This window comes from Eublepharis macularius, chromosome 8, assembly GCF_028583425.1.
Source record: "Eublepharis macularius isolate TG4126 chromosome 8, MPM_Emac_v1.0, whole genome shotgun sequence".
NCBI classification, from domain to species: domain Eukaryota; kingdom Metazoa; phylum Chordata; class Lepidosauria; order Squamata; family Eublepharidae; genus Eublepharis; species Eublepharis macularius.
The window spans coordinates 10,123,853-10,700,568 of NC_072797.1; the positions used below are offsets into that span (position 1 = coordinate 10,123,853).

The 576,716-nt window shown below is 45.2% G+C and overlaps 1 protein-coding gene and 1 pseudogene across 1 annotated transcript; one reads left to right on the top strand and one right to left on the bottom strand.

Annotated features, from left to right (window-relative positions):
- Nucleotides 1-126,309: 126,309 nt before the first annotated feature.
- SETBP1 (SET binding protein 1) lies at nucleotides 126,310-476,448 on the top strand. Its single transcript, XM_054986466.1, has 5 exons — nucleotides 126,310-126,621; nucleotides 149,977-150,623; nucleotides 376,152-379,605; nucleotides 462,124-462,297; nucleotides 469,425-476,448. The coding sequence occupies exons 2-5, from the start codon at nucleotides 150,114-150,116 to the stop codon at nucleotides 469,961-469,963; spliced, it is 4,677 nt and encodes a 1,558-aa protein (XP_054842441.1). The 5' UTR covers nucleotides 126,310-126,621; nucleotides 149,977-150,113; the 3' UTR covers nucleotides 469,964-476,448.
- Nucleotides 428,375-428,670, bottom strand: LOC129334378 (DET1- and DDB1-associated protein 1-like; annotated as a pseudogene).
- Nucleotides 476,449-576,716: the final 100,268 nt, after the last annotated feature.

Sequence of the window (576,716 nt, forward strand, 5' to 3'; positions counted from 1 at the left end):
TTACAGCTGCAAGACCAGGACGCCTACGTTTCCCATCAAAACTTGAGGGAAGCTGACAAATGTCCAACCTGTGTCAGGCGTCACTTGTAGCTTGGCTCTTAGTTATAGATGAGCTGACCTCCCAATCACTTCAAACTTTTAGTGAGAGTAGCGTTGCCAACTTTGGGTTGGAAAATTCCTGGAGAGTTGAGGGTGGAGCTTGGGGAAAAGAGAGGGAGGGGACGGGAGGGAGCTCAGTGGGGCATAATGTCATAGAGTCCACCTTCCAATGCAGCCATTTTTTCCAGGAAAATGGATCTCTGTAGCCTATAGATCATTTGTAATTTTAGGTCGATCTCTAGCCCCCCCCACCCCCCAAGGTGAGAAACTCTGTCAAAGCCATTCCATGCAGTCTTGTACCTGTACTGTAGCCAGTAGTCACTTCTCCAAATCATGCCTTTAATAAACGATAAATAAATTTGACTACATCATTTCAGTTACCAGAGAAGATACCACCAGGTGATGCTTGAGTAATCTAAGAGACCAATTTTTCAAGTGGGGACGACTTGCCGTTCTTCTCTTCATCTGTGTGCAGTTGAATCCGTCCTTTAGTTTAGTAGTCTTCTCAACCTTTGTGGGTTGGGACACAAGTAAGGTTGCCAACTTTGGGTTGGGAAATTCCTGGAGATTTATTGTTTGGTGCAGTTGGGAGCAGCAGGACTCTAATCTAGACAGCCAGTTTTGATTCCCCACTCCTCTCTGTGAAGCCAGCTGGGTGACCTTGGTGCAGTCACAGCCCTCTCAGAGCTCTCTCAGCCCCACTCACCTCACAGGCTGTTTTGTTGTGGGGATAATAATAATACAATTTGTAAACCACTTTGAGTGGGTGTTAAGTTGTCCTGAAGGGCAGTTTATAAATAGAAGAACCAGTTTGGTGTAGTGGTTAAGAGTGCGGGACTCTAATCTGGAGAACCGAGTTTGATTCCCCACTCCTCCGCTTGAAGCCAGCTGGGTGTCCTAGGATTAGTCACAGCTTCTAGGAGCTCTCTCAGCCCCACCCACCTCACAGGGTGTTTGTTGTTGTGGGGATAATAATGACATTCTTTGTAAACTGCTCTAAGTGGTTGTTAAGTCATCCTGAAGGGCGGTATATAAATAGAATGTTGTTGTTATTGTTATTGTTATTAATGTTGTTGTTGTTGCTGCTGCTGCTGCTGTTGCTGTTGTTGTTGTTGTTAGGGGGTTGGGTGGAGCCTGGACAAGGTGGTGAAACTTCAGCAGGGTATAATGTTACAGAGTCCACACTCCAAAGCAATAATCTTCTCCAGGGGAATTGATCTCTGTAGACAGTTATAATCTCCCGGCCCCACCTAAAGGCTGTCAACCCTACACCATATTTCTCTAGTGGGCAGTATGGAACCCAATAATCTGCAAGCATGTGACATCACTGTCATGTGACAGGAAGAGGGGACAGGGTTAGGACCTCTTCTGCTCAGGGCCAAGACGGTATACAGGAAGTAGAGAATCCCGTGGGGGGCGGGATTCCAGCCCAGCATCTAAAGTTGTATCATAGTGAGCAACAATCCCAGTGTTAGAGCCATGGGGTAAAGCAATCTTCATCAAGAAGTTTCCTATTCATCCCTCTCCCTCTCGGAGCGTAGAGGGAAGAGATCAAGAGGTTAAATAATGTTGTTAACAAACTGAAGTGGATTTTTATCTTCCAGCTACACAGAGAGACTTTTGTGAGAGAACAGCTTAAGCCGTGTAGCAGATTGCTTTCGCGGTTTCTGCCAGGGTAGGATGGGTAGCGCATGAAAGACCTCTCTTTGTGAAGGGCACGGCTTATATTGACTCTTGAGATACGTTGTTCTCGCAAAAGGCGCTCTTAATGTTTGGCACATCTCCTCTTTGGAATCCGAGCACATTTGTGCATCCTGCCTCTTGAAAAGGAGCCTTGTCTTGTTGTTGTTGTTTTTTTCCACGAATGTGACATACGAGGCTATTTTTAAAGAAAATGTAAACAGTTTGAAAGGCTTCGTTACACTGACTAATCTTTGGGGGGGGAGGAAAAAGGGGGGCATCGGAGCTCACAGCAGACCTGGAAGAAATGAATGCCCCCCCTCCTTTTCATTATTTTCCCAGAGATGCACTCAACCTACATTCTACCCTGCCTGCCTTCCAGTTTTTTAACTGCCACGTGTGAAGCTTGTCACACGATTGCTCATGGGGGTTCTTTTTCCACACAGTTTGCGGCTTTGAATCAGCATTGATACACAGGGCTAGGGAAGAAGTTGCGTAAGTCAGAGGGGAGAATCAGAGTGATTCCGCACACGTTGGATAATGCACTTCCAATCCTCTTTATAGATCATTTGGAACAGATTTTTCTGTGTGCGGAACAAAAAATCCACCTCAAACGATTGATAAAGTGCATTGAAAGTGCATTATCTAAGGGCCAAGCTACACATGACGAATGACACTTGAATGGCAAGTGTATTTCTCCCTGTTCACTTGCCCTCCACTCAATCCACTTGCCGTTCAACGTACTGGCTAAGTGCTGTAATAATAATAAAGAAAGATACTGTTCAAGTGTCATTCGTCATGTGTAGCTTGGCCCTAACATGTGCGGAATCAGCCTCAGAATGAAAATTTGGTGGCCTGGAGGCACAGCCTGGAACAACATGGGTGGAACCAACAGGATCATGGGTGAAACTGTACACTGATACATTGCATTGTCTTCACAGGGCCTGCCCAGAAATTTACTCGTATTTTGCTCAATATACTAGTTACCTTTCCCCAAGCCATTTTGCTCTCTGGATAGTAGGTACCTGGGAGTGGATCATCACTCAGTAATCTACTTGGGGAGCTAGAAAAGATCCTTATAGATAAAGATGTCTCTCTGGGAGCCATGATCAAGATAATCCAAACTATGGTATTCCCCGTCACTATGTATGGATGTGCAAGTTAATTTTCTCCTTTTGTTCTTTCAAAAAGCTCAAAGCAGCGTACATTATTCCATTCCTCAGTTTATTCTCACAACAGCCCTGTGAGATATGTGAGATGAAGGTAGTTTTGCCAACCTCCAGGTGTTGCCTGGAGATCTCCCAGAATTCCAACTGATCTCCAGACTCCGGAAATCAGTTCCTTTGGAGAAAATTACTCCTTTGGAGGGCAAATACTATGGCAATATACCCTGTTGAGGTCCAAACCCTGCCACACCCAAAATCTCCATTCCCAAATCTCCAAGCATTTCCCAACCCAGAGCTGGAAGGCTGTTGGGATTTTTACAAGTGTCATTCTCTTCAGTCATGAAAGAGTTAATTAATTTGTGTTAAGTTAGAGACAACTAGTTTGCATGAGACCAGGTAGTAGTCGAATTGTTCTTCCCACCAGGGTAAAAGGGGAGTAGCATGCTTAATGACAGAACTAGGATTAATTATTGGCTGACCAGTTTTATTAGGGAGCAATTGACATTATTTCCTATTCTCAGGACGTTATTGCTCTCCAGTTAGTTAGATCTTTACCTTTAGATCATCAGGATATAAGGCTGTAGGAACTAAGTTAGCTATTTTTTGTCTCTCCAATGTACCCTATTTTTCCCTGAATGCAGTAAACATATATTCTAGAAGCTAAAACACACCTGTCTGTGATTCTTTATCAACTGTGCATCTTCTACCCTGCAACTATACTTATCCAACAAAGGCAAAAAAACCCAGATGGATTAAAGACCACACATCTCTGTCCATTTATAAAATGTAAGTTTCAGGCTCGTGAAGTCTCAGTTAGGGTTGCCAATTCCAGGTAGGGAAATTCCTGGAGATTTGGAGGGTAGAGCCTGGAGAGGGGAGGGTTTGGGGAGGGGCCTCAGCAGGGTACAATGCCCTAGAGTCCACCCTCCAAAGCAGCCATTTTCTCCAGGGGAACTGATCTCTATGGCCTGGACATCAGTTGTAATTCCAGGAGATCTCCAGCCACCACCTGGAGGTTAAGAATACGAAACAGAGGCTCCACCGGGAAGCAACAGCACAAAACAACCTGCACCGGAGGAGGAAGCAATAAATCAAATGTACAGAATCGTATATATCTATTTGAAGTGACTAGTGCAATCAGTGAATAAATATGAGGCATATACAATTTCATCCAAACCTCCTAAAACTGTGTATAAATACCAGTCATTACAATCTGCACATGTCAGCAATTCGTCCAATAATTCCTATGGTAACAAAATCCATCCAATGACAAAGTTATCTCAAATACAAATTTGAACTATTACAGATATGTATATATACATGGCCATTCCTCCATAACACAGTCCAATGCTTGCAAAATCCTTATATCTCTTTCCTTTGCAGAGACGTCGGAGTAAGGTTTTAAAGTGACAGCCATTGTCGTATGGCGTTCATCGGGCAAGCGCACCAAATTCTGAAGATATGATGGTGCTAATATCCTCTTTTCTGTGTTCTTTCCTTTACAGGTCGGATACTGCATCTCGGGGGTACAGGTCCCCGACAGAGCACAGTAGGGAAGCCAGCACACTCAACCTGCTTTGTATTTTACACTTTTTCAAGGGCATAAAGAATATCCACATTTCCCCAACCCCAAAGTTCTACAATGCATGCCTCTCCTGCATCAAATAATTAAATGTTAGCTGACATTCATGTTAAATTCACAGGGACCGCCTCTCCCCATATGAACCCCAGAGGATTCTTCGCTCTAGCAATAAGCATCTATTAAAGATTCCCGGCCCTAGGGAGGCCCGTCGGGGCCAGGGCTTTTTCAGTCCTGGCCCCAGCCTGGTGGAACACTCTTGTCTTATGAGACTAGGGCCCGGCGAGATTTATTAGCATTTCGCCGGGCCTGTAAGACGGAGCTGTTCCGCCAGGCATATGGTTGATGCTGGGTGGTGCCCTCTAGCAGGGGGAGCACAGTATATGCCCTCCCAACTAGTAACACCTCCATCTCTCATACATCCCTGGCAAAATACTCTGGAGATAGTTAAATAGGGGGTCATCTGGATTATGTGCCGCTGGGTTGACATACATACATACACATGTATGTGTGTGTGTGTGTGTGTGTGTGTGTGTGTGAATATGTTTACATGTATTTTAATCTATGTATTAGGATGTTTTATGATTTTAAATTGTATATATGATGAAACATGTTTTTAAACTTGGTTGTGATCCGCCCTGAGCCTGCTGATGTGAGGAGGGCGGAATATAAATTATAGATAGATAGATAGATAGATAGATAGATAGATAGATAGATAGATAGATAGATAGATAGATAGATAGATAGATAGATAGATAGATAGATAGATAGATAGATAGATAGATAGATAGATAGATAGATAGATAGATAGATAGATAGATAGATAGATAGATAGATAGATAGATAGATAGATAGATTCTGTACATTTTGGCTTATTACCCCCTGGAGGTTGGCAACTCTAGTCTCAATCTACCTTGTGGCCCAGCAAGGAAGGGAGAGGAGCTGTACTCCTTCCACCTCCAGTCAATTTTGCTATTCAAACCTGGACTCCCTGCTTCATATTTTAAAACAGAAATGGTGAGTCTTTTACAAACACAGATGGTTCAGTAAAAAAGAAGCAGGAAGCCCTTTGTCAGAAAGCTTCAGGAGAGAGGGGGGGATTTGAACTGAGGCCTCGTAGATCCTGGTCTGCCTTGCCACCTGCTACATCGCAGCGGCTCTCCCATTGACATGAGCAAGGGCGACATTCCGCCTGCATTCCATTCCTGTGGCTTTCGTGCCCTTGGAAAATGGTCTTCGTGCAGAATGCCTCTCCACCTCCTATTCATCGCTCATAATACGGCTTCTGTTAAGTGGCACCTTGACTGAAGCAGGGTTAATTGCTCGTTGGCCAAATTGCCAGGAGGTTCTTTCGGAGGGCTCGGTATCCCGAGGAGAACGGGTGGTAATATGCATGCAAATCCATCAAAAAATGAAGCAGAAGGGGCCGGAGTTCATGCTCTGGGGAATGTTATTCCAGGGGGGCGCATTGTTGGCAGGTATTCTATAGCTGAGTTGGAGCCTTGCCGGATCAGCTGTTCTGCCCCTTGCCCATCTTTCCAGGTTCCTTCACAATCTTATTTTCAAAGCTGTCTTGTTTTCATTTTGACATCCTGTTACTTCTCTGTGTGACTCGCAGTTACCCAGTTGGCTAAATAATTAACCGAAACAGCACACACACACACACACCACGGCCAATTATCCTTTCAGATGAAGTACTGCAGAGAGCCAAACTATGTCATCAGAGATATTTTTAAAAATATCTTCGTTCGCAAGGCCTCCTCATTCTTATTCTCCTTTTCCCCGTTTTCTTTTTTTAAAAAAAAATTGGGGCCAGGAGAGCATGGCTCACCCTGGCCCAGAAATCATTTGGTTCCAAGGTTCCAAGAAGGCCACAGAAGATGAATGGAGGAAGGGGGATTGCTGAAGGACCTCTTCAGGTCATGACACAGCTGTCTCCAAGGTTGTGCATCTATCGCTAGGAATGTAGGAGCTTACTTCTTGTATCTGGTTGCCAGGTTGCAACCCAGAAATGAACACTATACTTTTAAGTGTTAAAGAGTCAAATAAACTGTCCAATCCTGCCTGCCCACGCCCCATATTCTTATACCCATCCCTCTCCCCAGCACATTTTTTGTATTTATTTACACCCAATTGGGACTTCAAGTGGATTAAACAGCAGGATTTGAGTCCAGTGGCGCCTTAGAAACCAACAAGATTTTCAGGGTATGAGCTTTCAAGAATGAAAGCTTCATTCTTTAGATACCAAGTGTAATTCGCTTTATTCTCCCGTCCTATTTTCTTACAACCAAACCCCTGGGAGGTAGGTCGGGCAGAGAGTATATAACTGGCCCAACCCATAAAGGTAAGATTGTACGGTAAAGCAAAATAGTGAAGGATAAACTACTTTTCTCAGTTGCTCCACAGTTTCAGCCTTAATTGTACCTTTAGCAGTTCAGGATACCTTATCTGGAAGTGCCTGGGTGATTTGGATTAATTGGACCATTCTGTACTTTTAAATTGATGGTTAAGAGATGGTTGAGAGCCAGTTTGGTGTAGTGGTTAAGAGCTGCAGGACACTAATTTGGAGAACCGGGTTTGATTCCCCACTCCTCCGCTTGAAGCCAGCTGGGTGACTTTGGGTCAGTCACAGCTCTCTCAGAGCTCTCTCAGCCCCATCCACCTCGCAGGGTGATTGTCATGAGGATAATAATAATGCACTTTGAAAACTGCTCTGAGTGGGTGTTAAGTTGTCCTGAAGGGCGGTATAGAAATCGAATGTTGTTGTTGTTGTTTAAAAGCAATTTCTCCAGTAAATACTGCAGCTGGGTATATGAGATTCCATGGCAGAAGTGCTAATCTGAACCCAGACCTCTCAATATCCTAGTCTGACACACTATCGACAACACCATACCCGCTTGCTATGGATGAAAATCTTGAATTTTGTCAGTGATCTAGCATCAGGTTTCAGTGCAGCAATTCTTTTTTACCATAGCCTTAGGGAGGATTCCAGTATCTGGAAGGTCTAGGGAGCTATCCTCTCTTCTCTTGTGCTTCAGATCACTTGCAATCATCTGTCAGCCTAGTACATCTTCATTGGAGGTCTCCCATCCAATTCCTAGCCAAGTCCGACCCTGCTTAGCTTCTGAGATCTGATGAGATCAGGCATCCCTGGGCTATCCAGGCTGGGGCATTATAGAGATTCGGGGAAATTTATCTATTTTATTTAAAACATTTTATGCTACCTTTTAACCCAGCTTAGAGGTTCACAAGATCATAAGCAATCAAACATTAAAAACAGCTTTTGAAATATATACTCTAAAAAAGAATTAATATAACAACATTCAATTTATATACCGCCCTTCAGGACAACTTAATGCCCACTCAGAGCAGTTTACAAAGTGTTATTATTACCCCACAACAATCACCCTGTGAGGTGGGTGGGGCTGAGAGAGCTCTGAGAGAGCTGTGACTAGCCCAAGGTCACCCAGCTGGCTTCGCGGAGGAGTGGGGAATCAAACCCGGCTCTCCAGATTAGAGTCCTGTCACTCCGAACCACTACACCACTCTCCAAATTAGGGTCCCGTGCTCTTAACCACTACAATTAAGCAAAACACATATACAGTTAAAAACACATGTAAAATTTCAAAAACTTACATATTATTTATTTATATTATTTATTACATTACATTTGTAGACTGCCCTCCCCGTCAGACGGGCTCAGGGCGGTGTAACAGCCAACAATTTACAACATACAATTTAAAACAATAAAAACATCATGAATAAACCATTAAAACATTTAAAACATTTTTCCGTATACAATAAAATAAAAATAGAGGAAGAGTCAGTGAGGAAACACCAGGCAAAAGAGATCCAGAGGAGTTAGCCATGTTAGTCTGTAGTAGCAAAACAGAAAAATAGAAGAGTCCAGTAGCACCTTTAAGACTAACCAACTTTACTGTAGCACAAGCTTTTGAGAACCACAGTTCTCTTCGTCAGATGCAGGAAGAGAACTGTGGTTCTTGAAAGCTTATGCTACAGTAAAGTCGGTTAGTCTTAAAGGTGCTACTGGACTCTTCTATTTTTCTGTTTTGCTACTACAGACTAACATGGCTAACTCCTCTGGATCTCCTTTGTCTGGTGTTTCCTCACTGCAGACAAAATAGATAAGTCTTCACCAGCTGGGGAGGGAATTGCATAGCCTCAATGCCATGGCTGAGAAAGCCACTTCTTGGGCTGCCCCTAGATTCGCCAGCTCCAAGCTGGGAAATTCCTCAAAATTTGGGGGGTGGAGCCTGGAGAGGACAAGGTTGGGGAAGGGAAGCACCTCAGCTGGGTACAATTCCATATAATTCCCCCCTCAAAGCAGCCATTTTCTCCAGGGGAAGATCTGTGTGACCTGGAGACCAGTTGTAATTCCAGGAGATCTCCAGCCACCACCTGCGGATTAGTAACCTAGCTGCCACCCATCTGGCCTCAGAGAGCAAGGGCACCCAAAGAAGGGTCCCCAGAACATGACCACAGTGGCTGGGTAGCTTCATATGACAGTAGGCGGTCCTGAAGATATGCTGTCCCTACAGCATCACTTGAACCTGATGTCACGTCCTCTCGAAACGCCATTCTCCACAGGCACTTCTCTCAAAATTTCCCATTATTTGTCAAGGCAGTATTAGTACCCAGTAAAGCACACTTTTGAGGAAAGGGAAGGACCTTAGCTGAATGTGTGAAGGTGTGCTTTCTACACAGAAGGGCTGAATCCACATGTCCCAGCACAGTGCTAAACTTTAGTTGTTGTGGATTTTCCAGGCTATATGGCCGTGGTCTTGGCATTGTAGTTCCTGACGTTTCGCCAGCAGCTGTGACTGGCATCTGAGTAGATAATTTATATCTATTCAGGAAGGTGGGTTTGGGCTGAGTCATCCTCTAAACGTTTCCCAGGGTGTGGAATGCTAATGGGAGGAAGCTTCACTGTATCCTGAGGAGGTTCTTTTGCATATGGATTGGTGGTTGATATGTTAATCTTATCACAGGGCTATTGTAAGATGTAGAGTAGATATAAATTACCTGCTAACATCTTCTCCACAGTTTGACACTGAGAGATCTCTGTCTTTTGGTGCTACACCTCTGAAGATGCCAGTCACAGTTGCTGGCGAAACATCAGGAACTACAATGCCAAGACCATGGCCATACAGCCTTGAAAATCTACAACAACTAACATTCTCCGGCAGTGAAAGCCTTTGGGCCAAGCTACACATGACGAATGACACTTGAACGGCAAGTGGATTGAGTGGAGGGCAAGTGAACAGGGAGAAATACACTTGCCATTCAAGTGTCATTCGTCATGTGTAGCTTGGCCCTTTGGCAATTGTGCTTAACTGTCGGAATGATAGGAAAGCATCCAGTGGCACCTTTAAGACTAACCAACTTTACTGTAGGAACAAGTGCGATTTCTGACGTCATTGCGCCACCAGAACGGAATCGTGGCATGATTACATTAGAAATCTTGCCAGGAGGACACTATTGTTCTGATAGTTTAGCACCATGCCGGGACGTGTGGATTCAGCCATGGTCCATCTTCACCCAATGAGCCTGAGTTAGCCACAAGCCTTGCCAGTCAGAGCAGAAACCAGAAAACTAGATAGATCTATGATTTAACTCAGGATATGGTGTAAAACGCAATACCGCAAAACACGCTTGCAGGGAGAGCAGATTATAAGTTTAATAAATAAAATCAATAAATAAAAACAATTCCAGGAAGTTCCAACAAACGAGGTACGGATATTGCACATCTGCTGACCACGGACCGTAGAGAAGAGCAAGAGTCCTGTAGCACCTATAAGACTAACAAAATATGAGCTTTCGTGAGCCGCAGCAGGTATCTGAAGAAGTGATCTGTGGATCATGAAAGCTCACACCCTACCTCAAAATTTGTAAGTCTTATAGGTGCTACTGGACTCTTGCTCTTTTCCACTGATACAGACAGACTAACACGGCTACCCATCTTGATCTGACCTCAGACTGAATCCATGGTTATTATAAGATGCAAGGCAAAACAGTTTATTGTCTATAGCCATAGGCCATCACAATTATTATAAGATGCAGCCTGGTGAATATCTCCACTTTCTTTTCTATGGAAGATATGTTTCTAGCTCTTGTGGTTATAGACAAACATTTGAAAACATCTCCATGGGTTCTCTCATTTTTCCACTGCATGTTGCCTTTTTCTGCACCAAGCAACTTCTTTCAAAGAAAAAAAAAACCACCCTCCATTATCTGAACACCTGGATCATGGGAAAAGAATGCCTCGCTGAAGATTAAGTGAATAGGTTTGAAGATGGCTAATTTGTACAATTTGTTGTTCTGACATCTGAGTTTGGGTTTTCCGGTTGCAAAATGTAGATTCTGTCAGGAAAAGTATAACACAGCCCGAGGATGGGGAGCTTTCTATACGATTTGCTTCTCTGCCTTCTCGTAAATATGTATCGAACTCCTTATTATAATGTAGCTAATGATGGTAGCATACCTTTGACAAGAAGATTACTTTATTCATGTTTCGATGATTATGAATAGCTTGGAAGGCGCACTTCAGTAATAGCTCTTCGTCGTTCTGAGCTGGCACTGGAGGGTGTTCAAACCCACACCGAGGGGGATGGTGACACGGAAGATGGCTGGTTGATATTTATTGATGATACCACAATCCCACTTCAGAAGACAAGATGGGAAAGATCGAATAATGGCTCATTGACCTCTGATGTCATCTGTCTTCCTGCGACCTAGCTCACACAGCGATCTCTGCCAGCTACATCAGTTTCAACTAGGGTTGGGAAATTCCAGGAGACTTTGAGGGCTGGCCCTGGGAAAGATGGGTTTTGAGGAGGGGAGGGACCACTGTAGTGTACTTATTGTATATAACAATAATAACAACAACATTTGATTTATATGCCACCCTTCAGGATGACTTAACACCCACTCAGAGTGTGTTATAATTATCCTTAGGACAATCACCCTGTGAGGTGGGTGGGGCTGAGAGAGCTCTGAGAGAGCTGGGACTAACCCAAGGTGAGGTAGGTGGAGCTGAGAAAGCTCTGAGAGAGTTGTGACTGACCCAAAGTCATCCAACCAGCTTCAAGCAAAGGAGTGGGAACTCAAACCCAATTCTCCAGATTAGAGTCCTGCTGCTCTTAACCACTAAACCGAACTGGCTCCCCTGTTTGTTGTCTGTATGGTGTGTATATATATATATATATGTAATGTATGTATGGTTTATATATATATGTAATGGAACAGTCTGCCCTCTCCCCACCATTAGGTCCCTCTGGTGTGATCAATTTTGTTCCTATTGGGTGGGACTCTTGTTTCAGTTTTCCAGTTTTGTATGTTAGCTGAAATTGTCAGTTGCTGGAGTATTCTTCTTGCAAATAAATACCTGGTTGAGTACTCTAACATGAGAAACCACAGCAAGAGGGGAACACTACAACCACCACAGGGTATAATGACAAAGAGTCCACCCTCCAAAGCAGCCATTTTCACTGTAGTCTGGACATCAAATGTAATTCTGTGAGAGCTCCGGGCCCTACCTGAAAGCTTCTCTTAACACAAGAGGCACAACTAAAGGAGTAACATAGAAAAGAGTCCAGTAGCACCTTTAAGATGAACCGACCACTTTGGGGAAGTGACATCATCGCGCAGGCTGCATGCCACCCTGGGAACATTCCCACACTCTGCTGGGGGCCGATTCGGGCCTGAATCGGTCTGGGTCGTGCCACTGCAGTGTGCGGGAGTGCTGCCGGGCGATGTGAGGAGCCTTGGAGTGCTCCTGCACTCTGCAGTGGCTTGATTTAGCTCCAATCAAACCTGATTCAGTCTAATTGGGCTGCTGTGGTGCACAGGAGCACGGACGTGCTCCACAGTAGCCCAAATGAGGCCTGATTCAGCCCGATTTGGGCCCAGGAGCGTGCCGCATGGCCCAGAAGCACACCCCAGAAGCTGCACCCCCACCTCACCAGCCAGGCAAGCAGGGGCAGGGGTGGAGGGTAGGAGTGGGTGATTCCTCCACCCTCAGCAGGGGACTGCCAACCATAGAGGAGGCAGTTGTTCAAGTACCCTGGCCCCAAGCCTTTGAGAGCTTTAAAGGTAAGAAGCAGCCCTTTAAACTCAGCCCAAAAACAACTGGGTAGCAGCATTTCTCTCTCCCTGTGCCACACAAGGAAGAAACAATGATCCATCCCAAGGCGGGTTAACCCATCTTACCACAGCAAGCAGATATACTCCCCGTGACAGTTTTATTGGCTCTTTTTGTACCCAGTTTTATGTTGGAGTTTCCTTAATAGCACAGAGAAGGAAAAGAAGAGGGAGTCTATAAAGAAAGAGCTGCAAAGGGGGGAAAGTATCTTTGTATTGCTTTAAAAAAGAAGTGGCCGCATCTGAAGCACCGGTAGGACTCAGGCAGGCGTGTGGCTTCTTGCGGCCCTCCAAAGCTATGAACCTTCTGGCACAGCGGCAGACATCAAGGTGCTATTTATACAGCATAAAATGTTAAAGGGAGCTGCAGAAGGGAGAGTTACATCCATGCTTTTTTTCTGATCATGGCAAGGAAGAAAAGATGAATATGGAAGAGAGTGCCCGTTGGGAAGGGCACTCCATTTGGGCTTCTTTTTTATGGTGTGACTCTTCTGTGCAAGAAATGATGAGACTGCTATTTTCTGCCAGCCCACAAGACATCTTCATCTTATATTAAGTGTCCCATTTTCCTAGACTAGGGTTGCCCACTCCAGGTTGAGAAATTCCTGGAGATTTCAGGGGTGGAACTTGGAAAGGGTGGGGTTTGGGGAAGGGAGGCGCCTCAGCTGGGTTGAATGACATAGAACCCACCCTCCAAAGCAGCCATTTCCTGCAAGGGAACTGATTAGAGATGGGCACGAACTGGAAAAAACGAACCGTGCAATTTGTGGTTCGTCGCATTTCATGAACCATGAACCACGAACTTTTACGAACTTGCCCCGGTTTGGGAACCAGTTTGTTTGGTTTGTGAAAACAACTTCTGGGACAGCAGAAGGTCACTTCCAGGGCTGCAGAAAGCTGATCCCTGCCCCCCCCCCCATTGCCTGGGAAACTGATTGATTGGTGCCAGGCTGTCTGCAATGACAAACCAAAAAATTAACCAAACGAACCACCCTAAAAGTTCATGGCAGTCCGTAAGAAATGAGCTCTGATGAATTGCTGGTTCATGAACCACAAACTGGCCTGGTTTGTGAGGAATTTTGGTTCGTATTTTGGTTCGTGCCCACTTTTAAAACTGATCTCTGTTGGATGGAGATCAATTTTAATTCTGGGAGATCTCCAGTCACCACCTGGAGGCTGGCAACTCTATTATAGACTTAGATCTGGGAACTTAAAGACCAACTAGATTCCCAAGGCATGAGCTTTCAAGAGCCAAAGCTCCCTTCATCAGAGTTCAAAGGGCTTGTGTAGGTTGTCAACCCCCTAGTGGGGCCCGGCATTCCTATGGAATTACAACTGAGATGGGTTCCTCTGGAGAAACTAGCAGGTTCAGAGGGGAAACTATGGTAATAGTATAGCTTCTAGGTGTAATACCTCCCTGAATTCCCTCCTTCATAGCACCACTCCCAAATCTCCAGGCATTTCCTAGGAGAGAGCTAGCAACCATCGATTGACATAAATAAGGAGGCTTAACACATTTTACTATTTTAACATGACAGTTCCGTCCTTTCCTTCCTCCCAGGAGCTCTGTACGGAATGCACAGTTTTCCCCTCCTGCAATTTATCATTGCAATAACCCTGTGAGGTAGTTTAAACAAAGAGAGTCAGCCGGTTTCATGGAAGAGTAGGATTAAGAACCAGGGTCATCTGGAATTCCGTCCTGCACCGTATCCTCTAGTAGGGTTGCCAGAAGGATTGCCAGGCTCCCTTACCCTTCTGGCGAGAGGGGGGAATCTGACACTCAGCTTCTGGGATGTCTTTGGGGGGGGGTAGCACACTGATGTCACTTCCAGGAAGTGATGTCATCATGCAGGGCCTGAGATCACTCCTGTGCTTCGCAGCAGGCTGATTTGGGAGGGCTGTCCCCCCCCCTTTTCCCCATGCCAAACAGGTGAGTGATGGCAAGGGGCAGAAGGTGGGAGCAGAGGATCCCCTAACCCCACTATGGCATCTGGGACCCCGAGTTGCCAGGTTCCCCTGGTGTGAAACTGGTCATGGGGCAGAGTCTAGAGTTTGGGGCAAGTTTTTAGCAAATTGGCCTGTGCACAACCTGTACCTTCCATGTCACATTGGTAATGATGTCATTCCTGGCACAACATGGAGGGTATTCCAGAGTATGGGGGAGCATGCTGTGAGGTTCCTAGACCCATTCCCTTACCTCTCCCCTCCCTGCTGGCTAGATGAGGGGGTGGAGGCTGAAAGCAAGGGAGCTGGTAACCCTAACCGCTGAACCATATGTGTGTGCATCTAAAGAGCCATCAATTTGCAGCCAACTTATGATGATCCTGCTGGGGTTTTTAAGGCAGGAGACTAACAGAGGCATTTTGCCACTGCCTGCCTCTGCACAAAGACCCTGGACTTCTGTGGTGGTCTCCCATCCAAGTCACCAGGGCTGACTGAGCTTAATTTCTGAAATCTGACAAGATGGGGCTAGCCTGGGCCATCCTAGTCAGGTAGAAATGGGAACGAAATGGGAAAAAACCAAAATGAGTGTTTCCTATTTCGTCGCATTCCACAAATCATGACTCACAAATGATTCATTAGTTTCGTGATTCGTCAGAACCCAGGGCACTTCAATGGCCCCCTTCATACCCAGAGATGCCAAACTTGCAGGGAGACTTCAGCAGGCTCTCCTCTACCCATCCTCACCCAACAAGCCAGCAAGAACAAATACTCTAAATAAGAATATAAGCAAAGAAAATTAAAGGGAAAAAAGGTAGGCCTCAGTCACGCTAGGCCCCAGGTCCAGGCAATGCCCTGAGACTGGGGTGGCGTGGGGTGGAGGAAAGAAGGCACCCACACCCAACAACCTTCCCAGCAAGGCTAAGAGCTGAAAATGGGGGTTCTATATTACTGGAAATGTTAACCAGAATAGAATTCAGCATGCTGCATTCAAGGGTTTATCCTTTTTCAGACACATTTATATTTAAAGAACTGTTTTGTGTTGTTTTAAGGTCTTTAGCCAGCATGAAATCCAAGACACTATGTCATCTTGGGGTTGGACTTGACCGAATCTTCTTATCTGAGAGACAGTTTGGTATAGTGGTTAAGAGTGGAGAGCCGGATTTAATTCCCCACTCCTCCACTTGAAGCCAGATGGGTGACCTTGGATCAGCTCTTTCACAGCTCTCTCAGCCCCACCTACTTCACAGGGTGATTGTCGTGAGGATAATAATTAACAACATATTTTGTAAACCACTCCGAGTGGCCATTAAGTTGTCCTGAAGGGCAGTATATCAATGGAATGTTGTTGTTGTTGTTGCACATAAATGTCTTTTTTAGAATGTTATCTAAAAATAGCATCTATACCATAATCATGTTTTTAAAAAAATCAAATGTATTGGGAACCCCACTAACAAAAAAATTGGGCAAAATAAAAAGGGTCCTGGAGATACTAACTGTGTTCACAGCTGGATTCAGGCACAAGCTAAGCAAGTTACTGTTTAGGGACTCATATTATGAGGAGCTTTGGGAGGCCTCTTAAACATGACATAGTTTAGGACCTCAGCTTGTCTTCATCTGGCCCTGGCTGAAACTGTAAGATCACTTTCTTGGGAATAAGCCCCGCTGGATAACTCCCAAAATACAAAAGCAGAGAGAAACAAAAAGTGGAAATTGTCATACATTGTACGTTCTTTGTACATTCCTATTAGAGGTGCCATGCTTCCCACTGTGGTGAGAGGTGTCCTGTGATAAGAGGTATTTTAACAACAACATTCGATTTATATACTGCCCTTCAGGAAAACTTAACATCCACTCAGAGTGGTTTACAAAGTATGTTATTATTATCCCCACAACAAAACACCCTGTGAAGTGGGTGGGGCTGAGAGAGCTCTGACAGAGCTGTGACTGACCCAAGGTCACCCAGCTGGCTTCAAGTGGAGGAGTGGGGAATCAATCCCGGTTCTCCAGATTAGAGTCCTGCCGCTCTTAACCACTACACCAAACTGGTGTAGTGGTTTATTTATTTATTTATCTCATTTATAGTCCACTTTCTCACTGAAACTCAAGGCGGATTAGACAGTGTGAGATTAGTACAATCAGTATCAAGGACATTTCCATAAACAATGCCATAGGGTAAAAAAATAGAAGTTTACAAAGACATAGCATTAGCAAGGATCCAGTATCGACATGAAGAAATACTGAAACAGAACATAATCTGTTCTCGGACTGACATTAGACAACATGAAGCATAAGTAGTATATAGGAGTACATATTTAAAGCAACAGTTAGTACATAAGACAACACAGTGGTGAAGTCTATGATCCTTAACTCATTAGCAAAGCATCTGAGAGCCCCTCCCTACAATACAGCCCTCCTATTTTCCCGCTGCTGCCCTGACATCACTACTTCACTTATGGGGAAAACTTGGAAGTGACGTAAGGTAGCTCTAGTAATTCCTGGAGTGACTCTATGTCACTTCCACCTTTTCCCCAGAAGTATCTCAGAGATGTGAGTGGCATCACACATTCCACAGGCACCCCATGTACCCACCCCCACCTTCCCACAGAAAGCTCCCAAACTAATGAGGAATATTCACATGGCTTAGTGCTTGTTCTGATATATTACATTCCAGGGGATTTCTCCTTTAATCAGGAGAAAAAAAGAAACCTGGTTTTCTCCAGATGAAAAGGGATAGAAATGGCGGAGGGTAGCGTTGCCAACTCTGGAATAGGAAATTCCTGGACATTTGAGGGTGGATTAGGGATCTCATTCCCACAGTGGGGGCGGAGGATTCTCTGCTTTCACCCTCTGCCCCATGCCTCCACTTACCTGGCTGACGGGGGAGGAAGGCAAGGGAACGGGCCTCCCAAGTGCATTCCTGGGGCAGTGTCCCAGGAGTGACATCATTGCACCACCCCAAGAGTTTTCCTGAACTTTGTAGTGGGCCAATTTTGCCCCCAAATGGGCCTGTTTTTGCCCATTTGAAGCCAAAAGTGACCCACGCATGAGCCCCCACCTATGCAATGATATCACTTCCTGCATGAGAACAAAATAACAACAGAAAGGCTCCCTCACAAGGAAGAACAATTATATGAGCAGTATAAACCGCACGTGAAAGACAAAATAAATTTAATGGTAAATTAAACATTAATATAGGAGGTGAAACCATAATTCATTCAAAGTTCAATAAAGTGTACAATAAATTCAAATCATTAACCAACCAATAGATACATTTATAGAACACAATAAAGCAAACGTATCTTGAATCAAAGCCACTGGTATACAGTAGTATGTTACTAGTCCTTATGGTTGTATCATTCAACAGGTGCAAGCAGGTGAGTAACGTCCTTTCTGGGCGTCCCGACTTTTTCAATACCACCTGACATAAGAAAAGAAATAATCTTTTGCTCAGTGATTGGATCTATATGTACTGACTAGATATTTGCTTACCCAGGTTGCTTGTTGGACTCTGCAGCCTTTCTCATGTTCTCTAAGCACAAGGCACTGCTTTTCCCAAGGCAGAATGGATGCCAACTGGACAGGAACCTGGAAAATTACCAGGAGGTGAGTCAAAACAGGTGGCTGACCAGCAGCGCCTCCTTGCCCCGGAGAGATGCATAACTTAAGACAATGAGACTCCCAGGACGTTCTTCACTCATCCTGTCAACACCCAACCTTGCTTCCCCTCAACCTATCTACCCATCTGTCCATGAAACACTGGTCGTTTTGCTGCCTCCATGGACCTCTACTCTTCAAGACTTGTTATTATCCTCCTTGAACTGCTTTCTGCCCGTTTCTGCTTTCTCCCCTTCCTCAGTAATTTCCTCTTAGTTAGTCTTGTATGTGTGTTGTGTGTATTTGTGTTATTGCCTTTTTTATTTTCTCTTTAATAAAAAACCTTTCCAGTTGAACATCTGCGTGATTTGAGAGTTGTTAAAGGGAATAATCCCCATAGACATAGGTGTAGAATCCCAGTTACCTCCCTCTCGTTTGCCTCCTTAATGCTAATCTCCCCAACTAATTAAGGAGACCTATTTGGTGAACACCATTTTCTCCAGGGGAACTGAGATCTTTAGTCTGAAGATCTGTTGTAATTGTGAGAGAACTTCAGGCCCTATTTGGAGGTTGACAGTTTGGTGTAGTGGTTAAGAGCGGTGAGACTCTAATCTGGAGAACTGGGTTTGATTCCCCACTCCTCCACTTGAAGCCAGCTAGGTGATCTGGGGTCAGTCACAGCTCTCTCGGAGCTCTCTCAGCCCCACCCACCTCACAGGGTGGTTTGTTGTGGAGATAATAATAACATACTTTGTAAACCGCTCTGAGTGGACATTAAGTTGTCCTGAAGGGTAATATATAAATCAAATATTATTACTACTAGTAGTGCCATACTAGAATGTGTATGTGTGAATACAGCCTTATTTATTTTGCATGGAAGCTGTTTTAAGAGCATTGCTCTTCAGTGAAGGTTACAAATATTTTAAATAAATTAATGTCCGGCATGTGTTTCTTCCAGGGTAGCACAGGGGCTTGCAACAAAGGCATTCTCCAGTCCACCTTAAGCATAAATTATCAAACTAACGATCGCTGGCTGACAAGTAAATGTATTTACATATTAAGTAAATGCAGGTAAGTCAATACTACACTGTGTGTATTAGATAAGAGAATTAATGTTCCTCTTTTATTGTCCATGGAAACCTTGTGTACTTTATGGTGTAAACTTCCTTCGGTCAACTCTCAGGATCTGCTCAAATGCCAGAGAGCAAAGTCCATCACAACATAATAAAAGTCCAACAGCATGTCCCTCCGAGCCACATCAAAGGCTATCCAAGTGTCAAAGAAATGTCTTTTTGTCTGACAACAGCGCAGAAGGGAAAACTTCCCCGTGCCCTACCTCTGAAGGAAGGCAGTTCCTCTTCTCTGTCCCGAGAGGTGAAGTCCATCCCGTGCACATTAAGCCAGTGTTATCTATATTTTGAATAGCTCCCTGTGCGGAGCAAAAAAAAATTTCACAAGAAGCCACAGAGGAGTATGCAAGCTAGAAAGAAACCACAGATCTGCAGAAAAGTAGTTTTTAAAACGGTGCAGGAGATAAAAATAAATGATGTCACAGAGGAAAAAAAAACTTTACATCACAGAAAAAAAACTTGGTCACGTTTTGTGTGGTTAGAGAAACCCAAAATGGTGCCTGACCAACCAGGGTCACCACAGTGAGTGTGTGGGGAAGGAGGGAGAAGGAAGAGTTCCTGGGAAGAAAGAAGTAAGTGCCATCTTATTCAATGGGGCTTACTCCCAGGGAAATGTTGCCCTTCACGGCAGCTTCAAGGAGAAGAAAAACAGAGCGGTCGAGAGGGGGAGAAAGAAAAACGTGAATGATAAAGTGAGGGGTGTGGTATGGTTGCCAACTCTGACTGAAGAAATTCCTGAGGATTTGGGGGTTGCGCCTGGGGAGGGCGGAGTTTGGGGAAGACAGGGAGCTCTGTGGCGATATGATAACATAGAGTCCACCCTCCAAATCTACCATTTCCTCCAGGGAAACTGATTTTTGTGATCTGGAGATCAGCTGTGATTCTGGGAGAACTCCAGCCACCACCTAAGAGCTGGCAACCCTAGGTGAGAGAAAGGAAGGCTGGGTGGGTGAGTGGGCCAGGGGTGGACAGAATCGGCCTCTGCTGATTTATTTATTTATTTTATTTATTTATTTTATACCCCGCCTTTCTCCCCAATGGAAACCCAAAGCAGCTCACATCCTTCTTCTGTCCACCATTGTATCCTCACAACAGCCCTGTGAGGTAGATTGGTCCGAGGGGGATTCCGCATGATCGACTTTGATTGGACTTTCTGAGCAATCGTGCTGCAGTGGAGTCGTAGGAATCCACCGCTCCCCACTTCCACATTAAGGCTTTTGTTTCGCATCGACATTTCATTTCATCATCCTCAAAGTCCATTGTGAGGAATTTGCCCGTATAAAAATCGATTCCTCATTGCTTTTTCCGGGGGAAGTGTCGACAAACGTGCGTCTTCTTCATTGTTTTTTTAAACGTTGCTACATATAAACGTTGCATCAAACAAACACATTTGATAGGTCAGAGCATTTCCCACCGATATCGTGGAATGAGTATTGGTTATTGACATTTGGTGGGGAAATTGTTACCGATGACCCTGCTTTCCCACTGCCTCAGAAGCTGTCAGTTCTCAGTGAGCAACAAGTAACAAATTTGGCACATTGAAAAACGGACCGCTTATTGGTCAGATGTCGTCACATGACACAGGATGTTTCTGCATAGACTTGTAGAAACGTTGCAGTGTTTTTTATAATTTAAAAAAAGAGGGGAAGGGAAAGGTAGTGGGTGTGGCTTAGAAAACGTGATTGGCCGATCAAATTAAGTTGATTCGAAGGGCGAGAGAGAAGGGCAAGGGAGGGGAGAACATCGGATAAAGAATTTTGCATGATTAAAATCCCTAATCTGCTGCAAATGGACAAATAAGTCAGGGAAAATCAGGATGGAAAAAAAATGGACAAAACCTGCAGTGACTTGGAAGCTGCTGCTAGGATTGACTTCCCACGTGTGGAAACACAAAGAAAAATCGAGGTCATTTGGAAGCTGAACAGCAGTAAACCACTAGTGCGGAATCACCCAGTATGCGACTGACCCAACGTCATCCAGAAAGCTTCCATGGCAGAGCGGGGATTTGAACTTGGGTGTCCCAGATCTTTGACTCAAACTCTAACCACTGCACCACAACTTGAGCATCTTGAAAATGGCGCTTACGCCAAAGGCGGCAGCAGGAGCACCCAGAGAGAACCAAAACTTCCCACAGACCCCTTTGAATACATAACCACCATCCTGGATTGCCATCTCAGATTGCTCCAGACCCCGTGAGATAGAAATAGCTACAGACAGCAACAGGGAATAAATTAGGTTGGGGGTTATGTCTCAAATCTTCTGAGAGAAAAAACATTGAGGAATTTGGGTGCTCTTTGCAGAAATATTCTTCAAAATCCGTGCTTTGAGGTGAAAACCATGAATATGTTTCCTCACCTCTGCCCTTCTTATAGGAAAACAAGCGAGCTCGCATAAGAGAGAAAGACAAAAGACTGGCAGTTTCTCAATTCCTTGTTTCCCCTTCTGCACAAAGAATTATTTATGAGTCTGCAGGTGCTCTTTGCGGCAGACATAGATGTTAGTTCTGACCGGTGCAGCTTTGTACAGTAAAAGAGATCAGTCTAGACAAAGGAATTAGACCTGCACACAGACCCGAGTCCCTCTGTCGTCCAAGTGTGCAATAACGCTGTAAGCTGAACAGTCCATCATTTGCCGTATACCAAAGACGCTGTTTCGCCTCGTTCCTCGGGAGTAGCGCAAATGAGACTTGGCAGCTGGCATCATCAAGCTGTTCCCCTTGTGGCAAAAGGAGGGCGACGGAAAGGGGGCATCTCCCAGCCTGGCACATCTGGCAGCTTTGAATGGCATCCTCTGGCACCATGCAGCAGATTTAATTGTATTTCAGAGCCTCGTCACAAACAATGAGCCCTCGTGCCAAACGGTTTCTCGCCAGATCGGATGCATCTGCTTCTCTTGACTGAGTTTAATTCTCTTTGGCAAGGCGGGTGCCATAAACAAACCAGAGCTGGAGGCGCTGGGCAGTGGCTTGAGTTACCATGTCAAGATGTGTTCATTAGCCCCACTGCTCTTCTTATTGCTCTGCTTACATCTTGTGGCTCTCATTTTACTTCTGTGTCGAGTGCGTCTGAGTCTCTCTGCATGAGAAATCTTACATGAGAATGCTCAAGTGTAGAGACGCAATGTTAGCTGGAAAGCGTAGTTTAAGAATTTCATCTCTCTACAGAGCCAGCAAAGATCACTCCTCAGAGGGTTTAGTAATTTCTTCTTCACCTCCCCGAAGAGGAGGTGAAATTGAGAGAGCCTTCGGGGAGACGAAGAGGATATTAACAAACCCTCTGAGGAGTGATCTTTGCCAGCTCTGTAGAGAGGTGAAATTGACAGCGCTTCCCTCCTAACTTAGCGTCTCCTTAAACTTGAGCATTCTCGTGTAAGCTGTCTCGTGTAGAGACTCTTTGTTACATCTTTCAATGGAAGTTTGCTGCCAAGCAACACAAAACAGTACAAAATCATAACCCTTCTTGTGGGCAGGCCCTTTTGCTCTGTTGATCGATACTGTAAGTCTCCAGTTGGGCTGCACCTATCCCTGGTGGCTTTCGAGGAGACGCAGCCCAACCCCTGCAAGTGCTTACATTTCAGGGGTGCTTAATTACAGGGGCCAGAGATCTGGAGGGCCATAAATTGCTGTGGCTCTTCTGAGACCCAAGTTGATTTAAATCAACTTGAAGATCGGGCCCAGAGATAATAGGTTTGGAAGGGCAACTCATTCCCCTGGAATAAGGAGCCCCCAGCTATTAGCAAAGCCATTACGGCTATTGATTGGCATCATACTTCCTATTAGCTAGCCCAAATGATACTTCTTAGTTACATTGTTAGTCACTGTAAATCACTAGAAGCTACCGCATAAAATTGTTTAGTGAGCCAGGCTGTTGGAGCGCAATCAATAAGCTGACACCTTTAAGTGTGAGGAATAGGGGAGTGGAGCAGAACTGCTAATTACAAAGGAAGAATAAATAAGTTGGGGGGGGGGCCATGGATTTTAGCATGCAGCAGAGAATGGCTGAGCAGGAAGGGGATTTTTTTTAAATGGAATGTGTCCTGACAAGCAACTGCATTGAACTAACAAAGGCATAAATTCACAGCTCATTTACTCCAAAGTAGACATATTAAAGTCAGCAGCACAAAAGCCAGGGGGATGTGAAGTTCTTTAGGACGGGAGGGGGAAATGAGAATAAGAATTGCATCACTAAGTATGCTAAAACTTGCTAAAACATCTCATGGTACAGATAATGGTACAGTGCAATGACCAACACAAATAGACCAAGGTACAGTAAAAAAACAGACGCGTTTCAGCCCTGAGGCCTTCCTCAGTGGTCAATTGAAAACAATTTATAATCAAACACACTCACACATATAGAAACCAATCATGCAATGCTCCTGGTGTTTTATCTAGAGCTCTAGTATTGTGTGATAAAATACAATTATTGCAGTAGACCCAGGACTGCATTCACACAATGCTCTTCATTTATCGTTGTACTCTGATGCTTGGTTTCCAATGTATAAGGGTGTGTTACATCCATCTGAGTGAAATGTGATAAACCACGAACTACATGGTTCTTTTTTTTCCAGTTCATGCCCATCTCTAGTTCTGGCTGAAATATATTCATACGTTTAATTTTTTATTCTGAACTTTGTAGATATTATTATGTAAATGAAGACTTTAACCCAAATGTTTTTGGATATTTAGATTACTTATGGTGGGTTGGATCCTACAAACAAATGTTTCTCTGCTGGTGGAACCTGCCTCTCTTTTCTGCTGTTATCTCCTCACATGTTCCCAGAAAGTCACCTTCCATTCCTTGCTGGTCGAACGGAGATACATTATGTCATTTGTGGATGCACTGATGGCCTTCTTAAAAAACGATTGGGCAATCCATGGAAATTGGGCCTATTTATCCTCCCTCTACAAGAAAACAGACTACTGAATACCAGACACTGGGGACAACCAATGGCTTTTTAATAACAACAACAACATTTGATTCATACACCGCCATTCAGGACAACTTAACGCCCACTCGGAGCGGTTTGCAAAGTGTCTTGTTATTATCCCCAAAACAGCAATCACCCTATGAGGTGGGTGGGGCTGAGAGAGCTCTGAGAGAGCTGTGACTGACCCTAGGTCACCCAGCTGGCTTCAAGCGGAGGACTGGAGAATCAAACCTGGCACTCGAGATTAGAGTCCTGCAGCTTTTAACTACTACATCAAACTTGGTAAGCGCTCAAGTCATGAGGTTTGTACAGCCTGAAACGTAATGCTGGACTTGATGACCTTTGGACTTATTCAGAAGTTGAAACTTTTTGTGCTAATATATTGTAGATCATGTTTCATTATGGCCAGTGGGTCTGAAACAGTTGCGAGCCCCTACAGAGATACCATATTCTTTTTGGAAGTATCTGTCACTAGGATGGATATATACAGACCAAGCCAGGCCTCCAGGCTTTCTTTGGGGTAAGGTTGCTGTTTCCTCAGTGGGGGGCGGGGGATCCCTTGCTCCCACCCTCCGTCCCCTGCCACCACTCAACTGGCCAGCAGGGGGGAACGCTGGGAGAACAGGCCTCTTGGGCACGCTCCCAGGACAGTGCGATGATGTCACTCCCAGGAAGTGACATCATCATGCGGGCCTGAGAGCACTCCCTCTGTGAAGCACACACATGTTCTCCTGGGCCTGTGTGATGACATCACTTCTCAGGGTGATGTCATCGCACCATCCTGAGGGTGCACGCAAAGCACGCATGTGAAGAGGACAAGAAAGGTGAGTGCTGGGTCTCTTTCCTCCTGCCGGGAGGGTAAGGGGATCTGGCAACCCTATTTTGGACAAATACTGAGAGGAGCAGCAAGATGGTGTGGCAAAGTCACTCAGTTATAGAGAGATTTCTTCTTTAGAACATGCAGTTTCAGAGATACCCTGTACTCCGCAAAAGCTCTAACTTGCCTTCTATCTTCTCTCAGGGCCAAACGAATGACACTGGTTGGACACTTGTCAGCATCCCTCAAGTTTTGATGGGAAATGTAGGCAGCTTGGCGGAATGTTGGACAAATGACAGTTGAAAAGTCCATCGGACAGCAGTCAGAGAGCCAAGCTGCAAGACCAGGATGCCTACATTTCCCATCAAAACTTGAGGGAAGCTAACAAGCGTCCAACCTGTGTCATTCATCACTTGTAGCTTGGCCCTTAGTCAGGCCCCTTCTCACCCCACCAAATTCTCCTCTCATGGGTTACATCTGCTTACAATACAGAGGCCCCTCTTTTCATTATCAAGGCCATAACCCTTGAGCGGAACCACAAGTGACAAAAGGCACAGGTTGGACACTTGTCAGCTTCCCTCAAGTTTTGATGGGAAATGTAGACGTTCTGGTCTCACAGCTTCGCTCTCCGACTGCTGTCCAATGGACTTTTCAACTGTCATTTGTCCAACATTCCGCCAAGCTGCCTACATTTCCCATCAAAACTTGAGGGAAGCTGACAAGTGTCCAACCTGTGCCTTTTGTCACTTGTAGTTCTGCTCCTTATCTCTTACTCTTCCAGCCACATGACTGTGATGTCATGTTATTTCCTGTCACATGGTTGAAGCTCAGTGGGTCTGACGGACTCACCCACCAGCTAAACCTTTTTGTGCAAATACATTGTTGATGTCAAGTGACATATTATGAGGTGTGGCCTTGGATCAGAGTTAAAGCACCCGCTTGCTATGCAGAAGGTCCTATAAAAAGAATTAGGTGGATGGTGACGTGTCCTGACCAGGACAGCCCGGGTGAGCCTGATCACGTCAGATCTCAGAAGCTAAACAGGGTCGGTCTGGGTTAATAATTGGATGGGAGAACTCCAATGAAGACCAGGGTAGCAGAGGCAGGTAATGGCAAATCACTTTGGTTAGTTTCTTGCCATGAAGGTGTCACCATAAGTCAGCTATGACTTGACACCACTCTCCACCACCAGATGGTGATGTGAAAGGCATCTATCGGATACCTGGATAGCTACTTCCAGTCTGAGTAGACAATACAGAGCTTGATGGACCAATGGTCTGATTCAGTACAAGGCAGCTTCAAGCGACATGTGACATGATGCTGCCACCAGGCCTTAAATCTGGGTCCTGAGTTGGGAAAGGCTGAAGACCACAGATCTCAGTGGAACAGGCTTCCTCGGGAGGTGGTGGGCTCTCCTTCCTTGGAGGTTGTTAAGCAGAGGCTAGATGGCCATCTGACAGCAATGCTGATTCTGTGAACCTGGGCAGATCTTGAGAGGGAGAGCAGGAAGGGTTACATCCAGAGCTTTTTCCCAGCTGGAACATGGTGGAACGGAGTTCGGGAACCTCTTGAAAATGGACACATGGCTGGTGGCCCTGCCCCCTGATCTCCAGACAGAGGGGAGTTTAGATTGCCTGGCGCGAAGGGCAATCTAAACTCCCCTCTGTCTGGAGATCAGGAGGCGGGGCCACCACCCATGTGATCATTTTCACCAAGGGCGATTTAACCTTTTAATAACTCCCCCCCTTGTTCCAGCTGACCCAAAGTGATGTCATTGGTCCTGGGAACATGCGCGCACTTTCCACGCACACATGTGGTACCAGGGGCACCACCTCCCACCAAAAGTTGCCCCCTGTGCTGGCAACCCACTGAGTTCCACCACCTCTTTTCCCAGAAAAAAGCCCTGGTTACATCATTGCTTGCAGCCTCTTCTTATATGCTCAGGGTAATACTAATCGCCACCTTGGGGTCAGGAAGCAATTTTCCCCAGACTATGGCTATCCTCCTGACAGTGTTTTGCCATCTTTGGGCATGGAAGAAGGGCCACTGGGTGTGTGAGGGGGAAGGGGAGGTAGTTGTGAATTTCCTGCATTGTGCAGGGGGTTGGACTAGATGACCCTGGAGATCTCTTCCAACCCTATGGTTCTATGGTTCCCACAGCCGCCTTGCCAGGTCACTTTGATGTGTGCCTTGCTCCCAAGTCCTGACACTCAGGCAGAATAATTTTATGTTCTTTCAGAAAATCCTCTCAACAACATATGCGATTGTAGGTACAGCAGAGGTAGAGGTAGTGCCTGTAACCACGTCAGGATTGCCCCGTATCTTTCTTTTTCACAGAGCATTAGGTTTTCTCAGTCCTGTAGCCAGGTTGGGCTACATATTGAAAACGAACAAATATTTTTAGGCTGTTCTCCGCCTTACCTTTTCTTGATTGGTTGCTGACATTTTTATGCTGTGGATATACGTTTTGATCACCGATGCTCCATTTGTGATTTTGGGGGGCGGGTGGAATGTTTTATTTCTGCTCACATGTTTGGATGCTTTTGGTTATTCTTTTAATTGCTTTGTGGTTTTAAATTGGTTATTTGGAAGCTGCTCAGGGGGCTCTGTTGCTAAGAAGGAGAACTGAAATATTTTAATTAAATAAATAGCCAACTTCAAGCGGCACAATGTACGTATTTATGACCCACAGTTTGGTTTTCCAGGAAATTAAAGTACATCTGAATAAAGGTGCATGAAAAATCCTTGTCTTTAAGAATAATTCTTCTGAAAAACACACCGCGGAGATGCTAAACTATAACAGTCAGCCAGGGCAGGATGTTGGGTGTTATAAATTCACTATATAAGAACATTTATATAATGGATAAAAATAAATTTTTATTTCTTCTGTCTAGTGATTCCTCCCTCCAAACTTTGCTGTTCTGCAGAATCGTAGAAGTGACACCCCTCAAGAGCTTATTGATAAATGCTGATTAATTTGTTTGGAATGGGTTTTGTTAGGAAGCACACGGCATGTGAATAAATACCGAAGGTGAAGCAGAGTTCAGGGTGTCACTGCAGAGATTAAAGACTATGTCTAGCCGCTGAAGCTCACTTATTACCATTGTGATGTCAATACATCTTTTTGACTCGACTCGGATGTTTCCTTAATCGAAATGCTAAGGTTTGCGTCCTTTCGCGTGCAGGAGAGATCTGGAGTTTCCAGAATATGGATTGCATTTTCTGGCAACGCCTTGCCCACAAGGTGGCCAGGTTGAGGAGACACCAGAGCCCTGAGAAGGCTGAAAATATGTGATGTAATCTTTGCTGTCCCCTTGATCTTAATTAGGTATCAGTCAGCATGGTACAATTATGGAGGGTTTCTATTTTTGGAATATTTCAACACATGCCCATAAGATGCCTCGGCGTGTGTATGTCAGGTGCAGCAAGAATCAATGTTAGACAGGAAGCATAGTTTTAAAAGACAGCGCTGCCAGAGATCACTCCTCAGAGGGTTTGTTAATTTCATCTTCACCTCCTGGAAGGCTCTGTCAATTTCACCTCCCCAATCTAAAACGGTGTGGGGTCGCAACTAGAGGGCAGTGAGGAATGGAAATGGGCTGGAGCTGCCTTCCATGATATGGCCCTGACCTAGGCTTCGGCCTAGTCAGCCTTATGAATGATACGGCCCTGACCTAGGCTTCGGCCTAGTCAGCCTTATGAATGATACAGCCCTGACCTAGGCTTCGGCCTAGTCAGCCTTATGAATGATACGGCCCTGACCTAGGCTTCGGCCTAGTCAGCCTTATGAATAATACGGCCCTGACCTAGGCTTCGGCCTAGTCAGCCTTATGAATGATACAGCCCTGACCTAGGCTTTGGCCTAGTCAGCTTATGAATGATACGGCCCTGACCTAGGCTTCGGCCTAGTCAGCCTTATGAATAATACGGCCCTGACCTAGCCTTCGGCCTAGTCAGCCTTATGAATAATACGGCCCTGACCTAGCCTTCGGCCTAGTCAGCCTTATGAATGATACAGCCCTGACCTAGGCTTCGGCCTAGTCAGCCTTATGAATGATACAGCCCTGACCTAGGCTTCGGCCTAGTCAGCCTTATGAATGATACAGCCCTGACCTAGGCTTCGGCCTAGTCAGCCTTATGAATGATACAGCCCTGGCTAGGCGCTCTGCAGGTGGCCTTGGGCAAGCCACTTCTTTCCTTCCCAGCTCCCCAGCTATAGTCATAGAATCATATCATAAAATCATAGGGTTGGAAGGTACCTCCAGGGGATAATAATAACACTGACTTTGTTCACTGCTCTGAGTGGGGCACTAATCTGTCTAAAAGAGCAGTATATAAATGCAATTATTATGGATATGTTTGTGTCATGTACAGACAATTTATATGGTGTTTCAATATACAGTTTATGTCATTTATGCATATAGTGAATAAAGGGGATTTATTGATGCTCAAATACTGATGAAATGGCATATATTTTATGGGGGAAATTCAGAAGATGGCACACTAGTAATCACAGGTTTGCTTTCCGCAAGGGAGAACTAAAATCAAAAAGGAGATTTTCTAATCAGAATACCATGAGTAAGAAATTTTAAATCCTCCCTTATTCTACTCTCCATTAACAATTGTGCAAATGGAGCTGGGGTGATGTTCTCGGTTCATGCCTAATAAATATTCTGACTTGTAATGGAAGTACTTTCTGAGATGCTTTGGGCAGGTTTTGGGAAGGCAACATCCAACTTTTCTAAATAAATAAACAACATGAATACCTTGATGTCCAGATGTTCTTTGGCGGAACTCCAAGTTCTCCTTTTCAAAGTACAAACTCATACCTGGATTGGGGACTTATCCTGCTACAAATTAGATTGATATTTTGCTTTTATTGTTTCCCTTGAATGCTTGCAAATATTCAAAGATATTTGAGGTATTCCAGGTAGATTCTAGGAATCGATGGGGGGGGGTGAATGGGGAGTGAAGGGTTAATGCTCTTTTTTTTATGCCACCTCTCCAGAGCCCTGCTATTATTAAGAAGCGCAAGGAGTTGCTGTATACCTTAAGCGTCTCTTTTCTCTCCTTAATAAAGGAGATGTGGTGGTGGAGAGTGCCCTCAAGTCGTAGCTGACTTACAGCAATCCCTGGTGCAATTTTCATGGCCAGAGACTAACAGAGGTGGCTCGCCATTGCCTGCCTCTGCAACCCTGGTCTTTACTGGAGGTTTTTCATCCAATTACTAACCAGGGCCAACCCTGCTTAGCTTCTGAGATTTGATGAGATCAGGCTCACCTGGGCTATCCAGGTCAGGGCTAATAAAGGAGATATCTGAGAAAATATCAGTAAATTATGTTTAAATTGATGCTGTAGGATTTTAATATACTGAAGGAATAAAAAAGACATAGCTCGGTTCATTTTTATTTGTTGCAATCCTCAACGCACAGAACAAAGAGAGAACATAGAAAAAAATGGAAAAACTATATGAACTAAAAGAAAGCTTCTGATTTTCTCTGAGATAAATATTGATATCATTTTCAAGTTTTCTCTCCCTCTAATTAAAGATAAAAGCTCTCTTTTTTCTAATGCCCAAATTCCTTAGTCCATAAATCTAGAAATCATCAAATCATTAGTATCTATTTCATGCAAAAAGTCTATTAAGGGTTTCCATTCATCTACAAACGAACTTATTGTCTTGTTTGTAATCACTGACATCAGATTTGCCATCACTGAAAATTACAACACTTTTATCAACCAATCCTCCATTACAGGCAGTGTTGGACTCTTCTGTATATAATAGTATATAATAGTATATAATATATACTAGTATATACTAGTAAATACTAGTATATAATAGTATATAATAAATAAAAACAGAGTTCCATAGTTTCTTTCCAACTGAGTATCCATCATTCCCAATAAGAAAGTGGCTGTTTTCACACATCTCACCGGCCACGCAAAATCGCGCACAACTCCCAGAATGACGATGTCTTCCTGGTGCGATTTCCTGTCGTGACTGTTTGTGGCGTGAATTGCGCCACAAACCAGAGACAGGAACTTGTGCCACAAACCGGAGTCATGACAGGAAAATGCACCAAAAAGACATCATCGTTCCAGGAGTTTTGCGCAATTTTGCATGGCGGGTAAGACGTGTAAAAACGGCCAGTCTCTGGTTTCAGAAGAAGCACTACTAATGCCTTACACCTCTGAACCACCTTGGCTATTGCCTCCATTTGGTTTCTGGTTGTTTTATGAATGGGATACACTTTAGCCGTTCCCAGTGACCTTCAGTGTGCATTCCTGTCAATGAGGTGTGTACAGTTAACTCAAGTGACGAATTAAAAACCTGACTGCGCATTTAATGTTGCTGATGAAATAATCATGAAATGTCTCAACGGATAGAATCGACTCCGCAGAGTTGCAACCGAGATTTTTTTGAGCAGGAGGTTGCATGAGGCAGACGTGGACTGAGGCGGATATAATCCAGTTGGGGATGAAACTGAAAACCATTTGGACTGGGATATATTTTTTTAAAGTATGAATAATTTAGATGGCTTCAGCTTGATTTCCCTTTGCTAGTCTTCAAGCTGGCATCTTCCCATGTTTTGACAGTGGAGTTTTGAGCTCAGATCTCTTAGGCAGAAGTTGTCTGCAGGAAAAATCTGGTCTCACTGCATCAGATTGAAATAATTGTTCAGTTCGTTGAAGCGATCGGAACAAAAAGCACCAAAATATACATGTGTGTGACTCTATTATGCGGTGTGATGTGTTTTATTTCATTTCCCCCACCTTTCTCATTTTATTTATTTTATTTATTTATGTCATTTATAGTCCACCTTTCTCACTGAGACTCAAGGCGGATTACACAGCGTGAGACCAGTACAGTCAATTTCAAGGATATTTCCATAAACAATGCCGTAGAGTAAATAAATACAAGTTTACAAAAACATAGCATTAGTAAGAATCCAATATGGAGTTGAAGAAATGCTGAATTAGAACATAAGCAATTCTAGGGCTGACATTTGTCCACATGAAGCACAAGTAGCTCTAAGGAGCACGCATTTAAAACAACAGGTAGTACGTAAGGCAACATAGCGATGAAGTTTATTATCCTAATTAGCAAAGCATCTGAGAGCCCCTCCCTACAATATAAAAGCCTTTTTGAATAATTCAGTTTTGCATTGTTTGCAGAAAGCTAGGAGAGTGGGGGCTCTCCTGCCCTCCTCAGGCAGGCTGTTCTCATAGGGAGCTCAGAGCAATATATACTTCCCCTTTTACAACAACCCTATGAGGTAGATTGCCCTGACCTGGATAGCCCAGGTGAGCCTGATCTTGTCAGATCTCAGAAGCTAAGCAGGGCTGGCCTTGGTTAGTAGTTGGATGGGAGACCTCCAAGGAAGACCAGGGTTGCAGAGGCAGGCAATGGCAAACCACCTTTATTAGTGTCTTGTCATGAAAGCCCCACCAGGGGTTGCCATAAGTCAGCTATTACTTGAGGACACTCTCTACCACCACATGAGGTAGATTAGGCTGAAAATTAGTGACTAATCCAAGGTCACGCAGTGAGCTTCGTGATAACCAGGGCTTGAACTTCTGATTCTAAGTCCAACACTGATGATGTGGAGAGACAGTGTTGTGTAGTGGTTAGAGCGCTGGCATCTGATCTGGGAGACCCAGGTTCAAAGGTGTTAACCTTGGTGTTTAGAACCTTCCACGGACTGGGACCTGCATACCTGAGGGACTGCCTCTTCCATTACATCCCCTGCAGAGCGTTGCGCTCTGCAGACAAGCAACTCCTGGTGGTCCCCGGCCCGAAGGACATCCGTCTGGCCTCAACCAGGGCCAGGGCTTTTTCTGCCCTGGCCCCGGCCTGATGGAACATTCTCCCATTGGAGATACGGGCCCTGCAGGACCTGTTACAGTTCCATGCGGGCACTACAGCTGCCTTATAGTGAATCAGACCATCGGTCCATTAAGGTCAGTATTGTCTACTCAGACTGGCAGCTGCTCTCCAAGGTCTCAGGCAGAGGTCTTTCACATCACCGACTGCCTAACTGGAGATGCCGGGGATTGAACCTGGGACCTTCTGCATGCAAAGCAGAGTCTCTTCTGCTGAGCCACAGCCCCTCCCCAAGAAATGCAATGCTATTCGGTTTTAGGTAACCGTGCTGGTCTGCAGTAGAACAGCAGGATTTGAGTCCAGCTGTTCTACTGTTCATCTTAGAGATGAAGGGAAGAAGGGAGCTTTAACTCTCAAAAGCTTGTACCCTGAAAAATTTGTTGGTCTCTAAGATGCCACTGGACTCAAATCCTATTTGGAATGACTCCAGTTTAGTCCCATTAAAATCAATGAGCACAGACTAGATTGACTTTGCAAAAGATAATCTTGCATGTGTACTTCTGCAGTCATGAAGACTAGCACCTTGACTTGAAATCAAAACATGAACTCTACATCAAAGTTCTGTTCTAGAGCAGGGGAGGTTGGTAAGTAACATCTTGCTAGCAGCAGCTTTCCCCCCTCTTTGCTCTTATCTAGCTTGGTTAGGGCATGACCCAAAGAACTCTTAGCCCATGTCCCACAGCCTGAGTCCTTGAAAGGAACTGGGCAAGTGAGTCCAGGCTAGTGGCTAGTGAGCCAGTTTGGTGCAGTGGTTAAGAGTGAGGGACTCTAATCTGGAGAACCGGGTTTGATTCCCCACTCCTTGACTTGAAGCCAGCTGGGGGACCTTGGGTCAATCACAGCTCTCTCAGAACTCTCTCAGCCCCACCCACTTCACAGGGTGATTGTCGTGAGGACAATAATAACACCCTTTGTAAACTGCTCTGAGTGGGCATTAAGTTGTCCTGAAGGGTGGTATATAAATCAAATGTTATTATTAATGTTAACATTCTGGAGAGTTCTTGTTCATTTAAATTATCTTTTGTAAGTTGCTTTGGGTGTCCATTGAGGAGAAAAGTAGGATAAAGCGTACTTAAATACTTGGTCTCTGAAAAGGAAATGTCCAGAAATACACAGACTCACAGTAAGGATTCCTGTGCCATAGCTCTGGATAGGGTTGTCAACTCTGGATGGGGAAATTCCAGGAGGTTTAGTGGTGCAGCCTAGAGAGGGTTGGGTTTAAGGAGGGGAGGGACTTCGGCGGGGTATGATATCATAGGATCCACCCTCCAAAGCAGCCATTTTCTCTAGAGGAACTAATCTGTGTTGTCTGTAGATCAGTTGCAATTATGGAGGTACTTTGCCCTAATTTGGGATCAGCTTGTACATTAAACAATCTCTCGACAGCTTTCAGAAAAAAGATGGATTTGAACTGAGTCTCTCTCTACACGAGACATCTGACATGTGAAGAACGTATCAGGAGATGCAATGTTAACCAGGAAGGGTAGTTTAAAAAGACAGAGCCAGCAGCAGGGCAAAGGCTTTGCTATACATTGGAGCTGTGTGAAGGAGCTGTGAAATGCCAGAAGGGAAACTTCCTCCCATTATAACCTCTCCTGGTCTGAGCCTGGCTCTGGAAGGCAGCTCCAGCCCATTTCCATTCCTAGCTGCCCTCTGGTTGCGATCCCACATAGTTTTAGGCTGGAGAGGTGAAATTGACAGAGCCTTCCTGGAGCTGAAGATGAAATTAACAAACCCTCTGAGGAGTGATCTCTGGCAGCTCTGTCTTTTTAAACTATGCTTCCCAGCTAACATTGCATCTCCCTACAAACACATACCGAGGCGTCTTCTGTAGAGAAAGACTGAGTTCAGGAGCAAAGCTCTAGGTCATCTGGTTTGGAGGAGGAAATTGTGGTTTGACTCCATCCCTGTATTTTTACAGCTGATGAGTCAAAACGAGAACAGTGAACAGCTTTACCAAAAGAGCCTGTTTCCTCTTGGTTGACCTGTCAATATGCTTGATTCTCGGTGCCTGCAGTTTTTATCCTTCAGCATTCCTCAAGAGCAGACTACAGACTTCTGCATGCCTTATTTATCGGCGCCGGAAGGCAACAGCTTGTTGGAACCAATAAATAAAATGCATGGAACTTAGACCAAATTGATAACATCACCAGCCTGTAGGAAAAGGGTGATCACTTTGTCTTCATCAAATTGCAAAGGTAATTGAAACTTTCAACACTGGTTGCTGCTTCGGCCTACAAACAATATCGTCCTTTTTATGCTGACTGTCCTTTCTTAAGTAAGGCTGTGCTGGATTGGACCAAAGTCCCTTTGGCTCAATATTCTTTTCTCAACAGGTTGTCAGTCCCTGGCAGTTAGGACCCTTCAAGTTCTCCACAGCTAACACACAGGTGTTCCAGTTGAAGCAACTTTATTAGAGATCTATGCAGTCCAAGGTGTTCACACAAAGGTAGCAATTGGAAGAAGTGACAATTCAAACAAAGGCATTACTAATTATAGGGAAATTTCCCACCTTTCGGGTTCATTGGCATTCTGGCGCGAAAACGCAAAGAAGTTACATGGGAACATAGTTTAGACAGAGTACAAAGTGAAATTATCCCAGTCTCTGGGAAAAGATACATCATTCGCTCCTCGACTTCAAGGACACTTGCTGTAAAAGTGAAAGTAAACATTTTCACCAGATAACGGGGAGGCTCCACTGGCTCTTCTGCATCTGCATTTCATGTTAGCAGTTTACACACTCTCCGATGCTATAACAGAATACAACTTTAGCAAAACAGTAATGAGCAGTACAAACTGGAGAACACAACAATGGCAGGTATGGTGGCATACACAACACAGGTCCAGCCGGAGGCCTTGTGGAAATATGAAGGCAACAATCCTGCCCTGAGGTCTTCTCCCAGCAACTAATGTGGTACAGCACCTGGAAACACAGAAGCTCTGAACTATATCTTTTACCTGTTGCTATATCTCCTCCGTGGGTTTATCTAATCCTTTGGCCATTTCTTCCTTCCAACAAACTGGCCCGAAGTAAGTAGAATCAGGGCCGATTCCAGATGGCCAGAAATTGCGGTTTTTCTGCGGAAATAATCGCTTACCGGCCACGCGTTCACTTTCGTCTCCATCCGCTTTGTCTCGCAGCGTGCCGTGCCATCCCGCTTCCGGATGTTCGCACGGCCAACTGAGGTACCCGGGATTGGTTGTTTCCTCCCTGTCACAGTTGACGTCGGGGGCCTTCATTGGTTCGCATTTCGTTTTTTTTTTTTTTACATGTTTTGCGCAAATGCGCAAACGCACAGGTATGCGAATACACAGCGTCGACGTTTGTGTGCTTTTGTGCATTTGTGCATTTGTGCGCATTTGCGCAGTTTGATGTGCGCAAACATGCGACTGCGCAAATGGCGCCCGGTTTAAAAAAAAAATTAAGGGAATATTGTTGCCGGCCGGCCGGCAAAGGAAGGAGGGAAAGGGGAAGGCCTCTCCGCAGCAACGAAGCATCCAGATGTGTGCAAACCCACAATACTGCGTTCACACAGTCCGTTTATAGAGCGCAACCAAGCGCCATGGACCGCAGGTAAGCCGGGATGGAAAATTGCGGGGTTTTACGAGTGCTGTCACTGAAAAAGCGAAAGCACTCGCTTTATTTGTGCCTGTCTGGAATCGGCCCAGGTCTTCTCATGCTGTACTTGTCAGGTGCCTAGCATCACCTGTCATGGCCAGCCACACCTTTTTTCAGCTGGAACGCGGTGGAACGGAGTTCCAGAACCTCTTGAAAATAGTCACATGGCTGGTGGCCCCACCCCCCTATCTCCCGACAGAGGGGAGTTTAGATTGTCCTCTGCACCATGGCATGGTGGGCAATCTAAACTCCCGTCTGCCTGGAGATCGGGGGGCGGGGCCACCAGCCATGTGACCATTTTCTCTGAGGAAAACCCACTGAGTTCCACCAACTCTTTTCCCAGAAAAAAATCCCTGGTTATGATTATAATCTGATGTTTTATGTATGGTTAAAGGCTGATATCATTAGTTGCTTGAACTGCTTGTTGTGCTTTTTTTTACAGCTGGTTTTACAGCTTGGCTCTCCATTACAGCTGCAAGACCAGGATGCCTACATTTCCCATCAAAACTTGAGGGAAGCTGACAAAGGTCCAACCTGCGTCAGGCGTCACTTGTAGCTTAGCTCTGAGCCTTGGAAACGAAGAAGCTGTGCAATCCCTGAGCTTGTTTGGCCAGATTTGGGGATGCTTCAATTCACATAGCTAAATCTAAGGCTTTTACATATTCTCTGGTTGCATGCACACATCATTGGATATGGCACTGTCATTGTACTTAGTGGTTGGAGCTGATTCTTAGATAATTGGCCCCCAGTGCAACACATTGCTTCAATGTCACACTGGAAATGATACAAGCCTCAGGCCGCTTTCCAGGTGCCCCCTCCACTGGCCAGGTAAGTTTCAAGGGGGCGCAGAGGCTGTTGGAAATGGGGGGCAGTTCTTTCACAACGGCAGGGGATCTGGCAGGCCTGGTAATCTCTCTTTCTGCCAGAAAACATTTTTAAGCGTGCATCATGTTAAACAGATCTTCTGCCTGAAATAACAACAACAACAACAACATTCGATTTATATACCGCCCTTCAGGACAACTTAATGCCCACTCAGAGCAGTTTACAAAGTATGTCATTATTATCCCCACAACAAAACACCCTGTGAGGTGGGTGGGGCCGAGAGAGCTCAAAGAGAGTTGTGACTAGCCCAAGGTCACCCAGCTGGCTCCAAGCGCAGGAGTGGGGAATCAAACCCGGCTCTCCAGATTAGAGTCCCACACTCTTAACCCCTACACCAAGAGTTACCACTAGAGTTATGCACAAGCTCACGCCCGGACATTTTGTGGTTGGTGTCACATCCTGTGGTAGCCATGTGGTCACTGCGCCCATCAGAATTGCAAAAGGGCCTGCCGGCTGAAAATAGTAGGAGACCTCTGGTCCACAGTGCGAGAGAGCCATCAAGATGCATATCCAGCAAATTCCCCTCTGGATAGGATTGCCCGTTCTGGGTTGTGAGATTCTTGGAGATTTCAGAGTGGTGCCGGGGAAGGGTGGGGTTTGGGGAGGGAAGGGACCTCAGCAGGGTATAATGTCATAGAGTCCCTCCTCCAAAGTATCCATTTCCTCCAAGGGAACTAATCTCTGTCATCCGGAGATCAGTTGTAATTCCAGGAGAACTCTAAGCCCCACCTGGAGTTTGAAAACCCAACCTCTGGAGTTGAGGCCTTCTAAACAAATCAGTCTAGGAAGGAGGGCTACCAGGTCCCCTTACCCTCTCATTAACAAGGCACTTACCTTTTGCCTTACCATGATCCTATTTGTGCATGCCCTCCCGGCACTCGTATAATGATGTCACTTCCGGGAAGTGATGTTGACGCCAGTCATGGGCGTGCTCCCTTGCTTTCTGCAGAGCTAATTCTGGCCTTTTGGGGGCCAAAATTGGCCCCAGCAAAGAAGTGATATTGTTGCACCTCCAGGGATCATGCGTGCCACACGTGTTCCCAGGGTGCCTGCCAGTGGTGGGCACTCTCCAATCACTGGCAGATTAGCGGGCAACTGGGAAAAAAACCAGGAGATTGCACCTGGGAAATCTGCTAGGAAGGCTTAGACACATATTTGACTAGGAAAGAGAAAGGAAATTCTTTAGAGTTCTTCTGCCAGGCTCTAGCATTTTGAGTTCTTCTTAGTTTTTATGTGTTCTATATTGCATAGGGGGAGGAAAGTAATGATGAAGTTAATTAATGCTAATAATAATAACAACAACAACAACAATAAATGTATTTGAGATGATACGAAGGCTTAGAGACCTCCAAACATACTGGTCAACAGAAAGCCTCTGTAGTTTTAAACCGGAATTGATGTTAACGTGCTCTGCAAAATATCCCAAGATTGCTAATAACATTCATTTGCGCACACGCAAAGGAGCGAAAGGTGAATGGAATTACGGCTAATTACACAAACTCCAATTAAAGGATGGCACATCAAATTAAAGCCAACCAAGCTCTCATCAGTCAGATGTGACGTTCTCAACAGGCGCGAGAAGAATGAATAATTGATATTGAATTTGATTTACAAGGTGGACTAGCCCTTTTTGAAAAATGCATTGCCCTGTCATGGCAGCCAGCTTGCTTCTGGTGCAAGGGTTTGTTCACTGCGATCCATCAGACTGAATCTCATCTTGGAAGCCATGTCTGATGTTCCTTTCATGGTATGGGAACAGCCAGTCTGAAGGGATTGCATTGCTTTGGTACCATGCAAAGGGGTCCTTAGGTGAAAATACAGTCACAAAGCAGTGGGACTCAGGGGCAGCTCTTGGCAGAGACTCAAATTCTGTCTCTTCATGAGATGTAAAGTCTTTTCTCATCAGTGACCAGCAAAAGGCCTTAAAGAGGTCTCATCTTACTTCTGTAGCATGAGGGCTGCCACAGAAATGCATTTTCCATAAGTGTGAAAGAGGGGGGTGAGCCCTTGCAGGGGGAGGTACATTGTGAGGTGCCATTCTGAACTTTTGCCCAGAGCCCCAGAATCACCGAGACTGCCCCTGGGAAGACTAGGATGTTAAAATGAGAGACAGTGTGGTGTAGTGGTTGGAGTGTTGGGCTAGGATCTGACCCTGGACCAATAGAAGTTTGGTGTAGTGGAGATTTTGAAGTAGTGGAACCAGTTTGGTGTACTGGTTAAGAGGAGCAGGACTCTAATCTGGAGAGCTGGGTATGATTCCCCACTCCTCCACTTGTAGCCAGCTGGGTGACCTTTGGTTAGTCACAGTTCTCTAAGAGCTCTCTCAGCCCCACCTACCTCACAGGGTGATTGTCGTGGTGATAATAATAACACACTTTGTAAATCGCTCTGAGTGTAGCATTAAGTTGTCCTGAAGGGCAGTATATAAGTCGAATGTTGTTATTATTATTGGAAGACCCTAGTTTTGATCTCCATTCTGCCCTGGGAGCTCACTGGGTGAGATTACCAACTCTGGATTGGGAAATTCCTGGAGATTTGGGGGCTGGAGCTTGAGGAGGGTGGAGTTTGGGGAAGGGTATAATATCATACAGCCCACCTTCCAAGGCAGCTATTCACTCTAAGGGAACTGAACTCTATCATCTGGAGATCAGTTGTAATTCCAGGAGATCTCTGGGTCCTACCTGGAGGCTGGAAACCCTAGGTGATCTTGGGCCAATCATATACACTAGCAGCCCAACTCACCTCGAAGGGTTGTTTGAGAATAAAATCTAGGAGAGGAGAATGATGTATGTCATTTTGTTTCTCCATAGGGAGAAAAGATAGGGTATAAAGGAAGGAAGTAAATTAAAAAATCAAATGGCCCAGGATCAATAGCACCCTCGGAATAAAATCCCTTGCCACTCTCTTTTCCACCTTGAGGGCATAGCTGCCAGACAGTTGATGGCAGGCAACTGGCTGTTCAATTGCCAGTCATCACCAGGGGTCATTTCATAGAAAAAGATCTGGATGAACTCATTAGCATAGCTCATTAGCATAACTCATTAGCATATGCCATGCCCCTTGCCATCACCGGAAGTGTGTCTTTGACATACCTGATTTGCATATGCCACACCCCCTGACATCACCTATTCTGGCTGTTTTGGACCCAATCCTGGCTATTCAGGGCCAAAATTGGGCCCAAAATGGCAAAAAGGGGCTGAAAATGGCCAAAAAGGGGCCCAAAATAGTCAGGATCAAGCCGCTGCTGAGTGAGAGAGTGATCCATCACCCATCAGAGGCCCGATCCGGGCCATTTTGGTCCCAATCCAGGCTGAAATGAGCCCAAAATGGCTGAGAGTCAGGTGGGTGGGGCCACCTGACATGTGACCTCTTGGGGGAACTACCGGAACTGCATTCCTGTGCGTTCCCCCTCAAAATGAGCCCTGGCCACCAACCAGCTGGATGGTGGGCAGATCTTTAATGGGATTAGCTATTCCCCCACTCAGCTTGGCGGGTACCAAGCTCAGGGGTATGAGACACGAAGAAGGAGGGGAGAGTCCTCATCACAGCCCCTCCACAGTAACCATGGGACAAATCCAGATTCTGTGGGGCCATCGCAGAGAGGAGCTCATGTGCTGGATCTACTTTTCTTCACCGAACACATTTCTAATGTTCTAGTTCAAGAGACTGACGTGAAGCTGTTGTTATGGTCAGGCCACTCTCTGCTGAAGGTATGGCTGTTACTAATCCTCTTCCTCAAGGGCAGTGTACTAGTTTAGATGGCCCTCCATTGGTAAAATGGGTTTCCTGAATGCTCCAAGAGATTTCACTGGTGGTATGGTAGATAGTGGTGGAGAGTGCCCTCAAGTCTTAGCTAACTTATGGCAACTCCTGCCAAGGCTTTCATGGCAAGAGACGAACAGAGGTGGCTTGCCATCACCTGCCTCTGCAACCCTGGTATTCGCTGGAGGTCTCCCATCCAGTTACTATCCAAGTCCAACCCTGCTTAGCTTCTGAGATCTGATGAGATCAGGAACACCTGGGCTATCCAGGTCAGGGTCGGTGCTATGGATGCCCAGCGTTAATACCCTTGGAATGCTGAGTAGCAGGGGCGATTGTCAGGTTTGCTTCCTGGTATATTTTCTGCTCTGTCCTTCAGTCATCTGCTCCTAGGTTTACCAGAGACGTGGCAGATGGCTTGTGTTGTTGGTGAAAAACTCGTGCCAAATCAAATGGAGCTCACCAAAGAGTCCATTTACAAGCCTAAAATTCATGCAAAGAAATAATTCATTTCTGCTACTGCCATGTGAGTCCAGGAGAGCTTTTCAAAATAGTACTTTGGATGCTGGCCCCTAGAGCAGACCCTCTCGAGAATTTTCAGTCCTCTGCTTGCTGAGACACATTTTCTAGGTTGTTTGCTATTCAAATGGCTCTCAACTGATTCTGTTTGTGTATTATGTGCCGTCAAGTCACCTCCCACCTATGGTGACCTCACGAATGAGAGGCTTTCAAAACATTAACAGACTTGTTCAGATCCTGCAAACTGGAGGACATGGCTTATTTTATTGAGCCCAGCCATCTCATGTTAGGTCTTCCTCTTTTCCTACTGCCTTCCACTTTTCTTATCATGTCTTCTCATCTGATCTTACTTGAGCACTAATTTAACAATTCCATTAGTAGAAGTATCAGATGCATCTGCCTGCCCCAGTTCCTTTAATCCTTTTCTATATTTTCAACTGTTCTGATTGTTCAATTTTGCAGGAAATAATTAGAAAATACAGTTGGTATATTTCTTGGAATAGTCTTCTAGTCTGATGTTTTTATAGAGACAAAAGAGGCTCTATTCAGGCATCTAATATATGTTTCAAATATATACAGATGACTATTTAACCTTAATAATCATATCATAAATTTAATGCTTTATAACAGTACTTATAGATTGCTTAGCATTACATTTATTATTCTTGAAGGATTTATGGTTTGCAATTCATGTTTTAGTTTACTATTTTATTTATAGCTTTGTATAAACTTTTATGGCTTTCCCAAAATGTATTTCAATATTAATCACTGAGCCACAAAATGCTTGAAGGATTGTTCTGTTTCATGCGGTCTATTCTGATAAATCCCCAAACAAGAATTCATATAATATTTGCAACATGCAGCCTGATGAAGAATTCTGGTGAGCTTGAAAGTAGAGATGTGCAATTCAAGTTTGTTAATCCCTTTCATATACCAAATTCCACCTGGTTCGGTGAAATTCAGGATCACTGAATCAAAAAGGGAATTCAGAATCAGATTCGGTATTCCTGAATTGATGTTTACTGAATTAATTCGGTAAATTCTGGTAACTGTAGCTGGACTGTTCCTTTTCTAAGGAACAGCAAAGAAACACCGTGTCCTGTCCTTTTTTCCTAGATGAGAGGAAAAAGAAGGGAGGAAATAAAGAAGGCGGGGGGGGGAATGAGTGCCAAGGAGCACATAAAGGCACAGTTGTCTCATGCCACTGGGAGAACTATGTACTTCACATCGGACATCTGTATCTGCTTTCAGTCACAGCATGCATACCTCTTGCTTACCGCACACTGGTGGCAACCTGATGACTTTCAGGGTGGAGTTGGGACAACCACCATCAGGCAGGGCCAGTTAGAGGACTGCTGGGTCAGCAAATACAAGAATTTTCTCCATACTGCGGTTCAGAGTGACACTTGGAGAGGGGAAGGTGAGTTCAGCCCAGAAGTCTTTAAGTGCAGTGGAGGCAGGCTAGGAGAGGATTCTTGCCAGCAGAGGGGGTGGAGGAGGGGCCCAGCTCTGCTTCCCCCTCCTCAGCAGGATCCCCCTATGGCCAGCACCAGGATGTCCATAGAGACAGAGATATTCTGGTGTGCCCTTAGCCCCTCTGGGAATATGAATCACATAAGCCAGGATTCGGTGGAGGCAATAATCAGGGAACCACCTTCCAGAGCCCTGCAAGTTGCTTTCCACCAATCCCCTGAGCTATTGGGCCAAGAAAGAGGCAGTCTGACCAGACCTCTCTCTTGTGGCTCCAAAGCTCCTCTCATGCCCACCAACAAGTGTGCAGAAGGAGCGAGTCTTTTCCCATGTGGGTGACATTGTCAGCTCGCATACCACTTGCTTGCTCCCCTGGAGAGTTGAGCGGTTGGTCTTCCTGGAGGTCAACATGCCACTCTTCAATTTCCCAACTCTGAACTTCCAGGGTGAATGAGGTGAACCCACCTTGTGGCTGCATCTTCTGCGAGTCTGTGTTGGGATGGCGGGGGGGAAATGCTCTTCCCAAGACTTCAAAGTTATGTAGAAAACCAGCAGGAGGGACAATTGATCCAGTCGGCACAACAAATGCACAGTCCAGTTTGGACTCACACATCCCAAAAACACTATCGCGTGTTGGCACAGATTTGAGCAAGTAATTGAGAAAAGACACCCCAGAAATGTTGTTCTCTTGTCACTGGGATGGGAAGATTCAGGGAGAAATGCTAGGGAAAGTAGAGAACAGAATAACATACTATGCATCTCAAACTAAAACTGACAGAAACACCCAAATGAAGCTACATAATACTGTTGTGTAATATAATATATGTAATATGTTGTTCTAATATTAATTCATTGCAGCAGTGGGAGGGGCAGCCAGGGGTGAATGGCTGCTATAGCAGACTGCTCCTCGAGACCCTGAGCCAGCGAGGGGGGCTGCTGGGAGATAATAACTTGGGTTTCCTAAAAGCACACCTCACTCTCACTTTCAGCCTGAGGCCAAGTGGGATCCATCTTCTGCAACTAAACGGTGCTTGCTTGCCTGCCGTTGCCTTGTGCTTGTGGCTGTGTTCTGTTCTGTGGCGTTCCCACACTGGCTGAACCGAATGCCTGGCTGCTGTGAATGACACTGGTTCTACTGGGCTAAGTTGCACGAAAGTCCCTTGTTTTGGTTTTGTTCGAGTGGAATGGACGAGATTCTCTGGTGTGATGTTAGTCCCTTGCTTCGTTTAGTTTCAGGGGGGATTCCATCCCCTTGCTTCAGTTTGCTTCTAGTTGCAAGACTTCCCCTTGCTTCAGTTTGGTTTGGGTGGAGTAGATGTGATTGCCCTATGTGAAGTTGGTGCTCATGAGAGCCAGTTTAGTGTAGTGGTTAAGAGCAGCAGGACTCTAATCTAGAGAAGCAGGTTTGATTCCTCGCTCCTCTCTGCCTGGAGCCCGCTGGGTGACCTTGGGTCAGTCACTACTCTTTCAGAGCTCTCTCAGCCTCACCCACCTCACAGGGTGATTGTTGTGAGGATAATAATAACATACTTTGTAACTGCTCTGAATGGGTGTTAAGTTGTCCTGAAGGGCGATATATAAATCAAATGTTGTTGTTGTTGTTGTTGCTGATTTGAACCCAGGCCTCTCAGAATCCTAGTTTGACACACTATCCCGTGCGTATAAATCAGTGGCAAGAGAACTATCTGGTGTATAAATCAAAAGCAGTAGCAGCAGCAGCAGCAGTGGTAGTGGTAGTGCTAGTGGTAGTGGTAGTTGTTGTTATGGGGAATAATGGAGAGTGGCTGTGGGCAGCTTGTTTGGGGGCACTTGGAGAGTGGGGGCTTCAGTTTGGTTCTGTTGGACTTTTCATGTGTGGAGCTTGCATTTGGGAGTGCGCCTCTGGTCATGGGAGACCTTGATCCATGTGTTTCTGCAGTGGGAATAATCTTGGACTTTTCCCCCACAATAGGAACAAATGGAATGGCTGGGGGCACCTTGTTCAGGGGCCCACAGAATTGGACCCCGGGGTCCAATCTTCCTGAAACTTGGGGGGGGGGGTCTTTATAAGACATTCAGAAGTGGGTCATCTACAAATTTGATGGATTTTGCTTGTAAAATGCCATCCCTAGACCCCTAGATAGCCCCCAGATAGTTTTCCATATTGGGAATAATTGAGTGGCTGGGGGTACTTCCTTTGGGGGCCCATACATTTGGCTCCTGAGGTTAAATCTTTATGAAACTTGGGAGAGTCTTTAGAGGACAGTTAGGAGTAACTTCCATGAAAAATTTGGTGAAGTTTGGTCAAAAAATGACACACACACACCGGATAGCCCTAACTGAGTTTTCCGTAGGAAACAATGGACGAATTTCACCGAATTTTCTCTGTATTACCGAACTGAACTGAATAATCTATTCGGTATTTGGGGATTATCAAAATCTCTAGTTCGGTATTACTGAAGCAAATTTCCCAAACTTTTTTTTATATCCCTACTCAAAACTTGCACAATATGTTGTGTTGGTTCTAATAAAAACTATGACATGGGTTTCATTCTTGGTTTAGGATTTTTAATGAACCAATATGGCTATACAACTTATTCTGCTGTCATGACTGTTGGGGATTTTTCATGCCGAATGATTTCAAATACCAAATGATAATAGCAGGTATGTGACAAAAGCCAGTGGATAACAATAGCAGGTGTGTTTGGATAGGGTGGAATATACAGAGGGGTGGTGAGTGTATTGGCAATGAAGCAGAAAGCCTAGGTCTCAATTTAATCCAGGTGGATGCATTGTCTTGAGCTTCCTAATCAGTTGCAATTCAGCAGTGTCTCTCTCATCTCTCCTTGAAATTCCTCTCCAGATAACTGAAATCACTCCACTTGCCAAGTTATAAGGACAGATGGACTCACATTCTAGCTGTCACTGATGAAGTGAGCTGTGACTCATGAAAGCTCATACTCTACCACAGATTTTGTTAGTCTTAGAGGTGCTACTGGACTCTTGCTCTTTCCAGAATATTGTGGTACATCTCTAGTGAATTGCAGGACATCTATAATGAGTTAGAATGTTGGATTAGGGCCTGGTAAACCAGCCTTCAAAGCCCCTCTTTGATGCAGGCCTGCGAAGTCCTGGTCTGGACAGGGAATTCACCACCCCAAGCTCCCATGTGATGGCATCTATCCTAAGAAAAATATTAAAACTCATTGCACTGCAAGCATGGCGATGTCACTTCTAGGGGAAACCCCAAAGTGTGGGTGGTAAGCTCTAGGAATCAGCAGAAATGCTATGTTTCCAGAGATTTTCTAGAGCTTTCCACCAGAAATGACATCACCATGCCCCCTCCTACAACCTTACCATTTTTTTGCCAGTTTTGAACTCTACTCTGATGTGTAACTCACTGAGGTGACATTAGGACAAGTCCAACATACCTACAAGACCGCCTCCCTTCCTATGTCCCTCCACGGCAGCTTCGCTCATCTGAACAGGGGCTCCCGAACAGGGGCTCCCGCACGAGGACAAAATCAACAGCAGCTCGTACATGGGCTTTCTCTGTGGTGGCCCCTTCCCTGTAGAACAACCTGCCTGAGGAGGTCAGGAGAGCCCCCACTCTCCTAGCTTTCTGCAAACAATGCAAAAATTATTCAAAAAGGCTTTTGCATTATAGGGAGGGATCTCAGATGCTTTGCTAAAGAGTTAAGGATCATAGACTGCACCATTATGTCGCCTTACATTTTATCTGTTGCTTTAAATAAGTGCTCCTATGAACTACCTGCGATGTCTTCATAAACTTGTGTTAATTTAATCTATGGGATTGTTCATGGAAACATCCTTGATATTGACTGTACTCATCTTACTCTTTGTAATACCTCTTTGAGTCTCAGTGAGAAAGGCGGAGTATAAATGACATAAATAAACAAACAAACAAACAAGTAAATAAATAAATAAAATAGGCCTAATGTACCTCACAGGGGTGCTGTGAGCATAAAATTGAGAAGGGAAAGCTTTGCAAGCATGCCGAGTAGCTTAGAGGAAGGCTGGGTAAACATGTTCTAGCTAGATTTGTTAAAATGCAAACATTTCAGTGCCTCTTCGCACAGAAGCGGAACTCTCAAAAGCACACACATCAGCGCACAGCAGGCTTTTACAACGTGTCTTTTAATTCCATGGTTGTTTTTACATCCAGTCATTTTATGTGCATTAGCACACGGCCAGGGGACTTTAAGCAGTGTCTTTTCATGTGCTTCTGCAGGCAGATCAATTCAGAATGGCAGGGCTGGAAGGAAGAGGGTGCAAAGCCACCTTTCATGTGAAAATATCGATCCACGGCTGTGGCTGAACAGGGTTACAATGGCTAGAGACAGGCTTGAAGAAAAACCTAGGAAAGAATGAACGGTAAGAGGGTATCGAGTGCGAGTGGACGGCTGCGTCATTCAAAGCAGCAGCATCCACTGATGAAATCAGTCATGCTGAAAATTCAAGAAAACACTAATTAAAAGAGGTGTATATTGTCCTTATCTGAACTCCGTATTATTTTGTCAATTAGGAATTCTCCACTGCTCCGTTCCAAATATGTACCATGTGTCCAGTTTGTCAATGCTTTCACTTCCTTCAATTCATAGATATTTCTTTCTCCTCCGTGTATACATACGCACTGATAAAGTGCTGTGAAAAAGCAATATGGTCTGATTGTCCCTCATTTTATATTAAGTTGTATGTTGTGTTTTGCCATTGCTCAGGAGTTCATCATGAAAACTCTGTACAATTTTTTTTAATGCACTGTTCCTTTCTTTTGAGTTTTTCAGTGTTCATGTGTATACTAATGAATTGGAGCATGATATAATTCCAGAATTAATTGTACAGGTTCTCTTATTCAGAATCAGTGGTGGAAGGGGTAGGTGATCCAGAAATTGAAAGGGGGGGAAAAGGAGGGCAAATAGCAGTACTGGCTGATTCTGCACATGTTGGATAATGCACTTCCAACCCTCTTTATAGATCATTTGGAACAGATTTTTTTGTGTGGAACAAAAAATCCACCTCAAACGATTGATAAAGTGCATTGAAAGTGCATTATCCAACGCGTGCAGAATCAGCCACTATCTCGCCTTGCAAGAACTGTGGTGACAAAAATTCTTGAGAACAATATTGTTTATGTGAAGGAGCTTTCCACGTGGCTCTAAGGACTTCCCCATAGCACAACAGAAGAAGAAATATACTGGAAGGAGTCAGAAGAATTTCTTGAGTTTGTGCCTATTAATGAAATTTAATTGTTTGGGGTTCCCTTTTTTCAAAATTTCAGGTGGGTAGCCATGTTGGGCCGTAGTAGAAGAGCAAGATTCAGGTCCAGTGGCACCTTAGAAACCCACTAGATTTCCAGAGTGTGAGTTTTTGAGAGTTGGAGCTCCCTTCATCCACTTCTTGTATCTGATGAAGGGTGTTCTGATTTTGAAAGCTCACACCATGGAAATCAAGTTGGTCTCTAAGGTGCTACTGGACCCAAACCTTGCTTTTTAAAAAAGAAATTCTTTTTAGATTCTCTTGTTTAGGAGAAAAGAATATATGCACACTTCCTTTTATAGCCAACTCAGATAGTTCAGGATTGATACCCCTTCATACATTGGGCGGCATCCTGGTTTAAGGTGGAGGAAGTTCCTCCAGCCTAAACATTCTTCCTCCAAGTGACTCTTCCATTACAGGGACAGCCACTTTAAGTTCGAGGAAGACTTCATACTTTGCTTAGTGGAGTGATAGGACATTGGCTAGCATGTCTTATAAAAGTGTGCATCAGGTTTGCTCATACTAAGGATGCCAACCTCCAGGCAAGGGTTGGAAATCTCCCAGAATGACAACTGGTCTCCAGACTACAGATTTCAGTTCCCCTGGAGAAAACTGCTCCCTCCCCTGGAGGGAGGACTCTACTGCAGCCTTATACCCTGCTAAGGTCCCTCCCCTCCCAAACCCTCTCCAGGCTCCACCCCCCAGATCTCCAGGAATTACACAATCCAGAAATGGCAACCCTACCTGTACATAATATATGAAATAGCTTATGCCAATCCCTGTTGTTGTGGTTGTTATTTCTAATCTGCTCTCAGCATGAAAGGGCTCAGAACGGAATACAACATATATAAAATATATAAACTTATTAATTTAAAACCAGATAAAACACAAATAAATATATGACACGATTTCTACAAGACAGCAGCACACATTGCACAACCCAAACAGCAATCTGTGGAGCCGGATGGCCACCTCTTAACAGAACAAGGGGTAACCTCGCCGCCCCCCATGCTCAATTGCTTTTTTGCCTCCTCCCCCCTAAAGGACTGAGATCTGAGCATGGTGCTACAGGAGACCACATTGCTCTGGTCTGTCTGTACATGATCTGGACAGAGCACATCCCGTTCATTCATTCCAGCCCCCCCTCCCGCCCATCAGCTTAGATCCTCTGCAGTTTTTGAAGCCATCTTGGCAGGACAGATGTCACTCGCTTTCCATTGTCCCCGGATGGATTTTCAGTCGGAATCTTCTCCCCTTGGCCCCCCTCCCCCATCAGAGCTTAGCACAGCTGTGTGGAGCTATAACATCCGCACTCGTTCTGTGGTGAGTTTGAATCAGGTTCTAAAGTTTCATTATCCGGGCGATCCATTCCCAAGCCTCAGGCAGGCCTTTAACAACCTTGCTTTTAAAAATGATCTTTGTTTCCCTCCTCCTCTTTGATAGTTTGCAGGTGCCTTCTCTATGGTGCCTGTGCAAAGGCATGTAGCTTGGAGGTTGCACCTTCTCAGCTCCCCCCTCCCCTCCCACTGTATTTGCATTCATGGCAAACAGCTGCAATTCTTTAAGACTCCTTGGCACGTACTAAAGGAAGTGCAATCCCACATCTGGTAAAATGGTTGGCCAGTAACATCATCTAGTAAACGCCAGCTTGTCTTGACGGTTTCTTCCAATCTATCCGGCTTCATAGACCACCACGTGTGTATCCATCTCTGAACTTTCAGGGCAGGAGAAGAAAGAAGAGGAAGGGGGTGATATTGTTTTTAAAAGAGGTGTAGGTGAAAAATGGGGAGAATGTGGTGGAAGAGATTCTGGAGGAGGACATCTGCCACGCAAACATTTGGTGCACCTGATAAGAGAAGACGCCACTGAGCTAAGCCTTTCCCCCCCTGTGGACTGTGAGGTTGCATAGATAAGACAAAGGGTGAATGCATTTTTCAAAGACCTGGAATGAGTGTAGCACGCTTGCTAATGCTCACTGGCTGTCTTGTTTTCTCACTATCACTTCGAAAGGCAGAATTTTTAAAGCAGTACTGTTGGCTATGTCATGATATCACTTCCAAGTAAAATCTGGAAGTGGCAAAAGGTTGCTATTAAGAATCCCTGGTAATGATGGTTTTACCATAGAGTTTCCACCAATTGCTAGAGCTACCCTACATCACTTCCAGGGTTTATCTGGAAGGGACATAGCAATGTAGATGATGTCGCTGCCCCCTCATTTTCTGATCCCCAACCCTCTCTCCAGTTTCCAGGCTCAACCTGACAACACTAATGGAAAGCCTACCACTATACTGGGATGTAAGGTTCCCACTCCCCCAGCATCCAAACCAGGGGACAGGTGGGTTTTGGGGGAGCATGCGGGAGGGTTTCTGAAGTATCTAAAGAAGTGAGGTATCTGAAGAAGTGAGCTGTGACTCACAAAAGCTCATACCCTACCACAAATTTTGTCTTATAGGTACTACTGGACTCTTCCGCAACGTTTTATATTCAATGTTTTAGATTCTTATCTTTCAACACAGGGTAAAAAAAAAAAACTTCCAATTTTTCCTGAAATTCTAGAGTTGATCTATTTTGTATATAATAGGTTAATTTAGCCATTGACACATAAACATACAATTTAGTCATCCATTCAGTCACATCAGGACAAAGTTCAGCCTTCCATTTTGTTGCATATACTACTCTCGCTGCCGTGACCATGTATTTAAAAGCTTTGCTGTATTCTTTTGTAATATTACTTGGTAAAATATTTAATTTTGGGGGTCCAGCACAAAGCAGAGCTTTAATATCTTTTGCATCTCTTCATGTATTTTTATCCAATATTTTCTGACTTTCTTGCATGTCCACCACGTCATAGAATTTTGCATCCATATATTTCCAGCACCTTCCACTATAGTCCTTATTAGTTTTTGCAACTTCCTTATACCATCTAAAAGACATTTTATACCAGTTCCGTAAATTTAATTTCTTTTGTCCATAAATTTTCCCATTGGCTCATCAAAATAATTTCTCCAAAGTTCTGCATCCATTTTACAGTTTTTAACTTGTTTTGATTCTGTTTCATTTTGCAGTAAAATTTTGTATACTTTTCCTAACACACGTTTTGGATCTCCACTAGCATCTGGAAGAAATAGGGTTGCCTGCTTTGGCTTGGGCAGCTCAACACACAGCAACAATCCAGACCATTTGAGGAACACAATGGGGGAAACCTGGGCCATGATTTTACCATAGAGTTTCAGGGAAACCCTAGAGCAACCCACAATGTAGTGATGTCATTTCTAGTTGTCACACCACAGGGTACCCATCCCAGTCTCCCACTCGATACCTGGCAAACCTAGAAAAATCTGGGTTTACATCCCTTCCGACCTGAGATGGCTGTATAGAGTATAAGATAAGGAAGGGAGAACCATGCTTATTGGTTCATAGTTACTGGAACATCTACTAAAGATCCCTGGCCCTAGGGAGGCCTACCTGGCATTGACCAGGGCCAGGGCTTTTTCAGTCCTGGCCCCAGCCTGGTGGAATGCTCTGTCCAATGAGACCATGGCCTGGAGAGACTTGTTAATTTTTCGCCGGGCCTGTAAGACAGAGCTGTTCCGCCAGGCATTTGGTTGATGCGAGGCAGTGCCCCCTAGCTGGGGGAGTACAACGTATGCCCTCCCTACTAGTGATACCTCCATCTCTCATATTTCCCTGCCAAAATGCTTTGGAGATGGCTAAAAAGGTGGTCATTTAGATTATGTGCCGCTGTGTTACACACACACACACACACACACACACACACACGTGTGTGTGTGTGTGTGTGTATTTTAATCTGTGTATTTAAGATGTTTTATGGTTTTTAATTGTATATACTGTGAAATATGATTTTAAACTTGGTTGTAATCCGCCCTGAGCCTGCTGATGTGGGGAGGGTGGAATATAAAGGAAGGAAGGAAGGAAGGAAGGAAGGAAGGAAGGAAGGAAGGAAGGAAGGAAGGAAGGAAGGAAGGAAGGAAGGAAGGAAGGAAGGAAGGAAGGAAGAATGAACGAACGAACGAACGAACGAACGAATGAACGAATGAATGAATGAATGAATGAATAAACAAACAAATAAATAAATAGTCTAGATTGCCTGGGGTTGCCAGCACAGCCTCAGCAAGCACTGGGAGATTTTGAGGATGGTACCCAGGAACAGATGGAGTTTGGAGAGAGTATGACATCAGGCTGCCAGATGTGCACTTCTGCTCCAGGTCGAGGCCTCAGCCCTATCTCTGTGCCTTCTCTGCTCGTGGCAGATCAGGCAGTGGGTGGATCCATGCTAAAATCTCTTGGCTTGACAGCCCTGTTGGCTCATTATGCATGCACAAGGGTGGCAAAAAGGTAAACACAGGATCCCCCTTTCCGGCTAGGATGGTAAGGTGACCTGGGAACCCTAGTACTAAGTATATAGAAAACATAGCCTGAGCAGCTGGAAAACTTCCTGTGACATACATGGTGATCAGCACTAGACGAAGGATTGGGTCCACTGCTGCTAGGGCTATCAGTTCTGGGTTATGTAATTCCTGGAGATTTTGAAGGTAGCATATGGTTGCCAGCTTCCAAATGATGACTGGAGATCTCTTGGCATTACAACTGGTCCTCAGGTAGCAGAGATCTATTCCCTTAAAGAAAGTGTACCTACGGCATTATGCCCTGACCTAGATAGCCCAGGTCAGCCTTATCTCATCAGATCTCAGAAGCTAAGCAGGGTTGGCCTTGGTTAGTAATTGGATGGGAGACCTCCAATGAAACCCAGGGTTGCAGAGGCAGGCAATGGCAAACCACCTCTGTTAGTCTCTTGCCATGAAAACCCTGCCAGAGGTTGCCATGAGTCAGCTATGAGGGCACTCTCCACCACTACCACTCTATGACATTGCGGTCCCTCCCCATACCCCAAGCTCCCAAGGCTCTACCACCACCCCTCAATCTCTAGGAATTTCCCCACCTGGAGCTGGCAACCTTAGGGTAGAGCCTGGAAGGATGGGGTTTAGGGAGGGGAGGGACTTCAACAGGGTATGATGCCATAGAGTCCACCCTCCAAAGCAGCTGTTTTCTCCAGGGGGACTAATCTCTATCGTCTAGAGATCACTTGTAATTCCAGGGGAGATCTCCAGCCATCACCTGGAGCTTGGCAACCATAACTGCTGCAGAAGAATGTCTCCCCTCTTGCAATGAGTTCAAGCAACCCATTCAGTTGCACATTCATTTCAAGTCGCACCCGCGGATGGAAAAAGCAAGAAAAAACCCTAAATAAATTTCATCAAATTCCCCCAGTGTCAGATCAGACTAAGAAATGACTAAAAACAGGAAGCCATCTATTATACATATTGCCACCAATTTTTATCTGCTCTTCCTTCAAAAGGGGAAACGTAACAAAAGCTGAGCTGGAGCAGAGCTCCTTATCACTTCCCCCCCTGCCCTCCCCCTTCATCCACTTTGTCTTAATCTGTTAGAAAAATATGCCCTGGGTCCCAGTGGTAAAAACAAGCTGTTATGAAGTAACCACATCATATGTATAACAGGAAGAAAGAAACCAAACAATCTGAGCATGAGAATTTCCCACAAGCAAGTTTCAACAAGGTGGGTGGAATCACTGACAGAGCCGAGAAGGGTGAGCGGAGGAACTAGGACATCACCTGACATCAACAAAAGTCCAACAGAGCACAAGAATGGGAGACTGGGCCCATTACTGAGATAGAGTTTATTTATATTGCCCTCTCTTAGCCTGACCTGGCCTCACAGAGTTGTTGTGAGGACAAAATGGTTTCTTCTTGAATTGAATTGTTTTACGTGCATACTCTTAACCGCGGTTAAGAGTGGCAGGACTCTAATCTGGAGAGCCAGGTTTGATTCCCCACTCTTCCACTTGAAGCCAGCTGGGTGACCTTGGGTCACAGCTCTTCGGAGCTCCCTCAGTCCCAACTACCTCACAGGGTGATTGTTGTTGGGATAATAATAACACACTTTGTAAACCATTCGGAGTGGGTGTTAAGTTGTCCTGAAGGGCAGTATATAAATTAAATGTTGTTGTTGTTGTCATCGTCCCGTGCTCCATTCCTGTATTGTTCCAGAATTTCTCCCTGTGGTTTATTGTACTCCTCCTCCATTCCACTTGAGCTTTAAACTAAACTGCTACCCAGTACAAAAAGATAACACACTCCATATAAAAATTGAAAATAAAAACAGAACAGTGGAAAAGTCCTAATTAGAGGCAGGCACGAACCAGGAAAATGGAAGTTGGTTGTGGTATGTGGTTCGTCACGTCATGAACCACGAACTGCCATGAACTTGCCCGGTTCGCAAACTGGTTCGTTTGATTCATTGGTTCGTCGCTTTTGAGACTGCAGAATGACTGCAGAAAGCCCATCCCCCCTGTTGCCTAAGTAACAGATTGATCGGCGCCAGGCTGTCTGCAGTGACAAACCAAAAAATGAACCATACGAACCACTTTAAAAATCATAGCGGTTCGCTGCGGTTCATCAGAAATGAGCTCCAACAAACCACTGGTTCGCGAACCAAAACCCGGCCCAGTTCACGATGAACTTTTGTTCATATTTCGGTTCGTGCCCATCTCTAGTCCTAATGCACAGGTCCAGCTTTGGAAACAAGGCTATATATGTGTTAGAATTTCCAAATCCAGACACAAGTTCGATTGGAATAACCTAGTTTATCTGTTGCAGCAAAAATAAGAGTCCCATGGCACCCTAAAGACATACATTTATTATGGCAGAAGCACACGTGATCTCGAGTCAGATGTATCATTTCAAATGTCTTTCAGGGCAACTTACAAAGCAGGATGAAGCCCACAGAAGCTTATGCTACTAGTTCTGTGACACCTTAAAGACCAACATAACTAGTCTTTGACTTTGAAGGTCCAGAGAGAAATCTGGAGGAGGAGAATGCCAGAAGCATTCCTATTTTAGGGCTAAATGGGTATGCCAAATTCGGGGTTGGATCCAGCCACCTTCTTCATTCAATCTCATCCAATTCCACTCCATGCTACAGTCCCCATCTCACATGGCTTTTGTGCATGTAGAGCGCCTATGATCCCTAGCATAGCCTTCTTTAGTGGACAAAGGAGCCACTCCTTCCCTTTTCTAGCAGCAGAAATGCTGGCTGGATGCAACCCTTTATCCCTTCGGGGGTGTCAGACTAGATAAATGCTTCCAGATAAGGAAATCGCATTTAGCCCCTAGGTGGCAGTATGGGACCCGCTGAGCTTCAAGCATGTAACACCACAGTCACATAACAGGAAGGAGGTGCCAGAGGTATGACATCAACATTGGCTGTATCAACAGAAGCATAGTGTCCAGATCATGCAAAGTGTTGGTATCGCTCTACTCTGCTCTGGTTAGACCTCACCTAGAGTATTGTGTTCAGTTTGGGGCACCACATTTTCAGAGGGACATAGACAAGCTGGAACATGTCCAGAGGAGGGCAACAAAGATGGTGAGGAGTCTGGAGACCAAGTCCTATGAGGAAAGGTTGAAGGAGCTGGGTGTGTTTAGCCTGAAGAGGAGACGACTGAGAGGTGATATGATAACCATCTTCAAGTACTTGAAGGGCTGCCACATAAAGGATGGTGCGGAGTTGTTTTCCGCTTCTCCGGAAGGTTGGACCAGAACCAACAGGTTGAAATTAAATCAAAAGAGTTTTCAGCTAAACATTAGGAAGAACTTCCTGACAGTTAGAGTGGTCCCTCAGTGAAACTGGCTTCCTCGGGAGGTGGTGGGCTCTCCTTCTTTGGAGGTTTTTAAGCAGAGGCTGGATGGCCGTATGACAGCAGTGCTGAACCTGTGAACCTAGGCAGATCATGAGAGGGAGGGCAGGAAGGGTTAAATCAGTGCTTAGTTCTCATGGCCCCTTCTTACATGCCCAGGGTAAGGCCGATCGCAACCTTGGGGTCAGGTAGCAATTTTTCCCAGGCCAGTTTGACTAGGAATCCTGATGCCCCTAGGTGGCAGTATGCCATCTTCTGGGAATGGAGTAAGGGTCACTGTGTGGGGGGGGAGGGATTTGGGAATTCCCTGCATTGTGCAGGGGATTGGACTTGATGACCCTAGAGGTCCCTTCCAACCTTGTGATTTTATGATTCTATGATCACCAGAGTCAAGGCTAAGATCACGGCCAGTTCCGAGAAGAGCAGGGGTCAGGAAATGTCAGGTGAGCAGTGGAATTGAGGAGAACCCACAACTCACATGTGACCAAGGCAAGGATCCCAGACCAAAACTGTGTGCATCATAATGTGTGCATGTAAGTTGATATGCCAGGTCCCCTCCTGTAGCAAGAGACTTCCTACTGACAGCCTAATGCCCAGAGGAGGAAATGAGGAGAAATTGTCACTCACCAGCATCACAGAGTTGCACTGGAATTGACATCAAACTATCGGGGAGACACTCTAGCATTCACCCAAAACTAGGATAAAATCATTGAGTTTCAAAGGTGTGCTAGAGCATTCCCCTGATGCATTGATGTCACTGCCTCAGAATCCTCCCACCAGTTGTCAGCATCTGAAGGCAGGAGTTGTACCACTTGAGTTGTCAACCTCCAGGGGGCCCCAGAGTTCTCTCAGAATTACAGTTGATCTCTAGACAGTCGATCTCTGAATGAAAAATGGCAGCTTCGGGGAGGGGCACTCTATGACCACATCTCCATTTAGCTTCCTCCCCTCTCCAGACCACTCTACTTAGGCCTGATCCTCAAAGTCTGTCTACATGAGACACCTCGGTGCATGTTCGACAAGTGTAGGTGTTAGCCAGGAAGCATAGTTTTAAAAGAGCCAGAGGAGATCACTCCTCAGAGAGTTTGCCAATTTCATCTTCGCCTCCTTGAAGGCTCTGTCAGTTTCGCCTCTCCAGTCTAAAACAGTATGAGATCACAACCGGAGTGCAGCAAGGAATGGAAATGGACCAGAACTGCCTTCCAGAGCCAGGCTTGGACCTGGAGAGGTTATCACAGGCTGAAGTTTCCCTTCTGGCATTTCACAGCCCCTTTACACAGCTCCAGTGTATAGCAAAGCCTTTACCCCGCCTCTGGCTCTGTCTTTTAAAACTACCCTTCCAAGCTAACATTGCATCTTCCAACATGTGTTCTTCACAGGACAGAAGTCTAATGTACAGAGACTCTCAGATCTCCAGAAATTCCCCAACCTGGCGTTGGCAACCTATGTTGCACCCCTGCAACATAGCAGGTCATTCCAAAATGCAACCCCGAAATTGTATAAGAGCTTGCAACCCACCTCTCTTGGGTTCCATTCCGGGGGTTGCAGACCACTGAATTGGGTGACCTCAATGTCTCCTCTAGGCCTTACCGTTCTATTTTTTAAAAATAAAATAAACACTGGGGATGGGAGGGGGCTGTGTGATCACATTCAGTCCCTGCTCGCCTCAGTATTTCTCCAGCTGTGCTGACAAGACACACCATTATGCTGAGCCAAATTAACACATGGGGAGCCTTTGTCATTAAAGAAAAACAAGCTCATTTGTTTTTATTATTGCTGGCAAGAGAACCACGTCTGCAGTGCAGACAGCAATGCAATTATCGGAGGTGATATTCTTCCATACCGTGCGGTTCTAACTCACAGTAGCCTGGATTCAGAAACTGGGGTAATGTTTGCATTTTGAGTCCTCGGGGATGAAACTTCTTCAAAGCTGCACAGTTCCGCAGAGCAAGCTGACTGTAAAGTTAAATACACGCAGCCCATCAATTTTGCTGTTATAATAAAGCGGGTTTTTAAAACTGAGGCTGGCGGGAAGGAAGCGAAACGCGTGTCAAGATTTCACATTAGACTGGAAACGGCCAAGTTTTTTTTTTTTTACATATATAACTGCTGGGCTTTGTCCAAATGGAACACAAGAACTTGAACTGGCCTTTATTTTCCAGCAAAAGCTTTTAATGAAGAGTGCGGTCATTAATTTTTTCCAAGAAAAGCACCAGAAATGTGCAAAGCAGTTTGCATGCGGAGTTATTCTGGCTGGAAAATGTCGTTTTAAGCACTTTTCTAAAAAGAAAGAAGTTGTTTTCCTTTAAAAAATATATCAAAAATCTACCACTTACCCTTCTAAACAGCTTGGAGGCATTAATTATCAAAGAGAGCTACAAGTGTTAGATTTTACTGGAACACAGAAAGGAACCCCACCCATGGCTCTCTGATCTCCATCTTGGTTGCAAAGAAAGCACTCGAAAGATCACACGGATAATCTTCAGTAGTGAAGCCAAGGTGGTATTTGAGGAAGAAGACCACAGACTGGGAAAATGTCAAGCCCATTCAAATGAAAGCCATTGAGAAATGCAAACTCCTAGAGCAAGAAACTGCCAAAAGAGGAATATACTTCACTCAAGCATCCTACAATAATACAGAGCACGGTTCCGGAAGCAGACCTCCTGTTTCATTTCAGAGCTATGCAGGAGGTGAATATTTTGCAATCGTATCGCTGAGGTTGTGGGGAGGGATCATGGATCAGTGACAAAGCACGTGCTGTTGCATGCAGAAGGTCCCAGGCATTTCCATTTAAAGGATTTCTGGTACACGGAAGTGTAGTATAGTGGTTAGAGCGTCAGACTAGAATCTGGGGAACCTCAGTTCCATTCTCCATTCTGATGTGAAGGCTCACTGGGTGACTTTGCTCCACCACTCTCTCTTAGGGTTGTCAGCTCCAGGTTGGGAAATTCCTGGAGCTGTTGGGGGTGGAGCTTGGAAAGGGCAGAGTTTGGGGGAAAGAAGGACCTCAGTGCGATATAATGCCATACAGTCCACTGTCCAAAGCAGCCATTTTCTCCAAGGGATCTCTGTTGCTTGGAGGTCATTTGCAATTCTGGGAGACCTTCAGGGCACACCTGGGGGTTGACAACCCTAGAAAAGAACCGTCTCCAGCTCTGGCATTACCCACTGAGCCAGCAGAGCTGTCAAGGCAAGAGGCTCCAGCATAGATCCACCCATGGCCAGATCTGCCGTGCTCTCCCCCCTGGAGCAGAGAAAGCAAAGAGCTAGGGCCGAGGCCCGGACCGGAGCAGAAGTGCATGTGGCGAAATGGGGCCTCTCCCTTCTTTTTTGTCTTAACTGGTAGACCCCGCTCTGCCTACCCCTCCCTTGCCTAGACCAGCACCTTGAGGAGCCGTCTCCTTTTCCTGTCTCCGGGTAGTTGCTGCCACCACTGTCCCTGTATGGGGTCCTGGTTAGGCGGGACAGCCTCCTCACCTCCCTCCTCTGCTAGTGGGCCCAAGTGGTTGGGGGACTATGTGGGACAGAAGAGCTTTCTTCCTTCATAAATTCCAAAAATCATTTATTTAACTTCTAAATATACACAGGCAAATATAAAGTGAATGGAAGGAATAATACAACATAAAAACAAACCCCTACTCTATCTCCCTCATGCCCTAATTAGATGTAGTGTAGGGCAGGCCTGATACTTTGATACCTGGGGTCACACTAGCTCTGCCTCTCCCCTCAGAGCCATCTCTCCCTCCACTCTCCAGCCACCAACTGTCCACTCCCAACTCCCCTCCACCAACTGACTCGCTCTCCCTCCAATCACATTCCACTCCAGAACTGGCCCCTCCCCTCTGCAGCCCATAGAAAGTTAACTCCACCAACAGAATGGTGTTTCTCCACAGTGCGCACCTGGCCGCTTGAATCCACTTGAATCCTCCCCTCTGCGAGGGAAACATGAGAAGAAATGAATCAGAGGCTGCAGGATATGGGCCCTGCTACACCTTGTGAGTAGAGGAACTGACACAGCTTGCAAGATGCGCCTAATGCTGGACCCTGCTTCTTCTGCAAGGAAATTCTCTGCAGTGATGCCGGCACCAATTTTATTAAAGGGAGGAAGCATGGCTTCGTGAAAGAACCCCCTGAATGAATGAAATCCTGCCTTCAAGTCATAGTTGACTTATGGTGACCCCCAGTGTGGTTTTCATGGCAAGAGACTAACAGAGATGATTTGCCATCACCTGCCTCTGCAACCCTGGTCTTCTTTGGAGGTCTCCCATCCAATTACTAACCAAGGCTGACCCTGCTTAGCTTCTGAGATCTGAGTAGATCAGATTCACCTGGGCTATCCAGGTTAGGGCATCTACTTTGAATTCATAAGGTCTCAGGTTCAATCCCAGTTAAGAGAGAGTAGCTGGTCTTGAGAAAGCGTATAGGCTGCCATCCTAAGCGCGCTTACTAGGGAGTAAGTCTCATTGAACTCAATGGCATTTACTTCTGTATATGCATGCTTAGGACTGCACTGTTATTCTGTCCAAAGCCTTGGAGTATAGCTGCCAATCAGAACAGAGAATACGAAGCTAGATGGGGCAATGGTCTGACTTGAACATTGCTCTACAGCAATCGTACACAACTGAATTTTCCTGTGTGGACAGGACAGGAGGTGAATCGCTGATACAGTGCAACAATCGCACAATATCCCACAACTTGCAGATACAGTCATAAGCTGGCTTCATATGCTTGTTCATCTGTTACCAAAAAGGAATGCCGCATGCTGCAATCGAGAGAGCTTACATAACTGTTAATAAAACCCTCAGTAATGAAAACAAACAAACAAAATAGCCAACGCTTAATAGGAACACCAAATGAAATGGAAGCTGACCAACAGCAGAAAAAAATGCGCACATGAGTAAAAAAAAAAATCCTCAATGCAGCATCTAGTACAGTTGCCATCCTCCAGGAAGGGCCTGGAGTGCTCCCAGAATTTCAAGCCATCTCCAGACTACAGAGATCGGTTTCCCTGGAGGAAATTGCAGGGTAGACTCTATGGAATCAAATCCCCACGGAGTTCCTTCCTTTTCCCAAACTCTGCCCTCCCCAGGTTCTGCCCCCAAATCTGCAGGGATTTCCCAAGCCTGGGATGGCAACTCTAGCAGCTAGCACCAAAGATCAGATTCAACACAAAGCATTGGTGGACAGAAAATCTTTCACCTGAGTGCCTGAAACTAGAGATGAGCACGATCTGCATTACGATCGGAAAAAAACCACGATAATGGCGATCGCGCGATCGTGAATCAGCGGATCATGCTCGTCCATGGCCAATGATGTAGCGATTGGGAGGGGCCCGGATCGGGGCTGGATCGGAGCGATCGTGCTTGGATCGGGAAGCCAGACACTCAGGCGCCAGCAATCTAATGCCCTGGCAATAGAGCCAGGGGAATGCCTGAGCTGTGTTTGCCCTCCTTCTGTCGCCCTAGAAACGTGAATGGAAGCCAGCTTTCCTTGATCAGCAGGGCTTCCTTCCAACCACGGAGCAGCAAAGCAGTCACCAGCTGGGAGAAGCCACCCAAGGGAGGGAGGGGGAAGGGGGTGTTCTGTAGCCATGGGCACTCCAATCTCATCCCTGCAAACCCTGATAGGCAGCTCTGATGGCCAAACACAGACCTCCTGTGTTAATTAATCGGACCTGAGGGGAGGTGGTTCATTACCATCTCCCCGTCCCCGCTGGGTCCGGCAGCTGCCGTCATCACCCACCGTTCTTTTCTCGCCAGTATGCTCCTCTTCGGCCTGGCGGGCGGGCACATGGGGGGTGCTGCCAGAGAGCAGCCAGACCCCGTGCCCCCTGAGGGGAGGTGGCTAATCGCCATTTCCCCGTGCCCGCCAGGCCCGGCGGCCGCCACCACCACCCACCTGCCCACATTGCCGGGAATAGCAGTGCGCCCCACGTTGGCCTCCACGATTCACGGATCGGACACGGGCGATGATCATTGTGGATCATTAAATCGGGATCATCGCTGGCGCCGATCCACGATCAGCTAGATCGTTATTTTTTTTTTGATCGTGCCCACCTCTACCTGAAACTAACCAGGTTAAGCGTCAGGTGAGCCGTTCTGCAATGAGAATTCCCAAGACAAGGCAACACCAAAGAAGCAGGCCTGTCTGGTATCTATCCAACTAACTACTAAGAGTCAGGGGATACACTGATATGTTATCCTCTCTACCTAAAATTTCAGAGAAAATCTCTTGGGAAAAGGAGTTCAAAACCTGAGAATTCATTGCAATTTAAGACTGCCAAGCCCCTATGAGCTTTCATTGCCCATCATCACTCCAAGTGGCAGCAAGGACTTTTTTTAAAAAAACTAACGAGCATCTGGTGCACAATCAATTATGTCACTTCAGGGAAAACCTGGTAGCTCTAGGAATCACCAGAAACTCTATGGTTTTACCATACAGCTGCTGATGATGCCTAGATGATGATGCCTAGAGGTACCACTGCCACTTCTGGCTTTTCCTCAGAGGCAATGTTATTATGATCATGCTGCTGCCCCCCCCCACACACACACACACCATGCCCCCAAATGTAACCCTCTCAATGGTTGCCAGGCTCGGTCTGGCAGCCCTATCCCAAACCAGATGCAAAAAACAAAACAAAAAAAAGGTCCCACAAGAAATTTGAATTTTATTGGAGGCTGCTTCTGAAGGCTGCCAGGAAAACCCAGCTAGTCCAAATGCAGTGGTGAAGATGCTTAGAGGGAAGGGCCATATGAATCATATCATGGCTGTGTTGAAAGAACTGCACTGGCTGTGCATTTGCCACCAGGCATAATTCAAAGTGCTAAGGCTCACCTTTAAAGCCTTAAATGGCTTGGGGACCAGGTGTCCTGAAGGACTGCTTTTTCCTCTCTTGTCCAACATGTCAATTAAGGTTGCCCTCTCCCAAGTCTTGCTGTCTATGACAGCTAAGCTACAAGAGCCGAATTACACGAGGAGGAGCACGTGAAGGGAGTCACAATGTTAGCCGGGAAGCTGAATTTTAAAAGAGATCAGAAGGCTTTGTCAATTTCCCCTCTCTATAGATTGCTGCTCAGAAGGTTTATTTCCTCTTCACCTCTTAGAAGGGGAGATGAAACTGACAGAGCCTTCAGGAGGCAAAGAGGAAATTAACAAACCCTCTGAGCAGCTGTCTCCCTGGCTCTGTAGAGAGGGGAAATTAACAAAACCTTCTGATCTCTTTTAAAATTCAGCTTCTCAGGGCCAAGCTACACATGACGAATGACACTTGAATGGCAAGTGGATTGAGTGGACGGCAAGTGAACAGGGAGAAATACACTTGCCATTCAAGTGTCATTCGTCATGTGTAGCTTGGCCCTCAGCTAACATTGCAACTCCCTTCACGTGCTCCTCCTTGTGTAATTCGGCTCTTGTAGCTTGGCTCTGAGTCTCTCTATACATTATTAAGTATCCAGGGATACTCAAGTGCAAGATTGTATGTCTAGTCCTCAATTCATGCGCACGCTGTTCTTGCTCAATGCACGTGAAGGCCGATTTCACGGGAGCTTCCTTTGTGTGACCTCAGCTGCAAGTGATTCCAGAGGGCAAAGCACCAATTCAGTTCTGTTTTCCCTGTGAGAACAAGTACTGCAGGCTCCTTTGACTTGCCAATTTGCATTTCTTTAAGGTGTGAGAAAGTGTCCAGATCTGCATTTCAATGAATGGATGTGGGGGAAACTGGGATACTTTGAGCCGATGAGGAGGAACTGAGCAAACAGAGCAAATTGAAGTGTGACTGTGCAAGCGAGTGCATGGAAAGTTGGAGGGGGGGACACATGAAAAGAGATTTGCTTGAGCGTCCCTAAATATTTAGTAACGTGCAGACAGACTCTATATCCCTGGTTGCAGAAGTACGGTAAGTGGTGACCGGAGGCAGGACTTTCTCAGTGGTGGCTCCTAATCTATGCAAAGCCCTTCCCTTGGTGCTCCTCTGGTATCTACTTTACTAGCATTTAGGTGCTAGTGAATACTTTTTTTAATTGATCCTGACTTTTTAACCAAGTTTCTGTATCATCAGTGTTACTTTATATAACCTGGTCTCTTTTTTGCCTGTTGAGACTTTTAGCCTTGCTTATTACTTCTCTGTCTCTCCTATGCTGCTGATTTTATTAAATTGACTGGTGGTGTCAAAAAAGAGCCAGTTTGGTGTACTGGTTAAGAGCGGCAGGACTCTAATCTGGAGAGCCAGGTTTGATTTTCCACTCCCCCACTTGAAGCCAGTTGGGTGACCTTGGGTCAGTCACAGCTCTCTCAGAGCTCTCTCAGTCCCACCCACCTCACAGAGTGATTGTTATGGGGATAATATAATAACACACTCTATAAACTTCTCTAAGTGGGCACTAAGTTGTCCTGAAGGGTGGTATATAAATTTAATGTTGTTGTTGTTATTCCTACTAGATCATTTTATTGCTGCTAATCTATTCTGACTTATATCACAGGTCACATTTTTTCAAGGGTGTTTTTTGTTAGCTTCCTCCAAGAGATCCTGGAGAGGTGGGGGAAATAATCAAAAGAAATAAAGCAACGGCATGTGGATCCAAGCCCACTTTTTCCCTCTCCTAGGGGAGAATTGATACATACGATTCCCTGTCTGAGATCCATGAACTAGAATAGCCAAGCTACACGTGTCTCCCATGAAGCTGTTGATCAGACTACTCATCTACGATATTCTCCCGGACTTTATGAGAGATTTGGATTCTTTTTTTCCACCGAAAGGAGGAAACGCATGTCACATTTGTCTCAGACATGCACTGCAGGATCTCACCGCTACGGTTAAATATGTATCTTTTGTTCAGCTTCGTCCTGGCCTACATACACATTCGGTTAATATTTTAAAAGAACGAACACAATGAAGTTGTTGAACTTGTCCAATTACCGCTGATCACATTTACACCCTGGGGTGTGCGGAATTGGAAAATCAATCGCACTGTGCCTCCCATTCTTTTTCCTGAGGGATGCAGTTTTTAAAAAGAAGCCACAATGTAGCAAGGGCCAACAAAGACTTGGGCGATATCTCGGAGCAGATATATGCCCACCACAACCCCATCACCGATAAATATCTCCCAGCCAAAGAATCACTTCCCAATTGAATTTGACAGAGAGATTTTGAGACAGAATAATTTTCTAAGGCAATAAAAACATTCGGTGCGGTGGTACCGAATAACACCATTATTGTCTCTTTCCTTCCATTCTGCTGGCCATATTGGAGGAAGTTACTCCACAAACAAAGCACAAAATATGGACTTATATGGACTCTATCAAGGTCAGTTTGGTCTATTCAGACTGACAGCAGGGTCTTCAGGGTCTCAGACCGAGGACTTTGACATCATCTACCACCTGGTCCTCTTAGGTGGCGATGAGGGGATTGAACCTGGGACCTTCTGTATGCCAAGCAGAGGTTCTTCCACTAAGGCATGGCACCTCTGAAACATTTGATAGACAAATGCTATACTTTTCAAAGGGATGGAAAATGATGTATTGTCGAAGGATGTATTGTCAAAGGCTTTCACGGCCGGAGAACGATGGTTGTTGTGGGTTTTCCGGGCTGTATTGCCGTGGTCTTGGCATTGTAGTTCCTGACGTTTCGCCAGCAGCTGTGGCTGGCATCTTCAGAGGTGTAGCACCAAAAGACAGAGATTTCTCAGTGTCACAGTCTGTCTTTTGGTGCTACACCTCTGAAGATGCCAGCCATAGCTGCTGGCGAAACGTCAGGAACTACAATGCCAAGACCACGGCAATACAGCCCGGAAAACCCACAACAACCATGGATGAAAAATGATTTTTTTTCAAAAAGGCAGAGGAAGAGGAAAATGACAGGCAACACTTATGGCATAGTAGAGTGCCTCTTTCCAAGTGTGACATTCCATAAGTTACTTTCACCCAAAGTCACTTCTTTCAGCCAAAGTCACAGTGACCTTTCAGCCAAATCTGACCAGAAAGTGTCTTCAGATCAACGCCAGATCAAGAGAGGGCAGGGCACAGGAGAGGAAGGGTTACATCAGTGCCTAGTTCTCGTGGCTCCTTCTTTCATGCCCAGGGTAATGCCGATCGCCACTCTGGGGTCAGGAAACAATTTTCCCCAGGCCAACTTGGCTAGAGATCCTGATGGTGTTTTGCCATCTTCTGGGCATGGAGTAGGGGTCACTGGGTGTGTGTGTGGGGGGGGGGTTGTGAATTCCCTGCATTGTGCAGGGGGCTGGACTAAATGGCTTTGGAGATCTGTTCCAACTCTATTATTTTATGATTTTATGACTGGCTATTAATAAGCATTTCATTCAAGTTCAGTATGGCCACTTGAAGCCAGCTGGGTGACCTTGGGCTAGTCACGGCTCTCTCAGCCCCACCCACCTCACCGGGTGTTTTGTTGTGGGGATAATAATGACATACTTTGTAAACCACTCTGCGTGGGCATTAAGTTATCCTGAAGGGTGGTATATAAATTGAATGTTGTTGTTGTTGTTGTTGTTGTTGTTGTTGTTGTTGTTGTTGTTGTTGTTGTTGTTGTTGTTGTTGTTGTTGTTAAACCTCTTCAACCATCTACCCCTAAGGCTGGTCCATTGACATAAATTCATGATTCTTGATCATGGGGAAAGTCTTAGCAAGTGGTTACCGAAGTCAAACTGAGAAAAAGCAAGGATGAGCAGGCAGGGGTTTCTTCTTCTATCGGTGTATATGTTTGTCGACAATTTTGGTTGTTGGATTTCCACCACTGGTGTGGATCGATTTTTGCATCCGTTTGCACATTTCACATGGTTTTTATACACCGTTAAAGACTCCAGGCCTAAACATGGGGGTTTCTGCATGCTCACCATGGGTTCGGTCAGTGCGACATAGTCACCTTCTGGGGTAAAAGACAAACCTACTACAGACTTCCCCAGCAGCTGGAAATCACCCCCTTCTTTCAGTGTCTAAAGTTTCCATAAACATTGCCCACACACTTTCAAGCCAGCCGTCACCAGTACAAGGACAGAAATATTTTTTTTATAAAAGCTCTTGATATTCTCAAGATGCTGTATTCTATACCCATTATTACTCATTTCCACTCTTTCGCTGAGCTGCCACAGAATCCGCGTTGCTCTGTTTAACGTCATGTCTTCTTTGAGAGTTCCCAGTTCTAAATATATTGACTCGCTCGTTGAAAATGCAAGCAGACAATAGAGGAATTGTTCCTGCCAAATTTATGATTGCTAATTCACGAAACAGCCCTTTAATGATGACTTTCAGAACGAAAAGCGAAACGTTTAAAATGAACAGAGAACAAAACAACGAGAAATGACGTCTGAAGTGCAAGTTGAAAGGGTGTGAGTGTAAAATTACATAGCCAGCTAAGAGTTTCACAGAAAGTGGGCCAAACTTGTACGTATCTCACATTTAATTTTAGCCAACGCGTGGTGGTGTCAACATTCACCCCCGGACAAGAGATGAACAGAGGTGGTTTGTCATTGCCTGTCTCTGCATAGTGACCCTAGACTTCCTTAGTGGTCTCCCATCCAAGAATTGACCTTATTTAGTTTCCAAGACCTGATGAGGAGCTAATCAAATGACATTTGTAAGTATAGACAGTTGTTCCTGGGAGAGATCAGTCCCTCCCTAAAAGTACTTAACCTAGCTCCTGTGGGCTCTATCAGCAAACTATCCTTTTTGCGCAGCACTAGAACTAGCTTTACATTTGCTTTCACACACCCTGGCAGCTATCCATCAAGGCAATCAAGTCCTTTGTTAAACCCAGGAACTAGCCATTGGAGCCTTTGTTCCAGTCGCTAGGTGGGCTCTTCCGCCTCAGGGCACATTTTACCTACAAAGGTAAGCCCTGGCCCCATTCAAATTGTGCATGCTTCCTGGCTGCTCCCTTAGGCTCACTTCCCTAAGCCTCTTGCTCTCTTGGCCGAGGATGCTGGCATTCGAAGCTACTCTCTTCCTCCATGGATTGGACCCCTTTTCCAGGATAGGTAGATATATTTACTCCCTCTCTCTAGTCCCAATTTCTGGCTATGTTTCCTAGGACTCTGTGTGCATGTGTATGGTTATTTTACCCTGTAATTGTGAGCGTATGTGCATGCCATCTTGTTCTTTAATAAAAGTTATTGTTTGACTTCAAGAACCGGCCTCGTTTCCTACTTTGGGAAGGGACCTGATAGAAATTGGTGGAGATTTCCCGCTTGTTACCCCTCTCATATAGCCATTCTCCTTGCTTGCTAATTCCCCCCACAAATTATTTATTGCAAGGAGACCACTTCCGGTAACAGTGGGGTGGGGGGAATCGTGTGCAACTATTCAAAACAAGTGTTGCCATGTGCTCACCACCAGTGAGAGAACACCCACTGATGCTCTTCTATCCCCTGTCTGCATTCATTCGGGTAGTGAGGGGGAAAGGGGGGGGTGAAACAGCAAATTGGCTCACATATCAAACACACAGAAAGCATTATCAAACATGTAGAAAGCATACATAAAATGGAGAACAAAATGCTCACTGAGCCCAAATCCAAACAAAAACAAAAGTTCCCGGCAATTCGTGGCAGGTTATTGGGAGGATATAGAAATCAGTCCTTGGGGCAGCGAAACGATGGAGCAAGTCTCAGAGGGAAGAAATGATATTTGTCAGGGCTTCCAGATTGCCTCGTCTGTTGACTTTGCAGAGCCCCACGGAGCCAGGCAGGTAACACCCAATCACACACAACCGCGAATGCATTCCTCTTAAATCTCATCGCCTCCCCATCTTGTGCCTGCATCAAACTTCCCCAGGTGACTGTCGAGTTGTTAAGAGCCAGGTGTTCAGAAAGCATCTTTCCTCCAGTGTTCCATTTATGGTGACTTTTGATGATGCTTCCCGGCTTCAGGGGCTTAAGGGAGCTAACTAACTGTACTTCCCCTCTTTCTGAAGCAGGTACTGGAGCCTGACAATAACCTAATAAAAAAACCCTATTAGCCGTGCCTTCAAGACACTCGGTATCCTTGGGACCTGCAGTATCTTTAATATAGACAATAAATCCAAGCCATTTCCTTCCTCAATTGCTCCCAATCTGACTCTATCTCCTAGTGATGTTCCACTAACCTCTCGCTGTTGCCTTTTCCCGTGGACACCGAATCATTCACTAATCTTTGCAATGGAACAAGCAAAGTCCCCGCTAACGGAAACAGATCGATCTTGCTTTAGATAATCAAGAGGGCTTGCAACTGGAGCGACTGCCATAGAATTGCCACGGCTGGAGATCCTGGACCAAGGAAACCATAAAATACCAGTCTCAGGAGCCGAAAGCCTGCAGGAAGATTCGTGGCAATTACAGGCTGGTCAGAACATGCACGGCTGCAGGGTGGACAAGGAAATTACAGGCTAATGGAACACTTGACCATGAATGCAATTGTGTTAGCCTTGAAGCAATTACCCCTGACAACCTTAAGGAGTGACAGCTGGTAGAGAACATATATGAAGTTGCCTTACTGAGTTAAGCCATCACTCCACCTAGCCTAATTCCGTCTATTACAATTTGCTGTGGTTCTCCCAGGCCTCGAGCACAGAGTTGTTTTCCAACTTACTTAATCCCTCCCTGAAATCTAACAGTCCATTTCTTTTTGTCTTTTTAGGATCCTGGAGAAATTCTAAGAGAGGAGGAGCAGGAAGGGAAGTTCTGGCAAATTTCACAATTTCATTTGGCAGATGTCTTCCCAAATCATTCTACCCTCCTGCTAGGGTACCACCCTGTGGTGTGAAGTCTCAAAAAGGCCTTGCAAGGGCTGACGTTACTAAATATGCAAAGACGTGTAACAGGAAACTACAAAGAGAACTCTAACAGGAAATTACAGAGAAATTCTTTTTTGGAAAGAGAATAAGAGTTTTTCTGCATGAGACAACTGACACGTGAAGAACATGTGTTGGGAGATGCAATGGTAGATGGGAAAGGTAGTTTAAAAAGACAGAGCCAGCAGCAAGGCGAAGGCTGTGCTATACACTGGAGCTGTGAGAAGGGGCTATGAAATGCCAGAAAGGAAACTTCAGCCCATTAGAACCTCTCCAGGTCCAAGCCCAGCTCTGGAAGGCAGCTCCTGCCCACTTCCATTCCTCGCTGCCCTGTGGTTGTGATCCCACACAGTTTTAGAATGGAGAGGTGAAATTGACAGAGCCTTTGGGGAGGCGAAGATGAAATTAACAAACCCTCTGAGGAGCAATCTCTGCCAGCTCTATCTTTTCAAACTACACTTCCCAGTTAACATTGCGTCTCCCTACACTTGACAAACACACACCGAGACGTCTTGTGTAGAGAGACTATAAGGATCACTATAAATGTTACTTCCTTCACGAGTTCACCACGGAGCCAACTTAGGCTCTTGCAGATACACAGAAGTTCTTGGGAATAGCTCGTATTAAAAAAAGAGAGCTCAAATGGACTTGAAAAGCTACTGCTTGTATTAAAAAAGGAGAGCCCAAATGGACTTGAAAAGCTACTGCTTGTATTAAAAAAGGAGAGCCCAAATGGACTTGAAATGCTACTGCTTGTATTAAAAAAGGAGAGCCCAAATGGACTTGAAAAGCTACTGCTGGTATTAAAAAAGGAGAGCCCAAATGGACTTGAAATGCTACTGCTTGTATTAAAAAAGGAGAGCCCAAATGGACTTGAAAAGCTACTGCCAGGGGAAGGAAGCTCTTGCCTTTCACCCTAGAGTTTTTCCTCCATGCAAAAACTTTGTGTGTGGGGGGGGGTCCCATTTCTGCTGCCGCACATGCACCCAATACCTCCATGTACAGCAGCAGAAATGGGAAACTTAGCCCCTCTCATGCTGCTGCTGCACAGGGAAAAATGCTTGGGAGAAAGGCAAGAGCTTTCCTCCTCCAACAACAGCTTGCAGAGCCCATTTGGATTCTCCTTTTTTTACAGAAGCCATTCCCCAGACCTGCTGTGTGTCCGCGGCAGCCCAGATTGGCTCTGTGGCAAAGGAAATAATATTTAGAGTGACCCTAAGAGGAAGCAAAGGCTGTATCTTTAAAAAGTGAATTTCAGAAAAAGAAACTCATCTCCCCATAATAATGCAACACAGTAATCTGCCCTGCTGGACTGAGATGTGCCAGGTGTTGCCAAGGCCTAAACAAGGGGCCATATGCATTCAAAGCAAGGTGGGGCAGTGTAATGATTTCAAGTAAATGTGTGCATGTATCTTTAAATGCTTGGTTTGAGCTAGGTGAAGAGCGGGGGTGAAAGAGAGGGATATGATTGGTTGATGACCGAGAGTGTGGGCGGAGGGAATGCAGTTTGAGACTGACAGGGCAGAGAGCAAAGTGTCAGTCAGGAGAAGGCAGGCTAGCTGTGTGCTGCCTGAGTATATTGAAGTATTTATGAGAGAAATATAACCTGTGTGGAACCTGAACTGAGCATGTTTGTGAAAGGACACTCAGTCAGGGAAAGGGAGGCCAGCTGTGGCCTGCCTGAGCAGGTTTAATATTTCTGTGAATAATAGTCAAGAGAAAGCAGGCAAGCTGTGTGCAGCCTGAGGAGTTTTAAGCATTTCTGTGAGAGAAATACTGAGTCTAGAGAAAGCAGGCAAGCTGTGTGCAGCCTGAGTAACTTTAAGCACGTCTGTGAGAGAAATATTGAGTCAGAGAAAGAGGCTAACTGTGTGTGAAGACTTAGAAGAGATCTGTGTGAATGAGTTTAAATGAAGTAACTTTAAGAACCGAGAACTACTTTTATGAAACCGACACGCTTCTTGAAAAAATAAAAGTTTATTTTGTTTTGTTATATCCCAGAGTAGCTGTCATTGCTATATCCCATTCCTATCCTCAGGGCCACATAGAACCATGAAGGAGCCTGATGCTTAGGAACGTTACCAAAGGGAAAACTTAAATAAAATATCTTGGAATATAATATTCCTGGTGGCAGCAAACGACCCAGAGGGTGTTAAGGGAAAGATTAAAAGAAAAATCTACCCAAAAGAAAGTAAGGGTCATAACAGGCAGGCTTTGCTTTTTTTTTCCTGTCAAGTTGTAACCAACTCATGGTGACCCCTCAAGACAAGAGAGTAATAGAGGTGGTTTGTCATTGCCTGGGTTTGCTTAGTGACTCTGGATTTTAGTGGTCTCCCGTCCAAGTATCAGCCTTGTTGGTCTGCTGAGATCATGTCACATCCCCACCAATCTCTTACAAATATATATGTGCGTGTATGTATAACCCTGACCTGGATAGCCCAGGAGAGTCTGATCTAGTCGGATCTCAGAAGCTAAGCATCGTTGGCCTTGCTTAGTAATTGGATGGGAGACCTCCAACGAAGACCAGGGTGGCAGAGGCAGGCAATGGCAAACCACTTCTGCTAGTCTCTTGCTATGAAAAACCAGCCAGGGGTCACCACAAGTCAACTATGTCTTGAAGGCAGAATTTCATTTACCCTGACCTGGATAGCCGAGGTGACCCTGATCTCCTCAGATCTCAGAAGCTAACTGGAGTTGGCCTTGGTTAGTAATTGGATGGGAGACCTCCAACGAAGACCAGGGTTACAGAGTAGATATGGGCACGAACCAAAATATGAACCAAAATTAGCACGAACCAGGCCAGTTCATGGTTCGCAAACCACGGTTTGTCAGATCCCATTTCTGACGAACTGCCAGAAACTTTAGGTTGGTTTGTTTGGTTCATTTTTTGCTTCGTGACTGCAGACAGCCTGGTGCCAATCAATCAGTTTCCTAGGCAACAGGGGATGGACTTCCTGCAGACCTGCTGACCCAGAAGTGACCTTCTTCTGGCCCAGAAGTGACCTTCTGCTGACCTGGAAGTGATGGTTTTCTGACCCAGATGTGACGTTTTTACGAACCTCACACACCAGGGGCAAGTTCGTGAAAGTTCGTGGTTCGTGAAATTTCACAAACCACGAACAGCATGGTTCGGTTTTTTCCCGGTTCGTGCCCATCTCTATCGCAGAGGCAGGCAATGGCAAACCATCTCTGTTAGTCTCTTGCCATGAAAACTCTGCCTGGGTTTGTTATAAGTCAGCTAGGACTTGAGGATGGGATTTCATTTTTCATGTGTACATATGACTGTCCATAAGATTGCATTGCTTGAGAATCACCATGTTCCAATGCTAGTGCCATCTAGGTAAACTAGCAGGTGGGTACGCTGAATGACAAACTGAGAAGAACGTCAGCCAACGTTAAACAGACTAAAATTAAATTTGGAGTATGTGCAAGTTTGTCCCGCTTTCTGTGAAACTCTTCAGGTAGGTCCTTATCAAGAATGACCGCGTATGATATGCCTTCCTTTTTTATTCCAGATGTTTCACTGGTTTTATTTCCACTCACTGAAAATTATTTGCTCTCCTCGTTTCAATGCCATTTTCACAGAAATAGTTCTGAAAATGGTATGAATTTGATGGTTAAAATCGTTACAAATATCAGTATGAGGAAAGAGAAATTGGGGAAGGCTTGGAGACTGACAGTTTCATCTCTAATGAGGGAGAAACAGAATTGAGGCCATTTGAATTGAATCAGACAACTTCCAAAATCTGGGCCTCGTTGGCCACAGTGACCAATAATAGCCTCACCTCTCTGGCCTCTGGAGCCAGCCGTGTCCAAGACATAATTCCAAGAAGAGAAGAAGATGGGAACGTTAAGAGGTATAGTTAAAATTCAACATACATTGCCATGATTTAGAAGACACTCTTTAATTCGTTTCCATGGCTGGCTGACCAGCTGAATAGAATTTCATGTTGTTTATAGACCTTATTTCAATAGGAGCTCCAGAGTTATGAAATTACCTCTGTGCTCTAAACTTTCAGAGAGCTACCTATAATGCTCCCCTTTTCCTCCACAGCTGTTTCCTGCCATCTTCAAGAAGCCATCGAATCTCATTCCCTATTCCTTTTCAATAGGTTTCAAAATTTGTCTTTCTCCCACAGATCCAGCTGCTAAGTTCTTTATTTTTCAGCTAACTCTCATGAAGAGTACGGGAAGTCCTCTTCCACAACCAAACGTGCAAAGGCATCAGGAATGGCTCACTTTCCGATAAATGATGGAGTATCTGGCATCTTGAAATGTGCTTTGAAAACTAGTGACAGCCTTGTGTTTTTCAAGATACTTGTAATGTTTCATCAGGTGTGCGCCTAGAAATAAATGAATCACACCTGCAAAAGTCTTGCCAAATTTCTTTCAGCTTCCTGTGACATTCCTCTTCTTTTTTTTTTTGCCTGATGAGGAATCTCCAAACTGATCTCAAAGTTTGCTTTAGGGTAACTTGGTATGAACCTAGGGTCACTATTACATATAGGGCAGGCACATAAGGTCACTATTACACTATTACACATAGGGAAGGCCTCAATCTTTTTAAGCCTCTGGGCACCTTTGGAATACTGGCATAGGGTGGTGGGGGCATCCACAAAATGGCTGCCACAAGAAGGGGAACCAACCACAAAATGGTTGTTAAAAGAAGGGGAGCCATCACAAAATGGCTGCCACAGGAAGGGGAGCCACCACAAAATTGCTGCCACAGGAGGCAGAGCCACTCACATACAAGAAGCTTATGTGCAGGCGAGAAGGGTAGTAATTTTAAAAAATACACTGGGAAAGAGAAGTGAGAGAGAATAAATCCGTGGTGGCAGCTGCCACTGAAACAATGCCATTTTAATCTGAGAGATCCTAGATATTTATAGATAGGCAGTCCTTATGTATTTAGAAAAACACCAGAGAACTTCAGAATGCTAAACAGAGAGTTATAGTATATAACCTGCCTTGAGACTTCAGGGGGAAGGCAATGGAGGGGGTGTTTAACCTTTTCCCTGTGTCCCATTTTCCTGTCAAAAATAACCAAAAATAATGTGTCAAATAACTGTTGGAAATGTGGGAAATATACAGGGACTTTTTTCATATGTGGTGGTCCTGTAAAGAAGTGCATAAGTATTGGATAATGGTGCATGCCTTAATACAAACTGTGTTACAAATTTCAGTTGCTCTCAAACCAGAGAGTTTTCTGTTAAATTATATGTCGGACATAAAGAACAGATGCATTTCACTATTCATGTAGTAACTGCAGCTAGAATTTTACTTGCGTCCTACTGGAAATGACAAGCAATACCTAAACAGGAGGAACTAATAGAGAAGATAAGAACATGCCGAAAAAAACACGGAAGATCGCGTTTTCTCACGAGAGTTTTGCACGATGTTGCGCAACACCACGCAAAACTAGCGTGAGAAAGCACAATCTTCCGCATTTTTTTTGGCATATTGCGCAGCGTTCCGGGTTGAGGTAAGCTGTGCGGAAACGGCCCCTGGCTTGCTGACTTTACCCGCTTCCTAGTCCCAGCACCTTCCCTCTTTGACTTTTGTATGCAGCTGAACAGATAATGTATTCCAAGCGACTGACCCATATTCCTCTTTCTTAGTGGATCAAGCATTTCTTAGTGGATCTGGAACCACAGACCTCATGATGACCATAACAAAGCAGTCATAAAGTATGGCCAGCTACTGAAGACTGAATCTTTGGAAACGGTAAGGGAACAAAGACATCTCATCAAACTTCTCTTTGTTTGAAGTGCAGTTTCACGTACGAGATGGGCAGGCAACTGTCAGAGCAGAATTCCACCGAGTGGCTTAATTAGTCTTTTATGCTGTTTAACGTTATGAAAAATTACTTGCCCGAAGTTATAAATTTAGTTATTAAAGCTTCATTATTCATTAGTGATGTGACATATGGGACAAGAAAAAGGAATCAAACGTAATATGCATAGATCTTGTTTTACACCTTCGTTGCTATACCAGCTGAGAACTTGCTGGGTTTACCTATAAGTAGACATGAGCCAGAAATTAAATGCTGGTTAGATATAAGTAACTAGTCATAAGTGGGAGCTTTACACATAAATGCGGGGGGAGGCAGCTTTGTCTGTAGCTAGGTTGTATGCAAGCTTTCCTCCTTAAATTGGCAAAGCTGTTTAGATGCCATGGAATATTCAGAAACATTCTAAACATATTCATGTATTCTATTTAAAAAACTTCTATGGAACCTTTCCACCCAATTCAGTGTCCCCAATGCAGTGATCATTAATACATTTCAAATATCAAAAAAGCACATATATTTAAAACAATAAAAATGTAATCACATAGAAAAACCACAAAAGAGAAGAAAGGCTAATAAGAGTTAGTGAGGGAATGCCAAAGAAAGCAAAAAAGTCTTCACCCAGTGGTGGAAGACAATGATAACGAGATAGACAATGCTCCCTGGGAAGAAAGTGTCAGTTTTGGTGCCACAACTGAGAAGGCCCTTTCTTGGGTTATCACTCATTTAGCCTCCCATGGTGGGGGCACCCAAATCAGGGTCTCTGAAGATGGCCAAAGAGGTTAGATAGGTTCATATAGGAGTAGGTGGTCCTTCAGGAATGCTGGCCACAAGTTGGCTTTAAAAGTCAATACCAGTTCTTTGAATTGGGCTCAGAAATAAATTGGGACTGAGTAAAAGAGTGAAGCAATATAGTCCCTATGACCCACTCCAGTCAACATTCTGGATGCAGTATTATGTACCAACTGTAGCTTCTGAACAGTCCTCAAGGGCAGCCCCACGTAGCACACATTTCAGTAATCTAATCTAATTGCAGTAAATTGCAGTTGGAGAAAGAGTCAGTAACCCAAAACAAAGCTGATAACCAAAATAATGCATATTCTGAACCAAAAGGACAGTTTTTGGGGAGAAGAGGAATTTCTCAGAGGCCTTTGGGATGGGAGAAACTCTGTCCTGTTGATGGGGAAGACAGAAGCATGAGTGATGGTCATACAGAAGTCCTGGATTCCAGAAAGAGGACCAGAGAGCCAAGGAGGAAGGAATGCTTAGACAAAAGATGTTAAAGGGGTCATGATAAAGTTAAGGGTCAGGAACAGGGGCCTGGTGCAATCAGTTTGTCTAGCTGCCAGTCATATCGCCATCTCTCTTATTGTGGAGTTCTTGAAACAACATGGTGGTACCTAATGAACAGGATAAAGATCGTTTGAGCTAGCTCAATGCCTGTTCGCTGTAGCAAGAAGATCTTAGGGCTTTTTGGTGTTGAAGGGATACATCGATTTGGAAAAAAATATATTGAAGCAGTAGATTGGGTTGTCTATAAGCCTGGAGAAAAGAACCATGTCCCTTTAACAGAAGCTTAACATGTGGAAGTGGGCAGGTGAAGCTTTTTGTATATGGCAGTAAATAATATCCCTGGTAAATAATATCCCATTAAGCCTCAAAGATAAGGACATTTTTCTCCAGTCCTGTTGGCAACTCTGGTAGTAACCAAACAGAGAATGCTTATCCAGTTAAGTTGTGTTCATTGCTAGAATCAGAGGCCAGATGTTAAAAAAAGAAAAGACATAGAAGGGTGATAAAGAGGTTTTCTGGCAAGGGCATGAATAATGGTTGTTGTGGATTTTCCAGGCTGTATTGCCGTGGTCTTGGCATTGTAGTTCCTGATGTTTCACCAGCAGCTGTGACTGGCATCTTCAGAGGTGTAGCACCGAAAGACAGAGATCTCTCAGTGTCAAACTGTGGAGAAGATGTTAGCAGGTAATTTATATCTACTCAGGAAGGTGGGTTTGGGTTGCATACAACCTACAAACACAACCTACAAACAGTATTCAGACCCACCAGAAAAATACAACAGATGCTATGATCAGCAAGTTAGCCGTGTTAGTCTGTAGTAGCAAAATCAAAAAGAGTCCAGCAGCACCTTTAAGACTAACCAATTTTATTGTAGCATAAGCTTTCGAGAATCACAGTTCTCTTCGTCAGATGCATCTGATGAAGAGAACTGTGATTCTCGAAAGCTTATGCTACAATAAAATTGGTTAGTCTTAAGGGTGCTGCTGGACTCTTTTTGATTATGATCAGCAAAAGACAGTAGAGACCCCCTCACCTCTGCAGGAGTATACCGCATACCCTGCAGCTGTGGACAAGTTTATATCGGGACCACACAGCGTAGCATCCAGACAAGATTAAAAGAACATGAAAGACACTGCAGACTTGGCCATCTGGAAAAATCAGCAGTGGCTGAACATAGCATAACTCAAACAAGACACAGTATCCTATTCCAGGACACTAAAATTCTGGACAACACTTCCAACTACTTCGTCAGATTGCAAAGGGAAGCCATTGAAATTCATAAGCATAAGCACAACTTCAACAGGAAAGAAGAGACTTTAAGAATGAATAGAGCATGGTTTCCATTCCTGAAAAACACCAGGCTAACAAAATGCTCTACATCTTACAATAGCCCTGCAGATAAGATTAGCATATCAAGCACCAATCCATATGCAAAAGAACCTCCTCAGGATACAGTAAAGTATTAGCATTCCATTAGCATTTCACACCCTGGGAAACTCTTACAGGATGACACAACCCAAACCCACCTTCCCGAGTAGATATAAATTGCCTGCTAACATCTTCTCTACAGTTTGACATTGAGAGATCTCTGTCTTTCGGTGCTACGCCTCTGAAGATGCCAGTCACAGTTGCTGGCGAAACATCAGGAACTACAATGCCAAGACCACAGCGATACAGCCCGGAAAATCCACAACAACCATCGTTCTCCAGACGTGAAAGCCTTCGACAATATATCAGCATGAATAATATTTATAATTCCAGTTTGTGCCCAGCCCTCATCCCTGGTGGACCGTAGAAGCAAGGTTCTTATATGAGACCCACAAGGAGGGGGAAGAACCAACATTCACAAGTTTGCTGCTCATGCATGCAGCAATATGGGGCCAACATTCCCAATGCAAACAAGTGGTAAGAAGAATTGCTAATCTGATATTGAAACTTTGGTTAATTTTGTACAGCAGCACTTGTCCCATAGAGAGCCAGTTTGGTGTAGTGGTTAAGAGCACGGGACTCTAATCTGGAGAGCCGGGTTTGATTCCCCACTCCTCTGCTTGAAGCTATCTGGGTGACCTTGAGTCAGTCACAGCTCTCTCAGAGCTCTCTCAGCCCCACCCACCTCACAGGGTGTTTTGTTGTGGGGATAATACTGACATACTTTGTAAACTGCTCTGAGTGGGCATTAAGTTGTCCTGAAGGGTGGTATATAAATCGAACGTTGTTGTTGTTGTTACATTGTGAAATTTGATTAGCCTTATCAAAAATTATCACTAGCTTTGCCCCCTGAAATTCTTCAGATCAAACACCCAAATGGGAAATCTGACCCAAATTTCAGTTTTATTTTAGACACAGCTGAGCAGCCTCAAGTGCTCTCCTAAACCGTCACCCCCTCCATAGTTGTACATGTCCGTTGTGTCTAATGGTTGTACCATTCGACGTGTGCAGATTTGCTGCCGCACATAGAGAGCTATTTTTGCCATTCTTCTTGAAAATTTTCTTCCCTAAACAAATTCCTGTGGGTTTCACCCAAGCAGAAGCCTCCAAATGTTTCTGACATTGCATTTTAGGCAAAATACGGTGGCTGCTTTTCCTTGTGTGTGACGAGCCATCAAATCACAACCAGCTTACTGTGACCCCATAGAGTTTTCATGGCAAGAGACAAACAGAAGTGGCTTTCCATTGCAGCAACTCTCTGAGTAGTGACTCTCAAATATCTTGGTGATCTCCTATTCAACTAACTATGGCCAACCTGCTTAGCTTACCAATTTTGATGAAGTCTGGTTAAGCTATGTCATCCAGGGCAGGATTCTCTGTTAGGGATGTACAAATAATGTGTGTCTTTTCACATTCCGTTGTTACCTTTTGTCGCTGTTGAACCTTTTTGATTGACCTGTTATTTTTATTAATGGTGTTCTCTATTTGTTCCTTTTATGGTGTTGTCAAATTACGTACAATACTCGTGCTGTTTTTTTCTTGACTTTGACACAACGGACACAAAAAAATAGGACAGAGGGCCAAGCTACAAGTGACGAATGACACTTGAACGGCAAGTGGATTGAGTGGAGGGCAAGTGAACAGGGAGAAATACACTTGCTGTTCAAGTGTCATTCGTCACTTGTAGCTTGGCCCTGAGTTTTGATGGTAAGATGCCTGCGATTTCTTCCTGGAGGATGGAGAACCAGTGTCAGAATTTTTGAACCCAAACACAAAATTCAAAAACATTCCCACTTCCAACTTTCTTGCCTTCTGAACGAGTAAATGGAATCCATCTTGACTCACTTTTAAATTTTGTACATGTGCAGCTCAACTATCCGACATTAAAAGCCCCACAGTTCCTTTGCTTTGATAGTTTGCTATTAATTGTTGGCTGATTTGCTGTTAATGGTTTTATTCAAGAGAGGCCACAAATTCTCTCCTATCAACACTCGTCCTGTCGCGAACACATCGAGACTTGTGGGTTCCTTTGTGCTGCTTTCACATGGAACCCAACCACTTCCTAAAACACACACATTTTTTCCTCAAAAGCTGAAGTCGACAGAGTCTCTCAAAACCCTTTTAAAAACATAACTCTTTTCTGCAGCTGTGGAATGGTTTTTTTAAAAACAAATCCTTGAAATATTTTCCCCTTGTCTGATTGAAAGCAGACTTAAATTCTCCAGGGCCTCAACTTTTATAACTGAGCGTAGATTTTTTAAAGGGGGGGGGGGTGGAATAAGCTTTTCCATTCCTTATAGAAGGAGTTCCTGACTTCCCAGTCCAAGTTTGACAAGCTAGCATCTATGCTTGATAAGAGTTGTCGTCGTGGAAATTTGAATGTAGGAAACACACATGCCCTAACCCATATTAGCCCGAAACACATCTCCTTGTTTAGACTCAATCCAGATTGATTGGCTTCCCAGAGAAAAGGCTGAGTTTCCCTTCCTGGCATCATCGGGCAGGTTGCAAATCATGACCCACCCTAATGACCAAGCTCTAGCACGCCAAAGAAGGGGGTCCTGTACAGGAGAAAGGGGGAGGCTGGAATTTGGGCACTGGTGGAGTACTTAAATATTGGACAGAGGGTGGAATTAAGGCCGCAGACTCCCTGCCATTTGCTTGGGACTTTGTGGCGCATCTGGACCCGATCATTGGTGGTTCTTGTTACATTATGATTATTCCTGTAAATGGCAAACAGGGATTCGGAGAGAGAGATCAAGATGGGCAGCCGTGTTAGTCTGTCTGCAGCAGTAGAAAAGAGCAGGAGTCCAGTAGGACCTAGAAGACTAACAAAATTGGTGGTAAAGTGTGAGCTTTCGGGAGTCACAGGTCACTTCTTCGGATACAGCTAGAATGTGACTTCATCTGTCCTTATATGTATTTGGTTAATTTGTTTTATTATTGTTTATTGTATGTTGATTTTAGAATTATTGTTTTCTTGTTTTTATTGATTTTAACTGTTGTTTATCACCCAGAGCCCCTGAGGATGGGCGGTTTATAAATCAAAATAATACATTAAAAAAATAAAATAAATATCTTGGAGAGTGGCCTGATTTCAGATGCCAAATGACAGTAGCCAGTGAATAACAATAGCAGATGTAATTGAGAGCCAGTTTGGTGTAGTGGTTAAGAGCACAGGACTCTAATCTGGAGAACCGGGTTTGATTCCCCACTCCTCTGCTTGAAGCTAGCTGGGTGAGCTTGCGCTAGTCACAGCTCTCTGGAGCTCTCTCAGCCCCACCCACCTCACAATGTTATTGTTGTTTTGGGGATAATGATAACATACTTTGTAAACTGCTCTGAGTGGGCATTATGTTGTCCTGAAGGGTGGTATATAAATCAAATGTTATTGTTGTTGTTGTTGCTATTGGTATTGGTATTGCTAATGTTGGATAGGTTAGGGTATGCAGAGAAGTGTTGGGTGTGGAGAAATTAGCTTTGGTGATGAGACAGGAAGCCTAGGTCTTGATTCAACCCATGTGGATGCATCATTGATTTAAAGTTTCTGTATGGCTGCAGTTATAAGTTTAGTTTTTTAAAAATAGTAGTATTGTATTAATTGAAAAACGGTTTTTAAAAGATTTTTTTCTCTTAACTTAAATTTGTGTGAAACTTTGCTTCTTACGCCCCATAGAACCCATACAAGGAGAAGTTACACTGGATCATCAAAAAGCCAACATTTAATGAACCCCCCCGCCCCGCCCCCCAAAAACCCAGAAAACAGACAAGAAGAATAAACACATATTCCATTCTGTGGAATAGACAACTTTGATCCAAGTGCCACATTCCAGGGAGAATTCAAGGAGAGGAATTCAAAAACACTCTTAGGAACGGATTGTTATTCATACAAATTATTCTTCTTGCCAGTGGTTTTGTTGTTGTTGTTGCACTTTGTTTTGTTTTTAAAAAGGTGCCGGAACACAATTATATGGCTGTAATGAGTTCCACCATTTCTCCCCTTAGGACTTGGGAGATTTCCCCGAAAGGTGCCACAAAAAAGGCCCAACTTCTTGCTATCGTAGGTTAAGATAGTGTTTGCAGAGATGAACCCTTCTGTGATGATTAACATACTTCTTTGCTGCTTGTGGAATAAAAAGCTTTCCCCCCCTCCCTTCCTCTTCTCCTTGCAAAGCAAAAAGATCTTCTTGATCCCTTGTTGCCAAAATTTCTACAGTTACCAAACCCCATCTGTGCTGCAGTTTATACTACAAGCATCCCCATCGGACACAATTATTTGTAGCATAATCCCCAGTGGGCAACGCTTTATTTGCTTTTAATTTTCTGTATGGGTTTCATTATGTTCCAGAAACCCTTATCAAAAGGCAAATTCTTCTAAGTTTGTTTGATGGCACTTTATTGTAGAAATGGGGGGGGGGTGTTAAATAACGAGCTAATTAATCAACAGAAAACTGCTTATCTTGAAGTACAGCCATAATTGTCAATTAGAATGAAGAAGCCTCTTGTGCCAGTTTGGGACAACAGTTTTCCCTCTCTCCCCAAGCTCCCTTTATCGTGAAGACGAGAAGTGCTGAAAGGTTAGCAAGTCACTCAAAGAGTAATCAATGGCTGTTTATACTGGAGACCAGCTCTCGAGTCAGGAAGGCTCGCAAGATGAACTAGAGACAGTGAGCGTACGTCAATTCCCTAGTCAACTCTCCACGCATAATGGCAATCAATAGGCAAGAAAGCCAGTTCGGAGAGTTCCACAACACTCCATATCCCAGAGCAGGATAAGAAAAGAAAGGGTGAAGTTGCACAAACAGAGGCTGGCTCGGTTGGTGGTGGATCCTATGGTGTTCCAAGGGATGTCGTTAATGGGGTGGATCTAAGCAGCTTAAAGGAGGTGGTTTGCCCTTTAACCACTCCCAAGGAGATACTGGAGATTATATGATTTGCATGGGCCAAAGCCATGTGGAATGGGGTTGTAATAAGGAAGGGAACTGCACAAGTTTGAACAGAATAAAGCTGGTTAGATGGTAGTTAGGGGGGTAGCCGTGTTGGTCTGCAGTAGAACGGCAGAATTTGAGTCCAGTGGCACCTTTGAGACCAACAAGATTTTCAGGGTGTAAGCATTTAAGACAGCAACACCACCATTAGATTTATTTACTGCCCTTCAGGACAACTTAATGCCACACTCAGAGTGGTTTGCAAAGTGTTATTATTATCCTCACGACAATCCCCCTGTGAGGTGGGTGGGGCTGAGAGAGCTCTGAGAGAGCTGTGACTGACCCAGGGTCACCCAGCTGGCTTCAAGCAGAGAGGTGGGGAATCAAACCCAGTTCTCCAGATTAGAGTCTTGCCGCTCTTAACCGCCACACCAAACTGGCTCTCATACCAAGTCAAAGCTCCCTTCTTCAGATACGTGGTATACACGACTCTTGAAAGCTCATGTGATGGACTCAGCTTCAGATGCTGAGATTTCCAGTCAGTGAGCTATGGGCCAAGCTACACATGACGAATGACACTTGAACGGCAAGTGTATTTCTCCCTGTTCACTTGCCCTCCGCTCAATCCACCTGCTGTTCAAGTGTCATTCGTCATGTGTAGCTTGGCCCTATGATTGACATGTTTCCCACCCCACCCCCCCACCAAATGTGGCTAGCCTAAAATGGCAGTTGGGGATGGAATGTTGGAGAAGCTGTCAGTTGGAGTTGGAGGGAAAACAAGAGCGTGAAAGGGAGTTGGAGCCTGGCTTTAGACCAGAGAGGGTCAGCCAGAGAATCCTCTGTGAGAGGAAATAATGTTTGTGAAACACTTTTAGTCCTAGGACTAAAGTGGGGAAAACCAGCACTAACTCCTGCTCAGACTTGAGAGATCTGGGAATTATAGAGGCCAAGGAAGTGGGTAGAGAGGAGTCTCCTCTTCAGTGCCAGGAACAGGGCTATAGCTCATAACTATAACGTCGGCCCAGTATCTAGGAAGGGTTTTGTCTCAGTGGAGCACTCTCAAGTCTGGAGAGGAGGGAAAGTCATGCTGTGGCTGTGCTTTGAAAGTAGAGCATTTGTTAAGCAGTGTCAACCTCTGAAATAAGCCAGCAACTTAGAGTTATGCCAAGTGTTTAGTGCCTCACACCAGTGAAGTTCCTGTACAAAAACCTTTCTGTTACGCCAGTTCAAACATCTGCCTACCTGCCTTTTGACTTTAACCTACTGTAAATAAACCTTCTGTTACCTTTTGAACCTCCCCAAGCCTTGTGTGCCACTTTCTGCTAAAGGGAAGCACAAACCCCTGATCTGTCCCCTACTAAGACTTGGCTGGATAACCATTTTTAATATTTCTTAAGGGTTGGACAAGAAAGAAAGTTGAAGGTTAACATCAACCATGCTACCAGAGGCTTCCCAGCCCAGTATACAGCTTCATAGGCTTAAAGAGGATACGTTTTACCTCAGGGTAGGGGAAGGTCAGCCTAAGCCTGAGTTGGACGTGGGTTTGTGGCAGCTCTTAGCCTGAAAATCTTGTTGATCTCAGAAGTGCCACTGAACTCAAATCTTGGGGTGGGGATGTGCATCAAAAAGTGATTATTGTGGGGATAATAATAACATCTTTTGTAAACCGCTCTGAGTGGGCATTAAGTTGTCCTGAAGGGTGGTATATAAATTGAATGTTGTTGTTGTTGTTGTTGTTGTTGTTGTTGTTGTTGTTGTTGTTGTTGTTGTTGTTGTTGTTGTTGTTGTTGTTGTTGTTGTTGTTCTCTAAGCTGCCACTGGACTCAATCTTGCCAATCTACTGATGGATTTTTGCTCATGATTAATGATGGAAGCATGCCGTTTGGTGGGCCTTTTTCAGAATTTTCGTAAACGTCCGCTCCTGCCTAAATCGTGACTAGAGGTGGGCACGATCCAAAAAAAATTACTGATCAAGCTGATTGGCGATTGGCACCAGCGATGACCCCAAATCACCGATCCACACCGGTCATCTCCCGTTTCCGATCCGTGGATCGGATCGGGGAGGCCAAAGCGGAGGGGCGCCCCGCTGTTCCCAGCTATGTGGGAAGGTGGGTGGTGGCAGTGACCACCGGGTCCGGGGGGCACAGGGAGGCAGCAACGAGCCGCCTCCCCTCAGGGAGGGGACATTCACACACACACACACACACACACACACTTAGAGCAGAGGGGGTGAAAGTTTTTAACCCGGCGACAAGCTGCCTCCCCTCAGGGAGGGGACGTTCACACACAGATTGGGGAGGGAGTTTTTAACCCAGCAACGAGCCGCCTCCCCTCAGGGAGGGGACGTTCACACACACACACACACACGCACACTTAGAACAGGGGGGGAGTTTTTAACCCGTCCCTGCCTCTCCAAATAGAGAAAGAGAGACACCCCATCAACATGTTTCAGCCAGCTTTTTTAAAAAAGCAGGGACAGAATCCTCCATTCCTCCCCACCCAATTTTAAAAGCAAGCAGCCACTCTTCCAAAAGCATATTTTAAACACACACACAGAGCCGTGAATGAGGTTTTCCCACACAATACAGTGTTTTAAAAGCAGGTTAAAAACAGAGAGTGACAGACAGAAAAACAGCCATTCCTCCTACAAAGCCCTGTTTTTTTAAAAAGCAAAAAACGTTTGGAGTGCCCATGGCTACAGAACACCCCCTTCCACCTCCCGCCCCTGGCTGTCTCAACTGGTGAGTGCGTTGCTGCTCCATGGTTGGAAGGAAGCCCTGCTGATCAAGACAAGCTGGGCTTCCATTTGGGTTTCCACGGTGAGAGAAAGAGGGTAAACTCAGCTCAGGCATTCCCCTGGCTCCATTGCCAGGGGAATAGATTACTGGCACCGGAGAGACTGGATCTCCAATCAGATACCGATGGCCCGATGAAGCCCCGATGAAGCCCCCCCCCCGAATGCTGGATTGGTCGCCATGGACAGCACCGATCCACCGGGTCCCGATCGCGTGAACGCCATTATCGTGGGTATTTTTCTATCGTAATGCCGATCGTTCCCATCTCTAATCGTGACACTTAATAAATTGGGAAGATGTTTACAGAGTCCTGCAGAGTCGCCTGTGACTTATCAGCATTGTCAGATTTCACAACATTTCATAGCTGGATGTCGTGGGAGGTTGGAGTTTCACCTCTGACCTTCGAGCGCTAATAGACCCAGACAACATTCCTGCGCTCGGGGAATCTCCAGTTAAAGATTCAAAGTTCTAAACCCCATTATGATCAAGAAAAGCCACAGAGAAAAAAAATGGGTTTTTATTCCTGGGAGATCAATCTTGCTGAGCTCCTATCCACTGCAGGGAACACAGTCTTCTTCAAGGGAGATCAAAAGGCAAAGGGAGAAGCCCCTCTCACTTCATTTACACTACTGGAAAGGAGCCGAGGCGGGAAACGGAAGCTGAATAGAGAAGGATGGAGCAGTCCAGAAGTTCAGAGACTGATGAGGCTGCAGGGGTCTAAAGCGAAGGTCATTGAGACACAGAGTCAGGCCAGCTCGCTAACATGATCCCCACAGAGGCAACACATTTTAATAGGGGTTGTATTTTGAACTGAGCAAGGACCAAAGGGTCAGCTGCTCTGAGCATTTCAACGTCTGAGGCTGTCTTTTCCTCAGCCAGGCAATTGGGTTTTTCAAGCTTATTATTGTCCGCTGGGTCTGTTGCTCTTCAGCATCCTTGGCATTGACTTTTTCTAGCCCTGCTATTTAAGTGTAGGCATACTGAGAAGTTTACAGTGAATGTGTTTTGTTCAAACTCCATCAACTAATGATAATAACATCGTAACACTCAATGCATATACTGCCCCTTCAGGACAACTTAACGCCCACTCAGAGCGGTTTACAAAGTGTGTTATTATTATCCTCGTGACAATAACCCTGTGAGGTGGATGGGGTTGAGAGAGCCCTGAGAGAGCTGTGACTGACCCAAGGTCACCCAGCTGGCTTCAAGCGGAGGAGTGGGGAATCAAACCCGGCTCTCCAGATTAGAGTCCTGCCGCTCTTAACCAGTGCACCAAACTAGCCAGAGGAGATCTTGCCCAGATTTCTCGGATACTCCCTGGAAAAAGCAACCACCACCCCCATCCCGGTATAATGAGTATTGAGGTCATTAAATGGGTGGGCTTGTGTAGCGCATGCAGTTGCTTGTAATTCATACCCTCTTTGCACCTGCACTAGCAGATGGATTTGTTATGTGACTGGTTCATTAGCTAACCAAGCCTTCCTCCCATTCACAGGTCTCTGTGTTGGTTTTTAATTGATTGATTTATTTACTTGCTTCGTTGATACCCCGCCTTTCTCCACAATGGCAACCAAAGCAGCTTACATCACTCTCCTCTCCTCCAGTTTACTCTCACAGCAACCCAGTGAGGTAGGTTCAGCCGAGGGTGTGACTGGCCCAAGGTCACCCTGCAAGCTTTTATGGCAGAGTGGGGATTCGAACCTTGGTCTCAATCAGATGTTTCTGAGAAAGTCATGGAGAGAGAGAGAGAGAGAGAGAGAGAGAGAGAGAGAGAGAGAGAGAGAGAGAGAGAGAGAGAGAGATCTGTCTCTCTTTGTCTCTCTGTCTCTGTCTCTGTCTCTGTGTCTCTCTGACACTCTCTCTCTCTCTCTCTCTCTCTATGTGTGTGTGTGTGTGTGTGCGCTGATGGGAAACTGGCAATGTGGTAAATGGAGCTCCAAGGATGCCACACACTGACTCCTAGTATAGATCAATAGGTGCAAGGTGGACTGTAAGGTGCTTCAAGAAGAGAACCAGCAGGTGTACTGCCATAAGGTGTCTGCAGAGCCAAGCTCCCCAGATGACTCAAGAAGGCCATAGGGGGAGGTATTAAAATCCTGGGAAGAAGACTCATCATAGCCATCCACCCCAAGAGAATATTCCTTCCCAGTATGCACATCATTTGACTGCAGCAACATCTTACATACCTGTGTCAATGAGCCATCACAGATCATCAAAAACCTTAGGCAGAACACTTGATATCACCCAATGTCACCTCAAGCATAATTCTTGGCATTGGAGTCAGTTCACTCTTGATCATCATCACTCAGGGTGGAGACACACATTGTTGGATATTGTGCTCTTGTTTCATTGTCATAATCATTCACTTATGAATTTTCCTACATGGACAAGAAAGCCCAGGGGATGAATGATTACAAATAAAAGCACAATATCCAGCTATCTGTGGATCTGACTCAGTCCTCCACTATGCATTCATAATTGCCCATGTGCACTAGCAGCTGAATGTGTGATGGTAGCAGCTGAATGTGTGAACTGACTCCATTGCAAAGCATCAGCCTCTACATTTGAGCTGTATGTGTGAACTGACTCCGTTGCAAAGCATCGGGTGTAAGGTGATACGAGGACCACAGGGCAGTGCTGTCTATAGGGCACTAGCTATCCATTCCCACATGCTAGTCATCTCTCAGTAGTGTAATGGAAGAGCCTGTACATGCACGTGTGAACCAAGTTGCAGCACCTAGAGCATCAACAATAGATTTACGCATGTGAATGTGTCATCAAAGATGCAACATTCACATATGCATCACAGAACTACTACGTCTCCTATTTTGCTGCCTGTCTGGACTTTAAGAAGGATTAGGAAGAACTTGGGAGGTCACCATATGTGGCTGTGGAGGTCCATTTAAGCCACAGATCATGCAAACGTCTGTGATGTGGTATAGAGAGCACCAGGAAAGAGAAATCAGATGAGACTAAAGTGTACCCCAGAGGTGTGCTGTGATTCTAAACCATATTTAGATATGGAAGTAGCTATTAGCGTGGGATACTGAAGTATGATATTGCACTACATGATATAAAAGGAGAGGCCATTCTATGCAGATATTTAATGGTGCGAAGGTGTGTTACTCTGAAACTTGGCTAGATGGTGCTAGACCTCAAGAGTGTGACACTTGGAGTGCCGTCTTTACAGCTGACAGAGGAAAGAACAACACTTGATTTTTCCCCCCTCCATGTCTCTTTTCCAAAATTCAGCTCATGTGGATGGATTCACATAAAGGAAATAGGGGGGAATCTTTTTTAGGTCTTTTGGTGGCAGTTGCAATGTCTGAGGGCCAAGCTACACATGACGAATGACACTTGAACAGCAAGTGTATTTCTCCCTGTTCACTTGCTCTCCACTCAATCCACTTGCCATTCAAGTGTCATTCGTCATGTGTAGCTTGGCCCACAGTCAGGAGCCATACCTTCTTTGCCTCAACTCAATAATTTAAACCCATTTGCTCCCCAAAGAACAGATGACGCTGCCATGGGTCAGACTGGACCATTGGTCCACCTTTCTCAGTAGTATTTTCTACACTGACTGGCAGTAGCTCTCAGGCAGAGAAACCTCTTTCCCCCAAGACCTACCCGAGATAATTTTAACTAGAGATGCCACAGGTTTAACCTGGGATGTTCCATGGACCAAGCAGACCCTTTCCCCTAAGATATCACCTCCACGAAAGAAAGTCTTTCAAAGGAAGATTATCTTTGCTCAGGTACCAATTTCACTCAATCACTCATTTATTTATTTAAATGGCATGTGCTTGGGACCTGGTCAAGGCAGCTCAACCAGCACAAATTGGCCTGTTTGATCCAACAGTAAGATTGTCCCATGAAAAAAGTCAGCAGTTTGGTCCCAGAAATATAGCCGCATTTGCAGAGGGCAGCTTCCTTGCCATCCCTCCCAAGCCAGTCTTCTGTGCTTGCAAATCTGATGTCTCATTCCAAACAACAACAACAATAACATTCAATTTATATACCACCCTTCAGGATAACTTAACATCCACAACAATGTGTGTTATTAACATAATAACAATGTGTGTTATTATTATCCTCATAACGATCACCCTGGGAAGTGGGTGGGGCTGAGAGAGCTCCGAGAGCATTGTGAGTGTCCCAAGGTCGCTCGGCTTCAAGCGGAGGAGTGGAGAATCAAACCTGGCTCTCCAGATTAGAGTCCTGCCGTTCTTAACCATTACACCAAACTGGCTCTACTTCACACCTTGTTTCAAAAACAGCTGCCAACCTTATCTTGGCCACTGTGACTGCAGGCTATTCTCATAGATAGTGAGTCCTCTACAGCAAACCTCCATCTTTCTTTATTCCTCCACTGCTCCACCTCTTTCTCACTGCCTGAGCATTGCAGTTATCTTTCCGCTGCTTCTTTCAGAGGCTTAGGTGCGAGATCTCTCTTTTTTTTTTTTTGGACTTTTCTTGGTCAAAGACTTGAAACTGGAAACCCCAAACATCCACACAGTCCTTCCCAACCCAGCTTGGTGTCTTAACCCACATTAAACGATAGATATAACTGTGCATCTTGCACAAAATGCAAACCCTTCTTTTCAAATTCATGATGCACAACCGTAGGTTTGTTTATTATATTCCTGTGCAGAAAATATGACTAAAGGGGGAAAATATGTGATCTTATTTTTGAGAGTTCTGAGGTGTAGAATTTAGTTGGTGAAACTGGGAAAAAGTGGATCTGAGCTAATAAAATTTTTCCTGGCAGGGATGATTGTTAAATAAACTGTCAGGCTCCATTGGGGAAATGACAAGTTGGAGGTAGTAAACCAATGGCCCTTTTTATCCAGATCTGGCAAGAAGGATGGTCATCTTATTTTTAAACAGAAGCTCAATCCACATCTGAATGGCACTGAAGGAGTCGGTACGAAGTCAACTTTGCTCCCTCTGAAATCCGTTTGGGATATATTTCCTTTGGCCTATTTGCTGTGTCTTAATTTGTGCAAGTACATGTCTGATATTTTTGATTTAGATTACCGCTTAGGTATCTGTGCAGAAAACTGCCCGAGGAGGCTTAAAATAATTCATACTACAAAGAAAAATGAAATTAATCAAAGCATCAAAAATAAAAAAAAAACATAAAAGGACAAAATAGCACACTGAAAAAAACCTGTATCTCTTAAACCACAGCAAATTAAACTGATGCAATAAAAGCACAGGCGACAGCATAAAACGTTTCAAAAACATCATAAAATCATTTTAAAAACAGCATAAAATCATTATAAAAACAGCATAAAATGAGATTAGTTGCAGAATGTAGCTGCAGACAGGGCAAATAAAAGCAGTGGCGACAGCAACAATAAAATGCTCAGAATAAAAACAACAAAAAAGAGGCAAATAGAATCGGTTAAGATAAATTAACTCTTTCATCAATGTTCACTGTGGAAAGAGCAGTGATGTATCCAGCAACTATTTTCTGGAAGGGAATCCGAAGATGTGAGTAAAGTTAACAACACGAGAACATAAGGAGAGCCTTGCTGAAACAGGGCCAAGCTACACATGACGAATGACACTTGAACGGCAAGTGGATTGAGTGGAGGGCAAGTGAACAGGGAGAAATACACTTGCTGTTCAAGTGTCATTCGTCATGTGTAGCTTGGCCCACAGACCAGTTGCCTACTGAGTCCAACTGAGATAACTGAGAAAAAGTTATCTCTGTCCGCTCTCTCTACCCTGTGCATAACTTTATAAACCTCTATCGTGCCCCCTGCAACTTCGCTGTCTCTTTTCTAAACTGAAAAGTCCCAGATCCTTCAGCCTTTCCTCATAGGAAAGATGTTCCAACCTCCTAACCATCTTGTTGGCCCTCTTTTCCTAGCTCTGCAATATCCTTTTTGAGATACAGTGACCAGAGCTGCATACAATATCCCAAATAAGGCCATACCATACAGGGACATTATAATATATCCCGTTTTCTTTTATAATATTGGCCCTTCCCTAATAATCTTCAGCATAGAGTTTGCTTTTTCACAGGAGCTGCACACTGGGTCATTGAGTTGTCCACTATGACCCCAAGGTCTCTTTCCCTCTCAGTCTCAGCAAGGTCAGACTCCATTAGCATCTACTTGAATTTGGGATTTTTTGTTCCGATATGCATCACCTTACACTTGCCTACATTGAACCACATTTGCCATATTGCTGCTCACTCACCCAACTGGTGGAGATCCTTCTGGAGTCTATTTTGGTTTTCCCCATCCTGAATCATTTTGTGTCATCTGCAAACTTGGCCATGACACTCTTCACCCTCAGTTCCAGATCATTTATGAACAAATCAAATAGCACTGGCCTCGGTACCAAACCTTGTGGGACCCCACTGCTTACGTTCCACAAGACATAAGCAAGAACTATCCATTCATTCCTACTCTCTGCCTCCTGTCGTTTAACCAGTTTTTAATCTGTAACAGGACCCATCATTCTACCCCATGACTATTAAGTGTCAGTCTATGGAAGACAGGATACGTTGAAGCTGACTCCCAAGCCTTGCAGCAAGAAATCCAGGCTCTTGAGTAAATGGGTTTTATTGAGATATCTTGGCTTCGCCATACATATGTCCGTATGATACACAGAAGGAATTAAAGGCGTCTGGCTGTACACAGGTTCCTTGTTAAGAATGACGCATTGAATACATGATACACTATAACTATCCCTCCACATGTCCCCCATCCGTTTAGCCCACCAAGCAGAAACGTAATCAGTAGCAGGATGGGAGTATCAGGATGGAGCTGCCCCAAGGCCGCTGCGGCGAGGCATCCGAGATAAGGGCTCGGCTGTACTGGAATCTGGAAAGCAACAGGGGGACAGGTGCACGAGGCTATTGCAACATATAACTGAGCTGGGTAACAATATGGAGGGAATGTGGACAACGGACCTGACATTAAGCATATCCAGGAATCTTTGGTGAGGAAATTGTCAAAAGCCTTTTGAATGTCCAAGTATATAATATCTACTGGGTCACCATTATCTAAAACCATAGAGTTTTTAAGAAATGCCAGAGCATCCTCAGTGACACGCTGACATCACTTCCAGGTACATGAGAGTAACATGCGTACATCGCCGGAGTCGTCAAGACATCAACAGTGTGCCCCCATCCAGCAGTGCATAAGTCTCCCACCTGGCAGCCCTATGTAGCAGCACCTTCTTAAATCTACCCTCCAGGTAGGACCAGAACCACCACAAAACGGTGCTTCCCAGCCCATCCCTCAAGGCAGCAGAAAGATCCAGGAGAATCAATAGAGTCACACTCCCTCCCTCCATCTCCTGGCACACACCATCCACCAGAGCACCGAGGCTGTTTTATTCTCATAACCAGGACTAAAAACCATATTCAAAAGTATCCAACTAACCAACTTCACAGGGGTGTTGCAAGGTTAAAATGGAGGAGAGGAGAACACTGGTTGTTTTCACACGACTTTACCCTCGTGCAAAATCACACAAAACTCAGGGAAAGACAGCGTCTTTGTGACGCAATTTCTAACGTCACCCCATCATGATTCCATCTCATGGCATGATGATGTCAGAAATCGCGCCATGAAATAAAATCCATAAAATGTCTTAGTTTCAGAAACCGGAATAGGATGGTATACGAATATACTGTTATAGATTGGATAGGTTTTGATAAGATTAAATTGGTTAAATATTAGTGATGAGGTAGAATGCATGATATGGAAACTTTGGCAAAATAGTTAAGCTTGAAAGAAACCATCTGTATAGAAGCATTAGACCATACTAAGATATGGCAGTTAGAATGTACAGGGAGACCATTTGTTTTGACCTTTAGTTGATCTAAAATTGAATACTGTGAAGGAAAAAGATCATATTTAGTTTGAGAAGACACACTGGCGTTGCAATAGGAGATATAATATTGATGAACTCTGATTAAGGTATGTTCTGTGTACTCTGTATTTTATTATAACAACTCTTGTAATACAAAATCTTAATGTTCCTCTGACCCTGTTATTCCCCTTTCTTCTTTTGTACCCCTCTTTGTTCTGAATTTTTTTTACAAAAAAAAAATTAACAAAGAAGAAGAAATCGTGCCATGAAGACACCGTCGTTCCGTGAATTTTGCACAATTTTGTGCGAGGGTAAAGATCTGTGAAAATGACCACTGTCGTCTACTTTGGGCCCCTACTTGAGAGAAATGAAGCAAAATAATCAAGTAAATAAATAAATGAGAACAATTTAACTAAGGAATAGATTAAAGAAATCTGAGGGAGAATAATACCATAGTGTATAGGTGGGGGCAAAAGAGTTCTCCTGGTTCACGCAACATGGATTAGTGTTGGGATTTCAGCAAGTGCCCTACGTTCAGTCATGAAGGAGTTAAATCGTTGTTCTGCCTGTTTAGTTAGATAGCTAATTAGAATAGGACCATATAGGCCTTGAGTGAAAGTTTCCGCCATAGAAAGGAGAGTCCTTTTGCTTAATGAAGAGATACAAGATTCACTATTGGGTAACCAGTTTATTGGGGGGCGATTAACTAGCAATATACACTAAGGGTTTTTCTCCTCTTCGTTTTCAGTCTGCAGTCTAGTCTATCCTGTTCTAGTTAAGTATCAAGATGTAGATAGACAGCTCTTCTTTATATTCTAACCAATGTATCCTTTTCCATATGCATTTTCTAGAGCCAAAACCACAGGAATCTGTCTACTTATTTCCACTGCGCTCATATTAAACTCTGCTACTTTATCCACCAACAATCAGTTATTATTAACATCTTTTAACCCCCACCCCCCGTTATATTCCTAAGGCATTTAGACAACTGTTTTCCTCGTTTAAAAGCTCCGTCTTGTTCAAGCAGGTTCAAACGCTGCCTTCTCTATCCCTCTCTCGGCTTCTGCTCAGGCCACAAAACAGAACGGATATAAAACTTCCAACATAGCATTTAATTTCTAAAAGGTATTCTGGTACAGCCCCGACCTGGATGGCCCAGGCTAGCCTGACCTCATCAGAACTTGGAAACTAAGCAGGGTCACTCCTGGTTAGTACTTGGATGGGAGACCTCCAAGGAAATTCAAGTTGGCTATGCAGAGGCAGGCAATGGCAAACCACCTCTGCCCATATCTTGCCTATGGGGTCACCATCAGTCTGCTCCTAGGAGCAAGGAGACCTGGTTCAGGGGCTCAAAACCCCACTCCATTCTGGATTTTTTCTGGGTGTCCTTGGATCAGTCATTCTCTCTCAGCCTTGCCTACCTCACAGGGTTGTTTTGAGGAGACAATGAGGATAGGAAAACCATATATAACTCATGAGAAAGAGGGTGAGATAAAATTGTGATGGTTGAATATATGTCCAGAGGAGTTGGCCATGTTAGTCTGCAGTTGCAAAATAGTAGAGCCCAGTAGCACCTTTAAGATTTCATTGTAGCACTAGTGCTAGAGCCCACTGTAATGTAATACAACAGGCTCTAGCAGAGAGCTGCCGTCGCTCCCTGCTCAAGCCTGCGGATCAGCTGGGCAGGGAGAAAGCCGTGGTTTGCCTGCCTTCTCCCTGCCCAGCTGAGTGGCGGGCTCCGCCACTACCCCTTGTCTGTGCCAGGCTGGGCAGGCTTGTGCAGGAGTGGGTCACCGAGCTGGGCAGACCCACACTGAAGCAGGTTGCTGGGCTGGGCCACACTGGACCCTGAGGCAGTGGGAAGGCCCGGAGCCACAGCACCATGTCTTCCCGCTGCTGCAGGTCCTTCCCAGGCCTTCAGAAGCCCCAAGGCAGCAGGAAGGCCCAGCACCATGGCACTAGGCCTTCCCACAGCTGGGCCTTTCAGGGCTCTGGAGACCCCAAGGAGGTGGCAGGGAGGCAAACCATTTTGCCCCTGCTGGCTTCTTATCCCCCTGTACTGTGCATGCGCAGGGATAAGAAGTGAGTCGTTGGGAACATAGTTTGCCTTTTGTGACTTAGGATAAGCTTTCAAGAACCACAGCTCTCTTCATCCGATGCATCTGACAAAGAGAGCTGTGTTTCTCAAAAGCTTATGCTACAATAAAGTTGGTTAGACTTAAAGGTGCTACTATTTTGAATATGTGTAACCTGGCTGCACAAGCCTCCAGTCAGTCATATGTTCTTTGTTCGTAAGAATTCTCCACAGATTCACTGCCTGTTCTTTGGCTACTCAATTGTAGCTGAGGGCCAAGCTACAAGTGACGAATGACACTTGAACAGCAAGTGTATTTCTCCCTGTTCACTTGCCCTCCACTCAATCCACTTCCTGTTCAAGTGTCATTCGTCACTGGTAGCTTGGCCCTGAGTCTTGATGTTCCTCTGTGAAATGGGTCAAAGTTTCTCCTCATGCCTTAATAATGTAGCATACAGACGTGTCAGACTTGTTTTGTAGCTTGAGGCTCTTGTGTCTCCCGTCTCCCCTTGTCTGACCTGCAAGCACTTTTAAAAAAATTCTTGCTTACTGTAGCCGTAGAAAAGAGCAAGAGTCCGGTAGCACCTATAAGACTAACAAAATTTGTGGTAGAGTATGATCTTTTGTGAGTCACTGCTCACCTCTTCAGATACAGCTAGAATGTGAGTCCGTCTGTCCCAGAATTGTGTCATTCAGCCTAGCCAGTAGTGTCCCTGTTTTTTGATCTGTGAAATTTGGAAGGGTATAGGATTCAGCCCGTATACCCTCACCCAGTTTTTACAAGAATCATAGAAGGTACCTCAAAGGTCATCTAGTCCAACCGTCTGCACAATGCAGGAAATTCACAACTACCTCCCCCCCAACACACACACACCCCAAGTGACCCCTGCTCCATGCCCAGAAGATGGCAAAAAAACCCTCCAGAATCCCAAGCCAAAATGGCCTGGAGAAAATTGCTTCCTTACCCCATATGGCAATCGGTGTTACACTAGGTGTGTAAGAGCCAGTTTGGTGTAGTGGTTAAGAGTGGCAGGACTCTAATCTGGAGAACCAGGTTTGATTCCCCACCCCTCCGCTTGAAGCCAGCTGGGTGACTTTGGATCAGTCACAGCTCTTCCAGAGCTCTCTCTGCCCCACCCACCTCACAAGGTGATTGTTGTTGTGGGGATAATAATAACATATGGTTTTTGTGGGTTTTCCGGGCTGAAGATGCCACAGCTGCTGGCGAAACGTCAGGAACTACAATGCCAAGACCACAGCAATACAGCCCGGAAACCCCACAAAACCCATCGTTCTCCGGCCGTGAAAGCCTTCGACAATACAACAATAATAACATACTTTGTAAACCGCTCTGAGTGGGCATTAAGTTGTCCTGAAGGGCGGTATATTAATCGAATGTTGCTGTTGTTGTTGTTATCATGCATCAGTTCCACTTCAAAAATATGCTCTGGTAACTCTAAAATCTAGAGAGAATTTCGGGTTGTTGTTATTGCTGTTGTTGTTGTTATTACTATGAGGTATGAAAGCAAAGCTACAAGTGACTTTCTTCACGTGGAGAACACTAGATTTTTCTCGCAAGGTTACCTGGGAAGTGAAGTCCGAGTGGTCCTTCCCCTCTCTGTTAGAATTGGTGAAGCCTCAGCTGCGGCTGAAGCTTCACCAATGCAGCCACTTTCTCCAGAGCAGCTCCCCGGGAGCAGGCAGCCCACAGGATGCCCTGGGAGAAAGTAGCAGCTGCCCACCCCCAAACGAAGCCCTCTTGTGGCTCTTCAGGCAGCGATTCTAACAGAGAGGGGAAGGACCACTCGGACTTCACTTCCCAGGTAACCTTGTGAGAAAAATCTAGTGTTCTCCACGTGAAGAAAGTCACTTGTAGTCACACTCTGAGATATGGGGGAATTAGAGGTACAAGGGAATAGACAAACCTTCAAGGGAGTCTGGGTTGGATTACAATTGGCCACACTTGGCTACCGAGAAAAAGAGTCGGTCTATTCTCCTTGGCTTCCTCCCTCAACCCTTTTGGAGGTTCTAGCCATGCTTGGGGCATGGTCTACCCAGAAGCCTTATGTTGGTGTGGCCCAGCCTGGGCAGAGGGGGGGTAGTGCCTCCTGAGCAATTTCAGCCCCATTTCTCCCCTTTCCTGCCACCAGGGTGGAGTTCCCCAACAGCTGATTGTCAGACAGATAGCGGTCCAAGGGCCAGTTGTCAGTGGATACTTGACTCTTTTTTTAAAAAAAAAAATATTTTTTTAACTTTTTCAATAACAACAAAAGGGAAGATACTCAATAGCAAAATAAAATATTGTACAAAGATTTTTAGCGTTACATTATCACAAGGATTCTACATCTAAAAGCAATTATAGTTAGAGCTATGAAAGATAATAATTTGGAAAATGTTACCAACATGCCTTAACATTTACGTAAACAGTCGTCTACCCTCCCTCCTGCTGAAATTGCCCACCCCCTCGATACTTGACTCTTAAAAGGCCCTGCTGCCATTGATCGGCTGGCTGATGCACTCCTCTTTATGGGGGGGGGGGTTGGGAAGGAGGAGGCATGGTGTTATTTCCACCACCCCCAGACAAGCAGGATTGGCCACAGGCAATTCTTGGATGGGACACTAGCAAGGGTAACTATGTGAAAGACAGCAACGGCAAACCACCTCTGCTTGTTTTTTGTCCTGGAACACCCCATGGGGTCTCATCATAGGGTTTTCAGACTATGGTATTCCCCATTCCTATATATGGATGTACAAGTTGGACAGTGAAGAAAGCTGACAGGAAGAAAATTGATTCATTTGGAATGTGGTGCTGGAGGAGAGTTTTGCAGATACCATGGACAGCCAAAAAGACAAATAAGTGGGTACTAGATCAAATCAAGCCTAAATTCTCCTTAGAAGCTAAAATGACAAAACTGAGGCTATCGTACATCATGAGAAGACTAGATTCTCTGGGGAGGTCAGTAATGCTAGGAAAAGTGGAAGGCAGTAGGACGAGAGGAAGACCAAAAACAAGGTGGCTGGACTCCGTAAAAGAAGCCACGCCCTCCAGTTTGCAGGATCTGAGCACGTCTGTTAATGACAGGACGTTTTGGAGGTCTTTCATTCATAGGGTTGCCATAGGTCAGAGGTGACTTGATGGCACATAACACACACACACATGAATAAGGAAGCCAAGAGTTGGTTGCAACTTGACAGCACTTTTGTCTTTTTACAGAACAACAAAGGAGCAAGTTCCATGTATCATGTATGTGCTATACCTGGTGTCTTCTGATTTTTAATGTGACACACCCATTTTCCAATACAATATATGGCATATATGTCAGTGAGGCATTCAGATGAGGACTTTGGTATAGACATGGAGCGTCAGGGCTCTTCGTATGCCCCAGCAAGTTCTGGGAGATTTGAGGGGGGGCAGTGCCTCCTGGAGAGGGTAGAGTTTGAGGAAGATGTCACTTACTGATTTATTTAAAATATTTGTTAGCCACATTTCCCCCTATGGAACTGAAGGCGGCTTACAATATAAGCAACAAAACAAACATTATCAAAACATTAAAACAAACATTAAAAACTTATCAAAAACAAAACAATTAAAGTCACAATTGAAACACACCAATAAGTAAAAAGCGGCTAATCAAAGGTCATCCTGAATAAAACAGTCTTCAGTTGCCACCTGAAGATCAGCATTGAAGGGGACAGGTGAACTTCCCTGGTGAGATTGTTCCATAATAGCAGAGCTGCCACCAAAAAGGCCCTGGCTGCCTCCCCTAGTCTCTATGGTAAAGACTAAGGGAAATTCCTAGACTGTCAGTATATGGATTCCATTTTTCTCCTGCATTTCAATTCGCTGGGGTGGATGGGAAATTGAGGCTGGGAGTGGGACAATCCCTGCCTTCGGTTTGTAAGTGGGAGGCCTACCAAGCACAGCTTTGTGGAATGCTCCACATGGTAGTTTGGTGTGCCCAGAGCATTCTCCAACATGAATCTGATTGGGGGCAGTTCCTGCCATTAACTTTTTGCATCCCTCTGGAGCACTGGTTGGCAACCGTCAATTGCAATCTGTATCGGGTTCTCCCGGCAATGAAAAGAACCCCATAGTGTCACTGACGCATGTATGCCTCGCATAGAAGCCGGCTGGAGCGCCACACGTTTGCAACATCCTGGATCCAGGCAGTGATGCAAAATGAATGGGAAAATAAATCCTCATGCATACAAAATGTGCCGCTCAGGTGTTTGCATGACACAGACAAGAAAACAAATCAAGCTTTCCCGTCATAATAATTATAGAACCAGTTCAACTTGACAACAGCAATAACTAGCTTGGGAACCTTCTGAATGTCAACGTCTGGCTTGCTTCAGGAGTTAGCATGCAGATATTGGATTCCCCCCCCCTGCCTTCCCCCTCCGCCATTTGTTCAAAGGAAGGGCGCAGCCCACAGGGAAATTGTCCTGTGTAAATCCCACTGAAATAAATAGGAATTGTACAAGATTGTGACAAAAAGATCTCTGACTGCATAGGCAGTTTTGATACAGGTGGCAGACGCTGGTTAGGATGAAAAGTTATGCTGAAGTGGCAGGGCCTTCCCGAATGAATTCCATGCTAGAAGTGTCTCTATGCACACACCACAAAACACAATTGCAAGAAACAGAAAAGCATCAGCTCAGGAAGAACTGGGCTTGAGGACCAGTGTGGTGTAGTGGTTAGAGCATCACACTACGATCTAAGAGACCTGGGTTTGAATCCCTGTTCTCACTGGGTGACTGTGGGCCAGTCACACATTCAGCCTAACCTACCTCACAGGATTGTTGTGAAGATAAAAACGAAGAGAGGAGATTGGTGTTAAGAAACTTTGGGTCCCCATTGGAAAGGTGGAGTGTAAAGGAAGTAAAAGAAATAAATAGATTAAGGGCAATCGGACAGTCCATAATGTAAAAAAGTTTAGTAGCAGCAGATTCGGCTCCTGTCACAGTGATGTGGCAAAGGTGGTACAGACCACAACACAGACCACAACACCACGATCTCTCATTGCTCAGACCAGGGCATAAGGCAATGAAGAGTTAACTCCAGTTTAAGCTCCTTGACATCACGCTAAACAGGGTCAGCCCCAGTCAGGATTTGGATGGGAGACCACCATGGGATACTGGGGTTGCGCTGTAGAGGAAGGCAATGGCAAACCACCTCTGCTTCTCACTTGCCTTGAAAGTTTCTCTCCCTTGAAACCACCTCTGCTTCTCACTTGCCTTGAAAGCTTATGGGGTGGCCATAAGCTGGTTGCTACGTCACAGGACCTGACCCGGGTAGTAATTGGATGGGAGTCCTCCAAGGAAGACCAGGGTTGCAGAGGCAGGCAATGGGAAACCACTTCTGCTAGTCTTTTTTCGTGAGAACCCCATCAGGGGGTCACCATAAGTCAGCTGTGACTTGAGGGCACTCTCCACCACCATCACCACTTGACGGGCACATACATATGAACTTATCTGTTCCGCTCTCCATTCAACCGCTGACGTTAACAGCACAAGCAGTCCATCTTCATTTGTGAACTTGACAACACAGGAGAATCCAACAGGTGCAAAATGCCACGGCACGACTGCTATCAGGAGCGAGCAGGAGCATGAACATCACCCCCATTCTGCAGTCACTCCATTGGCTACCTATCAGCTACCGTGTGCCGTTCAAGGTATTGATTGTCACAAAGCATGGCCTTGGCCCAGCATACCTACAGGACCGCCTCCCTCCCTATATTCCTCCACGGCAGCTTTGCTCATCCAAACAGGGCCTCTAGCATGTGCCACCCTGCACATAGGCGAAATCAACAGCAGCCCATACACATGCTTTCTCTTTGGAGTCCCCTACCCTGTGGGAATGGCCTGCCTAAGGAGGTCAGGAGAGCCCCCACGCTCCTAGCTTTCCGGAAATGATGCAAAACCAAATTATTCAAAAAGGCTTTTGTATTGTAGGGAGGGGCTCTCAGATGCTTCACTAAGGACCATCAACTTCACCACTATGTTGCCTTAGGTACTACCTGTTGTCTTAAATATGTGCTCCAATGAGCACCTGTGCTTCATGTGGTCTAATGTCAGCCCTAGAATTGCTTATGTTCTGTTTCAGCATTTCTTCAACTCTGCATTGCATTCTAATTAATGCTATGTTTTTGTAAGCTTGTATTTATTTACTCGATGGCATCATTTATGGAAATGTCCTTGAAATTGACTGTACTGGTCTCATGCTGTGTAATCCACCTTGAGTCTCAGTGAGAAAGGCAGACTATAAATGACATCAATCAATCAATCAATCAATCAATCAATCAATAGGCCTACGTGACCAAAGTTGGGTTACTGTTCCATCTTATTATGGTTTACAGGAAACTTTATAACATTGTCTCCCTGTATGAACATGTGCACACCTGCTGTGCGTCTCTGCCAAGTCTTACTAGCTGTTCAGCTCCCAAAGACCCTCTTTGGCCTGACTGATGGGCTCTTTGGTTTGGGCCCAAATCATGCCTAATGACCTGCCTGAGGAGGTTGTACCCTTTTGGTCATTTCTCAGTTAACAGGTGAAATGTAGTCCTGTCTGAAAGGACTTTCCATTGATGACACAGAATGAATACAGACAACTTACAATTTAAGTCTCATGACTCAGGCTGGCTGTTTTGGCCTCTGTCTTATGAATGTTTTCCTGGGAGTAAGTTCCATTGAAGAAAATGGGTCTTATGTCCAAGTAGTACGGTTGCCAATTCCAGGTTGGGAAATTCCTGGAGATTTGGGGGAGGAACCTGAGGAAAGTAGATTTTGGGGTGGGGAGGGAACTAGTGGGGTATAATGCCCATAGAGTCCATCCCCCAAAACGTCCATTTCCTCCAGGGAAGCTGCTTTCTGCAATCTGGAGATCAACTGTAATTCCAGGAGATCTCCAAGCCACAAATAGAGGTTGGCCGCGCTGCTAATTAGACCTGCTTAAGTTTGCTCCCTTAGATTTTTTGACCATTGTATTGTTTTAAACAACAGTTTCATTTGTGTTACTGTTGATTCTTGGCTCATCCCGTGAACTGGCTTGTAGCTGTAGGGGAGGGGATCAAGGTGTCAGTTTGGTGTAGTGGGTAAGAGCGGCAGGACTCTAATCTGGAGAGGTGGGTTTGATTCCCCACTCCTCCGCTTGAAGCCAGCTGGGTGACCTTGGGCTAGTCACAACTCTTTCAGAGCTCTCTCAGCCCCACCCACCTCACAGAGTGTTTTGTTGTGGGGATAATAATAACATGCTTTGTAAACCACTCTGAGTGGGCATTAAGTTGTCCTGAAGGGTGGTATATAAATTGAATGTTGTTGTTGTTATTTCAAATCAATCTATCAGTCAGTGCCTTTTCAACATCATTTGACTGACTGTGAGATCATCAATAACATAAACATATTCAAGTATCATTAGATTAGCAAATAATAGATCCAGACATACTATTTTGTCTTTTCTTATACAAACTTATATTTTTTAACATGCAAATTTACCATCTTTTATAAGAGATGCTTTTATAATCATGCATCAAGTGGCACAAAAGGTGTGGATTGTTTTCAGCTTCCAGATTTGAGTACCTCATTTTTAATTGTATGTATAGGCATTTCTGTCTGCTTTACTCAGGACAGTGTGTGCACTAGAGATGGGCACGAACCTGGAAAAATCTGAACTGTGTGGTTCGTGGTTTGTCACGTTTCACGAACCCTGAAATACAAACTTTCACAAACTTGCCCCGGTTCATGAACCAGTTCATTTGGTTCGTAGCTTGTCACTTTAGGGGGCCATAGAACAGCCTTCTTGAGTGTCAGAGATGTTAAAGTCACTGGGAATCTTCAGCAGGCTCTCCTCCAGCCACCCTCCAAGTTTGGTGAAGATTGGGTTTCAGATGTCCGAGCTATAGACCCCCAAAGTGGCTGCCCCCACAAAAGTTCCATTAGATATACTTGCATTGGCCCCATTGAAATACAGCAGAAAACGTTCAAACAGGAGCTTCAAATAGCTTCCTCTGTGACTGAAAATCCAAGGAGTTCCTCACTATCTAACTGCCTGCTGGAAATTGAAACTACTTGCCTGAGGGGTGGGGTGCTCTCATAGAGCAGAATGGCAGCTCTCTGGTTGGCAGCCAGAGCTGCCTATCAAGATTTTGGGGGTTAAGATTGATGTTCTCAGGGCTACAGAAGGTCTGCAGACATCTAGCCCCTCCGTTGCCTAGGGAATTGACAGATCGGCTCCAGGCTGTCTGGAATAACAAACCGAATACGAACATCTGAACTGGCCTTAAAAATTAGTCACGTTTCCTGAAAATGCAAAATAGCCCCTCCATTGCCTAGGGAATTGGCAGATTGGCTCCAGGCTGTCTGGAGTAACAAACCGAATACGAACATCTGAACTGGCCTTAAAAATTCATCACGTTTCCTGAAAATGGGGTCCCATGAACTAGCGGTTCACTAATCCAAACAGGCTTGGTTTGTGCCGAACTTTGGTTCGTATTTCAGTTCGTGTCTACAGTGCACACATATGGTGTGGAAAGTGCAGTTAAGTCATATCCAAAAAGGAAGAGACTAACAGAGGTGGTTTACCATTGCCTGCCTCTGCAACCCTGGTCTTCTTTGGCAGTATCCCATGCAATTACTAACCAAAGCTGTCTCTGCTTAGCATCTGAGATCTGATGAGATCAGGCTTGCCAGGGCTATCCAGGTCAGGGCACAAGCACACAGTCATTTGTGTGTGTGTATCTATATATCTTCCCTCCTCCACTTTATCCTCACAACACCCCAATGAAATAATTAGTTTATTCAATTTCTAGTCCGCCCTCCCCACAAGCAGTCTCAGGGCTTGTTACAACAACAATATTCACACCACAAATATAAAGAATAAACAGATTTAAGATCAGAAATCCATAAATATATAAGATAAAATATACATTAATAACATTAACAACATTAATAATAATAGTCTGAGAGAGAAAAAACGGGTCGAAGGTCATCTACCAATTTTTATGGCTGATTGGAGCCTAGAACCTACGGCTTTCTGGTCTCAGTCCAAGACTCTAACTCCTCCATCACCCCAACTCTCCCATTTTTTTACAACTTCCATGTGAAGTTGGCAACATAGTGTGGCCAGTGCTGCATTGCCATGTCATGTGCCGATGCAACATGTTCTCCAAACCAGACTCCTGGCTAGAAACCAAGCAGCAAAGGTGGGGGAGGGATACACACCAGCGTTTCCATTCATCCCAAGGAAGTTTGTACAGGGAGGCATCCCCATAAATGATGACCGCAGAAACCCCCGCAGTCGAGATTTAGGGCCGTTGGTGGGACTCGGTGAGAATACTGCTTTGGAATGTCAAAAGGGACTGCGAGAAATGAGGGAAATAATATTAAGCTCTTTAAATCCCGCCGTTGCTTGCACAGGGTTTCTGATGGCCTCCGGCAGAAATAAAGACACATTGTTTGGGAAGCAACATTATTCTTGGCATAAAGATGCTTATGGATCAAGATGGAACTCGTTTTGAGAAATAATAACATTGGCAGGACTTGAAAGAACTTGGCCATGGGAAGAGCAAAAAAAAAAAATGAGAGAGAGAGAGAGAGAGAGAGAAATTGGGGGAAATAACTTAAAAGTGTTTTTTTTAAAAAAAAAACTAGCTGATTACAAAATCGGCTTATAGAAATATAATGCCAATGAGGCTTGTTTGTTCTAAGCACACTTGCTAGGAAACTGGAATGGTTGCATCTCTACTGTTGCATCTAAAAATTCCTGGTATGATTTCACTTGTGCAAATCAGACCCGGGAATCTTCCTTCTTGCATCATTTTCTGTTTGAAATATGTGCAAAATTTTAATGTTATTTGTGCAAAAAATTTTAAAAGTCAGAATATATATGTGTGTGTATGCATAATAATGACGCTGAACTTTATCATGTAAGTTGCATATACAAACTGTACAACACTCATACACAGCACAGACCAATCTACAAAGCCAATATAGAAGAGCAGAAACATCAACAAATATAAAAATTAAACCAAACAGGTAAACTGAAGAAGCAAGGCAAACTCCGTGAATCTTACTTCCAAGTAAACATGACCACGCATAGGGTGGAGCGGGGCCTGAACCCAGGTCTTTGGTCCCAGTCCAAGATGCTAACTATTATACCACATCAGCTCCCACATTTTTTTACAACTTTCATGTTGTCGTATTGTAGAACTATTTCTCATCTACATTCAAGAGATTTCTAATAGCCTCAAGAGGTTTTGCTTTGTTTTTTAAGAATAAACTAGAGTTTATTCAACATAGAAAACAAGATTGCAGGAACAATGATTCGGGAAATTTGAGCACTTTGAGTTTGAAGCTGCCCTCCACAGAGAGATAATGCATTGTGTCCATGCCTAGCCAGTTGGGGAGGGAGATCTCCTGACCATCAGAAAATTTCACTTTCAGTTCAGAAGTATCAAAGAAGAAGGGGGTCTCAGTTTTTTCAACAAGGAAGAAAAAGAGAGTGCGGGGGAAAGTCCTGATAAACTCAACCCAAACAAGCAGGGAAACAAAATAGAGGGGTTAAGTAACAACCTAAAATATATATTAGAAAATATTTATTATAAATGTGTACAAATGTAGATTAAAAACAAGTTTAAAACATAAGGCCTGAATGGCAGGCTACATTTTAGATATTTTAGAATCATAGGGCTGGAAGGCACCTCCAGGGTCATCTAGTCCAACCCCCTGCACAATGCAGGAAATTCACAACTACCTCCTCCACCACACACCCAGTGACCTGTACAATGCAGGAAATTCACAAGTACCTCCCCTCCCATGTATATGCTAAAACTTGCTAAAACATCTCAAGGTACATGTGTGGGTGTATTGGATTATAAATTGTTTACGATTGACCACTGAGGAAGGCCTCAGGGCCGGAACACGTCTGTTTTTTTACTGTACCTTGGTCTATTTGTGTTGGTCATCACACTATACCATCATCTGTATTTTGAGATGTTTTAGCAAGTTTTAGCATATACATGTAGCCTGCCATTCAGGCCTTATGTTTTAAACTTATTTTTAATCTACATTTGTGCACATTTATAATAAATATTTTCTAATATATTTTTAGGTTGTTACTTAACCCCTCTATTTTGATCTCAGTTTTTTCACCTTGCTGAAAAGGGAAGTTGCTTTCTCATAGTTCTTCGCCCCATTTCCTGTCTTACTTGGAGTTGCCCATGTCCCCATGACAGTCGAAGCTGGATCAAAATGGAGCACCAGGTTCTCACAATCTTTCCCCAGATTCACCACAAAACCTTTGGCATCTGGCAAGATCTTTCCCTTCACTTGGTTGCTATCTTCACACTTGAATGTCAGCTGAGTTGCAGTCAGTCCACACTCCATGCAACCAGCAAATCAAAACTCGGTTCACCTATGACTGAGAGCTAAACTACACGAGATGTCTGACACGTGTCAGGTTCCCACAAGCATCGTGGTGGAGTCTAGCAGCAGTGGCAGCTGCCTGTTAGCTTCAGGCTTCCCTCACTAACTGTTCCTCTCCTATTCTTTTGGTCTTACCGCTGCTGCTGGCCTGACTACACTTCCCAGGTAAACTTGCAGGAACTCGACACGTGTTGGGCGTCTCATGTAGTTTAGCTGTCAGTTGCCCCAAAGGTTTTGATGCATACACGTGACCAGGGGTCATTTCATAGAAAAAGAGCTGCAGGAACACATTAGCAGAACTCACTAGCAGAACTCATTTGCATATGCCATGCCCCCTGACAATCACCGGAAGTGTGTCATTAGCACAACTGATTTGCATATGCCCCACCCCCTGACATCTCCTATCCCGGCTGTTTTGAACCCAATCCTGGCCATTCAGGGCTGAAATTGGGTCCAAAATGGCAAAAAGGAGCTGAAAATGGTCGAAAAGGGTCCCAAAATGGTCAGAATTGGGCCGCTGCTGAGCGGGAGAATGATCCACCACCAGTCAGAGGCCCGATCTGGGCCGTTTCGGCCCAATTCAGGCTGAAATAGCCCCCAAATGGCCGAGAGTCAGGTGGGCAGGGCCACCTGACATGTGACCTCTTTGGGGAACTGCCGGAACTACGTTCCTGTGCGTTCTGCCCCTGAAATGAGCCCTGCATGTAACTCTCCCATCCATGCACACTTTCAAAGGCATCCCTTTGCACACAATGTGCACTGATGCATATGGACCACAAGTATTCCATGCCTCTCTTCACACTGCCAGGAAGGGGTGGGAGGGAGAAAAGGAGAAAACCAACCACCAGAGTTCGCATATTTTTTTCAGTGTGATCAGTCTAGAAAACAGTCTGTTAAAAGCACTTTATGCAAGCAGTTAACATCCAACTGCTTTGAAACTAGGCCATAAAAGGCTACAAAACAGACTATATTCTTTTATTCCCTCTTTTCCTAAATAATGAAGGTAAAAATCACAGGATACATAACAACTTTGTATAGCAGAAGCATGCGGCATGTTCCACATCCTGTAATGCTCCAAATTTAGATTTCTGCAACAGTCACAACCTGTATGCAGGTGTGCCCCTAGCTGTGTGAACTTTGCCCACAGGAGTAAGCTCTTGGTTACAGAATGTCCAAGTTATGACTCATTATGAATGATTACATGCTTATGTATATTTTTCAAAGACGTGTTGTACAATATTAACTCAAGATTTCCTTGGCAGAAAAATAAAAGAAATAACAGATAATGAACAGGTTTGTTTGTTTAGAAACAAAATTATGTCACCACTTCAGAGACCTGCTTGAGGCAGCTCACATAATTAAACAGGATAAAACTGTAAAAATATCAAATCGTTAACATTAACAAATCACTAAAAACCCAGCCAATAAAAATTTAGAATATGAAAGGGCATAAAACCTCAGACCGTTAGACAGCATAGAGTCTCTCTAAATGAGATGCCTTGGTGCATGTTCGTCAAATGTAGGAAGATGCAACATTAGCTGGGAAGTGTAGTTTAAAAAGACAGAGCAGGTGGAGATTGCTCCTCATCGAGTTTGTTAATTTAATCTTTGCCTCCCCAAAGGCTCTGTTAATTTAACCTCTCCAGTCTAAAACTATGTGGGATGGCAAACAGAGGGCAGAGAGGAATGGAAATGGGCTGGAGCTGCCTTCCAGAACTGGGCTTGGAGAGGTTATCATGGACTGAAGTTTCCCTTCCGGCATTTCACATCCCCTCCAGTGTCTAGCAAAGATGTTGCCCTGCCGCCGGCTCTGTCTTTTTAAAGTACCCTTCTCGGCTAACATTGCATCTCCCGACACGTGTTTTTCACGTGTCCAGTGTCTCGTGTAGAGAGACTCATCAGCAATCTAAATGAGAGCTTCTCCAATCTTGTTAAGCTTGTGGGCATTTTTGAGAGTATGAGGACCAGGAGCAGGTGATAACAAAGGGGACAATCCCCAAATGGCTGCCACAGAGGCCTGGGGCCAATTATATGATTCTGAGAAGTTGCAAGCCAAGAATCCCTCTACTATGGAGGCAGTTGTTCCTGAATAGGTGCTGGAGACAGAAAGACTCTTGGATTGACAGGGAAAGTCATGTGGAGGAAAGCCAGGCCTAGCTCTTTGCTCTGGATAAGAGATAGGGCTGCCAGTCCCCTGGTGGGGTGGGGGATCCCCACTCCCAGCCTCCCCACCACCACCACTTACCTGGCCAGCAGAGTGGGAAGGTGCATTGAATGGACCAGGGAGGCAAAATACCTCCCAGGCAAGCCCACAGTGGCCGTTCTTCCAGCAGGGTACGACGATGTCACTTCCAAGTAGAGATGGGCACGAACTGAAATATGAACCAAAGTTCATGACGAACCAGGGTGGTTCATGGTTCGCTAACTGGTAGTTCGTCAGAGCCCATTTGCGAACCGGTTTGCAAATCAGGGCAGGTTCGTGAAAGTTCGTAGTTCGTGAAATGCAACGGACCATGAACTGCATGGTTCGTTTTTTTTCCAGTTCGTGCCCATCTCTGCTTCCGAGAACGATATCATCATCCTGGCTGCAGGAATGCTTCTGCGCTTCTGCTAGCTTGATGACATTACTTCTGGAAGTGAGCGACGCTCTTCAACACAGCGAGTATCAAGTCCTCTCTCTTGGACTGTAACATGACTCGTGATTCAAAGTAATAACACTAATAATAATATTTAATTTATATACCGCCCTTCAGGACAACTTAATGCCCACTCAGAGTGGTTTTACAAAGTATGCTATTATTATCCCCACAACACAGTCACAGCTCTTCCAGAGCTCTCTCAGCCCCACAATTATCCCCGGTGAGGTGGGTGGGGCTGTGAGAGCTCTGAGAGAGCTGTGACTGACCCAAGATCACCCAAATGGCTTCAAGCGGAGGATTGGGGAATCAAACCTGGCTCTCCAGATTAGAGTCCTGCCGCTCTTAACCACTGCACCAAACTGGTGATTTTGTCTCTCTGAAGCAAATGCAACAGAGCAGCTTTCTCATATTTGTTTGCACAATGTAATATCCTGTTTGATACTCCACCCCACCGTAAGATTGGTTTATTGCTTCCCATTCCCCCAGATTGCAACTTCTAAATGTTTGGAAGAGAGCCTCTCATCTTTCTTCTTTGTACTGGATCCAGCGTAGGCAACAGAAACCTCAAAGTGGCAGAACTACACTCCTCCGCCTGATCACTACAAGCAATTTTTTGAAACACACACACAGTACAAGGGATTACAAAACAGTCCTGCTTTAAGGCTTCTGTGATCACACATCTGAAGCAAATCATTTGCATTTTAAGGAGTGGATGACACTTCACGGCTTCATGCTTGAAGCTTCGCAGCGTTCAACAGCAAGCTGCAGAATGCCAAGTTCTGCCTGAAGGGGGGGGGGTGCCAACTTCCAGGTGGCAGCTGGAGATCTCTCGAAATTACAGCTGATCTCCAGGCCACAGAGATCAGTTCCCCTGGAGAAAATGGCTGTTTCGGAAGGGGCACTTGATGGTATTATATCCTGTTGAGGACACACATTACTACGTGTGTCTACTGATCTGGGGTGGATTGGATAGAGGACTCCGATGAAATAATTTCGTAAGAAACAAGTGAATATCAGCCAGCCACTTGTCGAGTTCTCAGAAGGATCAAGTCCTGACACTTCTGGTTCCATCTATGGAAAGAGAAAAGGATATATTGAATCTTCAGCTTAGATAGTAGTCTCTGACCTGTCCCCTTACTTACCTGTTGGACTTAAACATACCTTTCCTGGAGTACCTTGGAGTATCCACATACCTGCAAGAGAATAAGAAATATTACATTAGGTGTGTTTGGACGTCTTTATATTGACGGTCCAGCCGTTGCCTATATTTGAATATATAGATGTATTTTTGTATGAGGATACTGCCCATTATTATTATGTAATATACAATGTATTGTATTGAATCTGACTGTAATCTTTGAGCACTTGTACACTTTATACTTTTACAATCAATAGAAATGTATATTGTTTATTAGAGTATTAATTCTTTCCCTTGACTGTGGATTTCCACTTTTGGTGCTAGGGGTTTGAAATGTGGCAGTGCTCCCACTATGATCACGGGGGTCCATTGCCATGGCAACAGAAGCCTCATGAGATGGAGAAATCTCCTGATGTTGGGTTGAAGTGGGTGGAGCTTATGGCTGCTGCGGGTTAGTATTTAACCCCTGACAGTCTCAGGTCAAGGAGGATGCCTGGAGACAGAGTAGCCAGAAGGTGAGAGAGAGAATCCTAGAAGAGTCTCAGATACTCTCCCCTTCCAAGCATAGGATGCTGGAGCATGATAGGCGGCCACCAGCTAGCACTCCAAGGAGGTGATTTTGCTATATATATTTCGGGTCCATTCTTCAAGAATCTTAGCAGAACTTTGGTACCTTCCTCCATGCTTTTCTTCCAAGCTTATCAGTCACCACAGCGAGGATGTGGTACAACAGATTTGGCAGGGAGGTGTTTAAATCTTCTTTCATTTGCCAATAGAAGGAGGATTTGGGCTTTCTGCACCTGCACGTGAACCTTCCAGGACATCTGGTTAGATACTGCAGGAAGCAGGACGCAAGAGGAGATGAACCACTGGTCGATCCAGCAGGGCTCTTCCGATGTAGTTTCAACCAATGGGTTGAAATTAAATCAAAAGTTTTCGGCTACACATTAGGAAGAACTTCCTGACACTTAGAGCAGTCCCTCAGTGGAACAGGCTTCCTCGGGAGGTGGTGGGCTCTCCTTTGGAGGTTTTTAAGGAGAGGCAAGATGGCCATGTGACTGCAAGGCTGATTCTGTGAACCCAGGCAGAGCATGAGAGGGAGGGTAGGAAGGGTTGCATCAGTGCTTAGTTCTCATGGCTCCTTCTTACATGCCCAGGGTAAGGCCGATCACCACCTTGGGGTCAGGCAGCATTTCCCCCAGGCCAGTTTGGCCAGGGATCCAGATGGTATTTTTCCATCTTCTGGGCATGGAGCAAGGGTCACTGGGGGTGTATGTAGGATGGGGGGCGGGAGAAGGTAGTTGTGAGATTCCTGCATTGTGCAGAGGGCTGGACTAGATGACCCTGGAGGTCCATTCCAACCCTGTGCTTCTGTGATTCCATGTTGATAAAGGATTGGTATAGCACGGTAGCTGAGATTTTGAGCTGTATAAGAATAGTATTTGCAGAAAAATGGAAGTTAGAAGAATGTCCAGATCTGACAGAAGGAAAGAACAAGCTAAATGAATATGCATCAATGGCAAAATTGACATCTTATATACACAATTTTCCTGGAATCCAAGAATTCCAGGAAAAATGGAGAGTATGCTTTTGATGTTGTAGCTGAAAACTAAGAATAATTAAGAACAACTATTAGTAAATATGACAATAGACGGAAAGATATCTAAATAGAAGTAAGAAATTAGGAATCATTATGGGCATATGATATGATGAGAACCAGTTTGGCGTAGTGGTTAAGAGCGGCAGGACTCTAATATGAAGAACCAGGTTTAATTCCTCACTCCTCCACTTGAAGCCAGCTGGGTGACCTTGGGTCAGTCACAGCTCTCTCAGAGCTCTCTCAGCCCCAGCCACCTCACAGGATGATGGTTGTGAGAGCCAGTTTGGTGTAGTAGTTATGAGTGCGGGACTCTAATCTGGAGAGATGGGTTTGATTCCCCACTCCTCCACTTGAAGCCAGCTGGGTGACTTTGGGCTAGTCACAGTTCTCTGGAGCTCTCTCAGCCCCACCCACCTCACAGGGTGTTTTGTTGTGGGGATAATAATGACATGCTTTGTAAACCACTCTGAGTGGGCGTTAAGTTGTCCTGAAGGGCAGTATATAAATCGAATTGTTGTTGTTGTGAGGATAATAACAACACACTTTGTAAACCGCTCTGAGTGGGCATTGTCCTGAAGGAAAGTATATAAATCAAACGTTGTTGTTGATTTAATTAATGATTGTTTGATTTAATTGACAGTCGTTTATTCATTATATTTCTCTTTTATAGGATTTAAACGTTGTGTTAGATTCATATATGATCCAGATAATGATTGATGACTGAAGTAGTGGGTGACTGTAGAGATATTATGCTTTTTGTGTTCATGTTTGAGATAATTATCTGAAATAAATATTTTTAAAAAAAGATTGTAAGCAGCAAACTGCAGAAAATCTAGTGTAAATACGCTTGGTGACCTTTAGCAAGCTACTATACTGTCTCAGCCTCCCAGTCTGTAATGGGGGGGGGTATATAATTTATAATTAATTTGATTCTGTATAATCAGTGGCTCTAGTCTTCTTGTTAATCTGCTTTCCGGAAAACTCAAGGGTGAACATTTTTGCTTATACATACCAGCATACAAGCAGGCAACGTGGCATATTGGAAGTGAGGGATGGAGGCAAAGTCCGAGCCTGGTAAGAAGAAAGCAACACCTGATTCATTTTCTAGTTTCCTAAAGATCAGAGAGTCTCTCTACACGAGACCTCTTACACAAGGACACTCGAGTGAAGGGCAATGCAATGCTAGCCGGGAAGCGAAGTTTAAAAAGAGAGCACCAAAGACTCTGTCAATTCCATCTCTCTTCACAGAGCCGGTAGACATCGCTCCCCAGAGGGTTTGTTTAGTTCATCTTCGCCTCCCTGAAGGCTCAGCCAGTTTCACCTCCCCTTCAAGGAGGCAAAGAGGAAATAAACAACCCCTCTGAGGAGTGACCTTTGCCAGCTCCAGAGAGGTGAAATTGACAAAGACTTTGGCTCTGTCTTTTTAAACTATGCTTCCTGGCTAACATTGCCTCTCCCTTCACTTGAGCATCCTTGTGTAAGAAGTCTTGTGTAGAGAGACTGAGAGGGTACTAGCCTTTCCCTGAACAAGCCACCAGAGGGAATTATGGTGCCATAGGGAGGTAAATCCACTTCTTCTTGGACAGGGAGAATCCATCCATCCAGGAAGAAGAACCTGGCCACCTCCATCTTAAATCTGTCTCAAGTTTCCCTTGGTGCACTACAATTTTTAGGGCCTACAGTTTAAACACACGTCTCAACCATTTCCCAAGTCTCTCAGGACTGTGAACGGAAAACACCCCAAGCGTCGCAACATCTGGGTCCCCTTTGCAGAAATGGGGCGGGAGGGGGGTTGCTGATACAATTGGGTTGTTTTCCTTTCATTCCCCTTTTGGAAGGGGATTTACATTTTGATGGCGGGCGAGAAGATGACCATTGTGTAAAACAAGGCCAGATCGATGAGCCTGAATAAGAGCTGAAGACGCTAATCAGGCGCCGTTAAAGATGTTTCATTATGCCTCCGTCAGCTGTGGATCCTGCTCCGGGTTTGCAATCAGTTTGTAATGAGTTTGTACAATTTGTCAGGCGCGTTGGGACTTTGGGGTGAAAGGTGTCGAGGAAATGTCAGTCAGCGTTTGCTGTTAACTCTTTGAGAAGAGGGGGTGGCAGCCTTCTGCCTCGTGTCTGCTGAGAACGCAGCCCAAAATACCGGAGTTGCTGTCTCGATGTAAAGCCACGATAAACTGACTAGCTGTGTCAAATGCTTTTCTGCAGGCACTAAGGTGTTATCTCCCGGCTTCTTCTGCGGGAAACCAGGACTAACTGGATTGGGGAAGGTGGAAGAGGTGGGCACCATGAAACACATTGTTGGGCACCATGCAGGGGTCCCATTCTGTCAATGGGGGTGCGGGATTCCCTGCCCCACTCTTGTTGCTGTTTAGAATGGTGAAGGGAATTTTAAAAAAAAAAAACCTTGCAGTGTCGCATGCAACATCATGTCACTTCTGATAAAAAAGAAAACAACCAAAATGACATAGGTAGCTCTAGGAATCATTGGAAACTCTGTGTAAAATCATAGAGTTTCTGGTGACTCCCAGAGCTCCTTATGTCACTTTAACTTATTTTTACTGGAAGTCATGTGACGCTGCAGCTGGTATTGCACCGCTCCCTATCCCTGCCTACAGGCACCACCTGGTAAACCTAGCACCGTGGCGGTTACCAATCTCAGATCGCAGTGTTGAAAAATTCCTTCCTGTGGCCCTGGAGAGCCACCCAGAGTAGAGGATACTAAGTTGGATGGACCACCAATTTGACATGCAGTTAAAGTCTTAAGCAGAGTTACTTCAGTCTAAGCCCATTAAAATCAATAGGCTTAGACCGGAGTAACTCTATTTAGGATTTCACTGTTAGTTTAAGGCAACACCATATGTTGATTATAGAACCAGTTTGGTGTAGTGGTTAAGAGCGCGGGACTCTAATCTGGAGAGACGGGTTTGATTCCCCCTTCCTCCACTTGAAGCCAGCTGGGTGACCTTGGGTCAATCACAGTACTTTCAGAGCTCTCTCAGCCCCACCCACCTCACAGGGTGTTTTGTTGTGGGGATAATAATGACATACTTTTGTAAACCTCTCTGAGTGGGCATTAAGTTGTCCTGAAGGGTGGTATATAAATCGAATGTTGTTGTTGTTGTTGTTGTTGTTGTTGTTGTTGTTGTTGTTGTTGTTGTTGTTGTTGTTAACTTTGTAATGAATTCTCACAGCCTTAACAGTAGGACAGTGATTTCAATACTTTGCTTCTAGCTGTTAGTTTTGTAGATTTCCTCGCACTGTATACACTTTATATGCAACACTTACAACTTGCATCATTTAAACGAATAATTTCTAATGCTGATTAATTGATCCACAAATTAGTTCAATAGCAGTCTACAACTTACAGGAAAGATTCAAAGCAAGGAAACAATCATGGACATAAAGAATCATGGGTTCAATTGCTAAGACAAATCAAGGATATGAGGGGGTCCAAAACAGCGAGGAGGAGAAATCCAAAATAATCCCTCATAGATACTCAGATCTGGATTTAAGCAAGTAACTTAAGCCTGTGAATTAGAAGTCTCCAGTAGCACCTATAAGACTAAAAAAAATTGTATGAGCTTTCGTGAGTCACAGCTCACTTCTTCAGCTCACTTCTTGGTATCTGAAGAAGTGAGCTGTGATTAATGAAATCTGTACCACAAATTTTGTTAGTCTTACAGGTGCTACTGGACTCTTGCTCTTTTCTACTGCTACAGGCAGACTGACACAGCTACCCATCTTGATCTACCTCTGTGAATTACAAGGAATTCCAATGAAATAAATCTCTAGGTTGATGGCAAATAATTTTCTCTAGGCTGTGCATTTCTAGGTGAAGCCCCCCCCTCCACTAATCAACATTATTTCCATGGTTACTAAAAGTGGTTCAAATGTAAACAACAGATGGAAAGTGAAAAACAAGGAAGCCCAAACATTTAAAATAACATATATAGAACAGGAAATATTAATATACAGACAAGTACAGAAAACTATCAAAGGATATAGTTACCTGTGACCACTATGGTTTATGGCTCTGAGGGCCAAGCTACACATGACGAATGACACTTGAACGGCAAGTGGATTGAGTGGAGGGCAAGTGAACAGGGAGAAATACACTTGCCGTTCAAGTGTCATTCATCATGTGTAGCTTGGCCCTGTGTCTCTCTACACAAGAACATGTTGGGAGATGCAATGTTAGCCAGGAAGGGTAGTTTAAAAAGACAGAGCTGCAGGCAGGGCAAAGGATTTGCTATACTCTGCAGCTGTGTGAAGGGGCTGTGAAATGCCAGAAGGGAAACTCCAGCCCATTACAACCTCTCCAGGCCCAAGCCCAGCTCTGGAAGGCAGCTCCAGCTCATTTCCATTCCTCGTTGCCCTCTGGTTGCCATCCCACACAGTTTTAGACTGGAGAGGCAAAATTGACAGAGCCTTCAGGGAGGTGAAGATGGAATTAACAAACCCTCTGAGGAGTGATCTCTGCCAACTCGGTCTTTTAAAACTACATTTCCTGGTTAACATTGCCTTTGGTTGCCTTTGCAATGTTAGTCGGGAAGGGTAGTTTTAAAAGACAGAGGTGGCAGTAGGGCAAAGGCTTTGCTATACACTGGCGCTGTGTGAAGGGACTGTGAAATGCCAGAAGGGAAAAATCAGCCTATTATCAACTCTCCAGGTCCAAGCATGGCTCTGGAAGGCAGCTCCAGCCCATCTCCATTCCTCGCTGCCCTCTGGCTGGGATCCAACACTTTTAGACAAGAGATGAAATTGACAGAGCCTTTGGGGAGGGGAAGATGAAATTAACAAACCCTCTGAGGAGTGATCTCTGCCAGCTCTGTCTTTTAAAACTATGCTTCTTGGCTAACATTGCGTCTCCCTACACTTGACCAACACATGCCGAGGCATCTTGTGTAGCGAGATTTTTTGTCAACCATGACTTTATTTCTTAAAAGTGGTAAGGAATGAGGAAGGCACACCAGTTTGCACTCAGAAGTAAAGATCACTGCTCTTCACTATAAAGGTGGATTCTACTGTGACATTTTTATCCCACTCTTCTTCCCGTGAGGGGAGGCGTACATCTATGGCTGAATACTGTGCTATCATCACATGATCGATATAATTTGCAACTGGATTTCTTGCTGTGGACAACCAGGAGACTGAATGATTGCTATGTTGCCACAGCTAGAAGAAGTCTAGGTTTGATGTAGTAGTTAAGAGCCAATTTGGTGTAGTGGTTAAGAGCAGCAGGACTCTAATCTGGAGAGCCAGGTTTGATTCAACACTCCTCCACTTGTAGCCAGCTGGGTGACCTTGGGTCAGTCACAGCTCTCTCAGCCCCACCCACCTCACAGGGTGATTATTGTGAGGATAACAATAACACACTTTGTAAACTGCTCTGAATGGGTGTTAAGTTGTCCTGAAGCACGGTATAGAAATCGAATATTCCTATAATAATAATTATTATATTACTAGCAAAAGAGACCTTTTTTAAAAAAAAAAACCAAGCCCTAGAAAACAGTGCATAGGAATGCTGGCCTTCCCTCCACAGCGGCGCCCTCCAGAGGGACAGGCCAGCTCGCTTAGTCTTCATGCCGCGGCGACACCCTTTGGAGGCCGTATTGGCGACAATTCAGTTTTTGTTATGGGCCTCCTGCACAGGCGCACCAGGATAAAAAGTGATTCATCGCCAATACAGCTTGCCTTTTATATAGAAAGATTATTATTGTCTGCTTCGACTGGTAGCAACTCTCCATGGTACCAGACAGAAAAAAAGATCTTTGACAACACCTGTTAAACTGAGATTAATTTAACCGGGAAAAAGCAGGGGTTGTCCTGGGACCTACTATACACAAAACAGGTTGTTGACCCCTGAAACATAACTCCTCCCCATTTTAAATCACAGGTTCAGGTGGGTGGATGGGTGGATGAGCGTGTAGTAGCAGAACAAAATTCTAGCACAGTAGCACCTTAGAGAACCACAAAAAATTTCCAGGGTAAAAGTTTTTGTGAGTCAAAGCTCACTTCCTCAGATACTAAAATAACACAGTAAAAAACACAGTTACCTTTACATTTCTGATGTGGTTGACTTAAAGCCTTTAATGTTTTCCTGGTAAGACAAAGAAGGGGGTGGAGAATCGGTGAGCAGAAGTGCATGATTAATGCCTCCCCGTCCACTAATTCTCACTTTCAATGTCCCCCAAAGATTTTTTTTTCAAATCTGAAAACTAGAGTGGGAGCTGTAACTAGACTAGATAACTGAAGGAAAAATGGCTTACATGATGCTTTTAGATCTCTTACTGAGTTTAAATATCCCCCCTTTTTTAACAACCCTCTTTGTCAATTAGATTTGATGGCTAAAATCTCAGCCTTGCTGAGCGACAGAATTGAGGAGCGAAATATATAAAGATAAATGGGAGAGAGAGCTCCCCCCCTCCCCCTGGAGACTTGGTATTGATTATATATATATCCCCATAATGTACAGAACATTACTTGAAGGCTTTGTTTAGGTCAGGAGTCACTAGCTTGGTACCTGGGGGCACCATGGCACCTGCGGAGACCTTCCTGTCCTGTCCCACCAGGTGTTTTGAAAAGGAAGTGCAGCTTAGGGTTGTAAGATCCCCGAATCAATTGGTAGGTGTAGGGGGGTCAGCAGGCACTCACCCCTCTTCATACTGTTTTTGCTATGTTTGGGGCAGATTCTTAAAGAATCTATAATGGAAGGTCCCCTCAGGGCCGGTGCTACCATTGAGGCAGGTCCGGCAACCGCCTCCAGCGCTGAGGCACCGGAGGGGGCACCAGGGGTGAGGGCGGCTGAGCAGGGTGGATGGGAAGCCGCCCGCCCGCTGCTCCGCCCGCCTGCTACACCTGGCCCGCAGCTACTGCAGCCTCACAGCCCTCCTGCGCTGCCACCACCACCAGCATGTACCCCTGGTCGGGAGCAGCAGCCATGGTGCAATGGAGCTGGAGGGCTGGGAGGATGCACATGCGCCTCCCCAGCCACCCACCATGCCTGGCTGGGAGCGCACGCCAGCAGCGGCAGCATGGGGCAGTCTGAGCGGGCAGTCCTTCTGCCCAGCCACCCGCCATCCGGATGCGCGCGTGAGGGGGCAGTAGCAGACATGAAGCTGCCCCCAGCCTCAAGCACCAGAAACCCTGGCACCGGCCCTGGATTCACTTCTGAGTCACACTGGAAGTGACATCATCAGCCAGGGACATGATTGTCTTTGTGCCCATTTCCTTGGCTTGCCTGCTGATGTCGGGTGATCTCCATCGATTGGCAGTGATTGATGGGCAGAGGCAGGAATACAAGGGAACTTGCCCACCAACGGCAGGTACCTGGGAACCCTAGCGGGGCCAGATGGGGGTTTAGTCCAGCAGGCTTCTGATTGGCTATTGGAGATCTGACTGGCTGAGCAAATCCCCAAATGGTCTTGGAGGGATTTTTTTTTAAAGGATGAGGTGTTAGAGTTTCCCTTATTCTGAGTTTTTAGAAATTCAATCTGTGACTAGGGAACGAATGTGTTTGCTCTCTAGCAGGCATTCATGTTAATACCTGCACATGGTTATGAATGTGCCATGCTGTTAGTTTGCTCTAGCCACCGCTGAGGTAAATTCAACTTTGGAGGACAACTCCGTTTTTTAGAATTTATATTTGGCAAAAGATACATTATGCTCTTGGCTTTAAAATTAACAGGGGATGAGTTGCTGCAGAAGAAATACAAGTTTGTACAGCCAAGAGGAGACGAGCCTTCAACAGATATAGGCGAGAGGTGTAAAAACTGGTGTAGAAATAGCTATTTACAGATGTCATTATTTTGTTGCCAGAGGGGGTACAATTTGATAAACTCCCTCCCCTAACACCTTTCTTAAATATTTCTACTTCTAGATTTGAGGAGACAGAGCTTGCCAAACAAAGAGCAAGAGAGACGAAAATCTAGTGTAGCAGTTTACAGTACGAGCTACGAGCCTGTTCAGTTCCAGGCTGGTCTCTTTGCAGGCAGAAACTCGGGAGTCGCCTCGGTAAACCTCAATCAGCCATGGAGGATAGTGATACTGGACTATATTACAGGGATGTTATCAGGGCTGGATCGAGGGGGGACAGGGGGGTAGTCTGCCCCCGGTGCTGCCAAGAAGAGAGTGCTGGGCGCAGCTGCCAGCGGCCAGGAGCACATGGGTGGCCTCCCAGCCCCCCACGCTGCCTTTCGCCTGCCGCACAGGACAGGGGGCGGCTGGCTTGCTACACACCGCCTGTCCTGCGGGGCAGGCAAAAGGCAGCACGGGGGGCTAGGAGGCCACCCTACGCCATTTGCTTGCCCCACAGGACAGGTGAATGGCACAGGTGGCTTCCGAGCCCAGCCCCGCGCTGCCTCTGCCAACTCACGGTGCGCCTGGCTCAGATCGGGCAGCATGCTCCACCCTGTGTGATGATGTCACAGACGTAACATCATCACACAGCGCCGGGAGTGCGCAGGCCTGGACTTGGGTTGCCCTGGGCGCTGACAACCCTAGATCCGGCCCTGGACGTTATAAGGATTTCTGATAAATGTGTGAATTGCTTTAAGTGTTTGAATTGTGTTATGGAAGTAGACTGAATTATTATATTGGAAGCTCTTTGGATGCAGGGACACTTTTTGACTTACACAAAGCGCCATGTACTTTGACGTTACAGTAATAAGAAGAGCGGCTACCTACTTAAAAAGAGCTGAAGCGATTAATCAATGGAGTAGATTGATTAAATGGTATATATTTGCATATAAAACCAATTCCTTCAAAGAAAGAGGCACAGGGGTTGCTCAGTTATGCTATCTTAGCCTGAATTCACGTGCGTCACCATGTGCTTTTCAATACCACCCCCTCCATCCCCTCAGTTGATCAGCTGATGGCAGGTCAGTTTTGCTGAGGAAACTTGCAAAGTTTTTTTGTTATTTAAGGCACCAAGGTTATTGTTTAATTTTGTGTAAAGCCGAAGAAGAATGGACTAAAAAGTACTGGAAGCACCGAGGGGAACTTTAAAATATCAAACATGATTCAAGGTTCACTGCAGAGTTCTTTTGTCAGCCATATTGCCACCTTTTTTTCTATCCGTTGCAAAGGTTTGTCTTAAAGAATTAAGGAATCTTGCAACCGTACTGTTTAAATTTTTTTAAAAATCAGGAAAAAAACTGGATTGGTTGCTGTTCAACCAGTCAGGTCAGAGAGGCATAAAGTGGAGAGCACAGGCATAAAATTTGGAAGAGGACCTTTGAAACATCGCATTGAAATGTGAAAGGGGAGTTAAGCGTTTGAAATTTAGAAGAGGTATGGGGTAAAAGCGGCAAAAATTGCCCATGTAAAAAAGGCCCCCGACAGCCAATTCTGAGGGAGAAAGTCACAGGGAGAGGGGAAAGTTAGTACCTCCGCCCCAGTATCTCAGCCCTGATTCAAATTGCTTATACCAGCTGCTTTTTTGGGCAAAATCACACATCTGGATGTCCAAGCTCCAGCTTTTCAAAATATTTAACTGGCTGTAGGAAGAGGCATTCTCTCCTGAGAGACGGAATGCCTCTTCCTAGTGCTTTCGTGTATGTGTGTTTATAAACGGTACTGATATTCATATATTGGGTTGCAACGATTTCCGCTACCTCCTCCTCTCAGGACTTGGGAAAGCAACCCCCCCCTCTAATAATGCCAGTATTCAGTATCACCACAGAGCCTTTGCATGGGCTTTCTCTGTGGTGGCCCCTGCCTTATGGAACAGGCTGCCTGATGAGATCAGGAGAGCCCCTACTCTCTTGGCTTTCCCCAAATGATGAGAAGTCATGAACACCAAGAGGCATTGGACCAGATAACATGGATACTAGCCAGTACCCTGGTGTCACAGGGCCCTGACTTCTCCAAGCCTTTTACAGTAGACATGTGTGCTTCAGGGTTGGGCTTGGGGGTCGTTCTGGTGCAAGAGCACGAAAGAGGAGCACACCTGGTTCTCTTTTTAAGCCACAAATTGTTCCCTAATATATCTAATTCTCAACATAGCCACATCTGGGGATACATAAATCCAGAGTTTGGAGCCATGAACAGATAAGACAGATCTTTCTTCAAACCTGAAAAAATGCCCCTGGCTTGTAGAAAAATTTGAAATCTTAAAAAAAAGGTGTGTGTGTGTGTGTTTATAATCCTCACCCAATAATAGAAGCAGCATCTGTAGTTTTAAGAAACAAACACCCTCAGTGGCTATTGGTGGTAACCACAGCACTATTGCCTGCCTTCAAGCCTGGGTTTCTGTCAGTAAAAAGCAGGACCTTTTCTAGGGCTGTTTTGGCCTTTTGGGGAGGACTTATGCACACCAGGTCTGGCAGCAACCATCAGGCAACTTGTCGCCATGCGACTTTCATGACTCACTCAGGACCGGCTGCTTGGTACTTTTCATCAGTAGCCACCCCATGAAAGCCCATGTGGTTTAGCGTTAAGAGTTTCAGACTAGGATCTGAGAGACCCAGATTTGAATCACCACTTTGCCATAGAAGCTCCCCCAGAGCTTTTTACACAGATAGGAGGGCTGTGTTGTAGGGATATGATCTCAAAGAGATGCTTTGCTAATGAGACAGGGACCAAAGACTTCACCACTATGTTGTCTCTGTTGCTTTAAGTATGATGCTACTGGGTAGTTCTATGTTGTCTAATGTCAGTCCTAGAATTGCTGATGTTCTGTGTCAACATTTCTTCAACTCAGTATCAGATTTTTCCTAATGTTATATCTTTGCCAATTTGCATTTATTTACCCTGTGGCATTGTTTAGTGAAATGTCCTTGATACCGACTGTACTAATCTCACACTATGTAATCTGCCTTGAATCTCAGTGAGAAAGGCACACTATAAATGACACAAATAAATAAATAACAATGTTTACCATTCCTTATTGCACATATATTTAAAACACATTATCCCTCATTGCAATACATTTTAAAAAATTGGCTACCTGATTTAAACAAAACAGCAGATTTTTGAAAAGTTGAAGGCAGTAGGAAAAGAGGAAGAACCAACATTTATTTTTGTTTGTTTATTTATTTATTTATTTATGGCCTTTATAGTCTGCTTTTCTCACTGAGACTCAAGGCGGATTATACACTGTGAGATTAGTACAGTCAGTTTCAAGGTCATTTCCATAAACAATGCCATAGGGTAAATAGATACAAGTTCACAAAGATGTAGCATTCGTAGGAATATGAGATGCACTGATAAAACAAAGAAAGACACAGCCTACAGTTTGCAAGACCTGAGCAAAGCTGTCAATGACAGGACGTTTTGAAAGTTGTTTATTCACTCACAGAGTCACCCTTGACCTTGCATAACACACACATAATCCTCTAAAAATAGAAGCAGAGGAGATAGCCATGTTAGTCTGTAGTTGCAAAATAGAAAAGTGTCCAGTAGCACCTTTAAGACTAACCAACTTTATTGTAGCATCAGCTTTCGAGAACCACAGCTCTCTTCAACAAATGCATGGATGAAGAGAGCTGTGGTTCTCGAAAGCTGATGCTACAATGAAGTTGGCTAGTCTTAAAGGTGCTGCTGGACTCTACTATATTTCAAGAACAGCAGTGTGGAGCAGTGGTTAGAGTGGTGGACTATAATTTGGGAGAGTGATAGGTTCAAATAGCCACACTGCCATGGATTTCCAAGGGTGATCTTGGACTGGTCAAACGCACACATATTCATTCTGGCCTACCTTGCTGGGTGCTGTGAGGCTAAAGGGAGGTAGGCCTGAACCATGCCTGCTAGTTTGATCACCTTGGAAGAAAAGCGGTATAAAATTGAACCAGAGGGCTGGCCCTTAAAGCCCCTTATACTGTCGACTGTCTTTTTTAGGAACTCCAGTGCCTTAAAAAAAATGGATACCATTTGCTCATGAAAGCAATGCACAGCCCAAACCCCCTCCCTCTTCCCTTCCTTCCATGGTTACTATTTTACTATTTACTTCTTTTGCAACATTTACATTCTGCCTCCCAAGGGCCCTCAAAGTGATGAAAACCAATGAAAACCTTTTCCAAACGAACACAACTCTTAGAAGGGCTAAGGGATTGCAATCCCGAGAACACTTTCTGGGGAGTAAAGACTTGCAATCCTGAGAAAACTTTTCTGGATGTAAATCTAATTGCATAAACTGGGGTTTATTTAACTTTGCTGCTATTCTGAGAACGCTTTCCTGTGAGTAAATCCCATTACATAAAGCAGGGCTTATTTAGCCTTGCTGGTATCCTGAGAACACTTTCTTGGGAGTAAATCCCATTGCACAAAGCGGGGCTTATTTAACCTTGCTGCTATCCTGAGAACACTTTCTTGGGAGTAAAAGCTGCAATCCTGAGAACACTTACTTGGGAGTAAATTCCATCGCTGGGTTTATTTAATTTTGCTGCTATTCTGAGAACCCTTTCCTGAGAGTACATCCCATTGCATAAAGGGAGTTTATTTAGCCTTGCTGCAATCCTAAATACACTTTCCTGCGAGAAAATCCCACGACACAAAGGGAGCTTATTTAGCCTTGGTGCAATCCTAAATACACTTTCCCGGGAGTAAATCCCGCAGCCTAAAGGAGGACTTCCTTATCCTTGCTGTAATAGCGAGATCGCTTTCCTTGGAGTAAACCCCTCTGCCCCCAACGGGGCTTACTTCCGAGTAGACCTGCCTGCTGCCTTAGCCGCTCTTCCAAACGCGGCGCCGTTCACAGGCTCGATCCCTGGCCGGGGGTGGGGGGGGGGGAGGCAGCAGGGAGGCCAAAGCGCCGGCGGGGGGCGCTATGGAGCCGAGCAGGGAGCAGCAACGCGCCGCGACGGCGGCAGCAGCAGCAGCAGCAACGCGCCCAGGCGACAGTGGCGGCGGCTCTCCGACTGCGCTGCTGGGCAGAGGCTTTTCTTCCCGGCTCGGCGCTCCCCGAGCCCAGGACCCCACCCCTCTTTTTCTGCCCGGGGGAGCCGCCGCAGCAACAGCCGCCGCAGCAGCGAGGGAGCGCCCCTTCTCCAGCCGCCGCTCCGCACAGCCCGGGGAGAGGCAGAAAGGACGGGCAGGCGCCTGGCTGGGCTTCGCCTCGGCACTGGCAGGCGGGGACCGGGCAGCCGGGGCATTGCTTGCTGCCCCTTTCTCGCCAGACCTCGCGTCCCCCCTCCCGCCTTCCCCTTTCCCGGCCCCCCCCCCACCGGCGCGATCCGCCGGGAGGGAAATGCATTGAAAGGCACATTTTTTTTTATTTTTGCATGCGCGCCCTGCAATTTTTTTTTTTTTGCAAATTTCAGCCAGACGCCATTTTTCCACCTCTTGCAAAAAATCGGTTCCTCTCCCTCCCCGGGCGCCTCGCTCGCCGTCCCCCCTCGCCTCTCCCTCCGCCTCGGCGCGGCAGCCAGCCGCCCTCCCTCCCTCCTCCCTCCCGCCTCCCCGGTCCTCTGCCCCCCTCCCCGCCTTCTCTGACAGTTCCCCACCGCCATGGCTTTCCTGCACCAAGAGCCGCGGCGGGAGCAGCAGCGGCGGCAGCCGGAGCAGCGAGACCTCGGGGGGCTCGGGCGAGGCACCCCCGCCGGGATCTGAGCCCCTTCCAGACCCCCCCCGCCGCGCCGCGCCGCGCCCGATCGCCCTCTCCCCGCCTCGCACCCGCGCTCGCAAGAGAAAGGAGACACGCGTCGGAGAGGCACGTTTGGCTGCGCGCGAGAAGATATGGGTGAGTTTTGTCCTGCTTGGCAGACGGGGTTGCGGGGAAATGGGGGGTCTTGGGGCCGGGGGGGGTCGTTGCCTGCCAGAAAATCCCCCCTTCCAAAGTGGATTTATTTTTTTTAATGGGGGGTTACCGGGAAAAAGCCGCTCCCGTCCGCCCCCCCCTCTCCAAACCTGCCGAGCTTTGCGCCTGGCTGTTATTGGGGGGGGGGGATTTAAAGTCCTCGGTGCATTCCGACGTTCGCGGTGTTCGAAGGGCGGGGAGGATCCGCCGCGGGGAGAAGTTTGCGCCTCGCCTGGCCGGCGGCCCGATCCCGGGCGCGTTTACTCGGGAGGAAGCCCCCCGAGGGGTGCGTACGCCTCGATTGCGGGCTGCCCCTTTTCCAGGCGCGCTCGACTTGTTGGGAGTCGTCTTCCTTGAATTGAGGGGGACTTGCTCTCGAGTAGACAGGCTGCTACACTGGCCCGGGCGCTGGCTTGGGAGGAAAGCCCCATCGAGGTCGGCGGGCTTACTTCCGAGTAAGCGGAGGGGGGGGGCTCGGGCTGCAAATTCCGAGCCCATGCTTGCTTCCGAGGGAGCCGCTGCATAATCTCTAGTGGGAAGGAGGGCTTGTAGAGGCTTACTTGCGAGTAAACGCGCCTGCAAAACCCACTGGGGCTTAAGCGTGCGTGGGATCGGCGGCAACCAGCGGGGTTTCCTTCCGAGTAAATGGGCACGCGGCCAGCCGGGCTTACTTCCGAGTAAACAGGCACGCAGCTGGTGGGAGGGGGCTTCGTTTGGAGCAGCCACGCGTGGGATCGGGGCGTGCAATTCGGCTTCCCGCGATTTGCTTCCCCGGCCCCCTTTTCCTTGCAAAGCGGGATGGCTGCCCGCCCAGGTTGCCAACAGCTCCCGCCTGGACTGGAAAGTCTAATTAGTCACGGAATGGGTGTGTGTGTGTGTGGGGGGGGGGGGGACGTTGCCTTTCTCGCATCCAAATTTCCCATCTTGCAGAAGCAAGCGACTCTTTCCCGGCTTCGCCTCCTGCTCCTTGTATGTGTGTCTCTTTTTGCAAAATCTTTCCAGCGGAGCCAGTTGGACGACTCGGGTGTTATTTTGACATTGGCAAAAGGACACGTCCGGGAACTGGCAGCTCGCAGGCATAAACAAGTGCCTCCGAAGGGGTGTGTGTGTTTGTGTGTGTGTGTGTAGTTGTGGTTTTGCCCATAGGAGAAGGGATGGGTAATTAACAATGGAGGTTTTCTCTCTCTGCGTCCCTCCAGTTTGGTGTCAAAATCACCCCTCCTTCCTACATCTACTACTAAGAAATCCGAGATTCACAGCGCAGAGTTGCTCCAGTCTAAAGCCATTGATTTCAGTGGACTTCTAGTGGGGCAACTCAGCATAGGATTGCATGGTCAGCTGGCTAACCAGCCTTTTTTTTAAAAAAGCCACAAGGAGCACTCCAGCTGGTCTACTCAGAAGTAACTCCCATGTTTTGCAGTGGGGCTTACCCTCAGGAAAGTGTCCTTAGGGTTGAAGCCACTGCCCCTCCTAAAATCAAGCGCTGTGCTTCTAGATCTTGTATGCTTCCCGTTCAAAGCCAGTTGTATTTCTTTGCAGAAGACAGGAAAGCCAGGCGGGGCGGGGGGGGGGGGCGAAGGATGCAAAATAAATTGTATAAAGATAGAAGGGCTTGTGCATGCTTGTTTGTGGAGGGGCGCTTCTGTTTTCCTCTACAGATTTCTTTCTAATATCACCAATGAAAACCCGAGCACCTTTGCAGCTTGTTCGTTTTTGCATTGCAGGATTTCATGTGAGGGGAAGGGGAGGGATTCCAAACATGCAGCTGCCTCCAGAAGGCGAGGAGCGAGCAGAATTTCCTTTATGGTTTCTCTTCATGGCTTGCGTTTGGCAAAGATGGGGGTCCCTCAAACGGCTTTTTTCCCTCCCCCTGTGCATTGCAAGCACTGTGTGTCCATTGCAATATCTCTTAAAAGTTCCTGGTTTTGGAAAGCTACTGCTGGCAAGGGGTGGAAGACTGGAATTCTTCTGTTCATGTGCCATGCGCATGCATGAAGGCTCATCTTCATAACAAGCCCTCTGTGTCCGTTGCAGTATCTCTGCCATCCCCTAAAAGTTACGGTTTTGGAAATCTGTTGCTGGCGAAGGATGACAAAAGGGAATTCTTCTGTTTGTTTGGTGCGCGCACTTGCACGCATGAAGGTTCGTCTTGCTGTGTGAGTGGCAGAAGATCAGGTTCCAGCTTGTCTGGGGAGGGGGGGGAATAAAACAGCAACTTCCCCAGTCTGAGAGCACCTAGACCTCCTTGGGGCTTCAGGGAGAACAGAGAATCCCCCCCTCCCAAACCGCTCCCACCTCTGGACCCCCTGCTGCGAAACATTAGGCTTCCCCTCCAGACAGGAGTAAAGAGGGACGCAGCAGCTGTAGCTGGAAAAGCCCATCTGTGCTGCATGAGGGATGTCTGGTGTGGGTCGGTTTGATGGATGGAAACCGACACTCAGGAAGGGGGAGGGGGTGGGATCCAGGGGTGGAGTGAGAATTGAGACCTGGACGGCACCTCCTCTTGTGCGGGTGACATTGCAGTGTGCAAAGCCTCTTCTTGTGTCTATTTTCTCAGTGCCTTCCGGGGAAACTGCAGTAGCAGTGAAGTGCAACTATGTGTGTTTATAGTGTTTTGAAGCATTTTCCGAGCGAGGAGAAATAAACGGAGGGCCGAGTTCTGCTGTGATATATTATGAAAGTCTGCCTAAGGATGAATCCACATTCTTTTGGGAATGATAGGATCTGTTGAGCAGGAAAGTGCTACAGGCGTCAATCCTCCTTATTCACAGTGATCTCCCCCCAATTTTTTGGGGCGGGGGGTAGTTGGATTATGACATACTTTCTTTATCTGTATCAATATGCATTTTCTGCCTGAATTGGGTGATTTTTCCGGAGATGCCAAAGGAAATTGGCCCAGAGAAAAGAAGGAGGCATAAAGCATCCCAAATCTGGCATCTGATGAGAATCTCGAGGAAATATCCCAAGTGGGGTGGCTTGTTTCTCTGCAGAAGACAAAAATGAAGCTAGAGTCCAGCAGCATCTTAGAGAGGAAGAGAAGTGATGCCCACCAGTTGGAGCTCCCTTGTTCCGATGTGTGTGTGTGTTATGTGCCATCAAATCGCCTCCGACCTATGGCGACCCTATGCATGGAAGACCTCCAAAACATCCTATCATTAACGGACTTGCTCAGATCTTGCAAACTGGAGGACGTGGCTTCTTTTATTGAGTCTAGCCATCTCGTTTTAGGTCTTCCACTTTTCCTAGCATTATTGACTTTTCCAGAGAGTCTTGTCTTCTCATGATGTGACTAAAGTATGATAGCCTCAGTTTTGTCATTTTAGCTTTAAGGGAGAATTCAGGCTTGGTTTGATCTAGCACCCACTTATTTGTCTTTTTGGCCGTCCGTGGCATCCGCAAAACTCTCCTCCAGAACCCATTTCAAATAAGCCAATTTTCTTCCTGTCAGCTTTCTTCACTGTCCAACTTTCACATCCATACATCGTAATGGGGAATACCATCATTTGGATTATCTTGATCTTGGTCCCCAGAGAGACAGCTTTGTCTTTAAGGATCTTCTCTAGCTCCCTCACAGTGATACAGATAAGGAAAGATAGTCTGGCTTTTCTGGAAAACCAGTTGTGGATTTGAGAGGGCACGGTTATGATTCAGGGGCATAATTGCTGCCCCCCCCTCCGTGGCAAAGGCACACTTTTTGTACAAGCTGACCCCTGCCAGAAGTAGGTGGCAGGTGATAACTGCCCAAAGAGGGAAAGCGCATGCGAAGGAGATTGCTTTTGTTTCGTCGTCCCCCACCCCCTTACTTTATGCCAAAAGCAGAGGTGTTTCATTAACTGTAAGATGTAAACAGCCCAGCGGGGCGCTTAGTGCCGTTCGGTGGCGTTTCAGGCAGCGGAGCAAGTGCCAAACTGGCCTGCTGTGGGGGCAGCCGCCGTGCCTTTGCCTTATATGTACATCTCTGGAGTTCGAAAGGATGTTCCAGGCAAGTAGAATGTTGACCCTCCAGGTCTTCTGGCTGTGTTGGGAGGGGGGGTGAGAAGTAACTTGATCCCTTGCATATTGACCGCAGGACTTGCCAGGGGGGTAAAGAGCTGCAGGGCCGGCCTATCAGACCATGCCTCCGATTTTTAGGAGTCCGAAAGTAAACCACAGACGGTTTTTTTAAAAAAGAAATGTTTTCCAATTCTTGTGCACACGCTGCATAATGGGAAAAATTTCCTCCCCTTTCCAGACTGGCCATCTGAATTCAGGGCAAGCTTTCTTGCCGCAGCTCTGTGAGATCCGAAGAGGGCCGCACTCTTGTTTATCTTAGCATGTGATTATACAGACTTCCTCCTTCGGCATGGGAGACTTATGTTATTTTGGAACTGTTTACTTTGGGATATGTCTTCAGCTGGGAGGTTAATTTCTGTTTTCAACCTGCCTTACTGCCTAACGCTCAAGGAAGGTAGGAAGGACGAGGCCCTTTTTGGCAGTGGGCCTCCTCGGCATTTAACAGCTGCCATGTCATGCAGAAATTCAATAGGGAAAGTTCCCCGGGTCTGAAAAGCTTTACCTGTTGGATTTCTGCAAAGGGTGTTCTAACAGGGAACACACTTTGTAAACCGCTCCAAGTGGGCGTTAAGTTGTTCTGAATGGCAATATATAAATCTATTGTTGTTGTTGTTGTTGTTATTATTTATTATAACAACAACAACAGTTGCACATATATACTGCTTTTCTAGACATATTAGTGCCCCATTTAGAGCAGCGAACAAAGTCAGTGTTGTTATTATCCCCATGATACAGCTGGGGAGCTAGGACTGAGAGGAGTGGCTTACTCAAGGCCACTTGCTGAACTTGTGGCAGTAGTGGGATTTGAACTAGTAGAATGCTGATTTGCGACCCAACCGCTTAACCATTATGCGACAACTTCAGAAGAAATGTGGACCTTTTAGACAAGTGGCCTTATTCAGCATAAAGCAGCTTTACGTATATGTGCAGATAGAGATTGAGATAAATATAGTCTCAGCTTACAATATGTTTCATAGTCTGCAATGCGTACAACCAAAGCTTGGGCCCTTTGGGTTCCCTGGTGTGGCCCACAGAACACTTTCTGTATCTTGGATGCAGAATGCACGTGGGGCCGTGGCTCAGTGGTTGAACATCTGGCTTGCATGGGAAGGTTCCAGGTTCAGTCTCTGGCACCTTCAGTTAAAAAGGTCAGGCAGCAGACGGCGTGAAAGACCTCCGCCTAGAACGCCAGAGAGCTGCTGCTAGTCAGAGTAGAGAGACGATACTGATAGGCCAATAGCCTGATTCGGTATAAGGTAGTTTTGTGCCTTCATGTATGCGTTCACACTAGTGGCCATTTATGAGTGGAAAAGGCAACTTGAACAACTGGTATGATGAGAGACCCACCTAGAGGCAGTGTATGCATTTTCTAAATAAGTAATAGATCCAGAGAAGTTAGCCATGTTAGTCTGTTGTTGCAAAATAGTAAAGAGTCCAGTAGCACCTTTAATAATAACAACATTTGAATTATATACCGCCCTTCAGGACAACTTAATGGCCACTCAGAGCGGTTTACAAGGTATGCCATTATTATCCCCACAACAAAACACCCTGTGAGGTGGGTGGGGCTGAGAGAGCTCTGAGAGAGCTGTGACTGACCCAAGGTCACCCAGCTGGCTTCAAGTGGAGGAGTGGGGAATCAAACCCGTCTCTCCAGATTAGAGTCCCATGCTCTTAACCACTACACCAAACTGGCTCTGGAAGGCAGCTCCAGCCCATTTCTGTTCCTTGCTGCCCTCTGGTTGCCATCCCACACAGTTTTAGACTGGAGAGGAGAAATTGATGGAGCCAAAGCATAAGCTTTCAAGCATCTGATGAAGAGAGTTGTGGTTCTCAAAAACTTATGCTACAATAAAGTTGGTTCGTCTTAAAGGTGCTACTGAACTCTTTACTAAATAAGTAAGTGGGCAGGAAAAATAATGCATTTGCATCTGAGATGGTCAAAGAGATACTTAGGGCAGTATCTAAGACCCTTAAGGGCCAGCTGTTGGCAGCTTTGCATCGAGAAAGCTTCAGTCTCAGGCATGATCATTGTGGGGTAGTGACGAGAGTGTAAGGCTAGGATCTGGGAGACCCTGTGACTTGGAGTCTCTCTGCATGAGACATCCGACACGTGAAGAACACGTGTCGGGAGATGCAATGTTAGCAGGGAAGGGTAGTTTTAAAAGACGGAGCCAGCAGCAGGGCAAAGGCTTTGCTATCCACTCCATTTCTTGCTGCCCTCTGGTTGCAACCCCACACAGTTTTATACTGGAGAAGTGAAATTGACAGAGCCTTCCCAGAGGCAAAGATGAAATTAACAAATCCTCTGAGGAGCGATCTCTGCCTGCTCTGTGTAGAGAGGTGAAATTGACAGAGCTTTTGGCTCTGTCTTTTTAAACTATGCTTCCTGGCTAACATTGTATCTCTCCACACTTGACCAACACATGCTGAGGTGTCTCATGTAGAGAGACACTCGATATTCAGGCTGCTTTATTTAGTGGTTGTCAGTGAGGCGAAGAGTTTTCTTGTTTCTTTTCAGCCTGAGGGAAGGTGGAGATTTGCTTTGGGAGTCTTTTCTGGCTTTTTCACTTCTATGCAGGCTCAGGCTGTTGTGTTGGGTTGTGTATGTTGATGCTTTTAACTGTTTCATTAGTAATTTGATTTGGACATCCTGTGGACATCTGCGCTCCGTTGTTATGCATTTACTCTGTTTATACCTCGCTATTCTCTCTGATGAGGACCCAGAGTGGCTTGCAGCATGCGGTCCATCTCCATTTTATCTTCACAACCTCCCTGTGGGGTAGGTTAGGCTAAGAGTGTGTGACTGGCCCAAGGTTGCCCAACGGAGTGGGACCTCAAACCTGGGGCTCCCAAATCAGAGAGTTTCTCAACATGAGACACCTTGGCGCGTGTTCATCAAGTGTAGGGAGACGCAATGTTAGCCAGGAAGCGTAGTTTAAAAAGACAGAGCCTGCGGAGATTGCACCTTGGAGGGTTTGTTAATTTCATCTTTGCCTCCCTGAAGGCTCTGTCAATTTCACCTCTCCAGTCTAAAACTGCATGGGATCACAACCAGAGGGCAGTGAGGAATGGAAATGAGCTGGACCCGCCTTCCAGAGCCAGGCTTGGACCTGGAGAGGTTATCAGGGGCTGAAGTTTCCCTTCTGGCATTTCACAGCCCCTTCACACTGCTCTAGCATATAGCACAGCCTTTTCCCTGCCACTGGCTCTGTCTTTTTAAACTACCCTTCCCAGCTACCATTGCATCTCCTGACACATGTTCTTCACATGCCAGCTGTCTCGTGTAGAACTACACCATGTGCCTCCATCTTCTGGAGGGAGGGACCTTTTCTGTGGTGACTCCCCCGTTGTGGAATTTTTTTCCAAGATGACCTGACCTGATTCTGACTTTATTAAGATTTCAAAGCCTTCTAGTGGCTTCTGTATCATTTTGGTGTCTTTGTTTTATTGTTAGGATTGTTGTTTTGGGGCTGTTGTGTTTGCTTTTGTTTGTTGGTGTTTTAACTGGATTTTGAGATCTTTTTAGTAGAAGGGCACAGGGCAAAACTCCTTTAAATCAACTGCCCTGTTTCTTGGATTTCCCTTTCCTTAATCATTGTTTGCAACGGTGGTTATGGAATTTATTAGACAGAGTTGCCTTTGGTGATTCTTGAAGGATGAATATTTGGTTACTGCATGTCGATTTCTGTATCTTGTAATCAGGTGTAGAAAGAAGCAAGAGTCTAGTAGCACCTATAAGACTAACAAAATTTGTGGTAGGGTGTAAGCTTTTGTGAGTTACAGCTCACTTCTTCAGATAGTTCAAGAATCATGAAAGCTCATACCCTACCACAAATTTTGTTAGTCTTCTAGGTGCTGCTGGACTCTTTCTCTTTCCTACTGCTACAGACAGACTAAGACGGCTTCCTGTCTTGATTTGTAATCACCCGGGCTGTCATTTTGTAGAAAAATAACACACAGAAATGCAATCATTATTGGTTGCCAGGTTGCAACCTGGAGATTTGCGTTGTAGGTTTAGAGCTGCATTTTAAGGAGGCTGTGAAGCAGCTGCAGTCCTCCCTTTCTTCCTCCCCCACCTGCTGTGGAACACACCTGCTTATGGCATCAGGCAGCCTGCTTAGGTGATAGTTTTAACTCTCTAGTATGAATCTCTGGAGGGAGGGAAGGTGGCATGGCATAACCTCATCTTGTTGGATCTCGAAAGCTAAGCAGGATCCGCCCTGGTCAGTACTTGGATGGGAGACCGTCAAGGAAGACTCTGCAGAGGAAGGCAACGGCAATCCTCCCCCCCTCTGCCCCTTGCTTGTCTTGAAATACCCTTTCTAGGGTCCCGATAACCGCAACTCGACAGCATAACCATATGAATCTGAGGGATGGGACCAGGCAACGCTGTTTGTAGCTGCAAAGAAGATGCTGGCCATTGTGGGCAATATCTGGTGGAACCCGAGATGGGCGCAGTCCGATTTACTAAGGCTAGGGAGAGGAATGTTAGTGTCTTCATCTTTCCTTCTGACCAGCAGAGGCGGAATAAATTATGCAAAGTGGTCATTCCAATCAGCTTAATATGTGTCCTCTTGTTGCGGAACTTTTATTTTTTTTTGCGCTTTTTATTTTTTTTTTTGCACGCTGCTTAACATTTTGACTGAAACTGCAAATCCAAATGGCCATCTGTAGCCGTGGTGGAAGGGTTCCGGATAAGCCAGCACTGTCCCTGTGGAAGGCCGACATTTGGCAAGTCTGGTGTGTGGCGTTTTCTCCCAGGGCCCCATGTAAACACCAGGTGTCTTCCCATGTATTTAATTCCTACAGCTAGCAGCTGGCGATTTGGCTGTGGCGGGGAGTTTATGCTTCTCAGCTTCTCCAAACAATATCGTTCCTCTTACTCGTACTTTAATCTTCTGGTCTTAGACTGGAACAGTTATGTAAGGAGAAAGATGAGAACTGCCCAGGGACTTTCGGATTGGTGATCGGTCTTGCATTCAGTCATGGTTCTGACTTTGTAATTTTTATTATCTAGCTTCTCAGACTCAAAGCTTTAATGAAAAACAGAAATCTTTCGAGGACGCATTAAACTAGGACCTCCCCCTCCCTTCCCCTCCATCTCATCCCAGGATGAGAAGTATATCAGAAAAGAGAGCCAGCACTGTGTAGTGATCAGAGGATGGGAATGGAACTGGAAGGACCCAGGTGCGAATCCCGGCGTTGCCATGAAGTTTACTGGTGGTCTTGGGCTGGATATTTTCACCCAGCTTTAGCTGTTGTGAGGATAAAATGGGGAAAGAGAACCACGTAGGCTGCTCCAAGCTCTTTAGGGGAAGGATAAAAATGGAGAAGATAGGAGGTTTGCAAGATGTTGCTGGAGTCCCTTTCTTGCCTGGCCGCTTGTACTGGTGATCAAAAACCCTGTGGAGGCTGGATTGCCAGCTCTGGAAATCAAAAATCTTCACAATTTTTTTTAAAAAATGAGGACAAAGCGCCTGATGTAGTACGTTGAGATTGCACAGCACGGAAATAGGCTAAGTGCTAGAGATCAAATAAGGCAGCGAATGAATGAATGTAAAAATACTTCCTCCCCCTGCCCCCAAATCCTCTGGCACGACGGAGATTGCTTTACTTAGCAATGTAATCCTGTGCACGCTTACTCGGAAGTGAGTCTCACATAGGATAAACTCTTGCAATCGGGGAAAAGGACCATAGGTTTTTAGAGAAGCAGTGTAGCCTTGCTTAACAGCAAAGTGCAAACCTGGTATGTCTGGGGTCAGTCCCTGAAATCTGGAGGCAAAAGTTCTTGGACAAAAAGCGTGGGGTAAAATCCTTGCCGTGTGGTCAGATGTCTTATTCTCAATAAAACTTCGCATTCAGTGTTGCCGACTCTGGTAGAGCTGTTGCCGGACCATTTGAGAGAGTGGGAAGCAGTCAAACAAGTATGACTGGGATGGGCGGGAGAGAATATTGTTGATTCCCAGTGAATTTTGTGATGGACTCATTCACAAGGCCAGTTGTCCTTTCAGTGTAGTCAAAACAGTGACTGAAACAGGCTGTTTCATATGGATGAGTTAATAGGACAGAATCTCAAGTGCGTACGCAGTAGATTTGCCGCCTTTGTTTGTTATTCCAAACCGTTGTTGGATTTAGTGTTCCCATGTTTGGGAATGACCTATGTCAGTTTTATCTTCTGAACCGATTTCTCGTCTCCAGAAGTGGTCGTTCTTAGGGCTTGTGTGCAATTTTCCTGATCCAGTGGCCCGTACACGGTCCGGCTATTCACCTGGATCATCCATCGATTTCAATAGAGACAGCAGGTCCACTAGGGCATTCCTTTGTTCACATGATCTTCCGAATACGGAAACTCCTTGTGCGTCTGGAAGAAATTATTGCGTTGGGATGGTTGTGTTGTACTCCTTGGCCCTCTATCACCATGATCCAATAGGCGAATTTTTAGTAGGTAGCTGTAAGCTTGTGTCAGGGTATTCACTGGGGGGTAATTCACTTGAAGGCTATGAGTATGTACCATCACCTTTTATCAGTTCAGTGTAGTGGTTAAGAGCGGCAGGACTCTAATCTGGAGAGCCAGGTTTGATTCCCCACTCCTCCTCTTGAAGCTAGCTGGGTGATCTTGGGTCAGTCACAGCTTTCTCAGAGCTCTCTCAGGCCCACCTACCTCACAAACTGATTGTGGTGAGGATAATAATAACACACTTTGTAAACCGCTCTGAGTGGGCATTAAGTTGTCCTGAAGGGCAGTATATAAATCAAATGTTGTTGTTGTTGTTGTTGTTGTTGTTATCATAATCACAGGCCGACCCAATTATTCAGCCACCAGATCAGAATCGTCCCACCATCCTTATTTGGTGATGCACCAGAGTAGTAATAAACCTTTGGATTTTTCTGTCTCCCCGAGATTGCGTAAAGGAGACTGTCAAACAGTGGAAAAATCATGCCTTCTGTCCATGATGCCCCCAAAGAAGCGGGCATAAGTAGAAAAGATGAGTTTGGGAAAAATTGTGTAATTCTTCCCAGTGCAGCTGTTTGATCCCTTTCCTTAAGGCTCAGCATAAAAAATCTGAAGATGTCCTTTATTGATGAATTGACCTCTTCAGATAAGCGATCATGTACTTGATCTTTTCTCTCTGATGGAAAAAACACTTAAGTTGGTAGAAGGCTCCTTAGTCTAGAAGAACATCCTCCATTTCAGGGTGTGTGTATGTGTAGGAGGCACATTACTTTTTTTTGTACACCTCTTAGATGTGTATGCCAGTTGCTTCTCAAAAGTGTGTGCGCGTGTTATGTGCCGTCAAGTTGCCTCCAACCTATGGCGACCCTATGCATGGAAGACCTCCAGAACGTTCTATCTCTAACAGACTTGCTCAGATCCTGCAAACTGGAGGACGTGACTTCTTTTATTGAGTCAAGCCATCTCGTTTTAGGTCTTCCTCTTTCCCTACTGCCTTCTACTTTTCCTAGCATTATTGACTTTTCCAGAGAACCTTGTCTTCCCATGATGTATTGCTTCTTGGAAGTATTTTTGGCTAATCCTCCTACCTACAGTGACTTTATTGGCCTCTTGGTAGGAATCAGTTGCTGATATGTAATTGCGATTCTTTTCACTCCTTGGAAAATTCCCTCAACATCAGCTAAACTTTGGCCTTCTGTCCAAGGATGTGAATAGGCTCATTCGCCTTTGATTTGACGGGACAAGGAGATATTGCTACCTCCACCAACTTTTCTGGGGGTTTGAACTGTTGTTCAGGTGTCAGGATAGTTAAGGTAATGGCTAATTAATATTTATTGGCTTTAATGTCCGGTTTTCTAAGATCTCTTTCTCGGTACCAACTTACCTCTGGAATTTGGATGGCCTGGTACAATTGGACACGTTTTTAAAAGACTTGCTGGTGTTTCTTATATGAATAAGATAGCAGGCCTTGGGGTGTTTAAAATGATATTGGAATTACATATCCCCATTTCCCCCACAGCCTCTTTTTCTACAAAGGGGAGCCAGTACATGTAATCAGATGCAAATTAAGGTGTCTGGTATGGAAAGATGACAGCAGGTGATGCAAACTAGGTTAAACAAAAGAAAGGACAGAGGAAGTGAAAATGTCTAGGAAAAGCTCTAGTTTTATGTCTTTAGGATGCCCCCCTTTTTGTATTTGGTGAGCTTGGAGGCCGTTTTCCCCATCTTCTGTGTAGCTTGGTGCTGCCACCATTAAAAGTGGGCAAGAACCGATTAACTGTAAAATACCAGCAAACAGTGGGTGGACTGGCCATTTAACTCACTGGGAGACTTTTGGATAGGCCACGGTCTTGGTAAACTCCTGTTGGGTTTTTTATCTGGTTGTTAAATGTATGTGGCTTGGGTTTTGCTTGTTTCCTGGAGCCTTTGCCCTGCAGGTGGATTTCTCTATGTATCTACTATCTGTGGCACACAGTAATTAGAACTGTGTTGGTCAATCTGTAGTTGAGCTTGTGGATGCTGTCAAGTTTGTTTTTGGACAGAATATCCAGCCTCATATCTGTTGCTCCTTCCGGTTATGTTAGGGTTGCCAGCCTCCAGGTAGTGGCTGGAGATCTCCCGGAATTACAGCTGGTCTCCAGGCCACAGAAATCAGTTCACCTGGAGAAAATGGCTACTTTGGGGGGTGGACACTATGGAATTATGCCATGCCCTTTCCCTCCCTAAACCCCACTTTCTCCAGGTTTCTCCAGGTTTCACCCCTCAGATCTCCAGGAATTTCCCAACTTGGAGCTGGCAACCCTAAGCTGTGTGTACTGGTTCAAATACCTGAAGCAGTGAAGGATGGGCCAATTCCCCTTCTATCTTGTTGGAGATGCTTTAGGCTGTTCCTGCACTGGACAAGAGGTTGGACTAGATGGTCTGTAAGGACCCTTCCAACTCTAGGATTCGTTAAGCTGAATGACTGCCTATACAGAAACATGGATGTGCCCCAACCAGCTTTTCACGGTTCTCTGCCCTCTCCCTTTTTTAAAGTGGAAGATTTGTGTAGATTGATTTGGTCTTTGGTGTGTGATCAGCCCCCAGTGTAATGTGCTCATATCATGTGGTGTTGGTGTTGGTGGTGGTTCTTCCTCTTCTTCCTCCTCCTCCTCTTCTTCTTCCTCTTCTTCTTCCTCCTCTTCCACCTCCTCCTCCTCCTCCGCCACCGCCTCCTCTGCCTCCTCCTCCATCATCATCATCATCATCATTTATTCCTCCTTTCTCATTGAGATCCAAGGTGGATTACCCAGTGCAAGTGAAAATACAGTATAATCAACAGCTGTGTGTGTTGTGGAGGAGAGGAGCTTGCGCGTACTTGCCCTTAGTTTTCACAAAGAGGATTTTTCTTTTGGCTATTAGGAGCATGAACGGCTCTGAATAGGAATCCAAGCGCATGAAAATGTGTTACTGTGTTGTTGCTCTGCATTTATAGGGTCGTTCCATCTAATCTGCCCTGTGGCATTCTGAACAGCGCCGTTGAGGGCAAGAAGCTACACGGGAAATGAAGTGTGAACAGATAACCCCGAAACGGTCCAGTCTACACTTGAAGATCAGTTTATTCGCAACACGTCATGTGCTTCTTTAGCATGCTGGGACCTTAGGCTGTGTTTCTTTTATGGGCCTTGTGAATTATGGTGGTACTGCTTTGTTTGATCACAGTTGGCTTTCCCTTCCCTTCAGATGTAACAGTTAGCTATGTGTGTGGAAAGGTAACTATCTGATCTAATCACAGTGTTTTGAAACTAATTGAAGAGTCAAATATGATTCTGTAAAGTGCTGCTTAACTCCTCAGACTTGGGAAGACTTATGGTGAAATCCTAAGCAGAGGTACACCAGTCTTCACCCATTGAAATCAGTGAGCTTAGACAGGCATAACTCTGCTTAGGATTTAACTGAGAATTAACATGTGAGTTTTTCGCACACGCATCTAGGGGCCAAGCTAGAAGTGATGAATGGCACTTGAACAGCAAGTGAACAGACTCACGTGTATTCCTCCCTGTTTGCTTGTGCTCCACTTGCGTTCCACTTGATCACTACGAGCCAAACTACAAGTGACGCCTGACACTAGTTGGACACTTGTCAGCTTCCCTCAAGTTGTGATGGGAAATGTAGGTGTCCTGGTCTTGCAGCTTGGCTCTCCGACTGCTGTCCAATGGACTTTTCAACTGTCACTTGTCCAACATTCCGCCAAGCTGCCTACATTTCCCATCAATACTTGAGGGAAGCTGGCAAGTGTCCAACCTGTGTCATTCGTCACTTGTAGTCTGGCCCCCAGTGAGGCGCAAGTGAACAGGGAGGAATATACGTGAGTGTTCACTTGCCATTCAAGTGTCATTCGTCACTTGTAGCTTGGCCCTCAGGCAATGGATGAGAAAGTTGGAGCTAGGAAAAAAATGTACATGTTTTTAAATGTTGGGTGTCTAGAGAATACTTCTAGTTTGGTGACAAGGCCATTGTGATTCTTTTGGCCTATTTAGGGTTAGTTCTGGCGGCAGTAATAGCAAAAGATGTCCATAAAACTAGAGAGCCAGATAAGACTTGCTTTTATTTATTTACTTTGTTAAATTTATCACCCGCTCTCCCCACAAGCAGGCTCAGAGCGGGTAACATCAATCAATAAAAACCACATTAAAATACATTAAATACATTAATCTCATCAAAATGCATTACTATATAGAAATGAGTGCAAGAAGGCAGCAACATAGCGATCCATATGCCGAACTCCGCCTGATACATCCCATGGGATGGGTGATGAGTTACTCATCCCAAGTCCTTTTGTGGGGCCTTATTGTCGGTCCGTTCTTAACAAAGTGATCGACTCAAAAAGGATGTTGTATAGGAAAGGTGTCTAAAATGATCACGGAGGCTGCAGGATCTCTGTGACACGGGAAGATTTAAAGAGACGGGCTTTTAAATCTAGGTGAGTAAAGTGAGAGACATTTGAGGTTTGTAGGATTTGTGAATGATATGCTTCGGTGGATAGAGAAGATACTGAAAGGTCGACTGGTTTACCCTCTATAATCCAAACCACTGAATGTCTCAAGCAAATAAAATGTAACAGTCCTATTGGATCTGGATCAGACCCTCTCATCCAGTATCCTGGTTCTCACAGAGTCCAACCAAATGCCCCTGGGAGGCCTGCAAACAAGATATGGGACAATTTCCCCCAGCACTTGATGCTCAAAGGTACACTACCTCTGACTATGGAAGTTCCATTTAGCCGTCATGGCTGGAAATCATTGAGGGAGCCAGCCTCTATAGATTTGTCTAATACATTTATATAATTGATAAACTAGTGGCCTAGGCAGCAGATCCTTTGACTCCCTGAGCCCAGATTCATTTTGTACCAGGAATGCTCATAATTTCACATTATAGGTGACACAAGGTGCATTGTGTTCTTTCTGTGTACAATTCTGGTCACCTCACCTCAAAAAAGATATTATAGCACTGGAAAAAGTGCAGAAAAGGGCAACTAGAATGATTAAAGGGATGGAACACTTCCCCTATGAAGAAAGGTTAAAGCGCTTGGGGCTCTTTAGCTTGGAGAAACGACGGCTGAGGGGTGACATGACAGAGGTTTACAAGATTACGCATGGGATAGAGAGGGTAGAGAAAGAAGTCTTTTCCTCCCTTTCTCACAATACAAGAACTCATCGTGGCACTCAATGAAATTGCTGAGGAGTCGGGTTAGAACGGATAAAAGGAAGAACTTCACCCAAAGGTGAGCCAGTTTGGTGTAGTGGTTAAGAGCAGCAGGACTCTAATCTGGAGAACAGGGTTTGATTCCCCACTCCTCCACTTGAAGCCTGCTGGGTGACCTTGGGCTAGTCACGGCTCTCTGGAGCTCTCTCAGCCCCACCCACCTCACAGGGTGTTTTGTTGTGGGGATAATAATGGCATACTTTGTAAACCGCTCTGAGTGGGCATTAAGTTGTCCTGAGGGTGGTATATACATCGAATGTTATTATTATTACTTCTTCACCCAAAGGGTGATTGACACATGGAATTCACTGCCCTAGGAGGTGGTGGCAGCTTCAAGCATAGACAGCTTCAAGAGGGGATTGGATAAACATATAGAGCAGAGGTCCATCAGTGGCTGTTAGCCACAAGGTATAAATGGAACTCTCTGTCTCGGGCAGTGGTGCTCTGTATTCTTGGTGTTTGTGGGGGGGGCAATCAGTGGGAGGGCTTCTAGTGTCCCTTCCCTACTGGCAGACCTCCTGAGGACACCTGGGTTTTTTGGCCACTGTGTGACACAGAGTGTTGGACTGGATGGGCCATTGGCCTGATCCAACATGGCTTCTCTTATGTTCTTACGTTCAGAGCTTGTGGAGTGAGTATAAAGTAATGGTTAGAGCGTCTGAACTCTGAAATATGAAGGAGAACTTCTTGAGTCGGTGTCATGGTAAAATTCCAGATAACAATCCAACAGATTCTCACTGCATTGGGAACAGGGCCTCCCTCCTTTCTCCTGTGGTTGCTCCCATGAAGATAAATCAAATATTCCCTTTTTGTATCCTAAAGTCTTAATTCCTTCTGCTCGTAACTCTGGAGTGCCTTAAACCAATGATGGGTTGGGATTAAAGATGGCAAAACAGCTTCTTTGCAGGTTGCAAGACACTGGTGGTTTTTTTCAGGAAATTGAATGCAAATTTCCCAGCCTGTTCAAGCATGCGTATCTCAGAGTTATGTGAGACTCACAGTGTTCCAGAATCCAAATCTTCTTACCTATTGACTCAGAAATGGAAGACGGACCTAGGACCGAACTAAACAGAATGCTAGATTGGAACTCAGAACAAGCGATTTGGCCTTGGACAAGAAATGTGAACGTGGGGGTATGTGGCCACGGAACTGACTGCTGCAAATGACAGTATTCCTCCAATTGAAAATGCCCTGCCCTAGAGCTACTAAAAGTATTTAAAAGACTGTCACTTATTTATTTTATTTTATTTATTTTATCATATTTGTATTCCACCCTCCCCGTGAGCGGGCTCAGGGCAGATAGCAGATTAAGAACATTTAAAACATTCCATATAAAACATCTAAAAGCATCATACAAAAATATAAAAAAATAGCAGCACTCTTTTTCTTGATGGTGGCAATACAGTTAATAACAAATAATGCAACAGTACAATTGAACATGGCAGCAGCTTAAGAGCAGTGGTGGGAAGCTTTCATAGGGAGGGGGGTAGATGTTGTATCCTCCAGCCAGCGGAGGCCCAGCCTCAGCCATAAGCCTGGCGGAACAACTCTGTCTTACAGGCCCGGCGGAAAGATAGTAGATCCTGCCGGGCCCTGATCTCAGTAGATAGAGCGTTCCACCAGGTAGGAGCCAGGACTGAGAAAGCTCTGGTTCTAGTCGAGGCCAGGCAGGCCTCCTTGGAGCCGGGACAGATAACAATTTCTTTCCTCTCGATCGGAGGGTCCTTTGGGGAATATATGGGGAGAGATGGTCCCTCAGGTATGTTGGCCCCAGTCCGCACAGGGCCTTATAGGTCAATCCCAAGACCTTGAACCTGATCCGATACTCCACTGGCAATCAATGCAGCTCATGCAGTATTGGTGTAATATGCACTTAGGGGGGAGAATGGAGCTGTTCCTGTTGGCAACAGAGGATAGGACTCAAAACAATGGGTTTAAACGACAGGAGGGAAGGTACCGACTGTACTTGGGAAAAACTTCTTCACATTAAGAGTAATCCAGCAGTGGAATCGGCTGCCTAGAGACGTGGTGGGTTCCCCTCACTGGCAGTCTTCAGAGATCAGCTGGAAAAATACTTGTTGGGGATGCTTTAGGCTGTTCCTGCTTTGGGCAGGGGGTTGGACTAGATGGTCTGTAAGGTCCCTTCCAACTCTCGGATTCTATGATTCTTTGAAAGCTAGTGTGGTGTAGCGGTTGAATTCTCACTGGGAAAACCCGGTTCAGATACTTATCCGTACTACAATCCTTGACCCACTTTCATACCAGCCTACTTCACAGGGTAGTTGGGAGGAGGTTCTCCTTTTTGGGGTGGGGCTGTAGTGCTGATAGAACATCTGCTTTTTACGCAGATGTGTCCTGGTTCAACCCTTGGCAGCTCCAGTTAAAAGGATCAGGTTGTTGGTAAAGGGAATGAACTCTTCTTGGGACCCTGGAGAGCAACTGTCAATCGGAGTAGACAGGAGTGACCTTGACAGACCAGAGTTCTGGCTCTCTATGAGGCAGCCTTGTGTGTTCATGAGATAATATGTTTATACTCTGTACATTTTATCTCACCATTCCTCCGTCATGGAATTCAGAATGATGGATATGAGATTCCTAGAAGGTCTCCCCTCTAAATGTTGACTGTATCTATTTGTGTGTTATTTGCTGTCGAGTCACCTCCGACCTATGGTGACCCTATGACCCTCCAAAACGTCCTATCTTTAACAGACTTGCTCAGATCCTGCAAACTGGAGGACGTGGCTTCTTTTCTTGAGTCCAGCCATCTCGTTTTAGGCCTTCCTCTTTCCCTACTGCCTTCTACTTTTCCAAGCATCATTGACTTTTCCAGAGAATCTTGTCTGCTCATATTTATTTACTTTATTTATATCCCACCTTCTCCCCTATGGGAACCCAAAGTGGCATCCATCCTTCTCTTTTCCTCCATTTTACTCTCACAACGACCCTGTGAGGTAGGCTAGGTTGAGCGTGCATTCCTGGCTCAAGGTCACCCAGCGAGCTTCCACGGCAGAGCGGGGATTCGAACCCAGATCCTAATCCAACACTCTATTTGCTACCACCCCACTGGCTCTCCATACTTTTTAGCTTCAGCAATGTGGTTGATTCATGTTCCTTCAGACCATGCACCTGGGCCCAACCTATGGCAGCCTGCCAGCCATGCTTCACGACTGATATAGGTCGCCCTGTGCGGATTGATGGGAGAGTGAAAGCTGTGGGTGATCAACTGGGCAAAGAGAAGCAAGTGCTGGGGGAGAGAAATAGTTCTTCTTAAGAAGCGGAGAGAGATGTGGAAAGAAAAATAAAAGGGTGCAGAGAAACCAGGGGAGTGGCTAAGCAGGAAGAGAGGGGTGGCAGAGCTATAGAGTGAACAAAGGGAGAGTTACTTGAGACCAGGGTTCAGAGAGGCCTTTGGAGTTGCAGCGAGAGGGGAAAACACACACTGTGAGGTGTCGATTGTACCACTTTGGATTGTATGTGGGACATCACATAGTTGAGCACTCTTCCTGAACCTACCATCTCTGATTCTAGTCTAGCTGCCTCCTTGACATGATAATTTTCTATGAGCAGGGATGTATTCCTTCCTTCCTTCCTTCCTTCCTTCCTTCCTTCCTTCCTTCCTTCCTTCCTTCCTTCCTTCCTTCCTTCCTTCCTTCCTTCCTTCCTTCCTTCCTTCCTTCCTTCCTTCCTTCCTTCCTTCCTTTCTTTCTTTCTTTCTTTCTTTCTTTCTTTCTTTCTTTCTTTCTTTCTTTCTTTCTTTCTTTCTTTCTTTCTTTCTTTCTTTCTTTCTTTCTTTCTTTCTTTCTTTCTTTCTTTCTTTCTTTCTTTCTCTCCTGTCTCAAATGAGTAGACCAAAGGTACCAGTTGACTGTTTGTGGGTGGAGTCACTTCACAGAAAGTCCATTGTGGTACCCGTCGGTTGGAGTTTCACCACCCTGTGTTTATGTTTCAGCTCTTCTGTGTTTGTGTAAGCTGTGTACCTCGGCAGAGAGATTAGCAGTGCAAAATGCCAGTTAAGTCAGCTGTCTTGTTTTTTATTGGCATGGGACAAATCGGATTGGCACACCTCTCTTTCCTTTACGGGCAGTAGCGGTGTTTTTCAGCGGTTGCTTGACAGCCAGCAAGTCAATAGGTGAAGCTTTTCTTTGCACAGAAGAGTTGTGAGCTCAGTGAATGATTGGGGGCCTGCTGATGCTGCAGCCTTTGTCGATGTGGATTTGATCTGTCCTTTGGAAGGGGAATGTGATAGGTGGAGCACAAAAATGTGGCCCAGCAACACAGGAGACGATGAGAGTGAAGCTCTGAACCAACCAGTAGGTGCTATGGGCTGGGGAAAAGTTAAGATCTGTTGGGAAGGTTTTAGTTGGTTATGTCTTTAGAGTAGCAGCCCTGATAGCCCAGACTAACCCGATCTTGTCGGAGCATGGAAGATAAGCAGGTACGGTGCTTGTACATGAGACCACCAATGAAGACTGGGTCTGCTAAGCAGAGGAAGGCATGGTAAACCACCTCTACTCATCTCTTGCCTTGGAAATGTTAATGACGAGGGTCTTTACTGGGTTGTCATAAGTCAGAACTCCATGACATGCTTTACATACTCGCTTAGTTCTTGAGGGCTGCGAATTCTAGGTTGGTGGTTGGGAGTGAGAGAGCAGATCTTTGAATTAAAGATCCATGGAGATACCAGATCTTTGGTTGACTTACCCGTAACGTGGATGTTACAGTGTCCCTTCATGCTTTGCTCGATCTGGTGTATAGCATAGTTGCTTTATTTACTTATAAATCTGCCTGAGAGAGGAGGTTTTCTTTAGGCATGTTCTGTCTGAAACGAGTTGCAACCAGCTCATGGCGACTCAATGAAGTTCCACCTCATGGGATGTTCAAAGCAAGAGAGGAGCAGAGGTGGTTTGCCATTGCCTTCCTCTGCAGAGTCTTCCTTGGTGGTCTCCCGTCCAAGTGTGTGCGTGGGAGCGTTGCATTTTCAGTAGAGATGGGCACGAACCAGAAAAAAAAATCAAACTATGTGGTTTGTGGTTCATCACATTTCACGAACCATGAACTTTCACGAACCTGCTCTGGTTCACGAACTGGTTCATTTGGTTCGTGAAAAAAATCACTTCCGGGTCAGTAAATCGTCAATTCCAGGTTAGCAGAAGGTCACTTCCGGGCCTGCAGGTTACTTCCAGGTCAGCAGAAGGTCTGCAGAAAGCCCATCCCCTGTTGCCTAGGAAACTGATTGATTGGTGCTAGGCTGTCTGCAGTGACGAACCGAAAAATAAACCAAACGAACCAGCCTAGAATTCATGGTGGTTCTTCAGAAATGGGCTCAGACGAACCACCAGTTTGCGAACCACGAACCAGCGTGGTTCGTGCCGAACTTTGGTTCATATTTCAGTTCATGCCCATCTCTAATTTTCAGCAATCTCCACTTAATGTAGGATGTCAGCTTATCTTCCGAGCTCTGAAGACAATCTTGGCCAGTTGATAATTTTTACCTCAGTGGTGTGTTTCTTTGTGAATAAACTTCATGCTTGTTCCCTTTAAAAAGCAAACAATGTCTTTCCTGTGAGTTTACCTCACTATCCCTCAGATATCAATCCAGGTGAGGCCCAGATTCTGTCCCCTTTCACTTTAAAAAAATCCCTACTTGGAATCCAATAAGGTGGGAAATTGTTACAGGAGCAGTCTTGTGGGGTCTCTGGGAATTCCCTCACAGGGAACCACTGGAAACTCCGTGTTAGAATGAGGGCAACACAAGTATTTGGAACGTCCATTCAATATTGTGAAGTTCAAGGGCAGCACTTTTGCAAGATGGTAGATTTCAGTTGAACAGCTCCCTGAGGTTAAGAACAGTTTGACAATGGAAAGAATTAGTTTTGGATTTCCTGCACTGAGCAGGGGCTCTGGATTACATAGGCTGTAAGGCCGTTTCCAACTCGGTGATTTTTAGCACATGTGGCTGTCTGCTTGTATGAAATTATAACCTGAGACACAACCCCCTCTCGGTGTCTCCCCGGAAATTCTCTGTTTCATTGTCAAGTTTCAGGCCTTGAAAACTATTATTTACATGTATTGTCGAAGGCTTTCACGGCCGGAGAACGATGGTTGTTGGGGGTTTTCCGGGCTGTATTGCCGTGGTCTTGGCATTGTAGTTCCTGACGTTTCGCAACGTCAGGAACTACAATGCCAAGACCACGGCAATACAGCCCGGAAAACCCCCAACAACCATATTATTTACATATTGAGGAAGGAGTGCTGTCTCCCTGTACATGGTTGAGATGCACAACGGTATTGCTAATTTTGAATGCGCAATAACGCACATTATAAGATTGGACCAGAAATGATAACATTTAAATATCTAAGAATGGCAGCGTCTTTTTATTTTATCTTTTGGGAATTTTCAGTTCAGTTTTGGAAAATATTGCTCATCCCGTATGTATTCCTGGGGAAGAGAACATGATATCCTCTCTCCTAGAAGGTACTTTGCTGTTCTTGTTCAAATTTTCTTTGTAATGTATGTTAGGGTCAACCACCTCCTCTCCCTCCTTTCTCATTATTTTGGATACCTTTTGGTCTCTGAAAAGTCAGCTATTGGTTTGTATAAATCTGGAACAGTAATTGGTCTGAATACAAAGTGTAACAAATTGCTCGGTCTAAACGTTGTTGAACATGTATTGAAAACCTTCTCAAAAACCCCGTCTTGAATTTTCAGCTTCTGTAAAAATCTCAGCTTCAAAAGATGAAATTCATAACCCATTTCTGCCTTCCTTCCCCCAAAGCCCTGATGAAACTGAACCTTGAACTTGGGGCCAAGCTACACATGACGAATGACACTTGAACGGCAAGTGGATTGAGTGAAGGGCAAGTGAACAGGGAGAAATGCCATTCAAGTGTCATTCGTCATGTGTAGCTTGGCCCACAGTTGGGATTTAAAATGGAAAGTATCAGAATTTGCAGGTCTCATTTCGAGGGGGAACTCACAGGAACGCAGTTCTGGTAGTTCCCCAATGATGTCACATGTCAGGTAGCCCTGCCCACCTGACTCTCGGCCATTTTGAGCCCGTTTCAGCTTGGATTGGGGCTGAAACGGCTCGGATTGGGCCTCTGACAGGTGGTGGGTCACTCTTCCACTCAGCTGATCCTGACCATTTTGAGCCCCTTTTTGGCCATTTTCAGCCCCTTTTTTGCCATTTTGGGCCCAGTTTTGGCCCTGGCCAGGATTGGGTCCAAAACAGCCAGGATAGGTAATGTCAGGGGGTGTGGCATATGCAAATAAGTTATGCTAATGACACACTTCTGGTGATGGCAAGAGGTGTGGCATATGCTAATGGGTTGTGCTAATGAGTTCCTCCAGCTCTTTTTCTACGAAATGACCCCTGAGAATTTGCATTTCAGTATGTGGCCATCTTGAAAGTGAGATATGTTTGGAGTTTAAATCCTGAATTTGAGTTTTAGAATTCAGTTTCGGTAGCTATTCCGGTTTCATTCACATGAATAATTGCACTGGAAATGCTAATACTCTTTTTGTTGTTTTGTGTTCTCACCAGTTGCAGATCTGAACGCTTCTGAGCTCCTCGCAGCGGTTGGACAGTTTGGACTGTAAACCTTTCTGAAAGTTACCATTCAATTTTTGGGAGTCTCCCTGTTTCTCTCCACTTTCCCCTTTCCCCCGTATAAAACTTCCATGGACCGTGGGATTGCCATGGAGCCAAGGGAGAATTCAAGCACTGTCCGGCAAAGGGGAGGAGAGACGGATTTCCTGACATCGGCCGCTGCTTCCGCAAAGGCCCCTCCTGCTTCTGGCTGCTCTGGGGAGGCCATGCTGCCAACTTCTGGCTCTACAAAAGGCATGCCCGTGAGCAGCAACCGTATGGAGCCCGAGGAAGAGGACGAGTTGTGTTCTGGGAGAGATGTGGATTCCACTTCCAATGCGGACAGCGAGAAATGGGTGGCTGGAGATGGCCTGGAGGAACAGGAGTTTTCCATCAAGGAGGCTAACTTCACCGAAGGGAGTCTTAAATTGAAAATCCAGACTACAAAGAGAGCCAAGAAGCCCCCCAAGAACCTGGAGAACTATATATGCCCCCCGGAGATCAAAATCACCATTAAACAGTCCGGGGAGCAAAAACTTTCCAGAGCTGGGAAAAATAGCAAAGCAGCGAAAGAGGAGGACAGAGCACACTCCAAAAAGAAGGTAAGCGATCGTCAGTTTATCCTACTCTTCCTTCTTACCATGCAGCTCCCCATTTTTGTATCTGCTGGTATTCTGCAAACATTATGCGTTTACTCTTGTGCTTCTTTCTAACTTTGGGGGATTCTTTGTCATCTCGGTGTTGCCGAAAGACAGCCTCGTGTGGTTCAGGAGCAAACGAGGCAATTGGTGCGTCAAAAGGGTTTTGAAATCTAAATATATGACAACAGGTGGAGAGAAGAAACAGATGGAGGTGGGAAGGGGGGGCGTAACAAGGCTACGGGTGGGGGGGGGAACGTGATTAGCATAAGATGTTCCATGGTTCCTGCACACCACCTGCTTGGCCATTGTAAGGGGGCTTGGCTGAAGGGTGCATAAAAGAGCCATTTGAAGGGCAATATAATGGCCCCATTTGTGTTGTGCGCACAAAGACCTTTAAACCGGAAGAGCTCGTGCCATTTAAAGGTTCCCATGTAGAGTGCTAGACTCGGCCGGTGCATCTTTCTGAAAGCCTTCGGCATTAAGACAAGTCTTAGCAGGCCGCCTTGACAAGACAAAGCTTTCCAAACTGAAGGATCATACGGTTGCTTAATTAGCCGAGGCCTATATCATGTGGCTTACATGACGTTTCCTTGACATCTCTTGTCACCTTGGGGCCGGCAGGGGGACGCTCCGTGCGAGGCACAGCTTCCAAGTCAATTGGGGCATTTCAGTGGCAGGTGAAGCTTTCGGCTATGGAGATTTTCAAGATCTTTGAAGCGGGGATAGTCCTGGACGAGAGCGCTTGCAAAAAGGGATACGCTAAGGGGAAGTAGAGGTTCTGTCGAAAAGAAATGTTGGTTTTTGGCCAGCTACAAGTAGGGATCTTACTCGGAAGAACTGGGGGTGCGGAGTGCCCGTGCTTAGTGATGTATGGAGCTCGGGTGCTTCATTTGGGGGAATGGGAATCTTTAGAAATCGGGTACATTTCCTAATAATCCTGCACTCCTTTGAAAAGGGCAGCTTAGCTCCTGTGCTTGCAGGCGTTAAGAAGGTGTGTTTACATGATGCAATTCTGGGGGATCAAGGGTGTGCTTGCTGTGCAGCCAGTCCCAGATGGGATTGGAGTACAGATGGGATTGCAGTATAGGGTGTGCGTGTGCGTGGGTTGCATTTTCAGCAATCTCCACTTAACGTGTGATGCCAGCTTAGCTCCAGAGCATCAGTGCAGGGTGTAAATGCCCATTGGTTGACTGGACCTTGGTTTGGGGGGAGGGTCTGAATCACTGAAAAATTGGTAACAGTGGACACGGCAAGTAGGAAAGAATGCTGTGGAAGAAGTGAACAACACAGTGAGAGTCACGTAGGGTTGCAAACCTCCCGATGGTGGCTGGCGATCTCCTGGGATTACACCTGCTCTCCAGACCACAGAGATCAGTTCCCTTGGAGAAAGTATCTGCTTTGGACGGTGGATTCTATGGCATTATATTTCACGGCGCTCTTTCCACTCCTCAAACCCTGCCCTCTCCAAGCTCCATTCCCCAAATCTCCAGAAATTCCCCAACCTGGAGTTAGCAATCCTGAAGACACTAGTAACTCTGTGCCTTAAGTAGGCAGAAATCCAACATGCTCAGCTTTTCCCTGAGTGGAGATGCAAAAGGGGGACAGCTGTATCTGTTGAATTTCTGCCTTTGTGCAGCTCTTTCAGGCATCAAGATAAATACTGATGGGAAAAACTCAGCTGGTGACTCAGTTGGGAAACTTGTTCTGCAAGCAATTTGGGGGAGGTTACCTGGATGCCTTCACCTTTAATCCTGGGGCTTGGCTTGGTGACACTTCTGTGGCTTCACAAGCCCTCCGTTCGGGTTTCGTGCTGAGTCTGCACAGTTTGGAGCGGGTTCCTAGAAATTTGCAATATTTAAACCCCTGATTTCCCTTGCTGATGGCTGGTTATTCAAACTTTGTGGATGGAATCCTTTTGCCTGGAGGGGAGGCTTCCACAGAAGCGCTTTTGTAGGATGCTTAAGTGAAGAAAACAGAAGGACTGAAATGTGGGGCAGATCTCTTGTAACCTTCCCAGGGGTATGAAGCCCAAAGGACAGAGAACACATATCTACCAACTAGCCATTTTTATTGGGCTCTGTTATTGGTGCATAATGTGCCTGCACGTGCACAATGTGCCCTGTTCATTATAAGCTAAGGAGCCCACTTGCTCTGTTCCCTATCTGACTTTTCTTTCTCGACAGGAAACGTGGGGCTATGAAGAGCTTAAGCCCCTCCCCATCTATTGCTTCACTTCCTGAAGGTGGAGGCTTGCCCAGTCCCAGTGTCTCTCTTAGGAAGATTCTCACCTCTGCTCTTGGTACAATATTCACAAAACTTCCCATTGTGGAGTGATGGAAAACACAGATGTTGTGTGCTTTCCTTGGGGTGAGATAAACAAAATGCTCTGCTCTCCCTCTCCTATATCCTACGGCAAGGCTGCTGCCAAAGGTCAGGGGTTCAATGGGTGTCACCTTTCTACTGTGCCATCTCCATGCCAAGATAAGCTATATTTGTATTTCTGTGTATAGCTATAAAAGAGCCTTAGAGAAGGGGAAAATGGCACTTTTTGTCCTGGATTGAGAGAGATGTTACCGACGTGATTCTAAAAAGGTAACTGTTTCCCTTTCCAGTTTTCACCTGTTGAAACTCTGCCTGTGGCATCGCGGAAACCTTGCCACGGAACAAAGCATATTTGCAATCTCCAAGGAAAGTAAACCAGGTCTGGACCCGGCAGAAGGGAGGATCCAGAGAGGCAAACAGCAGGTTGTGGCAGAATAACTAAGATTGGGTGTTTCTTTGAGGCAGGAATCTTTTCTGTGGCACCAAGCCAGTTGACAGGCGGGGCTGAGATGCTGTTGGGACTCGGGGGGTACTGGGACTATGGAGCAAAGGAAAGATTCCAGAATTCTTCTCTCCTCCTCCCTGAGTCTCCTGGGGTTTCCTCCTGGACCCAAAGAACCCAGATTTCGACTTCACAGGAGACCTCCTCTTGGTCGCCAGCCGTATATGTGTCACTGCCGCAAGACTCTTAAGCAAACACATTAAGCAAACACACATACTCCCTCTGTGCCTTCCCACATGACAGCAGTTTGCTGTAATCGCCCCGAGGGTGTTATGCCATCATGCAAAAGGGGAGGAGAGGCAGTCGAGCGGGGCAGTCTCTCAGGGTGTGTTTTCTCTTTATAAAAGTATTTTGTGTATCACTGGATCGGCGGTTCTGCGGTGAAGCTATTTCAGGCTTTAACTCGGGGAATGACCGATCCGTCTGCTTTGGCTGTTTTCTCTCTGGGAAGTGCGGGCAATGCTACAGCCTGCAGTCCACTGTAGGGAGATTCTGGTCTTTCCCACTGCTGATACAGAAAGTGTGGGTGTCACACTCATATAGGAGTTCCCAAACATGTGCATGGTGATATAAGAGGGTGTGCACACTTTCACATGTGTGTGTGGCACGCTTCACTTCATGCGCCTGGTTTGCATTCTCTGCTTCGGCTTTTCAATATCGTACAATTCTTCTCGGCTCGTGTCTGGGAACGGCTGGTTTTGCAGCTGTGAATCGAATGGGAAATGTTTGTGGTTGTGTGTCTGTCCTCCTGCGCCGTTTTTCCTAAGAGCCGCAGTCAGCGCTTATGAGCTCATATACAGAGTTAGACCATTGGTCAACATTGTCAACTTTAGCTGGCAGCTGCTTGTAGGTAGAGGCTTTTAACCATCAGTTACTGCCTGAAACTGTTTAGCTGCACATTGTGGGGACAGAACCTTAGATCTTCTGCATTCCAAACGGAGGTTCTACCACTCTGCCATGCCCCCTTACATTCCCTTGTTTCACATTATTTTTGCCTTGTCAGAAGAAGTCCTCCTCTTCTAGTGGAGAACCCTCCACACAGCGTCTTGTAAGCATTCGAGGGGAAATTTCAGGAAATTACTGATGAATCCTTCAGCCATAATGTAACATCTCGAATCTAGAGCGAACTGTGCTGTGAGAAGAGTAATTCCTGGGATATAAATAGTCAGTGCGACTGTGTGCCTCATTTGGGTTCTTATTTTTAGGAGGCTTCAACCTCACTCCGTTATGTTTAGTCAGGGCTTTTTTTCAGCTGGAACGCGATGGAACGGAGTTCCGGCACCTCTTGAAAACGGTCACGTGGCCGGTGGCCCCGCCCCCTGATCTCCAGACAGAGAGGAGTTGAGATGGCCCTCCGCACCTCAGCACGGAGGGCAATCTAAACTCCTCTCTGTCTGGAGATCAGGGGGTGGGGCCACCGGCCATGTGACCATTTTCACTGAGGGCGATTTAAACTTTTAAAAACTCCCCCTTTGTTCCAGCGGACCCAAAGTGACGTCATTGTGCGGTCCCAGGAACATGCATGCACTTTGCGCACGTGGTACCAGGGACACCACCGCCCACCAGGAGTTGCCCCCTGTGCTGGCAATCCACTGAGTTCCACCACCTTTTCCCAGGAAAAAAGCCCTATGCTTAGTGTGTGTGTGATGTAAATAAGTATTGATGTGAGTTAAGGTATCCTTATCTCTGGATACACACACTTGGAGCTTCCAGTTGTTTTTGGATCCATGCTTATACATACATCTGGGAAGATAAATAGTGGGCCGTGTAGAACTTTCAGCCTTCCTGGGCATTCTTTATATTTTGCTTTTGCAATTAAATGACCCCTAATCAAGTTGCGCAACCCCGGTATAATGTAAGCTTGATTGTATGCCAACTCCGTGGAATTACCGCAAGGATATTGTCTCCAGTAGAAAGTGAGCTTGCAAAACGTATCCCCCTCCCCTCAAATCAAAGGGGTTTAATCTCTTCTCTCTTCTCAACTTGATGCAGCCTGTTAATTTCCACCTTTTCAAGGTTGTCTGGACTTCAACCAACCAAGCATGAATGGAGGAGGCCAGATTAGTCTTCCAATTTGGAGCTGCCAGGATTGTGGCGCTTATCAAAAAATTGAAAATTAATTCCATCTGGGATTTAGTACCCACCTCATCCCAGATAACCTAGATGTATGAAAATGGGGGGGGGGGGGGGTCCGTAAGTTGATGCATTTTGGACCAAGGTCGGAGTGTGCCACCTACCATACGTAGTATATTGAGTTGCTTGTTCAGCTTCCGCACTTGCTGTTACCTACTGAATTCACTAGTGGTGATGGAAAGATAAGCAAGGGGTGAAGTTCTAAGTGCGTGCGAGAATTGGAGCTAGACAGAGTACACGTTTGCTTTTGAACCATGCATGCATGGGGTGTTGTTGCTGTGATCTGAGATAATGGGAGGTGGAAGCCGAGCTGTAGACGTCAACCCAAAATGCTGTAGGTGTCATCACTGAAGTTTTTGGAGTTTGGAAAGTTGGGGTGCTTAGTTTCCTGGCAAGCTGGCTATTAGGATCAGTCCACCCAGATGCAGTACATAAAGCACCTGCACATAATGGGGTGCCTCCTGGCGATTGTAGCGTTTTTAGAGAGCTGCCTTTTCCCCTCTCCCAGTGCTACCCCTTCTGGTTGCTTGTGTACTGTCCAGCCGTCTCCGTTTTCTAAAGGAACAAGCCAGTTGTGAAGGGTGAGTCTGCATGGGTTTTTTTCGCTGGTTCATTTCCTGTACTGGAGAGGATTTTTCCGGACCATCTGCACCAGATTTGCCACCATGAGTAGTCTCTCCGGCCACTATGCAGCTTTTCCGTGGTTTTCCTGGGAGCGCTTATACCACAACTTTTTTAAAAAATCCCCTTTGTGGTCTGCTGTTTCCCCATGCGCACTCTTTATTCCTTTTTTTGGTGTTCCACCCTCTTCCCCCTGTCCCGCCCCCTGCCAGCCCTATTCATTGTGATTGGCTACTCTCGTCTATCCAGCCACTCCCTCTCCCCTCCTTTCCATCTCCCCTCCCATCCTCTCTTTTCCCCTTTTTTAGAAAAAGTTAAGTCCAGCGCAGGTTCAATACATCGCTGGTTTGAAAGCACAGAGGGGAAAGTTCCCTTTTCATTCTTTTTGCAGTGAGACCATACAACTGAAATTGACCGACCTTCGTCATTTTCACCTCCTGGCTAAGTAGAGGAGGCCAGTCAATTTCACCCCCATTTTCATCCGCACATGTGGTGAATAGAAAGTTTTTGAAAAGCTGACTCCTTGTTGAGGGCGGGCAGGTTGTCGTTGTCCATGCCCCTCCACCTCTATTTCCCGATCTGAGAACTAGCCGGAACAGAGCTGCCCAAATACAACAGCAACAACAAAAACAGGCCACACAGACCAAACATGAAAGTTGCGAATGGGCACATACAAGCCGCCTTTCGGCTTGACTTTATTTATTTATTTATTTATTTATTTATTTATGAGATTAGTACAATCAGTATCAAGTACATTTCAATACAGTATCAAGGGCATTTCATAAACAATACCGTAGAGTAAATAGATACAATTTTAAAAGACATAGTATTAGCAAGAATCCAATACAGAATAGAAAAATACTGAAGCGGAACGTAATCAATTCTAGGAGTGACATTCGACAACATGGAGCACTGGTGGTACATAGGAGTACATATTTAAAGCAGTAGATAATATGTAAGGCAATATTGTGATGAAGTCTACGGTCCCTAACTCATTAGCGAAGCATCTGAGACCCCTTCTCTACAATACAGCCCTCCCATTTGAGTAAAAAGCCTTTTTGAATAGTTTGGTTTTGCATCGTTTACGGAAAGCCAGGAGAGTGGGGGCTCTTCTGACTTTCTCAGGCAGGTCGTTCCACAGGGTAGGGGCCACCACAGAGAAAGCCCGTGTACAGGCTGCTGCTGACTTCACCCATGCGCAGCCTGGCACCTGCAGGAGACCCTGTTCAGATGAGCGAAGCTGCCATGGAGGAACATAAGGAGGGGGGCGGTCCCGTAGGTATGCCGGACCAAAGCCGTGAAGAACTTTGTATGTAACTAATGCCTTGAACTGAGCAGGGTAACTGATGGGTAGCCAATGGAGCAACTATAGGATGGGAGTGGTGTTCATGCCCCCTCTCGCTCCTGATAACAATCGAGCTGCAGCATTTTGCACTAATTGGAGCCTCCTGGTTAACTTAGATGGGAGACCTACATATAGAGCATTACAGTAGTCAAGCCTTGATGGTACCATAGCATGGATGCAAGTGGCCAGGTCAGCCGTATCAAGATAAGGAGCCATCTTCCAGGCTGAGGCGTTATATCCCTGGTGCAGAAGGGGCTTATATGAGCAGGGTGATGTGGGTGAGTCGCAGCGCCTAGTGAAGCTGTGTATGTGTGGCTGTAGCAGATGTCAGCAGGGATAGCTGCCACCGTCACCCAAGGCTTAATGCCACATGGTGACTTTGTGTTAGATTTTCGAGTGGCAACAAATCAGAAGAGTCCGGGAGAATCATGCACACCACCCTGATACTCTTGGAGGAATGGCAGGATAAAAATGTGCATGATAAATAGATAGGTAGAAGGACACCCCTGCTTTGGGGTGTGCAGAGATCTGATTTCCTTTGCCTCGTCTGCTCTCAGTCCTCTTTTTCTTTTCTCTGATCAGAGTCAACATCATTTTACTGTAGCCTGCCAAACTCTGATTCGAGCATTCCTCCTCTGCATTACATACCGCTGCTTCAGGGAATGTAAATTCGGCTTTAAAAAAAAGAAAAGAAATCTGGGAAGAGTGACTAACATTATCAGCTCGAGATAAGAAGCTGCATCTGTTTTGGAAGTAGTAATTGCCTCGTGGTTTTCGAGGAAGATCTCGACAGGTTCTGTCTAGGCAAAGGCGTGGATGTATGTGCGGCGTGTGTAGCGGAATAACTTTCTGTCGGAATAATCAGTGTGGTGAAATTATGGTCCAGATTATGGGTGATCCGTGGTCTACACCGCTGTTCCTGTTGGAGAAAGCAGCTTGGGAACTCTATTTAGAATGTGACTGCTCGGAAAGGAGAATAAATTTTGATGTTAAAAACAGCCCTTCTTTGGGCAGAAACTCTGCTCCCCCTGAGAGTCCGTCTACACGAGACACCTTGCCACATCTTCGTCAAGTGTAGGGAGATGCAATGTTAGCCGGGAAGCGTAGTTTAAAAAGACAGAGCTGGTGGAGATCGCTCCTTGGAGGGTTTGTTAATTTCATCTTCGCCTCCCCAAAGGCTCTGTCAGTTTCACCTCTCCAGTCTAAAACTGTGTGGGCTTAGAACCAGAGGGCAGCAAGGAATGGAAGTGGGCTGGAGCTGCCTTCCAGAGCCAGTCTTGGACCTGGAGAGGTTATCATGGGCTGAAGTGTCCCTTCTGGCATTTCACAGCCCCTTCACACAGTTCCCGTGTATTGCAAAGCTTTTGCCCTGCCGCCGGCTCTGTCTTTTAAAACTACCCTTCCCAGCTAACATTGCATCTCCTGCCCTGTGTTCTTCATGTGTCAGATGTCTCTTGTAGAGTTGGAGCACTTCTTTTGGGTCTCAGGTTGACCGGTCGTTCCCAACACTTAACGTCCTTTGCCAAACAATGCCAGGGGTTGAAGTGAGGATCTTTTGAATGCAAACGATGTGCTCTGCCACTGAACTACAGTCTTTCCCACTTGGATAATAGGGAGCTACATACAGTGAGGTCTACACAATGTACAGGAAGCCTGCCGTATTTCCCACCTGAAATTTTCAGAAATCGCATGAAGGAGCCTTCTGTTGAGTCAGATCTATTGACTCTGACTGGCAGCTGCTCTCAAGCAGAGCACGTCTGAGGAAACTAAGGCCCGGCAGGATTTGTTATCTTTCCGCCGGGCCTGCAAGACGGAGATGTTCCACTGGGCATTTGGTGGGGGCTAGGCTGTCCTCTCGCTGGCCATACCACTGAAGACCGTCCACCACCCATGCAGGACAATGCTGCATTTTAATATTTAATATTTACACCCGCCAATTTTAATGGTTTTTATACGATGTTTTAATGTTTTTATAATGTTTTTACTGTTTTTAATTTGTTGTCAAACTGCCCTGAGCCTGTCTGACGGGGAGGGCGGTCTAAAAATGTAATTAAATAAATAAATAAAATAAATAATGTGATTTTCTTCTCCCTGCCCCTACACGAGTCTAGACTGCTTACTCAGGAAAGCAAAGGGAATGGTTCTAATTTATGTGGGCAAGGCCTTTAGATTTGTTTCAGAATTTTCCACCCCTTTTGTTTTCATAGCTGATCTTCCCTGTGTGTGTGTGTGAAGTGCCGTCAAGTCACAGCTGACTTACGGCGGCCCCTGCTGGGGCTTTCAAGGCAAGTGAGAAGCAGAGGTGGCTTGCCGTTGCCTTCCTCTGCAGAGTCTTCCTTGGTGGTCTCCTATCCAAGTACTGACCCTGCTTTGCTTCCGAGATCTGGTGAGATCAGGCTAAACCATGCTGCCTTCCCTCCCAAGTAGCACCGTAGAGGTCAGCAACGTTTAGAGATCTCCCCGGCTGTATTTTGGGGATGATAGAATCACAGAATCGGAAAGGGCCTTGCAGACCATCTAGTCCAACCTCCCGCTCAGTGCAGGAACAATCTAAAACATCCCCAACAACTAGTCATCCAGTTGCTCCTTGAAAACTGTCAACATGAGAAGCAGAGGTGGTTTGCCATTGCCTTCCTCTGCAGAGTCTGCCTTGGTGGCTGTCCATCCAATAACTTGCCCTGCTTATCTTCCGAGATCTGACCATTTCAGGCTGTACCATGCTGCCTTCCCTCCCTAGATCTTCATAGTACTCTTTCCTCATTTTTAAATCTCTTTTATGCCCCGGATGCTGTCTTTTCCCCACGGACCTTTTTCCCTGAGAGTTTTCTCCCTTCCAAACAGGTTTCTTCTCAGAGGACCCCTGTGTGCGTTTTGGGATTTCTCTACTTCTCTTCCAGAACTCTTCTTGCTCATTCTCCTTTCATGTTTTCTTGGTTCTGACTTTCCCTTTCTCTGTCTTTTCCCTTCCCTTGTGTGTTGCTTGTGCCGAGCGTCTGGAGGCTCATGTTCCATGCAGGTCTGCCTTTGAAAAGGGCAACTCAGTTTGTGATCCCGTTGTGTATGTGATCATCTCCTTGGGGACCTGAGGGTGCATAGGAAGCCAGAATAATCTTCTCTTTATCTCACAAGAAGGTTGTGGTTTCATGCTTGTTGTTTTTAAAAGACAGTTCATTATGAAGCTGATAACTTTCTCTGCTTCCATTCATTGAATCATAGGGTTGGAAGGAACTCCAGGGTCATCTAGTCCTACCCATGCACAATGCAGGAAATTCACAACTACCCTCCCCCCACACGCACACCCAGTGAACCTTGCAAAACAGCGTCAGGATTCCTAGCTAAACTGGCCTGGGGAAAATTGCTTCCTGACCTCAGAGTGGCAATCGGTATTACCCTGTTCAAATTAATCACACACACACAGGGCAGTTGATTAATCTTGTAATGTTAACAGTTAGGAAGGGATTTTATGGCGGTGAGGAAAATTTTGGAAATGATCGACTGATCCTAAAGATCCAGAGGGGTTACCCGTGTTAGTCTGTAGTTGCATCTGATGAAGAGAGCTGTGGTTCTCGAAAGTTTATGCTACAATCAAATCCACAACAACCATACAATCAAGTTGATTAGTCTTAAAGTTGCTACTGGACTCTTTACCGTTTTGATCCTGGGGAGGGGCTCATGCCCTGACCTGGGTGGCTGAGGCTAGCCCAATCTCACTGGATCTCAGAAGCTAAGCAGGGTTAGCCGTGACTAGTCCCTTGGATGAGAGAGCATACTAGCTTAATAATGTAGCATAATAATTGATACCTACATGCTGATCAACGTAGGGGAATGGCATTGGTGCACAATAGAGATGGGCACAAACCGGGAAAATTCTGAACTGTGCAGTTTGTGCTTCGTAGCATTTCACGAACCACGAACTTTCATCAACTTGCCCCGGTTCGTGAACCGGTTCGTTCAGTTCGTGAAAACATCACTTCTGGATCTGTAGCGAGCCCATCCCCCCCATTGCCTAGGAAACCGATTGATCGGCACCAGGCTGTCTGCAGTGACAAACGAAAATACGAACCAAACGAACTGGGCTAAAATTACTCCCACGAACCGGCCTGATTCGTGTTGAACTTTGATTCGTATCCGCCTCTAGTGCACAACTCCTTTTAGCACATTCTTTGGACATCGGCAAGGAAAACTGAGGTTCGTGATAGCACCAGTCCAAGATTTGAGCCACCGTGGTTCTACCCAAACATTGGCGAAGTTGTGGGAAGCTACTCAGGGTGCCCGCACTAGAGAAATTAATTTCAGAAAGTTCAATGTTATTATGTGCTGGTCAGATTTAAGCGATTAATAATACCGTAGCTTAACCCATAACACTGTCTGGCGCCTTTATTTTAAATATGTGGTAGCAGTGTCCTTAACCACACTGCGGTTGCTCAGATAGATTGCTGGACGACAGTGTGCCCAAATAGTTGGTTTTTGAAGACTCTCGCTCTCTGTTGTGATTCATACTTCTCTCAGGAAGCAAAACTATTGCATCTAGTTTTGCTGTTCCGAAGCTATATACGGAAACAGAAACAATGACAAACCAAGTGTTCTGTGTCATGGGAAAGGACGAGAAGCAAGGGTAATGTCTATTGTTATGATTAGTGCTTCTGTAATGTAATACCATGCCATGTTAAATACAATGTTTATTTTAAGTGTGTGCTAGGAGCTGGGCAAAACTTGGAAGTGGCAGTCATTGTCTTTAGCGATAGATCAAGATGCACAGCCATGTTAGTTTGTCTGTAGCAGTAGAAAAGAGCAAGAGTCCAATAGCACCTATAAGACTAACAACATTTGTGATAGGGCATGAGCCACACCTCACTTCTTCAGATACAGCTAGAATGTGAGTCCATCTGTCCTTATATCTTGGACAGTGGAGGGATTACAGAAGCCGAATGACAATAGCTGGTGAATGAAAATAGCAAGCGTGATTGGATAGGGTGGGGTTTGCATAGGGGTGGTGGGTGTGGAGAAATCAGCATTGGTAATGAGACGGGAAGCCTAGGTCTTGATTCAGTCCAGGAGGATGTATTGTCTTGAGCTTCGTTATCAGTTGCAATTCACTAGTCTGAGCCCGTCTTTTGGGGAGGGTCTAGAAATGCAATAAATAAATAAATAGTCTTCACGACCTGTGTGTGTGTAAAGTACAGTCAAGTCACAGCTGACTTATTGTGACCTCTTATGGAGTCTTCAAGGCAAGTGAGGAGCAGAGGTGGTTTGTAGTTGCCTGCCTGTGGATAGCAATCCATCCACCCCATTGGTCTCCCATCCAAGTACTAACCCAGGCTTACCTTGCTTAGCTTCCATGATGGGATGATATTGGGCTAGCCTGGACTATCCACCTGAAGTCTGCATATCTGAAGGATTGACTCACCTGTATGAACCCATGCGCCAAATGCGCTTACCGCATCAAAACTTGGTAACTTGCTTTTGCTGAGAGCAGCTTGACTCCTGAACCAGATCAGTAGCGGCTGTTTTGCTGTGGAGTGAACATCTTGTCCATCCAAACAGGGAGCCAGTAGTGGTGTAGTGGTCAAGAGCGCGGGACTCTAATCTGGAGAGCCGGGTTTGATTCCCCGCTCCTCCACTTGAAGCCAGCTGTGTGACCTTGGGCTAGTCACAGTTCTGTGGAGCTCTCTCAGCCCCACCCACCTCACAGGGTGTTTTGTTGTGGGGGTAATAATGACATGCTTTGTAAACCGCTCTGATTGGGTGTTAAGTCATCCTGAAGGGTGGTATATAAATCAAATGTTGTTGTTGTTGTTATTATATGAAAGCTTCACTGCAGGTTTTAGACATAACTCTATTGTTTCAACAAGCATTTTTGTGGTGAATTTATTTGTGTTAACCGTTGCATATATATGTATGTACAGGATGTCTTTTGTGTGTGTATATGTTTTTGATAAATCCTTTAACAAAGAAGTGCAATACAGTTGATCCATATAAATAGGAGACAAAATCAGTAAAAAAAAAAAAGTTTTCTACAGCTCCATAATCTACTCCTCAATCTTAAAGCCAATTGCCCTGTAGTATTTCATTCCCCCATTTTTTTTTTAAAAAATGCAGTGTATATGCTGATGGTGTTGCATTGAATGAGAAAGTGCAATGAGCATTGACAGTGAAGTTGCCAAAAATATAATTTTTCTTAAATTTCTTACGTTTTCTTGCTGGTGCTTTTGTGGCTGTTCTATTCCTTTACTGCCAAAGGGAAATATTTAATAATTATTTTCTCGACAGCTGGTTGTATGCCCAGTGCAACCCCGTGAGTTCTTTCTTTCTTTTTTTAAAGTTCTGCGACTTACTTTGAGGTCTACTCAATCTCCACACTGGATTAGTAAAGTACATGTTTTGTTTGGATAAGGTTGCACGGTGCGTTAATAACAGCTTTGGGTTCTTAGGAAGAAAGGTGTTTTAAAACAAATCTTAACACCACTCTCCTGGCCTTCCATAAATGAAGCAAAACCAAACTATTTGAGAGGGGTTTTTGCTCAGATGGGAGGGCTGTACTGTAAGCAAGTGACTTCAAGAGATATATCAGTAAAGGGAAAGGGAACTCATAAGTAAAAGGATAAGGAGGGACTAAAAACTTCGCTACTATTGCTGTAAACATTGAGGGACCATAGAACTCACTACTATTGCTATAAGTATAGTAGTATACTTATAGCAGTAGTATATGTGAAAGAGATCTTGGGGTAAGAGTGGACTGTAAACGAAATATAAGCAGTCAGTGTGATGCGGTGGCAAAAAAGGCCAATTCAATCTTGGGTTGTATCAAAGGGGCCATAGTGTCGAAATCGCAGGAGGTCATAGCCCCTCTCTATACTGCCTTGGTCAGGCCGCACCTGGAGTATTGTGTGCAGTTCTGGAGGCCTCACTTCAAAAAGGATGTGGACAAAATCGAGAGGGTGCAGAGGAGAGTGACGAGGATGATCAGGGGTCTGGAGACTGAGCCCTACGAGGAAAGGCTGAGGGCCTTGGGAATGTTTAGTTTGGAGAAGAGGAGGTTGAGGGGGGACATGATTGCTCTCTTTAAATATTTGAAAGGCTGTCATTTGGAGGAGGGCAAAGAGCTGTTCCAGTTGGCAGCAGAGGGTAGGACGCAAAGCAATGGGCTAAAACTACATGCACAAAGGTACCAGCTGGATATTAGGAAAAACTTTTTCACGGTCAGAGTAGTTCAAAAGTGGAATCAGTTGCCTAGGGAGGTGGTGAGCTCCCCTTCACTGGCAGTTTTCAAGAAGAGGCTGGATGAATATTTGTCAGAGATGCTTCTGGATCCTTCACTGGGCAGGGGGTTGGACTAGATGGTCTGTATGGCCCCTTCCAACTCTATGATTCTATGATTCTAAGTATGATCCTACTGGGTAATTCCTATGTTGTTTAATGTATCAATCATGGAATTTGCCTATGCTGTATTTCAACATTGTTAAATCTTTTCCTTCCTTCCTTCCTTAAAATTGTACGTATCTTCCCATTGCATGTATATTGGAATGTCATAATCTTGATCGTATTGAGGCACACTATGTAATCCACCTTGAGTCTCAGTGAAAAAGGTGGACTATAAGTGATGTAAATAAAAAAATATTCCACCATACATTCGCGCATGTTGATACATGATGGGTGCTTACCTCCTCCTTACTTTTCAGCAGGACAATATAGGTAAGCAAGCTACCATTGGTCACCAGTAAGGGCTGGATAAGTTGAATGAAAGGGGTTTGGCAGAGAATTAGATGCCTTCTTTATTTACTGTGCAATACCTGTCAGGCAATCACCGCTCAGCTGGCAAGCTGGAAGGGTTTTTGCCCTGATATACCTTTTCTGTGATGTACAAGCTCCCCGTCGCCAATGTGCTTGAGCTATCCGCTTGAAGTCCTTCTCTGTGTACCTTCTCCAGGGAGGGGTTACTGAATTAGGGAAAACATTTCACCTGGAGACTCTCTATAGACACTGTGGTTGAGAATAATTCAGATGTTATTTGTGTGGAGGCAGCTGAAAAGGATGTCTACAGCTGTGCGGAATATCTCCATGCCGGGGGCAGCCACTGCAATCGTTACACCTTGCTAGATGCAGCATCGCTGTGTGGAAGAACGTAAATATGTAGTGTTTGTTCTGGCCCTTGGTACCATTTGAATGTTTGAGATAGCTTTTGATGGCTGGTTGTTTGGGTCAAACTCCAGTATTTTTTTTGCATTAGAATAATAGAATCATAGGGTTGGAATGTCCCCCAGGGTCATCTAGTCCAACCCCCTGCACAATGCAAGAAATTCACAACTATCTCCCCCCCCCACCACACACACACACACATCCAGTGGCCCCTGTTCCATGCCCAGAAAATGGCAAAACACCATCAGGATCCCTAACCCAACTGGCCTGGGAAAAATTGTATTTATTGATTACAGTTTTTATCCAAGGAATTCAGAGCACCATCTGTGATTCCCCTTCCTCTTTCCTTTTTATCCTCACTGGGGTGCTGTGAAATAAGTTGGAAAGACTGGTTCAAGATCACCCAAGGAGTTTTTCATGGCAAGTGAACCAGAGTCTCCTCAGACAGGGGGTTACCAAGCTCATAGGAGACATTGAGGAGAGGACATGGGAAAAAAGGATGGGACAATAATGCATTGCTCCATTTTCTCTCACCACTCATTTGAGCCCTGTCAGGGAATGAGGGTGCTTTGATGCGGGTTTGCCTGCCAAATTTGGGCCGATGTCACCCCTACCTTAGATCCGATGCCTGGTGGCTTTCAATCACCACAACTGCACTGAACCAAACACTCTTTCTTTGTCTGGTAAAGAGAGAAAAACCCCGTTTTTGACACAGGTTGCTGTTGCCAAACACTGGAAGGCCCCCTCCCTTCCAAGTTAACCCTGCTTCCTTGAGTGGAAAACAGGTCTCTTTTTTTTTATCCGGCGTCTTCCATTGCGTTTCCTGGTTTGTTTAGAACTCCGTGTCCTGTGCTTTTAAACAAAGCCTCCAGTCTCTTCGAAACATGACAAAACAAAACGTCCCTCATGCAACACTTTGTGTATTTATTAGACACGAGCTGCTTGGGTCAGGAAGCAATTGGAGAGGGTTAAGGGCAGGGAAGAGCAAAGTGCAAAGGAACCCGAACTCTCCATTCTGCGTGGCTGTGGCAGATACGACACCCTCCTTAGCAGAAAGGAGGGAAATTAAGCTAGTGAGAGAAACGGTGTGGGGGGTTTATAGTTTTTTAATGTTTCCCCCCTGGAACATCAGGTCACAAGACAGGCCTGCACAAGTTGTGATGGCTGAAGGCAAACCGGCCTGTCAGGTGCTTTAACACTGTCCCTACTGCTGCAGTCCCAGACAAAGACAGCCAGCATGGAAAAATGGAGCACCTATAAGACTAACAAAATTTGTGGTACGGTATGAGCTTTCCTGAGTCACAGCTCTGAAGAGGTGAACTGTGACTCACGAAAGCTCATACCCTGCCCCAAATTTTGTTAGTCTTCTAGGTGCTACTGGACTCTTGCTCTTTCCTACTGCTACAGACAGACTAACATGGCTACCCATCTTGATCTATGTCCATGGAAAAATGGTTAGAGCATCGGGCTAGAATTTGGGCACATCAGGTTTGAATCCTCACTCCACCATGGAAATTTTTGGGTGACCTTGGGCTGGTCACACACACACTGCCTCACAGTGTTGGGGAGGAGAGGACAACAGTGACAGATCCCCCTAAGGGAGAAAGGCAGGGTATAAATGAAGTAAATAAAATAACAAATAAATAAAAATAAAGGACAAAACCTGAAGTTCTGCCAGGTCTTCAGAGGGCTGCCACATGTGGCTGGTGGGTGTTGTTTGAACATTCTGAGCCACAAGTTAATGGGGGTCTCTTTTGGAAAAGATTAATTGTGAGCTGGTGTGGGGCAATGATTGGTATGTCAGTCTTATACTGGAGAGATCAGGATTAGAGGTGGGCATGAACCGGAAAATGGCAGTTTGTTTTGGTGCATGGTTCGTCACGTTTCATGAATTATGAACCACCATGAACTTAGCTGGTTTGCAAACTGGTTCATTTGGTTCGTCGGTTCGTCACCTGTGGGGCTGCAGGAGGTCTACAGAAAGCCCATCCCCCCTGTTGCCTAGGTAACAGATTGATTGATGCTTGGCTGTCAACAGTGACGAACCAAAAAACGAACCATACGGACCGCTCTAAAAATCATAGCGGTTTGTCGCAGTTCGTCAGAAATGAGCTCGGTTTGTGAACCAAAAAACAGCCTGGTTTGTGAAGGTTGGTTCGTATTTCGGTTTGTGCCCATCTTTAATCAGGTTTTGAATTCCTGCTTTGGAGATATGTTGTGCCAGTCACAGGCTGCATTGAGGGATATGAGATTGCCATTGCCCCATAGCAAGCCTTCACAACTGGGTATTCCCCTGTGGATAAGCCAGTCCGGTTATGAGAGGTTGCTATAGCGCAACGGTAGCACAGTATCTGACAGTGTGCGGCTGCAGTCTTTCAGCCCTACCCTAATCCCTAGGGCTGCTCTGATTGGGTGAGAACAAACACTCCAATGAGTGTCTGTCCCCCTGAACTCCTTGGAAGAGGGGTGGATTATACATGAGAGTGATGACTGAGGAATTGCCAGCTCACGGAAGGCTGATGGTCAGCTTGTTTCGTACAGACTCGAAATTAATTTCCACTAATCACTTGCGTTTTGATCCTGCCCTCCCTCAAAGAAGTCTAGTACAGTTTACGTGGTTCTCCCCGCCTCTCTTTTATCCTCATAAGGCAAGGATACCCTGAGGGCCAAGCTACACATGATGAATGACACTTGAACAGCAAGTGTATTTCTCCCTGTTCACTTGCCCTCCACTCAATCCACTTGCCGTTCAAGTGTCATTCGTCACTTGTAGCTTGGCCCTGAGAGTGTGATTGGTCCTTCATCCCCCCAGAAATTTTCCTGAGTGGGAGTTCGAACCCGGGTCTCCTCCTCCTTGTTCTGACACTCTTAACTACTCTGTTATACTAGCTATCAGTATCGACTTCTTTTACATGTGTTTGTGTTGAACCCCATAGTGGGGTCTGGTGGCTGGTACTCTGTAGCCCTAGAGAGAGCAGTGTGAGCGTGGCCCTCCCAGCTGATAGTGTGTTTCCTGGAATTTCTCATGTCATTATAAGGAACTCTGGGCCTAGGTTTGTTTTGTTTGCCTAGGGAGATCCTCCCAATTGTTACTGGCATGGCATGGTTTTCTTTCCAGCCATGTGTGGTATGTGGCCCGATTGGCTTTCATGAGCCATCTGTTGTGCTATTTACTTTGTATTGAAATCTGATTTCTGTTCTTTGCAGTCAGGTTAATCAGTGCATGGCCAATCCAGTCTTTGGGGCATGGTGTTGGATTCAGTGACGGCTGAGCTGCCATCTTGGCAGCTCAGCTTTGGGAATGCCAGCAGCGCTCTACTTCTGCACTGCCATTTCCCAGTATCCTCTTTGAACAGTTGAACTTTTGACATACGTTTCCCTCGTTTCTGAGAGTTGCGGTAGCCTTCGTAAATATTGCGAGTTAGAGTCACGGGTTCACATCTTGCCCTGCCCATGAAATTGTGGGCCCAGTGCCCTTTGGGGAACTGCAGTTGTAATTCTGCGTGCTTATTTTGTGAACCTAGGCACATCATGAGAGGGAGGGCAAGAAGGGTTACATCAGTGCTTCATTCTCGTGGCCCCTTCTTCTACGCCCAGGGTAAGGCTGATCGCCACCTTGGGGACAGAAAGCAACTTTCCTCAGGCCAATTTGGCAAGGGATCCTGACGGTGTTTTGCCATCTTCTGGGCATGGAGCAGGGGGTCACTGAGGGTGTGGGGAGGGGAGGTAGTTGTGAATTTCCTGCATTGTGCAGGGGGTTGGACTAGATAACCCTAGAGGTACTTTCCAACTCTATGATTCTATCATTCCCTCTCCCACCATCTATGATATGGATCTACGATGGATATTATTCCTAAGAGAGCTCATAAGAAGGATCCTGAACACTTGGGACGTTGCATAAAATTTAGGACTATGTCATAATCCAGTCCCTTCATTTCTCTTCAATACAGTAACCTCCCCTTTTCATTTTCCCATTAGAAGTCCTATAGTTACTCAAACGTTGCTCAGTTGCACATGCTTTTCCTTCGTCAGCCACCAGCCATCATTAGTTGGAGGTCACCCTCTGCTTTTTATTTTTTAAAGAGGGAGACGCTGCGTTTTCTGAACAGCTCTAATATTTAAAAAAAAAAAACATTTAACAGCCTTAGTTCATAAACATGGTGAGAAAGAAATGACGGATCCATTTGGACTATGAAAGCGGCGCTGCTGGGGATCACGGGGCTTGCGTGGATTAAAGTCAGGTGAGCTAAGGAGACGAATTGGGCAGGATGGACTGAATAAGCTGGCTGGATCCAACCCCTCCTCCTTTCCAAAGAGCAACAAGATGTTTCTCGGCCGAGGTCTTGTCTACTAACGTCCACCCTGGAACGCTTGTGGTTGCTTTTTATGGTTGGGCGTTATAAACCTCTTTGAAAGCCCAAGTTTACAATGGGAATGCAGACAGACCTGTATCTCCAGGGGCCAGACTTGGGTACAGACAGCTCCAGCCTATTGTTTGCGATGCAGCAGGTATGTAATTTCCTGACACAACAACCTGTGAACAGCTGGGGCCAGGCAGCAAATGAGGCTCTTGTCAAAACAAGAAGGGAGGTATGAGATGGGGCTAAGTTAATGGAGGAGGTCAGGGGAAAGCCAGAGAACGTGCTTATTGGGCTGCAGTGCTCATGTCGCATTTGGAAAGAAACCATCCTACGTTCCTCCTGCATAACATGCAGTGCAATTCTAAGCGTGTATATTCAGTCGCTGTGAGTTCCATGGGATTTGCTTAGAAGGGGACAACTCTTTTTAGGATTGCATGTAAAACACCTAAACAGATGCAAGGAGTTCAGCAATAAAAAATTAAGTGAGGACAGTTCCCTTTTTGAGGGGGGGGGGGAATAAGAAAATCAGAGTCGGAAGGGATCAAAAGAAACCATCTATTATTTTATTGTGGGGTCAGAAGGGGTTTTCCCATCCAGACTAAAAAAAAGTTAGCATAACGAAATGCCACTGTCCCAAAGCTCTTTATCTAAAAATAATAAAACTGCAGATTAAAACTTCTGGCATGCATTCAACTATCCATACATGGAAGGAGCACCAGTTTGCTTGTGTTCTGTTCCTTTCTTGCAGTTCTTTTTAACTCCGTAAAAGATAAATCCTTGGATCAGTCTCTTATTAACACTCATAGACCAACAGGTCATAAGCATACAGGAAAGATTATATTAATATACAAAATAGTAAAGAGTCCAGTAGCGCCTTTAAGACTAACCAACTTTATTGTGGCATAAGTTTTCAAGAGCCACAGCTCTTTTTGTCAATGCTACAATAAAGTTGGCTAGTCTTAAAGGTGCTACTGGACTCTTTACTATTTTGCTATTACACGCTACCGCGGCTAACTCCTCTGGATCTATTAATATACAAACATTGTGAAAAGTAATTCCTTGGGTCATGGTTATCCGTACAGGAGAATAGCCACACTGGGATCCTTTCCTCTGTGATGTTGTACTTGCAGAATAGAAAGGAGTGATTTTGTCAGTCCTTGGCAGTTAGGTCCCTCAAGTTCTCCACCGTTAACACACAGGTGTTCCAGTTGAAGCAACTTTATTAGAGATCCAGACAGTCCCAGGTGTTCACACAAAGGTAGCAATTGGCAGAAGTGACTATTCAAAAAAGGGCACTGCTAATTATAGGGAAACTTCCCGCCCTTTGGGTCCATTGACATTCTGGCACGAAAACCCCAAAGAATTACATGGGAACTGATTCGTTTAGGCTAGACTGAGTACAGAATGAAATCATCTCTGAGAAAAGATACATCGCTAGCTGCCCACAGCTTGCATCCAAGGACACTTGCTATAGAAGTGAAAGTAAATCCTTTCAACAGATAACAGTCAACCCCCACTGGCCCAGTTAACACACTCTCAGATGATTTTTACAGTATACAAAATACAACCTTAGCAAAGTTATGATCAGCACAAAATGCAAAACACATTAATGGCAGGTATGCAGGCATACATGACAGATTTTAACAATACAACAACAACATTCAATTTATATACCGCCCTTCAGGATGACTTAACCACCCATTCAGAGCCGTTTATTATCCCCACAACAAAACACCCTATGAGGTGAGTGGGGCTGGGAGAGCTCCAGAGAGCCGTGACCAGCCCAGGGTCACCCAGCTGGCTTCAAGTGGAGGAGTGGGGAATCGAACCCAGCTCTCCAGATTCGAGTCCTGCGCTCTTAATCACGACACCAAAATGGCTCCGTTGTCCTTTCTCACTTCTTCTCAGTCCCAACCCACACAGCTCTTCTGCAGGGATCTGATGACCTGGGGGTCTGAGAGGGTCGCAGGAACGGACAGGAGGGTAGGAAACTCTTGTGTTCTAGTCATGGAATGACTGGACCCACACCTATAAAGCAGTGACATTAATAGCTAGGATAAGCTTTTGTTAACAGAAATGTCTTCACGCACCAGTCAGATCCAAGGAGGAATGTTGCTTGACGGGGCTCCCAGGGTGGAGAATTTCCAAGAGAGGGGGCCACCACAGAGAAGGCCCTGGTTTGTTATCCCTCTGCTATGTATCCAGTACCCTTGTGCGCTAGATAGTTCCTGCTGTGGAGCCGTGCTTCCTCTTGCACTAGTGCGTCTGTCTGCACAAGAGGAAGTGCACTCCGCAGCAGGGCGGGGGCTGTCTAGCATGCATGGAACTTGTTTTTAGAATCCAAGCCAATCTGTATTGCAGAAATGCATTTGCGTCTTGCTTGAGTTGAGTTGCCTAACCTGGAGGAAGAACTTCCAAAAAAATCCAGATGGATAGGTGCTGTAGAAGACTATCGATATTCCCCCCAGCCTAACAATTAAAAGACCATTAACCAGGATCATCATTTCATTTAATGCTTGTGAAAACGGAGAGAGTCAATAGGCCGTCTCTAAGGACCAGTTCTTAATTGATGGGATTTGGGTGCATTGTCAATCTGGGGAGGCAGGTGAGATTGGGAGAGAATGAATGGCACAGCGCCACCTAGTGAGTTTGATGAGCAGTGGGGATTTGAACCTTCATCTTGCCAGACGTAGTCTCTAGCACACTACCCACTGGGAAGTACTGCTTCTGAAGAATAATCCCATCCTGTGACATAGATCCAGAGGAGTTAGCTGTGTTCGTCTGCAGTAGCAAAATAGCAAAGAGTCCAGTAGCACCTTCAAGACTAACCGACTTTATTGTAGCATAAGCTTTTGAGAGTCATAGCTCTTTTCGTCAGATGCTGACGAAGCTGTGGTTTCGTCGGATGCATCTGACGAAGAGAGCTGTGGTTTTCGAAAGCTTATGCTACAACAAAGTTGGTTCATCTTAAAGGTGCTACTGGACTCCATCCTATGACAGTTGTCCATACATATATATGTTGCAGCAGAGGTCCAATGGAATATACTCTGTGAGAAAAAAAAATATCCTCAAACTGTGATGGAGGTACGCATATGAGTTTGTGTCCGTGATTCCATTTGGATAGCTCAGGTGGGTAGCCATGTTGGTGTGCAGTAGAACAGCAGGATTCGAGTCCAGTGGCACCATAGAGACCAACAAGATTTTTAGAGCACAAGCTTTCGAGAGTCAGTTTGAGCGCCGACTCTCAAAAGCTTACGCCCTGAAAATCTTGTTGGTCTCTGTGGTGCCACTGGACTCGAATCCTGATGAATCCACTTGGCTTCCTCTGCCGCAGCTTTTGTTTGGGAACTTCTGAGTGCTGTTTCCTGGCTTGCTTTCCTGCGCTGGACTGCCATCTTGGCTTTGAAGTATTCGCCAACCGTGCCAGGTGACTCCCCCAAACTATTAGGAGATCAGTTTTTTTTTTTAAATAAACTTATTAAATTTCTGTCATTCACAGCTGGATGCAGATAATACCAATCGAGTTGCACATTTGTGCTGTAGCACAGTGCAGTGTTCAGTGGTTTGTGCATGCAGCCGTATTTTGAGACGTTGGATATTATGCCGTATTTACTTGAAAGATGACCTTGAGTGGGCTTTCCTTCTTGGGAGGTTTTTAGGCAGAGGCTAAATGGCCATCTGACAGCAATTCTGATTCTGTGAGCCTAGGCAGATCAAGAGAGGGAGGGCAGGAAGGGTTACATCAGTGCTTAGTTCTCGCGGCCCCTTCTTACATGCCCAGGGTAGCACCAGTCGCCAGTTTGAGGAAGCAATTTTCCCCAGGCCAGTTTGGGTAGAGATCCTGACGGTATTATGCCATCTTCTGGGCATGGAGCAAGGGTCACTGGTTGTGTGTGGGGGGGAGAGATAGTTGTGAATGAAAAAAAGTGGACATAATTGTAACTTGTAAGCAAACATAAGACAGACTCCTGGGGGGGGGCTACCTTTTTTGTTAAAAAAAAATCATGGGTGCAAAACCCCAAAAGAAACACTATGCTGGCAAACATTTTGTGGGGGGGGGGGGAGGCCTACCTGTGGAAAAACCTAGTCTTAGTTTTGAGTAAATAATGTATACGAGTAGACTAATGAATTATTTAATCCCCCCCCCCCCAAGAAAACTCCATCAACCTTGTAACGAATTAGGCTGTCTTGTCTTTCCATCCATCGATATATTTCTATTCTGTTCACATCTATCTATCTATCTATCTATCTATCTATCTATCTATCTATCTATCTATCTATCTATCTATCTATCTATCTATCTATCTATCTATCTATCTATCTATCTATCTATCTATCTATCTATCTATCATCTATCATCTATCATCTATCATCTATCATCTATCATCTATCATCTATCATCTATCTATCTATCTATCTATCTATCTATCTATCTATCTATCTATCTATCTATCTATCTATCTATCTATCTATCTATCTATCTATCTATCTATCTATCTATCTATCTATCTATCTATCTATCTATCTATCATCTATCATCTATCATCTATCATCTATCATCTATCATCTATCATCTATCTATCATCTATCATCTATCATCTATCATCTATCTATCTTTCTTCCCCTTCTGTTTTCACAGTGCCTGAAGTGCAAGTATGGAAAACAGCAGCTGCCCAGCCACCCTATTCATGGGTTTTAATAGCCCTTTGTGCGACTGCTGGGTCAGAGGCCGCCCCACCAAGCCTCCCTTGGTCACATCTCACTGATTTGAATCACGGCAGCTTTCTCCCCCTTCCCGTCTTCCCCACAAATACTGCTGCTTGTGTATGGAAAGAACCATCTGCTGATCTGGCTTTCAGAAGCTTTTTCAACCCCCCCTCCCTCCTCTTTTTTTAAAAAAGGCATTTTCTCTTTTGTTCCAAAAGAAAACTCAAATCAGGCCAGTATTTGCAGGGTTTTTAAAAAAAAAATAAAAAAGAAGGGCTCGTATTGTGTTTCTTGTTCCCCGAGGGAAGCTTGTCCTCTTTCTTCCCCTTGTCTTGGATTCGATTCTCCGCTGTTCGGCAAGCCCGTTGCAGTCTGCAGCTGCCACTGTCAGCTGGGGAAGGGAGTCCCCCTTGTTTTTTTTTTAAATAATAATTAAAAAAAATTCCATGTGTTAATCCCATGGGTAGAAAAGCAGAAATAGTTATTTTCTCACCTCCCAGCATTTCCCACCCTCCAGACTGATGGCTGTTCTTAGCTCCTTTTTCAGACCTAGGCTTCAATTAGCTCTCTCTGATAAAAAGGGTACATGATGCGCCCAAGCCGAACTTCGCTTGTGCAGGTTATCTCTACAAACTGAAAGGAGGGGGTATTTAAATCACATGTTGGGCAGGGGAAATTGGTCCCAGAATCCTATCATACTCCCCCCCCAGCACTTCTTTATTTAACTGTTATTTCCCATGCCCAGTATGTGTGGGGAGATACTTGTGGTTGCTTACCCCCTTTATGAGCAAAATGACTTTTAAAAAGCCTGCTGAGAGAAAGGGTTCCGTTCTCCCCTACCTCCCCTCCCCTGATGTGCTTTAATTCTCTCTACCTCCCTTTTGTAAGGATTTTGTTTCGACACAATCCTGGCATAGGGGTTTGTGGCTCAGTCTGCCCATGACGGGCTTTAATGTGGGATTGTCCTGTTCGCATGAAAAGTGAGGTGGGGGGGCTGATTGCATAAGACAAGGGATATGTAGCTAGGGGATGCCGGAGTCCTGCTGTCCATCCCTCCGGACATTTGTTTTCTAACTGGGATCTGATACTGGGAATGAGCTCCAGAACGATTTTTATTTGATTGTTTGTTTGTTTACATCATTTATAGTCCGCCTTTCTCACTGAGACTCAAGGCGGATTACACAGTACGAGCTTAGTATAATCAGTATCAAGTACATTTCCATAAACAATGCCATAGGGTAAAGAGATACAAGTTTAAAAAGACATAGTGTTAGCAAGAATGCAATACGAAGTAGAAGAAAATACTGGAACAGAACATAATCACTTCTAGGATTGGCGTTAGGCAACATAATGAACAGGTAGTACATAGGAGTACATATTTAAAGGAGCAGAGAATATGTAAGGCAACATAGTGGTGAAGTCTATGGTCCTTAACTCATTAGTGAAGTATCTGAGACCCCCTCCCTACAATACTGCCCTCCTATTTGAGTAAAAAGCCTTTTTGAATAATTCAGTTTTGTATCGTACGCGGAAAGCCAGGAGAGTAGGGGCTCTCCTGACCTCCTCAGGCAGTCCGTTCCACAGGGTAGGGGCCACCACTGAGAAAGCCCGTGTATGGGCTGCTGTTGATTTTGCCCATGTGCAGACTGGCACCTGCAGGAGACCCTGTTCAGATGAGCCAAGCTGCCATGGAGGAACATAGGGAGGGAGGCGGTCCCACAAGTACGCTGGACCAAGGCCATGAAGAGCTTTGTATGTAATAACTAATACCTTGAACTCAGCACGGTAACTGATGGGTAGCCAATGGAGCTACCCATCACGGTCCAGCACCAATGGAGCGACTGCAGGATGGAAGTGATGTTCAAGCTCCTGCTCGCTCCTGATAATAGTCAAGCTACAGCATTTTGCGCCAATTGGAGCCTCCTAGTTAACTTAGATGGGAGGCCTACGTATAGAGCATTACAATAGTCGCCTTGATGTTACCGTAGCATGGATCCAGGTGGCCAGGTCGGCCGTGTTGAGATAAGAGACCATCTTCCAGGCAAGAGTGAGGTTGTAAAAAACATTTTTTGCCACTACCCTAACTTGTTAGAGTAGATTGGCTCAGATCCCGTGGATCTCTTGCATCGGGGGAAATCTCCTTGCACCAGAGGAAAACACCACTGTTTGTGGAACAGATCCATGGGGTCTCTCCCACTGGGTCTCTTAAACTGTTAATTTGACCAGTTAAATCCAAAATTCAGCCGTTTTGGATGGTATCCGTATTGTCATTTGCAGAGTTGGTGCTTAACGGGTGACTGAGTAAAAGAAAAAGGAGCACAGAGGAGATGACGAATTTCTGAAGTATTGCAGAATGCAACGGATGAGAAATGGGAAAAAATTAAAATGAATTGGAGGCCACTTTCTTTGGTATATGACAAAGGGAGGTGTCTAATGAAGAGAGCTTTGGCTCTCGAAAGCTTATACTCTGACAACCTTGTTGGTGTTTAAGGTGCTACTGGGTTGGGATCTTGCTGCTCTGCGGAGACCAACATGGCCAACTGCTTAAAACTTTTTATTTTTCTGCAGACTTTATATGTCCTAGTTGGTTTTTTTATCCCATTGATTTCAGGTTTATTTGCTGTCTTTCTTCCATTTTTAGCATGAGGGATAATTGGTTACTAAACATGCGGTTAGGCCTGAAAGTGCACTAATGGATGCTGGCTTAATCTGAAGAGGGGTAAGCAATTCTTAGAGTTTCAATTGAAAGATTGCAGATTCTTCTTCTTGTTCACTTTTCAGATGGTATTTCTCCTTCTTCTTCTAGCAATTCAGTTCCGGATCAGAAGGTGGCTGCGTCGAGTTTGGGGTGTCATTCTATCAGATGGTCTAATGGATATCTGTTAACCCAGCTGTGTACAGTCGTAGTTTTGATACGCTTTACTGACCCTTTCAGGCCATCTGTACCTGAACAAACCTGGCATTTGTGTTCACCTACTTGGTGGGTGATCTCTCTTGAAGAGAAGTAGGCATGGACTGGAAAAAGGACCAAAATTTAACATGGACCTGGCTGGTTTGGCGTTTGTGAATCGGCAGGTCGTGTTACACCCATTTTGCATGTGGCCTACGAAGTCAGCTGGAGCAAGGGGCGGGGGTTTGAGCCCTTCTGGAGCTGCTCACAGGCAGTGCCAGGAGCGCTTTAACATTTAAATCCCCTCCTTGCTCCTGCTGATTGGAGGGCTCGCCAGTCAGCTGGAGCAAGGGGGGCTAAAGCTCTCCCAGTGCCAGCTTGGCCTGACAAACTGGTCAGTTCACGAACTGGTGCTGGACTGTGAAAAGTTCATGGTCTGTGAAATACCACAGATCACAGACCCATAGCCCGTGGGTTTTTCCCAGTCCATGCCCACCTCTACTTTCGAACATGAGAGCGTTGATGCATGAATGTTTGGACATACACAGAGCTTGATGATTTTGTGCAGATACAAGGAATACTTGGTATAGCTTTGGTTCCACCATTCATATTGTTTGTTATGTTCAGGCTTATTTCTGGCGCAGCTTGCCGAGGACAAAATTTTGATGGTTGCCTGTTGCAACGAGAAACACCCCTTTGATGCCACTTCTGAGAATGAAATCAGGCCTCTTCTAGCTTTGGACGTATCACAGATCTACGACAGCTGTAGGAACTAACGTCTTTTGGCTGCTTGCTTCTCCTGGGGGATTTTGAAGCGGGCTCGTACTGTGTCTTACAAGCGACTTTGTAATATGCTTATGGCTTCTGATTTGAAGATCCATCTGCCGCTGGGCCTCTGTGGAGGGCTGACCTTCTGGATGATCGAGTTTCTTTCCTTTAGATTATGTGTGACCTTTGCTCCCAATTTTAGGCCTTGCAAATTAACTCACGTGCCAGTTTCCACTGCATTTGGATCATCAGTTTTGGAGCGAAGTCGGCCTTCCTTCATTGTCCTGCTTTCCTAGGGTGTCTCCAGTGGTTTTAAAATCAAGAAATAACCATAACCCTTACCTTAATTTCCATCTGCACTCCATGCAATTAGTCTGTTGTGGGCATGAGAAATTATTTAAAACCTTCTTCCTTTAACAATAAATAAGTCTGAGAAGAGGCAACCGATGATTACAGGATGTAATAGATGTAAACAATGGGGTTGGGTTTTAATTCCTGGCAGTCACTTTAATTAAGTTATAATGGTTTTTACAAATACTGTATCTGCCCTGCTACTTTGTTAGCGTGTTCATGCATTTTTTTTTTAAAGGTACAGATTTGGATGCACACATGAAAGTCGTAATAATAGCGTCCTATGCATCATTTCAATGGGCTTAGACTGGAATGACTCTGCTTAGGATTTCTTTGCTAGTCCAGCCTCTCATTCATGAAGCAGACAACCAGTTGCTCTGAAGGGAGGCCGAGGTCTTCCCCTGATGTCTCTTAGCACTGGTATGGAAAGGTTTACATCTCTTAATATGGAATTTTGTTGCCCATTCAGAATGTATTTTTGACGTATTTGGATACGTGCCTATCCTTGTCTCAGAGGTTCATCGATGGGTCACTCACCCGGGCCATTCCACACTACTCACCTTCTTCCGGAACGGGGCGCAACGGCGCAACCCCCCCCCCGCGGAAGATAGCGTCTTCTCTCGCGAGCTTTGTGCAACGTCACACAAAACTTGCGCTAGAAGATGCTATCTTCCGCGGTTTTTTTCGCGACGTTGTGCCCCGTTCAGGAAGAAGGTGAGTAGTGTGGAAACGGCCCTTCCCTAAAATGAACCATGATTTCTAATATGGTAATGAAATTGTTTGTTCATAGGTGGCACCAGTCTGAGCATTAAAGTCACCAGCCAACGTCAGTGGGACTGTATCTCCAACTTTCGGGATGCATGTATTCAGGCTGCCCCAGTAATACAGTAATGCTGATTTTTGAGATGCTGGAGGGAATATATGCACTGATCAGAATAAATGAGACATTTTGTAATTGTAGGAATAAAGCCAACACGTAAGGTGATTCACTTGGTAAAACTGTGACATTGGCCAAAAGGCTAGTAGAGATCAAACAGGCAATTCCTCCAGAGGGGCGACCTAATTTAATTTCTTTGAATGCTTCGAAGGAATAAGTAGTAAAGCCAGGGAAGTAAACTTTGTTGAGCTGCCAAGTTTCCTACAGCAGGACTATATCATGATCGGCTAGGAATTTTCTGATTTCTCGGGAGCTTATTCTGCTTCCCCATCCCCTCATATTCTGGGAGAGGATCTTCAATTTCCGTTTGTTGACATTGAGTCAATCATTCTCCTCCTCCAATGAAATAGCAACATCAGGATCCGGCCCATGAGTTTCAGATAAGAAGGTTGAAGTCGTGGCCTGATCCATTAGATTAGTGATGCAAAATTGTTTTTTCCTTCATTGTTGGATTGTTTAACCTTTCAGCCACAGTGATGAATTCCTCAGTCAAGGGTTCTTTTGCTGACTTGAAGCTCTAATGCATATATGGGGCTTGCCTTCATGCAGGAGGCTTTCTGCCTTTGAAGGAACATGTATAGAGTCAGTTCTGCTTCTGTGGCTGAAATACACGGGAAAGTCTACCCAAATGGAAACTTCTTGTATATCCAAGAGCACTTTGGCAATTTGGGGGGCAGACGATGAAGGACTTTGCACCCCTGAAACGTCCAGATTGGGGAAGCTCGTTCAAGTGTTTATCTGTTCTTTCCTTGCACAATGAAATTACAATATTTAGCCCAAAATGTTAATAATAATAACAGTCATAACACTCGATTTATATACCGCCCTTCAGGAAAACTTAATGCTTACTCAGAGCATTTAACAGAGTGTGTTATTATTATCCCCACAATAACAATCACCCTATGAGGTGGGTGGGGCTGAGAGAGCTCCAAGAAGCTGTGACTGACCCAAGGTCATATCCAGCTGGGTTCAAGCGGGGAACGGGGAATCAAACTCGGTTCTCTAGAGTCCTGCTGCTAACCACTACCCCAAACTGGCTCTCAGTTTAATATATTATATTATATGGTAATGTTTGGTAATGTTAATTTTTAAGACCTGAGATAAGATTGTAATGTTATCGAGTGCTTATACATTGGCTGTGAGATTTGCTATTAAATATAAGTGAAGAACAAAACTCCTCCCTTTCTTGGGTATTACCCTTTTCCACCCAAAGTAGGATATGGGGCATGGCATTAGGAAGAGAAGATTTTAAGCAGTTTCCGTTGTTAACAGTAACATATGATATGGGACAAATTGCAGAATTAGACTGTATTTACTAAGCTATCTAACCGAAGCAAATTTCTTCTGTAAAATTTGTCTTTGTGTCTTTGTATGGAAAGAATGAGAGAGGACCTTTACTCAATTCAAATAACATGCAGAACAATGGCTAATGTAATCGTCTAAACACTGGTTGCTCCTCTTGTTATGGTTTGTTAGTCTGCCAAACCAGGATTTGAAACCAGGTGTGAAGTTAGCCAAAGTGAATTTTAAATATGAGAGCCAGTTTGGTGTAGTGGTTAAGAGCGTGTGACTCTAATCTGGAGAACCAGGTTTGATTCCCCACTCCTCTGCTTGAAGCCAGCTGGGTGACCTTGGGCCAGTCACAGTTCTCTGGAGCTCTCTCAGCCCCACCCACCTCACAAGGTGTTTTGTTGTGGGGATAATAATGACATACTTTGTAAACCGCTCTGAGTGGGTGCTCTGAGTGGGTGCTAAGTCATCCTGAAGGGCGGTATATAAATCGATTATTGTTATTGTTATTGTTATTGTTATATGATATTTGAGCCCAGACTTATGACGATATTTTGTCTTATCCCCAGAATATAACAAGAAAATTACTAAGAGCAACAAAAATCACGTATGCACAGTTTACAGCTTATAGTGAACTAGTGAACGTATAATCATGCCCTGTTCACATGTCACAGTGAACACACGTTCATGCTGCATGCCCACGCATTCATTCATCTGTTTGCAAGAAAGAGCCAATGGCCATTTGTTTTATGCTCATCTGTACATGTGTTGAATGTACCATGAAAATTACTCAGTTTATAATTACTCATTATAAAGGAAAATTAAGTGTACACGGTATGTGGATTCTGTGTTCAGTGTAACTTGTGAACAGGGCTTCTGTGTACTGTGTACACTTTATTTTTCTTTGTGTGTGCATTCAGCAATTTCTATCCCATCCTATCTAGGTCTTAAAGCCAATAGGCGGATCGGCCAGAAAAAGACAGCAGTATAACTAAAAAGTTATTGCTGTTCAATATTCATTAAAAACAAACAGCGTTTAATTGCAGTATTGAGTAACTCTCATGTTACATTCAATACATGTACACGTCATTGTGTGATTTAAACTTCACGTTCATCCAAGTACTGGTTCCTGGTTTCATTTGTATTGTGAATGTATGTTGGCTCTTTTTTTGCAAACAGATTCGATCAGTGTATCATGCAAATCAGGTCTGCTCTGAATTGCAGTGGCTTTCCGGGGTCTCATGTGAAGATCTTTCCGAAAAGCCCCTTCCTGGTGGTGGAAAGCGCTGTCAAGTTGCAGGTGATTTTTGGTGACCTCTCATGGGGTAGGGCTGCCAATCCTGTGCCCAGGGTGGGGGACCCCTTGTTCCCACCTCCTCCCCCTGAGCTACTTGACCAGTGGGGGGGGTGTCCCTGTGCCCTGCTGCAGTGCGCCCCGTGCCCTGCAGTGGACCTGGTTTGGCCCAATCCAGGCCTGTGGGGGGCGATTAAGCTCTTCGGCAAGCGCGGGAGCTCATGCCGGGCCATCCTGTGACACGTGTGATGATGTCACTTCCTGGAAGTGACGTCATCACGCACACCAGGAGTGTGCACGCGCAGGGATGCCAGATGCCACGGAGGGTGAGTGCTGGGATCCCAGTCTCCCGCCAGGGGACTAGAGGGACCTGGCAACCCTATCATGGGGTTTCTAAAGCAAGAGATGATCAGAAGTGGTTTGCCATCATCTGCCTCTGCTAGTGACCCTGGACTTGCTTGGTGCTCTCCCACCCAAGGACTAACCAGGGCTGACCCTGCTTAGCTTCCAAGATCTGATGAGATTGAGCTAACCTGAGCTGTCCAGGTCCAGGCAATCACTTCCTGCCTGGTTGTTTTAACTGGAGATTCCAGGGATTGAACCTGCAGCCTTCAAACTCTGCCGCTGTATCAGAGCCCCACTTGTCCTAGACATCCTGGCTTAATATTGGCTTGATTCTTGCTGCTATCTTTGGTGCAGTGCAGGCTCGCCTTTCAGCTAGGTCTGCAGTGGAGAAGAAAAACCAGCAAAGGCATCGGAACCAGTATTTGTCACATCAAGCCAGGATTTGAATATTCATCAGCAAGCCAAATCCCAGTTTCACCAGCCATCCCTAGGGAAAAATAAACCACAGTTTTGCATCTGAACCGAGCCAGAAAGAAACAAGAAATGGAATTACAGGGATAAAGAAACAGTGAAGAAGGGGATGAGAGGAATATGAAAATATATATTGTCTCTTTTTCTAGAAGAGTAGAATGATCCTTTTGCCAACTGGATGTGGAGCGGGAGCTTCGTACTGGTATCCTGTTTAGATGGCATGAACTGAAAAAAACTCGAGCCACGTGGTTCGTGGTTCGTCAGATTTCATGAACCACGAACTTTCATGAACCTGCCCCCGGTTCACGAACTGGTTCGTTTGGTTCATGAAAACGTCACATCCAGGTCAGAAAACGGTCACTTCCGGGTCAGCAGAAGGTCTGCAGGAAGTCTATCCCCTGTTGCCTAGGAAACTGATTGATCGGCACCAGGCTGTCTGCAGTGATAAACCAAAAAATGAACCAAACGAACCAGCCTAAAGTTCGTGGTGGTTCGTTGGAAATGGGATCTGACTAACCGCTGGTTCGTGAACCTCAAACCAGCCTGGTTCGTCATAAATTTTGGTTTGTATTTTGGTTCGTGCCCATCTCTAATTGTTAGGATTGTTGTTTTGTGTGTCAGGTTTTGGCAAGATGGTTTGCTTTGAAAGCTGTTCAGGAAGCACAGGAGCAGATGGTGGGGAGATCCTGCTTGAGTTATTTTTGGACATTTGGGCGCAGTATCTCATATTAATGCCTCTACTATCCCTCTCCACTCCCTTAATCTTTTTTATCTTTCTTTTTCTAGCCGCCCTGTTTTCTTTTGTTTCCCCCCCAGTTGAGTGATTTTTATTATTTTTAACCCATTAAATGACTATTAAGCAACTCTCCTTGGATTCTGGTTGATCTTTACCATCCTTTGCAACCTTCTGCCCTGTTCCCTATTTGCTCCAGTCAGTGCAACAGAAATCATTAATCCTCATCTTAAAAATCATTGGCACCAAAATACGATGACGAATTAGCACTCCCCCCCCCCCGCACTGTGATTTCTAACAGGGAAAAATAAAATTTAGGATGGAGAGCTTGCAATTTTGAGCTAGCATTAGCTGAAGCTTGCATGGATCCTTACAGAAGGTGACTCCCTCAGTGTAGTGTAACTAAGGTTTCCAGGTCATTTCATCCTCCTGGTGGGAGATCGGGACGCTGGCTCTTACCTCTTCTTTCCCTCGTGCATGTGCACAGCACACACATGCTCCCAGCTGGCATGATGACATCATTTCCAGGATGTGATGTCATCACAGGGTCAAAGGGCAGCCCAGGAGTGCTCCCACGCTCACTCAAGGGCTGAATTGTCCCCCTGTGGGGCCTGATTAGGCTGAAACAGGCCCGCTGAGCCGCCAGGGGGCATGCCCTCCCCACTGGCCATGTAAGTGGGGGCGGGGGATCCCCCACCCTGGGCAAGGGAATGGCAAGCCTAAGTGTAACCCTCAGAGTCCCGAGGGCCAGGTTCAATATCTAGAGATATTTTTATAAATTCAAAATGTAAATCCATTTTATTTAAATATAACAGAATACAACTGAGAAAACATTCCCCAAATTATCAATACTGGTTCACTAACCAGTGACCCCAGAGCAGAGTCCTACTCACAATCCACTTGGTAGAGGGCGCAGACAGTTTGGCCAGAGGCTATGCCTGGAACAGCGTCCCAAATATCCAGAAGGCCTTGCCACAGCAGGACTCTGTTTGTGAAGATGCTGTCTGAATCCGGGAGCTTGCTTGTTGCCCTAGGAGCAGTTCCCTTTTCTTTCTGACAAGACGACGTGGGGTAGCACTCTACTATGGTGCTGCTAGGGTTCCCAGTCTCCAGGTGGTGGCTGGAGATCTCCTGGAGTTACAACTGATCGCCAGGCAACAAAGATCAGTTTCCCTGGAGAAAATAGCTGCTTTAGAGGGTGGAGTCTATGGCATTACACTATTCTGAGGCCTCTACTCTTCCCAAACCCTGCTGTTTCCAGGATTCACCCCCCAAATCTCCAGGAATTTCCCAGCCTGGACCTGGCAACCCTATGCTGGTCTCAGGCCGTCAATGAAGGGTTCACCTGCCAGCAATTCCTGCTCTTTGCTCTTCCTTGCTTCTTAAGCTCTTGCCAGTTTCTGTTGTTCTCCCAGGGAGAAGTGTTCAATTCTTCCCAGCTAGCAGTTTCAGCTTTGTGACCTTCAGCACTCCTCTCTCCCTTCCAGTCTTTTCAGCTAGCCTAGTCCTGCAATTTACCGCCTTTCCTAGTCATGGTGGCCTTTAACAACACATGCCCTATGAGCCTTTGCCAAACATGCAGATTAATACAAACCTAGGTACACATCAGTTATCTGCTAGTCTGGCCTGTCTAAGTATCTGTGGTCTATTAATCAGACCTAGGTCCTGGGCCCCAAACCCGTTTTTTCAGGACAGGCTTACAATAGGATTTGCAGTTAATAGCAGTGTGTGGTTGGGAGAGAAGAACTATGGTGCCATAAAGTCATAGCAAAAATTGGCTCATTTCAAGCCAGTGTGGCATAGTGGGTTAGAGTCTTGGATGAGGATCTGGGAGACCCCGGATCGAATCCTCATTTTGCCATGGAAGCAGCCAGTCACGTCCTCGCAGCCTGATCTACCTTACAGGGTCGTTGTGAGGATAAAATGCAGACGAGAAGAATGATGAAAGCTGTTTTGGGTCCCCCATGTGGAGAAAGGTGGGGTATAAATGACATAAAATGAAAACAAATTTTTTTAAAAAAAGGTAATGGAGGCCTAAGTCTACTGATGCAATTGAAAGAGGGGATAAAATCGTGATCAGAACAGAACTGCTCCCCGTGTTGGTGGAACAATCCATAAGGTCGGTGATGCAAGAGGTCCTCTGCTCCACATGTAGCTAATGCTGGAAGAGCATCTACCGTTTTGCCACTGTGCTGTTACTATTTTGTCTATTTCCATCCCAACATCAGACACGCAGAGATAAATATCTTTATTATGAGCCAGTGTAGTGTTGTGCTTATTGTGTTAGACTGTGAGAACCAGATTGGTGTAGTGGTTAAGAGCGGCAGGACTCTAATCTGGAGAACCAGGTTTGATTCCCCACTCCTCCGCTTGAAGCCAGCTGGGTGACCTTGGCTCAGTCACAGCTCTCTCGGAGCTCTCTCAGCCCCACCTGCCTCACAGGGTGTTTTGTTATGGGGATAATAACACACTTTGTAAACCACTCTGAGTGGGCGTTAAGTTGTCCTGAAGAGTGGTATATAAATCGAATGTTGTTGTTGTTGTTATTTGGAAGAATTAGGTTGAGACCTTCACTTAGCCGTGATCGAAGCTCTTTGGGTGGCCTTGGGCCGCTGTTTCTCTCAGCCTCATCCACCGCACATACTTCTTGTGAGGATAAGCTGAGAAGGAGAGGACCATTTACATCAGCTAGGGTTGTCAGCTCCTGGTTGAGAAATTCCTGGAGAGCTTGGGGTGGAGCCTGGAGAGGGCAGGTTATAGGGAGCGGAGAGACTTCACTGAGGCATAATACCTAGAATCCATTTCTCCCCCTCCCCCGGCCCAAAGCAGCCATTTTCTCCAGGTAAAGCGATCTCTGTTGCCTGGAGATCAGATGTAATCCTGAGAGCTCTCCAGCCATCATCTGGAAGTGGGTAACTCAAACACCACTGTGAGCTCAGATTATAACTTTAAAGCCCTCCCGTCTGTCTTGTATCTATGTACGTGCTTTGGGGAGCGCTTAATGAATTTCTGGCTTAATCGGTACCTGGATGAGAAGCCCCAGGAGATCAGCTCTCAACATTTTAAAGAAAGTGATCTGTGTATGAAAAAAAAGAAGGAACAAATAAATCCTGCCCTCTGTACTCTTTGCTGGCCGGCTTATGCCCCCCCCCCCGCCCCCACGCGCGAGAGAGACATTGGCACTGAAAGGTTTGGCATGTTGAGAAATGAGCCGAGCAACGGTCCCAACCTTAGACAAAAGGCAAAACTGACCTCCTGTTTATGCAGTTACTTAAACATGATTTAACCTATATAATACACATTGGGACTTGGGCCCATTGCGGGAGAAGAGGGGCTGGAGAGAAGGAAGCCGGCTTTTAATGAGTCGAGAGGAAAGCACGATTAATTACATGTGAAAGACAGATAACAGACAGCCAACTGCCTGCAAAATACCACTGCAAACAATTAATCTGGCCATGTGAATGAAAGGTCAGCCACTTTTTCATGCACAGGCGTGGATGCTTCGCAGACTGTATTGATCTAAATCAAAACGATTTAGCTCCTTTATATGAATTGCTAAGAGAAAAGAAAGAAGAGACTTTCTTTTAAAGCGTTTGAAAAAATGAGTTTCCCTTTTTAAAGCGTCTGTACCAGCATGCGAGCTAACCTATCGTAAAAATATGCTGGCTAATATGGAATAATCATAAAGGCTCAATAGGACCTTCATGCAACCTAGGAACATAACCTAAACCTGTTGGTGACACTTCTGTATGCGCTGTAGATGGATGTTTGCCGAAGAGACTAGAGGCAGATTTCCACTGAGTTCTACTTGTACATGCACAAGCATGCTAAACAAGGTCACTTCCATGAAACAGTCAAAATTATTGAGAATAATTCCTATTGAAGAAATGGGGAACTCCTGCCAAGCATCGAGTCAGGGCCAAGCTACAAGTGACAAATGACACTTGAACGGCAAGTGGATCGAGTGGAGAGCAAGTGAATAGGGAGAAATACACTTGCCGTTCAAGTCACTTGTAGCTTGGCCCTAAGTCTTTTTGTGCCCACAGTTCTTCCGTAAGTAAAGATTGATACTTAGGAGACAACATAGTGTTTCCCATTGAGATGGTAAATGCCCCTATTGTTGCGTTAGTAGAGGCAGAAATGTTCGTAAATTGGAGTAGTGGAACGTGGCCAGTTTTGAATGAATTGTAATCCTGCCCTCAAGTCATAGCTGACCCTTAGTAGGGTCTTCTTGGCAAGATACTATCAGAGGTGGTTTGCCATTGCCTGCCTCTGCAAACCTGGTCTTCATTGGAGGTCTCCCATCCAATTACTAACCAAGGTTGACCCTGCTTAGCTTCTGAGATTTTCTGGGCTTTCCAGTTTTAGAGAGACAGAACAGGGACTCAAGAAGATCACCCATATTGGTTCTGTGGTTGATTATGGTTCATGAACGGGTTGATGTCTTGTAAATCGTAGCATCAGTGATTACTTGTCAGACCTTGGCTCCAGCACAAAATCCCTGGTAATAAGTAGAATACAAAACTTAACGTCTGTTGGTAATGCTGAACCCAGGCTAACCTACCTCTCACATGGTTGTTGAGAGGATAAAATGGAGGAGAAGAGAAAGATATCAGCCACTTTAGGTCTCCATTGCGGGGAAAGGTGGGGTATATATAAAGTAAATAAGTAAGTTGTCTGATTTTATCCATGCTTGTCTTTATACAGATAAATAACGGTTAACTCAAGACCTGTGTTAATTGATTGTGTTAAAGAGTCTATAAATGTGGAATTCACATTCTTGCATTTAATTCCTGCTACGATTGAAACTTAAAATTGATATATTTATTATGATTGATTTATCTTGCCCTTTCTCCAGGTAGGGATCTCCTCCATTTTATCCTCACACCAACCCTGCAAGGTAGCTGAAGTTGAGATAATGACTGACATAAGGTTATAGAATGAGTTTCTTGCAGAAGTTGGGAATATAAACCTGGGACCCCTTTGCCTTAGGCCGACACTTTAACCGCTGCATTGTAAATAAGGAAATAAGATTCTTAAATTAACTGAATTTCATCCATGTTGATTGTCAGTGGAGACTTATATGAGATGCACTGAGCTGAATACGATAACCGAATGATAACGTGGCGAATTAATACATAAGGTGAATGCCTGAATAGTTTATTCTGATATTTTTCATAATTCCTGACTCTGACAACAGAATTAGTTTGTTGTTAGTCTCTAGCCGTTTAACCTCGATGAAATGGTGATGGGTGAGGAATGGAGGACATTTTGAACGGTCGCCTGGTTTTATTCTGGCGAGAGACTGCTATCTATGAAGCTGCCTTAAAACAAATCGTATGGTTGGTGCCTTATGCCCAGTATTGTTGCCTTCAATTGGTGACTCTCCAGATTCCCCAGAAAAGAAAGGTCTTTCCTTGGAGACTAAGAGTGGGACCACAACTGACAAAAGGCACAGGTTGGACACTTATCAGCTTCCCTCAAGTTTTGGCGGGAAATGTAGGCAGCTTGGCGGAATGTTGGACAAGTGACAGTTGAAAAGTCCATTGGACAGCAGTTGGAGAGCCAAGCTGCAAGACCAGGATGCCTACATTTCCCATCAAAACTTGAGGGAAGCTGACTAGTGTCCAACCTGTGTCAGGCGTCACTTGTGGTCCTGCTCTTAGATACCAGGTACTGTCCACTAAACCACAACCCTTAATTTAGTGTTGCTTATAAAAACACTGGCTTGGATCCAACTACTGTGTTATGCATGTGCTTCACTGTGGCCGAAGGTTGCTTGCGCCTCCAGCAATCTCATTTGTGCAAGGGCCTGTTGAAGGCCATTGATCTTGTACCAACAGAAATACTAGTGGCAAAGGAAATGAGCTGCGTTGTGACCAGAACAAAGTGTGCGCAGAACACGGTCATAGGATCCAAGCCACTGTTTTCAAACTTTTCTCTTTGGGGTCGAAAAAGAAGTACTCTGCTTTTCAAACGGATATGTGACAATGTCTGCCGGATACAACAAAATCAGAGGCTATCAGCAATCGTGTCTGAAGAACGGAGCTCTGACTCTTGAAAGTGGAGATCTTTTTGGCTTCTAAGGTGCCGCTGGACTGATATTCTGCTTAAAAAAAAGAAAAGAACAAAGCACACAAAAACATAAAGAGAGAAACGGTATAAAAAGCAACATCCGGTCCCAAAGTTTGATGGAAACAACAACCTTATGCTACTTGAGCAATTCTGGAGAATTTCTTGGAGAAACAATCGTAAGATCTGGTAGGCTACCATCACGGAAAATGACTTATTCTTCGTACCACTCAAACTTCTGATTGTGGTAGCAACCCAAATTGTGTGAGCTGTTCAGTTTGTCATTCATGGTAGGGCTTTTTTCTGGGAAAAGAGCTGGTGGAACTCACTGGGTATCATATGTGCACGCTCCTGGGACCGTGCAATGACATCACTTCCGGGAAGTGACATCATCACGCAGGCTGTGGCTGCCCCAGGAATGCTCCCATACTCCACATGGAGCCCGAATTAGCCTGGAATGGGCTGCTACCATGTGAGGGAACCCTTCCCCACCCAGCAGCAGCCTGATCCTGGTCATTTCAGGCCTGAATTGGGCCAAAACAGGCCTGAAAAAGCCTGGATTGGGCCCGAATCAGCCTGGAATGGGCTGCTGCCATGCGGGAGAGCACTCCTCTGCCCGGCAGTGGCCCGATCCTGGCTGTTTCGGTCCCAAATACCCACCAGTCACATGGGGATTTTTAAGAGATGCTGGAAAACTGTTCCACGGCATTCCAGCTGGAAAAAAGCCCTGGTTCACAGAAACATGAGTGAGCGATTTCATTATTTGCAAGAATACGAATTCTTCTCTGTAAAAGAAAAAAAAATCCTGTGCTGCAAAAATCCAGTTAAGTGGAAGCTTTCCAGCTTGCATCGTCTCTTGGTCATACTCAAAACCGCCAAAGAACCGGCATCTCTCATGATCTTTTGTGTCTCCCAGCGTTGCTCATTTATTTGTCTATCTCAGCAGATTGAAAGCCCTCGCAGTAGGTATCTGCAGACTGTTGGTTAAACCGCCTTCATTCGGTATTCTGCTCATGCCTTCCCCTTGATCTCTGGTGTTTCATGCCTAAATCTTTAGCAGGGTTCTCATTAATTAATAGATCTACTGTCGGGGAGGTCAGAAGTATCAACAGTTAGTTGATAGCTCCTTTCTTATCACAGAGTGAATTCAAATTACATTGATCTCGCAGAAGCATCAATTTGTGTTGGCTGACTGGCAAGGGTATGGGTTAGACAGGACCTGAATTTTTTCCCCTCTTTCTCACTGCTGATTGACTATAAGATACCTTACACATGGTAGCAAGGGCCGTATAGAAGCAGGCCCTACAAATGGCCTTTTATTTTGGATGCACGTAATTTCCTCCTCTGCATCGTTGGAACATGGTGGCAGATCCCCATTGACTCTTTTGAGACTCTGATTGAGCTATTCAGCCTGGCCAATAGATGCTTCTTTTCCCGTCCCATCTCTCTCTTCCACCCCCAAATATTAGATTTCCCAGAAGCATCAATTTGCATTGGCTGACTGGCAAGGGTATGGGTTAGACAGGGCTCGAGTTTTTTTTCCCCTCTTTCTCACTGCTGATTGACTATAAGATACCTTACACATGGTGGCAAGGGCCGTATAGAAGCAGGTCCTACAAATGGCCTTTTATTTTGGATGCACATAATTTCCTCCTCTGCATCGTTGGAACATGGTGGCAGATCCCCATTGACTCTTTTGAGACTCTGATTGAGCTATTCGGCCTGGCCAATAGATGCTCCTTTTTCTGTCCCATCTCTTTCTTCCACCCCCAAATATTAGACCTCGAAGCCCAGCCCCCCGGCTCCCCTCCAAGTCTTTGCCCTTCGGTCATTTTGTGGCTGCCAAGATTTGAACGTAAAGGCCAATGGATTAGGGGTGGGGAGAAAGGTCAAAGGTTAAATGAGAGCGGTTAGCAGCAGGCAAAAGGCCCTGATTGAAATATTTGCCGATTGCTGACAGGCAGGAGAATAGAGGCAGACAAGTGGCAAATTCTTCTTTTCTCCCCTAATTGAGAAAAATATTTTGAGTGGTATTCAGGCAGACTGCATAATGGTCCAAAGAGGGTGAGAAAAAGGAGTGTGTCTGTCCGTCCGTGTGTTCCTGGAAACCAAGGGCAAATAGAGCAATTTCGATTTTACTTCGCTGAGTTGATTTTAAATGAGTCGGGCTGTCTACCTAATTCGTTTGGCTAGACTGATATTCCTCTTTGGATTGTTTTGCCCCAGAAATTCCGACTCAAATGAAAGTTGAAAGAAACTTTCCTTTTCTTTCTCCTCAGACATGATATTGGAGAAATTTCAGCACACCAAAAACGGTTTCCGTCACCGAGAGACTAGCCAACTAACTTTGAAGGGTTCCTGCCATGTTTTAAGTGAGAAAAGAGCAGGAGTCCAGTAGCACCTAGAAGACTAACAAAACTTGTGGTAGGGTGTGAGCTTTCGTGAGTCACAGCTTGCTTTTTCAGAGCTGTGATTCACGAGAGCTCCTACCCTACCACAAATTTTGTTAGTCTTCTAGGTACTACTGGACTCCTGCTCTCTTCTACTGCTACAGGCAGACTATCACACCTACCCATCTTGATCTATATGTTTTAGGTTGTCCTTGAACTTGCATCTGACGAAGAGGACTGTGGTTCTCGAAAGCTTATGCTACAGTAAAGTTGGTTAGTCTTAAAGGTGCTACTGGACTCTTTTCTATTTTGCTACTGCAGACTAACACGGCTAACTCCTCTGAATCTTTACTCATTGAGTGATGTAGACCAGGCTAACACCAGAATAGGTGCAGACTGGCAAGTCTTTGTCCAGAGTTCTGCCTTCATTCAAAAGAGTATTTTCACTCATTTCACAGGCCTTTACTTGCTCGAATGCAGTTTACTAATGGGAGTTAATACACTTGTAGATTTCTCTAGTAGAGAGATGTTCTCTCTAGTAGATGTTCACTATTTGGTGTCAGTGTAAAACATCTTCTGTATGTATCTTCCTTCTATTTAAGAGCACTTTGTTCCTCTGCAATTTTCGTGTAAAAAACTAGAATTGCCCCCAATTTATTATTGTTGTTGTTGTTTGTTTGTTTATGTCATTTCTCACTGAGACTCAAAGCGGATTACACAGTGTGAGATTACTACAGTCCATATCAAGGACCTTTCAATAAACAATGCCATAGGGTAATAAATGCAAGTTTCCAAAAACATAATATAAGCCAAAATCCAGTACCGAGTTAAAGAAATGCTGAAACAACATAAGCAATTCTAGGACTGACATTAGACAACACAGCACAGATTATGATTGTCTCCCAAGGCAGTCTTTTCTGTCCTGTTGTCACTAGCTCTACCGTCTTTCTGGGCTGGCCTAGTAAACATTGGAAATGCTCTTCTTGGTCACTGGTTTCCTTCATGAAAAGGAAATGGAGAATCTAAGGAAGAAACGGGTGATATTGTGTCCCTGAGTCTGCCGTGAGGGCACAGCACCACTCAGACATGTAGTGTCCTCTAAATTGACCCTAAGACAGACATGTTGGAAGCCGTGGTAGGGTTGCCAGTCTCCAGGTAGGACTTGGAGATCTCAAGGAATTAATGGATCTTCAGATTACAGAGATTAGTTGCCCTGGAGAAAATGGCTGCTTTGGCCGGTGGACTCTGACATTATACCCTGCTGAGGTCCGCTCTCCAAACTCCAACCTCCCCAGGCTCCTCCACTCCAGATGTCCAGGAACATCCCAACCCACAGGTGGCAACCCTAAGCCACTGGGGACAAGTAAAGGTCTGGGGGATAGTGTTTGGTGTAGTGGTTAAGAGCGGCAGGACTCTCTAATCTGGAAAACTGGGTTTGTTTCCCCATTCCTCCACTTGAAGCCAGCTGGGTCGGTCACAGCTCTCTCAGAGCTCTCTCAGTCCCACCCACTTCACAGGGTGGTTGTCATGAGGATAATAATAACACACTTTGTAAACCACTCTGAGTGTGGCACTAAGCTGTCCGGAACGGTGGTATATAAATCAGATGTTGTTGTTATTTTCATCATCAGGGACTAAAAAACTAGTTTTGTTTACAATGAAAGCCATGGTGTTGAAGTAATTCTGGAGTGGAAACTTTCAGAACTGGAGCCAGGATTTTTTTTAATGTTACATTTTCTTCATTTATGCCCTCTCTTTTTTCTCAGTAGGGACCCAGAGTAGTTTGTGTTGTACTTTTGTCCTCCCGTGTTCTATCTTCTTAACAATCCTGCAAAGTAGATCAGGCTGAGAGTGTTTGACCGGCTCAAGGTCACCTAGCAACTTTCCAAGGCAGAGTAAGGATTCGAACCTGGGCCGATTCCAGACGACTAACCTGAAGGCGCTGCATGCCGCCATGTTCCGGATCGCGACGGGGAATATCGCGTTTTCTTGTGCGAGTTTGGCGCCAAACTCGTGCGAGAAAACGCAATATTTCACGTTTTCCCCGTCGCGATCCGGAACATGGCGGCATGCAGCGCCTTCAGGTTAGTCGTCTGGAATCGGCCCTGGTTATCCCAAATTCTCAGACTGCACTCTAACCACTGCACAACACTAGCCCTTACACGAATATAGTTATTCTTGTAAACGTGGAAGGCCTTGTGTTTATGAGATCTCAGAAAAAAAGGAGGCCTGGGAGGAAATGTTCTTTCCCTAGCACATCACTAAATCAACTTAATAGCATACTAATTTTTGTGCGATAGGGCTCTTTCTCTCCCTCTCTGTCTGTCTCTCTCAACTTAAACAGAGGAAATTCCATTCTGAGCAGTATGTGTTGACCTAATCTCACAAAGAATCTTTTGCTCTTCTGACGCTCTCAATTTCTAGAAAAGAGATGACTCAGAATTCCTTTCCAAACGCCCCTTCCCCAAAACCCCATTCTGAACTGCAGCCAGTAAAGGACAGCAAGAGATTTCAATTGCAGCAATTTCCTTTCTATCTGGAAATCTGTGGTTAGCAGAGAGGCTGGAGGACAAGCAAAGTGAACGAAGTGGAAAAAAGAAACCACGGGCTGAGGCAGTGCAGCCGGTCCGGTTTGCTTTCGCTCAGATAGAATAATCTCATAAACCCCAAAATGAGGTTGTAAAACCGTTTTCTGCAGAACGCCATGTCCGCTAATAAAAGCTGGAGCAGAGAGAGATTTTGGCAGGAGACGGAGCGGCCATGAGCCACGTGGAACGCTGCATCTGGGACCTCAAAGGCCTTTAGCTCCTTAAAGATGCCCCAGAGAAGCTCAGAAGGTTTTTACGGTCGAGTGTGGGTTTTGTTAAAGTGGCCGATATTCATCAGAAAAGTTTGAAAGTATGGCCGCTTATTAAATGCAGGAAGCCTGTGTGTGGGTCATGAATGTTTATGACCCCCCCACCAAGAAAGCAATTAGATTCACATTGAGAGTTTCCAGGATTCCTTTTCAAAATGGCCTTTTGGGCATACGGCTGAGATAGACGAGCTGCTGAATGTGTTGTCAGGGGTTTGCTGAGCTGAATATATATATAAAGGTAAAGGTAGTCCCCTGTGCAAGCACCAAGTCATTACTGACCCATGAGGGGACATCACATCAGAAGATTTTCTCGGCAGACTTTTTGTTACGGGGTGGTTTGTCGTCACCTTCCCCAGTCATCTACACTTTACCCCCAGGAAACTGGGTACTCATTTTACCGACCTCGGAAGGATGGAAGGCTGAGTCAACCTTGAGCTCGGAAGGATGGAAGGCTGAGTCAACCTTGAGCCGGCTACCTGAACCCGGCTTCCGCCAGGATCGAACTCAGGTCGTGGGCAGAGCTTGGGCTGCAGTACTGCAGCTTACTACTCTGCGCCACGGGGCTATCATTATTATTGTTATTGTTATTAATGCACCTGTCACTTTATGAAATATTGGTAGGAATGATGCTGTGTAACACCTATATGAGGCTTGAACTTGTTAAATTTATTATTTAGAGAAATGTAAAAGGTAAAGGTAAAGGTAGTCCCCTGAGCAAGCACCAAATCATTACTTACCCTTGGGGGGGACGTCGCATCACGACGTTTTCTTGGCAGACTTGTTGTTATGGGGTGGTTTGCCATTGCCTTCCCCAGTCATCTACACTTTACCCCCAGGAACCTGGGTACTCATTTTACCAACCTCAGAAGGATGGAAGGCTGAGGGTCAAGCTACAGGTGATGAATGACACTTGAACGGCAAGTGAACAGACTCATGTGTATTCCTCCCTGTTCACTTGCACTCCACTTGATCACATGAGTCAACCTTGAGCTGGCTACCTGAACCCGGCTTCCGCCAGGATCGAACTCAGGTCGTGAGCAGAGCTTGGGCTGCAGTAATGCAGCTTACCACTCTGCGCCACGGGGCTCCTCAAGCTGAATATATGCCTGAAAGATATTTAGAGAACTAATTTAAGGTGAGAGATGGCGAGTGCAGCCTGAAGAACACATTCATGGGCGTTAGAGGAACAAACCTGTCCAGTGTAGATTTCTAAGCTGTGTATGGGTTGTCCCTCATTCCAGCTTTTCCTCTGGTACAAACTCACTAGCAGTGTTATATCCTAGCAGTGGTACACGAGACATCTGATGTGTGAAGAACATTTGTCAGGAGATATAATGTTAGCTGGGAAGGATAGTTTAAAAACGTAGAGCAAAGGCTGTACTATACGTTCTGCGAAATGCCAGAAAGGAAACTTCAGCCCATTATACCTCTCTAGGTCCAAGCCCAGCTCTGGAAGGCAGCTCCAGCCCATTTCCATTTCTTGCTGCCCTTTGGTTGCTATGGCACACAGTTTTAGACTGGAAAGGTGAAATTGACGAAGCCTTCAGGGAGGTGGAGATGAAATTAACAAACCCCCTGAGGAACGATCTCCACCAGCTCTGTCTTTTTAAACTACGCTTCTTGGCTAACGTTACATCTCCCTACACTTGATGAACACATGCCCGAGACATCTTGTGTAGAGAGACTCACAGAGTTTATACCCTTTTAAGTTTGTTGAGGTCAGTAGACTTTGAAGGGTGTACCTCTGTTTAAAATTGCATTGCAGCTAGCCTTCTGTTTCATACCCTCATCTAAACAAAAAGAATAACAGTACTGGCCAAGCCTACATGGTGGTTGTAAGACCTGCTGAAATAGCGACATCAGTGGGAAGGATTGTGCTATAAAAGTGAAGTTACTATTGAGATACAGAACTTCAAAAGAATACGACCATTTGTGATTGATGAAAAGAAACGGAGACTGAACTCTAAACAAAGTTTGCTCTGTTTTCATTGAGGGACTGAAAAAAAGGCACTCTTTTTTAACACGAAAGTAACTATGGGAAGAGGGGGAGTGCTTGTTATTGCTTCTTCTGTTATATTTCTTATGTTGTTCTTCCTTCAAGAAGCTCCAAATAGCTTATACTGTTGTTTCATCCCAATTTTGTTGTCACAACAACCCTATGAAGTAGGTTAGACTGAGAGAGCATGACTGGCCTAAGGTCACCAGTTAAACTTCATGTCCGAGTTGGGATTTGAGCATAAGTTTCTCTGCTCCTAGAAGAGGGGGGGGGGAGTTACATTCAGTGGGTGGAAATCCTTGCACATCTTGAAAGCTATGAGAATGTCTCTGGAGAAGCATCTTCTCAGCACCTCTTCTCACACTCTTCCTACCTGTAGCAGGAAAAAGAAAACACGATATTACTACTCTTTGGTAATAGAATATTAATCTCCTTGGAGGAGCAGGAGTTCTGTGGATGGATATTATTCTCACATACATTCAGCATGCACAAAGAATTAAAGAATAAAGCTCCTGAAGGGCCCCTATGTAGACATAGCTCATGCTTGTTGCTGTTCAGATGAAGTCATCCTACCCGGAAGAGCAAAATTCCTTCAAGACCCACAAGTTTTCCAGGGTATCAGCTTTTGAGAGCCAGTCTTTCGTCAGGTACCAAGGGAGCTTGACTCTTGAAAGATTATACCATGAAAATCCGTAAATTCTATTGACCGTTAAGGTGCTGTTGGACACCATTCTTGCTCCTCTACTGTAGACCAGCACAACTACCCACCTAAAATTATCATCCTACCTAGTCCACCATGATTTCCAAATTTTCAACCAACGGTTACTGGTGTCAGACTGTGGCTAAATAAGGCACTCACTACAGGGTTCCCTTTAGAAGCAAACACAAGTCCACTGTTTGGAAAAGGAAACTTTACTGCAGAAAAGGTCCATTATAGTCCACTGTCCTGAATAGGAGACTCAGGATGGTACATGATCATTGTTACCAATGAAGAGCAAGCATAAGGTACAGAGTAACAATACCCATTTGGATCAGCCTCCCCCCACAGTTCTCAAAACAACATCTCTCAGTCCTGGGAAGCTGCTCTCCTTCAAGGCCAATGCTTGGTGGAACGGTGTTAGACAAAACAGTCTCCTCCGGTGGGAATGCTGCCTGGGAACTGGTGCACCTGGGAAGAAAACACTCAAACACTAGAAGCATTAGAAAATGGAGTCAGTACAGTTTAGATATACACTGGACCTGACATTCTGCCCCCCTTAAAACAGATCCCCCCCTGGTTTATATGGGTAGCGAGTATGAAAAGCTTTGGTTAATCTAGGAGCATGAACATGTGCAGAGTTCACCCATTCATCGTAACCAGAATCAAAGTCCTTCCACCTAATGAGGTAAAAAAGCTGATTTCGTTTGAGTTTAGAGTCCAAGATTTGTTGTACCTCATAGTGTATTTGGTCGTCAATCAAAGTTGGAATGGGTGGAGCTTTGATGTGCCATTTGTTGTCGGTGGGAGCTCTCTTTAGAAGACTGACATGGAACGTATCATGCACATGGCGCAGGTTCTTGGGCAAAGTTACAGCAACAGTCACTTTATTTATTATCTTGCGCACAGGAAAAGGTCCTAAGAATTTCAGAGCGAGTTTGCGGCTTGTCTGAGCTAGTTTCAGATTTTTTGTGGAAATATACACATGATCTCCGGGTTGTAATTCCCATTCGGCCACACGATGGCGGTCTGCGTATTTTTTGTAATCCAGTTTGGCTTTTTCAAGGTGTTTCTTAATAAGAGTCCATTGCTGCGCCGCCTCCCCCCACCACGAAGATACATCTGGCAATTTAGAGGAATGGAGAGGGGGTGCGTCCAACGGGAAGGGATTGAAGTGAGTTCCGTAGACAATTTTGAAGGGGGCCTCCCCCGTTGAAGCGTGTACACTGTTGTTATATGAGAACTCGGCCAGAGGGAGAAGGTCCACCCAATTATCTTGTTGAAAATTGATGTAGCAACGAAGGAACTGTTCTAATATTTGGTTTGTTTTTTCGGATTGCCCGTCGGTTTGTGGGTGGTGGCTTGAACTGATGCCTTGCTCAATATTCAACATTTTCAAAAGCTCCCGCCAGAAGTTGGCAACGAACTGTCCGCCGCGATCCGAAATCACCTTGGACGGAAAAGAATGTAATTTTACGATGTGTTTTAGAAACAAATCCGCAAGTTTTCGAGCGGAGGGTATAGCAGTACAGGGGATAAAATGAGCTTGTTTGGAGAACAGATCTACCACAACTAAAATACAATTATGTCCTTTTGAGATAGGTAGAAGAGTGATAAAGTCCATGCATATTACTTCCCAGGGTCTGTTTGGCGTTTCCAATGGTTGCAGGAGACCCGGAGGTTTCCCCTTCCTGGTTTTGGCGCTGAGGCAAATAGGGCAGGAACTAACGTATTGGGAAATGTCTTTGCGCATGCCCGGCCACCAGAATTGTCTTTGGATTAGGTGCAAAGTTTTCAGATACCCATAATGTCCAGCAGTGGGAGCATCATGACAGCGCTGCAAGACCTCCAGCCTGAGGCTGTCTGGGACATAAAACTTGCTCCCAGCTAGCCAATCCCCGTGTGGGGATTGGGTCAGTTTGTTTCGCGGAGCTCTATCCCCCTCCTTCTCCACTTCAGTTTTAAGTTTCGATTTCCACTCTTGGTTGGCTGGGAGGGGCTGCTTGGCACGACTGCGAGTAGTCACCACGCCCCCAAGTTGCGTAGGCGAGAAGACAGTGTCGACAGTCTCCTCCCGTTTGCTCTTATGTTGGGGCATGCGCGATAGGGCGTCCGCCAAAAAGTTAGTTTTGCCCGGGAGATAATTTAGAGTGAAGTTGAATTTGGAAAAGAATTCCGCCCATCGCAATTGCTTGGCATTCAGTCTGCGCGGGCTTCGGAGGGCCTCCAGATTTTTATGATCCGTCCAGACCTCGAAAGGGTATCGCGCCCCCTCCAGCCAATGTCTCCAGTTAGTAAGGGCTGCTTTTACTGCAAAGGCCTCCTTCTCCCACACATTCCAATTCCTTTCCGCCTCCGAAAATTTTCTAGACAAGAAAGCACAAGGCCGCAATCTCCCATCCTCCCCCTTCTGTAGTAAAACCCCCCCTATCGCCGTATCGCTGGCGTCGACCTGTACTATGAAAGGGGATTGTTCGTTGGGGTGGGAGAGGATGGGTTCCGTTACAAATTGCTTTTTTAGACATTCGTAGGCCGTTTGGCAATCGGGGGTCCATTGCAGTTTGGAAGAGGGTTTTTTAGCTTGGTCCCCTTTATCTTTGGTTTTCAGCAAGTCTGTTAAGGGGAGCGTGATTTGGGCGAAATTTGCTATGAAGTCTCTATAGAAGTTGGCAAAACCCAGGAAGGATTGTAGTTCTTTACGGGTGGTGGGTGTCTGCCAGTCTTGGATCGCCTGTATTTTGGCTGGATCCATTTTCAGACCTTCTTGGGAGATACAATACCCGAGGTAAGTGAGTTCGGTTTTATGGAATTCACATTTGGACAACTTGATGGGCAGCTTATTCTTCATCAGGGTGGCTAAGACTTTTCGTACCGTTTGAACATGTTCTTCCTCGGTGTCCGAATAAATTAACACATCATCAAGGTACACCACCACCCCTTTGTACAGAAATTCGTGTAGAACTTCGTTTATCATGGACATGAATACAGACGGGGCTCCCGTCAAACCAAAAGGCATAACTAAGTATTCATATTGTCCGAGGGGCGTATTAAAAGCGGTTTTCCACTCATCCCCTGCCTTGATACGAACGTGGAAGTAAGCATCTTTTAGATCTAATTTCGTAAAGATCTTACCTTGGGCCACGACGTTGAGAAGGTCTCGGATGAGCGGTATAGGATATGCGTTGTTGGTGGACACTGCATTCAATCCTCGGAAATCTGTGCACAGTCGGAGTCCCCCATCCTTCTTTTTCACGAAGAGGACTGGAGCGGCGTGGGGGCTAGTGGCTGGGCGGATGAACCCTCGTTGGAGGTTGGTGTCAATGAATTTCCGGAGCTCTTCGCGTTCATGGAGACTCATGGGATAGAGCCGTCCTTTGGGCAGTGAGGCTCCGGGTAAAATTTCTACTGCACAGTCCGTTCGTCGGTGCGGGGGTAGAGTATCAGCTTCCTCCTCAGAGAAAGCATTTAGAAAAGGCCAGTACGGTTCGGGTATTTGGTTGACTTCTTCTTGGGTGAGAAGGGCCTTTTCTTTATGAGTTGGATCTTCGCCCCAGTTTTGATTCCAACGGTGATTTTTACAGTTGGTATGACTGAAGGTAATACATCCTTGTGCCCAGTCTATGTAGGGATTGTGATCACATAGCCATTTACTGCCTAGAATTAACGGGTACTTGGCAGTAGAGCTGATGACAAAGGACCTCTTCTCCCAATGTTGTCCCATGCCGGTGATCACTGGGATGGTTTCAGTTGTTACAGGATTCATGTTGGTACCATCCATTTGCTCAAAGATTACTGGATTTTGTAGATCCCGAGTTGGTAGGACTAGTCCATTGACTAGAGCAGGGGCGATGATGTCTCTTGAGCAGCCCGAGTCAATAAGAGCTTGCACCCGAATGTGCATCTTCCTCTCTGGGTTGATTAGAGTCACTGGCATGAATAAGATGGACCCAGGCGGCCGGTTCCGTGCAGGGACGGGCTTAGGGCGGATCTGTCGTTTGGGTCCTTTTACGACAGATCCATTTCGTTTCCCGACTGGGGACTTTCTGGATTGACTTCTGCGGTTGGGGAAGCGGGATCGTATTCCATAACTTCTTCCGCTTCCAGCCCTCTCTCTGAGGCTGGCCTTTGGGAAGCGCCGCGGCCTCTATTCGCTCGTGGTGCTGGAGTCGGGCGTTGGAGCGTAGGAAACGGAGCAAGGGTTGGACGCCGTAATTGGAGCGGAGGTCTTTGCACAGGCCGGTAAGGGCATTGTGCTGCAAAGTGACCAGCCTGTCCGCATTGCAAACACAGCCCTTGTTGCCATCTAGCATCTCTCGCTCCACGGGTGGCGTAGCTAGCTCCCCGTGCTCCCCTCTGTAAGGTCAATGGTCTTCTTTGTCCCGTTTGTTGTTGTTGTTCAACCAAACGGACTTCCAAAATGCGATTCTCCACTTCGCAAACAAGTTGGATCCACCCTAACAGCGTGGGGGGATTGTCTTGCATGAGGGCTCTGTCCAAAAGTCTCGGGTTAAGTCCTTGTTTGAACAGAATAATCTTGGTGGACTCCTCACACCTAGGGCACTTGGCTGCTAATTGCCGGAATTTTGTGACATAGTCTCTTGCTGACATGCTGCCTTGTTTAATGGCTTGCAATTCTGTTCGGGCCCTGGTTTCCTCTAAGGGGTCTTCATATTGCGCTCGGATAGCATCCACTAACCCCTGGAGAGTATCGAGTTCTGGGGCCCCGACATTGTATAGTCCTACATACCAATCTGCTGCCTTGCCCTGTAAACGAGATCCAAGATGTTCGATTTGACTGGCCTCACTGCCGAAAAGGTGCCCCCATCGGTTGAAAAACTGTACCACTTGTACTAAGAAAAATCCCAGTTTGGAGGGATCCCCATCGAAGGTGGCTTCCAGCTTCACCCAGCCCATCGGGAGTTCTTGTCTCGGAGCAGGCGCTGGGTAGAAGTCCATCGGCAGTCTTAGTTGCGCCTGAGGCGCGGGAGGAGGTAACTGGAGTCTCGGTCGGGGCAACGGTGCCGGCTGTACTGGTGGCGGTTGAACCAGCGGTGCCGGCTGGGGTTGGGCCGGCTGTGCGGGCGGAGGTTGGACCGGCGGTGCTGGCGGAGGTTGCCGTGGTTGAGCTGCCGGGGTTGGTCTCGGTTGGGCCGGAGGCTGCAGTGGCGGGCGAGCAGGTGGCGGCAGTCTTGGTCTGGCTGGTAACACGGGAGGCGTCGGCGGTAACTGTTGAGGTGGAGGAGGCTGGTGTGGTTGAATGGAGATCGGCCGCTGAGGAGGGGGTTGGAGGTGTCGTAGTGGTGCAGGCCGTCCCGGTTGGTTCGGGGGTGGTAAGACGGGCTGGTCCTGGGGCTGCTGCAACGGTATGAGCTGCGGTCGAGGTGAGAGGGGCCGCAGCGGCGAGGGTCGGACAGGTGGAAGGCCGCGCGGGCTTGCCCCTCCGGGCGTTGTTAATCTGGGAAGCAACGGCTGGCCTCGTGGCGCTGTTAGACCGTCTCCCGTAGGTTGCCCGACGGGGACAGTGTCTCGCGGTTGACGAGGGGCTCCCTCCTCGGAGGGAGCCGCGTGTGCTCCCGCTTGGTCCGGCCGGACCGTTATAGGAGAAGTATGAGGGGGTATCACCGGTGTATCACTTGGCTTTTCTTCCCCTTCCGTAGGCCTCTCAACGGGAGTCTCGTCTGGCGGCACATCCCCTCCCTGGTTAGGAGGTTCGGTGGGGGTCTCTCCGGGTGGCTCAACCGGGTTATCCCTTCTCGGTGGAATTTCCTGCTGTGCGGGAAGTTCCTTGGGTTGTTCTCCCGATTCGCCAGGGTAGGTGCCCCCCTCGCCGGTAGGTGACGACCGCTGCTGAACTTCCTCCACCGGATAGGAGATGACACTTTGGAGGGTAGCTATCTGTATCGCCATCTCTTCAGGAGACAGTCTTTCTCCTGCTCCCATTGCCGAAATTAAATGGATGGCATGAGCCAAACTTTCTTCCATATCCATCAGTTTAGCTTCTAACTGTTGCATTCGACTTGGCCCCGGTTGCTCGCTTATGGAACCTTCATTCGTTGCACTCACCGGGGAAAAGGGGCCCCAAGGAGGAGGGTCCCCTTGGACGACTCGCGATCTCGCGGCTAGAATTCCCTTGGCCATACCCGTCACGGCCGAGATGCTGGTATCTACCGCATAGGTGCGACCTTGTATCTGCTCCCAACTTTGTTCAGGGACCTCCGTTGGCTCTTTCCACGGAGCAAGTTCAGAGTAATACCAACTCAGGGCGCCGCGGCGAGACGTGTCCCCCTCCGTCTGCTCGAACGTCCTGTTCCAATATCGCCATGGTTGGCTGCTGTCTAGCTCAGGGACGGTTTTTAGGCTTCGGCGCCCGTCCATCGAAACTCGTGGATGGAGTCCACCTGCCCGACGCTCTCTGGTTTCTCGGGGTCTGGCTCCCCACTCCGACGGGGTGGGTACCGAAATCAAGGGGAGAGCGGTCGCTTTCGGCCTTGCCCCGAGGTCGCCTTCGGTCTCGTCCCGAGTACTGAGTTCGATGAGAGGCGGGGTGGAAGTGGAGGCTCCGGTTCCGTTCCCGGCTGCTCCCAGCTCCTGGGAGTCTTGGGCTTGCACAGGTTGATTGTCGGGAGACGCATACGGATCAAACAAAGGATCCCTGTCCGGGACAACCTTGGATTTCGCTGGGCCCGACTCAGACATGATTGGTAACAAAATGTCAGACTGTGGCTAAATAAGGCACTCACTACAGGGTTCCCTTTAGAAGCAAACACAAGTCCACTGTTTGGAAAAGGAAACTTTACTGCAGAAAAGGTCCATTATAGTCCACTGTCCTGAATAGGAGACTCAGGATGGTACATGATCATTGTTACCAATGAAGAGCAAGCATAAGGTACAGAGTAACAATACCCATTTGGATCAGCCTCCCCCCACAGTTCTCAAAACAACATCTCTCAGTCCTGGGAAGCTGCTCTCCTTCAAGGCCAATGCTTGGTGGAACGGTGTTAGACAAAACAGTCTCCTCCGGTGGGAATGCTGCCTGGGAACTGGTGCACCTGGGAAGAAAACACTCAAACACTAGAAGCATTAGAAAATGGAGTCAGTACAGTTTAGATATACACTGGACCTGACAACTGGCTGTCATGGTAGTTTGAATGCTGTGTAAGTCCAGTTGTATGCAGAAAATCTATCCCTTTTTGCCACGCTCTTCCGCCAAGGAGCTTAAGGTGTTGAACATTGACTGTTTGTTCCTTCATTTCACCATCACAACAACACCGCAAGGGAGGATAAGGAAACTATGGGCCAAGCTACACATGACGAATGACACTTGAACGGCAAGTGGATTGAGTGGAGGGCAAGTGAACAGGGAGAAATACACTTGCTGTTCAAGTGTCATTCGTCATGTGTAGCTTGGCCCTGAGTCTGGGGTTTGAACCCAGCTGTTCTGGTCCTTGCCTGGTGTTTGTTTATTTATTATTTACTTAAAACATTTAATTAGCCGCCTTTCCTCCAAAGGTGCTCAAGGAGGCCTACAATGTAAAATATAAACAATATTAACTATAAAACATTAACTATAAAAAAGCCAGCTAAAATACAGAGTTAAAAACAAAGTTAAAATATGTTAAAAAGCTGTCCTAAATAAAACAATCTTTAGCTGCCTCCTGGAGAGCGAGGGGGGCAGATGCCTCCTCCCTGGGGAGATTGTTCCATAATTGTAGGACTGCCACCAAAAAGACCCTCTCCCATGTACCCACCAACTGAGCTTCTTTGGTTGGTGGGACAGTCAGGAGAGCCTTCCCTGTGATCTTTACTCCCAAGTAGGAGCATATGGGAGGAGACATCCTTCAGATACCCTGGTCCCAAGTCATGCATGGTTTAAAAGGATAAAACCAACACCTTGAATGGTGCTCAGGAGCAGATCAGTAACCAGTGTAGTTGCTGTAATATTGGGGTTACATGTTCCCAATAGCTGGGGACAAGCAGCAGTCTAGGGCCAAGCTACACATGACAAATGACACTTGAACAGCAAGTGTATTTCTCCCTGTTCACTTGCCCTCCACTCAATCCACTTGCCGTTCAAGTGTCATTCGTCATGTGTAGCTTGGCCCCTAGTCTCAGCATTCTGCCCTAGCTGCAGCTTTTTGAACTGTCTTCAAGGGTAGCCCCAAGTAGGACACGTTGCAGTAGTCAAGTTGAGATGTAACTAAGGCATGGATCACTGTGGCTAGACTGAATCATAAATGGTACTCTAACCATTGCACCACACTGGCTAGCCCTCTTAAGTAAGTGTGTGGTTTAGTTTTGGGATGGATGGACTTGTATATGTAGATCACGGAGAGAGTTGTGTGTACGGAGCATGTGATGGGCATATCGAGAGCTGTAATCAGAGCGTTGGAATGGATTCATTTGTTCCGAGCAGAATTAGTTTTGCAAACTCTTCTTGGCAGAGGGAGAAAACGTTCAGCCATGCTCTCCGCAGCCAGAGCTTGGAAATGTCGACGCTGACAGTTTGAGGTCAATAATATATCATTTAAGGCAAGGCCGCCAATTGAAAGGAAAGCCCGGCAATAACGAGGCATAACAAATGATTTGAGAAAATGAATTCATTCCATCGAGGGAATCTGCTGACATCATAAACCGCTCCTGCTCTTTGTGGTTTATGATCTCACCAGAAAGCTTCCCTTCACCATGGGATTATTTCCTTATATCTCACTACAACCCATCTATTATTGTTTCCATAATTACTTCCACACTGCTCTCGGAAGAGAAGAGATTTCCTATAGCTGAGCGCCAGTATCCCCAACAGTTGTCACCTTTTGGGTCAAGTTCTTCAGTCTTCTGCATTTTATGTAGCTACACTGAGAAGAAGATATTACAGCAAGTGAGGGGAGAAAAAAAGGAAAACCAAAATCCAGCCGTCACATAGACTCCTTGGGGTCCCCCCCTTCCTTTTTCTTTATTTTAACCAGACGGGGAACCTGCAGAAGTTTTTATTTCATCTGCCAAGGAGAACTGGAGTGGAGGGAAATGGGATCGGCCTCAAAAGCAAACCAAGAAAGTGTCTACTAAATCAAAATTCTTCAACCAGCGTGATAGCAATAAATTGAAATAATCTGCATGGGGATTGAGGTGGGGGGAGAATTGGAAATGGTTTGTAGGACTTTTTAAAAGTATAGACTAGAAACATTAAAAGCATGAGATTTCCAGCAAGGGCTGGCTAAAGAGCAATCCTGAACAATTAATATGCAACAGAACAGCTTTATAACAATGACAAAATTGTCCCCGTTTTAGTAGGAGCCCAACCATTTTTGAGAAGCGGGGTTGCAAACTGTGGAAATAAGTGACTGCACAGCAGATTGCTGTCAGGGCCAGACTTTAACCACTATACCACGCTGACTTTTACTTAACGATTTCAGTCTCAGTATTGTTCAAGTTCAGGGAGGGACTTTCAAGTGAGATTAGAAGGCGATTTGAGCCACCTAGGAATACCTGTTCTGCGAGCACGTTGCTTTGATGCACCTCCCTCTAGCCTACTCTTTCTGTGTGTCTGCACTGTGGTCCCTATTAGGTTGTGCAGCGTTTGTGTGTTATGTGTAGAATCCTGCCTTTGCACTGGAGACTGGCTGTGACACATTCCAATCTTGTGCTTTCACAACCTGGTTGAGACACTTAACCTAGATGGTAACAGCCTTCATGTGGCAGGAAAGAAGGGCTATGTTTTGTACCCGGGCCTAAAAGCAGTACTACACATGGGTACTCCATGTGGATGTCCATATGCAGATATCTCCGCTGATTTGCCCGTGGTCACAACCTCGACTGCAGTGGTTCAATGGTTGGACTGCGAGTCAGCTTGCGACGATGAGAAAGAATACCGTTCTTGGACATGTTCTGTCTTGCTTGCTCCAAACTGGTAGGAAAGGATCTCCGTATTTGGCCTCCGCAGCCAAGCATTTCCATCACCCTTAGAACACTAGCCATAATCCAGTGTCAGGCTAGCATAGTGGTGAAGTGGTTGGGCTGTGAATCAGCACTCTGTTGGTTTGAATCCCACTATTGCCATAAGCTCAGCAGGTGGCCTTGAGTAAGCCGCTCCTCTCAGCCCCAGCTGTATTGTGGGGATAATAAGAACACTGACTTTGTTCACCTCTCGAGGTGCGGCACTCATCTGTCTAGAAGAGTTGCTGTAGCATAGTGGTTAAGTGGCTGGGTTGTGAATCAGCAGCCTGCTGGTTCGAATTCCTCTACTGCCATGAGTTCAGCAAGTGGCCTTGGATAAACCATTCCTCTCAGCCTCAGCCCCCCAACTGGATTGGAGGGATAATAATAACACTGACCTTGTTTACTGCTCTGAGTTGGGCACTAATCTGTTTAGAAGAGCGGTATATAAGCACCGTGACTTGTCATGGAAATCCAGTGTGTAGGTTGAGGTAGACCATTGCAGAACGAAGAGACAAAATTTGGAATTGTGTGAGAAGAAAATGGAAAATAAAATAAGCGATCACTCTTGAATTGGAATGATAATATTTTCCTGTTTTGCTGTTTCCAGCCAAACTATATGGAGCTGCTGATTCTCCCTCCCCCCTTCTTAAGTTTTCCCTGCTCAGCCCTGAAGCCTTCCTGGCTTGGCTTGACAGCCTGACCTGTGACCTTTCCCATAGATTGCAGCCCTCGCAATGGAGTATTTCTTCCACTCTCCAGGAGCAAAAGGAAAAGTCACTCTCAGGACAAAGTTAAGGACCCTTTTTGATAGCCACACCCCATAGACCAGTCCTCACCTTTATCCCTGCTTGCCCGTTCGAAAATTCTGGATGCAAACTGAACATGACCGTTTGCCATTGGGAGGTAATCTCGGTAAATAAATAATGCACAGCAGCTCAGCCACCCTTTTCTCCCTCCTCGGGCGCACTGTCCCTTCCCCCCAGCCCGCTTCCCTAGAAGGCGATAGCACCTGGGTTTTCGGCTCATTTGCATGCACAATGCGTGGCTGTGTCTTCTTTGCTAAGCAGGCTGTGCGGCCTGTCCCCAGCTGCCTATGATGGTGTCCACGGTGGGGGAGGTGGGGGATGGGCTGCCCCTTTCCAATGATCTGATGGTGTGTTTTATTTATTTATTTTTTTCACGGCCGTTACCCGTGCAGCGTGACTCAGCGCTGCCCCCCAAAAGGAACTGAGAACACTTAGGGTTTTTTTTTTCCCTACGGATTTTGGGGATATTGGGACCGATGTTCACATTGGTGCATGGGGTGTGGGGGTCACAGGACGGTTTGCCTCTCTGCAGACGGGAGCGTAAGATGAAGATGAAAACATTTGTTTTAAAGGGGAAGCTGAATTACTGGATTAAAGGAGATTGGGTGGCTTTTGGTACAGTGCAGGAAATCTTTCTTTCTTTCCTTCCTTCCTTCCTTCTTTCCTTCTTTCCTTCTTTCCTTCTTTTTTATCCCCACAACAACCCTGTGAGGTAGGTTAAGCTGAGAGCGTGAGACTGGCCAAATGTCCTACGTGAGCTTTCGTGGCAGAGTGGGGATTTGAACTCGGGTCTCCCAGTTCCTTACTGGGAACTACGCCACACGGGCTCTCTTCTTCCTTCTTTTAATCGTGCCTGTTTAGCACTGCCCCCGCCAAACTTCAGCTGTGCCCCTTCTGTAAAAGAAGCAAGTACGCTACAGAAGAGCTACTCTGAACGTGTGCAGACTGTCCTCAGGCTTGCAGCCTGAAGATAAGGAGAGCATCCCTCTGGGGCAAATGCCAAGTCCTCCATGTAGGTTTATACTTGGCCGCTTCTCCCGTCGTGGGCGTTAAATTTTTCCCTTGACAGCCTCCTGCCATCGTTCACTCTCGCACCAGGGCCTTATCCACTGCCCTCCGTTCTCCTCTTTTCTTAGTCCTTCTTGCAGTTGTGGGTCTGTAGGTAGAGGGGTGATTCAAGGTATTTTGCTTCTCAGCGGCTCCCAGGGGACACTGGCTGGGAAGGAAGGCAAGAGGTGAGGGCTTGGCCTTTGTCCCAGATGGCATAGCTGACTAGTATCACCTACGCCCATCTCCTCCCCCCACACCATTGGTAGCTGGGAGGACAGAGAACTCCAGCAGTGCTCCCAGTGCCACTAGTTTTTATCTTGGACATGGGCCAGGTCTGGCAGGCAGCGACTGGCCCAAACCCTCTGGGTTGCTTGCGCTGTGAGCTGGCCTTGCACAGGTCGATCAAAGAGTCTCCCTCTTCTAAAATGCGAGCAATGTTATAAGTGACTCTGCAGAGGTATTCTTGCCCCCCCCCTCTGCGTTTGAGGAACAACAACAACAACAACAACAACAACAACAACAACCACACTTGTATACCACTCTTTTTGTGTCCCACTCTGTGTTGAACAAAAGTCAGTGTTATTATTATCCCCCCCCCCAATACAGCTGGGGAGCTGGGGTTGAGAGGAAGGCTTACCCAAGGCCACCTGCTGAGCTCATGGCAGTAGTGGGAGTCAAACCAGCAGAGTGCTGATTCGCAGCCCAACCACGTAACCGCTATGCTACAGCACTAATGGAGCTAAAAGCATTTGAGGGGCTATCGCAGTCCATGCTATTATCTCTGCCATGCATCTGAGTGGAGCATCTTATCCAAGGCCACCTCCTGAGCTCATGGCAGTAGTGGAAGTCGAACCAGCAGCGTGCTGATTTGCAGCCCAACCACTTCACCACTATGATCATCCAACATTGGCTTAGGGCTAGTGTTCCGAGGTTGATAGAGATGCTTGTTTGCGAATGCCAGATAATGAGATCCTTTCCTGCTGGTTTGGACCAGGCAAGAGAGAATGTGCCCAAGAACGGTATTCCTTCTTGTCGTTGCAGGCTTCCCGGTGCCCATAAGCAAATCCTTGTCGCTTCAGCTGGGCTTTCGGCATGAGAAGGGGGAAGTCTTCTCTGTCCGGAGGCTTCTCTGTGGGAAGCTCCTTGATAGAAGGAGGAAACAGGCCTTTCTGTCAAAGGAGCCATGTCTGAGCTGATCTATCTGAACAGGTTAAATAAACAGACCTCTCTTTGGGTTAATTGGCGCTGGTTCTGCCGCTTTCGGTTACTGATCTATCCGGGAGTCTGGCCAAGGAGCAGATGGGAGAGGCAGTGTCCTCTCTCTTCCCTCCTCCTCTTCCTCTTTGTGTCTGACTTTACCTTTTTCCTTATCCCATCCCCCCATCCTCCATCAAATCGACCAGATGGCCGGGAGAGCAAGAGAACACAAGCAAGGCATGGCATATGGGCAGCCTGTTTAATTCTTACGCCTGTTGGGGGAGAAAATTGGGAGGAGGGGGTTTGAAAGAAGAATTACAAAACTGGGGGAGGGGGAGAAGGAAAGAAAGGAATACGGAAGGGGAAATGTCCTCTGCCGACCATAAAATAGTGGTAGTGAAAAAAATTGCTCTCTCTGCAAAAGGCTTGATTTTGTCCAGCAATTAGGCCCAAGCCGGTTTGTGACAGCAGAGGTCAAACTTGGTGAGGTTGTGTGAAATAATGAAGAAGAAGAGAATGGCTTTGAACATAGGGTTGCCAGCCTCCAGGTAGCGGCTGGAGATCTCCTGGAATTACAACAGGTCTCCAGGCCACAGAGATCAGTTCACCTGGAGAAAATGGCTACTTTGTGGGCAGGGGGGTGGAGTCTATGGAATTATGCCATGCCAAGGTCTTTTCCCTCCCCAAACCCCACTTTCTCCAGGTTTCTCCAGGTTTCACCCTCCCCCCTCCAGATCTCTAGGAATTTCCCAACTTGGAGCTGGCAACCCTATCTGAGCATGTGCAGAGAGTTGGGTGCATGCACCCAACTCTCCTTGGGTTCTTTCTCATCCATGTATTTTAAAGTGAAATGTATTTTAGCATGGAAATGGTGATTGAGCTAAAGTAGTAGCAAATATGACTTTTGGATCATGCCTGCATCCTGCCATTTCTAAGAGTCAATGCACACACACACACATGGTTGGTTTGCTTTGCTCTTTGTGAATGTCTGCCCATTGGAGTGGTCTAATTGAGTGAGCTGTGTAATAGGAAAAGGTTTATGCAAGATCGTGCCCCAGTATCCCGTAAGTTAAGCAGGCTGGGACAGTTAAAAAGAAAAACATGCTCACTGTGCAACATTTTACCAGACGCTGTGATGTTAATGTGTTCATGTGCAAACTTGGACCACTCATGTAGGCACATTTGTCCACAGAATATGAATTGGCCCCTAGACCATTGGCAGAAAGGGGGTGTAGGGTGGTTGCTTAAGTTGGGTGTGCCCTACAAAGCATTGTTGCATAGTGGTTCTAAAAAGAAGGGGGGCATGTGACTCCTTAGGAGGAGATGCCAGCCAGCCCTACTTCTTGTAGCAAGGTGCGGGGGGGGGCATGGTGGAAGGATGCTTGGTTTACAGACAGACCTCAGCACCTTGGATTGGGGTCCGCAAGTGACAGGCAGGTGTGTGCATCCAAATATACCTGAACTGAAAATATACCACGAATTTGTCATTTTGGATTGGCTTTGGTATCTTGGAATAAAAGCAAACACTTCTGGATTTCCTGGAGTTAGTTGTTGTGGATTTTCCGGGCTGTATGGCTGTGGTCTTGGCATTGTAGTTCCTGACCTTTTGCCAGCAGCTGTGACTGGCATCTTCAGAGGTATAGCACCGAAAGACAGACATCTCTCATGTCAATGTCAAACGTCAGGAACTACAATGCCAAGACCACGGCCATACAGCCCAGAAAATCTACAACAACTAACGTTTTCCGGTTGTGAAAGCCTTCGACAATATAACAAAAAGTTGTTTCCCAGAATTTTAAGAGCCTTTGGGGGGCTTGCGGAGCACCCTGTCCCTCTAGCCCTTGCTCCTCTTGCCTGCCCTAGTTGAGCTTGCCGGGGCCTGGACGACCAGAGAATGGCTGCTGGACGGCTGGGCCAGCACACAGGGTCCTGGCTGCACATTGTGGCTGGCCAGGGTTTTGAAAAGTCTTTGCAAGATTCTAGAAGCCCTCAGCTGCAGCAGCCCAGAGATGTAAGGGCCATAGAGTTTCTGGCGATTCCTAGAGCTACCACTATCGCTTTTGGGTTTTCCCTGGAAGTGATGTCGTCATGCATCAGACGCCAGTGACTTTTTAAAAATCCACCTCCCCACAGCTGCTTGGAGTGGTGGTGGGCAATGGGAGAATTGGGGCAGGGATTCTCTTCGCAGCCCTGGTCTAACCTATTTCAAAAGGTGGCTCTGAGAATATAGTGCAGGAGGGGAAAGGCTATCTATGTATGACACCCTGAACTCCTCGATAGAAGGGCGGGATAGAAATGCAGCAGGTAGATAATATCTGGTAGGGCTGGGTGGAGTGTGCTTCCTTCTTTCTCCTTACACCACAATTGACCCGGGGGTGGAAACAAAAGTGAAGATTTGTTATCTGGAGATGTTGCAGTCCAGCTCCTGGCGTGGTTGCTTCAGGGAGGTTTGGGATAAGGTGCAGCGCTTTTCCTTTCTTCTGATGCTTGGAGCTTCTGGGTTGGACAACCCTGAGGAGAAAGCAGAAACCAAAGCAGAATGCTTCTGCACCCTGTATTACGATGTCAGGGCTGGCCCAAGGTTTTGGGGCACCCTAGGGTGGAGTAAGACTTGGACCTCCCCCTCAATAGAGAAAAAAGCAAGAGGCCTAGAATGAATGTTTTACTTGCCGGCCATTCAAAACAAACACTGTAAAAATAAAAGAAGCTTTTCAGAAGCCCTCCATCACGGCATCTGTAGGCCACCAAAGTCAACTTAAAGGAATATTCTAGAAGCCAGTTAATGCCAGTTTTCCCTCCAAGCCGGTTCCTCTTGCCTTTTTGAGACCCCGCAAAATCTGGCGCCTTGGGCAATAGCTTGGGTTTGCTTAGTTGGGAGGCCAGTCCTGTGCGAGGCATGACTGAAAAGGCTCAGAAAAACAAAATGGGAGCCCTCGGCTGCATTCCTAACCCACAGCAGTAAACTAGCTGCCTGCTACCAGGACAGTGAAGGAAGTCTTGACAGCCGTACTGGGGGAGTAAAGATGGAGTTGTCTGCCTTAAACGGCAGCACCTGAGGAGAGCGGTGTGGCGGCACGTCTCCAATTTCCACCTTCCCTCCTCTTCCCACCAACCTTGAGGTTATGATAGATGTAGGATCCTTCCAGGTTGACATGTATGTATGTGTGGAATGCTGTTGCCGGTGACCTTTTGTGTCTGAAAGTTAGATGGGAAGGACTAATGAAGTAAGTTGCTTCCATTTTAAAAAAGAGAGAGAGGAATGCAATTCCAAGGAGAGAGAGAGAGGGAAAAGATTGCAGTACAATTTAGCAAAGGGGGGTGGGTGGGAAATCTAGGATTACTTTTTCTTTCATTTAATGCCATGTTGTAGGGATTTAAAATACGATTGGAATATTTATACCAAACATGACGGCCATCTTCTCCACTACTTTATTGCAAACAATTTGTCTTTTTGGAGAAATGTTTGCTTATGACATCTCTTCAATAAAAGTTTCCTTTGTGGCCAAGGGCAACCGTTGCAAACTTGTTTCACCAAACAGCTATCTGCTTAAATTTTCACGTCAACTGCTCCTTAGGATTTAACCACCGTGTAGTAATTTTAGGAAATTACATTGATCCTTTTGGGTGATTACATTCTTTCTGCACCTGGCCTGGAGGGAAAACTGCCAAAGAGGATTTGCATACGCTCTTTTCGTTGTCGTTTTTGTGGGGGTAATTTTGCCCCAATCACAGATGCTCTAATGACGGTGAGGATAATTCTCACAGTAGAGTGGCTAAAATCGAACCCACAAGTGCTCGCATCAGTCTTTAAGGCGACATAAGTACAGATTGCAGCTGTAGTGGAACCCAAAATGGCTATCTCTGCCACATGCAGGAGACGTTACATTCACATCTTTCTTTCTTCACACTCAAAAAGTTTCTCATTTGATGTGATAAACCTGTGATTCATAAATAGAGATGGGCATGAAACGAACCACAGGAAAAAATTCCAGATGGAACGGCTAGTATGTTTGCAGAGAAAGATGCGTTCTGTGGGACCGCATTTTTATGGAACAAACGACTGTTTCCAACTGTTCCATGTCCGGTTTGGAGTTTCACAGACCCCACACCAGTTTCAGCCCGTCGGCTGAACCCAGCGCAGGGCCTGTGAAACTGACAGCCCGGGCAGCAGGAAAAGAGGCTGTCAGTTTCACAGACCCAGCGGCTGAACCCAGTGCAGGGGCTGTGAAACTGACTGCCCCTTTCTCCGGCTGCTCTGGCAGCAGAAGAAAGAGGCTGTCAGTTTCACAGACCCCGCGCTAGAACCGGTGCGGGGTCAGTGAAGCTGACATCCCCTTTCTCCTGCTCCCCAGGCAGCAGTAGAACAGGGCTATCAGTTTCACAGACCCCACGCTTGGTTCAGCTGACAGGCTGAAACCGGTGAGGGGGTCTGTGAAACTGATAGCCCTGTCCTCCCGCTGCCCAGGCAGCAGAAGAAAGAGGCTGTCTGTTTCAAATGCCATGCACCGCCTTCAGCAGCTGATGGGGGGCAGTTGAAATGCCACGAATCACGAACTGGGAAAAGATTGGAAGTTCGTGATTCGTGGAATGCTACGAACCACGAATCATGTGGTTCAGGGTTTTTTTGGTTCGTGCCCATGTCTATTCATAAACTATGATGAGGTGGCTGGCATTGGTCCTTCTTTGGCAGTGATGGTAGGTTTCTTTAAGTTCTGGAATTCCAGGAAACCATCAATAGCTTGTTTGTTCAAATAAGACAAGCACTTACATGTTTCAGCCACATTTTCTGGGTCTTCTCCAATCGTCTGATTTATCTAAATTTATAACTAAGTCTGGACGCTCACCCCCCAAAGCTCCTTATCACTTCCAGTGGAGAGTACTTTTTCTCTCACCCTTCTGTATTCTGTTGTTCTCCTCCTGTGGTCACCTGGCAGTTGAAGCTTCTGAATCCTCTTTTATTACGATCGTGAAATGGAAGTGGTTATGATTTAATTCAATATCTAGGCATCAAGGGTACAAGCTTTCGAGAGTCTTGTTGGTTGCTCTCGAAGTGCCACTGGACTCAAATCCTGCTGTTCTACTGCAGACCAACACAGCTACCTACCTAAAACATCAGTAAAGAAAGTGAACAACACTTAGGGCCTCTATATCTTAAATATACTCGCTTTTTATAAACTCAAAAGTTGAAAAACAAAATGCATTGATTGACTCTGTTAGAATTGTATACGCAGTTCAAAAAACCTGACTTTCCTTCAACGTTTGCCATTCTTCGATTTAAGGAATGAAATTTTTTGGAACTGGAAAAAGGTAGATGGGAATTAAGATTTAAAAGGTATTGCCTTGGACACACAAGGCTGCTGTCATAAGATGTCTGAAGATGTGCCAAATGAAATTTCCATTGGCGGAAGACTCATTCTGTTGGAAGAAGGAAGGACTCTTTCTTCCAGCAAAAGTTTTTGTCCACCTGAAGGTTTCTCACTAACCAGAAGGAAACCATTAGAACCAATTCATCCTGGTGAATAAAACACGTAACGGAGAAACACTGAGCTCCAATATTCTACTTAAATGTTCTGGAGGATTTTGATCGTATTGAGATCAATATGATCGTATTGAGATCAATATGATCATATTGAGATCATATTGTTGCTTATATCTGATAAGAGATGAGGCAACAGTTTTAAACACTGGGCGTTTAATCTGTAGTCATCCTGTGGATAAATTAGTTACCTGTAAATCTCACTGAAGATTCTGTTTTGATCGGGTGCGTAAGGTGCAGTTGTACATAATCATTATTTGCTTTAGCAGCAGAATGCTGAAGTAGATCATTTGCTTGAACTGAAGTTCTCCCAGCAGGAGAGCAAAATAGGCCAATATCTATGGTGATACTTTATCATTGGAAAACCCATTGAAGACTTATTTTGGATAATTGGTGAATATGGGTTTGTTCATAAAATCGAACACAGAGAAACCGGGAATTGGTGGGAAAGCTTCCAGAAAGTACCTTTGCTTGAGCTTAAGACCAGTGCTGCCGAAGGAGCTTGTTATCCCCAAGGGTTCCTTGATCTTGCAGCTTTGGGACAGGACATGGGGGCAGGAGTAGGAATGAAGGTGGTAAAGATCCATTCTGTGAGTGGAATATTGTTCATGCTTTTGGGAGGGGGGGTGGATTCATAGAATCATAGGATTGGAAGGGACCTATAGGGTCATCTAGTCCAACCCCCTGCACAATGCAGGGAATTCACAACTACCCCACTCCCCCCGACTGCCCCAGTGACCCAGAACTCCATGCCCCTGCTCTATGCCCCGATTCAACTCATTACGTGTCAGGGTGTGTGTCGGTATCTGAAGAAGTAAACTGTGGCTCACGAAAACTCATACCCTGCCGCAAATTTTGTTAGTCTTAGAAATGCTACTGGACTCTGGCTTTTTCCCGCATACTCACACTCATTCCATTGGTGGTCGAAATTGCCATCAAGTCATAGCTGACTTATGGTGACCCCCCCCTCCCCCAGTGAGGCTTTCGAGGCAAGAGACAAACAGAGATAGTTTGCCAGTGCTTGCCTCTGCAGCCTGGGTCTTCTTTGGTGGTCTTCTGTCCAAGTACCAACCATGTCTAACCATACTTGGTTTCCATGATCTCATGAGATTGGAGCTTGGCTGGGCTGTCCAGGTCAAGCCATGTACGGTATTACTTCCTCTCCAGGTTAGACTTTGTCCTTCATTCAAGATCTTCCCAAAACAACTTCACCGAAGTTATAGCCCATATGGGGATCCCCTAAGGGTTTTTGGTGCTGTGGACAAAATATTTGGCCTCATCTCACCCCCCGCCCTTCCCTACGGGGAACCTTCCCTCACTGGTTCTGTGCCTGTGATATGACCTGACACCCCTGGCCAGCAGTCCCAAAGATTGGGGAAGGCCCTACCTTCAGCCCAAGTGACTCAGTACGGTGCTGCCAGCTGCGCCTGATCCTGCAATGCCGTGGGAATGTTGAATGGCATCCCTCTATCTCTGGGAGAGACTGGCGCCCTAGGCCTTGGTCCGCCTAGTGGATGGAGCAGCTGTGAGCACACACAATTGAAGACATTAATCACACGATTGGTACCCAAGTCTCACAGTTAATTGACTTAAGGGCTGTTTAATTGCCCGAGAAAGCATCGTGGGTAAAGGACATGAGCTGTGGGCCTGTACATCCTGGGCTGGCATTTTGTTTCAGCCGTGAACTTGCTAGGTGACCTTGAGAAGACCTCTCTCCTCTTAGCTTTCAGTCCCATAGTAAGGTGGGGATTAAAATGTGTAAAGCTTGCTAAGCCAATGCTTGTGAAGCATTTTGAACACCTCGGGCATTATCCAGTTAAGCGCTTTCACGACAGTTTACTTTGTGAAGGACATACTCAAGCCGCTCCCCCTTTGAAATCATTTTTTAAAAAAGTTTCATCGATTGGACTGTAAACTTGAAACACCCTAGATCCACACTCAGTGTTATTTTTTCTGTCGTTTTGTGTTTTATGTTTATAAAATTCATCATTTTTTAAAATAACTGTTCAATGTGAATGTCAGTTCCGCCATTCTTTGGCTTCCTAGGAAGGAAAAATTATGATATCCCGTCTGTCAATCTCTTCTTAGATGATTGTCTTACAATTTGTGGTACATTGGTTAGTTTGGCATTTTATTTTATTTGTGAGGGGTTTTAATGGGGTCTAAGCTGCAGGCATTTTCTTGGGAGAGGGGTGAATAGATTTCTACTGCAGTGTGTATGGTTTTAATTTGGAACTGTATGTCTCCAAGGAGAAACACACGTATTTTAGAAATAAGTGGCTGGGGAGATGGAGAGGTTCAACCTTCAATCCAGACATGAAACTCATCAGGTGACATTTGACCCCTCTCTCAGGGCCAAGCTACAAGTGACGAATGACACTTGAATGGCAAGTGGATTGCGTGGAGGGCAAGTGAACAGGGAGGAATACACTTGCCGTTCAAGTGTCATTCATCACTTGTAGCTTGGCCCTCAGTCCAACGTACCTTACAGGATGGTTGTGATGATACAGCGGGGGAAGTTGGAAGTAAGTATATGTTGTGTGTTATGTGCTGTCAAGTCACTGCCAACCTTATTTATTTATTTTATTGACGTCATTTATAGTCCGCCTTTCGCACAGAGACTCAAGGCACATTACATAGTGTGAGATTAGTACAATCTGTATCAAGGGCATCTCCATTAGTGTCAAGGACATTTCCATAAATAATGTCATAGGATTTTACATAGATATAGCATTAGCAAGGATCCAATACAAAGTTTTTTTTTTTAAAATAAACATTTTTATTGAAGTTCTGTTCAATACAATCCAAATGAAGGAAGTTGCATAATACAGAGCAAAGACTGTAGATTACACATTACAAATTACAGATTACAGAGAGAGAGTGAAACAAGAAATATATAACTTGATATAATATATATAACAGAACAATACAATGTGAAAACTTGCAGATAACTTATACATTTGCTAAAACTTGAAATAACTTTAAGCCAGGTTGAGAACTATTGTTTTCTATATACTCAAAGAATGGAAACGATTTCCCCATAAAATTAGTGCTATTTGGAAAATGCTCTGCTTGGAAAATTTTGTCAGCTAGTTTTTCTGAGATGAAGTGGTCCCAGACTTTTGAGAGCCACAAATAAGGTTGCTATAAGGTCTTTTCGTATTGAGGGGATATGATTCAATACAAAGTTGAAGAATTGCTGAAGCAGAACATAATCAGTTCTAGGGCTGACTAAATAACATGAAGCACAGGTAGTATATAGGAGTACATATTCAAAGCATCAAATAATATGCAAGGCAACATAGTGGTGAAGTCTATGGTCCCTAACTCATTAGCGAACCATCTGAGGACCCCCCCCCCCCTCCCTACAATACTGCCCTCTTGTCTAAGTAAAAAGCCTTTTTGAATAATTTGGTTTTGCACCCTATGAATGAAAGATCTCCAGAATGTCCTATCCTTAATACATTTGCTCAGATCTTGCAAACTGGAGGACATGGCTGCCTTTATTGAGTCAAGCCGTCTCGTTTTGGTTCTTCCTCTTTCCTACTGCCTTCCACTTTTCCCAGCATTATTGACTTTTCCAGAGAATCTTGTCTTCTCATGATGTGACCAAAGTACAATAGCCTCAGTTTTGTCATTTTAACTTCTAGAGAATGAATGATTCTTTATTACAGCACTTAGCCAGTACCTTTACCGTAGAAGTTTAAGTGCATATTTTACAACCATTTAAACATGGAACATTATGAATATATACAGTTTAAAAACATAATTTCCTAATATCTATCAAAATTTGTAAAAACCAGGAAGTCGGCATAGTTCTAAGCAAGCAACCAAAATGGAGGTCTACACTCTAATGGGCTTTAACAACCAGAGCACAAAATTTCGCTATCTGGTTTCTAGAGAGAATTCAGGCTTGATTTGATCTAGAACGTTTCCAGTTGGCAAGGGTGTCAGCCAAGGAAACATTTCCCTGAACTCCTTGAGGAAGAGCTGGGATACAAAACCTGTAAGAGGTATTCTCGAGTCCGTAAAGGGGTGGCTTGATTTGTTGAGAATGTACGTGTTGAAATAAGTTAAATAAATTGTCAGTCTTGGTTTGAAAGGGGGACGATCTGAGGTTCACTCGTATGATATACATACGAACACGAGAGTCTTTCTCTGCCTCTCAGAGGCAACAACACAAACTCATTCGCTTTGCATAAAATGCACCGAGCAGAGTCTTAACTGGTGGCGGTGGAGACTTGGCATCTCAGCTGCCCCATTGACAAACTGAGAGCATTCTTTGCCCCCCCAACCTCTCCTTTAAAAAAAAAAAAATCTTTTTCTTTAGTCCCTTTTCAATGCCAGCACTGTGGTTTTGATCTCCCTTGAATGCTGTCCCCTCATTTGGGGGCTCCAATTCTGAGAAGATTTGGCACATTGTTTGAGGTAGCAGGACGTCGGATTGATTTCGACGCTTTTGTATTGACTCTGGGTTCCTGAATGAAGCTGTCATGTGCGTCTGAGGCCGGCTAGCGGGCAGTCCGGCTGCAAGCTGTGGCTTCTTTTGTTGTTTCGGCCTCATTGAGCCGAGGGAAGAGGCTCGTTTCAGGGTGATTTACCACCACCCAAACGCCAGCTGTCTGTAGCCATTACTGCTGCTTTCCACCTTGGCTTCCCCAACCCGCTCCCCTCTCAGAACGGGAAGTGGCCAAAGTTTCCAAGCCCTGCCTCTAGAGATGCATAATTCCCAGAGGTTTGGGAGGGAAATAAGTCGAAAGAAAATGGAAAGAGGTTAAGATTTTCAAAAGCCGTCAAGAGGCTGCTGCTCAGTTGAGCTGTAGCAATCGAGTCGGCTTGTCTCTCGAAAGGTATGGCTAAAATCAGATTTGTAATTTGTGATTTTTCCTCCCAAAAAAGCCAAAGAGTGGCAGAACTAACATTCACATTAAACAGTAAACAAACAAACAAAAAATTGCTAATCATTATAAACATAAAATAGTTTGAACACATGAATACATGAACACACGTAGAGCAGAACCACAAGTGACAAAAGGCACAGGTTGGACACCTGTCAGCTTCCCTCAAGTTTTGATGGGAAATGTAGGCAGCTTGGCGGAATGTTGGACAAGTGACAGTTGAAAAGTCCGTTGGACTGCAGTCAGAGAGCGAAGCTGCAAGACCAGGATGCCGACATTTCCCGCCAAAACTTGAGGGGAGCTGACAAGTGTCCAATCTGTGCCTTTTGTCACTTGTGGTTCTGCTCGTAGTTGCCTTATACTGAATCAGTCTTTGGTTTCTGTGCCCAACCTGTAGGCCTTCCAGGGAATCCAGCTATTGAGCAATGTGGACCGTTGGTCTGATCTCGCAGGGCTGCTCTTACATTTTTACGAAAACCGGGAGGGTCTTGACTGGCTCTTTGTTGATCATTCATAACTATATGTTTTTAAACGTTTTGGACACTTTCAGAAAGCTAACTTTAATAAATCCAACTTTAAATTTGCAAGCTTGGGTAATGGTTAAGAGCAGCAGGACTCTAATCTGGAGAACCGGGTTTGATTCCCCACTCCTCCGCTTGAAGCCTGCTGAGTGACCTTGGGTCAGTCACAGCTCTCTCAGGGCCAAGCTACAAGTGACGAATGACACAGGTTGGACACTTGTCAGCTTCCCTCAAGTTTTGATGGGAAATGTAGGCGTCCTGGTCTTGCAGCTTGGCTCTCCGACTGCTGTCCAATGGACTTTTCAACTGTCACGTCCAACATTCCACCAAGCTGCCTACATCTCCCATCAAAACTTGAGGGGAGCTGACATGTGTCCAACCTGAGTCATTCATCACCTGTAGTTTGGCCCTCAGAGATCTCTCAGCCCCACCCACCTCACAGGGTGATTGTTGTGAGGATAATAATAACATACTTTGTAAACTGCTCTGAGTGGATGTTAAGTTGTCCTGAAGGACAGTATATAAATCAAATGTTGTTGTTGTTATAAGTTGTATTATCTGGGCTCAGCACAGGAAAAGAAAAGAAAGCTTAGGATTCTTTCAGAATTTTGTGGGTCCTTAGTCATTTCCGGTTATGTTGTGGTGGAAAATGAAACATCACACTAATGCATGCACGCCATTACCCACAACTCAGCATAGAGTTATGGCAGTGAGATATTAATCACACTGATTTTATTTGGCTTAATTTCATGGTGGATCATGGCCTATTTTTACCTGGATTTTCTTCGGATAGGGCTGAAAGCTCTCGGTCACATATGCACACTGATCTCAGTATTGTTTGTACGGCTCCATGTGGCAACCCAAATGACCAGCCTTACAGAGGGGCTGGTGGTTCAGAAGATGGCAGACGTGGCTGAAAGGGAACCAATAGGAGGATTGGGGGCGGGGGCACGGTGGGAGTGGTATCATAGGCATGATGATGTCACTTCCAGGAATAATGTGGGAGCAATTCCAGTAGCTCTCGGAATTGCTGGAGACTCTATGGAACTCTAGGAATCACTTGAAACTCTAGAGCAACTTCTGTTGCTTCCCTGGAAGAGCCATGCTCAGGCCCCAGATTCAGACCCATCCCGGAGGGGGGCATGGCTATGGGGGCACTGGAGGACCTTAACTGGTTGTGAGAAAGAAGCTTGGAAAGAACAGGGCTGTGTGCCAGAGTAGCTTCAGGCTATGTAAACCAGGTGGAAGGAGACAGCTAGGGGATGGAGCAGTAGAAAAGGGGAAGAGGGTCAGACCAGGAAAGAAACAGGAGGAGGTGGAAGAGAAAGTGGGAAAAGGAGGCCAGGGGTACAGCACTGAAGAAGGGAGCAAGGTTGGGGTAGACCCTGAGCGAAGGATGCTAAAGGCAGCTGTACTGGGTGTGTACCAAATAAAGGTATTTTCTTGGAGTTCTTGCCTGGCAGTGGGTTTGTGATACTGTGGACAGTGCCTTTAACATTCCCCTTCCCATGTTTCCCTTTGGTTTAAGCCACTTCACACATGACTGCGGGTTAATATCAGTGCTGGTGGCGGTGATGGTAAGGGACAGTCGGGGAGTCAGGAAAATGGTGTGATTCTCGCCAGGGTTAAGAAAGGAGGAGGTTTTAGGTCTAATGAGAAGAGTAGATTTGCCGTTACTGCACGGGTTTAGTATGGTAGAAAAGATTAAAGGGTATCTGAGTCAAGAGCACAAAAGATCTCAAAGGCTGAGACCAAATTCAGCTTACTAATAATGTATAATTTGGGAAGGAGCCATGGCTCAGTGGAAGAGACTCTCCTTTGCACGAGGAAAGTCCCGGGTTCAGTTCCTGCCAACTCCAGTTAAAAGTGGCTTAAACCAAAGGGAAACCAGGCAGTTTGTGATTCGAAAGATCTCTGCCTGAGAGAGCAGCTGCTAGTCTGAGCAGAGAGTACGGACCTTGATGGACCTTGATGTGTGTTCATGTGTGTGTTCATGGGTTGTGCATTATGTAACTGGGAACAGGTCATGCGATTGCTTTCCGGAAGGTCCCAGCTTGCAGCGCATCGTATTATCAAAATCTGTTCTGGAACCAAGGGTTGCAGCTGTAGGTAAAGGAAAGAGCTTTGGCCCAGGATATGCCAGGAAAGTCTATTGAAGTCACAAGAACACGCATGAAGTTCCTTTACAGGAGAAAGGCGTGTGTCCATTGGCGCTCCTGAACTCACAAAGAATCCCTGGGTCTGGGCCAGTAGTTTTGCCGCACAGCCAGAGATCACATTGCTCGGGCTGCTTCTCTTCTGAGGTCATGCTAGAGTTTTAACTTGCTCGGTGAGAATGATCTCTCTTATGTTCACTTTGATAAGACCAAATTAACCTTTCACTGTTTTTCGTTTCAGCATGGATGAGTAGAAATAGCCCACATTTATAACTGCAAAAGTATAAACCTTTGGCTAACCTTTGGAGTTAAAAGTTCACACCCCTGTATATAATGGAAGGGGGATAATTTGTTTTTTCTCTTCTCTGCATGCAATGGTCTTACCATTGCTATCACTATGCGTTAGATATCTCTGAGCATCCCACCCTTCCAAATATGAAGTCAAACATACAGACTGAGGGCCAAGCTACAAGTGACACCTGACACAGGTTGGACACTTGTCAGCTTCCCTCAAGTTTTGATGGGAAATGTAGGCAGCTTGGCGGAATGTTGGACAAGTGACAGTTGAAAAGTCCATTGGACAGCAGTCGGAGAGCCAAGCTGCAAGACCAGGACGTCTACATTTCCCATCAAAACTTGAGGGAAGCTGACAAGTGTCCAACCTGTATCATTCATCACTTGTAGCTTGGCACTACAAGTCTCTCTTCATGAGATGCCTGGGTGCGTTTGCCAAGTAAAGGGAGACACAATGTTAGATGCGAAGTGTAGTTTAAAAATACAGAGCTGCCAGAGATCCCTCCTCAGAGAGTTTGTTAATTTTATCTTCACTTCCCGGAAGGCTCTGTCAATTTCACCTCTCCAGTCTAAAATTGTGTGGGGTGGCAGCCAGAGGGTAGCGAAGAATGGAAATGGGCTGGAGCTGCCTTCCAGAGCCGGGCTTGGACCTGGAGATGTTATCGTGGGCTGAAATTTCCCTTCTGGCATTTCACAACCTCTTCACACAGCTCCAGTGTATAGCAAAGCCTTTGCCCTGCTGCCGGCTCTGTCTTTTTAAACTACCCTTCCCAGCTAAAATTGCATCTCCCGACACACGTTCTTTACCTGCCAGATGTCTCGTGTAGAGACACTCTGAGAAATCAGGTGTAAGTACGCTGGCCCTATACTCACCTCTATAAGGCTGCTTTTGCACACAATGGATATCGCAATTCCAATGCACTTTAGCAGTCGCTTGCAAGTGGATTGTCCTATTTCACAAGTAAAACACAGCTGCAAACAATTGCTAAAGTGCATTATCCAACCTGTGTCAGCATGCTGGCCCTGCCCCTATTTCTATACACGGTACTTTCACACACCTTAGATAATGCACTTTAGCAACAGTTTCATGCAAGGAAGATCCCGTCGTGAATGATTGCTAAACTGTATCGAAAGTGCATTATCCAACAGGTCTGAAAGCACCTGCAGTTGTTGGCTTATTGGCGCAGTGCCTGCATGTGCAGAAAGTGTGTAGATATATGTTTCCTCCTTGTGGTTGGGGGCTTTTCCCCAAACACGCCTCATCATAGGGAGCAAGCATCTGCACGCACACTTGTTTCACTCATTGGCAAAGGGCTGACAAGTTGGCAACCGCTCACAAATTGGGGGACTGAGTTAAGGATGCTTAGGGCCAGTATACTTTTGCGGGCTCTCCCTAAACATGCAGGTGGATTGTGTACTCAAAGCTAGAAGTAGTTGAAGGCGCTTAATCCTTAAGCGCTGCCGCTGCTGGCTGATCTCATTCTTTTCTTGTGTGTGTGTGTGTTATGTGCCATCAAGTCGCCTCCAACCTATGGCAACCCCATGAACAAAAGACCTCTAAAACTTCCTATCATTAACAGACTTGATCAGATCCTGCAAACTGGAGGACGTGGCTTCTTTTATTAAGTCAAGCCATCTCATTTTGGGTCTTCCTCTTTTTCTACTGCCTTCCACTTTTCCTAGCATTATTGACTTTTCCAGAGAATCTTGTCTTCTCATGATGTGACCAAAGTATGATAGCCTCAGTTTTATGTATTGTCAAAGGCTTTTACGGCCGGAGAGCGATGGTTGTTGTGGGTTTTCCGGGCTGTATTGCCGTGGTCTTGGCATTGTAGTTCCTGACGTTTCGCCAGCAGCTATGGCTGGCATCTTCAGAGGTGTAGCACCAAAAGACAGACACTGAGACAGACACTGAGAGATCTCTGTCTTTTGGTGCTACACCTCTGAAGATGCCAGCCACAGCTGCTGGCGAAACGTCAGGAACTACAATGCCAAGACCACGGCAATACAGCCCGGAAAACCCACAACAACCAGCCTCAGTTTTGTCATTTTAGCTCCCAGGAAGAATTCAGGCTTGATTTGATCTAGAAACCACTTATTTGTCTTTTTGGCTGTCCATGGTATCTGCAAAACTCTCCTCCAGCACCACATTTCAAATTCTTTTCTTAATAATATTTATTTGAAAATTTATCTGCCACTTTTCCTGAGAGGTTGTTGTGAAATGCCTTGTTTCAAGAGAATGTTCTGGATACCAAAATATTATACATGTGGAGAAACGCCATTCTGTTGGTGGAGTTAACTTTCTTTGGGCTGAAGAGGGGAGGGGCCAGTTCTGGAATGGAATTTGATTGGAGGGAGAGCGAGTCAGTTAGAGGTGGAAGTTGACAGTTGGTGGCTGGAGAGTGGAGGGAGAGATGGCTCTGAGGGGAGAGGTAGATCTAGTGTAACCCCAGGCGTCAAAGGATCGGGCCTGCCCTACACAACATATAATTAGGGCATGAGGGAGATAGAGTAGGGGTTTCTTTTTAGGTTGTATTAGTCCTTCCGTTCATTGTATATTTGCCTGTGTATAGTTAGAAGTTCAATAAATGAGTTTTGGAATTGATGACGGAGGAGAGCTCTTCTTTTCCACATAGTCCCCCAAACGCTTGGGCCCACTAGCAGAGGAGGGAGGTTAGGAGGCTTTCCCGCCTAACCAGGACCCCATACAGGGACAGTGGTGGCAGCAACTACCCGGAGACAGGAAAGGGAGACAGCCCCTCCAGGTGCCTGGCCAGAGGCGGGAAGGGAGGGGTAGGCAGAGCGGGGTCTACCAGTGGGAGGAAAGGCCGCGTTTTGCCACAATACACATAGAGTGTATTTCGGCTCATTGATTGATACGGGCAGCAGAGCTTGTTACCAAATGCTTTCCTCTCAGGGGATGCTATATTCGCCAGAGAACGGACTCGGGGACTAGGCAACCAGACCCTTTCATGGGTCATCAGGAGCTGCAGTAAAGTCAGTGGCCTAGATCCAATTAATTCCAGAGGAATGGCCCAGTGGCACCTCAAAGAATAACATTTGTTCCATTATGAGCTCTGACTCCGTCTCTCTCTACACGAGACACCTCAGTGCATGTTTGTCAAGTGTAGGGAGACCAAATGTTAACAACAACAACTACATCATCATTCCATTTATATACTGCCCTTCAGGACAACTTAACACCCACTCGGAGTAGTTTACAAAGTATGTTATTATCCCCACAACAATAATCACCCTGTGAAGTGGCTGAGAGAGCTCTGAGAGAGCTGTGACTGTCCCAAAGTCACCCAGCTGGCTTCAAGTGGAGGAGTGGGGAATCAAACCCGGCTCTCCAGATTAGAGTCCTGCTGCTCTTAACCACTATGCCAAACTGGCTAGCCTGGAAATGTAGTTTAAAAAGACAGAGCCAGTGGAGATAGCTGTCTCAGAGGGTTTGTTAATTTCACCTTCACCTCCCTAAAGGCTCTGTCAATTTCACCTCTCAGGTCCCTGATAGCAACTAGAGGGCAGCAAGGAATGGAAATGGGCTGGAGCTGCCTTCCACAGCTGGGCTTGGACCTGGAGAGGTTATCATGGGCTGAAGTTTCCCTTCTGGCATTTCACAGCTCCAATGTATAGCAAAGCCTTTGCCCTGCCTCCTGCTCTGTCTTTTTAAACTACCCTTCCTGGCTACCATTGCATCTTCTTCACGTGTCAGATATCTTGTGTAAAGAGACTCTCACAAAAGCTCATACCTGGAATAAATGTTATATTTAAAGATACTTCTGGACTTCTCTTTCGTTTTGCTAAATCCTATTACACAGTTCCAAAGACTTAAGGATTCTTCGGGGGGGGGGGGTTAAATGAAAGGCAGAAGTTTCGACTGAATTCTGCCAAATTTCCCCCACTCCCACTGCAGCTCATTGAGCTAAGTCCCCCTGCCAAATTTTGATCCATGGTGGGGGCAGCGGACTTCCAAGAAAAACATAAGGGGCAAAAGTGGTGGTCTGAGGAGGGTATGGAGAATTGATTGAAACTGCTACCCTCTTTGAAGTAATCTAAGAGGGATTCCGCACACGTTGGATAATGCACTTCCAATCCTCTTTATAGATCATTTGGAACGGATTTTTTTGTGTGCGGAACAAAAAACCCACCTCAAACGATTGATAAAGTGCATTGAAAGTGCATTATCCAACGTGTGCGGAATCAGCCTTAATTGCCCTGAAATCCTTGGAATGTGTGGGGAGATAGTCCAGTGTCAGGGCTTCACTGTTATTGGCCATTGATGTTCAGCTGTGGTGGTAACGTTACATTCACTGAAGTTTCTCCTCAAACAAAATTTGAAGGTCCTCCAAATTCAGATTCCGAGGAGAGCAAAAAGAGTTTTTAAGCTGCATTTATTGGAGATGATGGTGGTTACACCTCTCTCCTGTTCATCTAGAGGTTTGCCACCAAACTGTAGAACATTTCCTCCTCTTCTACACTGGAAAATACCTTTTTCACATAGGTCCAACTTGGGTTCAGTGTTTCCTCATCTTTACCCATGGTGTGGTTGCTGGAACTGATTTGCTTTGCTAACCGGCTACGTATGCTGCTCTAAGCAGCATTCTCTAACTACCTCTTTCTGGGTTAAGTTTAGGTCTTGGAATTTCAAGTGTGAATACCTGGTTCTGTGTTCACCAGCCACTTTTGACTCGCCCTCCTTCCGGGCTCCAGAGACCAGAGGTAAAAATAAAAAAACCAAGAAAGGGAGGGGGGTCATGTATCCTCCGAGCTGTGGCCCGGTCCCAGAAGCTTGGGGTGGAGTTTATCTTCCTGTTTTATAATGACTGACACCAGGGTTTCACCTCTTTGCCCTGGCCTGACATTGAGAAATGGATGCAATTCTTTTTAAAAGTGTCTTCTCCCCCTCTCTGGCCATTCAGGGCGTCCAGTTTCCGCCCTGCCAAACTCGTTAACCTTTTTAATGCCTCAATATCCTTTTTTCCATATAAGCCCGGCTCTCTCTTTCCCGGTCTCCCTCCTCTTCAAAGGCAAGTGGATTTTCTCTTTCTCTCTTGTCAATCAGCGAGCTCCGCAGGGTTATCTCTGAGCTGCAGGCCGCCCAAGCCAGCAAAGCAGAGAAGATGTCTGCCTGCCCGCTTGCGAGAGGTGGGTAACGTTTGCAGAGGGTGTCTTGCAACTAAATTGGTCACAGCCTTCTGGTGGGGGTCTAGAATCTACAACATTCAAAGCTTGAACGAAACGGCTAATTTGGTAGGAACTAGAGGAGCTTCGATGAACACCCCCGAGCGATCGGGTCACATGATCGCAGGAGTCATATCAAGCCCAGGGTTTTTGGCACGCTCAGGTCAGCCAGCTCCAAAAATATTCTGATGCATAGCCAATGCTTGCTTGATCAAGAAGAGTTTATTTTCAGCAGCACTGGCCCAAATCAGCTTGATGGAGACAGAGATATTCTTTCCATCTAGGCGAATTCTTTTATTAAATAGAGATGATTTACACAAATTGAGTATCAATTGTGGGACAGCTTTTTCTAAATGTGACCTGACCCATCTAAGTACTAATCTGTATAAGGAATTGAAATTTATAGCCACCCCCATTCTGTAGGCTTAAGCCAGATAACTATTCAAAAGCATATTTTTCCCATTTGTGTAATAACCTATAATACGCATTTATCATCTTTCTCTCCTTGAAAACAGTGTACACTCTTTGAAAACAATCCCATGGTATGTTGAGAGTTTTGTTTCACTGGGCAGTTCTTCTAATTCCTATTGTAAATACCAAGAGGTTCTTTTTGACTTTACGTTGCTGCACTGCAAAACCCTCCCCGCCCCTCCACAATATTACTATTTAGAAAATTATTTGGAGGTATATTGGAAATTTGAACTTGAAATATTCTGAATAAATAGTGCAGGGCAAACTGCTAAATGTTATTTTAGCATCTGTACAGCATTCTAAAGTGCTCAAAGCACTTTACGCACGTGGTCCTGATGTAATCTTTACAACAGCTCTATAAAGTAGGCCTGTATAATCTCCATATTGTAGATGTTTGGTGTAGTGGTTAAGAGCGTGGGACTCTAATCTGGAGAGCCGGGTTTGATTCCCCACTCCTCCACTTGAACCCAGCTGGGTGACCTTGGGCTAGTCACAGCTCTCTGGAGCTCTCTCAGCCTCACCCACCTCACAAGGTGTTTTGTTGTGGGGATAATAATGGCATGCTTTGTAAACCGCTCTGAGTGGCAATTAAGTTGTCCTGAAGGGCGGTATATAAACCGTAGGTGGTGGTGGTGGTGGTGGTGGTGGTGATGATGATGATGATGATGATGATGATGATGATGATGGGGCGTTGCTGAGGCTCGGAGCGAGTGGCTTGCCTAGTGAATCTGTGGCAGTGGCGAGATTCGAATCAGGAGTTTTCGGATTTGCTTGTGACCGTGGATTCCGAAGCAGAGTTATGCCATCCAGAATCCATTGACCAATGGAGAAGAGGCTGTGGCTTAGTGGAAGAGCATTTGCTTTGCATGCCGAATGTCCCAAGTTCAATTCCCAGCATCTCTAGTTAAAAGGATCGGGTAGCAGTTGATGTGAAAGGCCTCCGCCTGAGTCCCTGGAGAGCTGGTGGCAATCTCAGTAGATAATACTGACCTTGATGGACCGATGTGAGACTTTAGAAGGGTATCGAGGTTTGCGCTGTAATCTACACTAGATCTTACCACTCCTCACTTGAGATTTTCATGCCCTTTGCTGTTTTTTTCTCTTTGTATGAAGTTCTAATAATACAAGGAAAAGTTCCAAAATGCAATCCTTTGTGTGGGACGATCTGTTCTCCTCCCTCTGTTATCTTCCACATCAATTCTCTGCATGTGTGAACCAAGCCTTAGGCAAGGCATATGTGGGCAGAGAAGCTAATGCAAAAAGATTCCCTTTGAGGTCTTACCTACAAGTGCCAAGACTTTTGAAAGCATGCCGTCTTGCTGGTAGAGGACTCGTTTTTTGCATACCGTGAAATGGTCAAAGGAACCAGCTCTTTCATGTTATTTCTTGTGTGGGGTTTTCTCCTGGTGTTTGATAGCTTGAAAGAACAAAACACCTCCTTGCAGAAGAGCTCTTTACAAGAAGGGGCACGCTGACTCTGGCTATCCAGCATTTCAGTAACAGCGAACAGGAAGTTTAGAGCTCGATTTTCCAAGTGTGATTTGGATCCTTTTTAACCATTTATGGATGCTTTTACTATAGTGTATGTTCCAGAAGCAGGGTTTATTAGCATGCAAATAATAATGTGTATATGCAAATATGGAAAATAATAATTCATATAAGCAAATATGCAAGATAATAGCATATTTTAAGGGGTTGCAAAACAAATAGTTTACTTTCTCCAAAAATTCTTGCAATATCTGTTTTATTGTCCCTGTTTTAGGGCAAAAACAATGGATGCAATTCAGGAAAATCTGTTTATTTTTTTTAAAAGAAACATTTAAAAATGTAAGATTCCATTCAAAATCTTTTTACAAGTAGGAATTTTTGTACAGAAGGGAGTGAGAGGCAGCATGGTGTAATGGTTAAGACTGGAATTTTGGAGAAACAGTTCAAATTCCCACCTTGCTCTGAAGGCCACTGTGTTTGACTTTGGACCAATCTTACTCTCAGCCTAACCTACCACACAGAAAAGATGGGGAAGGGGAGACAGTGATCTTCGTCAATGATGGGATAACTGTGTGCCACACAGCTATGGGAAATGACGGCTTTGCCATGCCATAGAGTCTTTTTACTGCAACTGTGAAAATATTTTCCTGAATCGACATGCACTGTTTCCGGTTTCTAACAATGTAATTAGGAACCAAGGTTAACGGTTGTGTTCATTCGATTAACCTCTTGCATCGCAGTGTGGTAGACATCTAGCTTTTCCTTCCCGGCTCGAGCATCGTGAATCATCTTTGCTTCTGCTTGATCTTTTTCCCCCTTCCTTCCTTTCTTGCTGTGGAAGAACATCGATCATGCCTCTGGCAGAGCCTGTCAGTACTCGAGGGGGACAGGACATAGATGGAAGGGGGAAGTAGGGTGCGTGGCCGAGTTGAGCATCTGTCTGTGAATGGAAGACCGCACTCCAACCTATAAATTGTTTCCGGAGTTTTCTGTGATGACAGACTTGGGGAGAGCCATCAGACAAGCCAAATAGGCTGTATGGTTATTTTTGGAATTTTAATCGATTTATCCTCAGATTTAATTGATTTATCCTCAGTATCCTGCCTGGATCTGCGATTCTGCATCGGTGCTGTAGCCTTGCACAAAATTATGTTTGCATACGTTTCCTTGGTGTTACTACATTGTTGACTTCATCATATTCATACACCAGCTTTTCTTCCAGAGAGCCTTTGATCATTTCTCCCGTTTTATTATTGAAGTATTATAATAATGATATGATAATAACATTCGATTTATGTACTGCCCTTCAGGACAACTCAACGCCCACTCAGAGCGGTTTACAAAATGTGTTAGTAATAGCCCCACAACAGTCACCCTGTGAGGTGGGTGGGGCTGAGAGAGCTCTGAGAGAGCTGTGACTGACCCAAGGTCATCCAGCTGGCTTCAAGCGGAGGAGTGGAGAATCAAACCTGGCTCTCCAGATGAGAGTCCTGCTGCTCTTAACCGCTACACCTGCTGAGTGGTAGCAGGTGGCCTAGAGTCCACAAAACACCTGAACACTCTATCCACTACACCCTATTGCTTTGCATGTTGGCGTGTGAGCTTAAAATCGCAATATGTTGCTCTTAACTAGAATGCCAAAACTAGGCTTTTGTGCTCCAGTGCAGTTGTATTCGCTTCCGTTCAGCAAGTCTGGGTAATTGAGTGCAATGCTATCGCAATCAAGCATTCATTTTTAGCTACAAGTTACTGGAGAACCGGGATGGTATAGTGCCTAGAATGTTGGACTAAGGTGTAGGAGGCCCAGATATGAATCCTGACTCTGCCATGGAAGCTTGCTGAGTTACCTTTAGCCAGTCTCCTCTAATCTACCTCACAGAGTTGTTGTGTGGATAAAATAGAGGATAAGTGAATAATCTTCTGCTTTGGTCCCTATTGGGGAAAAAAGTGGGGTATAAATAAAGAATACAAATAAATAAAATAAATACTGGGGGAGGCAAAACGAGGTCCAGATTTGATAGACTGGAAGAATAAATTATTTGAATATGCGTCGATGGCAAAACTTAACATCTTACATACATAACAGGCCAATCTCAGAATTCTAAGAAAAATGGAAAGTAGTTTTGATGATGCACTTGCAAATTAAGAATAATTAATGGAAGAAGTTTAAGAAATATTTGGAAAAGAAATGCGATGTTAAAGGACAATTGTGGTCTTTGGAGGGATTTTAAATTTTATTAAGTAAGATTTTAACGAAGGGAATATATATAAGATCTCTACCATGGGTAACATAATATAGTGAAATAATAATAGTGAAATAATAATATCTATGAATAAACGGGGGGTTTGAGTGTTTTTGGAAGTCAATAGAGAAAAGGGGGAGGGGAGGGGTGGGGTTATATATTTAGAAAGGTTTAATTTGGATAAGTTGTATGTATTAACTAACTATTTTATATCACCTCATCCAATAAAATCTATTTTTTTTAAAAAAAGAATAATTATTATTAAATATGAAGATAGAACGATATCTAAATAGAGGTAAAAAATTAAGAATGTATATAAGCAAGTTTTATATAGATATATGACTTAGTTGATAATATGATATAAATGATAGTAGTAATGTTTTTTTCTCCAAGGACGTAGAGGTTGCGTTCAGTTTTATATATGACCTAGATGATTATTAATGACTGAAGTAATGAATGGTTGTAGAGCTGTAATTTAGATGATGTAATGCATGGTTTGTGTGTTTTTGTTTGAGTTTATTATTTGAAATAAATAAAAAAATCTATATAAAATAAAATAAGTACTGAGAAAGTATTGAGGAAATGTTTTCAGTGGCAGATGGATATCTCCCACCACGTGCGCTTCCACCATCACTAGAACTATGAAACTGATCGGTAATAGAGTCAAGACAGACGAGAATAAGTCCTACTTCGTGCAGTGAATAGTTGACTTGGGGGCTCAGTGGCACGAGATGTAATGGTGGCCATTGGCAATGATGGGTTTAAAAGGGAATTTATGGAGTGTAGGTCTGTGGCTGGCTATGAGTCGTGATTGCCAAGTGGGACCTCTTGAGTTCAGAGGCACAAAACACAGCTCCCGAATGCTGTGTCCAGTGGATGAGCCTTGCTTTGGCCTTCCTGTGACATGTGACCGACCACCTTTGAAAACAGGGTGCTGGATTCAATAGACCAGGGGTGGCCAAACTGCGGCTCGGGAGCCTCTTCTAGACATATTGTGCGGCTCCCAGAGGTCTCTGAGTGTCGCTGTGGCCATACATTTTATTTTATTTCCCTCCTTTTTTTTTTCTTTCCGTGTCTTTCTTTCCCTCCCTCCCTCCCGTGTCTTTCATATTTTCAGTAAAAATGTTGGGGTTGTCAGGTCAGAAAATACCTGGGGACTTTGGGGATGAAGCCAAGCAAGGATGTGACATCACCTTTGTGATGTCACTTCCAAGTCAAAGGTCAGGTGATGGCTCTTCCCAAGCTCCACCCCTTCCAATAATGTCACTTCCAGAATACTGCAGCAAAACCTTACCCCTTCTTATGATGTCACTTTCAGGACATTCCCCCAAACCCGCCTCTTCATCTGAAGTCACTCCAATGCATCATGTCTTGTGGCTCTCAAATATCTGATGTTTATTTGATGTGGCTCTTACATAAAGCAAGTTTGGCCACCCCTGCAATAGACCGTGAGTGCGGTCCACAAAGCTATTCTCATGTTCTGACGTCGATTGTTTCAAGCGTTCATATTCCTCGGGCTAATTCATTGCACAGAGTGGCTGTTGATTGAACAAACAGATTAAAGGTGCCATTAATGATTTATTTAGGGTTATTAATTGCATTGTGAAAGATGGGACCGGATGCAAACATAGTAAAATTAACTCAGTGGGGCCTGCTTGCTAAATAGATACTCTGCTCCTCCCTCCGCCCTGCCACCCCCGATCCTCCTGGTTCCCCTCGATTTTCTGCTGGATCTTGTTCCAAGATGGGCTCCAATTCTCCCTTGTTTCCTATGTGCATTTTGTTTCTGTGTTCTGTTTTGATATGATGGATTGAGCCCTCCTACCCCTGCTCCTCTGGAAATGGTATCCAGGCTGCTGAGCAATTATTTAGCGACTGGTAGATGCAGTTTGTGCTGGCGAGGATCAGATTAATCATTATTAGCCATGACCCCTCCGACAGTAACCGCATCCTGGGCATAAGTGCTAGCCTTTATTAAGAAGTAATAGCTATTAGGGAATGGTGTGCGGCTGCTCCGGTTACTCTGTCTCTTCAGCCTCCGGGCGGGTGATGGGAGGTGGAGGGACTCCAGATCAAAGACTCGCATGCGAGTCCTAATGCGGCTCATAGAACCAGCGTGTTTGAAAGCATTAGCCAGATGGCCACCTGGCTGCTTATTTTTTGACTGCTTTTAAATATGTTCAAATATTTCCTGAAGTCAAGAATGCCATCATTTCGGTGGCTGCAGATGACCTTTCCAAAAAAAAAAAAAGTATTATGATATCATTTCTTAGGAAGGGCAGGGCTGATTGCCCCTAAGCTGTACAGGAAATTGATCGGCATAGCAAAGCTCACGTGTGCGCATGAAGCTCCTTCTGCCGATTCAGAACATTGGCCTGTCAAGGTCAGTATTGTGCTCTGACTAGTAGGAGCTATCTAGTGTTTCAGGTTGTAGTAGTAGTAGTAGTAGTAGTAGTAGTAGTTGTTAAAAATAATAATAATATGACCTTTGCTTATTGTTGATTGTGTTTCAGAAAATTTGAATAACAACAAGAATAACAATGTATTGTCGAAGGCTTTCACGGCCGGAGAATGATGGTTGTTGTGCGTTTTCCGGGCTGTATTGGTAGGAGCTATCTCCTACCAAGCCAAGACCACGGCAATACAGCCCGGAAAACCCACAACAACCAAGAATAACAATAACAATAACGATGATGATTATGATGATGATTGATGATGATAATGATGATGATGACGACGATTCAATTTCTATCTCGCCCTCCCCGCAAACGGGCTTAGGCCGGGTTGCAATCGAGTATAAACACAATTAAAATCACAATAAAACAATAACAATAATAAAATACAGTAAATTTGCAGTTTCCAAGGTGGCGATCCGTATCATCCATCCCTGCCGATAGTACATGGGGAGGGGAGGGAAGGAAGGATCAACCATTCTGGTCAGGTTGACTCATTTGGGGGAGGGCCAAGATGGCTATACAGCCCCCACCCCCAACAGGGATCTTTCACATTGTCTTCTGCCTGACCCTTTTAACTGGTGCTGCTGGGATTGAACCTGGGACCTTCTGTACGCCAATCAAATACTCTTACATTCAAGCCATTGCCTTTGCTACTCTTCCCTGAACAGTTCTAAAATCCTTGGGTTCATGTAACTCCTTCCTTTGTCCCCTCTCTAGTCTTTTGTTGCATGACACAACAGACGATGTTTGGACTGAGCATTTCCCAAACAAGGAAGTATCCTATTTTGGCTTCACGTTAGAAAGGAAAGCACACAGTCTTGAGAATCTGCAGTTCATTCATGTCACGAAGAAAGTGCTGCTTATTCACAACATATGAATGCAGCTTTTCTGCCTGCCTCTGCCCCGTAACGGAGGGTATCTCTAACAGAGTTATAGTTCCAAGTGATAATAATAATTCATACAATTGTGAGGAAAAAATGTCCTAGAGTAACGATCAACTTCTTTCTGTCCTTATTGACGATCAAAAGCTTTTGTTGATGTTCTAGGACTGTTGAGAATTTTGAAAATGCTTGTCCGTTATTTGTCTGTAGTAGACGGATTGCTTGGCCCAAATCTTTTGGCACTGGTCGGTTGCTGGATCCTTGCTGTGACCCCACAGTGGCAAATCGGTGCTCCACCCTATGACATCTTGCACCTCACAGCCTACTTTTATCGGATGCATCAGAAAAGGGTTGGTAGCCCATGAATCAAAAAAGGCTGTTCCGTTATGTATTCGTTACCTCTGTCACAGAAGAGTAGCTATTTGCTTCCTTTGTCTTCATAGGATGGAGTGTTTCCATGTAGGGTCTTTCCTTACCAGGAGGAACAACAAAATGGTCAGTTGTGATAAATGTTCTTCTTGTTCTGTCACCAGGATAGTTTAGTTGGGTAGCCTGCAGTAGAACAGCAGGATTTGGGTCCAGTGGCCAGCAAGGTTTTCAAGGGTGTGAGCTTTTGAGAGTCAGAGCTCCCTTCTTCAAAGACATGTTGGAAGAAGGGAGCTCTGACTCTCGAAAGGTTACACCCTTGAAAATCTTGTTTACCTCTAAGGTGTCACAGGACTCATATCTGCTGTTCTACCACCTGAGCACTGCTCGTGCAAGAGACATAAGGGATTGATTTTCTTCCCTTGTGTTTCCCTGCAACCCCCTGACCCCCTTGGCTGTCACCCCCACAGATCCTTTGACCCTGGGAATAAACTTTGTGGGCGTCAGAAATGGCTGTTGGAGAGAGAGAGGAAAGCCAACAAAATTGGTGGACAATCAGCACTTTCTGTCAATCACAGGAGCCAACCCTATATCTTTTGGACATCCAGTTGCATGTGTGCGTGTCGTACCCTCAAGCCATAGCTGACTTATGGCGACCCCCTGGTGGGGTTTTCATGGCAAGACACTATCAGAAGTGGTTTGCAATTGCTGACCTCTGCAACTCTGGTCTTCGTTGGAGGTCTCCCGTCCCGTTACTAACCAGGGCCCACCCTGCTCAGCTTCTGAGATCTGAGATCAGGCTATCCAAGTTAGGGCATCCAGTTGCATACTTTCCTCTAAATTGTAGTTTAGTGAGGGTTTGAGAATTCTTTGCTTCTTGTCCAAGAACTACCTCTCCCCCCGCCCGCCTCCAAGAATCCCTGGAAAGAAAATACTGTTAAAACCAATGTAAAATATAAATGAATTCTGTCTTGACACCTCAGATTTCATAAAATTGTCTGCCTGTGTCTTGCCAACCTTCACACTGAGAAATTTGGCTTCAGTGAATATGAATATCTAGTAGCTAGTTTGGGATTTTTCAGACTTAGGAGTTTCCAGGCCCCGTTGTGAATTTGTGGCATTGAATACTTTTAAAGGATTGTTTCACCCAGATATGTGTTCAGTATAGGGTCGCAAGGTCACTTTAGTCCCCTGGCGGGAGACTGGGAACCCAGCACTCACCGTCTGCGACGTCTGGCGTTCCTTCTTGTGTGCATACATAGTGCCTGCTCATGCTCCCGGCGTGCGTGATGACATCACTTCCTGGAAGTGACATCATCACACGGCTCAAAGGGTGGCCCGGCGTGCACTCCTGCACTCACCAAAGGGCTGAATCACCCCCTTTGGGCCTGATTCAGCCCAAAACAGGCCTGTTGTGGGGTGCGGAGACTGGCCAGGTTAGTAGGGTCAGCGGGGAGGAGGTGGGAACAGGGGATCCCCCGTCGTGGGCGGGGAATTGGCAGCCATAGTTCAGTATCTCTTCAACCAGTACAAGTTGTGTACCTCTAAATGTGAATGTATCTGAAGTATGTTTTAACTTTCCCCCCAGATTAAGTGTGCTCTCTAAATTGCTACTTGAACTAATCACATTAATTGTCCCTCAGCCTGTTTTTATAACAAGTCTGAAAGTTGATAATTTTAAAGATCTTTTCTACAAAAGATCTGTTTGCATCCTGTATTTTTTCTCCCCTGTTCCGTTTTCTGTTTCCCAGACCTCCTGAGAAGAGGCAGATTTTGTTTATCCTTGCGAAAGTTTGTCTTCAGTTGTCATAATTTTAAAAAAGAAAAGAAACTGAAATACCTGATATTTGTTAATAGTGCCCATATTTCCATTGCTTCCCTTACTAGATAATGGATTTAAAAAAAAACAAAAAACGGTAACTTGAAAATCACAAACGTAAACCTTTAATTTGATTATTAATTAAGTTCCTTGGCTCTACAGAAATCTTGAGAACGAGAAGCAACCTTTAGGTTAATACAGAACAAAGTCTCCAAAAATTGGGGAAGGCAGCCCAAATCAAGGTGGGTTTGTGTGTGTGTCTCTCTCTCTGTGCGTCCATCTGGAGGAGAAGACTAGAATTTGAGGCAAACTTGCTTAGTCTTTTGATCTCAACAAAAAGTTCCGGGGTGGTGATATTGCTTGACGTTTGCAGGAGTATACGGGATAGCAAAAGTAGCCAATCGGAAAGAAGACTGGTTGAAATGATCAGTTTTTTAAAAAAAGTTTTGTGCCCTCAAAACTGGCAATTTCTAGTAAAGGACAGGGTTGGAGAGGGGAAGGAGAACAAGAAGCTGTGTAAATAACAAACTGTCAAGATCCAAACTGGGAGCAAGTGTCTGTGTGTTTCTACATGCGTACCTTTCATTTGGGTGTTTCTGCATGCGTACCTTTCACTTGTTACCGAAGATGAGCAGGGCATCTTTGGAGAGAATGACTTGGCCTTTCTTTGCTGTTTCCCAGTTACATTCTTCCGCTTGTCAGTAAGAAAATCACTAAAGCACAAAAAATTCAAGAGTTCACAAAGCTGGAAGCCATTGGAACAAATCTGGATCGAGTCCCTGCACTTGACATTGTCCTCCTCTTCCTTTCGAAACTCTTAGGTTTCATGGAAGGGAGAGAGAGAGAGAGAGAGAGAGAGAGAGAGAGAGGAGGAGGAGGTGGAACATACCTTGGCTTTGTCTTTGTTGCTGTGACACAAGATTGTCTTTGTTGCTATGACACAAGATTGTTGAGGGTGTAAATCTCAGGGCTGACTCCGCAGGCCAAAGCCTATTGATCATCAAACCACCACGCCAGGTTTGGGCTTGGCCACCAAGCCTTCAGAAGTTGAAGGCAGGGCTGATCTCTCTCCATAGTTTCCCAGTTAGATGCCAAAGCATCTGCCTCCACTAAAGTATGTGTCCAAGGCTTTCATTTCCTGTTGCCGTTTTGTGACTTGATCGGGGATTGGATTGAATATGAAGCTTTCTTATATTGAGTGAGATGATTGAGTCATCCAGTTTACTATTGTCTGTGCTGGCACTGGATTTCTAGGCTGTTTGAAGGGTTTTTTAAAAAACATATTACACTTATTCAGACCTGAATGTGACATCATTAGTGTTCCTGTATGATAACATGCACGAACCTTGGTTTGTTTAATTGTCAGTTTAGATTTGAAAAATAGTAAAGAGTCCAGTAGCACCTTTTTGCATCTGATGAAGAGAGCTGTGGTTCTCGAAAACTTACGCTGCAATAAAGTTGGTTAGTCTTAAAGGTGCTACTGAACTCTTTACTATTTTGCAACTAAAGACTAAAACGGCTAACTCCTCAAAGTTTAAATTTGAGGCATCTTTGTTTGGCTTCTATGACTACTTTCCACAAAGTAGAGTCATCCTTCCATGGAGGAACTCTTGTTCCATGAACGCCCAAAGGAAAAATCCCTTTTCTCCACCTTTACAATGTGATCTCATGATTAGGATGTCCAACTTGGGTTTAAGCCCCCACCAAGGGCCAAACTAGACAATACGATATCCCTGGGGCTGTCCCCTGTTATACCACTGGAATTCCCTAAGTGTACAAATGCTGTGGGGGCCCAATCCTGTTTGGGACCACGGCATGAGGAGAAGAGGGGGTCTTGTCTGTCTCCATGCACTATTTTCAAGAGCCCCAAACTCCTGGCATTCGAGCTTGTTTTTAATTTTTTTTTATTGTGAAAATGTTAAAAGATAGAGCAAAAGACAGAAAGTAAAACATAACAAAAACTCAACTATAGAGAGCCAACAGTGGCCTACATCAATCTACAAAGTAAAAAAAAGTAAAAAGCATAATAAGCATATTGTTAATCCATCACAGTTTTTCGCCTACAGTTCCTCCTTTAGTGTCAATGAGCTTGTGATCTAACTAGTATCTTTTTTCTGTATTTCATCTTCTTGATATCCCAAATCCTTATTCTTAAAAATCAAAACCACAAATCATTAACTCATTTTTCTTTGTCTCTCGCTGATAGTCCATAAAGAATTTCCAATTTGCCATGAGTATAGAGATTCGGGCTCCTGACAGTGGCATGGGGGGAGTGGAGACGGGGGCCCATCCTTCCCCTGCGTTGTGGTCCTGAGCCATGACTTTTGAAAACTGAGGGAATTCCAGAGGTAAAATGATGGCGATATCCCTGGGGACACTGTATCGTCTAGTCTCACCCTGAGTAATGAAGCTCTACAGTTGTCCTTGGACCAGCCTCTCTCAATCTAACCTACTCCAGAGAGTTCTTGCGAGGACATGATAGGGGGGGGGAGTCCTACTACTCCTGGAAGGAAGGAAGGAATCTTGCATGATGTCTAAGTGAAATGTTTTGGTGTAGACTAGCTGCTGTTCTCTCGTGGCCTAGCTTTGTGCTTCTTATGTGCAGAGTTCTAACTCATCTGACAAAAAGCAGTAATGGAAACATATTATAAGCTGCTTAAGTCTCTGTCTCTAATTCCCTATATTCATGTCATAATCTGACATTTGATCCATTGTGGCCTGGAATTGGACCTGGGGAGGGGGAATTCCCCCTTTAACTTCGCTTCAAATTATAGTAGTTTTCCAGAAGATGATTGTATGTTGTTTTTATTTTTATTATTATTTTTTTTTATTTTATCATATTTGTATTCCGCCCTCCTCGCAAGCAGGCTCAGGGCGGATAACAGCAATTAAAACATTTAAAACATTCCATATAAAACATTTAAAAGCATCGTACAAAACTATAAAAAATAGCAGCACTCTTTTTCTTGATGGCGGCAATACAGTTAATTACAAATAGTGCAACGGTACAGTTGAACATAGCAGCAGCTTAAGAACAGTGGTGGGCAGCTCTCATAGGGAGGGGAGTAGATGTTGTTTTATTTTATTTATTTCCTCTGTTGATTAGCCACTTATCTACACTTTATGTTTGCTGTGGCTTAGAGAGGGAAGACCCTGGTAAAACAAAATGATTTAAAAAGAATAGAAAGGTATAAGAGTGGCAGATTTTTAAAAAGTGTGGAAAGACAGGGCAGCAGATGCTAGCATATTGAATAGTAAATTTAGCAGCCGTATAAAACAGTTTCTGCCCTAAAGAGTTTTTCTAGCAAGAGCTGTAACCACTGAGTTTTAAAGGACAGATCAGAAGGCTCTATCAATTTCCCCTCTCTACAGAGCCAGCAAAGATTGCTCCTCAGACAGTTTGTTTATTTCCTCTTTGCTTCCCAGAAGGGGAGGTGAAACTGACAGAGCCTTCTGGAGGCAAAGAGGAAATAAACAAACCCTCAGAGGAGTGATCTTTGCCGGCTCTGTAGAGAGGGGAAATTGCCAAAGCCTTCTGATTTGTCTTTTAAAACTTGGCTTCCCTGCTAACATTGTGTCTACCTTCACTTCATCTCTTGTAGTTTCGCTCACAGTTCATTCATGCATAGCCGATATTTTCACATTTTCATCGAAATGCCAATGATAGCTCAGAAGGGCCACGCTCTTCAGACAGAACTTTTTTATGCTGGTTGTGAAGTCATTTTAGACACTGGCGGCCTGTATTTCTCTCCCTGTGTTCGTTATGGCTCTCCAGCTCTATTAATAGTTTCTTAGCAGCTAACTTCGGCATTACAGAGAGGGAGAGAGAGGCAGATGAGGGAGTGTGAAAGAGAAATGGCCTCCGGAGGAATTTTTTCTCGACGGATCATAAAATATTAACTGGGATGGAATATGAAACACTGGGCAAAGGTTCAGAAGATGTAGACCGAAATGTATAAAGTGTGAAAAGCAAAGGGGAAGGGGGCAAGTAAAATATGACAATGTGAATGGAGTACATTTATTTTTCCTGAGAACCTTTAGTCCAGCTTCAATGAGGTAATCTAGGCTAAAATACTTGCGTACTCCAGACTGAGTGGGTGGGAAGAGAGGCCTTCAGAATGGCCAGTCAGAAGGGTGTTGACTTTTCAATGAGGAGCTGAGTTGGCAGTTGACACCTGTTGATACTGGCAAACCAGCATTACTGATTTGGGGTGTGTTTGTGTGTGTAAAGATAAATCCTTGTTGCATTCCATATCATCTCCATACATGAGAAGGATGGAGAAAAGTGTATTTTTATTAACCTCATCTCTTGATGGTGGATCAGCACATTCGCTCTTTTAATAACATTCGATAATAACATTCAATTTATATACCGCCCTTCAGGACAAGTTAATGCAACACTCAGAGAAGTTTACCAAGTCAATGTCGTTATTATCCCCATAACAGACACAACAGGTGGGTGAAGCTGAGAGAGCTCTGAGGGCCAAACTAAAAGTGACGAATGACACAGGTTGGACACTTGTCAGCTTCCCTCAAGTTTTGATGGGAAATGTAGGCAGGAATGTTGGACAAGTGACAGTTGAAAAGTCAATTGAACAGCAGTCGGAGAGCCAAGCTGCAAGACCAGGATGCCTACATTTCCCATCAAAATTGAGGGAAGCTGATAAGTGTCCAACCTGTGTCATTCGTTACTTGTAGCCTGGCCGTGAGAGAGCTGTGAGTGACCCAAGGTCACCCAGCTGGCTTCAAGTGGAGGAGTGGGGAATCAAATCCGGCCCTCCAGATTAGAGTCCTGCTGCTCTTAACCACCTTGTTGGTGTGTGTGTTTCTATTTTACAGTATGGTATATATTGGACTAAGATCAGGGAGGCCAGGGTTCAAATCCTGACCCTGCCTTGAAATCTCACTGGATCACCTCAGTAAAGGGTTTTTACACCTTCTTGAACTCAAAGAAAGGATGGGAAAAACATGTGTATATATATGTATATAGTCATCAGTCTCGATTTGATATTATGCTTTTTGCTGTTGGTTTTGTAAATTGGTTGCACTGTTCGCATTGTACAGTTTCATATCCATTTTATACAGTACATCATTTATGGATAGAATATGCATATACTTTGTACCTCTGACTTCATGACGAATACTGTTGAAAAATGTACACTTGCTGCAAGAAAAAAAATGACGCAAGGAAAGGGAAGATGGTTTGAAAATAAAGCATTGCAGGTTTAATTTGGGCTGCATAGAAGCAAAAATTCAAATGGAGTTTGAGGACAGTTCTTCAAGGATGAGAATTAAAAATTACTGTTAGACAACATGTTTTAGGCAAAGGTGCACAAAACCGACAGCTCCTTTTCTATTTCTTTGTTTACGTTTGGGATTTGCAACCTGTCCTGTGTCAAACTGTTAATAGTCTATTTCAGAATCAAATAAAGAGAATCTTTTACAGTTTGCTTAAAGAACTACGCGTCTTAGCATATTTGCCCAGAGTAACGTATGTTCTGAACAGCCAAAACAGAGATGGGCCTCACAGAACTTCCAATGACTCTCCAAGCGCAGAAATTTCGGTGGCTATTCTATAAACACAAATTGTGTGCCGGCTGCTGTGTACCCAGAAGGGAAGGCAGCTGAAGGCTTCAATGTAGACCCTTATCACAAAAAACCCCTACTCCATGTCTATCTCAATCCTTTTCTCCCAAGCTTTGACCCAAGCAAAGCGTTCTTTAACACAACAAGCGTTCTTTAACCCAACAAAAGCCTTTTATGCCCTTCAGCCTGTTTGACACAGAGTGGCTTAAAGGGATAATTTTTATTTGCTCGTTTGTTTAAACTTATATTTCGCTCTCCGTGCAAGCGGGCTCAGAGCGGATCACAACAGTATAAATATACAACAATAAAACTTGGCAGCATAAAATCTAAAGTCAGCAATAACAATACAATGTTTAAAACAGCTGTGCACATATTGCACCACCCGTTCAGCTTAGACAAGCGCATGGGGCAGGGTGGCCAATTGCAGATGGATACAGAGGTCAAATCCACATTACTCATTCTAAGTCGCATGTCCCCCGCATTCCCCACGCAATCCCGAGTGCCGGTCACATTACCTCATTAAACAGACACATTTCATTCGCATTTCTCCCGAATATGTGGTCACAGGTTTTCAACGGGAGTTTCATGGTGGCCGTGAACGGGCAAATGCACAATTTACATGGTTTTTTTAAAAACCACCCCCCTTCCTGTCTCTCCAGCCGTTCTGAGAATTCCTATTGGCTGATTCAACTTGCAAGTGCTCCGTAGTCTGCAAAAGACTGTTTTTGACTTCATAGCATTGGATTTATTGATTATGCTGTTTCTGAATCAAATCTGGTAGTTTGAAAAATCATTTTGGGGTGAATCCATCCTCAGAATGGACTTGCGAAACTTCCTTTTTAACTGTTTTTTATTTTTTTTATTTTATATTACTGTAATATGGAAATTATGAAATATCAAAATAATGACACTCCAAGGAAGTGAAACTTCAGTAAAATTCAGGCACTGAACTGTCCTGCATAGGAAATGCCCACGAAAGCTTCCCACATGCTTCCAAATTTCCAAAAAAGAAACGGGAGAGAGCCATCAGTGCTGTCAGTGGGGGAAAGAGAGGCATCATTATCTTCAATGATGTTTCTTTATAAGGCAAGAACGGAAAAGTGCGCTCAAAAAAATAAAAAAAAATGGGCAGGAAAAAAAGGTCCCGCCCAAAAAAGCAGTTTTCGAGCAGCCGTGTGACCGGAGGGACGCATGAGAAAGACGGATTGGAAGCAGGAATGTGAACGAAGAGGAAAAAAATCGCGGATTGGAGGCAAACGGAAGATATCCGATAAACATGCGGGTAATGGGTGAATGTGGATTTGACCAGAGTCAGGGAGATGTACGTTCTCCCCATGACAGGAGGCTGGTGTGGATGGTTTGGATGGCTCGCCCTCCTCAGTCACCATATGCCTGGCGGAACATCTCTATTTTGCAAGCCTGGTGGAAAGATAACAAATCCGAATGAACCCGGGTTACCTCAGACAGAGAGTTCCACCAGGTTGGTGCCAGGCCCAAGAAAGCCTTGGCCCTGGTTGAAGAAAGGTGGACTTCCTTTGGGTTCAGGACCACTAGTAGATGCTTATCTGCTGAATGAAGCAGTCTCCAGGGAACATTTCCACTGGGAAAACATCTGTGTGGGCAGATGGTTAACCTTCCAGTACCATGGCACCAATGCAGATTGCCCCCCCTCCCACATCTGCTTTTTACACAAAAAGGGAAATGTCATTAGAACCGAGAGCCAGTTTGGTGTAGTGGTTAAGAGCGCGGGGCTCTAATCTGGAGAACCGGGTTTGATTCCCCACTCCTCAGCTTGAAGCCAGCTGGGTGACCTTGGGCTAGTCACAGCTTCTAGCTCTCTCAGCCCCACCCACCTCACAGGGTGTTTTGTTGTGGGGATAATAATGACATACTTTGTAAACTGCTCTGAGTGGGTGTTAAGTCATCCTGAAGGGTGGCAGATAAAACTAATGTTGTTGTTGTTGTTGTTGTTGTTGTTGTTGTTGTTGTTGTTGTTGTTGTTGTTGTTGTTGTTGTTGTTGTTGTTGTTGTTGTTAGATGTGTTCATGGATAATCTGTTGGTGACCCTTAGTGAGCATGGTCCCTTTTACTAGTTGTTCGGCCCCTGCTCGTTTTATAATATGTCCTTTCTTAAAATGTTTGTAGTTGATGGGAGGGATTTCAATCTTTGCCAGTGGAAATGATGGAAGTGGAGAGACATAGGAGGGAGAAAGGGAGCGTTGCTTAGCACAAGGTGTGCGGAGATAGTAGAGGTTGAGGTTTCTGGAAAGACATCGCTGAGATGTTGGTTGAAAACATGATTTCAATGTGAACTGTGCTAAAACAAGAATTCTGACAATGAACAAAGAGCCCTACAACCATGGAAATGGGGGAACCAAAGGAACTCATAAAATGGACTTTGCAGTGAGGGCCAGCTTCCCCAAGCACTTAAAAAATACTTCAAATTCCTAAGCAACAGCAGGCTGCCTTGCATTTGTAGAGACCGGTTCAGATCCTTCGCAACCAGTCAGATGGGATTTGCACAGCTCTGGGGTCTGCCTTTTCAGTAATTTTTAAAGGCAAGGTGGACGTTCCCTTGATCTGTGGGAAAGAGGTTGATTAGAAAGGCAGAACAGCACGTGACGATCTGTAACTGCCACCCAAACAGGCAGCCCAGTGCCGCCTCCTGCTCTGTCCCACGTACTACATAACAACACAAAGTGTGCAACGTGATATCGCAGTGCTCTTAAGTTTCCCTGGCCTCACAAGCAGCAGCTAGTAAAGCAGAAGAAGAGAGGGGAACCCGGAACATCAAGGCTGTGTTTTCTATGACTGGATGTTACCAGGGAGAAATGAAGAAGGAGATGATGTGAGACAGCTGTTTTAGTGGCAGCCATGCTTCATAATGTCTAATTCTGACGTAATAAGAAATGTTTTTCAAAGTTTTAACATGTGTTCCAGCAGGTAATCATGTGAATGACTTCACTGGTCATTTTGAATTGTAGAGTTGGAAGGAGCCTTATTTGGATAATCTAGTTGGACCTTTTGCTCAGTGCAAAAAATCCAAAATTATAACAGCAGCAGCAACAACATTCGATTTATATACCATCCTTCAGGACAAATTAATGCCACACTCAGAGCGGTTTACAAAGTGTGTTATTATTATCCCCACAATAATCACCCTGTGAGGCGGGTGGGGCTGAGAGAGCTCGGAGAGAGTTGTGGCTGACCCAAGGTCACCCAGCTGGCTTCAAGTGGAGGAGTGGGGAATCAAACCTGGCTCTCCATATTAGAGTCCTGCTGCTCTTAACTACTACACCAAACTGAATTCCAAGCTCTACTTGAAAATTTACCGCAATGGAGGCCCTGTCCTCCATCTAATTAATTGGTCACATTGTCAAACCGCTTAGGAAGTTTCTCCTAATGTTCAGCTGAAATCGACTCTCTTACGAATTAAAACCATCCGATCTGATCTTGCTCTCTGAAGCAACAGAGAACGTGAGTTAAATCTAGGAATGTGCGAACTGAAATGCAGGCTCACTTGGCGCAGTTCCACTTATGCAAGCAATTGCTCTAGATATCCTGCAATATAGACCTGTCACTAGTAATTCTTTGCACAATTTCTTGTGTATGCAGATATGCAAGTTGAGATGATGTGAATTTAATGTGGCGCAAGCTGCCACTGTGGATGTTTTGGTACATTTCCATTTGTGCATGGAATTCTGCTGGATCCAACTCGATGTGCTTTCTCTCCTTTGTGCCCCAGCTTTTCACATATTTGTAGAATATGATTGTTTCTCCCCTCTTTATTTGGGGCTAAATATACCCAGATCCATCAAGATTTGGGTTGAGTAGCACCTTAAAAACCAACTATATTTCCAGGGTACGAACTTTCAAAGGTCAAAGCTCTCTTAGTCAGAAGCTTTGACTCTCAAAAGATCATATCCTGGAAATCTAGTTGGTCTTTAAGATGCTCCTGGATCCAAATCTTGGTCTTCTACTACTGACCAATACAGGTCAGCCTGAGGAGGTCAGGAGAGCCCCCACCCTCCTGGCTTTCTGAAAACGATGCAAAACTGAATTATTCAAAAGGGCTTTTTACTCTGATAGGAGGGCTATATTGTAGGGAGGTGGTTTTAAAGAGATGCTTCACTAATGAGTTAGGGACCATAGATTTCACCAATATGTTGCCTTACGTCCTATCATTTGGTTTAAGTATGTGCTCCTATGTACTACCTGTGCTTTAAGTATGGATAACTCTATGTTGTCAAATGTCAGTCCTAGAATTGCTTGTGCTCTGTTTCAGCATTTCTTCAACTCTGTATCGGATTTTTGCTAATGTTATGTCTTTGTACACTTGCATTTATTTGCCCTATGGCGTTGTTTATTGAAATATCCTTAATATTGACTGTGCTGATCTCATACTATGTACTCCGCCTTGAGTCTAAGCGAGAAAGGAGAACTAGAAATGACATAAGTAAATAATAAAATAAACAGGTCCTTCGAGCGTTCCTCCTGGGATTTGTTTTCTGGATCCCTTACTGTTTACGCATGATCACATAATTCCTTCAAACTGCGTCGAACTTTGGAGGGTCTTGGAATAGTTGCCCACACTGAGTCACTCCATCCATCTTGGGATGTTGCCGGGTGTTAAAAGGAGAATCAAGCCTTGTGCATGAATGCGTGTGTAAATACACACAGCACACACAAGAGGAACTGGAGTGTATTGACTTTCACTTGATTTACTGGAGCAATTGAGTATGTCAGTGAAATGTGAGTAGCTCCTTCACCTGTCACGCTGAGACAGTCCTGCCACTGCTGTCAATAGCTTCAAGTTTCTGATCCTTTCTCTGATTAGCTCGGAGAGAGAACATCAAATGAAAGGATGCTTGGGGTCTGGGAGGGAAGGGAGAAACTCTGAGCAGTTACCTAGGAGTCGGTTTACAGGCTTCAAAGCACTGTCAATTTGATCACAATGGCACACAGCACTGGACAAGGAGCAAAAACAAAACAGAAAGCTCTTGAATGCAATTTAGATTCTTCTCTTTGGGGATGGAGCTCATGTATGAACAGATAACTCTGCAAACATAATGAAGACAGAGCCGTTCCAGGACGGGAGCCAAAGTATAGTTCCATCTCCTGATTGATGTTATGATGTAGTCCAAAAGTTTCCAAAACTTGGAATGTACTTATGTCGGGGGGGGGAGGGGGGGGACACGGTCAGTTGATAGAAGAGTCATTTGGGTGTAGGTTGTGTTTTATTTTCCTCGGGGGTCTAATGTTAACTGAAAATCGAGAGTTAGGATAGGATTTGAACCTCAGTTCATTGTCAGTGTGATTTCTACTGCCTAACAAGCCTTCTTTGGCATATGGGAACTGGTGGCTTTTCTGATCGCACCTGTCGCCGGATAGTTTATGAGCAAGATTCACGTCCAGTAGCACCTTAGAGATCAACTATATTCCCAGGGTGTGAGCTTTTGAGAGGCAAAAACTCCATCAGATATATTATGCAACTCTCTAAAGTTTAGCAAAATAGAAAAGAGTCCAGTAGCACCTTTAAGACTAACGAACTTTACTGTAGCAGAAGCTTTTGAGAATCGCAGTTCTCTTTGTCAGATGCATCCGACGAAGAGAACTGCGATTCTCGAAAGCTTATGCTACAGTAAAGTTGGTTAGTCTTAAAGGTGCTACTGGACTCTTTTCTATTTTGCTACTATAGACTAACATGTCTAACTCCTGGATCGAAAGTTTAGAAAGATTAGAACAATTAAGCCAAACTTGACTTACTTTCTCCTCGATCAGATATTTCAGTTCTAATATTTGTTGTGATTGGGATATAAAATGTTTAAATTATTTTTACTAAATATATTAAAAATAAATACACTAAATCAGATCATAATGTATTTAGGGCACTAGATGGATTTTTTCCTAGAAAATGTTCCAATTCATATTTTTCTAGAAAACTCACATCACTGCTTCCAAGGTAGGAAAGAGAATGCACAAATACTTCCCTTTCCTTTCCCAGAGGTCTCTTCTTATTTCCAGAGCGGCTCCTGGAACCAGTTCAGACATGCTTCAGGAAACTGAAATTCCTGTATGAATTCCAGTTGGAGCAGAACTCTCAATCCGTAACTGATGTGGTGGAGAACATATCCAGAAATCTGCACAGTTGTGTTTTTCAAGAAAAGAGTGTGTCTTTCTGGGCATGCTAATTGCCAATGATTAACTTTTCCTTGAGGAATCCAGGGCCGTTTCCACGCGGCTTACCTTGTTCCGGAAAACAGCAGAAACTCATGCGAAATCTCAAGCTTATCACGTTACCACGATTTCTCGCGCGATAACAGCATCTTCTCGCATGATTTCGTGCGAGATTTCGCTGTTTTCCGGAACAAGGTAAGCCACGTGGAAACGGCCCAGGAAAAGCTCCTCGGGAGGCAGTTTGGAAACCACTGTTTTAACCACTTACCAGTCCATAAGATTCCCCCTCCCCCACAGATGTGACTTTTTCCCAGTACCTTTTGACAAGAGACTTCGTGGGAAACATTTTGAGAAATCCAAGTGTGCCGTGTTGACTTGAAAGCCTTTGGGATGCCAGTGTGAGAAAAGAGAAGGGGGCTTGTTTTGTTCATGAGACTTGAATGCAGAAAAGGAATGAACTTCTCCTTATAGGGCATTTCAAAATGAATGCTGGACACATACCTTTCCGTGACCTTTCCCTCAGATTAGTGCCGTGTGCAGCTGTTGTGCTAGTATTACACATTCCTTTGTTAGGCCTGTGTTGTGACTAAGGTAAGGTCTGTTGGGACGTGTGTGAGGGAGAGGGAGATGGACGGATAGACGGACAGAACCTGTTGGGCCTGCTGTTTTCCCATTGTAGTCATCCCTTTAAGGTTTTGTTTGTTTAGTGAGTGAGAAGAAACTCCAGATATTTGATTTCTTTTGACTGCTGCAGGCTTATCTGGAACTCAGATCGGTTTCCCTTAACCTCCATTATAAGTCAGCTTTAAGGGACCTACATTTTTGGATCCAAAACCCATTTAAGTGCTTTGTGGTTAAAGTTTCTTTCATATCATATGTGCTCTTACATAGAAGCATTGGTATGATTATTAATAACAACAATAACATTCGATTTATATACCACCCTTCAGACAACTTAACGCCCGTTCAGAACGGTTTACAAAGTGTGTTGTTATTATCCTCGCAACAATCACCCTGAGAAGTGGGTGGGACTGAGAGAGCTCTGAGGGCCAAACAACAGGTGATGAATGACACAGGTTGGACACTTGTCAGCTTCCCTCAAGTTTTGATGGGAAATGTAGGCAGCTTGGCGGAATGTTGGACAAGTGACAGTTGAAAAGTCCATTGGATAGCAGTCAGAGAGCCAAGCTGCAAGACCAGGACGCCTACATTTCCCATCAAAACTTGAGGGAAGCTGACAAGTGTCCAACCTGTGTCATTTGTCACAGGTAGCTTGGCCCTGAGAGAACAAATTGCAAGGTTTTGAGTTGAATCCTCTGGAACAGTTCACAATTGGAGGTGGTGGGATGAGAATTTTTAGCACCTTTCCCAAGCAGCCTGCTGTTTGTCTCAAAACTCCTCTTGGAGACGGATGGCAGGATGGTGTGCTCCAGGGACAAGGAAGAATCAAGTAAAATCATTGCCCTCTCCTTCCTCCAGTGGCTCCTGCTATTAGCTGAAGATGAAGAAGAGATTTTACCTAATTCCACTGTACAACATTTTGCTTGCAAGACTCTCCCGATCTTCCAAGGGGAGGTTTGAGGAGACACCCTCTACACTTACCCCTTTAGTGAAAAGACTCCAGCACTGCCTTTTAGTCTGCAAAGATTTAACTAGTTCAGAGGCCAAAACTCCCCAGTCTCAGCGGTTGAAGAGAACTGAACTCCTCCCATTGCTGATGGCCAGCTTCCCCATGCTGGGGCAAGAGGGCCGCTCGCTATGACCAAATGGATCCTCCAGACATGGCCGATGGGGAGACCGGGAGTGAGAGGCTCATCCAACTCAGGCAGCCCTCTCCCTCTCCCACCTTCCACATCATTCCTCATCCAGCTTTTTTCCATTCCAGCGACCTCTTAGGTACAGTGCCTAGTCCTTCCTCCTCCTAAGAACACACAGTTTAAGCTGATTGCAAATTCTCCCCTCCCCTCATCTCTATCTTCTGACTGTCTTTTGCTTCCTTTGTGGTGAACCTTACATGGTAAGCTCTTTGGGTCAGTAACCTTTCTTTTGGGGGGTCACTCTATGTAGCATATGCCCTTCAGTTTTGGAGGGAGAGGGGACCCCTGGGATTTTTCCAAGCCCCATGAGCATCTACAGATTCAGTCCTCGAGATTAAGATGTTCTCGTTCTAGAGTGTTAATCTCTTCTCCTTAAATTCGCATCAGTAAGTTTTGGAATATGTCGATGTTTGTGCTTCACAACCAACCTCACTGCCGTTTCCTCGAGCTGGTTGTGAGCCGTTGCCATGGTTTTGCCTTTTAGCTTGATTGCTTTCCCAGTTGCTGCTTTATCAGAATTCAGATTTTTGACACATCTAATGATGGTGGTTCACACGTCGGTAATACCTTTCTTCTTCAAAATCATACAAATTGCCGGAAATCCAAATACATCTGTGTAGTAAACCGTTTTACCCTTTTGTGTGTCGTACTCTGCCTGTGCATCTGGTGAGAAGATTATTCTTCTGTCTCTCCAAAATGATGTTTTTTAGAGACGTGTGCCAGTTTGTTCCTTTATGCCGAATTTTCAGTTTTTCTGCCCCAGGCTGTCGCACTTAAGCTTTTCGGTCACCTCCCGAAAAAAAGAAAATATTATGAGAGGTTTGCTTCTGTAAAGTTTTTGGACTTGATGGACTTCCTTCTCCATTTCCCTGGTTTTCCTAGTGATATATTCATTAACTGGAGCTGTACAGACTAACAAACAGTTGCAGGCTGATCTCATTAAATGTTAATGCTTAACTAGAAAAACAGGACCGGCTGCCTGATGTGTTCTTTCCTCATCTGGCTGTGAAAGAAGTTGGTCTGTTCAGATGGCAGGGAGTTGAGTTTCCTAAAGAAAATGGAAAAGCCAGGATGGATTGAGATCTGCTTTTATAGATAGTCAGCAAATGCCTTGAACCGCAGATTTTCTGAATTGATATTAATGTCAATCGCAGCCTTTTGTGGTAGTGTTGGGTGTGCCCGTCCGTGAGTGTACATTTGGTTTTCATCTCTTTCTGTTGCGCTTTTATATAGTTGCTTCGTGGTCACGAGGAAGGAGAAGCCTGGAGACCAGTTCCAGGATAATCTTCTGAGATTTTTGAGAGATCAGGTGTAATTTGGGAGAGGGTCCACTCACCCAGTGCATTTTTATCCCTTTCAGCTGTTGGCTTTCTACATTCATCCAAAATCCATAAACAGTACTATTTTCCAAGTTGCATTCTATGGTTCCTTGGAATCTTATCAAACATAATGACAGGCAGAATTCCTGGAAGGAGTGTTCCTCCATATTCTCTGATCTTCCCCTCACGATGTTCACCCTTAGTAGAGCCATATGTGTGCTCTGGGTCACACTCAGTATTTTCTGGCATATGCACCCAACAGCACCCAACAGGATTGTAGCCAGTGTGGCGTAACGGTTAGAGTGTTGGATTACTACTTGAAAGACTTGGCTTCAGACATCCTCTTGGCTATGAAGTCCAGTGGGTGGACTTTGGGGGAGTCTCGCTCACTCAGCTTAACTTGTCTCGCGGTCGTCGTGAGGATAAAATGAAGGAAGAGAAAAACATCTACGCTGCCCTGAACTCTTTCAAGGAACGATAACACGCTGATGGGTGGACTGAGTGGCTGCCCTAGAACATTCCTGATAAACTCACCATAAACCCCTGTGGGATACTATGGGAGAGTTGTGGGCACACGATTACAAATGATTGAATTGCTGCGGGAATATGAAAGTTTTGGGAAATTACCATAAAAACAGTGCAGTTAGACCTTAAATAATAATCAAGTGTATATCATGCATGTCTTGTGTAAGACTTTTTTCTAAAGATTGGCTGACCCATATCATTAGAGTACAAAGCATTCTCTCCCCCTTTGTCAATCTGGAGACAAAAAAGAGTGGAGAGCAGGCAGAGATGCTAACAGTAGGACTCGACCAGTAGGATTTTTGGAGACATGAGTCTTGGCCAAGGAATATTTTGAAATCAGGTGTGTTTCCTTAACAAGTTGGCACTCCCTAGAAAAGCTAGGACAGCACAGCACCTTCTTTTTAAGAGCATCTGGGCCACCTTGAAAGTATCTATTAAGGCAATTGGAGTCATGAGAAACGTGTGGACTTTGCATGAAAAGTTTCATGCAGACATCTGTTCAGGGTGCTTAAAATTTGAGGCGTTCTGGATTTGCACCGAGAATTCCTTTTCTTACATTTTTATTCTTTGCTTCCTCCAAGGAACTCAGTGCAATTGACTTCCTTCTCTCCTCCTTTCTTTTATCCTCTCCACAACTCTGTGAAGTAGGTTAGATTGTGGGTGTGACTGACCCAATGTTTAACTCCATGGCTGAATAGAGATACGAATCCAGGTGTGTCTCGTCCTTCTCCATCTACCACACCACACTGCTGACCTAAATTGTCCACTGGTACCCTACGGACTCTTTGGCTGAGGAATCAGCTACATACCTGTCTTTCGCCACTGTGAGATGGGAAGCAGAAATCCGACTGGTGAATGATCTTTTTGTTATAGTCCTCGAACCAGCTATTTAACAAGAGCTGCCTGAAGGGAGATTCATACATTACAAATAGGTATTGGCCTCACAGGGTGTTTTGTTGTGGGGATAATAATGACATACTTTGTAAACTGCTCTGAGTAGCATTAAGTTGTCCTGAAGGGCGGTATATAAATTGAATGTTGTTGTTGTTGTTGTTAGCAGGGCTCATTTTGAGGGGGAACATGTAGGAACGCAGTTCTGGTAGTTCCCCAAAGAGGTCACATGTCAGGTGGCCCTGCCCACCTGACTCTTGGCCATTTTGGGCCCGTTTCGGCCTAGATTGAGGCCAAAACAGCCCAGATCGAGCCTCTGATGGGTGATGGATCACTCTTCCGCTCAGCAGCTGCCAGGCCCTGACCATTTTGGGCCCCTTTTGGCCATTTTCAGCCCCTTTTTGCCATTTTGGGACCAATTTCGGCCCTGAATGGCCAGGATTGGGTCCAAAACAGCCAGGATAGGTGATGCCAGGGGGTGTGGCATATGCAAATCAGTTATGCTAATGGCATATTTCCAGTGATGTCAAGGGGTGTGGCATATGCTAGTAGGGTATGCTAATGAGTTATGCTAATGAGTTCCTCCAGCTCTTTTTCTACGAAATGACCCCTGATTAGAAGAATGGCATCAAATTCCAATTGTTTGACAAGCAAACACATACATTTTACATAGATTTAGGTAGCCGTGTTGGTCTGCAGTAGAAGGGCTCAGGGATCTCCATTTCTGCTTGTATCTGACTAAAGGAATTTTGGCTCTGGAAGGCTTATAACCTGGAAATTTTGCTACTGGACTCGAAACTTGCTCGTGCACAGTACATATCCCTGTTATTTGCATGTTGTGCAGTTAAGGTGGATTTTTAATAGTACGTGCTCAAAAAGATAACATCTAATGCAATCTAGCCTTACTAGAACTTTAAATGCTGAGCATTTCTGATGATTGGCTTGTATTTTTATTATATTTCTGATGCTTTGGGATATCACGATTGTCTGTTCTAGTTACCTTTTAGGAATTCTTCTTACTTTTATTTACATAGCTTGCAAGCCAGCGCAGAATATACCATTAAAAAACTCCAGACATGATTTTGACTCTTGTTATCTCAAAGATTGCTGTCGCTGCAGGTAATTTGGATTCTCATCGTATGATAATGCAGAGAAGGTTATAGGAAACAGTAGTTCTCTTAACCTTGCAACGATTTGCATTAAAGAATTTGTAGGCAACTGATAATTCATTAATCATTGCCTAACCCTGGTTAATATTTATACTTCGGAGGTGTTTCTTGATGGGAGAAACAGAGATGAGAGTGAGAGATAGCAGTACACAGTCTATATATTCATGAAACCTCTTTCTGAAATGATTTCTCACCAAATTTTTTGGCAGCATCGACCAAGGAAATTTTGGGCGTTTCTTCCTGTTTGCACTAAACGTTTTTTTGCCAGAAAGAGAGAGGCAGGTGTCTGTATGCGATATTGAGTAACACATTGTAAAACCCTTTTGGGGTTTTGATGCAAGTTAATACGATAAGGCCCTTCTTCTGGGTGTGACAGTGTAACTAGGGTAGCTCTATAGAAACAGCGGGGCTTTTGATCTGGGCACAGCTCGGGTACCAAACAGCCATCAAAGCTCATGAAAGATGCTGACGATTAAAATAATGTCAGAATTTAAAAAAAAAAATGATTTGTTTGAGCTGTCTCATTTGTTCCTAGCCTTATTGAAAACATGGGGTGAAGGGGGTAAAGGTTGTGTTTGAAGAAGTAATGGGTCATTCAGGAGTTGGCACCCTTTAATGATTCAAGTGCCAAATGACGTCACAGTTCAGAGCAAGAGATCGGCAAAGAGCCGGTGTATGATCCTATTAGCCTAATAAGTGACTCAGCATTGCTGATAATTGACATGTTGATTAATAATCCATAAAAATTCCTCATCCCAAACACTGATTGTTGTTTACGAGGAAGTGGCACACACAAGAGCTCACAACAAGTAATAAACACATGCAAGAGCACCCTGCGCAATTGTTGTATCACACTGGCATAAATCAGTGCGTCGTTTGCGCTGGGATTGCTGACAGCTGTACACAACTACCGTTTCCTTTTTCTGGAAACTATCTCTAAGAAACCCTTCAGTCCCATGAAAATAATTGCCTGCCATTCCCTTTGCATACTGGGTATTCTAGCATCCCCCCCCTCTCTTACTCCTCCAGTATATCTTACCTTAAAGATTTCTTTTTCTTTTATGATGAGCCACATTGAACCACATTTGGCTCTAGAGCCATAGGTTGTAATGTATCATGAACATTGCCCATCGCATTCCAGTACAGTCTTCAACGGAGGTATCTCTGTGTTGTATTTTTATGTGTTAAAGAGTGTCCTCAGAAAAGGAATATCTTGTAGGATGGTGTATGTCTTCAAGGAAACAAATCCAGGAGGTAAAAGTGGATAGCCGTTGCTTTTATTTCTTTATATGTTTTATTTTAGTTAAAATGTTTGTATCTTGCCTCTCTCTCCAACTCTGTAACTGAGGTGGCTTACAACACACTGATCAATAACTGTAGATTAATTAAAAAAAAACTTTAATAGTGATAATAGCAGACTCGGAGTCTCTCTACCAAATACTTTTGACAAGTGTTCTTCACATGTTAGGACTGGACACAATGTTAGCCCGGAAGCGTAGTTTTAAATGACAGAGCCAACGGAGATCACTCGGAAGGGGACGGATTCTCTCAGTCTTCCGCTGCCTATGATGTCTCCCCTTCGGAAGCCTTTGCCCTACCAAGGCTCGGTTAATTCAAAGTTTTAAACAGTGAGGGCCAAGCTACACATGACGAATGACACTTGAATGGCAAGTGTATTTCTCCCTGTTCACTTGCCCTCCACTCAATCCACTTGCCGTTCAAGTGTCATTCGTCATGTGTAGCTTGGCCCTCAGGTAGCAATCCAAAGCAGGTCTTCTCAGAAGCAAGTTCTGTTTTAGTAAATGGGGCTTACTCCCAGTAAAGTGTTCTTAGGAATACAGCCTAAAAAGGCATCCTTAGGAACACTTGCCAAAGGAACCAAAGACGACCGGCCATGGCTTTAAAAACAAAATAACAGACCATCAGACAGTGCTAACAATTGTGTGTGTTCCAGGCTTCTTTGGGTAGGAACACACGAGGATTTTTATTGCTGTCTCTCTCCTGACTTTTGACATGAGTGGGTGGGGAGGAAATGGTGGGACCCTTTCGCGGAGCTGGCAGCCGATGTGGCGGCAGCAGCAGCAGCAGCGACGGCCTTAATGGAGTGCTGTCGACTTCTGCTGCATCGAGGACTAAGTTTAGAACATGGCGTAATGTACACAGACAGGATTACTTGCAATATCCCAGGACAGAATGTGCCAGTCAGAGAAACAGGTTTTAAACATTGTTTCTTCAGATACGCTGCTCTGGGGACTGCTGTGTGCTCTCTCTGACTGTTAACACACAAACACACATTTCAAATGGAGCTGTCTCAAAAGCATCTGGTTCCAGGAAATGGAAAAGCAAGAAGGCCTGGTGACCCTCTGGATTTCAGGACCGAATGGGGGAGGGAGCTGTGATTGGGTCACCCAGTCTCCTCTATGTCTTTAGGGGGTATTGACCATCTACCCCCCATATATGAACGACCACACATGGTTAAGCCACACCTCCACCTCTGTCAGATGTTATATGGTTTTTATACGGTGAGCAGGTGTTTTATTAGAAAACTGTGTTAATTTATTGTGATTTTATCTTGTATATTTTATCTTCTGTTGTAACCGGCCCTGAGACCACTTGCGGGGAGTGCGGGATGATAATAATAATAACAGTAGTAGTAGTAGTAGTAGTAGTAGTAGTAGTAGTAGTAACAACAACAACAGTAGTAGTAGTAGTAGTAGTAATAATTGTAATAATAATAATAATTGTAATTCATGAGTCTGCCCCATCCACTGAGAAAAAGAGCTTGGAGGTGCCTAGCAGGTGTGCACAGGTGAGAGGACCTAAGCTTTCTCTCACCTTAACCCCATGTGTTCCATCACCCCAGGTGTTCACGTGTTCATCCCATTTTCCTATCAAGTAGCCCAGGGTGGCTTATATGGTTCTTTGTCTCCTCCATTTGCCGTCTCGGCAAGCTTGTGGTATAAGTTAGTCAGAGAGAGAGGAGAGAGACTTTGGCCCATGACCACCTAGAGAACTTCATAAGACAGCTTCATGACCCTAGAATGAGAGCTGGATACTGTCTGAGTATTGGCAAAGGGTGAATACTTGGCAAGAGTTAGGCATCTCCCAAAAAATCGTCGTTGGGATACTCCACTCTACCACACTGTCTCTTAGGGAGCTTTTTGCTACTTTTCTGTATGGGTTGGTGGCACAACGGACTATTATTACGTTGGCACACTAATGTATCCCTCCTTGACTTCCCCCCATTTAGGTCTACCTCCTTCATTATGGATTTATCTTCTGTCAGTCCAAAATGCAGGAGGTCGTCTTATGCTGAGACAGTATACTTTTGTTTATAGGTGGAAACGGAGAATTTAGACCATGAATCTGGGGTCCATGGGATTGTGCCAATGCCAGTTGAGCAACGTCTTTGTTCCTTTTGCTACACTGCATACACAGAGAGCAAGGAAGTCATGCCTGCATCTCTATATGTGTTGAGAGGAGAAACAAGATGGTGGAGGGGGGGGCAAGGTCATTCAGGCAAGTTCAGATTCTCCAGATTTCCTCTTCCTGTCACATGACTGGGATGTCAGGTAACTTCCTGTCACATGCCACTTGGAGAGTTAAATTTAAGTCCTGGTTCTGAAAATGTTGAAGACCGCTAATTTAGACTGTGTTAATAAGATTTTTATTGTATTTTTAGACGTAGCTGTGGTATTTTCATGTAGGGCACGGCTCAGGAAGAGTAGCCTGTGATCGATATTAGTGGCCTCCAACTTACCCCCAGGGCTTAGCTCTGGGAATAAAGTCAAATGCCGCCTTTAGGTCCATATAGGTGACATATGAAGATACTACTCTCGTTGATGAGCGTTGGAGGGTTGTGTAGGGATCTGTAGTACGTCTACCGTCTCTGAATCCCGCCTGTTCGTTTGCAATCAGATTTTCCTGTTCAAGCCAAATTTTGAATTTATCAAGGAAGTGGGATGCATATAATTTACTTATGGCTCTAAGCAGACTGATTGGCCTATAGTTTGCTGGGTCATCCCTATTCCCTTTTTTGAAAAGGGGAACTATAATTGCCAGTCCCCAATCCTTAGGGATATGACCGGTTTGGTCGATGTAAGTAAAAAAGGGATGCCAGCAGGGGCCCCCACCAATTGATGTTGCATTTTAGGAATACCACCCTTTTATATCACTGTTTTAATGAACTATTTTAATTTTGTGCTGTTTTTACTAATCATTTTAACGCTGTAATTTCGTAGTATTCCCTCTATGCTGATCTTTGACCGTATAATAAATTTGGTTGATTGATTGACTCAGCTGTGGTTCTTTTTAATGTTCAAAGCAGAGCATGTATTTGCATTCAAAGCTCCGTGGATGAGCGTGCATGAATTTGAGCGTGTGGCTATATTCAGATGTCACTACAAACTCCACATTCAGATGTCACCGTTGAACTCTGTACACAAAAGCAGCTTGTTACCGTGCCCTTGTGAGTCTTCTCCTCTTCCCACCTCTCTTCTTGCATGGTTCTTCATGAGACATTAAACCTTCCTGGTTTAATGATGTCTCAGTTGAATACAACATCTAAATACAGGTGCCTCTGAGGACTAGAGCCTGTTTACTCCCTACAAGCAAGATTTCAAAACCTTGTGTGTGTGTTTTTTTTTCTTTTGTGGAGTCAACAAACTCTGATTCCGTAAGGCTTCTGTATTTGGACATCACGGAGTTTGAGCGAACTGGGGAATTCTGCAGAAAGCTCTTTGCTCGGAAGGAGGAGGGAAGGGCACACATGAGTACAGCGCGGAACTCTATTTATGCACATTCGAAGTTTAATTGTAGCTTGTTGTGACATTTGAATGCAGCGTGTGTGTGATTTTATGTGTACAGAAATCCAGGTGGGAAACTCAGCGAGCTTGCCAAGATTTCCGGAGTATTTCCCAACGTGCCCAGAACGAAGTCTCTGTTGCTGTTTGCTCAATTTCGTTCAATTTCTTGTTGCATTAACTTATCCCAAGCTGTGGCAATTTTTATTTTTAACGAAGCAGGTTTGATAGCGCAAAATCCTTTGTGGTTTGCTGTTCCTTAGGAAATGTGTTGGGAAGCATGTGTGATGGGCTTGTAGTTAATTTTAGCATACCTTTGGCTAGCTGAGATACACTGGCTCGTGATCTGTACAGCTAAGTAGAGCTTCTTGAGCCACACATCTTTCTCAAACTCATAAATACAGACACTGTGTGGGATCTCCTCTGTGATTAAATCCCACATCGTTGGGAATGTGTGCAAATACTGCAACAGTGTTTGATCTCTCGATGTCTTGATTCTCATCCATGCAATAGCCAAATTGCAGAACATCAGACCATGCACAGAATTCAAGATGGGTAGCCGTGTTAGTCTGTAGCAGTAGAAAAGAGCAAGAGTCCAGTTGCACCTATGAGACTAACAAAATGTGTGGTAGGGTAGGAGCTTTCGTGAGATGCTTTGTCAGACACTGACAAAATGAACTGTGACTCACGAAAGCTCCTACCCTACCATAAATTTTGTGAGTTTTATAGGTGCTACTGGACTCTTGCTCTTTTCTACTCACAGTATTGTTTGTTTCATAGGGAAAGCGACTTACAGCTACATAGAATTCAGATCCTTAGACCATCTGGCCTACTGTCATTTCCGATTGACAGGGCGTCTTTAAAAGGTCTGGAATCTGAAGGTAGATGGCTTGTCAAACTAATACGTTTATGGTTTGGGCAGTGTTTGAACTAGAGGCTTCCTGACCCCCCAACCCATACTTTTACATTGCAATCCTAAGAAGAGCTACTCCAGTCTAAGCCCATTGAAATCAGTGGGCTTAGACTGGAGTAACTCAATTTAGGATTGCACTGCAAGGTACTTCACCGCACCAGTGGAGACATAGACCTTTCCCCATCTGCTTCCTTATTCCAAATGTTTTTACCCTATTTATAGGATAGTTGAGCTGTGTGGAACAGGGGTGCACGGACCGGCTAGGTCTCCTTTGCTTCTTCAGCCATCTTTTGAGACAAGGTAGTGGGACGCAGTTTGGAGCCTCCAGTTGCTGTTGATAATCTTGGAATCTGTAATTTTAATTCTTCCTGGCTGATTAAGTCAAGAGGAATTAGAAACTACATATCTCTGTTTCTGATGACATAATGGAGGTTTCTCCATTGTGTTTTTGGGAGACTTAAAAATGCTCAGCTATATCTCACCTTCCCTGCTGCCCGATTTCTTCCTTTCTCCCACCACTTAATTAAGGATGGACGAGGGAAATCGGCAGCAGGGATAGCTACTTCCAAGCCAAACTAATTATCAGCTGAGCCAAACATCAAAGGTGGAATTGGTTCATCTCGTAATTGGTGTTGTTTTTCCTAACTGGGAGGAGTTTGTTACTAAACACCTCCAGTTCAGTTCCGTCAATAAACACAACATGGAAGGATAAAAAATCCCTGTTAAACCAAAAGTCTTTTTCGCCCAGCATCTTGATTCCAGCATCTCCTTGGCACAAAGCAAAGCTTGAAGTTGGCTGCCCTCCCTGTTTCTGGTCTTCCAGGAACTGATAATCATCGAGAATGGGAAGGAGTGTGGTGTAGTGGTGAGGGTGTTAGACTAGGACCTGGGAAAGCCTGGTTCAAGCTGTCACTTTTCCATGAAGTCCCCTGGTTGATCTTGGGCCAAGGACGCCCTCTCTCAGCCCAAACTGACCTCAGAGGGTTTCTATGGGGGTAAAATGGGGGGAAGTATGAATGCTACCCCGAGCTCCTTGGTGGATAGGTGGAATAAAAATTAATAAATAGTTGCCCGTGGGAGAATGAGGCTGAAATGAAACCTCTCTCACGTCTGTTGGACAGAATTGTGTACAGTTGAAGTGTTGTTGGGGTGTGTGTGTGTGTCTGTGGGCCGGCAAGCCTGAAGATGTGAACTGCACTCGCAACAGGTAGAATAACACATTTCACTTGCAATTTTCCAGCCAGATCTTAGGCTGTGGAGCTCTTGGAGATAATATGCTGTTCTCTTACAACTGCTTTAAAAGAGTGTGCTGTATCATCGTTCGACCTTTCTTATTTTGTACCTTTTGTTTGTCCGTGGTAAACTTCTTTGTAGAACCAACGGCCTAGCAACGTAAGAAATAGCATTAAATAAGTAGGAAGTCATTCCAAATATCTTGGAAACGTGGAACCCGGAAATGTTTTCCTACCACTTCCACAGGCCACATTTCTTTGTCTGATAGCAGGAATGGCTGCATATCTTTGCTCGGCCCCTGGGGAAGATGATCTGTTAGTCCTGGAAAGAACCTGGGGGGCCAAATCAGATTTATACTCCAGGATTACAGGGTGAGGATAATTAAATTTTGGACTAGACAGTCAACCAACAGCAGCCTCACGAGAACGAGGCCTCTTCTTGGCAAGAGGGAACACAAGGCCTCGGTGTTTTCTTGCCTGAAGCGGATGATTGATGCTCGCAAGTCCCAGAGCCCCAGCTGATTCCATCTCTAATGCCTGACCTTGCCGGATAATGAGCACTGCAAGATTAGAGCAATGCAGTATATCACTAGCAAACAGGGCTCTCCCAGCCTGCTTATCCGGGATCTGATGACGATGCAAGAACTCCATGATACCTTGTAGGGCAGGCCGGGGCCTCCCCTGGGCGATGCTGCCACCACCTATCCTTCTATCAGAACACGGTCCCTCAGGAGCTGGCCTTGTTCTCTCTTCCACCATTTTTATAATTCAGGCAGGCCTGCTTTGAACTACGCAGCGAGCAAGAGAGAACTGGGCGGGGTGGGGGGGGGGAGACTGAGCCGTTCCCAAACCACAAATGAGATCTACTCACCAAGCCTGCAGTCAGGCTGTGTGAAGCCCCCGCTGTGACTCTGAAGTTGCGACTGCAGGCATGGGAGAAAGGAAAGCTAACCGAACTTGAACACTCAGTAGTTTCCATCAAGGCGAGTAGCAGAGGAAGAGGTAGACATCAGCCTCAGAACTTTGCAGGAGGCCTTAGAGCAGAGGTGCCCCTTTCAAGTCGGCACACCTTCAGCCTTGGGCTGAATTCTGATTTCTCAAATACATTCCTGGCTTCAATCATTTGGTCCGGCATGGAAGAACTTTCAAGAATTCTGAATACTGCTTGGAGTTAGCTGTCAGAGCTTAGGTGAGGGCTGAGATCTTTAGAACAGGGCAGCCTGGGGTTATGGGTAGGGGGTAACAACAGCAACAACAACAACACTGTGCTTATATACAGCCCTTCTGGACAGATTATTACCCACTCAGAGCGGTGAACAAAGTCAGTCAGGGCAGTAATGAGATTCAAACCGACAGAGTGCTCATGTGCAGCCCTACCAATTAATCCCTGTGCTACAGGAGCTGTCTATAATAATAACTCTGCTTACATATTACTCTTCTAGACAGAATAGTGCCCAAATCAGAGCAGTGAATGCAGTCAGTGTTATCATCATCCCCACAATGCAGCTGGGGCTGAGAGGAGTGGCTTACCCAAGGACACCTGCTGAGCTCATGGCAGCAGTGGGATTTGAACCAGTAGAGTGCTGATTCGCAGCCCAGCCACTTAACCACTATATTACAGAAGTCCATGTTATTATCCCCTCCATGCAGCTGGGGAGCCGGGGCTGAGAGGAGTGGCTTACCTAAGGTCAGAGCTCATGGCAGAGCTCATGGCAGTACTGGGAGTCGAACCAGGAGAGTGCTGCTTTGCAACCCAACCACTCTGCTATAGCAGGGTTCCCCAACATTTTCTTTAACGAGAGCTAGTTCTGAATAATGAAAAATATCCCAAACTCCTCCTCCCTTGACATGTTACCAGATTTTGTTCTCTCTTAGAAAGAGAACATGGACAAGTAAGAGCATCAGAAATGAAGCTGTCAGATAAGCAACACAGATAACAATTCTAAGAAATGAAATATTTTTTTGAAAAGTCTAAAGTAGATCTTTTCATGACGTTTTCCTGAGTCTTACAGGCGTAACCCTGCAGCTGCCAGTAAGTTACCAGTAGTTCACAAGCTACTTCCTGGAGACCCCTGACGTACTCAGATCCGCTGCAGCGAAGCCATCATAACTGAGATTTTGGACCGAACTATGGTCATTTGTTGCCATTTGTGGGTCCACAACTCGTGATTTTGCTGATTCACAGTCCGAGACATTGCCACATGAGGTGATGTGATGCTTTCCCGTCCAAATTATGGCACAAGAAAGAAAAGCGAGTGGAGAAGGTTGATGGGATGGCCTCACCTGGGTAGCTCAGGCTAGCTTGACCTTGTCAGATCGCAGAAGCTAAGCAGAGTTGGCCCTGGTTAGTACTTGGATCGGAGAGTTGATTAAATAATAGTTAGCACTTTATTTACATTACTGTACTCTTTCCAGCCCAGGAAATGTGGTTGTTTTGCTGGTGGGCGACAATAGCAGAGCCAAAGGTGCCTCTTCTGGCTGCCTCTTCCCTAGCTGGTATTCTGAGATCTGCTGGCTCTGGACATGTATTTTATTTATTTATTTACATTATTTATAGTCCGCCTTTCTCACTGAGGGCCAAGATACACATGACAAATGACACTTGAACGGCAAGTGGATTGAGTGGAGGGCAAGTGAACAGGGAGAAATACACTTGCCATTCAAGTGTCATTCGTCATGTGTAGCTTGGCCCTGAGACTCAAGGTGGATCACACAGTATGAGGTGAGTACAATCAGTATCAAGTACATTTCAATACAATACGTAAGGTAAACAGATACAAGTTTAAAAGACATAGCATTAGCAAGGATCCAAGACAGAGTAGAAAAAATACTGGAGCAAAACATAATAAATTCTAGGACTAACATTAAACAACATGGCGCGCTGGTTGTACATGGTTATTATAGGAGTATATATTTAAAGCAGCAGATAATATATAAGGCAAAAATAGTGATGAAATCTATGATCCCCGTTAGTGAAGCATCTGAGACCCCATTCGTACAATGTAGGGATTCCACTTAGCCATCAACAGACTTCTGTGAATTCTTCTAATCCTCCTTTAAAACCATCTCAGCTAGTGGCCATAGCTACGTCTGGTGGCATTGAGTTCCACAAGGTCATCATGAATTGCATCAAGGAATACAATGCACAGGCAAGCACTGTTGGATGAGATGTTCTGTATGTGAATTTGATACGTCTCTTTGCGTTTTCCTCACAGATAATCCATGTCAACATGTGAAGCTGCCTTTACTTTGTGATTCCAATAGGCCTTGAACATGAACCACAGCAGTCTTTTTTTTTTTGGCATTTTAGTGTAAAACGTCATTGTTTATTTATATCATTTGTAGTCCGCCTTTCTCACTAAAACTCAAGGCAGATAACACAGTGTGAGATTAGAACAGTCAGTATCAAGAACAATATTATAGGGTAATTAAACACAAGTTTACGAAGACATGGCATTCGCAAGAATCCAATACAGAGTTGAAAATGCTGAAACTACCAATTCTAGTAATACAGAGCTGAAGAAATGCTGGAACATAAGCAATTCTAGGGCTGACATAGGAGCACATATTTAAAGCCACAGATAGTCCGTAAGGCAACATAGTGGTGAAGTCTGTGGGTGAAGTCTATGGTCCTTAACTCATTAGAGATGCATCTGAGTCCCCTTCCTACAATACAAAAGTCTTTTTGAATAATTTGGTTTCGTATTGTTTGTGGAAAGCGAGGAGAGTGGGGGCAATGTTGTGTTTTCAAAGCTGGCCACCTTAGAGGGGGCGGGAACCCTTTAAAGACATTAACAAATGTTTTGTTTGCTCGAGAATTTGCTGCACTCTGCATATTCTGCCTTGGAAAGGTCAGGGCGGACCAACATTCAACAGGTTCCAGCCAGAAGGTGACAGCCTCTTTCTGTATTAAGGCCTTCGGAGCCGGTCTGGGTGCCTTCCCTCTCTGATCCTCCTTGCTGGCTTAATCGCGCTAATGTGCTGTCTAATTATGGTAAACACTGCACACATCTACATATTATCCAGATAAAAAATGTATGCTGCTCTCTGCTTGTCTGATGGCCTTCTTGTGCATTTCGAGCTTGCTATGCCGAGACACCCCTCTGGCATGTACCGGAGGCTTTGCATCATGCCGGTAACTGAAATGGAAAATCCTGCTTATGATCTCTTTGCAGCCGGGCTCTGATAAAGGCTGAACTCTGCATTTCAAGTGGAAGCATATTTTTCAAAACACATCTTTTCCTCTGTAAACATCCTAAGGTTTCTGGTTTTCAAAACTGGAACCATAGGATTTTCATAAATTTCCCAATGGGAATCGATGAAACTTCCTTATAACAACAGCAACAACAACAACATTCTATTAATATACCACCCATCAGGACAACTTAACACCCATTTGGAGTGGTTTAAAAAGTGTGTTGTTATGATCCCCACGACAATCACTCTGTGAGGTGGGTGGGGCTGAGAGATCTCTGAGAGAGCTGTGACTGACACTAAGGTGAGGTAGGTGGGGCTGAGAGAGCTCTGAGAGAGCTGTGAATGACCCTAAGGTGAGGTAGGTGGGGCTGAGAGAGCTCTGAGAGAGCTGTGACTGGCCCAAGGTGAGATGGGTGGGGCTGAGAGAGCTCTGAGAGAGCTGTGACTGACCCAGGGTGAGATGTTTGGGGCTGAGAGCTCAGAGAGAGCTGTGACTGACCCTAAGGTGAGGTAGGTGGGGCTGAGAGAGCTGTGAGAGAGCTGTGACTGGCCCAAGTTGAGGTAGGTGGGGCTGAGAGAGCTCTGAGAGAGTTGTGACTGGCCCAAGGTGAGGTAGGTGGGGCTGAGACAGCTCAGAGAGAGCTGTGACTGACCCTAAGGTGAGGTAGGTGGGGCTGAGAGAGCTCTGAGAGAGCTATGACTGGCCCAGGGTGAGATGGGTGGGGCTGAGAGCTCGGAGAGAGCTATGACTGACCGAAGATCACCCAGCTGGCTTCAAGCAGAGGAGTAGGGAATTAAACCTGGCTCTCCAGATTAGAGTCCTGCTGCTCTTAAGCACTACACCAAACTGCCTACCAAGTCAGATTGTTACTTTGACTGTCAGAGGGCTCCCCGGTGTCTTTGGTAGAGGTCTTCCACATCCCTTGCTCAGTGAGGATGCTGGAAATTGAACCTGGGATTTTCCTCAAGCAAAGCAAATGCTTCAAAGGAAAATTACAAGCAAGATTGCTGAGATTCAGTTTAGTTCCAAATCTGGAACAGTGGAACTCCCAGGGTTGAATTGGGGCATAGGATTTTTCTCGCAATTACAGATAAAGGCATGTCTTTTAAAAACCCATCTTGTTTCCTTTAAAATGCTAATAAAAGCATGGGGAGTTCAGTTTAGATATGTGAACTTGAGTGGAAATTGAAGGTTTAATTCCCCTCTTCCATTCCTGTATGGCTGTGATCAGAATAACTCTCTCACACATGCAATAATAATAAGATTCAATTTATATACCATTCGATTTATATACCACCTTTCAGGACAACATAATGCCCACTCAGAGCAGATTACAAAGTATGTAATTATTAACCTCACAACAATCACCCTGTGAGGTGGGTGGGGCTGAGAGAGCTCTGAGAGAGCTGTGACTGACCCAAGGTCACCCAGCTGGCTTCAAGCGGAGTAGTGGGAAATCAAATACGGCTCTCTAGATTAAAGCCCATTGCTCTTAACTGCTAGACCAAACTGGCTCTCTGCACAGGTTACCATCAGTGCTAAAAGGGTTGGGTACTAAGGGGGTACAAAATTCTCTGTATCAGGAAGCCTGGCCATTTCCCCGACTCGTTTTTCCAATGCACAATACAGTGATAAAGTGGGAGAATCTGGAATCTTAGTGAGATTTTTCCCTTTGTGCCCTATAGATTGTTGAGGGGTATACATGAGGAAGTCATGCTGAGAGGAAGCAGTTACAATAACAACAACAACAACAACATTCTATGTATATACCGCCCTTCAGGACAACTTAATGCCCACTCAGAGCAATTTACAAAGTATGTCATTATTATCCCCACAACAAAACACCCTGTGAGGTGGGTGGGGCTGAGAGAGCTCCAGAGAACCGTGACTCGCCCAAGGTCACCCAGTTGGCTTCAAGTGAAGGAGTGGGGAATGAAATCTGGCTGTCCAGATTAGAGTCCTGCCACTCTTCACTACTACACCAAACTGGCTCTCTACACCAAACAAGGACAGTAGACCTTATTTCATCCCCTCCTTCCTTTTCTTCCTGCTTTAATTTTGTGTTTTTTAAAAAACAGCCTGCTTGCGTTTGCAGGGGTGGAGGGAGTTTTTGTTTGGGCCCCATTTTGACTCTCCACAACTCCGCCACTTGTCTTTTGCCAAGCGATAAAAATCTGTGATCTTTGTCTCGTCTCATTGGCCCTTATTGTCTGAGGCTTAAAAAAAAATCTTTGGCATTTAAACACATGCACAGAAATATTTTGCAGGCTCAGTTGAATGCTGCGCTCTCCCCTTATCTGCACCGTTGGACAAGCAACGTCTGTTCCATCCGATGGCACCCGCTCTTTGCATCGGGAGAGACATTCAATTGAGCTTCACTCCTATGCAATTTGAGCTTCGTCTTGCTGCGGGTTGGGGAAACAGGCAATCACTTCTAAGGGGGCTGAAACTGATATGACAGAGGCATGGCTACAATCTTTTCTTTTGTCCTTTGGTCATCTCTGTTCAAACAGGTTTTGCAATCCCCCCCTCCGAAACTCTACAAAAGCCCTGCAAAAGCTGTGAATGGGGACGATAGCGCGATGAGACAACGGGGTCCATCTCTTGCCACTGCCAATCTCCGGGGTGGGTAGGTGAGGGAGGGAACTGCCTCCTTTCTTTGGTTGTACTCCTGGGAGCTCATTTCACCTCTTCCACTTTATTTTCACTTTCCCTTCTACTTTTACTGTTCTCTTCATCGCTTCCTCTCAGCAGGGTAAGACAGGCAGTCATGCCCCTCTTTGCTTTACATTTTATCTCTTTTACGGTTGAAGCAGGAGACCAGATATCATTTTTGTAGGATGGTTTGCGAGGACACTTCAGTTGTTTTTTCTGGACTTTGCTTTGTTCTTTTTGACTTGCTTTGTTCTATTTGGTCTCCTGTCAGTGTTAGGGGAGGAGCTGCCGGATTTTCTTCGGGTAACGCCAGTCTCAGGGATTCTTTCCGCACTTGGAATTTCATCTCTGCCACAGTTCTCTCACACATCCCAGCCCCAATCCCTTGCTACTCTTTAAACCTTTTAAAAATAACCCAAAATAAATTCTTCTTTCTGGGGCAGTTGGGAAAATGTTTGCCAGTTGGGTTTGACACCTACTGGTACGATGCGCAGAGGGAAAGAGATTGCTGTGCCCTCACATGCGTCTTCTCAACCCGTTGACTGGATCTGCACTTTGTTTCTTTTGTATACGAGCACATAGAAACAAGAAGAATTATGCCTCGTCAACACACAGTGCAGTTATAAACAGAGCAAGCCCAGTTACTTCAGTGGATTTGAGAAGGGTGTAAATCTGCTTAAGAATGCAGTCTTATTCTCAAACACCTTGTATGATTTTCTTGGAATGAGTGTGTGTACCGAGTAGACAGGGGCACGATCCAAAAAAAATTAACGATCCAGCTGATCGTGGATCGGCGCCGCCAATGATCCCGAATTAATGATCCACACCGATCATCTCTCGTTCCCGAACCGTGGATCGTGGAGGCCAAAGCAGGCCGTGCTGCTAGTCCCAGCTATGTGGGAAGGTGGGTGGTGGCGGCGGCCGCTGGGCCTGGCAGGCACGGGGAGGCGGCGACGAGCCACCTCCCCTCAGGTCCCATTCAGCAACACAGATCTGTGTTTGGCCGTCAGAGCTGCATATCAGGGTTTGCAGGGATGAGATTGCAGTGCCCATGGCTACAGAACACCCCCTTCCCCCTCCCTTATCCCTGTCTTATCCCAGCTTGTGACTGCTTTGCTGCTCCGTGGTTGGAAGGAAGCCCTGCTGATCAAGGCAAGCTGGGCTTCCATTTGGGTTTCCAGGGCGACAGAAGGAGGGCAGACAGCGCTTAGGCATTCCCCTGGCTCCGTTGCCAGGGGAATAGATTTCTGGCACCTGAGTGTCTGGATCCCCAATCTGAGCCCGAATGCAACGATCCAGGCCTCTCCTGATCGCTGGATCATTGGCCGTGGACGATCACGATCTGCTAGGTCACGATCGTGTGATCGCCATTATCATGGGGTTTTTTTTATCGTAATGCGGATCATGCCCATCTCTAGTACCAAGTATCGAGTAAACTGTCCATTAGTGGTACTCTTCCATGATTTTCCATCTAGATGGTTTGTTTACAGTGATTTTGATCTCAAGGCGGTTAACCTAAGATAAGAAGCTGTGTCTGTATACGGCTGTACCATAAATAATGAACGTTATTGATTATATATTATGGTTTATCTGAGAATGGAAGAACGGTCTGCATTAAAAATCATATGCCTTGCTGAACAGTACTGCTCTAATTTGAAAGCCGAGAATTTCTTCAATAGTATGCCCATGACAGAAAAAGGTGGTACTTTTTCCTGACCAAAATAATGAAATCCAATAGAAAAATTACAAGGAAGTAAACCCCATGTTTTTGCTGTACCCTTATATATTATTAATACCATAAAAAGGCATTAAGAGGGCATCAAAATACTGGAAAATAAACAAAACAGGAACACTGGGACCGAAGGTAGAAAAGTAAGAGAAAAGTGCTCCCCATGAAATGATAAAGAATCAAAAGTACCAAAACATGGTGTGTTTTTATTTCCTTAAGTGGAAACCCTACGTTGTGCTGAAGGCCATAAGTTGCTGTTAGAAGGCCACCTGGCGAGTTTGTGACTGACTGATCCGTTGCACGATGCCAACCCTTGTAGACAACCGTGGAAATGGACTGGGCTCAAAGAGAACCTTGGAGTGAAATTCAGACAAAACGTTCAGAATTTTGTACGGTCAAGGACAGTTGCATCTCCAAGGGCAACCGAAAGTCATTTTCATCCTACTGGTGTATTTATATTTACAACATATTTACCGAAGATCTATTTTCCTTAATTTCCTTAAACAACTTGACATTGCTTTCCTTGCTGATTTATTTTCTTTTCTGCTCCTCCCTCTTCTCCTGCAAAGACTCCCCTCCTACCACAAGCCAACTTAGATGCAATAAATAACTGTTCTGGCCAACGTTTTATGGAAATTGTCAGTTGCATAATCTTTCAGAAGTCAAAAGATGATATGGGCCATGGTTAAATTTTGATTGCCATGTTGCAATGTCAAGATTACTGAAGGATGGCTGGGCCAATGAGCAAAGAAAGGCATTTCGGATTAAGGTAGGGTTGCCAGCTCCAAGTTGGGAAATTCCTGGAGATCTTGGAGGGGGGAAGGGGTGAAACCTGGAGAAACCTGGAGAAAGTGGGGTTTGGGGAGGGAAAAGACCTTGGTATGGCATAATTCCATACAGTCCACCCCCCAAAGTAGCTATTTTCTCCAGGTGAACTGATCTCTGTGGCCCGGAGACCAGTTGTAATTCCGGGGGATCTCCAGCCACTGCCTGGAGGCTGGCAACCCTAGATTAAGGCCTTCCATTTTTCTCTTCAGGTCTCCAGTTAATAAAGAAGATTGACGTCCACTAGCACCTTAAAGGCCAACAAGAGGAATCTTGACTCTCGAAAAGTTATCCCCTGAAAATCTTGTCAGTCTTTCAGGTGCTGCTGGACTCAAACGTTGCTGTTCTGCTACAAGACAACACGGCTAACCACCTGAAACTAGTTATGAAAGAGTAGTTTTAAAGGGGAAAAAAACGACGTTAGTTGCAGAAAATAGTGAAGATTTGATGATTAAAGGAGAAAGTGCCAAAGCAGGATTACAGCTGAACATCAAGAAGACAACATAAGAACATAAGAACATAAGCAAAGCCATGTTGGATCAGGCCAGTGGCCCATCCAGTCCAACATTCTGTCACACACAGTGGCTAGAAATCCAGTGCCATCTAAAGGACTGTCAGTGAGGCCAGGACACCAGAAGCCCTCCCACTGCCTTCCTTCCAGCACCAAGACAACAGAGCACCACCTCCCCACAAAGAGAATACCATCTATCTCCTGTGGCTAATAGCCACTGATGGACCTCTGCTCCATATATTTGTCCAGTCCCCTCTTGAAGCTGGCAATGCTTGTAGCTGCCACCACCTCCTGTGGCAACGAATTCCATGTGTTTATCACCCTTTGTGTAAAGTAGTATTTTCTTCTATCTGTTCTAACCCGACTGCTCAATAATTTCATAGAGTGCCCACGAGTTCTTGTATTGTGAGAAAGGGAGAAAAACACATCTTTCTCTACCTTCTCTAACCCGTGCATTATCTTGTAAACCTCTATCATGTCTCCCCTCAGTCGTCTTTTCTCCAGGCTAAAGAGCCCCAAGCGCCTCAATCTTTCCTCATAGGGAAAGTGTTCCAACCCTTTAATCATTTTAGTTGCCCTTCTCTGTACTTTTTCCAGTGCTATGATATCTTTTTTAAGGTGTGGCGACCAGAACTGTACACAGTACTCCAAATGAGGCCTCACCATCGATTTATACAGAGGCATTATGATACCGGCTGATTTGTTTTCAATCCCTTTTCTAATAACCCCTAGCATAACATTAGCTTTTTTTATGGCAGTCGCACACTGTGCTGACGTTTTTAGTGAGTTATCTATCATGACTCCAAGATCTCTCTCTTGGTCAGTCTCCGCCAGTTCAGACCCCATCAACTTGTATTTATATTTTGGATTTTTGGTTCCAATGTGCATTACTTTGCACTTGGCTACATTGAACCTCATTTGCCACATGGATGCCCACTCTTCTAGCCTCGACAGATCCTCGACAAAAGTAACGACAACTATGAAATTACACAATTTTAAGGTTGACAGTGAAGAAAGTTATTTTTGCATATTCTGTCCTTGCTATAGTAAAAACCCTGCAATTTCCTTTTTGTAGCTTCTTCCTGACTTCCATATTTCTTGAACCCTAAGGTCTGTTGTAGTGAGGAAGGAATTGCCATTCATTTTTTTCTCAGCCTTAACTATCTTACAGAGCTGTTGTGAGGCTAACATGAAGGAGGGGAGAACCATATACATTGTGACGTCCTTGAAAGAAGGACACAATTTTTTAAAAGCATGGGTTTTTTTTCTCTTCTACAAGGCATCCAACCTATTTTTGCAGCTGAAAAGCGGTGTCCTGATCTGCATTTCGAGCCAGCAGCAAAGTTCAGCACAAAAGCTGATTCCGCACACGATGGATAATGCACTTTCAATGCACTTTATCGATCGTTTGAGGTGGATTTTTTGTTCCGCACACAAAAAAATCCATTCCAAATGATCTATAAAGAGGATTGGAAGTGCACTATCCAACGTGTGCAGAATCACTCAAAGATTCCCCAAAACTCAAATGGAACTCTGAGTACCTCTCATGCACTAACTGTTGGATTCAGCATGACTGATGTGCTGGAAAACCAAGAGCATTTGGGCCCATGGATAATTAAAATTTCCAGTCCCTGTGATGGTTCACTTCATATCCCATGACTGTGGTACAACCATATTTCATGTGTTTTAAAACACACAGTCTTACCCTATCTGTAAACAGCAGGCCTACCTCAAAGAGAGCCAGTTTGGTGTAGTGGTTAAGAGCATGAAACTCTAATCCAGAGAACCGATTCCCCACTCCTCCACTTGAAGCCAGCTGGGTAACCTTGGGCCCGTCACAGTTCTCTCAGAGCTCTCTCAGCCCCACCCACCTCACAGGGTGATTATTGTTCTGAGGATAACAACATACTTGGTAAACTGCTCTGAGTGGGCATTAAGTTGTCCTGAAGGGCGGTATATAAATCGAATGTTGTTGTTGTTGTTTGTTGTTGTTAAAACCTCTCCCATCCTCTGGGCTTAGCTCCAAGCCTTCTCTGGGACCTGTAAGCCATGTTACTTGGTACACTTCTCAGGTTGTGAAAGGGGAGGCTTCCATGCAAGCAAACCACCACGTAGGATCTCATGCACTAAGTGCTGTGTTGAGGGAACTCTTCCGTCTTTTGGAACTGAGTGTTCAAATTGGCTCGAGGGAAGACAGGAGTTAAGTGAGACATTTCTGGAAACTGGAAACCATCGCTGGCTTTGAAGGTTGCAGTTGCTTGTAATAGCTTTTCACTCCAGGGAAACTGAGAAGCTGATGCCGTGCAAGGAGCGTTATGAAACCTCATAGAGGGTCTTTATCTTACAATACAAAGTGCAGAAGCTGTTGCTTGGAGGGTTGACTGCTCGCTTCACAGCAGGGGGGCGTTCCTCACAATGGCACCCAACCGGGAGCTCAAATCTGTCCTTGCACAGTCCATCTTTGCTCCAAATATGTCTAGGAAAGGAGTGTTAGAAGGCAACTTTCTCCTTATGTTGAAGGATCGTCCCATATTACAGAAAATTCGATCTTCCATAGACTTAAATGGCTTCTAAAGGCTTTTTTCTGTAGTCCCACTTGTGTGACACACCCATTTTCTACTTAACGGCTCACCACAGCATGGGTTATGGATAACCACAGAATGCCACCAAGAAATATCACAGCTCCAGTATCTTTCTGAAAGGTTTGTGTAAATGGTCTCAGCACCATGCGCGATAGGACCTCAAGGAACTCTGGGCCGAGCTTTGAGACTTGTCTGTGAGAAGATAATGTTTTAAGACATTGTCCATTTTCTGTTTTATTTCAGTATAAGTGGGTTAAACCTTATCTTGAGGCCTGAGAAGATGATCAACTGCTGATGGTTAATTTTCTGTGGCTATTAAGGGTTATTTAATTTATGTTCGTATTTCCCCCACCACCACCACCACCATATGCTGTACTGTTTGGATTTCCTCCCTCAGGCACCAAAGTATTTTGAGTTGTCTCTCGTTCATCCAGTTGAGGGGAAGAAACGACAGGCTCTTATAGCAACACTTTGCAAGACAAGATTTGTTTCACAGGGTTGCTGTGAACATTTCTGAGTTGAAAGTCTGTAACTATAATTTAATGTGCCATAAACCCGATCAGCACCCACCATTTAACTTTTTAAGTAACTTTTTAAGTGATGGTTGGGTGGCAAATTGATTATTTCTATGCCGCATTTTTGTACCTTTTTAAATACTTATATTATAGTGTTGATATAGTTGTTTTAAACCGTTAAATGCAAGTTTTATTGTAATGTTTTATGGAATGTAATCCGCCCTGAGCCTGCTGGTGTGGGAAGGGCAGAATAGAAGTCGAAACAAACAAATAAATAAACGAGTTGGCAGCCATCTTGCAGTAATCTGCTCATAAGATGTCGTGCAAAACTCTCGTGAGAAGACGCTATCTTCCGCTGTTTTTGCGCGATATTTTGCAACGTTCTGGGAGCAGGTAAGTAGTGTGAAAAGGGCCAGGCTTATAAAAATAAATAAGAGGATGGTGTGTCCAGTTATATTGCCTCCTACTGGGTCAGAACATTGGTTCATCTAACCCAGCAGGGGTTAATCTGTCTAATTGTGGCTCATCGCCTTTGTATGATGAGAACCCACAATTTCCCTCAAAATCATCACACAAAGATGAAGCACAAATTTGATACGGGCGTGAGAAAAGTGCAAGGGTGGGGGGGGAGATGAAGGTGGGGAACAGACGACAAAGTTGTGATTCCGCCCCCCAGCTTTTTTTTGTTTCTCCAGCCGCACTCTCCCATCCCAGTATAGCCCTTCATTCTTTGTATAATCTTCCTCTCCCTGCCCTCTCTCTCGTTTCTTTCTTCTAGCAATTTATTCTGGTTTCTTTACTCTGCATGCGTCTGGGCAGATGTCCAAAAAAAGTAAAAAGGGGGAGCCTTCCTTTCAACAAAGACAACAACAAGGAGAGAGAGAAATTCTTCCACTCTTGGCTTAAACCTTTCTCTTTTGCTCTCTGCCTCTTCCTCCAAAATACTTTGAATGATCGATAGCACTTCCCTTTGCGTCGCTGTTGGCTGTCAGAGGCCTACCTACTTGGCATTTCAGTCTCCGTAGCACAGTATATCTCAGACAGAGAGATATTTCCTTCTTTTTTTTTCTTTTGTGAAAAACAGGCTTTGGCTTTTGGGTTTTTTCTAAACCTCAGGATATAGAGGAAGGCATACCTAAAAAGCCTCTGGTTAGAAATGAATGTGACCAATGTAAGCAAGATGTGTTTCCCTTTTCCTCCTTTGTTGGTCAGGGTTAGGAAAGAAAACAAAATAATAACTGAAAGTGAAAAAAAATAGACCAGGAGAAGTTTATGTAAACTTCTGGGCTTGTCTGAAGGGGGGGACGGGACGTGTTTCTCCTTCACTCAGGTTCAAGAGGGACTCTAGCCTGAAGAAGAATTCTGGGCATGAACTCAGCATGCTTGTTGTGCTCGTACACTCCCCTTCTACCTCCCACCTTCCTCAATTTCTTGTACACGCAACTTGACCGAAAACCGTAATTCAGACATCACAGTAATTTGGACTCGCTCAAATTGTTTACAATCAAGCTCCTTGCGAGAGGGAGAGGATAAAGCGGGACATGTGAGCACAACAAGCAAGCTGTGCTCCTATCCTATAAGCCTCTCTTAATTAGTTTGTTGTGTTTTCCGAAAGCAGCGTTACGGTGGACATTTTCTTTTCACGTCCGTTATCACACATCATCTTTCCAGCTTTTTTTTTTAATCAAATGGATATATGCCTGCAGCATGTTGAAGTAGTGCATGGGGGCAGCCTGTCGCTTTGCATGTACAAGCTCACAGGAACAATGGCCGTTTCCACACAGCTTACCTATTGCCGGAACACAGCGTGTTCTTGCGCGAAATCACACGATAACAGCGTGTTCTCACGCGAAATCGTGCAATCGCAGCATGTTCTCACGTGAAATCGCACGATAACAGTGTGTTCTCGTGCAAAATCGCACGATAACAGCATGTTCTCGCGTGAAATCGCACGATAACAGCATCTTCCTGGTGCGATTTCGCGCATGAAGACGCTGTGTTCCGGCAAAAGGTAAGCCGTGTGGAAACGGCCATTCACTCATATCTCTGATTTACAAGATAACAGATAGGAAAGCTAGGGAAGTCTTGGTCTTGTCGCCATTAGTTAGATGGGGGTTTTGTTCAGAGAATTCTCAAACTAAACATTGACCGTCAACAAGAGGTGAGGGAACCATTACAAAACAAGAGATATGTCACCCTTGCATACTGGGAGGGACCAATTGGTGTTCAGCTTAGAGAACTTCATGGGCTTCCTTAAGAAAGCAAGGAGTTGACTTTTCTCCCCTTGGGGGTCTGGCCTGACTATATCCTTTGCTGAGCTTCAATTACAGCTGTGCATGCCAACCTGATGTTGTATTTGGCTCTTGGTCGCTCCTGATTTCTTTCTCGACAAACACAGAATTAAAAACATCTGGTTGACTCTCAGGCTCTGTTGAGGCTGGATACACAAATGCAAGCTAGACTTTGAGCTCTGTCCTTTTGGCGGGCAGTGTTTGTTTTTTAATAATCACATCAGTCAGGATGCAGGAGAGGTTCCAGGTGCATCTTTTCAGAGTGTGATGCGTACGCATGACCCTTTCTGGGTTGTGTTGCTTTGCCACTGGATTAGTATTCTGAAAGGAGTTTTCTTGCGCAAAGTGCTGGCAAGTGTTAAAACTTCCATAGTAACGAGACGGTTTTGACCCTTTTGCTAGTTTCTGTAATTTGATCCTGCCGAATCCCTTTCATGAAACAGAGGGTTTGAAAACATGAACCAGGTTTCCTCTGGAAACGAGAAAACCTACCAGAGAATGGCCAAAAACACTTGATTTAGAGTAGTGGATAGAGTATCAGAGCTAAACGACAAGAGACGAATTACACGAGGACGCTCATGTGAAGGGAGTCACAATGTTAGTTGGGAAGCTGAGTTTTAAAAGAGTTTGGAAGGCTTTGTCAATTTCCCCTCTCTACAGAGCCAGCAAAGATCACTGCTCAGCTGGTTTGTTTCCTCTCCTCCTCCTAGAAGGGGAGGTGAAACTGACAGAGCCTTCCGGAGGCAAAGAGGAAATTAGCAAACCCTCAGCGGAGCGATCCAGGAGACCTGGGTTGAAATCCCAACTGTGGGATGAAGCTTGCAAAGTGAACTTGGTGTGGTCACTCTCTCAGCTTAACCTACCACACAGGGTTGTTGTGAGCATAAAATGGAGGAAGAGAGAAACACGTATACCTCCATGAACACCTTGGAGAAATTTGAGATAAAAATGGACTGGATAGATGGATGGACTGGATTGTCAACATTATGAATTATAATTTGTCCAGCCATCAGATGAAGTGGCAAGAATCTTTCTGATGTCCACCGTTGGTAAGGGATTACCCAATTGACAATGCAATCTGAAACAGAGTTACTCCAGTCTAAGCCCATTGAAATCAATGGGCTTAGACTGGAGTAACTTTGCTTGGGATTGCATTATTAGAGGTAATGCTGAATTTCTCATTCCATTCTCTTTTTGGCTTTCCCTTGTCCAACTTGACTCGTGATTCATTTTTTTTTTGCGCTATTTTCACTTTCTTTATGCCATTCTCCTCCTCCATAACAGGTAGACATTTTCAGCAATATTTTAAAACCCTATTTCTTGCTTCAGCTTGCAGGGTGCTTCACAGCCATTATCAGAATTGGTCCATGTGATTCAACCCTGCGTGCTTAAGTATTTTTACCCCACCATTCAGCCAGCCAAAAGGTTCTTGGGGTGTATCTCAACGACCCATAAAATGATGATAATGCTACACTGATAAAAATGAGCAATCGTAAGAAAAGCAAAAATAGAACCACACCTCCAAAGTGATCAAAGAAACAGCAAATGAATTCAAGGGGTGGGGGGAATAGCAAAATAGGTTCCCCCCAGGAAACATTTGATTCATATTTATAGTTTTCAAACAGCAGATTTAAAAAAAACAAGACAAAAATTTACCCTATGAAAACACAGGCAGACAAAATAGTTTTTTTTATTTTTTAAAAAAGGAAAGAAACCACAATGTTTCTCTTGAGTAATAATTTACTGAAAAGATTAAAGTAATTACAATCTTAAAAGTGGAAAAATGGAAATGGATGCAATCAACCTAATAGCAAGAATATTATAATAAAATTGTCAGTGATCGCTAACCTCACAACAAACAGTGTTTGTTATGTTTGCAAGGTGTGAATATGCATAATAGAGAATTTGGAACCAATGTCTCATTAACGTTTCTGGCTCATATTTATTAATTTTTGATGGGTCAGTTATTCTCTAAAAATGTCCCTTCCAAACTGATGTCTATGGCTGCAACCGTAAGAACCCATTCCTGGGAGAGCATTCCGTAGAATAAATTGGGACTTACTTCTGAGTAGACCCAGTCAGTCCTGTTCCCTGGCCTTCAGAAAGGATGTGATCCATGCATTATTTAGTGGCTAGGATCTTTAGCATACTGTAAGATTTCTTAGGTTGGCAGGCAATGAACATTTTCAAAATTACTTAACTGCTGTTGAGTCCTCTGAGATATGAAAATCTACAATTTCATTGATTCCTTTTGAAACTAGAAGCCAGCAATCTTGTGCTTTCCCTCAGGTCTGTCATCAGTGACACTAAGTGATACACATCCTAGCATATCTCTGACCCCTTCTAAGGAATGTCTAAATGGCTTTTGATAAAATCACTTTATGGCTTTGAATGACAATGCTCCAAGATTTAGAGAAATTGTTTTGAAAGGTTAAAGTGTGTTTCCACTGAACAGGTGGACTGTCTTTATCCTAAGCAAATAATTCCAAGGGGGTAGCCTGTTAAAAGTACAAAAATAAACAATTCTTCCGTCACCTTTAAAGATTCACACGTTCTTATGCCAACACAGGCTTCTGTGGATTGGAACACAATTTGTCGCAAAGTGAACACCAGACTAAGAAAGCGTGCACTACAATAAAAATCTTCATTTATAAACTTGAGACTTTATTTATAAAGTATTTAAGATGATACTACTTTTCCTATATCTGTCTCCAGCCTTAACTTTTTTTAAGCCACAAAATATTTTTAAAGGCATAGGTAACTCAGAATCCATAAAAAAGAGATCAAAAAAGAAATAAGCAACAAAGAGTCCCAGAAAAATAAACTCAATTTGTGTGTGCTGTCAAGTTGGAAGCAACTTACGGGGATCCCATCAAGGGATTTTCAAGGTAAGAGAGAAGCAACGGTGGTTTGCCATTGCCTTCTTCTACAGAGTCTTCTTTGATGGTCCCCTATACAAGTACCAACCCTGCCTAGATTCTGAGATCTGAGGAACTTGGGATTTACTATGCCACCTTCCCAGCCAAACACAACTCCAGAGTGGAGAGTGCCGTCAAGTCATAGCTGACTTATGGAGACCCACCTATAGGGTTTTTATGCAAGAGACTTAACAGAGGTGGTTTGCCATTGCCTGCCTCTGCAGCCCTGGTTTCCGTAGGAGGTCTTCCATCCAAGGACTAACCAAGACTGACCCTGCTTAGCTTCTGAGATCTGATGAGATTGGGATTTCCTGGGCTATCCAGGTTAGGGCAACCACATATCTACCAAAAGCTGAAAATTCAGAAAATTGGTACCAGGTGAATAGGCAAAGAGAAGCTTTTGCTCATTGAGGGTACTGCAACTAGGAGTGCCTTGCTTTTAGAAGCATCCTGCCTCACTTCAGATATGCAAAGAAGTGGAGTAGGGTCTCAGATGAAGACCTCTATACTACATTGAGAGCCTGTATGGTATCGTAGAGAGCTGCTGTAGCACAGTGGTTAAGTGGTTCCGCTGCGAATCAGCACTCTACTGGTTCGAATCCCACTACTGCCATGAACTTGGTAGATGCCCTTGGGTAAGCCACGGCTCTCAGCCCCAGCTCCCCAGCTGCTTTGTGGGGATAATAATAACACTAACTTGTTCACTGCTCTGGATGAAGCACTAATCTGTCTAGAAGAGTGGTATATAAGCACAGTTATTATTATTATTGTAGCCAGCTGGGTGACCTTGGGTCAGTCACAGCTCTCTGGAGTTCTCTCAGCCCCACCCACCTCACAAAGCGATTGTTGTGGGGATAGTAACATACTTTGTAAACCACTCTGAGTGGGTGTTAAGTTGTCCTGAAGGGCGGTATATAAATCAAAAGTTGTTGTTAGTAGTAGCAGCAACAGCAGCAGCTCAAGTGATGAGATCTGGGTGACCCAGGTTCAATTCTCTGCTCGTGCTATTCAAATTATTCACCTCCTGGCTTCCTCTGTGAGTTTGGGTACCATCTTGGATCCTCAGAGTTCCCTTCAGTTGATGTCTTCCCTTAAAGCTTTCTCATTGCTTGGACTTGTTCTTCTTAGACAGCGGTACCACCTTGTTGGAATGCTTTCCCTGGGGCCCTCATATTGTCCTGGTTCCATAAATATTTTAAGTTTATTTTGCTTTTGCAGGAAAGAAAATCCTGCAGATGAATGCTTATGACTAGAGGTGAGCATGAACTGGCGGTTCATTGCGGTTTGTGGTTCGCCGTGCTTCCTGAACCCCAAACCAGCATGAAATTGCCTGATTCGCGAACCAGTTTCATTTGGTTCGTGAAAACGTCACTTCCAAGGAAGCGGAAGGTCTGCAGAAAGCCCATCCTTCCCCCGTTGCCTAAGAAACTGATTGATCGGTGCCAAGTTGTCTGTAGTAACGAACTGAAAGCCGAACCAAACGAACCAGACTAAGAATCATAGCAGTTCGTCGCAGGTTGTCAGAAATGCCCTCCAACGAACAGTTGATTCACGAACCAAAAAACAAAACAAAACATCACCTGGTCCATGATGAACTTTGGTTCTTATTTCAATCCGTGCCCATCTTACTTATGATAGTATTTTACCCAACCACTCTTTGTCCTTTCCCACCACCTTCTGTGAACTGCCATGCTGTTTTAAATGTGTAGGCTCCTTGGAGGCAAGGCCCGTGTATTTTTGTTTGCCTGGTTGGTTTTTGTCTTTGGAACTCTGCAAAGCAAGTGTTGTGTAGTGGTTAGAGCATCTAAACTAGGATCGGAGAGACCCAAGTCTGAATCCCAGCTCTGCCATGGAAGCTGGCTGGGTGATCCAAGGCCAATCACATACTGTCAACCCAACCTACCTCACAGGGTTGTTGTGAGAATAAAATGGAGGAGCAGCTTTGGGTCTCCATTGGGTAAAAACGATAAATGCGAACTTACGGTACTTTGTAGTTATTATTACAACTTTTACAAATTTAAACGTGCCTGCTGTATCCGAGCCTAGTATTAGATATATGGTTGTGGATGGCTACCTATGTGGTGAGAGAGGCAGAAGGTAGCTGTGTAAGTCACGTACATCCCATCGTTCCAAAGCTGTGTGAGGTCTCCCTGCTTATAGCGGCAACTGATCAGAACACCTCTTAAAATGTGAAATCAGCAGCCAACACCAGGGTTGATTAGCGCTTGCTATCTCTGCGTCTCATGCTGCTCCCCTATTGTCCGGCGGGTAAGTCCTTTATAGAGATTTCCCTTTTATCCCGTTTTTCATTATCCTTTGCCCTACCAGCCGAGAAGGAGGAATTGCTCCTTTAATTTGCTTGGAAGCCATCCAGCCTCGGGAATCTGGCTAGCCCTTAACCAGGGCCAGTTTTGAAAAAGCTTTCGAGAAATGACGAATTTTCCCAGCTGATGTCCAGAGCGTCAGGTCAGAGCTTCCAAGTGCCTGAGAGACACTTCCTTTGTTCGGGATTCATTGACGGCCCTCAGCGTTTTATTGCGAGAGCGGGCACCTGCTGGCTGATAGGATTCTGCCTATCTCCTCTCCTCATCATTAGGAAACTCCGGGTTGCCTTCCTGTCGGAAAGAATATGCCCAAAGGGCGACTGCAAATAATATTATTTTCTCCCTTGGCTTCCTCCTGAGACTTCTGTCCATATTGATAGCACCTTTGTATGAAAACAACAGAAACTGACTCGAGCCTTGCTTTAATAGAGGATATTTAACTCTCAAAAGTGGGAGAGTTGAGTTCTCTGATTGTTAAACCAAAATATGCAACTGTTTTTATTGTTCAGTGGAGGGCAAGTGAAGAGTGGAGACTGGCAGGCAGGTAGTAAAGTAGGAATTGGAGAGCAAGTACGGTGGGACTCACAAAGGGTCTTGCTAAGTTTCTTCTTTCGGAGGCTGCTGCGGCTGGCAAAACATCACTATCTTTCTCGCTGAGGAGACAGCATTACTAATCCCCCTCTCTTTGCCCCGAGCATGTGAAATCTCCACCACAGCATAGCAGCTCCTGGGAAAGACGATAAAGCAAGCGGTGGCCGGAAGGTCCGTGGGCTGTAGGATTCAGCGAGCCCTTATGCCTTGGTGAAAGTGATTAAAAATTGCAGCAGAAGGACAATAAATGACTGATATTATCCAATCCAGTGCTGCTCGCTTCCCTTACACATGAGGAATTATTTTGCTTTATTCTCTCTTGGCTGGTTTTTTTTTTTAAATCAGTGTTGGGAATGGCAGAGGATTTGTGAGTCCCGTATGGCAGTGTGACTTTTGAAGGCCATTTGGGGGCGGGGGGGGAAGCTCAGTGGCTGTGTTGCAGTAATACAGATTAAAGCACATTATACTTCAGCAATACGCCTGTATCTAGTGAACTTCTGCACTTTGCATGAACTGTCTTGTATATTTTTAACATGTCGAATAACCAGTACGGCATATTTTCATCTTTGACCGCTAATTAAAAGTAGTGGACACTATCTAGGTTAAATGGACCAATGGTGGTATACTCACTTAACTCTTTCTGTCATTTTTCACAGGTTTAGAGTTTTGCTTTGTAAGTTGGATGTAACGTCACCTTTTGGCTGATTAGAATGTTATACAATAGAAAATATGAATATTTAATTTAGCATTAAGCCAATCATAGTTTATCTAGAGGGTAGGACCCGAAATCATAGTTTATCTAGAGGGTAGGACCTGAAACAATGGGCTTAAATTACATGCAGAAAGGTACCAGCTGGATATTAGGAAAAACTTTTTCATGGTCAGAGTAGTTCAAAAGTGGAATCAGCTGCCTAGGGAGGTGGTGAGCTCCCCTTCACTGACAGCTTTCAAGAAGAGGCTGGATGAATACTTGTCAGAGATGCTTTAGGCTGATCCTGCACTGGGCAGGGGGTTGGACTAGATGGTCTGTATGGCCCCTTCCAACTCTATGATTCTATGATTCTATCTATGCTATCACGTGGAAAAGAGCTTAGATTTTTGCATGATAGCCTATAAAAATGCCAACTCAGATAGTATGTCAGAGCTTTGATTGGGAGAAATCTCATGAGGACCTAGGTGCGAATCTTACCTTGGTATCGTATGCTATGGGAAACTTAATGTGTTTCATAGAAACGTCGATTGTTTTAAACTTAGAGTTAATTAGGAAATGTTAGCAAACTTAATTCTTAATTGCTTTTCTGTGATCCATCTTTGTATTATTTATATTACTAATCATATATATTTTGCTGCCTTGCTTCTTTAAAAGACTAGAGTGCATTTCAACCCAATGAAGTAAAGTCTAGAAAGACTCTGTGTGTCTTGATGGGGAAAAGCTTTGCAAGAAGACCCCCCCCCCCAAAAAAAAATTATATTGATAAGCAGCACTTAACCTCCATTTAATAATAACATCATCATCAACAACAACATTCAATTTATATACCGCCCTTCAGGACAACTTAAAGCCTACTCAGAGTGGTTTATGAAGTATGTTATTATTATCATCCTCACAACAATCACCTCGTGAGGTGGGTGGGGCTGAGAGAGCTCTGAGAGAGCTGTGACTGACCCAAGGTCACCCAGCTGGCTTCAAGTGGAGGAGTGGGGGAATCAAACCTGGCTTTCCAGATGAGAGTCCTGCCGTTCTTAACCACTATACCAAATTGGCCCTCTGGAGAGCTGCTGCCAGTCGGTATTGACCTTGATGGGCCAGCAGTCTGATTAAGATATAAAGCAGCTTCATGAGTTTGTGTGTGTTGTATGGCAAACAGGGCTGGAATACAAACTTGTGTGTGTCTTAAGGGACAGCCTCGGAGGCGTATCCTGTGGCGCTGCCATTTAGCTTTGCCATGCCTGAAGTTCTGGGAGGTTGTATGAAAACCTGTATTGTGTTACATGTTAATTTGAATTCTGAAGTCCAATAATAGACAGCCCAGGAACGTGGAGTTGAATCCATTACAGGTTTGACCCACCCACCCCACAACCACCCACCCCACCACACACGCACACACATCCCATATGAAAAAAAAATCACTGAGATGCAGGTGTTTTGAACACACACAAAGAGAGTGAAATCGGCAAGTGTTTATAATACCTTATTTTTTTACAAAATAGTAAAAAGTCTCTAAGATTAACCAGCTTTTTTGACTTTAAGACTAACCAACTTTTTTGTAGCATAAGCTTTCGAGAACCACAGATCTCATCGTCAGATACATCTGATGATGAAGATGCTTATACCCAGGGCCAGTGCCACTGGTAAGGCAGGCGCCGCAGGGCCGGAGGGGGCACCAGAGAGGGTGCCAGGGGCGGAGGCACGTGTCCTGAGCCACCGCTGTCCAGGCCCACGCCGCCGCTGCACGCCCCCAGGCGGGCGCAGCAGCCATGGGCCAGGGATGACAGGCGGCCCAGGCAGCGTGCGGCGCATGGTCGGCCTCCGTGCACCTCCCCAGCTACCTGCCGGCGGCACTGTGTGATGACATCATCACGTGATGATGTCATCATACAGTCCGGGGCATGCGCGCATGGCTGGCCTCCACCACCAGAAACTCTAGCGCCGGGGCTGCTTATACCAGAAAAAAGTTGTTTGTCTTAAAGGTGCTACCGGACTCTTTACTATTCTGCAACTACAGACTAACACGGCTAGCTCCTCTGGATCTTAATTTTTTACAACCGTGCATGTACTGTCTGTATATAGTGGTACAAGAGGGAAGTGATCCCGTGTCTTGGAAACACTGTTTAGGAAGAAGCACAAGAAGGAACCCTTCAGGAACTTTTGGTTAACTCTTACTACCTGTTGAGATATCTTGATGAAGTCTGTATTACGTAGTCTTCAGAGAATCAAATTCCAGTGTGGGAGGCCTCGGTTTGAATATTCGCTCCTCGATGGATTTCATGGGCTGATGTATCTCAGAGGATGGGGTGGGTTGCTTAGATTGTATTGAGGTCCTTGAAGGAAGGGATAAAAATGTGATAGATAATCGATTCTCTTCCCTTATTGCCGCTTCTGTAATGTCTATAACGAACGTAGCTATGTATTCACGAATGCTCGTGCTGTGTACTAAATATGATAGTGATGTGCTTATTCATTAAAGATTTGAACATCATCAGACATTTGGTGAATGTTAAAAATGCAGGACTGAAATCCTTCTCACACTGCATATATGTGTGCAGATGATGTGTGGGGTGGCTGTCATTTCATATTCTCCAATGTCAAAGACCGTGCTAATGGAAGTCTTCGGTCAAGTTCATAGAGGAAGATGTGGGTGTCTGATGATGATCCAACACCTTCCACCAAAGCAAAGAAGCTTCAACATGGTTTTTTTTACAAAATGGTACACCCTATGCCAGAGATCCACGCGGGGTATATGGCATTTACATTTGTGTGATATATTCTGATCATCGTATTGGGAAAGAAACTGTGTGGTAGAGGGGAAGATGGAGCAATGGATTAAAGAGACAAAAGCAATAAGGAGACCAAAGGTTACACGAAGGCCAAACCCAGACTAGCGGAAACTGTCAAAGCATTGTTTTCGCTTTTGAGGCATTCCCTGGCATGGTTTGTATTTTTTTCAAATATTTCCAGTCTTTGCAAATTGGGGTTACAAGGGAATCCTGGGTCTGGAAAGCTGAAGGTCCAACCTCTAAATCATGTGACTCCCAATGCTTGCTTTTTGCTGTCCTTTGACCTGAGATGTCGGAGGTTAAACCAAGTACCAAGTACCAAAGAGTTTATTGTCTATAGCCATAGGCCGTCACAAATTTTCCAAACATCAACTAATAAACAGTTAAATCCAGTATCACAGTTTGGAAAGGTTAATTAAACCAGGTACCTTCTCCATCAAGACGTGTCCTACCACTGAGCTACCTAACGACAATGTAAACCAGTGTTACGGTCCTCATATTGCAGAATAGGTGCTAAGCTTGATAGAGGGTAGCTTGTCAAAAACCATGGCAGAATCCCAGTGTGGATAAGGCTCTTCTAGCTTATAAGTTAGAGTTGCTTTCCCATCACCTAGCTACACCAATTTTTTTTTGCTTCCTGCGGTTTCGGTGACAGTAACTTCATTCAACAATTCCCTTGATCGGTTATTCCCATATCCTCAAAGGGCCTTCATTTCCTTTGGCTAGGAATAGTTTCAGGGAGGAAGAGTTCCATTATACACTGCGGCTTCCTGCAGATTCCCTCTATGATGTTCATTAACAGTAAGGGAAGTTGTTGAGTCAACTCCCTGAGCGTTGAGTAGGGGGGAAAGTTGCGTGCGCCCCCTCGTGCCTTCTGCTTCTGGGAATAAGCTTTGGTTTTTTTCCAGCTTTGCTGACAAACCTTTGGGAAATGGTAGTTCACAGAAACCCGGGTTTATGTTTCCACGCTGTTCAGCCCAGGCGGAGGGACCTCAAGGGTTGAGAGGCAAAGCCCTTTCGGTGCGCAAGTCTCAGTTCCAGGCACGCTTGTACATCCTTTTGCTATTTCATTTATTTTAATCCAATTGGGGAAAGAAATGGCTCTTAATTAATTGCCTTCTTCTCCAGGCTCAAGAGGAAAGCCTGCTTCAGAACGAATTAATGCACTGAAAAGCTGCAGGTTGTACAACTTCTGGCAAAGTTCCCCGTTAGTGAGTAAGCGAGTGCCTGTCTCCGGCTTTCGAAAGTGCTCGGAGCGGTGATCGCACTCTGGGATCCTGGTTGTAATGCAACCGAATAATCCTCCATTGGAAGGAAGCGTCTGGAAGTCCGGGCCAACTTCGAACCGGTGCAGAGCGTTTACAGATCCCAAGGGACACTGCGGGCGGCCAACAAGTGCTTCCCCCCTCTTTCCATCTTTCCATCCACTGTAGCTTTGGGACATTTTTGCCACCATTTTGCTTCTTGTGTGTGTATTATGTACCGTCAAGTCGCCTCCGACCTATGGCGGTCCAATGAATGAAAGACCTCCAAAACATCCTGTCATTAACAGACTTGCTCAGATCTTGCGAACTAGAGGATGTGTTTTCTTGTATTGAGTCAAGCCTCTTCTTTTCTTGAGTTTGCTTCTTATGGAAGTGATAATCGATATGCAGGGTTTCAGGTACGCATCAGCTTGGATTCTGCAAATCCATTCTACTAGCTGGGATGCTTTCCTCTACCATTAGTGGAACAGATGGAGGGAATCTATCCAAAGGCTCTGTGTGATATAGAGTATGTGCCAAAAGCCATTGGGATGAATCATAGAATCATAGGGTTGGAAGGGACCTTCAGGGTCATCTAGTCCACCCCCCCGACACACACACGCATCCAGTGACCATGCTCAGAAGATGGCAAAACACTGTCAGGATCTCTAGCCAAAGTGGCTTAGAGAAAATTGCTTCCTGACTCCGAAGTGGCTATTGGCATTACCCTGGGTGTGTGAGAAGGGGCCCTGAGAACTAAGCACTGATGTGACCCTTTCTGCCCTCCCTCTCATGATCTGCCCAGGTTCACAGAATCAGCATTGCTGTCAGATGGCCTCTGCTTAAAAACCTCCAAAGAAGGAGAGCCCGCCACCTTCCGAGGAAACCTGATCTACTGAGGGACCGCTCTGTCAGGAATCTCTTCTCTATCCCCATTGAAGATTCTGCCTGTACAAACAAAACTAACCTAGTGGAGAAAAATATAGGACAGAATTTACATTCATGCTGTCTATGTGTGTGGAGCCAATGTGACATAGCAGGTTGTTTGTGTGTTTATATTTTGTACCCCACATTTCTCCCCAATAGGAGAAAAGGAGAATGGTATAACCCAAAGCACGTTATACCATTCTGCTCTCCTTTGTTTTATCCTCACAATAACCCTGCAAGGTAGGTTAGTCTGAGAGGAAGCGACTGGCCCTGAGTCACCCAGCAAGCTTCCATGGCAGAGTGGTGATTCGAACCTGGCTCTCCTAGATGCTATTCCAATATTCTAACCACTATGTAACACTACCTGTAGGAGTCAGGATGCAAATACAAAGCTAACAGGTTTCTTGAGACATTGAGTCTCTCTACATGAGATATCTGACACGTGAATAACACGTGTCGGGAGATGCAATGTTAGCCGGGAAGGGTAGTTTAAAAAGACAGAGCGGTGGCAGGGCAAAGGCTTTGCTATACTCTGGAGCTGTGTGAAGGGGCCGTGAAATGCCAGAAGGGAAACTTCAGCCCATGATAACCTCTCCAGGGCCAAGCCCGGCTCTGGAAGGCAGCTCCAGCCCATTTCCATTCCTCACTGCCCTCTGGTTGCCATCCCACACAGTTTTAGACTGGAGAGGTGAAATTGACAGAGCCTTTAGGGAAGTGAAGATGAAATTAACAAACCCTCTAAGGAGCGATCTCTGCTGCCTCTGTCTTTTTAAACTACGCTTCCCAGCTAACACTGCATCTCCCTACACTTGACAAACGCACACTGAGGCATCTCGTGTAGAAAGATTCATTCTCGCCCATGATGCAAGGATAAACGGGGACCGTCCTCAGTCCCTTGGAATCAAAGGGCAAGGTCAAAATGTGGTACTTTATGCACCTCTGGAAGTTCCCCTGAACAATCTCACTAGGAGTAACTAAAACTATTTGTGCGAGTCAGCAACTGGATTTCCCTAGAGTGAAGTTTTGCTTCTGTGTATTTTTTACATCCCTTCTTGTATGCTCACCGCAACTCTATGAGGTTGATTTGTCTGAGCCTGTGTGACTCAACCCAGGTTACCCAGCAAGCTTCACAGCAGAGTGGGGGAACTCAACCCAGATCTTACCCACTACACCACACTGTGTCTCATGGTTCTTCATTCCCCTTTTTATTCTCACAACCCTCTGACATAGATGAGGCCTGAAGTAACTGAACCAAAGTCACTCAGTAAGCTTCACAGTGGAGCAAGGATTTGAACCTGTCTCCCAGCATCCAAAATACTATTCCAGCTCCCACACTGTGTGTGTGTGTGTTATGTGCCGTCAGGTCGCCTCTGACCTATGGCAACTCTATGAATGAAAGACCTCCAAAACGTCCTATCATTAACAGACTTGCTCAGATCTTGCAAACTGGAGGATGTGGCTTCTTTTATTGAGTCAAGCCATCTCGTTTTATGTCTTCCTCTTTTCCTACTGCCATCCACTTTTCCTAGCATTATTGACCTTTCCTGAGAATCTTGTCTTCTCATGATGTGACCAAAGTACGATAGCCTCAGTATCATCATTTTAGCTTCTAGGGAGAATTCAGGCTTGATTTGATCTAGAAGCCACTTATTTGTCTTTTTGACCATCCACGGAAGAAGTCAATCTTTATTACGGTCATAGACCACACAATAATAGCATACAACCCAGTCATGGTAAGTCATATTATTTACAAATCTATTCACTAAAATTTCAGGGTACAGAGTCTTAAATATTTAAAACCTTAAAACCTGAGTGCCTAAGACCAAATTATTAAATATTAAAATCCTTAACATTATAAAATATTTAAATATTTCCCCCTGTAAAATACTTCCTAATCCGTATGGCTTGCACAGCAAAATTTGCCACCTTTAATGTAATTTCATGGTCCTTATCGGCTAAAAGCTTATCTAGATAGAATCTGTCATTTCTACCTGGGAACCGATTACAAATTGGAGTTATGAAGATTGCCCTAATATTTTGATAAAGCTCACACTCGAAGAGTACATGTCCCCTAGTTTCTATCTTTCCAGCCCCACATATACATACTCTTTTCTCGAGTGGTTGTTTTGCATATCTGCCCTCCATGACCGCTGATGGTAACGTGTCCATTCTGAGGAGGGTAACTGCTCTTCTATAATCTGCTTTATCCAAGTTTTGTAAGTAAGGCATCATTATCACTTGGTTTAGGCTATCTATTCCCGGGAAGTACCCTTTGACTTGACTCAAGTCGTTCTGCCTTTCAATATCCAGGATTCTTTGTTTCACAAAGGGTTTGACCATGTCATGTTCCATATTCATCAGAAACTGTTTGGAAAGACCATAATAACCCAATTTGCGCTCTGTTTCTTTGATCCAAAGTGGTGCTTTAGAATCCCATGCTATTAAACCAGTTAAACCGGAGGGATTAGTTATTAGCTTAAACCAATAGACAATGGTAGCAATCCACAGGCGTGCTTTTACAGACCATCCACGGTATCCACAAAACTCTCCTCCAGCAACCCATTTCAAATGAAACAATTTTCTTCCTGTCAACTTTTTTCACTGTCCAGCTTTCACATCCTTGCATAGTAAATGGGGAATTCCATAGTTTGGATTATCTTGACCTTGGTTCCCTGAGAGACATCTTTATCTTTTAGGATCTTCTGTAGCTCCCTCACAGCTGCTCTTTCAAGTCTCAATCTTCTCACACTGTACTCCCCCCTTTTAAAAAGAAAGAATTGGCAGCCCAGAGGTGAAAGGCCTGTGGAGAGAGTGGTGTTAGTTGCAACCCAACCTGATACGCACTTTGGGGGTTTAAGTTCTGGCCCGGCCATCTTTCCTTTCCTTCTCTGACCGTCTGTTCCGAAAATGGCTTTGCCGAGCACTGCAGACGCAGCAGCCGACTTTGCCGTCATTACGTAAGTCTTGGCCCTCTCCATACATTCAAATGAGTAAGTAAATAAATGATTCGCTCAGCTCGGAAAGTTGCCGCAATCTGGCTGAAAGAGCCTTCTGTCTCCCCTCATGATGAAATGTTTACCCTCGAGTCGTGGCACTCGTGGAGTTCAGGTGAAAGAGCTCCCTTCCAGACGCAGGATTGTCTTGGCCTAATTGCAGGAATGACGCGCGGCCCCTTTCCTGCCCCTCGAGAGCTGAAATCCCCCAACTTTATTTGCAAAACAAGTTTTGAAATTCAGGAGACGTCAGAGCAAGGGAGGCAAAAGGGAGGGCTTGAAAGAGATTCTCTAGCCCCGGGACCTGCAGCCAACAGTTCGGGACCCTCAGGTGGGTTTTGGATGGGGTTACCACCCTCCTGGTGGAGATCTGGAATTACAGCTGATCTCCATCTTGCAGCCATCTGTTCCCCTGGAGAAAATGGCTGCTTTCCTGGGTGGACTCTATGGCATTATACCGTACTGAGGTCTCTCCCCTCCCAAACTGTGCCCTCTCTGGGCTCAACCCCCAAATCTCCAGGAATTTCCCACCCTGGAGTTGGCAACCCAGCATAGTCCACTATGAGCCAGTAGTGTAGTGGTTAGAGTGTTGGATTAAGATCTGGGAGGACCAGACTCGAATCCCCTTTTTGCTCTGGAAACTTGTTGGGTGACCTTGGGCCAGTCACACTCTCTCAGCCTAATCTACCTCACAGGGTTGTTGTGGGGATAAAACAGAGGATAAGTGAATTATGTGAGCCATCGTGGGTCCTCTTCCATTTTATCCTCACAACAGCCCTAAGAGGTAGGTTATTGTGTGATTGTGAGAGTGGCCCAAGGTCACCCAGCAAGCTTTCACGGTCGGGTGGGGATTTGAACCTGCGTCTACAAGATCGTTGTCTGACAGTGTAAGCACTACGTCGCACTGGGCTCTCTTTTTTCCTGAAATCTTTGAAGCCTGAAGAGTTCTGAGTGGGGTTTTGAGTGGTCCTGCTGAAGGGTCTTGAAGGACACATCCCAGCATCTAAAAGGATCAGAATAAATCATACCAAATAAGCAAACATGATTGATTTGCATAACTTCCTGGGTTATAGAGTTCAGCTGTTGGCACTGAATGAAAATTACTTGTCCTTATAACTTTCTTTGTGAGTTTGCGTGCTTAAATCTCACAATTCCGAGGATGGAACTACATTTTATAAATTCTGCAGGACTGCCGCTGAAAATGGTAGCCTTATGTTGAATTCCTCCCCGCCCCATGTCTAATTCAACTGTCACTAAATCATGTTGTATTTTTTTTCATTATTAAGTGGAATTGAATTTTTTATGCTGTCATTTTGTTACGTAAGAGCGAAGCTTGCCTTTTAAGACAGGGTGGATTATGACCAAACGAAATGAAATAAAGGAGGTAGCCGTGTTAGTCCTGTAGCCACAAAATAGCAAAGTGTCCAGTAGCACCTTTAAGACTAACCAACTTTATGTTTGTTGTGGAGAAAATAATAACATAATAATACTTTGTAAACCACTCTGAGTGGGTGTTAAGTCATCCTGAAGCGCAAGATATAAATCTTCTTCTTCTTCTTCTTCTTCTTCCTCTTCCTATTATTGTTGTTGTTGTTGTTGTTGTAGCATAAGCATTTGAGAACCACAGTTCTCTTCATCCGACGAAGAGAACTGTGGTTCTTGAAAGCTTACGCTCTGCTGGGATGATTGGTTTAAGTCCACTTTTTTAAAAAAAAAGAAATCCTCCCCCTGAAAATAAATGAATTTGTGTTCCCCCGCATGAGCGCCCATCTACCTACTTTGTTTCTTTTTGGGTGGTGTGAGATTCCCCCCGCCTCTCCGCCCGTTTCTCCTTGTGAGTCAGAGACAGCGTTTCTGGCAGTGCATAATCAACAAGCTTGTTCGAGGGTCTGTCATTAAGCAATGCACTGATTATTCTGGCAGCCAAGCTACTTGGAGTCCCTGTGGACGGCAGCGAACACGGAGAGAATTCTGTTGCGCCAAGGACGGGGCCAAAGGTCAGTGCATACAGTGGACAGCTTTGTCTAGTCAAATCGAAGCTCCGTTTCTCTCAACCGTTACCGACGGAATTGCCGATAGGTCTTTGTCAGCTTGTTTACGCTCATAGCCTGTTGCAATTTAAACTGAGATTCAGGTCTTATTCGGGGAGGGAACCGCGTCTTCGCACTGACTGGCAGCTGTTTCTTTCTCCGGCTGTACCGATGGTTGCAAAATGCAGTTGGGGTTGGTTAGTTTCCAGAACTAATGAGTCGCTATCGTCTGGCTGCCCTGTGCCCTACAGTTCCCAGTGCCACCTGGTTTCCTTGGCCAGCCACGCCAGTCCAAGAAGTAATCGCCGTGAAGGCCTAGAGACCAACCTGTCCTTCCAAAAATAATTTTGGTTATTTAGATTTGACCATTTAAATGTCTGTCCTGCTTGCATTGCTGGGGCTTGTGGTGAGGTATAACAATTAGCCACACACACAGAGCAGAATAAAATACCTTGTGGCTATGGCTTCCTATAAAAGATCCAGTCACAACTGAGAGACCCTAGTCCATTTCCCCACTCTTCCATGGAAACTTTCTAGGTAACCTTGGTCCAGTCACACTGTCTGAGGGCCAAGCTATAAGTGATGAATGACACTTGAACAGCAAGTGGATCGAGTGGAGCGCAAGTGAACAGGGAGAAATACACTTGCTGTTCAAGTGTCATTTGTCACTTGTAGCTTGGCCCTGAGCCTAACCTCCCTTACAGTGGCAGCGGGATTTTTTTTATAAAAGGCTGATGGTATGATGTCACTTCCAGGGAAAACCTGGAAGTGATGCCAGTCCTCTCTAGGAATTGCCAGAAACTTTATGGTTTTACCAATAGTTTTCCAGCGATTCCTAGAGAGGCGTGAGAGGGTTTTTCCAGAAGTGACGTCATATGGTTGCTGATGGCTGCCCCGTCTGTCTCCTGCTGTGCCTGGTAACCCTACCTGTTATATATATATGGTACCCGTTCCAAAGATTGCCCATCTGTGATTTACAGAGACTTGTGGTGCAGTGGTTATATGCCAGGGAGCTGGTCCACTGTCTCTTTCTGAACACTTGTTCTTGTGTAAACATTTTAGTATCTGATTTTTTTTTGAGGTGGGGTGGGGATACAGCTAGCCCTTTCTTCCTCTTGGCATGGCCCCTCTGCTGAAGAACAGCAAAGATTAAGGCCTAGTGGAGGGGCCGTGATTCCAGAGCGCATTGTCTTTTTGTGAGCCGGCCCTGAAGTGTGCTTCTAAGATGTGGCGCAAACAGAGAGCTTGTCTAATGTGGGCAATGTCTCTGCCAACTGTTTTGGCAGTTAAATTAATGCCTTTTTAATTGGTGGGCTATTTACTTTTCAGCCTGACCGTGGATTCGCTCTCAGCCTCGACGGGAAATCTGACAGAAGCACGAAGAGGAATGGCCATCTGTGCAAACGGGGCTGCGATCCTCTTGTTGCGAAAATCAATAGCGGAGTGTCATTCCCTATGGGGAATCTTGGGCGAGCCACAGGCAACTCCGTAGGCATCGCATGCGAGACCAATCTCCAGTGCATTACGAGCAAGCAGCAGCCTTGGAGATTAGATGTCAAAGGGAAGGGTGGATGTCCTTTTTTAAATAGCTTCCTTGGCAAAGAGGTGTTACGATGACCCCTCCATCCCTCCTTCCGATATGCCACACGACTTTGGCAGAGGTGCTCTGGCTGTACCTGGTCAAAGCGAACTGCCGAATTGGAGCTGTAGGGCTGTTCGGGGAGGGCAAATTACTTAAATGAACAGTTGCTCCAGATTTGTATCGCCGTTTCCTCTGCATAAACATCACTCAGCTTGATAGATGGAAACAGGCAGGAACACAATGAGCAGGAGTTTTGAAACCAGGAGGGCTCAAAGACTGAAAATAGAGATTTCAGTGGAGTCAGATTCGTGGACTGTGTGTGTTTCTGTCTTGAGCTGATCCTGTCTGGTGGTGCCGTTTCCTTCAGCCACTTCTGCTTTGGTGCCGCGGTTGCATCTCGAGTGGTTTGCACCCAGTCCTTGCAGCTGGGTGGATTTTTCAACAAGGGCAGTAATGCTTTGAAGATTACTCAGCTAGATTAACGGATTAAAACTCTTCCAGTCAATCAAAAGAAATGCTCTCGATTAATCGTCCTTGATTCAGGGTCTCCCTGAAACCACTGCCAGTATCATCTAGCCGCATATCTACGGGACCGTCTCTCCCTGTACGTTCCCCGGAGGGCGCTACGCTCTGCAGACCAACGTTTGCTGGTTGTCCCTGGCCTCAAGGATGTTCGCTTGGCCTCAACCAGGGCCAAAGTCTTCTTGGCTCTGGCTCCGGCCTGGTGGGACGTTTTTTCTAACTGAGATCCGGGCCTTGCAGGACTTATTACACTTCCGCCAGGCCTGCAAAATGGAAATGTTCCGCCAGGCCTATGAAAATGGTTGAGGAGCTGGTGAACTATCCTGCTGGTCCCTTGTCAGGTCTGCTGTGCTTCCATAGCCTACCTGAGATCTGTTGTGCATACCCGTGGTGATATGTACTGAAGTTACCACCCTACCACATCTTGGAGGTCCTTGTTGGACTGTGTTTTATTGTGTTACTGTTTTACATAGTTTCAAGTTACATTTTGTAATCGCTGTTAATATGATTTTGTGACCTGCCCTGAGCCCGCTTGTGTGGGGAGGGTGGGATAGAAATCCAGTGAATAAATAAATAGCGCCTATTCTGGCTGGGACTGCATTCACACATTTGTTGCACTGTAGCATTCATTTGCAACCAGACTGGGGCCGTTTCCACACGTCTTTCCCCCTTGCACAAAACTCACGGAATGACGGTGTCTTCATGGCGCGATTGCCCGTCACGACTCCGTTTCGTGGCACGATGACGTCAGAAATGGAGTCATGACAGGAAATCACACCATGAAGAAAACTCGTTCCATGAGTTTTGCACGATTTTGTGTGAGGGAGAAAGACGTGTGGAAACGGCCCAGGTTAACGTTGAGCCCGTGATCAAGGGAAGGTAGGATGCAAGGATTTTTTTTAAGAAAGAAAAAAAAAGAAAACCGACTTAAAAACTGGAGAGCCAGTTTGGTGTAGTGGTTAAGAGCACGGGACTCTAATCTGGAGAGCCGGGTTTGATTCCCCACTCCTCCACTTGAAGCCAGCTGGGCGACCTTGGGTCAGTCACAGCTCTCTCAGAGCTCTCTCAGCCCCACCCACCTCACAGGATGTTTTGTTGTGGGGATATTAATGGCATACTTTGTAAACCACTCTGAGTGGGCATTAAGTTGTCCCGAAGGGCAACATATAAATCGAATGTTATTATCATTGTTGTTGTTATTGTTGTTATTAAAATTAAATTCCTTACATTCTGGTGTGGCCAGGAGTCCTGGCTCAGCTGGTTGAGTATCTGCTTTTAGGCAGAAGATTTCAGATTCACTCCTGGGCATTTAATGTTCAGAATATAAACAATGTGAGAGCCATGACTGTTTAGAGCAGGCAGTATGAGCCTTGCTAGACCAATTGGCTGGTATAAGGCAGCTTCCGTACAGCCACACAAGAAAATCCAGTTGAGAAAATAACTGTAGCACAAAAGTAGTATAGCGTCCAACAACATGTGGGTGCAGATTAACAATGACTCTGAAGGCTCTCAGGTAGGGAAAGTTCTTTCCTGCTACCCCTTAACCAAAGTCCTTCAACTGGCCATGTCAGGTACTGAATTTAGGACTGCTGCTTGCAAAGCTGGTGTTATACCATTGAGGCACGTGGGCTGGGAAAATATTGACCATATTTATTACCTACCTAAAGTGTTTACAACTAGAGATGGACACAATCCGCATTATGATCGGAAAAAACCCCACAATAATGGTGATTGTGCGATTGTGAACTGGCGGATTGTTATCGTCCATGGCCAATGATCCAGCGATCGGGAGGGGCCTGGATCGGGGCGATCGGGCTCGGATTGGGGATCCAGACTCTCAGGCGCCAGCAATCTATTCCCCTGGCAACGGAGCCAGGGGAATGCCTGAACTCTGTTTGCCCTCATTCTGTCGCCCTGGAAACCCGAATGGAAGCCCAGCTTTCCTTGTTCAGCAGGGCTTCCTTCCAACCACGGAGAAGTAAAGCAGTCACCAGTTGGGAGAAGACACCCAGGGGAGTGAGGGGGAAGGGAGTGTTCTGTAGCCATGGACACTCCAATCTCATCCCTGCAAACCCTGATAGGCAGCTCTGACGACCAAACACAGATGGCCAAACACAAACACAGATTCCGCCGGCATCACCCACGGTTCCTGTATTGCTGGGAACAGTGGGGCGCCCCTCCGCTTTTGCCTCCACGATCCACGATCCACGGATCGGGAACGGGAGATGTTCGGTGCGGGTTGTTAAATCAGGATCGTCGCTGGCGCCGATCCACGATCAGCTTGATCGTTAATTTTTTTTGGATCATGCCCATCTCTATTTACAACCCTGACCTGGATAGCCCAGGTAAGCATTATACTGAACCCTAAACCATTGATACATGGCAGTAGCTCTCTAGGGTCTCTGGTGGAGTTCTTTCGTATCACCTATCACCTGATCCTTTTAGCATGCTATGCTGGGGATCGAACCTAGGACCTTCTGCACACCAAGTGGATGCCTCGCAACCGAGCCACTGTCCTTCCTCTATTCCTTTTGGGCTGCTTATTACATTACGGAGCCTGGCACTCAGCTTGTGTCTTTTGATCCGTTCCCTACAGTCCCAACTTTGACACAGTTAAGGTCGTAACTTTGGCTCCTCCTCTTCCTGTCATGTGACTCTGGGGCCGTGTGACTTCCTCTCAGCCGCTTGCTGTTCTGCAGATGCTGTGCCTGAGGTTTAAAAGTGGATGTCCATTCTGGAACAGCTGAAGGCTTTTCAAATAGATCAGTACAAAAGAAGTAGATCAAGGCAGCTGACCTGCAGGTTCACGGTAATGCTGTTCATGGCTTTTCTTTTATTCACTTCTTTATTTAAAATGTTCGTATCCCACTTTTTGATGAGCATGAAATTAAAACTGATTTGGTCCATGAACAGTTTTTCCTCCGAACTCCTTGAAATGAAGGAATTTCTATACCTTGCTGGGTGTCTTTTTTTGTCTATGCATGGAGATAATGGAGGAGGGGAAAAACACACAGTCTCTTTTTTCTTTACTCATTTTGGTTCTTTGGTACCAGAAATACTAAATGTAATACAAGAAAGCCTGTTTGGTAAATATATATATATATATATATCTCCAGGCTCATTTTGCAAAACTGACAGCTATAGATAAAGATCCATCTGCTCGGGCATGAATCCAAAACAAAACACTCAAACTTCTGCAGTTTCCTCAAAAGAGGAGTAATGTCCACGGATGCTTTCCTGTCTCCTTTTGTTTTTCTTTTCTAATTACACTTGTAAGAACACACACACTCTTTCTAAATGAGAAATACACACAACCAGTTCTTCAGTAAACAGCCTGAAGCTGGTTTAACACTTGAGCAAAAAAAGAAAAACAGTATGGAATGGAAAACAAACACAAATTGGAGGAGTGGCAGTGTGGAATTTAAGAACAGAGTGGTTTGGGATATGAATTCATGGATTCTGAAGTCTATGGTGAGCCAGGCCCCCGCCCACTGCCAGCTCCGCCACTCTTCCCTGATTGGGCCAGCCTTTCAAGGTCATTTGCATATGCACGCTGATTGAGGCTCACAACATTCCACACCTCATCCCCCCCAGACAGTTGGAATACAGAGGTCATTTGCATATGCAGCCTCATTGGTTCTCACCCCCCACATTCTAAACTGTAGGCAGTTGCTATTGGGAACCATTGAATGTGTCCTGAGGTCAAATGCACCTCCCAGCCTTCCCCTAAAAGTTCACTTCCCCTAAAAAAAAAAAATGTTATATACCCGTAAGTATTATAACTGGATTTAAAGTAGTTAAATACCGTCGTGAAGCACAGGTATCAAACTAGCAACTAACTAACTAACTAACTAACTAACTAACCAAATAAATAAATAAATAAATAAATAAATAAGTTTCGCTCTTGAAAGGGAGCTGTGCTTGTCAAGCTCTGAATGAAATGAAGCTGCCCGAGGGAGTGCCGTGCCATCTTTATGTAATTCCTATGTGGTTTTTCTTGCCTAGGAGTGCACGTGCGAGATGGGCACTTTGCTGCCAGTAAAAGCGGGAGACACCTACTTTCCCTCTTCGAAATACTGCACATTTGAACATGCATGTGTCGGGGCACCACATTGGTGGTGCCTGCCTCGACTCTGGCACGTATGAGAATGAACGCCACATTCCAATATCATGGAGGGTTTTGGGAGCAGCTGTGTCCCTCTGCGTGGAGAGATGCCACTGTGCGGGTGTCTACACATCTCAGACATGAGGCAGCAGGTGGGGGAAAGATTTTGGAGGACAGACAAGGTGCACTGCTTGGCTTGGGGAACTGGGAAGAGCATCGGGAAGGGTGGCCAGAGATTGCTGGTGGGGATGTAAGGACAGATTTCTGTTTATGGTGCGTTCTTTTCTTCTTGGAAAGAGTGGAGAAAAGGGGAGGATACAGAGGCGGGGGGCTGTTCTGGGTAGCTCCTGCCCCTCCCAAGTCCTCCTTCCGTTTTCTGCTTTGGGGGGGCTGGGAAGAGAAGGGGGCGACAAACAAGCTGAACTGGTGCCAAGAAAGAGCTGCCGCAACTCTCATTCTCTGTGTGGCACATATTTTGAAGCGAGACTGTTTGGGAGAGAGCAATAAGAACGTGCCAGGAATATGAACCACGGAGGAGACAGAGCTGCTAATGTTGTCGGGGAGGGGGTGGGGGGAAGGGATCACCAGCCAGATTAAAGATTTCATCACCCGTCTCCTCCTTTTACCCTTTTTCAATGCCCTCCTCCGACACCTCCTGCCTGCAAAATGCAGCCGAGGTTTCGAGAATCTGCTCTGGAAGGAGACGCATTTGTTTCTTTAATGAACCCCAAAGAGTCTCCTTCTGTAAATACCAATTTCCCTCCGTCCTCTCTTGCCAGCCTCCTCCTCACAACCTGTTTATGCTGCATGCAGCGGATATGTCCTCCGGAGCTCAATGGCTGCAGAAGATAAAGTGACTCAAGGATGTGTGTTTGTCCTTTGCAAGCTCCATTCCTTCTCCCTCCCTTCCGTCTCCTCCTCCTCTTTTTAACTAATGCTCTTTATATCATTTGATGGCTGAACTCTTTGTGTTTCCAGGTACCATTCTGGGGATCACGATTCCAAACACAGAATGTAGAAGCTGGAAGGGGACAAGGTCTCTTCTGAATTGTCTCCTCTCAGCTTTCTATGGTTTTGCTTCTTGCTTTTTTCATATATTCTCCTGTGGGAAATGGCTCTATTTTCTTCCCTAGGAATTTTCCGATTGCTCTTCTGCCTTCTCTTACTCCACTTCAGGTATCCAGGAAGGGTTCTTCTTATTCTCTCTGGTGTGATGCAAGGTTACTTGTAGGACATGCAGCTCTGTGTAAGGTGCAGGGCTGCCTGCGTTCATGTTCTTTTCTTCTCATTTGCTAAGGGGTGGGGCAATGCTACAGCAAAACATTTGGGCTCTGCATTTTTGGCAGGGAGCTTCTGGCCAAGGGGCTGGGAAGACGATTAAAAACCACCCCAGGTCTTTCCAAGAGTGTTCATTTATCATGCCCCTTTAAAGCAAGTAAAGGAAAGTAGATTTTGTTTGAATAGAGGACCATGGCGCAGAGTGGTAAGCTGCAGTACTGCAGCCCAAGCTCTGCTCACAACCTGAGTTCGATCCTGGAGGAAGCTGGGTTCAGGTAGCCGGCTCAAGGTTAACTCAGCCTTCTATCCATTCGAGGTTGGTAAAATGAGTACCCAGTTTCCTGGAGGTAAAGTGTAGATGATTGGGGAAGGCAATGGCAAACCACCCCGTTAAAAGAAAGTCTGCCAAGAAAACGTCATGATGTGATGTCCCCCGTGGGTCAGTAATGACTCATTGCTTGCACAGGGGACATCTTTACCTTTTTTAGAGGACCTGCAAGGACTTCTGGGGTAGGGAGGGCGTATCATTTCCCCCTGCATCCTCTCCTCTACTACTTCCTCTTTCCCTTCCCTAGCAGTCCCCATAACTCCTCCCCTTTTCCTGATTCTTTCTCTCCTTCTAACACAAGTCGACCTTTATTTGTCCCTTTATCTGTCTACAGGTTTCCCTCCTTCCCTACCCCTACTTCTCCCCAGAAAGGTCTGTCCAGTCTGGGATGAGGGTGCTGAAACCCAGCTGTGTGGTGGCCCATGGTGCGCCAGGCTGCTGCTACTGGGCCACGTTGTATGGGTAATGAGTTGCACGGCAGCCACCACTGGGCCTTCCCCTGGTGAGTCCTCCTTTATCAAGTGCCATAACATTGTAGGAGGCGGGGCAGGACCTTTTCCTGGGCTGGTTCCTAGGCCCTTCCTTTCTCTCTCCTTCCCCCCACCCAACTTTGCTTTACAGAAACCAAGGCTTGGAAGCTTTTGCAGTATTTGTGTGGTTGCCTAGCAACTCTCAACAGCCTGGAACGTTCAGTGGGCATTCTTTTCTTAAAGCTACAAATGCTGTTTCTGCTATTTTGGGGACTTTTAATCCCAGGTAGGTAGGCAGGTAGATAGACAAACAGATAGATTGATTTTTCTGCAACCCTGGGTCTTTCTTTAGGTTTAGAGATAAATCTTCCTGGTCTGTTTCTAACTTCATTTTATGACTCTGTTGATCGTATCCTCTATGGCACAGTTCGAAAATAGACATATTGATATTGATATTATCCCAAATCTCAATATGGGTGAGCCCAACAACTGGCAATTGGAGACAATCCTGTCTCTGGACAAGCTAGGGTTAGGGTTAGGGTTAGGGTTAGGGTTTGGTATTCCTATCAGTATTTTGTCTAAAACAATATTTGTCTTGAATTTGTTTTACAGGCAGAACTGCTAAAGAATTTCCAAAGCATGTCAACAGAACGCCATTAAAATGGACTACCATGGTTTAATTCTTCTCTCATTTTCTTAGGGGATTTGTGTCCTAAAATTAATATTAGGGAGACGTTCAAGCAACTGCTGGGTTTTATATTTTCAGTCGGAAAACTTCCTTTTTAAACCTTAACATGGAAGATCTTTTTTTTTAAATTATTGTTTCAATATTTGAGGAATCATGAAGTATGCCATAAATATAAAGAATATGTTTTTAATAAGCCAAGTTAAGTTTGGCGGGGGGGGGGGCAGGTTTCCATGTCCAGCCAGTGTGGTACAGTGGTTAGAGTGTCAGACTAGGATCTGGCAGACCTGAGTTCGAATCACCACTCTGCCACGGAAGCTCCCTGGGTGACCATGGGCCAGTCTCATGCTCTAAACCTAATCTACCTTAAAAGGAGGAGGAGAGAATGATGTGAGCTGCTTTGGGTTCTGAATGAATGAATGAATGAATGAATGAATGAATGAATGAATGAATGAATGAATGAATGAATGGTCATACTATCCTTGCAGCTCTCCATTGCTGCTCATGAATGTTTTCTGTCCTTCCTGAAAGCCTGTCTAGAAATTTTATATGCCACTTTCCCAGATCACCTGCCTCAGGCAGCTTGCAAAGTACAGCACAATAAAATCATTAAATTGTGGCAATGAAGAAACTACTAAAAACCAGCCAGAGCGTAAAAAACAGCATAACATGTTTAGCAGCCTAATTGGTTTTCAGAAAAGAGTCCTCAAGCTTGAAGCAGACTGTAAAAACCATTGTAAAAGATCAGTCCCTCTGGGCATTCCAGTAGACCCCACCATTGGCCGATTGTCCACGCCTTAAAAGTGCCCACTATTGTGTGCTGAGATGTGAGACCAGATCGACCTCCTTCCCTATCTACTTATTGTCCACTGAAACTTAATCTGGCATAGTTTTTCTTCGTACGTTGGAACTTCTGGGATTCCTGGGACTCAATTTGACGTTAGCCTGTACCAGTGACCCATCCCCTGGTCCCCCTCCTCACCTCTGTGCAATCGATGAGTCGCCTCCTTGGAGTGAACACTTGGAGGAAGCGTCAGTGCATATGTCCCCTCTCTGTGATCAGCGATGTGACTTTCCGAATGCTGCTCATCACAGGGAGGAAGCGTACACCTGGACACTGTGTGCACTGCGTGCAGATGGAGGCGGGTGGGGCCAAACGTTCCCATTCCCTCTCTTCTTCTGCCCATGGTCCGTCAGTGTGCAGGTGGGTTATCTTTACAGGGCTGCTGAGAAGGCAGTCGAGTTTCGCTTCCATACTAGTTCGAGACAATCCTTCCCATTTCAGTTTCTTGTGGGATATGAACCGCTGAGCCTTTATCTTTGGGTCTTTTTCAGTTTCTTTGTGCCAGTCTTCCCTATTAACATCAATGTGTGTTCGGGGCGGGGCAGTGGCTCAGAGACAGAATCTCGGATTGGCATGCAGAAGGTCCCAAGTTCTCCAGTTGAAAAGGGCTGGGCTTTAGGTAGGGGTCCCAGCAGGGCTTTTTTTCTGGGAAAAGAGGCGGAGGATGTCGTGTGTGTTGCCAGCACCCAGGGCAACTCCTGGCAGCAAGTGGCACTCCTGACACCGCACACATGCGCACTTTGCATGCATTCCCGTGACCGTGCAGGGCACGGCTGCCCCCCCCAGGAGCCTGGTCTCGGCTCCAAGGACAGGAAATCTCCTGTGGCGACTGGCCATGCCTGCTGCTTTGCCACCCGGTGTGCCCTTGTAGACTGGAAGGCTCCCTTCTATCTCCAGCCGGGGAGAAGCACTCAAGGAAGTTGCGGTTGAGGCAGCCCTTCCCCGGCAAGCTGGGGTGTGGGGCTTGCTCCTGTTTCGCTACCGCTGAGGCTCAGCGTGCTGCTAAAGGGCCGGGTGCCTTGGGCTGTGCGCAGGGAGGAAACGGGATCACGGGGTGGGGCCACCAGACACATGATTACTTTCGAGAAGTGCCGGAACTGCATTCCACCACGTACCTACTGAAAAAAAGCCCTGGTTCCCAGGTGCCTGCCGTTGGGGGGCAAACTCCTGGGGATTTGCCCCCTCGTCCAACGATCACCCAGTGATTGGTGGGAGGGGGAAAGGTCCAGGAGGTTGCCTGCCACTGGCAGTCACCTCAAGAATGTGCTCTGTGCACACGCTCCCAACCAGCCTGACAACGGCACTTCCAGAAGTGACATCATTGCGCCACCCACAAGAGCATTCCTACATTTCATTTGGGGCCGATTTGGGCCCCCATGCTGAGCACGGGAGCACTTGCGCAGCCGGCGTGATGACATCACTTCTAGAAGTGGCGGCATCATGTCGACTCCAGGGTGTGCACACAGAAAGTGCATGCAAGAAGGAGGACCTCATGCCATGCACAAGGTACATGCCAGGGACTATACCCTCCTGATGGGAGGGGCACCTACAGCTAGGGTTGTGAGGTGAGAGGCACCTGGCCACCCTAGCTGTAGGTGATGTGAAAGGCCTCCACCTGAGAGTCTGTTGAGCTGCTCCCGGTCTGAATAGAGCCTGTCTGACTTTGATGTGCCAAGGGTCTGACACCTTCATGTGCTCGTGTGTGTCTGACTCGGTATGTCTGCTTCATGTGCGATCAAGATGGGTTAAAAAGAGTCCAGTAGCACCTTTAAGACTAACCAATTTTATTGTAGCATAAGCTTTCGAGAATCAAGTTCTCTTCGTCAGATGCATGGTACAGAAACTGGTCAAATATAGAAGAGGAGGGGGGAGGAGGGGAGGAGAGAGAAGATGCAGTTAGGAGAGGGAGGGTGCAACCAAAATATTCCTTTGCTAGTAAATGTAAACATCTCCTTTTGGCGTGGGGATCAGTTGGCTTCAAAGGAGTTTGTCGTGTTAGTTTGCAGCAGTAAAACAGCTAGACCATCCAATTCCAATGCAGTTATAACCTGTTTCAGGTTAATATTCAAGTTAGATATAGAGTGTTCTTCACAAAAAAGTGATGATTTCAGATAGTAGAAACCTAATCAATTAATAATAAACACTGAATATGAAAACATTGATGGTATTCTGTACTGTAGTATGGACAACTCACATCTTCTTTGCATTCCCCTTGAAGGAGCAGCTTCATAGCTTGGGGGTGATACTGGATCCTGGCCTACGGGTCATGCATCTGACGAAGAGAACTTGATTCTTGAAAGCTTATGCTACAATAAAATTGGTTAGTCTTGAAGGTGCTACTGGACTCTTTTTGATTTTGCTACTACAGACTAACACGGCTAACTCCTCTGGATCTTTGATCAAGATGGGTTAGTTTGTCTGTAGCAGTAGAAAAGAGCAAGAGTCCAGTAGCACCTAGAAGACTAACAAAATTTGTGGTAGGGTAGGAGCTTTCATGAGTCACAGCTCACTTCTTCATGTGTGTTCAGTATTACTTTTGTGTTGATGTTGTATAACGTGTTGTACCGGCATTGGGAATGACACAGCACCAACAAATAGAGCAAAAGAGTAAACTTTTAAAAAAACTAAAATAAATTTAAAAAATGGCTTATTTATGCATCTTTTCCAAAGACCAACGTTATATCCTTTTTAAACCTTAGATGACATAACTGTGTGATTGCTGTGGGGTGTTCAGTCCCTGGAAGGTTGCCACTCAAGAGATTGGGGCGGGGGGCTGAATGCTAGTCTAGGGTGAGTGTGCGTGTTTGTGCTTTGTGGGATGCTTTGCTTGTTCCTCTTTGGGAGTGACAACCAAAAATGCCTGTAATATTAAGTGTGCAGTTTTTCCTAGCCGTAGGCCGTTTTCACACATCTTTACCCTCACACAAAAGCATGCAAAACTCACGGAATGACGGCGTCTTCATGGCGCGATTTCCCATCATGGTTCCGTTTCATGGTGTGATGACATCAGAAGTCTTGCCATGAAACTGAATCATGATGGTGAATCACGCCACGAAGACACCGTCTTTCTGTGAGTTTTGCACGATTTTGCATGAGGGTAAAAACATGTGAAAGCGGCCATGGTCTACTGAGTAGGTTATTCTCCACCTCCCAGTAGAGGCAGAGGGTGGATTTGCTGTTGATTCCAGTTATGAGGAATCAGTTTACCAATTATTTATCTTTATTTCCAAGGCTGCAAGTGAGAAGTAGTCCCCACCTAAGACTTATGTGTCCAGGGGTGTGGGAAGAATGGCACGAGAGAGCAAGAAAACCATCTGCAATGAGCCCTAAGATAGATAAATGTGTGAAATATTTCACTCTTCTGTACAAAAGGTTAAGAGACAGCCGGAAAGAGGAGGCAAGACCTGATTCCTTTTTGCTTAATGTCCTAAAGAGGAGAGGAGTCAAAAGGAGAAATTGGGTTTGCCGCAAACATCGTACTAAATCTCGACAAGTAGATTCTGGCTGTCTTAGGCTGGAGATAGTAATTTAATAAGACACTTGGTTTGGCTTTTGAGTGCTTATCTTCTGTTCTTCTGAAGACTTTTAGAAATGGATGTCTTCATACTCTCTGTTAAATGCTTGGCCCATCTCCAGCAAGTGAGAATATTTTTTACCAGGGGACTCCAAAGTTACACATGGTAGGATTTTTTTTATGATTACAATAGGGTGCTTGGTCCTTAGGGTACGCGGACAAGTCAGAGCCAGGAACTGAGCCCTGAAACTAGTTGGGGAACTGAGAAAACTTTAATTGCTCCTGGGTACCTAGAACAATTCCTCGTTTAAGATCAGAAGAGAGGGCTTGTGACACCATGATTTCCAAGGCAGATTGAGCTCCAGTACCTCCTATTTTTAAAATTTAGCCTTTAGTGTTTATTTTGCCCTGACGTGGATAGCCCAGGAGAGCCTGATCTCATCAGATCACAGAAGCTAAGCAGGGTTGGCCGTGGATGGAAGTAATTGGATGGAAGACCTCCAGCGAAGATCAGGGTTGCAGAGGCAGGCAATGACAAACCACCTCTGTTAGGGCCAAACTACAAGTGACTAATGACGCAGGTTGGACACTTGTCAGCTTCCCTCAAGTTTTGATGGGAAATGTAGGCAGCTTGGCGGAATGTTGGACAAGTGACAGTTGAAAAGTCGATTGGACAGCAGTCGGAGAGCCAAGCTGCAAGACCAGGATGCCTACATTTCCCATCAAAACTTGAGGGAAGCTGACAAGTGTACAACCTGTGTCATTTGTCACTTGTAGCTTGGCCCTTAGTCTCTTGCCATGGAATCCCACCAGGAGTCACCATGAGTTAGTTATGACTTGAGGGCCCTCTCCACTACCACAGTGTAATCCTAAAAAGAGTTACTCCAGTCTAAGCCCATTAATTTCAAAGGGCCTAAGACCGATCTAACTCTTCTTAAGATTTCACTGTTAGTCTTTTCCTAGTCCCTACCTCACATGATTTTGTGAGGTAGAAGGGGAGGTGAAACTGATAGAACCTTCCGGAGGCGAAGAGGAAATGAACAAACCCACTGAGCAGCCATCTCCCTGGCTCTGTAGAGAGGGGAAATTGACAAAGCCTTCCGATCTATTTTAAAACTTAGCTTCCTGGCTAACATTTCGACTCCCTTCACATGTTCCTCCTCGTATAATTCGTCTCTTGTAGGTTGGCTCAAAGGCTTTACCACTCCACATCCCAAGTTCTGTGTGCACTCTGGTGTTTATACAATCTTTGACTCTTGCCCTTCAGTTCACGCCCAAAGGGTTGTGCTTCTGGACGCACCAAAGCTTTATAACTAGGGTTGTCAACCTTTCTGAGCCTGTGGGCACCTTAGAAATTCTCATACGGTGGTGGGCACAGCAACAAAATGGCTGCTTCAGGAAGCGAAGCAAACCACAAAATATCAGGAAGTGAGGTTATGCATAATTCTCATAATAACTCTTTAGTATTTGAGACAGAAGCTCTGTTTAATGGGATGCGTTTTCATCTCCTATGGCCAATCAGAAACCCTCTTGGGAAAAAGCCCTACCTGGCCATGCCCACTTTCTAAAAACCCTTAAAGGGCACCAGGAATCAGGTTAGCACCTGCTTTGTAAGGTGCCTGAGCCAAGAAGGAGAAAACCAATCCTCCGCAAAGATGTTACACATTCCTCTACCTTCCCTCCTTTCCTGTATATTGAGTGAATACCTGAGGACCCTTGGTCTGGTCTTTTGAGAAGGGTCTAACCTCTCTTCATTTTCTCCCACGTTCTATACTGATCCCTTGAAAAATCTCAACCTCTTTAACCATGTCTTTGTAGAGAAATTCTTGTCCTCGTGATACTAACAAGTATCTTGGAACACAAAGCTCGGATTTGGGTTCAGAACGCTTGCAAAAAGGGTACATTTGCTTCTTCTGTATTAAGAGCTCATGTTTGTATAGGAAGCAAACATGCAATGGAAGGTGGTTCATAGAGCGCTTTTATTGGGGGACCAAACTTTCCGCCATTCTAATGCTCCCCAGTTGAACGGTGCAGGAAGGGCCACATCTGGGTTACCATTTGCTTGCGGGGGGGGGGAGTGTCCCGTCCCTTTAATAGATGCATAACGGGATGATGCAATTTACCAGGTGATGTAATTTGCCTCCATGCCATGAAAAACTTCCATATATTAAGCCTTTATTAAAGGATTAGGATATTTTTCTCCAGGCCCCTTTGGTACTCTTAGCCATAGCTCTCTGCTGTGGTATCCAGTTTGCATACAGGAGATCCCAAGTTCAGCTATCTGGTGGTGGGTGGTGTGAAATGCTTCTACCAGAAAGTGTTGCCAGCCAGAGTGAGCAATGCTGATCTTGATAGACCCGTGGTCTAACTCAATAGAAGACCATTTACTGGGTGCTTCTTACTTCAGTATACATTTTGGGGGACAGATCATACTGGATTTAATTGGATAACATGACTGCGCAGGGACAAACACCCCGAGTGCCCCAGGCTTGCCACAGATTCCCTGCCTGAGGACTGATGGCACCCTGGCTGCAGGCTCAGAGAGCCCGGGGCAAGTGACTCAACCCCAGCCAGCAGGGAGTGAAGGGGAAATGGAGCCAGCTTGGGTGGCTGGCCAGGCATGCTCAGCCAAACCAACCTCCGAAGGGCAAGAAGTGCACATGCACGCCTGGGATGCTGATACCCAGCCAGATGGGATAGAAGCCCCTGCACCCACCCCAGGTTGGGCCGGTGGTCCCGACATCCACCCCAAGGGACCAGCCAGAACCCAGCAGGCCAATCTGGCACCTTGCGAACAGAGGCAGAGGCGGCCAAGCTGCATCATCTGGAAAGACCTCGCTAGCCCTATCCTGCAAGAAAGGATAGGAGAGCAGGGAGGAACTGGAACAAGAGGAGGAACACCTGAGAGCTTCCTCAGCTGGATGGCATCACTAGCAATTCGTCCAGGGCTGGGAGGCTGCCAAGGGATAGGAGGGAGCCTGGGAGGAAGGGAGGGGGAAGTTGGAAGAAGTCCTATAAAGGCAGGCTCAGTAGAGAGGTTGGGGTGGGTTGTATAGGAGTGGTTGTAGAGAGAGAGAGAGAGAGAGAGAGAGAGGAGGAGGAGGAGGAGGAGGAGGAGGAGGAGGAGGGGGGGTTGGGGTTGGGGTTGGGGTTGGGGTTGGGGTTGGGGTTGGGGTTCACTTAGCAAGGGGAGTGCAGGAGGGAAGAGCAGAGTCTACAGAAGGAGAGGTCCGTAGGTGGCTGAGAGGGTGCAAGAGTGATGTATACCACCCTTCCTTCCACCATCCAGGGGACAATCCCCAGCCTCCTCGTGCCCAAGGCCCCTCCCTCCCATACTCGTGTCCAGATCTCCGCCACTGCAATGGCGGAACCTGACAATGATGTATGTCTTTTCCATGCAAAAATTCCAGGTTGAGTCCCTAGCATTTCCAAGTAAGGATCATAAAAGAAGAAAAGAGTCTCTATGTGGGACTTTGGAGAGTGGACAAGGATGAACGGATCAGTGAACTAGCTCATTAGAAATAAATTTCCCATGTTCAGGAACAGATTTGATTTCTTTCCCCCTTGCTTGATGGGTACAACTTGATGGGTACTAACTGTCAGATCCGTGGCCTGATAATCAGCCTGTTTAATGTGCCCACCCCTTTCTCAGAAATGATGAGGAACTCTACCTATACTGCAGCAACCTACAACTTGACTCCTGGTTTTTAAAAGCACAGGTTTTTTTCCTTTCCCCTTCTGTTTTCCCAGGGACTCGGTTGCTATCAGGTATCAATGTACCACTGCATCTCCAGATAATCAATAACCTGACAGATGAGTATGCCCTGGAAACAGAGGTATCGCTGTTGCTATCGACCCGCAAAGCTAAACAAAGCTGTCAAACATCCAAGTCCCTGATTTTATTTTATTCCTTGGGAAGGGCAGCATTTAACGCTGATTCCTTCACGGTAGCGAAATGCGGTACCCTTCAGGGCATAACGTTTTCAGCCCTCAGATACACCCGTTTGCACATATGTACCGCATCACACAGGCATTTATCATTCATGAAGATTTTTTGGTCCGGGAGATGTTTTTCGGTGTGTTTGCGTGCCTTTAAGTTCCGTTCATTCTCAGAGAAAGAGTGCCAGATGGATTTGCGCCTGCCATGACCCATGGCGCCTGCCATGCTCCATCCCTCTGTAATCAGGGGCTGCAAGTTTAATGCCCTGTTTATTTCCGTTCTTGATGCATTCAGGTGGCCTTTGTTGAAAGCAGAATGCCAGAAAGCAGAAGTGGCACTTTTGTTACATTCAGATGGGTTCTTCGGGGGGGGGGGGTTGTTCAATGTATTTTCAGACTCTGGGTCAACTAGTGTTTAGGATTTCGGAACTCGGAACGTAGTTGTTCAGGCTGAAACACACATCCAGTACTTAAGACCCAAGAATGTTTGGACGTTGTTGTTGTTGTTGTTGTTGCTGCTGCTGGTGGTGGTGGTGGTGGTCTTACAAATGTACTGGTTCCTTTTCTGATTCCACCTGGGAAAGATCCGTCATGATAATAAGGCAGAAGTTGGTATAACAGCAGGGCTTTTTTCTGGGAAAAGAGGTGGTGGAACTCAGTGGTGGAGCTCAGGATAGCACAATGAGGTCACTTTGGGTCAGCTGGAACAAGGGGGGAGTCTTTAAAAGTTTAAATCACCCTCGGTGAAAATGGTCACATGGCTGGTGGCCCCGCCCCCTGATCTCCAGACAGAGGGGAGTTTAGATTGCCATCCGCGCTGCTGAGTGGCGCAGAGGGCAATCTCAACTCCCCTCTGTCTGGAGATCAGGGGGCGGGGCCACCAGCCATGTGACCATTTTCAAGAGGTGCCGGAACTCTGTTCCACCACGTTCCTGCTGAAAAAAAGCCCTGGGTATAACAACAACACCAACAACTGCACTTATATACTGCTCTTCTAGACAGATTAGTGCCCCACTTAGAGCAGTGATCAAGGTTAGTGTTGTTATTATCCCCACAACGCAGCTGGGAGCTGCAGTTCAGAGGAGGGGCTTATCCAAGGCCACCTGCTGACCTAATGACAGGAATGGGATTCAAACAAGCAGTGTGCTGTTTCACAGCCCCCACCATTTAACCACTATGCAACAGCTGCTCCCGTATAATAATAACTGTGCTTATATACCACTCTTCTGGACAGATTAGTGCTTCACAGGCAGTGAACAAGGTCAGCATTATTATTATCCCCACAGTATAGAGCTGGGTCTGGAAGTAGCGGTTTACCCAAGGCCCATCTGCTGAACCTAGGGCAATAGTGAGATTCGAACCAGCAGAGTGCTGATTCTCAACCCAACCACTTAACCACTTCCTTCCTGTGAAGTATCTTTAGTGTTTGAAAAATTCTCTTCTGAAGCAGCCCTCGCTCCAGAATGGCTCCAACTTGCTTGCTCATTTGGCATTCACCCAAATCTCCAACTTGTGTCTTCTAAAACTGAGTATTATTGAGCATTCCCATTTGAAAGAGATCTTACAGGGTTGCCTCTGAATGCAGGGAATCCAAAGCTTAGAGAATCTCTGACAGGCTCTCCAGCTTCTGTTTGATGACCTCTCAAAAAGGAAATCCCACCACGCCAATTAGGTAATTGATCCCATTGTTGAACCATTCTCAACAGTAAGCGGTTTCTTACAACGTTCAACCAAAATCTGCTGTCCTCTTGTAATTTAAGCCTCTTCGATGTAGCTTGGCGCTCTGGAGTAGCAGAGAACAAATCTCTGCCCTCTTTGAAGTGACCGCTCTTCAAGTATCTGAAGCGTCATTCGAAATGGGTCTCGCCATCTTTTCTTCCAAAGAACTCTGAGAATTGAGGGTGCTGAGAATGATATACGAGAGCTCCTTTAGCCTTTCGGATCCAAATTAAACCGGCTTTTAAACTGGTTTAAATTAGTAATGCAGACATGCCCACTGTTAGTCTTTTAGATAGCATTTCAGGTGTGGCTGGCATTGCTGATCTGCATTTTGTCCATTATCGTGAAGATCGTATGACGCAAATTAATTCCAATTGAGGTTAGGAAATATAATGACTTGCCTAAGGCCGCACACAGTAAATTAATGGCAGAATAAAGAGAAATTGTGGCGCTTTTAAAAAAGAAATAATCCCCCTCTTTAAAAAAAAAATCTCCTGTCCTATTGTCTGCTTGTGGGGAACAAGCGAGAGGCTCTGTTTTTCCTCCCGTTTCGCATATTGAGGGCAGAGCTGACCTCCTCGCCACCACACGCAGCTGCTCCAGTTTTTTTTTGCCATCCCCTGGCTCTCAAATTGGCTCATTAGACTAGCTTCAGAATCTGCGCGGGTTCAGGCAACCGCTTTTGAAGCACCATGAGATTTATCATCTCCCTCCGCCGTTTCAGCGGCAACTCGAGAGGAAGAGAAAATGTGGGGGTAATATTGTAATTCTCTGGGAAAGCAAATGCTGACATAGGGTCATGCACAATTACTGAATCATTTTAGCACAGGGGGGGAAACATGAAAAGGGAAAAGGGGGGCCACAGGGTGACAAGGGGACAGCAGGAAGGGAAAGCGTTTTCTGGAGATAGCGCCTGCAGGTGGCTACTTTTTCCTTCTCCAGCCATATCTTGAGGCGGTTGCGAATTCCCTTCTTGGCGTAATGCTGTTTTTATGCTGAGAAAAGGAGAGATCATTGAGTGAGGAACCGTCTGCCCCGGAGGCTGGAGGAAACCCTTGACTTACACATGGTCACAAGAAGCTGCCTCATACGGAACATAGCCTTGATCCATCAAAGTCAGTATTGTCTACTCAAACGGGCAGCTGCTTTCCAGGGTCTCAGGCCGAGAAAGATCTTTCACGTCACCTACAACTTGATTCATAACTGGAGATGCTGCGGATTGAACCAGGGACCTTTTGCATGCCAGGCAGATGCTGTAACACTGAGCCACAGCCCTTCCCAGTTTCATTTGGGCCATTCTGATTGGTCAACCAGGTGTCTTGTTGTGCAAGGCCCTGCATCTGGCCTTAGGGACCAATTCCTGTAATAGTGCAGTAGAGTCGTGTTCCCTTTACTATTTCAACATCCTGTTATTTGAATTTTCAGTTGCTTGTGTGTGTGTGTTTTTAAAAGTTCCTTACTAGAGATGGGCATGAACCGAAATACGAACCAAAATACGAACCAAAGTTCTTCATGAATTGTGCTGGTTTTTGGTTTGTGAACTGGCGGTTCGTCGGAGCTCATTTCTAACGAACCATAGTGAACCGCTGTGATTTTTAGAGTGGTTTGTATGGTTCGTTTTTTGGTTTGTCACTGCAGACAGCCTGGTGCCGATCAATCTGTTACTTAGGCAACAGGGGGATGGGCTTTCTGCAGACCTTTTGCAGCCTTGGAAGTGACAAACCGATAAACCAAATGAACTGGTTCACGAGCCAAACAACTTCATGGTGGTTCGTGGTTTGTCTTATTTGAGTTTTCTGTTATTTGAGTTTTCAAATGCTTGTGTGTGTGTGTGTGTGTTTTAAAGGTTCCTTACTAGAGATGAGCATGAACCGAAATACGAACCAAAGTTCTTCACGAATTGGGCTGGTTTTTAGTTTGTGAACTGGCGGTTCGTCGGAGCTTATTCTTAACAAGCCACGATGAACTGCTATGATTTTTAGAGTGGTTTGTATGGTTCATTTCTTGATTTGTCACTGCAAACAGCCTGGTGCCGATCAATCTGTTACTTAGGCAACAGGAGTATTGGCTTTTTGCAGACCTTCTGCAGCCTCGGAAGTGACAAACCGATGAACCAAATGAACTGCTTCGCAAACCAGACAATTTCATGGTGGTTCATGGTTTGTGAAACGTGACTAACTACGAAGTGCCATTTTCCCGGTTCATGGCCACATCTATTCCTTACCAATCTCACTGAGGTTTCCTTATTTTTAGACCATGCGGTTCAGTGCAGCTTCCACTTTACTGAATGTATAAGACAACCTGTCGAAGAACATAAGTAAAAAGATGATTCCCTGAACTGAGGAATTTATGTTCTACAGTTTAGCAGAGGGATGGGAAACAGGGAAAATATAAGATGAAGTCTGAAAAGGAGGGACACGTTGAGGTGCAGAGAGATCAATATAACTTCTTCATCTTCTCCAAGTCTGTTGACTGCGTTTCTCTCCCTTAGAAAGCTCAGTTGCCCCAGGGTGTTTCTTACTCCCTCCATTCCTTCCTAATTTGAGGGGGAAGCTGGTGGTCTGAAGAGGAGGGAGGGTGGCAAATGTCATCCCCCCCCCAATCCATCGGAGACAATCCTTCATGGGTTCCACCAAAACCACTGATTCATTAAAATGTGGTGCAGGAGGAGAATTTTGCAGAAATCCTGGATGGCCAAAAAGACAAATAACTGGGTACTAGATCACATCAAGCCTGAATTCTCCCTAGAAGCTAAAATGAGAAAAACTAAGGCTATCATACTTTGGTCACATCACGAGAAGATACGACTCTCTGGAAAAGACAATAAGTGGAAGGCAACTGGAAAAAGAGGAAGACCTAAAACCAGATGGCTTGACTCAATAAAGAAAGCCATGCCCTCCAGTTTGCAGGATTTGAGCAAGTCTGTTAATGATGGGATGTTTTGGAAGTCTTTCATTCATAGGGTTGCCATACGTTGGAGGTGACTTGATGGCACATAACACACACACATACATGCATTTTAAAAAAAAAGACTTGGCAAACCAACTCTTTGTCAACTTCTTGGCTATTGATAAATTTGGAAAGATTATTCTGGGCATATATCATTGTGAGTCTAGCCAACCCATAGCCTGGCCAAGCAAAACAAAACCTGTACGAATTGCTCCAAACTGTTCCAGCAGGGGAAACATTGGGCAAAATGGTGTTTGCTTCTTCTGAAGTTGACCCTGTGGGAGACGATTTTGTTCATGCAAACGAAAGAAGAGCATTTTCCTCCCAAGGGTTCAGACATTCTGCCAAGAACCACTGTAGAAAGCACGTGGTCAGTGTGACCTTGGAACACAAAATAATTTAATTTAGAACATTCTAATCTCCAGAAGACCTTCCAAACCCTCCTTAAAAATATTATTCCAAGGGAGTGCTTGGATGTTACCGATCTTATTTTTGGCTAACATGGAAGATTTTCTTGAAAAAGCTGGAAGAGATTGACATGTTCCAGGGATTTATGAGCCCTGTCAAGACAAGTCAACAGGAAAAATGAAGGGTTTTGGTTTTTTTGTAGTTTTCAGGGTGTGGAACTAAAAGTACTTTTTATCATTATTTTTATTTTTGTAAGCTGGTCTGGGCTGTCAAATCTTTCACTATGTTGAATTTTTACCATAATGTAAGGATGGAGCCAAGCACAGGAGATCAACGAGGAAAGGACTGAGGGAAGAATAATTTTGAATGGTTTACTCAGCTCCCTTCCCAACAATCTTCCCTTCAGCCCTCTTCTGTGGAACTTCTTAGCCCCTGAAAGCTCTGAGACCAACTTGCATGGAGGAGTCATGAGGGAGAATCGGGGGCAGAGGAAGGATTCAGTACCACCCGCTGGTGCCCCCTAGCCCCCACAGTCTATCACACCAGCAAATATATATATTTGGGGAACTGAGGCCATTTCCACACGGCTTACCTTGTTCTGGAAAACAGTGAAATCTCTTGCGAAATCGCGCAAGTAGAACCTGTTATTGCGTCTTCTCGCACAATAACAGTGTCTTTTTGTGTGATTTCGCACAATAATAGTGTCTTCTCGTGCGATTTCGTGCGAGATTTCGCTGTTTTCTGGAACAAGGTAAGCCATGTGGAAATGGCCTGGGTTTGCTATGTATCACATTTTCCCCATCCTAAGCGTTCTCTTTTTCTTGCCGTTCGTGAACAAGGCCTGTAAACCCTGACCTGGATAGCCCAGGTGAGCTTGATCTCATATGTCAGAAGCTAAGCAAGGTCAGCCTGCTTAGCTAGTTAGTAATTGGGTGGGAGACCTCCAAGGAAGACCAGGGCTGCAGAGGCAGGCAATGGCAAACCACCTCTGCTAGTCTCTTGCTATGAAAACCCTGCTGGGGGCACCGTAAGTAAGCTATAACTTGAAGGCACTCTCTTTCACTACAGGGCCTGTAAATGATCTGGAAATCTCTTTCTCTCTCTCTTAAATTATGAGGTGGAGTGGCAATAAAAACATCTCCCCCACACCAGGAAAGAAATATCTTTTTGAAAAACAAAATTGTATTTAAGCTTGTAACTTCTGTGTAGTATCCCTTGTACTGGTACCAGTGGAAGATATAACAGGCAGATATTGTGCAAAAAATTAATGCTATTTGGGTCAAGCAATGAAGCAGTACTAAGTAATGATTTATCTTGCCTCCCATATCAATATTAAGAGTCAACCCCCGCCCCCGAGGAATCTCTGTTTGCCTTCCCAAATTGGGCCCTGCTCGTAACGCTCTTCTGAAATTTTTGGCGGTTCAAAAAATGTCTGTTGTAGATATGTTTCCGCTTTAGGATATGAATTGAAACTGCATTCAGTGAGAAATTAATATGGGGTTTTATTGGCGTTGATTTTGCAGTCGATTGTACGGGTTAGAGATTTAGGTGCTCCTAGAAGAGTCCAAAGTGCAGAGCTTATGTTTGCAGAGGTCTTGTTCTTTCTTCAGAAGGGCAGGTCTCCTCAGACTCACACCCTGAAAAGTCCCAGGAGTGTTTCTTTCAGGTTCTGGCAGTTAGATCCCCATAGTACTCCACTGCACACACTCTAGGGCATGAATTAAAGTTACTTTATTAGAGATCCATGAGCATCAGCATACACAGACAAGGGTATTGGCAGAAGTGACGTGTAAAGGTTTGGAGGGGTTAGTTATAGGGAAAGTTCCCGCCTTTAGGATATGGATGGTTAAGATTCTGGCGCGAAGGAGCCAGGAAGTGGGGGGAGGAGGTTTGAGACAGGAGGAGAGAAGAGGAGGAGGAGGGAAGCAAAAATGAAGCCATTTTCAGTTCCCAGGCTCAAGCCGGCACTCAAGGACACATTCTCGAGGGGCTGCGAAAACGAAAGGCATCTGTAAGATAAGCAACTCCCAGCCAAACAGGTCACCGATATGCAACTTCACGTACTCTCAGAGGATCAGTACAAAGCACAGAATACAGAAAATATTCATGGCAGATATGTAGGGACGTATATGACAGTTTCTTTCTACAGGTGAGATGTAGCATTTGCCATCTGAAAAGGTGGTATCTTTGGGTCAGCTGGAACCAGGAAGGGCAAGGTGTTTCAGACACACCATTTTCATCTGTACATGGCAAGGATTGTCACAACAGAAAGACAGACCTCAGGTTTACCCACATGTGGACATCCGTGTAACCTGACCACAAAGGCACTTGTTTTATGGCATGCTCTTGCAGTGTTTGCATGGGAGTTTTGACAACCGTACAGTCGTCCCCTGAGGCCTTGCAGTAGTGGAAATCAAACTCAATGTTGCCAGTCCTGAATCCACCTCCCAGTGTGCAGAACTCGGCTAGCTCTGCCTTAAGCTCCACCAGGTGTTTATGCAGGAGTAGGGTCGGGAGTGTCTGGGCTGCAGGAGAGGCCTTTCCAAAGTCTGCAGACACCGTCCATTTATTCCTGACAAACTCTAGGGGGGAAAAAAGAGCAATCAGGGAAACAAGAGCTGAGCAAATTAAATGGTGGAGTGTAGATTGCAGAGGAGAGCATGGACTGCATCCGAAATTCCCCATCAGCTGTAATAATGCCAATTACTCTGCCAATTGCTGAATCTACCACAATGTGTTTAGCGCAATCATGTGCCGGACTCTTTTGCTGGGCTCATTGCCTTTGTTTATTCTGAATATTCATTTTGCAGCGCAGTGCTTTCTTTCTCTCGCCCGCGCGGCTTTCTCTCCTATTTTCAGCTCCCACCCATCCTCGGCCCCTATTTGGGCAGAGACTGATATTCTTTCTTCTGCTTCTTTCCAGTCTGTCTACTTTGTCACACAGGCTAATACTTTTCTCTTCCCCATCCCCAATAGTCTACTGCTGAAAAGACACTGGAGATTAAGTGTTGCGAATGTAAGTTTCTAAGCTGCTTCACTGCTGTAGCATAGTGGTTAAGTGGTAGGGCTGCAAATCACGATTCTGGTGGTTCGACTCGCATTATTGTCATGAACTCTGCAGGTAGCCTTGCATAAGCCATTCCTCTCAGCTCCCAAGCTACACGTGGGGGGTAACAACACTGTCCTTGTTCACTGTTCTGAGTGGGGCACTAATCTGTCTAGAAGAATGGTATATAAGTGTAGTAGTAGTTGTTATACAATTTTTTGCCTCGCTCTTGCTGCGTTCTCTCACATTTTCTGCTCCCACCCATCCTTAGCACCTATTTGGGCAGAGACTAATATTCTTTATTCTACTTATTTTCAGTCTGCTTGAAGTGTTGTGAATGGCAGTTTCTAAGCCGCTTCACCACTGTGGCATAGTAGTTAAGTGGTAGGGCTGCAAATCAGCGCTCTGCTAATTTGACTCCCACAATTGCCATGAGCTCTGCTGCTGACCTTGGGTAAGCCAGTGCTCTTGACCCCAGCTCCCCTGCTGTATTGCAAGGATAATAACAATACTGACCTTGTTCACAACTCTGCATAGGGTACAAATCTGTCTTGAAGAGAGGTATATAAGCACAGTTGTTATTATTATTTAAACCTTAGATGGCTCAGGCCAATCATATGTATCTGAGAAACCACCACTTCTCTTGTGGGGAGGGGGCAGAGCTCAGTGGTACAGTCTCTGCTGTGCAAGTAGAATGTCACAGGTTCAATCCCCAGTGTCTCTAGTGGAAAGGACCAAGCAGTAGGTGATGTGACTCTACCTGAGACCCTGGAGAACTGCTGCCAGTCTAAGACCCAAGCTACAAGAGACGAATTACACGAGGAGGAGCACGTGAAGGGAGTCGCAATGTTAGCTGGGAAGCTGAGTTTTATAAGAGATCGGAAGGCTTCGTCAATTTTCCCCGCTCTGCAGAGCCAGGGAGATCGCTGCTCAGAGGGTTTGTTTATTTCCTCTTTGCCTCCAGAAGGCTCTGTCAATTTCACCACCCCTTCTAGGGGGCGAAGAGGAAATAAGCAAACCCTCTGAGCAGCGATCTCCCTGGCACTGTCGAGAGGGAAAAATTGACAAAGCTCTCCCGATCTCTTTTAAAACTCAGCTTCCCGGCTAACATTGCGACTCCCTTCCCATGAGTGTCCTTGTGTAATTCATCTCTTGTGGCTTAGCTCTAAGTAGACTGTACTGACCTTGATGGACTGATGGTCTGTCTCCATATAAAGTAATTTCATGTGTATATCCTTTGCTTTCCCTTGACCAAATTTCCTTGCTTTGTATTTGCTGCGTTGTCCAGGTTCATAGGTTCGAGTTGAATGAAATGAAGGATTGTAAATTGTTCTACTCATGCTCTGCTTGGCTTCCCATCAATTGCCACGGGTTGAAGAATGGTGTTTTAAGATGGTGCTCTGCTGCCATTTTGGCATTGTATTGTCGAAGGCTTTCACGGCCGGAGAATGATGGTTGTTGTGGGTTTTCCAGGCTGTATTGCCGTGGTCTTGGCATTGTAGTTCCTGACGTTTCGCCAGCAGCTGTGGCTGGCATCTTCAGAGGTGTAGCACCAAAAGACAGAGATCTCTCAGTGTCACAGTGTGGAAAGGATGTAGGTCATTTGTATCTACTCAGGAGGGGTGGGGATGAGCTGAGTCATCCTGTAAGAGTTTCCCAGGGTGTGGAATGCTAATGGCGGGAGGCTTCACTGTATCCTGAGGAGGTTCTTTTGCATATGGATTGGTACTTGATGTGCTAATCTTCTCTGCAGGGCTATTGTCGGGGATAGAATGTTTTGTTAGCCTGGTGTTTTTCAGAACTGGAAACCATGCTCTGTTCATTTTGGCATTTATTCAGCAACTTCAATCTTTAGAGGAAAATGGGTTAAAAATTTTTTAATGTAATGAAACTTTCTCCTTTGAAGTACGGCTTTTATACTTAATGTGCCAGGGACCAGGTTCAAATGCCACAATGCCTAAAGTCCAGGCAGCTAAAATATGCCCTTCAAAATTATGTCAATTTGGCATTAGCATTGAACTTGGATCTGGGTGACTCCGGTTCAAATCCCCTCATGGTCCTAAAAATTACGGGGTGACCGTCAGCCGCTCTCTTTTAGTCTTCTCAGGGTTGGTGCACAAATAAAATGCTTAAGGTAGAACTTCACACACCACCATCTGCTCCTCAAATGAAGGAGGGGATAAAAATGCAATAGATAGAAGCTAGCATTTAAATTCTCAAATATGGCATCGGTGGGCTTACTTGGAATCATTCTGGCTTGCTTGGAATCATTTCCTTTTGTAACCCTAGTGTCAGAGCTGGCTATGGTTATTCATGACCAGTTTGCACCATACTTCTTTCATATTTAAACAGTTCCGGTCATTTCTGGATAGGCACCCGTGGAGGAACATACTATGCGGACAAGGCAGCTGTGGATATGGCCAGCTGAAGTTCAGTATAAGCTTTATTGCAATAGATCACAGCCTTAGCAACCACCGACAACAGAATTATAATACAACAATCACAGTAACTGTAAAAACCCTATACATTACAATTTTATAAACAATCATTATAAATCAATATAAACAACAGAAATTACCATGGTTGCCACTACCATCTGTGATGTTGTAGTTCACATGTTTCCCGACACAAGTACAGCCCTATCAGTGCTCAAAGAGTGAGCTTGGACAACTGGTTTTCAGCCAGGGCTCATTTTGAGGGGGAACGCATAGGAACGTAGTTCCAGCAGTTCCCCAAAGAGGTCACATGTCAGGTGGCCCCACCCATCTGACTCTTGGCCATTTGGGCTCGTTTCAGCCTGGATTGGGGCCGAAACGGCCTGGATCGGGCCTCTGACAGGCGTTGGATCACTCTCCCGCTCAGCAGCGGCCCGATCCTGACCATTTTGTCCCAATTTCGGCCCTGAATGGCCAGGATTGGGTCCAAAACATCCAGCATAGGTGATGTCAAAGGGTATGGCACATGCAAATCAGTCATGCTAATAGATGCAGAGGAGTTAGCCGTGTTAGTCCGTAGTAGCAAAATCAGAAAGAGTCCAGTAGCACCTTTAAGACTAACCAACTTTATTGTAGCATAAGCTTTCGAGAATCACAGTTCTCTTCGTCAGATGCATGGAGGGCAAGAAGAAACTGGTCAGATATATAGGTGGAGAGGGGAGGGCGGAGTATGAGCCCTGGCTGAAAACCAGTTATCCAACTGTTTGCATCTACTCTGCCCTCCCCTCTCCACCTATATATCTGACCAGTTTCTTCTTGCCCTCCATGCATCTGACGAAGAGAACTGTGATTCTCGAAAGCTTATGCTACAATAAAGTTGGTTAGTCTTAAAGGTGCTACTGGACTCTTTTTAGTCATGCTAATGACACACTTCTGGTGATGTCAAGGGGCGTGGCATATGCTAATGAGTTATGCTAATAAGTTCCTCCAGCTCTTTTTCTACGAAATGACCCCTGTTTTCAGCAATATGGGAAAGATAGGCAGTACGCCGTGTTTCTGGCAAACGTGCATTAGTCTGAACATGCCTAGAAAATCTAGAAAGCCAGGCAGCTGGGGAAAGGATACGCACAGCCTTCTTCTCCTTTTTTTCAGGTTAAAATCATTCCAATTCCCTTTCGCCTTTTTTCCCTGAGAAACAAGCTGAGGCTTTCATTACTGTTTTCCTGCCCATCTTTGGAAATTAATGGGTGGGTCTCTGCAAGCACTCCGCACAAGTGCTGTGATTCTTCTCCCCTTAATTGGGGAAGAGAGCTAATCATGGACATTTGCCGGGATACATCTGCTTGATTGACAATGCAAACGAGCGCGGCAGCAACCGGCGCTTCTTTTTGAGAAAACCTGAATTAATTCCTCCCCCCCTCCCCCCCTGCTTTGCCCGGCTCATCAGCAGGGTGCAGGCGGAGGGGGCGGCAGGATTTTTCACTCTTTGCCGCTTGCTGCAGCTGAGTTTGTTTCTGTTGGAATTGTCACCATCTGCCGCCGAGAGGGGAGTTGTTTGGGGAGGGGCCCGAAGTCAGGACGAGCCTGGGAGGTCCCTTACTCAAGCCCAAGCCAAACTAAGGTGGGAGAGGAGACGTCCTTTACCCTCATCCTGAGAGTAAGAGAGGGGAGAATCGGTTGTTGTGATCTCTCTTTATAGTTTTGTGGCTGTGTACTCCTGTGCCTCGCTATAGCTCAGGGTTATAGAATCATTGGGTTGGAAGGGATCTCCGAGGTCATCTAGTCCAACCCTCTGCACAATGCTGGAAATTCACCACTACCTCCTCTACACACCCCCAGTGACCCCTGCTCCATACCCTGAAGATGCCAAAACACCTCCAGAAGCCCTAGCAAGACTGGCCTGGGGAAAATTACTTCCTAACCCTAAGGTGGCGATCGGCATTACCCTGGGTATGTAAGAAGGGGCCATGGGAATTAAGCACTGATGTAACCCTTCCTGCCCTCCCTCTCATGATCTGCCCGGGTTCACAGAACCAGCATTGCTGTCAAATGGCCATCTAGCCTCTGCTGAAAAACCTCCAAAGAAGGAGAGCCCACCACCTCCCGAGGAGGCCTGTTCCACTGAGGGACTTCTCTAACTGTCAGGAAGTTCTTCCTAATGTTTAGCTGAAACCTCTTTTGATTTAATTTCAATCCGCTGGTTCCGGTCCAACCTTCTGGGGCAGTGGAAAACAACTTTGTGCCATCCTCTATATGATAGCCCTTCAAATACTTGAAGATGATTAGCATATCACCTCTCAGTCGTCTCCTCTCCAGGCTAAACATACCAAACTCCTTCAGCCTTTCCTCATAGGACTTGGTCTCCAGACCCCTCACCATCTTCGTTGTCCTCCTCTGGACAAGCTTCAGCTTGTCTATATCCTTCTGAAATTGTGGTGCCCAAAACTGAACACAATACTCTAGGTAAGGTCTAACCAGAGCAGAGTAGAGCGATACCATCACTTCTCGTGATCGGGACACTATAGGTCTGTTGATACAGCCCAAAATCGCATTTGCCTTTTTAGCTACCACATCACACTGCTGACTCATGTGCAGTGTATGGTATACTAAGACCCCTAGATCGTTTTTGCACATACTAAGGTCATCCTACATTTTCAGGTTCTTAAAGAGTTGAGTCCAAGTTCCCCACAGCCATACAGCAGCTACGGGGATGCTGCCACAGGGGGAGGAAGGGCTTCTGCCTGCCCCCAAGCTGTTTCCCCATGAGGAAGTAGCATGGGGGGGATTCCTCCCCATTTTTCTGCTCCAAGTGCATAGGATGTTCCATGTGCCGCAGCAGAGATGTGGAAGTAGAAGCATAGAACATTAGTCTTAAAGGTGCTACTGGACTCTTTTTGATTTTGCTATCACAGACTAACACGGCTAACTCCTCTGCAGAGGTCTGAGGGACATTCATCTGGCCTCGACCAGGGGCAGGACTTTTTCAGCCTTGGTACCGGCCTGGTGGAACTCCCTCCCACTGGAGACCCAAGCCCTGCAGATCTTACTAGAGTTCCACAGGGCTTGTAAAATGGAATTGTTCTGCCAAGCCTATGGCTGAGGCTAGACAGTATCCACTCTGCCCATATCCCCACTGTGCCGCCCTGAGTACGATCATTCCATCTTTTTACTCTCTGCATTTTATGGTTTCAGTACCACTTACGTGAGTAGTGGCACCAGTATCTGCTGATTATTTTATATGTGTTATTGTGATTTAATTGTATATTTAAAAGTGTTGTGAGCCTCCCTGAGCCTACGTGCAGGGAAGACGAGAGAAAAATATAGTCAATTAAACTAAACTAAACTAAACTAGAAACAGAGAGCTGGAAGGTGTCCAAAGGGTCATCTAGTCCAGCCCCTTGCACAATGCAAGAAATTCACAGCTATCCCCCCACGTCCCTCAGTGACCCTTGCTCTTTGCCCAGAGGAACCCCCCCCCAAGGACTATTTCAGCATGGGAAAATGGCTTGAAGAGAGAGCTGGGAACCTTTCCCCTCCCCTCAGCATCCTTTATTTTTTTAAAAGCCATTCCCAGCAGCTGCTGTGTGGCTGCAGCGACCCTGAATTGGGTCTGGAAAACCCAGACCCAACTCTTTAAAAGTTTGGCCCTTAGCTCACTTCCTTTGTATGACACCCGTAGCCATTCCTGATCACCTCTCTTTCCCTTCCCACTTTTCCCCTCCGGCTATGGGATCTCCCTGGTAAGCAGCTCCGGAAACCCTACAATGCCTATTCCCTGAAGCTCTTAAGAGAGGGCTTGTAGCCACTGATCTGTTTATAACTCTTGGGTTCTACTTAAATGCTCGAGGATCATGGGGTTCATTTAAAAGAAAGAAAAGTTTGTCAATGGATGCGCTTACAAGAATCTCATCCGCAACGTTTGACGAGGGACATTTTTTTGCTGAATTATTAATTCCCACCTTCACTTATCTCCTGTTTATGCACAATGGAACGTTTGGCTTGTGGTTGTACAGAGGGCCAGTTTCCTATTCGACAAAAGTCTGCAGTTCAAATGGATGACTGGCTTGCTATGGCACCTCGTATTTAGCCTGCAGCATTCCGGACCTCCCGGAAGATCATCTTCTCCTGATTTCTTTGGTCGCAGCACAAGCTTTAGTTTTTCTCTGCAAAAAAGCTACACTTTGCTGTTTATTTCTGGCCCCGGCCCTTTGTGCGTGACTTCTCTAAGAAGCTAAGGCAGGAGAGCATAGAACCGTTCAGCAAAGCCGTACTCACCTTCTCGCCATCCTCTTGCGGGTGCATCTAAAAGGGGGAAAGAAAAAAAAAACAAGCTATTTCTGCCAGCAGACCTTTGCAGCTTTGGACCTTAGAGCAGAGGCCCGCTCTAAGGGTAATCCCAGCCGCTTCTACTCGCTTTGTGTCCTCTTGTGAGAACATCCAAAGCTCTTTGTAGTGAACACTATTCACCCCCTTCGTCCTAGACAGGTGTTGCAACGGTCTTACCCGCTGCTACCATAATCACACTTCAGCAGCTTGTTCTCTCCCCCCTCCCATCCACCCCCATCTGGCCTTCCTTGTCCCTGGAATGGGGCATCTGCTTCCATTTCCACCTCCCAGCCTACTCTGCTTTCACACCTGGGTCTCTTCTGTCACTACACAGCTGCCTCCAGGAAGATTGTTAATGTTTTGTGGGAGAGAGAAAGATGCGTGTTCACCCTCTGCCCACCTCTGATTGCAAGTATTTATGCTTTCTCATTCACGAGGGTCTGAGTCTTCTTTTTTCTTTCTTATCAACTGATCACTTGAAACCGATGCGCTCATGTTGATATATTTTTTCCTCAATTTCATTTAAAGACCCTCCGTTCTGTGGCAAGTGTCTGTTTCCGATCGTAGGCACGACTTCCTGATGCTACAGTAATGGCTCTCGTCGGTTTTCTTCTCCCCTTCCCTTGGGGGCAACGAGGATACCCTAGAAGTTCAAGACAGCATGACATGTACCGTGGAGAGGTTAGGGTATCCGATTGCACCCTGTATACTATGCTGTGTTATCCATTTCGGAGTTGCTGATGGAGAAACATACAGGCATCATCTGAAATCGTGCTCAGCTTCCTAGCCCCCATGAATGGTTAAAGATAGCTTTACACGTATCACTATTTCTACCAGACATAAATAGACTCTTAAAAATAACTTCGTGGTCACGGGGTTCCTGCTGCCTTGGCTGGCCAGTTTGCTAGCACTGCTCCCAGGAAATGGCTTAACATGCATGGTTCCCCACACTTGTTGATCTTGTGAGCAGTTCAGCAATTTTGAGGACAAGGAGTGGGCACTGCCAAACCCTGGTAAATCCACTGGTGGTTGCCATATTAGGGATTACTAGAGGCAGGCGCGAACCAGGAAAATGGCAGTCCATTGTGGTTCGTGGTTTGTCGCGTTTCACAAACCACAAACAGCCATGAACTTGCCCGGTTCGCAAACTGGTTCGTTTGGTTCATCAGTTTGTCACTTCCAGGGCTGCAGAAAGTCTGCAGAAAGCCCATCCCCCCAATGCCTAGGTAACAGATTGATCGGCACCAGGCTGTCTGCAGTGAGGAACTGAAAAACGAACCCTACGAACTGCTCTAAAAATCATAGCAGTTCGTCGCGGTTCGTCAGAAAAGAGCTCTGACGAACCACTGGTTCACGAACCAAAAACCGTCCCAGTTCGTGATGAACTTTGGTTCTTATTTCGGTTCGTGCCCATCTCTAGGGATTACTGGTGTGAAATTTGCTGTAACCTGTTCGGTCTAGAGTTATGTCTGGGTTCAACCAAATCCATTTTTTAGTCGCATAGTGAGCTTGCAGCTCAAAATTATGAGGCGGGTTGATAACACTGCATCCCCTTATCATAGTAACTTTTACCCATGTTGTGTCACAGCTCAGTTGTTTAGGAGAAAGGTAGACATGTGAATGTCCTTAGGTGGTAGAGACCAGCGTTGTCTAGTCTTTCCCTTGCCTCGTCCCATCAATGTTAATAATTGATTGCACACTGGAATATGTGCTTTGGATCCATGCTCATCTGATGTTTTCTGGGTTTTGCTTTCTGCCCATTGAGGTAGAAGCTGCACTTTTTTGGGATTGGTACATTTGTAGTCATAGAGTAGAATCATAGAATCATAGAGTTGGAAGGGACCTTCAGGGTCATCTAATCCACCCCCCTGCACAATGAAGGAAATTCACAACTACCTCTCCCCCCCCCCCACACACACAGCCAGTGACCCTTGCTCCATGCCCAGAAGATGGCAAAACACTGTCAGGATCCCTAGCTGAACTGAACTAGGGAAAATTGTTTATTGACCCCAAGGTGGCAATAGACATTACCTTGGGCATGTAAGAAGGGGCCACAATCACTAAGCACTGATGTAACCCTTCCTGCCCTCCCTCTCATGATCTGCCCAAGTTCACAGAATCAGCATTGCTGTAAGATGGCCATCTAGCCTCTGCTTAAGAACCTCCAAAGAAGGAGAGTCCACCGCTGCCCAAGGAAGCCTGTTCCACCGAAGGACTACTCTGTCAGGAAGCTCTTCCTAATGTTTAGCTGAAACTCTTTTGATTTCATTTCAAGCTGTTGGTTCTGGTCTGACCTTCTGGAGCAACAGAAAACAACTTAGCGCCATCCTCCCTATGATAACCCTTCACGTACTTGAAGATAGTTATCATATCACCTCTCAGTCTCCACAGGCTAAACATACCGAGCTCGTTCAACCTTTCCTTATAGGACTTGGTCTCCAGACCTCTCTCCATCTTCGTTCATTCACCTCCTGGATTTTCTTCTCCACACAAGAAAATCCAGGTGGGGAACTGTTGTGGTAAGACAGTATCTAACAGCATGTAGATTCATCCCTGATTTTGCACAGGAACCCTAAAGAGGAGCGTCGATGATGGTCACTTGGCAAACACTGTGGCTGCATCTTCACTCAAGGATGTATGTTCTCTCTGATCACTTCCTGGAGCAGGGACCTGTCTTTTTGCTTATGCTCCAAAACAGCTCTCCAAACCGTGGACCAAATCCCTCAGGTGGGTTCTGACTACACTTACATGGGTGCCAAGTTTAAATGAAAAAAAAGATAGTTCTGAACTCTGGGCAGAGAGGCTTAATTGTCATACGCACTAAGACCCTGGAGTTTCCAGCTATGGTGGCAGTCTGGAATCAGTGTCAAGTAAGCTTGCCTCTCCCCCCAGTCAAAAGAAAGAAAGCACCTTTTTAAGCAGGATAGGAAAGGAGAAGCCATCCGATTGTGCCATAAAAAAGACTTCCTGATACCAAAAGCTCAGTGACAGTTACGAGATGTATGGTTATATTAGAATTGCAGGAATCAATCCATCCATTAATCCTCCTGTGCAATGTTCCATTCCCTACTGAGCTTTGCTTTTTCCCCATTTTTATAAATGAGGTTTGACAGCCATTTACACGTACTGTGAAGTTGAGTACTTTGGTATTGGATGTGCCCCCCTTCCGCTGTGTGCAGCAGAGCTCACTGGGTTTCTTTTAATGGCCTATACCTATTTAAAAAATAAAAAAAAAATCAAATCCTCTATTGGGTCTTCATGCGTCACTTCAGACAGTGTGGCTAGTGCGGGATTGGAAGCAAGGGGGACTGTATCCCCTTAGAAGGAAGCACACAGTATCATGACTGGTGGGCGGGGAGTATCCTTGGAATCAAAGGGCCAAGCTACACATGACGAATGACACTTGAACGGCAAGTGGATTGAGTGGAGGGCAAGTGAACAGGGAGAAATACACTTGTCGTTCAAGTGTCATTCGTCATGTGTAGCTTGGCCCATAGTCTTCAATCTGTTTTGCCTCTTGCACTGATCTAGATGGTACTTCTGGACCAGTGGTGACTCGTATAAAGATGGACACAGTCCCAGGATGGATTGCAGTGAATTAAATACAGGCTTTCTGCATCTTGACTTGAAGTGAGGGAAGGAAACAAAGGAGTTAAGGAAAGCTTGGGAGTCTCTGAAAAGATGGATTAAGAACAATCCAGAAGCCTAGGATCTTTCTGTATAAAAATGAAAACTGTTTTTCAGACAACTCGCTTTTTTTCCTGATGCGCCTGCTCAGGAGCACCAGGATAAAAACTGAGTCGTAGCCCATACGGCCTCCGGAGGGCGCTGCCACAGCAGGAAGGCCAGACCTGCGTGATCAGCCACTCCTTCAGCTGCAAGGAAATATCAGCCTGAGTGCAGCTGGGCCATCGACGCGGCCTTGACCTTGCCCACCATGCGTGCCCTCGAAGAAGCTCAGCCCATAGTCTGCCCTGCTTCCCTCCCCATTGGACTCGCCGCCTTCGTTCCCGGGTGCTGCTGGATGCCGTGGCCCAGAGGTGATGCCAGCAGAGCCTCTGCTTCTTCCTGGGGCAAGTGCAAGCAGGCGAAACCAAGACGGCTGCGAGCGCTTTCACTTTCACTCCTGCACTCCTCCACTGCTTTCCCAAGTGGCGCAAAAGAATACCAGCGGGTACTTGATGAGTGGCGCCAGGCGTGAGAGTGGGCAGGGGCTGTCCACTCTGTTTTCTAGGGCACTTTTTAAAAAATGGGCTCTGGTGAGAGTTACATATAAAACTACAGAATATAGTAACACATCCCATACGTGACTCTGATCACCCTACAGCGCCCTGACAGCAGTTTTTAGTAGAATAGGTATAAGCAACATATAGACTCTATAAAGCAATTGCAGAGGTGATGTGAGATGTACCTGGTGTTGATTGCTGAAAATGATAATGTGTATTCTGTGTTGTCGAGGATTTTTCAAATAAATCCCAACAGTGTGTCCGTTCCCCCACAAGTTCCATATACTATGAGTCATTGCTGACTTTCTAAAGGAAGTTGTAGATGCTGGTAGTTTTGAAGGAGATGCAGGGACACGCAGGTGGGCTAGATAGCCTCCGTTGTTTCCGACAGTTTGGAATGCATGCCCGATACTAAATCCTCATTCTTGTGATCAGAACGTTCAAAATGCCACAGGCTAAAAAGATCACATTAAATCATCACAAAATTCTTGAGGTGTATTGCAGAGGTGGCAAGCGAACTCATAACGCCAAATTCACATGATGAACTTTACAAGTGAAGAAGAAGGTCTTGTGAAAATAAAAGTCTCTCTACATAAGACATTGGACATGTGTTCTTCATGTGTCGGGAGATGCAGTGTTAGCTGGGAAATGTAGTTTTGAAAGACAGCCCGCTGAGATTGCAGAGTGAGCTGGGAAACGTAGTTTTGAAAGACAGAGCCAGCTGAGATTGCTCCAGAGGGGACAGATTTTCTCGCAGCCCTCCGTCACCTCTGGCATCTCCCCTTCCGGAGCCTTTGCCCTGCCGAGGCTCTGTTAAGTCAAAGTTTTAAGCAGCAAGGGTGGCAGGATAAAACCTCTGGGAGGGGAGACAGTCCGGCACGCCAGAGGAGGCGGAGGGCTGTGAGAGAATCCCCGCCCCCCCGGAGTGATCTCTGCCGGCTCTGTCTTTCAATACTAGGCTTCCTGGCTAACATTGTGTCTCCTGACACTTGACAAACATGCGTCCAGGGGTCTCATGTAGAGAGACTCACAGAGAACTCCCTGTTGTGAGTTCTCCATTTAGACTAGCATTTAGACTAGCCTACTAATATTTGGAAAATTTATGGACCAGTAGGCTTCTGTTGTCAGTGGTTGAAGCCTAGCATGGCATTTGGCATCCAATGAAGATACTCTGAAATCATGAGGGGTCTGTTATGCATCTGCTATGAAGTACTGGTTAGAGTGTTGGACTTTCGATGCGTAAGAGTTGGGTTCAATTCCCCCATTCCACCGTGAAACACTCTGGGATGATCTTGGGGTAATAATAAAATAATAAAATATTAGCAATGTGCACACCATATCCCTACACCCCCCTTACAAATATGCGTGGAAGATGTATCAGCCCATCAGCCACATTGATTGCCTGCATATCTCGAAGTTACCCATATGTATTTCGGAAGAAAATTCTCATTTACCAGAGGCAACCAAGCAAATGGTTATTTAGCGGCTTACATTTGGTTAAGCGGCTTCTGTAGAGAATGGGCTGTTTCCTTTTGCATTGTGGCTGGGTTAGTGTTTCAGACGCCAGGGATGGCATGGTAGGAGAGAGACCTGACATTTTAGAAGCACATATGTAGGATTCCACAGAAGTACTCTGAGCAGTTTCCCAAACCAGATTTCACAGAGAGAGCTTCTTTGATGTGCAATTAAATGCCAGGAAAAAAAAAATAGCTTTGGGTAATGTATAAATAGAGGAGGTGCAGAGATAAAGGCGGCCGTTGACAGCTTGTCATTTGAGCATGAAAGGTACATTCCACTATCTTTTCCTAAGAATGGATTTCTGAAAATCTGGGCTCTTTTCCCCCCCTTCCTTCGTTTTTTCCCTGCATACTGTGTTCCTTGCTACAGTTCTCCAGTCTTGGAAGGTGGTTTTCAGTTGTACAGCTGTTGGCTTTGAAATAATGGGTTTCTTGACAAAGCAGGCTTTCTTAAAAGAAAATTCCCTATAACTTGTTCACCCCTGCCCAAAAAAATGTATAAAGCTCTATGGTTTATTCCCTCTTTATCAAAGTTATCAAGTAGCACAAAAAGTGGTTCTGCATTTCCAAGGAAATACTCTGTGTAGCTACCACAGTTCTGTACTAGCACGGTCCCCTGCACAATGTGATGTTGTACAGAATTCATCTTTTATATATGCAATGCTATGATTTTGTTTGCAGGCAATTATTAATTTTTGGCAATGCAAGCTGTGACTTTAAGCTGTGATTTAAAGGGAAACAATAGCTTGGTGGTGGGGGGTGAATTATTGTAGGTCTGCAGCAGAAGGGGAAGACTCAGCAAAAATTGCCCCCCTTCTGTTAGTGGACATCTACTTCTGGATCCAACGCAGTGCATAGTTCTGCCTGGAGCAGAACTCAGCAATCTGCCTCTTAGCAACGACAACATTTGATTTATATACCACTCTTCAGGACTACTTAATGCCCACTCAGAGCAGTTTACAAAGTGTGTTGTTGTTATCCTCAAAACAATCACCCTGTAAGGTGGGTGGGGCTGAGAGAGCTCTGAGAGAGCTGTGACTGACCCGAGGTCACCCAGCTGGCTTCAAGCAGAGGAGTGGGGAATCAAACCTGGCTCTCCAGATTAGAGTCCTGCCTCATTTTTCTCTATTTTAACCCCAGCCTGATTTGTTGGGGAGCTGGGCTGAGAGGAGCCACTTGCTCAAGGCTCATGGCAGTAGTGAAATTAGTGAGCTCATGGCCGTAGCGGGAGTCAAACCAGCAAAATGCTGATTCACAGTCCAACCACTTAACCACTATGCCACACCAACTTAAAATTGTAGTGCCAGTGTAGTCTTGCAGCTTCTGGCTTGGTAACCCAGCTGCTAAAGGCATGTACTCCATTCCCGCTAAGGATATCCAGATGAAGAATCATTCTACAGGTGCAACTTCAAACTGAGATATGCCACATGCACACCTAGTCTTCTTTTTACACAATCTTCGTAAACCATTTTGGCTATCAGTTGCTAGTGGATTTTTTTTTACCTTTTCACACAGAGCCTCTTGTGTCCTGTTTGCAACGCGGGGTTGAGCCAATTTTTGTTTAAAACCTCCTTGTTTCTGTTCTCAAGTCTTCAGAGTGCTTGTGATTGGCAGCAGTGAACTGTCTGTGTCACTTCCGCCAGCGCTGCCTTTTTTAATTTTCCCACACACTTCCACTGTGTTCTTTCCCCTTTTTTTAAACAGATTGTGATTTTCACTGAAGCACTATGGCGCTCCAATGGTGAACACAAGTATCGCTCATACGGTGTGGTATCTTCATATTCGTGCATTGATGCCGTAGCGATATAGAGCTAAAGTTCAAGCCTTTAAAAACAAAACCAAACTGTGTGGCATCATCATAAATGATGTCCTGGCTCCAACCTGGTGGAACTCTGTATCCGAGGAGACTAGGGCCCGGCGGGATTTGTTATTTTTCCGCCGGGCCTGCAAGACGGAGATGTTCCAACAGGCATTTGGTGGTGGCTAGGCTGTCCTCTCGCCGGCCATACCACTGAAGACCGTCCACCTCCCATGCAGGAGCTCACAAAGTGTGACACATACTTATTTCCGCAATCTGAGAAATTTTATTGCACCTGGATGATGTTTTTAAATGTGTATTTATAATGTTTTTATTGTTTTAAACTGTATGTTATAAATTGTATGTTGTTACACCGCCCTGAGCCCGTCTGACGGGGAGGGCGGTCTAGAAATGTAATAAATAAATAAATATATTGTCGAAGGCTTTCACATCCAGAGAACGATGGTTGTTGTGGATTTTCCAGGCTGTATAGCCATGGTCTTGGCATTGTAGTTCCTGACAGCTGCTGGCGAAACGTCAGGAACTACAATGCCAAGACATAAGAACATAAGAACATAAGCAAAGCCATGTTGGATCATGCCAGTGGCCCATCCAGTCCAACATTCTGTCACACACAGTGGCTAGAAATCCAGTGCCATCTAAAGGACTGTCAGTGAGGCCAGGACACCAGAAGCCCTCCCACTGCCTTCCTTCCAGCACCAAGACAACAGAGCACCACCTCCCCACAAAGAGAATACCATCTATCTCCTGTGGCTAATAGCCACTGATGGACCTCTGCTCCATATATTTGTCCAGTCCCCTCTTGAAGCTGGCAATGCTTGTAGCTGCCACCACCTCCTGTGGCAACGAATTCCATGTGTTTATCACCCCTTGTGTAAAGTAGTATTTTCTTCTATCTGTTCTAACCCGACTGCTCAATAATTTCATAGAGTGCCCACGAGTTCTTGTATTGTGAGAAAGGGAGAAAAACACATCTTTCTCTACCTTCTCTAACCCGTGCATTATCTTGTAAACCTCTATCATGTCTCCCCTCAGTCGTCTTTTCTCCAGGCTAAAGAGCCCCAAGCGCCTCAATCTTTCCTCATAGGGAAAGTGTTCCAACCCTTTAATCATTTTAGTTGCCCTTCTCTGTACTTTTTCCAGTGCTATGATATCTTTTTTAAGGTGTGGCGACCAGAACTGTACACAGTACTCCAAATGAGGCCTCACCATCGATTTATACAGAGGCATTATGATACCGGCTGATTTGTTTTCAGTCCCTTTCCTAATAACCCCTAGCATAGCATTAGCTTTTTTTATGGCAGTCGCACACTGTGCTGACGTTTTTAGTGAGTTATCTATCATGACTCCAAGATCTCTCTCTTGGTCAGTCTCCGCCAGTTCAGACCCCATCAACTTGTATTTATATTTTGGATTTTTGGTTCCAATGTGCATTACTTTGCACTTGGCTACATTGAACCTCATTTGCCACATGGATGCCCACTCTTCTAGCCTCGACAGATCCCTTTGGAGTGCCTCACAATCCTCTCTGGCTTTCACCACCCTGAACAATTTCGTGTCATCTGCAAATTTAGCCACTTCACTGCTTAATCCCAATTCCAAATCATTAATAAACAAGTTAAAAAGCATTGGACCCAATACCGACCCCTGTGGCACCCCACTGCTCACCACCCTCCACTGTGAGAAGTGCCCGTTTATACTCACTCTCTGTTTCCTATTAATTAGCCAGTTTTCGATCCACAAGAGGACTTGGCCCTTTATCCCATAGCTACTGAGCTTACTTAGCTCAGTACTGAGCTTACTTAGGAGCTTACTTAAGACCACGGCTATACAGCCCGGAAAATCCACGACAACAATAAATAAATAAATGGACATAAATGCTGTTTGAAACCTCCATCCCCACGTTGCTTCACACGGAGCCAGGGCAGCAATGTAAACAAATGTGAAAGGGGAGTGGCGGAATGCAGTTTTTTAGTGCATAAGAAGATACGTGACCCATCCGGGGCCACACACAACTAGCGTCAGCTCTGCGCTGCATTGATTTGTACTGTGGAGAGAAGTGTAGGTACAGTCGCAAGCTGGCTTTCTGTAGTAATTAAGACTGTAAATGAGTCAGGGCCTGGGGATGTCTATGCAAAGCAGTAATAAATGAACTGGAGTGTATTATGGCAAAGAGCATCAGGTCTTGCAGACCAAAGAGATTTAATTATGCCCTCCTTTAACCGGATTATCTCAGCTACAGATAGGGTGCTTTAGCTCACGAGAGCTATTGGGCTCTGCTTGTACAGACCCTGTGGTTTATACCCAAGTGACAGCCCAGAGATTCCTATTTTAATGGAATAGAACTAATACCAAAGTTCAGAAAGCATTCTAAGAAGTCATGTTTAGAGAGGCTGTTTTTGTTCGTCCATTTCGTAATTCGATTACGAACTTCTGCCATGTCAATTTTCTAAAACACGGTTAGGGCAACTAAGGGGGGAAATGTTTGCGACTCCTGGGAATGCCTTTTGTGTGTGTGTTTGTGCTTGTTGGCTTCCTCCTGAAGTTTGAGTTCGCACAATTATAGCCCATGGACAGAAGCACAGGGGCGAGAAGTAGAAAAGATGTTGGGAGGAGGTGTCTTGACATTGCTGTGAAATGACTCCATTGCCTAATGAGAAGGTAGGATTCCACTTCTTCATTATTACCCTCTGGTTCTTCATGATGCGGAGTAATTGACGGTGTTTAATCATAGTTGAATAACTGGTAGTCAGTTGGCAGTTTGTTGACTGGTGTCCCAGCAGGGTGTCGTCCTACCATACATGCCTGGAAGAACTTATTCTTCTAGACTTTACACCCACATCAAGAAAAACTCTCCGAGAGTTGTAGAGGATTTCCTCAACACAATGTGCTTTCAATGTTTATAGGAAACGTTTTGGACACAGATCAAGATAGGTAGCCGTGTTAATTTGTCTGTAGCAGTAGAAAAGAGCAAGAGTCTGGTAGTACCTATAAGACTAAAAAAAATTGTGGTAGAGTATGAGCTTTCGTGAGTTACAGCTCATGAAAGAAACAAGCTGTGACTCACGAAAGCTCATGCCCTACCACAAATTGTGTTAGTTTTATCGGTGCTACCGGACTCTTGCTCTTTACATTTTGGACTCAGTCTTTTAAATGCTGTTTGTCCACGTGTGGTTGAGGAATGCATGTAAGATTTCTTCTTCGATATCAGGCATTGAGGATTACGTTTTATCTATGATTTACAGTTCTCTTAGGCAGGCTTTGGACGTTTCGAGGTCACTGATGCATTCCATCTCTAACCCCTTGGCTTCCTTTCCATGCATCTTCTAGCACCCAAAACTGCCCAAAATCCCCTCAGCTTATAGTTAATTTTGAAGAGTATAAAACATTTTAAATGGCATTTGTTTCCCCATAGAATTCAGTGCAGAGCAAGTTGATCAATTAAGATTAATCGATTCTGAAAACACTTTGATGATAAAATGTGCCTCCAGTTATTCAGGAAGCAGGGTGTTTTTTTAAGCCTATCCTTTATTTTTAATGTTAAGAACTTCACCAAAAAAACAGTAATTAACTCTGCCCCCCCCCATCCACAGGGGAATCTCTGCTGTGTGTATGTGTGATTTAAAAACACTGGGAGCATGCTTTATTCTTCATAGGAATCGCTTTATTAATTTGCAGAGTTATGCAGTTGAGATGGACTAAAACCCACCCAATATTTCCTTAACTAGCTGACACTTTTAATTTCCTGAAAAGGCTTCTGGGAATTATAGTCGTGGATCAGTTCTGAGAATATTCCTTGCGTTTTCGTTTTTGTAATTTTGTCGTTGTTGGGGTCGGCGAGATTGTCCTAGAGGAATGAGATGACATGAGCGACAAACAGAACTACCCCAACTTCTAATCACATGATACTCAGTATTAATCATATGACGTTTTAGGAGTTCAAGTATATTGAAATATCGCTGGAGAGGCTCCCCCATTGAAAGATCTCCAGAGGGTACAGTACTAAAGTACTAAAGCATAAGCTTGCCACCTCCAAGGTTTGGGAAGAGAGCAAATTCCTTCCAGGATTAGAGGATTATTAGACTGCAAAGTGATTCAAGTTCTTCATTAAACGGAGGGGAGAACGAGGGAGATGAGAGGAAACTCCTCAATGCATGTATCACTCGGTGTGTTTCTCAGTAATTAAAGGAAGTTATTGAAAAATATTTGAGGGGATTAAGTGCTCAGCATACGTATATATGTGCCGCTCAAATAACAGAGGAGCCCACATTCTTGTGAATAATCAATAGGAGTTGAGTGGTAGAGGTAGAAAAGAATGTGCCAAAAAACTGCCCAAGCATGATGGTGTATGCTGTAGTATACAGTGGAGAGCAGTTCAGGGGAATGTCCTAGTCAGGAATCAAAATTGTCTGGGAGGCACAGAAACTTGTGGGGATTAGAAGTGTGACTGTCCAACATGGCAGGAGAAGAGGTATGGTGTGAGATATGGATGTCAGTGACTGTGGATTTTCTCCATATCACACAGTGACTTCCAACAGTCAACATACTGTGTATCTCCTAAGTGAAATATGGTTATCTAAAGGGTTTGGACTACTAGGGTAACTCTAGGGCAACCCTAGTTTATGGTCGACTCCCAGTACCACCACTCATTTCATGCGCCACAAAGCAAACAGTGCAGTAATGTTGTAGACAACTATGGGGATATCTGATTAATCTCTTGAGCCATGGCTTTCCCATAGAAGTCATAATGTCAGCTAAGGCTCTAACAGGGTCCTCAGACAGAAAACTAGTCCAAAGTAGTCTTGGTAGTTGTGTGAGATCCTCATTCTGCCTTTCCTACCAAAGCGTTTTATGAGTAACTTGATTTCGAACCGCTTGACTTGTGAATTTTTCCCACCATCCAGCCGGATGTGATTTAGTGTTCTTGTCTTTTTTGATAAACCGCAATCCAGTTTGGTTTTGCACGGTGCCCCCTATGATCAGAAGGTGTTGAAAGGAAGCTAAAAAAGGGTCAGAGCAGTCTCTAATCTGTTGGCCATGTAAAATGTTAAGCATTCTCTGACCTTAGGTTTTGGTCTTTGAGGTAAGCTGTGCAATTGTGGTTTTGTCAGAATAGGGGAAACAAAAGAGGTGTGAGATTCCATTATCTCATCTCTCTTTCAATTTTGGTTTCACAAGCAGTCTCAGGTCACCGTAACGTCGTTGTTCATAAGTGAATTTGAATCATCCCTTGGAGATCAGCTAGCCTAGAACATGTTGACTGTGTAATGTGCGAGAGATGGGATGTTCTTGGCTGAAATTTCATCTTACCCGTGAACTCACAAGGTGGTCCTGGGACAACCTAGCTACTCATTCACAGACACATATACCTAAAAGTGGAGATGATAATAGTGGAGAAGTAATAGTAGGCATTAGTATGAAGTGCTTGTTAAACTCTTGAAATGTGCTGTATAGATTCTGACCATGTTAGTGTACTGTTATCTATGACAGTCTTGTTATCTATGGAGGAATCCAGAGCAAATGGTTATTTCTGAGCCTCACTTCCGATCTTCCAAATGGGAATGATACAGAAAAAAATGTTGTTGGGGTTCTATGGAAGCAAACACAATATTGTACAGCAGCTTGCAAACTAAAAACCCTTGTTTAAAATAGACTCGGAGAGTATCGGTAGGAGCCTTGGCCTTCATCTAGCCCAACCCTGTTTACTGTGGAAATATCCAACTACTGCATCTTCAAGAAATAGTCGTCTAGACTCTTTTTCAAAACCTAAAGCAAAGGAGAGTTGGCCACCTTCTGAAGCAGTCTGCACCACTGCTGAAAAGCTCTTACTATTAGCATGTGTGAGGGGCCCAGCTTCAGATGCTGAGATTTCCAGAAGTGAAAGTATGATTGACATGTTTCCTCCCCCCGCCCCATGTGGTTAGCCTAAAATGGCAGTTGGGGATGGAATGTTGGGGAAGCTGGCAGTTGGAGTTGGAGGGAAAACAAGAGCGTGAAAGGGAGTTGGAGGCTGGCTTTAGACCAGAGAGGGTCAGCCAGAGAATCCTCTGTGAGAGGAAATAATGTTTGTGAAACACTTTTAGTCCTTGGACTAAAGTGGGAAAAACAGCACTAACTCCTACTTAGACTCAAGAGATCTGGGGATTATAGAGGCCAAGGAAGTGGGTAGAGAGGAGTCTCCCCTTCAGTGCCAGGAACAGGGTTATAACTCATAACTATAACGCCTGCCCAGTATCTAGGAAGGGTTTGTCTCAGTTGAGCACCCTTAAGTCTGGAGAGGAGGGAAAGTCGTACTGTGTTTGTGTTTGAGTATATAAAGTGTAACATCTGTGAAGCAGTGTCAACCTCTGAAAGAAGCCAGCAACCTAGTGTTGTACCAAGTGTGTTGTGCCTCACACCAGTGAAGTTCCTGTACAAAAACCTTTCTGTTTCTTCAGTTCAAACACCTGCCTACCTGCCTTTTGACTTTAACCTACTGTAAATAAACCTTCATTTGCGTTTTGAACCTCCCCAAGCCATTTGGGTCAGTTTCTGCTAAAGAGAAAAACGCAAACCCCTGATCTGTCCCCTACTAAGACTTGGCTGGATAACCATTTTTAATATTTCTTAAGGGTGAGACAAGAAGGAAAGTTGAAGCTTAACATCAACCACTCTACCAGAGGCTTCCTAGCCCAGTAAACAGCTTCATAGGTTTAAAGAGGAGAAGTTTTACCTCAGGGTATGGGAAGGTTAGCCTGAGCCTGAGTTGGACGTGGGTTTGTGGCAGCATGTTTCTCCAAGTATTTAATCAAAACCATCTTCTTTGACGTCCCCGCCCATTAGTTCTATCCTTATTCCCCACAGCGAGAGGGAAGTCCGCTATACACTTGCCCTTCAGATACTGCAAGACAGGGAGCATGACTTCCCTTAGTCTTTCTTCCATGTCCGCTTCTTTCAGCCATTCCTCACAGGACTTGACTTTCAGACCCCTTGTCCATTCTACTCACCCTCCTCTGGACACCCTTGAGTTTGTCCATGTCTTTCTTAAAATGGCATCTCTGGAATTGGGCACATGACTTCAGTGGAGAACCGACTGGTGCAGAATAAAGTGGAACGATTGCTTCCCGTGATCTGGGCCTATGCATTGTGTTAATACATTGTATTAACTTTATAGCAGTTGTATCACACACTGGGGAGTTCAGTATTCGTGACCCCAGGGATGCTTTGACATGAAGACACGCAGTGATTCCTGGCTTGGCTGCTTCTAGCTTTTAATTTTGCCTCCCAGCCAATATTCACTTCCGTTTTCATCATCTGGCAATGAAGCCAGTGGTTCTATCCACAGTGAACGGTAGGGCTGCACCTCTGCTGTCACAGCACCTGAGCAATTGGCTTGCAATGCAGGTTACTGCAGACAATGTTGTGAGTGTTGCAAGGGACCGCCTCTCCTCATATGTGCCCCGGAGAATGCTCCAATCAGCTGAAAAACATCTGCTGGTGGCCCCTGGCCCCAGGGAGGCTCGGTTGGCCTCAACCAGGGCCAAGGCCTTTTCGGTCCTGGCCCCAACCTGGTGGAACTCTCTGTCTGTGGACACCCGGGCCCATCAGCATCTTCTGTCATTTCGGCAGGCCTATAAGATGGAGACTTTCCACCAGGTGTATGGTTGAGGCCAGCATGAGATCCTTACTGTTCCTCCCACTGGTCTCCCACTAAGTGTGGGGTTATACAGTGTCCACTGGCCGGCTGCCCAACATATGGGTATAGCACGGGGCTATGTACTGCCCATTCATTCGCTGACCACATATGGGTTGCAGTGCATTATCTGTCTGCTTCCCTCCCCCTGTATGCTGACGGGCAGGAATCTGGAATTGACCTCATCTTGGGACAGTTATTATCTGTTTGTTAATTTTATGATGAACTGTTGTTTTATGAATTGTTTTTAATATTTGTATATTTTCATAACTGCTGTACCTCGCCCTGAGCCCGCTTGTGGGAAGGGCAGGTGAGAAATGTTGTTGTTGTTGTTGTTGTTGTTGTTGTTGATGATGATGATGATGATGATGATGATGATGATGATGATGATGATGATGATGATGATATGTGGGTCTCTGCAGACAGTGCAGGTCTCTGCAGACAGTGTTGCAAGAATTGAAATCAGCATGTTTGGAGGGTTCGAGCATGTCATGACAATAGAAATGCAGTCTGGCTATTCACTGGGGATAGTTATGAGACGGCCACTCCCACCTATATGCAGTTGCTGGCTTGTGAGCACAGAGTGGACAGCCCATGTGGGTTCCATGTCCATGTAGCAAAGCACCTTTACATGCCCAATTTGTACATGGATAGACTTCATGCTCTTGATTCAGCAGACTAGCACAGGTGGGAGGTATGGGCAGGGCTGGCATTAGTACCATTTTATAAAGCTTACTATGTTCTTGCATGACGATGAGAAGCACAAGCACCATCCATGGAACAGAAGTTGGGCTTTAATTTCCCAAGAATCACCCCAAATCAGCTCCTGAAAAAATGGGGAGTGCAGCAGAGAAACAATAGGAAAACAGCAGCGCTTTACAAGCATCATCCAGAACTATTGCTCTAACTCGTTGTTGTGACTGCTGACTAAATTATTACATTCCTGTAGACCAATTTATGAAGGAGAGGTCTGCCCATTTTTCATAGCCACGATGTCTAAATGGAACCTCCATGTTCAGAGGCAATAACTCTCTGAATGCCAGTGCTGGAGAGTTTCCTTGTAAAGTGTATCAGGTATTTGATTTCTTTCTGTTCGGGGCTTTTGCTTCTTTCTCTTCCCTCCATCTAAGGTTACCAGCCTCCAGGTGGTAGCTGACGATCTCCCAGAGTTACAACTGATCTCCAAGCCACAGAGATCAGTTCCCCTGGAGAAAATGGCTGCTTTGGAGGGTGAACTCTATGGCATTATCCCATGGCGAGGTTTCTCCCCTCCCCAAACCCCACCATCTCCAGGCTCCATCCCCCAAATCTCCAGGAATTTCCCAACCTGGAGCTGGCAACCCTTCCTCCATCCCTCCCCTTTAGCCACAAATAAAGTTATTCGGAGAAGCAATCCAGCAGCGTCTGTGGACTCTGGACTCTTTGTACCTTCTGATGCAAAACAGACCTCTTTAACGGAATCAGTTTCTTGGAGGTTGTGAAAGGAAAGGCTGAAGTTTCACAACACAGTCTCTCCTGCATGAACAACTTGTCCTTTAATGAAAATGCTGAAATCCGACATTCAATTTTAGTAGAGCCTAGCAGGGTTTCCTGCATTGTAAATTGTGTGTATAGATTTGTGTGTGTGTGTGTGTGTGTGTGTGCACGCACGTCCACTGGGGGTGAATCAGGTGAGGAGAGGAAAAAGACCAGTGGTGTTCCCCTCTGCAGGGCTTATACAAATAACTTTTTTAGTGCTTTCTTCCCTCTCCGGCCACGTTAGCTTCCTATTCTCCAGTCGTTTTATTTGTGTAACTTTTGCTAAGAGTGTAACGTCGTGTAAAAACTTAAGTATAAATCATCTAGTGCTAATATATATTGATTTTTTAAAAAACGAATACGTGATGTCGGTTATCTCCCCCCCCCCTCCGTCCTTTCCCTTTTGAAATGTGTTTGCATAAATGCAAGCTTCCAGACAATATTAAATACTGAAACCACAAAGTTAAACAGAAGACAAGAGGAGAGGAACTATGCCTTTGTTTGCACCTACTGTTTTAAAAAACAAAACACCCTGCCTCGCCAGGGTCAACTTTGTCATAGTACAGTGCACACACGCACACACATCTCTGGAGATTCCCCACCCACACACCACAGCAGCTTTTTGTGGTTTCGAGGTGGGGGAGAGATCTGAGAGATGAAACCCTGTTTTGGCTGGTAGATTGCTTTTGCTGGGTTGGGGCTTGAGTGTTATTGTTTTGAACGTTCCTTGTTAAGGCAGCTCTTCCTGCCAGTAGCAATTGCCGCATCACGTGGCCATGAATGCCGGGGGCCAGTTATGTGTGTTCAGGCACAGTGTCTAAAACCTCCTGCCATTCGGTTTCCGTGGATGGTGCTTGGGTTCTTCCTCGTATTTTGAAAGGGTGTGTGTGTTTTTACTAGGTATACTCCTCAGAATGGAGAGTGGAGAGTGCCCTTAAGTCATAACTTACTTATGGTGACCCCTAGTGGAGTTTTCATGTCAAGAGACGAACAGAGGTGGTTTACCATTATCTGCCTCTGCAATCCTGGTCTTCGTTGGAGATCTCGCATCCAATTACTAAGTCCGACCCTACTTACCTGGGCCATCAGACTCACCTGGGCTATCTACTCGGAGTAGGATCCATTTGTTTAGAAACCAAACCCATTGATCTCACTGAGATTTCACACAAAGGTTGTTGTATGAGGTATCTGCAGCAGACCTCCCATGTCCTGTTGCTGAAGTCTCTGGAATAGAGAAGGGCACGAAACGAACCACAGAACAAAATTCCAAACAAAATGACTGCTTCATTTTCAAAGAAACACGTTCCGCAGGTCCGCGTTTTTACGGAACAAACGACTTTTCCTACCATTCCATTCCATTCCTGGTTCGGGAAGCCAGAAACTTTGCACTATTCAATCCCTCGCCCAGGCAACGGTGGCAGTCTTTTGGTTGCCCCCAATCTGAGGCCCCCACACTTGATTGGCAGCTGTCCCGGCGAACTAGAGAGCTCCCACTCTGGCCCATCCAGCCAGGAAAAGGGCCAGCCTCTCAAAGCAGCTGCCAGCAGACACTCCAGTTTTTGCCATTGAAAAGAGAAAATGACAGGAAAGGGGGAAACCCATGGATCATGCCTTTCCCGGGGTTCAATCTCTGAAACTTGGGGAGGTCTTTAGAGGTCAGTGAGGACTAGGTCACCTGCAAATTTGGTGGGTATTGGACATTGAGAAAGTCTTGTTTAGTTTGGCTGTGAGCATGAAAGTGCTCGTTCTGGGCTCCCTCGAACCTCCAACTGGTTCAGAACCGGCTCAAGTTGGGCTAATTCGTGGTTCATGTTGCATGAAAATGAACGAATCATGACCACATGTGATTTATTAATGTGATTTATAGTCTGCCTTTCTCACTGAGACTCAAGGCGGATTACACAGTCTACGTCAAGGACATTTCAATAAACAATAAATAAATTCAAGTTCACAAAGACATAACGTTGGCAAAAATCCAATACACAGTTAAAGAAATGCTGAAACAAAGGATCAGCAATTCTAGGACTGAGGTTAGACAACATAGAACTACCCAGTAGGATCATACTTGAACCACGGGTAGCACATAGGAGCACATACTTAAAGCAAAACATAGGGCATAAAGCAACAGAGTGGTGAAGTCTGTGGTCCCAAACTCATTAGCAAAGCATCTCTCTGAGACCCCCTCCCTACATTACAGCCCTCCTATCTGAGTAAAAATCCCTTTTTAATAATTCAGTTTTGCATCATTTGCGGAAAACATAGGCTGCCTCTTTTCTACGTTGCTCGTGGGATGGCCAACCTGTCTGAAGATCAGCATGTCGTAGCAGTAAGCCCAGACTGGAACAGGTGGGTCATCGTGGTGAGCCCGGTTACGCCATGGATTTAGGCTCTGAAGACTCTAGCACCACTGTTTCTGAATGTGTTGCCCTCTTGGATCAGTCCAGGGTTCCAACAAGTCCACCATCTTGCATCCCACATTGGTCCGCCAGAGATCCTTGAAAGGCCTGCCAGTAGGTCACGGCATCCCCCTGTTCTTAATACCGCCCACTCTCTGCCTGCAACTGGTATTTAGAAAGTTATTCTGTTCGCTTGGAGGTTTGATTTAATGAGCGTGGTGAAGGACTAGGAGCGCAGCATTCTCTGGCTCGCTCTAGAGGTCCAGGAGGCCAGACAGCCAACCTGCCTTAATTTGTTCTCTTGACCATGCTAGAGAGCATTGGTGTGCATTGCTCTGTGCCAATCCCAGGGAATCCGTAATGACTCAGTTTAACCCTTGAAATAGCAGCAAGTGCTTTCCTGAAGCAAGAGTGTACTTGCTCTCCGCCTGTTTTCGACACTGTTACGGTTATGCCAATAAAGGTTCTGTCTTGTGTGAGTGTACTTGCTGGGCTTTCCAGTTGAGCGAAGGGATAAAATAAGAGGAGATGGCTGCTTCGTGTTCCTTAGGGATTGGTGTGCGCTCCATCTCTTTCTCTTTAATTTGCAGTGCAAGAAAACAGTTAAGAAATTTAACCCATTTCTTTCTCTCTTTTGTCCTTCTTGATGTTGTATTTCTTTAAACATTCTTTTTTCTTTCGTTTTAATTTTTATTTAACCTGTAAAATACAGAGGAAGTAAAAGGGTTAAATAGCTCATCACCCCTCCCCCCCCACACACACTTGCTGGTCTGCCTCCTTTAATCACAGCCCATGTAAAGACGAGCAGGAATGGGCACCCGCAAGGGTCATCTAGCCAACCCTCTACACAATGCCAAAAATTCACAGCCACTCCCCACTCCCCCAGTGACCCTCGATCAATGCCCAGAGAAAGGCAAAAACCTTCAATATCCCTGGCTAATCTTCCTGACCCCAAAGTGGCGGTCAGCATTACCCTGGGCGCATGTAGCTGCAATGTGTTTTTTTAAAAATAAAACACCTGGAAGAGAATAATGACCGAACCACACTTCACAAATAGTTTGATCCAGATATAGCAAATCTGTGGAATGTAGTGTTCCCAGCTCCAGAAGGCGATACAGATGACTAATTGTGAAATTCTATGCAGAGTTACTTCAGTCTAAGCTCATTGAAATCAACGGGCTTAGAGTGGCATGACTCTACTTAGGATTTCACTGTAAACGTATTCCCCTTCCTCCAGTCCCTGTACACAGACAGCTAGCTTGCAAAGGGCAAGGATTCTAGCCTTGCCTTCTCTCTAGCTTGCTAGTTTTCTCTGCAGAGGGAATTTGGTATCCGGGAAAGCATCCCATTGCATGACCTTTCTTATACACCAGTATAAAGTGGCCCATCCCGGACACCAACATAGTAAGAATTAGGCCTCAAAACCATTGCATGGAAGGAACGGCTACATCTGTCAGAGGTGCCTGTAAGATTTTGGCTCTGCTGTGATCGTCCTTCCTCTTGCCATTAGATTCTCGCATGCAATGAACAGTATGTTTTCGGAACAGTGTTCCAGACCAATATTTCTTTTTAACGTCTGTTTATTTTATGAAGAGCCCTTTGCTTCGAAAGGGTCATCGTGCATCCACAGAGCACCCTATATACGTTGCTTGATGCACAGATATATCCCTTTCCTCTTCCTCCTCCCATGGCTTTCTCTTCATTTTCTCATAGACTTCATTTCTTTTGCATTTCTCCTAGTTCTAAAAGTCTAAGGTCACTCAATAAGGTCTCAACCCCACCCCTCCCAAAAACATTGCTTATATTGCAATCACCAAACTGCAAATATCACACTGCTAGTCTAATCTTTGGCTTGGCTCCCCTCTTTCACTTCTTAAAAAACTTTCCGCCAGATGTCTACAGATTTTTTATTCCAGTGGGGAGGGTTGATCTGAATGTGCCTTCAATTTGCTGTTACTTGTGCATGTGTGTGTGATGCCCTCAAGTCCTAGCTGACTTATGGCGACTCCAGGCAGGGTTTTCATGGCAAGAGACTATCAGAGGTGGTTTGCTATTGCCTGCCTCTGCAACCCTGGTCTTCATTGGAGGTCTCCCATCCAATTACTAACCAAGGCCGAACTTGCTTAGCTTCTGAGATCTGACAAGCTCAGGCTCACCTGGGCTATCCAGGTCAGGGCTGCCATTAGTTAACTAATTTTTTTTTTAAAAAACTAGCCATTGATAAATGGCAGGGCAGCAGATTTTCAAAAATGTGCGAACTATTTTTCATACAAAAAAGCAAGGCTGTAGAGCACCCTGTCAGAAGTGTTTGTTCTTAGAGAGGAATGCCTTTTCTAAGCTCAGTCTGTGTAATCATTGGTGGTTGTCATTGAAAATACAGTTTTATTTATATGCAGTTCCATGCAGGTTTGATGGATTAATTGGTGCAAAGTCATATGATTAATTCCCTCCAGTCATGCGACAGCCGTAAAATACAGGGTTAAAGCCGAAGCATTTATCCTAGGAAACTCCACGACGCTTCCCAAAATTATTTTTTGCCTCCAAATGCCGACAGGTATTTTATCTGAGCCAAATTCAGTTTCTCATTAGGCAAAAATCAACAGCAGCACTGCAATTAGTCTTGAAATGAGAGTTGTTTCCCTCCCGATTCTTTCGGAAGGGGCGGGGGAACCTAGAACAGGTGAGAGAAGTATTCTTACAGAGCGGAACGCCATTAACGCCGAGGCTCAGAACTGCAGCAGGTGCAATTACGGATGTTCTTTTTTGCTGTCTGCGAGACGATAATTGCCTATCTTCTAATGTCAAGAATACAAAGCCTGAGAAACTTCAGTTTTGGGGGCAAGCTTGCGTTCTCTGCTCTCGGCATCAAATGACACGGGAAGGCTGTCCAGAACGAAAGCTCTTAAAGGGTCATCTTATATTTCTAACAGGTTCCTCACTGGAGAGCGCCCTAAGTCTTTTGAGAGTAGAGGGCTGTGTATAGTAAGGAGAGCTTGTGGTGGGAGAGACAGAATGGCATAAATACCTAAATGATTACATATAAAAACGGCTTGGGTTTTTTGTTATTAAGATAAGGAGCCAAAAATCAGGTCTCCTTGCCTTAACGTCAGTGACCAGATGTTGTCTCTGGGCTCACGGTTCGCCTCCCTGTGTCAGCTGCCCAGGCAGTGGGTTGCTTTTAACCACTCCTAAGTTTCGGGGGGGGGGGAGAAACCCCGGGTTTCCGTTCTCAGGCATTTGATTGCTTTTATTGCAGCTGTTTGTTTCGTGGTGTGGTCGGTAGCTTTGGGCGAGTCTTTCAAAGCCACTGCTCAATTCTCTGTGGCAGATCACCCCTCCATGCCTCGCTTGAAACGGAGAGAGAATGTACACCCTTGTGTGCCCGCCTGTGTTTGGAGAAGGAAGTCAAAGCGATACCCGTCAGAAAACGTTTCTCTTTAAAAGAAATTGGAGGGTGTTTCTATTTATAGCAAGTTGAAATGTCAGCAGTTGACTTTGTACCTTTAGAGGGCTGCAGTTTGCACAGAAACACTGATAGGATGAGATAAAAGAGCAGAATTAGGAAGCTCGGGAGAACATAATCTACTTATCTGCTGCAGGATACAAGGAACCAATCTTACCATTTTCTCCATGCTAGGTTTTTTTTTTCTGCGACAGGGTAGAAGGCAGAGAATGTTGCAGACTAATTATTTGCATGCAAGGAAAGTCCCAGATTCAGTCCTCGTCATTTCCAGTTGAAAGTAACTGTTTTTGGAAGGACCTTTCTGTACCGGAAAACTATTGCCAATGTGAGTAGACCATGCTGAGGTAGATAAATAGGAATTTCGGCCCCCGGCAAGACAATTGAGGGGTTGAGGCTCAGGGCAGAGCAGAGCAGAAGCGTCCAGGTTCAATCTTTGGCATCTCCAAGTAAAAGGATGAAACAGTAGATACTGTGAAAGACTTCATCCCAAGACCGTGGAGAGCGGCTGCCAGTCTGAATAGGCACTTCTGACTTTAAAGGAACGATGATCTGAATCAATATAAGGCAGCTTCCTGTGTTCTGTTTAATTTGAAAAATTGTTTGATTATCAGATATTTCCAGTTCTTCAGAACTCCTAGTATTCTTCTTCTTGACTGCTCGCTTTTAAACAGCACTCCTCATGCTCTGTATTTATGATAATCCTTTGATGCGTTTCCTCCGGGCAGTTTTTTGATCAACAATGTTCGGTTGTATTCGTTGACAGAAAACCGCATCTGCCGGAGCGTAATGGATTCTTGAATGACTTCTGGAGAAAAGAAAAATAGGTCCTGGTTTTGCTGTCAAGTTCAAGTGATAGATACCCCGTTTTGACCCTGATCACGTGCTAAGGGCCTAAATGTTGCCAGGCCAAGACTGGCAATCGAAGGGCTGGTTGGAGGGGAACATGGTGACAGCAGGACGGTGTCACCAGTGTGAAGACATCACTTCTGGGGAAAACCTGGAAGTGACGTTGAGTAGCTCTAGGAATAGCCGGAAATATCTTTCCGGCTCTAGGAATTTTTCCAGTAATTCCTAAAGCTGCCTGCTGTCGCTTCCGGGTTTCATAATGGCAGCAATGCTGGCTTGTTTTTCAAGAGCTCAAGTCAGGGGATCCCCCACCAGAGGCTTGGCAGCCATATAAGCACCTAACCACATATTATACCAAATGTAGGTTCGGGTAGTCATGTCAGTCTGTAGTAGAAGAGCAAGATTCAGATCCAGTAGCACATTAAAGAGCAACTAGATTTCTAGGGAGTGACTCTCGAAAGCGAGTTGGTCTTTAAGGTGCTGCTGAACCCAAAATCTTGCTCGTATATTACACTTTTAATGAAAGAGGATTTCTACATCCATAGGCAGTAAGGCTTTGAATACCAGAGGTAGGAAGCATTTAGCAATCTGTTCCATCACTTGAACGCACGAAGCTACCTTATATTGAATCAGGCCCCGAGTCAGTATTGTCTACTTAGACTGGCAGCTCCTCTCCAAGGTCTCAGGAGTAGGTCGTTCACATCGCTTACTGCCTGGTTCTTTTAACTGGAGATGCCGGGGATTGACCTTCGGCATGCCAAGTGCATGCTGTACCACTGTGCCTGCAGCTCATCCATACCCACTCTCTGGAATTCAGACCCGTGTCTCCCAGGACACTCCACCCACTAGGCCATGCTGGCTTTGTATTAACAGTTCTTGATTAGAAGATGCGCTATCCTATTCCTTTCCTTTCGAGCTCTTTTGATCCAATGATCTTGAGCGGCGGATAAGGAGTCTTTATTTCTGTAAGGGAAAGATGGTGGAGAGATACTTGGCCAAAGCCAGCGTGATCCTTGGATATATCTACCCACTATCAAATAAGGAACTATATTGTCTTATGATACGGTGGGAGGTAGTTTAGTTAAAATAGGAGCAATTCACAGTTCATGGTAAAAATTATAATGAGGGCATTCCAATATCATATGGGGAAAAGAGTTGACCTTTTCCTATTAAGGTATTCAATTCAGATAGAGGTCTTTCATATCTCCTTCTGCCTGGTCCTTTCCACTGGAAATGCTGAGGACTGAACCTGGGAACTTCTGTAGGCCGGCCAGATGCTCCGCCGCTTAGATGCAGCCCTTTTCCATTCATCACACCAATCTGAGGCCTGGCAAAGATTCCTCAATTCAAGATTAGTGATGACTAGAAGGGGGCATGAAACAGGAAGATGGTGGCTTGTTGCAGTTCGTGGTTCATCATGTTTCACGAACCGCCATGAACTTGCCCAATTCACAAATCAGTTCATTTGGTTTGTTGCTTCGTCACTTCTGGGGCTGCAGAAGGTCTGCAGAAAGCCCATCTCCCCCATTGCCTAGATAACAGATTGAGCCGCCAACGCTGTCTGCAATGATGAACCGAAAAACAAACCAAACGAACTGCTCTAAAAATCAGAGCAGTTCGTCACAGTTTGTCAGAAATGAGCTTTCACAAACCACTGGTTCACGAACCAAAAACTGGGCCAGTTCATGACAAACTTTGGTTCGTATTTTGGTTTGAGCCCATCTCTAGTTATGACTGACAAGGTTACATAAAAGGCATATATCCCACCCCTGTGGCTCTTCCCCTGTGACCGCAAGAGTTCATTGGGTGTGTTCAAAGTTGTTCTCTCCATTCACACGGGACTGTGGGAAGCCCTGACAGGCGTGGCCAATGTCCTGTCACAAACAATGTGCCTGCACTGCCTAGACTAAGCTCCCCTGAAAGCCACTGGCAGTGGTACAGTTTATTTTGATCTCAAAAATCACATTCTCCCCCCCCGCCCCACCCTGGGCACTTAATTTGAATGTTTTTGGTGTGGCCTTGCTTGAGATTACGGTCATTTAACTGATTGCAGGACCAGTTTGTGCAATTGCGGGGGGAAGCCATAAAGAATTGGCTCCTTCCAGAGATTTTGGTGAGGTTATCCGGTACGATGAATGAACTAGAGATCACGCAGCCTGTTGCTAAGGAAGCCCCAGGTGTTTTCGAACGTTCTTTCTTTTCAGCTTCGTGGCTTTAGAAGGCTCTTGATCAGCCTGTATGGCTTAGAATGTGATACGCTGGAAAGGAATGCCATAAATCTCTTTCGGCTTCCAGCTCCTTTTGACTGCCTCAACAGGCCTTAGGGTGGCATCTGTCTAGCATTCCATCCTCTATTCTCCCTTGCAGCTTCAAACAGCCACCATTAATAGAAGAGAAGAAGAAAAGAAGAGAAGGGGGAGCTAGGGGAAAAACTGTTTTCTTTTGCCTCATCAAATATGATGGGATTTCCTTTTAACTCCCACTGTAAAGAATTTTACATAACCAGGGCTTAATGCGGCTAAGATTCATTTTTGCATCAGGTTTCCCATACATAAAAATGTCATGCTTTTAATGTCTGATATTTTGTTTAACAAATGGGAATTTCATACCGCTGAGCGGAAGACGGTTCCATTTTCTTAATGGAATATGCAAGTTGCAGATAATCCTAGATCTGAAGGCTGAGACATTTATATACTTAGAAAATCTACTTTATCTCCAAATGGTTTTACCTTTTGGGTAGGATTATCTCTCTCTCTCTCTCTTTTTTTTCTCCCCACCTATTCCAAACCGAATGGTTTCATAAGGGAATCACTAAAATGTGGTCATAAAAGTTTATGGGACTCTCTGCGTCATTCCCCAAATAGTTTATTTGTAACATATGTTGCAGGAATTGACTGCACGTTGGCATGTAAATGCTGAAAGGTTTTGTCGGTGTGTTGTCAAAATAATTTATAGCGCCTCCTCAAGCCATGATATTCAGCCTCATCTCAGACCCGTTGTAGATCTATTGTTGAATCCCCAACCAACCACGGTTTGCAAACTGGGGCAATTTGGAGAGACTGTATATAAAGAACCATAACCATGGTTATTTATTTATTCATTTATGCCCCAATGAGGACCCAGAATGGCTTGCATCATTCTACTTTCCCCCGTTTTAATCTTCACAACAACCTGTGAGGTAGGTTCGGTTTTGTAGGGAGATAAATTCTTAAGGGTTAAATTAGCAGAGTTTAGCAGAAATGTGCATCATTTATTTATTTATTATATTAGATTTTTAGTCCGCCCTCCCCACCAGGCAGGCTCAGAGTGGAGTACATTTCAATTTACATAAATAACAGTTAAAAACAGATAAAACAGTATACAAATAACATTAAAACAACTTTATACAATAAATACAATACAGCTTCTCTTCAGATGGCGATGATCAAATACTGCTTTTCAAGCCCTGGCTCATATGTAGGGTGGTGGACAGATCTTTAGTGTGGCCAGTGGGGGCCCAACCTAGCCTCCACCATATGCCTGGTGGAACATCTTTGTCTTACAGGCCTTGCAGAAAGATAATAAATCCCGCTGGGCCCTGGTTTCCTCAGACAGAGAGTTCCACCAGGTCGGTGCCAGGACCAAAAAGGCCCTGGCTCTGGTCGAGGCCAGGCAGGCCTCCCTTGGGCCAGGGACCACCAACAGTTGTTTATTTGTTGAACGAAGCATCCTCTGGGGTACATATGGGGAGAGGCAGTCCTGCAGAAATGCTGGGTCCAGGCCGCATAGGGCTTTATAGGTCAACACCAAAACCTTGAACCGGACCCGGTACTCAACCAGTCACTAGTGCAGCTGGCATAGTATAGGTGTTATATGTTCTGTAATCGGGACCCTTGCAATTACTCACGCAGCTGCATTTTGGACCAGCTGTAGCCTCCGGATCAGCCTCCGAAGCCCTGTGTAGAGTGAGTTGCAGTAGTCTAATCTAGAGGTGACCGTTGCTTGGATCACTGCAGTTAAGTCATGGGTTGATAGGTAGGGGACAAGCTGCCGGGCCTGTCTTAGATAGAAAAATGAAGACCGGGCAACCGCTGCGACCTGTGCCTCCATAGTCAAGGAGGCATCCAGGATCACCCCCAGGCTCCTAACTCTCAAAACCGGCGCAAGTAGTGCTCCATCAAGAGCGGGGAGCCGGAGTCCCGTGCCCATGGCCCCCAGACCCACATGCAGGACCTCTGACTTTGTGGGATTTAATTTCAACGGACTCTGCTTCAACCATTGGATATACTGAGAACACACAAACACTCCAGTTTAGCTCTATCAAAATAGTTCACTACATAAAGGATAAAAATAGGGTTACATGGGAAGAAAATAAGAAATGCCTTACTAGCTACATCTTGCTAGCTTCTAGACGAGACAAGAGACTTTCTTCTGACTGTTGTATCCTAAGAGAGATCTTAGACTGAACAAAGAGCAATAAAACTTCCTCACTTAATTCCCCCTTCTTACAATAAACTGGTTGCCCAATAGAGAATCCTAATTCTACTTCATTAAGAATAGTGACTCCCCTTTCCGTGGTGGGAAGCCTCCCTGTAAGCTTAAGTAGTTACATGCAAATAAGTTTACTAAGTAGCACAGTTTAACTCTTTTATGACTGAACGCAAACACTTGTTCAATCCCAAGAGGTTGGAAGTGTATGCCTGGCCCAAAGTCACCCACAAGCATGACAGAGTGGGAATCTCGGTCTTCCACATCCTATTCCCGCACTCTGATCGCCACACCATGTTGGCTGCAGCACACCAATTCAAAGTGTCACTCTGCACAAACCAGAGACTGAAAACATGGCCTGAGGTGTATTAAAAAGATGAGTTGTTTGACATTACATTGACTCATCAATGAAAACCATACTTATATCTTTAAAAGTACATGTTAAAGAATTCTAAGTATTTGAACAGGGGTAGCAAGTGTTATCTTCAAAGAGGGATTTCCCCTTGTAACTCTTCTAAGATGGTGCAGCATGTATATGCATCAACCCCTGTTGCATCCAAGAGCCAAGCTACAATAATAATAATGATAATGATAACAACAACAACATTCGATTTATATACCGCCCTTCAGGACAACTTAATGCCCACTCAGAGCGGTTTACAAAGTATGTCATTATTATCCCCACAACAAACACCCTGTGAGGTGGGTGGGGATGAGAGAGCTAGAAGCTGTGACTGACACAAGGTCACCCAGCTGGCTTCGAGTGGAGGAGTGGGGAATCAAACCCGGATCTCCAGATTAGAGTCCCGCGCTCTTAACCACCACACCAAACTAGTTCTCTTGGTTACAGTTAGTCCTTACCACTTTCTCCTTCCCTCTCTGGAGTGACTCTTCTTCCCTCAATAAACATGGTATTCTATTATATGTATACCTCCATACAACGTGGTTCATGCAATCCAGATTCCTTCGTAACTTTGAGCCAAGCTACAAGAGACGAATTACACGAGGAGTATGTGAAAGGAGTCACAATTTTAACCGGGAAGCTGAGTTTTAAAAGAGATCGGAAGGCTTTGTTACTTTTCCCCGCTCTACGGAGTCAGGGAGATCACTGCTCAGAGGGTTTGTTTATTTCCTCTTTGCCTCCAGAAGGCTCTGTCAGTTTCACCTCCCCTTCTAGGAGGCGAAGAGGAAATAAACAAACCCTCTGAGGAGCAATCTTTGCTGGCTCTGTAGAGAGAGGACATTGATAGAGCTTTCCAATCTCTTTTAAAACTCAGCTTCCTGGCTAACATTGCAACTGCCTTCACATGCTCCTCCTTGTGTAGTTCGTCTCTTGTAGCTTGGCCCCAAGTTATGAAGGAATCTGGATTGCATGAACCATTTTGTATGGTGGTATACATACAATACAATACCATGTTTATTGAGGAAAGACAAGTCACTCCAGAGAGGGAAGAAGAAAGTGGTAAGGCCTACCTGTAACCAAGAGTGACTCTCAGTTTGTAGAACGAGTGTTACATAATAACAACAACAACAACAACTGCACTTATATACCACTCTTCTAGACAAATTAATACCCCATTCAGAGCGGTGCACAAGTTAGTGTTATTCCCATAATGCTGCTGGAGAGCTGGTCTGAGAGGTATGGCTTACCCAAGGCCGCCTATAGAACTCATGGCAGTAGTGGGATTCGAACCAGCAGAGTGCTGATTCACAGCCCAGCCACTTAACCACTGTGCTATGGCAGCATCTGTCCCAGGTCTTTGCATGATGAGTTCACTAAAGCAGGTAGGGTATATTTAACTTTTCATGACCCAGGATAATATATACAAGCAGATGTATAGGTCAAAAGAGTTTTGCAGGTGTGCCAAGAAAACGTTGTGATGTGACGTCCCCCCCATGCGTCCGTAATGGCTCGGTGCTTGCACAGGGGTCTATCTTTACCTTTTAAAGTTGCCGAGAGTTTGTGTGTGTGTTTGGTTTGAGGGATTCCCCCCCCCCCCCATTGGTGGTGCTAACTTCATTGTAAAATGAGTTCTTAAAATGTCAGAGAAGATGCTGAATTCACTTGAAAGTAGACATTAGGAAACTGTAATGAAAGCTGTGAACTGCACCATCTTAGCTCATCATTCTTATTGCCACACACCTCGTTTAGCTGCGACTGCCAAATTAATCCTTCCGGAAAGCACCTCGACTGCAACGAGAGCAGAAGCTAACCAAAGCTGGTTCTGAAAGTCAAGCTAATTGCACGAATGAAAGGAAGTGGACTCTTGGTGATAAAGTATATGAATGAGACCTTGAATAACCAGGGGCTCTTGAGATTCCAGGGGTAAATGTAGATGGTAAAATGCTGTTCACACATCTCCCACCCACCCACACCCTTGGGAACTCTATCCACAGTAGAGGAATGCTTGCATGGTTGGTGAAGAGGGAGACACAAGGGAAAGAAGGCTGTGGATCAAAGCCATGATCAGGGAGTGAGTTTATGGCAAAGACACCAGGACTTGAGAAGTGAGAGAAAGATACCACCTGGCCAAAATGGAGTAGGACGCTTTGGCAAATTTTCACTCTCAGACAAATTTGGCATGACCTTGTTTGCAAGGGGGCAGACATTGGCGTGGAGAGGTTACCCAGGGCAGCATCTCTCCCATTGGGCATATGCATCCCAGTGAAAATAACACAATACGTCTGTATTCTGTTTGTATGTGCACCCAAATAAAAGTGTATGTAGACAGGATTGCACAAAACCTGTTGCAAGTCACTCTCATGGGGGCAGAGAGCTTTCACACTGGGAGCCATCGCTCACAGTGCAATCCTACGCAGATTTACTTCACTCTAAGCCCATTTACTTCAATAGGCTTAGACTGGAGTAACTCTCCATAGGATTGCGCTGTAAGAGTGGCAAAGCACTCAGACCCACAAGTCATCTCCACACATCTTTTGTGTCCGGGTTCTTGGCAAGAGCAGTGGCATCTGCAGTTTTAAACCTCGAGCTGGAATAGCGGGTTTTATTTAGTGTGCCGTAAAAACAGTCATTTCTCAGATCATAAAAGGACCTCCATGTCATTTTCTCTGCAGTAAGCTTTCTGGGGGAATCGTTCTATCTCTGGGCTTTCATGCCTCAGGACGCTACCTGGCTCTGTGCATTTATGCACCCAAATAAAATGCAATTTTGCAAATTTTATTAGGTGTGAATTTGCAGTTGGGAAAAAAGAATCCATTTTGGAGAGGACACCGGTTAAAGCAATCGGTGTATGCGGTTTGAGATTTCTGGGAGGAGAATGTGCCGTTGACAGGATGGGGGAGCTCTTGTTCCTGGTTTGTCAAGTTTGGCTGCAGTTAAACCTCGATTGGTAAAACTAACCAGCCCCAGATTGGTAAAACTAACCAGCTTGCTACCTGTACAAGGAAGAGGCAGGCTTGTACCTATTTAAAGGCCATGTTAAATCACAGTCAGGTGACTCTTGGCAAACTTCTTGTCTCTAGAAAACCCTGCAGTTTGATGGATTCCTTTGCTTCTTATCCCTCTCTGCGGGCCGTTCTTTGTTCCTTAAGGCTACCCACAACAGATATGTTTGTGTCACAGGAAGGAAGATGCTTTCATTAATGGGGAGCTTGAGGATCCATTTGGGCCCTTTCCCTGGTGATGATGTCCCAATCACTCAACGCCGGCAAACTAAATAGTGTCGTATCACAACTTCAAGCGCACTGCAATGGTTTATTTATCTGTCTCAACATGTCTCTCTCCCATTCTTCCCAAAAGCTCTAGAGTACCTTCCTTTATTCTTTCAGAGGACAGAGAGCATAACAGATGCCCTTATATAGATCTGTGGTTAGGGTTGTCAGGTTCCTCTGTACTCCCAGCGGGATGCGGGGGACCCGGCGCCTACCTTATCTTGTGCTTCTCACATGCATGCTTGTCGTGCGCACTCCCAAGCCTGCACGATGATGCCTCTTCCGGAGCTGCCCAGGGAGCTCTCCTGTGCTCCGTGGGAGTCCAAATCAGGCCTGAATAGGCCTGAAACAGGCCGCTGTGGAGCGTGGGAGTGCTCTCGTGCCTCACAACGGACCGATCAGGGCTGATTCAGGCCCGATTTGGGTGGGATCGGCCTGAAACAGGTCACTGCAGCACATGGAAGCAATCCCATGCTCTACAGTGGCCGATTCCAGGCCAATTCAGGCCCAATCTAGGCTGATTCAGGCCAGATCTGAGTTGGATCAGGCCTGTGGGAAAACACTACACCATGTTGTGGGCTGGGCTATCCCAAGCAGAGTAGTCAAAAGTCCAAGGTCAGAGCATGAGTCCAAAGTCCAAAAGCCAAGTCAAGGGGTCTGTAGGTCAGTACCAGTAAAGTCAGGTCCAGAGGCAAACAGAGACGGGGCATGGTCCAGAGGCTACAGGAGCAAGGTAAGGTTCAAGGGGGCAGCCACAGCAGTAGCAGGCATTCAACTCATTGCTTCCACACCTAGCAGTTCCTCTAGGCTAGCTTTTATAGCCAGCTGTGGTTTGCAGCCAGCTGCTTAGGCTCTATCCTGATGCTACTCTTTATCGCTATCCACAAGCAGCTGGCATGGTCCCAGGAGGCAAGCACTGCACCATCTCTCCTGCAGCTCCACTCTGCCTTCATCTGCGGCATTCTTTGGGTGTGGGCAAAGCTGGCTGGGCTTCCCCTGTGGTGTTGGACATCCCTGGTTGGGCTTCACCTGTGGTGTAGGAGCTGGAGGGTGCTGGTGGCTCTGCCTCAGCTGCTGGCTGTGGACTCTGATTAGCCAGCAGCTGTTCTTCCTGATCACCTGCATGGCTGAGTCAGGGCTGGTTACACGAAGCTCCTTTTCTCCTGAGGAGCCAGGGCTGGCTACACAAGGCTCCTCTCCTCCTAAGGAGTCCTCACTTTCACTGAGGCCAGACTGGCCCATGACACGCTGTCTGGGATCATGCACGCTGGAAGCCCATGCCTCCCCTGCCGATCAGGTAAGCGGGAGCAGGGGGTGGAGGGTGGGAGAGGGGGATCCCCTGCTCCCAGCAGGGGACTGGCAACCCTGTCTATGGTGCAGCCTCATTTGGAGTACTGGGTACAATTTTGGTCACTGCATCTTAAAAAGCCCTGCCACGAATGGCCCAGGCTAGCCCGATCTCATCAGAAATCAGAAGCTAAGCAGGGTCGGCCTTGGTTGGCACTTGAATGGACACCACCGAGGAAGTCTAGGGTTCCCACACAGAGGCAGGCAGTGGCAAACCACCTTGGTTCGTCTGTTGCCTTGAAGACCCTACGGGGTCACCATACAGTTGGCAGTAAGTTAACAGAACTTCCCACCACATCTCAGAAAAGATACTGCAATTCTAGAAAAGATACTGTGGTGCTATTTTATTGTTTTGTATGATTTTAAGGCCCTGTACAGACTGGGACCTGCATATCTTCCGGACCGTCTCTCCCTGTATGTTCCCCAGAGGGCATTACACTCTGTAGACTAACATCTGCTGGTGGTCCCTGGCCCCAAGGATGTTCGCTTGGTCTCAACCAGCTCTCTAGCTCCGGCCTGGTGGAACATTCTCCCAGTTGAGACCCAGGCCCTGTGGGACTTAGTACAGTTCCGTCGGGCCTGTGACATAGAGATGTTCCACCAGGCCCATGAGAAGGGTTGAAGAGCTAGAGAACTCTCTTGCTGGCCCCTTGCCTGTCTTGTTCCTCTCCAGTCTCCACTGTCTAATGAGATCGGCTTCCCTAGAATGATACGTATTGATATTTTATTGCTTTATATGATTTTAAACTGTAAGCTCGGTATGTTTAATATGGAGAGGAGACGACTGAGAGGTGATATGATAACCATCTTCAAGTACTTGAAGGGCTGTCATAGAGAGGATGGCACGGAGTTGTTTTCTGCTGCTCCAGAAAGTCGGACCAGAACCAACGGGTTGAAATTAAACATTAGGAAGAACTTCCGGACAGTTAGAGCGGTCCCTCAGTGGAACAGGCTTCCTCTGGAGGTGGTGGGCTCTCCTTCTTTGGAGGTTTTTAAGCAGAGGCTAGATGGCCATCTGGCAGCAATGCTGTCAATGCTAGGATCCTGACAGTGTTTTGCCATCTTCTGGGAACGAAGCTGGGGTCACTGGGTGTGTGTGTGGGGGGTGGGGTAGGAGGGGTGAGGAATTTGTGAATTTCCTGCATTGTGCAGGGGGTTGGACTAGATGATCCTGGAGGTCCCTTCCAACCCTATGATTCTGTGTGTGACAGCATTTGCAAAGGGATACACGTTTTACAAAAAGCGAACAAATCGCTTTCTGGCTGATACATCCTATCTTGTCCTGCCTCGTGCTGCCTTGCAAGGGATTTAAACTCGTCTGTCTTGAATCTCCGCAGGCATCAAGGCCAAGGGACAAAGATTAACCTTTGATAGTGTCTGGTAAGATAAAACAGATTTCATCTCCCCTGAGGGTAGAAGAGCTTCCAAATGGATATCTATTGCTACATCCATAAAAGCATTCAGTCCAGGGCGTTTGTTTTTCCTTCTCGTTTTGATTGAGTTTTCAGTTATCTGTAATGGCTCTTTTACTAGCAAATGGGCAGGAGACCAGAACATCACACTTTGTTTTTCTTCTTTCTCCCGGCAATTTGGCTTGTGCTGAAGCAAATGCGGAAATCCTAATGAGAAGGAAATAGATTGTGCTAATGCAGTTCGCTGTCCAAAGACCATCAGATACCTTCCTTGGGGATAAATAGTGGGAAAGACTTTGTGGTCATTTAACCAGTTATGGCCTAAAAATTGGGAAGTATGTGAAGACAACTTCTTGAGCTCTCAGTTCTGGATACGTACCAAACCTTGTCCAGAAAACTTTTGCTTAATCCTGCAAGATCCCTTCCCTTTTTTTAAAAAAAAAATTATTGGTGAGTACATAGTTAATACATACACTCCCCATCATACCTAATTTATTTCAACCCCCACCCTTTCCCTCCCCTCTCCTTGTAGACTTCCAACAGCTTTCCAACCATTAACCTATCTTATTACTTAACTTATTTTCAATTATATTCTTCTAAATCATATATGTATTATATCTCTTACTCTAAGCATATTCAAATTCTTCTTATATATACTACATCAAATCCACTAATATATCCATTCTCTACATCACTATTTAAACTGTATATTTTTGATAAAGTCTCCTTAAGAGTAATACTAGCTTAGGTTAATTAATAACTAATTTTTCCCATTAATGGCAAAGTTACTTCTCTCTTCATTTGAAACATCACAAATTAATAGTTCTCAAACTGCCACAGTCCTCCTTTCACATCCCATTTTTTTCCTAAATATTGTTTCAGTTTCCCCCAATCTGCAATATATTCTCCTGGATCAAGATCTTTGAGTTTTCTTGTCATTTTGTCCATCTCAGCCATGTACAGCAATTTGTAAATCCAATCTTCTGTAGTTGGTATTTCTTGTACTTTCCATTTCTGCGCATATAAAAGTCTTGCTGCTATAATCATGTAAAATAACAATGTTCTGTACTGCATTGGAACATCTTCCATTCCCAAGTTCAGTAGCAGCAATTCTGGGTTCTTATTTATTTGCAAGATCCCTTCCCCGTGGGGCAACTGCATTGGCTTAAATTCAACCCTTGGCAACCTCTTCCACACATTGTCTACTCTGACGGGCAGCAACTGTGGCCTGAGTTCGAGGCTGCTACCTAATCCTTTTTACTGGAGATGTCGAGTACCAACAGGACCTTCTGCGGGCAAAGCAGATGTTCCACCACTGAGCCACAGCCTTGCGTCTGCTTATGTTCTTAAGAAAAGAACTGGAAGCAAAGTTAGGCTGAGTGTGTGTGACTGGAACAAGGGCATCTGGCAAGCTTTAGGTCACAGGGCTCTCCAATCCTTGCCTGATGCTCTCAACCAGTGATACTCAATGAATGGGGAAGCACATATGGCTCCTTAACATGACATCTGTGGCTCTTCTGAGCACCAGCCCTTCAGTGTGGGACTTGTCCCTTGTTCTAAGAAATTGGGCACGGCCACTGCCAAGTGGAACTTGTGAATAGCCGTTCTCACACGTCTTTCCCTTGTGGAAAATTGCACAAAACTTACAGAACGACGACGTCTTCATGGTGCAATTTCCCGTCCTGACTCCATTTTTTGGCATGATTTATGATGTCATTGCACCAGTAAATGGAGTCATGATGGGAAATCGCGCCATGAAGACGTCGTCGTTCTGTAAGTTTTGCGTGATTTTCCATGAGGAAGAAAGACGTGTGAAAACGGCCAAGGTCAGGTGATTCCTTCCCACCTTGAAACAGCTACTGCTAGAGGGACTGGATAATGGGGGACCTGCTTCCATCCCATGCTAGGGATGGGCCCAGAAATTCATGAGAATGCAGCCAAGGATATAGTTATCTATTCAGCAGTCATATTATTGTGTATGTGTTGTTGGTGGAGTTGTGCACAGGGCATACAATAGTCACATGGCTCCTTTGGCTCATGGTAGTTGAGAATCCAGCTCTCTGCAAACCATGGAGTGCGTACCTCTCCTCTAACCAGTACACTAACCTGGCAACTGTTTTCCTTTAAGAACTGGACAGCAAAATATGAGCCAGAAGACCATGCAGTATTGGTGAAACAGCCATTGAAGGTTTGCTTCATGAAAGATTAACGCCAGTCCTTCCCTGCTTCAGCACAAAAAGTGCCTTTCCCCTGCTTCTGTTTTATACACCCACTGTTTAAATATTTACACAAGCTGAGCCACGTTTCTGTGTTTGCAACATGTGCTACAGCTCTACCCTTTTCTTTCACACCAGCGAAAACAGGTTTCGCTGTGTACAGAAGTACCTGGAAAGATCCCCCTGGAGAATTTGCCTTTGCTAAGAGTAGCAGGCTTGTGTTTGTTTTAGCAAGTGAGCGATGAAGCAGAAAGCATGCATCGATGCTGAAGATACCCTGGGCCTAATTACTGGTCATTTTGTTGTCCGGAGAGAGGCCCTAGAGATTTGGCAGGATGCAGAACTAACAGTGGGAAGACGTGATGGAGTTGACTGGCCTCTTGGCCACCAAATGGATTGTTTTCTTGAACCTGTGATTTTTCACCTCTGTAATCTGTAGTCCCCCCCTTATCCCACACCAGCTCAAAGTGCCCAGGGGGTGGCAACGTATGACTTACCATTCGTGGCTGTCGTACGGCTAAGTGTGTTGGGTTGCGGAAAGCAATGGTGAACTACCCTGTAAAACTTCACTGCGAGACTCTGTAGATCTCTCTCGACGCGCTATAGGACAGAAAGGCCTGGAGGGGGATGATCTATGGAGTAGCCGAGGGTCGGACGTGACTGTGTGGCTTGGATCGGATCGGGAATCTGTAGTCCGACCTGACCTGGATAGCCCAGGTGAGCCTAATCTTGTCAGATCTCAGAAGCTAAGCAGGGTCAGCCTTGGTTAGTAATTGGATGGGAGATCTCCAGTACAGTCCAGGCTTGCAGAGGCAGGCAATGCCAAACCATCTCTGTTAGTCCCTTGCCATGAAAACCCCACCAGGGGTCGCCATAAGCCAGCTATGACTTGAAGGCACTCTCCACCACCAATCTGTAGCCCAGTTTGCTGTACAAGAGAAAAAGGGGATCACGCCCCATCCAAGAGAGCATAGCCCCATGCAAAGTTGAGATGATAGCAAAGCAACCCGGAACATTGCACTGGTGCAGCAGGTGTTCTGTAGGCAGTTAGATTGCCATGTTGTCTGTGGATCAACATTTCAGTTCTGTAACAGCAGCGCGGGTAGCCAGAAGAACAGTCAAGTCAAGAACAGGGGAAGTTTGGGCCTGTATCCTACAACTGATGAGGGCGAGACATTCAGAGTTCTCGCGGCTGTGATGTCTTTCCTCCATCTCTCAGGCTGCAAGATGACACCAGCCATTCATGGAGCATAGTGGTCTTCCCTGACCTGCAAGGATGGTGAACATGTCCAGATCAGACTTGGGCTTTGCCCAGTCAATGCTCACTTTAGGCTTCTCTGGGTGACTATGATTCTCCTGCCTGCTGGATTCCCATCAGTCGCTTACCGAGTTCCCAATGGAGGCAGGGGATTCTCTGCCACCAGCAGGTCTTTCCCACAGCTACTCAGTTGACTGGAGGAAAGAAAACGGCAGCAAAATGGAGGGGGGAGCCAACGGGCAGCATCCCAGCATCTGTGTGCCCGGAAGTGGCATCAGTGCATCACTGGGAAGTGGGAACGCTCCACCATTTGGGAAAAACTATGGTTAAATCATAGAGTTTTGCCCAAGTGCTAGAATGTCTCCAGCAATGCACTGACGTCACTTCTGGGAACATGGGGAGTGATGTGAGTATGTAGCCCCTAATATCAGTGCATTGCTGATCAGCCCCCCACCATCCCACTGGAAGGTCTCTCACCAGTTGCCAGGCAACCCTAGTTGTTGGTCCAGCAGACTTGTACATCATGTTTTTTTCTACTTAGCTATTTGTACCCCGGTTTTCTCACAATGGTGGCTCCAAGCATGTTCCCCAACTTTCCACCTCCCCGTGTGCCTACAACACAGCACCACGACAATTGGCTGGAGAAGTGTGATGGTTAGCAACCTCTGCCGTCCTAGAAACACATCTTCCTAAGTTCCGAAGGCAAAAACCGTGTTGACTACGAACAAAGGATTGAGTGTAGGTGAACGTCCTGGAATAACATTGACTGATCAAAGGGTTGCGTACGTCTTCAAGTACAAACAGACATCGTTGAATTTCTCAGAAGCTTACAAATCATCAAAATGGGTTATCATTAATGAACATCCAAAATGCAGCATGTGAAGTTTTCAAGGGGAAATGTATCGCCTTCGTGTTTACATTCAGGTTTCCAAGTCGCTACCCCCCTCATCCTTAAAAGAAAATGGAGGGGGGGTTAAATAATAAACGATGGTGTGTTTTATATGCAGACTTTTGCTATAGACTGATTTTATGCCACTGATCACTGAGGGAAAACATCCTTCCTGCCTCCTGTGCCCTTAATAATCATTTAATTTTGAAAAATTCATATCCCACTTTTTAACCAAGCAGTTGCTAATTTACAGTAGTAAATTATCAAAGCAATGCAAAACAAGAACCTCCAACTAAATAACAATACTCCCTCATATCCCGATCAATAGTAAAGCGACTCACAAAGCCCAGCCAGAGTAAAAACTAAGACATCTAAGAAAACAAAACGTAAAGAGTAATTCCACAAACACAGTTAAATAAATCATGAGTGGGTTTCCCAGCTGAACTGTGTTAACACTATGCCATTGTTAAGAAATTGGTATTTTTAAATGTGGAGGTAGTTTGCATGAACTAACATATGCAAAGAAGTGATTCTTCTAGGAGGTGCCGCAACCTCTTTGCCCCTTCCCTGCGGCGTCGAAACTTCTGTTTTTGTGAATGGTACTTGAAGGCCATTTAGGTTGGCTTAACATTGGCACATTGTTAACACGCGGGTTATCTTGGTGTGGGAGGGGTCAAGTTTTTGTAAGTAGGATCCTTGTACTGTACTTAAGGCCCTATTGTTCTCCCGCAGCTGCCTGAAAACCCGGACCGCCAAACGGTGTTGTGCTCCGACACAATATTTAAATGGATTTGTTATGTCAGCAGTGACGGGCCTTTTGTTCGAGCTGACAGAAGAATTCTATTGTTCCGAGTTTTCCCAGACCCTCTTCCTAGTGCAGGCCTCTGAAGGGAGCTGGCCTGTTGACATGGGGTGAAGAAAATGTTCATGGAGATGAACAGAGTTGGGGGGAGGAAGGAGAAGAGAAACAATTTGGACTCGGACCAAAGGAAAGACGTATATGCAATTTTTGGCTCGTAGTCGGTTAAAATCTAATAAAAACAATTTACAATTGATCAGATACTGAGATCTACAACTTGACTCATACCAGCTGCTAAAAATCACCATGAATAGAAAGTTCTTTAGGGCCCAATTGTAGCTCACACTGCATGGTTTGCATGCCAAAGGTCCCATGTTCAGTCTTGGGCATTTCTGGGAGAAAGAAACTCAGCACAGCTAGGAAATCCTCAACTGGAGATCTCAGGGAAATGCTGCCAGTCAGAACAGACACGATGGGAATCAATAGAATAAAGTGCCGAGCAGTTTTTATAACCTCGCCAACTTTCTTTTAGAACGTTCTTCTAAATGTTCGATCTGAACATGATTTTCTGCATCTGTCTTGGGAGAGACTCAGAGCCAAACTACAAGTGATGCCTGACACTAGTTGGACACTTGTCAGCTTCCCTCAAGTTTTGGTGGGAAATGTAGGCAGCTTGGCGAAATGTTGGACAAGTGACAGTTGAAAAGTCCATTGGACAGCAGTCGGAGAGCCAAGCTGCAAGACCAGGATGCCTACATTTCCCATCAAAACTTGAAGGAAGCTGACAAGCGTCCAAATAGTGTCAGGCGTCACTTGTAGCTTGGCTCCCAGTATCCTAACACTTCTTAAAGGTGCTGAGATTGGCATCTTTGGGAAGAGAGCAATTCCATAGTTATGGAACAGGTTTCAGAGACAGGTGCCTCTCGTGTCCAAACTTTGTGCCACGGAAATCATCTAGAGAGGACCACTGATGTTTCAGAAGCCTTTTTCGAGGCTGGATTTCAAAACTAACAACTGGAAAGGCTTATGGAGTCATGATTGACAGAGACGCTAAAGATGGAAAATGCTCCCTTTGCCAGTGAGAGTGCCAAATTGAGTGCAGGGAAGATATAAGAAGCAAATCCCTGCCCTTTGATGGAACACAGAGGGGAATCCAGTATATTTTTAAGAGTATGTGTTGTGAACCTTTTTTGTTATCATTCCGTTATCTCTTTTAATAACTTTTGAATAATTCTAGCATAAAATGAGCCCTATGGTGCAGAGTGGTAAGCTGCAGTACTGTAGCCCAGTTCTCTGCTGACGACCTGAGTTCGATCCTGGCGGAAGTCAGGTTCAGGTAGCCGGCTCAAGGTTGACTCAGCCTTCCATCCTTCTGAGGTCAGTAAAATGAGTACCCCGTTTCCTGGGGGTAAAGTGTAGATGAGTGGGGAAGGCAGTGGTAAACCACCCTGTAACAAAAAGTCTGCCAAGAAAACGTCGTGATGCGACGTCCCCCCATGGGTCACTAATGACTCGGTGCTTCCACAGGGGACTTCCTTTATCTTTACCTAATTCTAGCATAGGACAAGCAAACACCCTATCTAGTATGTAGGCTCAATTCATTTGTAATAGATCTTCAGGATCAAACAGTATAATACATTGGTGAATTTAGTGGAGACAGCATCTCCAGGGGGGATAATTCAACCCAAGAAATGTGTACAGGAGGGAAGGGCCCAGAACTGTTGTACCAATCTACAAGGGTAAGGGGACCTGTGCAACCCAGTGAAAATGTGTGATGTATTTATTTCTTTGGGTGTAAGATGCATTATCCGCTTTTCAAAACTCTTGAAGTGGTGCATAGGAAAATTATTTGAGTGATGGGGAAGGATATTTCTAAAAGAGTACAAACGTTAACTTTTTTGATCATGTGGGTGGTGGTGTCAGAAGTGGTTATCACAAAACAAAATATGACCCTCATTTAAAAAAATTGAAACAGAACTGAAAACCACAGGGATTAAGCAAACCGAAGGCTTCAGTATTTAGCCTAAAATATAACATTGTAAAAAGTACACTGTTCTCACAGATAATGAGATAGATATGTGGAAAACAACTTCTGGAGGAAATACTCCTACAGTTTAACAGGTGTTAACCAGTCCTAGGAAAGCCATTTATCTCAGGAATGAAATGGAGGTTGGATTTGCAAACATGTCCCTTGTGACTTCTGACAAAGGGGTATGTGTGAGAGAGAGAGAGAAAGAGAGAGAGAGAAACAATAGTGATAGAAATGTAGTTGCCTTTTCAAAGGCACATGTTTCCCTATTCCTCTGATCAGAGGTCACTTTGAAAATGCATCATGCCCGTTGTTGGTAGCCATTTTGCCCCAAAGAAATGTAGCAAGCTCATTTCGTGGCTTGACATGGGTCCACTTTCACAGGAAAATTATTTGAGTGATGGGGAAGGATATTTCTAAAAGAGTACAAACGTTAACTTTTTTGATCATGTGGGTGGTGGTGTCAGAAGTGGTTATCACAAAACAAAATATGACCCTCATTTAAAAAAATTGAAACAGAACTGAAAACCACAGGGATTAAGCAAACCGAAGGCTTCAGTATTTAGCCTAAAATATAACATTGTAAAAAGTACACTGTTCTCACAGATAATGAGATAGATATGTGGAAAACAACTTCTGGAGGAAATACTCCTACAGTTTAACAGGTGTTAACCAGTCCTAGGAAAGCCATTTATCTCAGGAATGAAATGGAGGTTGGATTTGCAAACATGTCCCTTGTGACTTCTGACAAAGGGGTATGTGTGAGAGAGAGAGAGAAAGAGAGAGAGAGAAACAATAGTGATAGAAATGTAGTTGCCTTTTCAAAGGCACATGTTTCCCTATTCCTCTGATCAGAGGTCACTTTGAAAATGCATCATGCCCGTTGTTGGTAGCCATTTTGCCCCAAAGAAATGTAGCAAGCTCATTTCGTGGCTTGACATGGGTCCACTTTCACAGGAAAATTATTTGAGTGATGGGGAAGGATATTTCTAAAAGAGTACAAACGTTAACTTTTTTGATCATGTGGGTGGTGGTGTCAGAAGTGGTTATCACAAAACAAAATATGACCCTCATTAAAAAAAATTGAAACAGAACTGAAAACCACAGGGATTAAGCAAACCGAAGGCTTCAGTATTTAGCCTAAAATATAACATTGTAAAAAGTACACTGTTCTCACAGATAATGAGATAGATATGTGGAAAACAACTTCTGGAGGAAATACTCCTACAGTTTAACAGGTGTTAACCAGTCCTAGGAAAGCCATTTATCTCAGGAATGAAATGGAGGTTGGATTTGCAAACATGTCCCTTGTGACTTCTGACAAAGGGGTATGTGTGAGAGAGAGAGAGAAAGAGAGAGAGAGAAACAATAGTGATAGAAATGTAGTTGCCTTTTCAAAGGCACATGTTTCCCTATTCCTCTGATCAGAGGTCACTTTGAAAATGCATCATGCCCGTTGTTGGTAGCCATTTTGCCCCAAAGAAATGTAGCAAGCTCATTTCGTGGCTTGACATGGGTCCACTTTCACAGGAAAATTATTTGAGTGACAGGGAAGGATATTTCTAAAAGAATACAAACATTAACTTTTTTGATCATGTGGGCGATGGCGTCAGAAGTGGTTATCACAAAACCACTCATCAGATTTGTCACTCTTTATAGCCAATAATTCAGCCTTGCTCCTTATAGTGGCTAAATTTATAGTCTTCCAAAGCACACCTTAGGTCATTTGCCCAAGAGGTTATTTTTGCTTGTTTTTTGTTTTAAGGATATAGAGAGAGAGAAATGGTGAGGCTGCTTTGGAATATATATGTATTTAGTTAGTCGATCATATATATTGATACTGTATTTAGTTCATTGAATGTCCTAACGGTTGTTCATATTGACTTGCACTGTGTAATCTATCTTGGGTCGCATTGAGAAAGGCAGACTGTACATAAATAAAAATACTATGTATAAATAAAATTATTTATACTCTGTATAAATAAAAATACACTTTGTTCCACCGCTTCCAAGGCCGCACCGTGTAGTGACCCAGATGTGGGAGCAGTCACTCTGTCAAAGCGTCACCTAACCTTACAGTTGTTGAGAGGATAAAACGGAGAAGGAGTTCCTCCTGCCCTGAGTTCCTTGGCAGAAGGGTGCAATAAAAACCGATTTTGAAAAAAAATAACTAATCAAAGTTCTTTTTACCCTTTAATTATTTCCGTAAGGAGACTGTCTGATAATTAACCCAGAGAAACAATCGGTGATGCGCCTTTTTAAAACCAAGTCTTATTATTATTAATTTTCCTTCCAAGATTCAGGGTGATTAGAATACGAAAATGACAGAGCCACAATGGTGCAGATGTTTTAAAATCACAGCAGACAGCAATTAGGGACGTAGGAAGCAGCTGCTAATCTATCCAGATAAAGCTTCTTAATAGGGAATTATACTCGAGAAACCATTTCTGCAGATGGATGCTTTAAAGAGGGGGCATCAAGGTATTAACGTTGATTTGCGAACGAGGTTGGTATCGAGCGATCTGAGCGATGCTGCTCCGGGCAGGTAGTTTTTGGAAATGGGGTGAGGGGTTCATTCCAGGTCAGGAACTGATTTCCTCCCTATCACAATCACAGTATCACGTGAAACCGATATAATGTGGAACTGTGTTGTGATCTGTTATTTACATGCTTGAATTCTGGTTTACAGTGTAGCCTGGCATTTGGTGATGTCATAACTTCTGACTTTGACTCAGGGAGGTTTACACCGTGGAGAATGCAGTTAAGCAACTCTAAAGTTTCGCCGTTTCATTGTAATTTTAATATTGACAGCTGGCTTGAGGACCACGGTGTGGTAGAGGGTGAGATACAACTCAATTAAGAATTTAGTTTCAGATTCAAACCTCTGAAACCAAATTAGGAGATACAACTCTCTTAAATTAAAGAAAATGAATTTGTCTGCTTTAATTAAGCGTTAGATAGAGGAGACTTTGTTTTCAGATCAGATCTAGAATTTCTGGTCTCCGTCATACGGCAACTCAATGGAAAGGAGCTGAGGGTTTTGGTTTGGGTTGGAGTTCAGGTTTTGCAAGTCCACCTTCTCACACTGTCAGACAGTTTAGCCTAAAATAACGTTTTCAGGCAAACCTTGAGCTTCCTCCTCGGAAGAAGTCTCCAGGGAGTTTTGAAAAACAAAGAGGTTGGCAGTGTTTCTTCGGGTGGGAAGTTCATGTGTTTCACTCTACAGCCACCATGTTTTGGGAAAAGGAAAATAAATTACAGAAAAGAGATAGAGGAAACATCCCAAGAATGCTGAGGAAAGCAACAAGTTTTAATGACAATGGAGACCTTTCTTAGATAGGAAACCTTAGGCAAGGAAACCTTCCCCGGTTAAGATTCCTTCTTCTGCACAATTATTAAAAACCATACTCGTTTGCAAAAGTCACCCTAAACTCATCCCCTGGCCAGATAACTGCCGTTTTGGGGGAGCCTGAAATCTAAGCCTATACTTGAAAATTTGCATTCATTCGTGTCATTAGGCTATCTTGAGTTTGGGCTGCAATTGTGTCACAATTTCAGCTTGCAACCTGGGCGGAGTTTGCCCGGTAAAGTGGGTGTGGCTACACCTGTTGCTTTAGCCCCACCCACCTGTAGCAGAAATCTTGATGTGATGTGAATGTACTTGCATCATACTTTCCCTTGGGCACAGTGTATGATGCGCTGTGGTCAGTATGGGTCAACATGCTAAGAACTTATTGTTGAAGGCTTTCACGGCCGGAGAATGATGGTTGTTGTGGATTTTCCGGGCTGTATAGCCGTGGTCTTGGCATTGTAGTTCCTGATGTTTCGCCAGCAGCTGTGACTGGCATCTTCAGAGGTGTAGCACCAAAAGACAGAGATCTCTCAGTGTCACAGTGTGGAAAAGATGTTGGCAGGTAATTTATATCTACTCAGGAAGGTGGGTTTGGGCTGAGTCATCCTGTAAGAGTTTCCCAGGGTGTGGAATGCTAATGGAGGGAGGGTTCACTGTATCCTGAGGAGGTTCTTTTGCATACGGATTGGTGCTGCTAAGAACTTGGCTGTAGAGTTCATTTTGTTCCTGCTTCCCCCCAGCCCAAAGGGGAATTGCTGCTTTGTAGCCTGGCTAGGAGCTTGTCTAAAGCAAGAACATTGCTGAGATGAGATTTGAAGGGTGACTTGCTGATTTATTGTTTGTGTTTTAGCCATGAAGTTGCATTAAAATCTGTGGTATCTGGGGTAGCTTGTCTTAACCCAAGAGCTCGTTGGCTTTGTTTGCTTTGAAGCAGTTGTTGCCCTCTCTCCTTTTCTCTCTTCCATAAGTTTGGCTGCTGCTTTGTCTTTGTTCTTTTTGCCGCTCTGAGACTGTGCGGCTCATCCAGCGGTGCAAATGGAAGCCGGGGCATAAGGAGCCGTGAGATCAGGCGGCAATCCAGGTGGATACACTGGGAGCAAAATAGGTTTCGAGTGCATTAATTTCCGCTTGCTCTGGCCGTCCTTTTGAATAAACAGTCTGTGCATATCAGTTAACAGCTAATGAAACTCAGCCTGCTCTGGGCCATGTGATCTGCGGTTACTGTGCAGTACCAAAGCACATGGAAAGACTCTTTCAGAAGGTGCAACTCTGCAAAGTGGCGTGTGGAAATGAAGAGCAATGTGAAGTCAGAAAGGAGTAGAGGGTACTCAAAATGGCGGCCTTTTACGCCTTAACCATGCTCAGGGGTAGAATTTGGTTTTACAGGTATGAATCTGAAATGTTTTAAGTCAGATTTGGTTTACATCAGGGGCCTCCAGCCTTGAGGAACCCTGGAATGTTGAGAACAGGGAGTGGACATTGCAATAAAATGGCTGCCTGGGGACAGGCCTAGGGCTCATTTCAAGGGGGAACACACAGGAACACAGTTCTGGCAGTTCCCCAAAGAGGTCACATGTCAGGTGGCCCTGCCCACCTGAGACTCGGCCATTTGAGGCTTGTTTCAGCCTGGATTGGGGCCAAAACGGCCAGGATCGGGCCTCTGATGGGTAGTGGATCACTCTCCCACTCAACAGCAGCCTGATCCTGACCGTTTGGGGCCCCTTTTCAGCCATTTTTAGCCCCTTTTTGCCATTTTGGGCCCCATTTCGGCCCTGAATGGCCAGGATTGGGTCCAAAACAGCCAAGGTAGGTGATGTCAGGGGGTGTGGCATATGCTAATGAGTTATGCTAATGAACCACTTCTGGTGATGGCAAGGGGTGTGGCATATGCTAATGAGTTATGCTGATGAATTATGCTAATGAGAGCCTCCAGCTCTTTTTCTACGAAATGGCCCCTGGAGAGGCCTAATCACAGAACACTGGGAGGTTCTGCAAATGTTAGGAGGTTGCAAGCCAAACATCCTCCAGTGATGGAAGCACCTGCTTCCGTATAGGAGCTTTTTTTTTTCTGAAGCACCTGCTACTTCAGTGAGGCGGAGGAAAGTCAAGGCTGGCTCTTTATTTTGGGGGAGAAGCTATTGGGCACCAGAGAGCACATCAGCAGTCACTCTGGCACCCACAGATACCATGCTTGGAATTACGGGTTTGGGACAATAAAGAAAGACCTGGGGTTGGAAAGAATGGAAGATTTGGAAATTTAATTTTAAACTTAAAGGCCAAAGAGCCACCATGGTGGATTCAGTAAAATACTAGGGGAACCAAATTTTATAACTTTACTCGGCCTTAGGTAAATCAATAGGTTGGATTCTATAGATGTGATGCTGGGAGAAGCAGATCTCCCCCTGCCTCCAGCGTCCCCCTTAACCCCCTAAAAGGTATTGTGGATCACCATTTTGGCAGATGATAAGTCATGTGGGTCTCAGAGCTGTAACAAGGAAAGGGGTCACCCCTCATCTTGTAGCAGAATGTCTGTAGATCCCAGCGACTGTCTCCCAGCATCATTTTTAGTTCTGTTGTGAGGAAGAAATCAAGTAAGCAAATAGTTACCTGCTCTGAGAAAGTTTGGAAAGGATGGGACTAGAGATGGGCACAAAATGGGAAAACGGCGGTTCGTTGCAGTTCATGATTTATCGTGTTGTATGAACCATGAACTGGCATGAATTTGCCTTGTTTGCAAACCAGTTCGTTTGGTTTGTGAATATGTCATTTCCAAAGCTGCATAAGGTCTGCAGAAAGCCCCTCCTCCCCGGTTGCCTAGGAAACTGGTTGATTGGTGCCAGACTATCTGCAGTGATGAACAGAAAAACGAACTGGCCTAAAAACCATTGTGATTCATCATGGTTCGTCAGAAATGCCCTCCAATGAACTGCCGGTTTGCAAACCAAAAAAACGGCCTGGTTTGTGATGAACTTTGTTTCATATTTCGGTTCATGCCCATGTCTAGACAGGACTATACCACACTGGCTCTTGTCATCTTCTAAAATAATTAGAAGTTGTGAGAATGCTGTGTTGTCCTCTGCCAAGTCTCCTGGGATAAAAGATAATGGGAGTTGAACAATAAAGCAGACAGGATTGAAAATATTGTTTTATCAGATCAGTTGTGTTGGTAGAACGTGGTAGAACCTATGAGGAGGCATGGATAATAGACATTTTCTGCTGTTCCATTTTTGCCTTGGGAGTACTCAGGGGCAGACTCCTACGACTGGAAAACCATAACATGGGGAGGTCACACCTAATTCTAAACTTGCTTGTCTCAGTCCAGCAAAAGACGTTACATATGTGCAGAGGAGAATCTGGAATCCAGTCAATTTCAGCAGTAGTTGCAGCAATGCGCTGTCTTCCCGCCTTCTTCTTTCTTTCCTTTCCTTCTCCCACTGTTAACCTGTAGCACACCAGCCGATACAAAAAGCACGGGGATGAAGCTTGGACAAGGTCTATTCATTTTGTTCCCAGATTTAGCGGCATCATGTGTTTGTAGTCCACCCTTGAGATAATTTATCGTAAATTTCTGCAGGCAGTATTTGTGTTAGAAATTAAGAACTTTGGGGACAATCTTTAACTTTCTTCTCCCCTCCACCCTTTCTTTTTTTTCTGCACAGGTTTATGACCGGCTGCAAAAGCATTCTGGTGTGCACTACAATCCAGAGCACCAGCAGGATTTCACCAGTGACACCTTAAAATCAAGGCACCAGCAAAAAAGCAACAACCAGCACCATCTCGACTGGTCAACGAGCTCGGAATCTTGTTCCGCTTCCCAGACCTGCTTCCTTGACCCAGAGCCAAATCGAGAAACCAACAGCTCCACCAAGATCCCTGCATCGGAGCCCACTGTGTCTTTCAATAAATCTCAGTCTAAGAAATCTAACGCCAGCAACACATGGGGTCAGTTGGCCACAAGTAATAACAAAGACCATACTGTGTGCAACTCAGTCTCTGGATCCAGTGCTCTTGGTGTAACTTCCCAATCAAATAATTCATCTGATTGCAATGGTTTTTTGCCACTGTTGAGCCAAGAGGGAGGGGGACAAATGGAAGCTCCTGATCCATCCATTGGCAGCACAAAGAAGAAATCCAGTAAAAAAGAGTTAATCAACCAAGCCATCCAACACACAGAGATAGAATGGGTCAAGAATTCTCAGAAATCCTTTGAGGCCAAAACTCATGACAGCATGGAAGGAAAAAAGGAATCCTGCGCAACCAAACCATCACCCTCTAGGCAAACCCCAAACTCTGCCAACAGTTCCGAAAGCGATTCTAGCCGTGTGCGAATTACTATACCAATCAAGACTCCGACAGTGGAGCCAGCTGGCCACAAAAGGAAGAAACGGCAGTCCGCAAAAACTGTTGTTGACAAGAACGTCCCAGAGAAAAGCCCGTCTTCTGGACACCCTGTGAGCAATGACGTAGGCAGCAGGACGAACTCACAAGCAGAGATATGCAAGAAAGATGTGCGAGTCACGAAGCAAGGGAAGGTTACTGAAAGTGAGCCTCCATTAGTGCCAGTGGACAATAATGAGATCACTCATAAATCCCCCGCTAACAATGCCACCAGGCTCCGAAAGTCCACAGCTATGACAACGGCTTCAATGAGTCTTGACACTCTCGCACCCAGCAAGCAGCCAGAGGTTCAGCATCCAAAGCTTGCAGCCAAACGAAGATGGACTTGCAACAAACCTAAAAACATGCTCCGGGAACCAACCCTGGGCCCCTCTGAGAAACTGATGGTAGAACCTCCATCAGCCTATCCCATAACGCCATCTAGTCCTCTGTATACCAATACAGACAGTCTTACTGTGATTACTCCCATCAAGAAGAAGAGGGGGCGACCAAAGAAACAACCTTTGCTCACTGTCGAAACCATCCACGAAGGAACGTCCACCAGCCCGGTCAGTCCCATCAACCGAGAATTTCCTGGTACGAAAAAAAGGAAGAGGAGACGAAACTTGGCCAAATTGGCCCAGATGGCTCCAGGAGAAGATAAATCCCTCAACGAGCTGAAATTTCACAAAAAGGTTGGCAAGCTCGGTGTGTTGGATAAGAAGACCATTAAGACCATCAACAAAATGAAGACCCTCAAGAGGAAGAACCTTTTGAGCCAGATCTTATCCTGCTCTAGCAACATAGCTTTGAAAATGAAAGCTCAGCCACCAGCTAGTACGGGGGCTCCGACCATCGATGCCCGACTTGGGAAGCAAATCAATGTGAGCAAGAGAGGGACGATCTATATCGGCAAGAAAAGGGGAAGAAAGCCACGGTCTGAGTTGCAGCCCCCATTGGAAGAACCGAAGACAGCCATCAAACATTTGAGGCCTGTTTCCAGCCAGCCAGAAAACCCAGCAGTGCCTTCCCACTTGCATTCACTTGTCGCGCCATCACCAGCAGCTGTTCATCCGCTTTCAACTCAGTTAGTGGGGTCTAACGGCAACCTTAGCCCTGCCAGCACTGAAACCAATTTTTCCGAATTGAAAACTATGCCAAATCTACAGCCTATCAGCGCTCTTCCCACAAAAACTCAGAAAGGAATACATAGTGGGACTTGGAAATTGTCCCCACCCAGGCTAATGGCAAATTCTCCTTCCCACCTTTGCGATATAGGTTCCCTGAAGGAAGTCACGCTCTCCCCAGTGAGCGAATCCCACAGTGAGGAAACCATACCTAGCGATAGTGGGATTGGGACGGACAACAACAGTACTTCGGATCAAGCGGAGAAGACCTCCGAGTCTCGCAGAAGGTACTCGTTTGATTTCTGCAGCCTGGACAATCCAGAGGCGATTCCGTCGGACACCAGCACTAAGAATAGACATGGCCACCGGCAGAAGCATATAATGGTTGATAACTTTCTTTCTCATGAGACGATGAAGAAACCAAAGCACAAGCGGAAGAGGAAAAATCTGCAGAACAGAGACGACCTCCAGTTTCTCGCAGACCTGGAAGAACTCATCAGCAAGTTCCAAGTGTTCCGGATTTCCCACAGGAGCTACACGTTTTATCACGAGAATCCATATCCCAGCATTTTCAGGATTAACTTTGATCATTATTACCCTGTGCCATATATCCAGTATGACCCATTGCTGTATCTTCGCAGGACCTCCGATATGAAGTCTAAGAAGAAGCGTGGTAGACCTGCCAAAACCAATGACACCATGACAAAGGTGCCTTTCTTACAAGGGTTTGGTTACCCTATTCCCAGCGGGAGTTACTATGCACCCTATGGAATGCCTTACACATCTATGCCTATGATGAACCTTGGTTACTATGGTCAGTACCCAGCTCCTTTGTACTTGTCCCACACACTCGGAGCAGCTTCTCCATTTATGAGGCCCACTGTGCCCCCTCCCCAATTCCACACAAGCTCTCACATGAAGATGCCCAATACTGCCAAGCATAAAGTGAAGCACGGAGTTCATCTGCAGACCCCTGTCGGGATGGGCCTCGGGGACGTTCATTCATCACTGTCCTCTCCAAAGGTTGCGGGGACAAGCATGCCCAGTGGCCGGCTTCACAAAAGGAAACACAAGCATAAGCACAAACACAAGGACGAGCGGATATTGGGGACTCACGATGACCTGAGCAGCCTCTTTGCTAGCAAGTCCACCGGCTTCTCCAGCCATTCAGTTAGCGAAAGATTAAGCGTCTCAGATAAAGACCTCTCTCTGCTGACCGAGAAGAGCAAGCATAAAGAGAAGCAGAAGCACCAGCATAGCGAAACAGGGCACAAAATTTCCAAGAGCAGCTTCGAAGTGGACACCTTGTCTACGTTGTCGCTCTCGGACACCCAGCAGTGGGTGCCGAGCAAGGATAAGAGCGATACGGGCAATGACCCCATTGACTCTTGCATGAAGAGGTACTCTGGGAATGCGGAGAGCAGTGCCAGGTCTGAGTCTCTGGACATGTTCGGTGAAATCAGTTCGTTGAGCGAAAAACGAGACGGTGATGGAAGCGGGAGCAAAAGGAGGAGTTTTGAAGGATTCGGAACCTACAGGGAGAAGGACCTTCAGACCTTCAGAACGAGTAGGAGGGACAGAAGTTCGTATGATTCTTCAGCTGCTCCAGGTAAGAGTCCTAACTTACAAAAGATATGTTTCCGTCAGCTCGATTGAGTTTCTCTTGCAGCGGTGTCGTTTTGATGTTCAATATCGTTATATGCCATTTTTCTGCCCATCTTTTCAAGGCAGCTTACTGTTTAAAATAACTGTTTGAAACGCTGTAGAGGGGGGTGCGAAAGGAAAAGCCGAGAGAAAACTTGGGAGAATGAAGTCAGGAGAAGGAAAGTCAAGTACCTTCTAGTTCATAATGTTATATAATGTAGTTGATATAGTGACCTGTTGGTTGATGGGGAGGACATAAATATTAGCTGTCTTCAGAAAATGAATCTTGCACATAGGAGAGGCATGAGTGTGCTCATTCTTCCCCATGGACTTAACTTTCACCCAAGACGTATCAACGGAGGAAGGCTGTTGGTAAACTTTTCTCTGCCGCACTGGCCCAATTGCATGAAGAGTTTCTGCAGGGGCGGGGGGGGGGGGGGGTCACATACCCCTGGCAGATACTGGCACTGGGATTGATCGTACTGCTATCTTACTGTGCCACTGAGAGTTTCTCTACGCAAGACATCTGACAGGTGAAGTACACATGTCGGGAGATGCAATGTTAGCCAGGAAGGGTAGTTTAAAAAGACAGAGCCAGCAGCAGGACAAAGGCTTTGCTATACACTGGAGCTGTGGGAAGGGGCTGTGAAATGCCAGAAGGAAGCTTCAGCCTGTTATAACCTCTCCAGATCCAAGCCCGGCTCTGGAAGGCAGCTCCAGCCCATTTCCATTCATCGCTGTCCTCTAGTTGCGATCCCACACAGTTTTAGACTGGAGAAGTGAAATTGCAGAGCCTTCGGGGAGGCGAAGATGAAATTAACAAATCCTCTGAGGAGCAATCTCCACCCGGGTTGTCTTTTTAAACTATGCTTCCTGACTAACATTGCATCTCCCTACACTTGATAAATACGCATCAAGGTGCCTCATGTAGAGAGACTCTGAGAAAATATTGTTTAAATATTATAGCCCATCTTCCCTTCTGTCTCAAGTTTGAAACCTTCCTCCAAATTAAGTGGTTCTTCTTTTGGTAGTGGGGAGGGAATAATATAGTATAGGCCAATCTTTTCCGATCTTGGAAGCTAATCAGGGTCGGAACTTGGATGGGGGACCTCCAAGGAAAATTCTGCAGTGGAAAGCAATGGCAAACCACCTCTGCTTTTTACTTGCCTTGCAAAACCCTTTGCTGATGTCACCGTAAGCCGGTTGCATCTTGAGGATACCATCCATGCATCCATTGGAAGAAGAGCTGCTTAAGTTGGCGGAAGGTTCCTTAGGCTGGATGAAGCCTCCTTGGAGAATGGTTGGATCCACCCTACCGGTATAGAGATGCTTCATACAGTCATCACAAGTAGTAAGGGGACTATAAAATTTGTGGCCTCCCCATGGAGATATCATCATGGAGAACTGAGGTTATAACTAAGGAGTTATACTCTGATCTGCAAAGAAAAACAATGTTTAGAGCATGGATGCATAGGAATAGTTCTTGTCTCTATGAGACAGATTATTTGCTGTTTTGCCAACATAAGGAAGCGGAGTAGTCCAAAACTTTGAGATACCTAGATTTATGTTGTTTTGTCTGGCAAATTAAGTTCTTGGAGGAAAGGCTTAAAATCCAGTTCATAGATCCCAGAAAGTGAATTGAAATGTGGTTTGAGAGAACGTGGGCCAAATGTGGTCTGACGGCAGAGCAGTTGTCCAGTTGTCTTTCTACATCATCCAAAACGTTCAATGCGGGCTGAGATTTTAATCTGTCTGCTGCACACCACTTCCCGGAAGCCGTTGTGTGGCCCTATGAAATGTCAGACGACACGGAGAAGCTGTAGCTTATGCAGCGATCGAAAGATCACTTACTCGGAAGTAATTTTTTCGTCATATCAGTGATTCCAAAGATTTGTGCTTAGTAGTGAGCTGCCAAAGCATCCGAGGCAAAGCCGTTCCGTGTTGGGAGCCATTCCATTTTCACAGCTGCTCTGAGGAGACACGTTTTGTGTCAGCAGACCTTGCAGAGGCCCGCTCCAACTGTGTGTTTTTCTTCTGGATAAGTGGTGAGAGAAGAGAGGAGCCCCAATCAGTGTGATGCCTATCACTATCAAAGTTAACCAAACAGGAATAGCATAAAGCAAATGTTTCTCTGTGATGTAATTTCTTTATTTATTTTTTGCACGGCAAGGTGTTGAGGACCAGTCAGGCAGCTGTAACGGAGGGCATATTTAAACAACCCGGGTTCAGATGCATTTACCTCATGTCTGTTAATCTGTGATACTATTATTGGATAGGGAAACCCCCAGCAACTATCTGACTAGAAATGTAAACAGCAATAATCCAGTAAACCAAATCCTTAAGAAATACAAGATGAAATGATAATTTCACAAGTCCAAGCCTCAGATAGGTGTTACACAGCATCGTCCCTACCAGTATTTCATAAAGTGATACATGCATTAAAGAAAATAAAAATATATTATTTTCATTAATGCATGTGTCACTTAATATGTGTCACTTTATATGTGTGTGTGTGTATGTATAATTGTTGTGTGTGTATAGAGTGCCCTCAAGTCAAAATTGACTTATGACGACCCCTGGTAACTTACAGAGGTAGTTTGCCATTGCCTGCCTCTGCAGTCCTGGTCTTCCTTGGAGGTCTCTCATCCAACTATTAACCAAGGCCAACCCTGCTTAGCGTCTGAGATCTGACTGATCTGGCTTACCTGGGCTATCCAGGTGATGGCATATATTATTATTATTATTATTATTATTATTATTATTATTAATAATAATAATAATAATAATAATATTATTATTAGGTAAAGGTAGTCCCCTGTGCAAGCACCGAGTCTTTACTGACCCATGGGAGGACGTCGCATCCTGACGTTTTCTTGGCAGACTTTTTGTTATGGGGTGGTTTGCCATTGTCTTCCCCAGTCATCTACACTTTACCCCCAGGAAACTGGGTACTCTTTTTACCGACCTCAGAAGGATGGAAGGCTGAGTCAACCTTGAGCCGGCTATCTGAACCTGGCTTCCGCCAGGATCGAACTCAGGTCATGAGCAGAGCTTGGGCTGCAGTACTGCAGCGTACTACTCTGCGCCACAGGGCTATCATTATTATTGTTATTGTTATTAATGCACCTGTCACTTTATGAAATATTGGTAGGAATGATGCTGTGTAACACCTATATGAGGCTTGAACTTGTGAAATTATAATTTCAAATTGTCTTTCTTAAGGATTTGGTTTACTGAATTATTGCTGTTTACCTTGCTTGTTTTATAGTTGCTAGAGGTTTCTCTATCCAATATTGGTTAATCATTCCGCAACTCTCTTTTTCTTGTTGTGTTGTTGTTGTTAGTACCCTGTGGTAGTAGACGGATCCCTGCCTCCCGCACTCTTAAAGATTCATTCACAAAACTTGGAAAACTCCACGCTACAGAAAAACCAACTCTGCTGACATTCCTATGATAACTTTTTTTTTTCAATGCCCGACCTTACTTGGGTGTAAGTGACTCGCTATCAGTTTCTGGTTCAGCTTTTGAATTTGTGAAAACAACCCAGCCTGAAGAATTTACTGGTGTTGATATTCCAAAAATACCAAAACGGGCCTAGAACGCACAACTAACGGCAGATTAAGATTCTGTTAATGTGCCTTCCCCCTATTTTTTTAGTATTGAGAAAATGTCTTACTGTTCACATTTAGTTATTTACTTACTTCTATTTCCTAGAAGGGGAGGTAAAACTGACAGAGCCTTCGGGAGGCAAAGAGGAAGTTCGCAAACCCTCTGAGGAATGATCTTTGCTGGCTCTGTAGAGAGGGGAAATTGACAAAGCCTTCCAATCTCTTTTAAAACTCAGGTTCCCAGCTAACATTGCGACTCCCTTCACGTGCGCGTCCTTGTGCAATTTGCCTCTTGTAGCTTAACTCTGAGAGAGTGCGACTGGCTGGTATCCCAATTGGTTCTACACATTGACCTGGTCTTAATTATGAAAAGGCCGATGGATAGAAAGGGGTAAAATCCCCTTCTGGGGTTGGAATACTCCTATGTATTTATTTGTAGGTTGTCACTTTTCAGTCCCATAAAATCCGCTTCCATAGTCGTTTCCAGCTATTAGAAACTCAGGCAAACATCATTTGAACGAAGTCTCGGTCTGTAATGTCTGCCTGTTGCCTGGCATCAGAGATGGCAGCTGGGGAGGTCTCGCTGGGAGCTGGATCCAGGCATGAGAGGGTTTGCTCGACTGCTTCCTCTCCTCCCTATTGAGACCCAGCACGTCTGCCACGGTGCATCTAGGCTAACCCTGAAACTGGAGGGCTGCCTTCATGGAGTCTAGGTCAGGATTTTCTGCTCTCCAGACTCACAGTCTTTTGCAACACCTATTTTGTTTATTTCTTTTATGCCCCACCATTCTGCCGTGTGGGGAGCCAAAGCGGCTTACTTGGTCCTCTTAGAATCAGAATCGTAGGGTTGGAAGGGACCTCCAGGTTCATCTAGTCCAACCCCCTGCACAATGCAGGAAATTCACAACTATCTCTCCACTCCACACACACCCAGTGATCCTTGCTCCGTGCCCAGAAGATGGCAAAACACCATCGGGATCCCTAGCCAAATGGGCCTGTGGAAAATTGCAACCTGACCCCAGCATGGCGATTGGCAATACCCTGGGTGTGTAAGAAGGGGCCACGAGAACTACGCAGTGATGTAACTCTTCCTGCCCTCCCTCTTATGCTCTGCCCAGGTTCACAGAATCAGCAATGCTGTCAGATAGCCATTTAGCCTCCACTTAAAAACCTCCAAAGAAGGAGAGCCCACCACCTCCCGAGGAAGCCCGTTCCACTGAGGGACCTCTCTAATTGTCAGGAACGTCTTCCTAATGTTTAGCCGAAAACTCTTTTGATTTAATTTCCTCCAATTCCTCACCTCCATTTTATCCTAACAACGACCCTGTGAGGTAGGTGAGGCCAAAGTCCCCCATCCAGTTTCCATGGCATAGTGGAGATTAGAACCTGGGTCTCCCATATCCTGACGCAACCCTCGAACCACAACACCGGCTCTGCTCCTTGAGATCTGTTAACTGGAGATGCCAGGAATTGAACTTGGGGCTTCTGGCATGCAAAACATGACCCGGTAAGGCATTCTTAGTGATTGGTATACTTGTGACCGGATCTTGTGTAGTTTTTCACCAGTAGGTTGTTTGTTCTTCATTTTTGGTTTGGTTTTTCATGTTGAGAGTATCTTCCGCATACTCCCCCATGTGGTAAGATTTGATATTTTTCCACCTGCTCAGAGAACTCCAGTTTTCACTGGTTCTCCAGGAAATGGAAAATTCACTCCACAGAGAAACATTCGGAAGGAATTCCCACCACACAGAGAGGACAAAGGATGGGCAGAACACCACTGATTGTGGAAGATCAGTCCCTGGCATATCCAGATAGATCAAGATGTGTAGCCGTGTTAGTCTGTCTGTAGCAGTAGGAAAGAGCAAGAGTCCAGTAACACCTATAAGGCTAAGAAAATTTGTAGTAGAGTATGAGCTTTCATGAGTCACAGCTCACTTCTTTAACTGGCATATCCAGTTAATAACTTTCTGATATTAGGAAAGATCTTTCCGTGCCTGGAACCTTGGAGAGCCCCTGCGAGCCAGAGTAGACATCACTGTGTAGCTGGGACTGTGGTCCAACGAGGTGCATGACAGCATCATATGTTTGGGGTGTGCATGTTTTATCTATCCATAGCACGGTAAGAGAGCACATGCCTTGCATGTAGGTGGTCAGTAGTTTGAGCATGAACATCTCCAGTTGAAAGATGACACCTTGGAGAGCTTATGCCAATCAGAATAGACTGCTCTCACCCGGAGAAACTTTTAGGCTGACTGATCAAGATGAGTAGCCGTGTTAGTCTGTCTGTAGCAGCAGGAAAGAGCAAGAGTCCAGTAGCACCTAAAAGACTAACAACATTTGTGGTAGGGTATATCAGAAGAACACCGTCCGAATCCTCCGTTTTTCTCCTATAGTTTAATTGCGTCACCTTGGATGGTCACTAGATGATACGGGATTCCTGATTATTACTTGTTTTGCCTTTCCAGTAGAAAAGAGCAAGAGTCCAGTGGCACCTATAAGACTAACAAAATTTGTGGGAGGGTATGAGCTTTCGTGAGTCACAGCTCCCTTCTTCAGATACAGCTAGAATGTGGGTCCATCTGTCCTTGTATCTTAGAGAGTGGAATGATGTGAAATGACAACAGCAGGTAAATGACAAAAGCCGGTGAATGACAATAGCAGGGGTGATTGGATAGGGTGGGGTATGCAGAGGGGTGGTAGGTGTGGAAAAATCAGCATTGGCAATGAGACAGGAAGCCTAGGTCTTGATTCAATCCAGGAGGAAGTGTTGTCTTGAGGTTCACTATCAGTTGCAATTCAGCAGTCGCTGAAATCACTCCACTCACCAAGCTATAAGGACAGATGGACTCACATTCTAGCTGTATCTGAAGAAGTGAGCTGTGACTCACGAAAGTTCATACCCTACCACCAATTTTGTTAGTCTTATAGGTGCCACTGGACTTTTGATCTTTTCTACTGTTAGGCTGACCGTATAAGAGCTGTTGCCAGTCCGAATAAACAGGGCCAAAGGAGATGAGAAGCTTGGGAGATCTATGTATGGCAAACCAAATCGCTACTCCATGGGATTGCTTTGTCAGGAAAATGTCATAATTTTAAAAAATTAGCCACTGCACTGCGGTACCAATCTGAATCAGGGACCCATGTATGAATGATGTAAAATAATAACAACAACATTCAATTTATATCCCGCCTTTCAGGACAACTTAATGTCACACTCAGAGCAGTTCACAAAGTGTGTTCTTATTATTCCCACAACAATAACCCTGTCAGGTGGGTGGAGCTGAGAGAGCTCTAGAAGAGCTGTGATTGACCCAAGCTCACCCAGCTGGCTTCAGGTGGAGGTGTGAGGAACCAAACTGCCTCTTCAGATTACAGTCCTGCCGCTCTTAACCACTACACCAAACATGCTGGAAGCTCCATACGCTGTCTACTGGGAGCTCCGTACAGCACCTTATCTGGTTTGGCCCTCAGTATAAGAGAATTCCAGGTGCAAGAAAAGATCACTTCACAATGGTTTTAGCCTCTCACAAATGAGCGCTGTTAGCAAGGGACCAGTTCTCAGCAACTAAGGAGCTAATAAAGTTGCAAAGGTTCTTTAAAGGATTTAAAAATACAACAGTTACTCATGAATGGAAAAAAAAAACATTTTTGCTTTTCTCTCTGGCCTGACTGGGTTTGCCGTTCCAGCTTTTTGAAACCGGTATGTTTATTTTCATGTCTGCAAATATGTGTTCTTCTCCATGATCTAATCCATCAAGCTGCAGATTATGAGCTCGGTTTGTTCATTGTCAGAAGTATTATTTGGATGGAAAAGTCATCAGCGCTTAGCTAACCAGAGCCATACTTTGTACTACATGGAGGAAAAGAAAAATATATTAAAGCTCAAACAAGCTCTCGCCAAGAAAACGTGGAGCCAAGAGTGCTCATTAAACTCTATGAATATCTGCCTGTTTATGATTGTCTGAGCTCGCAGAGCAACATTTTCTTTTGACTTTTGCCCTTTCGACAAGAATCCTGGTCTCTGCTTCTTCCCTTGAATTGCCTGCACTTAAGGCAATTTCACACATTAGGTTGCAACGAATACGAGATGAACAATAGGGAACATTTATAAAGGATTTTGGGGTGTTCCTGAGTCCTTTGTATATTTTATCTTGCAGCAGTTCTTACCGCAGCCCTTTCTGAATCATTATGGACGTGGAATGGAGGGGGAGGATAAGTGACTTGCCTAAGGCCGTTGTGTTGGTTTGTAGCAGAGGTGTGATTCCTAGCAGGCCGAATCTCACCCCTTTTCCGCTCAAGTATCCAAGCTCCCTGTCAGCAGCTGGTCCCATTTCTCTGACAAGTGTGACAAGAAGCGAGAGCAGCAATGAGCTCCCGCAGTACCTTTAATTTTGTTGGGGGGGAGGGTGCTTGAATGAGGAGCACAGCTCCTCGGCAGTGAAGTTAACCGTCTGCACCATTTCCTGCAGAGAAATTGCCCTGCCTTTTCCCCCACTGTGTTTAAGTGCTAAACTACACGATATGCCTGACACGTGTCGGATTCCTGCAAGTTTACCCGGGAAGTGTAGTCAGGCCAGCAGCAGCAGAAGGAAGGGAGGGAAAGAGTCAGCAAGGGTTGCCCGAAGAGAGACGAGCCCAAAGCTGACAGGTGGCTAGCAGGGGCAGAAAGAGCTGCTGAGGCTGCGGGCAACGCTGCAGCTGCTAGACTCAACCTTCCCGTCTCACAGAGAGGGGAAGGAGTCTCGCACTAACTCTTTCCCTCCCGTCCTTCTGGCCCTGCTGCTGCTGCTGGCCCGACTACACTTCCCAGGTAAACTTGCAGGAACACGTGCACTTTAGCTCTAATAGGAACTGATGTATACCCACAGTGCTGTAAACAGTCAGGTGAAAAACCTCCCTCAAGGACAGTGATCTCAATCCAAGCACTTGTGCACTCTCACAGCTTTTAAAAAAATAAAATTAAAGATATTGGGATGTTTGTTCACAGATCTTCTAGTTAATCCCAGATATGCTTTCAAATACCTGTTGGTTGTGATTGCACCCTACTAGTTTGGATGGATGCCTTTAAAAGCTAACGTTTAGGATGACACACATGGTTCCTTCCAGTTTAGCTTCACACCAGCTTTGTGAGGTAGGGTATGCTAAGAGATACTGAGTGGCGCAAAAGCCAGATCTGCCTGTTCTGAATCCAATATTCTAACCACTATATCTGCTTTGATAGTTTGGTGTAGTGGAGTTGGTGTAGTGGTTAAGAGCGGCAGGACTCTAATCTGGAGAGACAGGTTTGATTCCCCACTCCTCCACTTGAAGCCAGCTGGGTGACCTTGGGTCAGTCACAAGCTCTCTCAGCCTCACCCACCTCACAAGGTGATTGCTGTGAGAGCCAGTTTGGTGTAGTGGTTAAGAGCGTGGGACTCTAATCTGGAGAGACAGGTTTGATTCCTCACTCATCCACTTGAAGCTAGCTGGGTGACCTTCGGTCAGTCAAAACTCTCTCAGAGCTCTCTCAGCCCCATCCACCTCACAGGGTGATTGTTGTGGAGATAATAATAACACACTTTGCAAACCACTCTGAGTAAGTGTTAAGTTATTCTCAAGGGCGGTATATACATCAAATATTTTTATTGTTGTTGTTGTTAATACAGCTGCTCACTTGCGTCCCACTTTATTTTAGCCTCTTCTTTTCTCCCTTTCCTACTCCATAAGTTTCCATGTGCAGAAATGATATAATAATAATGGTGCCATAGCAGTAATGATCTACATACATGTGAGCAACACCCTTTTAAGTAAAATTTAACAATATTAATATTTGTCAGTTCTAGAGATGGCAGTCCATGGCAGATAGATCCCCAAACCCCTCACAGCAAGTACTCCAGGGTCTTGGATGAAAAGGTTTTATTATAGAGATACATTAAGTTCACAGGTACATCCAGAGATGAATAAGTTGGCAGGAATGGGGATACAAGCATATGCACTTTGATATAAGGAGCAGGATTCCCCCCTCCCCTGGGGCAGTTAGCAACTAGACACGAAAATCCCAGTCTCATGAGAAACACAATAGCTTTGTCTGGCCAGAGAAAGCCAGGAATTACAAGGAATTCAATTCCCTCTGTCTCTTGCAAAGAGTTACAGTATAGTACAAGGTGAGCAAGTGGCTTCAGAGATAACAGGCTCAGCATTAGTACTCTCATTTTCAGGCAAGCCAGAGATGGCATGAATATAATGGTTACAGTATATGAGCATAATAAGAGAGCATATAGTTACACAGTATGATCAAATCAATACAAGGGACGGAGAACATTTGAATGGCATGGATGAATGGTATGCAGACATGACAGTATTAAATTTAACACTACTAATATTACTAATCATATTCCTAATACGATGTAGATGGCCCAGGATAGGCCAGTCTCTGCAGATCTCAGAACCTAAGCAGGGTAAGCCCTAGTTAGTACTTTAAGGGGAGATCACCAAGCAAGCTCTGGGTCTCTACGCAGAGGCAGGCAGTGACAAACCACCTTTGCACAACTCTTGCCTTGAGAAGCCTTTGGGGTTGACATCAGTCAGCTATGACTTGATGGCATCTTACACACATACAATATCACCATCCGTTTCTTCATCGAGACATCTCAGAGTCCTTTCTCTTCCCCCTCCACGAAATGTCACCGTTTTACTTAAATCAGCATTCTGCTTAGACCAGCTGCTCTTCCACAGAGCGTGTGGCTTCCATAACATGTATCCCATCATCACCTTTTCTAGAAAAGTGGTCTTCTGCCTTAGCTGATCTTCTGATCTTCCTTTGAGCTCCTTTGAATCCAGAGCAGTAATGAAGTAAAATTGGTGGCGAGTGAGTGGCACCGGAGAGTTCCATCAAAACAGTGGTTTTGATTCTGCCGCTGTTTGCTACGTAGCATTTATTGCAATGCACTAACAGTGAAAACAGAGTTACACCAGTCTAGTCCTATTGAAACCAATAGCCTTAGACTGGAGTAACTCTGCTTAGGATTTCACTGTCATTGTCAATCCATAAGAAGGCCACCATCTCAAAACAGAAGGGCTGCACTCTACTTAGGACGCCGTAGTCCGTAGAGCATCGTTTTACAGTTTAAGTTCTGTTTGGACAGATGTGACTATATTTCCACTAGAGAAGAAATGCTGGATTTATTTAGCAACCCGGGTACAAAGAAGCAGAGGAGAGGAGCCAAGCTGCTGGTGGTTGGATTTTAATTCAGTCAAGTGTCCATCTGAAAGGGCCCGTTCTAATTACAGATTTGAGATTGATCGGCTACCGTTTGGTGAATACCCTTCCTCTTTCAGAGAAGAAATGGATTTGCTTGATGAAGCTCCCTGATCCAAAGGAAGTCAGCCAGCCCCCTTATGTCCTCTGTGAATGATTATTGAGTCACCACAAGGGCTGCCTAACTCTCTTGTCCCTGGAGACAAAGCATCTGTTGGTCAAAAATGTGTAGTTTCTGAGGTATGGGACAGCTGTTTCATAACACTGGACTGACCCAGTGGAAATCCACAATGTGAATCCCCATTTTCAGTATATGAAATTCTGCAGCAGCCTCCCACTATAGAAGCCTACTTGGTCTTTGAATCCTTTTAAACTCTACAATTCCAAAGGAATGTTAGAAAGTTGTATATAATATCTAATATAACACTACTAATAATGCATAATGAATATTTATAATGGACAGATGGCCTGGACAAGATTTACTCCAAAAATAATCTGAGGTGACTAGCTTGATTTTTCACAGTGTGAAGAATCTAGAACAGCAAACCGTGCTGTGGTTTTTCTCACCAAGAATGCCAGTTAGTCTGTTGAGGGGGGCCAAGCAGATAGGCCAGGTTAATCCACATCCAAACTATCTGGTTTCTCCTATCCGTAGAGCTTTGCCTCTTTTCTAAAAGTAAAACTATGAGATCTAATTGGAAAAGCAAAGATCAAGATGGGTAGCCGTGTTAGTCTGTCTGTAGCAGTAGAAAAGAGCAAGAGTCCAGTAGCACGTATAAGACCAATAAAATTTGTGGTAGAGTAGGAGCTTTTGTGAGTCACCGCTCAGATATACAATTAGAAAAGCAAAGATCAAGATGAGTAGCTGTGTTCATCTGTTTGTAGCAGTGGAAAAGTGCAAGAGTCCAGTAGCACCTATAAGACTAACACAATTTGTGGTAGGGTGTGAGCTTTCATGAGCCACAGCTCACTTCTTCAGATACAGCTAGAATGTGAATCTATCTGTCCTTGTATCTTGGAGAGTGGAATGATTGCAGAAGCCGAATGATAATAACCGGTGAATGACAATAGCAGGCATGATTGAATAAGGAGAGGTTTGGTGGTGGGTGTGGAGAAATCAGCATTGGTAATGAGACAGGAATGCTGATTTCTCCACACACAGCACCCCTCTGTGTACCCTACCCTATTTAATCACGCCGACCATTGTCATTCACCAGCTATTATCATTTAGCTTCTGCAATCATTCCACTCTCCAAGATATAAGAACAGATGGACTCACATTCTAGCTGTATCTGAAGAAGGGAGCTGTGACTCACAAAAGCTCATAACCTCCCACAAATTTTGTTAGACTTATAGGCGCTACTGGACTCTTGCTCTTTTCTGCTGGAAAGGTCCGCGCACATTGGATAATGCACTTCCAATCCTCTTTAGAGATCATTTGGAACTGAATTTTTCGTGCGTGAAACAAAAGATCCACTTCCAAACGATTGCTAAAGTGCATTGAAAGTGCATTATCCAACGTGTACGGAAACAGCCCAAGTAATAACCGGGAATCCCGCATCATCTGGTGACCATCCAAGGCGACGCAATGAAACTAAAGGAGAAAACGGAGGATTCGGAGCGTGTTCTTCTACCAGAGAGGGAGCTCTCCTTCACAGCTGAACCAACAGACGAGCATATCATTGAGTCAAATTGGGGGTGCTTCCCATTCATCAACCCCTCTTGGCCAGTCTCTCCCTGCCGCGTTCTCCTGCTCCATTTGAAGAAAGTTCACCAGCCCTTCTTCTGAGTCGTGCGTCTTCAGCGTGTTAGGAAAGAAGAGACAAGATGCACAGTACCGTTTGCTTCAGTACCATAAGCTTGCCAGCTCATCAGAGTCTCGATAGACGAGACATCTTACACGAGGACGCTTGAGTGAAGAGAGATGCAATGTTAGCCGGGAAACGAAGGTGACGGAGCAGAAGGCTTCATCACTTTCACCTCTCTACAAAGAGCAGGGAGATCGCTCCTTGGAGGGAGGGTTTGTTTATTTCTTCTTTGCCTCCCCTGACCCGGGAGGTGAAATTAACATAGCCTTCAGGGAGGAGAAGGGGGAAGGGGAAATTAACAAACCCTCCGAGGAGCGATCTCCCGGCTCTTTGTAGAGAGGTGAAAGTGAGGAAGCCTTCTGCTCCATCGCCTTGGTTTCCTGGCTATCATTGCGTCTCTTCTCTCGAGCATCCTCGTGTAAGATGTCTCATGAAGCATCAATCGAAGCTCTGTTTGCATATAGCATCTCTCTTCTCCCTCTGTTTCCTTTCTCTTCCCCTTCCCTCTTTTGTGCAGGAGTAGCAACTGCAAATCTGTCCTCCTTTACACATAGATTAGTGCTAATTGCCGCAGCCTGCGGGAGGACAGGTCACAGAATGCAGGGCAGGGCTCGCTGTCAAGGAAAGAAATGGTGATACAGCTTGGGAGGGGGCGTTAATAATGAGTAAGGATTTTTTCTCCCCCCTCCCTCCTTTAGACCAGTAGTTTAAAACCTGCTCCAAGATAACAGTGATAGAAATTTAAAAGAGCATGTTGGCATCTCTGCGATGCCGCAAAAACAGCAAGCCGTCCGACCAGTCGACAGAGATTGAATGGATAGAGTGTTAGTTGTGTCCTTTTCAATGTGATCTCTCGGCAAATGTTGTCATAGTGCACAGGGGCAGTGGAAAAAGGCAAATTAGGCATCGTTAGGAAAGGGCTGCCTGTACAGTCTGGAGGGGAATGTAGGTTCAGTGATACAGTGCTACCTTTGTGTATGGAAAGTCCTGGTTTCAGTCGCCAGCATCTCTGGTTAAAGGGATCCTAAATAACCGGTGTTGGGAAAGACTTCTGCCAGATAGCTAGGGCTGGGCTAGACAGTGTTGTATGGGAATGTCTGGAGCTGGTCAAACCATTGGTCGATAACTCTGTGATTCTTTCTTTCACTAGAAGCCGTTCTGTGCTGATTTTTCCCAACATCTGCTGCCTCAGATATTTTGCAGTAGAAAAGTACCACAAAATTTGTGGTAGGGTATGAGCTTTCGTGAGTCACAGCTAGAGGTGGGCACGAATCCAATTACGACCCAAAAAAATGCACGAACCAGGCCAGTTCATGACTCACAAACCACGGATTGTGGAAGCTCCTTTCTACGAACTTCCACGAACTGGTTACTGGTTCGGGTTCGTTTGGGTCGCATTGGGAAAGGGACAATTTAAATGGCCATTTCCCTGAGGAAATGGCCATTTAAACTTTTCCTGCCGCTTGCAAGCGGCAGGGCCCTTTAAACAGCCCACAAACCCCAGCCCCCAGCCCCACACTTACCTTTAGGACTCCTGTGGCCTGTGGCGTCCTCCCCCTCCTCCTGTGAGAGGTGGCAAGGCCATTTTTCGCCTCCTCTGCCCCTGCGCAGGCCCGCAGACTGACGGAGGAGGCCGAAAATGGTCTTGCTGCCCCTCAAATGGCCACTGTGTGGCTATTTGAGGGGTGGCAAGGCTGTTTTTGGCCTCCTCCATACCTCTGCGGGCCTGTGCAGGGGCAGAGGAGGCCGAAAACTGCCTTCCTACCCTTCGCTGGAGGAGAGGGAGGACGCCGTGCCGCAGGGGAAGGTAAGTTTAGGGCTGGGGCAGAGGGTGGGGGTTGGAGTTTGGGCAGTTTAAAGGGCCCTGCCACCGGCTGATAGCTTAAAGGGACCTGCTGATTGCAAGGTCTATGAAACATGCATTTTGTGTTGCCAGTGAAAGTCTGCGTCAATTATGGCAAACCCATTCCTTTTTTCCATTTTTCCCCAAGCCCCCAAACCTTGGTTTGTTTCATGTACAGAGTGCATAATGAATGTGCAACAGGACAAATGAAAAGACCATCTCAGGGCCAAGCTACACATGACGAATGACACTTGAACGGCAAGTGTATTTCTCCCTGTTCACTTGCCCTCCACTCAATCCACTTGCCGTTCAAGTGTCATTCATCATGTGTAGCTTGGCCCTTAGTTTGCAGGTTTATCTAATTGCCGGTTCCGCTCATAACGGGTACCTCTCTCAAAGCCCTTGAAACTGTAATCTCTTCACTGTTTTTTTTTTTGTTTTCCTGTTGTGATTGATTGTCATTACAGCAAGGCAACTCCAATGAATTGCAAGATGTATTCCAAAGGAGGCTTCCCTCTCCTTTACCACTTCCATGCATTCCCTTTGCTGTCTCGACTAAAACAGCTGCAAATGTTGTTAGTCCTTATTAACTGTTACCCATTAGTTAGCATACGGTAATGTTCATTTGGACTTTTAGAAGAGAGTTGTATGAAGAAGGACTTACGGCGACCCCGTAGGGTTTTTAAGGCAAGAGATGTTCAGAAGTGCTTTGCCATTGCCTGCCTCTGTGTAGCGACCCTTGAATTCTTTGGTGGTATGGCAAACCACCCCATAACAAAAAGTCTGCCAAGAAAATATCGTGATGCGACGTCCCGCCATGGGTCAGTAATGACTCGGTGCTTGCACAGGGGACTAGCTTTACCTTTTTTTACTCCAGGCCACGGAGATTAATTCACCTGGAGAAAATGGCTGCTTTGGAGGGTAATACCCTACTGAGGTCCTTCCCCTCTCCCTAAACCCCATCTTCTCCAGGCTCCACTCCCCAAATCTCTAGTAATTTCCCAACATGCAGCTGGCAACCCCAATAGTACATAATCACCAAGTCATGTCTCCAAAGGGACAGCCCATGTGTGCAGGGTCTCCCGCAGGTGCTACCTTGCACTTTAGCGAAATCAACAGCAGCCCGTACATGGGCTTTCTCTGTGGTGGCCCCTACCCTGTGGAATGGCCTGCCTGAGGAGGTCAGGAAAGCCCCCACTCTCCTAGCTTTCCACAAACAATGCAAAATTGAATTATTCAAAAAGGCTTTTGAGTTATAGGGAAGTGCTCTCAGATACTTTGCTAATGAGTTAAGGACCATAGACTTCACCACTATGTTGCCTTATGCACTTCCTGTTGTCTTAAATGCGTGCTCCTATGAGCTACCTTTATCCCATCCAAGTGCTCATCAGGGTGGACCCTGCTTTGCTTCTGAGATCTGACAAGATCGGGCTAGCTTGGGATATCCACGTAGGTTAACACAATTATCAGATATTGCCAGTGAGAAGGGGAGGGGTCCTAAGGCAGAGGGAGAGTGGCTTACCTGAAGCCATTCTTGTGAGTTGAAATTTGAGCTGGATTACACTGAGAAAACCTCTTTACACCTCAAGTGATCTAAAAATATGAAATGTGAGTGAAGAATAGGTGCTTAGAAACATGCACTCTATACTAGAGATGGACACGAACAGCAATACGAACCAAAAAAAGCCACAAACAACCCAATCTGCTGTTCGCGAACAAGCTGTTCGTGAGGCCCCATTTGAAACAAACAGGTGGTCCTTGCAAGCCTTATTCGTTGCTGTTCGTCAAGCCAGACAGTCTGGCACCTGCAATCAGTTCCCTTGGCAACGGAGGCAGGGATTGTCTGAACTCTGTCTGAACTCCTGCTGTTGCGCTGGAAACCCCAATCTAAGCCCAATTTAGCTTGATAGTCAGGTCTTCCTTCCAAGTGTGGACTGGAGCTCCAAATTTGTTACAAGAGGAAAAGACCGGGGGGGGGGGAGGTGGCTCCCAGCTCTGGTTTTCAGGGAGAGACAGCTGCTGTTAGAAAGACAGGGTGAGTGCATTGGAGCTTGAATTTTTTGTGTGTGTGGTGGGATAGGGATCTACCCCTTCAGGTCCCAGGGCTGCTGCCAGGCTCTGGGACCAAGCTATTATTTATTATTGGTACATTTCCTGCTGCCCGCTCAGGTAGGGTTTCTGGGAGTGGCGCAGTAGGGATCTTGATGGCTGGATGAGAGCCTGCTGGCCCCCACAAACAACGAACATGTTCATGAACAGGATCATGTCTGTCAATGTTCATTGTTTGTGGATGGCAACGAACATCGAACACGTTCGGGGTTTTTTTTTTCTGTTCGCGCCCATCTGTACTCCATACCTTTGCACTCATCCTAGAACGAGGAATGACTGTAGGTGCTTGGTGGTCTTACCTTTGCTGGCAAACCCGGGTTTAGTGCTGTGTAATGTATGAATCGTCTTTAGCTGTTTCAAGATATCGTTTCTCAGCATATCACAATAAGGGTGTGCATCATGCAGCCTGAACACAGTGTTTAGTTGCCCCCTGTTAATAGGCCCTATAAAATATTGGTCATACGCTTAGCTGTGAGATTTAGTTTCCTCCTGCTAACAGATCCACCCCGTGAGGCTTTTTATTTCCCTAACTGTGTTGTCAAATTGCCGGCAAATATCTGTTTTCAAACATTGCTGCAGGTCAAGCATTCTCCTCCCCACCCAAAGAGAACTTTCCTAATCTCTTAACTCTTGCGCTGCTTCAAATGCGGCAAAGAGATTTCACAGGGAATATAAAACGCAGCAAAAGGCTCATTGCTGCTTTAGTTATATATATGAATAGCCTCAAGAAAGCACCACATTTGCCCATTTAGTGGGGAGCAATGCACCGAATCCATCATGCAGTTTCCTAATATTTTACCTTCGAAGATTAAATTGCAGCCCATCATATCTGTCCACCCAGAAGTTATAGATCCCCCCACCGCTAGCTTCCAAGGGAGTTTTTAAGCCGTTTCATTTCATCCAAATGGCATTGTTTACTTGATGAATATCCCACTCTTACCAGGAAATGGTCCACGGGATGATCAGGTTTCCAGAAAAGGCCTTAAAAGGCCTAAATAGGAGCAAGCTTCCATATGTTTTGGCCACACAGGCAAAGAAGGGAAAAGCTATTCATAAGACGGGAGTGAACAGACTAGACCACTGCTGAGGAACACTTTCAGCTTCTTTTCACCTAGACTTCCACTTTTTGTCTGACTAAATGGTAACTTCCGTATCCATCATTTATAGGGTTGCCAGGTCCAGGTTGGGAAATTCCTGGAGATTTGGGGGTGGAGCCTAGAGAGAGTGGGGCTTGGGGAGGGGAGGGGCCTCTGTGGGGTATAATGCCATAGAGGTCACCCTTCAAAGCAGCCATTTTCAACAGGGGAACTGATCTCTGTGGCCTGGAATCAGTTGTAATTCCCGGGAGATCTCCAGCTACCACCTAGAGGCTGGCAACCCTAATCGTTTATTTGTCTTAGCTTCTTCAGACAACTGGGCCCCAATCCAAAATCTGCCATCTAAGGCTTGCCTAACCTTATAGGCATGTATTCATGGCCGGAAAAGTCAAGTACAGGTCTGAGGCCTGTGTCCACCGAGGTTTCTGAGGCCCTCTCATATTTGAGGATGATTTTTTCTGACATTTCCAGGATTTCTGTCTTCAGCCATTTTCTGCCTATCTCCTTTCATAAGTAGTAGGTGAATATACCATCAAAAAGGGCCTTACAGTGCAATCCTAAACAGAATTATTCCAGTCTGAGCCCACTGAAATCTGAGTTTCTCCAGTTTAATTCCATTGAAATTAGGATTTCACTGTTAGGGTGATTGTGAAATATTTAGGACATCTAGGGATTCCAGACCCCCGGTGGGGGCAGGGGATCCCCCGCCACCCCCACCCCGCCCCTACTTACCTAACCGGCGGGGGGCGTGCACCTTCCCTGCGGGCTCCCCCACAGTGTGGTGCGCTCCTCTGTGCAGCAGCCACCAGGATTGGGCTTGGATCGGCGGCGCTGCAGAGCACAGGAGTGCTCCTGCGCACCGCAGCACCTGAAAACGGTCCCGATCTGCGGCAAAACAGGCTCTTTTTCGGGCACTGTAGAGCGCAGGAGAGTTCCTGCGCTCCGCAGAGCCCCAAAACAGGCCCGTTTCTTCACGAATCGGGCCCATTTTGAGGTGCTGTGGAACGCTGGAGCGCTCTGCAGCGCCCAAAAACGAGCCCGTTTTGCCATGGATCGGGCCCTTTTTGAGGCACTGCAGAGTGCAGGAGCGCTCCTGTGCTCCACAGTGCCTCAAAAAGGGCCCGTTTCAGTGTGGATTGGGCCCATTTTTAGCCCCTGCGGAGGCTGGTCATGCTCCCAGGGGCTACCAATGACGTCACTTCTGAAGTGACGTCATCACGCCTGTCTGGATGCAAGTGTGCTTTGCACACGCGCACCCCCTCTCCCCCAAGGTAAGTGCCAGGCCTCTATCCCCCGCCCGGAGGTTGAGGGGGCCTGGCAACCCTAAGTACATCCCTTTAAAGAAATGCCACCTATGTGGGGAAAGGCTGAGATGGTGTAAAGATGAACTTACTGAACAACACTTTGAGGGGAATTTTTGACACTGTCTTCCTAACTCTCCACAGCTTCGACCCGAACCCGTTGCCTGTGAATAAAACTAAATTTATCCTTTATGTAAATATATTTATATAATTGAACGCTGAAAGGAAACCAGTACAGGCTGTCCTTTGGGGGAATTTTGATTTCCTTGCCATTCTGTTTGTTTATATATTAAAAAAAATAATGTTCGGTGATGTCTAGGCTCCAGGAATGTATCTCCTCATCCAACCCACAAACTTCTGGCAAAATGTTAACACTACACAGAATGTTCTTTTAGTGTTTTTTTTTTCCTTCCCCTTCCAAAAGGTATAAATCACAGTGTTTAGTTTTTGAAAATTGAAGTATAGGCTTTGTGTTATATGTCTGGCACTGTTTCTTCTGGCCAAAGGTCCGACAGTCTTTCCAAAGAAATATGGGCGCTCTGCTCGCCACTGTCTGGCTTTGAACGTATTCACAAAACCTCAGTATTTAAGCCCTCAAAGGAAAACAGAGAAAGCCTATTAGGTTGCTGTCGGCTGTTCTCTTGCTGACTGCAATGACTGACTCTTCTCCACATAAAATATCTGTGAATAAGAGGTGTTCAAGTGGCTGGAGAAGAGCGGCTATGGGTGCAGCTCTATTTCTGATATCCCCAAAGTGTCAGGCCGAAGGAAGTATGGCGTTGGACACCAGATCTGCCAGATTTAGGGTTGCCAGCCTCCAGGTAGTGGCTGGAGATCTCCCGGAATTATAACTGGTCTCCAGGCCACAGAGATCAGTTCACCTGGAGAAAATGGCTACTTTAGGGGGTGGACTCTATGGAATTATGCCATGCCACGGTCCTTTCCCTCCCCAAACCCCACTTTGTCCAGGTTTCACCCCCCAGATCTACAGGAATTTCCCAACTTGGAGCTGGCAACCTTAGCCAGATTAAGAATTCAGTTATTGAAGATTTGTCTCCTTTCATAGCTTCCCAGCCATACGAACACTGGGTGGCTGGTCAATAACGTATCAGGTCTAAAAATCCTGTGGTTGAATGCCTGGTTGATAAATGGTGAAAATGCTATACCAGCCCATCAAACATCCTTTCTAAAATACACAATCTCTGCTCCATAAAACCCCTTGGAATTCCACTAATGGAATGATCTTCATGTTTTCGTGGACTCAGGGTCCACCTTTAACCCAAACCAGCAAGATGGAATGCACTGCCTACTTCTCTTTGACCTTCTCTCTCCTTCTCTCTTCTTCTGTTATTATTGATGTTGTCATGATTTTACCCAACAGAGTTAAATAGATTCAACAGAATTCAGGTCCTCGTGTTGAATTTTAGAAGCTGCCTTATACCAAGTCAGACAATTGTTCCATCTAACTCAGTTTTTATGTATTGTGACCAAGAGGATCTTTCCAGATCCAGGGACAGAGTCCTTTCCTTATTTGAGTTCCTTTTAAATGGAAACCAATACTTGAGTTTTCGTATAGGCAAAATGCATATTCATCCACTGGACTGGAGCTACATGTGGCCTTTGACATGTCTCTTGTGGCTCTTCTGAGCACCCTTCCCTAATGTAGCATCTGCCTTTTGGCAGGCCCTTAACCGACAGTGCTTGTGAATGGCGGTTGGTTCCTACTTTGAAAAAGTCACCGTTGAAAGAATGGCTAAGCTGCAGGCCTCTTGGAGATACAGGCTTCAGGCTCTTTTGGTTGAGGGTAGCTATGAAATTGGCTCTTTGCAAACTGCAGTTTGTAGCAATTCTGTTCGACTATACTTCTAATCTAGGGTTGCCAGGTCCAGGTTGGGAAATTCCTGGAGATATGGGGGGTGAAGCCTGAAGAGGGTGGGGTTTGGGAAGGGGAGGGGCCTCAGTGGGGTATAATTTCATAGAGTTCACCCTTCAAAGCAGCCATTTTCTCCAGGGGAACTGATTTCTGTTGCCTGGAGATCAGTTGTAATTCCAGGAGATCTCCAGCTATCACCTGGAGGCTAGCAAACCTATCCTAATCCCTTGATGAACATGCACTCCTGAACATTTCAGCTTTGCACAATCTGTGGCATGGTAGAAGAGTGATGCAAAACTACTCGAAATTTTATGAACCTTAGACTACGAACGAACACGAATGTGATTGGATGAGAGGCTCAGTTGGAAATGGGTATTGCAAAGGTTATGATTTGGAACTTGCTTTTGGTAAACGTTGTGTCCCCTCCCAGCCAGGCTAAGGTGCCGCCCTCCTCCCACATGGCCTGACCTCATTTCAGAGTAGGTAGAAGAGGGACATTTTAGTGTGTGGTAGGGATAGAAAGGTGAATGGAAGGGGCTGTAGTTGAATTAGAGTGGCGACAAAAGGGAGGGTGTTTCACAAAAACATTGTTCAAAATTGGAATCCTCTCCTTCAGCAGTTTTCTTAAGCCAAGCAAATGTTTGTGTTGTAGTCACCAGTAGCTTGGTGATAGATAGTGCCCTCAAGTCATAGCTGACCTATGGTGACCCCCCCCAGTGGGGTTTTCATGGCAAGAGACTAACAGAGGTGGTTTGCTGTTCCCTACCTCTGCAACCTGGTCTTTGTTGGAGGTCTCTCATCCAATTACTAACTAAGACTTAGCTTTTGAGACCTGATGAGATCAGGCTCACTTGGACTATCCAGGTCAGGGTCACCAGTAGCTTAAGATTGCCCCTATTGCTTGTATAGGAAGGATTTCCTATCCCTCTGAACAGTTTGGCTTTGCCCATAGTGTCCCCAACAAATTACCAAACCTGATTGGATGTACAGTGTGGTGACGTCACATCCAGTACATGATCTTTGGCTGCCTGGGATCTTTTGAGGAGGAATGAACAAGGGGAGAACAGTGGGTTCCAAGAGTGACAGGAAAAAGAGGGGACTACAAGTGCTAACGGTATCAGATGGCCACAAAGAAGGTGGGGGGACAGAGTGCCTTGCCCCTCCCAATTGCAACCATTGACCCGGAAAGCAAAACTGGTGTAAGCTCAACAAGGAGCTAAAAAATTGGGTCTCCTGCAGGTGCCAGGCTGCACACAGGTGAAGTCAGCACCATCCCGTACACGGGCTTTTTCTGGTGGTCCCTATCCTGTGGCATGACCTACCTGAGGAAGTCAGGAGAGCCCCCACTCTCCTTGTTTTTCATAAACAATGCAAAACTGAACTATTCAAAAAGGCTTTTTACTCAACTGGGAGGGATGTATTGTAGGAATAGGGTCTCAGATGCTTCGTTAATGAGTTAGGAACCATAGACTTCATCACTATCTTGCTTTACATATTATCTGCTGCTTTAAATATGTATTCCTATGTGCCACCAGTGCTCTATGTTGTCTAATGTTAGTCCTAGAATTGATTATGTTCTGCTTCAGTATTTTTTCTACTCTGTATTGGATTCTTGCTACTACTATGTCTTTTAAACTTGTATCTATTTATCCTATGGCATTGTTTATGGAAATATCCTTGATACTGTATTGAAATGTACTTGATACTGATTGTACTAATCTCATACTGTGTAATCCACTTTGAGACTCAGTGAGAAAGGTGGACTATAAATGACATACATACATACATACATACATACATACATACATACATACATACATACATACATACATACATACATACATAAAAATTTGCCCTAATTACTAAAATGCCAGATGCCCGAAGTCCTCTTTTGCCCTTATCGTCATTGTGATAACTAAATTTGAGAGTCTGATCCAAAGAAAAAGGACTGGTTGATTTGTTTTCCCACCATGAAATTATGTATGGGCCAAGAAATTACTGCGAGGTTTTAGGCCTAGAGCCACTTGGCAAGTCTTAGGTAAGCAGCAATCACAGTTAAGGATACTCACATCAAAAATGCTGACTTGAAGTTAGTATTGGGAATGTTGATCCTAGGGCCAAACGAGACGAGACAGGCGTCCCCAAGTTCACCCCGTTGGAGAGCACCCACCGAAAATCTCGTTTAAATTCAGCTGCAGGGGGCCAATTCTGGTTGGGACCATTGATGCCCCTGCACCAGTTTTCCAACTCTAAACAGTGTCGGGGAGGCATTATTTGGCTGTATGTCCTCCCAGTGCCATTTCAGGTTAGAAAAAATGGTGCGGAGGTGAAGACGGGATCCCTTCCTCCCACCGTGCTGTGGTGGTCCCGTCCAGAATTGGGATCTCACCATGCAGTTAAAAGGAGTTCCCAGGGCAGGGCTGTTGGTGGCGTTCACATTTCTTCCTAAAAGTCTAACTTGTTAGCAGGGTCCTGATGCAGCTGTCCTCCCTCACCAATGTCCGTGGCAGTTCTGACAGTCTTGGTGGAGCAAAAAGCAAAAACCTCCTCAGGTGACCTTCCCACAATCCGTCTGGGGTCTGATCCGATGTCTGGCTCAGAGTAACATCAAACCCCCCGAAGGAGAAGCTACCATGGTCTAATACAACTACAAAAAAAGGAATGCCCCCATGGTATACAATAAATAACACTAACAAGTATATAAATGAAATTTATAAAGTGCAAAAGCACTTTATAAATTTCATTTGCACTTTATAGATTTCATTTATATACTTGTTAGTGTTATTTACTGTATACCACGGGAGCATTCCCTTTGTTGTTGTAGTTGTCATAGTAACATCAGAACAAGGTTATTGCCTACTCCCAGGTTTACAGTCTAAATTCTGACCAGGGTACAACTAACTGCATGTTATGATTTTCCTGGGTATATCCCCAGATTGGGTTACAGACATGTTCTGGGAGCACCATGCTTATCACATACGTGGGGCCCAATTTGGATCACAACTACAGCATGTTGGAAGAAATATCTTAGACCTCCCCCCCCAGGCTGTTTTTCATCCTGAAATGGTCCCAGAGAGGCATTATTTCCCCCATTGGGGATACACATAATAGTAGTAGTAGTAGAAGTAGTAGTAGTAGTAGTAGTAGTAGTAGTAGTAGTAAAAATAAAAACAACAACGTTTGATTTATAATCCGCCCTTCAGGACAACTTAACATCCACTCAGAGCAGTTTACAAAGTATAGTCCAGTAGCACCTTTAAGACTAACCAACTTTATTGTAGCATAAGATTTTGAGAACCACAGCTCTCTTTCTCAGACGCATGGTGGGTATGAAGAAACTGGCTAGAGATATATAGGTGGTGATGGGAGAGGGGAGTAGATCAGTTGCAAAAGTCATGAAAGTGGTGGAGTGCACCATTCAGGCTGAGTGTGGCCCCTCCCCTCCATCTATGCAATGCCTGAAAGGCAGTAACTTCTGATAATCTCTGGCCAGTTTCTTCATGCATCTGATGAAGAGAGCTGTGGTTCTCGAAAGCTTATGCTACAATACAGTTGGTTAATCTTAAAGGGACTACTGGACACTTTACTATATTGCAACTAAAGACGAACACAGCTAACTCCTCTGGATTTACAAAGTATGTTATTATTATCCCCACAACAATGACCCTGTAAGGTTGGTGGGGCTGAGAGAGCTGTGACTGACCCAAGGTCATCCAGCTGGCTTCAAGCAGAGGAGTGGGGAATCAAATCCGGTTCTCCAAATTAGAGTCCTGCTGCTCTGACGTAAGCATGTACTAGTAAGCATGTACCACATACTGCTTTCCCCAACAGAGCTAATAGCTTCTGCCGGGCAGCATTTCAAATAAGGAATTTGGTATGGGAAAGAAAGCCCCCCCTCATGCTACTTAGTCGTGATCCAAATTGGAACCCCTCACACGGAGCTCCCAAAACATGTCCGTGGCCCATCTCGGGGGATATCCAAGAAAAACAAAAGGTATAGTTGGGCCTTAAGAACCCCAAGGGAAAGGAGAAGCAGAAATAAAAAGGCAGGAAGTTCCACCTACTCCAGTTTCATTTTAGTGACAACTGAGCAGAAGCTTCATGGAAAGGGGCAGCTGCGTGAAAGATCATAAAGAAAGAGAGGCGGCGGCACCCAGAGGTTCTGGAGAACAGTACCATGCATAAGTAGAACAAATTTGCGTGCAAATTTATTTGTGGAAAGGCCTAGTGAAGCACTCCTCCATTTACCTCGCAGCAGGCCTGTTACATAAATAAGGCGTGGCAACTTTCCTAAGAGATCCAGAGCAGCAGATTGGAAGTTTGAGCCAGTAGTCGTAGCAGAGTTGTAGAGGGCCTGTGTTAAGTCCTGGGTGAGGAGAGTAGCTAGGCCAGGGAATTCTCCGCAAGGAACGTTTATGGAGATCAATTACCAGCTGAAGTAGGCAGGACAGCCCTAGATGCTCTTGTGCTAGCACAAGGCAGTGCCTTGTTATTTTAGTTAGCAGAGCCAAGGAAAAATGTCTCCCAGAGAGAGCTAGAGAGCTGTTGACAGTGCAAGGCGAGACGATCCATTGGTCTTTTCTCAGTACAAGGCCGCACTTCATAACCTGGGTTTCCCACATCTAAACCCAACATGCTATCTACTACACCACACTGGCACCAAATAAATGAGTTTCTAATTTGTTTCCAGGGACTGTGTGGGTGTTTCTGGGCTGGCCGCTTCCCTGCGTTATTAATAGTTTCCATCCTCACTTTGCTAACCAGCCTTCACCCTTATATCTTGAGCAGATTTTCTTATTAAATAAGAAAATAATGAATTGCACCCGGGAGCCAGCCAAAGCTTAGGTTTCCCCCTTCTGGATTGCCACACAGTGCCAAATCCCTGTCTGGAATCCTTACTTGATGTTCTACAGATGGCATCAATGCGCTCGCATTGCCGGTTGTGTAACTTGTAAAGTTAACATAAGTGGGTGCAAGTCTTTCTGTCGGAGCGGCTCTGATTAAAAGCCGTTGTGCCCAGCGGGAAAGGAGGATGAGAAATAAATAATCAGCCAGATGCTTAACATCATCTGGCGATGGGGAAATTCCAACCAAAGCTCCCCTACTTCACATCTTTAGAGTATCTCCTCTGGAACAAACTGGGCATTTATTACTGCCTCGTGTTAATTGATCCTTTCCCCCCTCAGGTAGCTAAACACTGTATTTACATGCAGAAAGAGAACTTAGCATCAAATGTGTGTGAATGAATTATGTGAACACTAGCAATGGAGCTCGTTTTTAAAAAAAGTGGGCCCTAGAAAACGGAGCCTGGGCAGCCCCCACCTGCTCTCCCTCCCAGCACCGTTCGCCCACGTACCCGCCAGTTTTCTTTTGCGCCACTTGGGAAAGGGAAAGGGGCGGAGGAGCACAGGAGTGAAAGTGACAGTGGACATCTCGGTTTTGCCTACCCACGCTCACCTCACCGCCAGCAAATCAACCAGGGAGTGGCATCGGAGGCTCTGCCGGTATCGCCTCTGGGCTGCGGCGTCCAGCAGTGCCCAGGAATGGAGGCGGCGAGTCCAACAGGGAGGGGAGCAGGGCGGGCTGCAGGCTGAGCTTCCTTGGCAGCTCACATGATGGGCCAGGCCAGGGCTGTGCCAATGGCCAAGCTGTGCTTCAGCCGTGTTCCCCATGCGGCTGAAGGAGTGGCGGATCGCACAGGCGTGGACTTCCTGCTGCATCGGTGCCCTCCGGAGACCATTTTGCCTACAACTCAGTTTTTATCCTGGTGCTCCTGTGCAGGCACACCAGGAAAAAGTGAGTTGTCTGAAACACAGTTTGCCTTTTATATAGAAAGTTATTTGTGTTACTGGAGGAAAAAAACAGAGCAAACCAGTGATAAAATTGGACTCTGTAAGTGTTTTCCAGGATTTCAACCAGAGCAATGCATGTGTGAAATGTGTCCCAATTCCTCTTTGCCTGTCAATCAGTGCCAGAGAAAAGGCATTGCAGAAAAGTAGAATTCTTGGACTTCCAGGTTCCTTTGGCTCCCATAAGTATCCGCTGTCATCGTATTCATCATTGTAAGTTATACTAGGCCGTCGTCACACGGGCTTTTATTTAGCGCTGAAATGGCGCTATTTCCCAGCAAACACCCACCTTATTCCAACACTGTAGCGATTTTCTCTCTTCTGCTTTGTGCTTGATAGTCGCGCTATTTTGTGCCTCAGTGTGAATGCCTCAACGTCCTATGCCCTCCCTTCAATCCCAGAATCCATTTCTTCCTGCGACTCCCCTTTTTTTAAATTTTATTATGTCCTTATAACGCCATAACGACATAACACAATGCAAACTTTCTGCTGAAGTAAAAATGACTCAATCGCCATGGCAGAGTCTTCAGCGCTGGGGATCACATCAGACAGGGAGTTTTCTGCGGGCAAAGGGCTATTTATATAATTTCAAAGTTGGAAAAACAAAAGGATCGTAATGTTTTGCTCTAACGGAATGTTTATATGCTGTTATTCCGTTATAGCGGAATTAAACGCCAGAATAATAAAAAAAAGGGGGGGGAGGAGCTGCTTCTGCGCGGTTAGAGAGAACAGAACAGAGTGCTTCGGTGTGGACAGCTGGTGGCGCGAAGAGCCGTTAGGTGACCCAAAGAAACGTTACTGTGCCGATAACAGGTAGGACGCTATATGCTGTAAATTTAACGGAAGAGATGCCCGTGTGACGATGGCCCTAGACTCTTTATGGTTTTTTTATACTCACTTGTAATGGATAATGGCTGGGCCAAGGCTACAACCCTGGGAAACTTGTTAAGTATGATAAGTCACCAGGTAAAGTCAGAAAGATCATTGGTGTCTCCTGCTGGCTTCTTTGGGAAGATTTGCCTTGTCGACTTTGAGTAACTAATCCGGGAAATACTTGAGTGCAGATGAAAACATAGAGATGGAAGGGAAGGGAAGGGAAGGGAAGGGAAGGGAAGGGAAGGGAAGGGAAGGGAAGGGAAGGGAAGGGAAGGGAAGGGAAGGGAAGGTCATCACGTACCTGGCCCAAAGACCAGGAACAGGAGGAACAACTTTCTACAGTGAACTACGGGCCAAGCTACACATGACGAATGACACTTGAACGGCAAGTGGATTGAGTGGAGGGCAAGTGAACAGGGAGAAATACACTTGCTGTTCAAGTGTCATTCGTCATGTGTAGCTTGGCCCTACCATAATAAGCACCCAGATACCAAGGTTGGTATCTGGGTGCCTATTATGGTTGTTCACCGTTGTTGTTTGACTAACTGGAGATGGAGACTCTTGCTGACTTTGAACGCTCTCGAGAAAGATTGCCGAAACAGGAGAGCAGCTAGCCTCCTGTCGAGCAATTCTCAGCAGCTGCAGACCTCTTCCTCTTCCTCAGCTGGACGGTCCTTCTGCAATTTCCCACCCTGGAGTTGCACCCTTGCGCCTGTGATTAGAGACTTTGGGACATTTTGGTCGAAAGACTGCTGTGGATACCCAGCCTTGTTTTCACTCTTACAGCCGAGGAGTAAAAGAATACTCCTCGGCAACGTGATCTGTTCTCATGATTTTGTAATTATTCGTGGATGTGAATTGCATATGGATTAGTTATTGCTTACTGCATATCATGCAGCTTGCACTTTATGAGTAGAAATATATATCATTGGATGTTCATTGTCTTTGGCACGGTGCACTTTAAGATCAGTTGTAATTGTTCTTTAGTACCGTGGGAGATCTTTTACCTTGAGGTCAGGTAGCAATTTTCCCCAGGTCAGTTTGGCTTGGGATCCTGACACTGTTTTGCTATGTTCTGGGCATGGAGCAGGGGTCAGTGGAAGTGTGTGTGTGGGGGGGGGGGAGTTATGAATTTCCTGCATTGTGCAGGGCATTGGACTAGATTACCCTGGAGATCTCTTCCAACCTTACAATTCTATGAAGATTTCCAGGGAATAATCTTTCAAGAGGCAAGAGCTTTTTGGTCCTTAAGGTGCTGTTGGGACTTGAATCTTGCTATCCCGCTGCAGAACAGTGTATTGCTAGCTTGGTAGCTTGGTCTTGAACTTGGTCACATCATGAGAAGACAAGATTCTTTGGAAAAGTCAATAATGCTGGGAAAAATGGAAGGCAGAAGGAAACGAGGATGACCTAAAACGAGAGGGCTGGGCTCAATAAAAGAAGCCACATTCTCCAGTTTGCAAGATCTGAGCCAGTCTGTTAATGATTGGACATTTTGGAGGTCTTTCATTCATGGGGTCACCATAAGTTGGAGGTGACTTGATGGCCCATAACACACACAGGCATGTTAAGTTTGAGTATTGGTAGCTTGTCTTGAACTTCCCGCTCTTCCTTCTCCAACCAGTAGACTTAGTTGTACAGGGGCGTAGAGTACCAGGGGGCCTTGTTTGACTTCCCAGGCATTCAGCGCTAAGAAGCAAAAAGCTCGTTGTTCCCAAATGTCCTTATTCAGGGTTTTTTTATATCTGGCACCACTTGCACTGAAGCAAAGCAATCAGCATTTGGGCGATAACCTCGTAAAGCTCCCCTGTTTGGAGGTGCTGTTATTGTCAGCAAGATGACATATAAATCACGTTTATATTGTGTGAGCTGCAGATTTTATTGACCAAAATGTCGGCAGCAGAAAAACCGGAAGCTTATCGTGAGATAAATAAACAGGGCCTGTCTTCGAAGCTCCTTGGATTTATTCAATTTGTTTAGAAATAAGGTGACTACAAGCATTGATTCCGCATGGCAACAGATATGGATTTTGTAGGTAGGAACATGCACAACGAGAGCAAAAGATGGATCTAAAATTGAGTACATAGTTGGAGCTCCCTGTGGGAAGCTAACTAAAGGATTTTTTTGCCCAATCTTGACCACTCGTTGGTGCCCACCCATTGGGAAGGGGCTGGGGCTTAATAGAAGAGCGTCTTCTTTGCCATGCACAAGGTTCCAGGTTCAATCTCTGCATTTCAGAGCCAAGCTACATATAGTGTTCTTGGATTGTAGCAAGTTAAATCTGTTGGGAAAGAGAGGACTTTGAACTGTGCCCCAAAACTTAACATGCCTGTGTGTGTTATGTGCCATCAAGTCACCTCCAACCTATGGTGACCCTATGAATGAAAGACCTCCAAAATGTCCAATCATTAACAGACTGGCTCAGATCTTGCAAACTGGAGAACGTGGCTTCTTTTATTGAGCCCAGCCCTCTCGTTTTAGGTCTTCCTCTTTTCCTAGTGCCTTCCATTTTTCCCAGCATTATTGACTATTCCAAGGAATCTTGTCTTCTCGTGATGTGACCAAAGTACAATAGCCTCAGTTTTGTCATTTTAGCTTCTGGGGGGAATTCACTCCTTGCAAAATGTTCACATCTAGTTTGACAACCATCATGTAGCTTAGCTTGAACTTGGATTCATTAAAGCCCTGGTTGATGCAGGATATTCACAAATAAGTGTTATGAGAGGTGGGGGCAGGGGAATTTTGATTCATCAAATCTCACTAAATGCAACTCCAATCTTCACAGGAGTCGGGCCGATCTGTGCGCCTGGTACCTTTGTCAATAAAATCTGGTCCTTCGTGCAATCCAAAATCGTATTAGCCTTCACCTTCCTGACAGTAACTGTGCCTCCGAGCAGGAAAACGTTCACAAGGTCATCCCCAAAACAATGTTTGCCTTGCGCGTGCTGAGGCTGCACCAGCCTTTTAAGTCATATAAAACGCCAAATGAAGTTACCCTTTTGGGATCTAATAATGCAAACCCAGATTTGATTTTAAAGAGGAATCTATCCTTGGCAGGCAATTTGTTCAAATGTGAATAGAAATGATGGGAATTATTAAATCATCTAATCCAGCTCTTATCTGCCAGTGAAAGATTGTCCTATATATTGTATTCTTCAGGCCAGCACCCTAATCTGATTATCTTAAATGCCCCAAACGGAAGATAATTTAATTGTGCTACTTTACTCGTCTATTTTTTTTTTGGTTGTAGGCTTTCTAGCTAACTCTAACTTCTCAAGGCTTATTTTTATACCTTCTAAAAATAAGTAGCGGATAAATTGTAGGTGCAAATAAGGATGCGTTTGGGATTTGGGGGGTGTCATGGGCTGGGCCTGCCCAAGCTGATAGTCCAAGCACTGACATGAAGCCAAAGGAACGTTCAAGATTCAAAAGCCAGGTCCAGTCTGTAGTCAGAGCACAAGGTAAACACCAGGGGTGTGTCCCAGAGTCCAAAAGTCAAGTCCAGTCCGTAGGTCAAAGCATGAGAATGTCAAGCCAAGATGCAGGCAAGAATAAGATGCAAGGTTCAAGGGCATGGTTGCAGGTAATCAACACATTGCTCCCACGCCTGGCAGTTTCTCCAGACTGGCTTTTATAGCCAGGCGTGGTTTTCAGCCAGCTGCTGGGGCTCCATCCTGACGCTACTCATCATCGTTCTCCAGCAGCTGGCGTTGGCTCAGGAGACAAGCACTGCACCGTCTCTCCTGCAGCTCCAGTCTCGGGCATTGTCTGCGGCGTTCTTTGGGTGTGGGTGAACCTGAGGGGGTGGAGGCCCTTGGATACGCTGCACCAGGGCCAGATCTACGGATGCCAGCACCCAGGGCAACTGAAGACTGGCCACTCGCGCGCACAGCGTGCGTGCGCTCCTGGCACTGCGTGATGATGTCACTTCTGTGATGTCATCACAGAGGGCGGCACGTGCTGCCATGTGGCAAGCTGGCTGTCCTGGCGTGCTGCAGAGCTGGCGGGTGGCAGCGCGAGTCGCTGGGAGGCCTCCCATGCCCTTTGCCTGCCCTGCAGGCCAGGGGGTGGCCGGCAAGCGCACCCCCTGTCCTGCCACCCACGCGCTCCCGGGGCTGTCAGCTGTGCCCGGTGCCCCCTTTAGGAGTGCCAGGGGCAGACTACCCCCCCTGCCCCCCGTCGATCCGGCCCTGCACTGCACCTGTAGCCTTGGATGTTCCTGGCTGAGCTTCCCCTGTGGTATTTGGGACAGAGGGTGCCTCTTTCTCAGCTGCTGGCTTTGAGCTCTGATCCTCCAACAGCTGTTGTTCCTGATGACTGGCTTCTGCTGAGTCAGGGCTAGGGCTGGCTACACAGAACTCCTCTTCTCCTGAGGAGTCCTGGCTGGCTACACAAGGCTCCCCTCCTCCAGAGGAGACCTCACCCTCACTGAGTCCAGACTGGGCCATGACAGGGGGTATCTGGCTGCAGGGATTGCCTTTCAGTTTTTAGTCTCCTTCGACAAGCTTTTAGATTCATTTTCAAGCGAATTTTCCCTTCCTAAGCATGAATTGGGGTGACTGGGCCAGGAAAGGCCAACAGATGGCTGAGCCCACAGCTGAACTCTGGGCATTCCAATTACTCTGTATACTATTAATATTAAAGGAATGTTCAGTGATAGTGGAATAGGATGTGGTCTGAATTAGAATTCACCACTCCGTTATTGTGTGTGTTATGCGCCGTCAAGTCGCCTCCGACCTATGGCGACCCTATGAATGAAAAGATCTCCAAAATGTCCTCTTGTTAACAGACTTGGCTTCTTTTATTGAGTCCAGCCATCTCGTTTTAGGTCTTCCTCTTTTCTTACCGCCTTCCACTTTTCCCAGCATTATTGACTTTTCCAGAGAATCATGTCTTCTCACGATGTGACGAAAGTACGATAGCCTCTGTTTATTAATGGATGTATTTATGTTATTTCTAGTCTTCCTTTCTCACCGAGACTCAAGGCAGATGGCACAACATAGGGCAATGCTATCAATGTATTATATATGCGATAGAGTAGGATTGTTTGCAGAAATCTGAAATAAAGCGGGATTCTGAACGAGAGTCCCAAAAATCGATATGCTAAAGACTGCAGAGATCAGTGGTGTTCCTAGAGCATCACAGTAGCTAATGACTTTGATGGCATAAGTAATGCTGTTTTTTCTCTCCCTTTTTCCTCCTTCCATTTCATTGATCAGCAGTGAGAAACGGGGTGCAGTGGGAGAATTTGCCCACCTCTACCTGACAGCTGGCAACTCTGTGAACAGACTTGGGTAGGATTCTGACCCCTTCTCTTTAGCAACACGGCAAAGCCAAAATTTTTCCAGAACTTTCTAGGACGGGTCCTTACATTCCACAAGTGGAGAATATCATCGTATCACCTCCCAGCTTATCGTTCATCCTTTAAACTGCTGTGCAATCCCAGCTCTCTGTGAACTTAGCTGATGGTCTGGCCGCATTGCCTACAATAAAGAAGAAAAAAATGAATTGGCTGATGCACTGATCGGCTCTTGCTTCAGTGCAAAAATTCTTATGAACTCCTAAATATGTTAAGTTATAGCAGGTTCAGCCAGCTAGCTCCACAGTAGACATGGGCACGATCTGAATTACGATTTCAAAAAAACCCCGATTTTGGCATTTGTGCCATCGTGACTCAGCTAATCGGTTCCGTCCATGGCAACCGATCCAGCAGTCGGGGGTTTGCTTGTCCGGGAATTGATCGGATATATCGGTTTCTGTTTGGAATTGCAGACACTCTTGCTCCAGTAATTTATTCCCGGGGCAACGGAGCCAGGGGAATGAGCTGTGTTTGCCCTCCTTCTGTCGCCCTCGAAACACGAATGGAAGCCCAGCTTTCCTTGATTAGCAGGCTTCCTTCCAACCACGGAGCAGCAACCCAGGGGAGGGGGGGGGAATGGGGTGTTCTGAAGCCATGGGCACAAAGGAAAGGCAAAAGGTAGCGCAGGAGGTTGAAAGGCCGCCTGCGCTGTTCTCATTTCCCCAGGACAAGGGGCGCGCGGGCAAGCCGGCCACCCCTTGTCTTGCGGGAGAGGTGAATGGCATGGGCAGCCGCCTAGCCACTCGTGCTGCCGCCAGCTGCACAGCGCACCGGGACAGCCGGCTTGCTGCATGGGCGGGGGGGCGAGCCTGACTACGAGCCTGACTACGGTTGCCCTGAGCACTGGCAACCGTAGATCCGGCACTGGGAATGTCCCCTCCCTGAGGGGAGGCGGCTCGTTGCCAGGTTAAAAACTTTCCCCCCCTCTACTCTAAGTGTGTGTGTGTGTGTGTGTGTGTGTGTGTGTGTGTGTGTGTGTGTGTGAATGTCCCCTGCCTCCCCCTGCCCGCCGGGCCTGGCGGCCGCTGCCACCAACCTCTGTTCCTATATCGCTGCAAACAGCAGGGTGCCCTCCCACTTTGGCCTTCCCAATTCCGGATCGGAAATGAGACTTGATCGGTTAGAATCGGTGGCCTGGGTTCGGCAGCAGCCTGCATCCACGAACGGCTTAATCGGTATTTTTTTTTTGATCGTGCCCATCTCTACTCCACACTGTCTATTCTGATTGACAGCATGCAGAGAGCACTCCTTCCCAACACCTGAAATCCTTAAAATGGAGATTCTAAGACGTTCTGCCACTGAGCCACATGCACTCTGCCACTAAGCCACAGTCCCTCTTCAAAGGGATGCCTGGCTTTTTCTGCAATTTTGGACTTTGCAACTCCATTGGACCTAGCAGATAGGGATGTTGAAAGGGTCAGTAGAGCAGAGCAAAGTGAGAGCACTCTATCAACCAGGACTTATTTCGAGGGGGAACACGCCAGAACACAGTTCTGACAGTTCCCCAAAGAGGTCACGTCAGGTGGCCTCGCCCACCTGACTTTCAGCCATTTTGGACCCGTTTCAGCCTGGATTCGGGCCTCTGATGGGTAGTAGATCACTCTCCCACTCAGCAGTGGCCTGATCCTGACCATTTTGGGCCCCTTTTCATCCATTTTCAGCCCCTTTTTGCCATTTTGGGCCCAATTTTGGCCCTGAATGGCCAGGATTGGGTCCAAACTAACCAGGATAGGTGAGGTCAGGGGGTGTGGCATATGCAAATCAGTTATGCCCATGAAACACTTCTGGTGATGGCAAGGGGTGTGGCATATGCTAATGAGTTATGCTAATGAGTTCCTCCAGCTCTTTTCCTATGAAATGGCACCTGCTATCAACCATTCAAATGGCCTCTCCCCTGGTGCTGATGCCACGCCAAACAGGAACAACCTACCCAGACAATTTGGAAGAGTTTACCAGTTATCAGTGATGATGCAGCCACAGCGTTGTGCAGGTTGTCCGATATGACCGCGGGGTCAGGATTCTGCTTTAACTATTAGGGTCCATTTTATAATATTGCAAAAATAGGATTTGCGTAGGGCCTTCTAGATGAAGACAGTCAGAGAGGGAGAGAGAGAACGAAAGAACAAGCTAGCATCTTTGGCATATATAGATATGGACTGTATGTTAGCATATTCTTATCTTTAAACTGATCTCATATCCAGAGGAACATCAACTTGGATTCTATCTACAGTGTCCACTCGTGGAAGAGGAGAGGAGCAATCACAACCTATTCCTCACTCCCAATTAATACTCCGAGTTTGCCACTCATTCTGTTCCGGGGCTTCCATCAACTTTACCTCACCCCTGAAGGAGTTTGGCGGATATGGCATGCTACAGCAAAAGAAGACTGGAAAGTCCCCCTTCAGTGCATGCTGCTATTCTCTGATAGCACAGGATTCAAGCCATAGTAAGTTGCTCAGAGAAGTTTGTCTGAGCAGGAGACTTTCATGGCTATGTCAGAAAAGCACAATTTGGATCAAGGTTCAGAATAGACTTCAGTTCCTCAATCCTGAAACTAGAATCTCTGATATCACAGGAAAAGAAGGGTTTGTTTACACCACTCATCAACAATAGGACAAGAAGTAAATTGATTTAGGCAAGAGGGTGGCAGGTCTAGGTTAACCTTTTCCGTGGATGACTGCAAATGTTTGTGAAACTCAAAGGTCCAGTTTTGGTTCACGACACCGGCACAGTTTCTGGGGAATGACGGAGGACTTACCAGACAATCTTACCTGAGACCCACAGAAACGTTTTGTGCATGTTGTTTGACAAGCTTTAGTAGAAGCAGGGCTCATTTTCAGGGGGAACGCGCAGGAACGCAGTTCCGGTAGTTCCCCAAAGGGGTCACATGTCAGGTGGCCCCACCCACCTGACTCTCGGCCATTTGGGGCCCGTTTCAGCCTGGATTGGGGCCGAAACTGCCCAGATCAGGCCTCTGAAGGGTGATGGATCACTCTCCCACTCAGCAGCAGCCCGATCCTGACCATTTTGGGCCCCTTTTCAGCCATTTTCAAACCCTTTTTGCCATTTTGGGCCCAATTTTGGCCCTGAATGGCCAGAATTGGGTCCAAAACAGCTTGGATAGGTGATGTCAGGGGGTGTGGCATATGCAAATCAGTTATGCTAATGACACATTTCCGGTGATGTCAAGGGGTGTGGCATATGCGAATGAGTTATGCCAATGAGTTCCTCCGGCTCCTTTTCTACCAAATGACCCCTGAGTAGAAGTATCTCTCACCACTCCTTGATTTCTAGGCCTTTTTCACATGGTAGCAATTCTCTGTGATGCAGTGCAGGGCTTCCAGATAGACAAGTTTCCCAGTGTTTTCCCTGTCCCAGACCCTATGTCAGCCCTCCCACCCGCCAAGGTGCTTTTATTCTCCAAACCCTGGTCCTTAAGGAAATGGGGCTGGGGATTGGATCCATCTACTACTACGCAAAAACTCACAACTGCTTTTGGCCCTGAAAAGAGAAGGTTTTTCAACTCTTCAGAGGAGCGTCACTTCTAGGTAACACCTGAGAAGATTTCTGGTGTTAGCAAAATAGCCATTTGTATCTCTGTTGAATAGTTTGGAGAGGACACAGGGCTCATTTTGAGGGGGAAAGCACAGGAACGCCCCGCCCACCTGATTTTCGGCCATTTTGGGCCCATTGGGGCCTGGATTGGGGCCGAAATGGCCAGGATCGGGGCTGAAACAGCCAGGATTGGTCCCGAAATGGTCCAGATCGGGCCTCTGATGGGTGGCGGATCACTCTCCCACTCAGCAGAGGCCTGATCCTGACCATTTTTGGCCCCTTTTTGGCCATTTTCAGCCCCTTTTTGCCATTTTGGGCCCAATTTCGGCCCTGAATGGCCAGGATAGGTGATGTCAGAGGGTGTGCATATGCAAACCACTTATGCTAATGACACACTTCTGGCGATGTCAGGGGGCATGGCATATGCTAATGAGTTATGCTAATGAGTTCCTGCAGCTCTTTTTCTACGAAATGGCCCCTGGGAAGCAGCATGTTCAAGCCGAAATCTCTGTTTGAGCAAATTGTACATTGAAAACACAAAAGGGCCAAATTCCCTCATAGTTTTGTAGTGCACATTAACAAGATCAGGAATTGCTATTATCTTGTTCTCAACCTCAGTGAAAATAATTACATAGACCAAAGAAGTTCTATTTTGAACTCTGACGTTTCCTTGGCATAAGGAGGCAGGGATACAAGTTGGCCCTTTTCTTGCTCTGGGAACAAATTCCACAGCATGCAAGCCTCTGTTATAGCCACCCTACAGAGCTGGCAGTAATTGCTTTGATAATCCATATTTAGCATCCTGCAAAATTAGGCCTAATCGGCTTGGAGGGATATTATTTGACACTCTGCATTTCATGCTGTAACAGGAAAACAGTTAAGCAACATGCCCCACCGTTTCCCTGTCTTAATTTAGAACAAATTGCAGTAAAATAAAACAATAAGACCCTAAGAACTGGAAGTCTGCTTCCATTGAGCTTCCTTTTGTTGTGTGTGTGCCTCAGGGCCATTATTTCAAGTATTAAGCAAGGACAATTGGCCCTTCAAACTTCCTAACTAAGGTAGACATTTCATAATCTCAGGACATGCTAAGGGAGCGTTAACGGTGCATAACCAGGCTGTATCAGGGCCTCTTCAAAAATTACAGACCCTGTGTGGAAGGCTGTCAGAAAAATAATCTTGTATGGTGAGGGCTGAATGGTATAACATTTGTAAGCTACATTCTACCTGGATCTACTCATCTACAAGGAATATCCCCACACCAACACAATGCAATCCTCATAGGAAATGAAGGAGGAAGAAAGGAATCCTACAACACTGTGATAGAGTAGGCCATCCTCACAGTAGCTCCCTGTTTGCCTATTTTATAACAGGAATTGGGTGTCCTGACTTGGGGTAGGAAAAAGGAATGTACATTCTTTGTTTAAATGACAAAATGTTGAGAAATACGAAATACGGAAAGGAAAATGAGCTTTAAAATGTTTATTATTTAAATAGCTGTGGAACAGTTAGTGTGATGTATTCCTCTTGTTAAGAATTATTGGAAATAATTGTGTATTTTAACATCAAGTATCAAAAGCTGCGCTGTTGCATCAGTTGTACTTTCTGATTAGTTATGTCTCTGGTACTAGCCAGTCCGTTGCTGCTGAGAAGAGTTTGATGTAATCTCATTTTAATACGCGTGCTAGGGAAACAGCAAGAGATGCGGGAAGTGAAGGGCAGTCAGGGCTCGTGAAGGAAACTCCCATCCGGATTTCCACCTTGCAATTTAGATGCTCCACAAAGACTTTTGAATTTCCAATCGCAGTAGGATATAAGGAATCTGTAGCTTTTGATGCTTGTTCACTTCCTGTGTCTGACATTCTCTTATCACCCTTCACTTCTTATTAAATGTACCTGGAGCCCTCCTGCCTGATGCGTGATACACACAGCACCTTGTCCTTAGTCGGTCCATCTAAGTAAATATTATCTACTCAGACTGGCAGCAGCTCTCCAGAGTCTCGGACAGAGATTGTTCATATCACCCACTCTCTGATCCCTTAAAGTGGAAACGGCAGGGATCAAACGTGGGACCTCCCACAGGTGTTCTTCCTCTGAGCTGTGGCTGCAGTAACAAGAAAGGGAATGGAACAGGAATGAGACTGCTCGCTTGCCTCTTCCATCATTTAAAGGGTTTATGGTTTGGATTCAGCAGCTACCTCCCTCTTTAGCGACCTTCCTTCAGAGCATCACGCCGTTGGATTAGAGGTATCCTCTTTTAGCAGAAAGGAGTCATGAGATACAACCCGGTTGTCTCAGGTCAAGGTAGCAAGGTGGCCACTCTGTTTCCTTTACGACTTTTACAACAGGAGTATTTTATTTAATGTCCAAAGTCATTGCTATTCCACATTTGTGTAAACCATGCAAGTTCCTGAAGAAATATATGGCTAGCTAATATGTCACATGAAACCCCCGGTGAAATGTCTCTGAGAGGCTTCTCTGATCTGGAGAATCAGGTTTGATTCCCCACTCCTCCAGTTGAATCCAGCTGGGTGACCTTGGGTCAATCGCAGCTCTCTCAGAGCTCTCTCAGCCCCACCGACCTCACAGGGAGATTGTAGTGAGGATAATAATAACACACTTGGTAAACCGCTCTGAGTGAGTGATAAGTTATCCTGAAGGGTGGTATATGAGAGCCAGTTTGGTGTAGCGGTTAAGAGTACGGGGCTCTAATCTGGAGAATGGGGTTTGATTCCCCACTCCTCCACTTGAAGCCAGCTGGATGGCCTTGGGTCAGTCACAGCTCTCTGAGAGCTCTCTCAGCCCCACCCACCTCACAGGGTGATTGTCGCGAGGATAATAATAACACACTTTGTAAACCACTCTGAGTGGATATTAAATTGTCCTGAAGGGCGGTATATAAATCGAATGTTGTTGTTGCTGTTGTTAATGCACTTCTATAAAGTAACCATTTGCAGTGGTTGGATCGGTAAAGATGGGCGATTCGCATATGTTTGCTTCTTTTTTCCAAACCATCCTCTGTGACATCGTTCATCTGAGTTGTCTTTGCAAGCGAAATTAAAGAAGCTGGCAAAAAAAAAAGCCACGAGTTTCTCTCAAAGCACAGAGAGTGCCACTTACATAAATGGAGTGCCCTCTCCTTTTAAAATCAAAGTAAGGGGAGAAATGAGACACCTGCCAGTTCAATGATCTCTTTCAAATACAGACAGGCAAGAATAATGTTTTCCGTGCACTTGCAAAATGGGTAGAATGTGACTTTTCATAGAATCGCAGCCCTCAAGGCTGGAAAAGACCTGCTTGGTTGTCTTAAGCGACTCCTTTGACTCCTGAGTAGTGGAGCTGGGAGCCCCCCTTCCCCCTGCTTCCTTGTAACAAATTTGGAGCTCCACACTTGAAAGGAAGACCTGCCTATCAAGCTAAATTGGGCTATGATTGGGGTTGTCTTAAGCGACTCCTTTGCCACTGAGTAGTGGGAAAGGAAACCAACCCTCAAATCATGTCAACCAAAGGAAAAGGTTTTTTTTTTAAAAAAAACCTTTTTAAAAAACCTTTTTTAATAAAACCTTTATGTTTAAGTGCAAAGAATTCCAAGGACCACAGATTTGGTGTTGGTAGAAAAAACCTAAGTATATGGGGGAATAAAATAAGGATACAGCTGTTAAAATAAAGGCTGGATTTATTCACTTTTAAGAGTTATGCATAGCATTGGCCTATACAGGTATACACAAATGTATTCTTCTCCTCTTACAGTCATGTGAGTTAAAAGGTATAAAACAGCTCATCTGCATGTACATACCCAGAGATGTATCTTCGCACCCTGGTTGTAAGGTCAGGTGTAATGCATTCATGGTTGGCTTGGACTGAGGGAATCCCGAGTAGACATGGGCACGAACAGAAAAAAACGAACATGGTGTTTGTTGTTTGTTGCCATCCGCGACCAACGAACACTGACTAACATGATCCTGTCATGAACATGTTCATTGTTTGTGTGGGCCAGCAGGCTCTCCTCCATCCATCAAGAAACCTACTACAACACTCCCAGAAACCCTACCTGAGCTGGCAGCAGGAATTGTACCAATAATAAAAAACAGCTTGGCCCAGAGCCTGGCAGCAGCCCTGGAGCCTGAAGGGGTAGATCCCTATCCCACCACACACAAAGAAAATTCAAGCTCCAATGCATTCTCAAAATGTCAACAGCAACTCTCTCCCTCTCCACTGTCTGCAAAGCCAGAGCTGGGAGCCCCCCTTCCCCCTGCTTCCTTGTAACAAATTTGGAGCTCCACACTTGAAAGGAAGACCTGCCTATCAAGCTAAATTGGGCTTTGATTGGGGTTTCCAGGGCAACAGCAGGAGTTCAGACAGAGTTCAGGCAATCCCTGCCTAAGTTGCCAAGGGAATTGACTGCAGGTCCCAGATCATCTGGCTTGATGAACAGCAACGAACGAGGCTTGCAACGAACACCTGTTCGTTTAGAATGGGGCCTCACAAACAGCTTGTTCTCGAACTGCAGATTGGGCTGTTCGTGAGTTTTTTTAGTTCGTATTGCTGTTCATGCCCATCTCTAGTCCAGAGTTCAAATCCCCATTCTGCCATGGATCTGACTGGATAATGTTGTTTAAATCCCTGTTTCTGAATCTGATCAACTCACAGAGTTGCAGTGGGCATAAAAAAGGATTGTCGGATAGCTACTGTACTGAAGGCTGAAGTTCATGTGATGCAGAAAATTTGTGACTGTGTCCCCCTGTGATGAAATGAGCCCGGCAGTCATCTCATTCTACCATAGATGTTGGATTTACTTGGCTGGTCCACTTTGCTTGGGAGTTAGTAGTATACTTATAATGGAATAGGATTGTAATCTTTTGCAACAATTATTATAAGTGCTCTCTTTTCTTTCCTGTATTGCCTTCTACCTTTGTCATTCTACTTTCCGCATTGTTAAAATGTACCTTGCCTTTGACTGTTTGTTGTTAGTATTGTTTTCCAATTCTGTAATCCTAGTATTGCTGCATTGTACACTGGATGCTTACTTGCATCCAGTGTACAACCGCATCTGATTGCGGTGTTTTATATTCCGTAATCCGCCTTGAGTCTCAACAAGAAAGGCAAGCTCTAAATAAAGTAAATGGGAAGGAAGGTGGCATGGTAAAGTTCAGTCTCATCAGATCTTGGAAGCTAAGCAGGGTCCGTATTTGGATGGGCAACTGCTAAGGAAGACTTCGCAGAGGAAGGCACTGGCAAACCACTTCTACTTTTCCCTTGCCTTGACAGCCCCTTGTTGGGGTTGCCATAAAGCGATTGTGACTTGACAGCATATATGCACACACACAAAGTAAATAAATACATAATTTGTCATCCAACCCCCTTATTCCTGTCCTTTATGAGACTCTTCTCCGATTATGACTTACTCTCCTCCAAACCAGAATGGATATAGGAGAAACCTTGGAAATCTCACAGTGAATTCCTAAGATGAGTTACTCTAGTCTAAGCCCATTGATTTCAATGGTCTTAGACTGGAGGAACTCTGCTTAGGATTTCACTGTGAATGTTGTAATTTAGATAAAGGCAGGCATCTTCCTACCATCCCTTTGTACTTTGGTAACTGTGAGCCAAGGTAGGTTTTCTAAAAAGAGGAGAAATGAATTTGACTTGTGAACTTGTAACTGTGCCCATAGATTACAAAAAGGTTGTATATGGTTAAGCAAAATACAATAAACAAGTTACAGCCAATGCATCCTCTCTTCCTCAGCCCCGCACGTACCTCCATTGATAGTCAATTACGAGTGAAAGAGAATAATCTTAAAGCTACCAGATTTCTCTTTCGGGCCATGTTTAAGGCTTTCTTCAAGCCATCCCTGATCTCTTTTCATTGAATGAATGCATTGTTTGAACACATAAAGCTGGCTTATGCTGAACCAAGCCATTGGGCTATCAAGGACAACGTTGACTGTTTTGGCTGTCGATGGCTTTCCGGAGACTCAAGTAGTCGTCTTCTGTATCACCTGTTGCCTGGTGCTTTGAACTGGGGATGGCAGGGGATTGAACCCAGGTCTTTACATGTGCCACCACTAAACCACAGCTCTTCCCCAAATTCCAGGGCACCTGACATGTTTTGAGTTCTTGCAAAGAGCAGGCAGAGGGTTTTGATTTGTAAATCAACCCGCACCTGTTTGCCTTGCCATAATCAGTAGATAGCTCAACCTGCGCCCTCCTCTCGAGGATCAAAGCTTGTGTGTCTAAACAGTGAGATGATTATAACACTTCCACTTCAGTAGTCCTTTACATATTCAAAGAGTTGTATGAACATTAAGTTAATGAACCCTCAGGACGCTGCCGCAAGATAGGTGAGTCACTCTAATCCAGAGATAAGTACCAAGAGATTAACAAGATAGAATATTGCCGTATTCATTTTCTGCAGTCAGGGAAATTGAAAGGTAGCTTTTAAACAATTACCCAAACTGCATAGTGGCTCAGCAAGAGAATTAGATTTTTTGGAATTCAGGGAACTGAATGGAAAGCCATTGGCTGTAACTGAGAATTAGCACAGGCTTTGGGAAGGCGAAATGCAAAGCACCACTTATTCAAAAATGCTCATCGGAATTACAGCTACCAAAATAAGCAACTGTGGGCCAAACGAGGAGTTGGTTTTTTTAACAGGTTGAATTCGGGTTCCCCAGACGTTTCTTGGGTTCCCCACAGCCACACAGCAACTGCAGGGAATGAGTTTTTAAAAATAAAGGAGAACCCAAATGGGCTTCAAACACAGCTATGGGGGAGGGCTTCTGCCTCCCCCCACCTCAGCTGGTTACCTGTGCCGAAACAGCACTACGGGGGAATTATTTCCCCATTTTTGCTACTCCATGTGGATTATTCTGTGCATATAGAACAGCAAAAGTGGGGAAATAACTCTCCTCCCAGCACAGATTTGGAACAGGATAACGGTTTAGGGGGGGTGTAGGAGCGCTTCCTCCTCCCGTGGCAGAGTTCCTGCCCTGTTTGGGCTCTCCTTTGAAAGTCATTCCTTGCAATTGCTGTGTGACTGTGGGTTCCGCCTAGCCATTTTAAAAGCTATTCCCCGCAGTTGCTATATGTCTATGGAGAACCCACGTTAGGACCAGGGAACCCAGACCCGAGACTTTGCAAACCAGAATATCTAGTTTGGCCCCGAGTGCCTCTCCAAACTGGTGCGCTAGTGTTATTTGAGAGCGAAGTCCTCATGCAGAAAAATCCCGTTGACTGTGGCCATACCTCATTCCACCCCTTCTCTAGCGGCCACCAGCTCTCCAGTTGGCTTCTTAGCCAGAAAACAAGCAAGGGTGTGGGATGTATTGTGAGTGAAACAGCAACGGATGGAGGCCATTCTGCATTTTGGAGGCCCAAGCAAGTTTGTATTCATCTTAGATAAAACCCAGAAAGGCCTGGCTTTGTGATAGGCAGGCATTCCGCCCCCCACAGCTCAGCAGACAAGAAGCAAAAAGCTATACTGAGACACAACGGACACAGGAAATAACAGTGCTCGCTAGAAGAGAACTGTCATTGAGAGTCAAGCTACAAGTGACTTTTTTCACACGTAGAACACTTGATCGTTTTCGCAAGTTTTCCTGGGAACTGAAGTCCCAGTGTCCTTCCCCTCTCTGTTAGAATCGCTACCTAAAGAGCCAGAGAAAGCCGCCGGCGGCAGCAGTTTTGCAAATCGTTCATCCAGTCACAAGCCTGCTCTCAACGATCTTTGGGGGCGGGCAGCTGCAACTTTCTCCCTGGGCATCTTGTTCCCGGGGAGCTGCTCTGGATTTGCAAAAGCTGTTGCTGCCGCCGGCTTTCTCTGGCTCTTCAGGCAGCGATTCTAACAGAGGGGAAGGACACTGGGACTTCAGTTCCCAGGAAAACTTGCAAAAACGATCAAGTGTTCTACGCGTGAAAAAAGTCACTTGTAGCTTGGCTCATAGTTCCAACTTGCATGATGATATCCTTGCCAGCAAAATGCTATCATCTAGATGACTCGAGCAGGTCTTCCATATCACCGTAGAATATATTATATTGCCACATGTTCCACACCTCTCAAACAGGATCAGTAGCAATCTAATGTGAGGGGAAATTCCTGCCTAATTCCTATTGGTTGGTCAGATATAGCTTCCTTCCACTGATTTATTCCAGGGAGAATGTTGTCAGTCGTCAAGTATACACTTGATCTAGGATGCTGAGCAGAGGATGATAATGGAACACTTGAGCCTGTGAACGTGTAAAAACCTGCAAGGTCCCCAGATAACTTTGAATAGCCTTATTGAAATACTTTTGGGGTATCCTTTGTTTCACTTAGGGCCAAGCTACAAGTGACGAATGACACTTGAACGGCAAGTGGATTGAGTGGAGGGCAAGTGAACAGGGAGAAATACACTTGCTGTTCAAGTGTCATTCGTCACTTGTAGCTTGGCCCATAGTTCACTTTAGGGTTTTTTTTCCTGAGAGTAATCTGCTAACAGCTTCCAGATGTGAAGAACAGACACCCACATGCACATGAAGAAAAAGTTTTGCTCATCTTGCCGAAACAGCGTTTCCTCAGAATTCTTCTGGTATACCTCTCTATCAGAAGAACCGACACATTCAATTTGAATCTCAACTCAGCTGAAATTTCAGTGGCAGCTTTAACCACATTTCTGCCATACACACATCTTAGAGGGGAAGAGAGTCTAGACTTTAGGGTCACTCAAATTCCTTTCCGTTCATAACATCATCAACGTCTCGTTCTGGTGCCCTCATCTCAGCAAAGAACATCTTGGAAGATCATGTTATACTGCTTGCTGCATATCTTCTTCTTGGTTTTAGAACAAGGTACCAATTAACATGAAGCAAGTTGTGATATGTGCTAAAGATTCCAGCTTTGTTACTTCTTTAATGAGCTTCATGGGATTTGAACATGAGGCTCAAAGTAGCAAGGGAAACCTCGTAATTAGTTTCAATTAGAAGAAGTTCCCGTGCATTACGGCTATTTGATGAACTGCAGAGGGAGAGAGAAACTACCAAACAGATACAAATCACTAGCTTTGTTTCATTTATTATTATACTTATTTTCTTCTTAATTAGCTCTGATTGGCTTATGATCCTAATTAATGCAAAGGAATCTGGAGTGGGATACAATGGCATGGTTTAGAGAAGATGCCAGAGCGTACAACTGCTAAATTATTGCTAATTGTTATTTATACGGGGACAGGAAGACTAAGTAATGTGGTGTCTAATTATAGCATGGAAGATATGGTTTCCATTTCCAAATTCGACGAAAGCAAACGAGATAAAATCGTGACCCATCTTGTTTCTAAGTTTGCAACAAAATCAAATTACATGAAATTTTTACATGCTGGGTATCAGAAATTATTTTGGTGTTGCTTAAAAAGAACAACAACAACAACAAAAGATTCCTCAGAGTAGATAAATTGGGTCAAATAAATTAATTGCTAGGACAGTTTAGGGTGTCATTGTACACTATACTTCTCATACTGTTGCTGGTGTAAGGTCACCTGTGGCCAGTAGAACAGTCTGCTGGTAAAATTCTATTGTTGCTTCTACATGGCTAACTGGGGAAGGTGGAGGAAGATGTAGAAGGCTGCAGTGGGATTGGGTGTTCCTCACTCATCACTATGCACAAGATAGCAATCCTAGATACTACCAGGAGTTCACGCTAGTGACAATTGGACAATGAGAAGGAGAATGCTTGCATGATGTTGATTGAGCTGCCCCAACCTCCGCCTCCCAGCAGTTCCTAGTAAGGCATACTTCCTCATCTCCCTGGTATAGTGGTTTGGTGTAGTGGTTAAGAGTGGCAGGACTCCAATCTGGAGAACCGGGTTTGAATCCCTACTCCTCCGCTTGAATCCAGCTGGGTGACCTTGGGTCTGTCACAGCTTCTAGGGGATTTCTCAGCCCCACCCATCTCACAGGGTGATTGACATGAAGGTAATAGTAACATACTTTGTAAACCACTTTGAGTGGGCATCAAGTTGTCCTGAAGGGCGGTATATAAATTGAATGTTGTTATTATTATATATGTCCTCTGAGCTCTTAGATTAAAGGGAGGAATAATAGATGTGCATGTATCATATTCTCACACACATTATGGATGGTTTGTGTCAATTTCTACGGACCACCATGCTAGATGACCAAGAAGGAATTTTCCGTTCACTGATATTGATCGTTGAGGTTGGGTTGGGTGTGTTTGTTTTCATTCTTCCCATATCCTGAAACTTGGCATCTTCACTTCCGTGGTAATTCCTTAACAGTAATCAGGAAGTACGGTTGCCAAGGCTGATATATAAAGGGCCACTAGGAGCTATTAGTGCATATAACACTGATTGGGACCAATGGAAAACAGGTAAAGGCTGGGTTAGTCTGCCCAAAAATGTAATGGTATAATACTGACTCAATGGCTGTCAAGATATGGCATTGTCCAGAGTCTTAGTGCCGTTCTCGGGGATAAACTCGGTCATGGACAAACTCGATCTTCTCTTGCAATGCACAGCTGTATTTGGGTTTTACAAAGCAACAGAGGTTCAGTAGGCACAACCAGTATCCAGCATGAAGAGCCATGCACTCTGGAAATCTGCCCCAAACCACTGAGTCAGGAGGTATTACAATTCTCTCTGGCTGTGTGTGTGTCCACAAATTATAAATAGTTGCATAAATACCTTGGTTGAAAATTGTGTTGCGTCCCACAGTGGATCGTTTATGGAATTTCCTCCTCTCCCACTGCAGCCCAAAATCTCTATTGCTCCTGGGGGACAAAGGTATCCCCTCCCCCAGAACAGCATGAGGAGGGAGTCCGGAACCAGAGGCAGAAGTTGGTAAAAATTAACCCCTCCCATTCTGTTTTGTTTTTTCCGACAGGATCCAACCCCTTGACTATTTGATCTAGGTTCTGAAAATTCAACGATTCAATAGTTCCTTTATGTTGTGGAAATTAGGTGTTTGGAGTCAAGCTAACTCACCTAAATCAGAAACTTTAATGAGCTGAAATCAATTGAGCTTTTCAATTATATATCTCATCTGAGCGTTAATTTCATTTGGCAAATACCCTAATTCAAAGTTTGCAGCCGTTGAGAACCTCCACGAACTTCCCTTGACGTATAATTCCCTTAATTTGTTTTTCACAATTAGCAATTAATAATTGGTTAATTCATTCTTCTTCGTTGAGAACTTCGCTACTTGCATCAGAACAGGTTATAGGGGAGTCCAGGGCTTGAACAGAACATGCTGTTAGGTTTTAATTGTTTTAGTAATTTTTTTAAAAAAAGGTTTTATATATAATTTTTATTCACTTGGATTATTGGATTCGGCTGGTAGGCAAAAAGACAGTCATATAACTGTAATAAAATAAATTATCAGGGCATATTGTGGCTGAAGGCAGGGAAATGGCTTACCATAGCTAATTCTTTGAGACTATTTGGACTCAAAGCTCTTCAGGCAAAGAAAGAAATAGTGTTGTAAAAATCAGGCTCTCTGATTGCAGGCATGGAAGGAAGTGTCCCCATTGGCTGGAGCAGATATCCCTGACCTTGCCTGGTCAATAGAACAGACCTTCTGACTTCTACCTCCAGCAGCTGACCTCAGCTGCCATGGGTTGAAGAGATTATGCATTCGCAGACATGCTAACACTTTGCGCTCGGTCTAGGTCTAAATTTGGGAATGGTTATCTATAATCCTGGCCAGGCAGTGAAACAGATACCTCATGGCCATTCTTATCTAGGGATATTGGTTCTTACATCAAAGAGTGTTAATTGCATGCGTCTTGAACCTGGCAGGGGTGAGAAGAGTTCACCTCCCACACAATTTCAATACCTAGATTTGCAAATAAATGTGCGCTCTTCGTACATACATTTTATGCACAGTTCACAAAATGAGACACCACTTATCTCTAGGATATTGAATTCTCTTTGTGCCCTTTCCTGCACGAGGTACTGTCATGTATCCAGCCTGGTGTGGACTTCAGAGTTGGACCTTCTTACTTCCCCCTTCTGCTGAGTCCCCTAAAATTTTGTTCCTGGGTGGCGGGATCAGCCAGCTCCTCAGGAACTGGATAGGTGACTTGAGTGGAGGTGGCAGGGTTCATTGGGAAAGGGAGTTGGCAGAAATTACCACTCCCTCTTACAAAGACTTAAATGTCATTAGGGAATTGCATGATTGAATATATGCCATTATTTATTTATTTATTTATTTCAGTGCAGAGTGAGAGCTTTAAGTGTCCTCATTCATATCTTGACTGTCTGTCTGGGTAATTTTGCAGGCTGGGGCAGAATTTTCCATTTGTTCTGGATCTCTTTTTTCGCTGCATTCTTTTTGTCCCATTACTGATGTAGGTAATGTAAAAGTATGTTGGTCTTTTCTGTCACGATAATCTGTTCAGACGGATATTCCCGCATGGGAAGATACACCGACAGTCTTCTATTCGATGCTTTGCATGCAGAGTCTGCATGGAATCGGCTGAAATTGCTTTTGTTGTAAACTGGCAAGCCTTTCAGAAAGTCAGCCATCTTCCCGGCAGGCGCCTCCTCAGCAACTTCTCATCCCCCAAATATATGCCATTATTATGACTAAGCTACTATAATCTGCCTAGCAGCCTCTGATTACAATAATGAAAAAAGAGGCCTCCTCTTTTAGCACAGGCCCTGTTCATCTCATGAGGAGGACAAGAGAAAGATCTACCTGGTATCCATTTGGCAGCGTTAACCCAATAGGAGATCTCCTTAATTAGTTTGGGGAATTAGCATTAAGGAGGCAAGCGAGAAGGGGTAACTGGGATTCTCCATCTATGTATACTAGGATTATTCCCTTAGCGAATCAAGCGGATGTTCAACAGGAAAGGTTTTTTTTTTAATTAACAGAGAGATAAAAGACCAGCATTCTAGGAGCCCCGTGGCGCAGAGTGGTAAGCTGTAGTACTGCAAGCCAAGCTCTGCTCACGACCTGAGTTCGATCCTGGTGGAAGCTGGGTTCAGGTAGCCAGCTCAAGGTTCACTCAGCCTTCCATCCTTCCAAGGTCGGTAAAATGAGTACCCAGTTTCCTGGGGGTAAAGTGTAGATGACTGGGGAAGGCAACGGCAAACCATCCCGTAACAATAAGTCTGCCAAGAAAACGTCATGATGCAACGTCCCCCCATGGGTCAGTAATGACTCCGTGTTTGCACACCTTTACCTTTACCTAAAAGACCACACACAGCATACAAGCAGAGCTAAGAAAGCAGTGAGAAAATAGAAAAGCAATTTTGGGGGAAGGACGATAATTACCAGTCTCTAAGAGGAAGAGGTCTGCAGAGGAAGCCATGAGAATGACCAGTGTTTCATGGCAAGAGGAAGAGTCTGAAGCGAACTTGGAGGTGAGCACATGGATTCAAAACACACATACTCGACACATGGCTGGGAAGCCCAGTTATAGGACAAAACACACCCTGGGGCAATGCGAACATCTTGCTCCCCAAAACAATATCGTAATGGCTTGTCCAAAGATAGGGCTATAACTTGAGAAAGGCTATGACTTTCTGGGATGGTCTATAGGTGAAAATATTGCTTGATGACCTGGTAGGTACTGGATGGGAAGGCTATTAGGTGTGCTGAATAGCTTTGATTAGGATAAGTGGCTGAGGGGAGGTAAAGGAAAGCATTGATGAGATTAGGCAGGGAGTTTTCTCAGAAAGCCTCATTCTCTCTGCTTATCTCCAGGCCTTGGGGTCTGTCAGTCAGTGATTCCCCCTATGACTTATATCTTGGTAACAGTTTCTAGGCCAGGTGGCATCCATTCTGCCTTGGGCCAGGTAGTGCCTAGGCAAGGGGTTGATGATATTCCATATCGATAAACTGCCCTTACAGTGCGGGGAAGGGGGTCTGACTGCTAGCAGCAGGGGCTGCTCGTAAATCCAAACCTGGAGTGTTTTCCGGCTGCACTCTCTCATTCCTGAGCTGGAAGATGCTTTGAAGCAGATACAGCCCTTGTGGACTTTAAAAAAACAAAACAAAAACCCTAATTCTAAAACACAAGAACAGTGGTTTGCTCAGAAGAAAGCAAGTGTCAGACAAATCCTCTTTGGAAAGAAAATCCCTCCCTTCTAGGACCTCCACCCTTTCTGTTTCTAATTGGCCTAGGCAGAAAGCATGCATGTGGTAGTTGCAATTATTGGGGAGGGGGGAGAAGGGAGCCCCCAGGGTAATTCTGATCTTTTGTTAGCTCCTGTTAGCAAAAGACTGGGACCTGTCAGGATTTGCTGAGGATCTGGACGTTCACTGTCTCCCCTTTTTGGTGGAAAAGGAGAAGCTTCTCCTTCCAATTATTTCCTCCTTGGAAACATTTGCAAGAGCGACGAATTCCTTTGCGTACGCGCACAGCGTTTGCAAGAACCCAAGCCAATCCGATGGAATTTTGTGTTTGTTTCGAAAGAGTTCTCTGTTATTCCTGAGGGCTGGAGGAGGAACGGGAGGTAGATTTAATTTAATACCCTGGCATTAATGACAATTTTAAAAATTCAACTGGAGTTTCATTCCTGTTCTTTTTCTTCACCCTCCTTCCACCTTCCTCATTGTGTTTTTAAAACATAAATGTTTCCAATGCTCCTGCCAGATTTTAAGGGCTAGCTGTGTGAATGTGTGGGTGGCTTTACCCTCCACCCTTCTATTCAAACCCTCCAGCATGTATCCTCCTACCACATGTGAAGCACTGAAGGAAATCACATCGCTGGGTGAAACGGAGAAAAACTCCCATCCCTTTTATTATTCTGATTATTGTTTTAGGTTCAAGTGCATACATTAAAGCAAATAGTAGAACACAATTAGCTTTAAAACCATCTCTTTTTTCAGATTCTATCAATGCTTACGAAACGCAGTTTCTGATTAAGGCTGTACTCCACATGTTGTTGCTGGCTTATGCATCCATATCAGAATTAGATGTTTCCCTGCTTTTATGGCGGATACATTTATAAGAGACACTACCCCCCCTCCACCACCCTGCTGCTGCGCAATCTCAAATGATGTGAAGGTGTACCTTGTAGTTGAATGAAATGAGAAAAACATTTCCCAGAAATAACCGAACAGGAAGGTAGATCAGTTTTTGAAACACGTTGGGGTGAGTAATACAGTCCTAGTAACATTAATAATAACATTTGATTTATATACCACCCTTTATGACAACTTAACAACACTCATTGTTATGTTTATGTTAATTATGTTGTTATTATCCCTACAACAATCACCCCGTGACGTGGATGGGGCTCAGAGAGCTTTGAAGAGCTATGACTGACCAAAGGTCACCCAGCTGGCTTCAAGTGGAGGAGTAAAGAATCAAACCTGGCTCTCCAGATTACAGTCCTGCCGCTCTTAACCACTACACCAAACTGGCCTACACCCCTCAACAGCATGCACAATAATGTTCCCTCTGCCTTCTCCAGGACTTTCCAAGCTGTCGTTCAAATTAGGGTGCACCTTAATAAGACCATGGAGATCTCCTTCTTTGAATCTCCCAGGGTCTTGAATTTTATTTAAAACATGTCTAGAATATTTTTATCCCAATCTTCCTCAAGGACTTCATGGTGGCATGCATGGTTCCCCATTCCCCGTTGTCTCCTCACACCAATCTTGTGAGGTAGATGAGTAGGCTTACCAGACCTCCCATACAATTCAGAAGTGATAGAGTTTCCAGCGATTCCTAGAGCTACCCTTTGTCATTGATGTCACAGCCCAAGGAGTACTGAATTGGATCAAGGCCACAAGGTTAGGAAAGAGGATTGTGTGTGTTATGTGCTGTCAAGTCACCTCCAACCTATGGTGACCCTATGAATGAAAGACCTCCAAAATGTCCTCTCATTAACAGACTTGCTCAGATACTTCAAACTGGAGGACGTGGCTTCTTTTATTGAGTCAAGACGTCTTGTTTTGAGTCTTTCTCTTTTCCTACCGCCTTCCGCTTTTCTTAGCATTATTGACTTTTCCAGAGAATCTTGTCTTCTCATGATGTGACCAAAGTATGATACCTTAGCTTTGTCATTTTCGCTTCTAGGGAGAATTCAGGCTTCATTTGATCTAGCACCCACTTATTTGTCTTTCTGGCTGTCCATGGTATCCGCATAACTTTCCTCCAGCACCACATTTCAAATGAATCAATTTTCTTCCTGTCAGCTTTCTTCACTGTCCAACTTTCACGTCCATACATGATAATGGGGAATACTGTAGTTTGGATTATCTTGATTTTGGTTCCCAGAGAGACATCTTTATCTTTAAGGATCTTTTCTAGCTCCCTCACAGCTGCTCTTTCAAGTCTCAATGGCTTGATTTCCTCACTGCAGTCTCCCTTTTGGTTGAGAAAAAGAGGGTTAACTGAACAGAATTTACCTTCGCCTTTGCCCTGTTGGGGAAATAGAGTGTCTTCAGATGGGGCAAATAGCAACTCTTTGCAGTCTGCCAAAAAGCTACACCCCTCCTCACTTTGTGCCACTGCCCCATGGCTATACCGACCAAAAAGCATGTTGGAGGGCTATTCACTGAGAAGCTGGCTCTTTAGATACTGGAGAAAAGTGAGGCGTGCCATTGATTTTTTTAAAAATCCAACCCGCCTGACCCGAGGGGAGTTCTTTTCAGTCCTTGAACATTGTGAATTATTATTGTATTAATTTAGTTGCCTGGAAGTGAGGCTTGTGAGCTGTCAGTGTCTCTTTATATATAATTCTTTCATCAAACACGTTAAAGGGGGGGGGGAATGGTAGGTGTGATTTCCCACACATACGTCTGTTCCCCTTACATCACGGCTTGCTTTTAAAAAGGGCTTTTTCTCCTGGCTTTTGGCATGCAACCCCGTTGCCTTTTCCACGTTGCCAGGAGCTGAGCTCATTTTACAGCGGCAGCAGGCAATGGCTGCCAGGTCTCCATGACAACACAGGTGACTGCGAGGTTAGTCATTCTTGTGTGGGTCACTCTGACTGACACACGTCACAGCGTCCTCTCAGTGTCGCATCTGACTCAGCTTGTCTTTCGTCGACTTGGCAACTTGGCCATGCCAGACCTGATACTGGAGCCAGGCCTATGTATTCTGAGGGACTCTTGGCAACCTTTTAGGCCCGACAGTTTTGTTTTCGGCAGTGAAAGGCCTGGGAAACCTGAATAACGCAATTGTCGACCGCTCAAAAGGGTTTGGGTTTCTCTTGTGGAATCTTGATAGATATGATTACATGAGTTATTGGTGTGCAAGGTACATCCCCTGTAGACCCAACTAACAGCGTTGCCATGCATATTCCCTCATTGAAGCTCGATTCACACATGCCAATAGCAACATGGGTTACTTCTTGAAATGCAACCACTAGGAGACAGCCATATATCATCCTGTTCTGGGGTGTAGATAATACCCTGATAATACTCTGAGAGCTGCTGTAGCACAATGGTTAAGTGGTTCAGCTGCAAATCAGCACTCTCCTGGTTCAAATCCCACTACTGCCACGAGCTCAGTAGGTGGCCTTGGGTAAGCCACTCCTCTCAGCCCCAGCTCCCCAGCTCTATTGTGGGGATAACAATAACACTAATTTGTTCACCGCTCTGGGTGAGGCACTAATCTGTCTAGAAGAGTGGTATATAAGCGCAGTTACTATTATAATGACTGTATCATTGGATATGGCACTATAATGATCATATCATTGGATACGGCACTATAGGTGCCAGGTCCAGGTTGGGAAATTCCTGGAGATTTGTGGGGTGGAGCCTGAAGAAGGTGGGGTTGGAGAGGGGAGGAGCCTCAGTGGGGAGTTCACCCTTCAAAGCAGCCATTTTCTCCAGGGGAACTAATCTCTGGAGATCAGTTGTAATTCCGAGAGATCTCCAGCTATCACCTGGAGGCTGGCAAGCCTAGCAGTGATTCACAACTAGATTTTCCTCAGTGGGAAAACCCAGAAGTGATGTCATACATTTAGGAATCACCTAATTCCTTGTGCAGACTGCATCACTTCTAGGTTTTTTCCTGGAAGTGATGTCACAGTATCACCAGTAGCTTTTTTTTTTTTACTTACATTATTTTTTTCCTGCCAGCTGCTTGAGCAGCAGTGGGAAATCGGAGAGCAGCAGTGGGAAATCGTATTAATGGAAACCTGGACCCCCTAGGCAGTGTGTACATCAGTGTATGGATTCACTGCCAATAGATGTGGTCACAAGAGTTTGACCGCGCAATTAAATTATGGTAGATGGGTCTATCAATTATTAATGGCCAGAATAGCTAAATTGGGGTTCTGTATATAGAAGCAGTCTATCTGAAAATGCCAAATGAAAAGGGCTGCAAACAGGAAATGTTTGTTGCTTTTATTCCATAATCTACCTAGAGGGGTTTTGAAAGATCACAAAATTTGGGGAGTGCACTGTCCTGTGGTCTGTTCCCCGAAGGGCTCGTTCTTTGTTCTTAAGACCATGAGGAAGACATCAGAGGACAGAAGCAGAAGGAACCAAGGCCCTTTCCCCCACCATCAGTTAGCCTCAATATATTGAAAACAATATTGTGTATTTATGTGGAATCTCAGAGGTATGTGGCCAAAAAAGAGAGACAGAATCTCTTGCTTATAGAGTAAGAGATTTAGAAAAATCTGCAGTGGGAGCAGATTGGCAAATGTGCTGCTGATTCAGAGAAATCCCTCTGCCCTCTCCTTTTGCTATCCATGTAGCCGACATTCAGGAAACGAACAAAAGTCTGTTTGTGTGGCTGAACGCAGTCCAGAAAAGAGAAGCGAGGGAAGAAAAACAACAATTATCGAAAGTCTTGACAACCGACCATTTGAGCTTGAAATCGGCCTTATTTTGATTATACTTCAATTGAATACCAATTATTCTTAAGGCAGGCAAGCATCGTCAATGAGAGGACCGTTCAAAGAACTTGTTCTAAAGGAGGCTTGTTTAAAATGGGAGAGCTGGAAATCAATAGGTGATTGTTTTAAAAGTGGAGACCACTTAGCTTTCCAGCAGCCAAGGGTCAGTTGGCACCACAGTTATAAATCATATGTCTTTTTTTCCCCTTTTAACAGAGGTCCATTAATGCGCCATTTTTAATTCACAAATGGCAGGAAATCGGCCATATGAGTTGGTGGAGAAAAGGCTGGGAGGAAAGAGTGGTGGACACTAAATTTAGCTTCTGTTGTGGAGGGGGGGGACACTTTGTTTTCTGTTGTTTCTTTTACTGATTTGACCAAAATCCTACTTAATCAATATAACCTAAATCAATGCAGATGTAGGAATGAAATCAATGGGAACCCGTTTATTGTAATCTCAGGCCTGCCTGATGTGCAACGAATGTATAGATTTGGGCCGTTTTCACACTACTAACCTGCTTCCATAACGTTGCGAAACATCGGGCAAAAAACACGGAAGATAGCATCTTCTCGCGAGAGTTTTGCGTGACATCGCGAGAGTTTTGCACAACATGGCGCAAAACTCTTGCGAGAAGACGCTATCTTCTGTGGTTTTTGCGTGATTTCGCAACGTTACGGAAGCAGGTTAGTAGTATGAAAATGGCCTTGGTTTGGGGTTTATCCTACTCATGTATGGCATTAACTTTAAATGCATCCATCTGTATGGTGTTTTATAGACTCCCAGTGAAAGGCCAGGCCTCTGTCCCAAGGGGTTTACACATGAAAATTCAAAATGGGGGAAGCAGGGTAGAGAAAGAATCAGCAGGTCTGGGTAAACTGAGGACGAATAGTAGAGTCCAGTAGCACCTTTAAGACTAACCAACTTTACTGTAGCATAAGCTTTTGAGAACCACAATTCTCTTCGTCAGATGCATGGAGGGTATGAAGAAACTGGCCAGAGATATATATAGGTGGTGAGGGGAGGTGGGAGTAGATGCAAATCAGTTGCAAAAGTCGGGTGAGGACGAATAAGCACTCAATCCAGCAACACTTAAGAGAGCCACTTTCATTCAGCTATGGACTATGGATTCTGTGTCCTTATGCAAGAAAACTTTCTTACTTACTCTGTTCTTCTGACCTATAAGTCTTAAGTAGTAACTGAAAATATGAGGAAGAAAGGAAGAATTCCAGCTAGAGACAGTCAGTCCATAAACTACAAAAAGGCTGATTTCTTATAATTTGCAGTGAATGTCTATTTTTTTTGCTAAATTAGTTTAGTGTTGTACAAAAAGAACAGGTGGTCTCTAAGCTGTAAGATGGGTGCTGAGTACACAGAGCAGCTACACACAAACATAATAAATTGTGGCTGGTGGTGGGGAGTGCCATCAAGTCATAGCTGACTTACGGTGACCCTTAATGGAGTTTTCGTGGCAAGAGACTAAGGGCCAAGCTACACATGACGAATGACACTTGAACAGCAAGTGCATTTCTCCCTGTTCACTTGCCCTCCAATCAATCCACTTGCCGTTCACGTGTCATTCGTCATGTGTAGCTTGGCCCTGAGAGAGGTGGTTTGCCATTGCCTGCCTCTGCAACCTTGATCTTCGTTGGAGGTCTCTCATCCAATTACTAACCAAGGCCGACCCTGCCTGGCTTCTGAGAGCTGATGAGATCGGGCTTGCCTGGGCTATCCAGGTCAGGGCAAACTGTGGTTGTTTATGCATAGATTTCCTCCAGTTTGCAAGATCTTTCATTCATAGGGTTGCCCTAGGTCAGAGGCGACTTGACAACACATAACACACACGTGTAGATTTATATGTACTTCATTTGTTTATTATTTACTCTGTTGGAATTATATCATTTGCTAAGGCTTCTGGGCTAGTGCAGTAAAGTTTTTGGACTGAATTGCGTAGATTGCTTTCCTAATATATACTTCTTTAAAAAATTCGGTTTCCCTGCTCAGAGTAGCAGTGGCCTATTCCTCCTCCCTGGTTGTGTTTGTTTGTATGTCTATTGAACTGTTTATTGTAGTGTTAAATATTTATATATACATTTTAAATGCTGTTTTTTAATATTTAAAATGTTCTATTGCCATGATGTTCACCGCCTTAGGAACTTTACTTGGGTGGAAAGGTGGCATATAAATATTTTAGATGAGAAAAATTCTCATAATGTGGTTCTCAGAGAGTGACATTGCATATGGACAGGGCTTTTTTTCAGCTGGAACTTGGTGGAACGCAGTTCTGGCACCTCTTGAAAATGGTCACATGGCCGGTGGCCCCGCCCCCTGATCTCCAGACAGAGGGGAGTTTAGATTATCCTCCGCACCGCTGGAGCAGCGCGGAGGGCAATCTAAACTCCCCTCTGTCTGGAGATCAGGGGGTGGGGCCACCGGCCATGTGACCATTTTCACCAAGGACTATTTAAACTTTTAAAAACTCCCCCCTTGTTCCAGCTGACCCAAAGTGACATCATTGTGCGGTCCTGAGTTCCACCACCTCTTTTCCCAGAAAAAAAGCCCTTCATATGGAGCCAGTTCAGCCCAGAGGATTATCTGATTATCTCCAAGAGAGTGGAAGTCCTTACGCCAATTAAAGACTTCACTGTGATACTCTTGTCTGACACAGCAAGCCTAGGTCTTTCATTCCCTTGTTCCAAACACTTCAGGGGAAGATGGCCACCTTTCTGGACCAAGCACAGGACGTGTGCAGACTTTGTCTCAGCAGTCATGCTGGTGAGAAGGATCCAAGAGGGTATGAGGTCTTACATGGGTGCTTTCACTCAGCAGAAGTTCAGCATACCTGAGCTTCTCCCCGTATGCCTCTCCCCCTATGTACCCCAGAGAGCACTTAGATATGCAGGTTAACACCTACTGGTGGTCCCTAGCCCCAGGGAGGCTCGACTGGTCTTGACCAGGGCCAAGGCATTTTCTATCCTGACCCCAACCTGGTGGAACTCTCTGTTGGAAGACACTCAGGCCTGCCAAGATCTTGTGGTGAGAAGGATCCAAGAGGGCATCAAGTCTTACACGGTAGCTTTCACTCAGCAGAAAGTCAGCATACCTGAGGGACCGCTTCTCCCCATATGTACCCCAGAGCTCTCTGTCATAAGACACTCAGGCCCGCCAAGATCTTGACATTTTGGAGGTCTTACATTTATAGGATCGCTATAGGTTGGAAGTGACTTGATGGCACATAATACATGTGCGCACACACATGGTTTCATGGAGAAATAACAGTGTGAACTGTTATCTGCCACTACTACCTCTCCTTGGGAGGACAGTTATATCAGCTGCACAACAGAATGTGGCCAGATTGAGATAGACCAGTAACCAACCTGATCCATCTTTCCTGTTTTGACTGCCAATGGATCTTACTGGATCTCAGGCAAGGGTATTTTTCCAAACTGGTGACTTTTAGTCTTTTGTATGGGAATGTCAAGAATTGAACCCAGGTCTCCGTCTGGAGAACTGATTGCTTGGCCTTTGCAATACGGTTTTCCCATTTGATTCTGGAATTCTGTGTGGATTCCTTGGATTGGCTCTGCGCAGCAGTACGACAGATTTCCCCTGCTGTTGATTAGAGATGGGCATGAACAGAAAAATAAACAAACATGATGTTCGTTGTTCATTGCCATCCACGAACAGGGACTCAGGAACAATCACGAACATGGCTCTGTTCACAAAAATGTGCGTGGTTGGCTGTTCGTGGGGGCCAGCAGTCTCTTCTCCAGCCATCATCCAAGTCAAGATCCCTACTGCACCACTCCCAGAAACCTTACTGAGCAGGTACCAGGAAAGGTACCAATAATAAATAATAGCTTGGCCCAGAGCCTGGCAGCAGCCCTGGAACTTGAAGGGGTAGATCACTATCCCACCACACACAAAGAAAATTCAAGCTCCAATGCACTCTCCCTGTCTCTCTCTCTCAAAATGCCAACAGCAACTGTCTCTCCCTCACTGTCTGCAAAACCAGAGCTGGGAGCCCCCCTCCCCCTGGTCTTTGCTCCCTTGTAACAAATTTGGAGCTCCACACTTGAAAGGAAGACCTGCCTATCAAGCTAAATTGGGCTTAGATTGGGGTTACCAGGGCAACAGCAGGAGTTCAGACAGAGTTCAAACAATCCCTGCCTAAAGTTGCCAAGGGAATTGATTGCAGGTGCCAGACTGTCTGGTTTGAGGAACAGCAACGAAGGAGGCTTGCAACGACCACCTGTTCGTTTAGAATGGGGCCTCATGAACAGCTTGTTTGCGAACAGCAGATTGGGCTGTTCGTGGCTTTTTTTTTGTTTGTATTGCTGTTCGTGCGCATCTCTACTGTCGATTCGAGGCATGCTACCTCCAAATATATTCTGTTTGATCATCACGGCTAATAACAGTTGATCGACCTCTTTGTATCTAATCCCTTTTTAGAGCCATCTAAGCCGGGTGTCCATCTCTGCATCCTTTGTGTTCCACATGTTAATTGCACGTTGGGTGAAGAAGCTATTCCTTCTCTGTATCCTGTATCTACGGCCCATTGTTTTTATGGGCTAACTTCAAATGGGATTAACGGGCAGGGAAGAAAAAAGGTTATTTCTGTCCACTATCTCCATGTTATTGATCATTATTTAAAATTGTATCATGTTTCCCCTCAGTTATCTTTTTTTTCCTAAACTTAAAACCCTCCAAATCCTTAGCTTTTCCTAAGTGCTCTGACACTCAGAGAGGTTTTTTTACACTTTTCTGTGTCTTTTCCAATGCCCAAGATCAGACTGGTATCAGGCATACATGGGTTCGAATCCTCCCTCTTTTGTGCAAATTCACTGAGTGACCTTGAATCTGTCATTGTCTCTTGGCATAACCTACCGCACAGGGCTGTTGTTGCAAGGATGAGATGTAGGAAGAGAGAACAATATTGTAAGCTGTATTGTCGAAGGCTTTCACGGCCGGAGAACGATGGCTGTTGTGGGTTTTCCGGGCTGTATTGCCATGGTCTTGGCATTGTAGTTCCTGACGTTTCGCCAGCAGCTGTGGCTGGCATCTTCAGAGGTGTAGCACCAAAAGACAGAGATCTCTCAGTGTCACAGTGTGGAGAAGATGTTGGCAGGTAACCTCCTCAGGATTCAGTGACGCCTCTCTCCATTAGCATTCCACACCCTGGGAAACTCCTACAGGATGACTCAGCTCAACCCCACCCCTCCTGAGTAGATACAAATGACCTGCCAACATCTTTTTCCACACTGTGACACTGAGAGATCTCTGTCTTTTGGTGCTACACCTTTGAAGATGCCAGCCACAGCTGCTGGCGAAACGTCAGGAACTACAATGCCAAGACCACGGCAATACAGCCCGGAAAACCCACAACAGCCAATATTGTAAGCTGCTGGGAGTCCCCGTTAGGGAGAAAAATCGGGTGTAAGTTAGTAAAATATAATCAACCATGTTATTTTTTGAGATAAGGGTAATCAGAATTGAGTCTTGTATTCCACCCATGCATTTCTATAAGGGCATGATGGTAGAAAACATCGGAGAAAAGAATGCAAGTGGAACATATTGATGCAAAATAAGCAAATCTCATGCCTTTTATTTGTGCTTATTCTGTGTAAAAAAAAAAAAAAAGATCTTTCTTTGTACCAGATCCCAAGTCTTCTTGACCCCGAATCCAGATTTCAAATCTGTAACATCCCTGCAAACAGGAGTGCATGTACTGAGAACTGGATTTTAAATAGACTTTTCCTTTTATTATTTCCGTCTCTCCTCAAAGGATGCTGCTGTTTTGCAGGAACCGATTCTTTTCAGTGTGGCTGTGACATTTGCCGCCCACATCTTCTGTTGCCTTGTGTCTCTGGCTCCACTAGGAAGCTTGTTGTTTCCGGTGGGGCTTCTTTTTCTTCTCCTAAGTTCCGTGTTTGCTTGTAGGATGCTCTGCAGTACCTCTCAGAACTGAGCATCTGTAGCACATCTGGGGTAGAGAGATCCCAGTTGATATTTTTAAGCTTTAAAGCCAAAGAGAGAAATTGTATTTGGGAGCCTCCATTCCCCAAACTAGAGCGACAGCTGGATAACCAAAAAAAAAAAAAAGTTATTTCTCTTAGGTCTCTTCTGATATAGCACAGGACTGGGCCAGGAGCGAAATCAGGCATTCTGAATTCACATTTAGTGAATTCATTCATTTAGTTTTTGGCTAAACATTAGGAAGAACTTCCTGACAGTTAGAGCAGTCCCTGAATGGAACAGGCTTTCTTGGGAGGTGGTGGGCTCTTCTTCTTTGGAGGTTTTGAAGCAGAGGCTAGATGGCCATCTGACAGCAATGCTGATTCTGTGACTCCAGGTTGATCATGAGAGGGAGGGCAGGAAGGGTCACATCAGTGCTCAGTTCTTGTGGCCCCTTCTTACACGCCCAGGGTAATGTCAATTATCACCTTGGGGGTCAGGTAGCAATTTTCCCCAGGCCAGTTTGGCTAGGGATCCTTGCCATCTTCTGGGTATGTAGCAAGGGTCACTGGGTGTGGGGGGGGCAGGGAAGGAGAGGTAGTTGTGAATTTCATGCATTGGACAGGGGGTGGACTAGATGACCCTGGAGGTCCCTTCCAGCCCTATGATTCTATGAGACAGCAGGAGTTTTTCAGTTCCCTTGTACATACGGAAGATCGGAAGGGCAGTTTTTAGATGTATGCAATTTCAGAACGGGATGTGTTGTCCATGCAGGATGAGTTAAATTGCAAGCATCGTCCGGCCTCCCTGACCATTTTCAGTCCATGTGTGACTTCAGCCATCGAGCTTGGACTCTGCCTTGCAAAATGTCCACAACCTTTAACAGGCCAAAGCCCCAATCACACCTGTCCACCTACTTAATCATAACAATACTAAAATTGCTTTCAGAAGAAGGGGGAAAGAATAATAAGCCGTTTCTCTCTCCTACCCAACCACCCCCCGAAATCCACAGTAACTTTGGCTGATTCCACACACGTTGGATAATGCACTTCCAATCCTCTTTAGAGATCATTTGGAACTGAATTTTTCGTGTGTGAAACAAAAAATCCACTTCCAAACGATTGCTAAAGTGAATTGAAAGTGCATTATCCAACGTGTGCGGAATCAGCCAAAGATACTGTGGATTTCGGGGGGTGGTTGGGTAGGAGAGAGAAACAGCTTATTATTCTTTGCTTTCAGAAGAAGGGGGAAAGAATAATAAGCCGTTTCTCTCTCCTGCCCAACCACCCCCCGAAATCCACAGTATCTTTGAGAAAGCAATCTGCTATAATTGAATCCCAGCTGAACGCAGCTCCGATTGGGGAGAGGTGCCAACATTGCAGGCTGTGTCTGAGGAGAGATGGAGAGAGCTGCAAAGCAGAACCAGCCAAACTAAGAAATACTAACAATGAGCTTTTTTAGCGGGGGGGGGGAGCCAGATTGGATATTGGAGGTCTTAGGAATAACACCCAGGCAGAGAACGGTGGCTCCATTTACCAGCAGCTTCCAGAATAAAAGAAATGCAGACCTGCCAAGAATATATATTTTTTCATTAAACAGTAGTTTTGCTTGTGTTCTCGGTCATATTCCGATTTTAAGAAATAGTCCTCGCTTTTGATTTTGATTTTATTTTAACCACGTCCTCCCATCTCCTCTCTCTCTTTCTCGCTCTGGGATATGATTCACACATTTCCAGATTTATTTGAGCAAAACGCAATAAATATGCTGCCTCAATTTTAACCGCTGGAATGCAGCCAGCAATTTTAATGAATCTGCCCTGTGCTATTTGAAGTGGTCTTCGCTCTCAGTCTCTCTGTAAATCTCTGGGCACTGTTACATTATATACACACAAGCACCATCTCCCCACACCAGACTGCCTCCAGTTCCCTTGGGGAATCTTGTAAGTCACATGCAACTGGGGAGGGGGAGTCAAGATTCAACCCTGTTTAAAATTAGCAAATGTCGTTATTATGCAAACCGCAAAATGATCCCTGGGTGTTCATCATCTATACCTAAAACCAGGACTCGATACATTTCCATTTTCTGATCTCCCCCCGCCCCACACACTTTGTTTCATTTAAACGCAGATCTCGGCTGGCTTGGGTCCTATCTCCAATGAATTTTAATTAAAAGCGAATGATCATTGCATTCATTTGTAACGAAACCATTGGCTTTCGGAGTGCATGCATGCACAAGCGGGCAGATGGCAGCCATGTGATACTAAAACGCTCTTCTTTTTCTGTCTTTGATTTGGGAAACTTGATAATCCTGATTAGAAGATGCATATTAAGCAGCGTTAAGAAAATATTTGTCTTTCATTTGCGCGCTGCGTTCTCTCTTGATGGGAGAGGGATGTGGCGCTTGATTCAGGGGCATTACGGAGCAGCAGTACGATATTCAATCAGCTACTCAGTCCAATGCCCAAAAAGCTGCACCAGGGAGGCAGCGCATATTCAGTGCCAGAACCAGTGAGAGGCGTTATTGTGCAGCAGTTAGAGTGTCACACTAGCATTTCAGGGAGTCAGCTTTATTAGCACTGGAGCATGTTGAATGACCTTGGGCCAGTCACATGCTCTCTCAGTGTCAGAGGATTGAGTGAGGATAACATTGGGAAGGGGAAACCTTGCATGTTGCTGGAGAAAGGGCAGAATAAAAATGTTCTAGATAGATAAATGGAGAGAAACCCCGCCTCACATTGCCAGTGGAACTATCTGTGTTCATGAAGCATACCAGCTGTTGGCTAAAACTAGGGTTGCTAGGTTCCGGGTGGTGGCTGGAGATCTTCTGGAATTACAACTAGAGGTAGACACGAACTGGGAAAATAGTGGTTCGTTGCTTTTCACAAAGCACAAACCAGCATGAAATTGCCCGGTTTGCGAACTAGTTTATTTGGTTCATGGTTTGTCGCTTCTGGTGAAGTACAAAGCACGCGCACACCCAGTGGCGATGTGATGACATCACTTTGGGAAGTGACATCACCACACCAGCCACACAAGTTCAAATCGTCCCCAAACAAAGCACGGGAAAGCTCCCGTGGCCGGCGCAATGACATCACTTCAGGAAGTGACATTGCCGTGCCAGTTGGGAGTGTGCATGGGGCAATCGGTGGACGAGGGGGCAACTCTCACTGATGAACCAAAAAATGAACCAAACGAACCACCGTAAAAATCATAGCGGGTTGTCACGGTTCATCAAAAATGCGCCCCAACAAATTGACTGACTGCCATTGTTGTACTGTATTTATACTTCTCAACATCGGCTAAGGAGAGAAACTGTCAGCACCAAGTTGGATCCTCTGTATGCAGTTATTTATGGAGTGAGTGGTGGAGAGTACCCTCAAGTCATAGCTGACTTATGGCGACCCCTAGTGGGGTTTTCATGGCAAAAGACTAACAAGTGGTTTGCCATTGCTTGCCTCTGCAACTTTGGTCTTCGTTGGAGGTCTTCCATCCAATTACTATCCAAAGTCAACTCTGCTTAGCTTCTGAGATCTGACGAGATCAGGCTATCCTGTTCAGGGATACTTATGGAGTAGCACCAAGGATATAGAGGGGAGGATAAGATTCCCTACTCCAGCAGAATATGTTGTTCCCACAGTACAAGCGTTGGCTAACCTTTGTTTTTAAAAGTAGATGAAGGATCCCTTCCAAATGCAGTCCACCAACCACATCTTGTAGTTTCCCAGGAGCTCAGTCTGATGGGCTCCAGATGTCATTGGCTATTGAGCTATTATAATCATTTTCTTCTGGAACATTACAGTCCGGACAGGAAGATCCAGGAAGCCATATTATTACAACAACGCAGTATCCAACAATGTGTGAATCCAGCCTAATGCTCCTGGGTTTTTTGTTGCCAGATGTTGACCTCAAAAAATGGAAGGAGGAGGGCATGGAGATAGTCTCACTGTACATGGCAAATGGCTGTCATGGACCAGGGCCATTTCCAGACAGCTTACCTGCCTCCAGAACGTTGTGCCATCTTGCGGGGAAAACACGAAATATCGCGTTTTCTTGCGCGAGTTTTGCACAACGTCGCGCAAGAAAACGCGATATTTCGCGTTTTCCCCCGCAAGATGGCACAACGTTCCGGAGGCAGGTAAGCCGTCTGGAAACGGCCCAGGAGTCTGCAGTCCTGAGATCACTGATTAGGAAGCATCTGGGACAATTTTCAGGAGCTCCCGTTGATGTCCAGGAAAAGATACAAGAGACTGGGTCAGCTCTCTCAGCGAGGAAACAGCCTTCCTTCCTTCTTGGACTCCAACCACCCCACCACATCCCCCAGGTAGCCCTTGAGGTTTCTCCCCACCTGCTGCTCAGACCCCACAACGCCAAGAAATACCCCAGCCTTGTTGGAGAACTCTCTGCAGTCACCAATCATGATGCCTTTCAGAGCCAGTAACCGGTTCCTAGAGAAGTTCATCCTCCTTGCAAGGAAGACATAGTGAGCACCTTGAATTGAACTCAGAAACAAACTGGCAGGCAGTCGTTATTTCAAAACAGGCATCTTCTCATCAGCTAGCCCCTGACAATAGCCAGGCTGCAACATAGTGGACTAGCTGCAGTTTATGGGTAGTTTTCAAGGGCAGCCCAACATACTGCATGTTACAGGAATCCAGCTGTGATGTCACAGAAACATGGATCAACGTGGCCAAGTTGGCTGAGTCTAAGACGGGTGGGGAACCTTTTTTCTGCCAAGGGCCAAGTTTTATGTTCTGTCCCACGTAGGGAGCGCCCTTTCTCCCATGCGTGTAATGGCACTCCCGGAAATGACATCATCACGCCACATGCGTGATGATGTCACTTCCAGGAGCGACATCACACGCACGGGAGAAAGGGCGCTTGTGTCCCCTTTCTCCCTGCTGCCACAGCTGCGGCCTGCTTGCAGCAGCAGCGGCAGCTCTATCGCCAGCACCGCCACCCCTGCTGCTGCCGCCTGCTCTTGCTGCAGGTTGTTCTCAGCGGTGGCAGCAGCAGTGGGCGTCGCTGGCAACAGCAGGTGGCGGCAGGAAGAGTGGCCTGCTTTCACTGCTGCCGCCGCCACCTGCTCTCATGGTGCGGGAGCGTGCCCTCCAGGGAGCGGAACCTCAGGGAGCGCCCCCCCTGCCAAGTGGGTAAGTGGGAGCGGGGGGGGGAGGTGGAATCGGGGATCCGCCTGCTGCATTCACCTGCAGCACCGCCGTTCGCCTGCAGCTCTGCCGCTCATCTGTCTCTGCAGGCTAGTCCAAATGACTTTGCAGGCCATATATGGCCCGTGGGCTGGACGTTCCCCACCCCTAGTCTAAGAAAGGAGACAAATGGCAGACAGGACTCGGCTGGTGGAAGGTGCTCTTGGCCACTGTGCCTGCCTGCTTTGCACATAGCAAGGCTGGGTCCTTGAGCCCCCCACCCCCCCAAGCTCTTCCATCTGCTCTGCAAAAGACAATTCCATTCCATCCAGGACAAGTGGATCCAATCCCTCTTGAACATCGGGCTGGATTATGCCTTAAATTTCCATGGTTGAACGCAGAATTTATTCTGCTACCATGATTCATACTCAGCACAAGGCAGCATGCCGGTAACACCTCCCCATTTTTATCCTGGAGTTAATAAGTCTGAGACAGAGTGTCTGTCCAAAGTCAGTAGAAAAGAGTTAGAGTCCAGTAGCACCTATAAGAAAAATAAAATTTGTGGTATGGTATGAGCTTTCGTGAAGTGCACACTTCTTCAGATCCAGCTAGAATCTTAGTCCATCTGTCCTTATATCTTGGAGAGTGATTTCAGATGCCGAATGACAATAGCAGGTAAATGACAAAAAGTCAGTGAATGACAACAGCAGGCACGATTGGATAGAATGGGGTATGCAGAGGGATGATGGGTGTGGAAAAATCAGCATTGGTAATGAGACAGGAAGCCTAGGTCTTGATTCAATCCAGGTAGATGCAGTGTCTTGAGCTTCGTTATCAGTTGCAATTCGGCAGTCTCTCTTTCTAATCTCTCCTTGAAATTCATCTCTGGATAACTAAAATCACTCTTGTCTTGATCTATGACCAAGGACAGCTAGGGTTTTGAATTTTCTAATACTTTTTCTTTTCCAGGGGTGGGTGGGTGATGACAATATAGTGGATAAAAGGATGGAGAAAGCCCACTGAGATGTTCCTTCACAATCACGAAGGCTAGAAACTTCATTTTTAAAAAAAGAAGGAATTCTCAGAGTATCAAGAAGATAAAAGAGCCCTGTTGGATCAGAGTTACAGTCGGTTGAACTCAGCATCCTGTTTCCAGACCAGTTAGATTTCACAGTTAAGCCGACAAGCAAGTGCCATGGGCCTCAAGTCCTACCCCCACCCCTCAGCTGAGGCACTCCACCAATTCTGCCTCTGAACCCATTTATCATGGCAAACAACCAATGACAGACCGCCTGCCCTCCACATGTGCCCAACCTCCTTTCACATCCATCTAAGAGTCTCTCTGCATGAGACATCTTTCGTGGGGACACTCAAGTGTAGGGAGACGCAGTGTTAGCTGGGAAGCATAGTCAAGTTTACCTCTCTACAGAGCCAGTGGAGATCGCTCCTCAGAGAGTTTGTTATTTTCATTTTCGCCTTCCCGAAGGGGTGGCGAAATTGACAGAGCCTTCAAGGAGGCGAAGATGAAATGAGCAAACCCTCTGAGGAGCGATCTCCACCGGCTCTGGTTTTTTTCCAAACTACCCTCATTTAGAGAAGTGAAATTGACAGAGCTTTTGGCATGTTTGGCTAACATTGTCTCTCCCTACACTTGAGCATCCTTGTGTAAGATGTCTCGTGTGAGAGCCAGTTTGATGTAGTGGTTAAGAGCAGCAGGACTCTAAACTGGAGGACTGGGTTTGATTCCCCACTCCTCTGCTTGAAGCGAGCTGGGTGATCTGGGGTCAGTAACAGCTCTCTCAGAGCTCTCTCAGCCCCGCCCACCTCACAGGGTGTTTGTTGTGAGGATAATAATAACATAGTTTGTAAATCACTCTGAGTGGTCATTAAGTTGTCCTGAAGGGTGGTATATAAATTGAATGTTGTTGTTGTTGTTGTTGTTGTTGTTGTTGTTGTTGTTGTTGCTGCTGCTGTTGTTGTTGTTGTTGTTGTTGTTGTTGTTGTTGTTGTGCTGCTATTAAAAGTTATCCAAGAATGTTTGTGTGGTTGTCATATGTATACATGGTGTACAACATAATGCCCTGCTTGAGGACTTTAGAGAAGACCAGGGGAGAGCACCTGAACCATCCAGGTGTTGGGGGGAAAGAACTCTGACATCTGGCAAGCCTGATTAACTGACATGAGAAAGGAGCATCTGTCCACGTGAATGCATTGTCGTCCACAGCAGGAGCTGCTGAGGCAGCACAGCCTAAGCGATACCCGCTGGGCCCACTGTTACAATATTGTACGGATAATTTTTGCAAGCTGAGGAATATCTTTTTTTTCTTTAGGACGATGATGAAGAAAGCAAACAAAAGACAGGAAATTAAAATTTATGCAAACACCAGGGTTCCCAGAGCAACAATAACAGAGCTGTATTGTACATATAGAAGAAGGCATAAAAGTTAATGCCATCTGCAGCTTTCGCAAGCATTCGATGGGGGGAGCTAGGCAGGGTGGAGAGTAGGCACCAGCGGCAAGGTTACATTTACTCAGGGACCAATAACTTTGAAATCTCTCTCTCTCTTTTGTTTAATACTTTAAAAATCCCAGACACCGCATTGTGTGAACATTGTGACCAGAGGAGCAAGGGGAATCCAAGTCTGCTTGCTTGTGTGTCGTAGACTGATTTGCATTTCACGATCCACAAATTATGCCGTTTCTTGTTATTATGGATGCTGTAAACATCCAAAGCGGCCCGATTTGGATTTGAAGGGTTTGGAACTGTCTCATGGGGAGATTTTTTTTATTATTATATTTATTGTTGGTATAACACTGGCAAAGAAGATATGGCTGCAACTAACGGCAAGGCGCCTCTTTTGCTTAGAACAGAAGAATTAGCTTGGTAAATTTCAGGAGTTTCCCAGGTCTCTAGGTTCCACACAGAGGCAACCAGTGACCATACAGTGCTGAAAATTATAACCCTGGTTGCCTACATTGTCGTTAAAATTCAAACCCTTGTCTGTATTAATACATGCCGAGTTCCTTCAAAAGAAGTATGTGATTGTATTAGTGGAAGTGGAAAGTGCCGCAAAGTCATAACCGAGTTATTGCAACCCTTGCTGGGGGTTAACAAAGGTGGTTTGCTATTGCCTGCCTCTTCAACCCTAGTCTTCTTCGGAGGTCTCCCATCCAATTACTAATCAAGGCCAACCCAGATTACCTTCTGAGATGTGATGAGGTCAGGCTTGCCTGGGCTACCCAGGTCCAGCCTGTAATTGAATCCCCACGCTTCAAACTGTAGGTCAGAACCCAAAAATGAGCTGGAAAACTCAGCTGGAAAGCTGAGTTGTAAAAGAGATTGGAAGGCTTTGTCAATTTCCCCTCTCTACAGAGCCAGGGAGATTGACTGTTAATTTCCTCTTTGCCTCCAGAAGGTTCTGTCGGTTTCACCTCCCCTTCTAGGAGGCAAAGAGGAAATTAACAAATCCTCTGAGGAGCAATGGGGGTGGCTCTGTAGAAAAGGGAAATTGACAAAGCCTTCCGATCTCTTTTAAAACTCAGCTTCCTGGCTAACATTGTGGATCCCTTCACGTTCGTGTTCTCGTGTAATTTGTCTCTTGTAGCTTGGCTCTGTGTGAATTGAGAGAGGAGGCTTTGAGGTGTCCAGTGTCAAATCTAGATTTGTCTTTGTATAATGCGTGAACTGGGAACAAAATACAGCCGGTTGCTCAGTAGTGCTCAGGAGCCTTCTTTGGGGATAGCCAGAAACATACAAACCTCTAGGAAGGTATATGACATCAGAAATAAGGGAACCAGTTGGCTTATTTTTATTTCTACAGGGTGCATTTATTTTCACATGCAGGGTGTGAGCACACTGTCCTGTGACTTTTCCTTCCATAATTTGGGGTTGATTTTTAGGACCCGAAGCTCTAGACAATGCAGGAGGGACAAAATATTTGCAGGCAGTTATTTACTTTCCTTAATCCAATCTGCAGCTTTTCCTGGTGATTATACCATTTCCCTCTCAGATACGCATGAACCAGTTGTGAGATAATATATTTCCTTAATAGAGAAGAAAGAATCACAAGCTCCATCTCTCGAGAGCATTAATCACAGATTAGGAATTGATGTATATTATTCCTTCTCTCTGCATGGATAAGAAAAGCACAAGTTGTCGGGATAAATCAGCATTAAATCCTCTCTTTTAAAAACTGCTTAGTTGCAATCTGAGGTTTCGATCCTGTGCGTGCTTACAAAGAAGCCCTATTGAATTCAGTGGGACTTAATTCTGAGTAAACAGAGTTCTGAGTTCAGGTTGCACAGTCGAAAATACAGGTTTTCTATCAGACTTACTGGAAAGGAAGGCAGCATGGTATTGCCTAGTCTTGTCAGATCTCTGAAGCTAAGCAGAGCCAGGACTTGGATGCGGGACCACCAAGGAAGACTCCTTTGGGCTGGAAATCACCAAGGAATCTGCTGGTTATGTTTCCACCTACCTAGGCCAAAGCGCATGCGCACTTGGTGAAGAGAAATGGGAACCTTGGTAGGCTACCTGTATTACCACTCTTGTGTCTGCTTGGTTACGTTGGGCTAATGGTTTCTGTGCATCTGAATTTTTCTTTGCACCCATGTTTCAGAGGAACGACCGAGTCTTTCCATGAGATGTGATTATAACTGCTGGCTTATAAGGATTTGAAATGTGCCAACACAAAAGAGCCTGGTGTTGGATTTCCATTTTCAGTAGCAGGATGTTGTAATGGTTGCTGGGAAGCAGTTAGCAAGTGAAGCCTGTGAAAGGTGGGCCCTACTTCTAGTCTTCTTTGAGTCTCGCTACACAAGAAGCCTCGGCACGTGTTCGTCAAATGTAGGGAGATACAGTGTTAGTCGGGAAGCATAGTTTAAAAAGACAGAGCAGGTGGAGATCGCTCCTCAGAGGATTTGTTAATTTCATGTCTCCAGTCTAAAACTGTGTGGGATTGCAACCAGAGGGCAGCGAAGAATGGAAATGGGCGGGAGCTGCCTTCCAGAGCCGGGCTTGGACCTGGAGAGGTTATCGTGGGCAGAAGTTTCCTTCTGGCATTTCACAGCCCTTTCACACAGCTCCGGTGTCTAGCAAAACCTTTGCTGTTCCGCCAGCTCTGTCTTTTTAAACTACCCTTCCCGGCTACTATTGCATCTCCTGACACATGTTCTTCACGTGTCAGATGTCTCGTGTAGAGAGACTCTTTGTGGCATCTGACTGTGCTCTCAGTATGATGCTGGACTAGAACCATTGGTCTGTTCCGACTGGATTACTCTCAGGTTAGAGTTGAAACTTGCAGTGAGGCCATGAGTCCATTATTTTGATGAGGAAATGCCATAATAATAACACTGCAGTCTCTTGTAAAACCTAAAAGAGGATACGTAAGAGAAATACTCTGATCGGATTTTCTTGCAACCCTCTAAAGGACCCAGTGAAGTAGGACGGAATGGCAAGATGTATTTAACCTCATTACTTTTAGCCAGGCTGACTCTGCATAATCCATCAGTGTACAGATGCATTAGAGCAACAGGACTATTTCCACATCTCATTTGCATAATGGATGAGATGTGAAACGAGTCCTAGGGAAGGGGGAGTGCCCTGGAGGGACACAGAGTTTATCATAATGCATGCAAGTTCTTTTAGATCGTTGTAGTAAGTTTCCGCTAACAAGATGACAAATTAATTGTCTGTATTACCGTATCAACCCAGAGCAAAAGAGAAAGAAAGAAACGAGGTTGGTACAATTGCAGCAGAGAAAAACGTCAATTGGAAGGTTTTGCAAGAAGGAGTAGGAGGATTTGTGCGCGTTTGTGTTTGCATGCCGGCACGCTGGCCTTTTTGCGGCGCCTTTAAGAAGCCGGCCTCCGTTCTAATCTGATATTAGGCTTTGGCTTTATTAGTGAGGTGAGTGAATCGTCTCTATCAGACAACCCTCAGGACATCGAGGAATTGATCATTCTGCTGGAATAACCACTTGGTGTTTATTAGCTGGGGAGTTCGTCACTATCAGGTCCCTTCATCCAATTCCTAGGAGGTTTCTCAAAGCTATCATCTGGGCATTAGCTCTTCTGAGTGCGCCAGGAGAGAGAAAAATCGGGAGGTCGAGCTAATGATGCTTCGTGTACTCTTCGGGTTGTGCTCTTCTCTCTCTCTCTCTCTCTCTCTCTCTCTCTCTCTCTGTTTCTCCCCACATTTTGAAGCCGAGATAAGTCATTTAACCACTAGCTGATCCAAAATATGCAAGGGAGCAATGGCCAACTTGTACATGATTAATGTAATTTGCATGTTGTCTTAATGTTTTTGTTTTAAGCTGCCCAAGTATATCTAGTGGATCCATTCAGTTTGCTCTACAGCACTATCATTCTTAAATCCAGTAGCACCTATAAGACTAACAAAATTTGTGGGAGGATATGAGCTTTCATGAGCCACTGCTCACTTCGTCAGATACAGCTACAATATGAGTCCATCTGTCTTATATCTTGGAGAGTGGAATGATTGCAGAAGCTAAATGATAATAGCTGGTGAATGACAATGGTCGGCGTGATTGAATAGGGTGGGGTACGCAGAGGGGTGCTGTGTGTGGAGAAATCAGCATTCCTGTCTCATCACCAATGCTGATTTCGCCAAACCCACCACCATACCTCACTTTATTCAATCACGCCTGCCGTTGTCATTCACTGGTTATTATCATTCGGCTTCTGCAATCACTCCACTCTCCATGATACAAGGACGGATGGACTCACATTCTAGCTGTATCTGAAGAAGTGAGCTGTGGCTCATGAAAGCTCACACCCTACCACAAATTTTGTTAGTCTTATAGGTGCTACTGGAATCTTGCTGTTTTCTACTGCTACAGACAGACTAACACAGCTACCCATCTTGATCATTCTTAAATACCAGAGACTCGGGGTGAAACTGCACATTACCCAAGGAAGATGAGAATATACCTTGCAACATATTTTTAGCTGCAAAACATAGCTGGTGAGCTGGGTTAACAGTTAACAGCGGGGCTGTGATGCTGTGAGGGTAACTCTTTCCCTAATGCCATATTCCCAATCAAAGTCCTTGCTGGCAAGCTGAGTAGTGGATGTATACAGGCAAAAGTGTAGTGAGATCCAGGGCCATTTCCACACGTCCTTAAAATAGCGCAAGACTCACAGAATGCAGGAGGCGTCGTAGTGTGATTTCTGATGTAGGCGGTCACAAGGGCGCCACGAAAATGGCATCAGGACATGGTGACAGCAGAAGTCTCACAACGTAGCAGTTGGAGTGTTGGCCTAGGATCTAGGAGATGCAGGTTTGAATCTCTACTTTGCCATGGAAGCTTTCTGGGTAACCTTGAGCCAGTTGATTGCTCTGAGAGCCAAGCTACAAGTGACGCCTGACACAGGTTGGACACTTGTCAGCTTCCCTCAAGTTTTGATGGGAAATGTAGGCATCCTTGTTTTACAGCTTGGCTTTCCATTACAGCTGCAAGACCAGGATGCCTACATTTCCCATCAAAACTTGAGGGAAGCTGAGAAGTGTCCAATCTGTGTCAGGTGTCACTTGTAGCTTGGCTCTCAGCCTAAACAACAGAGTTTTTGTGAGGATAACATAGAGAAGATGAGAATGACGTGAGCTGCTTTGGGTTCTCTCTGGGAGGAAAGGCAGGATATAAATAAAGTAAATAAATAAATAAAGGCAGGATCCCGGCGTTTTCCGATTTGGCCTGATTGTAATCTGGAATGGGTAATTTCAGTCAAGAGGATAGAGAAGAGGAAGTTAAATGCCTCCTTGTCCAGCCTCATGTCCGTGATATGAATCCCTCCTCGTCACAGCTTTTGAGGGTCAAACAACCACATCAGGAGATTTAATCACGTATATTTCTAGCATATCGTGCTGCACGACCTTTACTAATAGTCTTTGAAGACATAACTTCTCTCCTGGTCCAAGTTCAGACAATGTAGGCATCACAGCGGCATGCTTCTTTACACATGGCACATCTGAAGAAGTGAGCTGTGACTCGCGAAAGCTCCTACCCTACCACAAATTTTGTTAGTCTTATAGATGTTATTGGACTCTTGCTCTTTTCTATGGCGCGTGACACATTCGTTCATTAATAAAATTTACCACGTGCGTTTGTCACCTCGGGAATCGACTGCAGCCGTTCTGTGATGGGTTTCCTGTGATGTTTGCTCTATACTACCAAGGAAGGGAGTTTTCAAGATTGACTAGCATAGAATTCTGATTCCAAACTGTTTGAAAGAATGGGGACTATCGAACCATTTGTTTCTGTGGTTCTCCTGTAATCATAGCCGCTTCTGCAACTTACTTCAGGAAGCTTGCAGTGATTTATGGGATACGTCCCCCCAGAGATATGGGGAAAGTTGTTCTTTAAAAAAAAATCCATTCTACCAGACAATGCAGATTAATATTTGGAATGATCGACACTCATGGAAAGTACTCGTGATAGATGTCATACCACCATCCAAGAACATGGTGAGTGTATCGTCTAGCCTTGGCTTTAGAAATCATGAGAATTAAAAACACAACACATCTGGACTTCTTTGCACTTGTCTTCAGACAGTTTATATATCATACCATGACGAAATGTGAGGTTTAAATGTCAACCAGGGTTTCTCTGGATTGTAACAAGAACCTTTGGCTGCACACAACACTTGGCTACAGAAGGGGGGATTTGAAATTCTGGAATGCCAGTTACCAATTGTGTGAAATCACTGGAAATCTAGAATTAACAAGCTCCTAGTAGAAGAATGTCTATGAAATATCGTACACATTATAACCATGGGATAAAAAAAAACTGTGATGGCTAGATAACAAAGATCAAGAGTTTTAAAGTAAACTGTATCTTTTCCCCTGTCAGTGTTTTCAGAGTTTATTATTGATTATTATATTAATTTGATATTATCATTTGTTACATGTATTTATTTAGAAAATGCATATGCCCCCTCTTCAGAGACCTTGTTTGCGATGGCTTAAATTAAAATAATATAAAATTATTCAAATAAATTCAAATAAATATAAAAATTCAAATACATTCAAATAAATAGAAAACAACAAGTCATTAAAAATACAAATAGCATAAAAACGACCCAGAAAAGAGGCCTGAGGTCAGAAGCAGACCATTAAAAAGCTGGTAAGATAAAAAAAATTCTTATTAAAATTGTGTTTTGATCTAAATCAAAGCAAAATAGTTGCAAGGAGAGCCTCGGGGAGGGGGGCATTCCAGAAGTGAGAGGTACTACCACAGGAAATGCCCTGTCTCTACTCGCCGCCTGTGTCACCTCTGAAGATGGGGGCACTGAGAGCAGGGCTTGAGAGGGAGATTTTAACGGATGGGCTGAATAGTATGGAAGGAGATGGTCCTTTAGGTACATTGGCACCAAGCCTTTTAGGACCTTAAACGTAAGAACCAGCACTTTGAATTATGCCCAGAAACAAACGGGTAACCAATGCGTATCTTTCTGCACAGGGACGATACATTCCCAGTAACCAACCGATTATAAGTAAGAAATCTTCATTGCATAATGCCCTTTTCTCCCCTGAATGTAAGTATTGGTAATCATGTTGCAATCTACACAATTTGTAGTTTTAAAAAAATCAGTTGTGCGGATGCACCAGAGATAGGGGTGCCATTCTCCTGCCCAGGGCAGGGGATCCCCTGCTCCCACCCTCCACCCGACTTACCTGATTGGCAGGGGGTGCACTTTCCGGGCCGCACAGCGCACTCTTGTGCCAACAACGTCCCGATTTGGGCCGAATCGCACCCCGCAGCAGGCCCGATTCAGGCTGAATCACCCTCGATTCGGCTCCTTGGTGAGCACAGGAGAGCTCCCAGGCTACCCCTTGACCCACACAATGACATCATTTCCCGGAAGTAATGTCATCACGCAAGCCAGGAGCACACGCAAAAAGAGACACAGCAAGGTAAGTGCTAGGCCCCTGATCTCCTGCTGGGTGAGTTGGGGGGCCTGGCAACCCTAACAGGAGGAGATTTGTACAGTTTTCTTAACCTGCCTCGTTGTTTACTACAATGTGTCCAGGAAGGAGTCTGGAAGGAGTCATATACACACGTCTCACCAAAAGGGTCCCCAGTCTTGTTGAGCCTGGAAGCACTTTTGGAATGCTGAGAACTGGGAGCGGGTGCCGAAATGCCTGCCGTGGGCTGCTGCCTCCATTAAGTAATATTGGAAGGTTGCAAGCCAAGCATCCTCAAACAGTTGACTGGAGGCGGCTGCTTCTGAATGGGTGCTCCCTGAACATGTAAAAGTGATGTTCCCTGGAGTTTCAGAAAACTCTCTTCCAGGGAGGTGCAGGGAAGCCAAGTTTGACTATGATCCTTTGGGAAGAATTGCATTGTCGAAGAAGCCAATGGTTGCCAGGAAACCCATCGGTGGGGTCCATGTAACCCATACGGACCACATTGCATAAAGCAAATGTTACTGGATGTGAATGCCCAAACATCCAAGCCCACAACCCTGTCTGTGGCTGGTATAGGATCAGTCTTAAACATTGCGATGCCACAGTTATCTTCCTTATCCTATCTAGGCTGCTGCCATACCCACAGAAGCCTGAGATTCAAAAGTATGGTGCTCGCCACTTGTTAAAAGTGGAGTTATTCAGAGGGGTGGCGCATGTTAGCTGGGGCAGAACCGGCGTTACTTTCAAATGAATAATTACTTCCTTTTGCTGCGTTTATCGAAAGTAATTACGTTCTCTCTTCTGAGCTATGGGGAAAACAGGCGTTGCTCTCAGTGATTCACTTCACATCATCCTTATTCTCTTTTTCATTCCCTTTTTGAAAAAAAAGGGGAATTTCCCAGATATGCTTTTTCTGAATCTTTATTCAAGATAGTAATCAAAATGCAAATAATCTGACCCAGTTAATGTTTTGAGGGGCATTATGTTGCAAATGCAAATTGAAAAGCGAGGGAGCGCAAAGGAGCCTTGCGTTGGAGGCCGGAGATGCATAGAAGTTGATAAGGATAAAGTCACAGATCTGTGCGGTTGGGAGGAACCAAAATGCAGAGCTCCTTCCAGGAACTAACCTCTGACAACATTGATGAAAATCCTTATAGACTTTCCTAACGGTTTTTCCGCTAGTTTTTCTAACCGTTTCCCACGTGTCCCTGTTTTATCCATCCTGATCTCATAAACACCAGCGCTAGATATAGCTAGAACCCGTTATCAGCTTATCTTAATGAATATTCTCCTTTTTCATTGAGAGATGGAAAATTGGGAAACATTTTGCCCTTAGCTAGACGCACTTCGCTGTGGCTTCTCGCTATGTGTCTGAACTTCTCAAAAGGTTAAGAATTTTCAGCATGAATCGTTTCTGGTTTTACCATGTTAATGCCCCCCTGCCCACAGGGCCTCCTCCTCCCAAACATGTCAGACCGTTTCTTTACAGCGACAACTTTTATTTAGTCGCTTTCAATGCGTTAGATTAGTTTCCTTTCATTTCTTCTTTTTCTTCATATCTTTTTCCCCACCATGTAACCGAGGCACACGTTTGCATTGATGATACATTGCCAAAAGAAGATCTCTCTTAACAGATTTGTCACTTTTCACTCTCAACTGCCCTCTCTCTGAAAGTGAAGGCGGACAGACATATTCCATAACTTTGCTTTTATTTTATTTTTATTTATTTCAAATTTCTATTCCGCCCTCTCCGCGAGCGGGCTCAGGGCGGATAACAACATATTAAAATACAACCTGCAATAAAAACAACATATTAAAATACAATAAAAATCCATACACATTTAAAACAGGATGGTGGACAGCCTTCACAGGGAGGGTTAAGATTTTATATACCCCCTTTTTTTTTTAGGCCGACGGGAGGCTCAGCCTCAGCCATGTGCCTGGTGGAACAACTCTGTCTTGCAGGCCCGGCGGAAGGATAGTAGGTCCTGCTGGGTCCTGATTTCAGCAAACAGAGTGTTCCACCAGGTGGGAGCCAGGACCAAAAAGTCCCTGGCTCTAGTTGAGGCTAGGCAGGCCTCCTTGGGGCCAGGGACCACCAACAGCTGTTTGTTCCCTGATCGGAGTGTCCTCCGGGGAATATATTTGTTTGTTGTTTTATTTGTTTGTTGTTTGTTTATAACATTTGTTGATTGTCTTTCTACCTTACAGCACTCAAGCGGGCTTAACCTTACTGCCCACTAAATATACATCATTATCATCAATTCCCTCCAAGCCATGTAAAATACATGGTCTAAAAACAGCATTCTAGATAAGACAACTTTATATTTACATGCTTACAGTAGAGAGAGAGGCACCATCTAGCTCCCAGGAGGCAGGTTGGTTGCCTCCAACTAGCATATTGATTGTTGCTGTCTTGTCTATTTTAATTTTTATAGTATACTGTTGTGCTGCTTGTTGATTTTAAATTGTTTTTAAAATGTAAGTTGTTATGAGTGTTTTTACTTGATGTAATCCGCCCTGGGTCTGCTTTTGCAGAGAGGGCGGAATAAAAGTAGAAAATAATAAATAAATAAAAATAATGCCCAACTCTTATGCCTGAGAGCGATCATTCAGCTGTTATGTTGATTCCTATTGCTCTGTGTCACTTTTTAATGGTCTTCTGGCCATCAGAAGCTATTGCGATGGGGATAAGGAACCCCAAAAGCTCCCACATTTCCCCTAAAAAGTTCTGCATGTGCCCCCCCCCCATATCTCTTGAGGGTGAAAGGGCCCTGTTAAGAATTACTGTAATAAAATGTAATAGGAGGGATTTTGACACATACTTTTTCAAACTACTTTTCCCCCTTTACACTATACACTTCAGCACAAGTTTTCTAGTTTAAACTCCAGACAAAGCAGCAAGCATCCCACCACTAAATGGCTTGCCAAAAACTGGCAAATAGTTCGGCTGTGGACCTCAGTCTACCCTTTGCTGATTCCTTCACTATACCTCTTGACAAAATCCAAGTGCAAAGGTCCTTCAGAAACTCTGGAGATAAAAAATGTTTGCATTTCAGCTGGACTCTGTGGTCTGCTGTGGGAGGGTATTTTTCATATTGGTTGAGTTTTCTGTCTTTCATTTTGTCTGGCTGCTTTTTGTAAGGTTCAGTGTCCCGTTATCTGGGCTGAGCCAACTGCAAGGGAAGAGGTGCTTTCCAAATCAGGCTGCAGTAAATTAGAAACAAAAGCCGAGCTGCAAAACGCCATGCCAGCGGCCCCGTGGAGAGCTAATGAGGAGCTGAAGGGTGGATGATATCTCCTTTGAAGTCGTTTGTCAAATTTGTAATGGCTCCCCAGGAGAACACTGTTCTTCAACGATTTGTGTGACCTTGCTAAACCCAGAGAGGTGGCAACCTGGTGTGTTCAACCCCCCCACACTTCTTCAGAGGAAACCATATAAAAATATTGAAAATATTGACTCCCCCTGAAGGCAGTAAGGCACACTCTGGTCTTTGACCTTTGAAGCCACATAAGATAGTCAATAAAAACCGGGTTGTTAGATGCTTGGGCCTGCCACTGATTTGGAGTTGGGAGTAGTTTAACCTTCAGCCAACATCGAAGTAACCACGGCAACAGGAAGTAGGCCTCTACATTCAAGGAGTCGGGATCCATAAATCAAGGGTCCCTAATGCAAACACTGTGTGCAGGTAGAGATTTTTTGAGAGGATAAGTGGTTCGTGAGGGATTACCTTTGAAAAAAATGGACCACTGTCCCTCGATATGGCAAAGGGCAGTTTTGCAGAGACCTCGGCTGTGGCGACAGGGAGCTGGGGGCTTGTTTTTTGGAGATTGGGGGGGAATAGTTTTATCAATAGAGGTCAAGAGGTGACAGCTGTTACTTTGCGTGGAGCTTTTTGTACAGGCTCTTCAGTTTAATTATCAACAGATGTTGAATCCAGGAGGTGGTTAGCTTTATTATAGTCTAAATATGCGAGCTCTTTCTCTCTTACACACATACACACAAACATATGTACGCATGCTGAAATTGTTTCCATGTTTAAAATGCTGGCACAGTTCTAATTTGGGGTATGTTTTTGCCTGTGCTTAATGCCATTTTAGAATCATAGGGTTGGAAGGTACATCCAGGGTCATCTAGTCCAACCCCCTGCTCAATGCAGGAAATTCACAACTACCTCCACACACACACACACACACACACACAGTGACCTCTGCTCCATGCCAAGAAGATGGCAAAACACCCATCAGGATCCCTAGGCAAACTGGCCTGGGGAAAATTACTTTCTGACCTCAGAGTGGTGATCGGCATTACCCTGGGCATTTAAGAAGGGGCTGCAAGAATGAAGCACTGATGTAGCCCTTCCTGCCCTCCCTCTCGTGATCTGCCCAGGTTCACAGAATCAGCATTGCTGTCAGGTGGCCATCTAGCCTCTGCTTAAAAACCTCGAAAGAAGGAAAGCCCACCACCTCCCAAGGAAGCCTGTTCCACTGAGGGACCGCTCTAACTGACTGCTCTAACTGAACCAAACTGTCTTGTTTGGTTCACAGTGCAGTCTGCTTTGTTATTTGAAACCTAGGCACAAAAGCTGCTGGACTCAACTCTGTTGGGTCTGGGTCTCTGCACTCTGCTTATTAATAGCAATACAGAAATGGTTTGCATACGGACTTTGGACACTCATGTAGAGAGATGCTTGAAATGGCGCATTAAAGCAGAAAGGGAGGTTGTACAGATCTTTCCCCATTAGGGTTGCCAATCAACCAGTTTTTTACCAGTATAGCCAATAAAACCATGTTTCATCAGGAACCAGTTCTGTGAGTAAAACCGTGCATATCTTGTGAGTAAAATGCATTGTCTTTATTGGAGTCCAGTAACACCTTAAAGACCAACAAGATTTCCACGGCATAAGCTTTCGAGAGTCAATGCTTCCTTTGTCAGATACGAATAGGAATGGAGTTTCCTAAGCTCTTATATCCCAGTCAGAGGTTGGGAGAGGTGTTGCAAAGAAAGGAGTCGGTTTACAATAAAAAGCCTACAAAAAGATGATGATTTATAACATTAGACATGGGCTGATTCCGCACACGTTGGATAATTCACTTTCAAAGCACTTTATCAATTGTTTGAGGTGGATTTTTTGTTCTGCACATGAAAAAATCCATTCCAAATGATCTATAAAGAGGATTGGAAGTGGATTATTCAATGTATGCGGAATCAATCATGGTATAGAGAAAATAGAATTTTTTATCCCTCTCCCGTAATACTAGAACTCAGGGGCACCAAATGAAATTGATAGACAATAAGAGTTAAGATAGACACATCTTTACGAGTAATTAAATTGCGGGATTCCCTACCAGTGTATCTAGTGATGAACACAAGCATAGAAGACTTTAAAAGGGGATTAGACACATTCGTGGAGGAAATATCCATCAGTGACTTCTAACAATAACTAAATCGAAACTTCACATCCAGAGGAAGCAAATCTCTAAATGCCAGAGGGCAGAGGAGGCAACCTCAAGAGGGTCAGCCTTGGCCTCTGTTCCGTGTTCGTTGACCTTCCAGCGCAACTGGCTGATTACTGTGTGAAACAGATTTGTAGACTAGATGCACCGCTGATCTGATTCAACAGGGCTCCTCTTAAGTCACTTCATGACTTGGGGATCATATACAGAACCAGCCAATGTACCTAGTGGAGTAGTTATCAGTTGCATTGCTGGTGTAGTAGGACTTTCTGTGTTGTGCTATCTGTACATTGAGGTCTCTGCTGGAGGGTTAACGGCTAGACTATAATGATATTCTTGTCGGTTCTCGTCTTTGTAATTGTAGGATAGATACAAGGGTGGAGAGAGGGACATGAGAAAACAACTCCAAATAGAGATGTGATTAGAATCTTTCCTCATATATTGTCTTAAAAATAGACTCGTGAGGCAATAATGTGCTGGCTTGGAGTCAATGTTTATGTGATGTCCTAAGGCAAAATGAACGAAACCCAATAAAAAGAAATTCATAATCCTTAGAAGCACATTTACAAGCAGGGAATGCTGGGAAGGTCGGCTTCCTTTTGATTCTCAGCAGGGCATTTCACACAGATGAGTTTTTTGTTTCCCTCCCCGTTAATAATTACCCTTGTTTATCTTTTCCTTCTCCAGGAATTGCCAGTTCCCACCTAAAAGTGGACCAGATTTCTCTTCATCATAAAAACGAAGGTTCGGCTTCTGCTGTGATGATGACCCGCCGAAAACCACCAGCTCTCGACGGCGTTTCAATGACCTCGACTCCAGTATTATCTCACCTACCATCAACAGCAGCATCCTCGGAAGCAGGTAACTTGAGTGACGATTAGCTCCTTTGGGTTGCAAAGCAAACGGAAATGTGCCCGGAAAAAAAAATTAAGCAACCGTAGCTGAAGTATCTACCATTGTGTGCTCATCAGAGAAGGGTGAAGACCTTGTGCAGCAATGGTGGCCCATCCTCCTCCACCAGTAGATGGGCAGTTAGAGAAGCTTAATGAAAAGACTAAGGGTGTAGTACAGACTACGCAACAGGTGGAGGATGTGCAGGAAACCCAGAAGTATCACTGTCATCCAATAACCCGACAAAGGAGAGGGAAGGACAGAGTCCCTGGGTGGCCTGTTAGAGCAAAGTCCCGATTGACTTATTAACATGAGATTAAAGTTTGTCTAGAATGTGAAGGGTGGAGAAGATTCACCCAGTGCATCCCAAGTATGACCAAGGAAACCTGAATGCAAATCTCCACTTCTGCCCTAAAGCTTCCCAGGTGATCTATAGCCAGTCATTCTCTCTCAACTTAATATGCCTCGCAGGGTGGTTGTGAGGATAAAATGGAGGATAACATGCAATTTCCGTTAGGTCAAGCTGAGAAGCTAAGCAGGGTCAGCTCTGTTTAGCACTTGGATGGGAGACCACCAAGAAAGTCCAGGGTCACTGCGCAGAGGCAGGCAATGCCAACTCACCTTGGTTTGTCTGCTGCCTTGAAAACTCTACGGGGTCACCATAAGTCGGCTATGACTTGAGGGCACCTTCCACCGCCAGGTTTGAGGCAGGAACGTAAGGAAAGCTGGATCAAACTGAAGGCCCATCTAGTCTAGCTTCTTTCATACAGTGGCCAACCAGATGCCCTGCCAAAATCCCACAAGTCGGGTACAGAGTCCAAAGCTGGCTACTGACTTGGCTCACCCCAGAAGCTGGTATCCGGAAAAGCAATGTAGAAGTCTTGACAAGGCAATGAGGCTTCTAGTGGGAACAGAAGCACTCAAAAGAACAAGTTGAAGAGCTAATCTAAGGACAATTTAATCATCTGTAAAACTGAGAAGGGCGCTCCCGTGTTTCGTTTTGTTTTTCCAATTCAGAAGAAGGGCGTACCTCGCAGCGCTGCTTACGTCTAATTAAAACTGCTGTCTGTCACCCAGATGTGGAGGTACTTTATTGAAAACTGAAGGAGCCTCCGTTAATGAGGCTAGTGTTGTGGATATCCTGTAATTAATTGAAAATGCTTTGGGGGGGGCGGGTTGTGATTCAAACCAAATGGACAGCTCGAGGCCAGCTATTGAGCCAGCCGAACCATCTGCAGGCTTTCACTCAGATCCCTTTCACTCCCACCCACCCCCTCCTCCCCCGTAGCTGTTCCCTGCAACATGTGTGGCATGAGTTGTGGCATTCACACAAGCACTTCAGGACTTGGCTGGTTGCCTTCAGCCCATAACTTGCCAGATTGATTGGGCTGTGTGAATCACTTCCTTAGAATAAAGGGAGATGGTGTCTTTGGTTAAACTACATGGTGTCACGCAGAAGAAGATATATCTTGGTCAGGAATGGCTCCAGGGTTTGGGTAAAGAGTTCGCAGGGACCCCTCTCTGGGCCTTGCTCACACCCTCATTCCCTCCTACTCATCCTCATGCCTCCTACCTGCCTATGTGTCCTTCTCCGTCTGCTTATGACACCATCCAGCACCCATGCTTACAGCCACCCTTTTCACCCTCACCCCTTTCCCTGGTGATAGATCAAGATGGGCAGCCGTGTTAGTCTGTCTGTTGCAGTAGAAAAGAGCAAGAGTCCAGCAGCACCTATAAGACTAACAAAGTTTGTGGTAGGTATGAGCTTTCGTGAGCCACAGCTCGCTTCTTCACCTGTAAGACTAACAAAATTTGTACTAGGGTATGAGCTTAGTCTTATAGGTGCTACTGGACTCCAGTTCTTTTCTACCTTTTCCCTGGTGGCACTGAGAAGTGTGTACCGCTGGGAGCATGGGTGGTAGAGTGCTAGCAAGTGAGTGGCGGAGGGGTAGGCAGCAATAAGCTTATGACAGACCCCACCCCTTCACTCCCCAACTATGAAGCAGATTTTCACAACAGAATTCAAGTTTGCGCATCTCTGCGGTTTTAAGGTTCTTTTGTGTCCCACTTTCATAAGCAGTTATAATTTTGGCTTTTTAGCCCAGCTCAGAAACTTGATGGGGGGGAAGCAGGAGCCCTCTCCCTCAGCATTGGAATAATAATAATAATAATAATAATAATAATAATAATAATAATAATAATAGTGTTATTATTATCCCCACAATACAGCTGGGGCTGAGAGGAGTGGCTTACCCAAGGCCACCTACTGAGCTCATGGCAGGAGTGGGATTCAAAGCAATAGAGAGATGATTCACAGCCGAACCATTTAACCACTGTGCTACAGCAGCACCAGAGATTGTATAACGTTCAAAAGAAACAACTACTTTATTGAACAGGCAGGAATGGAATAAGGGCAGTCAGAGAATGAACGAGCTGAGGTAAAATTGTTGATAGAACAGAATACTCTTTAAGTAATAGGCAAAATAGTTTTCTCGCAGCTTAGTTTCTGTGTTCTTAATACTTGATTGTATGAGGTGTTTGATTTAATACTTTGATTACAGCAACAAGGTTCCTTAACAGAGTTCCCTTTAACAACTCCTGACATGAGTTCAAAACTGTCTTCACAACAGACCCAGGGTCCTCCTCAGAGCCAACCCCCCTTTAGAAACTGGGCAGGAATTAATCTTCTTCTCCTAAGAAAATATAACCCTTCTTCACTTGGCTTTTTTTGTTATGCCTGAGTAGTTGGCGTTTATTGGACTTTTTTTAATAATAAATTTATTACATATTAACTTAAAACATAACCATACAAAACCCAAAATACAACAATTCCTAAGGAGTTCCATACATCTAGAAATTCAATAGTTCTTGGCTTGAAAGGGAATTTCCACTTATTACACAATCACTCTTTGCCAAAAACACACACACATACCAGTTTTATGGTGTCTGTGTCAAGTGGGCTTCAGCTTATGCGGGAACTTCTACTAAGAATTCTTAACTAGAATTCTTCTTCTGGAAAGTAATGTTACAGATGGAGCAAAAGATTTCTTTTCCCTCCCTCCAGCGGGGAACCTTCCCTGTCAGACTCACTCACAAACTTTTTCTCAAAAGAAAATCCTGTCAGCAACTGTCAACCTGAAGGCTGGTTCTCACTGGCCAATCCAAGAGGAGGGAGCAGCCTGTCAATCAAGCTGTCATTCCAGGCAGTTGATAACTTCTTCCCTTCCAGGTCTCTGATTTCTGCACTTAGGAAACCTTCTTTCGAGTGCATTCCACCACAGGGCCCTCCTTGGACCCTGGCAGCTGCCCCACCTCAGGTATGGTGATGCTGGCTCTGAGCATCTCCAATCAAAGTCTCAAGCAGCAGTAATGGAGAAGAACCTTCTCTGTCACCTCAGAGCATAACTGCCAGCCAGAGTAGACAGTAATGTGCTAAATGAACCAGCCGTCTGACTCAATATAAGGCAGTTCATTATGCGAAAGCTGAATCTTTGCACTCTGTTGCTTTGAACTGCAGTTGCCCCCAGTCAACTAGACATTGGGACCATTGTCTGAATCCTTTTCTGGACCTACTTTGGTGCTATCCTGGGTTTCTTGGCATTTTGGAGAAAGAGGCAACCAGGCAAACCCTGTGGGGCTCCTTCCATCCAAGCGAAATACGTTATGGTCCTGTGCATACCAATGATGTGCACAGTTATGGGGCGGTTGCCATGGCAGGAGAAGGAATGGGATTGGTGGATAGACGGTGGTGGAGAACAAAAGCAGTGAGGCTATGAGAGAAATTGTCTTTCCGAAATTGATGTCTGTCTGGAAACAGATGCTTTTTCTAGAACTCTTGTTGAGCCAATGGTCATTTTTTGATGAAGTTCTTCAGGTGGGATGAAGAATGTGTTGGTGGGTGAATGAACCTATGAAGAACTTTTGATTTCCTGGAGATATGCTAACAATAAAACAGCTTGCTTGCATGCTTGCTTGCTTGCTTGCTTGCTTGCTTGCTTGCTTGCTTGCTTGCTTGCTTGCTTGCTTGATTTATTTATTTATTTATTTATTTATTTATTTATTTATTTATTTATTTATTTATTTATTTATTTATTTATTTATTTATTTATTTATTGCATTTCTAGACTGCCCACTTCGTCAAACAGGCTCAAGGCGGTGTAACAGCATACAAATTTTACATGTTACAAATTTTATATATATATATATTGTACCTCTGGATACTACGTTCTGGGAGGCAACAGCAGCCAAACACCCTGGATCAGTGGCTGAGCATCTATTTTGCTCCACATGAAATCCTGGAAAGCCACTGCCAGACTAGAGAAGGATGTCCATGCTAGACCAGTGGTCCAACTCTGTACAAGACAAATTCATGTGTTCATGTGCAGGTGGCATATATACTTTTCCCCTCCAACTTTTTATCTCAGCACAGCCCTGTAAGGTAGGGTAGGTTGAGAGAAAGTGATTGATTCAAGGTCACCCAGTGAGCCTTATGGCCCAGTGGTGGATTTGAACTCATGTCTCCTAGACTTTGGCCCAACACTCTATCTGCTACAGCAACTCGGCTTCCACAGGTACAAGTGCAAGAATTCCCAATGTCTCTCCTAAGGATGGAGTGTGTCTTATGTAAGGGATTTTTTGTTTGTTTATAATTAATGAAAGCCAGACTTCGGAAGGCTGGACATGAAGATCTTTACTTACATGAGAGAATATGTCTGTGTTTTGTTGATGACTCACTCCTGCTTCTTGTATTGTAATCTGGGTTTGTTTAAACAAGTCCTTTTCAGAGGCCAAGGATCGTGGCAGCACATAAGCCAATTACGTTGAAAACAAAAAGGAAAATTAAAGACAACAGTAATGAGTTTTGATGCTAGTCTTTTAATATGAAACTTTCAAGAACTGTGAGTTTGCGTGTGTGGTGTTTTTTCCATCAGGTACTCACATTATCTCTTAAAAAGACTCCAAGGCAACTTTTATTCTTTCTAGTATGAATTAGATTGCTACCCATTAATCTAGCCAGTGGTCGATAAATGAACCCTTCTAGAAATCTTGGCTGCCCTCAACACTTCAAGGACAGCTTGAACAGGAAGGTGCAAATTAATGTTGCAAACTGCCATGAAATGAGGTCGACTTAGAGGGAAATGTTTTTATCCTTTACTGGAATCGAAGCCTAAACTTTAGTTGTTGTTCTCCTCATTTCACAAGATGGATATATCCAGAAGTGACAAAAAGGGTAGTTCTAGGAATCACCAGAAATTCTATGGTAAAACTCTACGGTTTTACCATAGAATTTCCATTAATTCCTAGAGCTAGCCTAAAACCCAGGGGTGTCTTGGTGATGTTGCACCCACCACCCTGTTCCCACTCCCAGCTCTCCCACCCTTTGCCATCACTGCCACAGGGGCTTACAAGATGTGTGTGCAGAGAACTTGTCCTACTTGCTGAGTGATACAGTCTTTCTGCAGTTTAGCAGACATGGCAGGGGGTGTGTATCTCTGCTGTTAGTCACTTTTGTACTTTTTGACTGCCATTTTCCACAATGAAAAGGTCCGACTTTTATGTGACTTAATGGGTTGTGCTGTTTTATACCTAGGCTGGGTTTTTATGCTGGGTTTTTAATTGTTAACAACTTTTATTGTATTTTGTTTTTATTAATTTATAATTTGTAAGCCACCTTGAGCAGGTTCTGTGGAGATCCCCCAGCTTTAGATGTCCCAGACAGCATAAGGTCCCTTTCAAGTAGAATCAGAAGCTATACCATACCTTTCTAGGAATTGGCCAAAACTCTATGGTAAAACCATAGATTCTGGCAGCTCCTGGAGAGGACTGACATAGGATTGCAACTTTGCTCACAACTAACTTTAGCTAGGTTTAGGGATGGGAGACTTTCCTGTGTTCTCGTCATTGATTGTTACAGCTAGAGTGTCTGCCTTGCATTTTGCATTAGGCTCAATAATAATAAATGAAAACAACATTTGATTAATACACTGTCCTTCAGGCCAACTTAACGCCCACTTAGAGTGGTTTACAAAGTATGTTATTATTATCCTTGTGACAATCACTCTCAAAGCCGAGAGAGCTCCAAGAAGCTGTGACTGACCCAAGGTCACCCAGCTGGCTTCAAGTGGAGGAGTGGAGAATCAAACCTGGTTCTCCATATTAGAGTCCTGCCACTCTTAACCATTACACCAAACTGGCTGTCTCCTCTTATTATTTATGTAGAGTTGGAGTAATAGCCAGGATCTCAGCCACATGTACCGTGCCCCAGTGGAAAATGCTTACAACCATGACCATTTCCTCACAGCTTACCTGTGCTCGTAACGTCCCGGTAGATCGCGCAAAAAATGCAGAAGATCGTGTTTCCTCGCGCGAGAATTGCGCGATGTCACACGACGTCGTACAAATCTCGCGCAAGGAAACGTGATCTTCCGCATTTTTTGTGCGATCTACCAGGACGTTATGAGCACAGGTAAGCCATGTGAAAACGGCCCATGTTGGGACTTTGCTGGAAGGGGGTGCAAAACACCACCTATGGACCATTGGTTCCTGGCCACCTTCTGCTATTAAGATAGCTTTGTAAAGATGTGGTTGGTTTTATATTTTATGTATGTTGGTACTTGAACTTTTGTAAGCCGTTTCAGTTAGTATTTGAAAGTTCAGGGTATTAATTCGTTGTAGAGATTGTATAGTTTCAAACTGTATCTCTACAAGAAAGAGACGAGACGGTTCGTGTTGCAAGAATTCATGCCTTATAAGTGGATTGTGCCCAACTTTATTAGAAAGCAAAAACATATCTTGTTGGTATGTTGCTAATTTCCATTCGTTAATTCAGTCTACTAAGGCAATATTAATGGCATACTAACAGACACAGTATACTAATGGCTGTTCTACTGTGACTGTATTTGTAATAAATAATTCTGAAATATTTCTGTTACTCTGTATTATGTGCAGTTTTCTATCTTTCCACCATTATTCATACTCTTCAGTCTCAGGGAATCTTTATATCACCCTGCATTAATAATATTTCAGCAGCTATTTTGAAGACCTCCCTATTCATTTGATTTCAAAATGCAGTAATCATTTTTTCTCTCGCCCTGCAGCCATCTCGCCGTTAAAGAAACGTTTCAAGCGCCGCGAAATCGAAGCAATCCAGTGCGAGGTGCGCAAGATGTGCAACTACACCAAGATTCTCTCCACCAAGAAGAACTTGGATCACGTGAACAAAATCCTGAAAGCCAAGCGGCTGCAGAGACAATCAAAGACAGGCAATAACTTTGTCAAAAAGAGGAGAGGGCGTCCCCGCAAGCAGCCTCTCTCTTTTGATGAAGACTCCAGAGACCAAATGCCCGTTTTGGAGAAATGCGTCGACCTTCCTTGCAAACGAGGTCAAAGATTCACGCTGAACCCTTTAATATTGGAACAAGCAGCCAGTCAAGATACAATCACGGCCACCATTGAGGCCGTAATACATATGGCCCGAGAGACAACGCAGCCTCCCCCTCCTCCTCCACCACCTCCACGGACAGCTAGAGTTGGAAAAAGGAAAAACAAATCACAGCATGCCGAGGAGGAGGAGGATGAAGTGAAGGTGAAGCGGCACCGGAAAACTAGAGGAAGCGAAAGCGAAAGCCTTCCTTAGTTGCAGATGTGGCCAATCATTGGACAGCGCCAGATGGTTAGTGCCCTGGGACCACGGCCCGAGCGCAGAATTCGGCAGGTCTGCTCGTCACCTTCCACAGCATCAGACTTGCTCTGCATTTCAGTAGCACAGCAGCCATTAAGAGTTAAGATAGGAATGACCAGTAATAATTACAATAATGACAAATCTTTGGCATTAGCTCTTAAGTTGGTAATGGGAGAGGGTGCGGAGAGAGGGTTTTTTTCCCCCCCGAAAAACTATCTATCGACTTTGCAGAGTTTCTGATCCAAATTGGTGTTGTGGTACTTGTGTCTTCAAGGAGAAGGGGGTTCACTCAAAGTCACTAGAGATTCTTACACAGCGGGGACTGACAATAGCCTTATGAGAATTGTCAACGTCATTCTAAACAGAGGGCCTTGTCTCTTTAACAGATGAGATTGCAAAGGATAAAGGGACAGGGACAGCTTATCCGAATGATGCAGTACCATGCTAGGAAAAGTCACGTTCATTGAAAGTTCTCCCTACCGCATTGATTTTAAAGACACAAGAACCTCCGCCAGTAAAAACGTTGGCAGTCCTCAGAATGGAAATTACAATTGAACGTTTGCTTTTCAACAACGAAAAGAGAGAGTGTATAAATCCCTCAGCTGTGCTCCTGGTTTTAATCTGCTTTGACAATGTTTGACTTTTATTTTATAGGGGCGTTTTAGAAACATTTGCCAGGTTAAGGGCAACTGGATCCCAAAAGGTCTGAACTAGTTTGGAATCTTACCATTTTCCTCCTTTGCCTCAATAAATTTGATGCAAATAAGCAAATGGTGAGTGCAGTAGGCAACACTACCAAAACTCTGCTTTACTAAGGAAACAGCACTCTCCTAGAAAGCCACAGAAATAGCTTAATATTTCACATCAAAAGCAAAAGCCAATCTTTCACTGACATATAAAGCCTTCCAACACAGTGACTTGGCATTCCCATTGGTGATATTAGCAAGGGTTTACCAATGCCTGCAAAAAAAAAATTCCAAAAAGGCCAAGTCAGTAGGAAACTCGGGTGCAAAAATATTTGCAGGATTGGATCCAAGCAGTGTAGCAATGCCTTGACTTCTTTATTTAAATAAAGACAACAGCAAACACAGTTAAAAGAATAATCCACACAGAAAATGAAAACAGAATAAAGCAAAATGATGTCATATCTTGGCAAGTATTTAAATTAAGATAACAGAATAAGTGTTCTTATCTAAAATAATAATAATAATAATCAAGACGTTCAAAGGGTATCACCACTGCGGTTGTATTCATGCCACTTTGGACAATTTTTTTCCAAGATGTGGTTGCCTTAATAAACTGAAAAAGTAATTTTTTTCTTTTGTATATAATGTAATTATAAAAAAGAAGGAAATCAGTCTGCATGGACACAAACTGTGTGTGACAAATTGTCTTTTTTAAATCGTCAGTTTCAATTGTCCAGTTCAAATTCAAAGTGTACTTTTAGCCACCAGTATTTTTTTAAGCTTGGATATATATATCTGTATCTGAAGCATTTCCTTAGCCAAAACAAGAATAATAGGTAGTAGTATTATTTTGACTGAAGCTTAAACGATTTAACAGAAATGCAAAGATTTTAAAAGAATGTATTACTACATTGCAGTAATAATACTTTCTTTCAAAGTGAATCTCAAATCACTTGTTGTAATTTAAAACAGGTACTAAACAGATTTCTTTCCTTTGCTCGATTAATTTATTCCAAGTTTCCTTGCATTGATGCATAAGGAGGGCGTGATTTAGTCATTTGAAAATCTGCTCTGATAAAAATTCCCATTATTGATACAATCTGCAGAGCATTACAAAAAACAAACCTAACCCTACACCTTCATTCTCACGTATTTCTTTCCTGTGACTGATTTCCAAGTTAAATAAATTGTACAGCACATTGGGCCATGCAGAATCCCAAACTAAAAACCAAATCCATGTAATACCTTTTATTACGACCGACCAAATTGACCCAAAACATCGAGCAAGCTTTCGAGCTCTCCAGAACTCTTCATCAGGCTGGACGTTACAAAATTTAAAAAGAGAGAAGGGTAGAAAGCAGATTTTTTTTTCAGACCACGATATTATGGTCTCATCTTGCTTGCGTCATTTGAGGAATGCAATTTGGCAATTAGCTTAGCTTTATTGCTGGCGTGGAGTCTCCTTACAGCATGTTCTCTGGGAAGCAGGATATGGTCAATGTTGTTCACTCTTTGTTCTCAGAAAACACCCCAAGAAAAATCCTCCCAAGTTGCCGTTAAGACCAGTCCCTGATTTGATGCATGTGCGCCAGTGTGTGCCCCAACTTCCACCCCGCAAGGGGTGACCCATTCTCATCATTGCTGGGAAATACTACATGGACATCCCCTTTTTACATATGTATTGAAATTTACCAAAGGAATAGGCTAGCTTCTGTCCACTGAGCACGCTTATGCTCACTTTGAATGCAATGCCGTGTTACTCATCTCCCGTCAAAATGAATATAGGATACACGGGATAATTGTGTAGGTATTTGCTGCTACAGTAGGCTTCTAACCAGTTACAGATATCTAAGGGTCAGTTCAGTATTACCCATGACATGGGAGCCACTTTGTGTGATCTGGTCACATGTCACTCTGATAAAATACAAACCGTGTTGGCTAGGCACAATGATATGACTCTTGATTCGGCTTGGTCTGCTGCAGAAGAGCAAGAGTCGGGTCCAGTGGCACCTTAAAGACCATTTAGATTTCCAGGGTATGAGCATTTGAAAGTCAATGCTCCCTTCACTTTCCAGTCCACATTGCCCAGTAGGCCCAACCATCCATCATAGAATCATAGGGTTGGAAGGTCAAAGAGTCCATCATGAGCCTCGCAAAGCTCGTATTGGTTTGTAGTTCTTGACCTTTGTGGCATTTAAGTCATGAGGAACGGCTTTATCTCCCACTTGCCATTTTGCACATGGTAGCTTCCTAATGCATTTACTCAAAGGAAAATGTTTACCTAACTGGTCATTCATAGCCAAGCTACGAGTGACTTTTTTCACGTGGAGAACACTTCATTGTTTTCTCAAGTTTTCCTGGGAACTGAATTCCGAGTATCCTTCCCTTTTGCAAATCGTTCCTCCAGTCACAAGCCTGCTGGACAAGAGGGCTCTCAACGATCGTTTGGGGGCGGGCAGCTGCTACTTTCTCCCTGGGTGTCCTGCTCCTGGGGAGCTTCACCAACACGGCAGCTTTCTCCAGAGCAGCAGGCTTGTGACTGGAGGAACGATTTGCAAAAGCTGCTGCTGCCGCTGGTTTTCTCTGGCTCTTCAGGCAGCGATTCTAATAGAGAGGGGAAGGACACTCGGACTTCAGTTCCCAGGAAAACTTGAGAAAACAATCAAGTGTTCTCCACATGAAAAAAGTCACTTGTAGCTTGGGTCTCAGCCAAGCCGCATACCATAACGTATGGCAAACCTGCCATGAACTGTGTCTCATCAAGCAAAGTTGTGCAGTCTAGCAGCCATGTACTTGTAAAGTGCGTCCTGTTTTCACAGTTCAGGGCAGGAGGGGGAAAATAGGTTTATTGAACCCTGATGGAATGCCTATTTGATAGCAAGCAGACCCGTCCAGCATCTTTCAGTGTTATAATTCTGTGACCTCCACATGACAAGGCTTTTCAATGCAACTGTTGATTGCAACCAAAAGTTAAACATAATGCATGCAACAACATGCATGCATGTGCTTCAAACATGTATTGCACAAGAACAGGGAAATGGGGTTGGCCAGGTATACAGAAGGAAACAGACATAAGTTTGCCACTGCATGATGTCTGAAATAACATCATTCTTCTAAAACAAAATATTCCTCTCTGAGATTAGACACTACAAATCTAGCTTTCTCTTCTTTAGCGATGCACCAAGAGGGCTGTAAACACATAAAGTAACACTACAGCAACAACCTGGTGCATACTTGCTGGATAGTAAGCCCCATTAAAAACAGTGTGATTTACTTCTAAGTTAGCATGCATTGAATCATGCTGCAAAACTCCAATACCTTTGAACCCCATTAGAGGTACATAAAGCTGCCATATACCGAGTCAAACAATTATAGTGCGATCCTATACAGTTATTCCAATCTAAGCCCATTGATTTCAGTGGGCTTAGACTGGGGTAACTCTGTTTAGGATTGCACTGTTAGTCTGTCATGGTCAGAATTAACCGATCTCCAGAATCTCAGCTAGAGATCTTTCACATCAGCAAGTATGTTGACATGACACCGTGTGCTTTCTCTGCCACTGAGAAACGGCCCTTCTTCTTAGTTTAATGAAATCTGAACTTTGTTAGCCCCTATGATAAAAGGTCCCAACTTCAGTCTCCAGTATCTCCAGGTAAAAGGATTATGTAGTAGAATAATGTGAAAGACCTTCACCTGAGGCCTTGGAGATCCACTGCCAGTTTGAGAGTCTCTCTACACGAGAGGCCTCAGTGCATGTTCATCAAGTGTAGGGAGATGCAACGTTAGCCAGGAAGGGTAGTTTAAAAAGACAGAGCCAGCAGTGATCACTCCTCAGAGGGTTTGTTAATTTCATCACCTCCCCGAAGGCTCTGTCAATTTCACCTCTCTAGTCTAAAACTGTGTGGGATCGCAACCAGAGGGCAGTGAGGAATTGCAATGGGCTGGAGCTGCCTTCCAGAACTGGGCTTGGACCTGGAGAGGGTATAATGGGCTGAAGTTTCCCTTCTGGCATTTCAAAGCCGCCTCCCACAGCTCCAGCGTGTAGCAAAACCTTTGCCCTGCCACCAGCTCTGTCTTTTCAAACTACCCTTCCCAGCTCCCATTGCATCTCCCAACACTTGTTCTTCATGTATCAGAGACTCTTTGGCTAACCAGTAAGACACCACAATATTTCACTAATAGTCTGGCTCAGTAGCTGATGAGAAAAATCTCTGAGATCCCGAAGAGTGACTGCAAGTCTGGGTAGACAATACTGACCTCGAGGTCTGATTCAGTATAGGGCAGCTTCATACCTAGAGTCTCCACCTGATCTGTCTGCTGGCCAGAATTAGTATCTCTACATGAGACGTCTCGATGCGTGTTTGTCAGTTGTTTGGAGACCCAATATTAGCCTGGAAGTGTAGTTTAAAAAAACAGAGCCAGTGGAGATCGCTCCTCAGAGGGTTTATTAATTTCATCTTTGCCTGTCAATTTCACCTCTCTCCAATCTACAACTGTGTGGGATGGCAACCAGACGGTAGTGAGGAATAGAAATGGGCTGGAGCTGCCTTCCAGAGCCAGGCTTGGACCTGGAGAGGTCCTAATAGGCTGAAGTTTCCCTACTGGCATTTCACATCCCCCTCCCACAGCTCCAGTGTATAGCGAAGCCTCTGCCCTGCCACTGGCTCTGTCATTTTAAACTACCCTTCCCAGCTAACATTGCATCTCCCGACACGTGTTCTTCACATATCAGATGTCTCGTGAAAAGAGACTCTGAGTGGCCAGTACTGATCTGACTTAATATATGGCAGCGGAAGAGAAAGAATATTGTGCTTTGAGATACACTGAAGCCATTGGCTTCAAGCTGGATTCGTCCCCCTGCCCCGCCCCTGCCAAGAATCATGGTAAGCCACACAAGATAGATTTCTGCTTTTCCATAAAAAAACCTTGCAAATAAAACATCCGATGAGTGATGCAGCACCACAATCCACGATTGGCTGTTTGACCAACAGCTGACACACACTGTATTGATTTGTGCTTGAAGGGAAAGATTAGCAAACTAAATCACATGAAGCAAACTGATGCTGTAAGACGGCAACTGAAATGTGTCTTTCGCATGTCATGTAACCTACCTATAAAAGCTGCCGACAGAATAAAATTATAAAAGAATGTATTACATGCACATTGTCAAGAATTTAATTTTAATGGCTCAAGGTATTATGCAAGAATACAAAAAAAAAACCCACCCCTTTCCTCTCTGTCTCTCTCCCTCTTAGATTTAGTTGAGGAAATGTTTAAATTCTCAAAATATACTCATCGGAACCAACTGTAGTTAAATCATTAGGTAAACGAGTGGTAAGTATCTTGTCTTGACTCAAATCCACGTCAACAACATATTGAGAGGCCTCTTCCACACGATGAACTCCCTTGCTGGATCAGGGTAGTTGTTTTCTTAGAATTAATATATTAATGTACCAGTGGAACGTTAATATGTTATATAATCCCTCTATATTACATTGACACCATGTTTCTTGCAGTTGGTACGGAGAAGGGTGCCGCAGAAACCAATTGCAACAAAAGCATCAGAGAAACACACAAAAATAAACGTTGTAATGATTGACCTTCGACAGTTTGCTCTAAAAACTTTTTCACTGCTTGCGTTTTGGACCATTACAGTAACCATAGACTTAGAGATGCTGTGAGCTACAACCTTTCCCACTCTAAAATTTAATCAGTTTGGGTAGAACACTTGGGCCGATTCCAGACGGCCCTCTGCAATCCAAAATGTTGCGCGTTGTCGCGCGTCATTGCGCGGAAAACGCAAAATATTGCGTTTTCTCGCGCGAGTTTTGCGTGAGGTCACGCAAAACTCGCGCAAGAAAACGTGATATTTCGCGTTTTCCGCGCGATGACGCGCGACAATGTGCAACGTTTTGGATTGCAGAGGGCCGTCTGGAATCGGCCATGGACCCACCAAAGCTGCCATGTACCGAATCAGACCTTTGGTTCCTCAAGGTCAGTATTGTCTACTGTGGCTGGCAGCAGCTCTTTAAAGTCTCAGGTGGAGGTCTTTCACATCACCTGCCACCTGACCCTTTTAAAGTTAAATGCTGGGGATCGAACTTGGGACTTTTGGCAGAGGAAACCAATATTCCGTCACTTAGCCATGGCCTCTCAATCGACATCAGGAGCCATGATCCTTTCAAAATCTGTATTCTGGTGAGCACATACTCTTTGGTTCTCCATGGGAACATCTTCCAGAGCACGACCTATTGCTGACGTGCAGATTAGAATATATTTCTTGGGTTTATGCCTCCCCCCCCCCAGAACAAAAAGTAAGGTGCAACCGTAACTTCTGACTCGCCCCAAATTCTAAACCGGCATACCTGTTAGCAACCACTGGCATAATATTATTAGTTGAAGCCTTGTAATTACAGGCATGACTGCAAGTTGTTAGATAGCGCAGCAAGTCTTTGGATCGGGCTCATTCATTAGAAGCACATTTCAGCCAAGGAAAGGAGGGGGGAAATTTAAAGCAAAGGAGCTGCCAATTTTGTCAATGTGAAAAAGGTACAATCCCCTGTCGATTGGGTTGTTTATTTTTTTTAAATAATAATAATAACGAATGCACACCGAGTGTTAAATATGTAAATATTTCAAAAAAAAATTTAAAAAACTACAAAAACGAATGGGGCACAAGATTGTTCTATAAGTCGTGCTGGCTACTTTTTAGTTTGTACTCATACGTGGTTTTTAAAAACCTTTTTTAACGTGTAATTTGCATGTTCTCCTTTGATTGTATGTATACATATTTTAGAGCAAAAAAAATGTATTTGTATTTTATTGAATATAGAAGCGAGACAAAAAAAACTTGTACATTTGTTTGAAATGTTCTTTTTGTAACGGTTTTTATTCATGAAGCATTTTTGTACATTTAAAAAAAATGGATACGGACTTGCTGTTATTTGAGGGTTAGGTACATCTGGCATGCGAAAATGTCATGCTCTTTCATGGTTTTTAGATGTTGGTTTTTAAACATTTTTTTTCTAAAAGGAAAGCTCCCGTTTTCGCTACCAAATCAGGTTAGCACAGTATAGAGCACTTAACTATTAAAAAAAAATACCAGAAAAAGGAAAAAAAAGTTAATCCTATTCATATGTTATTCATTGTGTGAAATTAAAGGAATTCAATTCAGTCTACTATGAGTTGTGAATTCTTTTGTCTTATTTTCCATCTGGTTCACATCACCGAGGAGTTTAATGGCTTGGGGGATACAAATGCATGCATGCACTCACCAGCTCTCTTTTGTGGTCATGGATAAATCTAGGCTTTAGTTCTTTCTTTTTTTTAAAGGTCTTTAAAAATGAAATTTTTTATTGCTAAGTAATGTGAGCTTGATTCTTCGACAAGGGTTGGAAATCTGGAAAAGTACTGGGTTCAGAAGCGATCCTGCTCCTTTATCCCCTATGCCTCCTCATTTGCTGGCATACCAGTATGCACATAGTTGGCCATGAATTCAAGCATCAAGCGATAGCTTGCATGTTTAAATCAAACAGTGTCTTGCCAAAGCAGCTAGGGCTCAACACAAAACTGCCTTATACCAAGTCACACCATTGGTCCATCTTGGGGAATATGATGCACTCTTATTAGCAGTGCTCCCCCAAGGATCTTAGAATTAGAGGCGGGCACAAATCGAAATACAAACCGAAGTTAATCACGAACCAGGCCAGTTAGTGGTTCACAAACCGGTGGTTCGTGGGAACTCATTTCTCACAAACCATGATGAATTTTAGCCAGTTTGTTGGGTTCATATTTTGGTTCGTCAAGACAACCATATTTTGGCTCGTCAAGACAGCTTGGCGCTGATCAATCAGTCTCCTAGGCAACAGGGGGATGGGCTCTCTGCAGACCGGCAAGTGACGTTTTCATGAACTGAATAACCCAGTTCGTGAACCAGGGCAAGTTCGTGAAAATTCGCGGTTTGTGAAACTCAACGAACCACAAACCACACGGTTTGGAATTTTCCCAGTTCATGCTCATCTCTACTTAGGATCTTAGCAGAGATTATTTTAACTAGAGTTTCTGGGACATTCTACATGCAAAGCATGCCCTCTACCAATACGACACATGTTAATTTTACAACAACCCTCTGCTTTTGTAATGGAAGTAAAGGTTTACTCTCAAGAAATCAAGAAAGTGCTAACCCCACAGACACAGAGGAAGAAAACTATGCCCTCTGCAATAAAAGCACAGAGAGAGGTTAACTCTTACTGATCAGAGCCTGTGCAGGGTAGTGGTTAGAATGTCGTGAGAAGATCAAGGAAGTCCAAGTTTGAATCCCTGCTCTGCCATGGAAGACCGATGGCTGACTTTGACCCAATCACACACACTCCACCCGACTTACTTCACAGCAGCAGAAAAAGACAGCTAGGAATGGGAGGCTGGCAATCCCAAATTTGTGCCAGGATGGTCCAATTCCCTTCATTTTCTTTACTGCATGTCTCACCATCATCCCAAGCCAGTGGCCAATTTTGAGGCTCCTATGCATGAGTTACGCCTGCCATAGTAACTTTAGCATCCGCTGCAAATTGGGGGGTCTGGAAATAACTGGGGCCAGAATGGTCCGATTACTTTTATTTGGGTACTGCCGCTCTCAGCAGCATCTTCCTGAAGATATAGATCCAGAGGAGTTCGCTGTGTTAGTCTGTAGTTGCAAAATGGTAGAGTCCAGTAGCACCTTTAAGACTAACCAACGTTATTGTAGCATAGGCTTTCAAAAACCACAGCTCTCTTCGTCAGATGCATTTAATTAAGTGAGCTGTGGCTCTCGAAAGCTTATGCTACAATAAAGTTGGTTAGTCTTAAAGGTGCTACTGGACTCGTTACTATTCCTGAAGACAGGATGGTTTGGGGCTCCTAGCTTTAGTTTCAGATGAGTTATGTCTGCCACAGACAAGTCACACACTTTCAGTCAGACCTGTCTCACAGATTTGTTGTGAGGGGACAATAATAATAATAATTGTGCATATATTCGGCTTTTCTGGATGGATTAGTGCTCCACTCAGCCGTGAACAAAGTCAGTGTTGTTATTATCCCCAAAACACAGCTGAGGCTGAAAGGAGTGGCTTTTCATAGGCCACCTGCTGAGCTCATGGCAGAAGTAGGATTCGAACCAGCAGCTTGCTGATTCGCAGCCCAGCCACTTAACCACTATGCTACAGTAGTCCATGTTGTTATTATTTTCTACTGGGGAGCTGGGGCTGAGAGGAGTGGCTTACCCAAAGCCACCTCCTGAGCTCATGGCAGTAGTGGGAGTTGAATGGACAGAGTTCTGATTCAGTTCCCAACCAATTGTGTCGCCCTAGAGAGAAAGTCGGGATATGAAATTTCTTACAATCCAATTTTGGCTACAGATTGCAAAAAAAGGATGATTCTTTTTGCTGTTCATCAGGCATTGCTGCAGTTTGTTTGGCAGGAGGCAAAATTGCTCATTCAGTATTCAATCTACCATTAAGGGGGTGGCGAGTGGAGAAGCCAGCACACCTTCGGTATATAAATAAATAAATGTAATTAATAAATAATTAGGCTGGCATTTATCCATCTGTAGATTGGTTCAGGTTTTAGCCTCCATTTGGGGAGTTCCCTAGATGCATCCCAGTATTTGTAAATACCAGCAGGAGCTCCGTGGCACAGAGTGATAAGCTGCAGTACTGCAGACCAAGCTCTGCTCACGACTTTGAGTTCGATCCTGGCAGAAGCCGGGTTCAGGTCACCGGCTCGAGATTGACTCAGCCTTCTATCCTTCTGAGGTCAGTAAAATGAGTACCTAATTTCCTGGGGGTAAAGTGTAGATAACTGGGGAAGGCAATGGCAAACTACCCCATAACAAAAAAGTCTGCCAAGAAAAAGTCGTGATGTGATGTCCCCCCATGGTTAGTAATGACTCGGTACTTGCACAGGGGACTACCTTTACTTTCTGTTTAACTGCAAAGAACACCTTTCCATTTGAAAATTAATGTAAAATAAGGGGACATGTGAAAGGAGGTGTGGATGGGGAGAGAGGAGAACAAACTGAAAAGCAGAAAGTTTAATTATATTTTAAAAAAACAGAAACAAAATTTAACCTGCGGGCGGGTGGGCAGGCAGAGAATCTCAGCTGAACTAGGAGCAGATATGTGATGACGGAAGTACATGGAGAGAGAAAATGTAGACAGAAGGGGGGATTACTTCCAGAAAAAGATTGCCCAGTGGATCCATCGCAACCCAACTGATTGACTGAAATTGTTTCTGCATTGCATGTGGCGGTGCCCTACATCTGGTGGTTGGTATTTTGGTGAGGACGTAGCAGGGACATGCGCTGTTTCCATGGGACTGGCTCTGATTATGCCACAAGCTTGCCATAGCAGCACTTACTGCATAATGGTTCCCAGTGAAAAAAATCCTCTCTGGTTTAAATTAGCTCAGGTTTCTCATTTGAACTTGGCTAAAGAGAATTTCTCTAATCCGTGTCTCTTCCAGCCACCAGAAGGGACAGCTGGAGGAGGCAAACTGTCCTTGAAGGATGTCAGGATGTAGGTCACAGTAATGAAAGTATTTTTTTTTAAATGAAGCCCAACGGCTTCGTGTGCCTGTTGTGATTTTTATCACTTGGCTTTCCACGCTGTTGCTTTGCCTTTTATTTAGACTCATTAAACAACCCATGCTTTAATGCGGAGGAGTTAATAGCCATTGTGTGATTTCTCTGTGTGCGCAGAATGACTCTCGCTCTCGTTCAAAGGAACTCATCTAGCAATTCTCAAAGGACAGAGCCAAGCGGAGGCTTCATCGAAATCTGTTCTCCTATGTCACGGCTGCCCGGTGCATGCCCCAAGGGTACCCCTAACTCACCTGGCTGTCGAAGGCCATAGGAATTTGGGATATGATCAAAATCTAACCAGTAGGCAATTAAATTTGTGGCCAGAGAGAGAGAGAGAGAGAGAGAGAGAGAGAGAGGAAAGATCGAGAGATATGAAACCAACACTCAGTAAGCATTCAATCAATCAAAACATCTTTATTTCCGATGTGTTATTGCCTGTATCACCGGGAGTTTTTATCGTTTCCATCTGAAGTTTGGCAGACGGACTGGTTTAGTGGTGCGATCCCTGAAAATTCTATCCAAACATAATAGAAAACGAAATTACAGCCAAAATGTCTTTCCCACTGAAACCAATTGGAAGTAAAAAGGAATGGGATTCGTTCAATCATTTTAATTCCCACTTGTTTTCATTTCAAAATGAATGCAAGGGGGTGGGGCTTTTGTGGATTATGTTTTCATTCCTTTTGAAATAATTGCACATTCCTTTTCATCGAGCAGTTTTTGCATCATGCAGGCCCTCTATCAGCGCATAATGCCCAAATTGTCACGAGGATGAGTGTTTTGCATTTCTATCCATAATGTTGGTTCTGAGCTCGCAACACCCGATCAAAATAAAACACCTGCTTCTCACTTCTCAAGAAAACATGTTTTTTTTTTAATGTGCTGATTGTTCAAACCACACTTTAAAAAGTGATTTACTGTTTTCGGTTGATGTAAAAATGATTTGGTGCACTGCAAGCATCCAGTCTTTGGAATTTTTAATTGGTGAGTAATTCTGCGCACGTTGGATAATGCACTTTCAATGCACTTTATCAATAGTTTGAGGTGGGTTTTTTGTTCCGCACACAAAAAAATCCGTTCCAAATGATCTATAAAGAGGATTGGAAGTGCATTATCCAATGTGTGTGGAATCACTTAATGATGTAAAACAATTAGGAATATACCATTGTCAGGCAATCAACACAAACATTCTGTCTGACCTCATGCTATGCAGCTGCTGCTGCTGTTCATAAAGAAACAGTCGTATAGACCACACCAGAGATTCATTCAAAATAACACAATCCAAGGAGAACACAACTTGACTCAAGAGGGTCGCTAACCCCCAAAAGCAAAAGCTCTGTTGACTGTGAGTCTCTACACACAAGACGCCTCAATGTTCATGATGTGTAGGGAGACGCAATTTTAGCCAGGAAGTGTAGTTTAAAAAGACAGAGGCAGCACAGATCACTTTTCAGAGGGTTTGTTAATATCTTCTTCGCCTCCCGGAAGGCTCTGCCAATTTCACCTCTCCAGTCTGAAATGGTGTGGGATTGCAACCAGAGGGCAGCGAGGAATGGAAATGGGCTGGAGCCTTCCAGAGCCAGGCTTGGATCTGGAGAGATTATAATGGGCTGAAGTTTCCTTTTTGGCATTTTACAACCTCTTCATACAGCTCCAGTGTATAGCAAATCCTTTGCCCTGCCACCAGCTCAGTCTTTTTAAATTACCCTTCCCGGCACTGCCAGCGCCAGGGTTTCTGCCGCCTGCGCCCCCCCCCCACGCGCGCATGCAGTGCGCGCACCATGAACTGCGTGATTACATCATCATGCGATTACATCATCACACAGCGCAAACCGGGGGGCATTGGCTGGTGGATGGCTGGGGTGGCGGGCCCCAGCAGCAGGTCATGGCTGCTGCGCCTGGCTGGGGGCATGTGGCGGTGGCGGCAAGGGGTTGGCTGGCTGCAGCAGCTGCGGCCCAGCCATGCCAGTTCCGCAGTGCGCGCCTCCGCCCCCGACACCCCCTCCGGCGCCTCTCCACTGCCCTCGTGCCCTGAGGCCACCACCTGCCTGGCCTCAATGGGCGCGCTGGCCCTGCTTCCCAGCTAACATTGCCTCTTGTGTAGAGAGACTCTATAGTATTGAAGTGACCCCTGAGGCATTCATGAAAATGAAATTTTTAAAAAATATATCCTTAGCCCAAAAAGCTGGGATGAAGTAACAGTCATGATGGGGAATGGAAGCTGTGCTTTTATGTATTTATTTGATATACTCTGCCTTTCTATTCCAGAATTCCCTCCAGACGGCTTTCAACAATTTAAAATACCATTCAGAACTTGGCTTCTAGAATGTAAATACCCAATAAATGAGCAGCAATAAAAATTGGATTCAATAACCAAATGAATGTTGTAAAAAAGATATCAAACTGGCAGTAATCATAAAATTCAAAAAAAAGCATCAATAAACTCTTATAGCAGTGATAAAAGCTGTACCATCAAGGAAACCAATAAAAGGGAGATAGCAGAGAGATAAATGGGTTGGATTCAGAATCACAGAGTTGGAAGGGGCCATACAGACCTTCTAGTCCAACCCCCTGCCCAATGCAGGATGAGCCTAAAGCATCTCTGACAAATATTCATCCAGCCTCTTCTTGAAAACTGCCAGTGAAGGGGAGCTCACCACCTCCCTAGGCAGCTGACTCCACCTTTGAACTACTCTGACCATGAAAAAGTTCTTCCTAATATCCAGCTGGTACCTTTGTGCATGTAATTTAAGCCCATTGCTTCAGGTCCTACCCTCTGCTGCCAACTGGAACAGCTCTTTGCCCTCCTCCAAATGACAGCCTTTCAGATATTTAAAGAGAACGATCATGCCCCCCCTCAATCTCCTCCAAACTAAACATTCCCAAGGCCCTCAGCCTTTCCTCGTAGGGCTCAGTCTCCAGACCCCTGGTCATTCTTGGTGCTCTCCTCTGCACCCTCTCGATTTTGTCCTTTTTGTAGTGAGGCCTCCAGAACTGCACACAGTACTCCAGGTGAGGCCTGACCAAGGCATTATAGAGAGGGACTATGATCTCCTGTGATTTTGAAGCAATGGCCCTTTTGATACAACCCAAGACTGACTTTACCTTTTTTGCCACTGCATCACACTGACTGCTCATATTCAGTTTACAGTCCACTCTTACCCCAAGATCCCTTTCACATAGACTACTGCCCAGAAGTGTATCCCCCATCCTGTATTTGTGCTTCACATTTTTGTGGCTCAGATGTAATACTGTGCACTTATCTATGTTGAATTGCATCTTGTCCACAACCGTCCACTTCTCCAGAGTATTCAGGTCTTGTTGAATTTTAACTCTATCTTCTTGAGCGTTTGCCACTCCTACCAAATTGGTATCATCAGCAAATTTAATGAGTAGCCCGTTTACCCCTTCATCCAGATCATTGATAAAAATATTGAAAAGTATCGGGCCCAAAACCGAGCCCTGTGGCACCCCACTGGACACCTCCCTCCAATCTGATAAAACACCATTGACCACCACTCTTTCAATGTGGTCCTCTAACCAGTTCCCTATCCACCAAACTGTCCTGTAGTCCAGTCCGCAGTCTTCCAGTTTACCCATTATAATGTCATGGGAACCTTATCAAAAGCTTTGTTGAAATCCAGGTAAATCACATCGACAGAGTTCTCACGATCCAGTAAGCTTGTCACTCGATCAAAGAAAGAAACCAGGTTGGTCTGACAAGATCTGTTGGGGACAAAACCATGTTGAGTTCCCCGGATCACTAAGCGGTCCTTCAGATGCTTACAGATTGATCCCTTTAAAATCTGCTCTAATATCTTCCCAGCAACAGAAGTCAGACTGACCGGCCTGTAGTTTCCTGGGTCATCCTTCCTCCCTTTCTTAAAGATTGGGATAACATTCGCTCTTCTCCAGTCTTGTGGCACATCCCCAGTCCTTTGGTAGGCCTTGAAGGTGATAGACAGAGGCTCTGCAAGTTATCTAGAAAGTTCTTTGAGCGCTCTTGGGTGCACCCCATCCGGCCCAGGGGATTTGTATTTGTCCAGCGCAGCCAGGTGCCTCTCCACAACCTCTCTGTCAGTGTAAACTAGCCCCCCAGGTGTCCTGTCATGTCTTCTACTATCTCTAGATGTGCCTGAGTTCTTCAGGGAGAAAACAGAGGCAAAAAAGTCATTAAGCCTGTCTGCTTTTTCTCTGTCCTCAATCAGAGTTTCTCCTTCTACTCCCAACAGTGGTCCAATTGCCTCTTGTACCTTGTGTTTGCTTCTCATATATCTGTAGAAGTTTTTCTTATTGTAGCGAGCCCCTTGGCCAGACCCAGCTCATACTGAGCTTTGGCTTCTCTGATGGCTGATTTGCAGTAACTAGTAACCCTCATATGTTTCTCTTTAGAGGTCTGTCCTTCTCTCCGTTTCCTGAACATTTCCTTGTTCTCCCTTAGCTCATTCTGGAGCTCTCTGTTCATCCACATCGGTTTCTTGGAGCCCTTACCATGTTTCCGTCTTGTTGGGATAGTGAGGGATTGAGCTTGCAAAAGCTCGTGTTTGAGAAGAGCCCACCCTTCACTCGCTCCTTTCCCTTCCAGCACACTCCCCCACGGAATGACTCTCATCAAGCCTCTGAGTTCATTGAAGTCGGCCCTACGAAAATCTAACCTATGAGTCTGGCTAGGAACTTCCTTGGCCCCCCACAGCAACTGGAATTCAAGGAGGACATGGTCACTTCCCCCTAAGGTCCCCACCACCTTCACTCCATCTACCAATTCTTCCCTGTTGGTTAATATCAAGTCTAGTATGGCCAAGCCCCTTGTAGCTTCCTCCACCATTTGAAAAAGGAAGTTATCGGCCAGGCAGGTCAGGAAGTTGCGTGATTCTTGTCGCTTTGCTGAGCTTGTCTCCCAGCACACATCGGGGAAGTTGAAGTCACCCATAATTATAAGGTTCTGATGTCTGGATACTCTGCCAATCTGTTCAAAGAGGGCAGCATCCATTTCCTCTCCCTGGTCAGGCGGTCTATAGCAGACTCCAACAACAATACTACCAGATTCTACCAGCGTTTCCTCTGGCACAAGGAGGGCAGGCAATTGCATGTGATTCATCTTTTTGCTACAGTCCCCATCCTGTGTGGCATTTTGTCCATGCTGTTTTGTGGGCCAATAAAAGAATCAAAAAGAGTCCAGTAGCACCTTTAAGACTAACCAATTTTATTGTAGCATAAGCTTTCGAGAATCAAGTTCTCTTCGTCAGATGCATGGTACAGAAACTGGTCAAATATAGAAGAGGAGGGGGGAGGGGGGGAGGAGAGAGAAGATGCAGTTAGGGGGGGAGAGGGAGGGTGCAACCAAAACATTCCTTTGCTAGTAAATGTAAACATCTCCTTTTGGCGTGGGGGTCAGTTGGCTTGCCGTGTTAGTTTGCAGCAGTAAAACAGCTAGACCATCCAATTCCTATGTAGTATAAGCCTTCGATAAGTGAATCAGTGATCAATAGCTAACCCTAAAGGCCCTTCAAAGGTTTTCAGAGCAGCAGTGGGAGGAGAAAAAAAAAACATTGCTGAGGTTGCTACAATACTTCCAGATAATACCTGGAAGTGACAAGGGGTACTCTAGGAATTACTGGAAATTCTATTGTTTCACTATAGAATTTCCAGTGATTCCTGGAGCTACCTTTGGTAGTGACGTCAGTGATGTCACACACACCCATGCCCACACCCCCGTCCCTCCTGCCAGTTATCCTGGCAACCTTAGCCAGAAGTAAAAGAGCAAGATGGGCCTCTGCTGCCAATGATTTCCATAATCTGGGAGCCACAACTAATAAGGCTCTGTCTTGAGTACCTGCTGGTTGCAAATAAGGCAGATTCAAATCTTCAACAACAGAACTCCAATCCCGGAGAGGCTGGTTCATACCAGTGGAGGTAATTCTGCAGTGCTTTGACCCCAAACTATTTAGAACTTTAACAATCATTGCTCTCCTTCTTCTAAAGAGCTCAGCAAAACCTACATGGTTCACTATAAATGGTGAGAAGATGACTTGCCCAAAGTCACCCAACAAGTTTCATGGCTGATGAGGATTTGAAGCCAAGTCTCCCAGAGTTCTAGTTCAATAGTCCACTGTTTTAAATTAGAATTGGAAGTCAACACTCTTTGAGCGGGACCACAAGTGACGCCTGACACAGGTTGGACACTAGTCAGCTTCCCTCAAGTTTTGATGGGAAATGTAGGCGTCCTGGTCTTGCAGCTTGGCTCTCTGATGGCTGCCCAACGGACTTTTCAACTGTCACTTGTCCAACATTCCGCCAAGCTGCCTACATTTCCCGCCAAAACTTGAGGGAAGCTGACAAGTGTCCAACCTGTGTCAGGCGTCACTTGTGGTCCCGCGCAGAGTGACAGATCCCAGTTAGGACCTTTGCTGCCACATTTTGCAATAATTGAGTTTTCTGACACTCTGTCGTCTCATGTCAACATGTGTGACCAGGCTCAGAAGTCCACAGAAATCTGACTACTTCTGGATTTTGAGAATACTAATAATCATAATAAAATTTAAAATCACAACACATGATATGCATAAAACATGTTTTGAAACTGATCAAATCCCAAAAAATCAGCAAGGGTCTAATTCCTTGCACCATTCATAGAATTATAAAATCATAGTGTTGGAAGGGACCTTCAGGGTTATCTAGTCCAACCCAATGCACAAATCAGGACATTCACATACTTACCTGGCAGGGGAGACACCTTGATCAGGACATTCACAACTACCTCCCCCCGCACACCTCCAGTGACCCCTGCTCCATGCCCAGAAGATGTCAAAAAAAAAAACCCTCTAGGATCCCTAGCCAAACTGGCCTGGGGAAAATTGCTTCCTGACCCCAAGATGGGATGCAATAACATGCAATAACAGGCCCCGAGAACTAAGCCCCAGTGACCCACACTCAATGCCCAGAAGATGGCAAAACACCTCCAGGATCCCTAGCCAAACTGGCCTGGGGAAAATTGCTACCTGACCCCCAAGCTGTCAATCAGCATTACCCTGAGTGTCTAAGAAGGGCCATGAGAACTAAGCACAGATGTAACCCTTCCTGCCCTCCCTCTCATGATCTGCCCAGGTCCACAGAATCAGCATTGCTGTCAGATGGCCTTCTAGCTTCTGCTTCAAAACCTCCAAAGAAGGAGAGCCCACCACCTCCCGAGGAAGCCAGTTTCACTGAGGGACCGCTCTGTCAGGAAGTTCTTCCTAATGTTTTGCCCCAAACTCTTTGATTTAATTTCATCCCGTTGGTTCTGGTCTGACTTTCTGGGGCAACGGAAAAGAACTCTGTACCATCCTCTACATGACATTCTTTCAAGTGCTTGAAGGTGGTTATCATATTACCTCTCAGTCATCTCCTCTCCAGGCTAAATATACTGAGCTCCTTCAACCTTTACTCATAAGACTTGGTCTCCAGAACCAGCCTAAAGTTCTTGGTGGTTCTTCAGAAATGAGCTCTGATGAGCCACTGGTTCGCAAACCGTGAACTAGCTTGGTTCGTCATGAGCTTTGGTTCATATTTTGGTTTGTGCCCAACTCTAGTCTCCAGTCCCCTCACCATTTTCATTGCCTTCCTTTGGACACATTCCAGCTTGTCTATATACTTCCTAAATTGTGGTGCCCAAAACTGAACACAATACTCTAGGTAAGGTCTAGCCAGATTCCTCTCTGATGACACGCATGGTCACTATTTTGTATTGTGTATTCATCGACTTTCGTTTTTATGTATGTTTATTCTCTCTTTATATTTTTATATGTATTTTATCATTGCTTTAACCCACCTTGAGCCTGCTTGTGGGGAGTGCGGGCTTAAAATTGAATAAACATAAACCTTTCAGCATTGTTGTAGAGATTACTTGGTGGGGCTGCAAATCAGCACTTTGCTGGTTCAACTCCCACTGCTGCCATGAGTTCAGCAGGTGGTCTTGGGTAAGCCACTCCTCCCAGCTCCAGCTCCCCAGCTGCATAGAGAGGATAATAATAACATGGACTGCTGTAGCACTGTGGTTAAGTGGTTTGGCTGCAAATCAGCACTCTGCTGGTTTGACTCTTACTACTGCAATGAGCTCAGCAGGGGGCCTTGGGTAAGTCATTCCTTTCAGCATCTGCTCCCCTGCTGCATTGTGGGGATAAGAATAATGGTGATTTTTTTTCACTGCTCTGAGTGTGGCTCTTATCTGTCTGTAAGAGCTGCTGTAACATAGTTGTAAAGTGAATCAGCACTCTGCTGGTTTGACTCCCACTACTGCCATGAACTCTGTAGGTGGCCACTCCTCTCAGCACACTGTATTGTGGGGATAATAATAACTCTGACTTTGTTCACTGATCTGAGTTGGGCACTAATCTGTCTAGAAAGACAGTATATAAGCACAGTTACTATTAAGAGAGCTGCAGTAGCATAGTGGTTAAGTGGTTGGGCTGCGAATTAACACTTTGCTGGTTGGACTCCCATTCCTGCCATGAACTCTGCAGGTAGTCTTGGGTAAGCCATTCCTCCCAGCCCCAGCTCCCCAGCTGCATAGAGAGGACAATAATAACATGGACTGCTATAGCACTGTGGTTATGTGGTTGGACTGTGAATCAGCACTCTGCTGGTTTGACTCCTCCTACTGCAATTAGCTCAGCAGGTGGCCTTGGACAAGCACTTTCCCAGCTATATTATGGGAAGAATAACAATACTGACTGTTCACTGCTCTGAGTGAGGCACTAATCGTCTAGAGATCAGTATATAAGCACTGTTGTTCATGTTCTTGTTCTTGTCTCAATGTTCATCAGTAGACATGCCCAAGATGGATTTCCCAACTGCATATTTCCTTCAGGCTGTTTTTTGCAATTATTATTATTATTATTACTTTTTGTAACAGAAGAAATTATGCCACATTCAACAGTGTTAGGGAAACAAGGCAAACTTGGATATATTTTCTTTAATTCCTCCTTTATCATCCCCAGATGCTGAAACTACAGATGTTCCTCATTTCTTCCAAAACATGAAGCAACGACTTCCAAGCTTTGTAAATAAAGAGCTCTAACAGACTATTATTTAATGGCCAATTAAAAAAAAATAAATAACAAGAAGAGTTAGAAGGGGAAATTCCATTACCTCAAGGTTCTGTCCTTTAAGGTCCCCCATGGGTTACTTTTTCAGAAAGTCTCGCCCAGTATCTGCCTGATATCATCCTTTCGGGTCAAGCAAAACAATGCACTAGCCCTACTCTTGTGACAAATGCGTTTTGGGTTGTTGTTTTTTTGCTGGGGTGGAAGTGCAAAGTGTTGTTGCTTCAGGCATAAGGCTTCCATATATTCAAGATTTAGGATGAGAGCCCAACATTCGCTACTCCATCTAGAAGAAGCTGCACTTAAAGCTGCCTGGACAGTTGTCAATTCAGCCTTTTCTTGAAAGGTTTCTTGAACCTCTTCCAGGAAAGGAGATCCCACAAATTAGGCTCCATCATTCCATTACTGCTTGCATCTGAGAACTTTCTTAGAGTTCTTCTAGGATCACATCCGAAGTCTCCACAGCCTTATGTGGCGATCAGTTCCAAGGCGCTTGGGAGGCAGACCAAGACAGAAGCTTAAATTTCCTGGTCTTCTTTGCCAGTGGTTCCGATGACACCCTGAGATCCGATGGACGCTTCCGAGCATGTGACTTTTCCCCCCTTGGATCCGATTGGGGAGGTCAACTTCACAGAAGTCACCAATCCAGCTGTAGAATGTTTCTCGACTATCGAGGAAGCCTTAGCCACCTTCAAAGCCAACGGAGCCGACTGATCCTACGCAGCATATTCTTTTGCTGCAAATACATTGGAGCTGGTAAACTTTCCGTCACTGGATCCTCTCATGCCTATGGAAGACCCATGCTTTTGGGTCAGTCCTCAGCAGATGGAATAGTTGTTTCCACTAAAAAAGGAGACATTTGTAGAACCTGGCTTGCTCCTTCAAACCCCACACAAGATCCCATGTTTTGGCCTCAGAACTGAGAAATACCATTCCAGTGTGACACTGAACACTTCCCGACACACAGACTGGGACATAGACGCAACAGTATCAGTCTTGCCGGGTCCATTTTTCCATATATATCCTGTCACAAGGGGTACAACTAGACGCAACAGTGGTTGCACAAAATTAATAATGACCCTTGAGTTTGGCTGCTGGTTACCAAATGCATCATGCAGAATGACCCAACCAGGTGACATACTGTTAAAATGACTCTGTATATGTGTGCGAGTGTGTTTAAGCAAGAAAATGCTTTTAAGAATAACTGCCTTTACCCATAAATCCACTGGCCTTTCCCAGCTTCTGTCAACCTGTGCCTTTGCCGCTCTTCCAGGAAACAGTAGCATCAAAAGAGCATCTTGAAAGGGTACATTATGTTTCCTGGATATGCTGCTTTATTGGAGGTTAATTTCTTCTGACGCACATGGCCAGGGTCTGCCAAGTAAGTCAAACGTATTTTATGCTTTACTTTTCGACTGCCTTGCAGGCTTTTGTTGGAAATACATAAGGGGAGGGGGAGGAGAGAAACCAACAATTAAGAAAAATGTATCTTAAAGGAAGTGCACCAAACGATTTCAGCTGCTGACAGCAAAGAGGCAACCTTGTTAATACTTGATTGCATTGTCTATAAGATACTCAGAACAGCAAAAGTACATAAATAAAAGCCTATATGTAAGCAGTGCTTTCAGAGATACTCGTTTCATCAGGCTGGACTAACCATTATACAAAATGTAGCAGTAATACAGTTTCATGAAGGTCAAGTCAGGTACCTTGGGCAACAGTGGTGTTGCAGACTAAAATATGACCATACGAGAACTCTCCTTTCACATCAGGTTTATAGTCTTTTTCTGTCTCTATAAACAGACGGCTGTATCCTGGCTAGACATGGGCACGAACCAAAAAAAATTACCGAACCAGAGGATCGTGGTTCAGTGCAGACCACAATCCCGAATTCCCGAACAGCAATGAACATCTCCCGTTCCGGAACCAAACCAAAGCCAAGCTCAATTGAACTCTCTCAGGGCCAAGCTACACATGACGAATGACACTTGAACAGCAAGTGTATTTCTCCCTGTTCACTTGCCCGCCACTAAATCCACTTGCCGTTCAAGTGTCATTCGTCATGTGTAGCTTGGCCCTCAGTCTCTCTCTCCAAAGGCTAGCAAGTGGCAAGCAAGAGCTCTTCCCACTCCACTGCTAGCAGAAAGTGAAACCCAGCCTGGGAGACCATGGCTATTTATAAGCATGGGTCCCATTCAGTAACACAGAAGGTCTGTGTTTAGCCATCAGAGCTGCCTATCAGGGTTTGCAGGGATGAGATTGGAGTGCCCATGGCTACAGAACTCCCCCTTCGTCCTCCCTCCCCTGGGTGTCTTCTCCCAGCTGGTGACTGCTTTGCTGCTCCATGGTTGGAAGGAAGCCCTGCTGATCAAGGAAAGCTGGGCTTCCATTCAGGTTTCCAGGGCAACCGAAGGAGGGCAAACAGAGCTCAGGCATTCCCCTGGCTCCGTTGCCAGGGGAATTGATTGCTGGTGCCTGAGTGTCTGGATTCCCGAACCAAGCCCGAACGCCCCACTCCAGGCCTCTCCTGACCGCTGGATCGTTGGCCGTGGACGATCACGATCCACCGGGTCATGATCGTGCGATCGCCATTTTCGTGGGGTTTTGACATTCGTTATGTGGATCGTGCCCATCTCTTATCCTGACCTCTGTCTGCCACTTGCCTATCTCAGCTGTCCAGTGCTTGCTAACTGATAGTGGATATCACCACAAAGGGCCAAGCTACAAGGTGCCAACATATCCTGAGAGAATAACACAACCTGGTGATACCATCCAGCTCAGAGAGTATGCTCCACCCATTTCTTTGGCATCCTTCCACCTCCAACCATTCCAGCCTACACTAAATACCTAACAGTGGAAAAGAGCAAGAGTCCAGTAGCACCTATAAGACTAACAAAATTTGTGGTAGGGTATGAACTTTCATGAGAAGAAGTGAGTTGTAACTCACAAAAGCTCATACCCTACCACAAATTTTGTTAGTCTTATAGGTGCTACAGGACTCTTGCTCTTTTCCACAGCTACAGACAAATATGGCTAACCATCTTAATCTAAACACCTAACAGGTCCTCATTACTGTAGAGCATTTATGCTCTCACGCTGCCCCTTCAGCAGTCCTATATGGGAAATACTGTAATTTACCTTACTCGAATAGAAAAAAGGTTGACTCCCTATCCCATGTGATACTAGAAGGCCCCTATTATTAATTTTATCACAAATTATGGATTGTCCCTATTTTAACTAAATTATCTTTCACTGTATCAAAAGTTAATATAGTCCCCTATCTGTGCATAGACAGAGATCCAAGGAATATATTGGCTGTGGCTAAGTATCTCTTTACCATATTTTCCTTAAAGAAATAAAGACTCCCTATCAGCTGTTCAAGATAATTGGATCAAAGGAGCTTGAAAGAAAAGCTTGTAAATTTCAAGTGGAGGAATGGGGAATCGAACCCCGTTCTCCAGATTAGAATCCTGCTGCTCTTAACCATGACACCAAACTAGACCTCTACACTAAACAGGCTCAAACTGTAAGGGCTTTAAATCCAACATCTTGAATTGGGCTTAGTGATGTATCGGTAGCCCATGTAGTGGCTGCAATATTGGGGTCACATATTTCTGATAACTGGCCCAACCCAGCAGTCTAGAGATGCAGCACTCTGCACTAGCTCCAGCTTCCAAACTATCTTCAAGGGTTGCCCCAAGCTGAGTGCATTGCAGTAGTCCAGTCTACACTGCTCCAAAGCCACAAATGATGGTTTGCCAGTGAAGGATAGGTAGGCCAGGCAAACCTCCCCAGTGACCACTATGAGAACTGAATGGGACCTCGGTATTAGCCATTCTGGTGTGAGGTAGCCCAGAGCAACCTGCCAACCAATGAGCAGTTTATTTGAGGGTACCTAGGCTTGTGTGGCTTCATCACTGTTGCTATATCATGTGGCAAATGAAAGCATAGGACTTATTTCCTTGTTTTTGTGAACATTCAAGCAAATGGTACTAGATGGTTGTTGTGGGTTTTCCGGGCTGTATTGCCGTGGTCTTGGCATTGTAGTTCCTGATGTTTCGCCAGCAGCTGCTGGCAAAACGTCAGGAACTACAATGCCAAGACCACGGCAATACAGCCCGGAAAACCCACAACAACCATCGATCTCCGGCCGTGAAAGCCTTCGACAATACAAATGGTACTAGGTTTTGACCGTAATTTTGTGGGAATTAGCAAGTGTTTTCATTTCAGTCATGAAAGAGTTAAACTGTTTGTGTTACCTACTTAATTAGTAAACATACTTTGACTGTAACCATTAGAGCTTCGAATAAGATTCCCCGCTGTAGAAAGGGGAGTCACTAAGCATAATGAAGCAGGATTAGGATTTTCTATTGGGCAGTTTGTTTATTGGGGGCAATTAATTGATGCTATATACTGAAGTTTTATTGCCCTTTGTTCAGTTCACTTCCACTTCTTCACTCCTTGTTTCTACTGTAAGTCGCTTTAACTAGCAAGATGTAGTAAGCTTAGCAATTTATTCTTTTCTCCAAATGTAACCCTAATTTTTATCCTTTAGTAAAGTATTCGTACAGAGCTATACAGGTGTGTGTGTGTGAATCTATTCTCATGACTTCCAATGTGCAATCTTTGCACAATCTCTGCTATTTTTTCCTACAAATTTCATCAGTAATTGCTGAAAGTTCACATGGCAGAACTGAAGACCTCTCATTTGGAATTATTTCCTGCCTTTTGCTCATGATAGGAACTACATTTTAAAAAGAGACGATCACCTGACCCTCACTTTCTTGTAGCTTGTTCAACATTTCTCACTACAGCAATAAATATTCATAGCTCTGATTTACACAAGGGCTGGTCTCCTCTGTGTTTAGTCAGATTTTATGACCCATTTATCGTCTCATCTTCGCCTAGCTGAAGGTAATTATTTCTTAATTAATCATACATAAACAGTCTATATCCTTTTGCCAATCTGTCTATTAAAAACAGCATTAATCACAAGCATCTCGAACATCAGATCTGCACAGCGAATTCACTTAGTTGCTTCAAAATGGTATTTGTTAGGTGTGTTGAGGAAAGGAAAGAGGGCAGGTTGGAGAGGAGGCAGACTCAGAATATTGGAGACTGGGTTCCATGTGTTTGTTTTATATATTTGTTCAAAAAAGACCTCAGTTTATCGCTGGTCTACAGTGAAATGGATTTTAACTGGGTCCCTTAGAGGCCTTTAGGACCTGGGGCCTGTTGATGATATCATTGCAATGTACCAGGGCCTAGAGGACTGAGCCTACTGGGACATTCAGGCCACATTTAGTTGGAATGCTATATACAGTTGAGGTGACTGTATTTCAAAAAAGATATTTTTGTGCTGGAAAGGATGCAGACAAGGGCAACCACCATGATCAAGGGATTGGTCAGGCGGGAGTCTAGGAGGACAAGGGCATGGAGGGACTGTTGGCAATGGTTTGACATCACTTCCAGGTAAAAACCCAAGAATTACATCATGCCTCTCTAGGAATCACAGGAAACTCTATGGCAAAACCATAGAGTTTCTGGTGATTCCTAGAGAAGACAAGTGCCATTTTGTGTGTGTGTGTGTGTGTGAATATACAGGATATATTCCTGTCCCATAATGCTAGAATTTGCAGGTACACAGTGACATTGATGAGCAGTTAGGTTTGCAATTTGTCTGCCCATGACAAGCAACTTTCACCTCCTTAGCCCCAATTCCCTACCCTTGAAGATTTGAGGAGTGGAAGAAAAATGGGGGAGGGAATAGTATCAATGGTGATAATAATAACAACATAGGAATATTCCTAACCTTTGTGGTAAAGAGTTTGTAGAGATGCCTATTATAGAATTTGTAGGGACGCCTAAATTGTCACTTCCTAGGGCCCAGTATTTTGGTTGGCATTAAAAGGGCATGAAACAAATTTATGTAGGACAGGTCTATCAGTGGCTCTTAGCTATTGTGTTAAACAGGACGCCAAACTAGATGAACCATTGGTCTTCGCCATCTCCTCTCTCTTACATTTCTTGCCAGATACGGCAAGGATGGTGGGGAAGCCAATTCAATTGGCATTAGGGGGTACTTTTTAAAAAACTGCACAGTGCATTAATGCCTATTTATACTAGCACTGTGTGATTTGTTTTCTTGGATTGTATCTGATTGGTGTGAGGAAGGAATTAGACAAAGCTTTGGGGGATGGCAGCTCTCAGCAGGCCTGCTAATGCCGGCCAAGTACAGTTGAATCTTTATGACTCACCTCCATTTCCGTACAAAAGTCAAGATCACCCTGGTCCAGCAAGGCATATAGCGGCAGACTTGTGTGATGAGAAACCCGCATATAAATTGTATTAGTATTCCTTTAACAAGAGCTATTCTGAAAACGGTCTTTTCAATCATGCTTCTACCACGTTCTATTCCCGAGATAGGTCAGAATTACACATTGTGTGATGTTTGGTGATTCTTTCAAATCATTTTTTCCCAATTTTATGCAGTTTAGTAATAAGCCATAATCTTTGGTTTCTTAACCCCTTTCATTCAGGCTGTTTACCAACTGGATGAGCCGCTGCCAAACTGTTTTGATCTTTGCCCGGAAAGACTTATGTGTATGCATATTTTTTCCCCATCAGGGTCTACAGCAGCTGGGACGGGGAGAAAGGAATGAAAAAACAGAGTGATGGAATAGAGTTATATAACCATCCCTTCCCACCCTTCTATGCTGCTCTTCCTTTTAAATTGTAGTCCTAGCATCTGCCTGTGATCAACATGTTGTGACCATATAACGTGGTTTCACCCATGCTTACATAATGTGCAATACTGCCCACGTTTCCCATGTTGTGCCCACGGAACATACAGTTCTGCCCATAATATCCATAATATCACTACGCAAACACAAATTTTTGGAGCTGCCCACTGGAGAACATCCGTCAACAATCCTCTCTTGCACCCCAGCCTGCAGCCTGGCTCAGTGAAAGCAGAAGTGACATCACAACATGTGATTCAAGGGAAGTGGGCACCCGATCCCTGAAGAGCATAGATAGGGCTTCCAAGAAGGAGAACATTGTGAGGCAGAGAGCTAGTGTGAGAAGATCTTCCCCACAGAACCTACAAGACAACAACTGCCTCCTCAAACGGGAGGAATGAGTGGGAAGATGGGAAGAGCTGGGAAGCCAGAACGTGGCTCCTGGTGGCCATCAAGAGGAAGCCCTCGTGTGAAGAAACACTGCAGAAGGCTGTCGTCCGTTGTTCTACTTTTCATTGGGACTTCAGGTACCTGACCACTGAACGGAGGAAACAGGAAGATCAGTGAAAGATTAGGCCCTTATTCAGGCTTCCCAATTGCTCAGGCCTGGTGGGGAATTCCCCACCTTAGCTCCAATCTCTCACCCTCAAGAAATTGAGGAACTGGAGAAAAAATGGTTTCCATAGCAACACTCTAAGAATTTCTCTTTACCACAGAGATTAAAGGAAACTCCTAGAGCATTAGGAAGTGACATCACACCCTTCCTTAAATCTACTCTTCCCAGGCACCGCCCCCCAAATCTCCTAAGGAACCCTGCTTTTGTGTTGCATGAAGTGGGAGAGTGCCAAACGCAGTCATTCTTCCCCAAGGATAAATCTGTAACCTCTGAAGCTAATACAGATTCCAGAGAGACCAGACAACCCACATTAACAGTGTTTTACCCATAACCACATAACATGCAGCTCTGCCCCAGCCTGTGTTACGGAAACTGTTTTACGTTCTTCCACATAGTAACCAAATTCTGCAAAATCTTAACTACCGAGTTCATAAACATGCAAATGTGTGTACTACGGAGAGGGGGGAATTTGCATACCATGTTAGGTTTTACTGTGAGCACATAATTCACATTTTTTCCCGGGCAAGATTTTTTTTTTCCTCGTTGAATGCCACCGAGAATAAAGAGTCTTGGCTTTAACCCAACAGCTCCCCCCTCCACCGTTCTCCTCCTTTGAGAAGCCCAAGCACTATAAATTCCACCTCTGTCACGACAGCTCTCTATGATGCGAGTGATTATATCCTTTCAAGATGTTTTGAGTGCTGAAAAGAAACAGCAACATTATGGGAAATGGCTCTTGGGAACACATTGGATGATCAATTGTCACCCAAAATTGCCTGCAATTTTCGTGCAGTGGGCGGCGTTTCATTACTTTTACCGATGGGAAAAGCCATCACTTCTAAAATTGCGAGGTGCTAGAGCGGACGACGAATCTCAGTGGATGCATCACCGTATGGCCGTCGGGCTGGTATTACAGAGGAGGAATACCGGCTGGAGTTGAAGAGGATGAGCAGTTAGAACAGTCAATGGAACAAGAAAAGACCATGAGTTGAAAATCTTTTATTACATTTTCTATAATGTTTATTATACCTCCACTATATTTGTTATAGGTATTCATAAACTATGTAGATATTATATTTCTCAGGCAAACTATGAAAGGCTGGTGAAGAAGCAAGATACAGCGAAACGGGGTACTATCAGTGCTGGTGCACCGATTGCTAACATCCCGCCAGGAGTTCCCTTGGGAGCGGCTCGGTCATTGGGAACATCACGGACTGCCTACAAGCGTCCTTGAAGCTGTAACGGTTCTTTGCCTGCAATATTAAAGAGAGAAGGAAAGGACATTACCCGAACAAAAAATGTTGTTTGGTTGTTGTTATTTCACCTAGTAGCCACCTATCACATTTTTATCCCACCCTTCCTCTGAAGAGCTCACATGGTTCTCCCTCCATTTTGCTGTGTCAACAATCCTATGAAGTAGTTCCGGCTGATGTGCTCAAAGTAACCTAGTGAACCTTAAGGCAGAGCGAGAGGATGAACATGGATTTTCCTAGTGCCCATGCGACACTCTCACTGCTACACATAATTTCCAAACGTTCTTCCAAGCAGCTCAAGTGGTGTAAATACCACCTCCTCTCATTTTATCCTCTCAAGAAACTGTGACACGGGCTGTATTGAGACATAGTGACTGGTGAGGGACACCAGGCCAGTGGCTAGGATCCCTGGGAGCTTTGGGAGGTTAAGTACCATAGAGTTTTCAAGGATGGCCAGAGTATTGCCATACGCACTTACATCACATCCAAATTTTGGGCCATATGTCCTTTTCTCCCTTTCCAGTAAGAAGTGGTTGGAGGTTGGGTCCACCACTGATGGTTGGGTCCCCCTGCATAAGCCTTCTCACCATAGGCAGGCAGTGGTAAACCCTGGGACTGGCCCATGGTCACTTAGAGCCAAACTACAAGTGACGCCTTACACAGGTTGGACACTTGTCAGCTTCCCTCAAGTTTTGATGGGAAATGTAGGCGCCCTGGTTTTACAGCTTGGCTCTCCATTACAGCTGCAAGACCAGGATGCCTACATTTCCCATCAAAACTTGAGGGAAGCCGACTAGTGATCAACCTGTGTAAGACGTCACTTGTAGTTTGGCTCTCAGTGAGATTTGTGAGCAGGGGCTCAACCCCGGGATCTCACTTGTTAAACTCTTCACACACTAGCCACTTTGCCACAGTGTCTAAGCAGCACTGGATCTCAACGCTTTCAGAGGGAACCCCAGTACTTGACACCATTTGAACTGGAGATGCTGGAGATCAAATGTGGGATATTCTTCACGCTCTAGGAGAAACAGTCTCCTCTTGGAAAATGTCTCGCCCTCAGAGGTAAAGAATATCCTTTCTAGAAAGAGCTTCCGAGGCTTAAAGCTGCCTAGAAGCTTTGGCAGTTAATTCCAGGTGCAGAAAGACCGCCCATAGGTATTTGGGCCTCTTCAAAGAGTTTGTTTTGTACTCAGAGATGAATTACAAGTGGCAATCACAGCACAACGATTACATTTGTGTATAAATCAACTCTTTGACCTTTAAAATATACTCAGGAGGGAATGACGGGCCCCTTCCTCAGATGTATCTTTACAGGAGAATATCAGCCCCGTTCATCCTTCTCTTCTAAAGGGAGTATTATACGCAGGGGTCATTTTGTAGGGAAAAAAGCCGCAGGAACTCATTAGCACAACTCATTAGCACAACTCATTAGCATATGCCATGCCCCTTGCCAGCACCGGGAGTGTGTCATGAGCACAACTGATTTGCATGGGCCACACCCCCTGACCTCACCTATCCTGGCTGTTTTGGATCCAATCTTGGCCATTCAGGGCCAAAATTGGGCCCAAAATGGCAAAAAGGGGCTGAAAATGGCTGAAAAGGGGCCCAAAATGGTCAGAATTGGGCAGCCATCAGAGGCCCGATCCTGGCCATTTGGGGCCCAATCCAGGCCAAAACAGGCCCAAAATGGCCAAAAATCAGATGGGCGGGGCCACCTGACATGTGACCTCTTTGGAGAACTACTAGAAATGCGTTCCTGCGTGTTCCCCCTCAAAATGAGCCCTGATTATACGTATCATTTACATCCAATTGCAAGAGTGGACTATTTCTGAACTATTATTCAGAAAACCAACATGTGCCAGAGGCCCAAAACAAGAACTAGAAATACGGAGAGCTGCCAGATTTCAAACTGGTCCCTCTAGTTGCCTTTTCAATATCATTTTGATCTAAAGTAATGATCAAGTGAAAAGACACAACTGGCCATTTCTGCATATTAAACCTCTATTAAAAGGGCAAGACACATTTTTTCATGGCCAGTTGGCAGCCTTGGAAATACGTGCAGAGCCGATAACTCTGCAGTTGGGATCGTGATGTGCGTAAGATCTATTGATTAATATACAATTTAAAACCCTGACATTTGATTTTCTATGTATTTCTTCCCATTTCTGTTAACCTCGCACAAGTTAAAGGTTCAATACAGAGGACCTAACACAAGTAAAATGTTAAACAAGATACCAATAACTAGTTAGGCTGGGCCTGACCTGATTTCCACTCCTGTTCAAAGACCAAAAATAACATCCAAAAGTGTTCCTTTCACTGGCAATGAAATTCTTATATTATTCTCCAGGATGACTCTAGAGAAGAAGAAAGTGCCAGGGCCAAGCTACAAGTGACGAATGACACTTGAACGGCAAGTGGATTGAATGGAGGGCAAGTGAACAGGGAGAAATACACTTGCCGTTCAAGTGTCATTCGTGACTTGTAGCTTGGCCCTCAGACGACATGGTTTGAAGATGTTTAAATCACTCAGCTGCTACAGACAGACACAATTTAAAATTGCCAGTAGGTTTACCAGGTACCCGCTTATGGTGGGCAATCTCCTAATAATTTACTGTCTTGCTCACTGGTGGGGAAAAAATAAAGTGGGGGGGGGGAAGGCTCCAGCCTAGTCACAAGGATATCACTTCCAAGTACAACTCGGAAATGTCAATGGTAGCTCTAGGAATCCTTAGAAACTTTATGGGCAAGATTTGGATCCAGTAGGACCTTAAAATTCCAACCAGATTACCAGGGTATGAGCTTTCAAGAGTTGAAGCTCCCTTTCTCAGATAGCTTCGACTCTTGAGAGCTCATCTAATTGGTCTTTAAGGTGCTACTGGACCTGAATCTTGCTTTTAGAATCATAGGGTTGGAAGGGACTTCTGGGGTCATCTAGTCCAACCCCCTGCAGAATGCAGGAAATTCACAACTCCCCCCCCCCACACACACACTGAGTGACCTCTCCTCCATGCCCAGAAGATGGCAAAACACCGTCAGGATCTCTAGCCAAACTGACCTGGGGAAAATTGCTGCCTGACCCCAAGGTGGTGATCAGCATTACCCTGGACATGTAAGAAGGGGGCACGAGAACTAAGCACTGATGTAACCCTTCCTGCCCTCGCTCTCATGACCTCCCTAAGTTCACAGAATCCGCATTGTGGTCAGATGGCCATCTAGCATCTGCTTAAATACCTCCAAAGGACAGTGCATCACCTCCCAAGGAAGCCTCTCTCACTGAGGGACCGCTCTAACTATCAGGAAGTTCTTCCTTGTTTAGCCGAAAATGCTTTTGATTTAATTTCATCCCATTGGTTCTGCTCCGAACTTCTGAGGCAACGGAAAAAAAACTCTGTGCCATCCTCTATATGACAGCCCTTCAAGTACTTGAAGATGGTTGTCTTGTACCAACACTGTTCCTCTCTGGAAACTCTATGGTAAATCCTTAAAGTTAAATGATAGAGTTTTACCATAGACTGGCAGGGATCCAAAGATCTACCATAGTCACTTCTACATTGTACCCAGAAGTCATGTAGTCTCATCGGCAACATCACATGCCTCCCCCTAACCTCTAACCGTTCTGTTGATTGCCTGGCTTGGCCTAACAACCCTGGTTGCCAGATCCCTGTGGGCAACCATTGGGAGATGAGGCAGCTAGAGGGAACTTATCAGGGCATGCATGAGCATGCCCATGTGATTGTGTTCTCAGCTGATGATGTCATTTCCAGTGCAACCTGGAAGTGACAGCATTGTGCCAGGGCCAGTGGGTCAAGTCTTAAAGAATCAGTCCTGGTGGTTGCACACTGATCACTGGCAGGAGGTGGCAATACACACATCGCTCACCAGCGGCAGGCAACCCAAGAAAGTGTGCACCCACTGGGAGCGCCACTGGGAGCGCCACATTGTTGCATCTGCTGTAGGCATGCTCCCGCGCTTCACTGGGGGCAATTTTGGTCCCAAATGGGCCAGAATTAGCTCTGCACGGAGTGTTGGAACATGCTCATGGTCACTTCCCAAGAGTGCACGCGCACGAAGCATGTGCGCAAAGAGACTCCTACTGGTAGTTCCTGCATCCTTCCCTTCCGCCGGGAGGGTATAAGAAACTAGGAACCCTAGTTAGTGATCGTGCTTGAGCCCATTTCTCTGGCCTGCCTCTTCCCATCAATTAGCTGGAGATCGGTAAACAGAGATTGCCTGAAGACGGACTGCCATAAGCAGACACTAGGCAAGGCTACTCTCAGTGCAAAAAGCTGCTGTGCCCAGAAAAAAAAATGTAGTCACTGCTGTTCAGGGGTCATTTTGTAGAAAAAGAGCTGGAGGAACTCATTAGCATAACTCATTAGCCTATGCCACACCCCTTGACATCACCTATCCTGGCTGTTTTGGACCCAATCCTGGCCATTCAGGGCCGAAATTGGGCCCAAAATGGCAAAAGGGGGCTGAAAATGACCAAAAAGGGGCCCAAAATTGTCAGGATTGGGCCGCTGCTGAGTGAGAGAGTGACCCACCACCTGTCAGAGGCCCAATCCGGGCCGTTTCAGCCCCAATCCAGGCTGAAACAGGCCCCAAATGGCCGAGAGTCAGGTAGGCAGGGACACCTGACATGTGACCTCTTTGGGGAACTGCTTTCCAGTGCATTCCCCCTTGAAATGAGCCCTGGATCTAGGAGACCCCAGTTCGATTCCCCACTCTGTCGTGGAAGTTTGCCAAGTGGTCTTGGTCTGTCACACGCTCTTAGCCTAACCTAACGTTCCCCCTTGAAATGAGCCCTGTTGCTGCTAAACGAAAGGGAAGGCAAGTAGGCCTCAAATGTCACTCCTGGGCTTTATAAGGTAGATTCAGAAAGTGAATGTTTTAATTTCTACCCTGTGGCCTTGCAGGAAAAAAGAACGGAGGCAAGAAAGTGGTGGGCGGGGGGAGGGTAACCACAATCAAAAGTAACAATCATATCGTCGCTCCTTCTGGCCAAGTGGGTGATAGGCCTTAATTTAATTTGACTAACAGCTATTACACAGCAAGCAAAGCTCTCCGTGCTGCCAAAAATGCCTCACCCTCTCCCGTTCGCCAGAACCACTTTGGAAACTGTATTGTCGAAGGCTTTCACGGCCGGAGAACGATGGTTGTTGGGGGTTTTCCGGGCTGTATTGCCGTGGTCTTAGCATTGTAGTTCCTGACGTTTCGCCAGCAGCTGTGGCTGGCATCTTCAGAGGTGTAGCACCAAAAGACAGAGATCTCTCAGTGTCACAGTGTGGCAAAGATGTAGGTCATTTGTATCTACTCAGGAGGGGTGGGGTTGAGCTAAGTCATTCTGTAAGAGTTTCCCAGGGTGTGGAATGCTAATGGCGGGAGGCTTCACTGTATCCTGAGGAGGTTCTTTTGCATATGGATTGGTGCTTGATGTGCTAATCTTCTCTGCAGGGCTATTGTCGGGTGTGGAGTGTTTTGTTGGCCTGGTGTTTTTCAGAACTGGAGCCCATGCTCTGTTCATAGCCATTCGGTTTATATACCACCCTTCAGGATGACTTAACACCCACTCGGAGCACTTTACAAAGTATGTCATTATTATCCCCACAACAAAACACCCTGTGAGGTGGGTGGGGCTGAGAGAGCTCTGACTAGCCCAAGGTCACCCAGCTGGCTTCAAGTGGAGGAGTGGGGAATCAAACCCGGCTCTCCAGATTAGAGTCCCGCGCTCTTAACCACTACACCAAACTGGCTTAACTGTATTATTTTTGGTAAGTCTGATTTTTAAATGCCTTTATGATATTAACTTGTACTTGTCAATTTGTATTTTAGATATTTATTGTTTATTGTACAAATTTGTGTGATCTTTTCTTGGTTCCTGGTGGATATTTTCTTCGTCCCTGAAGAGGTTGTCTTACGAAACATCAGGTCTCAAGCCGGCTCTGCATGTCGGATGATGCGGGCCTTTGTCTCCTCATCCCGCTTTTTCAGTTTCCACCTGCAACAAAGCAATAAGTTTCATTATTAATGTACTGTGTAGTCAGAACTATGTGCTGTCCCTTTAACAATACAGGACCCAATGGCATCAACTAAACTGTCTCTGGCTCTTACAGCTGCTCATCCTCCAATCTGATATATGCCCTCATGTGCCAACAATGTCCACCTGCTCTGTACATTGGACAAACCAGCCAACCTCTACGCAAAAGAATAAATGGACACAAATCTGACATTAGAAATGGAAACGTCCAAAAACCAGTGGGAGAACACTTCAATCTACCAGGACATTCCATCAAAGACTTAAAGGTCACTGTAGTTCAACAGAAACTTTTCGAAAACAAAATCCAACGGGAAGCTGCTGAATTGGAATTCATATGTAAATTTGACTCAGGCTGGGACTGAATAGGGACTATGAATGGTTATCTCATTATCAGAAGTAACTGATTTCCTTAACAGAAGCAAACTGATCTCCATTATCAGAAGCAGCTGTTTGCATCTACTCCTCCCTCACCTCTCCTCCTCTATATCTGACCAGTTTCTTCTTGCCCTCCGTGCATCTGACGAAGAGAACTGTGATTCTCGAAAGCTTATGCTACAATAAAGTTGGTTAGTCTTAAAGGTGCTACTGGACTCTTTTTGATTTTCCTTTAACAATTGGTACTCATGGGAATTGTAGTCCAATATAGAAGTTTATTGTAGGCTTCCTGTGAAGGTGTTAAAAGTTGATGGCCCTCTTCCTCCCTTTGTTCGGGATCTTACCCCCTCAAGCAAGGATGCAACAACTATCATGAATTTACCGCTTGTCTACAACAAATCTGGACCAATAAAGATGTATCTTGCTTCTGATTGAACCATGTGTTGCTCACTGGCTCCAACTTTAAGTAAGGATTCCTTTAAAACCTGGGTTGAAAGAGGCAGCGCGTTAAAGCTACCTGGAAGTAAGCATCTCTTCTCAGCTGCTTCCAGAATAATTAATAAGGACTTGTACTGTACTTACCTGTGTATACGACATTGTGGGAACTTACCTGTTGGATGTCTCCTTGAGCGGAACTGAGTTGCACCAACTAAATTGTTTGCTTACCTGTTGGTCGCCTTTCTGTTTGATACCATTCCTGTGTAATATTATTTATTTGACTTGTTATTTGGATTGATATAATGTGATTTCTGAAAAGCCTTTGTGTTTCTTATGAGGTGAATATAGCTTATATTGATTTTGAGTTTTTGATGTTCATTTTTTGCATTTCTCTACTCTTGTGCACCTTTTTTGTGTGTTTTTGGAGTGGGCATCTCTTTCTTTTGGTGTTCCACTGCTTGGAGCAGCAGTGGGCAACAGGAGCTCAGTGCAGAAGATTCCCCAATAGAGATGGGCATGAACCAAAACATGAACAAAAATTAAGCAAGAACTGGGCCAGTTCGTGGTTCGTGAACCACGGTTCGTCAGATCCCATTTCTGACGAACCGCCATGAACTTTAGGCTGGTTCATTTAGTTCTTTTGGGTTCGTCACTGCTGACAGCCTGGTACTAATCAATCAGTTTCCTAGGCAACAGGGAATGGACTTCCTGCAGACCTTCTTCTGACCTGGAAGTGAACTTCTGCTGGCCCAGAAGTGACTTTCTGCTGGCCCGGAAGTGATGATTTTCTGATCTGGAGGTGACATTTTCATGAACCAAATGAACCGGTTCACGAACCAGGGGCAGGTTCGTGAACGTTCGTGGTTCGTGAAATTTGATGAACCATGAACTACATGGTTTGTTTTTTCCTGGTTCGTGCCCATCTCTATTCCCCAACCCCATGAGGGGGTTGGAAGTCCTAGAAGTGGAGGGACCTCAACAGAGATGTGGTGCCATAAAGTCCACTCTCCAAAGCAGTCATTTTCTCCAGGGGAATTGATTTCTGTAATCTGGAGATCAACCATCATTGTGAGACATGTCCCTCCTGGAGCTTGTCAACCCTATCTATTGCCAAGCGGCAGGAAATATTTAAGGGAATTGGAAGGTCACAGAAATCCACAGAGAGAAGATACTTTTGCAAGATAAAATAGAGTTTTAATTGAGGGAAACAGTCCTCAGTATAAGGGTAGCAAAATGGCAGTGCCTTAATACACCACTGGGGGCACCATATAGCACCAAGTACACACATGTGTTCAAGCGTGATGTGACCATCTCTAGTGAAGGCTCCCTTAGTTCTGTTTCTTCCTCCTTTTTCATATTGGGCCTCTGCTTATCAGGCACAGCTTCCCAGGATCAGCAATACTGTGTGTGACCGTGTGTGTAAAGTGCCATCAGGTCACAACTGACTTATGGTGACCTCAGCATGGGGCTTTCAAGGGATTGAGAAGCAGAGGAGGTTTGCCATTCCCTGATTCTATAGAGTCTTCCTTGGTGGTCTCTCATCCAAGTACTCACCCTGGTTAGCTTCTGAGATCTGACGACATTGGGCTATACCATGATGCCTTCCCTGCCTCAATGGACCTTAAATATCAGGAAATGGCTGTAGCCTCAGATCAGGGCTCCTGGAAGAGGTGAGCCCCCCCATCTAGGCTGGGAATTCCCATTTTCAAGTGAGTAAATGGGAGGCCTACAGATGGAGGCATGGCAGGCTCCTCACAAATAAATATTTTGTTATTTAATCACATTCATCTAAAGAGTTACCACGGGTCTTCCAAAGAGGGTTTTTTTTGTAAATAAATGCTTCTTAGTTAAGCACTGAAATATCTTAGATTGTATCTGCTTCTTATACATCTGAGAAGATGTGAGACAATATTAAACTTCTTTCCGTATCAATGATGATGATGATGATGATGATAATAACAACAACAATTTTGAGCTTATATACCACTCTTCAGGACAGATTTATGCTACACTCAGAGCAGTTAATAAGCCATTGTCATTATTTTCCCCACAAACAGACACCCTGCAAGGTAGGTGGGGCTGAGAGAGTTCTGAAAGAGCTGCGACTGACCCAAGGTCACCCAGCTAGCTTCAAGCAGTGGAGTGAGGAATCAAACCTGGTTCTCCAGATTAGAGTCCTGCTGTTCTTCACCACTACACCAAACTGGTTCTCTATACATCCCTACTGGATAGATTAGAGTGGTGAACAAAGTCAGTGTTACTTATTATTATTGTCAGGCTATGGATGACAGGATACAGCAGACAGATCTCTGACCCATTTGCAGTAAGACACACGTACTTAGTCAAATGGCTTTTATTCAGAAATCAGACCATGTCCATATACAGGTCCATAGGATTACATAGAAGCAAGGCAGGGGTCTAAGCAGCATGAGTAGAAGTTGACAGGAATGACATCATGTGGGAGACACTTCTCTTTTACCATTCTGGTTTACTCCTTTCCCCCCTCCCAACTGTAAACAATGCTTTGGCGCTCTCTTTGCGTGAGAACATTTCACAGTCCAACAGATAAACACCAGTGAAAGCCTGAGAAAGAATAGTTATGACACTAGCAAAGTGACATTGAGCTATAGCTAGATACACTGTGTTCAGCCAAACAGAATCAAAATTGGCACAGATGGGGCTCAGACATGATAATTATCCCCACATTACTGGTGTGCTGGGGCTGAGAGGAGCAGCTTACCCAAGGCCACCTGCTCAGTTCATGGTAGTAGTGGGAGTCAAATTAGCAGAGTGCTGATTCACAACCCAACCACTTAACCACTATGCTACAGCAGCCCATTCAAATTTGTATGGCTTCACTGAAACCATCAAGGGTGGTATGTGGACATGCAAATGAGACCCCAGTTCCTTCCATGTATGTAATGCAAAATTAAACTGTCTACCATATGCTTCTTCTTAAGTCTCCCATAATTTAAAAGAATGAAATAGACATATATTTTTAATTGTGAAGCTGTGGCCATGCATGCTCTCAAGCGTGTTAATAGTTGCGTTTCCTCAGTATTTATAATTCATGGAAATGGCCTTGGGATGCAGAATGTGCCTAGCTGATCAACTCGCGCTGCGTAATACATGCTCTTCAGGGCTGCAGTTGTCAAATGCAAAAACGTAGCTTCCGATTTTGCCACTTCTTCTCTCTTGCCCAAGGCAAGAACGACACCGCCAGTCTCAACGCCTGTGTCCTTGCAGTGTGAAAAAGAACAAGATCAGTTCCACGCTGGATATCGCAAGCAGGCTGCAAATGAAGCCGATGATGCTGGCGTGCTAATGAGATCCCTTAAATATGTGGCTTTATGCGATCTCATTACTATCTCCATTATTGGAGTGGCACCACCATGTACCATTCTCTGTCTAAACATGAGCGTTCACGCTATGTCCGTAACTGCGGCATAATCGTTAGGAACTGTAATTCTGACACTTCGTTGGTCCTACCAGTTGGTTACTTGTTTTAAAATCCCATTTAGGGGGCCAAATTCTACGTCACCCTTAATTGACGATTCAGAGGCAGTAATGGGGTGCTGGCCTGAGGCCAGAGATCAAACTGAGAGCCTCAGAAGTTAAATGTGGAAATGTTTCATATACATATTAAAAACTGCAGATGAAAGTTTTAATTGATGGCTTAATTCATGAATGCTTCGGTTGATCGTCAGTATGACTCATTTTTTTCATGTGTGTATTATGTTATGTGCTGTCAAGTCTCCTCCAACCTATGGCAACTCTCTGAACAAAAGACCTTCAAAACATCCTATCATTAACAGACTTGCTCAGATCCTGCAAAATGGAGGACGTAGCTTCTTTTATAAAGTCACCTTGCTTTGGGTCTTCCTCTTTTCCAACTGCCTTCCACTTTTCCTAACACTATTGATTTTTCCAGAGAATCTTGTCTTCTCATGATGTGACCAAAGTACGGTAGCCTCAGGTTTGTCATTTTAGCTTCTAGGGAGAATTCAGGCTTGATTTGATCTGGTACCCACTTATTTGTCTTTTGGGCTGTTCATAGTATCCGCAAAACTCTCCTCCAGCACCACATTTCAAATGAATCAGTTTTCCTCCTTTCAGCTTTCTTCACCATCCAATTTTCACATCCATGCATAATAACGGGGAATACCATCGTTTGGATTATCTTGATCTTGGTCCCCAGAGAGACATCTTTATCTCATTCACGAATGCTTCAGTTAATTCGTCAGTGTGGCTCATTTTTTTTTCATACGAGGGCAGAACTTAATCACTAGGGGTGCAATTTAAAGATAACACATTGTTCTGTCCCCCTTTTGCCATAGGTTCCCAGGTTAGAGCCCTCACTCAGGCACTCATCCTCAGTTCCATTCAGCAGAGACAAGCTGACTCAAAACATCAGCCATTTATTTTCAAGGAGAGTACTCAAGTGACTAACAATTTCAGTGAACATAAAAAACTGGAAAACCAAAGCAAGAGCTCCACTCTACAGGACCAAACTAAATCACACAGATATCAGGGGAGAAGCAGCCTGTTCCATTCCACACATACATATATACAAATAATATACCACACACATGTAATTTCCCATGCTGAACTCAATTCCCATTTAGGGTTGCCAGCTTCCAGGTGGTGACTGGATATCTCCTGGAATTACAATGGACCTCCAGTCAACAGAGATCAGTTTCCCTGGAGAAAATGGCTGCTTTGGAGGGTGGACTCTGTTGCTTTATATCCTGCGGAGGCCCCTCTCCTTACCAAACCACCCTCCTCAGGCTCCACCCCCAAATCTCCAGGAATTTCCCTGCCAGGGGCTGGCAACTCTGTTCCCATGTCTTTGCAAGCCAGACTACAATGTGTGGGAAGAAGAAGCTTCATCCTCTTCTCAAGCCATTTTCCTGACCTGACATCACATTGGTTTTTTCCCTGTTAGAGAAAGTTGAGCAAACCACATCAGCACATGTTACATTTCCCCCAAGGTGATAGACAGCAAGTTCCTGGGGACATTTCAGGTTGGGAAAACAGTTGAGGGGGCAGCGGGGTGGGGGAGAGTCAGCCTGTTCTCCCTGCTCATCATGGAACCAAATAAGGCGGCCAACATCCAGGTGGTACATGGAGTTCTCCAAGAACTGCAGGAGATCTCAAAACTACAGAGATCACTTCCTCTGGAGAAAATGGCAGGGTGGATTCTACGGCATCACACTTCTGCTGAGGTCCCTCTCCCATCTCCATCGTCACCAAGCTCCACCCTCAAATATCCAGGTATTTCCCACCCTGGATTTGGTAAATCTAGGCCAATCAAAATTGGGCCTGCGTGCATCTGGGAATTGATTTGGATGCTACTGCTGTTAGGTGGATTTGCAATTGGTTGGCAGATCATACCCCAAAAGTGCTTGTTAAGGATCCTCATCCTCTTGGAGAGGAGTGACAAGTGGAGTGACTCAGCAATCTGTCCTGGGCCCTGTGTTGTTTAACATCCTACTATATAAAAGCTGAGCCGTATTGGCGACAACTCACTTTTTATCCCCACGCTAGTGCACTGAAGGGCCTATGGGTGCGACTACGCCAAGACAAAAGGTGAGTCATCAGTGCGGCCTAGCAAGACCACTGCGGGGCCTTGGGATGTCCTGCGGCAGGCCCCTGAGAGGCCATGGAGTTCGCAGGAAGGAGCAGTGCGGCCCTGCAGCTGCTGCAGAGATGGCAGGTAGGCCACGCCTGGGGTTGGGGCTTCCTGCAGCTACTGCAAGGCCTTGGGAGGGCCGCACTGGTACAGCCCTCCCAAGGCCCCACTGCTAGAGCCCGTTGTATTTCTTCTCACAACGGGCTCTGCTGCTAGTATATATGACTTGGACGAAGGAATAGAGTGGATGCTCATTAAATTTTCGGACGATACTAAATTGGGAAGGGTAGATAATATAGAAGAAGATAGAAACGAGATTCAGGATTCAGGTTGCTCTTGATAGGCTGGAAAACTGGGCTTAAAGTAACAAACTGAATTTCAATGGAGATAAATGTAAAGTTCTGCATTCAGGTAGAAAAAAATCAAAGGCATAATTATAGGACAGATGAGACTTTTTTTGATAGCAGGACATGTGGAAAGGATGTGGTAGATGGAGTTTGAGGGTGCATCAATAGAAGTACAGTGTCCGGATGACACGAAGGAATGGTATCACTTTACTCTGTTCTGATTAGATGTCACTTGGAGAATTGTATTAAGTTTTCGGCACCACAGTTTAAGAAGATTGTTGACTAGTTGGAGCATGTCCAGAGAAGGGCAATGAAGATAGTGAGGGGTCTGGAGACCAAGTCCTATGAGTAAAGGCTGAAGGAGCTCGGTATGTTTAGCCTGGAGAGGAGACGACTAAGAAGTAATATGATAACCATCTTCAAGTACTTGAAGGGCTGCAGTATAGAGGAGGGTGCAGAGTTGTTTTCTGCTGCTCCAGAAGGTTGGACCAGAACCAATGGGTTGAAATTAAATCAAAAGAGCTTTTGGCTAAATGTTAGGATGAACTTCCTGACAGTTAGAGCGGTCCCTCAGTGGAACTGGCTTCCTCGGGAGGTGGTGGGCTAGATGGCCATCTGACAGCAATGCTGATTCTGTGAACCTGGGCAGATCATGAGAGGGAGGGCAGGAAGTGTTTAACATCAGTGCTTAGTTCTCATGGCCCTTCTTACACGCCCAGGGTAATGCTGATCGCCACCTTGGGCCAGTTTGGATCGGGTCCTGATGGTGTTTTGCCATCTTCTGGGCATGGACCAAAGGTCTCTGGGGATGTGTGCGCATGTGTGGGAGGTAGTTGGACATTTCCTGCATTGTGCAGGGGGGTTGGACTAGATGACCCTAGAGGTGCCTTCCAACCCTATGATTCTATGATTCTAAATGCACACCCCTAATAATTATGAACATTAGCCATTGGGTGCTTTTTGCAACATGCAAGCAAAAGGATTTGAGCCCTTGCTCATATGCTTTTTGCAAGCAAAATCCTTAGATTATCCGCATATTCTTTTTTTTTAATTAGCTCTGAGAAAGACGGTCATTTTCCAAAAGACTAGAAGGCTCTCCTTGGGCTAGAACACTGAAGTTCTAATTATCGCTGCGGATGGAAAATCCCCTCTCGCAGTTATCACAATGGGGTGGATATTAGCTCTGCTACCCTGACCACAGTAATGTTGAGGTTCCTTGACACACTGGATTGTGTGGGAGTTTTGCTCCGGAGATCAGTAGACCCAGCTTTTCATTTTACTCTCTCCTTACTCTCACTTTCTCATTTATGATCACTTGCTTAAATGGTTCATCTCTGTTCTTTGGGGAAATAAAGTTCAAAGAAATGGGCTTTTCAACAGCAACATTTCAAGCATTGCTGCTACATATGTGTGAAGCATGCGGTGGCTTTTTTTTCTTTTTCCAAATAATCATATTGATTAATATTACTAATAATTATCTATTTAATGCACTTGCAGGCTACATACTTCCCTTCTGGTGGCTTAGAAATGAAATTCCATGCAATAATTTTGAATAAAGTTTCCTAAAACATCGTCTTACGACCATAAGCGCTAAGCAGTTATGTGAAACGGCAATTAAATAAAGAATGATAATCGTAATGAAAAGATTTTTAAAAATCAAACAAAATCATATCTTCAGATGCCCTGGGAAAGATGTTTTCACTTGGTGACTAATATTTGTCAAACGAAGCACGGGGTGAACTGCAGTTCCAGTTTTGACTCAAAAACCCCTGTTTCCTTTTCTCTTGTACAATTAATCACATCATGTATCTAATTCCAAACGGGACCAAAGGGTGTGGATTAATAGATCAGCAAAATGGTACCAGGCGCAGATTTGAGGAGGGATTCTCTACAGACCTGAAATGTGGAATTGAGCTTGGGAATTTCTCAGGAACTTCTAAGAAATGTTGAAAGAAGCCTCAAAGATTTATTATAAAACCAACATTATTTTTCAGGGAGGTTCCTCACACTATGGGCTCATCTACACCTATTTCTTGCACGCACAAGGACTCCATTTCCCAAGAAGTCTTAACTTCAGGGGCCTTTTCTTTCCCCCTCTCTGTCATCTGAAGAACACCAGAAAAACAAAACTTATGAAAAAATAAGCCCCTACAGATGACATTACGCCACCGCTATCAATCTAGCATCATCCAAACTAGTACAGTGTAACCCAATGTCACGTGTATAATTTTTATTCCAGTCTAAAATACAATGAAATTTAATGTTGTTAGTGTCTATTGTTTTCTGTTAGCCTTACACAAGTAAAAGGTTAAATACTGAGAATCTAAAATAATAAGTAATAAAAATTACCCCATGTTAATAATAATTATCTTGGCTGGACCTGCCCTTTAAAATAACCACATAGACTGGGCCTACTCAGCCTTGCCCTGAATTCTACCTTGATGGGAGTCCAACCCTATTTTGACCTCTTTATCACAAATTATTGAAGACTTGGAATTACCTCAGGACTTGCTGAGGGAAGTCGCCAAAGCTGAATGTTTACTGGAATGCTGCCTTTCTCTGATCATATTGTTCTCTTGGTCATAGATCCACAGGAGTTAGCCATGTTAGTCTGTAGTCACAAAATAGTAAAGAGTCCAGTAGTACCTTTAAGATTAACCAACTTTATTGTAGCATAAGCTTTCGAGAACCACAGCTCTCTTCGTCAGCAAGCATAAGTCTTAAAGGTGCTGCTAGACTCTTTGCTATTGTTCTCCCCGTGACACTCTTTGTTTCTCTGAGGATACCTGCCTCACATGTTGAGAATCACTCTCATGGACTGATAGGCAGTGGCACTCTTACTTTACTTTACTTTAATGATACTGCTCATACATCCTATTCAGCTCTGAGCAGTGCCACACTAGAATTAGAGTTAAAATGGGAAAAAGTCTTTTAATATATAATCTGTATAGTATTAAAAATTTAATAAGCTTTTTTCTTAACCGATTGGGAGAGGAACTTGGCTACTGCTAAAGTGGTATTAAAATCCACCCCTGCTAAAAGAAGCCTTAAATTATCCTCTATACTTCCTGGGTCCCGGATATAGGGCTTAATCCATCTGTCTCTTGCCATGTTTAGAATGTTACATTCAAATAGACAGTGTTGAAGGGTGTCTATTTGGCCAGAGCCGCATTGGCAGAGTCGCTCAGAGTAGGGAACCCTATGGAATGGCGTTCAATCTGGCTAACATAAATAATCGTCGATAACGTGGAACTGTCAAGAAAACAAAATAAGCTGGAAGAGATGGTGACAATGTTAAACCCAAGTATATCGGTGAGCATAAGTGGCTCTCTTAAACAGCAAAGTTGCTCTGAGGCAGCTGATCTGTCCCATTGGGAAATGGATGTCCCCTTCATCCATCAATTGTCAAGGAACTCTTTACTGGTCCACTCCTCCTTCCACACAGAGATGGAGGTTAAGTTGTGCGCCATCGAAGCTGGTGACCTCTACTCAGCCACTCCATGTGTCTCCCCCCACACAAAATTTGTCTCGTTCTCCCACCCACACTCTCTCTTTTTCTTCTTTCTCATGCTTCATCTGCTCCTCCTAGTACATTAAGGGAAGGCTGTCTTTATTAGTCACCAATAATGCTCTAATACATTCTTTCTCCTATTACCTCAGACACTAATTTGGTGGAATTGGATACTGACAGTACATTGATGTTGTTAAGGTTAATGACCCAGAGATTTACAAGGAAAGTCGCATTAGAAGTCAAATTGATTGTAATAATTGTTTCAGTGAACAGTGTCAACATTAAATACAGTGTGTTGTTCCATGTTATCCTGAAGAGGCTATTGGGCTGTCCATTAGCCAGCAACCTTTGGGGAATGAAACCACTTGGGAAATGGGGGCATAGCCCAGAGACAGGAGCAGTTGGACGATGAGGAGCATGGCATCGGACTGCCCACCCAACACCATTTTCAGGGGAAATCTATGTAACAAAATGCACATGTAGTGCCGAAACACCTATCTATATAGTGCTGGCACATCCAAATGGAACAATGCATGGAATTGCCTAAAATGATGGCAGATGTTCGGTAAAATGGACCCATGGTTGTTGTGGGTTTTCCGGGCTGTATTGCCGTGGTCTTGGCATTGTAGTTCCTGACGTTTCGCCAGCAGCTGTGGCTGGCATCTTCAGAGGTGTAGCACCAAAAGACCACACCCTGGGAAACTCTTACAGGATGACTCAGCTCAACCCCACCCCTCCTGAGTAGATACAAATGACCTACATCCTTTCCACACTGTGACACTGAGAGATCTCTGTCTTTTGGTGCTACACCTCTGAAGATGCCAGCCACAGCTGCTGGCGAAACGTCAGGAACTACAATGCCAAGACCACGGCAATACAGCCCGGAAAACCCACAACAACCATCGTTCTCCGGCCGTGAAAGCCTTCAACAATACATAAAATGGACCCAATTAGCAATTTTTTCAGACCCTGATCCGCCAGGATCAGGTGTGGAGCAGGAGGCAATGCCCACTCCCCCTTTCACCCAGATCGAATCAGAAGGGGAACAGGTGGCAATTCCTGCCCCCCCTTCAACCCACCAGAATCAGATGCAGAACAGGCGGCAATGCCCTCCCCCCTTCACCCAGCCAGAATCAAGTGCGGATCAGGTAGCAATGCCCCCCCTCACCCTGCTGGAATCAGATATGGAGCAGATTGCAAAGCTTGCCTCCTCTTCACCTGGCCGGAATCAGGTGCAGAGTAGGTGGCAATACCTACCCCCCTTCACACAGCCAAAATCAGGTGTGGAGAAGGAGGCAATGTCTGCCCCCTCTTCACTCAGCCAGGATCAGGTGCAGAGCAGGCAGCAATACCTGCCCCCCCTTTACACGTCTGGAATCAGGAGCAGAGCAGGTGGCAATGCCTGCCCAATGCCTTCACCCAGCCAAGTCAGGTGCGAAGCAGGAGGCGATGCCCTGACCCCTTCACCAATTGAGATTAGGAGCAGAGCATGAGGCAATTCCCACCCCCACTTCACAAGGCCAGGATCAGGTGTGGAGCATGTGGCATTTCCCACTCCCTGTCTTCAACTGACTAGGATCAGGTGTAGAGTAGGAGGCAATGTCCAACCCCACCTCCCGCAGCAGGGATCAGGAGCAGAGGAGGTGGCAATGTCCACCCCCACCTTCACCCAGACAGGATCAGGCATGGAGCAAGAGGCAATGCTTGTCCCCCCTTCACCCGGCCGGGAACATGTACGATGCAGGCATCAATCCCCCCCCCCCTCCAGCAGGGATCAGGCCTGGAACCGGTGGCAATGCCTGCCCCCCTTTATCTGGTCAGGATCAGGCATGGAGCAGCTGGCAATGCCCGCTCCCCCATTCACTCAGCTGGGATCAGGAGTGAAGCAGGTGGTAAAGCCTGTCCCTTTTCACCCAGCTGGGATCAAGCGTGGAGAAGGTGGCAATGCCCAACTCCCCTTCATCTGGCTGGAATCCGGCATGGAGCAGGTGGTAATGCCCCCCTCCACCTTCACTCACTTGGGATCAGTCATGGAGAAGGAGGCAATGTCCACCTGCCGCCTTCCCCTTTCTAGAGACAGTTGTATTTTTTCCCACAACGGGCTTTGTTATTAGTCAAGGTTGTATTTCCACACTGTTGTTTTATTGATCTATAGATGATCTCCTGAAAATGGGGAACACCATCATGGAAGAAGAATCAAAACAATTGACCATATAATTATTCAAGGAGTTTTTTAGGCGGCCGGGGGGGGGGGGTGTCGTGTAGGAATCCTTTCCACCTCTTACATTTCCTCCCAATTTTCCTTCTGTGAGCTCAGGGTGGCATACATGGCTCTTTCTCCTCCTTTTTAACTTCGACAATAGCACTGTGACATAGGTTAGGCTAAGAGAAATTGCATAGCTCACCCAATGCGCTTCATGGATGTCTCAGGTCCTACTCTCACACTCAAGCAACTCCACCACTCTTAATGATGTTGTCATCATGAATAGTCCTCCCGTTTACTCATGGGAAATGAAGAATTAACTGCCCCCCACCCCAATTTTGTTAGAAGAAGGGACTGGTGATGTCTCTTGCTCAGGCCTTTAGGACTGCCAACAGAGAAGGAAGGCAACAACCATAGAGTCAGTTAGATAGATAGGCTGCTATCAGTCTTCTTCCTGCCAGGGGAACTTCCTTCCTTCCCTTCTCTCCCCCTCCTCTCTCTCTTCTTCCCTGCATGCACCAGGAGAGGCAGCATGGTGTCTCCTCCTGAAAGAGATGGCCTACTTTCAATCTAAAGCCATCCTAGCTAGTTAGATCAGTTACTAGTTCTTTCTTTCCATGAAATGTATGTAAATATATTTCTTTAGATAAATAAACAGTTATTGGTTCTCTAACTTGGATGAGAGCTTTTTGCATGTAGTAGGGATGCCAGACCCCCAGTGGGGGTGGGGGATCCCCCACCCTCACCACACACACCACACCCCCACTTACCTGGCCAGCAGGAGGGTGCGCACCCTCCATGCGCGCTCCCCTGCAGAGCTGCATGCTCCTGCAAATTGGGCCTGTTTTGACCCGGATTGGGCCCATTTTCAGCCGCTGCAGAGTGCAGGAGCACTCCTGTGTGCTGCAGCACCCCAAAATGGGGCTGTGGATTCGGCCCATTTTGGCATGGATCGGGTCTATTTTGGGATGCTGCGGCATGCAGGAGCACTCCTGTGCTCCGCAGCGCCTCAAAACGGGCCCAATCCACGGGCACAGGTGTGGAGTGCAGGTGCTGTGGAGTGCAGCACCCCAACGCGAGCCCCTGTGGAGTGTGGGTGTGCTGGGGGGGGCGTGCGCAGTGTGATGATGTCACTTCCTGGAAGTGGCATCATCACGCTTTGCAGGAGCATTCACGCACACACACACCCAAGCAGGGCAGAAGTAAGAGCCAGGCCCCGATCCCCCACTGGAAGCTTGAGGGGTCCTGGCAACCCTAGCGTGCAGTTTGTTTAGTTAACATGCCTTAACTAAAACCCAATAAATTTTTCACCCCCAAGGAATTGAGGAGCAGGTGGAAAACTGCGTCCATATAGTGATGCTATTGATACCTCCAGCATCACCTGGAAGTGACATCGCATCCTCTCCTGACTCTGCCCTTCCTAGGTACCACCCACCCAGTCTCTCAGCATTTGCCAGGGTAGCATTGAGAACCCTATTTGTGAATGATGTTTACAAAATCTTCCTCTCCCAATTTTTCTGCCTGGATTTTGCAGTTCCATATTGTCATAAACCGTTACTGGAGCAGAAATCATAAAGCCAGAATCTGTATTTCAAAAGGAGCATGCAATAAAAAGAAGTAAAAATAAGAATATAATCCTGCTGTAGCAGTGATTTTCACTTGTTATACTCACACTGCAGAATAGCGCAATCGCAAAGGCTCTCTTCTACGATACAAAGACAAAATAGAAAATAAACCTCCTCAGAACGAATCCCTTGCGTGCCAAAACCCCCCTCCCTATTTGTGTGTATTTTTATGATGCACAAAAATCGAACTCTTCTGTAACATAAAACAATATAGTGTTCTATAAGCACAAACATGGTTACTTTTGAAGGGGGTTATTTTCTCTATTTTCTTCTGAGGCTCAACAGGAGTCCAGTTGTGCTCTGTTTTTGGAGTTTTTAAAAAAATATCGCACAGATGCTGTTATGCTTCTGTGGAAGAGCAAAACAAAATAAATAAAATATTGGGGGATTTTTTTAAAGCAAGCAGATTGTTTAATTTTTAACACAGATTTATAAATCTCGGAGGAATAAACTTTTTTTTTTTGGCGCACATAATCCATCAACAAGCTTCCACAGGTCTATTTTTGCTATAAGACTAATGGAACTCTAGAATAATAATGGAGCGGAACAGCATAATAGAACTCATCTTTAACATTTTTGCACATCACAAAAGGGGAGGGGGGCATACGATCGGAAGGAACTGGAACTGGTGGCAAGCCACGCATGCAGGGAGCAGTGTAGGGGAAAAAATATTCAGAAATACAAAACAGAACAACGGAGAATTCTCAAGGCACTGGCTTCATTTCAGAAACAAGACGGAGTAAATGAGAACTCCAAAAATCCGGAGAGAACTTCGTATGGGGAAAGCAGGGAATGCCAACCTTTTCTTTAATAAGACCTACTTGTGAGTAATGGAAAATATCCGGAGGTACTTCACCCCCACAAACATGTTATCAGGTTTTGTTCTGTTCTACAAAAAGAATGTGGGCTAGGGGAACAGCGACAGAAATGAAGCTACCAGCCAAGCAGCGAAGAAGGGGGAAAAAACATGAAATAAAACCTTTTTTTTAAAAAAAGCCTAGAGCAGATCTTTCCATAACCTTTCCCTGGCTCTTAAGGAGATGCAAAAGCTACTTTGCGGCAGCTACCAGTACTAGATTATGAACTACCTGTTGACCCCTGCTAGGCTTGCCAACCTCCAGGTGGACCCTGCAAACCTCCCAGAATTGCAACTGATCTCCAGGCTACAGGGATCAGTTCCCCTGGAGAAAATGGCAGGTTTGGACAGTGGGCTGTATGTCATTATACCCTGCTAAGGTCCCATTCTGCTCTTCCCAGCCTCCACCCCCCAAATCACCAGGAATTTCCAACCCAGGATTGGCAAGTGTAATCCCTGCCCTATTGTTTCTCCTTCTCTCTCTATAAGCAGGAGAATATTCTGCCCTGTTTCTCCAATGGGCTACCCTAGGCCAGCACCCTGTTACCCACACTGGTGCCCGTGTGCTTCCCAGAAGTCCCAAAACAGGGCCTGAAAACCAGAAACCCTCTTCTGCCATTTGCCCTATCCCTAAGCTTACCATTGGCCTGCCTGAGATGGGTGAACTCCTGCTCCCATCCCCCAAACGCCTGCACTTGATCAATTGATCCTTGGGAAGAGGGGGAGGCCATGCCACATGTCACAGTGTTAGTGTCAGCTAGGGTTGCAAATTCCAGATTGGGAAATTCCTGGAGATTTGGGGGTGGAGCCTGGGGAGGATATGGTTCAGTGATGGGAGGAACCTTACTGGGGTATAATGTCAGGGTCTGCTTTCCCAAGTGGCCATTTTCGTCAGGGGAACTAATCTCTATTATCTGGGGGAATCACTAGACTGCACCTGGTAATTGTATTGGGAACCCCACATACCCCAGCAATATTCAGAGGCTATCCTTACAATGTGCTCCTTATTTCAATATTTCTCCAGGTGGTAGGGTTGGCTTGTCAACAGGGGTCCCATCCCCCCATCCTCCGTTCCCATAGTAGGAAGAACTCACAACATCACATGAGGCGTCGGTTCTGGTAAAAAAATTGAAGTGATAAAGGGTCAGTCTAGGGGTTGCTGGAAACTCTATGGTTTTACCAGCATTGCTTCCCTCCCCCAATATCCCCGACCACTGCCCTCCGGCCACCATGTTGCCAACAACCTGCAGAAAAGAATCTTGTCCTTTTAATTGTGGCTTAATGTATAAAAACAGGAGGGTGTTTTTTTATGTAATGGAGTAACAACACCTGGTAGGTAAAGAAAATCTCCCATTGAACCTCTCTTAAAGGAACCAGACACTTTTCCGCCAGGCTGTTGGCTACCTTACCAGGAGTTTACCATGGAGTCTGAAGGATCTGGAGGAAATCAGCCTGAAAGATAGCTGTGAGAGTTCTGTCATACCATAAAGACCTCATAAACAGAGCACAATGCTGCTAAGATAGAGTTTGTCACAAGGTTTGCCACTTTCTTTAGCTTTTGTTTAGGATTGGAGTGGAGCAAACCACCACAAGCAACAATTATCCCACGTGGACTACAATCTGCAACGACTAGGGGCGCCTCAGTCAATCTGCCTTGATGAGCCACCTGATAGTCAGGGAGAAGCCATGGTAGCTACATCCAAATTCTGACCCAGAAGGTATCTCAGCTCAAGTTCCCTTAAGGTCTCTGTTGCCAGCCAGTGAGTGGCGATAGGAAAATGTGTGGGCTAAAATTGTGCCCCATGACGTCACAAAGTAATTTCCGGCTACATAACCAGAAGTGATGTCAAAGCATCACGATACACTCTAGGATTCTCAAAAACTCTATGGTTTTTACCATGGAGTTTTGTCAAAATCATAGAGTGTTCCACAATGTGGTGGTGTCTCTTCTAAGTACATGTCCAGAAATGATATCATGACACTCAGTGACACTAGCTGGACATCTCAGAGATGGATGTGATAAGGATGGTTATGGCAAGCCCCGCTCTTGAACTACTAAATGGGTGGATTCTTCCACATAACAAGTCCCTATACAAACTGTTGTGTTCAGTCAACTTGCATAGAGGGACAGCAGGTGTGGGTACGCTGCCCTTGTCCCACCTTCACAGAATCACCAGCGCATTAACACAACATCTGCATGCAGGAGCAATATCATGTGTTTCTTTCATAATGCCGTTGTACAAACCATTGAGCAATGCTACCTATTGAGAGTTTTAGGGGGGTAGGTATGTTGGTGTGTAGTAGAACAGCAGGATTTGTGTTCAGTGGCACCTTAGAGACCAACAAGATTTTCGGTGTGTAAGCTTTCAAGAGTCAGAGCTCCCTTCTTCTGATGAAAATCTGAAAATCTTGTTGGTCTCTAAGGTGCCACTGAACACAAATCCTGCTGTTTACACAGTGTAGGAGTTAATGCATCTCCTTTTATGTTGTTAATAGCTTTAAAATCATCCCCCCCCCCCGCAAAAAACCCCATCAGATATGCCTGGAATTGACATTATTTAACATTGTGTCACGAACATTTTCTAGACATAGCACTGTACATTTTTTAAAAAACCTTGTGGGAATATAATTCCATTGCAGTAACATTTTATGCAAATTGTGTTTAATTGCCATATTATGTGAATGCTCGTAGCTCAGTACGAGAGACAACGTTTAGCATAAAAATGACCCCAGGTTCGGTTCCCAGCCTCTTCAGCTACAACAATTCCAGGTGGGAGGGCTGAGTGGTCACAGACAACGCCATTAATTGGTGAAGAGAGCGAGTCAGGTTCCTAATATTAGGCCTATCCAATGCTGAGGCTCCATATTATCTGCCAATCACAGGGCTGGATGTTGGACACATTCTCTGTCTGTCTGTCTGTCTGTCTCTCTCTCTCTCTCTCACACACACACGCACACACACACACACCAGTCTCTTCTGTGACTAAAGAAAGCTTTGCAGGGTAAACTTGTACAATCCACAGTAATTTACTATAGTTTTCACCTTCAGTTTCTGATATTCCTGGTACATCTCTCTGGGAGACACTTAGGGTTGCTACGTGCCCACTGCAGATGGGAGATCTTCTGCCCCGAGCAGACCCTGCCAGCTGGCACACCAGTGGCCAGCAGGAGAAATGCTTTTTTTAAAAAAATTGCCATCAATGGTGGCATGATGTCACTTGCAGGAAAACCTGGATGTCACACCCTCTAGGAATCTCCAGAAACTCTGTGGTTTTAAAAGGGTGTGACATCAATTTGGAGTGGAGGGTTCCTGGAGAAAAGGGCGGCTTTGGAGGGTGAACCTAATGGCCTTATGCACCTCTGAAATCCCTCCCATCCCCAAATCCCGCCCTTTCCAGGTCCCACTCCAAATCTCCAGGAATTTCCCAACCTGGAGTTGGCAGCCCTAGTTAAAGAAGGGTTATGGCTCAGTTGTTAAGCTCTAACTTGCAAGGACAAGGTGCCAGGCTCAGTAACCATCACCGTCACATAAAGAAGACCAGGGAGCTTGGGATATGTAGTGGTTAGAGCATCTGACTCGACTAAGGTTCAAAATCCCATTCTGCCATGAAATTTACTCAGTGACTCTGGGGCAGTCGCCTTCTTTCAGCCTTACCTTCCACAGGGTTATGACAATAAAATGGAGACGGGAGACTGTGCGTGCTGCCTGGTGCTCTTTGGAGAATGGGCAGGGTAGCAATGCACCAGGGTAGATCGAATCAGTGTATTCAAATATGGAAGCCACTTATTTATTTAAAAAACCTTTCCCCCCTAAAGATAGTCCGAAGCAGTATACGATGAAACCAACCCACTTAAAAAAAAATGAAATATTGAAATTGATCCCCAAATCAAATGCACAAATCATAAAAACCAACTGACCAAATTTAAAAGCTCTGGGAAAGTAAACAGCTTCACAACTCTTCCAGAAAAAAGTCCCACGGAACTCTGGGGGCAGCCATTCTTCAACAGAGGGGCCACCACGGAAAAAGCCCTGGAATGGAGAGCGAAATAGTATTAATGGTACTACTTAGTATAACGAAGCTGTGTTTTCTGAGATTATTCCCACAGTTCCTACCGGCGAGGCTACCCAACAGTTTCCATGGGCGTCCAGAAGGATTAACCCAAATTAAGAGAGATTCTGCATATCTCTGGCCTCAATAAATTTGATCTCCAAGTCCTTAGCAAGAGAATAGAGCCGGATAATTTAATTACTCTCTATTGTGTACCCTCCACAGCCGATATCTTGAAGTATAAACCTCCTCAAGCAAACAATGTACCCTTTACAGCACTTTTCTGTTCCCCTTTGAGCAGTGAAACACGGGTGCCCCTTCATGCTACAGCAGCTAGAGAACAAACCGGGGGAAATACACAGATGACGCACCATCTGGACCGCTTCCCCAGGAATGCGAGAAACTGGCGTTATGTGCTCTGAAGCAGTCTTGTTAAAACACAGCCTCATGTACTTGCATGTCCTGGGGAGGCTGTTTGGCATCTCCTTATTTGAACTTTGAGTTTTTATTAAAAGTAATTAGAGCTCGAGAGAAGCCGGCCCAGTAAGTCTGTTTGGTTTAAACACGCAGCAGGCCTAAGGAGGCTTTAATTAATATGAGGGGAGACTTTGCAAAGGAGAGGATCGTCGACTATCGGCCTCCACGCTCAGAATCATCAGTTCAGTCCAGGAAATAGCAGGGCGAAGGATGTGCCACGGACTGGGTGGGTTTTACGCATCCGCATCTGTGCCATCCTCCGTTGGAAAAAAAACCCAGATTATAATTGCAGATTTAAAGCAGGGTACGATGCTGGCGGCATAAAATAGTTGGCAGGATCTTTGCCTGTCTGTTTGATGGCTTTCCAGTCTACCCTTCTAAACTTGGCAGTAGTTCACCTTCTCCCGTGCTTTTTTGCGTGGCATGTTGCTCTGTGCTTCACGATCGCCAATCCCGGCTCACGCATGGTGCTCAACTTGCCATTGCAAGGTCATCGGCTCCAGTGACCTGGGAGGAGAGACCGCAATAGCCGGCCAACAAGTGATTCAGAAAAACGCAAAGAGCTCCGGCTAGGTCACTGATCTACTTAATACTTTTGTCTCCAGAACATTCAGAATAATTATTATTATTGCAAGTTATCTTGAGAGCCTTATCAGCCGACAAGAGATCTATATCTAGATCTGAAGAAACAACATTACTTTGAAGTATTAAGCTAGAATTGCCCCGCGGGGCTCTCCTTTCAGGTTATCTCTTGCTCTTTCTCCAAGATGTTCAGGCAGGGCTGCCATTCCCCTGATTTAGGCAGGGGATCCCGTGCTCCCACCCTCCACACCTCACCACTAGAGATGGGCATGAACCAGAAAAAAACGAACCGCGCAGTTCGTGGTTTGTTGCATTTCACGAACCATGAACCATGAACTTTCTCGAACCTGCCCTGGTTCATGAACCAGTTTGTTTGGTTCGTGAAAACATCATATCCAGGTCAGCAAATCGTCACTTCCAGGCCAGCAGAAGGCCACTTCCAGGTCAGCAGAAGGTCTGCAGGAAGTCCATCCCATGTTGCCTAGGAAACTGATTGATCGGCGCCAGACTGTCTGCAGTGACAAATAAAAAAAATGAACCAAATGAACCAGCCTAAAGTTCATGGCGGTTCATCAGAAATGGGCTCTGACGAACCACCGGTTTGCTAACCACGAACCAGCCCGGTTCATCACAAACTTTAGTTTGTATTTTGGTTTGTGCCCATCTTTACTCACCACCACTCACCGGACTGGAGGGCAGAAAGATGGGGAAACAGGCCTCCCAGGTACACTCCTGGGGCAGCGCGATGATGTCAATCCCTAGACGGACGTCATTGTGCCGCCCCAAAAGTGTTCCCACACTTTGCAGCAGGCTGAATTAGGCCCCAAATGGGCCAAATCGGGCCTGTTTGGGGCCCAAATCAGCCCGGTGCAAAGTGTGCACGCATGGTCCTGGCCTGCAGTGTGATGTCAGTTCCCAGAAGTGACGTCATTGTGCAGGCCGGGAGCATACCTGCATGAGAAGAAGACGACTAAGGTGAGTGCAGTTCCGCCTTCCCACTAGGAAGGTAAGGGGACTTGGCAACCCTATGTCCAGGGCAGCACATATGGCTCCCCCTCCTTCATTTTGTCCACATGACAACCCCATGAGAGACTGATGGTTCAGCAACATCTAGTGAAATTCTAAAAATGACGTTTAGGGTACGTTGGACTCCAAAACACCTTTTTACTAAAGGATTTAGTATAGTGACTAATTGTTGGCAGTGTAACTGAAGAGATTCTTCTCTTAAGCATATGCTTTGGACATGTCCAATCATTCAGCCCTTTTAGGAGGAAGTCATTACCCATATTAATTTTGTATTAGAATATTCATTTACTTTCTGAGGATGTAAATGTACTTTTAAACTATTCATCTGTCCCTTGGAAATAAATGATGACCCCTCCATGTCCTTATAGTTGCTAAAAGATACTGGAAAGGCCAAAACCCACTTCCTTGAAATTTATTGGACTAAGTATCTTATAAGTTTATCAGCATTTGAATGTATCACAGATAGATGACAATTGTCTATGGACTTTTATTTAGCTATCTGAGAACCTTTTATAGAAGCGTATATATAGATTTGCCAACAGTGTTTCTTTCATTTTAGTTGCTGGCATTGTTTTTTGTTTCTTTATTGTTTGTTTTGCACTAATAAATAAAATGAATAATAAACATCTAAATTTCATTAAAAAAAGAAGACCTTCCAAGACAGGATTTGAACTCAGATCTCCCAACTCTTAGTCTGACCCTCTGGCCATGAAATTTGCAGCATCTCAACCTAAAACCTTAGGCATGTGTTCATTAATACTGAAGACCAGTCACCTGACTCAAATAAGCACATGTTCTCCAGAAACCATACTCTTTGGAGCTTCCATTACTTCTTACATCTCCTTCTTTCTTTGAGAGCTGTCTCAAATAGTGCCTGTGTATTCATACCTGGAGAGACCTGGAGAACCTGATCTCATTAGATCCCAGAAGCTAAGCCGGATCGCCCCTGGTTAGTAATTGGATGGGAGACCTCCAAGGAAGACCAGGGTTGCAGAGGCAGGCAATGGCAAACCACCTCTATTAGTCTCTTGCCATGAGAAACCAGGGGAAACTATAAGTCAGCTATGACTTGAGGGCACTCTCCACCACCACCAACCCCCATAAGCTAGTTGGTTTAAGCCCAGTGGAGCTAGGCAGCTGGGAAAGAAGCTGGTTGCTGGAGAGCTAAATAAAATTTTACATGCTCTTATCAACTTGAACAAGGTAACTGGAAACACATTGAGTATGAAAACTAATGAGTAACGGTGAGGTGTGTGTTATATGTCATTTGGCATTATTGCTGAAATTCTATTAATATTGCAGGGCTGTAATTTCTAAGCTGAAGCCTGAAGCCTGGGTTCCAGTTTGTTTCGTAATCAAGAGAATCTAGCGCTTGGTGGACCCAAAAAGTTGGACTTTGCTCATAGCCAGTTACTTGGCTAAACTCAAAGACAATATCTGCTGCAAGTTTCTGTTCTCTGCCGTGCCTATGCATCCTACTACATAATTCTGTAAATGGGCTTCCGACGACTCACTGGGATTCCCCAGCGCAGGCATGTCAGTGTGCCCCTAGCGGGAGAAGAAGGGAGATGCTCCAAGGGCCAATGGGGCTGGAACGAGTTGCTGCCAGGCGGAGGAGCTAGAGCCGTCGCCCCCTTGCTTGCTCCCCGCCTGCAGTGGCCCTGATCCACATGGCTGCCAGGCGGACAAGCTGGAGCTGCCCCCCCTCATGTGCTCCCCGCCCATGGCAGTCACTGCCAGGTGCAGGCACCCATTAGGGAGCCGGGCGCCATCCCTCTCATCGCAGCACTGGAGAAGGGGCAAAGCTTTCAGCCCCCCCCCCCCTGCCCTCCTTTCTCACCCCAGATCAGGGTGCTAGGAAGGGGCAATGCCCATCTGGGCCACCATGCCCTTCCCCCCTGCCCCAGATCGGAGTTCTGGGGAGGGGGCAATTCCCAGCTGGGTTGCTTTGCCCTCCTCCCCACCTCCAGATAGGGGCTCTGGGGAGGGGGCAATGCCCAGCCGCACCATCCTGCTCTCCTTCCCCCACCCCAGATCAGGGCACTAGGGAGCGGCAATGCCCAGACGAGCCATTTTGCCCTCCTCCCCACTCCCAGATAGGGGCTCTGAGGAGAGAACAATGGCCAGCTGGGCTGCCCTGCCCTCCTTCCCCCAACCCAGATCGGGTTGCTGGGGAGGGGGCAATGGCCAGGCCAGCCCCCCAGCCCATTCTAGAGCCTGTTGTATTTTTTTGCTACAATGGGCTTTGTTGTTAGTTTGGTTATAAATATTGACTTGTATTGTTCTGACTATTGAAAGATTTTGATTGGAAGATATTTTTTAACTTACGCTCGTCTTGCAAGTTTGGTTCCTAATTTAGCCCCATGGAACCCATACAGAAAGAGACTATGGGCCAAGCTACACATGACAAATGACACTTGAACGGCAAGTGGATTGAGTGGAGGGCAAGTGAACAGGGAGAAATACACTTGCCGTTCAAGTGTCATTCGTCGTGTGTAGCTTGGCCCTATATCTGCATTCAGATCTCACAAGAGCTCCCCTTAGGGCACAGTTGATTATGCTCCTCCTCCTCCGGCGTGTGGAGTTTGATTTAAAATAGACCTCACTGTGAACTGGAGCTTGCTCATCTTGGACCATGTTCACTCGAACCCTATGCACTGTAAGAGGAAGGGCTATGCCCAATGGATATTGCTGCCAATCAGCAAACTCATTCGGCAGCAAGCACGCCGTTTTTGACAGCTGGAATCACTTGGAAGCTGAGCCTGGACTCTCCTCTGCTCACCACTGGCCAACTTAAGCAACTGCCAAACAGGTGGCTGCACAGTAGCTGTGGTGGTAGAGTTTCCTTTTCTGTTTCGCATCTTTACAGTAGAGCATGGAATAGTTTCTCATGTAGGACCATGCAATGATAGGGTGAGGGCTCCGATTCCTACAAGGCTGTCAAAAAGTGCACATCCAAAATGGCATTGATAACACAAGATCATGATGGGTAGCCGTGTCTATGACAATGGAAAAGAGCAAGAGTCCAGTAGCACCTATTAGGCTAACAAAATTAGTGGTAGGGTATGAGCTTTTGTGCACCACAGCTCACTTCTTCAGATACAGCTAGAATGTGAATCACTCCGCTCACCAAGATAGGACAGATGGATTCACATTCTAGCTGTATCTGAAGAAGTGACCTGTGGCTCATGAAAGCTCATACCCTACCACTAATTTTGTTACTCTTATAGGCGCTACTGGACTCTTGCTCTTTCCCATCAACAACAGAGACTTCAATGCTACAGTGCATTGGAACGTGCATCATTCAATGTGTGTGAAAGTACAAATACCCAGACAGTAAGACCTCTGCCCGCTATTAATTTTAAGTGATTGGCCAATAAGCAGCATGTGTAGGACTGCCAACCTCCAGGTAGTTCCTGGACTTCTCCCAGAATTACAACTGATCTCCAGATGACAAAGGTCAGTTCCCCTGGAAAAAATTGCTGCTTTGGAGGGTGAAATCTATTACTTTATACTGTACTGAGCTCCCTCCCCTCCCCAAACACTGCCCTCCCGAAGCTCAACCACCAAATCTCCAGGAATTTCTAACCTCGTACTGGCAACCCTAAGCATGCAGATTCTGGAAACGTATGGACTAGAACTCCCATCAGGTTATATAAGAATATGCATGTGCATAACAAAAAAAGTTCAAACTGTTTCCCAAGAGCTGAACTGTTTGATGAAACTTAGCTCCCTGCTTGCAGTCAGCTAGTAGAATGTAAGCTTGAGAGGGATTTCATTGGAGCCAGTGGAGCCCTTTAAACACCCCACAAACTGACCTTCCCATGTCCAATACCCACCAAATATGCAGGGGACATAGTCCTCACTGTCCTCTGAAGATCCCCCAAGTTTCAGAGAGATTGCACCCCGGGAAAGGCATGATTCATGGGTCTCCCCATTGGCTGTCATTTTCTCTTCACGGTGGCAAAAACGGGACTCTCTGCTGGAAGTACTTTGAAGGGTTAAAGCCAGAAGGAAATACAGAAGGAGTTCAGACAGAGTTCAGTCCCTCCTTGCCTCCGGTTGCCAAGGGGAATGATTGCAGCAGGTGCCAGGCTGTCTGGCTTGCCAAACGGCTACCGAAGGCAATGAACGAGGCTTTTAATGACCACCTGTTTGGTTAGGATGGGGCCTCACGAACAGCTTGTTCGAGAACCGACGAATGAGCTGTTCGTGGGTTTTTTCCCTTCGTAATGCTGTTCGTGCCCATGTCTAATCAGGAGTCTATGCTTCCTGTTGCCAGGCTCCCTGCTTAGCTTCCTTCACAGATATTCCAGCTTCATCTCACCTCGTATTCACAGGCTCTTCTCCCTAGACTTCCCTTGTCTCCTTCCTATATCTCTCACCTACCCGTCTACCCTGTTGTAGATTTGCAGAAGGCCCCAATTCACGAAAGGCACACCCACAGGTCTGAACCGAACGAGAGGATCTCCACAATCTTAGCCTTGCTTCATTATGTCAAAATGATTTTTATCAACTGGAAACCTCCTGTGGGAAGTGGTTTAGGGTTAGGGAAGAGAGAGAGAAGGAGGGAGGGTTGAAACGGCCCTTGATTAAAGAGAAGAGAAAGGAAGCTGGGAATGCAGATGGAAATAAATTGACTTTGAGTTCTTTCTCCCTAAAGGGGCATCGAAGAGTGCCATCAGATGACAACCCAATGTGACTTGGGTTCGTTGGACTTCCAAACAGCTTCAGAAGGACGGGGGAGCATTTTAAAAAGAATATTCTAAACACAGGCTTAATGCTGCTTTGCAGTTTAAAATGTTAATCTCCTCGTGCTGCGGCTATCCTGTCTCCTTGTATCAGCCGTAATATCATGTGCAAAAAGTCAACCAAGTGACAGTTTTGTAGAGAGGTGGAGTGTAGATATTTTATACAAATCGAATTTAACAAGTGAAGAGAGCTTGGGAATGCTAAATGTGTGGAAAGAGAATGAGGTGGGAGAATGGTGCCGCTAGGATTGCCAACTCCAGATGGGGATTATTGTGGGAGGGCAGGATTTGGGGAAGGGAGAGGCCTGGGTAGGGTGTAATGTCACAGAATCTTGCCTCCAAAGCAGGCATTTTTCTCCAGAGGAACCAGTCGCTGTAGTCTGGAGACGAGATGAAATTCCAGAAGATCTGCAGGCCCCACCAGAGGCTAGTGTTGTGGAATGACCGAGGGCCAAACTACAAGTGACGAATGACACCTGAACGGCAAGTGTATTCCTCCCTGTTCACTTGCCCTCCACTTGCTCTCGACTTGATCCACTTGCCGTTCAAGTGTTATTCGTCTCTTGTAGCTTGGCCCCTAGACTCATCCCACAGGAGACAGCTTCAACATTCCGGGGGCCAGTTGTAGTCTACCTGCAGTCTAGGCCTCCACTAGCTTGAAGATGGGATCCAGGCAGGGCTTTTTTTCTGGGAAAAGAGGTGGTGGAACTCAGTGGGTTGCCCTCGGAGAAAATGGTCACATGGCTGGTGGCTCCGCCCCCTGATCTCCAGACAGAGGGGAGTTTAAATTGCCCTCCGCACCGCCAAGCGGCACGGAGGGCAATCTAAACTCCCCTCTGTCTGGAGATCAGGGGGGCGGGGCCACCAGCCATGTGACCATTTTCAAGAGGTTCCGGAACTCTGTTCCCCCATGTTCCCCCTGAAAAAAAGCCCTGGATCTAGGAATCTAGGAGAAGAGGAACAGCTGTCATGAAGAGGAAGGAATAGAATCTTCGGAGTGGATAGTTGATCCTACTGTTGACTGGTATCTTCTGCGGCACTGCTCTGCTTGAGCTTTTACTAGTTCTACTAGTTCTGCTGAGATGGCTGATTCCTTTCTTTCAAGGCCGCTACTGCCACCACTAACACTTCCACCAACGCTATATCCCAGCCTCCTTGAGTCATCCGGATTCTAGATGCAGAAATGCATCTTGGATTTAAAAGCTATATATGTTCACAGCATGCCCACTTTGTCTTTAAAAGCATTTCATTCATTCTAAAAGAGAAAATACTTTATAGGACAGAGGTGGCCAAACTGCTGCTTGGGAGCCAGACATGGCACTTCTAGACATATTGTGTGGCTCCTGGAGATCTCTGAGTATCACTGTGGTCATACATTTTATTTTACCTTTGTTTGTTTCCCTCCCTTTCCTTCTTTCTTTCCATGTCTTTCCCTCCCTTTTTCTTTTTTCCTTCCTTCCTTCTTTCTTTCCATGTCGTTCATATTTTCCATAAAAATGTTGGGGTTGGTAAGTCTGACTCAGAAAATACCTGGGGACTTTGGGGGTGAAGCCTAGCAAGGATGTGACATCATGTGTTGTCACTTCCAAGTCAAAGTTCAGGTGATGGCTCATCCCAAGCTCCACCCCTACCGATGACGTCACTTCCAGCACACTGCAGCAACCCCCACCCCTTCTTGTGATGTCACTTTCAGGACACCGCCTCTTCATCTGAAATCACTTCAAGGCATCATGTCTTGCGGCTCTCAAACATCTGACATTTATTCTATGTGGCTCTTACATTAAGCAAGTTTGGCCACCCCTGTAATAGGAGATTTTTTTTCAATACTCCCCAAATTTCCATTTTTTCAGACAGAAAAATTGTGAGAGTGGAGAAACTTCAGGAAAAAATGGGGAAAACCTCCCTCCTTGAAATCCTTCCTGTTTTTTCCCCAAGTTGTTTTCCAGGAAACAAGAAAACCAGAAGCATAAGGATCCCATTCCCCCAGTGGGGCGGAGGATCCCTCGTTTTCCCCCCTCCACCCCACCTCCACTTACCTGACCGGTGGGGGAGGAATGCACGGGAATGGCCTCCGGGGTGCGCTCCCAGAGTGGCGTGACAACGTTACTCCTGGGAGTGCTCCGGCGCTTTGCAGTTGGCTGATTTTTGCCCCCAACAGGCCCATTTGAGGCCAAAATTGGCTTCCAGCAAAGTGCATGTGTGCGCGCCACCATGCTTATGCAATTATGGCGCTTCTCAGAAAAAGCATCATGGGGACACCAGCAAGGCAAGCCCAAGGTCGCCCACTTCCCACTAGGACAATAAGGGGACCTGGTAACCCTACAGAAGCAGATGCACAGAGAGCACCAAGGTGGGGACACAGACAGGGTTGTCAACCTCCAGGTGGGCTCTGGAAATCTCCTGAAGTTACAATTTATCTCCAGAGTATGGAGGTAAGTCCCACTGGGGAAAATGGCAGCTCTGGAGGATGGACTCTGCTGAGGCCCCTTGCCTCCCCAAACCTTGCCCTCCACAGGCTCCATTCCCAAATCTCCATGAGATTCTCAACCTGGAGGTGGCAACCTGAGATTCGGACCACCAGGGCACAGTGCAGCAATCAAGAGTGCCAGCTTTGTCTGTTCATTTGCCTGCGATGGAATAGGCACCACTGTGTCTACCTCCTATAACAGGTAGGGCTGCCAGGTCCCTTTAGTATCCTGCTGGGGGACTGGGAACCCAGCATTCACCCTTCACGGCGATCAGCATCCCTTCTCACACATGCACATAGCTCACGTGTGCTCCCAGTGTGCATGACGACATCACTTCCTGGATTGATGTCATCACACAGGTCAAATGGCGGCCCGGGGAGCACTCCCACGCTCGCCGAAGGGCTGAATCAGCCCCTACATGCCTGGTAAGTAGGGTCGGGGGGTGGGTGGGAATAGGGGATCCTCTACCCCAGGCGGGGGATCGGCAGCCCTACATCTAGGGCATCCATCGGCTTGCTACATTCCTTTTCAGTTGGAGGGAAGCTGCAGACGCTGCAGCCAGGCAGAAGGACAATGGAGATTGGAGAAGGCCAAGACTGACATATCGGCGTTCGATTCACTGATATGCTAGACGGCTGTTAATATGAAATCAAATTCCAAGAAGGGAAATGAGCTCTCTCGGGATATTATAGTTGTCTGCAGTTTATCAGCAATGTCCTGGCCTGGGCTCATTTCTAATTGTTTCCTTATCTCTTCTCTCTTTTGCATCATCTCCATTTACATTGGGTTGAATCAAAAAGTTGCTTTCCATCAGGGGGAGGGGTCCATTTTTTTTCAAGTCCCCCCATTGACCCCTGTGCTGTGCCTTTGGGGAGGGGGTCAGATGAGCAACAATGGGATGGGAGAAAACTGGCTCTTTCCTTTTGTCAGAAATGGTTTACGTGGTGGGAAACAATCGTTAGATTCTACCCTTTGTAAATCAAGTTGATAGGCAATGCCCTATCTGCATTCCAGTTTGGTGTAGTTGTTAAGAGCGTGTGACTCTAATCTGGAGAGCTGGGTTTGATCCCCCACTCCTCCACTTGAAGCCAGCTGGGTGACCTTGAGTCAGTCACTTAAGAGTGGCAGGACTCTAATCCGGAGAGCCAGGTTTGATCCCCCACTCCTCCACTTGAAGCCAGCTGGGTGACCTTGGGCTAGTCACGGTTCTCTGGAGCTCTCTCGGCCCCACCCACCTCACAGGGTGTTTTGTTGTGGGGATAATAATGACATGCTTTGTAAACCGCTCTGAGTGGGTGTTAAGTCGTCCTGAAGGGTGGTATATAAATCAAACGTTGCTGTTTCTGTTGTTGTTATTGAAGCCCTTAATCAAAAGGAATACATGTTAATAACACCACAAACCCTAGAGAGTGCCCTGAGCTGGGTAGCCCAGGTGAGCCTGATCTTGTCAGATCACAGAAGCTATAGACAACAATTCCGGGAATACGTAACAAATTAACAATTCTTTATATTAAGTGCTAAAGTGTAAAGTGCAAATAAATAAATATGCAATATACAATAAATACTATCGGACCTTCTAATTCTTTTGTCCAGACACACAATAAATATATTCAAAATTCCTAATTCTTCTATCAAAATCGTTATGAAAAAATTCAAATGTCCATCAAAATTGTCATAAAGTGCCACGATGGGAACACAGTGGGAACTTCAACAACGTGCAGCAAACTTTGGCAAATGGCCGGAGAATCCTGATATAGATGATGGGTGACCCCAGTCCAAACTGAAGAATAGTCCAAACGTGCCTAGATCACAGAAGCTAAGCAGGGTCAGACTTGGTTAATAGTCGGATGGGAGGCCTCCAACAGAGACCAGGGTTGCAGAGGCAGGCAATGGCAAACCACCTCTGTTAGCCTCTTGCCCATGAAAACTCCATGAACGGTCGCCATAAGTCAGCTATGACATGAGGGCACTCTCCACCACCACCAACCCTATAGAGTATTTGCAGAGTTCTTAGCCCCTGCCCTGTTCACTTGCTCATGAGTAACGTAGTATTTGCGTAACGGAAAGCGACTCCAAGCGCTGATTTTAATGACCAAGTTCAGCATGTTCTCCTGGCAGCCGTTGTATTCCTTGGGTCCTAGAACTGTCACGGCAGTTAAATGTTACATGTTGCAAATTGAGACGTTAAGGAGTGTGTGGGCTTTTGCCAGCATTGCCAAGTGTGAGCCAGGATGATTAATGTCATTTGTTTCTGAGTTTTTGACAACTCCATTAATTAAACACCAATTTTTGTATTGCTGTAGCAAGCTGGGCTGGTTGCAGCCAGAACGAGAGGTTGTGGGATTTGCATTCCTTCCATCAAAAAACCACCAGCATTACATCTCCACACCCTCCTCTAACAGAAGGTTCCCAGCAATAAAAGGTATGGCTGGATATCGCTGCATTGGCAGTTTCCCGTCTCCATCCTATTGCTTTAGTAACTGCTTCAGGAGGCAGCAAATCTCTCAGCAGGGAGGGTTTGTGGCCAAGGACAGATCTGGGGGGTGGCACCAACAAAAAGGGGGCACAGGGTACAGCTGCCAGCCACAAGTGCATTCTGTGGAGCTGGTGTCAGCAGCAATGTCGGCTGTGGGGGAGGGCTGGGAGGCTACCTGCGCACCACCTGGGCCACCTGCCCGCAGCTGCTGTGCCCAGCTGGGAGCACGCACTGGTAGCAGCAGCATGGGGCAGCTGAGCAGGAGGGCTGGGAGGCTGCCTGCTCAGTTGCCCCGGGTTGCCGCTGCCAGTGTGCGCTCCTGGCTGGGCACCGCAGCTGCAGGCCAGGTGCAGCCGTCTGTGCGGCAGGTGGCAGGGATGGTGCATGGGTGACCTCCTAGCCCTCCTGCATTGCCCTGGCCACCTGTGTCACTGATGGGGTGGCCAGCTTGCAGCTGCTGGTCAGGAGCACATGGAATTGTGGGTGTGTTCCCAGGGGGGGCGTGTCCTGCATGATGATGTCACTTTCAGGAAGTGACATTATCACATAGCCTAGGTGTGTGCATGCATGCACAAGTGGTGACAGGGACAGCAACAGCCCTGGAGCTGCCCCCGGGTGCCGATGATCATCACTACAGCACTGTCTGTGGTTCAGTGGAAGAGCATCTGCTGAGCATGTGGAAGGTCCCAGGCTCAATCCTTGGCATCGCCAGCTAAAAAGTTCAAGTGGATGGTGATGTGAAAGATCTCTACTGGAAATCGTGGACACTGCAGTCAGAGTAGACAATGTTGACTTTGAGGGACCAAAGGTCTAATTCAGTATATGGCAGCTTCATGTGTCACTTCTCATGTTTTCATGACAAGGTGTCACCTAGGATGAAAAGAGCAGATGATGTGGGGCTGGATTCAGTGGCAACCATGTAGGTACCCAATTCTAGCCAAGTGTAGTGTTGGACTGAGATTCCAGAAGCCCAAATTCAGAGCCATACGTAGCCATGGAGCGTACTCAGTGGGGAGTCACCCTCTCTCAGCCCAACGAACATCACCGAATTGTAACAATTAAACGAGGAGAACCATTTATGGTCCCCTCAGGTCCTCCATGGATGGTGTTACTCAAATGAGGGGGGGGGGTCTTCTTGTGAGTTGGGAGAATTAGCATTTAAGAAGATGCAGCGAGAGGGGGTAACTGGGATCTTCACCACAGGCTTGTGTCATACCTATATCCATGTTTTTTGGATATTTATTGTAACCCGTATTGTCTACGGTGCCAGTCTTTGTATTTTTTGTACTGTGTTTAGATAGATATGTATATGGTTTTATCGTATAATATATGATGTATTCTTTGTTGTTAGCTGCCCTGAGCCTGTTTGCAGGGAGGGCGGGGTATAAATCTAATAAAATAAATAAGTAAATAAACAAACAAATAAATATACCGGAATTGTTCCCTTAGATAATTCTCAAATGAACAGGCAGATGTTCTAAATTAAAGGTTTCTTTGAGCCAAACTAGATGAGTCAAATTAAACGAGTCTATGCGAGTGGCCAGATTCATTATTTTTCCTTCCTATGTCTCTTTTACCATCGGTGAACTCGTGTCCATGGCTCTGCTCTGTGCACATGTCGGCAAAAAAGCAGTTTACATGTAGTCGCATTGGCCACTGACCATATCATCAAGTCGCCATTGCAGAGTGGCAATTCTGTTTTGCTTCCTCTTCCCTCTTCCTGCACAGAAAGGCAATAGGAGACAGGAGATGGTTACAGGGGACAATTTAAGCATGCGCAAACTGGCGGTGCATGATGGGATACCATTCCCGCATCTTGGAAGACTGCAGAAGAAACCCATGCCAGCACAGACATGAGATTAAGTCCAGTCTGGCCACGTTGATGAGTGTACAGGAAAGCAATGGGTGGACATGTGTAAGTCCATTCACGTGACCGTGTGCCATTCGTCTTGTGTAGTTCACCTCTTCATTAACAGAGCAGCAGAAGGCAAACATACAGAAAATCACACACAGCGCTACCTAAGAAAACAGTGAGGAAATGGGAAAGCAGTTTCAGGGAAAGGGTGATATTTACCAGTCTTGGAGGAAAGGATGAGAATGTCTGTGGAGGAGCAGCAAAATGACCAGTGTTTCACAGAGAGAAGGAGCCCAATGGAGTGGGAATGTGTGAGCAGGTACCAAGACATGCCCACAGAGCGTATAGCTGGACAGCCTAGTTATAGGGCGAAACGTACCCTGACGTCTTGCTTCCAGAAACAATACCTTAATGTCCAGAGGTAGGACAATAAGTTGGGAAACGTATGATATGACTATCTTGGGGTGGACGATAGATTACAAATATAGTTTGATGACCTGGTAAGTAGATCAAGATGGGTAGCCATGTCAGTCTGTCTGTAGTAGTAGAAAAGAACAAGAGTCCAGCAGCACCTAGAAGACTAACAAAATTTGTGGTAGGGTAGGATCTGAAGAAGCATCTGAAGAAGTGAGCTGTGGCTCATGGAAGCTCTGACCCTATTACAATTTTTGTTAGTCTTATAGGTGTGACTGGACTTTTGACCTGGTAAGTGTTGGACCGGAAGGCTATCAGTTGCGTGAGGGGAAGTGTGGAAGGGTATTGATGGGAAGTCTTGTAATCTCTGCTGCTCTCCAGGGCATGGGGGCTGTTCAGTCAGTCATTTCTGCTGTGACTCATGTCTTGTTAAATTTCCAGTCTCCAGGCCAGCTGGCATCCTCTCTGCCTGAGGCCACGCAGTGTCTGGGACTTCTGGCAAGGGGGTTATGACATTTCATATCCATAATGACATGGCGTGGGGTTTGATTCCCCACTCCTCCACTTGAAACCCATTGGGTGACCTTGGACTAGCTACAGCTCTCTGGAGCTCTCTCAGCCCCACCCACTTCACAGGGCGTTTTTTGTTGTGGGGATAATAATGGCATACTTTGTAAACCGCTCTGAGTGGGTGTTAAGTGGGTGGGTGTCATCATCATCATCATCATCATCATCATCATCATCATCATCATCATCATCATCATCATCATCATCATCATCAGGTGTGTTGTTAATTGCCTCTAAAACAGGAAAGCTTTCTTCCTATCTGCCTGAAATTTGGAGAAGGGGTCCCTTGTCTAAGAGGTACATTCCCTTAAAATTTCATCCCACTTTAGAGGGGGGAATGTCAATGTAATAAATAGATGAACCAGTTTGGTGTAGTGATTAAGAGCAGCATGACTAATCTGGAGAGCCGGGTTTGATTCCCCACCCCTCCACTTGAAGCCAGCTGGGTGACCTTGGGTCAGTCACAGCTCTTTCAGAGCTCTCTCAGCCCCACCCACCTCACAGGGTGTTTTGTTGTGGGGATAATAATAACACACTTTGTAAACCGCTCTGAATGGGTGTTAAGTTGTCCTGGAGCGTGGTATATAAATGAATGTTGTTGTTGTTGTTGTTATTGCTCTGAGTCGGTGTTAAGTTGTCCTGAAGGGCAGTATATAAATCGAATGTTTACTATTACTATTACTATTACTATTACTATTACTATTACTATTACTATTACTATTACTATTACTATTACTATTATTGAACACCAATAAATTTTTTGGACTTATCCATACCATTTTTTAAATGTATATCCCATTCAATACAGGTCCTCCTTTCAGAGCCATCTATGCAGATGAACAAGCTAACTGCAAACATGGAGAAGGGTGACAACATCTGGAGGCCCACCTAAGGGAAGAGTTCACCTGTAAATGTACAGAATCACATTCTTCCTGAAAGATTAGATTCTCCAACTCGGAGCAGTTGTTTTCCTAAATGACATCAAATAACTGCTGTATTTACATTAAAAAAATTAAAATGCAGCCTTTATCTCTTCCAAATGCAAGTTTCCTCTTTTCTTTTATTGTTTGGCTCTGAGGTCAGAGGTTAAAGGAAATAAACAATTGAAAAGGCAACAATTGAAATAAAGGCTATTTTCTTTGGAACTGCGGCCTCTGCTGCTCACAGGAATCCGAAGGTCACGCTCTTTCCTCCATGTTAACCTTTTCTGGGGATTTTATAGCACTTCTGGCTTTTTGGGGCCTCTTCAAAGAGAAGGGAGAAGGGAGGTCTTTTTGTTTTTAGCTCATGTGCTGGCAGAGAATATTTCCCGTGCAAGAGGAACAGCGCAGCATGTCGTGAGACTGGAATACCAAAGCAGGCTTTTGTTCTTTAATGCTAAAATATTTATCAGCCAAAGAAACGATGAACAAGATCAAGGGGGAAACTTAGAACAAGTACAGCAAAACCAACACTTTTCCTGTCTCCAGATTTATTTAGGTCTTTGCACGCTCCTGAGTGCTCCGGCTCTCTGTAGCCAACTGGCAGCAACCAAAACTGACAGCAACCTGGTGATTCCAAAAAATACAAGACCTTTTGTTAAGACCAACCAAAATGACCCAAAACAGCTTGCAAGCTTTTGAGTTCTCCAGAGCTCTTTTTCAAGCTGGCCATGATCTCAAGATGTTGGGATATCCCTATCCTACCATCCCACTGAGCAAACTTTATTAATTTTTGAAACTAATGTATTAAAAAAATTATGTGCATCCTCAAATTAGAAGCCTTCCACCAATCTAAAGAGCCTTCCAAATTAAGCGGCACTTCCATTGGAGAAAGGCTTCTAAAGCTGGAGGAAGCGTAAGCAGGTATGCAGATTTAAGATGGTGTTAGTGTCAGCTGTCACCTTTTTCTGAGAGGAAGGAGCAAAAATTGGAAGCATCCCATAATGTCTGGGATGCTTTTGAAGGGAATCTGGGACAGACACATTCCCTTCAAAAGATCCCTTTTGATCACTGTGGCTACTTGCAAACTTATTGTGCTGATTCAGATTATTGCAGGTTGATAGAGATGGGCCATACAGCTGCTAACAAAATTAAGAGGCATTCTCCTGATTCTTCTTTCTTCCTAAAATTCAGGAATCTGTTTCTATTCCTCTTTCTAGGAAACTGGAGTCATTTCAATTCAATTCCATTTTGATCAAAAGAGAAATTCTAAGAGGGGAGGGGCAGGAAGGGAAGTTGTACACAATTTCATTCTGCAGATGCTCAGAGGCTATATTTGCTCAAGCGTTCCTATCCCCTTGCTAGATCACTTGTGGTTAGGGGTGTGCGCTTCGGATTTCCTATTCGGGTTACTAACCCGAATAGGGCCTGATTTGTATAGATTTGGGGGTTCCCAAATCGGCCCCAGCATTACTGAGCCGATTAGGGAAGCCCGAAGCAAAGCTTTCCGAAGCATTTCGGAACACTTCGGAAAGCTTTGTGTAGAGCAGCAGCAGCACTTTCCTTGCCCTTTGCAAATTCAAGAAAAGTGCTGCTGCTGCTTTCGAAGCTCCCGACATCTTTTCACCAGATGGGAGGGGGAAGAGGGAGTTCCCTCTTCCTCCCTCCCATTTGATGAAAAAGCCAGGCTGGAAGTTTTAAAAGCTCAATTCAGCTCTTTGCAGGGCTGCTTTGAGCTTTCAAAACTCCAGGCAGGCTTTTTCATCCAATGGGAGGAGGGAAGATGGAACTCACTCTTCCCTTTGCCCATCCAATGAAAAAGCCTGCTTTGATCTTCGGTGTTCTCAGAATATTTATGGAGCATTCCGAAGCAGCTTAGATACCCGAACCCAAAGCAGCTTGCTGCTTCAGGTTAGGTTTATTCCGGATTTTTTCCCTGCTTCGGATAAACTCAAAGCAGGAAATCCGAATTTTTTTTCCAGTACACACCCCTACTTGTGGTATATAATATATTTTTAAAAAACCTACAAGGATTAATGTTACAAAAAGGTGTATAGAGGTGTAACAGAAAACAAAGTGATTAAGAATTTTTTTCTTTTGAAAGAGAAAAGGTGAATATGAGGAATTAATGGCTATAGCTAAAAAGTGATTTCCGGAAACGGAAATTCCACTCCCCGTAACAACACTAGTCAACATGAAATAAGATGCAGCACAGAGGCCAGGAAACTCCATAAAGCTGTATTTATCTTATGTTAATGATAAACATTCCCGTCAACCTGGGACTAGTGGCTGTCCTGGAGCTGCCCATAAAAGATCAGCTGTATCATGTGCATAGGATGGATTTCCATGGCCCAAAGCGATTTTTATCCATCTGGAATGATACACCAGCTATGGCTATTCCTAGAAAAGGATAATAGGTGACACAGGTGATTTGGAGTTGCCTTTGAAAATGGTCCAGAAATTTCAGTGAACACATATTCCAAGGGAGGCAATAAGCCATGCTAGGCTGCTTGATCTCAGAGAATGAGTCTTGCTTTGGGAATTATTTATGAGACACAGGGCCGGCACCTCCATTGAGGCAGGTCCAGCAGCCGCTGCGGGCGATGAAGCACTGGAGGGGGCGCTGGGAGCAGAGGCGAGCACTGCAGAGCAGGGAAGGATGAGAAGCCACCCGCACACTGCCCTGCCCGCCAGCCACATCTGGCCCGCAGCTACTGCAGCTTCCTAGTCCTCCTGCGCTGCCACCACCACCAGCACGCACCCCTGGCCAGGAGCTGCAGCCGTGGGCCAGGAGCAGCAGGTGACCCGGGAAAGCACACAGAGCAATGGACTGGGAGAGCTGGGAGGATGCACACGTGCCTCCCCAGCCACCCACAGCACGTGGGGCAGTCTGAGCAGGAAGCCTCCCAGCTCTCCCGCCCAGCTACCCACCGTCTCACAGTTCGGGAGTGCGCATGTGTGCTCTGCGTGTGCGCGAGGGAGCAGGAGCAGGCCTGAAGCTGCCCCCCCGGCCTCAGGCCCCAGAAACCCTAGCACCGGCCCTGATGAGACAATCTCATATTTGGAAGGGGTGGTGAGGGAATAGGGCAACATCTTATAAAGGATAAGCCAAATTCATGAAGGATGGGTCTACCAATGGCTATGAGTTTTGTTAGCCATTTCTGGATACTAGATGCAAGTGCAAACAATAGGAGGGGGGATTGGCCTTCACCTTCATGCCTCGTCTGTGGTTTCCTTGGAGGCGTAAGAGCATAAAACCAGCTATGCTGGATGAAAGCAATGGCCCATCTAGTCCAATAGCCTCTTTCCATCAGTGATCAGGAAACCTACAAGTAGGGCTAAGAGACAACAGCTCTCTACCTGTCACGGGCTGGGCCAGCCCAAGCAGGGTGGTGCAGGTCCAAACCTTGATACCAAGTCCAGAGGGAGTTTCAGGAGCCAAAAGCCAAGTCAAAGCAGTGGTCAGAGCACAAGCTAATGCCAGAGTTGAGTCCAGAGTCCAAGAGCAAGGTCAGGCACAGTCCAAGGTCAGTTACCGGTAGTGTCAGGTCCAACAGTAGGCACGGGCAAGGTTCACGGAGCACAGAGTGGCTGCAGACAGTAGAGACGTTGCTTCCACGCCTGGCTGTTGCTCCTGACTGGCTTTTATAGCCAGGCATGGTTTTCAGCCAGCTGCTGGGGCTCGATCCTGAACCTACTCATCATCACTCTCCAGCAGCTGGCGTTGGCTCAGGAGACGAGCACGGTGCCGTCTCTCCTGCAGCTCCAGTCTCTGGCGCTGTCTGCGGCGTTCTCTGGGTGTGGGTGAACCTGGGGGGGGGGGTGGAAGCCTCTGGCTGGGCTTCCCCTGTGGTGCTGGCAGTCCCTGACTGAGCTTCCCCTGTGGAAGTCCCTGGCTGCACTTCCCCTGTGGTGCTGGGGCTGGAGAGTACTTATGGCTCTGCTTCAGCTGCTGGCCGTAGGCTCCGATTAGCCAGCAGCTGTGGCTCCTGATTACCAGCCTCTGCTGAGTCAGGGCTGGCTGCATGGAGCTCCTCTTCTCCTGAGGAGTCCTGGCTGGCTACACGAAGCCCCTCTCCTCCTGAGGAGGAGTTCTCGCTCTCACTGAGCCCAGGCTGGGCCATGACACTACCGTTGTCCTCTCATTAGCAACTGGCATTCAGAAATACACAGAAGGCTCCGGCCAGCCATCGTGGCTAACAACCACTAATGGATCAATCTTCCACGAATTTGCTTGACTCATTTCTAAAGCCACCTTATTTCGATTACTTTAACCTTAGGTTCAAATGGATAGCCATATTGGTCTGCAGGAGAAAAGCAAAATTCGGGTCCAGTAGCACCTTAAAGGCCAACTAGATTTCTAGAGTATGAGAGCTTTTGAGAGTCAGAGCTCCATGAAGAAGGATCTGGAGAAACTTCAGGTTGTTGGCCGTATTGGTCTGTAGTAGAAGAGCAAGATTTGGGTCCAGTAGCACCTTAAAGGACAACTAGATTTCCAGAACATGAGCTTTCGAGAGTCCATGTTCCCTTCATCAGATGAATTACATAAGTTCATTATGCGCTTTCTTTTACCTCTCCTGAATACGGCCATACTCCTTTTGATTGGGCGACCCTAAAAGCCATGTGAGAAGAAGAAATAATTCTCTTTCCATGCACTTTGCCCCAACTATTCATAATTGTATACACCTCTATTCTGCTCTCCTTCGTTTTTTCCCTCTCTCAAAGCTCATTTGATGCTTTTCCTTTCCACATAGTAAAGGTGCTCCAATAATATTATTAGAGGAATGTTTACCCAGAAGTAGTAGATCTCCAAGATCTCAGAAGGGTTCGGAGTAGTGATAAGAGAGTTGAAATAAGCGTGAAGAGATGCAGGTTTAAATCCCCATTTGGCATGGGAATCGATTAGGCGGCCTTAGGTCAAAACCTCTCTCTCTCTTTCTCTCTCTCAGCCTAACCTACCTCATTGTGCTCCTTGGAGGAAACAAGGGATAACATTGCTGTTATCCATGAAGGACATATTGGATAACATTGTAATAAATATAAATAATAGGCCACGGTGGCATATTATTTATTACAGTGCTACAAAGCAGAAAAGAAACATGCTTTTTAAGGCAAGTTGCCAAACGGAATCAAACAAAGCTTCTCTCCGCGATACGAGTGACTTGGAATTACATTGTGTGTCACTCACCCAGATTTGATTTGTCAATTTCAAAAGCCCCCTTTTGCTTCTCTGTCTCCTGGTTGCAGGTACCAAACCGTCTTGTAGCTGTTCTTTCTTGATAAGCGATCATCTCCGTTTTTGCAACCTTAGTCTGCATATGCATAATTAGAGGATCAGATATACACAACAAACCCGTCACTTTTCTTCCTGATTGCTAGTTTGTCACTGCAGATCTCATGTGCTTGGACATGTCTTCAAGCTTTAATAGAGTTGTCACTCTGCACTCTCCTAGCAGAAATGACAAACCAGCTCTTTTAATTCAGCAGGCATAAGATGGTGAATGTGGGAAGCTCGCTTATCATGAACTCATGCAGATTTGTTGATTATGGAATTAAAGCACCCAAATCTCACCATATCCCAAAATATCCATCTGCTTCATTATTCTGTTTTTAAAATTGCATTTTATTTATTCTTTTCCTATCCTGCCTTTTTCCATCATGGAACCACAGGACTCCCAGGAGATTTCTCATCCAGGCATCAAGCAGAATCAAGGGACTTCCAACCATCTCTTGGGACCCTCCAGTGTTCCTCAAGATATCTCTGGGGAAACTCACAAGCAGGTTGACCCGTTGATGGTGATTAGAGATGAGCATGAACTGGAAAAAACCCGAACTATGTGGTTCATGGTTTGTCAAATTTCACTAACCACGAACCATGAACTTTCACGAACCTGCCCCTGGTTCGTGAACCGGTTCGTTTGGTTCGTGAAAACGTCTCATCTGGGTCAGAAAATCACCACTTCCGGGTCAGCAGAAGTTCCCTTCCAGGTCAGCAGAATGTCTGCAGGAAGTCCATCCCCTATTGCTTAGGAAACTGATTGATTGGCACCAGGCTGTCTGCAGTGACGATCCAAACAACGAAACAAATGAACCAGCCTAAAAGTTTGTGGCAGTTCATCAGAAATGGGATCTAATGAACCGTGGTTCGTGAACCACGAACTGGCCTGATTCGTGCTTAATTTTGGTTCGTATTTCAGTTCATGCTCACCTCCAATTGCTTGTTCTCTGTGTTTGGTATTCAGAGGCAAACTGCTTCTGAGTTTGTGTGACTGGGTTTGTAAAGATATAACCAGTCTGAAATCGCCAGTCTTAAGAACTATTTTGAAACCAATACACTTATCAAAACTCTGCAACCATCACACTTATATACTTACAAATAAATTCTACTTTTGTTTAAGGAAAAGAAGATCCTTTTTTAAAACCTCACAACCATCTTCATGTGCTGACTGTTCTGTAAAACTACCCTTTATAATAAACCTTCTTATATTACAATTTACACCAAGGAAGTCTAAGGCGAAAGGCTTTGGTAGCAGCAAAAACCTTTTGAAGGAGTCAGGGAGGCAACAGTACATAGGTTACACAGACACAAAAGGGAAGGTGTTCTTGAGGTAAAATTTGGGTAAAGTAGAGGAAACCTAAGCTCTATGTGAGTGGAATTAAAAAGTGTGTTGGCTGTGACCAGAACCCTCCTGAAGTATAAGTTTAAGGTAATGTAAGCAGGAGCTGAATTTAAGGTCCAAAGCCAAAGATTTAACAAAGAGATAAAACAGAAGGGCAAAACATTACTGATAGCTCTAGGAATAACTAGAAACTCTATGGTTTTACCATAGAGTTTCCAGCAATTCCTAGATCTGTTTATTTTTTATGTCACACATATACACCCTTATCCCCTCATTAGAGATGGGCACAAACAGAAAAAAAATGAACATGATGTTTGTTGTTCGTTGTTTGTTGCCATCCCCAAACAGGGACTCACAAACAACCACGAACACGGCCCTGTTCACGAACATGTTTGTGGTTGGCTGTGGGAGCCAGCAGGCTCTCCTCCAGCCATCATCCAAGTCAAGATCCCTACTGCACCACTCCCAGAAACCTGACCTGAGCAGGCAGCAGGAAAGGTACCAATAATAAATAATAGCTTGGCCCCAGAGCCTGGCAGCAGCCCTGGAACCTGAAGGGGTAGATTCCTATCCCACCACACACAAAGAAAATTCAAGCTCCAATGTACTCTCCCTGTCTCTCTATCAAAATGCCAACAACAACTGTCTCTCCCTCTCCACTGTCTGCAAACTAAGCCAGAGCTGGGAGCCCCCTCCCCCCCGGTCTTTGCTCCCTTGTAACAAATTTGGAGCTCCACACTTGGAAGGAATACCTGCCTATCAAGCTAAATTGGGCTTAGATTGGGGTTTCCAGGGCAACAGCAGGAGTTCAGACAGAGTTCAGACAATCCCTGCCTAAGTTGCCAAGGGAAGTGATTGCAGGTGCCAGACTGTCTGGCTTGATGAACAGCAACGAACGAGGCTTGCAGCGACTACCTGTTCGTTTAGAATGAGGCCTCACAAACAGCTTGTTCGCGAACAGCAGATTGGGCTGTTCGTGGCTTTTTTTGGTTTGTATTGCTGTTCGTGCCCATCTCTACCCCACATTCAGCTTTCCTGCCAATTGTAAGGCTTGGCCTAAAAACCCAAGTGGGAGTGGTCTGGCATAAGAGTAGATACAGAGCCCAGAAAATGGACACACAGATGGTCCCCCCATAATTCAACATGTCATACATAGAAAGTCGGGCAACACCTACTCTTCTTTTTTTTTTAAATTCAGAAAATGGTTATTGCTTATATCTTCCTCCGCGGTATCAAACTCTCCTTATTAAGACGCTGAAACAGAGACACAGAACCCCTTTGTCTTCCTTGGCAGGCTCAAACTGGTCTTCTGGGCTGATTTTCTGCTTGGATTCTTTTGCTAATGATAATTTGTGTTCTCATCATATTGCCGTTACGGTGGAGCAGTACATTTTCAACGAGCCCACGATGCATTGTGTAGGATATCAGCTTTATCTCGCTGGTAATGCCCTGGAATATTATGCCTAACAAAGAGCATAAATAAGCCTCATCGGCTGATAACTTTTCATCTTGAAAATGCTTCTTCAATTGCAGGTGTGTTAAATTGAAAATACGTTCCTTGCCGTTTTGTAAGCCAAACTGCTTGAGTTCTAATGATATAAACATACCTGCAGAGAACTGGAGAGAAATGTGCTTGCTCTTCAGCTTGTAATAGATTTCCTTTCTTTTCATCGGTTTCAAAAGTCTTTCGGTTGGTGCATGCCACTTTTTCCTTTTCTCTACCGTTTCCCTTGATTGTCGCATGATTGTTACCCAGCCTGAATTATAAAGAAGAAAGAATTATATTGTCTGCAAATTCATTTTCAAGTAAGCTTCAGAGGCTGTTTTTTTAAAAAAAAACTTTAATGCCCTAAAGGATTTAGGATCAGGGTGCTTGAAGGATCATTTACTTCCATGTAAGATAAGTTGGTATTGGTAGCCTTTCTCAGTATGAATCTGCTTCTGAGGTAAATTGGAAGATAGCCAGAGACAGGGAACTTTTCTGTGGTAGCTCAACTGTAGAATGCCCCCCCCTCCAAAAAAATGGTCGACCTAGCTTCTTAAAAATTTGATTGACAGCTGAACCCCACCCCACTAGAATGCCCCCCCAAATGGTTGACCTACCATCTTAAAAATTTGATTGACAGCTGAACCCCACCCCACTAGAATGCCCCCCTCAAATGGTTGGCCTAGCTTCTTAAAAAATGATTGACAGCTGAACCCCACCCCACCCTACCCCCAGATGTGGTTCTATTCTTTATAAATGTACATGCTTGCTGCTGCCTTTATCATTGTTTCTATTGTTTTACAATTTTATTTTTAAAAATTAAAACCAACCTCATACAAAATAAAAACATGATGACAAAGTATCTTATGTAGCTATGCAAGTTCAGACCACCTAGTCCAATATTCCTATTTCAAAGAACGGCCAACTGATCATGCAGACTTAAACAAGCAAATGATAAAACCTTTTAAAACAATCAATATTAATTATCATTGCCTGATAGCTTGATTTGCTCCCAGTACACAATAGCCACAGGTCTACGTGGACAAGGGGAAAGTCAGATTGCTGTTGGGTCCTTATTTTATTTGTTTATCTTTATTTTACTTCATTTATATCCCTCTTTTCTTCCCAACGGGGACTCAAAGCAGCGTACATCACTCTCCTCCCCTCTGCTGCATCCTAGCAACAGCCCTGTAAGGTGGTTGGGCTGAGATTGTGTGACTGACCCAAGGCCACCCAATAAGGTTTCATGGCAGAGTGGGGATTCGAACCTGGAACACCCAGATCCTAGGCTGATACTGACCACTACACCACTCTGGCTCTGTGCAAATGTTCCTGCATGAAACACCACTGAATATGCTGCACAGCAGTGTACTGTAACCCAATGAACAGGCTCCAACTGTTCATGAACAGTGAAATGACTGGCAGACAATTCACTCCCTCTTGGCAACTGGCAAATAGCTGGTGAGCCAAACCATGGGAATGGAGCATCCCTACTTCTTATTTTCATTATCATTGTCAGAAAGGGTGAGGGATTTGCAGGGGGGTGGTCCCCACCAATTCCTCTTCTTGTGAGGGTTATGTGGTGGAGAGGTCACCATTCTCACCTTAGCATCTGGTTACCCTCTTGTTACCAAATGTTAGAGGGAAAGAATTGGCAAGATGACAGAAGGTGAGATGGATGCTTTCCCATCCAAGGAGGTTGCTAAGGCAACCAGAATGGTACCCAAACTCAGGCGATAGAGGAATCTGCCTACACTTGCTCACGTACAAATGTTAGTCTATTTCAGTCCCCCCCCCTGATATGGTGGTCATGGAGCAAGATCATATTATTCTACATACCATGGAACTCCCCTAGATATGGGGGGGGGTCTCTCTTCCTTTGGTACTTCCCCCCGTCCATTGCCGTCATTTTATTATCCTCATAGAGGCCAAGAATTGGGTGGTGGTGAGTGCCATCAAGTCATATCTGACTTATAGCGACTGCTGAGGTTTTCAAGGCAAGAGACTAACAGAGGCGGTTTACCATTTGCCGTTGTCTGGTTTTCATTGGAGGTCTCCCATCCAATTACCAACCAAGGCTGACCCTGCTTAGCTTCCAAGGTCTGATGAGATCGGGATTGCCTGGGGTATCCTGGTCAGGGAACCTACAAATTTACTAATATAATAATATAATATAAATAAAAACTGAAAAACAGGAAGAGTTGCAAAGGAAAGGAAGCCCCAGCCCGCACACTTGTTTCGTTTCCCTCGCTCTTCCTATCTCCCACTGTTATTGGCTTGTCTCCCTTTCCCCATTGCCTCCATTCCTCCAATTACCATCACGTCCTGATACTAGTGGCCGATGCTACTGTCTCAATGTTGAATATCCCCCCTCCCCTGGTTGTCTGTGCACTCACTAGCATCCCTGTAAAGATTTTTTCTGGATCCTCCAATTTTGGCCATATTACGTGGATTTTTTTTAGTCTGCATGAGGGCCAGCCCTCGTCTATTAGATGTAAGACTGATCATTATGTTTTTCAGCATCCCAGCCGTGCTATGGAACAATTTAACGCAAACTTTCTACACTGGCTGTAACAGGCCGTGCAGCCCAACAGCTCTTCTTTAATCTCTCCATCGTATGCCTCTTCCTAGAATGAGAAACTGATCTCGTCCGCCCCCTCCTTCACAACTCGAGTGGACCTGTGGTTTCAAACATCCCTGAAGGATTTACTCATTTTCTTGTTACTCCCTCAATAAAGTGGCCATTGACAATCACACGGGGAATTCTTTGTGGTTGCCTTTTTTCCCCCCTTTCAAAATACGATGAAAGAGCATGTACCAGAAACCGCACAACACCGCTTTTATTGTCACTAGGGACAAATGTCCACTATTGATCTGTTTCCCTTGCCCTGGTTCACAGAGGCTTTTATTTATGATTGTATGTCGTATGCTAGTTTACTTATCTCAAAGGCAAAAGTGAAAATTACCCAGAGAGTTTCAGATACCAGTACAGTGTTCAACCTCTCCCTGTATGTCCTCTGCTGTTTTTGTCTTGCTGCTCGGGACATTTATCTGCTAAGGTGGATGTGCCATACATGCAAGGCAACATTTACTTAAAAGATTCATTGTTGTGATTCCGTAAAGAGAGAGTTTCTTCTTCTTTTTCTTCTGACCTTGTTCCAAGGGCCAGTTTCCTAAATTTCCTAACAGTGCAACTGTAAAAAAATTCAAAAGAGAGTTACACATTTCCAAGGGTCATTTTGTAGAAAAAGAGCTGGATGAACTCATTAGCATAACTTATTAACATATGCCACGCCCCTTGACACCACCAGAAGTGTGTCATTAGCATAACTGATTTGCATATGCCACACCCCCTGACATCACCTATCCTGGCTGTTTTGGACCCAATCCTGGCCATTCAAGGACGGAATTGGGCTCAAAATGGCAAAAGGGGCCCTAAATGACCCAAAGTGGCCATTTTGGGCCCTTTTAGGCCTGGTTTGGAGCCAAAATGGTCCAGATTGGGTCAGTGCTGGGCTGAGCTGAGCTCAGCATTTTAATGAGTTCCTTTGTTAATCTTTTCCTTAGAATACAGTTGTGGGCTTGGATCCAGTGATGTATAAGAGCAAACATAAGTGAACCAGGTGCACTGAGTGCACACTTGTTCAAGACCTCATGCAACACTAGTGTTTTCCTCCCTATATATTATAGTGCCCAGAAATTGGTTGCACGCACAAGAGGAAATGCAAGTGGGAATACAATAAGGCTGACTCAGTGCAAGAGGCTGCTGCGGTCTTTTCCTTGAGTATCTGCTTGCACAAGGGCTCTAGCTCAGGTGGTTTTACACATCTTTAACTTCACGCAAAACTCACAGAACAAGGGCAGCTTCATGGCACAATTTCTGACGTCACCCCATCATGATTCCATTTTTGTGGCACAATGAGGTCAGAAATCGAGCCATGAAGACGCCCTCGTTCTGTGAGTTTTTGCGATTTTTCATGATGTTAAAGATGTGTGAAAATGACTGAAATGTTGCACTAGATCCAGCCCACAACGTTACCCACAACCATGCAAGCTTCCAGGATTATAAATTGCAATATGCTCTGTGCTTGGATGACAGGGCGTTTTCACGTGCCTAAGACCTCCGGAAAATCATGCAAAACTCACGGCACAACGGTGTCTTCATAGCACGATTTCCCGTTTAATGTCACGATTTCTGACAAAATCGCACCATTAAATGGGAAATTGCGCTATGAAGACACCGTCGTGCTGTGAGATTTGCGTGATTTTCTGGAGGCATTTACAGGCATGTGAAAACGGCCACAGTCTTATTTATATCAAGAGGATTTTTCTAGAGCCAGTGGCTGTGACTGGCAGGTTTCCCCTCCTCCTTTTTAAGTCGCAGTAGGCCAGACTTGTACAACCTGTGAGCCTCCAAACCAGATGCAGCCCACCAAACGTCAAGAAGACCACCAGACACTTGATCCTTTGTTAGTTAATAAAATTTATATATCCCGCCTTTCTTCCCTCAAAAGGGCCACCAAGGTGGGTAACAAATTACATATTAAAAGCATATTTTAAAACCATTAAAGCCAATCCCAACAACAACAACACATCATTGCAATAATTAAAACGAGAGCTAAAAAAACGACAAAGTTGTAAAACAACAATTAAAACATTTACAACTTTGGGCAGGAAGGAGAGATCTCTGAGAGAGCCTCTCTACTCGAGACATCTTACATGAGGATGCTGAAGTGTAGGGAGATGCAATGTTAACTGGGAAGCATAGTTTAAAAAGACAGAGATCGCTCCTCAAGGGTTTGTTAATTTCATCTCCACCTCTCCAAAAGGGAGGTGAAATTGACAGAGCCTTCCTGGAGGCATAGATGAAATTGACAAACCCTTTGAGGAGCAATCTTCGCTGGCTCTTTGTTTTTAAACTACCCTTGTGTAGAAAGTTAAAAATTACAGGGCCCTTGGTTCTGCCTTTGTAAACTACGCTTCCCAGCAAACATTGCATTTCCCTACACTTCAGTGTCCTCGTGTAAGATGTCTCGTGTAGAGAGACCCTGAGGGAAATGACAACCAAAACAAAAAAGTGGAAGATGGCAACAGAAGTGGACAAGCAAATCACCCTGGGGAGAGAGTGCTAAACTTTTGGTGCCACTATAGGGTTGCCAGAAGTCTCAGAGGCCCAAGCACAGGGGCTGGAGGGTGGGGGACACCGGGGCACTTATCACCTGTGTGCACATTATACGTGCGTGCTCCTGCATTCCCCCTTCACAGAGGAATCCCGGTATGTGCTGACTGAAAACCATTCCTTTGGGGGCAGTTTTCATTTTGAGCATGCATGGATGTCCTGCAGCTGCTTCTTTTGTCCCATTTTGCTCATTTTCCAACAAGACAAAGGGAAGAGCTGCATGCACACTCAAAGGGCCAAGCTACAAGTGATGAATGACACTTGAACGGCAAGTGGATTGAGTGGAGAGCAAGTGGAGAGCAAGTGAACAGGGAGGAATACACTTGCCGTTCAAGTGTCATTCGTCACTTGTGGCTTGGCCCAAAGTGAAAACTGCCTCCAAAGGGCAGTTCCTAGGTCATTCCTAGGTCAGTCAGATCTAGCTGCAGCGATCTGTGCTTTACTTACATCTTGGCTGGACTACTGCAATATTCTTTTCCTGGAACTACCCTTGAAGACTGTTTAGTTCGGAAGCTGCAGCTAGTGCAGAATACTATGGCTAGACTGCTGGTCGGGGCCAGCTACCAGGAGAATGTGGCCCTGATATTACAGCAATTACACTGGCTGTTGACCCACTCCTGAGCCCAATTCAAGTTATGTGGCTTGGGATCAGGGCATCTGAAGGTCTTCTTCAGACCTTAGGTCTTCTCCTCTATGTTCTTGCCTGGCAGTTAAGATCATAGGAAGAGGCCCTTCCGAGTGTCCCGTCAACCAAAGAAGTGCAGTTGATGGATACACAAGAGAGGGTCTTTTCAGTGGCAGCCCCCCAATTATGGAATAATATCCCCAGGGAAGTGTGTCTGCCTGGCCCCCCTCACTGCTGATCTTCAGGAGGCACCTGAAGACTTTTTCAGTTTAGGATAGCTTTTGTTTTAATGTACGGCTGGTTTTAAACTGTGTTTTTGATGTATTCTTTTTGGCTGTCCATGTATAAAATAAATGCCATAAATTGCATATAAAACCGTAAGTTAGATCCTGCGGGTCTATTCTGCTGACAGAATGTTTAATGCACCTTCTCCTTTTGCAAGATCTCCCATTAGCAGAGGTGCTGCTGCAGTAGCATAGCATTTAAGTGTCTGAGCTGTGAATCAGCACACTGCTGGTTCAAATCCCACTCCTGCCATGAGCTCAATAGATGGCCTTGGGTAAGCCACTCCTCTCAGCCTCGTATTGTCGGGATGATAGTAACACTGACTTTGTTCACCATTCTGAGTGTGGCACTAATCTGTCGAGAAGGGTGGTATATAAGCACAGCGCTATTATTATTACTTTTCAGAATAACCAAGGAAGGGCTTTGCATCAAGGGAAGGAACCACAAATAGAGGAACGATCGCTGGCATCCCAAAACCACTGGTGAAAACCAAAGAACCTAACCAGCAAAATGCAGAGAATATTCATTTATCCCTACTGGTTAAGTGGGTTTGGCTTGGTGGCTCACAATAGATTTAACATACGTAACTTCTGCCTGTATGATTTTATCTTAGCCATCCTGCAAGGGGCCTATGAATGTCCCTCCCATTTAGCTTTACACGACCTCCATAAGGTAGGTTAGACTGAGAGAGAGACAGAGAAAGAGAGATTTCTCAAAGCTAATCAGATTTCCCCCCTCCTAATCTGATACTCTAACCACTGCACCAGCACTGCCTGCATATCATGAGCACATTCTGACATCTCTGTGTGCTTAACAGACAGAATGAATGTGACCGTGCATAAAGCAACCTTCAGACTCGTTTCAGTGTATCTTGGGTAATCTGTATTAATAATAAAAGTATCACAAGACGGCATCTTTCCGTGCAGTTTTCAGAGCCTTAGATAGGATCAAAGTAATTGCTCCATAAATTAGGCGAGCGGCAATAACTAAAACAAAAGGAGCCCCTTTAATTTTCTGATTCATATCTTTAATCAATTGCAGCCTGGTAGAATTGAGACTTCATTGCAGCTTTCCGATTGTTTGCCCAATACCGTTTGCTCCACTGCTTTTGACTGATGCCAGATTATTGCATTTTTATTGACATTTATGGCTGCTTTTACAACATCGGAGGTGCATAAGTTAAATAGAAATGTAACATGGTTGCATTTCGGGATGGAAGCCAGCCATAAATAGGCGAGGGAGGGGAAAGAGACTCCCCTTTTCAATTTCAGGGGAATGACGCTGCAGGCACACCTCACCCCCCTCTATCCAAGCATCTGCCGCAAATCACCTTTCTTAACTGTGAAACCTGGGCATGGCATCAAGTTTGTGTGTTTGTTTGTTTACTGTATTTACAGTACCGAGACTCAAAGTGAATTATACAGTGTAAGTCGATAAAATCAGTTTGATGAGACTACGGTGGATAGAGAGGTGTGACTCCCTACACTATTTTCCTCAGCATCGTCAAATAGTTTAGAATAACTTCTTTCTTTCTTTCTTTCTTTCTTTCTTTCTTTCTTTCTTTCTTTCTTTCTTTCTTTCTTTCTTTCTTTCTTTCTTTCTTTCTTTCTTTCTTTCTTTCTTTCTTTCTTTCTTTCTTTCTTTAACAGTCCAATGACTCAGAGGTCTTTGGCAGAGTCAGTCTCACAAATACGATCTTCTGTTTCCATCTCTGCCTAGAAGGAGCTGCAGCCAGAAATTTAGCCAAAGGCAAAGTAATGCCAGGCAGCAGAGGAGACTTAGAGACAAACTACAAGTGACGCCTTACACAGGTTGGACACTTGTCAGCTTCCCTCAAGTTTTGATGGGAAATGTAGGCATCCTGGTTTTACAGCTTGGCTCTCCATTACAGCTGCAAGACCAGGATGCCTACATTTCCCATCAAAACTTGAGGGAAGCCGACTAGCGTCCAACCTGTGTAAGACGTCACTTGTAGTTTGGCTCTTAGAGTCGCTCTACATGAGACATCTGACACGTGAAGAACACGTGTTGGGAGATGAAATGGTAGCCGGGAAGGGTAGTTTAAAAAGACAGAGCTGGTGGCAGGGCAAAGGCCTTGCTATACCCTGGAGCTGTGTGAAGGGGCTGCGAAATGCCAGAAGAGAAACTTCAGCCCATTATAACTTCCCCAGGTCCAAGCCTGGGTCTGGAAGGCAGCTCTGGCCCAGTTCTGTTCCTCGCTGCCCTCTGGTTGCCATCCCACACAGTTTCGGAGGTGAAATTGACAGACCTTTCCAGGAGGTGAAGATGAAATTAACAAATCCTCTGAGGAGCAATCTCCTCCAGCTCTGTCTTTTAAAACTATGCTTCCCAGATAACATTGTATCTCCCTACACTTGACGAACATGTGCTGAGGCATCTTGTGTAGAGAGACTCTCAGACTGAGGCAACACTTGGCATGGACTTTAAATTTTTTGCCTCTCTCAGGTTGTCATCCATCTAGCCTCAGGTAGCTGGAGCACCCAAAGCAAGGCCTCTGGAGATGACCAGAATGGTCAAGCAGGTTTATATGAGGGCCAAGCTAGAAGTGACGAATTACACTTGAATGGCAAGTGAACAGACTCACATGTATTCCTCGATCAAGTGGAGCGCAAGTGGAGCAAAAGTGAACAGAGAGGAATACATGTGAGTCTGTTCACTTGCCATTCAAGTGTAATTCGTCACTTCTAGCTTGGCCCTGAGAGTGGGTGGTCCTTCAGGTATGCTGCCCCCAAATCATATATGGCTTTAAAGGTCAATACCCTCACCTTGAATTAGGCTTAGAAGCAAATTGGGAGCCTGTGTAGACAGAACAAGACTGAAATGATATGGTCCGTCTGATCCACTCCTGTCAATGTTCTGGCTGCAGAATTCTGTATCAATTGTAGCTTCTGGACAGTCTCCAAGGCCAGCCCCATAGATTACTGCATAGTAGTAATCTAATCCAGATGTTACCATCTACAGTCACGATGTTTCCTGCTCGGGAAGGGCCACTATTATCTGTTATCTTCATATCTTGCAAAGGCCACTGGGGGAAACAAAATGAAGTACTGGATGGAGACAAACTGAGAACCGGGTTGTGGTTTGGTGTAATGGTTAGGAGCGGCAGGACTCTAATCTGGAGAGCTGGGTTTGATTCCCCACTCCTCCACTTGAAGCCAGCTGGGTGACCTTGGGTGCGTCACAGCTTCTAGGAGCTCTCTCAGCCTCACCCACCTCACAGGTGATTGTTGTTGTGGGGATAATAATAACATACTTTGTAAATTGCTCTGAGTGGGTGTTAAGTCATCCCGAAGGCTGGTATATAAATCCAATGTTATTATTATTATTATTTTCTGCACATGCCATGTTAAAATGAACCAGATGTATGCAAGGAGAGACCTATATCCATCAACTTCTTGTAAGTCGACTCCTCCTACTGACATCCTTCCCGTTAAGCCAAGGACAGCAGGAGTCTCACTGCCTGGGATAGACAAAAATTGGTCTGTAGCAGCCTTCCCTGGCAATTATATATTGATTTTATTTCTAACCCACCATTTGGTCTGTAACAGGAGGACCCACAAGATGGCTTAGTCCGTAATAAACCATTAACGGTTAAAATCTACAGCCTAATAAAGATACTAATAAAAACATGACCTAATAGAATTATAACCCATTAAAACAATTAAAGGCACCCTGACGCATGCAGAATCGGTAATATTCAAACAGGAAAAGACAGTAATGGGGAAAGCATCACCTGTTGGATTTCTGTCTGGCAAACAGCTGCTGAGCCACAGGAAGGCAACTAAGGGGTCAGTCAGTATTAACGTCAGTGTCTGCACTAAAAATCATACGTTGGATAATTCTTGTCCGCCAAACAACTTCATCTTATTTTTTATTTACATATTGCTGAATGGTTTCAATTCTCCCTCTTTTCCTTGCTGGTTTAGATTGGTTCTTTTCCCCTGGATACAAATGTCATATAGTTTTTATATACACTTGATGCAGTACCTATAAATGAAACACATTTCATTTATATTAATCCTGCCTATTTGTTGATATGCCTTAAAAATGGGTACATCCAATGGGAAAAAATTCTGTGCAAGGTGATAGAATTGGGCATGGAAATAAAGAATCACAGATTTGACTTATATGCGGAAAAAATAACCCACAACTGGGATTTGGGAGTCAAAATAATAGGATTTCTGCAGACAGACTTATTTGCTTTATCTTGAAATTGATGCTGTTTTTTGTTAATAAATCCCCCCATACCTCTCTGGCTTTCTGAATCACATCACAGTATCAGTCATAAAAAGTTACAGTTGCAAGAACTCTTTGAGGTCATCTAGTCCAACCCCTGGTTCAGTGCACAAATACAAATGGGTTTGCCAGACCTCTCACTGGCAGCTGTCCTTGCCCGCTACCTCTCTAAACAGTAGTGGAAAATTTTTTTAAAGTTGGTATTCTGTGTGCCACTTCCGGGGAAAACCTATAAGTGACGTAGGGTTGCTATGCCAGAAACTGAATGGTAAAATCTGGAATTGGCATACGGTAACTCTAGGAATTGCCAGAAATGCTATGGTAAAACCATAGAGTTTCTGGAAATTCTTAGAGCTACCCTACATCACTTCTGGGTTTTCCCTGGAAGCGACTATGTAGCGTACAGGATGTCATGAGCCCCTCCCCCCCATGTTATCTCTCCCGAACCTCTTACCAGTTGAATACACATGTACAACTTCTCCATCAAATGGCTATTCAGATTCCATCCTGTTTGATATAATGAAACACTTCACTCTGTCTATGGATAATCTTACGCTGCTTTGGACAGGCTGAAATTCTCTAAAGAGAAGACATATTCATAGCTTTCAAAAATATGGTCTCCTAACTTCTAGGAATCCTCATCCAAAACAAGCAACTAGCAATAGGCCAAAAGAGAAAATCAAGGTTGAGATGGCGAGAGGTCACTCACTTCTCCAGCAGAGACTGAATATCGAAGAATTGGGCAAGGCCACGGCTGCATAGAAGGATGATACATGTTGAGGAGAATGAGTACACTGACTCCGTCTCTGCTTGCAACTGAAAATGTTGGTCCATGACTTTCCTACATGTGTTCAGCTGAACATGGGCACAGTGTCTACATGTTTACAACTCCTACAGGCTTTAAATCCAACCCAATGATTGGGAACTCCCAGGAACAAACGTTCCAATTCACAGGGACGGATGGAGTTCCGGTAGAACAGCGAGATGGACCATCTTGGCTAGCTTGCAACAGCAATAGTAGCCGAGACCCTGGGATAGAAAGCCATTAACTATTTCTCTCCAACCCTTCTTGCAAGGTGGGCTCCTGGAGACACCCTTCATTAGCTTGCTATCACCCCTGAGTACCTGCCCGATCTGGGGATCTTTGGTACCCTGACATCTGCCGAGGGGTGCAGTTTTCCAAAGATTTACTCTCAGTAGTGTGGGCTAGCAGTTGGAGGTGTTTGTTAGGAATCCAGTAAATCCGTCTGAACTAAAACAGCTTTATTACTACGAAGCACAACTCTGGAGTTAATGTTCTGGACAATGAGCTCTCGGCTAGGAGCCAAGGGATGGGTGCATATAGCTTCTCATGCTGATCTTGCGCAAATGATCACATACGCATACTTCCCTACACACAAAGAGGCAGCCCCTTTTCAGAACCTCCCCATGTGTGCCAAAAAGGCACTTGGATTCGGCTTGTTAAATTAGTTTTATATTTTTATGATGTTTTAATTTGTATTTTATGTTGCAAGCCGCCTTGAGCCCATTCACGGGGAGGGCAGGGTATAAATTGAACTGAATTAAATAAATCAATTGGACTGTGAAGAAAGTCGAGAGGAAGAACATCGATTCATTTGAAATGTGGTGCTGGAGGAGAGTTTTGCGGATATCATGGAAAGCAAAAGAGACAAATAAGTGGGTACTAGATGAAATCAAGCCTGAATTCTCCTTAGAAGCTAAAATGACAAGACTAAAGCTATCGTACTTTGGTCACATCATGAGCAGACAAGATTCTCTGGAAAAGTCAATAATGCTAGGAAAAGTGGAAGGCAGTAGGAAAAGAGGACGACCTAAAACAAGGTGGCTGGACTCAATAAAAGAAGCCACGTCCTCCAGTTTGCAAGCTCTGAGCCAGTCTGTTAATGATAGGACATTTTGGAAGTCTTTCATTCATAAGGTCGCCATAGATCAGAGGCGACTTGACACAACACAACACAACACAACACAACACAACACAACACAACACAACACAACACAACACAACACAACACAACACAACACAACACAACACAACACAACACAACACAACACAACACAACACAACAAAAATAAATAAATAAATAAATAAATAACCCAATCTGAGCTGGGGGATTGGGAGTCCAGAGCCTGCCAAACTCTGACAGCAGATCTAACATATTTATGATGATGTTTTCTCTCCTGGCTGTAAAATCCACCATCTGGGATGAAATGGCTAAAGGTCCGCTAGGGGGTTTCCAGCAGGCTATTCCATCACCATAAAAGGTCATGTTGTACCTCCCGCCCCCTCATGCATCTGCTCTGCCTCATCCACGACAAGCACTAGGTGAGCCTCCAGGCAGAGGCTGCTACAAAGGCAAGGAGCCACCACAGAAAATGCCCTGTTTCTAATTTCCACCCACCTCATCTCTGAAGCTGGGGGGTGGGGGAGTGCACAGAGAGCAGGGCTTCAGAGGCAGAGCTGAATTAGCAGGAGGAGATAATTCTCCTATGATCTTCAATGGTTGTCCCCAACGAATAGATAATGAGCTTCATTTCGTTCTATGTCATTGATTTTGGAGTCCCTCTGGAAAGTTTCCTCCTTTTGAGTGTCCTGTGCTGGTGCCCTCCCTTGGAAAGTTGACCTGTGATAAGTACAAGCAGCTCCATGGTGAGATTAAATATTCTGACAAAGAATCTTCCTTTTAAGGGAACTCTTCAGAACAGATGACTAATCAAGCCAGTCTTGGAATCCAGTGCAGAACAGGATATTACAGAATAAATGAAAACAGCCTAAGGCAGCCAGAGAAGAGACTTTGGCAATCTGAAATAGTGGAAAAGGTCACTCAGATAACAAGTGCATGAAGAAGGGTGTTGTAACAGTGTCTGTATTTTCAGCTGTGAAGCATTGGGAGAGATATGGAGAGGAACAACAGATACATACTAGTAGACAGTGAAGGTAGAAACCTCTAGTATCTCTTGGTCTACTTAGTCTATTTGGAATGGGAATCTCCTCTTGGTGCAAATGGGGTTGTAATTTTGGGTTCTAGAGTCAGAGTCTTCCTACACGATACATCCGACACGTGAAGAACACATGTCAGGAGATGCAATGTTAGCCGGGAAGGGTAGTTTAAAAAGACAGAGCTGGTGGCAGGGCAAAGGCTTTGCTATACCCTGGAGCTGTGTGAAGGGGCTGTGAAATGCCAGAAGGGAAACTTCAGCCCATGATAACCTCTCCAGGTCCAAGCCTGGCTCTGGACGGCAGATCCAGCCCACTTCCATTTCTTGCTGCTCTCTGGTTGCAATCCCACACCATTTTAGACTGGAGAGGTGAAACTGGCAGAGCCTTTAGGGAAGCGAAGATGAAATTAACAAGTCCTTTGGGGAGCGATCTCTGCCGGCTCTGTCTTTTAAAACTACGCCTCCCAGCTAACATTGCGTCTCCCTACACTTGACGAACACATGCCGAGGTGTCTTGTATACAGAGACTCTCAGATTGGCATAGTGTTGAAGAAAGCAAAGCACAAATCACTATTCAACCATAAAGCTCACTGGGCAGCTTTAGGACAGTTACTCTTTCCCCCATCAGCCTACCTCACAGGGTTGTTGTGCGGGCGAAGGGGAAAACTATACACACCCATTCCAAGTAGACTCAGGAGAATGGAGGAGAGAAATATTTTCAATGATATATAAATAAATGCCTCCTTGAGTTCCTTAGACAACATGCAGGATAAATAGTTGATAGTTTTGTGTGTCTGAGGATATAAAAATCTGCACTCCAGCTAGTAGGCCCAATTGCACTGAAGACTTCAGCCTCCTAATTCCTGCTGTCATGTTTTGCTGATAGAAATCCCTTCAGAAATTGCAAAGTTCCTATTGCATTTGGTGAGACTTTGCCCCTCGAGACAACACCATCATTTCCACTCAGCATCTCAAAAGGCACTCTGTTGTATTTATATAGCGTGTGGTTTTCACCCGCCATAAAAACGTGGTTTTGGTTCGCCAGGTCACTTCATCCCTAACATCTATTACCCCCCAAAGTAAATTGCCCCATCAGTTATTCATCTCATTACTTTTCCTATTCCACTAGATAAATTCTGCTGGAGATAATCTTACCGCTGCCTAATCTTATTAGGCTCTTGTGGGGTTTTCTCCCGAGATGGTTTTATCATAATCCGATCAGCCAAACCTGTGGGATGTTTGATCCCCCTGAAGTTACGCTCCAACATGTTTGAGCATCTCTCAGAGCCATCTGGATATTACCCCATCACTTTCCAGCATATTTGGGCTTGTTATTCCCCCCAAAAAAATGGAAAACCAGAAAATAAGATCAGCCCAATTTTATTTTCCACCTTTTGCACATATACAGAAATTAAGAACACTGCTGTTATATTGTTGAAGGCTTTCACAGCCGGAGAATGATGGTTGTTGTGGATTTTCTGGGCTGTATCGCCGTGGTCTTGGCATTGTAGTTCCTGACGTTTCGCCAGCAGCTGTGGCTGGCATCTTCAGAGGTGTAGCACCAAAAGACAGAGATTTCTCAGAGCCAAGCTACAAGTGATCCCTGACACAGGTTGGACACTTGTCAGCTTACCTCAAGTTTTGATGGGAAATGTAGGCGTCCTGGTTTTACAGCTTGGCTCTCCATTACAGCTGCAAGACCAGGATGCCTACATTTCCCATCAAAACTTGAGGGAAGCTGACAACCTGTGTCAGGCGTCACTTGTAGCTTGGCTCTCAGTGTCAAACTCAGTGTCAAACCAGTGTCAGTTTGACACTGAGAGATCTCTGTCTTTTGGTGCTACACCTCTGAAGATGCCAGTCACAGCTGCTGGCGAAACGTCAGGAACTACAATGCCAAGACCACGGTGATACAGCCCGGAAAATCCACGACAACCAACACTGTTGTTCTTTTTGTTACTTTTATTGTTGTTGTTGTTTAAGTCAGGATCAGACCAAGAGTCCATCTAGTCCAGATTTTTGTTTCCTACCAGATACCTCCAATAGATGTACAAGCACAACAAGGAAGCCGAAGCTCCCTTCTATTTTTGCCCCCCCCCCGCCCCAATGGTATGTAGAGGTACATTGCCTCTTAACATGGAAGCTCCATTTAACCATCAGGGCTAATAGACATCAAGGTATCGACCCTCCACAAATCTGCTCTCAATTCCCTCTTAAACCTATCTGCCTAGGGATGTGGTGGGTTGCCCCTCATTGGCCATCTTCAAGGAGGAACTGGACGAATTCTTGTTGGGGATGCTTTAGGCTGTTCCTACACTGGGAAGGGAGTTGGACTAGATGGTCTGTAAGGCCCCTTCCAAATTCTACGGTCCATGATTCTATTGATGGTGGCAGCCATCACAACATCTTGTGGTGCTGCTGAATTCCATGAGCTAATATCACATTGTATGGAGCCCTTTCTTGGGCCTGACTTGAACCTTCAACTGGTTAGCTGCACTACTCTCCCCGCCAGGTTCTAATTTTGGGGAAAAGTGAAAAAAGCTCTCTCGATCCACCTTGTCCAAACCGTACACATTTTGCTCCTGCTTAGAAAAAAAGGTGACTTATACTTTAGCCTCTTCTTGTAAGGAAGAAGACCATCCCTTCACCCTATGTGTAATGTTTTGCCATGTAAATACTTTTGTGTGTTTTATTTCAGCTAATTGATGGTGTGTGTGTGTGTTAAATGTATGTTTACTGTGGTTTAAAATGCATATCCCTACGAGAAGAAGCGGGGCTGGATGGGTGAGCGAAGTCTGTTGTGACTGAATGGTAGCTGTACCCTATGGGAGGAGTAAACTACAGTTTAGTCAGAGTTTTCTGAGGAAAAAAGTTTGGTGTATTGTTCTAGTGTTGATCAGAGCTGTTCTGGGGAAAGAGAGAGCAGGAGTGAAGTATTGTAATCTGAGGGAAATCTGTGTGTGCTCTTTTCTTCATGAAAATCATTACCCTGTGTAGCAAACGGGGGTGGGGAATAAGTCCTTGTGACTGAGTCCTCTTAGAAACATCTGAAGATATGTACCTATCTTGAAACCATTACATTTATGAACTACTCTGAAACCAATGCACTTATGAATTACTCTGAAACTATTACACATATTTACTTACAAATAAAATTTATTTTTAAGTAAAATGTCTATTTCATCTAGCATAAAGGATCGCCCTTTACCTCACAGCCAACTCCACATGCTGACCATTTTGACATTCTACCAAATATACAAAGCCTTCCATTTCTATCCTACAAGTCAATCCTACAAGAGACAACTAAGAGTTTCTCTACACAAGACAGCAGGATCAAGTGAAAGATTTTACACATGGATATATGTGCACCACGAGGGAGGCAGAGTACACTTGAATATAAAACCACACAGAAAGTAAGTCACTTGAGTGTCCCCATGTAAGACATCTTCTGTAGAAAAACTCTAAGGCAAGAACCTTTGGTGGCAGTGAAAATCTAAAGGAACACTGAAATCCTAAGTAGTTACTCCAGTCTAAGCCCATTGATTTCAGTGAGCTTAGATTGCAGTAACTCTGCTTAGGATTTCACTGTTAGAAAGGCAGGGAAGCAGTATAATACAAGTCTCATAAAGGGGGCAAAACACCTCAGTATTGTTGCCATTTTCTCCATCCTACACGGCTATAAAATAATCTTTTTAGAGATGGGGCAACCAGAATTGTACATGGTACTCCAAATAAATCAGGACTATAGACCTGTATATGGCCACAATAATGCAGAATATTCTATCTATAGCCCTTTTTTCAACACCCTGACCTGAATAGCCCAGGAGAGCCTGATCTCATCAAATCTCAGAAGCTAAGCAGGGTCAGAATTGGTTAGTAATTGGATGGGAGACTTCCAATGAAGACCAGGGTTGCAGAGGCAGGCAATGGCAGACCACCTCTGTTAGGCCATTTTCACACATCTAAAACCCTCTGCAAAATTGCACAAAACTCACGGAATGACGGCATCTTCATGGTGCGATTTCTTGTCATGACTCTGATCCGCGGAGCGATGACGTCCAAAATCGTGCCATGAAATGGGATCACGACAGGAAATCGTGCCATGAAGACGGCATCGTTCTGTGAGTTTTGCGCAATTTTGCGGAGGATTAAAGACGTGTGAAAATGGCCTTGGTCTCTTGCCATGAAAGTCCCACTGGGGTCGCCACACGTCAGCTGTGACTTGAGGGCACCGTCTACCATCACCCTTTACCAACAGGAAAGACCTTGCTGGTCTAGGGGAAAAAAACGTAGGATGCCCCTTCACTCTGTATCTTGTAGTACGCAAAGGGAAGCAATGATCTCCTCTTCAAGGAACCAAAAGGGTTCAGGGTGGGGACACAACTTTTATTTTCCCTTCTCAAAGACTTTCACAATGGCAGCTTTTCGTCTCTCCTTTTCCTAACATTAGTGATATTTCAGCATCCAAGAAGCAATGGAAGATGAAATGTCCCCTTAGGTTCAGTCCTCCACCCTCTAAATGATGGGGTGGGGGAGAAATGCCTGTGATGAATACTTTTCAGTTAATAAATTCCATTTTGGTTATAAAATTAACGCGCTGAGTTTTGAAGTATGGAAAACGCTTCACATGACTCTGTGTGTCTAAAAGGTGTGGGATGGCAGCCTATTAGCTCTTCTCGGTACAAGAGTGCAGAGTCGGTTGTGTAGTGGGGAAGGGGGATTCTTTCTCGTACACACATGCAGCTGTGTTGTGCTGAGTCAGACCATTTGTCTGTCAAGGTCAGCATGGTTTACTCTGACTGGCAGTTGCTCTCCAAGGTCTCCGGCAGAGGTTATTTACATTGCCTACTGCTTGATCTTTGTAACTAGAGATGTTAGGGATTGAACCAAAGACCTTCCACATACCAAGCAAACGCTGTAGCGTTGAGCCACGGCCTTCTGCCTGGGACCAATTCCGCTGTTCTTTGAAGGATGTCTCGAGGACTTATGGGTTAAACTTCTTCTGTAATTCCACTGCCCATACAGTCTATTTAACCACACACGCAGAAACAATTCCCAGCCTTTCTACTTTAGAAAAATACGTTAGAAGAGGATGTGCACTCAAGAGTGAATATACATTTCAAAATCAATCAAAATGATTTTTATATTCAAAACACAGTGCCCCGAATAGTACGGCACAGTCTTAAAATCAGCTCAGATGAAGTCAAACAACATCTTGTCTTGTTTCATATTAACTCCATGCTATTCTTGGTTTTTGGGTAATAATGAACTTTTTGCTGTGGGGCTATCTGGGACGGCTATTAATTCTGTGATGCATAGTTTTACTGTTGCAAAAACCATTTTTAAAAATCATGGGAAACCTATTGAGCTCTTCTAGTTAAACCCCGATGGCACCTAAAGTCTAGTAATGATGGTTCCAGTTGATCTCTCTGGGAAAGGAGGTCTGATGCGAGGGCAGCAACATATAAATGGCCTTTTCTTCAATAGCTTATCATCTCCTGGCATTCAAAGAAGAATTTCAAGAAGAACCTCATTAGATGTTTTTAGTTCATGAGTAGGCTTGTGCGGAAGAATACGGTCTGTCTGATCTTCTGGTCCCAGATTTTTTTTTATTTATATATCAAAACTAGGCTCTCGAACTGAGCCCAACAATAGACCAGAAGCCACTGGGATGTACTTATCCATTTGATGAGGAATTACTGAAAATGATCACAGAAGACTATTTACTGATGGGTAAGGGACTATGAAGAAATTGATTCCTAACTGGTTTTGTCTGCCGTATTCTCTGAAATGTTAACGGGAGGGAAAATCCTAAGAAGAATTGGTAGAAAGTGCCATCAAGTTGTAGCTGACTTGGGTTTTTAAGGCAAGAGACTGATCAACACATTTCTTCTACCAGGATACCTTTACGGCTTTCATAGAACCAAACTTAGATCTAGCCCATTTCTTCTACCCAGATGCCTATATGGATTTCATAGAACCAAACTCATATTCTTCACTTTTAACTGGAGATTCTGGGGATTGAACTTGAAACCTTCTGCATGCCAGGCAGACGCTTTACCGCTGAGCCACAGCCATGTCACTTCCAGTCTGTGTTGAAATCCAGACAGGCTGATAAATGAGCAGAACTGATGCAAGGCTCCATCAGCTGTCATCCATGCAACAGTCAGCTCACCAAAGAAAGCTAGCAATTGCAAGCAGATATGCCATGCCCTCCTAAGCATTTATGGCGGTGGAGAGTGCTGGCGAGTCATAGCTGACTTACGGCAACCCCTGGTGGGGTTTTCAGGGAAAGAGACACAGGGCCAAGCTACACATGACGAATGACACTTGAACGGCAAGTGGATTGAGTGGAGGGCAAGTGAACAGGGAAAAATACACTTGCCATTCAAGTGTCATTCATCATGTGTAGCTCGGTCCTAACAGAGGTGGTTTGCCATTGCCTGCCTCTGCAACCCTGGTCTTCGTTGGAGGTCTCCCATCCAATTACTAACAAAGGCCGACCCTGCTTAGCTTCCAGGATCTGACAACATTAGGCGTACACATTTCAAATTCTATTGTACTCAAGGGGCTTAGAATGGTATTACTCTGCTACGGATTGCATTGTGTCTTGCTCCCTTGCAACTTTAATCAGGCTCAGAAGAACGGTAAACGTTTCTCCAAAGTCTCACAGAACCATAAAGATGATGAGTGAGAACCACATACTATTTTATCGTTTATCGATATCTTGAAAACTAATTGTGCTTTTGGACCCCCTAGAATAGAAATCAGCAAGAAGAGGATTTATGACCAAATATGACCCTCTGGAGGACTCCAGGTGCAGTCTAAAGTTCTCCCAGAATTATAACTGATCTCCAAGTTACAGAGATCAGTTCCTCTGGAAGAAGCAGCAGCTTGGAGGGCAAACTTGCTGGCATTACAAGCTCCCTCTACTCTTCAAACTCTGCCTTACCCAGACACCACCACAAAATTTCCAGGACTTTCTCAAGCTGGAGTTGGCAACTACATCTGTACAAAAGCAAGAGGGGAAAATGCCAACCTGATAAACAAGTCAGGACCCAACAAGGCTAAGCGGCCAAGAAAATAAAAAATTGTTGGCACATATACAAGAACCAAGTCACAAAACTGATTGCACATACACAGAGATCAAAGATGTTCCGGCCCTCTGAGCCTTCCTCAGAGCTAAGCTACAAGTGACGCCCGACACAGGTTGGACACTTGTCAGCTTCCCTCAAGTTTTGATGGGAAATGTAGGCATCCTGGTCTTGCAGCTGTAATGGAGAGCCAAGCTGTAAAACCAAGACGGCGACATTTCCCATCAAAACTTGAGGGAAGCTGACAAGTGTCCAACCTATGTCAGGCATCACTTGTAGTTTGGCTCTCAGTCATCTAATTACATCTATTTCCATCACCCACCATCACTTTTTGGAAGTGGTCCTCTTTCAAAAGTAGATGCTAGATGTTGGAGCTGGTAGTCTGTCTCTCGCTGGAGATCTTCAAGCTGTGCAGTCACTGGTGGTGTAGCTCAGGGTCCCTAACCTTATCGAGTCTGTGAGAATCTTTGGAATTCTGACACAGAATTCTGACACAGCCATAAAATGGCTGCCATAAGAGGCGGTGCCAACTATGTATATGTATATCTCTAATTGTTAATTTTCAGGGAGAAACTCACAACAACAACAACAACAACAACAACAACATTCAATTTATATACCGCCCTTCAGGACAACTTAATGCCCACTCAGAGCGGTTTACAAAGTATGTTATTATCCCCATGACAAAACACCCTGTGAGGTGGGTGGGGCTGAGAGCGTCAGAGAACCATGACTAGCCCAAGGTCACCCAGCTGGCTTTAAGTGGAGGGGAATCAAACCCGGCTCTCCAGAGTAGAGTCCCGCACTCTTGTATGCACACAGCTTGCCCTGTCCTGGATGGCCCAGGCTGGTGTGATCTCGTCCGATCTCAGAAGCTAAGCAGGGTTGGCCTTGGTTAGTACTTGGATGGGAGACCACCAAGGAAGTCCAGGGTCACTACACAGAGCCAGGCAAGGACAAACCACCTCTATTAGTCTCTTACATTGAAAACCCCAGCAGGGGGTCCCCATATGTCAGCTACAAATTGATGACACTTTACACGCACAAACACATACACAATTTACCTTCAGCCATGCAATACAGATTCTTGGGCTGCAGTGACAGCTGCAATCAAAGCAACATTTTAAAAATGTTTTAAATTGAGAGTCAGTTTGGTGTAGTGGTTAAGAGTGTGGGACTCTAATCTGGAGAGCCGGGTTTGATTCCCCACTCCTCCACTTGAAGCCAGCTGGGTGACCTTGGGCTAGTCACGGCTCTCTGGAGCTCTCTCGGCCCCACCCACCTCACAGGGTGTTTTGTTGTGGGGATAATAATGACATACTTTGTAAACTGCTCTGAGTGGGCATTAAGTTGTCCTGAAGGGTGGTATATAAATCGAATGTTGTTGTTGTTAAAATCTGGACAGCCAATCAGACCTCTAGTGACCAATCAGAAGGTCTGCTGGGCAAACATCTCACCTCCCCCCCCCACTTTCTAAAAGATGTTGGTGGGCACCACAGATACCATTTTGGGGGCTCCTGCTCTAGCTCTGAGTTTCCCGCATTGACCCAGGGATTATGAGGTTCCTTCCCACTCCCTGACTGTAGGTGCACCACCTAAGGTACATTGGAACATCTTTTCATCAGCCCAGTGAATCATTGTGGGTGGCAGAAGACCCTGGGAGGGCTCAGTTGCCCTCAGTATGGCTCTTTCTCTCTCTCATTCTAGACAGAAAAACTTGCTTGTGCAACTGTTTCTTTTGGCTCAAGGCTCTACAGTTCTGCAACTTTTTTTTTCCAATGGAGAGGAAAGAAATGCCTCCCTGACGGCTCAGCTCCATGGTTTGAAAGCCAATTTCAACAGTACACATAACTTTCAAGATTAGATGCCCTGAAGCTAGTTCAGTTCAGAAAGTTTGTTCTTGCTCCACAGGAAATGTCTGAATCTTCCATGAAACTACGCAGAGAGCCTCCAAGAGAGTGATTGATGGAGTAAGCCCCTAAAACCTTAAAACAACACAGAGTACAGGAATTCCTTTTAGGTGGAAGTTGGGAGTTTGGGAGCTGCTTCAGAAGAGAATGAAGATCTTAATATCTGAACGGGGTTATGCTGGCTTGACATTTTGCTTCCTGCAAAGCTTCTTAAAATGGTTGTTTGGTGGGGTGAAACTTTATTCTGACCCCACAAACATGGGTGTAACTCTGTCAGTGAAATTGCAGTAGATACAACCCCTCGTAGCTGTAGGCGATTTCCAAGGAGTGTCGATCTTCAGCATTACAGCGTGTGAGAAAAGATATTACATTTTACCTCCCTGAAGTGATAACTTGCTGCTATGTTAAACACAGAAATTTGACCCCAACCTCTTACAACACATTCTCCAAGTGGCGACTGCGTCTACTTCTAGGGCTTGTCTTCACTACAGATATCCATGCAAAGCTGATGTAGTATAGTGTGGAAATACATATTACTAAGTAACTGTGTGTGTGTGTGTGTTATGCGCTGTCAAGTTGCCTCCGACCTATGGCAACCCTCCAAAACCTCCAAAATCTCCTATCATTAACAGACGTGCTCAGATCCTGCACAGTGGAGGGTGTGGCTTCTTTTGCTGAGTCCAGCCATCTTGTTTTAGGTCTTCCTCTTTTCCTACTGCCTTCCACTTTTCCTAGCATTACTGACTTTCCCAGAGAATCTGGTCTTCTCATGATGTGACCAAAGTATGATAGCCTCAGTTTTGTCGTTTTAGCTTCTAAGGAGAATTCAGGCTTGATTTGATCTAGAACTTACTTATTTGTCTTTTTGGCTGCCCATGGTATCTGCAAAACTCTCCTCCAACACCACATTTCAAAAGTACCTAGGGGTGCTCAAATGAACCTCATTTCACGTGTCCCTCCTTCAACTTTCCATGCACTCGTTCACACAGTCACACTTTCATTTGCTCCATATGAGTACATTCACACATTTGATATCAGTTCCTCCTCAACTGCTAAAAGTATCTCATTTATTGTGAGGCGTCGGTGTTTTCCATTTTTCCCTTCTGATAACAACAAACTGTAATGTACTTTATAGAAATGTAATGCAAACTGTTTTATTACATTTCTATAAAGAAATAAAGCTATGCCTTTCTTTACTACCCCTGTAGGTAGCAGGGGTACCTGTAGGTTCTCTTGTTTATAACTGCCAGAATCCCAGTTTCCCCCACCTCCTACATCCATTCACTGAAATGCAGATTGCACCTTAAATAAATACAAACCAGCAAGTCAAAGGAGCCTGCAGTACTTGTTACCACAGCAAAAACAGAACTGAATTGGCGCTCTGCCCTCTGTACTCACTTGTAGATGCAATCACACAAAAGGAGATCCCATGAAAGCAACATGTGCCGAGCAAGACACAGCTTGCACATGAATTGAGGACCACATATAAAATCTTGCACTTGAGCATCCCCAGGTACTTAGTAATGTGTATTTCCACTCATAGTAGTCATCTCCTCAATTCTCACCTCTGCTCCAACTTTACTTGGCAGGCTTAAATCTCAAGAATTCCATTTGGCTGCATAAAAAACGAAGCGGTGAGCTGAAATGCAAAAGGATGCAGAGGGAATGGAAGTTGGGACAGGTCACAGGGGGATGTCTACAGATGAGTAGCCTGGTTTTGTAGGCGCCCTATTAGGAAAGTTAAAATGAGTAGAGGCTGGCAAAGAATGTGAAGAACAACCAAGCCTCCCTTTCAACTCCGTTCTAAGTAAAAAGGTGAGGAAGAAGATGGTAAACCTGCCGCTCAGATAAAATGAAGTGTGAATGGGTGAGAGACTGGAACTGCCAAACTTCTATTTTCTTTCTGTCTTCTCCTCCAAAGATAGCTGGGTACAACCTAGCAGAAGAAGACGGCAACTCGGTAAAGTGTCAGGGAATACCTTAAACGAGTTCTAATCTTCTGGGCTGGATAAATTGCACCCAGGGGCCCTACTTCCTGATGCGCTCTCAGAACGTCTGTCTATTATCTCTGAGAAATCCTGGAGGACTAGTGGGGTGCCACAAGATCGGAGGAGAACAGATGCTGACAAAACATTCAAAAGGGGGGAAAGAGAGAATCCAAAAAAACAACAGATAGATCATTCTGTCTTAGATGGTGTTGGAGAGTGCTCTCAAGTCATAGCTGACTTATGGCGACCCTGACAGGGTTTTCATGGCATGAGACCAACAGAGGTGGTTTTTCCATTGCCTGCCTCTGCAACCCTGGTCTCCGTTGGCGGTCTCCCATCCAATTACTAACCAAGTCCGACTCTGCTTAGCTTCCGAGATCTGATGATATCAGGCTCATCTGGGCTAGCCCGGTCAGGATGCTGACTTAGATACTGGGGAAGATACCAGAACAGGGCTGATTCCACACATGTTGGATAATGCACTTCCAATCCTCTTTATAGATCATTTGGAATGGATTTTTTCATGTATGGAACAAAAAATCCACCTCAAATGATTGATAAAGTGCATTGAAAGTGCATTATCCTACATGTGCGGCATCAGCCCAGGTCTGAAGTGGTCCATCTGTAAGCATCTTGAAAACAATGTGATTAGTAGAAACCAGCAAGTATTTGTCAAGAATAAATTTTACTAGACCAATCTTATCTCTTTTTTAAAATTGGGTCACTAATTCAGTGGATTGTGAAACTGCTCTGGATATAACAGCAGGTTCTCTGGAAAGGTAACATAATTCCATAAATAAATAGATGGACATGGTTCTGGAAAACAAGACCTACAGGGAAAGGCTGAAGAAACTAGGCATGTTAAGAGAAGAAAAGGTGAAGAGGGGAACTTAATTTGTCTTCAGATTCCTGAAGGGCTGCCACACGGAAGAGGACAAAGACTTCTTCTCTGCATCTCCAGAGACAAGACTAACAACAACAACAATAACAATAACAATAATAACATTTGATTTATATACCGCCCTTCAGGACAACTTAACATTCACTCAGAGCATTTTACAAAGTGTGTTCCGAGAAGCTGTGACTGACCCAAAGTCACCCAGCTGGCTTCAAGTGAAGGAGTGGAGAATCAAACCCAGCTCTCCACATTAGAGTCCCATTGCTGATGAGAGAAGTTCAATAATGGAGCCACTTAATAAGTTCGGGGCAGTGACCTGGATAGCCCAGGTGAGCCTGATCTCGTCAGATCTCAGAAGCAGGGTCGGCCTTGGTTAGTAATTGGATGGGAGACCTCCAACAAAGACCAAGGTTGCAGAGGCAGGCAATGGCAAACCACCTCTGTTAGTTTCTTGCCATGAAAACCCCACTAGGGGTCACCATAAATCAACTCTGACTTGAGGGCTGGATTTCATTCAATAAGATGGGGACCGTTTCTCACTGGAGAGGTCTTCAGGCACTGACTGGGGAATCCCATCAGTTGGAGATTCTCTAGACTTGCATTTCCGGCATTGAGCAGGGGCTTGGACTAGATAGAATAACTGGGTACCACTCTTCTAGACAGACTAGTACCTCACTCAGAGTGATAAACAAAGTCAACGTTAGTATTAAACCCACAAGACAGCTGAGGATCTGGGGCTGAGAGGAGTGGCTTATCCAAGGCCACCTACTGAGGTCATGACAGTACTGGGATTCGAATCATCATACTCATACTCATACTCATACTCATACTCATACTCATACTCATACTCATACTCATACTCATACTCATACTCATACTCATACTCATACTCATAATTGCTGTGCTTATATACTGCTCTTCTAGACAGATTAGTGCCTCACTCAGAGCAGTGAACAAGTTAATGTTATTATTATTCCTACAATACAACTGGGGGGCTGAGACTGAGAGGAGTGGCTTAACCAAGGTCACCTACAGAGTTCATGGCAGTAGTGGAATTCGTACCAGTAGAGTGCTGATTCTCAGATTAACCACTATGCTACACGAGGTTGGTTTTATAATTCTGTCTAAAAAGAAGTCCCACTACTACTACTACTACTACTACTACTACTACTTATTAATATTAATACTAATGTTTAATATTTAATATATATTGATATTGATATTGATATTGATATTGATATTGATATTGATATTGATATTGATATTGATATTGATATTGATATTATTTATTACATTTCTAACCCGTCCTTCCTGCAAGTGGGCTCAGGGTGAGGTACAACATTTATAAAAATACAATACAATATAAAACAATGGTTCATATCATAAAATCAACAATTAAACAGATATTAACTGTCCCAAGACGGGGTCGATTCCAGGTTCCTGCCCATCAACATACAGAAGGAGGGAAGCAGACAGATAACATACTGCAACCCATACCTGGGTCAGCTAACGAATGGGCACTACATAGCCCTGTGCTGTACCCATATGTTGGGCAGCCAGCCAGTGGACACTGTATAACCCCACACTTAGTGGGAGACCAGTGGGAAGAACAGTAAGGATCTCATGCTGGCCTAAACCATACAAGATCCTGATGGGACCGGGTGTCCTCAGGCAGAGAGTTCCACCAGGTTGGGGCCACGACTGAAAAGGTTCTTGCCTGGTCAAGGTCAAACAAGCCTCCCTGGGGCCAGGGGCCACCAGCAGATGTTTTCCAGCTGACCAGAGCGTTCTCCAGGGTACATACGGGAAGAGGCAGTCCCTCAGGTATGCTGGTCCCAGTCTGTTTAGGGCTTCATAGGTCAAAACCAGCACCTTGAACTGGATCCGGAATTCCATGAGGAGCCAGTGGAGCTGCTGTAGAATTGGTGTAATATGTGTCCTGTAAGGAACACCCGTGAGAACACGTGCAGCAGCATTCTGGACCCGCTGTAGTCTCCGGATCATACCCAAGGGCAGCCCTGCATAGAACGAGTTACAGTAATCCAACCTGGAGGTGACCATTGCATGGATCACTGTCGTTAGGTCCTGTGCTGAGAGATGGGAGGGGGGGGCTAGCTGCCTGGCCCGCTGAAGATGGAAAAAAGCAGCCCGGGCAACCATCACAATCTGGGCCTCCATAGATAAGGAGGAATCCAGGATCTTGCCCAAACTCCTGACTGATAGTACGGGCACAAGTGGTGCCCCCCCCCAAAGGCTGGGAGATGGATCCCCTTCTCCGACAGCCCACAGCCCAAGTACAGGACCTCCGTCTTCACGGGATTTAACTTCAGTCTGCTCTGTGCCACCCATCCAGACACGGCCTCCAAAGCTCTCAGCAGGGCATCAGGGGCAGAGTCAGGTCGATCACCCATCAGCCGATACAACTGGGTGTCATCTGCATATTGATGACAACTCAGACCAAACCTCCGCACCAGCTGGGTGAGGGGGCACATATAAAGATTGAACAAGAGGGGAGAGAGCATCGGCCCCTGAGGGACGCCACACACCAAAGACTGGCATGTGGACAACCTCTCCCCCAGCACCACCCTCTTTCCCCGACCATGGAGAAAGGAGACAAGCCACTGCAAGGCTGTCCCTCGAATCCCCACATCGGCGAGGCAGTGGGCCAACAACTCATGGTCGACCGTGTCAGATGCCGCTGAAAGGTCTAACAAAATCTGCAGTGCTGACCCCCCTCGATCCAGGTGCCTACAGAGATAGTCCGTGAGGGCAACCAACATTGTCTCTGTCCCATGGCTCAGACAGAAACTGGACTGGTATGGGTCCAGGACACAGGTCTCTTCCAGGAAGACCTGCATAATACATAAACAAGTGAAAAAAGAAAAAAAGAAAAAAACTAAAACTAAACTACAGAGTTCTGATTTTCTCCGCCACAAATATAGATCATTTTCAGAACCTCACTTATTCTAAGTTAAACATAACAGCCCTCTTTTTTCTATTGCTCATGATTCTTAATCCATAAATTTAGATGTCTTCTAGTCCTTATTATCCATTTCATGTAAAAAGTCTATAAATAGTTTCCATTCAGTCAAAAATGTAACGAATGTCTTTTCCCTAATCAGTGAAGTAAGTTTTGCTATTGACACAAATTCCAAAAGGCACTAATCTGTCTAGAAGAGCATATATAAGTGTAGTTACCATCATCATCAACAACAACTTCGGCTTGTTTGCCAGCTAACTACCATCTCATGCTACTATAATGTGCATTACTAGTCTCACACTGTTTAATCCACCTTGAGTCTCAGTGAGTAAGGCCGACTATAAATGACACAAACAGACAAAAAAATTAAATAAGTTTACTTGGGATTGCCTTTTGAAACAGTCCAGAAACCTATAGTTTGCCCGATAGTGTCCGATAGTTTGTTTAAAAGGACTTTTTAAAGATTGTGATGTCGTTTTAATTGTAAGTGTCAGGTCTTTCGAGGTATCCCAAAGCACTTCACTGCATCACTCATTGTGTATGAGTTAAAGTTACTCTATTGATAAGCATACCAGTATCAGGATAGCTGTACAGGGTTATTGGCTGGAATGAGGCTAGTAACTAAAGCTAAGGGAATTACAGGTCAAAACTCCGCCCCCAATAGTGTAGGAAAGTCTGTTAGAGTTTGAGCGCACAAAAGTGTGAGAACACAGGGAAGAAAGCATAAACATTCCACAGTCTTTAAGTCTTTCAGACAGTTGGTGCAGTCTTGGCTAGACTCCAAGGTCACTCTCCCCGGCCAGGGACTGGTACTAAAACATCTGCAAGA

Bases quoted from the DNA above. Each gene is read 5' to 3' on its own strand.
- SETBP1 (XM_054986466.1), top strand. From the start codon at position 150,114: ATGGACCGTGGGATTGCCATGGAGCCAAGGGAGAATTCAAGCACTGTC. The intron at 150,624-376,151 runs GTAAGCGATCGT...TTTTCTGCACAG, and splicing joins GAGCACACTCCAAAAAGAAG to GTTTATGACCGGCTGCAAAA. The intron at 462,298-469,424 runs GTAACTTGAGTG...CTCGCCCTGCAG, and splicing joins AGCAGCATCCTCGGAAGCAG to CCATCTCGCCGTTAAAGAAA.